The sequence below is a fragment of the Stigmatopora argus genome, chromosome 5, assembly GCF_051989625.1.
Source record: "Stigmatopora argus isolate UIUO_Sarg chromosome 5, RoL_Sarg_1.0, whole genome shotgun sequence".
NCBI lineage: Eukaryota > Metazoa > Chordata > Actinopteri > Syngnathiformes > Syngnathidae > Stigmatopora > Stigmatopora argus.
This window is the reverse complement of record NC_135391.1, coordinates 8,947,392-9,372,877: the sequence shown is the minus strand read 5'-3', so window position 1 is coordinate 9,372,877 and position 425,486 is coordinate 8,947,392. Positions and strand designations below refer to the sequence as shown.

Below are 425,486 nucleotides of genomic sequence, written 5' to 3'. Positions count from 1 at the left end.
CCAATAAAATATATTTTAAAAATGATCTATGTAGTTTATATCACTTAACACAGAAACGTACAAAACTAAATGACAACATTTTTAATACTACTAAATACGCTATGAATAAACGTACACTTGCACAGTCTTAATTATAACAGTGATAATAATAATAACCATAATAATAATTATACTACTACTAATTATCATAATAATAACAACAACAACAACAACAAGACAAACAACAACAACAATAATAATAATAACAACAACAATAATAATAACAATACTATAATACTACTACTAATAATACTAATACTGTAATACTACTACTAATAATAATAATACTAATACTGTAATACTACTACTACTAATAATAATAATACTGTAATACTACTACTAATAATAATAACAATAATAATAATACTAATACTGTAATACTACTACTACTAATAATAACAATAATAATAATACTAATACTGTAATACTACTACTACTAATAATAACAATAATAATAATACTAATACTGTAATACTACTAATAATAATAATAACAATAATAATAATACTAATACTGTAATACTACTATTACTACTACTACTACTACTGTAATTGTAATACTACTTCTACTAATAATGATAATTTTAATACTGTAATACTACCCTGTAAAATAAAAGCATCTTTGAGGGAAGTTCCGCTTATGTGGGAGGAGCTAAACCACAGCGCACATGTTTACATTCTACTAGGACAGGGGGAGGGGTGCTAACCTGGGGACTGAATTGTTCGCACTAGATTGAAGGTAGGTACAATTGACAGGAGGTTACATTTAACAAAGAGCGACTCAACAAATAGCAAACAATTGCCTTTGGACACAATTGTCCACGGATTTGTTAACTGTGCCTAAGTTTTGTTGACTGTTAGCTTGCTAGCGTCTATAACACTCACTATCTTAAATGTTCAATAAATAGACTTGCACGCAGCAATTGGGTGATATAGAATAAAAGATCCGTGTTCGTTAGCGAAGCAAATTATTTTCCTTATAATAAAACAAACTAATGCATTGTCTGTTAAAGTGGATTTTTTTCTCGTCTTCTGATCTCAATAAAGATTTAAGCATCAAGTGCATGTAAAGCGATGTGATCTTTTAAAATTAGCTTTAAACATATTTTACACAGTTTTTTTAGTGTTGACAGGAAAACTTTGTACAGTTTTCAGAATGTGCTGAAGGACAGCAAATAAAGCCCAGACGTCCTTTTCAACCAGAAAATGACAGCAAAAAGACTCAAAAAACAGATTGATTTGTAATTTTATTGCTTATTCGTGTTGTTTTGTGTTTGGATGCCCTTTCTGCTCATTTATGGTCAGTTCCCAGGACATCGGTACTGGCCTTGGCTCAATTTGATGCCAAGTAGCCACTCTTAGATCTGATGTCAGCTGTTGCAGGGCGGTAGTTTTGTTTACCAGGCGCTCGAAAAAGGTTGCACGCACTCTGACTCAAGAACACTATGACCTTTTTGTTATTATAGCTATAGTTTTGTGCAGGAAGCTAAAACATGCTCTTTTCAAAATGTAAACAGGAATACACATTGCGACCTAAAGTCCACTACAGTGTATATACGCAGTTATATTCTAGATTATTATATTTAAATCACTTTATTGAAAAAGATTGAGTTTTCCTTTTGTTTTCTTTATCTGATCTAAAAGTTCAGTATTTTAATTACAGTTATCTGGGCTGACTGAGACATTTGACCTCTGATCACCTTCAGATGACCTACTTTACCTTATGTTCCCCAGACTAGAAGAGAATATTGAATTCTTTGCCCCTGCTTTCTAGTGAATGAATTAAATTATTATTATTAGATTAGTACCTCCCAGTGAAATTAAAAATAGATGTCATGTGTCGTTCATACCATACAATGCCTTTTAAACTGACTGTAATGGAATCCATTTATTTACTAATCTGAAATTGTGTGTTTTTTTTTTATTATTGACATGGAGGTATTCTACTTGAGTGTGATTGCAAATAGGTGATGTAATTTTTTGCTCTGATAAAATTTGAAAATTGCATAATTAATTAAATAACTTCTGAAAATTTGATTTGATTTGAATTTTAATTTGATATAAATTTTCCCTTTTTTTCTCCAGTCCCAGGACAATGTCTTCAAATGCTCGCATTTGCATTGTTTGGATTAATCCTATGGATTTTTTGCAAACTGTGGAAAATTTATAACCATCGAGTTGCGATGCCTGAGAAAGGAGAGGAAACTCCAGCAGGTGACAGCCCCCCTGCACCTCAAGAGGATGTGGCTGCTGCCCACCCCTCGCATTTGCATCAACAGTGTGTATCAACTCAGCCTAAGGAGCACAGCCTCCAAGCTGACAGCTCCTCTGCGAGACTTCAGGTGAAAAAGCAACAACCGCCCGTGATCGCACAGGAACCTTTGACGACTAACGTGCCAATGCTCCGACCCGGGCCCAAGGCGAGGGAGCGTCTGAAGTTTATTCTGGGAGCATCGGAGGACAATTCTTCAGACGAGGAGCTTTTAACTGCCAAACCGCCGAGTGGAGCGCCACAGCCGTCCACCTCCGCTGCCAAATCACCTCGTCATCCGACGTCCCCTGAAGCGCCACGGCTGAATTCGGGCATGAAGTAAGATTTCTATTTAATGTGGCGGCATATCGAGCAATGCATGCATCATATGACATATCAATCATAGTTATTTTTCTTGTTTATTAGTTAAACAGTGTTAGGAACACTATTTGTCCTCCTGTCTTATATATTGGGCTCTTGTCATCTGACTGAAACGAGCTGACCTGTGCTATTGTTGTATTATTCACACCCTCTTTGCTCTATTATTGGCTCCAGAGTCACTTTGAAATTTGGGCTGGGACCCCAGGTCAGAGCACGGTCAAAAGCAGACCACACCACCTTCCCTGTAAAATCAGCAAATATTTTTTTGACCAAAATGTATTCTAATCTCAAGGAAAGTTTTTTTAGAGAGCATTTCATCATTTGGTACAGTAAGTCTTAAAATAATCCACTTTCAATGCAGTGCAATTTGAAATTAAAATAAAGTAAATAAAGTTGGATGAAATGTAACTATTTTTATGTGCAGAAATATTCTTCATCGTAGCACACCAGTATTGATAACAAGCTTTTAATTTACTATGTGCTTTTTCCCCTCCCTCTTTGATATAGCAGACCAAACTTTTCTTGTTTTATATCAAATAGGGTTTCCCAAACTATTTGTATTTGCTTAATACCAGAATAATTATATATAATAGACGATTTGACAACGATTTCTTCCTAGCCAAAAGTTGTCTTACAGAGACACGAGACACCAAATCACTTCAAGGAACACTTTGTTTTCTTCTTTTGGGTCTGCTCCCTTTCGACTTTTTAAATGGGCTGCTTGTTGTAAAGCCTACTTCCGCACTTCTGGGAGGGGACAATCGGAAGGCAGGAAGTGTTATTTTGTTCCTTTCACTTTCAAAATGCACTAAATTATGAGTCTTGCTCGAGCATGATGGAGGGAGATGCTTTTCAAAATCCTCCCTGGGCCTTGTGTTTTCAAAGGTAGGCCACTTCTAGCATTGTCATTTGAGACCATCCACAGCTTGTGTGTGTTTTGTTTCTAGTCTTTATACGTGCAGTAGTTTGAAACAGATGCTGCTGCAGAGGATCTTAAAGAGGAAGAGTTACTCACATAGCTGTGTACTCATGCAGTTATGTAAGCGCTTACGCATATTGGTATGCGCAAGTTTTGTGTATACTTCAGCGAAGGGAAGTGCAAAGATACTTGTTTAACACTGTTGTAAAGCATCATCATTGAATTTCGCAGCCAAAGTATTACATAACTTTTTTTTTTCCGAATGATTGTGGGCATCTTTTTTCTGCCAAGTTACTATCATGTAAGTGGTAACTTTCCTCAAAAGAGAGATTGGAAGATGGAATACAAAGTGTATATACAAGTACAGTCTTTGGCTAGTGAGGCTATATGTACCGATAATTGATTTTTCAGAAAATGTCATGATAGCAATGAATCTTTCCGTATCAGCTTTAATTTGCACCTTCTGTGTGAAATCAGGTTTGTCCGTTGTTTATGATGAATTTTATTAATGCATTTGAACGTAAATATTCCCACTTAAAAATATTTTAGATGCACAATGTTTAGTTAATTCCTGCCATATTTCAGTTAGCTATTTTGAGTTAAAATCATGTCTATACATTGTGAGTTATTATTGTGGACATTGTGAGTTATTACTGTGAGAAATTCTGTCTGTATAAACACAATTTACACACAACAGCACAAAACAAGATAAGGACATTCAGCATTCAGTATTATAGATTGGGCCGCTGCATTGCAGGAACTGAACTTTGACATTGACTTTGGATTTTGATTTCAACACCTTATTGTCTTCATTCAGCCCTTCAGTTGTTTACCGGTGTGGCTGTTTAGAATTCTCGGCTCTTTTCAGCTACCTGTCGCTGGCATTATGGAAGGGTTCATCTGAGCCAAATTCAGACCAATATTTCAACATTTTCTTGCTCTAGGCCCAGCATGTCTGGTCCTCACTTGGTAAAAAAAGGACGTGAACAAAGAAAGATGGATCTTCATAGAGACTTCACTGTCGCTTCACCTGCCGAGTTTGTTACCCGCTTTGGCGGAAACCGTGTCGTCGATAAGGTGAGTCTTCTACCTTGATGTTTTTATGCATTTTATTGATTTGCATTTTCAAGAAATAATTTAAAATCTATAGGGAAGAAATGGTTCTGGATTTTGCTTAATATCCTTTTAGTGTTTAAGACAATCCCTTCATTGTAACTTTGAAGTCTTCTGCAGATGACTGATGTTATTGCTTTCTGGTATCTAAATTATTGCTTTAGTGTAGTATAGTTATCCATTTTGAGTGTTTTTACAGGTGCTTATCGCTAACAATGGCATAGCTGCCGTCAAATGCATGAGGTCTATTCGACGTTGGTCCTATGAGATGTTTCGAAATGAGAGGACCATCCGCTTTGTGGTGATGGTAACTCCTGAAGATTTAAAAGCTAATGCAGGTATTACCCTGTAGTTCCTATTGAGTATTTTATCAATACGTCATGAAATGAATTTATCTGTCCTTGTTTTCAGAATATATCAAAATGGCAGACCACTATGTCCCTGTCCCTGGTGGGCCAAACAATAACAACTATGCGAATGTAGAGTTGATAGTAGACATTGCTAAAAGAATCCCAGTGCAGGTAAATATTGACAAATCCATTATTTGACACAAAAAAACAAGGGGGGTCAACTCAAGATATTGTATGTCAATAACAGGCAGTGTGGGCTGGATGGGGTCACGCCTCAGAAAATCCCAAACTCCCTGAGTTGCTGAATAAAGCAGGGATTTCCTTTTTAGGTAAAACAAATTTGAAAAAAACATTTTTTCTTTTCACTGCTTGCTTTTAATTGTGTGTTTATTGTAGGACCATCCAGCAAGGCTATGTGGGCTCTTGGAGATAAGGTGGCTTCCTCAATTGTGGCCCAGAGTGCAGACATTCCCACACTACCATGGAGCGGCTCAGGTTTGACTTATTTTCCCCTGTCTTATTTATAACACAACATAGACATTACAGATATAAAGGCATACGTGCTGCCTACCAGGGGTCTCAAGGGTTCAGGGGTCCTGGTCCAGCACAGACATTTTAACCAATGAGCTTTCTGCTCTAATAAGCAGCAACTCGCTCAGATTGGTGAATAGGTGTCTGTCCACTTTTTTGGTTGGAATGGAAGCCCATACCCGCTGTGGCCCTTTAACGACCGGTTTGAGATTTCTGGCTGTTGACTCTATTCCCATATACTATGTTGTATTTTCTTCTCCACCAAGGTCATAATAACCTTTGTTGAGACTAGTCCATCTTTTCAAATTGTTCAAATAAAGATATAAAGATGTTAAAAGAAAAACAAACACATTTAATCCTTCAGTGCTTCCTGACCCAAGGTCTTCCTATTTACCAAATTCATGCAAGCTATACCGGTAATCTAAAAGGTTTTGCTGATTGACACTCATAAGAATCTCTGGCCAATGAAAGTGTTCCAATAACGTACAAAATATATTTTGGAACGAGAAAGGAAGTCGTACTACCCGGAGAAAGTTTATGTTCAACTCAAGAAGAATCGAGCTTTGAGCCCAGATTCAGAACCGCAAGGTTTGCATGTGAACCACTAGACCACTGTTTTGACCTAGTTTGTGTTTATTTACCAAGAGAATTCTGATGATAACACACTGTTTACCACTACTTCTTGTCGTGTTCCAGGTCTGAAAGTGGACTGGACTGAGACTGACCAAATCCCTGGCAATGTAATCAGTGTTCCTCCTGAGATCTACACACAGGGCTGTGTTCAGGATGTAGATGATGGTCTGGCGGTATGCATGTTCAGTAATCCTATCTGGCTGACAATTATTAGAATATGTTTCAGGAGGAGTGGTAATAAGTAATAAGTTGCCTTCCATACTTTTCTGTGTTAGAGAGCTGAGACAATTGGTTATCCAGTTGTCATCAAAGCTTCAGAGGGTGGAGGTGGAAAGGGTATCCGGAAAGTAGAAAGTGCGGACAGCTTTCCGACCTCATTTAGGCAGGCATGTGAATTCTTTTCTTTGTATACCTCCGCTCTTGTAATGCTCCTAGTGTTAAACCAAGCTTGCACATTGTGTGTAGGTTCAGACAGAAGTTCCTGGCTCTCCCATTTTCATCATGCAGCTGGCCCAACATGCTAGACACCTGGAGGTTCAGATACTGGCGGATGAATATGGAAACGCCATCTCGCTATTTGGGCGAGATTGCTCCATTCAAAGAAGGCACCAGAAGATTATAGAGGAAGCGCCCGCAACCATAGCTGCATCCTTGACATTCGAACACATGGAGCAGGTGAGTCAACTTATATTTTCATGTAATATTTTTTCGATAATAACAATTATTATGCACTAGATTTATATAGTGATTTTCAGGACCATCAAGGATGCTTTTCATTGCGCTATTCATTTACTCCAACCTATGTTGCGAAAATCTAATGTAACCACGGCTATTATTTATACGATTATGTTTTGTTTCTTCTTTCTGACCTAGTATGCAGTTAGACTAGCCAAAATGGTGGGCTATGTCAGTGCTGGAACCGTGGAATATCTTTTCTCTGAAGATGGAAGTTTTCATTTCTTGGAGCTGAATCCTCGTCTACAGGTAGAACATCCCTGTACAGAGATGATTGGGGATGTAAATCTTCCGGCTGCCCAACTTCAGGTAAAACTTTCATTGAACAAAGAATGCTCTCAAGAGACACAATAGGGGATAAAGTGTTGGCATTGAACCTACCGAAAAGTGACATTAAAATTATCTATGCATTTGGTTTATATCATAACTATAATTGGGATAAAGTTGAGAACTTGAGAATCAAATATTTTGTAAGAATTATGCAATATAAACTAGGTTCAGTTAAAAATCCAATGCCAATTTGTTTACCCTTCTCTGCTGTCTCAGAATTGACAACATTTGGCCACATGTTTAATAGTTTTCACACTGTTTGCATCCTACATCAGATTGCCATGGGCATCCCCCTTCACAGAATAAAAGACATCCGTTTGCTCTATGGAGAAACCGCTTGGGGTGATAGCATTATAAATTTCGACAATCCAGAATGCCCACCTAGTCCACGAGGGCACGTCATAGCTGCTCGAATCACCAGTGAGAACCCTGATGAGGTAGAGATTGTCTCACCGGTCCTACTCATTTTCCATTCATTTTCTTGAAGATTATTTTTACCCTGTTGTTTTTAGGGATTCAAACCCAGCTCTGGCACTGTTCAAGAGCTGAACTTCCGTAGCAGTAAAAATGTCTGGGGTTACTTTAGTGTTGGACCAACTGGTGGTCTGCATGAATTTGCTGACTCACAATTTGGACACTGTTTCTCCTGGGGTGAAAACCGAGAAGAAGCCATATCGTAAGTGTCTTTTTTATTTTATTTATTTGTTTTTTAATTCATCATTCCCTGTCTAAACATTGTATTTTGGCCTGTCACCAAACTATGGTCTTCATATGGCCACATAAAATCAATGAGGGTCCCCAGTTATACATTATTGGTAAAATTAACAATTTTGAAGGATTAAAAAAACAAAACACCTTTAGCACTTAGTGTAAGACAAATACATAATATAAAATAATGAATCTATCATTTTCCTCTTCTTTACGATGCCCTTTTTTAATGTAGTGTCAACATTTGGTTGCTATTTGCTTCAGGAACATGGTGGTGGCTATGAAGGAGCTATCAATCAGAGGTGACTTCAGGACCACTGTTGAATATCTAATTAAGCTACTAGAAACTGAGAGCTTTCGAAACAATGACGTAGACACTAGCTGGCTGGATCACCTCATAGCAGATAAAGTGCAGGTGGGAGTCATTTCTTAGCTGTTTTTACCATGATGACCTGGCAAATTTTGCAACGGGAGGCCATGTGACCTTTTTGTAGGCAGAGCGACCAGACACAATGCTGGGAATTGTGTGCGGGGCTTTGCATGTTGCAGATGCAAACTTCAGAAAAAGCATGTCAGACTTTCTACACTCATTAGAAAGGTCAGTATAAGACTGAGGCCTTTTAAACATCTAAATACTGCTGCTACTCATGCCAATATAACAATTGCAAATGCATACTTTTTGTGTAATGACAGGGGACAAGTTTTGCCTGCTGCCAGCCTTCTCAACTCTGTAAGTTTAGATCTTGTATATGAAGGAGTCAAGTTCTGCTTAAAGGTATCTTTCGCTCCTCTTTCATAGTACACTTGCCATTTTCACCATTAGTCCATAACCTTTGTCGTCGACTTCAGGTGGCACGCCAGTCCCCAACAACGTATGTCATCATAATGAATGACTCAAACATTGAAATAGACGTCCACAGCCTCAGTGACGGTGGCCTTCTTCTCTCTTACGATGGCAGCAGCCATACCACCTATATGAAAGAAGAGCTTGACAGGTAGGAATTCTTCTCCTTCAAAGAGTCAAATTAAAGTCATTCACATTTTTTACTTTATACTTTTTGAACTCTGCAGCTATCGCATCACCGTTGGCAACAAAACTTGCGTGTTTGATAAGGAAAAAGATCCCACCGTTCTGAGATCGCCTTCCGCTGGTAAACTATTGCAGTATATGGTTGAAGATGGTGCTCATATTTGCGCAGGGGAGACCTATGCAGAGATTGAGGTCAGATTGGAAATAAATGCATTTTGTTCTAGCCTGTAATCTTGGTCACACAAACGCACTATTGTAGGGTATTTGAACAGATTTTTGTGTCATGGTCTCAGGTGATGAAGATGGTGATGACTCTGACTGTAGAGCAGGCAGGACATATACATTTTATTAAGAGGCCCGGTGCAGTTTTGGAATCCGGTTGCATGATGGCACATATCAACTTGGACGACCCCAGCAGCATACATCGGGCAAGTTATCCTGTATAACCCTTGCAAATGTCCTTGTACCGCCATAAAAAAAAACGACAACTGGCTCACTCAAACCAACAGGCAGAAATAAGTATATCATTAATTTATAAAAAAAATAAAAATTGGGCTAAACGGATCAATCTACATTGATCCTTTTAACCTGATTTTAGAATCTCTAAAATATAGCTAGCAAATTTCATTGGGATTTGTCCAAAAATAATAGAAGAGTATCAATTTTAATTGACGTCCTCACCAAGAAGAAGAACTCCAAGAACAAATTGAACGAGAACTTGAGGCCGAGCGGTCTAAGAAAAACAGTGTTATGCCATCCGTTCTGTTCTGAAGTCCTGTTCACCTTAATTACATTAAGTTATTTCATAACTTAGGTGGAACTCAACACAGGCACCCTACCACCTCAGCATCCATTGCCCATCGTTGGTGAAAAGCTACATCAGGTGTTCCACAGCATCCTTGATAACTTAGTCAAAGTAATGGATGGCTACTGCCTCGAAGAGCCCTACTTTACCACCAAGGTACATTTGAGCAATTTTACCTGCTGCAGAATTTTGATCAACATCAATTGATCTTTCTGACTAGAAAAGTGTACTATTGCTGGCTTCCTTTTTCCAGTTGAAACAGTGGGTAGCAACCCTCATGAAGACTCTGAGGGACCCCTCTCTTCCACTGCTGGAGCTGCAAGAGATCATGACTAGCGTGGCGAGCCGGATCCCAGCTGGTGTTGAGAGAGATATCCGCAAAGTCATGGCCCAATATGCCAGCAATATCACCTCTGTTTTGTGCCAGTTTCCAAGCCAAAGGGTGCAAATTTAACATGAATACATAGAAATAGAAATACTTCCAAATCTTGTATTTGATACAAACTAATTATTTCACTAGGTAGTGCTGAACAATTTTTTTTTTTCAATCCAGATTGCAAATATTCTCGACAGCCATGCAGCTACTCTTCAGAGAAAGGCGGATCGAGAGGTGTTCTTTATTAACACTCAGAGTATTGTTCAGTTGGTACAGAGGTTAGCGTGCTCATGTTTCTCAGTGTTACTAAAATGTATTTTCGTCATTAGGGCTGCACTGACTTCAGTTCTTTGACGTGTGTTCTAGGTATCGCAGCGGCATACGTGGTTACATGAAGTCTGTTGTTCTGGATCTGCTGAAGCAATACCTTCAAGTTGAGATGGAGTTTCAGCAAGGTAACAGTACGATAAATGTTTTCTGGATCAATAATGTTTCTATCCTAACTAAGCATTGTGTGGGATATTATCTTTATCCACAAGCAGCTCACTACGACAAGTGTGTAATCAACTTGAGGGAGCAGTACAAACCTGACATGAGTCCTGTACTGGAATACATTTTTTCTCATGCCCAGGTCTCCAAGAAGAATATCTTGGTCACAATGCTCATTGTAAGGCATTTGTTATATTCATGGCAGCTGGATTTTTACGCAATTTTGAATGCCTATATTTGACTTTGTATAGGATCAACTCTGTGGAAGGGATCCAACCCTGGCAGATGAGCTGATGGCGATTCTGAATGAACTGACTCAGCTCAGTAAGATGGAGAACTCAAAGGTAGCTTTAAGAGCCAGACAGGTAAGACCTTTAGCAGAGTAGTTTAATACACTATTCTGTAATATAAGCATGCCATGTGCTACTTTTTTCGAATTTGCGGTACTTTACTGATATGCATAAATTCTCTGTGTGATATTTTGACATAGGTGCTGATTGCCTCTCATTTACCTTCTTATGAACTGAGGCACAACCAAGTGGAATCCATCTTCCTCTCGGCTATTGACATGTATGGTCATCAGTTTTGCCCTGAGAACCTAAAGGTAATTGCTATAAATGTGAACAGCTTCGGCATCAAATCATTCACCATCTTCTATTTCCACCAGAAACTCATCCTTTCTGAAACGTCAATTTTTGACGTCTTGCCAAATTTCTTCTACCACTCCAATCAAGTTGTGTGTATGGCTGCGCTGGAGGTATGCCTATTTGAACTCACTCTCCAACGCTTATTCATTAGGTCATTTAGTTATAATTATGTATTGCTCTGTTTTTCCCCCCAGGTGTATGTGCGAAGAGCTTACATCGCCTATGAGCTCAACAGTATCCAGCATCACCAGCTTAAAGATGGAACGTGCGCTGTAGATTTTCAATTCATGCTGCCTTCGTCACATCCCAACAGGTAACATTTTGGCCTTGTCCAAAACAACTACAATTCAGTGATGAGTGGCGACGAGCTGGTGGACTTCCCCTAAACCAGCTGTGGAAAGAGCATATAAAGCAACTCATAGTTTGATTTAAATAACATCAAAGCATATAACATTTTGTGTCATGTTTTAATGCCTCACCGTCTCTTTGTAGAATAGTTTTACTCACTGAACCGGAATGTAAAGTGCATGTAATAATGCCTAGCGGTACAGGAGGTTGAAAATCCTCCACTGCTAATATTCAATTGTCAATCATCTTATTTCAGAGGGAGCAGCCCTACTCTGAACAGGTAGAGTAAAGCTCCTCCCAGTCAACTACACCTGATGGTGTGTATGTTTTACAGTAAAGCATGCCAGCTGCATTGTAATCCCTTTTTTTTCCACTTCCTGTCAATCCAGAAGCGTTTGTACTGAAGGACTCATATAACAAGTCCTTCCTAATTCACCTTTTGTAGCTGAACTTCTCCATATGCAACACTTTTCTCAACTTGTAGTATATCCATACAGAGCTTTCTTTTAGGTTCAACCATCATATAATTCACTTTTGCTAACATTTCTCTTACAAATCCTATGCCCGAGATATTCATTGTCTTCATGAGAACAAATCATTATTTTGATGAAATGAAACAATGAAGGTACAATATGTCATTCATTCCGCTTACGCACAATGGTGCTAATTTTATTTGGATTAAAAATGCAAAATTACAACAATGATGGCCTAAATTACACAGAGCTGTTTACATTCTGATTTTTTTTTTTGGCAAACCCCACATCTGACAATTCTTTGTCTTTTTTTCTTTTAGGCTTCCTGCCCCACTGAATGCTTCAGGCCAGTCAAAGATGCGACGGCAGAGCAGTGATCTCTTCTTGGAAGGATCACTATCTCCACCTTGTCAACGAATGGGCGCTATGGTAGCGTTCCAGTGTTTTGACAATTTCAAAAGGTCCAACTGGGATTCATTTTCTACTCTCGTTTCCAATTGATGCGGGATTGAGATCGCTAACTTGAAATTGTTTGTTCTGTTAGGAACGTTGATGAAGTTCTCTGCAGTTTTGCAGAGCCCCTGATGGAGAGCCAGCCATTTTTAGAATCCTGCTCTAGTTTTTATGAAGAAGAGAACTTTAAAGTGAGTGCAAGCTCTTGTTGTTTGGTTTACTATAGATCTCTAGGGTACATCTTCCTCTTCTTGACAGAACACACGTGAGAATCCAATCCACATTATTAACGTGTCAATAAAAACAGCAGACACTGAGGACGATGATGACTTAGTGACTGCCTTCACATCCTTCGCCCAATCCAAGGTCAGCTCACATAGTCTTCTACTGTAATTTCAATCATTACGAAATAACTTATTATACTCTTCTTTTTTCCCCCCCATAGAGGTCATCCCTCTTTGAATATGGCATCAGAAGAATCACATTTTTGGTTGCACAGAAGGTAATTTTTTCCATCTGATGCATTTTCTTTTGCCAATTCCTATGAATATGATTATCTTTATATACGTTCAGGTCTGTACAGTACAAACTAGTGCATCATTTTATTCTTTCCCCGACAGAGGGAGTTTCCCAAGTTCTTCACTTTCAGAGCAAGAGATGGGGTTTTTGTCAATTTTTTTTTCAATTTCAATTTGAATGGTGCAGCCAAAGAGTTTGTTAAACTCCATCTAAATGTCTGTTCTTTTCCACAGTTCCAGGAAGATCGTATTTACCGTAATCTGGAGCCCGCTTTAGCCTTTCAGCTCGAACTGAATCGCATGAGGAACTTTGACCTGACTGCGGTCCCTTGTGCAAATCACAAAATGCACCTTTACTTGGGAGCTGCTCGTGTACAGGAGGGTGCCGAAGTCACAGATTACAGATTCTTCATTCGAGCTATTATTCGCCACTCCGATTTGATTACAAAGGCAAGAGACTGTTAACTTTTTTTGACCAAGAGATTATTTTTATTAAAAAATACAACATATGTGGACATCAGATTTTTTTGTCATTTAGGTCAGAATATTTGCATTCATTTGGTAGGCAAGTTAGCCTTATATCTGGACCAAAATGCCCAATTTGTCCATTTGTCTGTGTGCGATCAGGAAGCGTCTTTTGAGTATCTTCAGAATGAAGGAGAACGTCTTCTGCTGGAGGCCATGGATGAATTGGAGGTGGCCTTCAGTAACACAACTGTGCGCACCGACTGCAACCACATCTTCCTCAATTTTGTCCCTACTGTCATTATGGACCCATCTAAAGTGAGCGCGTGCTGCACATCACTGATGCACGACATGTCAATGTTGCACAACAGTCTTTTTCGGAATACATGTCCGATTTGTTATTATTTTATACTGTTACCTGTAGTCTCTGTTGTTGTTGAGAATCATTTCTCTGTGTGCATTTGGCTCCCAGATTGAGGAATCTGTACGTTCCATGGTGATGCGTTATGGAAGCCGTCTTTGGAAACTGCGAGTCCTGCAAGCTGAGTTAAAAATCAACATTCGCCTGACTCCCACCGGACATGCTATTCCTATCCGTCTTTTTTTGACGAACGAGTCTGGGTATTACTTGGACATCAGTCTGTATAAGGAAGTGACCGATCCAACTTCTGGCCAGGTAGGAACATTTTAACTATATTTGTTTAAATCGTGAGTTAACTGATTGAGTGTCATTTCCCTTGTAGATTATGTTCCAGTCATATGGTGACAAACAGGGACTTTTGCAAGGGATGTTGATCAACACTCCCTATGTTACTAAAGACTTGCTGCAAGCTAAGCGTTTTCAGGCTCAAACTCTAGGCACAACATACGTCTATGACTTCCCAGAGATGTTCAAGCAGGTGCTTTTATAACACTATTGTTGAATTTTTATCCAGGTTCTCTCTGCCATAAAACAAATATGTTTGCAGGCTCTGTTTAAGCAATGGGGTTTAGAGGACAAATATCCCAAAGATATGCTGATTTGCACTGAGCTGGTTCTGGACCCACAAGGTCGACTGGTGCAACTGAACCGCTTGCCAGGGGACAATGATGTAAGATACACATCCAGCGGAATACATGAAATATGGGCCGTTCCAGAAATGGAGGACATTTTGGCTTCAAAATTCTTGAAAAACAAGCCTTCACATCTCTGGTTTGGTGCTTAGTTGCCACCAATAATTGGTCATAAACTTTCACAGGCCTCTTGTTACATTATTTGATATTTACCGTATTATCCACAGCAACAGGGTTGCAGGTAACAAAAAAGCAAATTTGCACTCATTACATTTTTCTCAGGAAAAGAAGCAAGCTGTTTATTTGCTGTTATCTAATCATGAGTAATTAGAGATTGTGACTTAAAAAAGACATTCTGATCAAATGTATAATAACAGCGTTGCAAGAGGTAGATTGAGACATCCCTTCAAACTATTTTATATTAAAAGGACATATATTTGCTCCAGCCATTATTTTGGAAAATTGTCCAAGTTTAGGATATTACATTATCTGCTTTCTTCTGACATGATAAAAAGTAAATTTACTCATAAACTGCATGTTCTAGTCTTTTGTTGGTGGGTTGTATATAAAAGGTCCTCCAATTCGGGACTGACCCATTTATAATATTCTATTTGTTGTTACTAGCTCATGTCATTATTTCCCCTTCTATCAGGTCGGAATAGTTGCGTTCAAGATGAAGATGAAAACACCAGAATATCCAGGAGGTCGAGACATTGTTGTCATTTGTAACGACATCACTCACATGATTGGGTCTTTTGGACCACAGGAAGATGAGTTGTTCCTCAGGGCTTCCGAGTTGGCCAGAGCTGAGGGAATCCCTCGCATTTATATTGCTGCCAACAGCGGTGCACGCATTGGTCTTGCTGAGGAGATCAGACACATGTTCCAGGTGGCATGGATTGATCCTTCTGACCCATATAAGGTGAAGGCCTACTAGCGTTAGAAAATAATTCTATTTGCCCTCAGGATTAAAAAAAAAAGCACCTGAGGATCTTTTTCAGTCTATTTTTTTCAAGATCATTGAAGTATTTTCTTTTCTGTTTTTAGGGTTTTAAGTATCTTTATCTGACCCCACATGACTACACACGTATCAGTGCCACCAATTCGGTACACTGTCACCATGTGGAAGAAGGAGGGGAATCCAGGTATCTCAAGCAAATTAAACAACTGGTAGCACTCCTTTTCTTTGTATTACTAGCTGGGCTAATGTCATTGTCACGACTACCAGGTACATAATTACGGACATCATTGGAAAGGATGAAGGTCTTGGGGTAGAGAACTTGCGAGGATCAGGCACCATTGCTGGAGAATCTTCACAGGCCTATGAAGAAATCATTACTATTAGTATGGTAAGGTGTCATGGCTGACACATTTAGCTAATATGTCAGTAACATTTTTATACATTGATAAGTTTGTGCTGTTCTAGGTAACCTGCCGTGCTATCGGAATTGGGGCATATCTAGTACGTTTGGGCCAGAGAGTTATCCAAGTGGAGAACTCTCACATCATCCTAACTGGAGCAAGTGCATTGAACAAGGTTTGTTAAGCATGTGTTTTTTTGTTTTTTTGTAAAAAACGCCCTAAAAATCTTTTCAAATATTTGGAAACGTTTATTAAGTAGTGCCTAATGGGCTGATTGGTGACCAGCCTAGGGTGGAGCCTTTCACCCAAAGTCAGCTGGGATTGGATCCTGCAAACCTTGCTGTAAATTGAACCATTCGGATAGAGGTTTAGGTAAACCCTCTTATTTGCAGGTTCTAGGCAGAGAGGTGTATACCTCCAACAACCAATTGGGGGGCATCCAGATCATGCACAACAATGGAGTCACACACACTACTGTGCCAGATGATTTCGAGGGGGTCTTCGCCATTCTCCAGTGGCTTTCCTACATGCCAAAGGTCCTACTGAATGTTACATCAGCTACCACTTCCATGGTCATTTTTTCTTATACTAATAACATGTTCCTTCTTCTTCTGACAGAACAAACACTCCCCTGCACCTGTTGTACCAACCACAGATCCAGTTGACAGAGAGATCGACTTCACTCCTACCAAAGCCCCGTATGACCCCCGCTGGATGCTGGTTGGGAGACCTCACCCAAGTGAGCAATATAGCCATGAAAATAAAAAACAAATAGCTCGTTTTTGGTTAATGACATATATTTTTCTTTGTCTAAACTATTCCTAGCCATGAGAGGTGCCTGGCAGAGTGGATTCTTCGACCATGGCTCCTTCATGGAAATCATGGGCTCCTGGGCTCAGACGGTTGTCGTTGGCAGAGCTCGGTAAATATCTTCTATTAATACATAGGATACCGTGCCATAAATAATTGAATTGTTGATTGAAATCATATAGGTTAGGAGGGATCCCTCTTGGTGTAATTGCTGTTGAAACACGGACTGTTGAGTTAACTATTCCAGCTGATCCTGCCAACTTAGATTCAGAATCGAAAGTGAGTCTAGTATTTATGAAACACGTACACTCGCCATTCAATTTGAAATTGACAAAATTTTGAGAATACATTTTTTTAAAATAATAAATGGTTTAAAAATAGAGGATACAGGATATTCATTTGATGACGATAATGTTTGTGTTATATATTTAAGGTTCTACAACAGGCTGGACAAGTGTGGTTTCCGGATTCAGCCTTTAAAACAGCTCAGGCCATTTGCGACTTCAACCGTGAGCGACTGCCGCTCATGGTGTTTGCCAACTGGAGGGGCTTTTCAGGTGGAATGAAAGGTGAAGGATGGGTGCTACAGTTGTGAAAAGCATGGTCCAAATAGTCAGTAATTCATGGCTGCTTCTGTTATCTTGTTTCCCAGATATGTATGACCAGGTATTAAAGTTTGGTGCTTACATTGTGGATGCCCTGCATGGTTTCCAACAGCCTGTTCTGGTGTACATTCCACCGCACGCTGAACTAAGAGGAGGGTCCTGGGTTGTTATTGACCCTACTATTAACCCACTGTGTATGGAGCTCTATGCGGACAGAGAGAGCAGGTGTGAGAAGGATTTGTATATTAGGTATATGATAATCAACATCCTGCCACTCATTAAATATCATTGCTTCCATCCAGAGGGGGTGTTCTGGAAGCCGAGGGCACAGTGGAGATCAAATTCAGGAAAAAGGACCTGCTGAAAACCATGAGAAGACTGGACTCCATCTACGCTGGTCTGGTTGAGAAGCTCGGTAAGTGATCCGATTTCAAAGTCATACTAATGAGCATTTCCTTGATGAATTCCGTACTTTGTAGCTTCTCTAGATCTTCCCGAGAAACAATGTAGAGACCTGGAGGCAAAGCTCAAAGCAAGAGAAGAGTTCCTTTTGCCCATCTACCACCAGGTAGCAGTGCAGTTTGTGGATCTTCACGATACCCCTGGCAGGATGCAGGAGAAAGGTGTTATCACTGTAAGTGTGCATGCACTACATCCCACTCCATCTTATGACAGGTGACAAATAAAAGTCAGTTTCACTTTATTTTACCTGCACAGTCAGTAATGGTTCGTAAACCTTTTAGGCCATTTGATACTTTTCAGTCTTCACGCTTATTTGCAAAGATTCCTCCAGGTTCCTTGAATCTTTTTATGGTATTATCAAGTCATTGATGGTGAAAATAAATTCCTAAAGTGCTTGCAGATTAGGATGGTAGTTGATTTTAAAAATTGACTTTTTTTGTTCACAAAGATTGAACATTGATTGTTTTGACAAAAGATCAGTAAGAACTAAGCAGTTATATGCAACTATATAATCTATAGTGAATCTGATGAAGTGGGGTCATTCATAATATTTTTTATACACCATACAAGGATATTTTAGACTGGAAGAATGCACGGCCCTTTTTCTACTGGCGTCTCCGGCGCCTCCTTTTGGAGCAGGCGGTGAAGTATGAAATTCTCAAAGCCAACAAAGACCTCAGTGATGGACACATGCAGTCCATGCTGCGTCGTTGGTTTGTTGAAATAGAGGGAGCAGTCAAGGTTGGTTGCTATCACTTCAATATATACATATATTTTTTTTTCTTCAGCAGACTGAACTGTAAACCTGACATGCAACAGTTGAATGTTTTGACCCATTTTTTTACATGCTTAATCCTTCTTCTCCAGGCATATCTGTGGGATAACAACCAAGCAGTTGTTGAGTGGCTTGAACAACACTGGTCCAGAGAAGATGGCATTCGATCCGCCATTCGAGAAAATATCAAGTACCTAAAAAGGGAAAATGCCTTGAAACATATACGCGGGTATGTAAAAGACAGCTACACGAACCTTTACTGATTAGGAGTACCTATAGCATAGGGATATTTTTTTTATTCATGTCATCCAATCTACAGTTCAAATGTCAAACCAGTACATATTCCTTTGTTAACGTCTACTCAAACTACTTTTTATGCAGAATTTAGGGGTTTTATTTTTCTCCATCTATATTTGTGTGTATGCTTGTTCAGTTTTAGTACCTGCATTTTTAAATGTCTGCTGCTGTGTTGAGATGTCAGCTCCTGGAAACACTGGCTTCTATTTCAATTTTTCTCCAATATAATATCAGAAAAATGGAATTCTTTTTGACGAGAGGCATTTTCAACGATCACTCGTATTATCTAAGAATAACTAAGCAAAGCTAATTTAAATGTGTTCATTCGATTTAACATTTGCTCACTAATTTTCTTTGTTCTTGTGCCAAAGTTTGGTTGAAACCAACCCTGATGTCGCCATGGACTGCATCATCCACATGAGCCAGAACATTACAGCGTCACAGAGAGCCAAACTCTCTCGTTTGCTTGCTACCATGGACAACAGCAACACCAGCTGAACTGTGGAACATTTTTAAGGCTTGTATTACCATAAAATAATTCGAACTATAAGCGTTCTTACAATGGACATACCATTGAACAGCTATAAGTGCCATGGTAAAGAACTTTTTTTAATGAACCACTTTGTATTAAATAGTGTTGATAGTGGAAGGAAAATGGTCAACTTCCAAAATCCACGAGAGTTTAATAATGACACCAGACCATTTGGGTCTAGGATACTACGTTTGGTCACTGTAATGCACATTGCACTTCAGCTTTTCTACTTGCATGACACTGGTGTTATTTTAGCCTAATAAGCACACACAAAGCTTCATATTTATAGTTGAGATGTTTGTGCAGAATACTCACATACTAGCTGATAATTGTAGAAATTGGAGTGCTAATATTTAGCACTAAGCGTAATTTGTGTTGCAGTATGTATTTCAGGGCTCCTAATCATTTTCATGGATTTGTAAGCATACGACCTAACTTTCAGTGTTAATGAAAATAACACATTTCAGGTTTCACAACTTTGTGTAAAAGTTATGTAATCCACTCCACATGAACCAAGACACTAAATATAGAAGTTAATACCGTCATTTAGACTTTTGTTTGAATGTGTTTGTTTCTATATGTCCTCTGAATGCTAGACTTTTAAGCTACAAATATACCATTTCATTTGAATATAAGCTGTTATTTTTCATTTTGACTAATAATGTCGTTAATAAATATCACTGGTTTATTTTTGGCAAAAGAAACATTTTATTTACCCATTCATTTTTCATGGAACTTAATACACATTTAATATTCCAATCAACATGTTCATCACATACGTAAAATGACGTCAAATTAGAATGAAAAAGTGAAGGCACATGTTTTGGAATGAAGTTGGGTAAAATACTCAAGAAAAAGATTTTCTGTGGTAATAGCCATTTGAACATTCAAATATATACAGCAAAAGGTTGACAAGCTTTGTCAACGACCCTAGCTGCCTTTTTTCTTTTATAAATATAAATAAAACACAAAAAAACAAGCGATAATGTCTATCACAGTACAGCATACAAGACAGAACTACAATATAGAAGGCCTTTCAAACATGGAGAGCGGGAGAAAAAGATGAAATTTCCTTAGTTTTTTTGTACTTACAGCATTTGGGAGGCTTTGCTTGGCACAGCTTGACATTGTAATACCTTTAAATGCTTTTCTGCCGTGTCTTTTAAAAAAAGATTTCTCCGTAGTTCCCGGCTAATTTGTACAAAAGAACGCCTGCAATTGGTTTGTGGCCAGATATCCTCAGAAAGTCACTTTTTTTGAAGTACAGCGTTGCTCTAAAGCAAGACGATGGGCTTGCTGCTGGCTGGCGAGCTCATATATTGTGAGGCGAGGGTGTCCTGTGACGTGTAGGACGTGTACAGACCCGTCACCTGTACGTCTGACAGCGACAGGCTTGCTCCGCTGGAGGCAGGAGGGAGGCTGCTCCCCAAATCACAGTCTGATAGTCGCAGCGGGGAATTACTGAACGTGCCCAATGCATCTAAGTTAAAGCTGTCGTCCTTCATTTCCTCCCACAGGTTACCTGAGGTCAGATAGATAAAATATGTTTAGTTCACACTCAATCTTAACATGAATATTATTGATGGAGCTTGCTCAACCCAACATTTAAAATATTTGTACCTAAATTGTGGGATAATGGTAAAGTTATTTTAAAAGACAAACTGCTTCTGAATTTTTGTTTTTAAGTTTAAATGCAAAACTAAAAAAAGGGGGGGGCTCTAAATTTTCTAGTAAACTGGACGTCCTTTAAGTACCGTATTTTCTGCACTATAAGGCGCACCTTCAATAAATGGCCCATCTTAAAAATTGGTTTCATGTATAAGACGCAATGAATTATAAGACGCAGTAGTAGTAGTGGTAGCGGATTGTGTTATACATCCACTAAATGGAGCTGTAGTAGTAGTGGTTTGAGAAAATTGAAGTCTTTTGGTTGTGCTTCATAGTGCGGAAAATACAGTAGTTTAATTTAATATTGTAAGTTCTAAATTGTACTTGGGTAAATATGCTGTATAATAAGTTGCTCAAAGCAGGAATCAAATCCAGGCCATCACAATAACAGCAAGGACACAAGCACATGTAGTTGTACTGTACAATATAATATAATAATAATAATTTGTGAATAGGAGAAACCCATGAAAAAAATGAATCCACCATTCAAAGGGGAGAAGAAAGCAGCGTAAAAGCCAACTCGGTAATAATCTATCTTACCTTGAAGAGCAAAATCCATGATGCTAGGGTCCAGCGCATCCACCTCTGTGTGGCTATCAACTTGTACACTGTAAAAGTCATCAGGAGGCTTGCTGGGTTGCTGGCTTGGCGGACTCCGAGAGAGGTCGGGCACCGTGTGCAGTGGGGGTGTTTGGGCAGGAGCCGGGGACATTGGGGCCAAGCGAGCTTGAGCCTGGAGCTGGGCTTGGATCTGATGGTGCTGGTGCATCGGGATACACGGCAGCGAGAGGGTCACGATGGGCTGGGGACGCTGCATCTGGGCCGTCAGAGAGAGGCCCGTTGGACAGCTGGGCAGTCGTGTCATGACCGGTTCTATGACCTTCCGTCTGCAGTTTTCAGGGCGATCTGTTATCAGTTTGTCCAGCTCATCTGCAAAAAATATGACCGGTGAATAAATCCCAAGTAGGATGTACACCTGCTGGAAACCCCTAAGTTACCATTCCTTCCTCTCTAGTGCAAGGGTGTCAGACTCGGGTTGGTTCGCGGGCCGCTTTAACGTCAACTTGATTCCACGTGGGCCGGACCATTTTAGATATAATATTTAGAATTTTTTTTTTTATAAATGAATTAAAAGAACTGGATTAAAAGCCCTAAATATTCCGTTTTTAAAGATCTAAAACAATGTTTATTTTAGCTTTTTTATATATTTTTTTAGATTTTATAAAAAGGATTTTTGAACTAAAAAAATTGATAAAAAAATTACAATTATTGATTTAAAAGGGGGAAAATCAGGAAATTTAATATACATCTATACTCTTCATTTTAATTTGATCCTAAAACAGAAAGACGGCACTCATGATTTACTTTCCCGGGCCACACAAAATGATGCGGCGGGCCAGACTTGGCCCCCGGGCCGCCACTTTGACACATGTGCTCTAGTGTATTTTTTGTGCTTAGTTTCGTGACAAGACTACTACTAAATTGTCTAGTTAGCAATTGAAGTTGAAGTTGATCAGTCCCCGACCTGGATTAGCCATGCTGCGGCGGATAGCCGGAAGATCCTTGCGCTTCCACTTCTGCATCTCTTCCTCCATCTTGTCGATCTTGGCCGGATTTAGTGCCCACAGGCAGCCCTTCCTGGAGGAGCTGCTTGTCTTGTTCTCCACTTTCTCGAAACACTTATTTAAAGACAGGTTATGTCTGACTGAGTTCTTCCATCCGTCTGGCGCTGTCTGGTAAAGAGGGAAAGAACAGTGAGAGCGAGGGGGTCATATTATCGGATTATAGTTCAGCAAATGCGCTCACCTTGAAATAAGGGAAGTGTTCCTTCATAAAGCTATAGATCTCACTGACTGGAAGGCTGCCGGTTTTGCTGTTCTTCAAAGCCATGGCAATCAAACAGCTCAAAAGATAAGTTGCAAAAACAGCGGTGAGCTTGGGAGAAGGAATTTAGGTATCACGAGTGGACCACGAGAGCCAACCTGTAGGAGTAGATGGGCTTTGGGAAACATTTTGGCTGCAGGTCTGGTTCTTGTGGAGCCAGGTGAGGTTGTGCAAATAGACTTTGGTTGTTGAAAGAGACATTGCTGTACAGCCCACCTGTTGAGCACTAAGGGGAAAGGAATATGTGTTATTGAATCTGATTCATCCATTACAAAATTCTGATTTCCTGATGTTCTGTCATTGTAGTAGAATAAAATTAAGACTGTCAAAGTTGATTAAAGCATCGATTTTAATCACAGGTTAATAACGGCGCCACTGGCGGTCGCCTCATCTGAATTATGAAAGAACGAAGATTTAATTGGGTAGAGTTTGCCCCAATGCAGAGAAGTCCAAATGTGCAGGCTCACAAAGTAGGTTTGCCTCCTACACACACACAAACACACACACACACACACACACACACACACACACACACACACACCTGCAACATCAGTTCTTTGTGGGATGCCCTATTCTTTTACTGATCATATTGTGCTGAAGGAAAGAACTTCATCCTCTACTACTTTTGGCTTTACACATGGATTTTGGGTATAATAACAATGCGATTTATTGGTAGGAGTATTTTTCTTACTTTTAGCACAGTTAGCGATAGAATATTTGGTTACAATTCTTAGCTGTTTGACAATTTTCATGTACTTATTTCGATGAGTGTCGTGAGTGTGTTTACCTGTTGCCCAGTTTGGGTTAGTGAGTACACCTGCTGTGGTGCTGACTGGTACACTGAAGTAGGGCACTGGTACCCTGATGAAGATATGCCAGAAATGGAGAAGGGAGGCATCTGCGAGGCAAAAGCACACACGATTTAGGTTTGAAAGCAGTAGCTTTTTCAGACAAGTGTGGCTGTTCCAACTCACTGTTCCACTGTGGGTGTTGATGATGCTGATTCCCAGTGGGCTAGGCTGCATGTTGCTTTGCAGGTGGAGCATGGAGGACTGACCTCCTGTCATGGCCATGCTGCTCAGTTGGGCTTCAAGGATGGAAAATGGAAGTCATGTTGAAATTCAAGATGACGGTAATATCGCTCATAAACAACCATCAATTCATGTGTCTTTGTGTAAGTGTTTTTAACATGTCTTATTTGCATTTTCCATGTTCTCCTTGTGCTTGCTAGGGCTTGTTTCTAGGATTTCTCCCGCGTTATGAAAACATGCACTTCAAGTGAATAATATAAGATTGAAAAGCCATTTATTTTCAGCCAGCATCATTTCTGAGTAACAGGATGTCATTTCAGGTACTACTCAGCAAAGAGAACAGATGAAGTCAAGACTTTCAATTCCCATAGAGGTGAATTAATATAACCTGTGTAAACGGTTATCTATGCATTGGTGACTTTTCTTCTGAACTCAGCTGCTATAGACTCCATTTCAGCCATGACCTTATTGAGGACAGACGGTACGTAAATAAAATAGCTGCACAACTATTGGAGGTTTTTTTGCCAACATATATATTTAAAATCATCCTACTCAGAGCTGCACAGTATAGAAATTAGGGTACAGGGTGCTCTTCAATATTTTATTCCACAAATCATTCACGTAGTAACATCTGTATAGAATAAATGAATTTGATAATGAATATTGATGATGTCACGCGGACGACCTGGCAATCTGGGACACTTGTATTTGATTGGCTAAATCAATACAGGCATTGTTAAAATGTCGGCTCGCCTTTCGGGTGGCACATTTCTGGAAATATTGGCTTTTATTTATGGGTTTCTCCTCTCTATACATATTAAATGGTCTGTTTTTCAGTTTAGTAACTAATATTCCTTCTGCTGGGATGCACAGGATAAAGGCGTTACCTCTTAAAGTGGATGAAATGACCGTTGTTGATTAGTGGCGAATAGAGCCGTCAAGGCTAACACTCACAGCAACGCTTTGTCAAATTTAGGCGTCTGTGAAATGAACACCGCCAACGGACAATGTAGCAGTAACCTGTCAGTCTACACTTGCGCATAAACCCAAAAATAAAGACCACAAACTTGAGTATTACTGCATTTCTCTCAATTTGCACTAGCCAGAGTTCAAGTGTTAATGATGGAAAAACACCAAAATCCAGAGGTTTCTAGAGATAAGAAGATTTATTAGATTTTTTTTCAGAAAATCCCACCCATCATCTCACCTGTCTGTTGCTCCAACAAGCTGCCCTGGGAGGGCCCATTACTGTGACCACGGCCATCCACCATCTGCTGCAGTCGTGGCACATCCACCGAGGTGAGCCATGATAGAGACTGCAGGTCCCCAGGGAGGTCCTCCTCCCTCAGTTGGGAGGGGTCCGTGGTCAGAAGCCTTTGGAGGGATAGAAGAAGGAGGGTTAAGGGAAGGGGGAGCAGGGGAGGGGTCGACATGGCTGTCAGATCCAGCTCAAAGAGCACAGGTGGCATTTCCATGTGCAGTTCAACGAGAACAATTTTATCTCCCTAAGTCAGAAGCCTCAGCTGCTCTTGAGGTTGGGTTCCAGTGTAAGTGTATTAGTTGTGCTACTTTGGATTTAGCATATAAGAAGATTAGCTGTTGGTGTTAATTTATCAGGGACTGTTTTAATCAGCAATGACGGAGTTAAACAAATCTCATTCAGCGTTTATTTAAAAAAATTGATGGATGAGCAGCAAATGGAAATTTTAATTAAAGGTCAAAAGGGAAAATACCGATTTTTTTTAATCATGCACCAATTATGATTTTATTTCCTAAATGGTTTTATTGCATTCATATCTTAAACAAATGTAATGAAGCATTGTTTGTTTTTTGACCTAACATCACATAACTCTTTTCTTAATTATCAAATGATCACTTTAATTATACCTTTTGAACAGCCCACTATAGTGACCACCGTGCCTGAAAAAGTTCAAATAATGAATGGGAATTTTTATTTTGATAAAAATGTAACTAAATATGCACATTTTTTGGTCCTTTATCTTGAGCTATTGGGGCAATGGGATAAAAAATATAGATTTTTTTTAATAATTGAATTTTTCAAGCTGATTTTTTGACATGATATAAGCTAAAGCGACAGAATACTTCTCTCATGATGTCTTATGTAACCACCTTGCAAGAAAGAATGAATAGAAAGGAATCCTCTTCAATCGCCCCTGTGCACACACTTAGTGTTAAGGGTCTTGTAACAAGGGTCGCCATGACAACATATACTATTCAGCATGTGGGGATCGCACAGGACCCCCCCCCCCCCTCCTCACACACACACATGCACCAAATCTCCTATTAAAAAATCAAGTGTGTCAGGTGACCACAGCCCAGTGCTCACCATTGGCTGAATCATACGTAAACAAGACATGAGATTGTTTGAAAGACGGCACAGCAGCACATGTTGCCTGCAACAGTTGGCCCCGTCTATTGAAAAATGATCACCTATTGTGTCCCAAACGACAAATCTGCCCAGTGGCACGTGGCTCTATTGTTTTGGCCAGACCCTTCCTTGATTGTTTCTGTCGTTTCTTTTCTTTGCCTCGGGCCCTTGCATTAATCTGCCGGAATGACAGCCCTCACATAAGAGGGACAAATAGGATACCATCTGCTTCCCTGTCCCTTTCCAGCCTCCAGCCTCACCAAAACCACACCCCGACACCCCTTATCTGCACTATACATACACCCACTGGTTTTTATCCTACGTGAGGAAATTAACTCAGTGACCGAGGGTGAGCAAATTCAGTTTGAGGTCAGACCTGGGTTGGTCTAGATTTATGTGTCTTTGAAGTGACACGACTACACACAGCACGTGTCGACTGCCATATTGTCATTCATTTTGAAATTTGAATTTCAATTGAAAATTTGTATTTGAAGCAGGCAGTTAAATTAAGCATTGTAATTGAATTCCTCATCATGTTTTATTTATTTATTTATTTTACACTAGAACAGTATGTGTTATACTTTTAATGCAATTTCTTGATTTAAAAACTGCAACGTGTGACTAAGAAATCAGGAGCTGAACCCTAATTTGAACCTTTATAATGCCAGTAATATTTTTTATTAATTGAAAAATCCAAATAGAAATTACATTTTGGATCATGTAGGCCCCAATACTAACATTTGGTATACAAATATATACTATATATACCTTTTTTATTATTAAATACAGTTTTATGAATTAATATAATCAAAATGGGGAAAAACTGAAACTCTGTTTATAAAATTCCAAGAGTATTGGCGCAAGAATGAGCTCAAACAACACATTCCTCATACAGTGCTGTATGCTAAAAATATCCAAAACATGGACTTGAAACATTTTGGGGTGCCGCAGCTCCCCTCTAGTGCCACCAGCAAGCATAGAAAATCAGTGATGCATAACACGTTGAGCTAGTGTCTCCGTTTACGAGCCAAGTCTTCCCAGAGTTTCAACAACACAAAATATTGAACCCCATAGCCGCACCCCCACCCTTTCTTGCCCTCCCCTCTGGTCCTTGTCTAATTGGGAGCCACTTTTGCATGGGGGTGACCCAGTGCGCCCCATCTCCCCCTGAGCCGACGGCCCAAGAGGTTCAAGCTCTCCGTGTGCCGACAGCAGGAGTGTAAACAGAGCTGATGGTTTCTGACAGATCCATTCAGAGTGAAAATCATTTATTCTTTTCGATTTTTTTTCCATTCTTTTCAGGCATCCCCCATTTGTAATCTACATGTGGATTGCTATGTGGCTACAAAATTCCTTGCTGATACCTCACATAACGTGGAAGACAATTTTGGAGAAATCTCCAAATTGAGGCTTGCTGTTACCATAGTGCAGAAGTGTCAAGAATGAAATGAGTTGGCTTACCTGTAATCTTGTGGAGATGGATGATGACCAGCATCCTCAATTATTCCTGACATCCTGGATGTAATTCCACCTTCTATCATTTCCTGGGATATGTGGTATCTCAACAATTTCAGAAAGAAAACATACATTAAAGTTCACTCCAAATGACAATTCAAGCAGAAACATAAGACATAGAAAATGTGTTGCTCAAAGTATAGTGAAGTTTATTAGCAAAGCGAACAATTCAATGAAGAAAATCCAAACCAGCACATTTTTCAATCATTTACAAAAAAGAAACAACTATGAATAGGCGTATTGTATCCCGTTAATTGCTTGTTTTTAGTTGGAAACAAACTGTGAATATCTTGTTATTGAGAAAAAGCATAAAAATTCAAACTTTAATTAAGACTGCAATGTGGGTTACCCTGGCGATTTAAATGTCTCCTCAAAGAGCGTATGACAACAAAGACAGTATAGGAGAAGACATTCAAATGTCCATTTGCTCATCCAACAAAACATCCCCTTAAAGCTCATCCAGCCTATGAAAATTGCTGCTATTTACCTGTTTTGGATGATATGGAAGAATGCGTGAAAGGGTCGTCCGGGAGAGCATCTACTGTATTCCACCGTGCAGCACTTGATGCGGCCCCCGAAAAAAACCGTTTTTAAATTTCCCTCTCTGGAGCTGTCCGAGGCGCGCTCATGCGCAGTAGAGACGTGAGGGGCGCTCCCAGGCGGCCCACCGGGAGGATCCCATGACTTTGACAGCTGCGCCCAACACTTCCATTCACTACTTTAATATCGCCCTGGACAGACACTTTGCACATTTGCGCACACCCTTTTGCGAAATTCTGGCGTTTTTACTACTTTTCAGGAGCCATCTTTTTTTTAAACTAATGCAAATTCGCTGTATTTAATCATTTGATTTCCATTAAGAAACCAGATCGCGTATGTTTGTAAAGGGAAAAAAAGTTAATTAGGATGAAATATCCATATATGCTCCTGTCAGGTTATTCCAATACCACGGGAGGTCGGAGACGATGTGATTCTCCACTTGTGGTGGCGTCTGTGTGTGAGATGGTGAACTTTTTTTGGTTGTTGTTTTTTTAGGGGTAGGATCATCGTCTCCCGCCGCTGTTCCCGCGTGGTGATCTTCTCAGGAGTGGGAAAAGGAGACGGGGAGGCGCATAAAGGAGAAAAGAGGAGGAGGAGGATGAGTAGGTTCACTTAAGAACATACATAGTTCAATCTGGAGTTCACACAATTAGCTATCTTGCGACAAATGCCTTTCAAATCAACCCACTATCTTCCACTGACGGTGATAGACGTCCACGGTCCGAATTTATTGAATTGAATTAAAAATACATTTGGCGTCTTTCGCCGTCAATGGCACTGAAAGTAGGACCGATCGCCGCTATAGACCCCCCCTGTTCAAGTCGAGTGGGCGTCAAAGTCAAAAAGTTAAGGTGGGGGATTTGAATGAAAGGTGAGGGCAAGGTGTTATGTGGTGTTTGATTTGGATTTGAAAGGGGCGGAGGGTCTTCAAAGTGTGCGATGGCAGGACGAGAGCATCCCCAGGAGAGCACCCAGATGGTGAATTGCCTTTACAAAGGGACAATCAATAATTACATGCATGAATGTAACGGACAAAAAACTCAAATGAGACCTCACAGAGCACATTTTCAAGGTCCTAGAGCCCCCTCTTTTAGTGTTTTATACAACTATTTTGAGCCAAGGCACGTACAATTTTACATTTTGGAAATAACTGCTGATATAAAGCCCAGGTTAATTGTGTTAGCTGTATATTTAAGTCAATATATACCATATATTCATTATCAAAAAATCCCAAAGGGAAACCAGTTGGGTTGACATTAAGATGTTTAAGAAATAATCAACAGTAAATATTAGAAATAAAAATTCCATGATAAAAGAGCAATTAATGCAATCAGTAGTCTTGACCTCACAATTAGTAAAAATACGTAAATATAAATAAGAGACTGCTACTATGGCAGTGTGAAGGGGAAAACATTAAGTAAAATAAATAATTTAAAATAAGGATTTGACTGATTGTCAATAGAATATTCTTTGAATCGAAACCAAGAAAAGTCAAACTTGTCTGGTTAAAATGTAATTCAGCATGGTTGTCATTATTGATACTGTAGTTTAGAAAATGTGGCCCTTTCTAGTAATCAGTCATGTCATGAGACTTTATCAGAAATGTTTTAAGCAGCTGTGATTTGATTGTGTTTGATACACTAGTGCAGGGATGGGCAAACTATTCCACAAAGGGCCGCCCGCAGTGGGTGCAGGTTTTCATTCCAGCCCATAAAAAGGACACCTTTTCGCCAATCTGGTGTCCTACTAGTGCAATCAGTTGATTGCAGTCAGGTGATTCTTGTTTTCTGCAGAAATCTCATTGGTCAAAGTGGCTGTGCCTCATTGGTCAGAAGAAAAACCTGCACCCACAGTGGCCCTTGAGAACCAGTATGTCCACCCTTGCACTAGTGCATGAGAGCATGAGGATTTCCTGCAGCTCAGTGACAAGAGTGACAGCTTTCCCTTCTCATGTCTGTTTAGGAGTAATGGGGAAACAATGGGATCACCGCCTGAGGGCTGGCTCGTGTTGGTAGCCTCGGTTTTTGTCTTGCACCGAGTGTTTACTCAAAACACATCAGCACCTCTGAGAATGAGGTCAACCCACCACTCTAATCTCTTTTCTGGGCAGAGACCCCTGCGCTTCCAAAAAACAGCACATCACCCAGTGTGACCCTCTGGCCACCCGGGATAAGCTGCTGTCAGCCATGCTTAGATGAAACTCAGTGTAAGTGTACTGCTAAAGACTTTTGAAATGCCACAGATATCATTTGCGCAAATCAGCCATTGAACAGTCGCTCAATGTGCGAGTTGGTCATTTAACCGCTGCGTGGGCGGGTCAGTTGGTCAGATAATCGCGTGGTTGATGGGTTCTCTCAGGGTGACATTCAAGCAAAGTTTTCACTCTACTGATCAGTTAGTTCTTTGGTTAATAAACCATTCAGACAGTTTTTTTAATTAGTCAACACGGTTAGTGTATTAGTGTATTTAGTTGGATCAGTTAGTCAGGCATTCTGTTAGCTAGTTATGGAATTGTCCATAGTCAATCATCAGTCAGACCACTAATAATCCTTCTGGGTTTTTTTGTCAATCAGTCATTTGGTTGGTTGGTCAGTCAGCCACTCCCTTAGCCGGTCAGTCGGTCAATATGCTACTGTATTTAGTTAGTCAGGCATTCAGTTACTGTCAATGTAACTGAACTCAATCTGCCAGTCAGAGCTTTAGCAAATCAGTCAGATGGTCAGTTAGAAAGTAACTGGTTTATTCTACTATCTCAGCTAGCCTATCAGCAAGGGAAAGAGTCAGTCAATGGGCAAATCAGTTGGCCAGTCGGCAATGTCGACCGGCCATACAGGCAGGCAGTTAGCTCATCGGCGAGCAAGATCAGTCAGCCAATGATTGCTCTTCATGACCTAAAAGATCACAGAAAAGCTTATTTCCTTTTCAGTTTGCTGGGGCCAGTCAATGGTGGGCCTTTGGCTGACCTTTGGCCTCAGGCAGGGTCAGTCTGGTTCACTGCTGCTGGAGCAAAAGTCCTCGACTTAGTGGAAAATGGCTGCATTCTCTAAAAGGCCTCGTGTTAACTACTGCCAAACAGCTGGCACCTGGTGCCCCCTGAGGTGGCACCCTGGGGTCCCTCCGTCAGATACTTTGGATTTGGCTAGAGTATGTATTTGAAATCCAGGTTTCCAACATAAAATGCAAATACATTTGATAAATGATCTTTCTTCTCTTTGCCGGTTCAACTTGATCAAATAACCTCTTTGACACAACTCTTTAGAACCAAGATGATGACTGGGCTCATCATTTGTTACGGGCTTCTTAAAAATTTGTATAATAGACTATGAAAGTAGCAGCGATGAAAAGGAAGACGAGAGAAGAAAGGAGGCATCTGACAGAAGAATGAGATAGGAAGACCGGGAGGCCAAAAACAAGGGGACAAAGTGAGAGAAGAGTGCAGGGGCAGCCACGCTGCCATGTGAGTGTTATCATCAGCTCTCATTCCCAGCATGGAATCTATAATGGGAAAATCAACCTCTCTGACTCCTGTGTAATTGGATTTGCCGGGTCTCGTGCTGAATCAGAGCCCAGTGGGTAGCACAAAGCTTGTTAAGATTGGACAAGCATTGCTGGACCGCTCAGTCGGGGTAGAGGTGGGGCAAGCCGAGGTAACCTTGACAACTCAACACCGGACCCTTCAAATAAGCCCGAGCGCTCAATCATCTTGAAAGCTTTCCAATAGTTCATCAATCAATTACCAAGTGAAATAGAGTTCCTTCTACTGTATGTGAGTCAGTAGAACAAAGTAAGTGGACACCTGTTTCCTTGGGTGTGTGCGTGTGTGTGTTCCTAAACGTCGTTACCAGGTAACAGTAGTTGAAGGTTAACTCGTCCTGGTTGCTTTCTGTTAACCGCTTGTCTGAATGACAATGTTTTGTAACCCTCTTAGATTGGTGCTGACATTAAGTTTTAATGGTACCAATGGTACTGCCCAGCGTTTTGTATAAATGTCATAACTTGGACTTGAAGATTTTCAAATCTGTTTTGAGTCCTCAAATGACAACTTATGTATCCACCTAATCAAAGATCAGTAACCATAACTGCATCTTGGTATAGGGAGCGGAATACTTTGGAATGCAATGGAGCACACATCCCCACAAGAAACAATGAGGAAGAAAGGGGAAGAAGAAACTTTGGGGGGTTGAAACTGAGTGGTTTGGATCTGGTTTCTGGTGGGTTACGCTACACTCAGCATAGGAGTAGACACTCAGGTAAGGACTGAATAAGATATCTTAGTGCCTCCACCTCCCATGACATGAATGATTAAGGACCTGGTGCACTGTGGCCTAAGTGTGGCTCAGTGTGGGCAAAGGCCTCCACGCTAGAAGCACCTGTATAGCTATGGCGTATGGCAGAATCTTATTTGCTTGGCATCATTAACTAACTGTTTGATGGGCTGACTCTATGCAAGCGGACACAGCTGGACGTGCTGTTCTGTAAAAGGACGCGTTTGCAAGTTCGGATATTGACTGACAACGCCAAAAAAAAGAAGAAAAAACAGCATTCGAGATGCAGGTTTGAAGATTTCTTGACATTCACAGATGTTCTGATTTTATGCAGGTGGATGAACCTTCTCATTACTTTGTTGATGGATTATTTGGGTAATTAATAACAGCTTCCTCCCCTCTGGATGGATGAGGTCACAGAGTCTTAGGCAACAGTGATATTCGAGACTAGATGAGGGAACATCTCTTAATTACAATACAATGGGCTGTGCTGCACTGATGGAGAAAGGACATTGGCTAACAAAGGCCCACTGGATGATGATGATGATGGACTGTTGCGAATATTTGATTATTGCTTGAATCGCTAACTTCGAAGTCACTAAGTAGTTTCTTGGGATACAACGGCCTGATGTTTCCATGGAGATTGATATATTTTTTTGATCAGCCTTCCTGTGTGGAGTTTGCATGATCTCCTCAGATGCCCTGTGAATGAGACAGGTTTTCATCTTCTAGTTTGCAATGAGTTGGAAGTCCACCATTGTACACAATGGATTCTATTTGACTTTTGAAGCTCTACTGTATTTACATGCTATTGACAAACCAAATCTGGTCTGTCGTTGTTAAATCTGGAGGCAGGATTGCGACAGTCAGCGAAAACATGGAGCTCTCCTAAACAATAAATGAAAACTCCAAATATTAGCATGGTTATGACTATTGAATACATGAATCAGCCTCTTGACAGCAGCTTATCTGTCAATGATATAACTTGTAATACTGTATGGCAGACCTCTAAGTCACGCTGTCCCAGCATATTGTCCATTCGTACCGCCCCGAGAGAAGTTTCTTCCCACGAAGAATGGGGGTGTCAAAGATACCAGATACCGGCATTGCCACCCATCCCATCAGCAGATTGATTCTGACGTCCCAAAAAGGCTTGCTTCAATGATATTGTTCACCTGTCTCATTGGCTTAAAGTGGGTGGGGTGGGGCGGGTAAGCGTTAATGGTGGGGACACAGGGGAGGGGGCGTTTCAGTGGTATTGTCCCGGAGACGAGGCGAGAGCATATAAGGGTGCGGAGGCTAACGTGGAAAAAAAAAATCTGACTAGCCTCCTCTCTCCTACCAAAGGGGCCCCCAAGCAAAAATAATGAAGTCCAAATTACAGCACAGGATAACGAAGAACAAGCCTCTATTGTTCCCCCTCAGGGCGCACTAAATGAGTGTCACAGCAAGCAGCAGGGCACAGACCGTTACTGCACTATTTAGTCTGCCCCGTTGTCTCAACACGGCCCTGTTTCAGAGCTTCTCACATCAGACAAATACTGCACCCCCCCCCAGCATTCGCCTTCACCCTTCCTCTGTACAGCCCCTCCTCTGCAAGTTCTTAGCCCAAAATAGGCCAAATCTCCTTCATTGTGTTTCGACTGCCTAGTGTGAAATTCATTGTGACGTTAAATGTTTTCTAATGAATAATTACTGAATGGATATGCAGGGGGAATATGTGTAATGGATTGTAGACTGCATTTTAAAGACATCTTTTTTGTCTCTGCTTCGTGGTATTTACAGGACAAAAACACTCGACCTTTCTCAGAAGAAATGAGGGCCATAGGCGAAGGATGGGAGGGGACTCGGGGGGGCTTTGTGTCAATTAGATCCATTGGATTATGTTTTTTTTAAAATGTTTTTACAGGGAGAATTGAGAATCAAAGGATTTCTGTTTCTAAAAGAGAGGAGGAGAAAATACGAAACCAACAAAAGCCGTGAAAACCTTTGGTCCGCGTGTTGGTGTTGAGAATGCAAAACAGATTGGTGGAATTCTTCCCACTACGCGTTTTGAATGTGCCGCTGTTTTGCTTTTTTGTTTTTTTTGTTTTATGGGAGGGCCTCAAGTCGTATTTGCTCAGTTCAATGTGTTTGACTGGTGAATCGGCCCTGAGGAAACGTGAGGTGACCAATCTCAATTTTAGTGATAGCTTCAGTCTGGCTCAAAGCCACATCAGACCTCTCAACCTGTGAACTCATTAGAACTAACAGGCAACGTTTCTTTTTTACATCTGTTCTGCTCTGTGAAACCATTCAAACTGTCATTCGCGAGTTACAAATATACACATAGTTTTGCATTGTTGAACTTGCAGAAAATTGTGCCACATGCACATATACATACAATACAATATACCCAATGGACTCTTTTGACAAAGATTTGATTCAATTAGATTCAGTGGTCTTTATTTGATTTAAGTTTTGGATACATTTGCCACAATCAGTTCCATTTCACCAGTGGCACTGATAATATTTTTTTGTTTCCTGATTCCAATATTGTAGAAAACCACATTTAAAAAAAATCCTTATTTTTTCTTTTTAATACTTAATGACTTCACATACACTTGAATATATATGAGTAATTGCTACCATGGCTTGGCCAGACATTGCTGACATTTATTGGCAGACATTGACGGTGTCAACCCAAATGGCTTCAGGGCAGCCATGTTGGTTGGCGCAACATTCCCATCAAAAGATTTTTCAAATATTATTTTATCAATGTTAAAACAATTGACAATAAATTCTGCTGTGTTGCACAGGTGGAGATGGACATGGAAGGTGCTCTTAATGCCAGAGAGCAGGTAGGAATTCAAGACTTTGTTCTCCTGGATGAGACCTCGGAAGCAGCCTTCCTCAACAATCTTAAGAAACGCTTCAGCAAGGATCTCATTTATGTGAGTGGCATACAGACTCCAATTTTTTTTTTTGTAAATTCATATCACTGGTCAGCAACTTTTTTCTCCTTCTAGACCTACATTGGTACTTTGCTGGTGTCTGTAAACCCTTATAAGGAGTTGGATATCTACAACAAGAAACAAATGGATGTATACATGGGGGTGAACTTTTTTGAGCTTCCACCTCACATGTGAGCATTATAATAAAAAAAATAAAAAAATAAAAAAAATAAGAACATATAGTAATATTATAACAGCAGTTTATCCATCGCCTAACCTTGCAACTACCGCAGCTACGCGCTTGCTGACAACGCCTACCACACCATGCTGACTGAGTTCAGCAATCACTTCATCCTGATCTCAGGAGAAAGCGGCGCGGGGAAGACGGAAGCCTCCAAGAAGATTCTACAGTATTATGCGGTCAGCTGTCCGAGTACCGCTCTTCTAAACACTGTCAGAGACAAGATGCTCATGTCCAATCCTGTCCTGGAGGTCTTGCTATTGTATTATGCTGTAGTGAAATTCCCCCCGATGGGTAAAGTTTGCATGGCTGATGTCATTGTGTCTCTGTGCAGGCTTTTGGAAATGCCAAAACACTGAAAAATGACAATTCAAGCCGCTTTGGGAAGTATATGGACATTCAGTTTGATGGTGAGGTAAGAGGAGTTCAATTCAAAGACTGTATTACCACACATTGTTTTAAATTTAGCTCAGTGGCACAGATTGAAGGCGCGAGATGTCTAAACAATTTGGCCTGGGAGGGGTAAATGAACACTTGTTTGTCGTCAATAACACTGAAAAATAGCATTCATAGCAAGTTCTCACGGTTTAAATGAATTCAACGTCTATTGTTGTCAATGATAATGATGTCAAACCCTCTTTTGATTAGGTCCAAAGAAGTGAAATATCCCAGTGAGCTTTCCTTTTTTACATCAGTTTGACAACACCGAGCTTGGGAAGGCTGATTTAGTATTTTAAATTGTATCGAAGGGATGTCATTCAGTTTGTCTATTAGTTCTCAGTGTTTTAAAACTGCATGTACTGCAAATAACGAGAACTATTTAACCAGTCTTAAGCAGATAACCATATTTGTAAACACTTCTGTTTTCTAATTAATAATAGACCTCGTGCAAAATGTGTCAGTAGTAATTTCAGGTGAATGTGATTATACTTAAAGGAGGCAACTGAGAGGGTAATAGTACAAATTTGTTCACTCTACCATCACCTATGATGTCGTATGTTAGTTGCGAAAAAGTGAAGCTGCTACCTTTATTCTTATGTCCAATAGGGGGATGCAGTTGGTGGCCACATCTTGAATTACCTGCTTGAGAAGTCAAGGGTGGTGCATCAGAACCATGGAGAGAGGAACTTTCATATTTTCTACCAACTTTTAGAAGGGGGAGAAGAGGACTTGTTGCACCAGCTGGGACTTGAAAGGGGCTGCCAGCGTTACAGCTACCTTACACAGGTATGTGCAATAAAATCATCCATATTGCTGCGTAGTAGCCGAAACTTTGCAAGCTGTTTTCGTCTATTCTCCAACAGGGAGAGTGCGCCGTTGTGCCTTCCATCAATGACAAAAATGACTGGAAGACCGTTAAAAATGCTCTAGAGGTTTTCGACATTGATGCAACTGAAACGAATGTAAGTCGAGTCACTGCCGGTTTGACGTCAAGTTATCGCTTTAACGGTTGTGTAATTTGTGTGTAGCACTTGTTTGGGATTGTGGCGAGTGTTCTTCACCTGGGCAACGTTAAGTTTGAGCCTGACAGTAAAGGCCAGGCCACCCTTAACAACAAAAATGCAGAGTTGCGCTGGGTCTCCAATGTAAGAAATGCACAGAAAACAATCACGCTTTTATGGACGGACCCCAATGAATAAATAAATAAATCCAACTTGATTTTATTTTAGCTTCTTGCGGTTGATGCTCACAGTTTACAAGAAGGTCTCACTTACAGGAAGATTGAAGCTAAAACAGACCAGGTGTGTACCAGGATTGTTCTTATCAAGCCTTAAATTATTCCATAACACAAACATGATATTGACTCCTTAACATTTGATTTCCCCTCAAGGTACTCAGTCCATTTAGCTTGGATCACGCCATCTATGTGAGGGATGCCCTGGCTAAAGCTATATACGGACATACCTTCACTTGGCTGGTCAACAGGATAAATGAGTCTATGGAGAACACTGTGAGCTATTAAACTTTTCACAGAGTGTCACAATATGCAACAGCTTACTGTTATTATTGTTTCATTCCAGGATCCTTCAAGGAAAACTGTCATTGGACTTTTGGACATCTACGGTTTTGAGGTTTTTAATATCAACAGGCATGTCTCTTTTTATCCTTCTTGTGCAATGTGGATATTTTAATTTATGCCTTGCTGAGATGTAGATCCAATAATGCTGCCAGGTATCCCAGCTAAATGGATTGGACTTCTATTTCCGGCAGTGTCAGCTAATGAGTTAACATTTAAAAATCAATACATTTCAAACCGTTTTTATTTTTATTTTTTCAAACCTGATTCTGTCCACCAGACATATTTCAATTTAAACCATATTTTTCTGGAAAAAAATGTTTGGACATGTTTGGCATATAATCATCATTTGCTTAATATAATGTTAATATGTAATAATAACTGTGAACTCTTTACACATCTTGACATTTTTAAAGTAGCAGTATGACAATGTAATGGTGGGTTTTGCTTTTTTATTATTTTTTATTTTTTCCCCTCCAGTTTTGAACAATTCTGCATTAACTACTGCAATGAGAAGCTGCAGCAACTTTTCATCCAGCTCACACTCAAGTCAGAGCAGGAAGAATACGAAGCGGAGGATATTGAAGTAATAGGCTAAAAAAATAAAACTCTGATCTACTGTTCAGTGGATTTTTTTTTCAATTTTGACTATTTTTCTCCTCAGTGGGAGCCGGTGCAGTTCTTCAATAACAAGATTATCTGTGACCTCGTGGAGGAGAGACACCGAGGAATTATATCAATCCTGGTTTGAGCTTGCATGGATAAATCTACGATCCTGAATCTTAATGATGGATAATTGTTGCTGACTAATTGTTCTGACTTGGCAGGATGAGGAGTGCCTCAGGCCAGGAGAAGCTACAGACCTGACTTTCCTGGAGAGACTGGAGGATAAAATGGGGAATCACCCTCACTTTGTCTCGTGAGTTTACATATCTAATGTTCACTTGTCAGTGTTTTGTTACTATGTCTTCATCATAGTTTCAAATGTACTAGTATTTAAACCTGATCTAGTGAGATGATGGAAACTCTTTATCTTCGGTGACTTTCTCTTGGTGTGCAGTCACAAGCTGGCAGACAAAAAAACACGAAGGACGCTGGAGAGAGGAGATTTTCGTCTATTGCATTATGCTGGAGAGGTCACCTATTGTGTTGTGGGTAAATTAAAGCAGAACTTACCTATCAAACCTTGTTTTTTTTAACCCTTTACAGAGTAAATGATTATTTTGGGTATTTTACAAATAACTCAATACTATTAAAAAAATCAGCATCTACATACATGGTCACCACATTCTGGGTTATGTTGGTCACAATATTAACATTTGGTATACAAGTGTATGGAATGAGATATTGCATTCTACATTTTTTAAAATTATTAGGACAATTTCCATTTAAAAGAACAATACAATTCAAATGTATTTAAATACTATGAGTACCAAACAGTCTAAAGTACTTTTTTTTAAGTTTTTCACTAGTTAACAGAGAGCTTTATAAAGGGTTAATAGCGTTTTACACAAACTGCCTAACACACTATAATCTGTCATTAATTTCAAAGGTTTTTTGGACAAAAACAACGACCTCTTATATAAAAATATTAAAGATGTAAGTATACAACTTGATTTCCCAAATAATGAAAAGCCAAACTATCGTTTTGCATTTAAACACACATATACACACAGACGATTAATAATGCAACAAATGGTGTCCTCCTATGTTGCTCTCCCAGCTGATAAGTCAATCCAAAAACAGCATTGTCAGGCAGTGCTTCTCCTGCACGGACCCAGACAGCAGGCGGAGACCAGAAACGGTGAGTTCGGCTAAATTCTCCAACGGTCACAACTTGGTCTTCAAGGCGCCACACGTGCACCTGACAGATGAACCGTTGCATTCTCAACCACATTCTGCGTACAGGTGGCCACCCAATTTAAGAGCAGCCTGCTGAAGCTGACAGAGATCCTCGTAGCCAAAGAAGCATGGTACATACGTTGCCTTAAATCCAATGAGTCCAGGAAAGCAGGTATTTTTCACAGTTTTTTTTTTAAACCTCCAATTTCTCTTTTGTTTTTACTTTTTTCTCTTGTGCTTTTTGCTTTATGTCCTGCTATAAACCAGGGCAGTTTGATGAAGCACTGATCAAACACCAGATTAAATATCTGGGCCTGATGCAGCACCTGAGAGTCAGACGTGCTGGTTTTGCTTACAGACGGAAGTACGATGTCTTTTTGCAGCGGTATGAAACGACGATGAATAGGACAGATCCATAAATCCTACTATAGCGTACAATATCCCGATTAAGCTACTTGTGACTTGTAGATATAAAGCTCTGTGCCCAGCCACATGGCCGCACTGGAGAGGAGAGCCTGCTGACGGAGTTTTGGTGCTGGTTCAACACCTGGGCTATTTTCCAATTGAATACAAAATGGGAAGGTGAGAAAAATTGCCTCATCCAAGTTTTGATTTCAGGAAGAAAAGATGTATTTTTATCCCTTGTCATTGATACAATATGCCTTCTTATGTAGTTTAAAAAGTAGCGGGGACCCTCTCAAGTTGAACATTTGTTCAAATAAGATGGTCGGTGATGATTTGCAGAGATTTTAAATGATTTTTTCCCTCATCGGATATATACCCAATGTCATTTGGACAAATTATGGGGGGGGAAATACTGTTGTGTGCTCCATTATGTACCCCATCATAGTTAGATGTTACCTCTATTTTTTTGTTTGTCTGGGCAGAAAGACAACCTCCCTGAGCACATTGAGTACCAGTGTGAGCAACATCATCATTGCTCACTATGGGCACACACCAGTATCACACCTGCCATAAGCAGGTGTATGTCTACTACACATAAATGATTTAGTAATAATAAAATGTAATGATTAATATCTATGAATGGGCGGCCCGGCGGATGAGTGGTTCGCGCGTCGGCCTCACAGCTAAAAAAAAATAAAAAATAAAAAAAATATTGGGATTTTATTTTGTGCGCTCCATATGATTTGCTGTGCGCAGAGAAGACGAGAGTAGTGCGCAATTGCGCATGCGCGCAGCTTAGAGGGAACATTGGTTATATGTATAATGAAGCACCTTGAGAGGTGAAATTAAACTGGGAAATCTGTTCACTCTCTCTTAAAATTGTTTTGATATTTTTAAGGACGAAAATATTCATCCGCCATCCCAGAACCCTGTATGCTACCGAGGACGCTTTTGAAAAGTGTAAACATCAACTGGGTGAGTGCAGAGCCACAATTATTCACACCTAGGCCTCGTTCAATTGTTGAATTGACATTTCAGCAACAAGACTCCAGGCCAAATACAAAGGCTACCGGGCAAAGGGCGAGTTCAGAAAACAGAAGGAGGCCGGTAAATAAAAGGCTTACTGAAGTAACTAGTAATTCACATTCACAGCTAAGGAATTTGATCCCACTTTTATGTTGGATGTCCGCAGCCACAAAAATTGAGACCTGCTGGAGAGGAGTGCAGGCAAGAAAGGAGAGAGACAAGCGAGCATGGGCAGTCAAAATCATTAAAGAGTAAGAACACTCGCTGAGAATCACCTCATTGAGGGCAGTGAATTGAATCTATAAACGGCTTTATTTTCAGATTTATCAAAGGTTACCTGACCAGAGGCCAGGCAAAAGTCACAGATAACTCTGAATATTTGGCCTTTGTGAGACAGAATTACCTCAACAGGCTCAAAAAGAACTTGCCAAAAAACGTTCTGGATAAAACCACGTGGCTGTCTCCACCTCACGTGTTGGCCGAGGTAGACAAAAACAACGTGTAGAGTGCATGTTTTCTCAATGCGTGAATTAAATTTTTGCATTTTTTTTTTCTTGTACAGACATCAGAAATACTTCGTAAATTGCACTACCGTCTCATGGTGCGGAAATACGTTAGAGGAATTACACCCCAGAGAAAAACACAGGTGACCCTAATCAAACATTTTTAATCCCTTTTTTTTAACCTAAAATGACTTTTCATTTTGTATTTGCCTATCCTTTTTTTTAGCTCCAGATGAAATACATTGCCAGCTCAATGTTTAAAGGGAAAAAGGAAAGTTATCCTCAATATGTGGCCCAACCTTTTCTGGACATGAGAATCAGTAAGTGAAATAAATACTTATTGCTCCAAGTCTTGCTCTCATCATGTCACTTTTTTAAAAACACGTTGCACTGCTCCATCAATCAAAGTGCATTTACTGATAGACCATTCACAGTCGTACAATTCATTCCTATGAACAATTTGGAGCAAAACTGTGCCACATCATGTTAATGAATCAACCCCAGTGAATATTTACATGAGCAAAAATGTGGGGGGAAAAAGCCAACAACAATATATATATATATCGTATTCGTATTTAAGTATTTTAAATCATTAACCCTCTCAGGGATAGTTGTAACAGAAGTGTACAGCTAGTATTTAAAAGTTGCTATTTTTAATGTGAATCTAATACAAAGCGTTTAACCCTTTATAAAATATGATATCTCAATATTAGCAATTGGAATTGTATGTTTTTGAAATTGTTCATTCATCATTATTGTATTTTGAATATTTTTATATCATGAAAAATGATATGACACTGTTAATAGACTAAATCAGTGCAATTCAAATGAATTAAAAATAGAAATACTGTACACCCCTGTTTTAGAAATGTTTCTTTTCAAATATTTATGCATAACATCTCACAGGAATGCTATTTATCTCATTCTTCTAGTACATTACGTATATTTTACTTTCTAAGACTATTGAAAGTTTTGTTGTTGTCCATGATACTAAAAATGGATGTGGTCATTGCTTTAAAATGTCAGAGAATCACTGTTTTAGTAAATGAATGGGCCTGAATGCTATTTCAGGAATGATGGCAGACTCTTTTAAATAATACCTTTAAAACATCCTTTCTTTTAGGTGAAGAAGACATTCATATGAAGGTCCTGCAAATGATTCGTAATGAGCAAATCAAGGTGAGCCAATATGTTTTCTTTTCTTACAATTCCCAAGTGGCTCATGAAACCCACCTTACCGTGAACTTGCCTGTTTGCAGTACAGCGTTCCGATGATTAAATACGACAGAAACGGTTTCAAAACCAGGCCCCGGCAGCTCATTTTCACGCGTACGGCAGCCTATATGGTTGAGGAGGCAAAGATCAAACAAAGGATTGTTTACACTGCCCTTAAAGGTCAACATGTGCCACTGTTCATTTTCTTGACACCAACACAACACAAACTACTTCTTTGCCAGCCCTGGTTGATGACTTTGTATTGTGGTACCTAGTAAAAAGAAAATTTAGACAACGGCGTTCTATCCTTTAACCAACGAAAGTTTAAAAAAAAACTTCAATTCTTAGGTTTATGCGCTATTTCCCATTTTAGGGATTTCCATCAGTAATTTGACAGACAGCATCGTTGTGTTACACGTCATTTGTGAAGACCCCAAAGAGAAGGTACACACAACTACACTATTAATTTCATAAAAACTTCCTATTTACGATTTTAAAGAAAACAAAAAACAATCCCTCATTCTTTCAGGGAGATCTTGTACTGCAGTGCAGCCACTTGTATGAGCTGGTGACCAAACTCAGTATCATTGCTAACAAACAGGATGTGGTCAGGGTGGTTCAGGGCAGGTAAATCAAAAAATAAAGAGTATACATTCAGATTGATACTGTAAGTGTGCACTAATCAAAACATTCATGGTTGTCCTGGTATGCAGTATCAAGATAGAATTTCAACCTGGGAAAGAGAGCGTGGTCGAATTCAGCACGGGCCCGGAGCCAATGGTGTACAAGGCCAAGAATGGACACCTCATGGTGGTACGTTCACTGTGACAAGACAACTTATTTTGCTCATCAAGTGGCAATGTTTTTATCATTTAAGCCTAGCGGAATACCCGTTTGATTTCAGGTTGCCACTCGGGCTCGGCCGAGGTAACACGAGCGATCTCTGGATTTTTACTCAGAAGAACCCCAAGCTACAAAATACACAGAAGGGCCTATCTAATGAATTACATCATGCACTCAATCTTTAAATTTACATTCATACCGTCAAGCACTTCAAGACGTTGCCTTTTTTTTTAATCCACCCACCTGGGAAACAATTACAATAACTTTGTAAATTTCCCGCAATCACCGAAACAACAATGGACGAATACATTTATAGAAATTTGTTTAATGAGTATAAATATAAAACATACATATTTGTTCACTTTTGTACAATAGATCTACGGGTGATTATCAATTTGTAACTGTGTGCAAAACTGAACGTTCCATAATAAATGCACTGATTAAGGCCAGCTCTAATTTCTCTTGTTAAATTGTAGTATGTTGACAGGACTTGGTTCCCGCCAGGTTACAGTTGTTCACTTCAACCTCAGCATATCTCCTCCATGAAGTACATCTAACACCTCAGGTGAGGGCTCACCTTCCTCCAAAATATGGGGTTTTACTTTGAAATAGAGCATCCAACTTTCAGTACATAAAAACAATGTTTAAAAAAACAGGGCCATCTCGTGGCCTGTTTGTTCTTAACACTTGAATCACTCACTGAGCATTTAACTCAAAGTTCACCATTTGGAGCTGCTTACATCGCCTAATTCATCTCCTGAATGTAATGTTAGGACCACTCGTGACAATAAACAACACGCGGATTTCAATGAAACTACCGTGAACAACCATCTACGAGTATTAACTTGTGCAGTCCAGTACAAAAGATCGCTACTTAAGTGAACAAACATCGCCGTCAGTCAGAACATGACAAAAATAAAAAGACACGATAACTGCACAGCTATCCGCTAATACAGTCTCCTGGTAATGGATGTGTAAGAGAGGCGCTATCGAGTGAAGGCGTAAGGCACGGGTGCGGTGCGGGTGTAAGGCTTCGGCTAAGACGAGTGTGAGGTCACTGGTGGTGGTGCGTGCGATCATCGGGGCGTTTGATGTGGATCCGACGAACGCGCTCGATTCGTTCGCGCTCGTCGTCTTCGTCCAGATGATGTGATCGCCCGGCAGCGCCCCCTGTCGCCTCCAGTAGAGCGTTGTCCGGTCCCCTCCCGTCGTGGGATTCGTACAGGAGGATGTTGAGAGTTTCCTCATAGATGCGGGCTTCGGGGAACTCCACCTAGTTCACCCGAGCGGGTGTATGAAAAAATGTGATAAGAGACTTTTGCGTAGGAAAGAGTGTAGGACGTCGTGGGGAAAATGTCTGCCCACCTTTGTCTGCTTCTTTTCGGTGGCATAGACGATGGAGGTGCAGCACACCTCAGCGATTTTGCGACCCTGTCCGTAGAAGGACCAACAGCAGATCTCGTCCCCGATCACGTCTTTGATGAAGAGTACGCGGCCGTTGAAGCGCAATGACAGCTTGTCGAACAGCTCGATATTTTTCAGCATGTTGTCGTCGGAATTGCTAAGGAAAATGACAAAAAATAAATCAATTAAAAAACAAACAGTGGCCACCTTGAATCAAGGATCCTATCAAAACTTGAGATTGTAAGGGCACTTACCTGGTGTAGGAATACTTGTTATTGCTTCTATTGTACAACAGTTTGACCGTAGGCTGCGAAGACCAAAAAAAATGTCTTTAGAAAATATGGCAAAATGCCCCTGCTTTGAAAAAATTTCAGATTAAACTACCTTATTTGAAGTCGCAATAAGCTTCTGCTCCTCCTTAGAAGAGGTCATCAGAGGCACTTTACACAGAGGTTCATATGTTTCTTTGTTCTGAAATATAAGAAATTAATTCAATTGATTTTTTTTCCAAGATACCAACCAGCACAAGTTAAGACTGCCACCTGGTGGAGCTGAATAGCTTATATGCAAACCATAAAAGCCCAAAGTCTTAGTAATTTCTTCATTTAGTTTTCTATATTGTCCGATTTCTACTAGTTTCCCAGATATGTACATATATTATCTTTTTTATTTTTTAAATTATAGTTTTAAATTGAGTGATGATAAATCTCTTGTCCATGAATTCACGAAACCTTTGCGTGAAATGTATCGTTTGCAATTCATTGCTTATTCTGTTAGCATGTAATTGGATACTATCATTGTACGTTAGCATGAAACTAAAAGTTTTTTCAGGAGGAAAGGAATGCATGGTGCATTTTCTTTCATTTAGTTTTGAAGTTTATCTCCATTCAGTGTAATAATCACCAGCATTGGTAGAAGTAAGTAGTCAGTTTGTATCCCCCCCCCCCATGTTTGATTGATTATATTTTACAGCTGCTCACTGGATTTTTCCCATCTACCTCATGTCAGCGTCACTATATGGGCAAAAGAAAAAATAAATCGGACTGAGGGAATAACATAGTATAAAAGAAAGTACCTGCAGGGCAGCTGTGCATTCATCAGCGAGGCCTTGGACCAGATAATACTTGGCTTCTGCAAGCAGCTCTTCGGTTTCCCGCCGGCTATCCGGCAACGGCACCGCTCCGTCCCTCAGGTAGTTCAGGATGGTCCCGAAATGTTTGCCACAGCGATCGATCAAAATCCAACCTTTTAAGAGCATTCAAATGTATTGCAATGCACCAGTTGGAATGCATGACGGTAACTTACCTTCACTGTCAGTGAGGACCTCCATTCTACCACTGAACATGGCTTTAAGCATGGTGTCCTGCTTTGTCAGAGTCTGCATTGTTGTGTAGTACAGGGCCCCACCCACATTTAACTTGACGTATTTTGAGCTGGGGCTGGACCCTTTAAAGGATGTGGTCCGGGTCGTAGCTGGCGGCACCGCCGAACTCACGGCACTCTCTCCTGACATCTCTTCCTGGAACAAAACCAGACAGAAAAATTGTAGCACAGCAGCCAATGTGAGCGGATGTTTTCTTTTCCTCCTTAATGACAACAAAATCACACAATTATCGGTTGTTTCCTGTTACTGTAATTGTATCTGATCCCAAGACAGTCTCACTTCAGGATAAGGCTTTCACTACTGTGGAGTGAACAGTAGTCAAAAATTAACTATTTGGATGCAATTAGTTAGGAGATCTATTGCCATTAATGGGTGTTTTCGATTGACATTTTACCAACTGGAACACAGGGAATAGTATTTCGATGGCAGTGAATGATTTAGGCAACAAAATAGTCCAGTATACCATAAGGATAGTGCAAAAAACCCATACACATATATAACACTATATTGTGATGGAAATCAGGCCTAAGATAGCCCACGTTAGATAATTTTGTATATAAATTTATTCATACATCTTTTGTACCCCTTAATCCTCATCCTGAATTGGTTGGCTGTTCAATTTAAGGAAAAAACTAAAACATTTTGTTGCGCTTATTCCTTTTCTCTATATGCATTCTCGATACATATAATCGTGATTCGTTATCGGCAAATCTTCTAAATCAGGTGACTCAAGACTTGCATGCAAAAATGGTTTCATCGACACCCATAAACACAAACGTATATTGTTTTTAGAGAACAGAAAATTGCGTTGGAATCACCATTTTTCTTTGTCGAGCGATTGAATAATGAACACATTTAATTGAAGAAGTGAATCCGAACGCGCAACCTCCGAGCTATTAAATGCTATTTGTGTCCTTAAACACGCGTCAAAAATCTTTCAAACAACCGTATGAAATAACGCGTCCTCTACACAAACGTATTGTTGGCAATTTAAGAAAATCGGGAATGAAATCGGAATGATATTTACCATAGAAACCACAACAAACTCGGAAACGGTAGCTTGCTAACGTACGTCAGCGATCGGCTACTTCCTTCCGGCTCATGGCTGCCCAAATGAAAATGACGTCAACATTCCTTTTGATCCCTTAAAGGCACAGCGACATTATTTTTGTTTGGAATGTCCTCGAGCTTTTACTTATATAAACAAATGGCAGGATCACCACCCATTGTAATCGGTTTAATTGGATTAATTTTTCTTATGATGTAAATTAATTAAATAAATATGTATCCTCGTTTACGCTGTAGAGATGTATTTGCTACCCGGAAACTTTTCCATGCGACACCTTTAGATTAATGTTTTCAGGTCGTGTTCAACTCGCCTCTCATTGTTTACATGATTAAAGTGATATAACATTCCTATTTTTTGAGACTGACATTGGCAAAAGATGATCCTTAATCTTAAACAGATGGAAAATACAAACAAAACGATGTGAGTAGCTCGACTGCGTGACGAATTTTACGCAGATTTGCCTCCAACTAGCCGTGGATGCTAACCATCAGCTCAGTTGTCAATGTATCGCTCATTTATCCAGAGATGACGATTTAGTCAACATTATTTTACATTTTTTACTGCTGCTCCGACCCTCAAAGCAACGAAATGACTGCGGGGTTATAGCACCAGATGAGCCTTCAGGCCCAGATAACATCTTAACACGAGAAGTTCTGCAGCACTGGTGAGGATTGGGAGGAGACATCAGAACCAACATGTCCATTTTGATGGGTCAAAACCATTTTGTGACAGATTAATGCAATATTTTTCAGGGTAAGATGTTTGGTGCTTCTCAAAGCTCCAAGTCTGAATTCCTGGATAAAGCCAGGCAGGCTAGAGAAGAAAGGAAAGGTCATAAAGACAAGGAAAGAGCTGCAATTCTCATGCAAGCTCTGGTCAGAAGATATCTATGTCGCTGCAGACTGCAGAAGCAAATAAGGTTATGCATATTTTGTGTCATTGCAAGACAAACATTGCTTCTCGCGGTTGTAGTGTTGACATTTTTTTGCTTGGTTGTTTTTGCAGGAAAGATGTTGATGACTATTTTGAGTCCTCCACTGCAACATCAAAAAGAAATGCACTTTCCATTTTTAAAATTGCTCGGAAATTACTGTTCATCTTCCATTTGGAGGATAAATTGGTGAGTATAACCAACAACATTTTTTGGATTTTTTGTAACTTCAGTTTGGGTAATTGGGTTTTGGCCATCATGTTATTGATCCATAGGAGTGGAACCATATGGGTAAGTGCATGATACTATATGCAGACAATCTGTCCAAAATGATTGTCTTCCTCACAGACAATAAGAATATTTTAGTGCAACATTTCTGTGAATTAATACACTAACATGAGTTGGAATATTCTTGTAAACTAATGATTGTTAACACTATTGTAGTGAAAATATTTGGTTGAAAAAAGCTTTTTAGCAAAAAAATAAAAATCCACCTGCACACAGTTCTATCCAATACATAAGTTGTTCAAAATACCATGGTTCAACAATGTCTGTTTTTTTCCTTGTATTTTTATTAAATTGTAACACCGAGTTCAGGAAACAATCCTTAATTTGACGTAACTACGAACCACAGACTCAAAATCAAGGAGAATTATGTGAAAATTGGGTTGACTCGTGTTTGATTGAAGTGACTGGTTTCATAAATGGTTTTTTTTTTCCCTTACTTTTTTTCAGCGGTTTGAAAAGCTATGTCGGGCTATTCTTGCCAGCATGGACGTTGAAAATGAGCCTAAAGTGAGTGTTTCTTTATTCATTTATTTGCCAAACTACTTCAAGTGTGAGTTCAAGTCATATTGATTTTTTTTCTCCACTTTTGGCTCTTAGGTTTGGTATGTGTCTTTGGCACTGTCCAAAGATCTTACAATCCCTTGGTTAAAACAGATTAAAGATGTGCTATGGACCTGCTGTCAACTATTGAAAAAACTAAAGGTTAGTTAAGCTCTGAAGATCTATATGAAAAATATACAAGGTGCTTGATCACATGATGTATTTTGTTTTTATTTCCAGCCTGATATACTGCAGGATAATAAATTGGTAACGCTGTACCTCACCATGCTGGTCACATTTACAGACACGTCAACATGGCGAATTGTCAGGGGGAAGGGTAAATTTGAAACCAGACAAGAGTTAATTCCTTGTGCTATTGTTGTGCATAACATATTTTTCCATCTTTTTTTGTTTTAGGAGAAGCTTTGCGACCTGCTTTGACAAGAATTTGTGAGAATGTCATGGGTTATCTCAATCAAAAGGGATTCTATTCAACACTACAGGTATTCGCTCACGAGCAAGATCATTTTGGACACATGCAGAAAAAAAAAAAACTAGAAAATATTGAAAATTTTGCAAAATTGCAAAATTTCTAAAAGTCGAATGATCACTATTTCGTCTACTGGTCTTTTTGTTTTTTCAAGTCTCTCGACCAAGTCTTTCAGATACACAAAATGTTAATAAATAATATGAATGAACCAATGTCTAAAGGATTTAGAAATGTATATATTTGGTGTATGTTTCAGTAAATCACCATATGTCACACCATATGTTTTCGTTTTTAGTTTCCATTCAACATGCGCCGTTTATCTCTTCTTGTCAGATCTTGCTGACCAGCGGCTTGGCTCGTTCGAAACCAGCGCTGTCCAAAGGCACTTTAACAGCAATATTTACTTTGTCGCTAAGGTGCGGAGATGAACTTGCGTGTTTAAAGGGTGGTGAAATGACACATTGATACAAATTGTTCCTTTCTACTTTGGTTGAATCAGACCAGTCATCGCTGCTCACTTCTCAGACAACCTTCTCAGATCATTCCTCCTTCACATCATGTCAGTTCCAGCTGTGACGTCGCACCTGTGTACGCTCACTCCAGAGGTACCAAGTCATCTTTGAATAACATACTTATCAACATCCCTACACATGGAGTTTGTAATTTTGCCTCTTTTGCTGCAGTGTGTTACTTCTATCCAGACACATGGCCTTTTGAAGAAGTTTATCTTGTTTCTAAGCCGGGAGGAGCAGTGTTCCGATATCTGTGTGTGTCTTGAGGGGAGCCACACACTCTGCTTACTTGGTACGGTAGGAAAAAAACAACAACTTTTAGCTAATGCTGTTCAACCAAAAAAATAATTGCATTTCTTGCCTGTGTTATTTGAGGTAATTTAATTCATCTGGGTTTCCTCAATGAGCGGATCATAGAAGAGGAGACCAATCGCTTTGTCAAGGACCTGACTGACATGTTATCCTACTGTCAGAGATATGTGTCTCAAAAAAAGTCTAATCTCACCCACTGGCACCCAGTCTTGGGCTGGTTCTCTCAAAATGTAGATTATGGGTGAGTAATAGAGACAGACGTTCTTGGTAGGTTTATTGTCTTTTTCACCTTTATTGTTTTTTTAAGGGAAACAGAACAAACTGCTAAGATAAAAAAAATTATTATTTATTCGTCTCTCCTTTTTTTTAGTCTTAACGAATCAATGCCGCTGGTCACCAAGCAGCTGCAGTATCTGTGGGGTGTGCCTGTCATCCGGACTCTGTTCAGCGACGTCCTCTCGAAGAAGCTAGAGAGTCAGGACCCCAGTCCCTTAACCGCGCAACCTAGCACGTCACAAAATAACCTGCCTGTTAAAAGTGAGTCATGAATCCAAATCTGTCTGTAAAGGAAATGTACTCAAGAGTCAATCGCCGTCTTTTTCTGACAGGCCTCTTTAAGCGAGCGTTTCAAAAGTCCGCCTCGGTCCGAAACATTTTGAAGCCCGTCGGGGGAAAGCGAGTGGACTCTGCTGAAGTTCAGAAGGTGTGCAGCATTTGCGTGCTCTACCAGACTGCTCTATCCACATTGACGCAAATACGCCTTCAGATTCTTACCGGTCAGTACAACGGCCAGGAAATGTTTGGTTGAAATATTTTTGAAATGTCTAAAAAGGGACAGTTATCATAGTGTTCCCTCCGTGCAGGTCTGACACACCTCGATGACCTTTTGCCCAAGTTGTGGGCTTTTATCTGTGAGCTTGGCCCACAGGGAGGCCTGAAACTTTTCATGGAATGTCTCAACAATGATACCGAAGAGTCCAAGCAGCTTCTCGCTATGCTCATGCTCTTCTGCGACTGTTCGCGCCACCTCGTCACGTAATTTCGCTCGCGTTCTTTTATTTTACGGTTTTGAATTGGCGTTGTTCATTAATTTTTATTTTTTTTAATGGATTTCAGAATTCTGGATGACATTGAAGTCTATGAAGAACAAACCTCTTTCAAGATAGAGGAGCTCAATACAATCTCCTCATTTCTTAACACATTTGTGTTCAAAATGATATGGGATGGTATCCTAGGTCAGTTTTTAAAATTTAACAGTGCATGTTGTTGCTCGGTGTTGAATTCAAATTGTTCCGATAATGCATGAAAAAGTTGTGTGCACAAATCTAATCCAAATGAGTTTCCAGTACAAGAGCCATGAAATTGGATCATTTGAAAGAAATGCTTTTCCTTCAGGTTTTGTTTTCATTTGGTGCAGAATGGTTTTGCATGAATGATAATGGGAAATACTCAAGCTGATTATATTGTGCCGGTTTAGCTGTTACCTAGATCGCTTCCATGTCTCGGGATTGAGCAAAACTTGCTCTTGTTTGTGTCTATCAGAGAACGCCAAAGGGGAGAAACTGGACTTATTCCACAGTGTTCATGGATGGTTGATGGTGCTTTATGAACGAGACTGCAGGCGAAGATTTACCCTGGATGACCACTGGTTACGCAAGTAACTAAAAACTCAAAATGTGTCTCTGTCTCTCTAATACCTATGCAGAGATTACTGCAATTAAAAAATTCTCCTCTTTTTTTACTTTGCATCTGTTGTTTTCAGGGACTTAAAACCAAGTTTGTTGTTCCAAGAGCTTGAGAAAGGCAAGAAAAGAGCCCAGCTGTTACTGCAATATATCCCACATGTTATTCCTCATAAAAATGTGAGTTATTTTGTCATTTTGTATTGTTAGTGTATAGATTTTTCTGACTTTAAAATTGGCAAAGAATGAATGTCAGAAGATGCATTGATGGATGTTTTCAATTTCAATGTTTTTATTCTCTGACTGGACTAAACAAATCATAATGTTGTTGGGACAATTCTTCCTCGTTGTTCACTGTGGGTTAACTCTGTCAGTATATCAGAAATAGAACTGATTTTCTCTGATAACATCATGGATATGGCAAGATTTTAAAAAAACACAACTGAAACTGAGCTGAACATGTCCAAGATGTTTGGTAGTACGTACTCTAGTGTTGTTTTCTTTTTTCGTGATCCAAATTTGGTAAAGTCTCACTACTTGTAGACCAGTGTAATAAAAAAGGAGGAGGTAATTTTGAAATGCATCTTAATGACAAAATTCAGGTATATGCAGCAACTGTGTTTCTATGACGATGTATAATGTTTTCCTGCCTTGTCATTTTAGAGAGTGCTGCTGTTTCGGAACATTGTCACTAAGGAGAAAGAGAGCCTCGGGTTGATAGAAACCAGCTCTGCCTCGCCACACGTCACCCATATTACCATTCGCCGTTCACGCATGTTAGAGGTACGGACACAAATCAGATGGATTGATGGGAAATGTCATGGCTTTCCCTAATAAAGAGTCTCCCACGTCAGGATGGTTACGATCAGCTGCGCCGGTTACCTGTCAATTCCATAAAAGGTGTCATTCGCGTGAAGTTTGTGAACGACTTGGGAGTGGATGAAGCCGGTATCGACCAAGACGGTGTTTTTAAAGAGTTTCTAGAAGAGATCATTAAAAAAGTGTTCAATCCTGCTCTCAACCTGTTCAAGGTAACCTAGTATTTGTGAAAAAAATACTTATTGTAGTCGAGCTGATTCCGTTTTTGTGTTTTATCAGACCACGAGTGGAAATGAGAGGCTGTATCCATCACCTACTTCCTACATCCATGAGAACCATTTGCAGCTCTTTGAGTTTGTGGGGAAGATGTTGGGGAAAGCCATATATGAGGTAGTTGAAGCATTTCAAGTAACTAACTATCCCAAGAATTTGTGCTCCTCCTGGCACACTAGGATTTTTGTGTGTATGTTTTTTTTAAAGGGCATCGTGGTGGATGTCCCTTTTGCCTCCTTCTTCCTCAGTCAAGTTTTGGGTCATCATCATAGCACTTTCTACAGCTCCATTGATGAGCTGCCATCGCTGGATTCTGAGTTTTACAAGAACCTTACATCCATTAAGGTTTACTAAGTCTATATATCATTTGATGCCTTCATTTTCAGTTAACAATTATGCATGAAGCATTAAAATAATACACGGGTACTTAAAATAGCATACTGCTAAAATCTAGTTAATACTAAATATAGAAAATTACAAACTAGAAAAATACAGCAAGATATTGGAAAATCGTAAAATTAAAAACAATTATAAGACGTTTGTGATTGTCAATGGCAGTGAATTTGTTAAATGTAAATTCAGGCATAGTTGCCATTTGCCACATTATTTTCCCACAACTGTTGTACATTCTACGTTGCTGCAAGATATCCAATGTTTACATTTTTTACAGCGTTATGATGGAGATGTGGGAGACCTTGGGCTTTCGTTATCCTACGATGAAGATGTAATGGGACAGGTAAAAATGGAAAAAAAATACCTATAAGGTTGTACACAATATTTTTAATGTTAGTTTACTGCATTTTATCATACAGTTAGTTTGCCACGAGTTGATACCTGGAGGGAAGACAATACCAGTCACCAATGAAAATAAGTATGTCAGTCATTATTCAAGTTTTTATTGTCAATGATGGGATTCTAATTGGAGTCCTTCACTGTGCAGGTTCAGCTACATCCACCTCATGGCTCACTTCCGGATGCACACTCAGATAAAAGAGCAAACGGCAGCTTTCATCCGAGGCTTTCGCAGCATCATCAACCCGGAATGGTTGCACATGTTTTCCACACCCGAGGTTCAGCGTCTTATCTCGGGAGACAACGCTGAAATTGACTTGGATGACCTCAAGTATGTGCTCATCATCTTTCCCCTCCTCCATTCTGGGTGGTTTCGGGGTGGGGTGTCCAAAACTTTTTTTTCTCTGAGGTCTGCTTTCAGAAAAAAAACATAGACTTTTGGACACCACTGTTCTAAAATGTTATAATATATCAAGCTATTAAAAACTAACGTCCTTTCTTCTCCTCAAAATTGATGCTTTCCTCTTCGTATGGCTTAGGAAGCACACGGTCTACTACGGAGGTTTTCATAGCAGCCATCGTGTCATCATATGGCTGTGGGACATCTTGTCCAGCGATTTCACATCGGAGGAACGGGCAATGTTCCTCAAAGTATGTCAATTTCTCATCTTTGTCATTTGTATCGCAATCTTTCCTTAAACTCATGTTGCTCTCCTTTAGTTTGTTACCAGCTGCTCAAGACCTCCTCTCCTAGGTTTTGCCTACCTCAAGCCACCCTTTTCAATCCGTTGTGTCGAAGTGTCAGATGATCAGGTGAGGTGCTCGCAATTATTTGGATACAGAAAAGGACCAACTATTTAAATGGGTTTCATAAAAGAACACAAGCTGTACTTTTTTATAATTTATTGGGTCCCAATGATTACATTAGAACTTTATTTCATCCCGTATTTGGGAATTTTTTTGGTTGCAGTAGCAAAACAGACACAAGACACACAATACATTGTAGACCTAGGTAAAAAAAACTGGAGCCACACACAAGAAGTGATGGTTACGAACCACAATGGCTTGAAAACATTGACTACAGAGTAACTTTGGCATTATACTATTTAAAATACTGAAACTCGAGAAACAGATTAGTTTAAAAAATGATCTTAAATCCTGAACAGTGTTTTTTTTCTTCCTGTGACCAGGACACAGGCGACACCCTTGGCAGCGTCCTCAGAGGCTTTTTCACAATCCGTAAAAAGGAGCCTGGTGGTAGACTTCCCACTTCATCCACATGCTTCAACCTGCTCAAACTGCCCAATTACAGCAAGAAGAGCATTTTGCGGGACAAGCTGCGCTACGCCATCAGTATGAACACAGGCTTTGAGCTTTCGTAAGGTCGCCAAAGGACAGTCCACACTGGATGAAATAGCTTAACCGAGGCAAAAGGTTTTTTTTGGTAGATGCGTCAGATCAGAGGAGTTATGAAGGACAAGGAAATCTGCTTTTGTCAAATTTGAACACCTGCAGGATTACTATTTAACTCCCTTTGGCAACCGGGTGGATGCTGTTTTTGCAGCACAATCTAATATGGCACCTTCCCTTGCCACACATGAAATCCAAGGTCTACATATAGTTAGTATTTAACTCACTCAATCCATATTTATAGTTGCTCGATCTCCGTTTCTCAGGCTTACCATTATCTTTCTTGGATTGAACATGCGAGAACTGGAAAGCAATACAGATGCAAGCCATTCGAGGCGCGAGGACGACAATGCGTTGGTGATACACCTACAATTTTCAACTTTAGGATTCAAGGATCTTGGAAGGAGCCTAACAGGATTAATTCTATTGCGTGAATTTGTCCGAACCATTTTATCTTCAGACTCCAGAAAACAGAAGACGCCCCTCGTCTTATGATCTTATTCAATTTCTCACTCTTAAAGAAACACTCTAGTTTTTAATCGTTTTAAAACATGGAATGTATTAAAAGAAGTATGCTTCAATTCTGGTGGGGCACCAACATTTCTCCATGTGAAAGATAATAGCTTTTTTTCTATATATATATTTAAAGTCATGTCCGTTTTTGCATCTTCTATCCGACAAATATGCCTGGAAATATCTTGTCACATCTCAAATTGATTAAGGTTTTATATTTCATGCTCCAAACCCAGAACATTGCTCATCAACCCTTTTAAATAATGCTGAGTGCCTCATGTGTTGCCATCCTCCCCATATTATCCTCTCAATAATTTTGTCTGTTGGGGAAAGAAAAGCCATAGAAGCGGCGGCATGGGTTATTCTCTGAAAGCCAACCACCGTAATACCATTATAAAACTACAATATTGTCTAGGGCCTGCGACGATACTCTCTATGGACCTTTTAAGCCATGTTGCGTAGAATTATACAGTACGTTTTCTCAAGCCTCCATACGTGATGTCACGAACTGGTTCACCAGCCTACTTAAACTTCTTCATGTTTCTTCATAAAGCCGTGGGAGCTTTTCTACTGTTGGGTTTGGGGCTAAAATTGTCATTAGCCAAGGAATAACCAGAAATAAAATTGCAGCTTTCAAAGAAATGTAACAGCAAGCATAAAATCTCAATCAAATCTGTCATTATTCCCTTCATAGAAAACTGTCTTTCCTACCACAAAACACAACACAATTAGGATTTAAAAAAAAATCAACAACAACAATAATAACAAAAACAATTGGTTCACAGAATTGATCTATGCTCCTTAACATATCCAACATAAATACAGTTGGTATTAAAGACTATACACCCCTGCAATTTTGTAAATTGAATGGTGTGGAATGGAATTTATCTTGGTTTCCATTTCCTTTAATATTGCTAAACCATGTATTTGAACAGGGGTGTGTACACATTTTATATTAACTGCTCTAATGAGGTGTGTTCTCAAAGTATGATCTTTTAGCCACAGCCTCAGTGAAAAAACAACATAAAGGTGCAAAATGATTGCAATTTTGTGTATATTTTGCCTATAAATTGTTTAAAATAGTCAAACAATGGTGTAATGTCTGATGGAGATAACTTAAGTAATTATCATTGTGGTGTACAACTTTTTGATTCCATGATCAGAAGAAATTCAAATTCAAAAGTTGGCAAATACAAAAGCATGATTGGCCGAGAAAGCTGCCTAATTAAATAGAACTGCGTAAAACCGGTTAATGTACAAAAAAGTGTGTATCTGAAATATGCTTAAATGCAAAAGCAATGTTGGTGTTCACAACTTGACGATAATGTTTGTCATCGACTGAAAATGATGTCAGCAGAAGAATATTTACTACAATGCAAGTCCATCCCTAAAGTCATTGTCTTCTGCACTTGAGTCTTTTCATACAACTGGATTAGGGAATGTGTACAATCAGAGATTATTGTGTAAGAATCGTCCATGTATGTAAAGTACATTTCGTTGTCATGTGCAATCCTGTATACAGAAATTCCATAAACATTTTGCTCCAATGTCAGTGTTTATTTTTTTCATGGTTCTATTTCTAGTGGTGTTTCCTTTCTCCTCATTAAGTCAATTACGTCTGATTACAAGCACCTGCTGAGAGGAACACCGCGTCTAAAACAGGATGCCCTGTAGGTGAGAATGTTTCTTGAACACCACATTGGCTGCTTCGTGTGTCTAATGTGGATTGTGCTTTAAAAGAACACGTCCTCTTACAGTGTGGCGCCTTTCACGAGAGTCCCCAAAAAGCTGAGAACTGCAGTAAAACCATGAGCAACCCGCTAAGTCCATCTCCTCGCAGCTGGTTCAAATCTCAACCTAGGTGAGTTTCCTTGAATTCCTTGGCGAATTGAGTGAGAATTCATACCTGTCAACCTCTGCCGATAACTGCCCTTATAAATGATTATGATTCCCCTTACAAACCCCCCAAAAACTTACAAACACCGTACGAGTCGTACGGTGTTTGTAAGGTTTTTTTGGGGTTTGTAAGGGGAATCATAATCATTTATAAGGGCAGTTATCGGCAGAGGTTGACAGGTATGTGAGATGCATGTGAGGATTGTGGCTGACCTACCTCTGATGCAGAACTTTGGTTACATGCATCACCTGACTAACTAGCGGGGGGAGTTTTCTTAGGATTTTCACTATGCCTCGTGTCGTGGGGCTTTTACTTGACGAGCTTAACGGTTACAATGAGGAAGTCGAGCACTGGAGAGCTTGCTAGAACAGAAATGACTACAAAAGGAAAGGCTTGCTCTGTATGTCAAAGGAATGGTCGTTTAACGTGCAGAAGGTTAGAGTGGATCAAGGCTGCCTAAAGGTAGGGTTAGATGTTGCGGTCATCTGTATTTTGGATCTTGTAGGACCAGGCAAGGGGAGCCGTGCCTGAAGACGTACCCTCTGCAGTATGAGGATCTGCTCAAGAGGGCACGGGTGTCCTTCCAAGCCAAGCGCAGCATCAAGGAGAACTTCAGGCTGGCCCAGCTCGAGGCCGTGGTGCGAATGTTGGAGGAACACGAGTGTGACTTTGTAGACGCTCTCGGGAGGGATCTTCACAAGGTGAGCTCATTGGGATTTAGAAAAAGAAAAACAAACAATAGTGATCATCATTTTAAAGTTTCTTGTCTTGAACCAGCCGCGATTTGAGACGATTGTGTCAGAGTTGATTCCGGTTAAAAATGAGGCCATACATGTGATGGGGAACTTCAAGAAGTGGATGCAACCACAGCACGTGGAAAGAAACCTGGTGAGATTGTTTTGGTGTTTTGGGAAAACATGATTGGGATTAATACTAATTTGCACGCACGGCCTCTTGTTGGGGGAACATTCCTTGCCACAAAGAGGTGCTTTCTTTTTCAAAGAAGATTAGCAGAGTCGAAATCTTAGTGTTCGGCTGTTCATCATGTGCAAAGTAAACAAGTTGAACTGCCTCGTGAATACCGGTTTTAAGGAGTGAACTGTGTGTATACTTTGCTCAGTCTGCCACTCTGGATGAGTGTCTGGTCGTAAACGAGCCCCTGGGGGTTGTGTTGATTGTGGGGACGTGGTGCAGTCCTGTCCAAATGTGCTTGGTGCCACTGGTAGGGGCCATTGCAGCAGGTATGTTCTTTCTATACACATTTGGGTGTATTTTGCAAACGCTCATGATTTGTTGGTTTCATAGGAAACTGCGCCATCATCAGTCCTTCTGTGACCACGGCTTACACGGCAGCGCTTCTTCATCGTCTCATCCCCTCCTACTTGGACAATGTGAGTACGCTACTGATACAGATTGATCGTGATAGCAAACATTTTTAAGTCTGACAAATGGAGAGTATTTTATTTTATTGGTTTTAGTAGTCGAATGATTCTGAGATCATGATCAACGTGTAACGATGGCCAATTCTCGTTTTCCTCAAGGAATGCTTCCATGTAATTCTTGCAGGCATCAATGACCTAGCAGATATTGTGGAACTGAAGTTTGATCACATATTCTTTTCTGGTAAGAATAAGTGCAGCTGTAAAACAGATCTTTTGATGAAATCATCAGCGGCACGTTTACTTGACGTCTTGCGTTCAAATCCAGGAATCAGAGAAGAAGGAATTCGAATTTCTCAAGCCGCGGCTCAGTGTCTGACACCCATCACCCTGGTTCTGAGCGGGAAAAACCCCTGCTACGTCGACCAACATTGCGACGTTACCGTGACCGCCCAGCGAATTGCCTGGGCCCGCTTCCACAATTCTGGGCAAACAATGGTAGCCCCCGATTACATCCTGTGCCATTCGGAAGTAAAAACCCGCCTGGTCCAGGCACTGAAGTGCTGCTTGATGCGCTTCTACGGTTCTGATCCCAGAGAATCCAACAGTTTTGGCCGAATGATTAATGTGGATATCTTTAACCGTGCTAAAGACTTGTTGTGGAGATCTGGCAAAGTGACCGTGGGTGGACAGGTGACTGAGGCAGAGAGGTATATTGGTAAGAGACCACACAAAAATATAATGGAATCCTATTTAAAAAACACCTGAGAAAACAGTTTTTGTTCTTCCCAAAGCCCCAACCATATTGACAGAGGTGGATCCATCAGACCCCATCATGCAACAAGATATTTTTGGCCCAGTTCTTCCCGTTATTGCCGTAAACGACGTAGACGAGACCATTGCCTTCATCAATAAACAAGAGAAGCCCCTATGTGTGTATGTTTATTCCAACAACAGCAAGGTATTTTATTGTTTTATTATTGAATTGTAAAACCTTGGTGACATTCGAGTAGACAGGTTCCTCTAACTCGCATGTGTCAAAGTGGCGGCCCGGGGGCCAAATCTGGCCCGCCACATCATCTAAAATTATTTTCTGTTTTCCACTTTAATATTGAACATAACTTTAAAAAGATGTTTCTCCCCCAAAAAGCTCAAATAAACATTGTGCTAGATCTATGAAAAAAACTGAAGATTTTGGGTTTTTAATCTAGTTCTTTTTAATCCGATTTTTAAAAAATATATCTAAAATGGTCTGGCCCACATGAAATCGAGTTGACGTTAATGCGGCCCGCAAACCAACCAGAGTTTGACACCCTTGCTCTAACTCATTTCTATAGTTTATTATAGTTAATTTCTCACATGTTTTGTGATTCTGATTACACAGGTGATTTCAAGAGTCATGGCTGAAACATCAAGTGGAAGCTTTTGTTCCAATGACAGCGTCCTTCAGAGTCTGATTGTGACTCTGCCTTTTGGAGGAGTTGGTAAGTTATTACATGGGGTTTAATTTAAACAGTATGTCTTTAGTAATGTGACAGAATATCATTAGTCATTTTTCTTTGCTTTTGTGGCGACAGGTGCTAGTGGATTTGGGTCCTATCATGGGCGGTACAGCTTTGATACGTTCTCTCATAGAAAGTCATGCCTGCTAAGAACCACGCATTTGGAGTGTGTCACTTCCCTGCGCTATCCGCCCTACGACGACCGCAATCTTTCTCTCATGACGTGGGCCAGCAGTCTGTCCTGGAAGAGCCAAGGCTGGTGCCAAATCATGTGACTTGAGCAGAGAGGTCAGACAGGAGCTGAATTTCTATTCAGTTGAATGTAAAAATGACCAAAAATTAAGCACTAATCCTTGGAATGTTGATTATTTGGCCTTGAATGCCAAAAAAGTGCAAATGTGATGTATTTCAAAACATAATTGTCCTGTAATAATGTAAGTGGATGTTGATTTTGAAAAATTGTGTTTTCACTGAAAGATTTATATAAAGAGTCACCCACATACATTCTTGTCAATTTTTATTTACAAAATATCAATCAATCAGGTCTTTTGTATATGGTCTCTTTGTTGTTTTCTTTGAAGGCAGCATATCTGGCTACTGTGAAAAGGTAGTCACTTAATCTGTATGGAATATATTGATTTAATTAAGTTTATGCTTCAAAAATGTATCCTTAATTATTTTTTAAAAACTTTTACCTATTCAAAAACCTGCCAATCTCTGGATCAGCTTCTCCGGAGCGCACAATAGGTGCAACACTATAATAGGAAAACAAGATATATTAGAATAACAATGACTTTAGTTCATGTTGGGGACAAAAACAAAAGAGTCATGTTTAAACTGACCTGCGCTCGGCTCTGCGACAGATGGTTCGAGCTATGTGTAAAGCTGCGCTGCTTTTTCCTCCAGACTGTTGTAATGCAAAAGTGGCAAAAAAAAACCCATTTCACATTCATACCATCTTAAAAGTTTATAACTGGTCTTACGGGTAAAATGAAGTTTGTCAGAGGAGGTAGTTCCTCCGTGAAGGTATCAATCCAAGTTTCCAAGTCTGTTATTGGTGCTCCAGTAAATTTAGTCCGATCTTAAAAAAACAGAAAATATATTTAGGACGGAATGCACAGTTAAATGAACAGCAAACACTTGCACTCACTTAGATGACTTTCTCTTGCAGATGATTGAGGTGTGGCAATGTTGGAACCAACATCTTGCAAAATGCATTGAATCTGGTTATTTCAGAAGGGAAAACGATCATTATATACAGATTTCAATTCCCCCCAAAATTAGACTTACTTTCTCTAGCTGGTATGTGAATAGATGTCCTCTTTCAAGGCAAAACTCCCTGGCCAAGCTGCAAAATTTGACAGTAAAAAATATAGTGGGCAAAACCTGAACAGAATATATTGAGATTCTTACCCAATAACTGATGAGAGTTCATCTGTGTTTCCTAGGGCTTCAAATATATGATCTTCCTTTGGTCTTCTTTCTCCAGTAAATGTGCTTGAGAAGCCTAGATGAATCCATATGGTAAATTAATATTCAAATCAATGATGCATCCTTTTTCTCCAGTGGAAATATAAACAACCTTTGTCCCCTGTTTTGGTATAGATTTTGGGCAGTCTGTCGTCTGTATCAGTGGAATAACTGGAATGAAAACCAGAGTTTTAAGGCAACAGGTTTTTCAAATTGCTTTGAAATACAGTAATAATAATAATGGGGCGGCCCAGCGGGTGAGTGGTTAGCGCGTCGGTCTCACAGCGGGGGACCTGGGTTAAAATCCAGGTCGGTCCACCTGTGTGGATTTAGCATGTTCTCCCCGGGCCTGTGTGGGTTTTCTCTGGGTACTCCAGTTTCCTCCCACATTCCAAAGACATGCATGGTAGGCTGATTTGACACTCTAAATTGCCCCTATGAGCATAAATGGTTGTCTTGTCGCCACGTGCCCTGCCATTGGCTGGCCACCAATTCAGGGTGTCCGCCACCTCTGGCCCGAAGTCAGCTGGGATAGGCTCCAGCACCCCACGCGACAATAGTAAGGATAAAGCGGTTCAGAAAATGAGATGACATAATAATAATAATGCATATTTCTCAAGGTAGTTTTAACACCCGCTACTTGATTGTTAAAATGGCGTTACATAAATGGCAGATGACAATGTCACAAATCTAAGCTCTACAACCTTCGCCAAAAAAACGTGTTCCGATCGCTGAACTTTCTGGCAGTCTTTAAAACACAGCACAAAATTGAAGGTCTGACAACTAACGACGCCATATTTGTTGCAAACAACGTTTAGGAGTAAGTTGGATAGATATCACAGTTATATGGAAAACTAGATGCGAGAAGTTGGAAACGGCAGCGTAAGTAATGGGTGTCCACCTTAAAACAGTAGACTTCCCTGGCAAGCTATTTTTTGCAGCAGATCTAAGGTGAATGATTGTAAAAATTATTTTTAGGTATGCAATTAATTTACTGTACCTGAAGTTTATGAAAAATCCAAGATTTAAAAAAATGTTTAATCTTGACAAAAGTATACGACTGGAATATACACGCACCAATGTAATGTTTTATGCCTGGCACTGAGACAAAATGGCCGAAAAGAAATAACAACCGTCCCTGTTGGCTCGCAGTACGAATTGCGAATCTAGAATTACATGTATGAAGCCTACAATAATGTCATTTTGCGCTTTCCGTAGCACTTAATGGGTGTTTCCTTTTCTATCAGACGATTTGATAACTCCCGGGAAAATCGGAAAACACGAATGCTGATTGGTCAAAAATTAAGACAACAAGATTTGGTATGATGTGATTGGTTAAAATTTCCCGAACGTGTCATGTGCTCTGTTCCGTGGTGTCAGCTGAGTCTAAACGAAATGTAAGTGGGCTTCGTCATTTCGGACCACCGAAGCCTAAATTGACTCATCGTTGACCTTTTAGTTCACATTATTGGGATTAACATGCTTCTAAATATTTGGTTAGTCTCAAATTGGGAGCTGTTTCGATTCAGAAGAGTTTGCTATTAGCTATAAATGACTGATTGATTGAGAGCTAGTGCTGAGTTTCGCTGTTTTTGAATACTTTTTCGTTTTGTGAAAATATGTATGTGAAGGAATGCATTATATCTGCTCCTGGAAAGGCTATTCTTCACGGAGAGCACGCAGTTGTACACGGAAAGGTACGTTTTTCAATGGATCTGACAATTTAATGCTTAATTAAACTATTTAGCGTTACTAGTGTATATTCAATTCATTGGTATAATGAACATTTGAAAGGAATACATGCATTCCATACGCTTTAAGTACTATACTGACTTGGAAAGTAATCCAGAATATTTTTTAAACAATTTGTTTGCTTTTGTTTAAACCATACAGGTTGCACTTGCTGTTAGTCTGAATCTTAGAACATATTTGAAGTTAAAAGCCACCAACGATGGTAAAGTTTGCATCAACCTCCCGAACATTGACACCTTCCTCTGTTGGGATGCTTCCGAGTTGAAGCAGTTTATACAACATTCACATGGTAAGGAATGTTCAATTAAATACTATTTTTGGCATTATTTACCTGCATCCCAAAACCTTAGGAGTGATCGTCCTAAAGCAGGGGTGGGCAAACCGGTCATTGATGGCCACTTTGGGTGCAGGTTTTTGTTCCAACCAATCCAGCACAGACACTTTGACCAATGAAATTTCTGCAGAAAACAAGAAGCACCTGACTGCAATACACTGATTGCCCTCGTAGGACACCAGATTGGTGAAAAGGTGTCCTCTTGATGGTTTGGAATGAAAACCCACCAAACCCACTGCGTCCCTTTGTGGAATAGTTTGCCCATCCCTGTCTTAAAGCAAACTTGTCAACATTTCACATCAGAATGCTGTCCTGCATTAAACATTTCTGATGCTATAGGGCCTATAGCACAATACAGGGCCCCGATCCGGTCTGTTTTCCATATCTCCCTCATCTACCACACCCGAATTAAGTGATCATCTCATCAGCTAGCTGTCCAGAGTTTGATACTGATTGAGATTATTTGATTCAGCTGTGTTGGTAGAGAAAGACATGGAAAATAGACTGAATAGGGGCCCCTCAAGGACCGGAGTTGGCCACCCCTCCTATAGGCCAAGCCTTTGACTGGATATCTTATTACAATCACTGTATGTAAAATTCTGTGTCATCTTACTATTGCGTCTGTGTCACTTTTTAACAGGGAAGCAGGAGGACGTAAAACGTCTTGATGCTGAACTTGTGAGGAGACTTCGTCAATTTGTCGGTGTTGCAGATGGAAGCTTGGACACAAGCAACATGGCCACCTTGGCGTTCCTCTACATCTACCTTTGCCTCTTTGGAACAGGGTGAGATACATTTGTTTTTAATCTAACTTTAAGTATACCTGAACTAGATGTGTTTGTCTCTGATTGGGAAAAAAAACTAATTAATAAACATGCAACATGGTTAATGTTTGAATTAACTACTCATATCATGCAGGAAAAACATTTTGCATCTCTTAAGTATAATTTATCTAACAAAGAATGACTCCTATTGACCCCTGAATTTTTGTCACCGATGGTTATGTACAACAGTGAGCTGAAAATTAAGTGGGTAAACAGTCATTGTGAGAAAAATCTAAGACTTGTTTGTGCTCTTTGAAAACTGTAAAGAATGTGGGCCTCTGTAGGCATTGATAAAATCACAAATGTCCTGTTTCCGAGAGTCTGCTTTGGGTTTTCAACTTTTACTGCACTGTCCGACGGCTGCATTAATAGAAAGACTGCGCAGCAGGATGAACCGAGAAGATAGAAATTTAGATGCTATGGATCCTTTGTTTCATATCATCAACCCTTGTGATGATAAGCGGTGCGGAAAATGAACGAATGACTATCATCAGGAGCTTTAATTGCCACAGTCATGATTGCCAGAAGTAATGGCTTCAGATAGAATTAAATTGAATATGAGACATTCAACGTGCTTGCTTTTGCTTGATAAACATTGTTTGATTTCTATTCTTTCTGGTAGCAGGCATCAACGTCAAGCAGAATAAATTGATGTGCTGGCAGAGCTGTATGCGGGCGGCACTTCAGCTAACGTCACAGCGGTAATTCTCCTCTTCTCTGCTTCCAGAGAGCTGCCAAGCTTGACAATTTCAGTGTGGTCAGAGCTGCCGACGGGTGCGGGACTGGGCTCGAGTGCCGCCTACTCCGTGTGTTTAGCCGCAGCTCTGCTCTGTGCTGGTGGAGCCATTTCCAGTCCTCTCAAAGAGTGGGACCACACTGCCAGGTATTAGAATTATGCTCTATGTTAAAGTGAACCCAGCCACGAGCCCATACTGCATAGCAACTTTGAGTTCAATACTTGATTTGGTTTGACCTTAAATAGTGAACAGATGACTATAGTACATTCTTCTCTATTATTATTGTATGGGGCAGTAATGGGACAAAGTAACGGTAAAGTAAAAAATACCGTATGTATACATGTACATCTATGTGTATGTATGTATACGTGTATATGTATATATATATATAAAATACATATATATAATACATATATATATATGTATCTATATACATATACGTATATATATTTATTTATTTCTATATATATATATATATATATTTCAGCAACATGTATATTTATTTATTTGCTTATATACTTATTTATGTATTTATTTATATATTAACTTACTTATTACCTATCTATCTATGTCTAAAATGCCTTTCCTGTATCTGCATTCTCACCCTCTTGCTACTGTGACAATGAAATTTTCCGAATATGGGATGAATAAAGTTATCCAATCCAATCCCATAACAGTACACGTAGTATTAAAATTTTTACATTCAATCATATTCTACGTGTTTTAGAAATAGCATCAAATTAAAACCATTTTTCCCCTAATAATGAATCTTTATACAGATTTGAATGACATATAATTTTATTGTTCACAAATCAACCATTTCTATAGTATTTCCCCATTAACCACCTGAGGGAAATTGTCTTAGAAATGATGGAGAATAATGTTTGCAGGTGGTGTCAGGAGGACCTCGAGCTGATCAACAGCTGGGCCTTCCAAGGCGAGATGATCATCCATGGTAATCCTTCTGGAGTAGACAACGCTGTAGGGACATGGGGTGAGGCCTGGCATATGGTATAGTGCTTAATGTAACGTCACCTTTGTGCCTTCGTGGGCTCTCTTTTAATAGATTCACTGGGGTATTATGTGCAGCTCCAGTGTTCATTATCATCAGATGATTATCTCTTTAATGACTGATTTGTTTCTGTGCAGGAGGCATGCTGAGGTTCTTGGCCGGGAGGATAATACCACTGAGCAGGTAGCGCCACTGATTAAACACCGCAGAGTGGCTTTCATAAAATCACAGCGCATATTTTTCTCCACAAAATTGATGTCGATGGGAATAAATTGCCGCCTAAGCAGGAGGACGAAGAACACATTTGGTTCAACATTCATTTTTTTTTGCTTTATTTCCAGGGTGCCATTATTAAGAATCCTCCTCACTAACACTAAAGTGCCACGTAGCACAAAGGTACTTGTCGCCAGGGTGAAGGACAAAATTAACAAGGTACTAAATGCTTTCTTCTTTCCTGTCCATTACCTGCTGGGGTTATAATTAATAGCACAGGCATTTCTTTTGCATGACACATACTCCAAAATCTGAGTGTTCTTGTGCAATATTGTAATGACATCATTGGCAGTAGTCTTGTGGGCCGTTGCCTTGGCGACAGCAGCAGGTTCACACACTTTAACCTATGTGTTATTTTTGCTGTGTTATGGTCAGGCGAGTGCATTCTTTCTGACATTTTTTTCTTATTATATAAAATGATTCTATCTAACAATGTATAAGAGTTTTATTCAAGTGCATGCTCAAAAGCTTTTATCCCTTCCCACAGTTTCCAACTATTTTGACCTCTGTGCTCGACTCGGTCGATGCCATTTCCTGCACTTGTGAGAAAACACTTGTCGAGATGACGTGTGAGCCAATCACAGGAGAGCACTACAATATTTTAGAGGTATGTGTCCACATTAAGAAACACGATACCAATACAAAAAAAATATGAATAAATCAAATATATTCAAACTGTTAAACTGGTGTTAACAGCATAATTATTTGAACTCAAGCATTCATTAACTCCGTCAATAACACTAGATCAGAAGCGTCATCTTGTCTCTTTTGTCATCTGACTTTTAGGAGCTCATTGATATCAACCAACATCATCTGAATGTAATGGGGGTGGGACATCCTACCCTGGATACCCTGTGTCGGGTCACGCTCGCCAGGGGTCTCCACAGCAAGCTAACGGGTGCTGGGGGAGGGGGCTGTGGCATCACTCTTCTGAGACCAGGTAGGTTTGTCCAGAAAAAAAACCCTCACGCAGATTATCTAGTGGCATTCTACTTTACTAACATGTGACCATTCTGGACATACTGTATTTTTGTTACATTTATGCTTGAAATATTTTTCCAGTGTGTTTGTCTGTAAGAGTGTACAGAAGGCTAAGGACTAAATGAAAAATATATTCACTGTGATAAATGGGGGATTGGAAGCAAGCATTTATTTTTCATGTCATCTGTATTAGTACTTGCAATCAAGACTTGCCTTTCTTTGTAGAAACGGACATGGCTGTGATCCAGAATACAATTCAGGACTTGAATGCCTGCCACTTTGATTGCTGGGAAACAAGTATTGGCGGTCCTGGCGTCCAAGTACATTCTCCCGGGTCCCTAAAGGAGGATGTTTTAGGGATTTTAAACCATTATTGAGAGACTACGATGACCATGGATAACCAAGTCAATACTTTTTAGATTCATCATGATATCAGGTATGCCCAACTGCTAAACTAAACCAAGGAAATGTTTGCACTTCAAGTATATATCAGTGGACCAGATGGTAATTATGCATCTCATTCTCTTATAATCGCGTGTAGTAAACCTTGTCCGTTAGATGGCGATAGAGTTCCACAAATTATTCCTAATGGGGGGTTCTTTACTAATGTTGACAAGAGTGAACTATTGATTGTGCATTAATGACTATGAATGTGGCCAATGGGAGTTGAATAATTTCAGAGTCGGCCAAAAAATGTTTCAATTTTTAAAGTATTGTGTACCTTGTATACTACTTGCATCCCCCTATCTGTCTTCCCAACATCTCTCACCATCAAAAACGTCACAATTATGATGCAAAGGCTGCGCATTGAGAAGATGGATCTGTTTGCAGTATTACAGATTTGGTGTAAAAAGGTCGTTGCAGGATTTACAAGTTTTTGATTTTCCTACCCTCTTAAATGTCACAAAGATTAAGTAGCACGGCACACGTGAATAAACGACATTTGTCACCCTCCCTCTCTTTCCGCCTGGCGCCCCTTCTGTCCCCTTAGATTGTGTCATCTTTATGTTCAGCGAGCATCACCGCCCCCAATCTTATGCCCCGCCTCCCCTTGGCACTACACTGCACAGTTGCCCCTAACCCCTGCTGGAATTTAATTACCACTGCGCTTTTCAATTGAACCGGCATTGACAAGAGAGCGAGACAACAGAGCCGGTTTCATTTGAAGCGCCTCTTTCTTTATTCTTTCATTCTCACTCATTTTTTTCTCCTATGATCCACTCCTTTTTTTTACGTTATTTCAGATTGTTGAGCAAAAACAGTCAAGGATTCAGAGAAAAGGCTTGAATTGGAAAGATTTGATTAAAAAAAAAGAAAAAAGGACAATGTCAATACTGGCCAACCATCGTGAAATACGTTTTTGTGCAGACAGATTGGATTTAAAGCTGTTTCATTCATTTTATCTAAGCTGAATAGAAGACTGAAATACTAAATGTGAATTTGCTGACTGGTCATACTCACCAGGGGCGCTCGCCCTCTCTCCGGACCCCCAGTGTGCGGCTGGAGAGCTTGTCAGGAGCCATTAAGTTTGAATACACAACCGGAGCTGACTGACAACATGTCATGTTGCTGATGACCGCCGGTTTTGCTAAGAGGGTCTTCAACCACTTCCTATAGAGACTGTTTGCATGTGCGACCGTGGACTCACAGGCTTCACAATGTATTGTCAGCTCCTATTATCCTAGAGAAGAATTTAATGTTATACGTTTACATTAATGTTGCCAGAGCGGGGCATAGAAATGTGCTCAGCGGGGCCCACTTTCCCCACTGCTCATAGAGACAAGAAACATCAACATCATGATGTTGTGCATGATCTTCCCGGGGGTGTTTAGACTTACTGGTGAGTGCGGAGAGTCCATTTAGTTGAAGGGCTAAATTCTATATTGTCCTTATTGCCTTGACACTTGTAAAAACCCATTCATTTGCGCTACATAATGAGCTCTCTTTCTCTCTTTGCATCCCCTATCTAGGATTGAACACATAGTACATGCATATACTGTACACATATTTGGCATGTGTGACCTTTTAAAACACTGCCATTTCTTTGCTGTAACTTTAGCCTGTCTAGCAGCTGTGAATGGCAGTCTTGTTACAAACGTGGTTGACTATTAAAACAGGAATTCACAAGAAAAGTTGGTTGCAATATCCGTTGTATTGCACCACATCACTAAAGTAAATACACAGGAAACGTCAAGCGAGTAGGTAGAGTACATCAGTGGTTTTCAAATTGTACTCGGAGGCTCATAGTATTCTTTTAGCAATGTATCATAAGTTTATTAGATGGCATCACTACAGTTTCTATACACCCGCTGTGCTAAATTGGTGGATCCTGTTTTAGCATTTGTGTTTCTATATAGCGCAAATTGCAGGATGCAAGACTATTATTACACTGGGCCCGAGTCTTCCCCAATAGTAATAAGAAATTCAATTGCCTGCCTTTGATGGTAACAGAGGTCCGATTGATTTGGTCTGGCAGTGAATGCTTAGGTTTGACTGACATTGAAGGCAATAGACGTCCAGTCCATTTTTCCAGGGAGGGATGGCAGATAACATTCGCAGCACCCAGTCAAAACACATTCTATGTCGAACGCGGCTATTGGCAGCACATAAGTTAAACCAAATACCGTATTTTCACGACTATAAGGCGCACTTAAAAGTCTTACATTTTCTCCAAAATAGACAGGGTGCCTTATAATCCAGTGTGCTTTATATATGGAAAAAAAAATCAATTGTCATTCATTGAGGGTGCGCCTTATAATGCGGTGCGCCTTATAGTTGTGAAAATACGGTACATTAATTTATCCCATATCAAGTCAGCGATATGGACCACTGGAGTAAATGGGGCTTGCTTTGTCAAGTAATGGTAAGGACAGATTTTCCTCAAGTCCAAATCAGATCTTTTACGAGACCACTTTTTACAAGGTTTATCAAATATTTATGCACAAGCGTTACTCTCTTCCCCCTGACCTATTAATCATCTCAGGATGTCTGACCCCTTCCAATGCACCTTTTTCTTCCAAGGTTGCACCCATTTAATTGGTTGGATGCCAGACACATTGCTCTCTCCACCTGGGTCTTCTGTAGATCGCCCATCTTTACCGTTTATGTTGTAAACATCTGCAACTCGCGACTTGTACTTCTACCCCCTCCGTGTCTTTTCCCCTCCCTCCATCACAGAATTGCATCATGTCATTGTATTGATTTAGAAATTGATTTTGTGAAGCAGGTACCTGCAACACACTGTCATTCTTCAACGCTACTGGCACACTTGTTTAATTGTAGACAAAAGAACCTTTCTTTCTTGTTGCCTTTGAAAAGACTCATTGATTTTTCTAAGGCACCCTTCATCCTTGCTGTAGCACGTATAAGAAAATCCTGGATAGAATGTGCAGTAAATGTTCAGCACCTGAACTGAAAATTGAATTAGTATATATATATTTTTTATTCATTTCACGCATTGACTTGAAAAATATTTTAAAGGAAATTTGTATTTTCTCACATGTAGAGTCTATTACATCCATTTGTCCATTTTCTATACTATTTAGTTTTAGAAATGCCTACAAATATTTTCCACCCATTAAAAATACCCAGAATTTAAATTGCTTTGCGTTCATTTGAGAACCAGCATAACATTTAGACTTTGAAAATGCTTTTACTTGGAAATAGATTCTCATCATTTCTTCAACATTAGGCGCTCAGGGAGGAGGAGGATCTCAAAATGTTATCACATGTCAGCGTGTGATTGATGGACCATTAAAAAGTCAGGCAGAAGTACTGAAATCCGCTGATAATTCACGGCACAAATGGATTTATAAAGCTGTTAGAAACAAATATTCGCATATCAAGTTATTTGCAGTCACGTAAGACGCAGGTTCTCGCTTGTCTGTCTCACTTTTCGCCATCTTTCTTCCTTCACCTCCACTTTGTCAGTAGACCTCTGCAGTCATGTAATTACAATAGGACAGGTAGGAGTGTTCATATTCCAGCTGCTGCATGCAAGATAACATCTAATAATCCAAAAGCGTTGCAAAACTGGGATCTCGTCGCTCATGCATTATGAATGAGCCGCTGATTGCTTTTTTGCATAGATTAGCAATCATTTCACAGAAAATGTTTCATAAAATGTGTGCTCGGAGGATTGTGTCTCTTTTCAGAGGAGTCGAGGTGACACATCCCACTTCTTTATGCGAGATAACTCAGATCAGGTAATAGCACTTTCCCCCCTTTACCCCACAGCTCCTATTTCTCAGCCCGTTTATTTCCCTTCGCATATCATCACGGGGCGATAAGCGTGATTTTTAGCCCGCTTTGCCACTGATTGCTCACTTAGCAAATGCATTCAGCTGCCGCCGCCATGCTATTGTATGTTCAGCCAAGGAGCTTCTAAGTCAAAGGGTGTGCCTTGGTACCAAAGATTGAACAGGGATCTATATCTGATTGTGGTGTCACAGTGAAATGTGAGATGTACAGTGGAGTCTTAAATGTCCAATAAGGTTTAGTCTGGAACATTGTTCAAAGATCCATGTGAAGTCGGTTCTGAAATTTTAGTTTATTGTCAAATGCATCTGTATCTCGAATTAGGGGAGGTCTTGTGCAATGGAAATTCTATCTATTCGGAGTGTCTCAATCATAAAATGTTTACAAGACTAACAACTTTGTGATAAAATACCTGCAAATATCAATGACCCTTTAAAACCTCTATCACTAAATCACTGACAGCAAATTATAATTCTTTAAACTCAGCCTTGGCACAAAAAGACTACAACATTTCAATGAATAATATCTTTTCATCAGTTTAATATACTACATTAGTTTTTCTCCAAAGAAAATCACATTGCTCAAAATTCATGCATTGCGCTTGCACGAAAAAAATCTAAATATGAAATCACAAATTTCCTAGAACCATTATAAAATATTGTTTAAACCCCCCCAAAAATGACACCTCAAGAACTACCATTGTGTGAGAAATGTCATCATTCACTCCACACGTTTTAACCATAGATTTTGATGCACTTGAAACAGGTAAAAAGTAGCAAAATAGGAATAAAGCACCTACTCATTATATTGACTATGCCTCTGTGAACTGAACCCTGCTTCATTTCCTACATCCATTAGCAGGGCTCCCCAAGTAAATTAGCAAAAGGTCGATCAAGGGAGGGAAGGTGAGTACCCTCATTCCCGGTGGGTTGCAACCGTCTTGTGTGTGCAGTTTGGGTGTTCTGCCCGTGCCTGCGTGGCCAATACTATTTCCTCCCACATCTCAAAAACATGCATGGTAGGCTAGTTGAACACTAAATTGTCCTTAGGTGTAAGTGTGTGGGTGAATGATTGTTCATCTCAGTGGGCCCTGCGATTATCTGGCAACCAACTCAGGTTGGCTTGTATAGGCTCCATCACCCTTCCCAATTGCGAGGATAAGCAGTATGGAAATGATTGAATATATGTATGTATGTGTGCATAGTGGTCATTAGAGACCACTCATTTTTTGGAACAATTGATTGAAAAATGTAAGAAACTTCAGTGTTTTTTTACTTACTTTTTCCTACCCCCACCATACTTAAGTAGATGTCTCCCTTCGTAACCCCTGGCCCTTGCCCTTTCCCCAGATAGGCGGCCTCTCAGCCGAGGCCCCGTGGAGGTTGCTGCCCTCTGCCTGACAGCTTGTCACCAAGCCATGGTGATTTTTTCTTTCCTCCTGCAGGAGATGGTGTCTGATTGGGAGTAGTGTGTGAATAGCCCTGTCACACCCGATAAGCCAGCAAGACGACCTGTGACGGGGACATATGGCATGTTTGACAGGGAGAGAGGGCACGAATTGCACTGAATGATAAAATGGTGTTTTTTTCCCCTTTGGCAATGTCATGCTTTGAGGCAAGCCGCAAGTCGTTCACTCAAGCGGCTGACTCCAGCCTCCTTGTGACATCTCCTTCAAGGTTTTGGCTTTCTCCGGCTCGCGCCCGGCCGGCCACTTCCGAGGCGGCGAGACTCTTCAACTCGCAGCTGCTCGGTTAGCTTGTCGGCGAAGTGGGCGTAATTGGATATCAGATTAGTTTAGTGATGTAGACCAGGAAATTCAAGAGCCCGCTGGCCTGAGTTGTGTCTAGCCAGTCTGTCACATGCCTCCTGATTAATCCGCACAGACTCATCAAGATGACTCTAATTGATAGCTTCAGCCTCCTCCGGACCGTGGTTTATTTAAAGGGTCATGCTGACACTGACAAAGAAAAGGAGAGGAAAGAGAAGGCTGACATGATTGCAAAGGCGTTGGGGGAATCATGGAGTTTAACTGCACACCTCTCATCCTTCCTGTCAGCCCAGCGCCTGACTTGTGGCGTGGCAGTCTCAACTCCCATCGTGTCAAATGTCACTTTGTCTACTTGGGCCTGTGACAGGCAGTCCAGGTGTCACACTCAGGCTTCAGTGCACCATCAGTCACCTCCGCTCTACTCCCCATAGGCTTACAGTCCAATAACTCCCTTCTCAAACTCAACGTCATTTTACTCCTTTGGGACTCCTCCCGTTGGAGTTCATTCGACTGGGCCAGGATGTCTACCGGGCCAGAACTTTGTCTCCCTCCTTTTTCGATTACGGTGAAACCTCCAAAGTTGAACTCCTTCGGTTCAGTGATGCTTGCAGGCTTGCGACAAGAGATCCTTTTGAAGTGTGCAGTATGTGAAAGAATCAAACATTTGGGTATGGGAAATGTTGTAGTTGACATAAAAGTTACCCTTTAATGACTTTGAAATCAACAAAATGTGCCCTTGTCTTGGACTGGTGAAATTAGTTGCCTTAATGTTTAAAATATATTACTATTCGGAAAAGCCTCTAAATGATGTCTTTAGTCTTAATAAAGAGAGTTGTGTATAAAAAGCTTTTACAGTTGTAATGACACAATTAAAGCACCATTTTGAATATCATTCCCTATTCTGGTGCGTCCATTAATGCCAATTGCACGATATTGTGGTTCTCATGTAAAAGCTGTATCATTTGTCCGTGTATATAGAAATGCGTACGTTGCATTTGAAATGCTGATCAATCAGATTTATTATCTATTTGATGCTTTCACGTACAATTACTATCTACAATTTAAGTTGACATTATTATTGCCCAGCCTCTAGTACGTGTGTACTTTGAGTTAGAAGGCTGCTGTTTTTAGGTTTAACAACAATGGACTATTCTATCAATAATGCTGAGCACTATACACTGCTTGTATTTATTTAGAAAGCTAAAAGTGTAGATGGCCTTGGTCCGTGATGACCTCAGTGTGAGCTCATCATGCAGCAGAGACGAGAAGGCGGTCATTAGTGCTCACGTGCGCTCTCCCACCGTGCTGACTGTTTCGAAATCAAATGGTAGGGTGCTTGTTCCGCAGGGACATTTTTTTTTCAAGGGGCTATTTTGAAGATTACAGCCTGTTGGGGGGATATTTATAGGAACATCTGGCTCTCCTACTAAATTCATGAATATGCAATTGAGCTTTGTTAAACACTGCAACTACAAAAGTGACCCTGATTGTATTTAAGGATCTTTGCTGTGGAAGCAAATGAAGGCCAAAAAACATTGTTTTCGACTGTAAAGAGCATTTTTTTAAACTTTCTGTTCACTTTGAAATGAAACTGCTTACTGTTGTAGTTTATTATGAATATTTTAACTGCAGCAGCATTTGCAATGCAAGAAAATACTGCCCATTCAAATCTGTATAGAATATTGTGTAAAACACAGACTAGCAAGAAAACATTTGGCTGTTTTTTTTAAATAAATTATCCCTCTATAGAAATTATGTCGAGGAAAATTCTGTCGTCATCACGACTAGGAATAACATTTTTGGATTATAGGCCAGTTCATACATAAATGTTGATTAATCTTGAATCAAACAATCAATCAGTTTGCGACAAAAAAAAACACGTCTTTTCTAACCATTGTTCCATTGCCAAAGATGTGTAAAAACACTGCTTTCTTTTTTCAAAGGATTAATTCTTCCAGAAATCAATTGTATATTTCTTCCATCCTAGTATGGTTATTCATGTTTTTTTTCTTCCATTTTTATCTTTTTCACTTTGTTGGTGTATACAAAAAGATCAAGCAGGATGAGGATGAACACTGAGATATTCTCATGTGTAGTCACGAGCGTGGTTAGGGTCACAACACTTAACTCTCCAAAGGACAACCAGTGCTTGTAATCACATAATATGGACACTATTTTATTCAAGTGGTGCTGACATTCAGCCATCGCAAATGGATTCCAGCTTAGCGCTCCCAATTTTTTTTCTCTCTCTCTCTCTTTATGCCCCATATGAAATCAGAGCTACAGTATATATAAAAAGCACTTAGAAGGTGTGACCAAGCCGAAAGAACAAAAATGTTGATTATATATTGCCTAGCGAACATTGCCGTCAAGGCTCCGTGCCCGCGTTCCACTTTTCCAGCCGCAGCCCCTTCTCCCGGCCGTAATTAAGATCATTTTGTGTTACATTAGCACGAGACCCATCGTGCCATTGAACTAGTCGCCCCGATTAGTAAAAGGCAGCTAATTTCAGCAGAGGAAGGCAACACTCCAAATTGGCTCCTAATTACACATTAGGAGTGTGAAATGCTCCTGCCGCTCTGGCCTCCATCTTCTTCCCCAACCCCCCGGCTGGGGTTCATGTGTTGGCCCACCGGCACATTAACGCGGCTCCCAAGAGTGGCTAATTCCAGCCGACCCGATGGCACGATCACTGGCAGATGTCAGGAATCGAAGATGATGAATTATGAATATTCCATTAGATTGAGGAGGTGCCTTTCTTTTTTTTTTTTTTTACCCTCCCGTGCAGTTTTAGGGAGCCAAATAAGCAGACGTAATCAGTAGGGGTGTGCAGGGATTTAGCGTGATTGATTTCTGTTGGCCATTATAAATGTCCTCCAACTGAAAATGGACGTTTTAGTATGTTCCTGGAGGACTCGCTGAGTTGACGGGGGCTCTTTGGCCCTATGAGAGCTGTGCCTGCAGAAATGACTTTCTTGTGCGCCTCCCAGAGGCGGTCAACTTTTAGGGCTCAGGCAGCTGGGATTCGTGTCTTGACGGATGCTACAAGAACCTCTCGATGCTCGGCATTTGCATAGCTGCATGATTGCAGATAAAAATGGAGTTCTGAGGAGGCTATTACTAAGTGGGGGGTGAAAATTGGTAGGACTGGCAGCTGCAACGACCCATAACAGATCCGTAGGCAAAAATCGGATTTTTTTGACAATTCAATACACTTGTCAAAGTGGGGTTAGACATTACAAGTGCATCTGAATTAATTTTTTTGCATTGTATTCTTCATTAAAATGATGCAAACGTATTACTTAACATTGAAATTTAATGTAGGCAGCATGTCATTTGAATTGAGGCCAGGATATGAATGCAAGAATACCAAGTGAATGAGGTGTATAAACGTTGCGAGGCATGATTAAAATGACCTCCTTGTCGTTTCCCCCTGAAATCGAGCCAGTTGGCCAGTTTCAAGAAGCTGCAGATTGTTATCCACCTCCACATCAACTGCATCTCTTTTAAAATACCTGACCTTTATACATGCCCTTTTCATATAAATGGGTGGGATTCACAGTGGGCACTATCTGCTTCATCCAGGGACCTTGAGACACACCGATGGAATTGGATTCCCTGTCAAAGCAGATGTCAAAGTGATACTGTAGTCTATTACTGTACCACCAGACAACTGATTGGTGTGGCGTTGATATAGGAAGGTACACCTGGACATCTGCGGGGGGTCACAGCCACGGGGAGTAGAAGGGACAGCGAGGTGAGATATGAGCCTGAGGCCAACTGCCAGGCCGGACCTCACCTTGTCCCCCCCCCCATCTAATGGGGCGGCTGTGCATTTTCTCTTCCTTCCTGCCATTCATCACTGCTCTGTGGCAGGCGAGTTCGCAGGAACAGGAGAGACGAGCTAATCCCCCACATCAGAGGCAGTGATGGACCCGTGTGCCGCTGCCGCAGGACCAATAAAATTAGGCGAGACCCGCTGTGAGGCTTGCTAGGAAATTGCCTTTGCCAATCACATGGAGGATCCCAAGCCTCAAATTTCCCGTCAATCTCACCTACATCTCTTCATTTCTAATGCCCCAGTTTTATCATGCAAACTGTCAGAGCCGCTGGAACCCTTTTGAGTGCCTTAAGCCGAAAAGTTAAATGGTGCTCCCTCCCTGTTTGAACTCTTTTTGTGAATAATCACTGCACAGAAACACTACTTGACTGTAGTCATTTTAAATGCCCGTATTTCCAATTGTATTTTAGATTCATCACTCGCTGCATGGGTTAAGATAAAATTGAATTATAGCCCAATCACCAGTGTTAGTATAATAATTGTAAGTATTGACATTTCGATTAGATTGAAATGTCCAAATGCGTCAGCAGTCTTTGAATGTATCTTGCGTTCCTTCGTGACCAAGAGCTTTTGCGTTCAGTCTTCCATCTTTGATCCTCTCCAGAATGTCTTGTGGTGGCCTTTTGTAGATAATTGTTAATAATATCATGAATAGGTTCATTGTTGGTTGCTAATTTGTATTTAAGTGGCATCCAAGTAATGGTTGCGAACCGACCGTTTGCAGAATCGCAAATGCAATTGCATAAAAAAATGCCTATAGATCATTAACGTTTTTGTTTAATACCATTAATGGTAAAAGTATGGAGGGTAATGACATCCTTGATTTCCATAAGATATCATTTTACAGCACGATGAAATAAATCTTGTGTGTGCATGTCTTGACATTTTCAGCATTACAGATATTGCAGTTGTTGTATTTTGTCATTGGCAACAGCATATGATACAAATGTGGCCATGCGCACTTTAGGGAATTAAGACTGCTTCATAAATCCAAAGATGATAAAGCAAGCTGCTTGGAAACCTGCAACTGTGAACACAATACATAGACTTCTTAAAAGCAAATGAGACCATTTGTAGTGATGCCCTTTAGACCCCTTGGGGGCTCAATGCACAGAGCATTACCTGCTTATGCAATGTGGAAGCCCTGCATAATTTATAGCCTCCTGACTTTGACTGCCCCTTTTCTGAAAGTGGCTCTCTAATTGGCGTGCGGAGATTAAACCTAAATTTTTGGGGACGCCTAATTCAGATTAATGGGAGTGAATAGCAGTCTTTTGTGCACTATAGCGAATCAAACAGTGATCCAGTTTCCTGTGACTTTTCATGTGACTGTATTGGATGTAATTTCAAGCCATTTCCTTGATGAGTGCCTCAGTTCGGACACCCACGCATCTCCTCATAATCGCGGCGGTCAGCATATAAGTGGCCTCTCTACCAGCAACTCTGCGTTATTGAAAATCATAAATCTTTTGAGCGCATCTTTTTTGTGTACCGCTTCAGGATGTAAAGGAGAATCCCCAATGTGGATGGGTTATTACTTTTGAGTAAAAATAAAATATGTGGACGAATAGTGCCACTTCCGCCAATGCAATTGAAAGTGAAAGAGCTTTTTGGGACGTTGTCTCGTGTGCGGAAACGCGGAAAAGGCCACCTGGAACTATAAAGTTGGAGGCAAAAATGATCGGGAATGTGTTATGGGATTCATGATTGCTTAAACTATGAAATTGCGCTATTTTTTCACATCACAGTTGTAGTGTAACTCCATTAAATAACACAACGTAGCTACTCGGCCTTTCCCCGAGCTACAGTCCATCCTTTTGCCCCCCAGAGTCCCGCGCATAGAAACGCTAATGCTGTCTGCCAGCATGGTGCTACATAGATTTGTGAGGAAACCGGGGGTGATCATTTTTCCCCCTTTTCTTCCACCCCCTAGGTGACACTGAAATATATTTTGTGTGCCCTTTCAGTTCAGACGAGCTCAGTGAGGAGGAAGCCTAGAGGAGACTAATGAGAGAGTGCAGGGCAATGGCTCCGTCTGCGTACACGGCTCATTTTTCTTGATTTTGCTCGCTCCGGTGTCGACCTGGGCTCCTGCTGGCCAGGTGATGGCGATGCCAGCTGGTGCGTCCAGCTCAGACGGACAGCGATTCATTTCCCCCAGCTAGTGATTTATGGCGCAGCACGGCAGAGAGAAGCTGCTGTGCGTGGCACCGGGCCGGCTGAGTTAGTGCACTGTCCGGCAGCCGTCATGCTTTAGCACGCAGCGTTCTGGACTGCCTAATTTACGCTAGAAGACAGTCACATATATCACACCCCGTCTGGCCAATGAAGATTGGTGGTGTTTTGGAAAGAGCCTGTACACAGTCGATTTTACTCACGCGGCCCAGCATTGCATCAAAGAATCTGTCGGGTTTTTTTTCATTTTTTTTTCAGCCCTCTCTTTTTTTGTAGACTTTGATTCTTCATGCTCCGTTGCTGCAACGTGTTATCCCCTTCAAAGAGGTTATGTTTTATCCGCGTGTGGTTGTTTGTTTGTTGTCACCCCTTAACTGTTTGATAGGTTTGAGATTTTCCTTAAGATGATGACATTCAACTTTGATGAGGAAGACAAGCAGGCTCAGCGGGGGGTTCATTCAATATATAGTATTCCGACGCAGCTATTTACAGCTTAAGAAAAAGTAGTCAGTAATCCAATCCATGTTCCATATTTTTAAACTACTAACTTGATTAATTTTCGATGCTTTCAATTCTTTTTTTTTTTTCCTCATGAAAGTTATGCGTAGTTTTGGAATGTTTGGGGAAGCCGGAGCACTCGCAATTCCAAATCAAATGTCTCACGTTTGGAATACGGATACACTCACCACTTGTTCTCCATGTGATAGTGCTGTGAATTTTTCCCACCCTTTCTAAAATTGTCACTTTGCTAAACATGGTGGAGGCAGTATGAATATCTGGGGCTGCTTTGCTCTGTCAGGACCTGGATGACTAGTGATGGATGAAAGCACAAATTCTGTTTTCTACCAAAAATCTTAGAGAATGAATGTTTGACCATCATTCTGTGACCTCACACAGATTGCTTAATTTAGACAAACTGAACTATTGAGCCTAGTAAAATTCCAGAGGCAAATTTTGTTGTTGTGGCATGACCTTAAAACGGCTGGTCATATTCGAAAAAAGTCTAGTATTGCTGAGTTAACACGATTCTGCAACTTCCAAAATGTTTCCACTCGGAAGTGAGAAACTCATAGCCGCTTGCAGAAAACAGTTATTTTCATTTGTTGCTGCTGAGGGTGGGCACAACTGCTTTTCCTTATATAAATATATTCACAACTTCAAAAAGGTTTTCATAGCAAACACATAGAATCAGTTAAATAACCATTTAAAACCCGGATGACAAATACATTTGTGTGCTAGCGTCAGAGAAAAATCAAAGTAAGTTGCATCACTTTTGAAGCATTCTTGGGTCCACTCATCTTCAAATTTACTTGATCCAGATAACTGTTCATCCATCCACTGATTTTCTTACCTCTTATTCGTTGATGGACATTCAGGCACTGATTGACAAGGGTTTATTTAACCTTTAGCTGTGGTTTAGTTGACATATTTATTCTTGTTAATTGTTGTTGCTCGCTCGGCTCCTAATTCATTATTGGCAGCACTGCCTCTGTGTGTGGATATAATGCGACGTGATCCTGTTGGAGGCAGGCCCCCATTGGCACCCGAGGACAGTGCCCTACTGTTCGGGGAAACTGGGGGAGGTCACAGTAGGTAGCTCCCTGGAGCTATGGCATATTAATGCTTGGCCTGACCTGGGTGATAAGAAGCAAGCTTTAGGCGTATGTTTGATTCATGAGTTCATTCTCAGTGGCCCCTGGGGGGCATTTTCCACTGCTGTCCTTTTACTGGCATGGTGGAGGGTGGCTATAGGGGAGATCAGTCCTGTCTGTCACTGAGAGGTTGTATGGTGATAAAGGCTCAGGGCTGGGAGTGGGACAGCGTGCGGACATCGCCCCAGTGTCAGGCACATGCGATGACTTAATGGCGGGTGATGATGCGAGTGCCAAGTTCTGTATTAGAGTGGGTACCAGAAATGGAGGCTGGCTGGTGAGGAAGTCGCTTCAAGGGCACATGGCAGGTCCACTTTTGCTTCCTGAAATATAGATACGTTTCTCCTTGTATTGTATACTTGTAGGCCATGCAAGGATACTGAAGCAAATTGTAGAATAGGGAAGAAAATGATGATATTTTATTCGGTTTTAATTCAATCTTTTTTGACACATTTTGTAATTATGTTGGGACTTTTGTAAAAGGTATGAAACTCAAAATAGTGTTTCAGGGTTACATTGCTACAACTGTAAAAGGAAGTTTAAATAAGAAAGACAATGCTGTAATTCTCAACAAAGGTTCATAGACACATTGAGAGGGTCATTTAAATTTTTCCAATTTACAATATTCTCATATAACAGTTGAAATAGAAGTTCATTGTCGTGTTTCTTTAAACAAATCGCACTTCCTTAACTTTGACAGGAAGCATTGAAGCATGAAGCATATGAATGCTGGATTCATATTGATTTTTTGGGGGGAGGGGGGAGGGGTTCAATCATTTTAAGTATCTTCTGGCTAGGGTGTAGTCTTCTCACATTCGATTCCTTGTTATTCTTGCCCTTAATTTGGGAAAAGTGTTTGAAAAAGAAGAACCCCCAAAGCTGAACATGCATTTTTTTAGATTCAATATTTTACTGAACTTTTTTATTGTAAAACTTGAGGCATTTTCTTGCTTATTGGGACTTCACAAAATTATTTAATGTAGAGTGGCAAGGTCCATCCCTTGATTGATGACGTGAAAAGTAACAGTTCTCTGAAAGGCAGATTGTTGTAATTACGGCGTACCGAGGCTACAACAAAGTCTTGCCAGACACCTTTAGAGCCGCTAATGCCAGCTGCGTGAATATGGCTGTGTAATACATAATCCTGATCTGCGCTCCTTTTCAGTCAGCAAAAGATCTCGACATGCCTCAAAGAAAGTCGTCAGGGCTCCACTGTGCACTTCCTTTCCTCACAATCAAGTCAAAGCTTGTCAAGACTCCCGCAATCAAAATAGACTCAGCGGGGAGGGAAAATCCACTTTTCACATTGCCTTTCGCTGTCACCTCCTCCTGCCCGTCACTAATCTTGAAAAGCTATTTACAGTTTTAATATAGATCTCAAATCCCATTTCCCTTTCTCTCGCGCTTGCACATGCACACACATCTCATTGTTCTTCTTCTGTGGTTTTTCGTGCAAGCGCACCCATTTTTTTTAACTAAACTGGTACGCCTCCATTAATCCTGAGCTCATTTTTGAATTCCTATTCAAAGCACAATACAAAGTGATCTGCTGAAAATGACAAAAAAAATCCTGTTAGTGGTCGCTAAGGCAAAGTTAATGGTGACATTGCGCAATTCAACCTTTTTTTTTATGAGTACAATGTTTAACGCATCCAATTTAGGCATTCGTATCTACCGGAATTACCATCTGGTCGGCCAAACTACCTTTTTTTAATGTCAGATGGCAGACTAATGGTGATATTAATGAAGTCGTCGCTTTAGTCGGGAAATCAATAGTCACTCCAAACAGTCAATGCGAGCGAGCGGGCTTGAATAGTGACCTAGTTCCCGAATAATAACAGCTCCGAAACCATTGAGCATTGTCGGACGCCCGTGACATCTGCTACCATATTCCATACATTTCATATTAACGCATGTTAAACACAATGCGTTGCCCAAGACGGGTACACGAAGAGTAACTGGGGCAGCTGTAATGACTTTGTTTGCATGCGGTAATCAAAATCGCAGAAAAAAATGAATAGGGCCGATTCGTCACTCAACTAGCCTTACCAATATTATTCCACGTCATTAGTTGTGAAAAATGGCCCCGGGAAACATCAGCCCTCATGTCTGTGTTTGGCCAGAAGGCAGGGGGGCCGAGGGAGGTCGGGAGGTTAACCTGGATTTGGCATTAAGCGGCCCGGCTGTTGTTGATGGTTGGTCTGAGTCTGTAAAGAAGCTGAGGCGTTCACGCCGGACCGGGTCAGCACGAGGTCAGTGGGCCTCGGTGCTCAACCGGGCCAGCCCTGGTTCCAGCTTACAGAGGCGGCACTTCGCCTCAATGACATCAGTCAAAACTCATGACTGTGTTATTACTGTGTTGTGTTGTTCACCCCGAGATGAATAGACTCACATTCAGGCTAACAAAGAGCCTTGGCATGCTCACAGCGGAGGGCTGGGGGACTTTGTATACTGCTTGATGGGCAGTAAAAGAAGACAATGCAAGCTCTCCCCTCTGAACTGCTTTTGTCAACACTCAAATCCCCGTCATCTGTGCAGAGACTGTTCTGCGAGTCATTTCACATTAGGACCAATTCAGCGTGGCTTATGAAAGATTAGACATACAATGTTTTAGATGGAATCGCTTTGAGATGGACACTCTTGGCTGAACTCTTTGCGTGCGTTCAAATATGATGGTTTGCTTTCTTGCCTACTTGTTAAGGACGCTAGAATCTGGGGGAATTTTGAAAGTCCAGCACTATACATTTGCAAAACTGCTTGACCAATCTCTGTTTTTTACCCCCTAAAAAATAGCAACCAGTAAAGTTATATTTAAGTTATATATACAGTTTATATCGAGTGACCTATATTTGCTCTTAACTCTTTCAATGCCAATAATATAAACATCTGTAAACTGGAATCCAAACATGAAATCCCAGAGACATTTTTCAACATTTTTTTTTTACTTTGGGGAGGGAGAAGGAATTAAGAAGGAAGAATTGAGAATTATGGCAGCGCATGGTCTCTCTTAGTTATAATCAGCCTTGACTTCAGAAAAACAGTTGAAAAAACTTCTATTGTACAAAAAATATGCTTGTGACAGTGTATCTACTACCAAGTAAGATTTTTTCCCATATATATGTTTGAAATGTTTTTCTTTTGCACAGAAACATATTTTTATTGTTCTTGTAAAACAAAATATCAAAAAACCTTCAATATTTTAAGTTGCCACCAAAAGCAATAGTATATAAAAGTCACTAGGGAGTTCAAAGTAGCTCTATCCACACAAAAAGCTCATCCCCAATTTTTTTTGCATCCAAAATAATGACTAAAAGTGAAATCAAACAATTTAGTTATGCTAATTATTCAGACAGACAATTTTAAAAAAGTATTCCTACAACAAATGGTGAAAAATAATTAATAATGATTATATATGGAGAAAAATAGTTAACATAGTATTTTGACAGAAGCAAACTGTGGCAGTAACTGTGTTATAATAAGTGTCTTGGGGTGACTTGGGGAAATAGTAATGCCTCAGTCAGCATCTCTCTGTGGGTTTACTGAGCAGATGCGGCCCAAATGTTGTCATGGAGGCAGCCTCCTCCTCGGGGCTAAACATCCAAATACCAAGCCAGCTAAAGCCCCCTGAGCAAAATGTCCATGTTACAGTCCAACGGCGGGCATAAAATGTTGGGAAATAATGCTGTACGGAGGAAACAATGAGTGCCTTGCAGGAGAAAAGAGGAGAGGGCTGATTAGAGAGTGTCTGTGAAGTAGCGTTGACTCCCCCACTGATGGAGAGTAATTAAAGCAGCCTACTGCGTTGTCAGTGTCGCTAACGGGGGGTGATAATGAAGCATCACAGCTCAGAGTTCGGGCCTGCACCACCTTGCTTTGGCCTATAACCATCATTAAAGTACTCACTTTGGAGGTTGTTCAACAAGCTTTCACGTGTTAGGTTTTGATGGTTAATTTAAGTGATTCAAATTCTCTCTTGTACTGTTGAGTGCCTCTATTATGTATTTTGCCAAATTCCAAATGCCAAGTGGCTCAGTAAGGTGCATCTTTGGATGGGTAAACAAGTTTCAGAATTGGAGCTTTCCAGCTTGTTGCGTAAAGTTCAACTTCGCTCCGTATGGACGTCTCTTTTAAACTTTGTAGAGTCGCAATTCCCATCACGATCCTTTGGGATGAACTGGAATAAAAGAATGTAAGCCAAGGCATGTCTTGGGTGTGATATCAGCAGCCTCTGACCTCATGAGTTCCTTTGAATGAAAGGACAAACATTCTCACGAACTCATTCCAAAGAAAATCTCAATCAAAAAGAGGAATCAAACAAATAGGCTTCTATTCTCTTACAACGACACTATTTTTCATACTTGCGTTTCCATTCGAGAATTAGATGCATATTTTCCATTAAAAAAATTGGGGCCAGCATTAACAGCGTACAATTGATGCTGTGTTTATTCAAATATGGGTTTGATCTCATTAGAAAAAAAAAATAAGCTCGCAGTGTTCACTTGATGGGGATGTCAATTTGGAATTTGCATAAATTGCGTTCATTCTCATATACGTACTCAGCCTAAATCTCAATTTGCTGTTCGTACCCAAATGAAACAAAAAGAAACAATCTGCATCAATTAAAATAGAAACGATACATTCATCCATTTCAAGATGAAAGCCGCAACTCAGGGTTGTCCCTAATTAGCATGTCTAATTAAAGACATTGTTCTCCATTTATTCCTTGACACCCCTTTTTGCAGTACACCATTAATTCAAATTAGTCCTAGCCTTTCCTTTTCCGTCCCTAACTTGCTAATCAATGAGAAAAAATGTCGCACTGCTTCTACGTTCCAACTCAAATGATATCACTGGCATTTTATGGCGAATGATGCAGAACGTGAATCGCTTAATACTTCTTCCTTCAATGTGTGTTATTGGCCAGCTACACAAGTATTAAAAAAAAACAGCAACAACATTTCTCAAGCAGTGTCGCCCTCTTTAAACGTGGTAAAAGGTTACAACAGGGGTGCACAAATGGGGGGGATAGTGGCTAGTTTCACATGGATCTATTTCTGTCAAGAGCAAAAGATGTCTTCTCTTTGTGTGTGGTTTTCTTTGGCGGATGCCCCGAGTAAATTAAAGCACAGATCAGAGCAACAGCTGGGACTGAGCTCAGCCCGCCCAGATACTGCACATCTGGATAATGGATCATTTTCATTGGAGCTCTCCCTTGCCTTTGCACAGGTTAGGGGATATAGAGCATTTGAGCAAGGTTGGGCGCGTCAGCAGATGTTAAGTGAAGTAAGGAAACATTGGCAGAATGTTTGCGCTACGATTTTGTAACACGGATCGGAAAAGGTCAGAGGACTGATTCTTGGAAGTATTCCATTTATTCTTTTTGAGGACATGGCTGAATTTAGAATGTTATCATTCAGGTCAAACATGAAGCGAGGTCTTGCAACCATCTGCTCCTGGGATTCAGGCCAAGGCCACAGGGTAGGATTTTGAAAGCAAGACTGAGGAAAGTGCTGCCATGCTCTTAAAACAATGCCTTACAGTGTTCCGCGTATCCCAGCTGTGAAGCCCCCCCGCTACTTTTCAGGTGTTTTCCCTTTTCAGACGCGTCCTCCCTGGAGCCAGCTTTAAAATGGATGATTGCCTGCAACCGTGGCATTAAAAGCATTAATCCGGCTCTTATCAGGCAAGGAATGATGAATTAGGAGTGTCGACTCTGGACTCACCTTTGTTGTCATTTGAACAGAATCAAAGCTTTAAATCACAGGGCTGCACTCGGGTAATAGGAGGGGGCTGGCGTTCTAATATTGGCTGTGTCAGAGCTGTGCTACTGCCGACCGATTTAACAACTCTGCAAGGAAAGGGGTGGCGCTAAGCAACTAGTTGTTCTAAATGTACATTTGAACAAGCTTTTAAAATCTAAAAGCAAATTAGTCTTTCTTTCTGTAGTTGGGCTTGCAATGCGTATTTGACAACTGATTTTTAGTCATTCAACTTGTAAATGATGAAACCCTGAACTCATATCAACATGGTTTTCATGGAGTTTGTCTAAATAAGAGGGTTACGACTTATTTAATATAAAGGTGCCCTGTCATTTTAACAATGACGTTGCTCCTGTCTGGACCGACAGCGACAAACTGATTAATATAAATATAAAAAATAATATATCAATTATATCTATATATAAAGACAATAGATTTCCAATCGCTCACCCCTGAATGATACCTTTCGTACCAAAGCGAGTGCTCCTTAAAACCGATTGTAATTTATGAGGTATATTCATTAGAGAACATGGTGTTCATTTTGATCTGACCCAAGCAACGACTCTTAAAACAATTTTGACAAAGAAAAGTGGAAGTGAATGGGAGAGAACAAATGCCGCTCCGACCTTTTTATATGTTCATGTCTGCATATTTTAGCCAAATTGAATTGTATATAAGCAACATTTAAGCAGATAAGCTCTCATGTTTATGGAGGGCTTCCACATCCTCATCATAGAAGCCCACACGAAATTGGGCACCTGCTTTAATGAAAAAAGACAAAGTAACTCAATTATTCAAATGATTTCACCATGGACGTTTATTTCTTGAAATTCCCCACATCAAAGCATCTTATGTAATTTTGTTAATTAGACGCCGAATAATTAAACCTCACTTCATAATGCCGGGAAATGAGAGCAGATTTCTGCACCCATTGAAATAGAAATTGAACTCCACTCATTACCAATATATTTTTCCCTCTTTTCTCATTTTTGCCCTAATTCTTCAGACGTTTTTGGACAGCAACACGCTTTTAATGCACTCAGAAACCTTCATGCCAACTGTTAAAGTAGAGTTAAAACTATTTTAGTATGCTGTAATAGCTCGAGTTAAAATGTGAAAATACATGTAACATACTGAGAATTGTAAGGACAGCGAGTGCTTCCTTCCTGATAAACGCAACATTCAGTTGACACGTAGCCAAAGACATCATTTAAATCTGGAGAGGTCACAGGAAACATTAGCAAATTATCTACCCAATGCTTTCCTAGATCTCTCGGGAGATAACAGAAAAGCCAATCTATTTGCCTGATCGGTATCTTATCGGAATAGGCCGAGAAAAGCTCACAGTAATTTCGCTTGATATAATAGAAGATTTCCCTCCACTTTGAGATTAGGTTTGCCTTGGGGATTGGCGCTATAATTGTACGCCTCTAACAAGATGAGACATTTGTGGAATTCACAACTATATTCTCTATCACACGTGCAAAGGTTTAAACGTGTGACTGAAACAGGTAAAAAGTGGGTGTTAATTGAACAAATCCTAAAGAAGTTAGCAATCATGTTGTTATTCTGGGATGAGAGCATAATTATTGAACACTACATAAATTAATATTTTGAATGCATCAAATACAACTACTAAAGATGAACTGAATATTTTCGGACAAAACCTGGTTTCGGTCTGAAATGGTTTTTTCGGAAACCTGAAGTTGCTGTTTTAACTTCTTACTTCTTTTAACCTGTCTTGTTTAGCTGTTTAGACATTGGAGCACGGAAATCTAAGTATCCTTATATATAGACTGAGCTGTTTTAATGTGCCACATGGAATTTTGATATACTAGCATTGTGGTTGGTCACAACCAGTCACAAAATTTGGACTTTCTTTTTCAGTCTGACAGTGATGTAATGACACCAAAATGTCATATTTATAGACAAAATAGAGTCTGGACTGAGGTTGCGGGAGGGCACCATAGACGCGTGATTACAGACAAAAGCCTCTGAAATGAAAGTGTTCAACATCAAAGGGAACTCTTAACAAGCAGCTGTGACAGGGCGTAAATATTAGCCGAGGCTGTCGGAACCGCATTTATCCTGATGATACCTTAACAATTGTCAATTGAGTCAGATAGGCATGTGTCCAAACCAATGTGTTAGTATTGGGGTGAGCACATTGTGACATTGTTCAGGCCATGAACATTGTACAGGTTATGAATATTATGTTTGATTTTCTATTCATCTTTTTCATCCCTGGAGTTTCATGTGGAAAATCTCATATTTGTATATCAGTGTTATCAGCTGAAGCATACAAACATTTAGAAAAAGGGTGGGCTCCTATATTATCTTCAAAGATAAGTTTTAAAAAAGTGCATTCGAGGGCTTCAGGAAGCTAACAATAAATCACAGCTCAGTGATGCTTATGGGCTTCTGTATTTGCATGTCTTTGATCATAAATCAAAGATGTAGACAAATCTGTTCCGAACGTGCAATACAAAAGGGAAAGTTAGGATGAATAAACACGCCTCTTAAATTTGAATGTTTGCACATTTTCAAAGAATGAGCCAGTCCTCAAATGATCAGATTAAGTCTGGCCTGATGGATGGGCAATTTGACTGGTCAAATAACATTGAGGTTCCACATGTGGAGAGAGGAACGTAGATGGACAGATAGATCCATGGAAAGAGAGAAGGTTTACTGAGTAAATGATTTAATGTCTTCCTTGTCAGGCCAGAGCTGAAATTTCTGTTGGTAAAGTCGTCGTCTGTGACCTTAAAGATGTGGAAATGAGCCATCAGTGAACTTGAGGCCATCTGTTGCACAGCTGCAGACTGGGGAGCCATCCACCTCCAGAGACGAGCCTTGTTTTTTTTAGAGGATGAGGGACTCGGGAGGGTGGGCGCAAATACAGATAACACCAGATCTTACCTTAATCTTCTGTCCATCACCAGCCAGTCGCCATCAGACTTCTCTCTGCCCTATATTGCTTTGCCCTCCAAGGTTTTGTTTTAGTCAAGGCCGGCTGAGCTCCTTTCAGACTCGACGGCCCGTCTTGACACGAATGAAGACTGACAGCTGTGGCTATGAAGTGGAAACAGATCTGTGGCTGTCTGCGTGGCCTCTGAAATTCCACAGTTCTCTAGGGTCAAATCAGCTGTCCTTTACACCCATCGATCCAGAACCATTGATCCTTTCACCGCTTTAATTTGCTTACGGGTGTCTGATTAGTAATGATTTACGGAGCCCTTTGCTCTCTTGGCAAAAGCCTACAAGCGTGCTCTTTGATGAATTAGCTACTTTCCTGTGCCCTTTTATATAGGAACCTTTTAAAATTTATAGGTTGGGTCCCCACCCACCAGAAGAGCCCTCTGGTGATCAGTGGAAAATGGAGGAGTTTGTTTTTCTGTCACCACAGTAAATCTAGCGGCAGGGGTCACCGGCTCAAGAGACACTCGTACCAAAACATGAGCTGAGAGCTTTCTGCGACTCAACTATTGATCACCCAGATGTAAACATTAACCAGGAAAAAATACATTTCTAAGTAAAAAATGTTGTAGCAGAAATTCAAGCCATTCAGGGTCAGTGGTCACTACTGTGGACGTCAATTCAACGGTTGTCTTTAGCTTAACTTGTTCACTGTCAGTTCCAGTCACAAAGTACTTGTTGGGTTATTTAGTAAAAGGGGAATATGAGTTTGAAAACACTGAATTTTCAGGGGGTGCAAACAATCATTTGTTCCCAGCTAAAAATGGATTGGATATCTGTTGCTGTCAGTAGCAGCTAAAGATTCATATTTTTTTAAAATCGCATTGCAAAATACACATCTTTATTTTTAATGTTAAATTATTTAAATTTGATTTCAAAATATTTTCTCATGATTGTTATTACTTATTTCTTTTTAAATTTTAGCATTTTACTTTATAAATTCTTTTTTTTAAATCATTGACCAAAAAATGATCCTACAATTAAGTCCTCCTCCTTATGACTGTCATAAAATAATCATTATTTGTTGATTAAAGGGTAAAATGGCACAAACATGCAAAAAAAATCCACCAACATACAGTATTACAAACAATATAATCATAATATGTTATACTATATGTAAACTCATGTTATCATATGCACTCCGCAAAGAATTAAAGTGAGTACAAACCCCCACTTTTTTGGTTCAAAGAAAAAGTATTTAGTCAGTCGTGAGCAAGAAAATCCACTAATGACGACATCAAGCATCAATATTGGCTGACTAGCTATGAATGTGGTACGTCTGTTAGTGCCAAAAAAATCTGGTCTGGCAGGACAGTTTAGAGGAAAAAGCGTCAGGAACCAGGGAAGACAGGCCCACAAAAATGGCTTTAAAACCTTCTCTTTTGGCGCATGACTAAGGTATCTCATTTAAATGATTTAGTCTCGATATTTAAAAACCTGTATGGTGATAACAGTCCACATGCCAGTAGGTAGCGATGCCACTTGGCAAAGAAACACTTCTCACACTAGGAACTAAATAAAAAAGGAAAATGTGTGTTCCAACTCATCTTTTCCTTCAGTCTATGCGTGGGCTCACATTTGTGAAAACCATCACGAACACAAACAGAAAAAGGTGTCAGCCCGTGTGCGCGCATTATGTCATAGTGTATTAACTGTTTAAGGTTTCTCTATGTACTGTGCGTTAGAATGGCAATTCGTCAAAATCGGAAAATCATTTTAAAAGAGGCTCAAGACGTGATATAGAGAATGGTCAGTTTAGAATTGGATTCACCGGTTAACCACAGGACCATGTACTTTTTCAGCATTTAAAAAGTAGCTTGCCGGTAATGAGATTCCCGGAGAATGTTGGAGTTGTGCTCGTGTAAACACTCGCGTAGAGTTAAATGAAGTTTTGCACATTCATATTTCCATAGTGGACATCTCTTGCCAATAGTCAGTTGGCCGAGGATCCAGCTCATTTGTTCCTTCTGGTTATTTTGAGTCCATAACACGCTAAAGTGCGGAGAATCAAAACAAATTGGTGGTTTCAGATGGAGTAATGTATATTTTTAGAGACAGTTAAGAGCTGGGAGCAGTGCTTGTGAGCTCTGCAGGCTTCACACCGTCTTTGTCGTTGAACATCAGAGGAAGCTCCTTCCCCCACAGACGCGCGCCCAACTTTTTAATCCAACTTTTGGAAAGGCAATCAGATGGGAAAAAGTCCACGACGATGTACTGTTTCCTTTTTAAATGACAATGTAATTTGCAATTGTCAGTTGACAGCATGTGGAATCTGTCCGTACAATTGGACAAGGTGTTCTGAATGATGTCATTTGATATTTAAGAAGACATAAGCATGCTCAATTCCATCCATTTCCAATTGGAGTAAAAAATAAATCAATCAATGCACAATTGCTGTTGCAGTTAAAGTAAGTTGCATGCCACTTCCACCATTTTGCAGCAGCATCTCCTCGTGTACATAGACAAACAACAATTTACACTTACATTGGAGATTCTTTACCATAAATATGTATAATACATTTCATAATTAAGGTCCTTGCTATGGTTAGTATATCATACAGGAGTAAAAGTCAAATTTCTGCGTGAGGTGTGGCTGGGGTGAATTTTTAAAAGAAGAGCACACAACCGCGGTGCGTGTACGTGAAAGTTTGCCTCGGCTCATTTGCCTGCCAAAAGACATGAAGGCCCAGGTGAAATGATGTGTGACACACGGGCCCTCAACCAGGAGCCGGTGGCAGTTGTTGCTTTGATGAAAGTGCGTGCTTATTGGTCCCTTGCTCAAATATGACAGCCTGTCTTAGACGTTGACAGTAAATATCTCAGTGTTGGCGACATCAGTCCTGTAGGTAGGGGTTTGACATACCCTTCAACGCCCTTCTCACTTGATTTTTCACTTCTTGTTAGTGTTGTACCCATTTTTGGGCTCCCGAAATTTAAAGTCCACATCATTTGGACTGAATTATGGGTATTGACATCATGTTTTACATTAAATATTAAAATTAAATAACATTTTTGTTGTCTTCAAAGAGATTTAAGAACTACAGAACTTATTTTGGTTAAAACCAAATACGTACATAAGATTTTTGAACAAAAGCTACAAAAATGTTACATTTTCCCATGTTGTTTAGTTTAATTAAAGAAATAAAATAGATTAAAAAGAAAACAATGTGCATAGTTTTTCCCTCTTTGTGTTTTTGATTAGCGAATGTAAATAACTTTAAAACGATGAATGGAAAGTAACACAAACTAGCAAATATTGTTTTCATTATTTTAGGTCATGGTTATAGGTTACGTTATCTCGCATAGTCGTCGATTTATCCCGGCATCTCTAATAGTTTGCAGACGCAATGGAAACCAGAACTCCGACATGACTAATGTTCAAGATGAGTTTGACACCCCTGACTCACAGAAAAACTCGACCATTCACGCTTGGAGTCGCACCATCACTGAGTAGGAACTAAATCCACGCTTCATCCACTACAGAGTGAGTGTGCTGTGCACAAAATATGTATTGTGATTTTAAAATGACATTGAGGTCAGTAAACAGAAGTCCTTTGTGGTCTGGACTGTCAAGGGAACAATGGGACGAGATTGCATCTGATTATTTAATTGATATTTGAGACTCTGTACAGATTACGAGCATTGTAAGGACAAACGGCTCAGCGATAACCTCGCATCTGGCCCGATGGAGAGACAGAAAACAAAACAAAGGGAGCCTTGATCGCTTCAAGATACCTCTAACTTAAACCCTACCCCACCCCTGAGAACAGGGGCGAGGGAAAAACAAACATAATAGACAATAACATCATTTGCGCATACGATTTCCCAAATCAAAAAGCACCTTTGCCTCTCGTATGCAAGTTTCGGCTGATCTGGCATTGTTAATACAAATCAATTGGCTTTGACTCCGACAAAACAACATGCGGGCGCTTTCTCGTGTTTTCAGAAGCAGAAATGTAATTACTGCTCTGCCCTCGTCTTCAAAGTAAGAGACAATAACACGCCTCGTATGCTGGTGTCAAAAGTACAAGGTCTTTCAATGCGCATTGTCTCTCACAGTCAAATTACCCCTCTCCTTTGCACTTGGTGTGCAATCAAAAAAAAATGCACCAAGCAAAGCCCCCCGTGTGTTGTTTCCAGGCTTCTGTTTGTTTGGATATATACGAGAGCGCACGCATTTTGTGTGCGCGGTGGGTGTACACTCCAACACATAGCGGGCCGATGATTGCTTGTGACGGCCGTATTGATTTCTGTCAAAAGCAGAGCTCGCGATGCCGCTGCGAGACAGCAGCTGGAGATTTCTGATAATGACCGACTGATTCCACTGGGGACACCTGGGGAGTGAAGCTCTTAAGGCCGCACACAAACAGACATGCCTAGATGAGCACAGGATGGGGATATGATTTATTTATTAATTTTCTTTTTTTTTATCACTCTTGATTCTCACTAACAGTATAGGAGGCATCTGACTGCCTGAAGTGTAGGTCATTCAGAATTTTAAATTATTTTCATCAACACTTTTTATGGGCTTTTGGAAAGATGTGTTCCAATATTTTGGAATCTTTTAACATATTTTTCGGATTACTAGCCTAAAAATTCATAATGAAGAAAAGAAACACTGTTGCACTGTCCAAATGGCACCATCATGGCTAACACTCAATATTGATAATCTGTTTATCCATTTATTCTCCATTACCCTCAAAGATAATATATTTTTATTTATATAATGACAATCAAAAAAGTAATTCTATTGAAATACAGTTATATATGTTCATTAACATGTGCTGTCCCTTATTAAATAAATAAATTTAGTCTTTCTGTATTACCAAATGTTGAGAAAACAAACAGGCACATTTTTTTCAACATGCTAACATACCAGTACTTTTGGATTTAATTAAAATTGTATTTTCCTTGGAGGTAATTCCTAATTATTCGAAAAAAATCAAATGTAAAACTTAAGTAGTATAAGTTGAATACAACTGAACTGTAGGAGATTAAAAAAAGTTTACTTTTGACATTCAATAAAGGCAATGAAAATCTCTAGGCAAAACATTACAACAGAACTAGTTTGTCAAATTCCAAATCAATAATCAACCCCACTAAAGTGCTCTTCAATCCCACTCCTGACCCACACCGCTATGTCGAGCACAGCTGTCAATGCAGCGCAGCCAAACTATAAAACAAAGTGGAGCTCATAGCTGGCAAAATGCAGTATCATTAGAAAACATATTTCCAAAAATGTTACACCAGAACGTATCATGAAGGTGCATTACGCTCCCAAACCTGTAGCGCGAGTAATAGAACAAACACTGAAACGTAGCCTTGCTGTTTCATGTTTGTGGAGGCCAAATTGACAGTCATTGCCTTTGTCTAAAAATGATGTCAAACTGTGAGCCCAAAATTGGAAATCTTTCTCGTCTAGTAGAGCAAACGGCACGCTGTGCGAGGATGGAAAAGTTGACAGGGGCTCAGTCAACAGTCGATTGTCTTTAGTCCGAACTCGTCGCTTCAATGCCGAGCCACTTCCTGCGCACTTTTCCTCTCCCCTGCTCCGGTGGAGGTGGTGGTCGGGTGTCCTCCCCTCCCCGAAGGGGCCTTCCCCTTGCTCGCCCCCTCTTATCATCTGCCACATGAAAGGATTTCATTACAAGCTGTGACACCAGTCGCACCCTAAGCCAACCTGTTCTTGGAATCCCATCTAAATAGCGTCACATTGTGTTCGGTAACATCACGCATTGTAACCTCCCTGCCTGCCCTTCCTGTTTTATCTTCTCTTGGTCTTTCCTAGCCTATTGTTTGTTGTCATTTTCCTTCCTTTCCATTCTTATCTGATCCTTTTTTCCCCCTTCCCTGTCTGTTTTCTTTCTCTCCCCTTCCTCACCTCTGCGTTTCATTCTCTCCCCCGTCTCTATTTCAGCCCGGCGTGCCCGACAGACGCCCCTCTATAAAATTCTCTTTTATTTATAGCTTGTTTGCTTTTATAAGGCAGCTGCGTAGACCAAAGTCGCCGCTGCTGTTTGATGTGCACATCTCTCATCTGTGATTAGGAAGTGAATCTTTTCAAAAAAGGGGGACAGGTTGTTAAAGGAAACGACTGGTGTACAGCCTCCTTAGTGGGGATTATTCCGCACGCCTTTTATTTGCCTCCTTTCCGTTGACGGCGCATAATTCACGGCCCCGGTCGCATCCGATGAGCTGAGCCCGTGCAGCAGAGAGTCTGGAATTTCCGAACAATCACGGCATCAGGAAACTGTTAGTTGCGCAGTTCGGGGGGTAATTAATAGGAGCCCGGGTCTTATTGGTTCTGCTGGCTGCCCTCGTTTAGCCGTTTGATTTATTTACTCAACATTCACCTAAGCTCAGGTTCTGTGCGCTGTTACAGAAGGGCCTTTTCTACGCGTGTCATAAATAACTGGGTGGCAAGACTTTAGTGCAGGGGTCTCAAACTTGCGGCCCGCGGGCCAACTGCGGCCCTCGGGACGATAATTTGCGGCCCCCGTCTTAATATGAAAGATCGATTTTTTTTTGTAATTTTTTTTTTTTTTTTTTTATTTTTTATTTTTTTTTTTATTTATTTTTTTTTTTTTTACCCCTTTCCCCATGATGGCGCCGTTTAAGTGGCAGCCAGTGGCAGTAGCTCTGTCCACTCATGTTTTTCTTGTTTTACAGCATGTTTTACATGAAAAATTAGAGGGAACATTGACATGCACCTGCTTGTGGCAGGTGTGATACTGGTGTGCCGATAGCGAGCAATGATGATGTCGTGACCGGATGATTCGCCTACGGACGTTTGACAGACGGACAGCCGACGGACGTTTGACAGACGGACAGGTCGTACTAGTATTTGTTAGTTTAATGATTAAATACAAATACTAGTATTTGTATTTAATCATTAAATGCTGTTTTCAGCTGGATTTGACCGAATTTGAGAGCATTTTGAGCCGTTTGGCGAATGGACGTCTGTAGACGTTTTTTTGCCTCCATCGCGATATCATCCAGTATTTGTATTTAATCATTAAATGCTGTTTTAGGATGGATTTGACCCGATTGCTGTCATTTTACGGCTCGGTTCTGCTACATCTGCCTGCCCAAGAGTGCTTATTCCCGGACTGCCATTGATGGTAGACGAACATTGATTTTTACTATAATTTGGACAACACCGGCGGCGGGCCGGATTAAAAATCCTAACGGGCCGTATATGGCCCGCGGGCCGAGGTTGAAAAACTTGTACACACACGATCCGGCGGGGCGAGCGTTCGAATCCCGTTTCGGCGAAACCTCCGTTCGGCCGAATGAACGTCCATTCGGCGACCTGCCCGTCTGTCAAACGTCCGTCGGCGAAACGTCTTTAGGCGAATCATCCGAGTACCGATGATGTCGCTCACACTGGTACTCAGTGCGCTCAGGGAGGTTGTCTTTCTGCTCAGACCAACAAAAAATTAGAGGGAACTTTGGTTCGGCGATGAATAAACCAATCACGGTGAGGTATACGGCTCTGGAGGGCTGTCCAGTGCCTCGCTCACTCACTCATTCATTCCTCCAATCAGCTGGGCGGAGGAGAAGCCGTGAAGCCGATCACTCCGCTCGGCGCGCACACTCCTCCGCTGCTCTCAGCATAGAACTGAATGAGGCGCTATGATCCGTGATCCAGCCTGTGTCAGTGTCTGTAGCCATCTCCGCGATTGAAACGGAGAGCGAAAGTGCACATGCGCCACAAACCCGCGCGACTGAATGTGAAAGATCAACCCGAGACTCATTCCAAGTGGAAAAACATATTACAGAGCCCCAGAGATGTCTCTTTCAAAGCCTGCCGTGAAGAGAAAGGTCGGTGATGAGCACAGACAGTTTCAAGAAAAGTGGGGAGTGCAATATTTCTTTGTTGAACACAGGGGCACCCCGACGTGTCTCATTTACACTGAAAAAGTTGCGGTGCACAAGGAATACAATTTGAAACGTAATTGTACTACGAGACATGCTGAGGGGTACGAAAAATACCAGGGAGATGAGAGAGCCAACCAGGTTGCCAGTCTTAAAACACGTCTTCTGAGGCAACAGGATCTCTTCAAGAAGGCTACCAAAGACAGTAATGCAGCAGTCAAAGCTAGCTACGCCGTTTGTGAGTTGATTGATCCTGTGCTAAATGATCCCAAATGGCTCATGGACTTGGCTTTTCTTGTTGATATCACACATGAGCTTAATGTACTGAACAAGAAGCTACAAGGCCAGGGGCAACTTGTCAGTGCTGCCTATGACAACGTGAGAGCATTCTGCACTAAACTTGTGTTATGGAAAGCCCAGCTCTCTCAGACAAACCTTTGCCATTTCCCAGCATGCAAGGCTCTCGTGGATGCAGGCACACCATTCAGTGGTGAGAAGTATGTTGAGGCCATTTCGAAGCTACAGGAGGAATTTGATCACAGATTTGCAGACTTCAAGACACACAAAGCCACATTTCAAATTTTTGCGGACCCCTTCTCCTTTGATGTGCAAGATGCCCCTCCTGAGCTTCAAATGGAGCTCATTGACCTGCAGTGCAACTCTGCACTCAAAGCCAAGTTCAGGGAGGTGAGTGGAGAAGCAGACAAGCTTGGGCAATTTTTGAGAGAGTTGACCCCCAGCTTCCCTGAACTTTCCCGAAGGTTCAAGCGGACCATGTGCCTTTTTGGTAGCACATACTTGTGTGAGAAGCTCTTCTCCACTTTGAACTTCAATAAGTCCAAGTACAGGTCCAGACTTACTGATGAGCATCTTCAAGCTCTACTGAGGGTCTCCACTGCTTCCTCCCTCAAGCCAAATGTGACTATGTGAGAAGAAGCGCTGCCAGGTCTCTAGCAGCAAGGAGTAGGCAAGAGAAGCCGTGTTCAGAATATTTCATGTTCAATGTTCCATTCAAGTTCAGAAAGTTAAAGGTTAAAGAGCTGTTAATACAGACATTTGAAACGGAATAAAAATAATTCATTTTCTCTACTTAGCCAGCCAGTGTATATCTACTGTATGCTCATTAGTATTATTTGGTTTTGTATTACTGATTGATTTATTTTTTATTCATCTTTAAGTTAATTTATTTAATTCATTATTTTTTGTTAAAAAATAAAGATATTTGATAACGTTGGAATGTTTTATCAGTGCTTTTCTTGTGGAAATCCTGATGCGGCCCAGTCTCACCCAGACTCGGCCTCTAGCGGCCCCCAGGTAAATTGAGTTCGAGACCCCTGCTTTAGTGGGACCACTGAGCGCAGGTGGAGATGAATCGGATGATAATGGCGGACAGGGAGCTCTCGTGCACTGCATTTATCACGGCCAATGCAGAGACAATGCCACGCTGTGGGAGGGATTGCTTTTTAAGCTCCTTGCGCGCACTTGTTTGGCACATATCGCTCATCCTGTACTGACAGACCGCCAATTAAATTGTATCCAGTCCAGCCTAGATGCTCTCACTCCACAGGCATTGCAGTGTTCAGCTGTTTGTGTAATGGTGGTAGTGGGGTGGAAGGTTCACGAGCAGGCTCGAAGCAAAACAAGTTGCAGCAATAGTGGCTTTTTGGGTTTTTCTATTCCGCCGTAGCTGCTATCGGAATCAGCTTTGAGCAATGAAGAGCGTTTAAAGGATGGAAAAAAGCAACTCCCACTGTCGAGATGCTTTGAAGAGCTGCAAAGTAATACAACCTCAGATTAATGTCCTCATTTGGCGACGGAGGTGGTTTTGATGGAAGACTTTATAGATTTCGTAGGCGGACTCAACTCCTCTTGAGGATATTCATTTTCATCTTTTGTTCGAAATACTTGAGCCAGAAAGAGTAGACAGGGGGTGCTCAATATGTCAATCGCGAGCTACCAGTCGATCGCTAAGGTACTATTGGTATATCGTATGACAGTAAGATTTGATCAGGAGCCTAGAAAAAGGGGTAGATTGCACAACGATGGCTCCTAGAAAAGTAGATCTTTAAGCCAAAAAGTTTGAGCAGCCCTGGAGGAGACAGACATCACCACAAATTACTCCCTTGTGGGAGAACTGTGTGTTTTTCAGAGATTATAATGTCTACGCACATTGAAGAGAAGCTTCTAGTAGACCTGAAGGCTGGCATGAGATGGTAATATTAAATGGGATCGGTCTCTTACAGGCCAATGAATTAATAGACGGTTGAAAAGAAATTAGAAGCAGAAAAACAAGTGTGTATATTGACGTAGACAATTAGTGAGAGATATTATCACATGGGTGTAGTGCTTGTCAAGAGGTCCTGACCTTGATTGATCACTGTGTCGCCATTACTACTCTGGCATGTTAAGAGCCTATCATAAGCAATCTGAGATCAACATTTATTCTCATTTTTACAGAATTTAACAGTAGTATTCTTTCCTCATAGAGATCGGACATTTTTTTCATGATAATACGGGAGAAAGCGCATCCCTTGTACATCAATACGGGACGCACACTTTTATTTCTGAATACGGGATGATTCTCTGTTTGAAGGGATGGTTGGCATCCCTAGTTGGAACCCACCAGCGATCGAACCCCCGATCTCAGGACTGTGAGGCGGATGGGCGATGAAGTGAATTTTTACTGCAGGAAGATTTCAATAAGGTTGTCGAAATTTCTCCAGGATGATCAATGGAAACCTAAGGCACCTAAGCCTCTTTTAAGCTTTGTAGCAAAGACTGTTGATGCTTATGTATACATTTTTTGTTAGCCTTAATACACTTGCGAAAATGAGTGATGAACTCTCTCAGAACCAAAGTCGATGATAGATGTCCAATCATGTGGCTCCATTCATCTTTCTGCTGTGAATTTAAAGTCGTTTTCACGAGTAGGTGTCCAATGCATTGGAACTAGGAGGGCCAATGAGATCACATTGTCATTATGGGGTTTTGTGTGTAGAGCTTGGAGGAAAAACACATTTATTCAATTTTTGAATGAGGGTGTAACTTGACAAAATGTGGAAAAAGCGAAGCGATGTGAATACTGATGCATTTTGATGCAATTTTTATCTTGCACTTTCATACTTAAAAACCTTTTAATGACTACTTATTTATGTGTACTCTACGCTGAAGCTTTACATCTCATTGTACTTGTAGAAGGACGATATTGCCATTCAATTCAATTCATGCTAGATAGCATTTCTACTACAACGAAAAACATATTTTTATGATACTTAATTTTTTTTTAAATGTCCAAGTATCTTTGTAAGTCATTCATTTTTGTATGCCACAACGAATCCATATGTGAGGTGGTGCTAACAAAAAGATTTTATCTGCACAGACAGTCTTAAAGTGATTGCATATTTAGCCAGAGGGCATATGGCAGGTCAGTTCACTCCAACACAATCATGCTATATATCTTCCCTCCCTTTGCCCCCCTGAACAAAACCCTTTGACGAAATTCAAAGTGATGGTCCAAGCAGGAGTGAAAAGAGAGCCTTGATGCAGGAGAATTGAGCCTTAGCCATGCGAGCCCGGGTAAGGAGACCTCCCCCTGGGCCTGGCAGACCAATCCAGCCTATTGATTTTCTGTCCTTTCCTTCAATATCTGGAATGTGCCATCGCCAATAGATTATGACAAACGTGCCCGCCAGAGACTGTCGATCCTTTAATCGAAGATGATAGAAGACAGCCGAGGATGGAACGCATTCGTCCCTCCCCAAAGTTACCTCCTCCTAAGTCCATAACCACAATGACCTCTCGTGGAACAAAGCTTTTGTGGCCGAGCATCTCCACTTGACTAAACTTTGGCCGCACGGCTGAACACAATGGAGTCAGTGCTTTACAATAACAACCTCCTGCCAAAAGCACAGAAAACATGGCGGTAGAAAAAGCTCTGTGCTCTATTTTGATGAAAGTAACAAGCACAGCTTGTTGTAAATAGGCTTTCTGCGGCCCGAGGCATCTTTTCTCCCTGGGGGACGTGCTTTTTGCATCTCTCCCAGGGTTGCTGTCGCCAAAGGGAAGAAGGGAGGCGCAAACAAGAAGTTGCCTCAGCTCTTTTGGCAAAAGGAAATCATCTCTGATTAGGTTTACCGCCTAAGATTTTGCCTCCTCGGATTAGAAATAAAATTTTGAGATTACAATACAGGATTGTGTTTGGACCTGCTTTGTTAGCTGCGTGAGGATTACCGTCCAGGTGCACAGGGAGAAAACTGGCTTCTCAGGTTGCCTAGCTGGAGTGACGAAAGATTGTTAGCACTCTTTCCCTCTGCAAACACTTCCGCCTGATAACTCGGCTGTATGCTTATTCAAATGAGTTTTGCTGCGGGCGCTCTCTTGCAAATCAGCCGCCATCCGCACTCGCATTGTCACACAAATTAAAAACGGATGTTGCGGGGCAAAGCGGAGGTGCAGTCTGAGGACGATGCCGCCTCGGACCGGAGCGTCTCGTTTCACCGCGCACTCCCGCGGGAAACTCGGCCACGACTTCTCTCGCCTCTTAAATGGGGACGCGAAAGATGAGGGTCTGGCTGCCACCTACATTAGCGATTTTTTTTCCTCCTTTTTCTTTTAATAAATCTCCACAAACCTCTCCTTCAGTTACCTTTCTCCCCAATGCCTTTAAGCCCCTCTGATCCTTTCCAATAATAATGGCATTGCCAGCCAATCTCTCTGAAAATGGGTTCAGTGCATACCTAATCCCATTTAATTACTTCGACACACAGGGCTCAGGACACACTCCTCAGGCGCCCCCCGCCCACCCTGGCTCCCCTCAGCCCCTCTTCCTGTAAGCATGCCCTGTTTGCGCCCCAGCCACCTTTCATGAATTATGGATCCTTGGCTGCAAGGCGAGAGGTGATCATTCCGCTTGCTCTGTCATAAGGCTCAGGGAGAGCTTGGGCTCGGTGTAAATATGGTGCCTGTCTGGGCTTGAGGTGCCCTATTGTGTGCGGTATTAAAAGCTCACCGCTTTCCCTCGCACTCCCTCCGCAGCAGCAGGGGGGGCTTCAGGCGTAATCACACAAAACTTCCAGCACTCAACCCTGCCCAAGGCGGCCTCCCACCGACCGGCATTACGGCTGGCGGCCATCGTACCTGAGAGGAGGGGAGAAATGAAAGGGAGATGGAAACTGAAAACAAGAGAAATGGACTAAATCAGCTCAGGTTTTTTTTCTTGTTTTGTCAGCATAAACATTTCTTGGTGGAAAAAATAATCACCACGGTAGGAAGTCAAAGTTGGCGAGAACTAGTGTTCAGGGTGATGTAATGATGATGGGACTTGGAGAAACTGACTATGAAGAATGGTGGGAAAATCATTGGGGATCATCTCTTATCTCTTATTATCTGTCCTAAATCTGGCTGATAGATGTAATCCAACATCTTTTCATTTCTAATATTTCCTAAAAAGATGGACTTTCAATAGCTCTCTAAATTGAGCCATTACGACTGTTTTTGTTACAAGAAGAATCTTTAATGATATTTGGCCTGAATTAAGCATCATGGCAAAAGGTTTAATTGATCACTGTCTCACCTTGCCCCTGCCATCAATGCAAACAACAACAAAAAAAGAATTCAAATAAATTTCTCCGATTTATGTATTGACTAGTCATAAAATAAATTCATTTATGTAAAAGAAAATACTGAAATTCTACACAGTTTCCTCGTTTGATTGGCAATAATCTAGTGTTAAAGGTGAAGAATCCAACAGACTGTAGGATGAATTTAAGATTCTTTTGTGGGTCATATCCAGTGATATTTTAACAATTTAAAAAAACTGAGCTGCAGGTGGCCTATAAGCCGTAGTTTGGACACTGCCGCTTCAGTGCTACTTGCTGCCAAGAATTTTGACAAGGTTGAAGGAATTAGTCCCGAATACCACTTGCAAGAACATCTGAATCTTATTCAGGGGTTAATTTCGAGGTTAAATGATGCCAGGTGTGCAATGAATCCCATTTCACATGAATTCTAAACGCTGCCACAGTTATGAGCGGGTGTGCAAACCCAACTACAACAAAACTGAGAAAAACCGTGAATTTTCCTCCGCCCCAAGATACAAAAACTAGCAGATGCAACCGTACGTCGCTCGCGGAATCATTTATAAAAGTGAAGTATAGAGCTAAATGAAGTACAAGGCCACCCTAAAGACTTTATAATTGCCAATGTCAACGCTCTCCCCTTCCCCAAGGAGCAGAAACGAATGATGATGTCTGTGTCAGCTGTGAGATGGTTCGACGCTGTCTGTCAGGGCCCTGAGCACATTTCCCTGAGCTCGATATAGACGGGACTTGTCTCGCTGCCCTCAGCGGCAGACAGACGTCTCATCTTTATCTCTCTAGATTTCTACCTAATCTGTTTCTCTCCCCTTGGCCTCTCTTCATGAATCTGCCATAAATCATTTTGGGATTCGGGCCCCGTTTGCACACGTGCTTTCATAAAGGGAGAGGAGCGGGCATCAGATATCCAGACTAAATAGCGATCAAATTACACAGGATATGAAATGCTGTAGTTTGGAATCCATTACCCTCCTCCATATGAGTCTTCTCAATATGCCGGGTCCTGAAGGGACAAAAAGCACAGATGGTAATGTATATATGGGCAATATGTATAGGACTGAGCGAATAAATACAGCAGATGACAGTCGAGCCAAAAAAGCATCTAAGCTAAGCACACACAACTTGCTCCAAATAAAATCCCAAACACTCAAGTGCAAGTGGAGACCTTGAGAATGAGTTTGCGCTTGCTTTCAAGCCAGCCACGCGGGCTTCTCCTTGCCGTAAACAAACGGGCTGCATTTCATGCTGAGCTTTGCACTTGCATTGATTTTTTTTCAGGTTAATTACAATGTTTTTTCCTTTTTTCCCTTTTCTTTTCCTCCACTTGAAAGTGTGAAACCACAGTACTAATTGCATTCAATAGCAAACTAATGGGGCGGCCCGGTGGCGCGACTGGTTAGCGCGTTGGCCTCTCAAGCTCTGGGGTCCTGGGTTCAAGTCCAGGTCGGTCCACCTGTGTGGACTTTGCATGTTCTCCCTGGACCTGCGTGGGTTTCCCCTTTACAGTTTCCTCCCACATTGCAAAAACATGCTAGGCTGATTGGACACTCTAAATTGCCCCTAGGTATGGGTGTGTGTGTACGGTTGTCCGTCGCCCTTGGCCCGGAGACAGCTGGGATAAGCTCCAGCACCCCCCGCGACCCTAATGAGGGGATGAAGTGGTTCAGAAAATGAGAGAGAAAGAGCAAACTAATGATAGCAGTAAATGGACTGGACCTGTACCTGCCTCCATCTGTTCAAACCACTATCCCGACCCCCCCCCCCCCCCCCCCCCCTCGCCTACTCTTCTTAAAGGTCTCCCCATTCTGACAAGTATTATTGAAAAATTCCATCGCCATGGCAACGGCCGACTCATTTAATCCACTAATTACTAACTAGCACAATTTTCTGTAATTGCTTTGGGGACAGAGTTAACCAGCGGTTCGTATGCAGAGCAAGGCTGTGCCTCTTGGTGCGGGACAAAGGCCAGAAAGGAAAGATGGTGCACTGTGGTAACCTTGCACGCACCAAAACACACACGCACACATGCACACGCATGCACACACATTTAAAAAGCATGCCCACTCCATAATAATCATCATCTGTCTGGATCTCCAAGTGCAATATTAATTAATGGGCATGGTTGCTATGGAGATTGATCGCCGTATTCTCTGTCAGCAGTATTTAGTCAAATGGGTTCTAATGTTTGTTTGTTAATGAAGCTGTAAACAATATCGCTGCAAGTATTTATGACTTCCACAGCAGCTCCACAAAATTCAAGGATGCTCAGACAGCAAATCAAAGGGAATCGATTCTGACGCTGCACAAAGTTCATATTCATTCATTTTTTTTGTCTCGCATCGTGATATCACAATGTTTACTAACGTGAATAGTTAGTGAGAATTTGGCGTCTGATATTAAAGCTGTCACTGTCTGATGACAACCTGACTCGCCGCAGAGTTAAATATTGAATGTTGACGTTAAAGGGACAGACAACACCTTCATTATGTGCACCCAGCGTGAAAGAATATTGTTTAATACATTGGAAAAAAAGAGACCTAATTTCATTTATCTGCCGTCATAATGGAGAAAAATGTAGATAAAAGCCAGCCTTACCAGGAAGTGCCTGCCCTTAGTGTTAGGAGACCTTTTACTTTGAACATTATTTTCTCCATTATCAGAAGTTATAGAACATCACGATTTCCATATTTACATTTTCATTCACCTTCCATGCTGCTTATCCTCATGAGGGTGCTGAGTAGGCGGGTTAGACCCTCAATTGGTTGCCAGCCAATCCCAGGGCTCGCCTACCATACAGGTTTATTATACAGGGTGGACCCTCCCAAATATGGATAGGCATGATACATAAAAAGAGACTGCCATTCGCCTATGTTAAATGTCAACATTAACTCCAACAAGCTAAAATTGATTTTTTTATATAATGTTCTGAGTTCAGTAGTTGTAGTAGTCGTATTTACAGTGTCATTTTATTCTTATAAAAAATAAGTCATATTTTTGGTTGAATTTGCAGGACAATACAGATCTTTCTGTTACATAGCTGGTAATGTACGTGGTTTTTCCCCCCGGTTAAATGGCTTTATCTTGAGTAACGTTGTATTATAAGGACACAATGAGCAGAGACAAGAACATGAATTCTTGGTAATGTATGAGCAAATATCAGGGTTATGTATAACATCTACCGTCCTTCTGTGTTTTTTGTATGTTTGTTTTTTTGAGAGAGTGGCTTTGATGGTAACAGCGACATCATTAAAATGATTGCCACAGATGACTAGTGAAAACATGAGGGGTGGTCAATGCGAAAAGTGCTTTTATGGGTTTGTGGTTTCACTCACATGTTGTGTGTGTGCTTTTGTGTTCATGTCAGTGGGAGAGAGAGAAAGAGAGAGAACAAGTCGGGGCACTGAACAAACCCAAACCCCTTTGATTAGTGAGCGGCTCAAAGGATGGAGAGGCAATCCGAGAACTTCAGAGGCGCAGAGGGGAAATTGCCTTGAACCTTGAGGTGTATGAAAGTGCAATTTGTGTCCCATCTGTTCTGCTTCTCTTCCATTAGAAGGAAGAAGGGTGTTCTAAAGCCACCGAGGAGAAAATACCCCAGTGAGGGCACGCACAGGCGCTAGTAGATTTAATTTGCCAGACGAGTCATTCCTCTTTTTCCCCTTTCGATCAATTCTTTTTAAATGCAAGAACAAAGGGTTTTCATTCTTTTCTTTTCCTTACTTTTTTTAAAAAAATGCAAACTAGTTTTTCTTGTAATGCCCTCCTGATCGTGGTGACCTTCTTTCCAATGAAAAGAGTGTCCTAGTGGTGCTGAATTTCATTACTACTTGCATTACAGTGTGCAAAGTGCCTTGATCAGCTTCCTTGATTTTTCGGCCCGTTTTTTCCAAATAGATTTGCATGACAGAGGCCAAGAACAAGTTTGTTCCCCGGGCAACGGATTGTCGCCATTTGCAGTGGGAGCGGAGGTGTTACTTGAGGACTTGGAAAATGTGCCATCACAGATTAGATGGGCCCAAAGGATGCATGATTGTCGGCGTGAAGATAGTGGAGAGCATTAGTGGAAACGGGGAGTGACATTTTCATTGATTTTCATTTTAAGTATCTGAGCACAAGGAAATCTTTGCTGTACTAATGGTGCATTAAGTCAACTGTTGCCAATTTAGTTTTCAGGGATGAGCGTCGTTAAATAGCGTTTAGATTGTGGAGCAAGAAAAATAAGCATTTTGTGAGTCATCTTTGAAAAAAACTGCAACTTGAACATTGAAGGTTTGTCACAATCATCTAGAAATGCTGAATCCATTTAAGGCAGTGGTCTCAAACCGGTCCTCAAAGGGCCGCAGTGGGTGCAGGTTTTCATTCCAACTCAACAAGAGGATACCTTTTGCAAGTGTAATTAGTTAATCAGTTGATTGTAGCCAGGTGCTACTTATTTTAGAAGACACGTGATTGGTTAAAATGTCGGCACTGGATCGGTTGGAACAAAAACCAGGACCCACTGCGTCCCTCGGCGGAATGGTTTGAGACACCTGATTTAAGGCATTTGCACAAATATTTGCCTAATGATGCCATGGTTTTGGAAAGAGTTACATTCCTATGACCACGATCTTCCGTGACCGGACGTTTGGTCGCCGGACGTTTGGTCGCCGGACGTTTGGTCGCCGGACGTTTGGTCGCCGGACGTTTGGTCGCCGGACGTTTGGTCGCTGGACTTTTGTTTGCCCGGACGTTTGGTCGCCCGGACCCAAACGTCCGGCGACCAAACGTCCGAGTACCAAACAACACGGTCTACGCATCAATCAAAGCCAACAATAGCCATGAGCAGTTTCACTGAGCAGACGTGTGAGTGTATAAGAGTGTACCTGAGTTGTCCCCTTAGGAAGGGACGTCAGTCAGGGTCTTAACAAGTTCTCCAACAAAACAATAAAAGTACGGGAAATTTGGAGCTTTTCTTTAGCCTAATAATTAATAGGGCATTAAGTATGACAAAATAATAATTCGCAGTTTGTATTTAGGGAATTTGAGCAACAATTTTAAATGGTAATTATCAATAACCTTCCGGGTGACCAAACGTCTGGCGACCAAACGTCCGGCGACCAAATGTCCGGCGACCAAATGTCCGGCGACCAAACGTCCGGCGACCAAACGTCTGAGTACCCAATCTTCCCTCTTTTTGTACTAAACTATCACCAAAATAATGTCGTAGTTGAGTCAAAATTGCAGCAAAAATTTGTTTGGGAATTCGCAAACTCATTGCATGCCATTCATATGGCCAAAATGTCAGTTGAGATTTTTGGTCACTGTTTTTTCTTTTTGTAAAAATGCCTGAAACAAAAAAAAACAGGGGCATTCCAAAATTCTTGGCACTATATCAGTGTCAAGCCAGTAATGTGTACACTAAATGCGGTTCCATTACAGGCCAAAGTTAAGACTGGTCAGGGTGAAGAGTGAGTGCACTTGGTGATTACAGCCTAGTTTATTCAAAGGACAGAGCACACGGCTCTTATTGCCAAGTGTGAAACAAATGGCATCCAAATTGAATATTTCAGTCTGGAGGAGTAAGATGTGGGATTTGCACACAAAGACTGAGTGACAGATTGAGAGAGAGGAGAGGCAGCCAACCTTTAACAGAGCTGCAGAGAAAAGACAGTAAATGGCAAGTTAGATTAATAGATTGGCAAGGTCTCGCAGAAGATGGGATAGTAATTCATCGAGTGAAAGAAAGGCAGCTTTTTTTTAGGTCAGAGTTGAGTGTGGCGGGATGATGAAGATGGAAATATGAATACTGAATAATTCAGCCTCCACCCTTCCTTGAATCGAAAAAAGGATTAAGAGTGGCACACGGAGTCAAAGGTTAGAAACAATTGAAGACAAAGGCAGAAATGAGTCAGGTAGAAAGTGTGAGGCGGAACAACTGGAAAAAGTGAAGACTGTATGCCCACTGCAATATGGAGATCAAGATGATATTATAAAGCCTCTTTACCTTCACTTTTATCAGAAAAAAAATTATAACTAAAAGCAGAAATCACATAGAGGATTTGGATTCCAGTTCTGGCATGACTGAGCAAGTTGGGCAACAAAAAAAGAGACAATTGAAATGCGATTTATTTATTTTTTTGTACATTTAAAGACCACATACCGATAACACATAGACATGAACTAAATATAGTCAGCATAGAATTCAAATCACAAAAGCAAATTTACAAAAATGCATAATTCTGAGACTGTGCATCCTTTTTTAAATCACTGAGTTCCTAATTTGTAAAGGCTTTTTTTTCACGGAGCTTGTAATTACTTAGGTTAGTCTTTTCTACTCAGGTGGAATTAACGTTGAACCCGGACACGCAACTTAAACGAGAAGCATGCTAGATATTTATATCTACTTTCAATTAAAAACAAGGCAATCACAAAAACAGAGAAAGTCTACTGTTGTCCCAGAACCCCGGCAGATATCCTCAAACCTGTTCTTTTCTTTGCTTTGACAGCTTTTGTTCCGCTTTTCATGCCTGTCCTTCGTCCGTTTGAGAAAGACAGCAGAGGAGTGTGCGCGCGCGGGAGTGTTTTGGGGGCGAAATGAGGGAGTCCTCAAATCTCAGTAGGCTGTAGGAAGCTGTCAGAACTGATAGAACTCTATCACTTGCGAGCGGAGGTGCAAAATTGGGCCGAGCTTAGCACAAAGTTCACTGGAGTCCGACTTAGTGAGCAATTTGGAAAAAGTTGAAGCAAATGTGCCACACATTCACCTTTTAGAATCCGGAGAGTTATTCAAATGTTGACACTTAAGATATTTTAAATGTAAATGTGACTATTTTGGTTCTTTAAAAAAGGTTTTTTTTTTGACACGTTAATGCTTTATTGGGCAAGTCACTATTTTTGTCAGTAAAGAAATATGAGCACATATATATTTTAAAAAATATTAATCATGATTATGTTTTTGTTATTTGACCAATATTTATAAATAAATTTATAAACGAATACAATGTTGTTTAAAAAACGATGCTAATTAAATTGTAATAAGTAAAAACAGAAATACACATTTATTACAGTACCATTTGTGCTTTAAAGATTTTTTCTCATCATATTTAACCTATTACATGCCCAATTAGAAGACTCGCTGATAATCGTCATGTTTCGTCATTGGCTGCGCTAGACATCCGATCAATTTTGACTTTAAAGGTTTAAAGAAAATCATAATTTGTGCATGAAAGGCTTACTAAAGGAATATTTCTGTAGCTTGCAGGAATTTGTTCAAGTGTTTGTTAGTGTTAGTTCCTAGCTTCTGCCAACTACAGCATTTATAATGTTTTTTCCTAATCTTAATGTCAAGCCAGTTAAAGGATTCGCTCATTATTTTGCAAAGAAAGCACTTTAAATTAATGATTAAAAAGCAAGAATCATGCAAATGGTGACATTGGGTAGTCGCCAGCATCACTTTAAAAGTTTAACCAAATAAAATATATTCATACTATGATAATTTTTTCAATGAAAGCTTTCAAGACAAGTTAACCTTGGAAGAGTCTTCAGGTTCTTTGGGCTTCTTTTCTGAACTGAAAATACTTTAATTACCAGGCGATAGCGCTTATGAATGTGCACTGAGCTTTTGACAAGGTCTTTTTCTATGCCGTTTAACAACTGACACAGGGTTGCTCTTCCAAATCTCAGACGTGAAAATCTTTGTATTATATAGTACTTAAAACCAATAGTGTCTACCTGCTGAGGGTACTACTTCACAATGTTTTCAAAAAGTTTTAGAAATACAGTTACATGGAAGTATTCACTTGACTTTCTGACTACAAATGATTTTTTTTTGCATGAAACAAGTCTCATTTCATTTCAATGATGTGATCAAGAACTACTTTGCTTTTAAATGTGTCATTTGTTGACAGTTGTTGAATGTGTTATCAATGTCAAAGTTGCGGGCGACATTTGACAAACAGGTTCTGATGGTAAATTTGAGCAAAAAACTTAACAATATGATTTTTCCTGAACATACAAGGCTAGTAAAAGGGTTTAATTCAACTACAATTAAATAGTTAACCTATAGCTGTTAATGTATTTAATGTATACATTATACACTCTGTCCGTCTCTTTGATATAAAATGCAATAAGGCACTCTTTGATTGTTTTCTGGAGAACCTTCACCTGTCACACGCACCAGTTCCAAGCTGACTCGCCATCACGTGAAGCCCTCAAAAAACAGGAGCAGGGTTTGTGTTCTTGGCAGACTCACTTTGCTGCCTCAACCAGATGCTTCATGCGTGTATGCGTGCATGCTTGTGCGCGTGTGTGGACAAACAAGGTTTTTTTGACGGTAGGGACACGCCGCTCTTTTCCGCTAAGTTGAGATTGCTAGATGCCCGAACTTGCATTTAAAGCGCCCTTGCACTTTCTGAAATATAACTTCCCTTATTGCATGTAACAAATGCAATCACATCTTCCAAATGTCTAAGCCGTTTTGTTTCCCCTGGGAAAGAAAGTCAATGAGTTTAACAGTCCCAAATGTGAGTGCTAGGACACTTTGCGTGACCTCCCCACACTCTAACACGTTTCTGCTGCCTTGTAATAGAGACGTATGAACTGACAAGGTGAGATAAACCACATTTCATCTCCGGTCAGCTGTAGACTTTGTCTGGTTTTCATTAAAATTCTGGAAACCATCTTGTCAGGGTGCATATTTAACGGATCATTTCTCATCAAAGATGTAAAACTGTATTGTATAGTAATTAGGCTATGATAACGCAAAATTGATTGTTATTGGGGAGACCATTTTTCTTGCTTTCAAACCACACCCGTTTTGAACTATTTTGGGGTAGTAATCCAAAACTGATGAAAAAAAACCTCTACTGTGTTGGTTTTTTGAGCTTTAGGATCCCCATCGCTAGGTAACAGAAGAGATAAGAAGAATAGATGAACACAAATATGTATATATAAATATATTTTTTTATTTTTATTATTTATTTTAATTTTTATATTAACTTCCTGAAAGAGCAAAACTTCCATCATGAAGGGCAAGACAGAGCCTCAACTGTGCCTTAACTGCATGTTTGCTTATGGTTTCCTGCAAAAGTCTGTTGAGGCTTCAGGCAGTGTATTATGAATACATCTCATCTCTGACCGGTCATACAGGAAACTAGATGCTTTTGAAGATTAAACATGACAAATTCTCCAAAACTTCAACACTCTCACATTCATCCACATTAGACAGACCTTGGAGAAAATACGGTTTCAAAGTAAACAACACCATTTTCAGGATTATCAAAGTAGGATGACCAAACCTTGTAAATCCAGCCATTCGTTTATTTTAAAGAACGTGTTCAGGCTTAAATACTGGGCAAAATAATAACAGGTTGTTAAAAAAAAGCAATTACATTAAATAAAAATAATACATAGCAATTAAAGAATGACTCATTCGGGGTGACAGAGTAAATCCCTGTGACTTTTGGCAGCTAAATTTGTTCAGAGCTAGAAAAAAACAATCTAAACGTATGAAAAATAGAAAAACTAACGTTAAATCCATATTTTTAAACTGCATGTTTCAAAACCGTCTCCATAAATAAGCACATCTAAAATTGCTAGTCAATTGTAAACCACACCTCAACAAAATAACACTGAACCTAAAACCACTACTCGTTCTCACTTCTTATTATTGTGACAATAGCAAGCACAGCTATGAGATTTCCCCGAACTGATGTCTTTACAAACCCTGCCAGGAAATGTTACTTTCAGTAGCAAACATTTATGCGGGTGTGGCAATACTATTTGGCAACCAACCGATCTGTGTTTAAGGGAGGATGTCTTGGAGAAAAGCAGAATTGCGGCACAAATCCCCGCTAAGATGTGATTTCTAGCCGGCACACACACGAGGTCGAAGGATGTTGTAAAGACTTCAGTTTATGTAAGTGAAAGAGTATTTCATCAACTGGGCCTGCATGGCCGCTCCGGCCCCTGATCTCTGTCCTGGCTTCCCCCTCCCTATCAACATCTGGCTGTCGGTAGGAAGTCTCCGGACCGGAGACACATCTATTAGCCAAGCCAGACATAAAGTATTGCAAAATATGCCCGTTTTCTCAAGCTTGCGACACAAGTATTTGATAAATGTCTACTTTGTTTAACTTTGTCCCATTTTGAAAAAAAAATATCAGAAAAACCTTTAAATAACACTGTCATGTCAACAAGTACCCACCTAACATGGCTAGTAATAACCAATGACTACTTTTTCAGTGGATACCAGTCACATCGAATTTCCTGCAAATTGGATAATACCGATAAGTTATTAATGTTACAGAACTTTTGCATAACCTAATGTTGTAAAACATAACTGGTGGTGTATATTTGCTCTTTCAGGGCCATGGACAATGGTAGGCGTCCAATAATCAGGCTCTTTTCATCCATCTGCTGTGCATTTAAAACAATATGTCCCTAATAGATGTCCAATTCATGTGAATTAAGAGGGCTGAGAGCACATTGAAAAAAACTGTTTATCCTTGCCTATTCCCAGCTCAAATGGATTGGATGCCTAGCGCTGTCAATGGTAGCCAATGAGTTAAAACACGCTCTTCTATCTAATTGGTGTTCCCCTGGGGTGCATCTTAGATCCCAGCTCATTTGTCATCTACTACATATGTTTGTTTCCCCTTGGTAAAGTATTTACAGATACAGGCTAGCATCTGTTCTTCTTTAAAGCAGATGACACCCAACGCTTCACCATTCTGAAATCATGCAATTTCAATTCTAATCAATAGAAAAAGTAAGTGTTGTTGAAAAAAAATGCGCAGATACAATGGACAACCAAGTCATTTCATTCTTTAGGAAAGATAGGAGAATTGTGTTGAAATCTAACTGCTTTGGTGTATTGCCATTTCAGTGAGTGGAAACATTTCTTTAATTTCATTTATCACCATTAAATGTATCATACATAATTTTGACTTCTCCAATACCTGTAAATATTGTGGTGCATTGAAGTACCTGAAGACTCCTTTCATTGTGTTTCTGTTGAAGTTTTCCTATTCTTGGTGGACCTATGAAAACCTTAGGATAATAATATTAATAATTATATTAATAATAATTTCAAATAACCTTTTATTTGTGTTTAAATTGCGGGGATGCAACAGACAGTTGCGTGCAAACTTTCCAAGTTATTTCTTCAGTCATGATGACAAAAATTAGGTATATTTGTTCAAGAAAGATATTACTAAATGCCTAGATGGAAAATGACAGCCTACCAGTAGATGTTAGTGCTTCTTTAATGCATCTTTCTATATTTGCTTTTGTTCCTTTATTGTGGACTACTCAGTATAAATTGTTTTGAAGAGTGCTATAGAAATAAGTGAGAAGCTTTCATACCTGATGCCCAAATGAGTTGTTAAAATGCTTTCTGAACAGGTGTCAAAATCTTAGGCTTGTCTTTGCAATGGTTCTTTGATTTTCTCAGTTTTGCTTCTGATTTTTTTCCCCATCTCCGTCTGCTGAAGGACTCCTAACATCAATTTCCGGACATTTTAAGGCACGCAATGAAGATTGAACTTGGCTCAGAGGTGTTGTTACCCTTGCACATATTGCGTTTTTATCGAATCTTATTCTGCTTGATCCCACCTTGCCCTTGCCCCCCACTCTAGGCGACCCCGAGCTCGCCCTGAGCGCTTCCTCCAACCTGTGTGTCCTCTAACCACTTGACACCTTTACAGATTCATCCCCACCCCTTGGCAGACGACACACACTTTGCCCGTGGGGCACAATGCAGTGATCCCCGACAATCGATGGCAAATAAATCAATGCTATCTCTTTTTCCCATGCCTCTGTTGCCATTGATTTCCCCCCCCGTTACTTTGCCGTATGTGGAAAGTTTGCTCATTTAAAGTGAGTTTACTTTCAGAAGCACATTTTAACAACACGGGGCTGTCAGCTTCAAGCCAGACGCTAATGTTAGCTGCGGATGAGGCGTAAAAGAGCTTTATTTATGAGATGCGCTGTTCAAACAGAGGCTAGAGAGGATTTATTGAATGGCTTTATTGTGAGCTCTTTTTTTATAGAGGCATGCTCAATCCCGTCTTGATTGGAAGCTCTTTTATTTGGTTACCTTAACAGCGACAAAGCAGCCATGCTTTGATCACATGCGAGAAAGGGACGCCCAATGAGTGTTCGGATTACTCTCCTATTGCTGTTTTTGTGAAAAGATCATTGCTATCAAATGGAAATTCACGTCCAATCGGCTATCTACGCGACATGTCACCAGCAATGATATCTGGGAAATGCCCGCGCTCCAATATATTATTTTGAAAGCCCCATTTAATATAGCTCACAGTAAATTATCTCGTGTGATGTTTCGCTCGTCTCTCCCATAAATAATTCATTGTTTTTATGTGCCCCCGTGCCGCCTTGGGGGATTGGAACAGCTGAGTGTTTTCACAACGTATTTGTGTCCAATCTTCGGTGTATTGGGCGTACTCTAATCAAACCACAGTACACATGCCTTGAATGTTTGTTGAGTCATCTGCTTATCCGCTAATCAAATGACTTGTTTGCCTTCATGCCTGGCTCGCAGTGGCGCCTGCCCTTGATTGGCTCGTTTTCTATCGATTCTCCGTGTGTTTGTTTTACAGTAAAGCCCCCGTACGTACATAATGGGAATGAAATCCAAAGGCAGCAAGCAGCGAGGGAGTGGACAGCTAAACCAGGATGAACTCAGGCCCTCCGTTGCCCTGGAAATGTTTGACTTTCCTCATAAAATATCATTACCGTGTGCAACATGTATAAACCCAAGAGGTGATGCAGATGCATAAAGGTGCAAGTCATAGAGTGAATTTCTAAAGCAGGAGAGGCCAGCGCGGTGGCAGGCATCTATGCCTGGCATTTGGGAGCATCAGATAGGGCAGAATTGATGACCTGGCTCACAATGGATTTCTTGGAGCGGGCTGCCAGACCGAGGTAATACTTTCAGGCTCTTATCAGCGCTGGCATAAGCTGAGTGCTGCATCACACACTTCCCAGCGTCAGCTTATTATGAGGCCATGATGTGTGATTGCTCGTCCTTCCCCTTTGGGTGTCTGTGGCTTGCGTCTGTGTTGGCAAGAGGAAGATAATGAAGATAAGAAACCTTCAAGGCCGTAAGTGACATTTTCTTTTTATATCTTGATTTACAAAGTGTTTATTTTGCAAAAGAAATGTGTTTTGCTGATTTCACTCATGCAGGATGGGAGTTTGCAAATGGTCACGATTAGAAGAAATGCCTAAAATAGGATGACATTTGGTTTCTAAAATGTGCAGTGTTGGGAAATATTTTCATAATCTACATCTATCATGTTTATATTAATCATTGGTGCCCTATTTAAAATAGTTATGACTTGATTATTTTTCTCCATGAGTACTAACTCGAGTTAATATTTGGGGGACTCATTGACTATTGATTAAGTCCCATTACATTGAGGTAACAGGACTCTTACTTGAATACAATTTTCTGTAAGTGTAGCACCTCACCTGTCACTCATCATAAGATTAAATATCCCTAATTATTGAAGCACTTGGCAATAAAATTTAATTTAAGATCATTTTTGCCAAAGAGGACATAAATTCCATTTGGATGACAAAGCCACTTTACAAATTACCTTTGTAAATGCTAAATGTGCAACTCTTACAGATCAATTAGTGTGATTTTAAAAAAATATCTTACATCAGTCATCTCCAAAACGTAGTCCATGTCAATTATGTTAGATATGTAAATCCTATTGCAATTTTTGTGTAATTATGGATGCCTAGCAGTACTTTTATTTTTTGACATTTTTGGTCAGATTTGCTCGCATTAAGGGATGTCACAGTTAACCTTTGCGGCTGAAAGAAGGACAAAATGCTACGAAGGACAAAACCTCGTATTGCGTTTTTTTGTTTTTGTTCTTACAGTAAATAGGCTGCGTACGGTACACTTTTTGACGCCAGTAAACAACGTGGTTTCAGACGCACGGACGCCATGCATCTCTATGGTAACAATCGTCAATTATCGTGGATTGGCCGAGCCGTGGGAATGTTTGTGTTGGCCGGCCTCGCTGATTGGTCGGTGGGCGGTCCGTGCGGGCTGACGAGCCGCAGCGTTCCGGGTTATTGTCAGTCTCAGCAGCTCGGCACCAGGGCAGGACCGCCGCATCCCGGAGCTGCCGGCTCTTTCATCCCAATTCCACCTTTTTTCTCCTTTCTCCGTCTCGGTTCGCGCACCAAAGAGGGACCCTCCGGGTGTGAGGTCAGTGCACAAGAGCAGCCGGAGACCCTCGCTGTGGATGCTGAGGCAAAATTACATCTCGGAGGGGCGAAAGTGACGGACCGAGCAGGAGCCGGATCGCCGGGATTGCTTTTTCCCGTCCCCGGCGAGCCTTGGCGATTTTTTTTTGTTTGGTGTCAGGATCTTACGTTCGCTTTTTTAAAAAATGTTCCTTTTCTTATCACTTTCTATCGACGCGTAACAGCTGGAATCTTTTTTTTAAATTTCTTTTTTTTTTATCTCGCTTCCTCGCTTTTTTTATGGAATTGTGGAATACTGCGTAGCGCATAAAATCAAAGCAGCCAGTCTTTCCACTAACCGCCTCGTGGTTTTGGAGATAAGAGCGAGAGAAATTCGAAGCAAGCCGGGACCTTTCACCGCCGCTCCGGGGGCGAAGCGTCGGCAGCCCGAAGCGCACTTTGCGGTGCGCAATCGCTCCTCCGAGGACCGAGCTTTCCGCAAAATTTGGCAGCCGATCCGAGAAAAAACTAACAAAAAAAACCCCAAAAAGCTTTTCAAGTGTGGGATTTAACTCAAAGAAGATCCAAGTCCACCATCGTTTAACATCGCTGGATGGATTGGAGCAAAATGAAGCATTTCTAATTGGGAGCACACGGCTCGCTCCATCAATATTGTCTATCTGCATGGAGCTCTAGTCTGCACTTGGGAACAATTTATGGTAAATATATTGATATGTTTTTCTAGCCTCTCGACCCTGCCTGTATTGTTTTTTTTGTGGGATCCTAACCTAAGATGTTGAAGGTTCGTAAAAAGCTGTCGGCTGGCCTAACGATGTCCCGGATGGGAGCCTATTGTGAGGGAACCGCAATAAAAACAAGTGTCGTCAAACGGACATGTTCCGAATGGCTCCAGGAGCCACTTTGAAGTGTGATTGACCGGTACCGCTCCATCCCGCGGGCTCTGGTCCAAACGTGCGAAGCCTCTCTCACCGCTAACGTCTGCTTCAATTAGTGCTTCTTCAACCCGGAGTGTTAATGACATCTTCTGTGCTTTTATAGTCTTCCTGCATATTATGAGCAGGATTCTCTTTTTACTGCAGAGCTCGTAAAATTCAGCGAGATGTGAGCATCCGACTTTAAAACTTTTCTCTCCCACGGATGATGGCGAGCTTCTCAGTGTGTCCCGCAGTCCCGGACAGATAAGAAATCTAACATTTGCTGCTTTAACAAAATACAACTCATTCAGAAGAACCTTCCCGCATTTGTTGTTTTTGCTAGCTTACTGCTTTGGCAGACCCAGAAACCAGTAAATATGCCCCATTTCTGAGCTGTAAGCTTTCAAAGAACATCCCTGCAAGGAAATCCAGCACATGCTGGTTTCTGTACCAGCAAAACCAATATTATTACACACCTAGGTTCTGTTTATGCTTTGGTAGGGCTTTAGCCGGTACAGAAACTATGATATATTATGTACTTCTTCTCAGGGATGTTTACCATATCCAACGCATAGTGCAATTTTGCATCTGAACGTGCATAATGATTTGACTTGCAGTCAAATCAGTTGCAAATACGTCCTATGATGCCATAGAGATAGGTTGCCCAACCACTGGGTTGGAACATTATCCTGCAATCTTCTGTATTTCCTCCCTTGGTGGAGCCTGTCTGTCTCTCTCCGGTCGACAAGCAGCTTGCTGAAGGTAATATACCTAAACCCTCCACCTCCACCTCCACCCCGCACCCCAGCCATGCAGGGCACCTGCCATGGAGCCTTCCTGGCTGTATTGAATAAAACATCCAGTGATGTATGAGGCAGGGGGCTTCACCCGAGGGGGCACAACTGCCTCATTTACTTCCTCCACTCTGCGCCTCTGACCTGCTGAGCAAATTGCGCTCATATTAGCTCTGCGGCTGCTCCTCACCTAAACAAATAGTCTTCCCAGCATAATGCTTGTCTTAACTCAACATGATGGTTGGACGAGGCACCAGGAAACAGCGTGACAGAGAAGCTTTAATATCTAGGTCACTGAATTACCTTTCTAGAGTTGGGGTGTTTTTTTTTCCTTTTTTATTCCATTTCTTGCTTTTTACTTTTGCTATTTTCCTCTCACTTTGGACCTTCAAATACCCCACATAGGCTTTAACATCAGTTCCTGGCTCATTTTGCTCCCCAATATTCTTGTTTTACGCCTTTAACAACCTTAAAAAAATACATTAGTGCAAGTGAGGTTAAACATCACCTATTACGGGAATGCTGGTCAACTTCCGATTGGAAAATCCATGTTTTTTTCCATAGAAGGTAATGCAGATTGATCTTTTCCGGGGTGTACCTGCTGCCTTAATTAGATGTGAAGGCAATGTAACAAGCAAAAAACTGACATTTTGTAACACTGGACTCAATATGGAAGTATATGTATAATTTTAAATATAAGAATTTTTATCCAAACACTATTGAACTTGACAACGCATTGCTGCTCTTCAGTAACTTCATTAAAGGACTTTGTAATATATACAAGGGCAGTTATGAGATACATTTTTCCTTTATATAACTTTGTAGGCTATGTTGAAATATGCCTTTAAAAAGTAGTTCTGATGAACACGGCGACTCACCCAGTGTGTAAATAATACTTTGCATTAGCATTTGACTATTACCAGTGAACAAAATACACTAATAAATTGCTTTTAATGTTAGTTCACCACACCCCATTCGTGCTTTCATCTAAACTATAACACTACACAATCGTTGACACTATATAAACATCTTTAACCGAAACAAACTGTTCATTTGTGGTGACTTCAAGTAGTCAGCTATTTAGTTGTCATCTCTGAGGTTTTGCATGTGAAGAGCTGGTCTACTATATTGAAAAGACAGTTTTGTTGATAATCTAACTTATTCCTTAGGTACAGAAAATAAATTGGTCAGTCATACAATAACTTGGGGCTAACTAGAAAAAGGTATACTGAGATAAACAGTATGTGACTGTGATTATTAGTTATTGCCATGTGGAAATGACTCCACTTTTTACGAGATTACAATACTCTAAATCAATTATTTTGTTATTATATTTGTAATTTGCGCCACAATTCCTTAACAATAGCTTACAAGAAGCAAAATCAGATCTGCAACTCATTAAGGCTGTTCTCAGCCAGTGAGAATATTCGAGGAACTCACCAACCAAATTAATGTGCTAAAAAGAATCTGAGCCTTTTCTTAAATTACACATCAGTTTGATTGATTGATAGTTTGGGCGCCTTAACATATTCCCTTCTTATTAATGCAGCTGGCTGCCTGCAGTGAAAAGAGAGCCGAATCTCTTGAAAATCGTTTAAGTTGCTGAAGTTTAATTTCCTGCTCTGTGTATTAATCTCTTCCTTAATCCTTGCATGGTTTGATTGTCTCAACACCTACCCGGAGGCAGCCAATCTCCTTTTAGCAAATTACAATGACTAAAATAGTTACATCTTGAACGTGTGCGGGTGCACTTTTTATGCTGATTAATAACATTTAGGACAGTTCTGTTGTCCACATCAGACATCCTGAAAAACATCACACGCCTTTGAACCAGATGTGCAGAGATATATCTTTTAACTCGTAAACATCGGCAGACACTTAAAGCTCCGTTTCCTCTCAACGCTGCTCATTATTAGCCTCTTGATCAAAGTGTTTAATTTCCTGAAAAGTTTAATGCGCCGGCAAACAAAAGAGACACATCCTGTCTTTCTTGCGCTTTTTGCAGCTACGTGATTTAATATAACCTCCACCGTTGTGATTATCGCACTATCAACAATACATAGAGACATGAAAAGGCATACAACAAAAGCATTATTCACTAATTATCGCGGCGGTGGGATGAACACACCCTTCAACCAGTCATTTTGAATGAGGCAGACAAAATAGGATGTGACAGTACATGGATGTTGGTCTATATGTGTGTGTGTGTGAGGGTCTTCTCTGCACAGCTGCTGGGGCACAGGGCACTTTGATGTGACATTGTTGCCTCGTCATATAGTTAGCAACTATACCTTCACAACTAGATCTATTTTAGCACCGGATGTTTGGGCTGCTTGTCAGACGGCCGCCTTGTATTTTCTGCACCGTCTAATGCCGTTTCAACCATGTCAGGGTCAAATGATGGTTCACGGCGGCTCCTAGTAAAGCATATTTTTTATCAGGTGCTCCAGTTTTATTGTGATCGCTAGAGTTGCCATTCCGGTTGGGCGGATAGCTTTTGTGAGGCCATTGAAAAGGTTTAGCAAAAAGGGGCTGTGCTTTTCAGCAGTGTAGAACGTCCTTGTGTCACACTATGAAGTGTCTTTCTTTTTCTGGGTACTCCGGTTTCCTCTCTCATCCCAAAAACATGCACGATAGGCGGATTGGACACTTCAAAGTGTCCTTAGCTATGAGTATGTGTGAGAATCGTTATTTCTCTTCTTCTGTCCCGCCATTGGCTGATATCCGATTCAGGCTGTACCCTGCTTAATACTCATAGTTAGCGGGGATAGGCTCCATCACCCCCGCGACCCTTGTGAGGATAACCGGCTCAAAATGGCTTTGTATTCACCCCTGACAAACAAAACAATATTATCCAAGTCAATTAGCTAAATTATGATTTTAAAAAAATTGGAGTGTTATACAGAGGGGTCATTCTCAAATTTAAATAACACATAAAATAATAATATATACAGGTTCTAAGTAGATTCGCTTAATCTGAGACCAAATCCAAAAATAATAATATGAATAATAATTCATAACATGCAACCTTGTTACTATAATGTATTTTTAACAAAGTAAAAGACAAAAATTGAGTTTATCATGATGCTCTGGACAACAAAAATGGAGCCTATCCCAACTGAATGACTATTTTGGCTTACAGTACGGCTGTTTTTTTTGTGACCAGCTAACATGAGCGTCATCCATCAGCTTGTTTACACCCGTGTGTCTCATGAAGTATACCAATCAGCCCCTGACCTCACTCCATCCTTTGCACCTCCATGTCCTTCCATTTCGTTAATCTCCACGGAAGTCACGTCCCACCAGACTTCCAAGTTAATATGTAGCCTTTAACATTGGAAGGATAAGGTGAACTGGTGTATTTTTATGGTCCAAAAGCACCCATTTGCTTTTCGTATGCGGTTAATAAGTACAACATGAGGCCTGCGCGTCCTTCATGGTACAAACTCTCCCTGCGGGTTAATTATTCTCTCCAAAGTTACTGTTTGTTCCTTCTTCTTTTTTTGGTGCACAAAAATCAGTAAAAGTCAAGTGAAAAGGACAGTGAAAGCTGTACATTGGAGAGAACCCCATCATTGACTCGTCAAGTAGCGACCATCTGCTTTCTTGCGTGCTTGATAGCTACGCATCTTAGTTGGCGTTCCATGGAAGGAAGAGGCAATGGCAGGCGAGCGCCTTCCAAAGTGTTCCTGGCTGAAGGATAAAAACAAATCTGACACGCTCCCCAAGTGTGAATTTGCTCTCCTTAAAAACAATGTCTCTCCTGCCTTCCTCATGCTCACATTGATTTGTTCTGGGTGACAGTGCAGGCTGCTGTGAAATCACCGCGGCGTCATTGATCTCAGCGAGGCTCAAGGAGTCTGGCGACAGTGAGCAACATGGGAAAATCCTCCGTGTGCCCTCTTCAACCCCGACCAGTATACCGCAACGGCGGTCTTGGCCGCTATCAGATCGGCCCCCGCTCTTTCTCTCCAGCTACTGTATCTCAGTCTCAGCTGCGCTTTGATGTGTTTTGTGGAGGACCAACCGTACATGCTGTTTGGTTCACCATTGTGTTTCACATTATCTGGCAAACTCTTTATTGCCGCTGTTTTCCATGCCAGAAGCAAGGCAGTTTTTTTTCTTTCTTTTTTTTTATCTCATGCAGGCCTCTGATTAATCCTCCCCCCTCATGCGGGTGTACTTTAATCTTGAATGGAGATATCTGATTCTCCTCGGCTATTGAGGAAGATCAAGCTTTAATGGAACAAGGAACTGCACATCATCCTAATCTCCTTCTCCATGCATTTTGGCCGACTGCTCTCCCTCCCCAGGCTTTGTATCTTTCTGCAGAAGCAGGAAATACATCAGACCGATAAGATATTTTCTCTTCATGCTTCTGTAATTTATTCCCATTGGACAAAAGTGACCAATTTACATCCATGCTGTTTGATTACCTGATTAAGAGAATAGTGGGAGAGAAAAAGAAAGTTGCTGACATTAACCAATGGCCTTCCAGTACCATTGTTTATACAGGATATATGTATTTTACGACATTTTACATTCCACCTTTACATACAAAATATTAAAACATGATTCAAAACAAATCAATTAACGAATTCAATCAATTATGGAATGTCCCACTGTACCTATGGTATTCATGTTTGAATTAGTCAATAATTAAAAAGAAAAAAAACTTATTTACTTGTTTACATAAGTACATTTGTCCTGTCAATCTGCAGGAATGGGTACATAAATAGCTAGCTTCTGCTGTTAAGGGAAAAAATACTATTTGTACAAATATGCAAACCTGAAAATGTGATTATGCCAAATATGATAGATATCAAATAAAATGCTACCCTTGATAGCTGAGCCAATCAAGCACTAAATTGAGTTACATTTTATTGATGAATAAGTAGCCGACAACCAGAGAAGTGAAGGATTATTTTCCTCAAGAATTTTAAAGACAATGTCCTCCGATGCTAGAATGACCTTTTTTTTTTAGAGCTAACGTTTAATAGCAAGAATCCTCACTATTAATCACTTTGTTATACGGAAAATTCATTCATAAATTCAAAAAAGAGTAGATAGCACGGCCAGTTTGCACGTTTGGACCATCACTCTAATGGGCTGCATTCTGATAGGTTTTACTGTAAATTCAGGCAAAATGTTTTCATTTGAACCTGTTCAGAAGATGGAGAAAAAAAAATCTGACGTCGTAACTTCTTAAGTAAGTCTGATGTTAGTGATCGGTTAAAATTACTACGTTAACTTGTGAATCTGCCCAGCCGTCATTTATTTTTACATAAGTATTAAGGTCCAGGAAACAAGTACAGTATATATTTTTGCATTTTTCAACTTTGATTTCAACTTGAATTAGGGTATGTCCACCCTTTCTATGTATTGACATACAAAAGATGAGGCTTATGCGTGACCCATGTCATCTGCCTCTAATTTCCTCGAGGGAGACATCAGCTGCATAGGAGCATCAAGGTTCAATGAATTTGATTGTACTGCAGTTTATCCAGGAATTAGCTATCGACTTCCATTTCCTCCCCTGACTTGCTCCATATCGCCCAATCACAGCGTACATTACACTGACCAGCAATTGCACTGTTTCTAGCAGGTCGCATATTACGTACATTCTTTCAAATGTGTAGCACTTGGCTTTCACACCTCCCACACAGTTTGTGTCTGTGACAAAAAAAAAGAGGCCATTACCCGATTGTACGGCGCTTGCTGTAAAGTAATGAAATTTTCACCGACTGCAGAAAAAACAATGTTGTCTGGTCTGGAGTGTAATTGCAAAAGCCACCTCACAATTTTCTCCCCCAAGTTGACCGTGAATGCAACAGCATTTAATAAAACTCTGGAGATTTTTATCATTTATTGGCGGCGGAGATAGTAAGCCGAGGCGGATAAAACCCATTCTGTTGACTTGGTGAATTAATTTCAACCAAGCCGCAAACTGTAAAAGACACAGCCAGTGACCCACAGCTGCACGTTTTCGGATTTGCGTAAAAGGCTTGTGCAAGTCAGCTATATTGTCGGTATTAAACTCTGGTTTCCTTAATCTAAATGATGGAGGAGGCTGGGATTCCCATCGTTTTCTTTCACCCTGTTTTTTGTGTCAAGGAAAAGTTAGAAGTGTGGACCATATTGGACCCTGAGGCCAAAGAGCTTGGCTTCCTGCTTCCACTCTCATACAAAAACATAGGAACACCGACATGAGGACATGTATTGCACACACCCACACGCACACACATATATACACACACACACTGCTAGCCAGGCCTGTTTTATTACCTCCTGCCTGCCGCTGGAATTGCTTTCCTCCCTCGAGTGAGCCAGGCAAAGCCGGCTTTATTGTGTTAACCTATTTGTGTGTCAAGAGCGATTGCGGCGTTCTTTATCTCTGTTTGTATTCGGACGGGGAGACGGCAGCGAGAGTGGGGAAGGCGGAGAACGAGCAATGGCGATGTGGTTGCGTGGGGCGAGGGGGTGGCGGGGTTGTACGCAGGAGTCAGACTCGCCACCCGAGTTAGACGGATGGCCGGTCACCTCGCTCCACTCTGGAGGATAATGACTGGTTGCTTAGCAATAAACCGCCCCACATCCACTTCCCGACTTGCATCCAAGGTAATCACTTTGTAGTCGCGTCTCTGTTTTTATAATAATAAGCCAACTGCCGTCCATTAAAAAGTGCCTAATGGCACTGGACATTTTATTTAGCGGTGGTCCAATCAGGTTAGGGCACTTTGAACTCCATTTTACATTAGGTCTGCGTAAATACAAGTTGGTCGGCAAGTGTTTATATCCACATTTGCGAGCAGTTGGTGGACTTTGACCGGGATTACTGTGGGGCCATCGCGATACAGTATATCCCTTAAAATGACTGCTGTTTTCCAACCTTTGATCTCTGGGAAACCTGACCAATCACATGATCGTGTACTCTTAGTTTGATGGGCCTAACGCAGGCCACCAGAGCGTCCCTCCTGTGAGCTCTTAGTTTTATTAACGTTTTTATTGAGTTGAACAAATCGCTGACCTTTAGTGGCATAATGAACGGCCCAGCCTGCCTTGGAAAAGTGGGCGTCCTGGCAGGACCAACTGGCGTCCTTCCAAGCTGTTCACTTCATGATCTGTGCAATGTTTGTGCAGCAGGTTATCAAGCTTTTAAGACCGCTGACTGTTTTCAGATATGTTTGGGGATAAAGGGTTAAAAATACAATTTCATTCTCTTGTTTTTTGGGGGGGAGGTTAAATTAAATGCTTCACCTGATGCCATGTATAATGAGGTCTTCAGCATTCATTTTTGGTTAGAAAAATCACTTCCGTTTCGAGTCACTCTATTGCTCATACACGAATGATGCTTTTTTCTATTTGTATTTATTTGTTATTTATTTATCCTCACAAGGCACTCTTTAACTCATTGGCTGTCATTGACTCATTGAAATATATTGAATGTCTAAAGCTATCATTGGGACTGAAAGATGAGCGAGCATTCATGGTTAGTCTTCCCGATTTAAATGAATTGGACGTTTATTGCTGCCAATAAAAAAGAAATCAACTTTGAGATGTTACTTGAGGCCTTAATCAGTTTGTTTCTCTTTTGATCAATTTTACTTTCATTAATTAGCTCTTTGTATTCAATTATAAACCTTTCATTAATTATATAAAAAATAATGTTAAAAAATACAATACGACAATTCATAATAATAAAAAAAATCATTTTTAAATTGCTGTCCACTGGAGGGTTAAATTGTAAAGTCTTCTATGTGATCATGTGTATGTTTTTTTCTATCCATATTCCTTTATTAATGCTCATGCACCAATTCTGAAAGTGACAGCTTTGCACGTCCTGGGAACTGTAAACACATTAACCAAATATTCGTCATTAATAGAGCGCCCCCCACACTCCCCCGTTCTTATTTCCACACCATGCTTCTATGCCTACCTCCATAGGAACAGCTGTCCAGCTGTCATAGCAGCCAGCCAGCCATTCAGCCTCTCTCCCAGGCAACATCTGTAGAGTCGGAACGCACAACGGCGGCTTGTCGCTCTCAGCTTGTCCCCAAAGACCGCGGAAGTGTGTCATGCCCTTGGCTGCACGTCGCCACTGGCCACATTAAGCGTGTGACTGAGTCCGCTTTTAACTTGATCAACTCATTTTAGCCACTTCAACGCGCTCTCTGAGATTTTTGCCACAATCCTCCAGTCACGAGAAAGTCCAAAATGAGACGTTCCGGGACTGCCAAAGAAAAAAAAGAAAACATGGCACATCATCATCCCCATTAATAGTCGTTTGCTTGTGCGTGGATGTGTATGTGCGTGCACCTGGGTGTGTGTCTTTTACAAAATCCCAGCGAGCAAAGTGCAATGGCCTGGAACTGACGGGAACCCACTGGGAGAATCTCTCCTTGATGTAGCCCCCCCTCCTCAGCCCTGCTCTCCCCCTCCTCACCATCGTTTCCTCCTGGCAGTGCGAGGATAGAGTAGGAGGAGGGTTGCCATGTGAGATGAACAGAGCTTGGGTCCCCTCTGTCAGACACAAAGTAGGATCAGGGAGCTCGCATGGGACTCTCTTGTGGGATGAAAAAGGGAGACAGCAGCTGTTTTCCCCCTTCAACAGAACACTAGGTTCATATATATAATATTATATATATATATATATATATATATATATATAATATTTATATATATGTGTATATATATATTATATATTCTATATATATACATATTTACATATATATACATATATATACATATATATATATATATACATACATATATATATATATATATATATATATATATATATATATATAGCGAAATGGTGATATATTGTGATACTTTGTTTGCCAAAAGATTATCAATATGTTCTCTCCAAGAGTCGATATATCAATTTAAAAAGATGTCACTGCTTAAAATAAAAGGACACAATAGGCTACTAGCAATATTTTTGTCTTAAGGCATTGCCCACCAGTGATGTCACTAGTGCTACAATCCACTTTGGCTGGATTGGACATTTATTGCTGTCAATGGCACTAAAACTAGAGTATTCACTTTTTCTTATTGCTTTTGGGGCCATTTACAAGTCATTCCTGGTGATTTTAGGGCTTTACGGGTCATTGTCTATTGATTTCGAGTCACTCTATTGATTTAGGTACAGTCCTGCATCACTTCCTGTTCAGTTACTGTTCAATTCTTTGTTTTTACAACTACAGCAATGTTTAAAAATGTTAGCAAATTTAAAGATTGCAATAGTGTTTTATGGATCATTGTTGCCGACACAGTTGGTTGAACAGCTCATCTATTGATTGAATATTGAGGGTATAAATCCAGTTCCTACCATTATTGTTATACCTTTTGGCAACAAACAGCATGAGAGTAATTGGCTGATAGTGTTTTAAAGAGCCAGTAGCACAAATTGAAAAAAAAAACATTTTCCCCTTCTTAATACATTGCATGGGATTGTATGCACGGATCTTCAAAATTGATGACTTTGACTCGGGTGCAAAGACATGTGATCGGGAGACCCTTTGTTTAAATGATCACTATTCTGTGTTACACATTGGGTTGGACAGTTTTTTTTTTTTTTTTTCCCTCTATGGGACCTGTCCTTGTGATCGCCCATTGAGGTCACCTGTTGTTTCCCCACCCACAGGATATCTTTTGCTTGCTACCTCTCAAGTGACTCATGTGTTTCTGATTGTCTCGTCAACCCATGTCTGTCTGTTTAAAATGGGAATTTAAAAGGAGAAGAGGTTGTGCATGTGACATGGCCAATTTCAGCTTGCTCTTTGGCCAATATGTATGTTGTAGATTTTTTTTTTTAATGCAAAATAATGCATTTCCTTTTTCATAACCTAGCTTCAATGAATACATTCATGGCAAAACATTAACCCGTGATTGAGAGCCAAGTAAAAAATATCCATATGGATGCATTGGAGGTCCTCCGCCTGCGATGGGTCACACTAGCAAACAGCTGATGACAGGAAAATCGCCTGCTCATGACTTGGGTTTTATCATTCAAATTCCTTCTTTTTGCTTCGGCCTACCGTGATTGACAGGCTGGCATAAAAGCGGCGGCGAAGCGATGGTAAGTGTGACAATGGTCTCTCCCTCTTTTCCTTGTTTTCACGCTTTTTCTGCTGTCACAGACAAGCTCGCTGATTGCCTCTCTGCCAAGGCAGCATACTATTAATCTTTTAAACAAGGGACTGAGAACCAGCTGTATTCGTAGTCCATACCCAAGAGGTCCCCATGAGACTTTGTCAAAAAGGCAATGGAGACTAAATTGCTGTCATTGTGTCTAGTTGTGACGTTGTTTAAAAAAATAAATAACACTATTGGAAATCTTTATAGGTGCTTATATACTAAAGTCTGTGTTCGACCCACAACTAACTACATCGTTTCAATTGTGGCATGATGTTTATGTCTCTCTATTTATGCTTATGCTCCCTGACAAGACCGCCTCGAGATCCCCTTTAGCATGCTTAAGTTTATTTTTTTCTTTTTGCTTTGTTTCAAATGGGATCTTAAAGAGCACTTTGTTCCAACATGGCATTGATGTAATATGAAGCGGAGAGAAAAGGCAACAGCTCCATTTGGCCCTCAATTTGAAGTGTTTTAATGACTCGCAAAACCTTTCTAGACTTGAACTTTAATGGCTTTCTCTGCTCCAATTTCATGGACTGGGCTTTTGTGTTTAATTAGGTGTGATTTGTGAACATTTCCCAAGTGGTAGGAAGTCTTTTTTTTCAGGAGGGGAAGTTTCTGCACTTCCTTGACAATTGCTGCAATGTTACTGACACCTTGGGCTGTAATGGATGGCTTCCTGTGCAAAATAGCCTCATAAAGCAAACTTTAAAGGATGTGGATCACGTGGCAGCGGTGTTCCGTGTCTCAGGCCTTTCTGATGTTACTGTCGTATAAAGTACCTGAAATTGAGGGGGTCAGTGTGCACCTTCTTTGTGTTCTCTGCTCATGGAAACTCGGCGAGGCAGTGCGACCTATTTAGATGACTATTTGACTCCTTGGTCAGAGCCACATGATAGCAACATGGCTGCTCATTGGAGAAGGGGCTACAACAGCTGATTGTATGGTTTTTATCCACGTCGTGTGCTATTCATAGTACCTCTAATACACCCGTTGTCTTAATGCATTACCTGTTGAAGAAAGTCTTACCTTATACTGCCTTTGAGCGCTACACCGTCTCTCCAAAAAAGACTTGTATTCCAGAATTCAATCTTGTCTGTGTTGCCATTTGTGGAGGAAAAAGTTGTTTTTATTTTTTTAATATTTAAAAAAATAAATAATTTTGACAGTTTTTTTTTTAAATTGTCTTAAACAGACAACAGATGACGACACGCAATGAACACCTAAGTTAAAATACATTTTAGTAATGAATGTAGGGTAATTAACCCAAAGGTTGCAGGTTCAATCCCCTGCCCAGGTGACCATGTCAAAGAATCCTTAAACTTAATCTTAAGGATTATTCCTTAAGGATCGTGAACTCAATAAGGGAATGAGGTGAGAATGTCAAAGTATATTTAGTATTCTGAGGGTGGAAAAGCATTTAACAAGTTTGTCTCCAGTTTTAAATGAAGCCAAAATACAAAGCAATCGTATTGTTTTGCATTTTAGTGTGCATTTTCGTGCTTTGATTTCGAAAAAAATAGGGTTTTAATGAGACTTTGTGGAGGTGTGTGAGATAGGGCGTGAACATAAATGCTTCATTACAACAAAATGAAATCAGGCTTCTTAGAAAATGAAATGCCATCTTGGGACATGCAGTTAGGGCCTCTGCCCACAAAATGTTTGAATTACTGTTATTATTCTTCCAAAGTTTTTTGCCGTAAACTTTGGGTTTTCTTATTCCAAAAGCAGTTTTTGTATTGTGCCTGTGATCAGGAAATGCCATGAACACCTTGATGCATTTAGAGGATAAGGACCCATGATTGACAGGGGCCCTGGAAAATAATAGAACCTTAGTGGAGCAGTGGGGCCCAAAGTGACAGCTAGCCCTGTCTGTGATTGACAGGCATCCAATTTGGGATGTATCCAAAATCAGATAGGATAAGCTCCCACTCACTTGTCACTATGAACAACACAAGCAATAGAAATTAGTTCATCCATTTATTTTCTGAACCGCTTACCCTCACGAGGGTCGTGGGGGGTGCTGGTGCCTATCCCAGCTAACTACGGGCACCAGGCTGGTGACACCCTGAATCGGTGTCTACCCCATGACAATAATAAGTAATAGAAATTTAATAAATTCCCCAAAAGTAGGATTCCAGGGATAAAACCATTGTTCGAAACGCTTTACTACCACCAGTAGAACTTGGGTGGAATTTAGTATTTTTAAATAAATATCAAATTGCGATCCAGTTTCATTGACAGTAAATAGTGTATAGTATCAGATTAGTGAAAAAGCTTTGTTGAGGTCTTGGTGAAGATTCGTGCTCTTGACTGTCATATATAGATCTTTTTGGTAGGTTTTCTTTAAAGTTGTAAAAAATACATTTTGTTATTTGATTTTTAGAGTTGTGTTGAATAATGCGATGAAATGCTGATCTAAAATACTGGTTGTGGATTGTGAGAAGGTCTACTTGTGTGGAAGTCATCCGGTTTGAAGTGTAGGCTCTGTTGTTTGTGTGAACAGTATAAAGGGTAAAGAAAATGTATAGCAATTAAAATAATCATCAATTATGCCAAGCAATTACTGCTGTTATTTCCACCTGCTCCATGACTGCAATAAATTGCATGCTTTTATACTCTCCTTGAAGCCAGCATGGTCCATTTTGGACACTTGCTGTGTTCTCCAAACATGGTTTAATGTGGGCTTCGCTGTGGCTCTGTCTCTGTTGTGCACATTTACATCACATGAACAGGAGTGTACTATATGTTTGTAGGTTAAATACAAGCGTAGACGTCCCACTTTCACACACAAACCCCCAGCCCACATACACCGTCTCCCCGCACGTCTTCGTATGATCCCTAGCGAGCGGTCCTAGAGCCGTGTGCATGCCGCCGGCAGCCTCTCCCCTCCGCCCACCATCCGAGAAAGATTGCCTCGCACTCGTAGAGCCCCTCTGCGAGGAAGCATGGTTGCGACCCCTGACCCCCTCCTCTCGGAGAAAACACTCTTGACCTGCTGCCCCATTGTTTCCAGCGGGGATGGATGAGGAGCCGCCGCCTCTGCCGCCGCAATCCTTCACTCAATAGCCGCTCCATCTGTTGACTGCGTGACTCCGGGTTACAAGCAGGGATTTTGCGCCGTCTGTGCAAGGGTATGAAAGGGGCTATGTCAGGGGGCTTCCTGAAAGGGGTTTTAACACTGCATTTGCAGGGTGTCACCATGCGCGCTCTCTCAACCCTCCTCCACCCGCCAGTCATCGCTGTGAACACAACTGGCTGGGTGTGTGCGGGATGAGAGGCCTTCATTGTGCCTGTTCACAGGCCCCTAGGCAACAGGGTCACCTTGTCCCTAAACACATGGTGCCCTCACTGGGATGTGTAACGCTGTTTATCCGAATGTGTACGTGAAGGGGAGTGGCAAAGGTTTTGTGTGTAAGAATGCATCATCAGAAAGAGAGCAAAGGCCTTGACTGTGAAGACATTTATCTCAAATCTCTGCCTTTCACATCAAGGGCTTTGCGTTGGGCATTCACAGATCCTCGCAGGCAAGAAACGCTGTCGCTGGCTCTTTTGGGTGACGCTCTGAAGGCTCTCGGTTCTAGCTTCAAAGCCGGTGACATCCTTTGGTGGTCGTCCTGTGCTGTAAATTTGTTTGTATGATACAGTTTGCTTGCAGAAAATTTAGTCTAATTGATTGACATTAAACGGCTGTGTTTAGCGACAAAAGTTAATATATTCTCTTCAGTCTTTGCAGTATTAGAACCTCATAGCAATTTTCAAAGGTAAGGTAGAAACACTTGTTTGTGATTAATTGCACTTCAATAGTTGATGTTCTTTTATACTCCTTACTTATAATTAATGATGTCCCCATCTTATACTCAGAATCAGTATTGCTCCCAATTTGTCTGTTTTTGGAGTATTGGATTTGGTCGGAAGATATATTATACCTTCGAGAAATGAGAGTAGTTAAAGCTTAGTTTTCTTGCATAATACGTCAAAGCAGAAGTGTGAAGTTTGAGAGTTGCGTTTATCAGGACTCGTGTACTTTTACCACTGAATTAAAAAAATATAATAATTCCGTAATTAATGTTGATGCTGCAGTCTCCCAGACAGTTGTGCTGAAGTCCACTGTCTGACTGCGTGTGGGAGTTTTTATTTGGCGGCATTGGAAAGCCCTGCTTTGTACTAAATCAAATTTCCACCAAACAAAAGAAAACCTCATGCGTGGGTTGCATTTCGTGCCACAATTCAAGTCAACAATTTCATCTAATTATCTTGTTTGCGTTTTCTAGGCTTTTGCAATCCTTTCCTCCTTTTTATTTTGTGCGTTAGGCAGTGAAAAACAACAAGTGGTATTTAGTTTCTGTCTAATAGGGTGGTCCTGCCTCTTTTTTTGCTCTGAAGAAGCTCAACCAAATACCCTCATCTCCTGTTTCCTGTTCTTTGGTGCCACAGGCAGCCACCGTGTCGCCACAGGTGCCGTATCCCCCTCCCGGCTGTCACAGCATTTGCCCGCCATACCTTTCTTCCACTCAGACGATGAAACTGCTCTGGTTATGTCTTTTTGCACTTGCGCTTCAGGTCCCCCTTTTCTCCTCGAGCAGACAGAAAAAGACAAAGCGAACTCTGGTATCAGCCGGAGATAAGTGGGTTGGTTCAGGTGTGGAGCATCTCACCAGAGGAGACAGTGTTGAAGGAACAGAGTGGATGCAGAGGGAGGCTGTTTGAGGAGTGGAAGGAGTGGAGGCAGAAAACTGCAGTGGCAGCGGAATGAATAAATTGAAAACTTCTCTCATTGTAAATTGTCTATCGCCGGTGACAAACGATCTGATAGGCGAGAGGCCCCGGCTTTCCGATGCATCCGTCCCAATAGAGCTGTGAATAACGGGTCTATCTCCTCACTGCTTAGCACTGGCCCCTCACTTAATAATTCATGCAGTGTGAAATATTTTCCCCGCTACAGATACGCCAAAGCGCTGCCGCCAGCAGGCGGGGGCGGTGCGGAGGGTGTCCCTGCGGTGCTAATTTGGGGGTTGGTGACGTGCGGAGATTTCTAAGGGCACTTTAGAGGCGATGCCACATTTGCCCTCATGTACGTGTTGTCTTTATTGGAATGCACAATGGAAGATGACATTCAATTCGTGGCTAATCTGCTTACAACTGAGAGGAGAAATACACATTCCCATTTAAGGCTCAAAGTGCTTGGATACCTGCTAACTTTACAAAAAGTTTTTGGAGGGCTGCAACTGCCGCAACTTCTGATTTTTTTTGTATCAGGTGCCAGCATTACTCACCTGTTCGTTGCTTTCGTGTACAGTGCTAAGGCGAATATCCCTTGCCTTTCCTGTACAAACTGGCTATTTTCTTGTTCACATTTAGAGCCTGATACCAATTATGCAAACTATTAAAAATTTAAACAGGACAGTCTTTTATAATTTAATCCTAAAGTAATAGATTCTATTAAAAATGCATGAGAAGAGCTTTATAGATGGAGAAGGAATTTGTGTCTATCAGAGAATCTCCCGTCAAGGATGCAAGCAGAATGAGCAAGTGGGATTGGTGGCGTTTCCTCATTATTCTAATAGGATGTGATTAGCATAAAGCGGCTAACGGGCTGGTGCGATCATGAGCGAGAAAAGGCTCATGTATCAGGGCTCCTCAGAGGGAGAGCCAGTCAAATGAAATGGGTTTCATACTGTATTCCTTTCGCCTTTTACCATCCGCGGATGAGATTGGAAGTGATGCGTAATGTGTTGGGGTCCTTTCACATTTTCTCTTCTTTGATTGGCCGCTTTTGTTGTCGTTCCAAAAAGCACGCAGAGGTGTTCAAGTGTGAAAACTGCAAGTTGACACTTTTGCATCGTAATGGCTCATAGGCAACAGGAGTGTCACAGAGCTTTTTCATACTCTCACTGGGTTCTGATACCCCTCGTTAGTAATTTCGTGGACACTGAGAAAACAATGTGCACTGATGTCATTACTTCTGCCAAGCATGAAAGTGCCAGGTATTCTTTTAAGTAATCAGCATTTGTTGTTGACGTTGTTCTTTTTAAGTAGGATTTACATATAAATGAAAAAACATGAAATCCCGTAGAGGGGTGGCACTTGTTCTTGTTATATGTGAAAATCTGGAAAGCCGATATTAGAGGAATGCAATTTTTGCGGCAATGTGTCAGCGCAGTGGACTCTGACGTTTCCCGAAAATGGACTACCTCGTCACCTCGCTTGAGGTCTGGAACTTTATCAGGTTCCGTTATGTCTGAACGCTGACCTGCGTAATTTCTGGCTCATGGCTCTGTGTCTGAAAACCAGAACCTAGGTCGATTTCGGGTCACACGGTAATCTTGCAGTTCTTGTCTGAAAGCGACTTGAGTGAGATTTCTGTCATTTGCATTTGTATCACTTTGATTGTCTTGTTCTTGTCAGAGCGTGCACTGCTGATTGCAAAAACAGCCCCTGCGCTGCAATTTAGGCAGACAAAACCGCGGTTAAACCTTGGCAGAGTTCTGCGCTATTGTCGTTGTCATTGTTCCGATTGAAAGTTTTCCGTCATTTTCTGGCAGTAGTGCTTGCTAAACAGTTTTTCTCGCATCGCAGCTTCAAAGGAGGACAGATTGCAAAAGAACGCCTCTCGGTTGCCGTTGTCATTTGCTTCAGTAATTAAAGAGCTGCAGTCATTCAGATAGCAAACAGCCTCGGAAGAAAAGTGCTTATTGATGCTATGTGAGAAGTGGGTTGCCAAAGCCAGTAAAAAGTGGAACCCTCGCGAAGATTATATGGATTTTAGGCCTGCCTCTGAGGTGAAATTCTTGCCTTTTTGATGTGATGTCTGCCTGTTGATGGAATAAATCCAATGGGTTTAATCGATCATCTCCGTGGAAAGGTCAAGAGGAGAGGCTGTGGTGTTTGAAGCGCTTATCCTGTGGAAGAGCGCCAGAAATGTGACACCTCCTTATGAGTGGGTGGTGGCGGGCAGATTAGCGACGGACAGGGTGGCCCAGGGGAATGATTTAGGGGGATGCGGTGCTAAATACTGTACTCTGTGTTTGTCAGGGAGAGAAGGGGGTGGAAGCGAACCTTCTCAACCCTTTGGTAGATTTAAAAAAATGGAGCTCAACTACCTTCAAAGATTTGAAAGGCAGCAAACGGAAAGCAGGTTTATTGCTGTTAACCTCCTGTCCGCACTTATCCATTAATTTTGCCTGAATCTACCGTTGGGTTTCATCCTACTGCAGTCTAATCTAATCTAAAGTGGGTGGCTGTGGGCAGCATCTGTGCTCCCAGTTGAAATAAGGCTTTCTCGAAGCTAATCCTCTATCCAGGGATCACTCAGCAGGGTAAAGACAATTACCAGCCTGCTTTCTCATGCTAATGGCATCTCTAACCAGATCTTAGAGACTCAAGGGGAGAAATGGATGGAGGAGCAGGGACAATGGGGTAAAAAGATGACCCAAGGAAAATGGGGGTTTAGATTAACGGTTAATTATTGATAGGGACCAAGTCGAAAAGCCTGGGGTCAGGATTTTGAGAGCATTTTCTGGAATAGGGTTAAAGATGATCAAGTTACTTACTGTGTGTGTGCACGTGCGGTTTTGGTTAGGAAGTTGCTGAGACAGAACTCCTATCGTATCAGCAGCTGTGTGCCAAGTAGTCTGCCTTCCTCTTTTTATTATCACCTGCCTCCAGCAAGGTGTCTGGAGTGGTTTTAAACTGCATTAATATGCAGGAATTTATAGATTGCCTCCCTTGGCATTTTTGCAGGGAGGCATAGCAAGTATTCTAGTCTCCATCTGCACTAATTACCGGGTCTTGGCAGTGTTACCTGTCTCTTGTGAAGGACAAATTCAGGGACTGATGCTGGAGCACGTAGCGCTGAAAGAACTCATCTGACTTGAAGTGTGCAGGGAGAGGGATGTCTCTAAGGCATTTTTTTTTCTTATTCCTGATATGTTTGATGTGTTTGGAAGCTCGACTACCATGAAAAATCTCTGCCGGAAACATCAATAAACTAAATGACTTTGACCAAGTTCCTTCATGTGGAGCTCAGAGAAACGTTAACAGGCTTTGCACCTGATCTCGGTGACAGTTGCATGCTCACTCCAACTCAAATATATCAGGTTTCATCTTCTGTGTATCCTACTTGAAACTTCAAATGAGCGTCTCTGGCAATGTCTGATCATTTTAAGTCATGGCAGCACAAGAGTAATGCTCAATGCCAGCTGCTTTCTCCTTGAAGTGGAATCCGAAACGGAACACGAGTCCAAATACATGACAACAAATGGATCAAGAATCCATGAGTGGGCGCGTGTGCTGCTGTCTCCCCGATGACCTTTTCTTCTGCCTGTGGCTGGTCAAATTGTCTGATAACACGCAGCCCTTATCAGGTTGCCATTGTCAAGTGAACCTACCATATTTGAGATCATTATAACCTGACCCTTTCAGTGACGCCAAGCCATTGCCTGGAAAAACAAGCGATCAATGTTTTAAATCATTGCACTTCGGGGGACGGACTTGCTTTCTATAGGTTCCATGTTTCCACTTCAGTTTGGAATAGTGGCTCTTTGTGTGTTTATGGATGGTCATCCTTTTTCATCAACAGTTTTTACTCATTGGCTGCTCCTGGTGGCGACAGTCTATTTAAAGTGCGAGGGCTTCCCGTTAAAAGGAGTTGGACTTCCTATCACCTTCAATGGAATTGAATTAGTAAATATTATGCATTTTGTTGCACCATGTCCGCTCACATTTAGTTAAGGCTGTTTAGCTTGTTTAGAGTGGATTTGGTTACGAAAAAAGTTTCTTGGTTGAACATGTGTTGTTGATATGTAAAAGTATAACATACAGTAATCACAGTAAATGCAAGGTTAAGGAATTGCGGTTACTTGTGTTGTTTGAATATGTATTATGACTATTTCAGCACTGTCATTTCATGTACATGTCACAGACCATTTTGTCCCTTTTGATGTCATTCTATTTGCGTTTCTGGGCTTGGGAACGCGAGCCCTTATTACTCTTTAACCGCTGTCTTTGTTGAAATCTACTTCCTACTTGGTAGAGCAAAAAGAAGGTCCACAAATCTGGCCTTGTGTCTTAGATAGTGATTACCAGCTGCATCCTCCCTCTTGATCTTAGATCTCATTTTGTCTGATCTAGTCTATCTTGGACAGCTGGACGGCACCCACTCGCAAGTAAAAGGCTGCCAAATTGAATCCCCGCTCCCTTGCTCGCATTATGGATGAACAGTTGTGTCATCCTCAGTTGTTTTGTCTATTCAGCAGAGCAAAAACGCCTTTGTTACACTTCAAATATATCAACTGGGTTCACTGTCAACATTTCACCGGTGTGCAATTTGATTGCCTCCTGGGCTTGGCGGCGCACTAATGTTATGCATGACTGAGTATTGGATCTGTGACACCCTCCAGTGAAAGGACCATGGGAATTGGGGTCACCTTAGGCACGGCAGAGAGCAATGTGTGGAGTCAGGCTTCAAGCAGCCGAGGCAAGGAATCACACTCTTTGAATTTAATTATATATCATTGATTTATTGAGCAGCATTTAATAAGCATGAATTTTGAGGCAGGGCCATTCTGATGGAAGGTTTTCCTTTTCTTTTTATGCATTCCACTCGCCCGCTCGTACCGTTTCATCATAAACTGACATAAGCCTTTCTTTGAAGTTCTTGAGCCAAACAGAGAAATGACAGCACAACAAACAATGAACAAAACACAGAAAGACAATGGAAAGTGTTTGAATATTCAAGCAAGCTGTAGGATGATGGGTGAAGGGGGAGGAAAAAAGATCCCTTGTTTTATTGTTGCCGTGTTAAGCTGTGAATGGGCCTGTCTGGAACAATAAAAGATTGTGCCACATTGGAATAAGACATTTTCGCGATAGCCACAATGCTTTATAAATGGTGTGTAATTCAGGTTTATGGAGAAAATATAAATCCAAGTAGGAGAGCCAAGAAAGTGCTGCTCATTTTTCACAGCCGTTATGGATTTCCATGTATGCAGAACATTAACATTCAGAAAAGCAGCATGGTGGCTCTGAAGAAGACTGCACCTGTGATCACCAGTTTAGCGTGAGTGGCTGCTCTGCTCAACTTTCGCTAGGCGTGCACGTGGAAGTGCGGTTAGATGACAGGCAACGTCACTGCAAAACAATACGACCAACTCATAAGACTTTCCCCTGCGGTTTTACTTGACAACTTTAAGCCACACACGCCTTGCTCAAAGTCTTCGGCTGGTATCAGCAGGAGCACAAGAGACTCTCTCATGTTCTAAAAGCACTTTTGCTTGCACCATGGAGAAGCTAGTACTTTCCCAGCAGGGGCCCAAACACCGTGCAGTCATTATTGCAAAAGATATATCCCTTTTTAAAAGGTAGACATTGTGTTCTTCCTTTCTTTAACATTCATCTTTAACATTACAAATTATGCATTCCTTCTCAGTTAGCTCTCCTAACATGTTATGTCACTGTAGGGATTCTAAATAAACTTTTGAGAAAATGATATTTTATATATGCCTTTTTAGCACATAAAGCGATCTTTATTTAGGGTCAAACTCTGCCGCAAACGCGAGAAGAAAATGCCTTACAGCTTTACTTGAGGTGTCAATGATGTAACGGCATCACATTTAATGAGTCCTGGTAGTGTTGCAATGTAAACAATGTTAGAATATGTATTCATTTTAGTTTGTGTTTATCGAGTGGATTCTTTAAAATCTGGCTTTATATTCATTATGCACTAGGATAAATATGACATAGTGCCCATGTTTTTTTATATTTCTGTTGGAACCCTGAGGCTGTTGTTCATGTTGATCGGAGTCTAGTAATCATTTAACAATAAGTGTCCAACGTTTAAATACGTAATGTTTTGTCTCAGAAAATGTGTTATTTATAAAAATCCACCATCCAGGACATTGCAAAAACAAGTGTTTCTTTTGCCTTTAATGTTCTCCACGGCTTCAGCATAGTGAATCTATTTGCCTTTTGCGTCTTCCATTTAGCCCGAATGAAATCAAAGATGCAGCGCTTGGCTGTGCAGTCAATTAGTCTTCATTGCGATTACAGGGTTGACATTAGTCTAGACAGGCGTATTTTGATCAGAGATGACAGGCGGCTCGCTGCTATTGGACTGCCAGACATTCCTCACCCTTTACGCTGTGGATGAAGCTATCGAAGCTGACTGGTATACGGAGGCCTCGCAGCTGAGCGTCTGTGCCAAGATGCCCTTCATCCGCTCTTATAAATATGTCGGCACGGAATACGAGGCGACGTAAGCCTCAATAACAGCAACACATGGCCTCGTATGCGTAAAGCCGGGCTGTCGGTATGGTATTCCGCCACTGTATATCATGGCAATGATGCCTAAACGGCTGGCTTTTACACACAATGGCCTTTTGTTGTGCGGGTTATTTATTGTGCTGCTGTGAAGCTGCGCAGAGGGCTAGTGGGTGAGTGCATCCAGGGGCTCGTATTGTGAGAGAATCAGTGGCTTGTGTTTGTGGAGCTGGGAGGCTTGGCTAACAATGCCCTTTTTTAATGTCCCACAGTGCGTGCAAATGTCCCCTCACTGTGTTGTTTGTTTGTTTGTTTGCTCACTTTCAATGGGGTCATCGAGCAAAACCGAGTCCAAATGGACGAGCTCTCTCGCATATGTGCATTTGGAATGTACAGCACATTATTTTGCGCGGATGTGTGGAGGAAAGTGGCGAGCGGAAGGCTTTTACAGCCCGTCTCTGCTAATGGAACCTTTCTCCCTCTCGCTCTGTATTCGTGTGACGGCGCGGTGACGGACAAGGGAGGCGGGTGAGGGATTACGGGGTTAGTGCAGTTCCTTGTTAAAGAAAAGGAAAGGGTTAGAGTGTGTCGATTGGATTAACTTGTTTGGGCTTATTAAGAGAAGAGACACAGCAGCTTGTTAAAAGCACGGCATGGGGTGTCCCACAGTGAGCCAGCAGGGTCACCATTCAATTAGGCTCAAGCCGCACCCACCCAATTCATTCTGGTGGAGCTTTGCCAGGCTGATGGTCCACGAGTGGTCCCATTCTGAGAAGGTGGAGGGTTTTTTTTGGAAAGATTTAAACACTTCAATGGGGAGCGCTAAGAATGGCAAGGAATTTTGAGTATTTGCTGTAATGTTAGTTAAAAAAAAAAGGATTTACCATCGGTTTTCTATTGGATTTCCTGCAATCAAATTAAAAAAAGATCTACTTTCAGAGGGTTCCCGCCACCACTTTGGTTTGCACTACAAAGTGCTGTTTTTGTTCTTTGCCCCCTCCACACAATCTAGCCTGACATAACCATTACTTGTGGAGTACATTAGATTATTGGTCATCTATCCACTGCAATGATTATACACTCATGGACAACAATTTAAACACCAGAATCTTCAGTTTCTTAATCATTTTAAATGTCTACTGCTTGAGAAATATATCAATGACAAAAAAGGGTCCATAACAGTTTATTTTAAGAACTGCTATCTCATCACGTTGCATTGTATTTATTTATTTTTCTAATAAAAATCAAAATAATTTCACTTTTCCTATCAGTAGCTATCGCATACGACTGCTAAATTGATTCTTAATAGAATTCTCAGAATAAAGTCAGAACTCAAAACAACAGCATTATTGTGAAATGTCATTGACTTGTTTGCTGAGGCTTTCAATGAGCAACATTTGGGTGTGCCGCAACAGATTTTCCACTGCAATAAGGAGCAAAATGCAGTAAATTAGACACATTTTTCACTGTGATCCATGCACTAGCCCTATTACCAGCCTTCCACTTGAGCATGTCCATTTTAAAACGTACACACAAAAATAACCAGAGTTGTTTCACCCGGGCGGCCTGTTACACCCTCCACTTTGCAGGATGCTTATCTCGACAGACAGCTTTGGGTGCGCAGAGACGTCTCCTCTGATCTCCTCTGCCGTTTAAGAACCTTTTAACGAAGAAATAGCCCTTGGCCGAGCCCACTGGCTCTTGATTCCGGCTCATTCCCTCATCTCATGGGACAGATCCTTCCCGCCCCCATTGCCAACCCAGCAGCAGTGTTATCAGAACGATAGACATCCTGGCTTTGGAGATATGGCCACGCTGGCGTAATAGGAGAGCTGTGAGTGGATTTGATGAGCAAGTGAAGTGCTGGTGGTTTGAATGAGCCCACTTTCTCGCATTCTTCAACGTTTTCAAGGCGATTGATCCGAGCATGACGGGCTATTTTACAGCAGCTGCTATGATGGGTCAAAGCGTTTCGCCGGGAGCATCATTTCCTGACACTGATCGACATCTGCTAAGCAGCAGGATTCCTCAAAGAAAGAGATGAGGCAAAGAGACGGCAGCATGACAAACAAGCCTAAGACTTGCCCCGTCTGCCTCGCTGTGAAAGGCAATAATGGGAGAAAATTGGTGCTTCAAATTGAATTGAAAAGAGTGGCTCTTTTTCCGCAACGCATAATGCCTCCAAATACATTTGGGGAGCGGCAAATGGAGAAAAATGGAGCGCAGTTATGCGATTGTCTTTTATTTCACACTGTAAAAAAACCTGTGGAAAAAGCCAGCCCACCCCACCCTGATATTATCATCACCACCACCTTTTAGTTTCAATCTACAGCACATGGACCCATCCTCTCTTTTAACAAATGGTCTGTGAGGATGGGCTACTGGCGACATTCGGTAGCGAGGACCCAGAGAAATGGATTATGGGAAATGACAGTAATGAGCTCAAAGTGCCACTATGGTTGGACACTGTGTGCGACCTCTCTTTTTGCACAAGCACCTGGAGAGCAAAAGAGTGGTCTCTCTTTTCCATCAGCAGTGTGTGTGAAAGCAGACGGGAGGATTTTACACAGGATGTCAGTATTGTGTTTTAAAAAATGCTTTGCTACTCTATTTTTCCATAGATGGCAGCGTTGTGGATTATCATTCATTTGTTTGGTAATCATTATAATTTCTTGCTTTGTTAGTTAAATCATCACCGACCGTATAAAAGCAAAGTAACAGGCTGTGTAATGTTAATCTGGTGGCGAAATAAATAACAGGACACCTGTTTCAGACAAGCCCATGACAAATCATTTTTCAATAATATGGCTGACGCAGGCACCGACAGCCGAGATGAAATATTTGCTGCAGTTCTTTGTTTTAATATGAAAGGAGGTCGGCAAGATAGTGATTCATAGCGATGCATTTTGGACATGAGGTTCTGACAGACCTAATATCAAGGCCACAATTCTTTTTTACACACACAGCTCGACTCTGTGCGTGGACTTTACCAGCATTCTACAGTCAGAGTGCCTGTTCCCTGGAAACCAAACAATTTCCGTTGAGTGCGGGAATATCAATTCTTATCACATAAGAACACTTTGTGAACCGCGATGGTTTGACTTTAACTGTCCTCATCTGGTACATAATCCAACAAGAGGGGTCATAATCATTCACTATTGTGAAACTGCTTTGTCATGGTCCAGATAAATAATGTCCTCTATTTTGCAAGATTAGTGATTTTTTTTTTGTACGATGGTGCAGTACCTATCGACTACACTCTTGGCAATTTCAAAATATTTGATGTTCATCGCTGTCAGTGGCAGGGAATGAGTTAATTAATCAGTGGCTCGAGACTTAACAGTTGCAAATGGAGGAAATAACTTTCTATTTCACTTCCCATATAAATTCCACTTAATTCCGTATAGCAAATATTTGTCTTGTTGTGATTTTTTCCCCAGTGGAAACTAACAGCCACTGCCTCACTTTTTTCCGGTGTGAAAGTGGTTGTAGGGGGAAAAGAAAGAGCATCGTATAGATTTATAGCCTGGAGAGAGATTGATTAGTGCCGTCACCAGCCGTGATGTACGGTTGGCAGTCTCCCCCACCCTCCATTGAAATTGCTCATAAACACAAACACCAGCGCACTGTACAGAATAGGGCTCTTCATACATGCAGACACCAGTCGTCCCCCAAGGCCCTCCTTGACAGCCCCCCAGGGCTACTGCATGCTTAGCAGTCAGGCTGCTGTTTTTTTTTCCACGCCTGTCCATAGATAACGCCATCAATCACCACGTGCACGCCACCCTGAGAGGAATGTGCTAAAGTGCTGCTACTTGTGTGTTTGTTGTGAGCAGGGTTTCATAGGCAGGAGATATGCTTGGCTAGCTGTGTGGAGCAACACTGTGCACCGAGCCGGGGGGTCAGCTGAGCAACCCTCGGCGCAGGTGTGTGTTTATCAGTCAACGCATGCAGCTCCGAAGCCTCCAAATGTAGGCGAGCTTTAACTAAGGCACACTGGGTGCGCAATGGACACTCATTTAGTCACCAGATGACCGAACATGAGTCATACGTCAGGTTTTTACAGAACTGTTTGGAATGTAATTCTCTTGTCCTGTGACTGGCGCAATCTGAAGCACCTGGAGTTGTACCTGAACGCAACACACCTGTTCATCTGCCAGTGCTTGTTCCATTGGGAGTAACTACAACAGAGCATTGTTAAAATTGAAAATGGCTTTTTTTCCTCAACGTCCGAGATCTTGCAAGCAAAACAATAAATATGAGGTCATTAAAAGCTGGATTTTTTTTAAAACTAAATGTTCAGTGGATTAATGTCAATATTTGGGAAACAAAAGATTTAAATGCACCTTATTTGAAAGATATTGTATATCATTGATTGTCTTGTTCTGACAAACAATGTATCTTAGAATCACTTATGATTCCATTGCTCTTATTTAGAACAGTTTATTCTTGTGACGAATATGCTGAAAATGTTCTCCCTCAGTAAATGCCACAAAGTGGTCTACTTTTTGGCGTTGTGTTAATAGCCATCCTACCAAACACAAGGCTTGACCCCAAATCCGGTCGCTGATTTCACTGACTCAGTATGTTTTTTGCGCTCTAGGTTGGCCGCAAAACTCCCCCGGCTGTCGTACTGTGCCCACCTCGCCATGCTGGCCTGTCTGCAGAGGAGGCAGAACCCTCCACCACAGCACCCGGTGTGTGCCAGCAAGAGCCTGGAGCCACCGCAAGCCCTGGGACGCAAATGTAAGTTCACAAAAACTTTGCAGGCGCCTCGGCCCAGGAATTGACCGTGAGTGCGTACGTTGTGTCCACATAACCCCCCGTTAATCAGTCAAGGCCACCAATGGAAAGAGACTGCTAACCCTGACAGTAAATCAGTGAGCATAAAACAGACTTTCTGGTTTCTGCTGTTTGTGTCGCCACGATGCCTCGCTTCTCTGAGGAATTCCAAACATTTGGACGGGTAAAGGTGCACTTTAAAGCCCAGATTGCCGTGTTGTTTGGCCCGTCTTTGCGAGTGGAGGTGCTTAACTGTGCTGATTGTGCCATCGTGTCAACAGGGCTGTGCAGACACTGTTTTAACGCGCCTCATGGCCCCCAGTGACCCCGAGGGGTCTGTAAACATTTACAGTGTCTGGTTGGGGGCGCCTGTAAAGCATGACAGCTGCTGTGTTGGCTCTCCCGGCACCACCCTCTGTCCACTCGCAAAACGGTGCAGAGGGACAAAGATGAGTTGTTGCTGAGTCGCTTAACTAGTTGAGACCAGTTTGCAGCTGCAGCAAGCAGATAGCGCGAGGATCTTAATTTGAGTCTGGGCCTTTGATATCCCTTTTAACTCTCTGTTGATTCGTGCCTCCGTAATGACAACTTTGAAGTGTTTTTTGTGTTTGCGAGGCAGTCGTAAAAAACATCCCGGGTTGATTAAAAGACGAAAGACGCATCTGAGAAACAAGAGCTTGCATACTTATCTCTTCTGTGGTGGACAGTAGGGAAAGCCTTAAAACTTATCCATTACCTCCATGAGGTCCAGACAATTATTGACTTTTCATTGCAGGAAATGATTACAAGTAATGTATTTAAGATAAAGTACTTCACTGTGCTTACATGAACTATCGCTTTGTACAATTGGGATTTGACAAATCTATGTTTATCAGATTAACAAAAAGTCTTCATCTATTTACCACTTCTATTTGAGGTCAGTTGGGATGGGAAGTAGTCAAACCAAGCCAAGTGACTGCCAGTGATAGCAGTTAACAGACACTATTCTCAACCCCACAGTTCTGAGATGGTGTGTAATTGGATGACGGCCAAAATCAACTGGGTGTAAAATTCATGTATGCATTACAAGTACAATAAAATTGAGGGATCTTTAACAAACGTGCTTCTTGAGGTGGAGAAGTAAATCGGAATTACAAAATGGGAAAGAGGTCCTGAAAAATGTCACTTTTATCCATTTCTTTCTAATTCGGTAGGATTCATTTAGTGAGGCTACTCCGACTCAAGTTGAACGAGTAAAAGAAAATTTCCTCCACTTCTCCTCATGCCTTTTCCTCTTTCCACCTGCATTAAGACATGTTATTTCAATTATAACCAACTGAAGTAAGATTAGATAATGTGGAAGTGCAATATATGAATGTTGCTCAGAAGAAGGTGCACTAGGGTTGGTTTAGATCTTAGACATGGGCCACATTGAGCCGGTTCTTGTCTTGTTTGGCTCCTATTTTGTGCCGGCATCTGTTAGATCTCGTTGGGAGGTACCCATACCAAAATTCACCCCACACAAAGACTCTGTGAGTGTGCATACAGGAAAAGGATTAGTACCTGGCAATGAAACAGGCGAAATGTGTCATTTTCCCCTTCTGTCCTTTGACTGTAATGTGCGGCAGTTTGCGAGCGCGTAAAAATGAGAGGGCCAGAACGGGAGGGTAAATAGGTTTTTGCAAAAAAAACAACAACAAAAAAAACAAAACAAAATGCATGCAGATGCCGAGTGACTGCTCAGTTCATTGATGCGACTCCCATTAAAAATCCCTCATACCCTCAATAAAAAAGGACTTAACAGGCTCTGCCATCAGCTGGAAGCGTTCAGATCGGCTCGCCAGACAATCAATTTCCCCCAAGCGCGCCGAGCTTAGCAGGAGAAATGGGAGGCGGAGAGTAGGATGTTTCCATTATCACAGCCCGGGCTGGCGGGGGGGGCTGGGGGTAGAGCGGCGTGCAGGGCGGAGACAGCGGGCGGCGAGATAGAGCCAGGAGTAGCCGGCTTTTCAGAAAGCCATTGACCGCCTGCCCTTAAAAATATCATATTGGATTAGCTTCATAGGGGCGGCCTTTTGATATTTTTTCTTCCTTTTGGCCATCGAATTAAAAGGCAGTGCAGAGCATTACTTGAATTATAAATCACAGGCACTTGCTTTCACTGCGTCCAAATTCCACGCATATGTGGCTGCACTCTCTCGCGCCAACCGCTGTCATTTTTAATTAAATCCTCCTTATGGGTGACATTTGTAGCCCTCATCCTCGCCTCCGCGTCTCTTCACCGCTGGCCTAGATGGAGACATGAAAGGCAGAGACGTCCGTGGAGCCAGTGCCTCTCATCATGTTGTGCCCCAGAGGGAGGTTGCCCAGACGAGAGAGAAAGAGGAAGCGAGGGAGAAATAGAGGGAGAGAGAGAGAGAGACCACGCAGGGGGAGAAGGGTGAATAGAAGCCAGTGACCCTGGACACCCTCCACCAGAGGCAACCCTCCCTAGCGTTACTCCTCCTTCATCACGACCCTCCGCTGTGGATCTGAAGGTCTGAGAGGGGCAGAGGGGGTGCAGGAGAGGGAAGGTCTCCACTTTGGTGATGAGTAACACTGACAGAGCTGAACACACACGCACTCCCACACAAACTACCACCTGCCCCCTCTCTGGTCCAGACAGCAATTACTCTGCCACATGTCAGCTGTAGAAAAAAAAAAGAACTGGTTCAGAATCTTACATGACAGTTGGATGGGGATCTGGCTATTTCCAAAAAATATTATCTTGTCAGCTTTTCCATTTGCTTGTTGAATTATCTGCTGATTTGTGGGCAAACCTAAATGTCCCTGCAGAGTTGGAAGGGAGAAAAAAAATGAGTGGCGCTAGCAGTTATCTAACCTTTTTGGGGATAATAGCTGTTTTAGCCGCGTGTGGGGGCAAATTGGATAGAAGAGTTTAATCTGAGTTAAATCCATTTAATCAACTGCTATAAAAGTCCCGATTTGTTTTTCTAAATGTGCCCTTAAAGCCGTGCACACAGCCGCTCTCTGGCACAGAGGGTGGATCGAGCACACATGCAGCAGTAACCTCCCGCGACATCCGCCGCGAGGCCCGGCGTGCCAATCAGCCCGGTGTAGATGAGACGTTCCCAGAAGGCCTGATATCAGCGGTTCATGCCGTGTCAGGCCAGGTTCAAACCTCCTCTAGATTGATGGATGGAGACGAAGGATCACATGGCCTTGGGACACAGCAGGGAGGATCACCTGGGGATCTTCCTAATAGCCCTGTTCCTCTGATGGCAAAGAAGCCAGAGATGGTAGACGCTTGCTTGGCTTTTAGCTAAATGGAGGGGGCAGGGAGGTGTACACGATGCGGCCCGTGCTTTTCTAATGGGATATGAGACACACATTGGGAAGATTATGAAACTGCACCTATTGTGTGGGGTGCAATGATGTCAGTCTTTCCAGTTGAATATTAATAGGTGATCTAAGTAGCAGCAGGAATAACAAGCCCTAGTCTGACTGGCTCGTAGGCTCAACACGGCTCTGCTGACTCTTTTCCACTGGCACTAATGCTAGTTTGTTTGATTTGAAGCGTGCCAAGGCAATACCACTTTGTTGACATTAGTCGTTCTAGCTTCTTATTGGTCGAGGAAATTTGTGTCCTTTTATGAATTAGGGATGCGCCAATTCTATGTTGATATTTTTTTCCCTATTACAATCTAATATTGTTTTTATCAATTAATCCCTCTTATTAACCACCTATCCTGTCAATGGTCACAGGGGTGCTGGAGCCTATCCCAGTTACCTACAGGTGGAGTACACTCTGAAATGGTTGTCACCCAATCACAGGGCACATATAGAAGAAAAAAAACAGCCATCCATTCACACACTTTTTTAGACCAGTAAAATAATGCGAAAAATAATACAACCAATAAATGAAAACTCACTATTTGTATTCTAGTGAGCTCTGCTAATACCTTCTCAGGAAATGCTCTTTAAAACTGGATCGCATCCAGTCTTGTGACCGAATCTGTCCAAAAATATCCAAACCATGCAAAAGTATTGGATCGAGAGCTTTCTAGTAATAATAGTAATAAAACACGCTACCATTAACATAACTTGTTAGGTCCCAGGCTGCACTTCATTCTACACATGCTGAAACGGCGTGTTTTCTTGCATCTTCCTGTCTCCTACTCAATTGAGGGAAGGTGGAACAATCTGCATCTACTTGACCTATTCCTACTGACTGATCTATGCCTTTTCTTTGTCCCATTTAGAATGCCACACGGTCCATATAGGCATTCTGATTATTCCAGCAAGTCATACACTATTTGTCATATGCACGTGTAGCCAATTTACTTCTCATACAATCTCATTGTGGGCAATCTTTGCTTTTGCATTGCAAAATCCATCGCAGTCCACCATTTTGAGCAGCCAAAGCCTCTCCTTGTTTCGGGTTATAAGCGTTGGCTCCACGCTGTTGGCACACGGAAGATCATTTCCGGCTCGCAGCGACCCGCCGAGCTTTGCCTTCGCCCTGCCCTCTCGCCTTCTGCTTTGTGCACGGGGGGTGAAGCATTCTGACTGCCATGGGAGATGAGCTCAAGGAAGAGAGGCTCTGCTGTAGCTGTGTTCACAGCAGGAACTGGATCGAAATCGAGCTTGCTAGTTCCAAAGCGAGCTGGCATTTGGGTGTCCCTGCAGGTGCAGGCATCAACACCCTCTGTCTTTGCCTGCCAGAGAGTGGGGGCAGGCTGGTGGGCATGGAGGGGACAAAGTGTCCCTAGTCCTTTGCTTTCGCACAGGAAACGATCTACTAAAGGTTGGAGCATTTTTAAATGGGGACGCCACCAGATGCGAAAGTCAGTCTGCGGCGGATGGCGTTTGTAAAATGCGCTCAATGGGTGCACAGTTCGTTTTCTGCTTTCAGAGAGACCTGTATGCAAATACGGATGAATTAAGCATGTGCAAATGTCATTTACCAAACTCAAGATGAATTTAAATGCCTGATTTCACATCTTTAAAGAGCTCATTTACGTGGCTGGTGTAAGGGGAGCTGTTGTGCAAAAGGCAGTAGAAACTGAGAGGCAATGGGGAGAATGGATTTTTCACACTAGTGGAACTTTTTGAAATGTCAGAATTAAAAATAACTGCAACATATTTACCAATGGCTTTTCCGGTCTCCGATCAAATGAATCATTTTGGGGTAAATTGCTATTTTTGGTCATTAAAATCAACAACAGCAAAAATAAATAAATTTGCCATCCACGTGTATGTCACATTTAGGGTCATGTAGGCCCCATGTTTGACCTTTATAGTTATATTAGAACATTTATATTATTAATCATCAATGAATTAAAATATGTATTCATTTACTGTAGGTTTTATGAATAGATCATTAATTAACTTTCTAATAAAATGTAATAAAAAAAACAGAAATACACCCTCGTTATGGCTCTCACTAACACAAAAGTTTTTTTATTGCTTAGTTGCCTGCTATTAATGACGATAGATGTGCAAGTCCTTTACATTGTTGAACTATGAATGTTAGTCTTTCAGTACCATTGACAGCGCTAAATGTCCATTCCATTTTGACTGGGAGGGGCGAATGAAAAATTCAAATGAATTTTAATGTTTAGCGCTGTAAATTGCATCAAATGGGTTCAGTGAGTGCACTATAAAGGAATTAGGAAAAATAAAAAATAAGAAGAATTTAAGTCAGGAGTAAACTTCTATCACGTTTTTGTAACGCACATTCCCTTGTCATACCAATCTGCCAAAATCTGAGAAGTAAGGGAGTAAGTGGCTTCAATTTGTTTTGGAAAAAAATCCAGAGAATTTTCAAGCCGTAAATATGCCGTGTCAGGGCACTGTGGCAGATATACTTAGAATTCAATTAAATAAATTAATCAACATCGGTGGTGTCAGTCGGAAACCTATGTAATATTTATTCCACATGATTATCATTATTTTAAAAGTCAGTACCATTGTCCATTGCTCGTTATTTTTTTAAATTTATTTTATAATTATCGACCCACACAATTATAGCATTCATCAGTACTGTTTTGTTAACCACGATATATAAAATTTAATCTAAAAACAAACACACAAACGGGTGTTTACAAGTACTATACCTGCTGCTTAATTAAAGGCACTCAGCAGCAGCAGCTCTGTTTTGTTGTTCAAGCTGCTGTCTTCATTTCCACTCCAGTAAATAACTCTGTGCATTTAACCTCGCAGCCTTGATTGAAACACACAGATGGTAAATATTGATCGATATGCTGTTGCAAGAGGTCTCGCTGTAAAGAGAGTCATTATGTGGGGAGAGCAGCCCAGCCGTGATGTGCCTAAAGAAAGGTAGATTTGGATATCTTTCCACAAATCTATTTCATTTATAGTGGATTTAACTATTATTCTTTAGCATTCCATCGGTGATGATTAGATTACTGTTGATGACAGTTTTCCTAATCAAAAGCAAATGTCTGGCTTTGATAATCCGTTTGCTTTCATAAACGACCCTGGAAATCTGAGAATATTTCAGAGTTGTTGGACATTTGAAAAAGTCAATAATTTCATCAAAAGGGTCCCTCTAAAAACATATTTACATTAACTGTCAGGAACCATATCTTGAAAGACATCTCAAATATTATTGTTTTTTGTTTTGCTGACTCTATGCGGCTGTATTTGTTCAACTGTTTGTAGCCCGCATTTCATGCAGAGAGTGTTCTCTCCTCTTCACCAATTTTAACCTGAATCCAAAATAGCAGCAATAAAGTGTCTGTAAAAGGTCAAAAACTTGCTCCTCTCCACTCCTCTGCTCTCTTTACCCCCCTGGCATGTGTACTGCAGTGGAGTGCCTTGTTGTCTATGCAGTGTTAAATATTAATTGGGAATCAGTGAACGACTTGTCTCTTAAATGATAGAACAGAAGGGCCCGGGCTTGCCTCAGGCAGCCTGCAGGCGCCTTTCTTCTTCCATTTACCTGCAGGCCTGTGCAGCAGCACTTTCTGGGCTCTGACAGGCCGGCCCAGCCGCCTCCAGGCCCCTCTCCCCCTCATAACTCACCCCCTCCCTGCCATACTCTTAGCCCCTTTGCCTTTTTTTTTTCTTGGCCCCACTTCCTTTTTTTTATTTTTGTACGCGCTTACAATGGCCATCTCTCGGGTCTTTTATTCCAGACCCGTGTGCGTGTTTGTGTTTTGGATGTAACTGCTCTTGGCAGTACACGGAGCCCTTTGAGAGAACAGTGTCAGAGCCGGGTATCTATTCCTGAAGAACGGATAGAGAGAAGCTACCATGAAAAACTTGCTGTCTTTCGCAGGCTCGGGCAGTTTAATATCACCTCATCCTTTACGTCGAGTGGGCACGCAGTTTGTCCTTGCCTTCCGATGTTCTCCGCCGCCCACTCTGTCACCTCATAGGTGAAGAATTAACCTTCAAAGCCTTGCTTCGACTTTGCCTGACCCTTTTGGATGAAAGGCCCCAGACAATTATTGTTTAAAATCGCATCACTCTGACCTGTTGCGAGCTCTTTATCAGTTCGCCGCAGCTCCCGCGGGGTTTATAGAGGTTATATTGAGAAGTGGCAGGGCTCAATGTTAAATGCGAACGCGGAAGGGAGGCGGCGAGGAGCCAGAGATGGAAAGGTCTGGAAATGAGGGGGCGGGCTCGACTCGGAGTTCACGGGCTCATGAGCGCAGGCCTAATCGCACAGGACAATATGGGACGGTACGCCAGTCGCAACGCGTAACCACCCTTGCTCGTGCTGACTCGGGGTATTTGCTGATAAAGCCTCTCCATTCGAGACCATTCAACGTGCACAATGAGGGTGGCCCAGGCGAGCCGGAAGGCAAAGCACATTTACAGTAAAGCAAGCCCTAATGATATTAAATAGAGTACTTTTTAGTGGATAACGTTATGACTCGTCCAGTAACTTTGCTGTTCTTGAACTGTAGAATATGGATGGAAAAGGGGTCTCAGTTTTTGCTATTATTGTTCTTCAGTTTTGGATTCAGGTGGACTTTTTTTAAACTCAAATACAGATTTGAACCTAGATCGCATAACTGTTAAGCACACTTCATTACTACTAGTTGCACCCTTAGCGATCATTATATGCTAGATAAATAACATTGTGCTGCACAATTGTCATTGTTTTAGGTTGGAAAGTTGTTTTTAACCCATTTTTGGTGATTTTTTTCTCTTTCCCATTGGCATTATACATTAGCAGAGTGTTTTCCCCATGTTTTTAACCGCGCTTAGCGTGTAAAGTTCAAGTCCTTTGTTTATTTGGAGCACGGGCGTCCCACAAAAGGCCCGACATGGGTCCCGCATTCCACAGTGGTTCAAAGAACTGGTGTTTTTAGTGGACGCTTGGCCTGACCATCACTAATTAACCCTTGCAGCTCGAACCCGGGGCCTTCCTTTGTCTCGCCCTCTTCCACACCTGCTGTGTGCTCATGAATTCTAACAATGATCACAAGATGCCAAAATATCCTCCCCTATTTGTCTTTTCACAAGCGATCTTGCTCATTGTCAGATTAGCGCCAATTCTTTGTTGTTGTTTTTTTAATTCCCAAGGGAGAGGCAGCAGGTCGTCTGCGCTGGTGTCAGTAGGGCAGGAATGCGGGACGAGCGCTTTCCCACGCTGTTAGCTTTCGTCTTCTGCAGGAGACACGAGGCCCTGGGCTGGCTCGCCTCTGCTAATGCAGCCGGAGTGTGGACAAATGGAAAGTGACACTTGTGTGTGTAGAATGGTATTTGTGGTGACGCTTTGACTACAGATAATAAAGTGTTCACCCTGGGGTGATTTCGCCCGCCGAGCACCCCAGATGAAACTCACTTACTCGGAGAGCGAGATGGAAAAGACAGAGGCGAAGGGGAGGGAGCCTTGGAGAGACGAGGGAAACAAAAAAGAGTAGATAGATAGAGGGAGTGAGGCAAGAGGGATGATATATATATATATATATATATATATATATTTATTTATATTATATATATTATATATATACATATATATATACATATATATATATATATATATATATATATATATACATACGTACATTATACATTATATATATATTATATATAGTATATATATGGAGAGAGGGAGCTGAGACGATCAAGAGACATAAGACAAAGAAGAATTTCCACTGTTTGTAATTACAAAGCTTCATGGGGTCAGAGAGAGCAACTCCATGGCGATGTCAACTGAGATTTCTCCCTCGTTGGTCCACCTGTTTTCCACCTCTAATCCGCTGGACTTTAATCTTGAGTGAACGTGTACTGTATTTAGCTTTTGAAGGTTATCAGCCATTCCGTAACAACGGGATGGGGGAGCCAGAGGAGTCGTTTACCAGCAATTTCCCTGAGACCTCATAAAAGGTTGCACTGAATAGAAGGTGCATGAGATTGCTACATCAACACAACTAGTTAATGTTCCTGGCTGATCTGTGTGGAGGATCCAAGATGCCAAAATTAAATGAAAAGGAATAAAAGATAAAATAAAATGAGTAGTACAAAAACAAGGGATGAGATTTTAAAAAATAAAAGGAAATTCATAATTGAATAAAAGTACAAATAAAAATGATTTATAATAAAAGAAATATGATTAAAATTTTAAAATGAATACAACAACAAATACAGATATTCAATTAAATATCCTGCGATTGGTTGGCTTCAAATTCAGGGTGTTCCTTGCCTGGTGCCCATAGTTGGCTGGGATTGGCTCCAGCACCCTACAATACACTTGTGAGAAGTAGTACAGAAAATGAATGAGCGAATGAAAATGATGTCATTCATTTTTACATTTTTTTTATTTTGAATCTCATTTCTATTTTTTGCGTTTGCAATATTTTTAGCTTCATATTTATTTGTATATTCCCTTTTTTAAAAAAAAATTGGCAGCTTTGGTCCCCAGTAGATCTGGTGGCATCTGGTTTGGAGAGAAATTTTAGAATGAAAATGTAAACATTGCTTTCACCTGTTTTTTGATGAGCTGAGAAGCTGATGGTGATTTCATCCATGGGGAAGGTGACTATGGGGATATTTTGAGGATTAAGGTCAGGTGTGTGAGACGAGTGTTTCATCCAAACATGAGCCCCAAAAAGGCTGCTTACACAAATGAATGCTACATTTTCAGAAACAAAGACAAGTTATATCTCTGTAGTGGGAGCATCTGTGTTGAATTTAATGTACTGCAACCCTGCAGTCGTTGGCGTGAATCAAATCAGCAAATTTGCAGTAAAATAGTGGCAGCTGTGGTTTCCAGGATAGTACTAAAATAAAGAAAACCGTGAAAAGTTCACTGTCAGGCGACTTTCAATGGTATTCTGAAGCTCAGTCGTCACTATGCTCGACTGCCAAGATGATGGAGTGGGTTCAAATCATGCTGGAAAGTGGAGAAGAATGAATAAAGGAGCGGAATGACGTCGCCACTGTGATCAAAAGGATCACTATCTAAAATAGAATATAGCCTCATATTGACGTCTGTTTAAAGGAGAGCCATAATTAGGAATCAGATTGGGATTTTTTTTTTCCTCCCAGTTTTGCCTGTACAGGAAAGAGTGCCTTTAATGAAATGTAATATTAGATTTGGATGATTTAGCCTGACCCCAACCCTCGTTAAATGTTGGGATTTAAACAGAAAAAAAATGATTGAATACTTTTTTCAATGTGCATTGTTCAAGTCATTTAAACATTGTCACTATCCTCTTTGCACTTGGTAACATGTCAGCATTGTTAAACAATGCTTATGCTTGACAGTTTGACCTTTTATTTTAAACAAAAATCAACTCCCGTATCGTCCACACATTGATGAATTTGCATGACACGCTTTTTATTCCACTTATTCTGTGCGTGGCTGAAATATTCCATCGATAATTCAGCCTCCTCAATTATAAATATTCCCAACTGAGTGCAGTGAGGTTAGGTGGAGACAATGCATTTGTTTGAAGATTATGATGACACAAGCAGCTGTGAATTCAGACAGCTCTATCCGCAGAGAAATCATTGCGGTTTGATTTTTATCTTTGCAATTATAGATAACAGAAGCCTGACAAATAATTGCTTTGATGGTTTTTTTTTTTTCTTCCTGCTTTGCCCAGAAAATCAACCTTGAGATGAACGCAGGGAGGGATGAGCGCTCCCAAAAATGGTTTTTCGGATATGTAGCGAGCAGCAGGGTTTCCTCACAAGCACTTGAATTGATTAGTACTTTTTCCGAAGGCATATTCAACTTGTCTTCACCGCTCCACTCCCACCCACTGCTAGCACCCCCCCATCCCCACACACCCCTTCCTCCTAAGAGGGCGCTCCAGCAAGGCCTCATACAAGTGCTTCCTCTGCTCTCTCTCTCGTCAGGAAGCTCCTATGGGGCACTGAAGCTTTGATTGACTGGCGGCCGAGTCCACGGGACACCTCTATTATTATCTTCTCTATCGTGGCGGAGGAGGTCTGGGGGGGGACTGCGTCCAGGGGGTCCGGCCTCACAGCCCCTGTTTTGTATGCACAATAGTCAATTAGAGGCAGTGCTCTGCCGGAGACGAGTGGGATGTGGGGTTAATTGCAGAGGACCAAACAGCTGGCGCTATCAAGGCCTTTTGTGTTTGCGGCAGTTGTCGCGGCAATTGAGGCCTCGCTGTAATCGCTGACTAATCAGGCCTGTGCCAGATGACACCTCCATTAGCACAAGGCAGGTATTGTTCAGGATGCCACGATGGCTCTTCCACATCCAGAAGCAAACGAGGCGGGGCGAGAGTGTTGTACAGGCTGTGATTCTATCAGCCAAATGCTTAAGAATACTTCAGGTCAAAGGTTACTTCAAGGTATAGCACTTTTTGGTTATTTCATTGCAGCTTCTGGGACTGAAGGATGTGCTTTTGCCGTGGAAGGATGTATTTTAAAACAGGACAATCTGAGTTAACTGTCAGTTGAGCCATCCGTATTCAGTCCTGGCAGGGTTTAAAATAATCGTCCTAAAATTGGGTCAGAACCCATTTGGGATGGATACTAGATGACAAAAGTGTCATTTTTGGTGGGTGAAAGGCACACTTGTGATCATGTTTTACAGAAATTAGGGGTTTGCACAAGGTTGGGCAAACTATTCCAATGGGTGCAGGTTTTCGTTCCAACTTTTAAGAGGAAACCTTTCCACCAATCTGCTATCTTAAAAGTGCAATCAGTGAATTGCAGTCAGGTGCTTCTAGTTTCAGCAGAAACCTCATTGGTTAAACTGTTTGTGTTGGATCGGTTGGAACAAAAACCGGCACCTACAGCGGCCCTTGAGAACCGGTTTTGCCCATCCCTGGGTTAGGAAGTGTACCAGCCATGTTTTATGCAGGTGAAGCTAAACAATAACAAAGGCCATTACAGTTTTCAGATCATCCTTGAGACAGGCTACATCTTAGACCGGTCTCCAGATAGAGACATGACTATTTACACAAATTTTCACACCATTACTAAGCGATGCCTGAACCCACGCTGTCTGCATGAACATTACGTATGTAAGTATATTACGGATTCAAATGAAAACCCTGAAAAATGAACACACAACCTGTGAAAATGCAGCTCTGTCTCTCACGCTAAAGTACTTATCAGAATCAACTGTCTCGCTACTGCTTACAGCCGAGTAGCGTGTTCCCTCAACTTTGCTGTGAAATCTTAATTGCAAGTCAACCAGTCTTCTCCCTTCATCTAAGCAAGCAATTTTTCTCCCCCGCTGAACCTACTACATGGTCCACTGGGATCAAAGTGTGTAGAGATATCAGCTTTGCACAACTGAGGAAGGAAATGCTGAGAGCTTTTTGATGTAGTTTTTCCTCACTAATAACAAGAAACTTTTCCATAATTGTTGAACACTCTGGACTTCAATCATTTGAAGCAAGGGTATTTTAGGTAGTTCTCCAAATCTTTTTCCTTTGCTTGTTCACTTAAACCTCTTAATTAAAATGCAAAGCACTTTCTTGATCCTCTAGATTCACTCCTGCACTCGTACACAGCCCCTTAGCCCCCCTAACTGCCTCTACTTCGCCATCCCTCACACACTCCCCATCTGCTATTGCCTTGCTGCGATCCACACAATTTGACCCCTCACTCAAAAGAAGTCCTCAGAATTTAATGGATTTTTTTTTACAGTCTAATCTAACCAGTTCCTTCTTTATTGCTGTTTTGTACCCAATGGACCTCATCTTTAGCAGGCCTCTCCTTGCACACACACCAAGAAAATGAGTTCATCAGAATTCAAAATGTACTGCTGGCTAATTAAAGGAGTGTTAATTGAGTGTTAAGAATTGAGCACCCCCTTCTTCAAACACACACACACACACACACACAAAAGCAATCACAGTGACGGGAGCGGCTCGGGGAGGTTGATGCCAATCAAAAACGGAGAGAAATGAGAGTGCCCGCACTCCCAGTGGAATGGGATTTCCAGATCATATCACAGCCCCGTCCTGCCACGCTACCCACGCCCGCTCCCGGCGTCCATCTGACCGCTGGAGAGTCTAACGGCGCACTGATAGCCTCGCTCGCCACGTGCGTCGAGCTAATGAGGGTGGCATTTAGAGATGTGCTGCCCCGACACACGGGCATTGTGTGCCAGGCGTCGGATTATTAAGGACGAAGGTCAACCCATTAATTGCCTCCCTGCCATCCCCGCTCCCTAGCACGTGATTGCCCCCAATAAGCGCGTGTCCGCCTGCACTTTTTATCTCATCGACCGTGCAGTTTCATCACCGTGTTTATTTACATTTCTTTAAGTTTCTTACCCCAGGCTCAGGTCGCCCCCGTTCGTTTACGCTAAGCCATTTCACGTGCTCGTGAATGGCGTCGTCTCGGGGAGGGAAATAGCATATTCTCGCGTCCTCGGGGGAAATAATTAATCCTTACAAGGCTGTCGCATGTCGAAATGAAGCGAGTGTGAAGCATTTAGCCCAGGAGGCATTGCAGGCTGTCGCCGGCACAGGCACCTGTTGTTGTCCCTGCCCTACATTTCATGAGAGAGCGCAGAGCAGAGGATAACAGCATGCTTCACTGATGTCAAATGAGACACACAAGTGCAGATGCAGATTTTGCCCGTGTGTTGTTTGCGTGCCTTGTTTTCCTGCTTTCGCGCCTGCTATTTGCATGCACAGACGCGCTGAGGCGTGTGCACAGGTGCAGGAAAGCCCCTACCTTGCGAGGGTGCACTCAGAGGAGGCGCGAGCTGCCTCCGAGGGTGTTTTATTAGCCAGCGCCATCTGTACGCTGCTGCCTTTAGCTAGGATCTGCTAAAACTAAACCAATAAGTCACAGGCTGCCAACTTGAGAACACTAGGTTTGGACACTAAACTCATCGACATGGTGATGAGCAAGGCTTGGTTCACAGGTTTGATGATGCAGAAAATGGTGAAACTTTAACATAAAGTGCAAAGTGGGATCACTTATTCTTACCCTGTACAGATATTAGAATAAAAATGAAATATTAATGTTGCTTTCAATACAAGTATGCTTTAAATTCATCGTTGTAGCAACTGCTTTCGGAATAAGTCAAGACATTGGGCTAATGTAATCTTTAGGTTAAAGAAATGTATTTGAATACCAATTTCGTAATCAGATTTATGTGGCGGATGCTCAATCGTTTCTCTTTTGTTGTCCGATTGATGGGCTCTACATTAATATCTGTTTCTTGATGTCATTGTGTAGCCCTGAAACTTTTTTAACAATTTATTAAACAGGGTTACCTAGTGTGTTGCATAAAAAGATTTCTCAACTATGTCAAAAGTACAAGCTTCATTTTGCTTCAATTAAATTTGAAATTGAACTTTAATCTCAACGATAAAGATGCTGCCATTGATATATTTAAACAAAAATGATGTTTAAATCAACCGCATCCAGATGCTCATTTGCCTTCTCCTCCCTTTTTCTTCCTTTGTGCCTGTGATTTCTAATAACCGGAAGCTTTTGTGGATCCTAGATGGGTTTTGTGGGGCTGAAAGGCCTCTAATCCCTGTGGCCCGTGAAGTGTGAAGCCCTTTGATGCCAGGTCCGTGTGCCAAAGTCTGCCTATTGACAAACAAGAACTAGACTGGGCAAAGCTGGCAAAGTGAATCGCCATCACGTTTTGAAGAAATGCAAGCTCAGGCATGGAAAATATGGACTCAGTCTGTGAGAGTGAAACAAATTAGCCACCCTCTAATGAATTTCTGTCTTTTTTTAAGTATACTTTTGCCTCTCATGTGGCGGTAATTAGATGGAATGGTGGGCATAATGCATCTGGGGGCTTGTCAGGGCGGCAGGACACAAGGCCCTTGATATGCCTGAAAGCCAAGAATCTTTCCTCATTTGGACCATGTGGTGATCAAAGATGTTTTCTTTCCTCGTGTAAAGAAGATCAGAAAAAATATTGCCTTTCCATTTGCATGTGGACCGGCAATGAGCTTTGAAATGAGCATGTTTTTCCTCTTCAGAGCAAACCAAACAAGTCTTGTCAGTTTTGCGCAGTGAACGAGAGCATCAAAGCATCTGGCTGCCATGTCGCGCCAGGGAAGCTGAGCAGCGCTCATCAAGGTTGGCGAGGTCGAAGCTGGCAAACCGGACTCCTCCCCAACGAATGACACTGTAGTCTCACACTTACTCTGAGATTTATAATGCGTGATTTATATATTGGATTTAGAATTAGAAGGCAAGAAGGGGAAAGGCAGTAGAATAGGTCATGCGCACAATTCCGCTCAGTATATTCACAGCCATTCCCCTCTGTCGTTAAATTCCAAATTTATTTCTTTTATGATATGGATCTTGTAGATTTAATCATTTTCACTGTCGGAGACCCATTGGTTTGTTGAAATTAACTCCCCGCGCTATCTGTAATGGAAGCCCAGAAATGAGGATTGGGGCTATTTGACTGTGGAGTATTTTTTAAATGATTTTGCAATTGGAAAGGAAATGGAGTGAGTCGTAGTCACAGTCTGCAACCTGCGCACTCTTTAGGTTGCTGACAGCACAGTCATGGCACTTCATTTATGTGTGTTTGCTTGCCATCTGCATAAAAAAAATACTACGATATTTATGAAGGGGTTGCAAGTCATTTGTGGCAGGCGACGTATCCCTTGTAAATTGAGTTCTCCTCCCAACCCCCCATCACGCACTTTTTGTTGCACTGAGCTAAGTAGCCATGAAATTGCCTGAATAATGTTGTTTGAATCCAATCTCAACGTGCCCCCTCACCTCCACGACCAGCCTCCAAACAATGACACATGAGGGTTCAGCTCCCTACCAAAAATTGCTATTTTCCCGTTTTCCACCTTGAGGTTTTCCTCGCTGGACGAGGCCCATTGCTATTCACGTTTGCCGCCGTCCCTGCTGAATTGAATTTTTCAGATTGGACTGTTTCATATTGCAAACACCACTGAGCTTTTGCTGCAGATTGTTTTTGCATACTTTGTTTGTATAGGCGAGGCTGTACACAGTGCAGTTTACTTTTACCGCTTACCGTCTCTTTCATATTGTATTATTTCTTCGCATTTACTGTACTATGGCAATTTCTGGTTTTATTACAGAAAAGCAATTATGTTCAAGACTTGTCACTTCTGTCATGGTCAAAATTTGCAGAAGTAAATAAAGACCACATCCTAGCTGCCTCATTTAGCTGCAAATATTGGTGACTGCACATTGTGACAATGCGATACGATCAAGTATTTCTAAGGGAACATTTTTGAATGGGAGAGGCTGGTAGCGAATAATCAAAGCCAATGTGTTAAATTGTTTATTTAATCGAAAGTTATAACGGGCTAATGTCATCTAGGTGATGACACACCACTGATATTAGAAATGGGCCTGTTCATGTACTTTAGGACTGAACCACTTACAATTCTCCAATGTGCCACTCCAATTAAGCAAGCTTTGATCCACTCCCTTTTTGCTTTGTATCTAAGCTAACCTAATTCATTGCTAAAGAGGGTTCGAATTAATTTCACAATGCACAGATTTAACACCGCCTAAGGTTCCAGGCTTTTGACGGAATTAGTTTTTAAAAAGAGCCACTCGGCTAGGGAGTTAAAATAATATTGAAGTCTCCAACGGAGGAGTTTTGCGATCGGAATACGAGCAACAATCCTGATTAGGATTGTTTTCACGACATTTCTAGCCTTTCTCCCATAGTCATTACAAATGATCACCGTGGAGTGACTCACCTGTTCTTTCCTCTCTTTTGAAACCACAGGTGATCTGGTGGTGCCTACACATTCCCCTCGTTACCCCACCGCGGCAGAACTTGATGCCTACGCTCAGAAGACTGCCAGCAGTCCTCTGTCCATCAAGATCTTCCCAACCAACATCAGGGTCCCCCAGCACAAGCACCTTAACAGAACTGTAAACGGATACGACACCACCGGCCAACGCTACAGCCCCTATCCACACTTCCACACCGGGGGATACCATGGCCTGCTTGCCATCGTCAAGTCCTCTTCCTCCCCCTTGTCGTCATCCTCCTTCGTCTCATCCAAAGGTGTTCTCAAGAACTCCGAAGGCAGACGGACTAAGCTCTCTCCGGCCCACGTTGCCGTCGCCCCGTACCCGCCAAGTAGTAGCACTTTAGTCACTGGCCCCAGCCAGATGGGATTTCAAACTGGGCCCGCCAAGCCTCCTGAGGGGCCCGGATTGTCTGCGCCTCCTAATGTCACTGTAGCTGGCTCGGTGATTCCTGTAACGGGGGGGCGGGGCCTCGCTCTCCCCGCACAGTCCAACCTCCCCTCCATCCAGAGCATCATATACCAGATCAACCAGCATTGCCAAGCCCAGGCTCTGCAGCAGGTGTGTCAAGGGGCACCTCCCTCCAATTCCAGTCCTTCCAAGCAGAGCACCACTGTCATGGGGGTCTCGTCTAGCTCCTTAGGTGGAGGCTACATGGTGGGAATTGCTCCGCAGACCAACATGGTGTACACGGGTTCGGGGGCGCCGGCTCCAAACTGTGAGGCGTTGAAGACCGGTGTTTACGCTGACGGCATGGACTACATCCTGTGGCAAAAGCAGCAGCAGCAACAGCAGCAACAACAACAGGCCATGCTACGAATGTACAGCGGGGGCAGCGGGGGCGGAGGGGCCATCAGCAAGTCCCCGGAAAGTTGCATTCCGGTCAGCGGGATCATGGCGGGGCAGGTTTCATCGTCCTCGTCGAGACCTTACCAACTGACGGCGAGCGCTAGCGGCGGAGGCGGGCTGGACAAAGTCAGCTCTTCCCCGTTGAACTGCGTGGGCATGCATGGGAATTTCTCAGTGGGTCAGTACTTTGCACCTCCGTGGAACAGTGTCCTGGTGACACCCGATAGTGACTGCTACAACCCCCAAGAGCTCTTGGTGTCGTCCACAGGTGGCTCGGTCACGGGCCACAGAGATGTGGGCTTCCCGCACCATCCCTATCACCACCACCATCATCATCACCATCACCCCGCCATCGATAGCGGGGGGCGGCTCTGTTGCAGCCTGCCCAGCAAGAGTATGTGCAACACATCCGTGTTGAGCAGCAGCTTGCAGTCTCTGGAATACCTGATTAACGACATCCACCCGCCCTGCATCAAGGAGCAGATGCTGGGCAAAGGCTACGAGACTGTGTCGGTGCCACGTCTGTTGGACCACCAGCACGCGCACATCCGCCTCCCCGTTTACAGATAGAGGCGCCGCCCTATCACAGGCATCAAGTTGGGGAATTTGTAAAGGAAATTTGAAGTAAGTCAAAGAACACTTCGTTTTGTGGGGGGCCAAGATTTGCTTTAAAGGGGCACGCGAGCTTCGCGAGAAGAGCCGTCGTCGTGTCATGCGACGCACCAATCGGTGGCGGTTTCCAGCCGGGCTACGAGAATTCCAAATAAGAGAAGGCAGTAGTGATTGCGAATGGAGGAGAGAAGGGATTTTAGGATCCTCTTGATGATCCGTTTTGCGGTTTGCCAATAGGAATTTTGCATTGATATTTTTTTTTGTCTTTCTGTTTCCTTTCATCTTGCTGTTTTCCTTGCCTGAATGAACTATTCACTTTTTTTCCTCTTATTTCTGGTGGAATCATAGCTTGACATGAAGTGCATACCCCACTTGTACCCACCCTTCAAAATATAAGACTAAAGCTACTGCGTAGGTTGTCACTGAAATAAATGGTCTCCAGAGGACCAACGTTTAGGGCTGCTCACAATATCCAAAAACCACATGCAGATGGATGAAGACCGACTCAGTGAAATTAGAGCCAGGACTTCAAAGTTCTGTTTGAGAATCATTAAGTCTGATTAGCAAAGGATAGTACCTTATTAATGATTATTGCTGTTATAATTGATACATAAATTGCACTGCTTGAATCTTGTTAACTTTGAAGTTTGGAATTGGGTAGTTTGGATATGATATATTTAAGAAACTTGAAAAACTTGAACCTATTTTATGTTGTTTTATATATTTGTAGGTATATTCTATGTATTGGCTGCTATGGGGGAAAGTGTTTCTGATGCTTTGTTTTTTTTCCACTCGGTTTTTATGGTTTAAATATTCCTTCTCAAGCAAATGTGCAGTTTTATATGTCCTGATTTGAGGCATCATCATTGCTTCGGTTCTGTAAGAACCTGCTTTGTCAGAGTTAGTTGTGCTAACTAACACTGGAAACAGGCTGGATGGAAAGTGACCAGGCATTAAAAATCAGTCATATTATTCATATTACAATTGCAAATTTCCAGAATTATTTGGTGAATGTTTTTTTGACAGAAAGTTCAGAGTATTCTATTGTGCCAGTTGCAAATGCAAGAAACCAACATGCCAATTAGTCACTGGATGTCTATACAATTCACTACTAAATACGTGTCTGTTTAAAAATAATACAAAATATTTTTAATGCCTAGATACTTTTCAACCACTACGACCAATTACAAAGGAGTATTAGGCCCACACTTTAAAGGAAATCATTTTACACTTCAATGAATTTGTGAGAATTGGTGAAATAAGTGATATTTTTAAAAGGTTATGCCACCTTATTTCTTGTCGGCAAGTCTTCAATGACAAACAAGACCATTTATTTAAATTGCTATAAGTTTTCTGTTGAGTCAACATCTTTAACCTCACAAGATTGAAGTTTTTTCTCATCATCTCACTGTTCCTTTCAGTGTCTTTCCTAATACTCCTTCATAAGAAATAATCCTGAGACAACAACTTAATAAGAACCAGAAATGTTACAGTGAAGAATGTGAATTTCAAGGTTATTGATATAACAATACACGTACGTGTGCGTAACACGACAGCGTGTGCGTGCGTGGGTGTGGGTGTGTGTTTGTATATGTTGCCGCGTGCATTTTAGCTCTTCAAAAGCCTCTGACTTTTTATTTTATTTTCCCACGTCATTTGACGATTTTGACCACAGTCCCCATCGAAGCATATCCACGTAATGTACCGGATGGTTTTTTTTTTGTGCTGATTTTGCCTCCTTTTTAATGGAGGCCTTTAGTGGCTCCTTTCAAAGCGTACCTGTCACATCTGCCTTCTCTGCCAGGTGTCGTCATTGCCGTAGAGGTAGCCGGGCTAGAAGGAAATCCTACGTGGGGAGATAACGATTCGCTCCGCTTGCAAATACAAAATGAAAACAATCATTTGCTCTCCTCTGGCATCAGATGAAATGAGACAAGGGTCATTGGTTTTCCTTGTTCGTTTTAGCCTCTGGTTGGGATGCATTTAGCCCCTGCCAGTCTTAACTAGATGATTCAGAGTAGTGAAATATTTATTATGACTGTGAGATTCCCTTGAATGTACTGCACTTAAATTACTGCAATGTTTTATTGCCTTGTGGGATTCAAGTGAAAGCGAAAAATTGGATCAGTGCAGCAGACCTGTGGTCTTGATTAGCATTTCTTTTGTCAGTGGAATTTCAATGCTAAATTCAATTTATGAAATAAAGTGAAAGCTGGAGCTTTGTTGTTGGGAAATACTGGCATCAGTCTAGATTTATGAAGTGCAATTATTATGACTGTACGAACATTTTTTTTCTCTGAGCTTACACCAAAAAAAATGTAAACTACAGTTGTCAATACATTCCCAATGTACCACATCCCTTACCCCTATCCTTTTTTTGTTTTGTTTTGAGGTGTAAAATAAATTTCTTTAAGAATATATCCAGAGGCCACGTCACGGCTTTTGACGTCTGTCGTTATTTTTTAAAACCTAGATGTCCTTTTTAGATGTCAGCGGGGACTGGGACCCCGCGGGACTCTGAGCTGAAGCTTGACGAGTGATGTCGAACTTTTGCTGTCAACGAGTAACTGTAGAGTTGTCTTCTTTAAACCTTCGGGGATACAAAAACCACACTTCATAATACTAACAATAAAAAAAAACCATGTTAAAATCCTTATGTAATGATGATTCCCTAGACTAAAAGGAAATGTCTGAACGTTTCCCTTGTAACCTGACCAAAATCATGACAATGAGCCTCAAGACGTGAATTATAATTAATGGTGTTTAAAGACCCTCTGCTATCGGATGACAAGCCTCTCTGCCTATTTATTGCTCAATAAACCTCCTTAAAAGGATAGACAACACCTAGTATAAATTACAATCATGTAAAGGACCATTACTGTAATTATTTACGTGTAAAATCTTAAGACCTCTAATGAAGAAGAAAATAATGTAACAAAAAAAAGAGACCTATTTAGTGATAAATGGTAAGTGATTATCAAGTCACATTTGATTGGCTTCAATAGTGGTTAAAATATGTCAGGCGAAAAAATAATAATTCCATTTTTCTCCACTATGATAAATCTGAAAAATTAAATGAGTTTCTTTCCCCAATTTTTTTAAACAAGATTATTTGTTAGCAATAACGTTGCTGTCTGTCCCCTTAAAATTTCTATGAAAATAAATTTAATAAATAAAAAAAACACAAGACAACAGCTTACAGCTCCAGCCATGGTCTGATTCTGCCATAAATTCCGTCTGGTAGAAATATTTTGACAGATTTAAAGATACATCCCATCCCTAAATCCTCACCGTTTGGCTTCTGCATCCAAGCATTAAACCCTGTCACATGACGTTGAAGTCAAGAGCCAGCACTTGAGGCAGTGGAGATTCTGATGCCTGGCCTTTCCCACCAGTGGAGGTCTGGGGCAGCCGTCCTCTCAGCTAAATGGGAGTATTGGGTGACAGTGCCAGTGGGGAGTATTCAGTCGCACAAGGGCTTGAAATCAAACCCTTTTCAAATAGGAATGGATTTCCTGTAAGGTACAGAGAGAGGAGCGCGGTAATTAGAGAGGAAAGACTTTGTGTCCATTCACATGCACTGATATCAAAAGAAAGCGCTTGTTTTTAGCTTTACCTTGTGCTCATGTGTGTTTGTTCTGGACTCCATTAATGAGGTCTCTTTTGATGAGATGCATCTTGGCCAGGCTGTAACCCAGATTCCCAATTTGGACAATGCGCGCTCTGGCCATATTAGGATAATAGAATTAAATGTCCAATTGATTTGTGCCTGAGCTGATCCACGCATGGCTCACTCAGCTGCAGAGGCAGAGTGGCATATGGCATGTCATTATCCCCCCCTCCCGTTCAAGGCCAACAGGGTTCAGCGGTACTTAAAACAGACTGAAGGTTACGACTGCCTGTCGTTGAAGGGGAGGGAGCTGGGGGGGGGGGTCAGTGGGAGGAGCCGCGCGGTGGCCGAAACCCGGTCTCCGCCTCGTCTCGGAGGGCCTCAACGGCGCTCCGTGGCGCCCGGCCGGGCCCATCGGTCCGCTTTGAAAGACGACGGCTGCGTTTGATCGTTTGGGGGTGGGGGCTGTTTCTGTTGGATTATGCATGGTTGCTCCCCGCTTAGCCGAGGGGGGGCCCTGTGCAAATGTGACAGATCTCAAAGCGGAGGGAGGGATTTTGGGGTCAGAAAAGCCTGGAAGCATCAGTAATCAGGATAATTGCCATGTTCCTGCATGGTGCTGCTATCAGATGCCCCCTCTTTGGCTCAGCTCACCGGCCCCATATTCAAATTGGAGCTCCATTGAAATCATTCTGAAAGACATATTGTGCCTCAGTGTAGCACATTGTTGTAAATCAATTAAGTTTTAAATGCTGGAAGCCAATTACGCTGCCGAGGAAAGGACAGATGTGAGCGCCATGCCAATGAGAACATTTAGATCCATAAGAATATCGACTGCTAACCTGTTTTCAAGGGCGGCGAGACGCTCGCCCACTTGGCCCGAGGGGTGGCGCGGAGAGAAATTGACTTGTGCTGCTTGTAAAGATCCTTTAGTAAATCCCTCCAAGACCTTTAGTCGGTGCAAAGGTCCTGCTGCTTTTTATGCACCTGAGAGGGAAACGGAGTCAGTTCAAAACAAGAGGGCCATAAGGGACGCTGCGTTGAAAAAAAACAATGGCAGCTGCTCACTGTAGAGTCTTGGCGCTGTTTCTCTGGCCTACACATGGTAAAGCTTGTGTGTGTGTGCGTGTGTGTGTGGCTGGAGGTCAGAACTTGGGCCTTCAGGGCGCCTTCCTAACACGCCCTCACTGTCTATTACCGGCAGGAGCGGATAAAGTCAGAGGGCAGTTCGCTCTCTCACCAGGCAAGAAAATACATTAATCAATAATTCACATGCTCATATGGAAAAATCTCTATCATCCTTCCGATATGACTTTTTTTTTCTCTAAACGGTGTACAATTTATGACAATAGATGAGCATGTAAAAGCCATCCAGCAGGAGCTTAGGATGTTCACCCTTATAGCTTCGGCTAAAGAAGCCTATTGTCTCCAAATATTCTTATGTAAATGTCTTATTTTCAATCCAAATGTCAAAGTCTAGGCTTTTTCCACTTGTTTCTTTTCTGGTTTGTGTGGATTGCTCCTACGGGCCAACAGGGCTGTTTTTTTTCTCTCCTGGATGATTTCGAAGGCACCAACAATGTGAGGGTGCAGCAACCTTGAGAAAATAATATATATGGAAATGGGAAATATATAAAGCATCTTATTGTTCTCCCAGCAGTGATGTATTTATGTTTGTGTCTCCTCAGGATGAAAACATGTAAAGAATAAGCCTATTTGGGGGGGAAATAATATACAGTATCTTAGACAAAATAAGAGGTGTTAACATTAAACACAGCTGTAAAATGTTTTTGTCGCAGGGGCGTTTCAACTTTTCAATGTGCCTATAAAGCCAAGCATCCCGATGATTGCTTACCTGCTTCCGCAGTTGTGCAATTTCCTCCCAATCTTCCCTCAAGCGTCATCTTGGATTGCTCAAACTGACACGGACCCCCTCCGTCCTCGAGACGTGCTCTGCCCCCTGCTTTTGTCAATCTCAGGACTGGAATGTACAAGTTTGCTATCCGTCGGACCTCACCTCTCTTGTGTATGATTGTTTAGCAAACGTGAATAAAGCAAAGGATTCTACGGGCCCTTTCTGTTGCTTTACTCAGTCAATCGCTCATTCTTTCTCTTCCGTAATGCAAGTACGCAGATTAGTCTTAAAACATACATCGCCACCATAGTGTAAACACCATATGGCTTGTGAATATTTTTAATCAGCCTGTTTCAAATGATTGTATAAAAACAGAAGGCAAACTGGTCAAATTTGAGGCATTCCTATTCTGAGAATTGAGGTCCAGTAAAGTTAAATCTCTTAGCATTCAGCAAGTCATAATGGTCAAGAGGACTCTCTTTGAGCTAATTATAATGATTTGAATCTCATTTGCCACAAATCATTTCAGAATTCTCCATCTGGCGAAAACAAACAGATTTATCCTAATACTTTTGGGGTGGGGGGATGACAAAAAGATGTGGATGTAATTAAACCCATTGTTACATAGTTGGACCCTGATGCATCAGAAACAATGAAAAATATTTGAACAGTAAGGTAATGAGCATAATCTAAATTTTCCCAATCTTGCATTGCCATTAAACTATGAACATACACAAAATGAGTGAGCTCCAAATAAACTCAGATATGATCACAATAATATCATTGTTTTAATCATGCAAAGTTGAGCCTTTTTCATGCTTTTTCCTCCTTTTAAGCAAAGTGAATTGAGAGGACTGTGCCTCAATACAGAACACTATCTCAGTTAAGAGTCCATTAGAGCGTTAGCCCAAACAAGCAGGTTATGTCCTTTTTCAAAAAAGTTATTATTCTTGCGTGCCTTAACAACTGGTTTAATGGACAGAAGTATAAGATACGGTTGCACTACTACAATATTTGATGTTTTAATGGGCATGGAGATGATGTGGAATACTTTCTTGAATGCTTAAATCCCAACAATATTCATTCATTCATCCATTTTCAACACCACTTGTCCTCATCAGGGTCAAAGGGTGCTGGAGCCGGTACTCGGACGTTTGGTCGAAAGACGTTTGGTCGAACGGACGTTTGGTCGAACGGACGTTTGGTCGCCGGGTTGTTACTGTTGAAACCAGCTCTCAAAATTATAATCATGAGAGAGAGAGTGAGTTTAATATCTAATATCAAAATATCAACAGTAAACTTTCTGTCATAATTTGACAGCGAGCGAACCCGGCAACCAAACGTCCGTTCTACCGAACGTCCGTTCGACCTAACGTCTTTCGACCAAACGTCCGGTCACGGTCCTGATCAGGGTCAAAGGGTGCTGGAGCCCATCCCATCTGACATCGGCCGATGGCATAATACAACCTAGACTGGACGCCAATCATCCAAATGCCAATTTGTATAGAAAGAATATTTTGTTTTCACAGCGCTTCTCTTTTCAACAACACAAGTCTCCGACCGTTATTATGAATGTTTCCCTTCTTTTGTCTACTCTCTCATAAGCTCTCCACCCACCTAAAAACATCAGATAAGCAGGAGACTGATGAGGACGCCTCCTCCACCAAAGCGTGTGTTCTACTGGGAGGCTGCACACTGATTTCATGCACGCTCACTCAAACAGAAAAAGAGCTCCGTGGAGCAGAAATGCTCCTCTTATTAGTAAAACTCATTCACCTGCACGCCACATTGACTCCCTGGCAATTTAGCAATAAATCACGAGAAATGCCGACGGTGGGCCCGCAGCAGACCGCCGCCGCAACGCCGCTCTGCCCTCGCCTGTCACTTCAGACGCCCTGAATCATTTTGGCGTTGGCGACCTCCTTTCATCTTCCGTGAACTGAAAGGTCATCACGAAGGCTACATGGGCAATATGTTTGTGGCTTTACGTTCCCAGTGATTGCTCATTCAATTTAGAAATACCGCACCTCGGTGTAATATTTCGCCGAGGATCAGGGCAAGTATTTCACGCAATTCACCAGAGAGAAAATTAAACCCGGAGCTGCTTGGGATTTATCTCCTTTGTGAGTTCAGCAGGATTCTGGGGGAAATGGTAGAGGACGAAATGGCTGGTCAGCAACATGGTGCCGTGCATAAGTAAGTTGGCTAAATCCCAGTGAAGAATCTGCTTTCTACTTATCGGACTTAACACCTTAAAGTAGCGATGTCAAACTCAGTTTGGTTCATTAAAGCCAACTGTATCAGTTTATATTTGGCACAGAAAGTTAACTTAACCGCCGCCATTGATGTCGCTAGAAGTCCAATCCGAATGTTCAATCGCCGATACCAGACAAAATGGAGTGAAATGACACTGAAAGATGAACATCCACTCCCAGTTTAAGTGAATTGGACATCTATCCTTGTCAATATCAGGCAATCAGTTAATTTTGCGTCGTTTTTTCTTCTTCACTTCCATTTTAGGGTACTCACGGGTCACTTACGGTAAGTTTTGGATCATTTCCTATTCATTTTGAGCAACTTTCTCGGATGCTTTTTGTCCGTTTGTCGGTCCCTGCTGATTTGGGGGCATTTCCAGGTTATCCCTAGTTGCTTTTGAGGCATTTTAAGGTTCCCTATTAAGTCATTGAATGAACAAATGTGATCATGGATAAGAAATTGAGCAAAATGCAGAGCACACACTCGATCACACAACTCACATATGGTGTCGCCGCGCCCTTGTCGAAAAAAAAAAATGACAGCATTTAATTATGTACGTACAAGCATGAATGAGCTACAAAGTGCCCGTCAGGAAGAACAACCCCGCAGGCTGGATCGGACCCCCTAGCGGGCCACTTTTGGCTCGCATGCCTGCTTTAAAGCTTAACTAGCGGGACAATGGCAGGACATTTTCTGCTGCCATTTGCTGAGCTTACATCAGCTTTCATCCATTGGCGGTTTAGTAAACACGATTCTACTGGTCGAGAAAGAACGCAGATTTTGTCAAGTGCACGCATTTGCAGAGTTGCTGACAGTGAGACTTGCGGGGCCGAGGCCCGGCCTACTTAAGGGGCTGCCGAGAGGAGGGCAGGCCAAGTTGTCAGCGGCACTAGGTGCTTGCTGCTTAGATAAACCTGCAGGATTAGTGGCCCAGTTAAAGTTGGGGCAAAGAGGATTAGCCTCCTCTCTTCTGGGGTGGCAGGAGATTCCCGCTTGTCCTTCAGCAATGCTGCCCTCAGAGAGAGATGAGAGGATGTGGAAGGTTCTAGGTTTTGCCCTAAGATATCCGAGTCAATCACCTTCATAGAATGTTAAAAGAAGGGGGAAAAGGAGTAAAAGTGGAAAATATGAAGAAGAAGAATTATAGGTGAAAGGCATTGGTGCAAAGCATAAATTGTTTCCCGGAGTGTGCTTTAATTCAAAGGTGGTAATTACCGGCCAGGTGTTGCAGGGAGGTCATCCAAGGTCAGGTAGGAAAGTATTTAAAGTGTGCATCTTTGTTCTAATTATTTGCCATTATGCCAATTCGAGTATGCACTGAAAAGATTATATTTTCACGTGTGATTCCAAATAACAACTCTTCTTCATTATATGGTCTATTAAATTCCCTTCTAACACAGAACTCTACTGTCACTAGCAGGCAATATAGAGAACTGCATAAACCTTTAATGAAGCAAAATTCTGAAATGTTACAATTTTTACATTGAAAAGGTTTAGAAATTAAACTAGTATATTCCAATCATAGAGCAGATTGATTGATTTATATCAATCCAAAAGACAATTGAGTATCCAATTAAGTTAAGTAACCTTAATATGTATGTTTTAGGAATGCAAAAAACATTTCCCACAAGTATACATGTATTTTCAAACTCTAAACCTCAAAGCTGTGAGGGCTTCTAAAGCACTCAAATTATTATATTTCTAGGGAAAAATAATATTGTACTTTCCAAACAGTATTCGATTCAATCGGTGTGTGACTGACAAAAGAACAAGAAAGAAACAACATCTTTGTTTATTACTTGCAACCAATTGTAAACTTTAGGACATATTTATAATAAGAATGCAAACACTGGGATGTGACCTTCAGGTAATAAGCATCAGTAAGCATTAGTGTTCAAATAAAAAGCTCAGTAACTCAAACATGATCATAGATGCGTGTTGCATATACATCATTAAGAAGCAGAAAAACAAGACGTCATACGAGGCAAGCAGCCAAATGCACTGAAAATACTCTCGTAAATAGAGGACAGACCTCTGTGTCATTTATGCAAATTTCCCACAGTGACAGGAACAATAACTGGAAATTCAGAGACAGACCACAACACGGGAGGCTATTGTCTAAATCAGTGGTTCTTAACCTGGGTTCGGTGAGTCAGTCTCAGGGGTCCGGTGGAGCTTCTGCCACAGAGGTCAAGACAGATCAACTTATTATGTTTATTCACACTTGACCATCACTGGCTGCAGATGATCATGTGACATTGCTTGGCCACTCAGTGCCATGAGGAATTTATATATCTTGATTTTGAAAAAATAAATCATATTTTATTTTACACTAAAGAGGGATTTAGAGAATGTGCATATGGAACTGGTGGAGTTTAAGAACCACTGCACTAACCACACAACCAAATAAGGTTGCGGAGCTCCTAGGGCATGTATAGTAAGGTTTTTTTTATTGTTAAGAAAAAGACTATGTATATATAGTAAGGCTTATTTGTTAAAAAAATGACATAGTATAGTAAAGCTTTTTTCGTTAATAAATTGACCATGAATAGTAAGGGTTTTTTCTTAAAGAATGACCATATATAGTAAGGCTTTTTTCTTAAAAAAAATGACCATGTATATATAGTAAGGCTTTGATTCTTAAAAAAATGACCACGTATAGTAAGGCCTTTTTCTTTAAAAAATGACCATGTATAGTAAGGCTTCTTTCTTTAAAAAATGACCATGTATAATAAGGTTTTTTTTTTTTTTAAATGACCATGTATAGTGAGGCTTTGATTCTTTAAAAAATGACCATGTATAGTAAGGCTTTTTTGTTAAAAAATGACCATGTATAGTAAGGTTTTTTTCTTAAAAAATGACCATGTATAGTAAGGCTTTGATTCTTAAAAAATGACCATGTATAGTAAGGCTTTTTTCTTAAAAAATGACCATGTATAGTAAGGCTTTGATTCTTTAAAAATGACCATGTATAGTAAGGCTTTGATTCTTTAAAACATGACCATGTATAGTAAGGCTTTTTTGTTAAAAAATGACCATGTATAGTAAGGTTTTTTTCTTAAAAAATGACCATGTATAGTAAGGCTTTGATTCTTAAAAAAATGACCATGTATAGTAAGGCTTTTTTTCTTAAAGAATGACCATGTATAGTAAGGCTTTTTCTTAAAAATCAAAGCTAAAGCTAAAGTTTAGCCAAATGAATCCCAATTGAAAAAGCATATCCAAGTATGTAACCTTAGAAGTCAAAAACAAACACTGAAGTGCATGTCACCGCAATGTTCATAATGTGCAATATTGTATCTTAAAGTATTAAAGCCCAACCAAAAAGTATTTACAGTATGTTATTATGAAAACAATGTATTTGTTTTGAAGTATTAATGCCCAACCTAAAAGTATTTGCAGCCCCAGCCCCCTGACTAATGCACTCTATGATGAAAACGATGTCTTTTTTTGTGTCTATGTGTAATAGGCGTGGCCGAGGCGTGGCTGTGGTCAGAGTTCAAAAGACCCGCCCCCACGCCGCCATTTTTCAAAATGGCGGATGAGCCGGAGGCTGGGCGCGTTGGACTGCTGAGCTGCTCAGAATTGACGATTTCCCGAAGAAAGACCCGACAAACTTCTTCCAGGACAATGCAGCGCGTTCGGTACTTTGTCTTTTGGGGATTTCTTAGCCCCTGTTCTCATTTTAAGAGTGCTTTTTGACGGGAGCGTGCTTCATTGGCGTAATGTAGCCCCGACGTGGATGCAAACACAAATATTTGCTAGCAAGTTGGCTACATTGCGTCACCTATTGCTCTTAATGTTTAAAAAGAAACCCTTCCATTGTGTGTTTCAGTCGATCAACGAGGACAGACTGCTGGGAAACATCAAGAATGTGGCCATAACGGCCAAAAAGGAGCAGTTTGTCGGCAAAGTGAGTCTTTTTTTAATAGTTTCTAATTCCTCTACCCGTGTAATTGGATTGGATAAATTTATTATTCCCGTATTCGGGAAATTTTGTTGTAACAGTAATGTTTAGATATCAGCGACCAGTGTTCACGGCTTTCCTAAATTAGCTTGTTTAGCATCATGATACACTCCAATTTTGAATGAAGACACTTTAACTGGGTTGGCGTTGATTTTTAATAGCAAGATCCTGTGTGGGTAACTCACACTCACACTAGTGCCATCAAGTGGAGGTGTAAGGAATAAACAGTACACTTATAGAATACGTTAATACCATTGCCCTTCCCTTTCCTAAAGACTTCAGGGCTTGGACCTTTTGATTTTTAATTGTGGTTTTGACAAAACCTAAGCGAGACATTCATTCAACCGTAGCGCAGGGGTCATTTTTGACTCGTTTAAACAACCATTTTTCCTCCGTCTAAGAGCTTTGTGAGACGTATTTTATTTTTTTGATTGAATGGGAGTCATTTGTGCATCAAAATGGTTAAATAAGCAATGACATAATCATGCTGTGGTGTTTTGCAGAGGTTTAAAGCCACGGAGATGGTGGAAGCTGTCCAAATCTACAAGACCAAAGAAGTCGTGTATGACGTAAGACCTGTTTTTCGGGTTATTTGATTTATTATTTTCATGTCATGTGTACTAAAAATACTCTATTTTGCTTCTCTTCAAGGTCCACCCAAGTTTACCAAATCAATGCTAAAGAAAGGTGACTTTGGAGCGTGGCACAGCCTTTGACACCAACATCTTGAGGGCCCCTATCCAGTATGCTTTCCATATCTCCCACCACATTTGAATCAAATGATCAAGATCCTGATTAAGGTGTGATGGAGGACATGGAAAATAAACTGGACTGGGGCCCTCAAGGACTGCAGTTGGAGGTTGTTTATTTTCTTGTAATGTGTACTAAACCTACTCATTGTGTATGTTGCTTCTCTTCAGTGTCCACCCAAGTTTACCAAATCAACGCTGAAGAAAGATGACCAGACAAACTTCCCCAAAAAGGGTGACATTGGTGGATGGCACACTTTGACAGCAACATCCCCTCAGGTACTTGTCATTATAGAGCAGGTGTCTCCAACTCTGGTCCTCAGGGTCCCTATCCAGTATGCTTTCCATATCTCCCAAATGATCAAGGTGTGATGGAGGACATGGAAAATAAACTGGACTGGGGCCCTCGAGGATGGCAGTTGGAGGTTGTTTATTTTCTTGTAATGTGTACTAAACCTACTCATTGTGTATGTTGCTTCTCTTCAGTGTCCACCCAAGTTTACCAAATCAACGCTGAAGAAAGATGACCAGACAAACTTCCCCAAAAAGGGTGACATTGGTGGATGGCACACTTTGACAGCAACATCCCCTCAGGTACTTGTCATTATAGAGCAGGTGTCTCCAACTCTGGTCCTCAGGGTCCCTATCCAGTATGCTTTCCATATCTCCCAAATGATCAAGGTGTGATCGAGGACATGGAAAATAAACTGGACTGGGGCCCTCGAGGATGGCAGTTGGAGATCCCTCTTATAAAGACAATTTTAAGTTGCCCTGTTAATGCAGTGGACGTCTAATATTTTTTCCTCCTAGGCCTTTAATATTGTGTGCCTTCTTTTGCAGTGGGATGGAGGCCTGCTGACAAGAGAGCCTTTCTGATGTTGGTAAAACATAACTTTTTTTTTTACTTAACTAATCCTGGACTTAGTCTTTTGTGTGTTGACCCTCTTTTTTTATTTTCCAGAATGCCAAGAAGAGATTCTTTGTCCATGAACAGCAACACATCTTTAAATGCCAGCTGGCTAATGTGGACCCACTCTGATAACCCCTTTTGTGGAAAAATAAATGTTCTTGAAATGTACATTTGCATTCTTTTTTGCTAGTTATATGAAGAAAAAACAAGTGGCTTGACATTTGAAAGTTTTTATTCAAAGGTACACATTGGACGATCTCCACAACACTTGTTGAAATTTTTATTATAAAACACTTAGAAAAAAATTTCAACATAACAGGCAAAAAAAAAGTTTTTTTTTAATAAAACACTTAGAATATAAACACCAAAAATTAAAGGAAAAAAAAGACCATTGAGGGTCTTGGGTCTTTTTTCTCCAAGTGTTTTAACAAAGACAAATGACACTCAAATCTCTTTTATTGAAATTTCTGATTGGGAAAAAAAAAAGAAATCCTCCTCACCTTAGGGATTGGGACATCACCTATAAAATAAGAGGGGAGTTAGTAAATTGCAACTTTAGTCAATAAAATAATGTGAGATTGGAATGTTTTGACTTGGATATATTACAATATAACCCGGAAATAAGCTGCTTCTGGTAGCCAGCGCTATCACATTTCGATCTTAATCCATATGAAATATATAAGCGTCTGACGAAATAGTGCGTGCCTAAAATACAGAAATAGCACTCGTTACTGACACTGCGGCGTAAGAAACGATGCGCCAAATAGGCGTGACAATACGGTATTAACCTCAGAGCAGAGTTCAGAGACGATGCATCATCTTCAAGTGGGCAACCTGGGAAGATCACCTAGTCCTCCAGGACATCACCATGGACCTGGTGCATGCAAAAAAAATTGCGCAAAAGTTATCATATACAGAGACTGGAGATACAACAGATCGGTTTAGGTGGGTTTTTTTTTGGGGGGGGGGGGGGGGTAATTAGTATTACCTTGATACCTTGGCCCAGTCTCCTCTCCCCTCAAGGGTGTGCATGGTTCTGGACACACGGGAAAAACTTCATCTTGATTTAACCAAGCTATTTGGGAAGTGCAAACAATTATTACAGGAAAGAGAAGTCTTAAAGTAAATGATAAAGAATGAAAATAAGTTAGTGAGTGCTCGGTGCTAATTTCCCCTTTATATTATTATCTTAATTATACACCCCATTAATTATACACCCATGTTTGACATTTTATTACTTTGTCCTTATTTTGAATTTACCCATTCTCAAGATGTCAATAAATTATTAATGCTTTTAGCTAGCAGCTATCAAAAAAAAAAAAAATCCCCTTTCCAGACAAAGCGATTCAATATACAGAGTGATTAAAAACTAGGAGAAAGTCGGCTTAACCATTTAGGTATCAATGATTTTTGTTTAAAACAGAATTACAAATTGGAAAAGGGCGTTTAGCAATCGCAGTGAAAACTATCATTACATTCAACACACCTTCACCTGGCAAACTGACCGTTGATATCTCGGCTTTGTTTGATAAAATGAAGTCTTCCCCCACGACTCAATAATGGAGAGAATACGGACAAAATACTTTTGAAGTCAAATGTCGTGAGGCTAATGCTAAGCTAGCTAGTGACATGCCAAGGAGCCCATACTTCAAATGTCGACGGTGTGTTCGACCTGGCAATAAACTAACAGATTTGTTGGCGTTTTGGCTCAATTGATTCCTAAAAAAATCTCCCGGTAGGGTGTTAAAAATGCACATAGGCCAGTAAATTGCTCTAGTCTAGGGCTTACCTCGTTTGGGTGCTAGTCGTTCGACCGACGGCATGGAAATGGCTGCGCAAAGGGGCGAGATGCTGCGCAGGTGCATAATTTAAGCACCTGCGTCACCAATGGGCGTAACCACGCCCATAGGAGGTGATTTGTCCTCCCGACTCAATGACCATGTTTGGAAGATGACGTACTATAGTCGCCATTTTTGTAGTCTTGATGCTGTAAAAGAGTGTGTTCGTTTTTTTTTTTTAATATAAAAAGCCTTACTTTGCATGGTCATTTTAAAAAAAATAAAAAGCCTTACTATACATGGTCATTTTTTACAAATTAAAAAGCCTTACTATATACTATGTCGTATTTTAAGAAAAAAAGCCTTACTATACTATGTCGTTTTTTTTTTAAAGAAAAAAAGCCTTACTATATACACTATGTCGTTTTTTAGGAAAAAAACCTTACTATACTATGTCATTTTTTAGGAAAAAAGCCTTACTATACTATGTCGTTTTTTAGGAAAAAAATGACCATGTATAGTAAGGCTTTTTTCTTAAAAAATGACCATGTATAGTAAGGCTTTTTTCTTAAAAAATGACCATGTATAGTAAGGCTTTTTTCTTTAAAAATGACCACGTATAGTAAGGCATTTTTCTTAAAAAATGACCATGTATAGTAAGGCTTTTTTCTTAAAAAATGACCATGTATAGTAAGGCATTGTTCTTAAAAAATGACCATGTATAGCAAGGCTTTTTTAATTAAATAAATTACCATTTATAGCAAGGCTTTTTATTTAAAAAATGACCATGTATAGTAAGGCATTTTTACATTAAAAATGATCACGTTGATCAAGTTGCACGTTTAAAAAAAACACACAAACTCCACATAAGAGGTTTGAGAAATGGGATTGTACTCACTATCCAATATGTTGTGGGTTAGAACACTAACCACTCAGCCACTCAGCTAGCAGAGCAACTAAGGCATGTATAGTATTTTTTGTAAAACATTACCATGTATAGTTAGGCTTTTTTCTTAAAAAATGACCATGTATTTCAAGGCTTTTTTCTTTAAAAATGGCCATGTATAGTAAAGCTTTTTTTCGTGAAAAAATGACCATGTATAAAACAAGGCTATTTTCCATGAAAAAATGACCATGTATAGTAAGGCTTTATTTTCATTAAAAAATAACCATGATGAAGTTATGTCTCAATTCATATGAATATAACGACTGACTGAAATCCCTGAGTAAGATGCAGCAATAGAGAATGTTTTAATCTTGTGTTTTATGACATATTATACCGCTATATTGCTTCATAAATATGCTTGATTTCAGACTTTTCCCTCTATAAACAAATGATTTGACACGTTCCACATCCATTGTCCAATTTATGAGACCTCCTAAAAAATCTGCTGTCCATCAAGAAATAATATTTCCGCTTAGTTTCTATGAATACTAAAAGGCAAGTATCTGCATATTTGTTCATTTCTTGATCTAGCAGAGTGATCCCATCTCCTGCTGTCTTGTTGTTATAAGATCACATCATTATTCTTTCAGTGACGGGACGTCAGGGCCTCCATTTCTATGACTCGATCACGAGGACCTCGACTTAACTCTACCGCCCGTGGAACAACCGTGGACCAGCGGTCTGGAGAGGGACACAAAATATGAATCAGAGGGTTATATGGTTCATTCAACCTAATTGATGACATTTGTAAATAAAATGCACAAGTGCACTAAGTGTGAAATACATTGTTCAATTACACTGGGCCCAAAGTAAGTCTGCATATTTAGTTGAATGAATATTTGAGGATGCCTCCAGAGTCTTGTTTTGGATGTTATTATACATTGATTTTTAAAATATTTGTATGGCTGAAACACTGTAACTTGGTTGGTGTCATCATACGATGTGGGAAAATAAACCTGAAGTTTCAGTTTACTTCAAGAGCTGGGAACAATCCAACGGTGATTTCTATTCATGAAGTAAAGAGAGACTCTCACCCCTCCTCAAGCCTCGGACACTTTGTTGAAGACTGTTGGACTGACACGTCTCATTCTTGCCTGGGTCCTCATTGATTATTGCCAGATTTTGATTCCAGTGGCACCAGTTCACCTCATCCACCCTGTTAAAACATATTTAGAATTTAAAACATATACATTATTATGTATGGAACAGTGACAAGTGAGATGAAAAATACCTGAAACACCACCGTCGATCAGGCGTTCCATCCCAGTTCTTCCCCACAGTTACCATCTCACCAACTCTAAATGACTTGCGAATGCAAACTGGAAATGAGCGTTCGATGTCCAAGATGGTCGTTGCCCACTTCACACAGATATTATTACATTGTTAGTTATTTAAATGACTTCATTAAAATACCTGAAAAAGTACACAACTGAAGACAAGAACATTCTTTCTGAACTTTAGAAGATTTGTTTGTTTTACCGTCATATGATTTCATGACAGTTGGAGCAGAACATGGCAAAAGCAAAGAACGGGTAGCGTATTTTTCGGACTATAAGTCGCACCTGAGTTTAAGCTGCACTAAACAAAAAATGCACGATAAAAATGAAATGTATGTCACACTAGCGTATAAGTTTCTTTTTTGGGGGGGATTCTTTTTGGTAAAATCCAAAACAAAGCGGAGACATGTCATCTTGAAAAGTATTTAAAAGTAAAATAAAAATGAAAAAGAATCGAGACAACATCAGGCTGATAATATTTTTCTAAAAAAATATTTTTAAAAAAGTTATTACAACTTTTTGTTAAACCCTTCTCAGTTTTTTTAAGTTACAGGCAAACCTTGATGGGATAAGCCAAAAGCCCACCCACCGCCAATGTTTTAAATGATCAACACAAGCCTAGAGTGCCCTCTTGTGTGTATAAAAACAACATGTGCAATGATATATAGTAATGTGTAAATAAATTAATGGCATAAATCCCTCCACAGTATAAGTCAAAACTATGAAAAACTGACGGCCACTTAAAAAAAATACGACTTATAGTCCGGAAAATACGGTGTATAATAAGCATGTAGAATTGATGACGTTATGGTTGAATGCAATTGATTTAAGAAGAACCAACTGACCTGCAGCTTCCAAATCTTTTTGCTCTCCTTTGACACCTGGCCCACCGTCTCCCCCATCAGGGCGATCAACATGTTGAGCAGCAGCACAAACGTGAGGATGATGTAGGTCACCAATAAAATGAGGAAAACAGCAGGATATTGAGCACTGTGAATCATGTCCAGCTCTCCCATGCCAATAGTCAGTTTGAAGAGGTCCAGTAAGAAAGTACTGAAGGTGTCGGGGTCTCTGCAATTTGGGTACGTCTGGCAGCCTCCATCGCAGTCCGTGCCAGGGGGAGGGCAAACGTTAAGGAGGGATACCAAGGCTGTGAAAAGGTAGAATAAACATTTTTAACTCATCTACTCTTTGTGTTCATTTCTTACATGTGAACAATTTTAAAAGTTGTACACTGACATGACATGAATAGAAAGATGAATGAAAATGTTAGCTCAACGCATGGGATTGAAGTAACCATTTTGACTTAGTTAGGATTTCAGTACTGGTTACCAGTGCTGTATTGATTAATTCAATGGAATGATAAATGGTTGGATTATTTTGGTTGTCCATTAAAGTGATGGAAAAAATGTTTCTGCAATAACATAGGTTTCTCAAATATGTAACTCAAAACATGTAACTCAAAAACATACCAGTTGTATGAAATTGTACACGTCGACAGTACATGTTGGTTAAATAAAAAACGCATTTCATTTATTTTGAAAAGGAAAATTTGTATCTCCCAATAAGTTTCGTTGTAGTACCTGAAGCGTATCCAATCATGAAAAGTACATACACCAGTAGAAACCTGAACAGGTCTTTGAACAGAATCTGGAGAGAAAACACAAACACGTTTTAGTTACACTATTATTGGAGATTTAATGGTGACTGGGTTTTTTTAAAAATCTGCTTGCTGTCTACCTTCTGTATCATGATGCTGTAGGTACCAGTGAGCTTGAGACCTCTGGTGAAGTAAAGTGTATTCATCCATCCCAGGACAAGAGCAAAGACCATCACAGACACATAAGCCTCAATACCAGACAAGTAGAGAGCGGCCGTTACGATGATCAGGATGGAGTAAATGAAACTGAAAAGGACGCAGAAAAAGAGGCTGTTAAGGATGATGACTGCTGTCATGTCAACAAACGAACAGGGGTGTTCAACATTCAGGGCCCTTTGTTTTAATCACGGCTTTAATCAAAGATGTAAACTTGAAAACCCGGCAACTAGACGATTCAATTAAGAGAAAACAAATTTTGCCGCGGGTGAAAAAATGCACAAGATGTGAGGAAAAGTTGAGTGTAAGAGGCAGCGTGAGACTTACTACAGCAGTTGAAAGGATCCATCAATAAATAACGACTTCACCCCAGGGCACTTCTTCAAGAAGAGGTCCTTAATCTGCAATGAGTTGAAGACACATTTCCATAAACGCAACAACAAACACTCATTAAAGACACGAGTAAGCAACCAGCCATTAAATATTAGATTTCAACTCACGTTGGTAAGGAGGAAGAAGATTCCGGATGCTAATGTGATGACCTCTCCTGCCATCCGCAAATAGTCACTTGATGTTGTATAAGGGTAAGGGGGCTGCCAAAAATAAAAAATAAAAAAATGATAAACACAGGATGATTAAAAAACATCTCAGAAGCACTCAATGAGTAAAAGCAGAATATATTATGTAAAAAATACTATAAGGTTTGAGCTGTCTCAAAAATTTAAAATAGTAATGTGCTCTTTAAAATACTCATCATGAATGACATGATGTTATTTTTGTGTGTGTGTGTGTGTGGGGGGGGGGGGGGGGGGGGCAATGTAGTAAATGTATCGATTCACTGAGTTTTACAGTTTCTTTTACGCACCGTTCCCTGTGTCGGGTGGTAATAAGCCACCAGGGTAAAGACGATCATGGTGAATAGGTAGGAAATGACGTTGATGTAAAAGGTCACCGCTGCAAACTTCTGCCATTTGGCCCTCAGCAATTCATTAATGGGCTCTACTGCCAGCATCTCATGACGGATCTGAAAAACAAGAGGACATGAGAATTTTTCTTACCCTTGAAGAAAACTGTGTTTCCTAGGGATATATGTTGGTAGTTTATGGTGTATTTTTTTACCTCACTGTGACTGTTATAAACAAGTATCTCCAGCACAGACGGTTCTCCACCAAAGGTGTCCAACGAAGATAAATCATACAATGATGAGTAGACTGGTCCATAAGCCCAGTCTTTAAATTTGCGTGACAGATGACGGACATCCTCGTCTTTGATTTCACGACGAATGATATGTTGAAAAACCTATTTAAAAAAGTTACTGGTAAAATAAAACCTTGTAATGTAAACCTTTAAAATCAAGTTGCATTTTTTTTATCGAAAGGTATGTCTGTCAACACGAAACACTTGAAATGTAACTTCTTCTTTTTTTAAATCCAAATGCTGTGAACCTCGTGTGTAAGCGATAACAGATAATGAATGAATGTTATAACATTTTGCAGCTTGGAGCAACAGAATTAAGGTCAAAAGCTGCCAAATGTAATGCAGTATATAATCATGTTTTGATGGTGCCTTTGAAAATATTTTTCCTGGACATTTATTCAAAACTAGTTCCAGTATTTACCTTCAAATTTGTAATCAAACGCGTGAGCTGCCACAGAATGTAACAATTAAAGCTCAAACTGTGTAACTACCTCACATTCCAACCATAAATATAGTTTATGAACAAATACATCATGATTAATCTCCCCCCAAATCATAATCTTCCCTCCAAAACTACCAATCGAACTGCAGTCTCGCACAATATTGTTGTAACAGCCTCCTATATTTCCCCCCTCGTTCTTACCCCGATCTTCCCCAGTTTGGCCGCCATCATAAGAGGTGACATGCCGTCGTTATTGAGCACCCTCTCCAGACTGCAATCTGGGTAAAGCTTGGCGCTCTTGATGAGAATCAGGTCATACATCTTGGTGAGGAAACGGGTGTTGTCCTTGGTGTTGTCCGCGATGTGAACCAAGGCGTGCAGGACCGTATTGCCTCGGGAATCCTGTCGCCTCAGGTCGGCCTTCTTGTGGGGATTCTCGGTCAGATAATGCACAATGTTAGGCTGATTGGTGCACGCGGCCAGTGAGAGAGGCAGCTCACCTGCGGGAGGCAAAAGTAAGATTTCTCAGTGGCCTGTGGAGGAAGACAATTTAGGGGAAATGCAAACAAATCAACGCGAGGGTTCATCAGAAATTGTTGCTGGCTTCTGTTTGTTTTTTGCGGAGCATTCTAAACATGGATCAAAGATTGGACTTTAATCCCCGTTATGAAAACAGCGCAATTAGCAGTTCTTGGAGGGAAGGATGCAGTGGGGCCAGAGTGCCAAAAGCAGCTAGAGAAAATGAGCTGTTGCCATGGGTGACAGATTACTTTGTCACCTCGGATAGAAACGCTCCTCTTCATGGATTTGCACGGGTGCACGCTGAGTGTTAGGGTGAGTGGAAATCCCATTAGCCATCAGCCTGCCAGGTTCCTGTTCACCTCGCCGCAAAGCTCCGCGGCAAATTACTCACACTGTGCACGGACACGCTGGGATTTGGGAATGACAACCGTGCTACACGCAAATAGAAATCATCTCCTCCGCGATGGCTGAGGAGTAAAATGTGCGTTTACATTCAAATATAAACAAGGTTTTATAGACGAAAATAAAAGAAGCCACAATCAAGGGGCTTCATTTATTTTAGTCAGATGAAATACGGAATTTGTTTTTTTTCCCTTTTAATAGCATATAGTGCCAAAGGGATGTAAAAAAAAAAAGATACTACAACTATTAATTTTGGTGTGTTTTATTTGAGGAGTTTTTTTTTCAATGATACATCAAAAATATTCTTTATAGTTAATGCTCGAGTTTTGTTTTATCATCCATATCTTAATCTCTGCGTATTTAGTTAGAAGATCTATGTATAACCAAAAAAAATACTTCACAAGGCAAACTCAATAACTAATTTTACATTAACGAGAGTTTATTGAGTTTTGCCATTTCTGCATTCAATTAAACCCTACCGAAAGGTGCAAGTGTACATAATGATAGGATAAGCCAAAGTGGTACAGGTATATTATATGTGTATGTGTATATAAAGAAAAAAAAAAGAAAAAAAAAATATATATATATATATATATACCAACAGAGGGCAATGTTGTAATTTACTTAAAGTGGGTTTTTAGATTTTGAGCAGAGGTTGTTTGTTTTCCACTTCAGAACACAGACATCTTTCTTTCACTTTGAACACACGGCATAGTATATAGATGTAGGGAGAAACTCATATGGAAGGTGGAGTTCTCCCGAAAGAGTCTAAACTTAGGCCTACCAGTTTCAAACGGGTAATGGAGAAACTGTGGCACTTCTATATCCCTGCCAAGAACATGTACCAAGTACAGTAAGTACAATTCTGTCTGGGTTAAAGCTGTGTTAAACGCAGTCAAAGTGGAAAAATTAAAGACATGTGGCATATTTACCTCTGTCTCATTTCCTGAACACTGCTCGAGGATGGTTCGAGGTTCAACCAAGTGTTCAATTACAAAGAGGCACTGTTTAAAGTAGGCACAAACACAGGCTATTACCAAAGTAGAAGTAGCCTCCCTCATCCCTGGGCTGGAAGAAGCGCCCTCTGGCCTGTGCGTGGACATCAGCGCCCTTCTCCACCAATAGTTCCACGTACTGTTTACAGCGACGCTCGATGGCAATGTGGAGCGCCGTCTGGCCTGACCAGAAACAAAAAATGCCCTGAGTATGAACACATTTGTGTAGGAAGATTCAAGTTTAGGTTACAGTAAAAAGGATAGAGTACATGATAGCATAGCTTTTTTCAATCTTGAACCAGATGTTTCATGAATTAAAACATAATTTACCGTATTTTCCGCACTATAAGGTGCAACTAAAAGTTTTTTCTCAAAAGCCAACAGTGAGCCTTACAATCTGGTGCGCCTTATCTATGGATCAATTTTTGTTCATCATTGTATGAAATTCTCTTTAGGACATCTCTATTTAATTGATGCATAACAAAACTCCTAAGCACTAGTACTACTGCTACATCTAGTGGAAGTGTAACAGAATCCCCTACTACTACTACTACCACTACCACCACCACCACCACTAGGACTACTGAATTTATATATGAAACAACATTTGAGATAGGACATTCATTGAAGGTCCGCCTTATAAATGCAGAAAATACAGTACATCAAATCATTTCACATTAGATACTCCAGTTCTATTTGATCAGTGAGCACATTTGCACTGTAAATACTGTGCATTCCTTTTCTTCACAATGTGGCCTCACCCAACACACTAAATAATTTGATGGAGTCCTGGTGGAAAGAGGACGGATTGAAATTAGACCAGCATTTTCCATACCTCTGTAGTAAACATCCCTAAAAGGAGTGTTGATAAACTCTCTCAGGTTTCCTGTCTTCTCTGCTACGTCCACCAACAGCGGGATGGTGTCGTTCTGCCCACTGTAGAGGTTCAACAGGGCTTTAGGAAGACATGTTTTACCAGTGGACAGCTCTGATGGAGAAATGACATTAAAACCAAGAGTGCGTTTACACATATTCAGTATATTTTCAGGATAAAGAGTGACATTTACTAGCAATGAAAAAACCTTTTGTGGTTTAACTCGTGCCTAAAGGGTCAAAAACAGTTGACGGAGTGCATTTATGTCTTCAGGTAATTGGGGGACGAATACAACTAAAGTAAATAAGTACAAATACAAATACACCTTAAGTCACATCTGCTCTATTCTAATCCAGCCTAGTTTTGGAGACTGCTTAGCGCCTTCAAATAGGCGACAGTTTGGTGTGATTTTTCTCTGCTCCCTGTTACAACCCTCAAGCACACACAGGAAGCATTTCTTGGGACTGCCCAGGGTAGGACAAAGGCGATGACATCAGCCCCCTTCCCTGTTCAAATCTATCTAGGTCAAAGAACAGCAAGGACCATAGGCTCAGCACAAAACGCAAGGTGGAAACTGCTTCATTCGGAGCTAGACTCTGGTGCCTCGGTTCGAACATCACCCTGAGATTATAGAACATGAGTGGGGAAAGCGGTCCTCAAGGGCCATTGTGGGTGCAGGTTTTGTTCCAACCAATCCAGTACAGACAGTTTAACCAATGGGCTGTCTGCTGAAACAAGAAGCACCTGACTGCAATCCACTGATTGCACTTCTAAGATACCAGATTTGTGGAAAGGTGTCCTCTTTAGAGCTTGGAACGAAAGCATGCAACCACTTCGGCCTTTTGTGGAATAGTTTGCCCACCCATGCTATAGATAGTCAAACACTTGAGATCCTACCTTTGAACTCCTCATCCGTCAACCTCTTGTCGTTAGTCTGCAAGTACGCCAACAGGCCCTCCAAAGCCTCAGGATCCCCACGTGACACGCATTCAAAGAGGAGAGAGCGGTTGAATACTTTCATCACTTTCGGAGGATCCTCACTTGGCCCGTCTTCATTGCATGTCTCTGTTTTACTATGGAAGCAAAGAAAGCATGGGTATTAAAGTGTTTCCATTTGACACAAGATAGTGACAACAATACAGTTGAACTAAGAATTGGATTCCCCCATTTTTATCTCTCTTAGTGGATTGTTTTACTGTTTAATTGACTGATTGAATTCTTTATTTGAAGATATTAAAATAAACTTTAAGCATTACATTACAATATTTTGCATTGCAATGAAACATATATATCAATTAACAACATTCCAGAACACCCTCACAGCCCACAACAAAATATTTTTAAAAGCAGTAATTAGAAGGTAAGATTTGATTAAACCTATCTCAGAAAATTGATGTAGCATAACATAATTTTCAATATATTGCAGTTTATGCGCTGGCAAAAGTGATCTGTTTCATAACTACTATATTCAAAATTGTTGATGTAACTTTTCCTCTCTGTTCCTCATAAAGATACATTCATTTTATTTATATTTGTTTTTGTTAAAATGTGTTACTTCAGTAGTGTTTTGTCTCCACGTCAATAGCATTCCATATTTACATAGTACAGAACCGAAAATATCACCCGTATATTCCCAGCAATTTGAGTATTCCTTGCTTTGTATATGGCAGTTTTATAGTGTACAATATCTATTAATTTGAAAGGATGAGTTAATTAAAAGGCATAGTAAAGTCACAATTTGAAGATTTGAGTAAAAATATCCATTGGCAAAAGGGCTGTAAAACTGACTATGTTGGAAAAAAATAATTTTCATGTTAACAGTGAACTAGCAGCTACATGTGTTCGTTCATTTTCACTTCATGCAGGTTTGATTACTAAGTGTCTAAATATTTTTGCCCATACAGTGTAGGGCTCTGTTAGTAAGGAGAGTGCTGGGTGGAGGCTGTTGTCAAAATATTACCTCAACGGTCACACGAGGCACCAACAGCTTACTCTCTGTTAAAATAGTGCAAAAAGACCTGCACTGTGTGTGCTGACATTTTTACATGTGGCGCACCTCTGTCTCCAGAACTTGAAGGAATTTTTAGGGGGACAGCATTTTCCCCACCGCTGACCCAATTAAAATAAATCCATTTGATCCATTCGGATAGAAGCGCCTTCTCACCCTCTTGGCAGTTTTTTCCTGCGTCGTTTCTGGTTACTTGTGTTCCTGTAGGTGCCGTAGTCAAAGAGGGAGTCCATGGGTGCTTTCTTTGGACCTGGAACCACACTTGATTCGTATATGGTGGCTTCCAGTAAATCCATCGGGTTGGAAATGCCCTTTTTGAAAGCACCTTGGAACTTCATCCGCAGGTTTTGCCTCCCATCCGCAGGCTGAACCAGCTCCTGGGCTGCGACCTGACCACAGTCCTGATTAGACGGAGAGCCATTCGCGCTCTCAAACAAGTCCGAGAACTCCGACAAGAACTGCCCATCGTTCTCGGCCTGTGAGACGTCGCCGTCGCCGGGATCGACGGTATCGGCCTTGGACAGGGCGAGGTGGCATCTTCTCAGGAGGGTTGTAGCAGAGCGACCCTAAAGTGACGAAAGGCCACTGGGTCAATTTAAGAAGTTGCAGGCAAAATACTATATTTAACAAACTTAATGGATATAATAGCAAAATAAATTGACTTTAGGGGAAACTTTATGGTTAACCGGCTGTTTTTTTAAACAATGATCTTAAATGAAGATTTTACAAAACTTTTAAATGTAGTAATTCATTCCAATACAGTATGTTATCCTAGATTTGGCTGTGAAGAGGGGAATACCCTTTGTGATTTGGCCCAGCCTCTAAAATATATCATTTTTTAAAACATTTATTTATTCATTTACAAAGGACAGACAGTAACGTATAAATAAAATAGAATACTCTAATTGTGGAATCACAGTGGCAATTTTTTGCACACGCATTGTCTTTGTGTGTGCGTGTGTCTTTTTAAAATTTTAGCCAATTCAAATACATCAAAAGGGATTTTTAATTGTTCTTAGCCAAGATTAATTTGTCTTGAAATTCACTTATATTATGTTACATTTTAAATCAAAATGATAATCTTGTCAAATACCATGACAGAAAAAGGGCACCAAAGGACAACAGGATTAAATCTAACTAAATATGTTCACAGATTTCCCGGATTCTGTACCTCATTCATCCCTTTTGTCACAACAGTATGCCAAATTCTTTTTCAAGTCAAGTGGAAATGATGGCAAAGCATGCGTTCAACCTGAAAATCACAAAGAGAAGTGAATGCAGGGTCAATTATTGTGATTATACATTGTTTATACATAAGAAAAATATTCAGACTAACATGAAAAGGTGTTGCTGTCCAAAGTTAGGACAAATTGAAAACCGCAAAGACGATGCCAAAAACAATTAGGTGACTTTAACGCGTGCGCTGTCATAGGTCGGTAAAACCAACAAGTGGAATCATTCTACCTGCGCTTTTGAATGCATGTTACCCTCAACAGCAAGTCATTTTTAATTTCTCAGTCACTGTGGCAACATATCCAAAAACAGGGCCGATATGGTCATCACAGGCCGTAAAACAACCGCTCAAATCCTGCTTTGGCTCATGCCATTGCAATCTTATCTCAGGCCTGAAAGGGAACAAGACAAACACAAGAGGGATGTGGGGGTTCGGCCATGACTCACACATGGATTATCATGCCGTTTCACATCGCTTCACATTAGATAGTGACCAGTCACAAAACGATGGTGTGTTTGATATACTGAGTAAGAAGATGTATAATGCAGGTGTGGGGACCCTCCTCTAAAAGTAACCCAAACCCAAGGTGAGAAGAAAGGTGAGGAATAAAAGTGGCCCTAAAAATGTACTTTTGGACTGCAGAACTGAAGTTATGATAAAGCACCATATCCCTAGTTTCATTGCATGCACACACATTACAACTACAGTATCCCACACTGGTTATTTAATTTTAAAAAAATAGAAAAGAGGAATTACTTCCAGTAGTGATGAAAGAAAGGAGCTCTAAAATTTCAAGAATATCATATTAAAAGCATTAAAAAAATAATAAAATATATATTTCAAAATAAAATGCCTCTGTATCAAAAAGATGAATTGAATGTCAACAGAATACTTTGTAAACAAAATCAAACTGAAGGTAAAAAGGACAAACAACTAAGTGTATTGCTTCTAGTTTACAGCAAATGTTGTCAAACTTTTTATAGCAAAAGTTGTTAAAATGGTGTTTATGGAAAAATGAAAATTGCATTTACCTGGCTGGCAAGGCTGATTTTTTTTCCACTTTGGTCCGTCAATTTTCCTCCAGCATGTGGCAAAAAGTTCTTCCTCCAATGCAACACACACGCTTCTTTTTTTCTGACTTTGGGCGGAGAGAAAGTTTGTCATTTAGGAACTTGGCTCCAAAGTAGGAACTAACGACGCAGTGAGACATGCAGTACCAGACATTCCCACAAGACGGAGTGATTCGACAGGAAAGATGCACTTTAAAAGGGATCAATAGTTGAAAAAAGTACACAAAACATTTGGGTGCATTATTTTCCACCATTTGCATTCTGTATTTCTTCAAGCGCTTGTGTAGGATTAAATGGTAAATAATTAAACATTTCATCATGCTACTTAATTATCTACTGCATGGAAATATAATGTGCACAGAAAAACATTATTATTATTTTTTAAATGCATAGAACAATACAAACATGACGAGAATCGAATTCTTTTAACAAAGAGAGCTATTTCATTCTATCAGAATTTAGGAAAGGGAATTAAGTTGTTTTGAAGGAATACAAAATATTTATTTGCAAGTTGCTTGTTATATTGGTTTAATTTCATTTGATTTGATTGCTTTCTTTTGGACATATGCGAGAAGAAAGAAAACAAATCGTGAATAAATTTGAAAAAAAAAAACAATGATACACTCAGGATAACAACAACAATCAAGACAATAATAACAATTACAGAATTTAGTCAGTATGCACAAAAGGGATTTGGATGAAGGACAGGCTAAAATTATTAATACACATCTCAATACATTTAAGACGTTGAATGCATTTAACCATAGACATTTTATGATGACAGAACGAAGAGAGAAAGTAATAGAGTCAGGCACAACAACACAAAAGTGAAGCGACAGTGTACTTAATAATTGAAATTGTTGAAGACCATGCAGAGGGTAAACAAAGCACATCAGTGAAGCACAAAGTGTTGTATTGCCCGGACTCAGACTCTATAGTCAAGATCGGCGTTCATTTTATTATACAGATCATAAATAACATCGACCGTGGCAGAGAAATTGATGAGGAATTTTTTCACTTTCTCCAGACACTCCTCTTCTTTGACTTCCCGGCCTTTGGACAGGGCTTTTAGGAAGTCTGATTTGTATGGGGCAGCAAAAAGGGCTGCCTGGAATCAAACACAGAAGTCAATTCTGAAAAAGCACGATCACAAATCTATGATATTTTACGGACTTATGGACTTGTGAATGTACAGCAAAAAAAAGCATGTCAGAACTCACCCTGAAAAGCTGCTGAACCCACCAACTATGGTATCGCCTCAGTGTCAATTCATATGCTTTGGCCACATTGAATCGAATGAGGTTGGGATTATTATCATCTTTTTCGCCATCAAGCAGGCTTTGAAGGAACACTTGGATAAAGCGTAGAGTCCTTGAGATGGATATAAAGATATAAGGAGCATGGACGTCATTTAAAATATACTTGTGTTAAAATTAGAATGTTTTTGTACCTTTTCAGCCACATGAGAGCCAACGTGGCTCCAACTTTAGGCCATTGTGATCCGTACATTTCCTTCTCAACCTCCAAAATCTGTTGAAGTGTCCTGAAGCGTGCTGGGTTGGTGTCATAGACGGTCTTGATTTTCTAGATATTTCAGCACAAATACTATATCGTAATTTGCTACCATATCTAAACATGTATTTGAAATGCATGAAGCATGGATGACTGCAAATATTCTGAAAAAAACACGTGCCAAAGTCTAGGATAATGGTGAAAACAGAGTTCTTGACACACATAGTTGTACTCACGGTAATATTTGCTAATATGTCAGACTTGATTGGGGCAAAGATAGTCGGCCCAAGGCAATCTGGAAACAAATATTATCTAGAAACTTATGGAAGAACATTTGAACTCACACCAAAATCGTTACGCTAACAATACTTTTAAAATATAGGTTCATACAACTGACACAATTATGTTTTGTGATAACGTATAGTTACGTTTCCTTTAAGCATCAACAAACAATGCAATGATTCACTTGAGGTGGTTCACCTTAAAACAACCCCAGAAAGGAGCCACATTAGTGTCTCTTTTCACAGCTTCATTAGTACAGCATTATCATTAGTTGTTCTTTAATTAGGCTACCAGACAGGGAGAGTATTTGGTGTCAGGAAAGTGAACAATGAGCTATGTGGACCAACGTGGCTATTATTTGACCCACGGGGAGCTTTCAGATCCTGTCATTTCCTTCTTGCTCAGGAGAGCAAATCTTGCTGTCCTTTTTACCTAATTTCTCTAATAAATTAGCAAGGACCAAATTGATTTTGTACAACGTTGCTTTACAAATGATTTTTAAAAAAAGTGTCTTACATGAGAAAGTGCCAGACTATCCAGTCACATCCTCATTTAATGGTTGAATGGGCCTGAGTAGTTACTGGACAAAAGATTTCTTGGTCAACAAAAACAATGACTCACAAGAAGAAACGTGTTTCACCCGATTTGATGCCTCTGAAAGGTTTCACATAGCATTTTCCATAGAGAACCTTTGGCATATTAATACAGAATGAAGAGGCACAAAGATGCCCTATACCAGTGAATGGGTGAGCGGAACACAACACCATACTAATCATTTTCACAACTCCAAATCCAGGGCAGCAAATTAAATTATGCATGATAAAACCACTGGGAATACTTAATCGGGAGAAATGTAATCTAAACTGTTCTTTTTGGCGTCAAAATAAACCTACAATGAACAAAGCAAGCAAATACATCATTTTATGTGCTTCAAACAGTCAGATGGAACTAAAATGTTGTTTTTTAGCATAATTCAGTCACAACACTTCATTTTGTCTGTTACTTTGTGATATCAATATTCATATATTTGGACGCAGGTTAGAATACGTTGCCAGACATCAAATAAGAAACATACTGCATACTTACCAAAGAATGGTGGAAGGTAGGACACAGCCTCCAAAAAAGGCCTGGTTTCCACTTGTCTGTCAGCCACCAGTGGTCTGAACTGGTGCTCCAGTAGCAGAGCCATGACTTCTAGTCTGCACAGTCTGGTCCACTCAAATTTGACGGCAATAGACTGATGGACTTACAGTGACCTCCACAAGACTGACTGACACACTATCAAGTGTGTGCGCACGCACACACATACACACACACACACGATCGACTGATAACACAAACAAAAGCCCCATTCCTCAAATGTTGCTCGTATGTGTACAGGTAGCTATACCTTGAAAATTCAGAATTCCTAATTACTACCTTAAAAAAAAATGCTCATACATTATTTTATATTATTTATTTTTTAATGATAACCTGCCAGATGTGTGGTTTCCTGTGGGGAGTTTAAATGTTCTCCCCAGGATTGTGTGGGTTTTCTCCGGGTACTCCGGTTTTCCTCACACATCCTAAAACAAGGCTGGTTGAACACTCTAAATTACTCCAAAGTACGATTGTGAGTGTGATTGTGCCCTGTTATTGGTTGGTCACCAATTCAGGGTGTTCCCCACCTCATGCCAGTTGTTAGCTGGGATAGGCTCCAGCACCCCCACGCCCTTGTGGGGATAAGCGGTACGGAAAATGAATGAATAATAACTCTTCTATTTGGAATCAAAAGTTACTTTTTGAACACTTGTATACAAACCAGGAAAGACAAACAAATGAACGTTTAATAGCCTCCCCATTTTAGTATTTTTTTGCTGTAAATGTTTAAAATCGGGCTCACCTAGTTTGTCGTTTGGGGGATTCCGTAGCGTAGAAGCAACCAGGAAATGCTAATAAATTCAAACGGTGGTAACCACGGATGACTCGGGTAAAATGCGCTTTTTAAATGTCTTTGCGTTAACCAATAAGGGATTATGTATAATCGATGCCTACGTATTATCTGAATTTCTACAGTCAAATATTAATGGGAGTATATTTTGGATGTGACTTTTAAAATTATGCGCTAAGCTAACGGTTGCGTTTGCAAGCGAAACAAATGACGTCACGTAGATGGAGCGTTTTGTTGTTAATCAGTGGTTGCGATGGAGTCTATACATTTGTAATGCAGGGATGTCCAAGCTTTTTTTATTTATTTATCCGAGAGTCGCTTTTAGAAAAATCAACGCATAGACGTCCAACCCATTTGAGTCAGCCGGTCAAATTAGATTGGACGTCTATCCTCGTCAATGGCGGTGAAAAATGAAAATGCAACGTCAACCTAAAAAAAAAAAATAATAATAATAATAATAAATTATTTTTATGTCCCTAATTCTCAGTGCTAGTAAATGAGGTAATGGCTATACACAAAAACAATCCAGAGGATATTTCAATATTTATACTTACACTATTGAAACCAACATGATAGGAAAATAATAACCAAGATTAATTGATCACATTTTTAAATAAATCTAATTAAAACGAAACTAAACTGAAATGTAAAGTTTGAGTCAACACAAAATAGCTTTTTACGAAATATCACAAAATTGAAATAATATTGTGAGGGAAATTTTGATCTAAGCAAATTGCGCTGTTTATATTCAATTTTCTTTTCGTAATTTGTTTTGTTTTTGTAGGTCAATGGCTCGGCCGACCCTCTCGACATATGCGCCGTATCGGCAGCGGACGCTAGCAGTCCAAATGGCCTGGAAGAAGGAGCAACAAAGTTGGAGGCAGGAGCAGTGGGCTCTCAATGCCAAGTACTTGAGGGAAGAGGGCGTCCGCAATCATTTTTACAACGAGTGGACCTCTAGACACTGCTTCAATCAGAGGTAGGCAGGACAAATTATGTGATTACTGTCCATAATTTTTGTGTGAAATGACAAGAATGGAGCCTTATTAGGCATTTTTAACATAATTCTAATCAAGCCACCTAGTCACAATAAATTTGATGTCCATAGCAATTACGTCAGTCAATAAGAATTAAGAATGACCAAAAAAAAGCCATTGAAATTGGATGGATTTATGGTGTCCTCAGACCTGACTTTGTATGCAATATATCTAATAAGAGTACACATTTTGTAAACACGGAAACCTGAAAAAAAAAACACTTCTGTCTGTGCTTTGACAGTATGTCAGCATATTGTCGACAGAAGTTGGAGGATGAAAAAATGAACAACCTGGAAGAGCGTAGGTTACGACTCAAGGGCATGCTGGATGAGGAGCAAAAGCAACTGGACATGGAGCTCAAGCAGCTGCAATCTAAGGAGGGTGTAATGATGAAAAAAGCACAAACGGAGAATTTGTTAAGAGGGGAAAGGAGAAAAAAGGTACCTTAAGTCAATTAGAAGCTTTTTACCTCCTGCCAGTGTCATTTCTGTACATTTTTTATTCTGCCTTGTTATTGCAGCTGGCACAGGAGCTTCTGAGGGAGCATCGGAAAAGAACCAACCCCGAATTGCAACAGGTAGTACGTACTACTTTGATTTCAAGGCAAATCTGGTCATTTACTTGGTTAATTAAATGTGAAGATTTAAATAGTATACCCCAGTTTTTAGTATTCTAATATGCCTTTATTTCTGTCTTAGTTACTTTTGCATTTAAATATTCTATAAAAATTGTAGGGATATGAATGAAAGGGAATCAGGGTAAATTTTAAAATAAAATTAACATTTTATTTGTTCGCAGGTTGAGACAAAATCACATCAAAATCATCTCAACCCGTTCCAATTACAAATATTGGAAAAGAAACCGGTATGTAAAATACCAAGATTGATCAATTTTCTTCCAATGATTCTCTTATGTAGTCGCTTAACCTAATTTTTGTTTATATGTTCTAACATTCAGCAAGAAATGCAGTTACAAAACGAAAGGGAGATGACCCGAGAAGACAACATGGAGGTGGTAGAACACTCCGAGGAAAATAGGAATTTTGAAGATCGCAAGAGGCAACAACAACTTCACAAGAAAATGGAAGAACTGAGAGCGATGGAAGAGGAGGTACTCCAAAATCTACAATAGTAGATGTCAAGGAGGGGGAAATGGTCCATGTTAAAATAATGTTTCTCTGGCCTAAGGCGACTTATCTCAAGAAGGAGGAAGAAACTTTACAGATCAAGCTTTGGGAGCTTGACAAGTTGGAAGCAGAGAGGAAAAAATTGGAGGAAAGGCGCAAGAGGACTGAAATGCAGTAAGTAAATATTCAGGATTGAATCATTCAGGTTTCTGGGAGGCTAAAATCATTGAATATTTCTCCTAGTAGGCATTTCCTCACCCGACAATACCGAGCCCAGCTTAGGAGGCGAGCTCAGCAGGTGCAGGAAGAACTGGTGAGTCTTGAACTTCTCTCTCAGAAAGAACAGTATACTCACAAATCGGTTTCAATTCGAGCATAAGTGAAATAAAGTAAGGACAAAGATGAAAGCTGTATGTATGCTTTTATATCCTCCAGAAGTCTGATTTTAACATCCTGTCAGCCTTGCTGAAAGGAGAGCAAGATGTAAAGAATGAGGGGACACGGAGAGAAAGGATCTTTGCTGACGCTGCCTGGATGAAGCAAGTGATTGAAGAGCAGCTTCAACTGGAGAGAGAGAGGGAGGCTGAGTTTGACCTCCTATACAGGTGAGCAGCAGCTGCAAAATGAGCTCGGTTCTTTTCGGAATCATGGATGAACCACCCTTCAAGTGCAAATCTACAATATGAACTTTTCATGTCAGGGAGGAAGCTCAACGCGTGTGGGAGAAACGAGAAGCAACATGGGAGCATGAGAGGAAAGCCAGAGAACTACTCATGCACGAGGTGCCTTCTTAAGAAGCAAATATGTCATCACAGTAACATACCAGCCTACTCAGAAACATAACCCAAGTAGTTAAAGGCTAAAGGGCAATCTTGTGTTAAGGTGCTCACAGGAAGACGGAAGCAGCTGGACCTAAAAATGCGGAAAAAGCGTGAGGCTCAATTAGAGTCCTTGAAGAAACGAGATAAATTGATCCAGGAGCTGGAGAGGGAGAACAACCTCAGACGCCAGGAAAGGGCGCTAGAGGAGCACCGTCAAACAGAACAGGTGAAGATGACTTTAGAAGATGACATTGCGAGGCAATTAAATGAACGGAGACTTTTTTTGATTGTGTAGTACTAAAGAATACATTATTTACTCGTATGTGTGCAATGCGGCTATTATGTGTCCAGCTTGCAGAGCAGGAACTCCGAGATCAATGCAGGTTAGAGGACCTACAGGATGAGATGGATATACAGCTCAGCCAGGAGTCGACGCCAATGCAGAGCATAATGAATAGAGAATTCCAGTCAAGTGTAAGTTTTGAATTCAGTGAGCGGTTTGTGGCCGCAACACTCAAATGACTGACGTAACTTTTTTTCTCTAATTCAGATGCACAACAAGCCTCGAGTAGTGTGGACATGAGCAATTGACATCGAAACAATAGTATTAGCTTTTTGAAGTGCCTTATGACAAGGCCCCTGTGTTATCTGGGATTGAAGAGTTTAAAAGTATATTTTATACCTTTTTTATTTGACCCTTCGCAATAGCTCCATCCTCTGCTATAGTTACTCCAAGCTGTGCGACTGCCGTGATTTATTCTAGAGGAATACCAGTGCATTTGCTAGCAAAGGGGAAACTGCAACTATAGGGGGAAAAAAGTTTGCAAAGGGTCAATTGTCTTGTTGATGAAATAAAGTCATTATGTACGTTTTAAATAAATTAATTTTATTTAGAAAAGTATTTTTTTTCCAAACTGCAACTCAAACAGCTGCATCATATACAGTACAGTACATCCCTGCACTCCATTCAGTAACATTAGGTTGTGCTGAACAATCAGGAAATGGGCGGCTCTATCTGAAAATGTTGCACAACACGAGAGAGACCGGAGCACAAAACACGTGGACTTAAGCATGTTTTTTTTTAGCACCGACTAGTTCTAACAACACCAACACTTTACTAGCACAGGTAGTGCAAAGTAGAAAAGCAATGTCGTGTTGTTGATGGTTGACAACATACGCATCGGCTGCATTCCCCGACGTGGACTTCTAACTGGCTACACTGATCATGGGAATTAGCGTTTACATTCTATAACCATTGGTATTGCAAAGCTTCACATGTGTAAATTAGATTTTGAAAGGGAGCAACAAATGGGATGACCCTGGTACTGTACAATTAATGAGGAAAGCTTATAATGTGGTATTAAATGGATTCCCTAACAGTGTGCTTCATCCTATTGGCTTTTCACAAGAGGAGTTCTGGAACTTGAGGACTGTTGTGCTATTACACGGATAGGATTTGGTGGTAAGGAGTCCCATGTAGGCCAAATGATCAAACAATATAATAAAAACACAAATGCATGCATATACCACAAATGTAAGAACAAAACAAACAAATTGAACCCAATGACTTGGTTGCTCCAGGTGGTTCAGCCCTGTAAGTGCTGTCAGTTGGTGTTTTCCTTAGTGGTGATGGTGACAAGCTGCTTAGCTGCCTTGGCAATATCATAAGCACATTGGATAACCTGCTGGGTGACAAGCTGCATGTCCGGTCCCGGGAAGCCTTCTGGAGGCAGCGCCTTCCGGCATTCGCTCTGAAGCCTGCACGCGCTGGCCGTCAACAAGCGCAGAGAGCTCCTTACGGTCTCAGAGCGTGGCCTCTGCAAAAATAAAAACAAGAAAAAGATGATTGCATGTGCATGACAAGCCCAAGACACTCGTGAAGAACTGTGACGGACAATGGGCCCGAGTGTGGGATTGAAATGTTTTCTTTCGATATTAAACAGCATTTATTCGCTCTCTTGAAAAGGCAGTAAGAGAGAAATTTGTTTTCTTACCTTTGGAAAGAGCGCAGCCATTTCTGTTACAGCCACATGTATTCTTTCTGAGCAGGGTATGAAGCTGTGAAAAGATAATGATGGCTTGTTATTTCAACCAACAGTAGCCTACAATACTCTGCACTGCAGTCGAATATGCATTGCAAACCATGCTCTTGATGCACTACTTTTTTTTAATCTGCCCTCACCCCCACAATCAAAAAATAAAACCAATGCTGGGGTGGTATTTGTCATTCAACAGTTCCACTACAACTAATTAATATGTTAGCTGAAAAAAATACAGGCAATATCCATGTTAGAGCTAAAGACAGCTTTGAAATTCAGATGCATCTGAACTAAGAAGAATTCAATGCTTAAAATTAAAAAGTAAAATGCATTTACTATTAAAAAAAATATTTGATATCCTTTTAACTCCCCAAATGTACCATTTTGAGAAATATACATTTGACATTCAAGGAGGAAACAATATTATTATACAGACTTCAGGAATTGGGAATTGCTTTTTGAATTGAATGTTTCAATTATATTATGATGTGCCTCAATATGGGCAAATAGCTGAATCTAAAAAGACTTTACCGTCATTGTTACTGTTGAAAGTGGAAAAAAACACGAATTGTAACCAGTTTTTGGCTCAAAGCTCCTGACTTCTGTTCACATGACCTTTAATTTTGCTGCAGGAATTTAGAAAAGACGAATGATCAGGTCCACATTTAAAGCCTTGAGCTATCTTAAACGCAGACGATATGGTTGAACGGGTTTCTGAAATTACACGAGCATCTGCAAAAGACAAGGTTATGTTATCCCTTTGTAAACATGGGAAAAAATGATTAGAAAAACACTCATGCTGTCGAAAGTCAGACCCTGAATAAATCATAACCATGTAGCGTCAGATGGTAAGAAATATTGTTTGTGGCTAATGATTTATTAGTGGGTAAGAGAGTGGAAAAAAGGGTGGAGACAGAGAGAGATCAAACAGTGCCTGGGAGGCAGGGACAGAAGCCAGAGTACCAAGAGGAGGGGTCGGGGGATCGCAGGCTGAGTGGATGAAGAGGGGCGGGGGGCTTCTCAGCCCAGGGCACCAGAGTGCTGAAACATCCCAAACTGTGCCTGAGGCGGCGCACGCCCTCACGCTCGCACGGTCTGCTGACGGGCACGAGGCCCGAGAACACGGAGTGGAAGGAGAGGCATCAAGATGCCAAGAAATAAAAAAAGGTCAACAAAACAGAAAAGAAGGCCCGGCGCAAAAAAGGATTTGGAATGAAACTGCGTGGAAAAAAATGCTAATGAAAATAAACTTTCTAACCTCTCGTGTTTGTTATCCTGGGCTGCTCGCAGAAGCTCCTGAATATTCTTGGTGATCTGCTCGGTTTTGCGGATGACATCCTCGGTGCTGGGCAGGGTGGAGTCCAATTCCACCTCTGGGTCATCCAGCTCGGGGATGGAGCTGCCCTCCCCTAGTCGGCCGCTGCTCCTCAGCCTTCCTCTCCTGCACGCCCTTTGGGGAAAAAAAGGGGGATTTTTAACACTCGGGGCGCAGGGAAACGGTTGGATGAGCTCACGGTTCTCACCCCGAATCGTCCACCTCCGAATCGTTGAATGTATTGTCGTAATCGCTTTCAGGCATGCTGCTCTGCTTGTCTAACTTGGAGGCCTGCAGAGGAAGCGATTGATGCTGCATGTCATTGGGAACATAAAGCAGAAACATCTGTGGTGAAAACGCGAGTGCTGCGAGACCCCCCCGCCCAGGAATAAAACTGTAATTTACTATTTTCATTATTGCCAGCAAGAGTGTGCTCAACTGTCATCAAAACAATCAAAAGACCTTTGAAATGTGCTAATAAAGCTGTGAAGCAAGAAAGCCCAATAATAAAGCCATTTCAGTGATTACCGTTAGTACAGTCCGCTTGTTTAGTCTGCATAAAATCATTACAAATGCTGACGATGGAAAACCGCTTTTCCATAAAAAGCAAGGCTGCATCTTTAACCAATTAGTTTTGCACTTTGCCAGGATAAATAATACCGTCTAGAGGAATCCATGATGACGAAGTGACATTCGTGCCATGAAAAAAGGCGTGCGAGCTGATGCCAGGATGCCAAAAGGCCAAATGGCTTCAGAAAATAATCTCAATAAATTGTAGTTTTTACTTCAAAAAGTAAATTAAAAATAAATCCATGTAGCAATAATATTAGGTTCATTTTCACAGACTTGGTTGCTTTTTTTGTAACCATATTGAGAGGGGAGCGTGTTGGTTTAAATGTATATTTTGCATGGATGATAAGTGGTACAGAAAACTAATGAATGAATGGTTGGGTTCTTGATTGATAAATTGAACACAGAATCTAAAAATATATTTCTTATGAATTTCTCTTCATTATTAGTAAATTGGCAGTCAATTTTTTTCAACATCCGTCAAATGCTCTCATAGCAGATTTTTTTCCTTGTTTGTAACTGTGGAAATTGTAGTTTTTTTTGTTCAATAGTTGGGTTTCAAATTTAACTTACTAAACTGTTAACACCATAAGCACTGACAAAAAAATAAAAAATGAATGAAAATACCTCAAAGTTGCCAGTTTTAGAGCAGATTTTGCCATTTCACATATAACAACTGCCAAAAACAATATTCTGGGTAGTAAGGTAGTGGTGCCAATTTTCAATAAATATTCAAAGAAACATCAGAGCAAATCTGACACAGGCTTTCAGAATCTGATACCAGAATTATCTACCTTGTTTTCATTTCAAACCCAATGGAATGGCTCACATACCACAATGTGTGGATTGACTGAATATTGTGGGGAGTGTGCTCTGCTCTAGATTTTGCACAAAACCGACTCTTCCTACTCCTCACATTGTTTTCTATATGCAATTTTACTCAATATGGTGGGGGGAGAAAGTCTGGACTATTAGTATAGCCAGCCGATGAGGGCTACGTAGATGACAGAAAGTGTTTGACGGTGAAAAGGGCTCATGCAGAACGGCAGGCAGGGAGCAGAGATCGATCACAGAGTGAGGCGGGAAGAAGGCGGTGAAAAATGAAAGCACCCAGTGGACTTGCTGCGTCCTGCAAGGTGTGGCCCGCATAAGGAAGTACTTAACCTTTAGATTACTTTCATCCTTGGACCAGGACAGGGTGGACGGAAATGAGGGGAGGGATGAAGAGGTGGTCACAAAAGCACCCTTTTCCTTCTAAAGATGTGGTCCAAATCACATTTTAGAGAGACAAAGATCTTGTTAAATTGTAAAAAGTAGGGAAAAAAATAAAAAATGGATTAAATCAACTACTAAAATCTTTCCACTGAGATTTCATAAACCCCGTAGGTAAGCAAAACCTTGTGTGTGAAAGCTAATTTTAAGTAATACTGAGTGTTTCCTTGTATTGATATCATGCAGACCTTTTCTAATAATGAAATAAACAAAATTGATCAACAATGAGAGTTAGCCATTTTAAATAGACTGCGACATCATCCTTTGAACCAAACAAGAAAAGCAGATGGCTTATGAGTTTGTCATGCAGTACAAAAACACAGTCTTTGTATGGTTGTTTTAATGCTTCATCAATATGAAAAGACAGTACAAAACTGCAAATTAAATCACGATAACAGCATTTGCGAGCAAGTCCGACTAATCTATATGTAAAAAAAAATAAAAGGACAAGAGCACACCAGTTATCAAAAACTGTACGGTAGATAATGGCCTTGCAACGTTATCAGAACCGGACAGGATTAGGTGTGAGTGGATATAATTGTGATTTTAAAGATGCCCACATTAAGAAAAAAAAGAAAGGAAACTGAAATGGAAGACAGTGAGAGGTGAAATGGGGCCAGTGGGGAGGAAAAGACAAAGGAATGCTGGGAACAGGTCTTACTTACATGAGGTGGAAAGGGATGCAGGGTGGGGATAGCCTCCTCTGGATAAGGACTTTCCCCTTTAGGGAGATAGGGCTTCAGCCCCGAGCCAGTCTCGTACATAGACATGGGCCGACTGGCCCGAGCGGATTGCCGGCGTTTCAGGGCCGAAGGACTGGAAGGGTCGGGATAGTCTGACGTGCTGGGGATCTGATAGATATTGGCTGTGACCTGCCGCCTAAGAGAGGTGTTCTCACTTTGCAGAGATTGCAGCTGGAAGAGACGGTCAGCAACACACTAAGAGGCAAAGCAAGCCTTCAACCACTACAAGTCACAAGAGGATTGCCTTTCTTTTTAAGCTTCAATTGAAAAAAAGCCAGTGATAAGCAAGCAAAGGACTGTTTGTCAGCTAGGTGACGCAAGGTGCAGGTGGAGGCAGACTGGCAGCTACAGAATAGGAGTTACCAGGAATGGAGATTTAAGAATTGATTTAACAGCTTTTGTTCTTATTCGCGTTCTGGACTAGAGTGCAACGGATAGGTTGTGGAATAATGTCGAGGGTTGTGAGGAAAACTCTAATCGTCGTCTTATGTATCGTTTATGAAAAACTGAAAATACCTTTTTAGAGATTTCAAACAATACTGTCCTGTGTGTCGACATATGGTTGCTTAAACCGACTATACTGTATGTAAAAATCAAAATGACCTTTGTCAAACGTATTCACTTAATCTGCCTTTTCTGCCCAAACAGTAAAAAGCAAATAGATAATTCACACAATAAGGCTAATCTAAGACCCGAAGATGATCATTTAGAAAAAAAAACTAGATGACTCTTGTATAATAATGTCTACATTTCTATGAAACATTTGGGAAAAGAAGTCAAACAATGTACCCAAATGTTCAATAAGCACAATTAATGTGATGAAGCAAGTCACACACATACAAATTAAGTTAGTCATGATCACCTATGTAAAAACAAACAGACAGACAAACACGAAACATGCATTTGAAAATGTTCTCGTTAGTAACATGACAATGTTTTGAAATGCTAAAGGACTTGAAATCTCGACATGAACTAGCGTGACCTCCTCTTCAGATGACTACAAGTGAGCATGCTGGCCAACAACAGAGGGAGGGTGGAGCAGAAGGGTGTCACAGCAGCCTTCCTGTTCCCAAAGTCATGCCCTAATTACAAGGGGGCACAGACTGGAACGCTGTGCCCCCCACCCCTTGCACCAATCCCCACCCTGACTCAGTCCTGGCCCTCGTGTTGTTAGTGATCTGATTGCCGGAATCCGGCGGATACCTTTTTCTGCATTAGTCGCAGCTCATCGCTCAGATTGCTGTTGGCTTTCAGGAGATGCTGGATTTTGGCCTCGGAGGCCGAGAGCGCGTTTTTCACCTCAAGATACTCCTGCATGGTGATAGGTCCGTCAGAGAGATCAGAGTCCAGGCTCTGTTGGGAGGAGCAAATGTACATCATGACGAAGGGCCATAACATTATATCTGAAGGGGAAGTTTCATTTGAAAAAGTCAAAGCATCTTACCTTTGTCCTATCTCCTTTACTTGAAGGGATCTCCTGGTCCGTATCCTCGTCTGATGCTACACTGTCGTAGTCGGGTTGGTCATTATCTTGGCTATCACTGCATGGCCTAGTAGACATGCTCTTCAGGATAAGTTCCACGTTGTCTGCGATCAAAAGATGCAATTTGGAATTACGAGTATGGGATGGAATTAACTGTTATTAGCAGCCATATAGCACAGACAGTTGCTTTAACACCACCAGGTTAATTTTTTTTAAACCAGCTAATATGTTTTAGCAGGAGGTCCCACCTGTTGTACTCATTTGGGAGAGGTCTTATCGTACTCACCTTTCGGGATGGTTACTGATCGTACTCACCTTTAAGGATGGTTACTGATCGCACTCACCTTTAGGGATGGTTACTGAATTCCCTTGTTGTCTTCGCTTAGCATCACTTAGTATGTCAATCACAAGAGTTGCAAATTCATGGGCATTGAATCTTGCAAGTTTCTGGCGTCCCTAAAAGAAAAGAAAGACCTTATGAGAACAGTATGGGAAGTGAGAAACAAAGCATTTTTTTGGAACGCCAACTTGCCTGGTTCCTTGTGGATGAATACTCTGGATTAACAGGAAGGAAAGGCACCAGAGTTGTCTCAGTCACAAGAGCACTGTGATTCTGTGTTGCTAACCACACTTCAAGCGAATGGAAGAAACAGAAACAACTCAGTGTAGTTTTATACGAATATCAGTGAGCAAAGAAACATGCCATGAATAAAGGTTTGTGCAGCACCTCTTTCCATGTGAATTTAGTAGGGAGCAATAATGAACTATTATGCATAACTGGGCTAATTTCTACCAGCATGAGTGTCCTCATCTCTGCGCAAGCTTCCAGCCCTACAGCAATGTGCTCACAGCAGTCATGCTGCGACATGTTGCAAACTTGGCAGACGTGGTGTCCTAAAATATCTATTATTTTCCATCATTTTGAAATGATTTTGTCTTACTATTTTCAGAAAAGAAGCTTTTTAAATAAACCAAGATCTTGCATCCCTACCAATTACAGTGCATACCATCTTGTATCTCAAAAAACAACATAAATCAGGTCCCTCATATTTAAATGCTTGTTAAAACAGGCTGCATGGGAAATTTTACCTGCATCAGTCTCTCGCCTGTCCACCTCATCGTACACATCCATGGCCAGCTCCTCAAATAAATGATTACTTAACTGCAAAAGAATCAGAAAATTGCTTTTGAAATGTGAAAAAAAGGACAACGAAAATAAAATATTTGCTGTGGTACCGTGACTTACTGACTGCAGCTTCTTCTTTGCAGCCTTGGCCAGTTCGGATAAATCTAAACTGCTATGGTGAGATAATAATTGTCAGCAAGGGGCTGAGGAAATCTAACATCTAACATTTGTCAGTATGCCATTTGATGATACTTACACATTCCTTTTTCATCAAGAGATTGCAAAAAACAAAAGACCCAACCACATTTAATAGAGGACACATTTGAGCTTGTTCAGTGACAAGAACAAAGGCTATCGAGCGACATAGTCAAAAGACGTCCATTTTCTGGGCCACCAATAGTAGATGTTTCAGCGAGTCCCAACAAGCTACTTCAAAGGAAAAATAACTACCGGCAACTGCAACTGTCTCGCCTCATCGTTAAAACCACTCAGTGAGAAAACAGTGTTTAATAGCTTACCTGTCAGCCATTTGAGGAACGATGAAGTGCAGCCCATTTTTATGATCTTAACAGAACAAAAAGAATATTGTGTACTTCAAAAATCAAACCACAAACAAGGAAAAAAAAAACATCTATCAAATTTTCAGTGCATGGCTGCCAAAAGCATGAACAATATTTTCTGCATTTTAATAAATATATCAGTTTTAAACAAACAATGGACTAAAACTTCAGCATACCTGGTTTTCTTCCGCACAGGTAGAACGCCAGCCGATCTGTCAACTCATACTGAATTTCCACTAGTCTATCTGCCAGCTCGTGGTGTCCCGCCTCCCTGTGGTGACACACATTAGAATCCTAGAAAGCCCCAAAAGGAAAATGAAACAAAATCACTTATAATGACACCACTAACCTGGCATAGTCAATGGGAGTTTTGCCATTGCTATCTGGGGCTCCAGGATCGGCGCCGTAAACTGTTAACAGTTCCGCCTGAGAGACTTGGCCTGCCTTTGCTGCCACATGCAAGGGAGTGTTTCCTTTTTCCTTAGAAACAAAGAACATATTAGAGCAAAATTCAAATGCAGGAGGTGTGGGGGGTTTAATACAATCTAGGTTCTTTCGTATTTGGACAAAAGGTGACTCACAATTATAAAAGGGGATTACTTATATTCTCCATCCATTTTGAACTCCATTTAACCTGATTTTGCATAAAAGACAGACTAAATCTGGAGTAAAAACCGGTCCTGTTTTCTCTATGCCGAAGCAAGGCAAATGTACCACTATGACATCACTGACATTACAGTGGTACCTCTACTTACAAATGTCTCTACATACAAAATATTCAGGTTATGAAATGCCTTAATGAGGAAATGTTGTCACTAGAAATGAAAAAAAAGTATAATAGGAAACTTACAGGGTGAAAAAAGTTTGCTTGAGCTCCCAGTGAGAGCAATCTCAAACAGGTCTCAAGATTCCCAGTACGAACACTTGAATGGAGTTGCTAGAAAAAAAGAAGAAAACAACTTTTTTAAACAATGAATTGGTATATTTTTACTTGTTTGCAGCAGGAGTGATTCTCCTCACCTTACTCAAGTCCTTGGCTGTTAAGCTGTCATCCTCCCGACAAGGTATGCGGTGAACAAATGCCAACATCTGATATTTAGCTTTGATGAATTCTGATTTGTTGGGGCTATATGTGAAATGGAACAGGTCACAGAGAAGCACGTAATGAGGAGTGCACGTCATGCAAAAAAATGTAATTGTTTAAAATAAGAGCAACTCACTGCAATTTGTCTTGGGGGTTGGCCTTGCGTTTTCCACTCATTACAGACGCTGGGTCCAGAAGAGAGTGCTCCCAAATTGAATTAGCGCCATTACTGTACAACATCTGAACCATCTAGGTGAAATGGAATACAAACAGTAATTACTTTGCTCGGGTGATTCCGAGGAATGCATTAACTCACTTTAACTTAAGCCAAAATGAATACCCTTGAGTTGAAACCACAGGTTTTTATACAGTATATAAATAAAAACAAGATTTTTATCCCTATCTGACATGAAATAAATTAGGTCAATTAGGACGAATAAAAATGCGATTAGTTAACTGATTGGATTACATCACTAGACATCTAATCCATTTGAATTTGGAGCGCTGCCATCCCTCCCAGTTTCAAACCGAATGGACGTCTATTAATGCCAAGCTAATTAAAATTTACAGCAGAAGGATGAAAAAGAGCCACGCGAGTGGACGTCTAGCATCGACAATGGCACTGAAAGAGTTCAATTCTGGAAGGAGACAGGTTTTATGTCCCAGAGTTGAATGTTTTGGTCCGGAATGTGCATCTCAACCAAAGAACAAGACAGACATTGTGTAGGTGCTGGGTAAAGCCAGTAAGAGTGTGTCACACAGTGAAACCAGTTGTGCCATTGTCCACAGTGAAACGAGTACTGTACCAAACGGGCAGAAAACAGAGAATGAAGGCATTACTCCGAAAGAGAGAAAGTAGTCTAATAACAGTTTGCAATTATTGGTCACATGCATTATGTCAAACTTGTTAAAAACTATTTTTCTAATAAAGAAAAATGTCAAGGTTTTGAAGTGGCCATTCTCAACCCAACTGGAACCTAATAGACAGATCTGAAACACCACGTACGAGCAAAGTGGCATTTAAATTTGGTTTGATAACACCAGTTCTGTCACAAATACAGCACACGATATACAGGCATTAGCTTCAAATATTATTTATAAATAATTTAAACTTCTGACTTTGAAGAAAGTAATTAAAATTGGCCCTAAATATATTTGTGTAATTATTGTGATAAAATAGAAATACTCATTTTAGTCATCCTGGCTGACCCACAACAGGGAAAATTTGGGTTAAATTTCATGTCAGACAGTAACAAACAAGACTTGTTTCAACTGTATATTTTATACAAATATAGCGTATTTACTACAATGTGCATCCTGATATTTATTTGGAACATGTTTTCACACATTTGGATGAAAACCTGCCCATTCAACATCCAGTAAATAAAAATCTATGTGACTCTAATGTATAAAACAAACCAAAAAATAGCGGAAAAGTTCAGAGTAGGAGTTACTTGTAGCTGTGTAGGAGGCCATGGCGTTTGAGTCAGATGGCGGACTTGTGAGCTGTGCCTGCCCAGACTTCGATGAACACTGCAACACTCATCACAAATCAACACACCCCTATTCACTGAGGCCCAGCGGGGTTCTGTGCAGAAGGAAATGCAACATTTCTTGCCATCTCGTCTTTACTATATGATATCTGTATTACACACAATTAAAAACTGCTGCTTTCAAAAACCAAACTTGAATACAAAAATATCATGTGTTGTTAATACTGTTATTAAAGTTGTCCAATGCTTAAGTATCTGTAACCTGCAAAAATCAATAAGATTAAACGATTTTTAAAAAATCGTTCATGGTCAAGATAAATCATCTCAGCAATATAGTAGAAAGTTGAACTGAAACATTTTAAAAGTGTTATTTCTGGGTGGAAATATAAAAAGGCAGCTGCACACAAACTCCTTTGAGAGAGGTACAGTACTAAAAGCAACACTACCAGATGCAGATGAAAGCCATGAAAGATTTCAAGGTTTATTTGAACCCACAATGCTTCTCCAAATCCTGAAAAACCACAGCGTCCACTGTATCGTAGTGTGTGATCATTATTATTAACAACCACTCTGACCCGAATACCACATTTGTGTGTGTCTGACAAAAAAAAACAAAGAAACAAAAAGGAAGAAAACTCATTATGTCCTCTGCAACAGCTAATAAATAAGACTGATAAAATTGATTGATGCTGTCTGGGATAGGACAGCAGCTGAAGTGTAGTAGGGAACAGCTGCAGGGGTTCCTAGTCAAATTCATGGCGCCAGGTTGTAATTTTAAGAGGTCTCACCCAAACTACCGTCTTTAAAGACCTCTGCTCCGGTGGCCCCCCTTTACCGTCACCTCGACAAGTGCTGCTAAATTTAATAGCAGATCTTGAAATTCTAAAAATATTCAACTAACAACTGGTCATGCTTGCAGGGAGGGGCAAGGGAGGCCAGCTGCTGTTCAAACCTTAACCTTAACACATCACATTGACAAGATGAGCATGCAAAAGCCTCAGGAATCAACCATGTTTTCTCCATGAATCAAATATGCCGTTCATTATTCAATATATAGTAGCTTTTACAGGATATCCCTCCCCCAAACATACTTCAGAATTGAACACAGTTGGTCAATTCAGTCGCAGCATCCTGTTTGGCTTCCTGTGCTTTCTGAAAACATCACGTCATACTACAGAAAGGGGATTTCACGTGCAAAAATTAAAGTATTAATAGACAGGATTTCAATTACTTTTGACTTTGGAATGTTATGGGGCTGCTACATTGGTTTTCACAATAAGTGAAGGGGAATGCAGGATGATATCATCCTGTCTACTGGCAAAGACACTAGGGTGGGTGTGACCTTATGAATTCATTCAACGTTAAACAACCGTGGTCATTCACAATTCAAACATCGGATCATTTGAAAATGTCAACAAAGCCACAGACAGATCGTTGCTGGGTATTGATCTATTTTAAACAGTCTGATGGTGGAAATCAAACAAGACTAGACCGGAAGCGGTCTCTTGAGGTCAAATAGCATCCTCCCTTGGGAGCTCGGCTAGATGTCAACAAAGCTAAACTTGTCACACATCTTAATAAACTTTAAAGTCGACAGCAGCACGGGTGGTGGGCAAAGTACGTACTAACAATCCGATTAAAATCGTGCAATACGGAAGTGGAGCGAGTGTGAAGAAACCACACGTCAACGTGATGTGTCGAAAACGGAAACGAGCTAATGGTGATCTTTTTTGGATGTGATCACTTACCTGGGACGGAACAGTCTGCACACACCTCCGTGTTCCTCATGCGTTTGGACATCCTTAACGGTGGAATTGCTTGTAGAAATTAGCTCGGTATCTCGGCAATCACGCTGATCATTGATGACTCCCTGGAGATACCTTCCGCGTTAGCTAAAAGCTAGCCAATTAAAGGCAATCCGAAACACAGAAACACTACGTCTAATCGAGCCTGGTTTGAAAAACATTATAACGCCATTCCCGCACGGCGATGAATGCCGATTAAAGTTAGCTGACTTAGCACCTGGCTAGTCGACAGCAGTACGCTTAATGGGACGATCTGCGGTCCGTGGTAGACAGACAGCTTGAGCCGCACCACTACAGCGAGCTCCAGGGTCTTGCTGTCTGCTGAGTCCCATTGCTAAACCCCCAGTTGTGTCTTACAGGAAACTTTCCTCCGAAAATACAAAAATATCTCAAGTGTTTCTCTTAGATTTTTACTTTGTTATGATACTTAAGTTCAATGCTAAAAAAATAAATTACTTTTTCACTCTTATTGAAATGTGTTATTCAATATATCACCCTGAATACACAAATGAGGAAAAAATATCCAATTTTTGCCCTCTCCTCTTGAGAGTGTAAATGGAGAATTTTAGTGGCAATGGTAAAGTTTCACCATTCTCCTGATGATGATATTGTATTCGCATCCACATTACTCACCAAGGTCTGACTTGAAAGGCATTCGTGTGCCAGTGCTTCTTTGACACTTTGGTCATAAAATGACTCAACAATCCCAAATGAATTATGGCACGTGGTGACAGACGCGTTTATTACGGGTAAAAGTTGTGAATACCGTCATTGCTGTGACAGTATGTTAAGAGGTGAAATATCCCATGTTTTCTCATCCCACTAAATGCAACCGGCGATCCTATCTGTAAGCGTAATTGGCCCGCGCTGTTTCCCGAATTAATTTTTCATATTATATCCATATGGTTGAATATAATTATAGAATATTATTAATTTCTTGTGTTTATTCCTCGTATAAACTTAAGAACGAATGTTTTGATGGCACATTACACAGACAAATATTCTGACACCCCTGCTATGACCTCAATGGACGTATCCGCTCTAGAACTAACGAGTTCACTATTTTTATTTGCAAAACAATTTAATCTTCATCGCATCACCAATACATTTTTATGAAATTAAGACAATTTTAAAATCTTGGATACTTTCCCGAAATAAATAAATTATACACATATCTATTTGACTCGACTTTACTTCTTGCTCGACCACCCCTGCCACTGCGATGGACTCTTCCATTCACTTCCTTGTTCAAACTTTTGTTTTGGGGAAGCTTTTCGCGTGAGTCTAATGAGACGATCTATTTTGATTTATTTTTCGGAAAATGTCGACGTCATGACGGATAATTGTAGTTGTTGCATGGGAGAAGACATAGGCTTTCGCCCTGGTCGTGTCTAGAAGAAGCTCGCTAACGTTGCTGTAAGGTTGCACGCACGGCGAGGCGAATATGTCTACAGTTAATGTTAGCGAAGACATCCGAACGGAGTTCCCACTGCACTCCGCAGTCTGGGAGAATAATTATAGGAAGCTGGAGCAGCAAATTACATTGCTACAGGTTAGTAAAGTAGCTGTCTAGCCCCAAATGGAAGGCACTAATGATTGTTAGCTCATCAAAGCTAGGAATTTGCTAGAGGAAGAAAAATGATCGCCTCCACTAGTACTGTGCACCACCAAATCTTTCAACGATTGCCCTGCATGTTTGGTAGTTTGCATATTTTCACTGTTTCTGATTTAGAGTGATCAGGTACATTTTTATTCAAGACACATTTTACATCCGAGTGATGTATGTGTATTCCTTTTTTCTCATCTCATCTGAAAAATCTAGCATGGCTAATTTTGATTGCTCCAGACATCCTGAATACGAATACCTATCAATTTAACCTAATATCATTTACTGAATTTTAAATTTATTTGAAAAATGCTAAAAAATTTGGCGTGTCGTGCTTGAGTTTAATTTTTTTTTAAAGCTCACATTGATGTTTTCTAACCCTCTAGTTGTAGAGCATTAATAAAATATTGTTCTATGGATTACTTGGAAGAAAAAGTTGAACAAAATAGAAAGTGGAAAAAAGCAGGAAAATAACAGCTAGAATGAAAACCGAAATTAAGGTGATTTAGGAACATTTCTAACGTCAGTTTTCTGGGAAAATGTGAATAATGACACCTACTAAAGCATCTGACCTTTGTATTGCGTTTACAGGGCCCTAAAATTTGAGAGTGCAAATAAAATTTTCTTGTGGCTGTGCAAATCAAAGTGCATGGGTGTGCAAATTTATGCAACCACATCTCAGATTATTTGAAAATGTGTTCGAATCAAATCAAAAGCCTTTATTGTCATTACACAACAGCTGTGTATTGTTAGAGGGGACCATTGATATCACTCACTGGACTCTGTGTACTTCGATTGACTGTACATTCCGTAACTCTTACGTTCGGTTCCCCTTTTTGTGATATTTCTTGAAATAAGTTTGTTTTTGATTTTCTTTTCTTCAGAATGACATTGAAACTGTGGATCCGAGAGGTCGGACACCCCTCCACTTGGCTGTGTCACTGGGACACATGGAGTCTGTGAGAGTCCTCCTGAGGCATGGAGCTCAAGTTACTAAAGAAAATGCCACTAACTGGACAGGTTTGTTTTTAATCTCCACATGCAGTTCCGTTTTGACATATTGGTATCTCTAGCATAATTAATATGGCTTGGTTTAAAGTCTTTTTTTGTTTTTTAATATCTATAAATGTGTATTTAGTCCTGCAGGAAGCCGTCAGCACGGGAGATCCAGAGATGGTTCAGTTAGTCCTTCAACGGAGAGACTATTTAAAGGCATCCACTGCTTTGGAAGGTGTCCCTCAGCTTTTGTCAAAGATCCGAGAGGTTGAACTTAACACATAATGAATTTTCCTTTTGTTTTCAGCAAGATTTAATTCAATTTCCAAAACAAACTAGTTGCTTTATTTGTATATTTCATCCCCAGTCTCCAGACTTCTATATGGAAATGAAGTGGGAATTCACCAGCTGGAGTAAGTGTGCAAATATTGTCCTACTTTTTTTGTATTTTTTAGGAAGTTGAGGGTCAGGACTGTAAATATATTCCTGCACATTTGAAAATATGCACATACATTCACGCAGAGGCCACTACTGGGATGACTACATTTTTTAGCTCTTTTATTAAAGTGACTCATAGTGTTTTTTTCATTTTATTGTTCTTCTCAGTCCCTCTTGTGTCCCGGGTTTGCCCAAGCGATGTGTGTCGCATCTGGAAAAGTGGAGCCAGCTTGCGTGTGGATGCAACTCTTTTAGGCTTTGAGAATATGACTTGGATCAGAGGGCGACGGAGCTACCTTTTCAAAGGAGACGGTGTGTCTGTGTGTACATAAAAAAAAGACTTTATATGACATGGAAAATAGAACTAAACAATTTCCTTGGCAGATTCTTGCGCAGAGTTGATGGAGGTGAACCATGATGATCAAGTGGTAGACGTAGAGCGTTTCTTAATATCCCAGGAGATGGAAGATGTCACACTGGAGTCAATGCAACCGGCTGAACAGGAAGTGGCCAAAAGGTTGACTACTCCAATTGTCAACACCTACTTGGATACAAAGTACATTGCTTTTGAGAGGCAAGTGTCTTCATTTCTTTCGCACAAGTTGCAATTCGAGCTTAGCGTTAAACGTTGGTGGGATTTTGTTCAATTCAATTGGCTGTTAGCTTCTTTGCAATATGGAACATTTGCAATAAACACCAATAAAACATTTTCTTACCAGAGAGTGGGTCAGAAAATGATCTGTAATATAGATTTTTATAGTACGCGTCATTTCATTTTAAATTAGAGTACGTGGGCCACTTCTGTTTAACGATGAACTTTGTTTTTGTCATTTGATAGGAACAAGTCTGGAATTTGGGGCTGGAGGACAGATAAAACTGAATTAGTCAATGGATTTGAAACAAAGGTTTAAAAACATGATTTTCTTATATAACCAAAGAGAAAAAACAAACGGGTGTGATTCTAAAGCCAATGATGTCTGTTAATTACTTTGACATGACTTTCTTAGGTTTTCAGCGTGAACAACGTAAATGTGGTTATCAGAACGAGGACTGAACATCTAACGGATGAAGAAAAAGCCAGGATCAAGAGTATGTAAAAGACAATTTTACTATCTCTGCCTTAAAAGTGGACATATGGACAATTTACTTTATTTGTACTGTATTGTACCAATACTGTAGTAGTGTAAACACTACACTATTCTTACCACCGTAAATTATAAACTCATTGTCCACAGCAGGTTCCCTCTAAGACACATAGGACTTATTTCAATTGTCTTTTAATAATAGATATACATCAATATCTGTCTTGTATATTAATATAACTCTTTTAAAAGGTGAAAGGAACATCTTGGAGTCTCTGGTTGGGACAGTTGAACAGCACATAAGTGCACAAGGGGTAATCTTTTTCTATACTTTAAGGAGCATGGCAATGAAACATTTTTAAAAAGCTCTTGTTGGATCTTAGTGTATTGTACAGTTGCCACTCATCTTTTCTGTCGGTGACTGAATTTACAAGTTGTATTTCACACAATCTGATGAGTTGTGTGCTTGCTTGCTCTTCCAGGACCTGACGCTTGAATATGCAACTGCCACAAATCCCACAGCCATCACTCCAGAAGAATATTTCGACCCCAATTTCGATTTGGGAAACCGAGACATTGGCCGACCGATTGAGCTGAGCGTCCGAACACAGAAGTTAGACAGCATCCTCGAAGAACCTCCGTCACCCAATTTTCGACGGTATCGGCATTGACGTTGCTTTCCTTTCTCGCGCAGGTTTAAAGGCACATTGTGGATGAGCGAAGAACACCCCCTGTCCTTGGTGGAACAGGTGACCCCCATCATTGACCTGATGGCTCGAACCAGCTCGCATTTTGCGCGGCTGCGAGACTTTGTCACGCTGAAATTCCCTCCTGGATTTCCTATCAAAATTGGTGATTGCCGTTGCGTTGGGAGTCAGGGAACTGACTTTGTCCAGGGGGTGGAGCAAAACATCAAAATAATGTCAACTACTCTGTTCTTCAGAGATTCCTTTATTTCACGTGCTGAATGCAAGGATTACTTTTGGGAATGTTAATAAATGCAGTACTGAAGAGGAAGCCAACATAACACCAGCAGCCACACCATCCTCAGGCGAGGATGAAGAACCCGCAGGTAGGAAGGAATACTCTTAATTGTATAACTAAACAAGTTAGATTGTCGTTTCCTTAAATGTGTTTTTCATGTTCTTCCAGAACCTCAAATCTTTCAGGTGTGTCCGTCTGTATTTGCAATACCCGACAACTACCACCGCAGAGGGGGCAGCCGTCTCGCTACTGTGTCTACTAATGACGAGGAGTTTTTGCAGTATGCCATCCATCAAAGTCTCTTGGATTCTCAAATTGTCCCTGAACAGGTGGAATGTCACCTTGTTTGTATCGTACATTTATTTTTCATCTTCCGTCACCCATGTATTTGCAATGTTTGCCACCTTGTGTCACTGCAGGAGGGAATAGGCGATGACGTACACAGCGAAAACACTGATGTCATGATCAACAGCCAGAGTGACAGGTGGCCTTTCCATGCTAGAATGAGATGTAGTTTATTTTGCTGTCAATTATACTTTTATTACAATTTTTAGAGGAAATCCACATGGTGGCCAGTGAGACACTGGTTATTAGTATTTTCAACCAATGTTGAGGCACATTTTAATTTTATAACAAGAAACAAATGTCCCATAAATTCTGTTAATGGTAAAATATTTACACAAATTGACAAATTCATCATGGTTTATCATGGTTCAGAGTCAGAAAGCCTCAACTACAATGCGAACCCTGAAAAAATAAGTTTGACGTCAAGTGGAATAGCGTACTCTTTGTTGTGTGCGCATTGATTGATGAACAAAAAGTTGGTTTTGGAACAGTTAAGTGCATTTCAATGATCTCCTAGAACACTATTTTAAAGAGTAGTCACGAAGGATCACATTTCTGGATTAGATTTGAGGCACGCAATCCATTTTACCAATGATCTGTGTCTGCTGTCATTTCAGGAGTATCCCCGAGGGGGTGCTAGTGGATTTCGGCGACACCTCCAGCCCCACGAGCACCTTCTCAACCTCAAGCCACGACTCAGAGCTCCACTTGGCCATGGAGCTCTCCGTACGAGCTCAAGAGCGAGAAGATCGGCTAAGGAAGCAAGAAGAGGAGGAGTTGGAGAAGATTTTGCAGCTATCGCTAACTGAGAAGTAGAAGGATGAAGAGGGAATCGATAAATATCCCAAGGTGGCCACCTCACATCATTATTCAACTCCCTCCTTCTATGCAACTGCAGCTTTTCCCTTTAACCGCCTGGTGTTGCTCAGGCAAAATTCTTGTTAACTTTTTAAAGGGTGTTTTGGGTAAGGGGTCTTACGTTATTCCATATCTAGATGCTGAATCTCCGTCTTACAGCTCGATCAATGATAGGCTATGAGGTGTTGTGGGTTTTCAGTACTTTTAAAGGCAGCCCCATCTTACCTCAGCCTTAAGGCAGCTCATGAGAATGTTAACAAAAATAACTATGTCAGGTAACTCCGCACAAGTAGGCGTTCTCCTTTATCTCCGCTGCGTTCACACCGGCCGCAGTTTTTTTCTCGTTGTGTGACGGGTGACCGGCGCCCTGTTTTTAGCTACCGAAGCCGGTCAACAAAAGGTCGAACAAAGGATGAAAAACGGTCGACTACGAAAATAGTTATAACATTACATGATTAAAGTCATGTTGTAACATTACGACAAAAAAATATTTAAGTCGAGTTGTTTGATTTCGCAGACGTCGACTTTAGGGCAACATGTGTTGTGCATGATCGCACAAAACTTCTTTTGAAAATAAGTAGCGTGAGCAAGGCATTTTTGTGCAACAGTTTAACTTTGGTGTGAATGCAGCTTTAATGTCATAGCAGAGTATTTTCATTATATGGCTCCGATTTTTAAATCCTCGATACAATTGTTTTGTTGAAAACCACGGAGGGTTTCATGCAAGAAGTCATTCATATTGGTTAACGGAAATCTCAGGGTGAAGTTAGGCAAACCCCTTTTTTTGATAACCGATCTAAACCACTGTTAGTTTCTCATACATCTTTGCTATATGTACTACTAATTAAAAGTACACCCAGGTGTCTTGTACCTATTAGAAGGCCAAGGAAAAAAATACTGCAAGAAAATCCCGATTTCTGCAGCAATTGTATATATTGATTTTTTTATTTCTTTATTTAAAGTGGCTTTTGTATGATTTTTTTTTTTTATGATGCCTCAGTATAAAATATAAAAAAGGACGTTTTTTTCCGCTATTCCTTAAGGCGCTCAGCCATTCTTGTTCCTCTGTAGCCACAAACTCCAAACCTTGTGTTTAATTTGTTGTGTTCCAGCATGTGCCAACAGAGTTTGTCTGTTAGTTGACAGAAAATTTAGCAAGTGTCACTTATAACTAAATGAAGTTTTAGTTTATTATCAGATAGGCAGAAAGTTTAACCCACCAAGATGTTGAATAACCACTCAGCCTCATGATTTTACATATGACCAACCACTATGACCAGCACGCTCTGTAAATCTTAACCTCTGGTACGTGGTGAAAAGTGATATTTTGACAACCTTAAAGAAAAAAAAAACTTGTCAGTTGAGATCTTTGTAACATTTGAGCTGCAGCTGTTCATAAAATAAAAGCACTTTATTTCCATAACTCTCATGGCAATTTGTGAATGTATGCACGTAATGACAGTTGTGTTTTTGTTTTGTTACATTAATTTAAAATAGAAACTAACATTAGTTAGCATGTTCTCCCTGGGATTGCGTGGGTTTTCTTTGAGTACTCCTGTTTCCTCCCACATTTAAAAAACATGTTTGGGAGGCTGGTTGAACACTGAATTGCCCCTAGGTATGAATGTGAATAGTTGTCCGTCTCCTGTGTCCTGCGATTGGCAGGCCACTGATTCAGGCTGTCCCATAGTTGGCTGGGATAGGCTCCAGCACCCCCCGTGGCCCTTGTGAGGATAAGCAGCTCAAAATGAAATACTTTATAATCGAAAAATTAAAGTAGGGTCACCCCTATTAGAACTTTTTTTTTTCTTCAGCGTTGAGTCCTAGTAGCAAAAGTGGCTTCCGCTTACGAGTTTCAGCGTGGATTTTCACATTTTTATGAACTTTCAAAAAAATTAATAATTAATAGTGGGAAAAATCACTAAGTATTGAATAAGTGAAGACGCGACAAACGAGGGATTACTGTATACTAGGTGTATTTTTCTCTATAAACCAGGGCACACAACATGAGTAATGTCATGGAAAAAATAAACATAATTTGGTAAAATACCCTGAAAAAATGACACAGTGCTTTGCAATGAACTCATATTTAACTTAAATATGCATTGTGTTCAAATATGGCTTAAAGTGAGTATTAGATGTCCCAAATAAATATGCAAGTGGTACTGCCACTTAAGTCATTGTGAAGACTTCCGCAGCTGGGAAATCCGATGAGCATTGAAGGGAGCCTGAACTTGCATCTTGTAAGTTTTCATTTCCATGGAAATGGGGTGGAGACCACCTCACCGCCTGGAGAGGGGCTTGTAGACGCACACGGCCATGATGATCATCAGCAGCAGGAGGACGCCAACGACGCTTCCCAGCGTGACTGTAGCCAAACGACAACAATCATTCATTTCTAAAGCTTTTGTAGTATTCATTTGATTTGCGACTATTAAAAAAAGAGCAATAAAATCCCCCAAAACATAGAAAAGGCGTGGTCGCCCATCCGGAAATCATTTAGAATGAATGAGCCGTGCTTACAATCAGCGTTTATTTCTTACCCAAATTTTGCTTGCGTAAGACCACGTAAGATCTTTCGCCCACTGAAAACTCGTCGTCGTCCTCTCCATCCGCCAAAAAAATTAGTGACATGAATAATGCCTGCGGGACGACACCTAGCATCACAGCGGTAGTAAAAATGGTGGTTATGACGATGATGATGATGATGATGATGGTGATGAGGAAGAGGAGGATGATAAACCTGCTTCTGCTGTGGGAAATCAGGGTCCTAAATCCGACAATCTAATAACTCAAATGTCGAACTCAAACCGAGGAGGACCTAATAAAGACTCATTTCTTATCTTGCACTTGGACTAAAACTCCGCAGTCACGTTTTGTACTTATTTATGTAACCAGCACTTATTCATGTTGACTACCACTTGTTTATTATGTTGATTATATATATATATATATATATATATATATATATATATATATATATATATATATATATATATATATATATAATTTGTTTATTATTATCAATTGGTTATTTATCTTTTTGTTTGTTTGTTGTTTTTATTTGTGCACTTACCTACTTATTTATGTTGTTGAGTACTTTTTATGTGACTAATTATTTTATTATTATTATTTTATTATTTGTTTGTTTGTTATTCTTATCTGTGCACTTCGTGGTTAAGCTTTAAATCCTATTATACTGACAATAAAAGCATCCAATTCAGTATAATTCAATTATAACTATTTTAAGAGGAGTAGTCACAACAGTAGGCATCTATTCATAAATTCTAATTAGTTTAGTTTATTTACTACAAGTCCAAGTCAAAGAGTATGTGTTTATTGAGGTAAGAAAAAGGCAAATTTATATTAAAAACAACTTTTGGCAGCAATAGACATCCGGCCTCTTCCAGTTCAAATGGATTGGACACTTCTTGTCATCAAAGGCAGCAAGAGTTAAGCTATGTGATTTCTAAAATAAAATAAGTTTGTCACATTTCAACGAGCCCTGCGATTGGATGGCAATCGATTCAGGGTGTTCCCCCGCCATTTGTGTTCTTAATGTAAATTTGTTAAAGAAAACCCGTCTCAAGATGTAATCATCACAAAAGTTTATTTTAATTTACTTTCTCTTAATCCATGGTACAAATAGGTAAACAGCAGGACAGTAATACATTATAATAACTCGCATCTCACTGGGAAGCAACTTGAAAGTGTCAGGCCTTCATCGCATTTCTAATCTCGTAAATGTCAAAGAGCAATCAAGAAATGATTTAAAGGTCAAGCTCCTTGAGGTTATAAGCTTATGTAATTGTCATGAGTAAAATGGAGTAGGCTATTTCTCAGAAGAAAAGAATGTCAACAAATTTGACTTTCCCTAATGTTCAGTCTTTAATGACACATTTTCTGTTTTTCCTCATAAATGCATCCCATTCATTTTGTTTTATTTTCTATTTGGTATATATATATATACATATATATATATATATATATATATATATATATATATATATATATATATATATATATATATATATATATTTCTCTTCTACTCTGTGTCAAGTGCCTCATGTTAGGTAAGAGAGAAGCAGCCATTTTAGAAAGCTCTTTTATGTGTACCTGTTGTCTACTTCAATAGTCAATGACACAAAGCAGCTTTGATCGTGATGGTAGATCATATATGTTATAAAGTACTTTACGCTTCTGTCTATGTTCCTATCAGCCATCTTTGAAGTCATGGGTTCCTTACTTTAAAAAAATATCCTTTAGTGGATCTTACATAATACACGTGGTTACATGTGTGTTCTTCTAGGCCTTGCAGCTTGTTGTTGTTTTAAGCTGTTTGCTATCTGTTTTGATGGACTATATTATAAAATGAATTATAATTGATGACACCTCACCCCAACTGTGCAGTGTCCAGGAAAATTATTTTTAGAAATGTATTCAAAAAGACAATAACAACATTTTTTTAATATCAATTGATCACTACAATCACTCAAGAGGGTTTTAAAACAAGATGTTCACATAATCATGACTAAAACACGTCATTGTAGACCTAGTTTATGTCAGCAAACTGCTAACTTTGAAAGAAGACACAGATATTATTATTTAAAAATCTTCCTCTCATCATTTGGCATTTAGCTGTTAGAGATAACTTGAGTGACTCTAATTGACCTGAAAGAGGAAAAGTGATATCATAACAGAAAGCGAGAGAGGAAAAAAATTCTCTCATGTGTGTAAACTCCTGGTTTTCAACTATATCAGTGAACACAAGTACATTTTTTTGTTTACAATATAGCAAATGTTTCCATTTTAATTCAGGTGTGCCTTGTTTAACTCACCAAATAGAAACTGGACCCAAACTGACCACACAGGCTGAACAACAGTCATTATGCCATAGATAAAAGTTGTCAAATACAAGACAGACAAGATTTCTTTTTTCAAATGCACTATTTTCTATGGAACGATGGCCATGGTTAGGCTGTCGGCGTGAATGTCTGGCAAGGTCCTCTCGGGTCTCAGACACACTGCCAGCCTCTGTCAGTTAAAAGGTAGTTCTATTGAGAATATGAAGCGAATCCACGCTCACATTTTTCCAGACTTATTTCTTATTTTTACAGACCTGTTTGAGAGATCCTGGTGTCCACACCATTTTGTATACCATGTAAATGGGGATCCACATTAGGGACGAAAAGCCAATGATGTACCCAACCGTGATGCTCCAGTCGGGGTACTTGTAGTCAAACAATGTAAGTAGTGGGGCTTTCAGCAGGGAACTCACCATGATATACTGAAAATGGAGGGCAAACATGGAAAAAATTACAATTTATCAATAGTTGATACACAGTTGGGTTTATATACTATAATCTTTGTTTACATATCCATTTTGTAAAAAAATAAATAATATTCCTGAACAGTTTGGATTGGATTGGATAACTTTATTCATCCCGTATTCGGGAAATTTCGTTGTCACAGTAGCAAGAGGGTGAGGATGCAGAAATAGGAAAGGCATTTTAGACATAAATGGTTCTATTTTTCTTCTTACCGCAAGAAAGGCGGGGCTGATGGCAACCCAGCACACCTTCCAAAACATTCCCGGGGCTTTGCCCAGCATGGCTTGAACATCGTTGCTGAATCTGTTGATACCTGAAAGCAAGATAGGTAAGAGAAAAAACATTGTGGATTATAATATTACAGTTGATTCTCGAGAAAAAAAACGCTCTCAATTTTGTGCTTACCATAGAACCAAGAAACCGCAATGGCCTCAAGAAATCCCACGGCAATGATGGAACATCCGACGCCAAACTCCTCTAGCAGCTTGACAACATAGGCACCACCCTGTCAATTAACCAATGTCAAGTCAATGTTTTCCTCCTAAAACCTGCCAATGCAGCTCATTAAAGGACAAACAAGTGGCCATTTATTTTAATTACATAAGTAAGAGTACTCAAAGAGCCTAGAAAACAGACCACCACCAAACAAAGGACAAAGAGTTCTCGTCTTTGAGAAAAACGATCAGGGTATTCATCCAACACAGCCGTGATGATGGCTTCCAGCCCACCAAACTGAAACAAATAAAGAATCAAATTGACTCTGGCGTCACAATATTTCAACTATCACAGAAAATGCGTATATTACTACCACAACTATTCTAATGGAAATATGCACTTCTTCCCAATGTGACTCCTTAAGTAACAATATAATACAGTATTTATTTGCTTTAAAGGCGTAATGGTTAAAAGCAATATTTGGTCATACCGTGCTGTCAAGCCCCAGTGTGATCATCATGACAAAAAATATAATTGCGAAAAAAGTTGAGCCCACCATGTTGGCGATGGCCTCGGGGTAGGTGATGAAAAGTAAACTGGGACCTGCGATCATGACAACATGAATGTGAGTTCCGTGTAATTATGGGTCATTTTGAGTGTCGTGGGTTCACCTTTATCTTTGGCCACATCCTCAACCTTCACTTTTCTCATCTCGGCCATGTACCCCAGCACTGTAAAGATGACGAACCCTGAGATGAAACTGGTCAGACAGTTGACCAAACTGGTCACAATGGCGTCACTAAAACAACAGAAAAGAAATCATACACATTTGTCTAAAAAAACTTCTTAAAAACCAGATGCTGGATTTATAAATGATTTCTTTTGTCCTTTCCAAATTCTGGAATCTCATCTTCTGTCACGTTGCGTTCCGGTTCTACCGAAGTAAATGATAACTACATTATGTGAGTTGAAAATTGTACAGAAAACCCTCAATATGAATAATGAGAAAACATTAAATGAATAATATTGCATTAGAACATGAACAGTTTTCCAAATAAAATGTAGGTACATCATTCTGAGGTACAAAAACACAGCCTGTCAAATTACCTTTTTGTTAAAGTGGTATTTTATGTTTTCAGGATGGAAAATGACAATGAATATCAATGGCTCGACATAATTTGGTAGATATTTTTAAGCAGTGAAACTAGTGCAGTTTTGAAGAAATCCCAATAAATAAACCAAATGGTAAAAAAAAACATTTTTTATTATTTAAAAAAATTTTGAAAAGAAGCGTGTTCAATTGTGCTCAGAATAGTTCAAACAGAAAAGTCAGTTCTTACCGATAACAATTATTAGAGAAAGGGTTATAACTGGAGAGTGCCAGTAGCACTCCAAAGCCTGGACCAAGAGAGAAGAAGATCTGAGCAGCAGCGTCCACCCACACCTTGAAAAAGAGTGAAAAGGAAATTTAAGTCTGCAAAGACAATAGTGAGCTGTGACAAAATGAAAAGAAATCTGGCTGAAATTCCCAGTAATTCATCAATCACCCCTTTTTCCCCCAAGGTATGTGTAATTGTGTGTATGGAGGAGAAGTAATATTGTGTCAGTTTTGCATATACTGTGGCTGCCTTGTTGTCAACCAGCTGTACACTGGGAGATCTGAAGAGCAGTGTGTTAAAAAGAAGAGGGCAGTGTTGTGAGTCAGAAAAGGGAGGCGTTTGTTAATGAGCAGAAAATCTAAACCAATTATGCATCTTATTATGCCGCTCTCTAGCTTATTTATGCATCTCATTTCTTCTCATACATATTCGCCTCCAACCAAAGCGCACACAGGTTTTACCAGACTGTCTCAGAGAGCCAGAGAGAAGCTTTTTACTGTGTCTATCAAGGGATCACAGAAAAAATCATACTATTATTTTCATTCTGTGTTTTGACATTGCTGGGGTTTCATATTTTCAAATGATATTAGAGATTGATTTACAACTCAATTTATATTTATTTGATTAAAAAAAAAACATTTCCAGGCAACCAAAACTTCCATAACCCAAATTATTACTTAGGATTGTTTTAAATCAATTGTGATTAAAATGCTACTTCCCATTTGTAATGCCTGTGATAAAGTAGAGTATTAATTTATGAGAAAAGTGTACAAAAATGATTACAGAAGTGGCAAAAAGATCTCCTGAAGTAAACAGAGGTAGCTAATATCTGTAAAATAAAGGATTAGCACTGCTTTAGATTTGTTTCCTTCTGGGAGACCAAAAATGACTCACACTGGTTTCCAGCAGCTTCTCCCAATTTGGTTTGAGGTAAAATACCACTCCTTTCCAAGCTCCTGGGAGAGTGGCACCACGGATCAACAGGATCAATAGGACAATGTAGGGCAAAGTGGCTGTCACCCACACAACCTGCAGGCAAAGATGAGAAACCATCCCTTGTCTTGTTAGAAAAGAAAAAAGAAATAACAATGTGTTACCTTTCCAGATGTCTTCACCCCCTTCCACAGACTGAAGTAAACTATCGTGAAAATGAGAAAAAGGCAGAGCATCAGCTGCCAGCGAACACCTCCCACATTGGCCAGGCCCGAGGACTTGTGGATTTCAAGGACGTTTCTCCTGTCAGGAAGGAACGCATCCTGCCATTACCAGATAATCCACAAGCGCAAAGCAAAACTATTCCACTGTAATCATTTAAATACAAACACTTACATGCACTTACGTGTAAAATTCCTCTGCTGGAGATCGGGAAGAATTCGTCCAGGTGACGTTATCCATGCCAAAATAATTAGTGCAATTATCCGTGTTCCACGCATTGTCACAGTTTGTCCACGGCAAGATGGTGGAGAAGGAGGAGTAGAAGTAGAAGAGAGCCCATGCGATGATGGTGTTGTAATAGAAGGAAACATAAAGAGCGATGACGCAAATGGCATATCCAATACCTAAAACACAAAAGAAAGCAGTATTGCAGTTGATACTTTATATTTTTTAAAGAGTCTGTGGTTATCTAGTTATATTTTGATTACATTATACGCCGCATAATGAGGGCAAAATTATTAAAACCATTTCACTGCACTTTTTCATGTTGGTGTTTGTGGATTACCTTTGAAAATGGGACAGATGTGTTTCCATATTGATATGGCACCGGTTCTGTGGAACTGTCCTAGAGCCAGCTCCATATAAAAGAGTGGCACTCCCCCAAAGATGGCCATCAGAATATAAGGGATAAGAAAAGCTCCTGCACTCGAACACGTACACAAATGCACACAAGCCAATGGTAAAATGACTTTACTCAAGGAGAAGTGTTAAAATAGTTTGCAGTTTCACTGGTAAGGAAAAGTGAGGATGCTTAAGAAGCTTTAATCTAAAGTAAAATGTGACATTCTTTTATTTTTTCTGCTTTTAATGTTATTGTTAAGTGTGGTTTACAGATAGAATTTCCGATGATTATGTCTAAACTCATTCTATAAACAAATCATTTTTGAGTCAACTTGACTGTAGTACTTTACAAATTATTTTAATATTTATATATTAAGAATTACCCTACTTAAAACCTGCTTACATTTTGTTTTGAATTAGCTAATAAAATCAAGTGTAGACTTGTAAAATGTAATTGAAGACGATTTCCTTGTATTCTATAATTCACCCAAAATGAGTTTATCAAAGTCCTTTTTTCCTGAAACCATGCCCCCTCCCACCTGTAATGAGCCATTTTCAGCACCTTGGACAGTGGTGTGCGCACTTTCATATTATTTTAAGGTTATTCTACAGACTACCAGCTACATACAAAAACTTAAGATCCAGTAAGTAAAAATGGTAAACTTAAAAGAATCTTACCGCCACCATTCTGGTAACATATATAAGGAAACCTCCAAACATTTCCCAGGTCCACAGCAAAGCCCACGACAGACAGGAGAAAGTCCATCTTTTTGCTCCATTTATCCCTTGAATCCGTCTGCATGATGATTGGCACGTTGGTGGACGTGTATCCAGGAGTTGGGGAGCCGTGGTGGATCAGACTAGCAGCCATGACCGCTGAGTTCTGTTGGGCCACAGACTGCAAAGTCAGGCAGAGGAGAGAAGGGTGGAGGTGGGGGCTTCTCCTGTAATGATGACTGGGAGCAGTGGGCGGAACCCAGTGAGACACCTGGATTCCGGTAAGAGAGAGACACTCGAGGATCTTTCAATTTGCATTGTAATAAAATAATTTTATGTCGTTATTGCTTAAGTTTAAATAAATGAAAGTCAGGCAATTTTTATAAGAAATGTTGAAGATGAATGACAATTATTCTTAAGTAGGATAGGTTTTTTATTTATTTATTTTTTTCAGACCAGTTTTTGGTTGTAGCATCCAAAACTTTTTGCAATTTTTCTGTATGATGTGCTTTACTAAATTGTTCTGTATGATGTGCTTTACTAATTGGGAAGTCATTAATACATGCATCTGTCTTAATGATTTGATTTGGTGATTCTTAATGATTGATGCTTTGCTTTTGACTTTGTGCTTTTGCTTTGTTGTTCTGCGGCCTTTGCGACTGTATTGTCTAACTTGTAACTATGTGTAACTATGCCTTTCCTGTATCTGCATTCTCACCCTCTTGCTACTGTCACAATGAAATTTCCTGAATACGGGATGAATAAAGTTATCCAATCCAATCTACAAGAAAAAAACGATTAAAAAAATACCATAAATTAACCTTGCACTGATGCCTAATTCATGCTTTTTACCCTTCTATATAATTTCTGATTTTCGAGACTCAGTATTAGGAGATTTGAAAAAATGAAGACTTGGAGACTCACATGCAAAAATATATGATCAGGACCCCAATAAATATTCCACTATTAAACACGTCAAAACAAACTTTCCAATTAGTACTGAAACATCCTCCCTGAAAGATTTGTTAACTATTTCTACTCTTCCTCACACTACTCATAAGAAAACACTCTCTGCCTGAAGAAAATAAGTGAGACTGGTGATTGAAACTCTTAAGAAAGTAAAAACGAAATTATACTAAAATGACACATCCATTCCAAGATAACAAATAAATATGTCACAGGAAACTCTTAACACTTCATTAAGTTAACCCAACTGAAGCACTAGATCAAGTGCTAATATCATTTGTAAGCATAAAATTGCAGAGGCTAAAATGCACCTACAAAGACAACCTGATAAAAGATCATTTACAATCCGTCACTTTTAACATAAGTGTATTGCAAATTGGAAATGGGATATTCAGAGAGCTCACATTTGTCTGTAAGTGCTGAGTGCATCAAATAAAGTTAGTCTGGTAAAAGAAGATGGCACTAAGAGACACACAGTTCCATCCTAATTTGTCACCTAAAAGGAAAAATGTCCAGATAATGAGGCAGTATGACACCAGATAGGCTAGCATTCTGAGCTATTGCAGTGTGCAGAAAAAAGGAACATGAGAATTGAGTCTCTCTAAATTCAGAAGAACATCTGCAAGGTCAAAGATCATTGATCTTTGGCCAGGCATCCAATTTTTAGGTCTACATCCTGGCAGCGGTATGCTTGGCTCACGTTCCTGCAGACCAGAATGTCTTCATGAGAACAATCGGCCGACAAAGGTGTAAGCCGTGGCTGCTCATCTGAGGTGTGCTCGTCCTGGGGGTCTAAAAGCAAGAAGACAACAACCCATATAGCTCTGCCCTTCTCTAGTACACCATTCTGTCAATCTGCATTGGCACATAGCAGTAGAAGAACATCAGACTGACAGGAGCCTCCATCGCCCGTTAGAGCACGTCGACTCCAATCACACGCGGACATGTGCATGTCAGCCATGCCCGCAGACGTTGCCAACGGGCAACACACATGGGGATGACATGCCGTTGCTGTTCCTCAAACCTGAAGATTTGATGAAACGCTGAGCTGGTCTTCCACTAAAATGGCAGCAGGCAGTTGCAAATATGTCACAGAAAACTCTTAACCCAAAAAAGAAATCTCATCCCCTTCCTCCCAAGTGCTGGTGTTGAAGTTATGATTATGATAATGAAGGCAACTACATGACGTGGGTTTCACTCAGGCTGGGAAAGAGCCCTGGTGTGCAGTTTACTCGAGCAGAAATCCTGCTTTGGCATTTCACAACGGGTTATTATCTCATTTTAGTGCCAGGTATGAGTCATTCCTGCCAGGCAATCATTTTACTAACATTATGTATACTGGGAAATGGGAGAGGGTAAAAAAAGAAGTTGAAAGTGTCTGTGGCAGGTGCTTGTTTTTAAACTTTGGCTACTCTCGTGTGTGTGTGATCAGAAGGGCTGCATTTGTAGGTCAGTAATTGGACTGGGCTGGTCTAAGTCCACCTTGACATTCACATTAGCAGTTGGGTTTTGTTTGTTGTGGTCCTGATAACCATGAAAGCATCTTTGCAGGGCATTCACCTCCTCAGTCTGTCATGCTGCATAATCACTACGTTCTTTCGCCAACTGATCCACCTGACAGCTCAGTGCCTCCGAGGCAGAGTGGGACTCGTGGCCCTAAGACACAACCGTCTGGAACATTGATGTCTTCGCTCACTGCGTACTGGTGGTTTATAATCATTTGGAGGAGTATGTTTTAATTTGTGAGTCCTCATTTGCACATGAATATTACAAAACCACATTCTTTTGTGTGTATTTCTCTACACGTTGTACATACGCTATTTTTTTTATCATGCTTTTCCTGGTCACCCAGTGGAGTGTTTGTCACGCAGTTCTGAGTACGTATCTGGATTTTCATGTTCTCCCCGACGCTTTTCTAGGTTTTCTCAGGCTTGTCACTCATGACATAAATGTGTACTATGTAAGTCAGAATGTAAACTGTCCATGTTGTGTGATTATGGATACCCTCCTCTGTCTATATTTGCAATAGAAAATTAATTCATTGTTCATCTTCAGTCGTAGTCGCGCAAAGGAAAGGTATTCACTTTGTTTTTTACATGTTCAATAAGATACACATATTAATAAAACGGATAAGTATGTCTATTTGATTGTTTAATTTTTAGATTATTAATTAATTTAAAAAATATAGAGTTAACCTGTATTTTATTTGACGTGCTTGTAATTTAGAATATTCACCACAAGATGACACCATAACAAAATCTTTTAGATACATAGACATTGGCGTCCAACCAAATTGTAATGGAAAGTACTTTTTGTTTAATGACAATATGCATTACGACACCACAGAAAAAAAAAATGTTATTTGAAAACTCTCATTAAAAGTGAGCTTTACAGTAAATGGCTATCCTTTGCAATGTACCTCTACATGTGTATATATGTGTCAATGTGTCTGCATTAGATGAACATATGTATAGTATTTTCCCCCAAAAAACAAAAAAAAACCACTATCATATATAACTAGTAAATTCAGAAGATTGAAATTTATCACGAATAATTGAATAAAATCACAAGACTGAATGATTTCATTGAATCAGATCATTTGTAATTTTTATAAATAGAGGAAAAATACATGCATTGAAATATATATTTACCGTATTTTCACGACTATAAGGCGCACTTAAAAATCTTACATTTCCTCCAAAAAAAAGTGTCATTCATTAAGAGTGCGCCTTATAATGTGGTGCGCCTTATAGTCATGAAAATACGGTACATATAGATTTTGACAAACGACATTTCCATATATTTGAATGGCATCTACCTATCTTACGTGTTCCTCCAACATCAAAGTTTATCCACCCCTAGATCAAACAGTTCTGGAGGAGGATTTGGGAAGCACTTGACGCCGTCCAATAGGAATTTCCGCCTGTCCCTTTAAGAGGCGGTTCCCTAGGAGAGGGAGGAGGAGGAGTCGTGAGGCACTTCTCCGAGTCGCAGGTCTCTCTCTTTTGGATGGGAGGCGCTGCACGTCAATGAGCATTGGATCCATGGCAACAATCATGGCAGGTAGGAGACCCGACGCTATTTCTACCTTTCCCAAATGTCCACACCACAGATGATCTTAAAACGGTTGACCTCAGTTAGCGTCGAAATGTCACGTGCTTCCTTTTTTTCATTAGAAGCTGAGACACGCCAGAAGCTGCTGCGTACTGTCAAGAAAGAGGTGGGTGGTTTCTTCAAGGTCTATTTTTTTCAAAAAAAAATAACACTTTGGTTTTTATGACGACCCGAAATACAATTCCTTTCCGAGTCGAGGTTAGTCTATTGGACTGGTTTCATTTCACCGTCTCCTTGACACCTGTGAAATACCGTGCTGGATGCTCCTCCTTCAAATCAGGGAAAGTACAGCATGTTTTATTTATTTTTTCCCCCCGAGAGTTCTATTTATTATGTGAATGAATGACTCTAAAAGGTTCAGAATGGAAGAAACAGATGAAATTGCTCGTTTTAGTCGTGTTTACAGCAAAGCAGAGAACGATATCTTTCTGTCAACAACCTATTTAACCGGATCCCCGTGTGCGTGTGTGCGCGCGCGCGTGCGCGTGCGTGTGCATTTGTTCAGTTTTGTCCCTTCAGTATTGCTCATCATCATCATCATCATCTTGTCACGCACATAAACTTAGCCTGTGCTCGGATACCCTCCCCAACCATAATAAAATAGCCAATAAAGTGATCTCACTCTTGTCAATTGCTGTTCAAATATGAAGAAAGTATAGGTTCCCCTTAATGTATTTATTGCAATGCATTTTGAAACGAGGAAAGCAATACAGTGTATTCATGCATTATGCATTGCATGGAAACATTTTTTTTCTTCTGGTATTGTTTGTATTTTTTATTTTTTTGCATGACATGTGAAAGATATCTTTAATATAATATTTAAGCAACCTTTGGTAAAATATCCAATGTTTAAAACTATTTAATAATACTGTAGTATTACCCATTTGGTCAATATTTATTATTTGAGGTGAACCAGCAAACTGTGATATATTATGTTGCAATTATGTGAAATCAATGATGCAATAAAGTAAGCACCCAAATACCTTATTTTACTCAGCTGTTGGGTAGGGGAATTGAGGGAGTAAATAATTGAATGATAATTGGTGAACAGAGGAAACTGAACGCTGTTGAGGTGTAATTGATGAAGTACACTCGCCAATTATAAAGCTTATTTCCTTTTTCCTTAAAAAGATGTAAATTATAAGGGGCAGACTCAACTATTACCATTGTGACATCACAGTTAACTATACAGTCAATTATTAAAGTAATATTCTAACATTATAAACTTTCACACAAGTATGAAAAGACGTTCATACCCTTCAATGACATGACATGTAACAGATGTCATCTTGGAGATGGTGAGTGACTTCATGCATTTCACTTCAACATTGTTTTCACTTGGTGAAATAAAGTCAAGAGTGATATTATACAGTATTAACACAAGACAATTCGTGATGAAGTGAATAAAGGAAATTGACTTTTTAATTAAAATGTCCAAATTGCAGAGTTCCTTGGGTCACTGTCCACTTGTCTTTTGTAAACTTGTCCAACCAATAATAGCGTTAGTTTATTTATCCATTTCCAGAAATGAGACGCACTCTTGCTACACTTTAGCGTGAATGAATATTAACCACCCCTACACTAGGTTTGTCAGCCATTGCCGTGGCCGATAAGGTAGGGTTTACTCGATCACTGAACTAACATCTCATGTGATAGATTTGATGTGTTTTTAAGTATGGCGAATTAGTGTTGTCCCATATCCGATATTTTTGTAGTATTACACCGGATTGGATGAAAAAAATAGGACTTTATTGGTTATTATTTGCATTATTTTTTAATTGTCTAAAAATATAGATATCATATCAGCATCATATTGTTATAGCTAATGCATATCTTGAAAGAATTGGAGCGGAAGTAAAAGAAAAAAATATATTTTTATCAATACTGCTCTATTAAGAATCCAACATTGGAAGTGTTATGGGACGTGTTGTCACGCTCATATGGATATCATATTTCAGGGTTTACACATCAGATACAGCAATTAAATGCGGTGATTGTAAGAGCTTCATTTTAAACAAATGGAAATTATTAAGGATTCGTAAACAGGTGATTTAAAAACAATTATTGGGCTTGTGAACCAACATAATGAACACAAAAGCGCAGCAGCACAAGGCTCAGACAAATTCTGCTTGATTGATGCCAAGAGATGCATTAAATTGGGGAGACAGCGCTTGGAATTGTTTACAATCCAAATTCACAATTTTCCTTTAACAAAACAGGGCTGTTTAGTTCAGAGTGAACTGGAAACCATTCATCTGACTAGCTTGGCATTCATTAGTTATTAACATTAGTAAGGCCTGCTACTTATTTGTGTGCATTTGAATGTGTGTAACTTGTTTATACGTGGTCATAACACAAATAATAAAATCAAAAAGGCTAAAAAAAAACAGACATGAGAAATATGCTGCAAAAATTGGGAACATCATAACACATATTTTTGCATTGCTTTGTAGCATAGACAGCTGTGGGAATAATTTTGTATCATGTAGATATATGCAAATAGGATGACACAGGGGCAAATGAATCACTGATGCGTTCAAATGTTCAGTGTACAATAATTTCGTCATCAAACAATTCCAGTACATTTCTGTGAATGATGGATAGATGTTGAATAATAGAGGTTGCTTTTCTAAAGGTCTGTGCCAGACATTTTATTATGGTTTTAGCTGAGGTAAGAGCGTCCTTCTGTTTGTTCTGCTGAGGAGCTTCTCACTTAATGCATACGCTCGTAATCGTCTCGTTACCATGGAGATTCCCAACACACGCTGAGGTCCTCATTTTCTAAAAAATCAGCGGGAACAATTTGTTAGGTTCTGTTGTGGGATTGTCATGCTTGTTTTTGCTGTCTCACTGTCATAGGAATTTGAACTATATTTACATACCTGTCAAATTATATGTTTTTCCCGTATTATATACGTTTTCATCATTTCAAATTGTGTACGCCCTATAACAACTTTTATACGGGAAAAATGCCATTTTGTATCGTCTGGCTCACTGGTAGCAGACGAAAACATCACTGTCGATTGCTAGTGTTCTCATGCTTTGAGCGTGATATGCACACCTGTCAGACATCTACAGAATCTTGAATTTAGTGCATATAAAAGGCGCACCGACTGATTGGGCACCCCGTCCACTTTGGGGAAAATTTCAGACTTAAGTGCGCCTTATGTGAGTAAATATGTGCTGCGTTGTGTTTGTACGGTTTATTATTGCTTAATAAGGGGAATTGCAATCTTTTACAAGGGGAGCAATTGGCCAAGGTTGACAGATGTCTTTATTATTTGTTTTGTTATCAGTTGAAGGCCTACAGTTGGGCCTACAATTTAACATTAAATCTAGGGTTCTGCAGACCTTAGTCAACCTAGAAATGAAGGGTGTAACATTAGATACACTTTTGCTTTGCAATGAACTAATCAAAATATAAGCTGTATTCATGAAAGCATTGCGTTGATACTTCCAATATCGTAATATTCACATGGTTCCGGAGGCATGAATTTAAAAACAGGGCTGAATTTTTGTGAACAGAGCAGTCGTGCTCAAGCGTAAACAATAGCAGAGTTTTACATTTGCAGCACAGGTGACGTAACACGATTATGGTGAATTTAATCAAACAGAAAGAATGTGTTCTCAATATTTAATGAGTATGACAGGATTGTGCACTAAACCTTTGAATCTTCTTTAGTAGGAATAAACTAATTGGGTACATTTGTTAGCACTTAGGCATAGTAGTACAATCTTGCTGTGCTCTAGAGACAAAACATTATCTTTAATATTAAAGTTTGTGTCATTTATTTTTTTTATGAGGAAAATGTGATACATTTGAAAATAGTTTGACTTTGGGGTATGTTGATTTATGTTTTTCAGTCAGAGCCTTTGGCAGCCTCATCCTTTTAAGAAATATTAAAAAAGTACAAAATGATATGGATTGACATTATGTAAAATAATGAGCAGGAGATGTGAGCTCTGATTATAATGCTAAGGGACTTTATAAAATTGCGGTTTTGCTGTAAAACTCTTGTATTACATTATATTACTATGCTAAACAATTTCTTTTTCAAACTTCATATAACTTAATTTCTCTTATTTTAATTTTTTAGGATGACTTTAAGAACAAGACTGAGATCCAAGGATTTAAAATGATTAAAACATTTGCAAAATGCATTTTTATTTTTGTCCTGCCGCACTTTTTTTTTGCTGTGCTGATTTGTTTGGTGACTTTTTTTGTTTGAGTCTAAATTTTTTGTTTTTATTTTTTTAAGAAAGACAATAGAGGGCTGATCTAAAAAGGGCTACAATCCGTTGATTAAATCGTTATAGCTTTGAGGGTGGACACGGAACAAATTGAACTCATAAGTCAATGCACCACTGTATTCCCAAATAGTGACAATATTGGGGCATTATTTGATTAAGAAATGACTTTCTGTGTCTATGAAAGCTGAGAAAGATTGTCTCTCTAGTCTATTTCATGCTGCATCTGTTCTTTAATATCATTAGCTTGTCCGGGTGTTCCTAGAGATGTACACGTGTAGGCGTCCCCATATGCACGTGGTCCTCATCCACCTGGTTATTTGCCATCAGTCCACTCCAATGTACTGTCAAATAATGTGGCCCATTATCTACAGCGCACAGGAGGTCTGAGGCAGCAGAATCCTGTTCTGGCACAAAATCGGTTTGAACGAGACCTCTTATTTCCGACGGCTTTTATATAACCATTCTGTGTCACCCTGTGTTTGCGTTCTTTTGTGCACTCAGACACGTACACATCTGTTGCCAAAGAAAAGAAAGAAAAGATGGAAGAATCAGTGAAGCAACCCGTGTCAGCATATTTATTAGTCTTCTGTTTAAATACTGTCGTGTTTTGCGAAGCATTAAGGCAGTCGCATCAAATGATGGCAAGATTTCATGTAGAAGCTATTGCAGAGAAACAATCAAACCTTATTGTTGTCCCAGATAGCGATGGCCATTATTACCCTGAGATAATTAGGTGTATTCACAGCATTGGTTTGGGCTGAATGGGATACAATCTGGCTGTACGGGTAGAATGAAGAAGTGATATTTTATGTAGAAACTCAAAAGAGGTTGTGCATTGCCGAATCAAATCTAGTTATAAACGACTTGCTGCGAAATTTAAGGCAATGCTTTGAGGCTCCGATTAAAGATGCTTTGCCAATGATGAGCAAGACATCACATGATGTTTTGTAAGGATTGCATTGTCAGCTATTCCCAAACTGTGATATGGTTGGGTGGAACTGGAACGCAGTTATGGCCACACACTGCCTTACGATAATTTGTGTTTGCGCTTAAAGAAAAAAAATCTATATTGTCATGCAGATGTAGTAAATCATTAACATGTACACCAGCAGTTGTGCTTGTGGGCACTCAATAATGTTTCTTTCATAAATCCAAAATTACCTACCCTTCAATTTATTTCACCATTTCTAATTTTATAAAGAAATCCTCACCAGTGCAAGTGTAATGTGGAACAGAACAATGCACATTCCATAGATGATATCATGTTCCTGTTCAAGCGGCAAACAAGACTTAATCAACAGCCCGTTGTCTTCTGGCAGCGCACTTCAATTTTGGTTCAAACACAATAATCAAGCGGATTCATAGCGATCAGTTAAAATGTTCAATTTTCATGGATGAACGACAAGGATGCCTCCTGTTGTCTTAGTTAACATTTTTGATTAATGATGAGGTTTGGATGTTAATGGATGTAGCTCAGGCATGGGCAAACCGGTCCTCGAGGGCCGGTATGGGTGCAGGTTTTTGTTCCAACCGATATAGCACAGACAGTTTAACCAATGAGATTCCTGCAGAAAACAAGAAGCACCTGACTGCAATCCACTGATTGCACTTGTAGGACACCGGATTGGTGAAAAGGTGCCCTCTCAATGGGTTGAAATGAAAACCCGCACCCACTGCGGCCCTTTGTGGAATAGTTTGCCCACCCCTGATGTAGCTTCTGTTTTTTTAGGCTCTGCTATTACAAAACTGAATTGGAATAGCCCAAACATTCTTTATCCCTCTTGACTGATTCCTTCCGGATCCAACGAATTGTGGGACCTCATTTAGCAGGCTGCTGCAAATACATTCATCAAGCTGTCACAGCTACAACTTTACATACATTCCTGGCAGCCATGGTGGTCCCATTTTCGTAAAACGTAGTGCAGCATGAAATTTTGGCACTTTGTTCCCCTTTGTAATTGTCTTGCTGGTTTATTTGTTTTCTTTATGGTCTATAGTGGTATTCCTGACAGCCCTGAATGAGGCGGGGGTACCGAGTCCCTGAGGTGGAAAGTTTTACCACTATATTTTAGTATGCTCCTCTCACAATCTGCTGGGGTCTTTCTCAAGGATTTTTTTACAGATTTAATGAGGTTGCTATGGTTGCTGGAGGTAAAAGGATACTCATAAATTGATGTATCGGGGAATTCGTCTGTGAATAAAAACGGATGTGTGGATAAGTACATTTTTAGTTGTGGTGATTTCATCTAAAAATGTTCTTAAAATGCTTTTCGAAGATACCAAATGAGCACCGATTTTGACACGGTTTGCTCTAGTGAAGTTATTATGTGAAGAACTGCTTTCATTTAGTTGCTCCCAGAGATGAATGAATGTTATTGACGTATGCGTGGCCTTTGGCGGAACTGTACTGTGAAACACGTGTTGTCTCCATAGCAACCTGTAGACTGTCTGTGCTTGGACACTTTAGCCTAAGGAATACATCTGAGACCTTAAAAGTAACCCAGAGAAGAGACAATTAAAATTACAGCTGCCAAAAGGCAAGAAATCTACGTAATCAGGCGGGTGAATTAAACATGAAGATGTGTGTTTATGGGTGGCTTGTAGCAGAAATAATTGTTGTTGATGCTGAAGTTACAAAGATTACTCTTCCAATGATGATAATGTGCAAAATGACTTCTGTTTATTCGACGCTTATCTGTTGTACAGAAATTCTTCCCGGGGTAAACTGTTTTCTACCCTTTTGTTTTCCGTTTCAGAGAATTACATTTTTACATAATGAAAGGATTATTCAAAACGACTCATAATATTTTCAATTTACCAACGTTTATTACACCGATCTGTCTGTTGGAAATGCCAGTTGAAGCAATTTGGAAAAGACCAGGCGCTTAAAAACTGGAAAGTAGCTTAGACAGATGTACCTGGCAGATCCATTACAGGTTGATACAATCAACAAATATTGTAGCTAGCTTGATGTTTATCCCAGTGTGCAGAGAGAAGCTTCCTTGGAGAATTATATCCAGTGCTGTTCTTTTAGATGATGTCATATTTTGGTTAGTGGTAGACATTTTGGCATAATAGTTTTCCTATCAACAAGTATTAAAATGAGTGTGTCCTGCAATTCAAATTGGTTGTTGTTCATTAATACACAAGTTGCTAGACATGGCTTGTTTATATCAGCCTGTGGAATCGATGACTCAGCTCAGTGTTATAGCTTTCATTTCAGTTATTATTATTAATAATATAATAATAATTGATAATAATTATTACATTAAAAAAACTCTTTAAAAAAAAAAAAATTAGCCCACTTGGGTTTTGACCAGTATTATATACCTTACCTATACTATATCTTAAGGCTCCTTTTAAATACTACAGCAAGTGACTTTAAAATGACATCAGACTCAAATTTGGACACGAATCCATTCAATAAATTGATAGAAAAGGCTTAATAATGAAATTAGATCCTTATTAGTCTGATTTGACTGAAAAAAATCTCCACTAAAAAGATTTTCACAGGCCTTCTATTCTCTTGTTTCCGTTCTGTCATTTAGTCACCACGCGCTAGTTAATGCAGAAGTACTACAGTAATGTTAAATACTTCCTCCAATGCTGATATCCACACTTTTGTGAAACTGTACATTTTATGCCTGTCTTAATTCATTCCCTTAATCACCCAGGGCAAATGATGATGAGGCTTTATGGTGGAGAATGATTTTGCTGATGCCAGCTTCAGTGAAACAAGAGAACCTTATTGGCAGCTGGCAGATTGAATGATCAAATGTTGCAACTGTTTGAGAGAGCGTTGGGTGTTGTTATAAAGCCTGTCCTACCATTGTGTGTCCCTTTAAACAGAATCTGTCAGAACAGCTAACCCATCTATGGTCAGCCTCAAAGCCCCTGCTTTCTTTAAAGCTGCTGGTCCAATATAGGATGGCCTCGGACCCTTGCGCACCCACGGGCCTGAAAGCTGTCAGGGTGGTTCAAACTCAGCATTCTGTTTCACAGTTAAATTAATGTACGTCCACAATAAATAGATACGCTAGTCTGAATCTAATGTCAGTTTTCATCAGTCTGATTTACATGCTAGTGCCATATTAAGCAGAATAATTCTCCCTGAAGAAAGTGTGTTTAATGTAGGTCTGCTTGGATGAAAGCCTTCGTCTAAATCATGTTTTTATTCAGAAAAATATATCTGGGTTTCAACTTCTCTCTCATTTCTTCTTCTAGCTCCCTTCGCACTATCTTTTTTTGGTGTACTGTGTGTGTGTATGTATATATATATATATATATATATATATATATATATATATATATATATATATATATATATATATATATATATATATATATATATATATATACGGCAGCATCAGTGTGGCGGTCGCACAATCGCACTATGCCATTGATTTAATAGATTTTCTTAACTAGTGTTTCTCAGCTGTTGTCAGGACAACAGGGACTAACCCAATTTCTGGTGTTATCTTGAAAGCATGAATACATAACATTGTTGTTTATCTTTTTGCACAAAAAGATGTCATCGTCTTTTAAGGCAAAAAAAAATCAATTTCTCCCTCTCGAGATAGAGAAGAGGTTTGACGTAGACTTCCAAATATAACACGTTTCAATTCCTGGGCAGGATCCTCTGGGTGAGAGCTGGTGACTCATCCAGCAACTTTGCACTCATCCCACTCAGTTTTTATTCCCTTTAACTTGTCTACGACAGTTCTTGTTAAGTGGCTGATTAGTCTACCTCAATTTATTTCAGGATGCCCTCCTGATTATTCTGAAATATATTTATCATTCATTCAACAATCCCCTTAGAGACTGTGTATGTGTGTGTATGTGTGTGTGCAGCTGTGGCATATTAATGAGTGAGTCATCCAGCATCTGCCATGTCATTGACAGGTGAAGCAGATTATGGAAGAAGCAGTCACCAGGAAATTTGTTCACGAAGACAGCAGCCATATTGTTTCTCTTTGTGGTGAGTAAGCAAGCATATAGCTGGATCACACCCATGCTTATTTATAGAATGTGCCCACTGAACAATCTTACAACAAAAAGCTATTCCATGTATCTTCTGACTACACTATATGCCTCACATTTTTTTTAATTGATGGAAATGTATTCTTTATTTACCATTTATATCACCAGCTAAAGGGGAATTGTTCAAAGCAGGTGGCATTCAAATGCAAGGTTTTTTTTCAGCTTTTTAGAAATCGCCAAATCTCTCCTGTCTGTCGATGGGAGGAGCCTACCTAACTCCGCCCACCGCGAAGCACCTCATCCTCTCTTCTAATGTGTGTACTGTTCAACTATTACTCCCCCCTGGAAGCATTGCTTGTGACATCTCGGCTAAACTTAAGAACGTGTTCAGACTACTACTCTGAATTAAGTATAAATTGTTTGAAAGTTTTTGTGCGACACTTAAGTAGCTACTTAACTCTGCCCTTAACACGTCATTTTTGCAATTGTATTTGTGTCAAACTGTGGCATTTAATGTTTTGTTTTTTTTGACACCAAATGTTGAAGCATGATATTAATATAGTGTGTGAGAAACACACTTCCCACGTGCAAGCCACACTTGTCTGGTGTGCGGCTCAGGCCAAACAAGATTTATTTGTGGAGTTCACTTATAATTTTCAACAGACTAATATTCATTTGACAGCAAAACGGAAAAAAAGCCTTTTAATTTTTTGGGGGTAAATAGCCAAACTAGTGTACAACCTCATTCATACAAAATGAAAAACACGATTAAATTCCTTTGAAAGACATAGATGTCGAACTTAAATCTGGTCCCACCATCACAGACTTATTTTAACCGCTCTGATGCATGCAGCAGTGTGTGCAATCAAACCTATAAGTGTTCATCAAGCACTTATCAAATATATTCCTTCACGTTTTTTGACACCTTACCACAAGTTAATTTGTCTCATTCCCCAACATAACTCAGAATAGTTACAACTGTAAAATCTACGGTCACACTGACATTTAATTCAATGTACTTCATATTCCACACCAGTGAATGTGTTTTTAGAGCCTGGGGGGGAGGCACTGGAGGACCGAAAGGAAATGAGATCAAATTGCTTGAAAGACAGAAGGTTCAATCAAATCTCCAGTGCTTATTGTGTGGCGCGAGTAGCATGAGTGATTATAATTCTTGCATTTTACATCCTGGTAAGAAATGAAGCTCAGGGTAGTTCAATCATGTTATTCCTAAATCTCTTTTTACACCTAATTAAAAAGTTATGTAAATATGAAGTCACACCCTACATGCAGTTTATTAAAAGATGATTGAATGTCTTCTTTTACACAATGATTCTGTGTTTAATAATTAATGTGTTAGGTTTTGTGTTTAATAGTGCATTCAGGGGAGAGTGTCTTTAATATTCTTTGCGTCAATACAAACATTATCCACTGGCATTTTTAAAAGCCTAACTGGACAGTCGGAGGAGAGTGTTTCTCCTACCATCATTTATCTTAATGGAGACTAACCAGTTGATGATATATCTTCTCCATGCTCTGTTCCGTTTTGAGCCCCTTTGCCCCTCTTGTGACCACCCTCTTTGGGATGGGGTCCATGTAGACTGGATTTTAGCAATTGGAGGGTGGGAGTCGAGTATGAGGAGCTCAGCCAGTTCTCTCGGGAGCCATCAGCTTTCAATATCGTGGCTACTCTGATGATTGGCCGTGGGAAGTTGGACACAATGGGGAGAGAGAGAGTGGCATGAAAATAAATGACGTGACCAGTGTTCCATTATTTAGTGGCGGTCATAGTTCTGTGGTTCTGCTTTAGTATGAGATATTTTAGGGATTGTCTCTTTTAGAGCATAGTGTTTTTAAAAGGTCTACACACACCTGTTTTAATTACTGAGATTCAAAATCAAACCATTTTTAAAACTTTCAAACAGCATAGAAACATTTTTAAAAAGTATATGTTTTTGGTTGAGCATTTTATTTCTGTAGGCTGATGTAAACCTTTTTTTAAATTTTACATGGGGTTATCTTTTTCTCGTGTTGTTATTATCCCAATTATAGTGAACAAAATATTTTAACCTATATTTGTATTATTTTTTTCAAGAATGTTAATCAGCAAAGATCATGATTACATTGTGTGATGTCCTATTGGGATGGTTGTGGATTTAAAAAAAGCAGTAAAAGAAGACATTGAGTAAAACAAGACAAGAGAATGTTACGATCAAAGAAAGTTATTTGATAGGACAAATTGACACTACTTCTAGAGCATTTATCTTATCTTGACTAAGGATTTCAATTGTCTTTTTTGTCTTCAGACAAATTCTTCGTCTGAATAAAAATAAAATCCTATGATACTGATATTGGCAAGGCTGAAGTTAAACCTCGCTGGGAAACAGTGGTAGAGAAAATAAAAGTGGTGCTTATTTATGTAGCAGCAGGACACAGGAGAAGGGATGCTGTATTTGAAACAATCAGGATGATGGAAACACAGATTGTGATGTTGATGAGCCTTGGCCGCGCCTACCAAACACTCCCTCGCTCGCTCTCTCGCTCCCTCCCTCCGTGAGCCCTTCCGAAGCTCCATCTCGCCATCAACAGGGGTTGCCACAGCAACCACGGTCTTCAATGTGACCCCATGTGAACAGAGGAACAGGATTAGTCCTGAAGAGGACTCAAATGTCAACACTGCTCCGGGCGCTGCCACGTAGGCCTTGGGCCAGAGGCTTTTTTGCTCTTTCCCTCTAATTGTGCTAAAGGGCGATCATGACACGGTTATATCATATGTGCAAGGCAATAAACTGCAATGTCAGTTATGTGGATGCAGATCATTATTTTTTTTTGTCTAAAGCAAGAGAATCAATGTAGCATTCATATACCAATGCTTGCATTTGAGTTTGAGATTCCAAGTTTTAAAATTGCCTACATCTGCTTTTGAAGTCTTTTCAATCTTCACAAAATAATACAGAGCATAATAATACAGTATCAAAAAATGCCTCGTAAAAAACTTACATTTACAAAATCTAGCCTCAACATGAAGACGGTGTTCTAGTTGTACCTTGTAAACACAACATTTTGAAAAGTAGTTGTTGTTGTTTTTTCTGACTCAAACAGCTGCTGTGGAAGCATGTGTTTTGCACGGACTGAAACGTCGAGCGGCAGGCTTCCTCCGAAGCAACAAAATAGCCGCCCTATTCATGAAAGTGGGCAAGAACTTTGGCCCGGCCGAGGAGCTGTGCAAGAAAGCCCAGGAGCTGGAACACATTATCGAGTCCAAGTGAGATACGCACGAAAAGTACAACCATTCCACGTCATTATTTCCTTACTACTTGCGACGTGTACTTGCAGACGGAGCCAGAGCTTGCAAAGTCAGGAAAGCATGCGCAGAATGCCTCGGCTTCCCAATCTCACCCCCAAGGCCGTTAAAAACTTGTGGATCCGGACAGCTCTTTTCGAGAAGGTGCTGGACAAGATTGTCCTCTTCCTGGTAGAAAACAGCAGGTGCTTTACAAAGCGTTTCAATGTCATTGGATTCACCTGTGTGTCTATGTGTACGGGTCAGGTTTACAAGAACATCGTTCCCACCGGCCTAATCTTGTTCCTAATTATCTGTCTTCCAGTAAATATTACGAGAAAGAGGCTGTTCTAATGGACCCAGTGGATGGACCTATCCTCGCATCTTTGCTTGGTAATTTGTGATTTTGCTAGCAAGCGTTTGAACAGGGCTTTTAAAACAAGCATGTATTTTGCCTCATGAAAGTGTGGGATTTTGGTAGTCTTGGTGACTGAATTTAATGAAAGCTTTCATATCTACGCTTTCCGGTGGTGATAATTGCACCTCTAAAAGCTTTGTGTAAACTACTGCAGGGTCCCAAATTTTAGAATTAATCAGATTCATAATCAGAACCGATGCATTACTAGAGCCGTCTTTCATCATGATTATGATAACAGTTACATGTTGTGAGTGAGACTGTCTGGGATAATTTTCTTTAACAATTATTATATGCGTGCTATTATTATGGTTCTCGGTAAGTGTAGAAGTACATTTCACTCAGAAAAGACATCCTATATTTAGAACTTTTCACTGCCCCGTATCTCATTATTAAATTAAAATAGGGGTCGAACCCAGTTGTAAAGCTCCAATATTAGCCCTTTTCAACATAATTCTAATCTGCTGGAGTTTTGCCGATGAACCACCCAAATATTCTTGCTTTACCATAAAACAGTAAAGGCTATTTAGTCACTCAGGATGATCTCCTAGTGCCATTTTTTTCATTCGATAAAAGTCTGACTCCAACCAACCAATCAGATATGCATCCTTCCTGAAACAGTGACATTTTTCTTGTATGTAACTGTGCACCTCCCCTGTGACAGTGGGTCCTTGCGCTTTGGAGTATACAAAGATGAAGACAGCCGACCACTTCTGGACCGATCCATCGGCTGACGAATTGGTGCAAAGGCATCGCATACACGGCGGCCACTGCAGGCAGGATTCGCCCACCAAGAGGCCTGCTTTGTGTGTATGTATAGCAACGGCACTTTTTGACAAAGTACTTTCATTATTTTCTGGTTTTGGGTCAAGACATAATATTGCATTGACACAAATGGCCAATAATGCGCTCTACCTAGGTAGTGAGTGCATCTTTTGAGTGGCATCATCTTTCTCTTTTGGACTAATCATCTTTCAGATCCAGAAGCGTCATTCCAGTAGTAGCATGGACGAGCGCCCGTCTCCCTCGCCATCAGCACGCGATTATGTGGAGTCACTGCATCAAAACAACAGGGCAACACTGCTCTTTGGCAAAAACAATGTGCTCGTTCAGCCGGTAAGTGTTAAGTGAAAAAAATATCTAATTTGCACCACACAAACTGAATATAACAAACGTATTAGAAAGACTTGACAGTGTGATCCAGTACAACAAACTACCACTACACTATCATGATAACAAGACTGTTAATCTAAATTCTACTTGACAGTGTCATGTTTTGTTGGGGTTTGGTTGGTTGGGAGTGTTCCCTTTTGTGTCCTGTCCGTGTGATTGTATGAGTTTCACCTGCTGTGTCTGTTTTGGCTCTCCTTCTCTTGTGTGGCCCAGGTGTTCCTGATTGTCATCAACCCCTGTCTGTGTATTTAAACCCTGTTTTTGTGCATCCAGGTCTATCAGTGGTTACGTGCTCTGTGTATGTGATGTGTGTGACTCATGTCACATTCGTCACCAATAGCTGGCCTTATGCGATGCCTTTTTTTGTGTTTGAGTAACGTTAGCAAATGTCTAATGCGCAATTTGCATACTTAAATACTTTGTGCATGACGTTCAAATGGTCCTTTATACAAAGTGTTGTCAATTACATTTAATTGAACAGATTTACAATTTAGAATTAAACTATATACTCAAATATATGGCTTAATCTTATTTACATATGCAAATGGAACCCATTCGACACATTTTAACCCTGAGAAACTAAGTTTTGGGGGCATGTGAGTCCATGTGAATACTTTGTCCATACCTGCTATCCTGAATATGCTTAAAGGAGTCATTTGCGATATCTAATTCATTTTTCATCGGCTAAAACCCCCGTCTATGGCAGAGAGACGACATGGAAGCTATTCCAGGTTACCTTTCCCTGCATCAGACGGCTGATCTCATGACACTGAAGTGGACACCCAATCAACTCATGAACGGCTCCGTCGGCGACTTGGACTATGAACGAAGGTGATGACGATAGTCTGCGTGTGTTTTTGACAAAAATAAAATTGCAAGATTACTCGGCTACTAGCGTAACACTGGATCACTGAGGTGTTTCTGAATAACGCAGTGTGAGCGCGTACATCTCCGAGACTCTATGCAGCGTAAACACAGCTCCTCTAATTAGGCTTATTTTCAGCCGGCAACCTGCAGGTGCTTTATTGACTGAAACGCTGTCAGACCAACTGGCAAGCCACGTAATATTCCTCTGTCTGTTTCTGTGCGTGTGGTGAACTACTGTGTTTCTGCAGTGTGTATTGGGACTACGCTATGACGATACCGCTTGAAGAGATTGTGTACTTGCATTGCCATCAACAAGGTAGGTCCGATCAATTTAAGAAATTTCTGCACAATTAACTACAGTAATACCTCATTTATCGCGGTTATTAGGTTCCGCCGCATTACGTCAATAACCACAATGTAAGCACAGTGCTTTTATGGTGTTAATTTAATATGATTTGGACTTTTAAAACCATCTCTGTATTATTTTTTTAACTCGCTCATTACAATAACATTTAATATTAAATAAAATTTAGATTCTACTGTACTTTGTTGTGATGACATTTGTATCCAATGCTATGTTCTTCTCTCAGCATTGTCCATGTATATATAATTTTAATTTTGCTTGTAAATATTTTTCCTATAGTTGACAGTGGGGGCACAGTAGTTCTGGTCAGTCAGGATGGCATCCAACGGCCCCCACTCCGCTTCCCCAAAGGAGGCCACCTGCTCCAGTTTCTCTCCTGTCTGGAAAACGGTCTGCTTCCGCATGGCCAGCTGGATCCCCCTCTCTGGTCTCAGAGAGGAAAGGTAAGCACCTGAGGGCATCTCTCCTGATGCACTCCAGTGTCTCTTGTTAGCTATTGTGGCAGAGAAACAAAAACACCCTAGTACTAAATCACTTTTTACCTGATCAATAAATCAATAATAGATTTAACAGCACAGTTTAGGACTCCTGGGATTTATGTTCTAACTACATGCACCAGCACACATGATGAGGTTCTCTTTGTTTTATTGTGTGCAGTGCAAGCAAACGGAACAATAGAAAACGCCCACGCTTGTTCGAGGACTAATAATACGCCGAGGCATGTAGACACTCGTCATCTTAAATCCACAAGGATGACTGATTTACTTTGCTGCCTTTTGTAAAGCAGAGGTTAGGTTTTCATCCTCGTGGGTTTGTTCCTCTTTGCGTTTTTTAGCAAGTTTGCCATAACTTAACATATACATACATCATCTGACCGATTTGAACGGGAAATGGAAAAATAACAGTTAGTGCAGTTCTTATCGCAGCGCGTTAAGTTTGACTCTCTGAAGTTGCCAAGTTTTTTTTGTTTGCCTATTCGAGTCAAATGATTTATTGTCTAACATTGCTTTCATTTATTCAGAATTGGATATTGTTTTTGTTGCAGGGTAAAGTGTTTCCAAAGTTGAAGAAGAGGCTTCCCCAGGGATCTGGATCTGCAGACTCGGTCTCTGATAAGGAGGAAGAAGAAGCCACAGATTACGTCTTCCGCATCCTCTTTCCGAACAGCCAGTCTGAGTTTGGTGAGGAGGCGTTTGACATTTACAAAGCATACAGTTTTCTTTGGATTTTGCTCACGTTTCATTTGCTGAGGCCCGAGAACTGTGGGTTTGTCAATACAATTTTATACGCTATCCCAACACTTGTGACTGAACTATCAGTTGATACAAGGGATACACATTGTCCTGAATTTGTTATAGGAATATTTAGTTTTGATTATCTTTGATTCCCATGATCCAATATCTTCCTGCCTTATCGGTTGGCCTCTGGACAAGCTCATTGATCTCAACCAATAATAGAAAGTCGGTGAAAACACCCGATGGCCTAGTCACACCTTCGTTCATTCATTACGACAACGTAGCTTTCAATTTACTGAAGGATTGGACAAGTGATGGATTAATTAAAGGCACATTGTCGTCTAAATTTCTTTGGCAGGGGCCGTTTTGTCTGCCAGCTCAACGATGACCTTGTGTATAAATACATAAAAAATAGACTAACACATTTCAAATTTTTGGCAAAAAAGGGCCCCACAGAGTAAGAATCTTGAGACCTTGATGATTTTTTTTTAAATCAACTTTATTTTCTTAATACTTTCACAATCAAAAGAATAATTGCTAACAAGAAGGCTTGCAACTTAGCAAGTAACATGAAATCAATGTATATAATTTGCTTTTGCGGGCCACAATATACTGTGGCAGCGCTGCACCTGCAATTCAGACATTAGAACAGCACAATTGCATCTAAGCTAAAATTATTTACTCATTTAGCTGCTGATGCACAGGAAGCAATTATGTGTTGATGGCGACAGTAATGATGTGCATGTGGGTGCCTTGTGCAGTGACTCCGCCAGATTTGATGGACCAGAGCCCTGCAATGTGGCATCCCCCTCTCAGGAAGTCTTCCTGCTCATCCTGCTCCCAAGGCAGCCTCTCCGATGGGTCCACGCCCAAAGGGTGCAACCAAGAGAGGTTAGAGTAATCAAGTCAGGGCTTCAGATAAGCTTTTGCTTTGCTTTAAACAATTAAGGATTGCTAAAGCCTAAACACTAGATGTACACATTTAATCATGCAAGATGTGGCGATGAGCAAAAATATGCGTGACATTTTCCACCGTGACAGGAGAAAGCGTCCTGATGGTGAGAATAAGCTAAGCAGATAAAAATGGTAATTGAAACCAAGTCAGAGCATTAAGTTGGTGTTTTCTATATGACAGCTTGAGTTGGATAAAGAGCTTTCTTACCTTCTGTTCATGGTAATGATCTGCAACAACGGCAGCAAGCAAAATCAGTCCTTCTGTACTATGTGAATATAGAGCCAGAGCTCTAACATTGTGTTCTGACTCTCTTTTTAGGACTCCCTTGAAGCTGCTTTGTGACAACATGAAGTATCAGATCATCTCGAGGGCATTTTACGGCTGTATGTGATCCTTTCGTTTTCATACCAAGTCACCTTTCTGGTGGAATTGAGCGCCTTAAAAAATGCATTTTGATGCCGACACTTTCTCCATATCATTGGACTATTGTAAGGAAACAATGAAATAATATAGCAAGGGAAGAATGGGAAAAGGTCATGTGTTCTAATCAGTCCAGATTGTTCCACACTATGGCCACATCCAGGCAGAAAGGAAGATAAGGCAATACAGTGGGTATGTCTTGCAGACAAGTCAGTGGAAGCAGTTTTATGATCTAGACTGTTATATGACCAAATAAATGTTAGTGGCCTTAGAGAATAGAGGGAGGAATTAATCTATTTTCACGTCAAATTGCGTTCCTTCCCTATTGACATAGACATATGACCATGTTATTTCATAATGACAATGACAGTAGAACTAATGGGAATAAAATCGTGAAGTGAAAGAACTCTCACACGTAAATTGGCCTCCACAGAGTTTATCACATTGGTAAGTAATAGGATGCAGAAAATAAACTGAAATACAATCTATAAATAATTTGAATTTGGTTTAAAGGAAAGAAAAAGTCCTGTTAACAACCCCGTCAAATTTTTATTATTAGAAATGTGCTATTACTGCTCGTCGACTGTTTGTCTCCTCCGGACAAAACTGAAAACATGAAATACATATGCGTGTATTTCGAGAAAACTGCAATTGTAGCAATTTCTTGAGTGTGTGTCAACTGTTAGGGTAAATCATTAACATCCCATTGAAATCGGTCAAAATTGGAAAGGGATTTTTACTAAATTGATTAGGCAAACCTGAATGAAGGTAGCAAACTCATATGTGGGTACACTTGTTTGCATGAGGAACAGGATGTTATAAAACATGATTAATGTAGCTGTAACATTCTGTTCCTCCCGCAGCATTCATGAATAGTCTTGAAGAGTGAATATTTTCTAATATAAATATCATCACTGAATAGCCTATATCAATGCTTCAGCACACACTATCGGCCGTCTTCAAGGGAATAATGTCTTAATTTACAATAGCCTCTCTAATAGGATCAAATATTGTCCTTTCTTGTCGGCTAGGGTTGGCGTACTGCCGTCACCTGTCCACCGTGCGCACTCACCTCTCGGCCCTCGTCAATCACACCATTGTGTCGCCGGACGTGCCGTGCGATGCTTACAAAGGACTTACTGCAGATGTCTGGCAGATGTTCCTCCAGGATCGTACCGTAAGCATTCCCGTGGATTTTTTCTTGTCAGGCTTAAGCACACACGCCGACGCGCGCCCCCTTACCGCCGCTGGCCCTCTCTCACTTGCCACTCAGCTGTCTCCTCCGTGCTCATTCTCTGCTAATTACGTTGCTCACATCATTAGCCTCGCAGCAGTGTGCATGGAGCGTAGCTAATGGCTCTGTCAGTTAAAATGTCCACGTCGGGATCGTACTATGTCAGCTCGGTGAATATTCACTCTGTGCTCCTGGTTTGTAAAATTAACATGCATCAATTTGTCCTACTATACAAAAACTTGATATGTAAATATTTCTGTACCTCCTGGCCAAACATCAGCACTCTGAAAATTTGTATATGTTAAATGGAGATGATTAATCTATCTAATTAATTCATATATGCATCATAAATCATATTTTTGGGGGTGGATATTATTTTGTCCAAGTGGAAAAAACAACATTATCCCTTGAAGTAATAACAAAATGGAAAATATAGGCTAAATAGGTGTCTGTTAATGTAACAAAATAAAACTATAGCTTTATATAGTAACTACTTGTTTTCGAAACAATCGATGAAGTCACTTCTGAACAACTTGTCCACCTCTGGAAGTAGAGGTCATGCCGAGAGCATCATTTTCGCAGCTGTCATTGCGGAGAAAAAAAAACGCATACAAGTCGCACCTGGGTATAAATTGCAGGCCCAGCCAAACAAAAGTGTTTTTTAGAATCCAGAAAATGCGCTGTATGAAAAGACCCACATGCACTCTTTTGCACACTGAAATAAGAGCATTCTTTTTTTCCCCCTCAAAATTTCAAATAAAGACCTACAAGGAACAAGAGCTCCTTCGTTTGGTCTATTTTGGCGGTGTGGACCCTTCGTTGCGTAAGGAGGTGTGGCCATATCTCTTGGGTCATTACCAATTTGAAATGTCTGAAAGAGAAAGGAAGGAGGTGAGACATTTTTTACAATTCATTTTTTTTTTCTGCTCAAGAAATCCTTTCACCAAAGGACTCCTCATTTCTCACTGCAGGTGGATGAGCAGGTGCGATTGTGCTATCAGCAGACCATGCGTGAATGGCTCGGCTGTGAAGAGATTGTTCGACAGCGGGAGAAGGCACAGCACGCCGCAGCCTTAGCCAAGTGTTCTTCAGGGGCCAGCATGGACAGTACCAGTCCAAAGATGGTTCATCATGACTCAACCGTCAGCAATGAGGTGACACACCAAGACAAATGTACAAGCATACATCAGATCGACAAGTTACTTTAACCCTCGTGATGTTACGGAGTAAAGGGACCGGTTCTGGGAACATATTTGCTGTTCCATTACAGGAATATTAATTTGAGTAGTATGTAATTTTAACATGTCAAACTACATTGGATTGGATTGGATAACTTTATTCATCCCATATTCGGGAAATGTCGTTGTCACAGTAGCAAGAGGGTGAGGATGCAGAAATAGGAAAGGCATTTTAGACATAAATAGATAGGTAAGTAAGTTAATAAATAAATAAATACATGAATAAATATATAAATAAATAAGCGTGTTGCTGAAATATATATATATATATATATATATACATATATACATACACACATATATAAGCACATATATACATACACACATATATAAGCACATATATACATACACACATATAAGCACATATATACATGTACATACGCATATATAAGCACATATATACATGTACATACATATACTATATACATACATACACACATATATAAGCACATATATACATGTACATACACATATATACATGTACATACACATATATACATGTACATACACATATTTACATACATACACATACATATATATAAGCACATATATACATGTACACACACATCCATATATATAAGCACATATATACATACACAGATGTACATGTATGCATACGGTATGTCTTAACACAGCCATTTGTTTTGTTAAAGAGCCTGTACATGTAGCATATGTAAACATCTGAGTAAACTTTTTTTATAGCTAGGTCGCCCACCATTGTTTTGGCAATTTCTGCTTAAAGAAAAACACTGGTCTTCTGAAATGATTTTTTTTCATTTCACAAATTCCAATCAAAATGAGTTTTTTATTAGTTTCCTCAATGCTGTGTGCTCTCTTAAGAGCTCTTGTTTCAGATATAATCTAGCCAGGGTTCTCGTTTTAGTGCCTGACTAATTCAGGTTATTGCTATTAAACTTGCTTGAATTGACATATTATTATTTCTTTGTGACAATATTCTTTTCTGAAATTTCATGCAACAATATCATGACGCGATTGTCTTCATCTACCAGTCCCGGTCCTCCGTGAGTTCAGATAGGCAGAGTCTGGCTCGTCTGCAGAGTGACTCAAGCACCAGCACACAGGTATCTCGTTCAATCACTCAAGATTAACATGTTCTCATTCACTTACAGTTAACCATTCAAATGTAAGCGACATTTTACTGTAAGGTTGCGGAATATCATTCAACTGCATCCCTTCACTCTCTTCCTGCTAGTTCTTCACATCATCCCATCCCTTCCCCTGGAGTAGTCTGCTTCCCTTTGGCTCTATCTTGCAGGTGTTTGAGTCTGTAGAAGAGGTGGAGCCGATCGAGACAGAACCCAAGAGCGAAGAAGCCAAGCAAATGCCAAAGATGACCAATGGGGCGCTCCACAACGGCCCAAGTTCTCCCGACTCCGGCCATCCTTCTTCCCGGAACTTCTCGGTGACCTCCGGCCTGTCAGACGGCTCGCTCAGCACAGAGGACAGCGGCGGACCTGAAGCTGCTCCCAGACCTTCGACCAAACCTCCTCAAGACTCAGGTCTGACTGAGCAGGAAAAACCAAATGCGTCCAAGCCCGAAGTGCTAGGGATACAGGAAGAATCCAAGAAGTTGGAGGAACCCAAAGTAGAGGGGGCTCAGAGTGATGACGTTGTCCCAATAGATATTCAAGGAAAAGAAGTGCCTAACAAAGATAGTACAATCCTAGCAAGAACATGCACTGAATCCCAAGATCATACTACACGAGTGAAAAAGCAAGATTCCAAGAAAACTGAGCGGCAGGCTGAACTCTGCACAGTAGAAGACAAATCCAGCCAAGGTGAGGCATTAAAAGAGGTAAGAGTCGTGAAAAATCCCAGACCGTCCAGAGTTGACGTGAAATCTTCTTTATCAGGAGACACTGGGGTGTTCAAAGGCAGAGGATCCTACTGCACACCCCAAAAAGCTGAAGCTCAGGTCTTAACTGAATCGGATGAGTCTCCTTCAGCCATAGAGATGGAGGAGATTCCCAAAGCCAATGTTTCCATGGTACCCTTGAGCAGGAAAGACTCGGAGGACTTGGCTCCTTACACGGATCTCCGGCCAGAGGGCGGTCAGGAAAAGCCCAGTCCTGAAGGAACTGAGTCCATTTTGTCCGAGGAGCCGGAGATGGAGAGCCTCTACCCTCCCTTTGAACCGCTGGATGAATGCGCAGACATTGAAGATGCCTGCCCTCTACAATCTTCTGGGAGTGCCTTCTCTGTATGTGCCGCCGTTTTTACTAACACCAATATCATTTTCAATGTTCGGACTCCCAATGAACCAATAAGTTGATGCAAATGCTTCGTCTTCTGACTCTTCCAGCAAGAGCTTTTAGACTTATACACGTTGAATTTGCACCGCATTGAAAAGGACGTACAACGCTGTGACAGGAACTACTGGTACTTCACTCCTGCAAACTTGGAAAAGCTCCGTAACATCATGTGCAGGTACAACAAATAGTGTCTCAGTTTTGGGTGAACTCTCTCTGAAGCTTTTTGATTTGCCAACATGGAGTCTGCCTTTATTTTATTCATAATTATACCATCTTCGGTCTAAATTTGGCATATCGTAGTAGGATTGACATTTTGGCATTTACAACATTCTTTTTTTTCTGAGAAATAATTATTTATACAACTACAAATTCCACTAGCCATGAGTGAGATTATTTTATTTCCAAAAGGAAATTCAATGGCAGTTAATAATATTATTATTGATCAAATGATCTCAAAATACAAACTTTAATTCATGCCTTCCCCTTTCCCAATGGGATTGTAGTAATGCACTTTACATGGGGGTCAGCAGATCTTTCCTCAAATGTCCATTTGGATTCAAATGCGGCACTTCCGTTCTAAACAGAACAATGTAAAAAGGATCACAAATCTCCTTTTACAGGCTTCTTCCACTGCCTGCATGTGCACGTTCAGCCAAATTTTAGACAGAAGTCAGAAGGGGATGTAACCTTGTGTGCATTCACTTAAACTTTAGTAGCATTCATTTTTAGAACCTTCCATAAAAGGCAATTTTCTTCTTTGACCTTGCCATCATAAGACTCCCTGCTTGAGTCTTATTTGCTTTTATTGTCAACATTTTTGTTCCAAAATTGTGTTATGTTCTGATTTCTCATGTTCCATTTGTATTTATATCTACCATTTTGGTTCAGCTCGGTTGTGCCATAAGTGCTCTATAAATAAAATGGGGTTGAGTGTACACGCTAGCAGGGAGCCGGCCGGGTTTGCACGCTCACACACGAAAGAAAAACACAAGTGCAAAACAGATGACAAGTTATCTTGGAGCTTTTAAACGGAGTTGTTTGCAAGCAAGTCCTAAAATTGTCAACCCGAGTCTGACCGTAGGGTGTGGTTGTGTTATTGAGTCGAGAGCTTCACAGCCAGTGCAGTGGATCCAAACAGTAAAGTGATGTTTTAATGGCTTTCCTGGTTTATTTGCAGCTATATCTGGAGGCACCTTGACATCGGTTACGTTCAGGGTATGTGCGACCTCTTGGCTCCGCTTCTCGTCATTCTGGATGACGGTGAGTCGCCGCGCTTGATCGCCTCTCCTCTTCCCTCCCCTGCTTTGTGGCTGGAGCAGCTTTTTCATCACTTCCTCTCACTTTCTCTCAGAGGCCATTGCCTTTAGTTGCTTCACGGAGCTCATGAAGAGGATGAATCAAAACTTTCCACATGGCGGTGCGATGGATACTCACTTTGCCAACATGCGCTCTCTGATCCAAGTAAGCCACGGTTTTTCACAAGCCAGCACAAATTGTACACGTTTTGGCCCAAGACGCTGTCTCCCCAGCGACCGCGCTGATTACTATTTTTCCTTCCAAATCTTTCTTGATCCCTATTTGATCAACTTTAGATCCTGGATTCAGAACTTTTTGAGCTGATGCACCAAAATGGAGACTACACTCACTTCTACTTCTGTTACCGCTGGTTCCTTTTAGACTTCAAGCGAGGTAAACGCAACTTAGGAAATGAGTCAGAGATGAGACGAGCGTGGTCTTCAACGTGTCAAACAAGGGGTCTTGTTAGAAGCAACAAAGGGTTTTAGATTGGAACGTTCCTTGACTTGAATATACTTGTGTGCAGGGATCAAAGCCCTTGTGTGCTTTTCTTGCAGAGCTGGTCTACGATGACGTTTTTGCAGTCTGGGAAACCATCTGGGCGGCCAATTTTGCTTCCTCAAGCCACTTTGTTCTCTTCATCGCCCTGGCTCTGGTGGAAATCTACAGGGACATCATCTTGGAGAACAACATGGACTTCACTGAAATTATTAAATTCTTCAATGGTAAAATCATACCGCACTTTTGCGTTGAAATTTTACTTTAAAAGCTCCAACCATGATAAGCAGCGTAGAAAATTGAACTGGCTTTTGGGAGTGCATGAATCAAATGATATTGATAGATATTAACGGTGTTTTTAAAAATTGATTCTGCGATATTTTAGATAATGTTGCATGATTCTCATATCGATTCAAAATCCCTCTGAACCGATCTTTGTTTTTGGTGGAATTAAACAATAAACACTTCCTCTTGCGTACACTAGTAAGCAGCAGTCATCCGCCGTGCCCTGACATGTCGTAATTGTGCTTGGACGATATCATATTTTGCTAAATACTACATGTTTTCAATAGATGCCCAAACAAAAACAAATGTTTTACCTCACCTTAATTTTTTTTTTGTCTTTGGACCTGTGGTAATTAGTATACCTAGAGTACTCAAGAAAATGTTTTGACCTGCCATTTAAAAAAAAATGTTTGTTATTGAGTGCTATACATTTTTTTCCCTCAAATTTGGAATCCTGCATTTAAACTGGGTTGCAATAAAGCAGGTCTTCACTAAAAACTGAGAAAATGATACAATGAATGCCATGTGTTGCTCAAACATAAAACATGTTTACATTAGGGCTGAATGAGGTTTCAGAAATAAATTAATATAAATGCCCTTTTATGTCCATTTTTATTAGTTTTTCCGAAAGTGATGTCCCCCCCCCAAAAAAAAATTGCAATAATTGTCTTAAAGTATAGTATCAGGATTCATCGGCATTGAATCGTGATACGAATCCAATTGATATGATTGCTTTGTTTTTCAGAGATGGCCGAGCATCACAACATCAAGCAAATTTTGACCTTGGCGCGAGATCTGGTGTACAAGGTGCAGATGCTGATAGAAAACAAGTGATAGGGAATTTGTCTTCTTTTTCCTTCCAATCAAGTGTAGTCATCTGTAGCAACATCACACGCACGCACCCTCACGCACATACACAAAAAAAATGCCTTTACTATCGTCGGTTGCAGCCCCAATTGAGCCTCAATGACCGTATGCTCCTCTATGTTATTTGTGTCGTCAACAGGTCTATGATAAGAATATGCTTTATAGAGTAATTATCAGTATCTGCCAATATGTATGATGTGTTTTATGTAGAGTTCTTTAAGCGTCATTGTTAGTTGGAACAGGTTTAAAACTCAGTCGCTGCTTTTGACGACGATAGACTTCAGTGAGTCCTCGGAAATGACGTCCGTCGCCGTCATCGGCAGCCAAGAAGTAAGATTGGTTGCACATTTCAGAAGAAATTGAAAAAATATGTTGATACTATTTTTGAATGACTGCTTATTTATGAAAAATATACTGTATGTTGCATAAACTTGTTTAATAGCCAGTGTTTACATGATAAGATTATGTTTCAAATATAAAGTTCCCTACCTTCTCTCCTCATGATAAGGGATGGATGAATGTTAGTTTTTGCAAATATAATTAATCCCTATTTAGAGTTTAGTACCACATTGGTGATTTTCCATTGTCAGTGTTACCAATGTTCTCAAGCTGCCTTCCTGCCAAATAGGATGTCCTTCTTTATGTCATTGTGACAGAATAATTTGTCAAAACATATTCTGAAAGTCAAAAAAACTCACCTTGGAGAGCTATCCTTTTTCTTTGATTGTTGTTTTTGTTCCGTGAACAGCTTAATATTTTCTACGTTGTGTCACTTGGATTTTTGTATTGTTTCTCCGTTTTTGTTTCATGTTGAAATGATTTGAAACAGTTTATATTATCAAGGTTATAAGAATACTGAAATGTTTTGAGTTTACCAAATGAGGTGAAAATGAACGCTACATGTGCCTGCTTGTAATTTATTTTTAACGTTGCTTGCAAAAAAAACTGATGAAGAACAGCCGTTTTAATGTTTTTCAATATTTAAGCATTGATGATGACAAACACTACATTACAATATCTGCTTTTAACCATTTTATTAGTACTCATGATTTTCTCAAATCTCAAGCTTCCTATTTATTGCCTCTGTTTATGAATGTGGTGAAATGAATTGCAATGATGTTTCTTATTGAATGCTAACTGATGTTGTCAATAAGCTCAATTTAATTTAAGTCACATCATTTGCCATCTTTTAAAATTCTTGTATTCGGATTTCCATTCAGACATTGCTATTTTGGTAGAACTTGTATTTTTTATTTGTGCCAAGTTCTAACTGTGTAGTGTAGGACAAATTATATTCTGAGAGCTCATATATGATATATATATTAAATGGTATATGTTATTGTAACATCAGCGTACTGGGAATCATCTTTTTACTGACACAATACACTAGCCATAGTATATATATAATATTTTATATATATAATATTATATATATATATATAATATTTTATATATATAATATTATATATTATATATATATATATATATATATATATATATTAGTATTGCATTTTTAATTCATAATTTGTGTTGCGACACCAACTTTTGTATGCGTTACAGGTAAATCTCAAACCATGACTTTCAGTTCTCTAGCAAGTCCCAAATTACTGTTGAAAGAAAATATTCAGATAAATGGATTTTTGCAACTAAATCTCTAGATCGTTGTAATTGAACTCATACAATTTTGTTAGGTAACAATACAGACTGATTTATAGGGGAGTGCTAATGTGATAAAACATTATAAGTAATACTTTGACGTTGCACTGTTAACCACTCGTCATACACTGACAAGCGTCCCCACTAGTAAAATGATTTATAATCTTAATTTGACCCAAGAATATCGTTGGGTGAGAAAATGAGACGCCCGAACAGGGACTTGAACCCTGGACCCTCAGATTAAAAGTCTGATGCTCTACCGACTGAGCTATCCGGGCTCTGCCGTCTCATCGGTGATGTTTTTAGTTATCTACTACAATTAACAACATCAATGTCATAATGTGTCGTATCTTTACATTACTATATATTTGTATCATAATACGATTTAAAAAGACGAGCGCCAGTTTATGAGTTGAAGGATCTAAAAAAAATTATAGTCATAAAAAAGTGGTTTGGGCTGCCTTCCCAAATGACATCAAATCAGATAATAAAAAAATGTCTGCAATGCATGGTTTTGTTAGTTTATAACTGGTAAAGCCAGTTTTATACTGCACCTGTATGGTGCTTGACAAGCATTGTGTTCAAATGGTTAAAATAATCCTGGACTAAAATATTGGAACAGATGAGAGTCTGATCCGTTTCTCAAATAAACAATCATTATTTTATATAGATCATATAAATTAATGCACTAACACATCTCTACTGGCAACGATAGTATATTTCAGCCGTAAATATAATAATGCATTCCCGATGTGTAAACTATCTCGCGTGTTGAAAAATTGCGCATGCGCATTAGTCACCACGCTACAGAGGCTTAAAATGCTATGATTCGTTAGCCTATCAGTAAGAAAGGTCGTTTGCCTTTGTTTTTGTTTTTTTGCGGGCCATTGGCGTTGAAATCTAACACTTTTTTAACAACGCATGTGTTAATGTTTTTTATGACTGATGATGCAAAGCACCACTGCGTTTTGCGTCACTTTTGGCCGAATCTGCCGAGGTGCGTCACAGAAAGTTCAAGCTTCATCAAAAATTGGCATTCATTCTCGCTACTGTCACGTTGTTATGGGAACATCTGAGTCTGATTGTCAACCACGGAACTCTAAGGTAAATTGACAGGATCGACGTGGAGTTCCCACACCCGCGGAAAAGTTTAAGAAAGTAGGCTAATAACGTGTTCTGTTTCATGTTTGCATTTGTCAATAGGTGCCATCAGGTCCAACTTGGGAGCCCATTCTAGAGGACCAGTTGCCACCGGTAAAAATGGACACGTATTAAATACAAGTATTGCCAAATATTGCACTCAGACACTAGTGCTGGTACTTTAGAATAATAAGACTCAATTCAAAACAAAAAAGAAAAATTATGACTAATGGACAGATAAATAGGGAAGAGCGGGGTTGGTTGTCACATTTTATTTTTACTCGGCCGTCAGGGGGCAGTGTTGCACGGTATGAGTATTGAAAAGAACAAAATTGTGTCCAGGAAAGAACTACATTTTTGAAGTGGGCCCCTGTCTTGCACTCAAGTGCGACTTATAGTATGTCCTTTGTCTTTTTTTCCACTCACGTTGTTTTTTTGGGCTATAGTTATCCACAAAACTGTTATATGTTGCATTAACAGGTGCCTATTATATCTGTCGTTCCATATTTTACGATTAGTTTAATGTATAACGTTCTTGGTTTCTAATAATTTAAAAACCTGCCCCTCAAAATTGCAATTTCCACTCCAGTTTAACTTGTATATCATTTTTCTCCCCTTTCATTGTGCATTATTTGGCTAGTGTGATTTATAGTTAAATCTATACTAACCTTTCCCAGCTGCCTCCACAAATGAAAGTGTTGGTGTTTTTTGTTTTCCAGCCAACGCGAGTAGCACCTGAGTTGGTGGACAAACTCGAGCGTCTGGCTTTGGTGGATTTCCGCACCAAAGAGGGACTGGCGTGCCTGGAGAAAGCCATCCGATTTGCAGATCAGCTTCACCTCGTCGACACAACACGAGTTGAGCCCATGGATTCGGTTCTGGAGGACAGGTGTGTGCATATTGCTCGCTGAATGGCTGCCGTCGCTCCAGTTTTTCCCCAACACGTGGACCGTCTCACTTGTAGGGTTTTACACTTGAGGGACGATATGGTGATGGAAGGCGACCACGCTGAAGAACTTCTGCAGCTCTCTCAAAAAACAGTGGAGGAATATTACGTGGCACCGCCAGGTAAAAGACATTTGCGACCCAAAAAAAAAGATTTGTCCTGCTTAAAAATTGGTCAAGGCATTTGTTAATTCTTCTTATCGAGTATATTGTTTATTAATTTATTTATTTTACCACAGGAAATATTCCACTACCAAAGAAGGAAGAGCGAACTGCCATGTTGAAAAACTCTGAATTCTGACGTGTTTTTCATATTGAGGACTCATTTCACATTCGCTGTGATTTTTTTTTTCCCCCAGTTGAGCAATTTAGAAATTGCACAGAGCTCATGTGTAAAGCTGCTTGTTATAGTTTTAAATTATTGTTCAACTTAATACAAAAATGAAAGTACTTTGTCAGTACTTGACACAAAAATGCAACTATTGTAATTTATGGGCTGTGAACCACACTTGGCTATAAGTCGCACTAACCAAATGTTGGCGATTTGTCCGCTGGTGGAAGAGTCTGAGATTATCTATCCTTGAGAAAGGAAAGGAGCCAATTAAGCAACTATGATATTGACGAGGGCGAGTTCAAGCGGAATGTGGAGGAGAGTGAGGGCGTTCCGCTGCGCCCACTGAGGCTCATCCATCAAGGCCGAGAAATGGCGAGCGGGTAACTGGCCGACTACAACGTCGGATCTCTGAGCACCATCGACATGACATTTCGCCTGAGAGAAGGCCAATCAATGGATCCACCTGCACTTCGGTTTGTTTGACTGCGACCACATAATTAATATTGTGTGCAATAAACTTAAGTGAAAAAAAATAATTCTACAATACATCAAGATTTTTGACAACTGCATTACAATTACAATAGTTAATGCATCACCAATGCTACATTTGGCAGGTTACAACCCATTAGCACAACTTTAAATATATCACCATATTAAAGTGTTTTCAGTAGTAAAGCCATTCAGTTGTGAAGCTGCACATGGACTGATGTTCTATTGCAATCATTCAAGTATTAAAAATTTAATCAAGTCAATGCAGGGTGTGCATTATTGTCCTTATCAATAAAAATTAGTTTTTGCCCTAAGGTTCTTCCTCTGTCGAAATCTTGGGATGGGCTATTTTCTTACAGTTGCGAGGTAAGCGTACCAAAATAAGGCGATGATGTTGGCAAATAGCACTCGGAACTGAAAGAGAAAAAAACAATTGTTAGACACAAAGAGCTGCTGGAGGCAAATAGCTTCAAAAAAATACCTGGACAGGCACAAAGTTGATGTTTATGAACTGGAAAGGTGTCCAAACTCTCCAGTTCATTTTCAGAGCACTCCAGTAACTTGCTTGAATCTTCTTTACAAAGTTATTCCATCCTTTAGCCTGGAAACAGGTTCAAAAGACTATTGAGATGTATAGAATTTACACCTGTAAACTGGGCCCCCAAGAAACCTGGGTTTGGCTGCACCCCCCAAAGCTCCAGCCCTAGTAAGAAGTCCCCTCCCACTTTTGAGTTATTGTACAAATGTGGCATTCTCTGCAGCACTTGTTGGGTTTAATAGATAGCTGTACACAACTGCAAGTTAAAATTTAAGAACAATAACCATTGAAATTGAGACCCATCCATTTTGCAATGGCCGCTCACCTCCAGGATGTTCATCACCAAGTAAAAAATCAACAAGAAGCCCGGAGCAAAAACCAGGCGATCCAAGAGCAGACGTTTGACGAGACAATACGGATCCGTAGTTGGCATCCACATTTCCATCAGCTGGTAAAAGTAATGACTGACTGGTCCTGTGACGAATAAACTGAAATGACAAAATGGAGAATGAGTGACTGACATTTTTTTAAGTAGAAATGGATCCAGTGACAGTTCTCCCAGTTGAATGGCAACATTTGAAAAGGTATGTGTTGACATTTCAAAGTCTCACCCATAAATGGCATAGCGTAATGCTCCAACTGTGTCAATCTCTTTGCCTGAAGCATCATTTTGGTCTTTTTTTCTTGCCTCCAAAATCTGAGAAAGAAGATTTCCCAAGGCTGAGAGGATGCCACTAGTGAAGAAAAAGCAAGAGCAAAAACAACTCAGCAAAATAATACAATGATCTTTAAACATGAATTTGCTGCAAACATACAATATTTTTGAACACCTACAAATTAAATTTAGATAACTACAATCCCTGTCTAGTAGAGATGGAAAAACAAAATCAAATCCTCTAATGAATCTTGTTTCGATGTCTGTCAATGAGGACACAAGTGCAAAAAAAACAAAACATGTCAAAGTCCACTCCTACTAACCTCGTCACTGATTTAGTCAGAATGGGATATTGCTCCAGGAGAAGAAGATACTGATATAGCAAACGATATTGAATCGATGCCTCCCGAAGCGGCAGACTTTGCACTGCCATTGTCACGTCTTCCAACACACAAGTTTTAAAGAAATTAACTAAACATTGTCCAAAGTTGACTTGGAAAGAACTATGCAAAGCGCTTCCGGTTGAAGTCGTGCGTCATCTTGCACTGCAGGAAGTTTACGGTGAGCGTCTTGGGTGTGGTTTTGCCTATTCAATATCGCATATTTAAGCCTAGATTTCGAAAAGAGGAGTCGGCAGCTGAAGTGACTGGCGACCATCTTGATTCGGGACTAATTTACGAGGTCTGCTGCAGTGGACGCAAGGTGAATAACTCGCTAATTAATCGACGTATTTGGAAATAGTTTGCTTTACAACAAACTGTAATAACGTTGCCATGATTCACGATATATTTTCGAGAATATTCATATACATTTATTGCTTAACTGACGATCGTTACAAACCAAGCATGTTTGAAAATATGTCGAAAATTAATCTATAGCTATTTCCAAGTTCAAATAGTGTACTACTCTATTAGCGTTAAAAGGTTTTCTGCCAACATTATGGCGATAACACCCCACCCATTTGACAGCAATTTTGAGCATCAATTTTCACTAAACATAACCAAACTTAGACTTAACTGAGCCAGGCAAAAAAAAATCGAACATTAGATGTATTAACAGCTTTAATGTGTAAAAAGTCCACAATATAAACATTATGCAACACTAAAACTCCAAATGAAACATTTGCATCATGACAAAATATGCTGTAGTAACTTCCCATAAACTAAAACGTCTCCAGTGTAAAGATAATTAAGCTAAAGTTAGCTTTAAAAATGTAGACAAGCTTATTAAAGATGGTGTGTAGTTATTCTATGGGCAAAAACAGACAAGTGCAACAGTTTAAAGTGCTGTCCAGTCAACCGGCGACTTCCCAGATTTCTTGAGCAGCTCATTGGCCTTTGAAAAGTGTTTGCAGCCAAAGAAGCCACGATGAACCGATAAAGGAGAAGGATGAACCGCTTGTAGGATGTGGTGACGTTTCTATAAATCCAAAGAACGTCATCACATTTTTCAAACACTTAGTTCTTTACATTCACGGCACTAACCTTGTTAATGGTGGCTCCTTTCTTCTGAGCGTACGCTCCCCACAGGATGAATACGAGGCCTTCCGTGTTATTGCTGAGCCACTGAACCACCGCGTCGGTGAACGTTTCCCAGCCCTTGTCTTTGTGCGAATTTGCCTGGTGCGCTCGCACGGTCAACACAGCATTGAGCAACAACACACCTGGAAGACAGCAGGTGAGCCCTCTATTAGCATATAACTTTTAAAAAAAAAACGTAGTTCACAATATTTGTCGAAACCAACCTTGCTTGGCCCACCCACTTAGATCTCCATGCTTAGGGTGCTGGAATCCTTCAATATCATTTACCAGCTCTTTATAAATGTTCTCCAAACTGGAGGTGGATGGATAACAATTGAAGCCAGTTTGAATATTAATTTCAAAACGAATAAAACAAAAACAAATGATTTAGATCACCTTGGAGGGGGAGGCACTGGTCTTTTGACACTGAAACACAATCCATGGGCTTGATTCGGACCATGATACGGGTCTTGTCCGAGAATCACTACTTTAACCTGGAGGAAGAGAAAAAGAGTTCAATTAATAAAATATTTTTTCAATTGCTCAATTCAGCTTTAGAAAAATGCTGATTTTTTAAAAGACAATCAGAAATTGCAGTTCATTTCTTCCATATTTGAGAAAAAATCAAATTGCACAACATGAGGAAAAGACTAAATAACATTTATTATGGTCATCTGACCCTCATATTTGTCATTTATTGATAACTGGCGCCACTACTCTGTCGCTATTAGTACTGCATTGAGCATTTACTATCTGTAAACATTCTAAAAGTTGCTTAAATAGGAAACCAATGGATATTTTTAAGACATATTCTCAAACAGGACTTTTGTATGCACTGACGTAAGAGTCTTGTCTCAATTAATGTTGGAAAATTTTACTGACTGCTGAGGCAGATGATTTTAAAGATGATTGTGAAAGTTGGCATTACTCAAAACAAAAAAGTATATTCCCCATTTTCACCAAATAACTGACAGATAAGTTTGCATCAACAATCAAATTATAATCGTTTTGTTCAACATCTAATATAATCGAAATAAAAATGGAGTTTGCAGTATTAATATCAATGTAAAAGTAGTTATCGCTATTATTAATGATCAATAATAGGTGTGATTAGTTAGGGCGGCTCTATCGGACTTACGTCGTTGATTTGACACATCTGTGTCCATGTGAAGACATGGTCGGCAGGAGGGTACACCGTGTGTCGTGTCCTCTCTTCTTTGACAAACTGCATCAACTGAGGCGGGAAAGAGGTGTCAATAAAACTCAAACATTTTGCACCCAGAAACATTTTTTTTCTTCAAGAAATACCATCTGCAACCGCCAAGCCTACCATTTTCCCTTTTTTTGACCGAAGGATCATCCGATCGCTGCCAGCCCCCCAGTAAAATTGCATTCAACGTCTATCGCCGTCAATGGCAGTTAGACATGACTTAATACCAGCTCCCCAAGTTGAAATGTCTAACTGTCAATGAAGGTGAAATAATTAAAGGGCTATAAGCAACAAATAAATACAATGGTATAAGGATATCACAGTATTTACACTAGTGGAAAAATAGCTAAAGTTTTCTACATTTGTTTCAATGGTTTTGAACCCTCGGCTAATTAAGAGTCGCTGTTTAAGGGACTATCGCCATCTAGTGTTAAAGATGATAAGTGCAACTTAGGCTGAATTTAAGATTCCTGTGCGGGCCATATGCAGTGATATTTGTATATCAGCTGTTTGGAAACCACTTCTGTCCACAGCTAGTGGTCAATGGTGCATGGACTACCTACTTGTTTGAAATAGGGTTTCCCAAACTCAGCAGCCAGCGGCTTTCGCCAGCTCTCCCCGAATCCTGGAGGAGTTTGACCAGAAGAGAGTTTCTCCAGGGCCGCCTTCTTGTTACGGGCGATCATGTCGAGCTGTTCCTGAGAAAGAGGAGCCCATCGGGAGCTGGAGGGCTCGGACTCCGCCTCGGGCTCCACTGCGGAAGACTTACGCTTCCGCTGCATATTTGGAGCGAATTGTGCAAAACAAATAGCAGGGGGGACATTAGCACGAAGGTAAACAATAGGTCGCTGTAGAGCTAACATGTGCACTTCCCAATACAGAGCTTTTGAATGCAGTTTCGTTCAATGTGCATATGAAGAAAAACCGGTAGGACGCAATTTAAAGGTTAAACACAGGCGCCATTAAGATTCACACGTGGAATAATGTCAGCTTGTTAAGCGTGGATTTTAAAAAAAACTTGCAGGATAAAAAGCTCACCGAGTCTTTATCGTCATTCGGCAATTCGTTTACATTTTTGCCAGACTTCTTTTGGGAGACGGGTGAGAAAAAGGATTTAATACTTTTCTGTCCAATCATATTTTCCCTTCGAATGTAAGAAAATCAAAATGATCATCTCAGAGGAAAAATTAAATGCTGTCAGACCCTTCTCGACCGGCAAAAGAATTTGGCGCCAACCAAACAGGAAGTGAGGAAACGAAGAAGGGGCGTTCAAGACCCCCCGTTTTTTTGCCACTCTTACACAATTAGGTTTCTTAACAAACAGGCCAACCCATGTCATGTTCTTTATCTGATATTTGGTTGCTTGTGTCTACAGGTGTAAAACGAAACATCTTTTCAATGGATAAATTTGTGCAAAAGCGCCCATGGGCTGATGACGCCAAAATAACAATTCCAATAAAGAAGCTGAAAGCAGAGGGCAATCAAGAGGAGCAACCGGTGGTGGATGATGAATTCGCTGACCCGGTGCCATGGCAGAAAATTGAATCAAAAGGTCTGGATTGTGATTACGCCATGCTCTTCACCAAGGAGGAAGCTGATGAGCTTTTTCAAAAGCTGGAGGAGGAGGTGGTCTACTCAACAGGTGACGTTCGAATTAGTAATGATTATAAAATATGATAAGGGTAGTGGAGTGAGTCTGGCTTTACTTTGCAGGTGTGGAAGCAACAGTGCAGGTGTTTGGAAAGGTGTACAATATTCCAAGGAAACAGGCAACATATGGCGATTCAGGGTTGATTTACACATATTCTGGAGTGAGACGTTTAGCCTGCCCGTGGACCCCCACCCTGGAATATATTCGAGATTCTGTCACCAAAATAACAGGACACATATTCAATTTTGTCCTTATCAACAGGTGAGAAACAAAAGCACGTTTATGGATTTAATACTTCATTAACTGCAGTCTTTTCTAGGTACAAAGATGGGAACGATCACATGGGGGAGCATCGTGATGATGAGCGGGAGCTCGACCCTATGTCTCCCATTGCCTCGGTCTCACTTGGCGCCGCTCGGGATTTCATATTCCGCCACAGGGACGCCCGAGGAAAACAGAGCGGTCCATGCATCGAGCCTGTTAAGATGGTGCTGGCTCACGGAAGCTTACTTCTCATGAACCCACCCACAAACACTTTCTGGTATCACAGCCTTCCTGTTCGAAAGAAAATCCTCCTGCCTCGCATTAACCTTACATTTAGACGCATCCTGCCCATCTCCCAAAATTCCAAGGTATTGCACTGAATGTGGTTCTATTCCCTTTAACTCATTCACTGACAGCGATGGACGTACACTAAATTTTGTTCGTTAGGGTTGGCAGTAATAACGTTGTCCACATGTACATAAAATTTGAATCTGCAGCCTTCATGATAACAAAAAACAAATAAGCTTCAATAGACAGATGAAACTATAAGATTCGCTTTATTCTTTTTTTTTACGTGAGAAAACAGACTTTTGAGATTACACACATCTCAAATGGATATACAATAGTGCAAATTGCAAACAATAACAACAGGCCTCTGCACCATATTTCTTCTCAGCTGTTTTTGAAAGAAAATGGCAGTTACTGGTAATGCCGGGTGAAAATTGAGAATATTGTCACGAAAATCTGTATGGATATCTACATCTTTTCAAGTGACAAAGAAAATTTGGACACAAATTTCCATCCAATTTCAAAATCCCTTGTTCAGCCAAAATATAGCAACATCTGCAAAATGTGCAGAGACAACATGGCACTTTTCATTAAATGTGCGACTACAGTAAGCAAATATCCAGTAGACGCAATTAACCCTGGCTGCAAAATTTCCCCAAAAATGGCTACATACTTGCTGGCAATGATGATCATCGTAATCGGTACATAATCAAATTCTGACGAATGGATTGGGGGAATTACAGCAATGTACAGTCATCACATCTCCGTTTTTTTGTCCTGTGCGAGCCAGATACATTCAAAATGTTCATATCCTGAATGGGATGAAATCAGAATCATCACATTCCCTCAAGTCGTTCCTCTGATCCATTTACACAAGAATTGCCTACAGTCAAATAACACATGTTCCTGGGCACATCTAATTTTGACAATTTAACTGGAAAGGCAGCAGAATGAATTTAGCCTCTTATTTCGGCAAAGGCGTCCTGGAACTCTGCTTCTGAACTCTCTCATAGAAGAGCATATACGCGTTGGAGGCCAAAACCTCGTGCAGGTTGGCTTTGCGAACCGAGTCGTCGGACACCCAGAGCCACTGAGTAGTGAACTGTGTAGACGTGCAAGGCGGGTGGGGGCTGCGCCGATACGTCACGAAATGTCCTGAGTGCATGTCTCCGTGGTGGACCAGCACAGCCTTCAATTGGAAAAGGTACTCCGTGGAGCTGGCAGGAGGGAAGAAAAAGATTGTGTTTATATTTTCTGACAGATGGGACATCAGTATGTTTGGTCAATATTCCTCTTTTGGCCACATCTCAGTCAAAATTATGCATCTCTTGTCAGCTCCTCTTCTGAGCAACATTCAGCTCAGGTAGGCGTCTTGTAGTCAAGTATGTCATTGTGCTAAGAAATCAAAGCAGCTTACATGTATTCATGCATGAGGTCCAATTGTGTGATCCCACATGTAGAATGTAAACAGACAGAGGAACAGTTTCCATTTGCAATGGGTTTGTTGTTGTTATGATGCTCCACATCTGTAAAACAAAAAACAGCAAAGCCTGTGTGTGAACAACAGAAAGAGGCAGAATCCCGTTGACGTTGACTCCACCTTTGCCATTTGGAGGATTTTCCACAGCCTTGTCTGAAAGTTGTGCCTTTTGCTGTTTCCCGGAGTGTTTAGTGCGCTGACTTGTCTGGAAGAAGGAGCCGTGTTTGTAACGGTCCATTGATAGATATTCTGTAAATTGCACGTGCTCTTGTCTTTTAATTGGGGTTCCTTCGCTGGACCAAGTAAGCCTTTGCAGGTGGATGCAAAGGCACTGGGGCAGCTGATGGAGTAAGAAACACAATATTTGGAATAACAATTACAAGAGTAGACAATAAAGATAACAGATTGGAAAATATTGTCCACTGCTCTTCATATACAGTATTTAGATACATCAGTCAGAATGCTGATTACCTTTCCCAATTTAAGCTGTTTTACAAATGTTGTCCGCTGACTTTCCACAAGCTGTCCATTGACTCTTCCTTCTCGTTGAAGCTGGAATAGAAGAAGAAAAATCTTTCTCTGCAATAAGCGAGGAAATTCATATGGGGAATACCTTAGTGCAGTTTTCACACTCTACTTCCTTAATAGTTTCTGAGGAGATGAAAAGCTGTAGACACTGGTCCAGGGACACCGGTCGACCCTAAAAACAAACATCACGTTAAAGCAAATTTACATTTAGGGAATGATTATTATGCTTACCCACTGAGGTAAAGGGATGGATAAAGAAAGGCTTTCAAAGGAATCGTATCGCACTGGACTCTGAAACATAAAACATTCGGCTTGAGTATAACACATCAGGACCCTGCGATTTTTTTTTTCTTAGCCACAGCCAAACTAGAAAATAAATTCAACTCAGCAGGTGTTAGCACTGTCAAAATAGCGCATACATTTATGCTTTTATGTCCAATAAACAAGCTCATGCGCTTATGTAAACTAAAAATGCTCACTTGTTGCTCACACCGCTTGCATAACATGTTACTTGTTAAACGGCCATGGAAAGGATGGTGGAACTTCCATGAGCTTGGTATTGGGTGAAGAGGACCTGCAAAAGGAAAAATACTGTTCATAATGGATTGTCAGCGACTTAAATTTTCCTTCCTACCTCGACTTCTGCATGTCCTTGTTCTGTCTTCTTGATTAGGAAGGCTCTGATGTAAACATACATAAACATACACACAAATTTGTAGTCAACACTACATTGAAATACCATTTAAAATGTCTTCTAAAAGGTTAGGTCTCTGCACGTTATGCACAAATCCTACAAACATGAGCATGTAGGTCATTTGGATCAAATCCTCAAGCTCTAAATGCTTACCTCAAGAGACTGCATGTCAAACAAGTGGGTGACTTTAGGCTGGCGGTCCCTTTCCTCCTCCAGAGATGACGTTAGAACATGAAAGAGCTCATGGGCATCCTAAGGAGGAGGTATAAGTAAGAAAAGAAACTTTCTACTCATGAACACCACAGTCCAACCTGCTCTTCAAATAAACTGATGTGCCACCGGTATAATCTGAGAACATCCAGCAGGCATCCAGCATCGAGCACATCTTCATCCCCTGAGTCATAACTTGAGAGAGCTGTCAGCATAGAAACAAAACTTCTAAACCATGAACTCTTTCTATTTTTATCCCCCCGTTTCCCATACCTTTGAGTAGTTGGAGAAGTGTTGGGGACAACTTGTTTTCTTTGCATGACTGTATCGCGGGTGAGTTGGAAAATCGTTCCAGCCACCGGATGAAGGATGGGCATGCAGCCAGACCCTGAAGCAAAGAGTTCAGGAAGCAAGTCTTGCCCAAGTTCAACAGACCAGGAACCGTACCTGCAGGAGACAAAGTGACCTCTTTGTTAAAATGACACCCTTGCTGACAGTACTCATTGTGCATTATATGAATGGCTACCTCTCTTTCTCTTCTTTCGCGTTGTGATCGGGCCCCACAAAACATAGACACCAGCCGCAATGGCAGCAGCAACACCTCCAATGACGCCCCAGTTTTTGAGCATTTTGGTTCTGGTGAACACACAACATTATAGTTATGCTGAAATGAGGACGGGCAGTGCAGCACAATGTAGTGTATTTTTTCCCTGAGGAATAAATAGGAGTATAGTAAAATTTAGTGTATGTCCATCGCTGTCAGTGAATGAGTTAAAGGGAATATAACCACATTCACTGCAATACATTGGAATTTTGTGACAATTCCTTCAACAGAGTAGCACTTATTGCTGCAAAAAGGGCTGGCAAACTTTAACTTTATATAGAGAAGTGTCCCATATTGCTTTGCACAACACACAACTTGGCTGGCAGAAGATATAATAATAGAAGGAAACCAAGCATGCGTCCAAAGGCAAAAGCCAGCCATTCATGTTCTTGACATGCTATCGTTAGCATACTATGCTAACTTACCAGTATCGCTCGAGTTTCCGTGTTGTGCTTTTTGGAAGCTAAAGCGAACTACACCACGAACAATATGAACTCAAATCCGATGTATGTGCTTTGTATGCCTTCGCAAAGAATTGGTATAACGAGTATTAAACGGGTTGCTTGTTTTTTTCTGTCTTCTTTGCCAGCTGAGCGCGACGCAGGGCGACGGCGTGACCAGATTCTCTTCCAACCAGGTGAACTATTTACTATAAGGAGCTTTACTGTGGTGTTTGCCAAGGAAAATACTTTACCTGGCGGCGAGTCCGGTGCCAAGGTACTCTCTGACCAGCTTATCCGATCTCTCTGATCGACACCACAACATCCTGTTGTTATGGCGGAACTCTTGTGTTCGGGAGCATTTGGAAGGGAGCCATAAAGAACGCGTACCGAAATGTGTGGTTAAAAATAATAATCAAAATAATAATAATACGGAAGAAAAAAAATCCGACCAATGGAATTATATACATATATCATTGTCATTGTCTACAGTCTTACTGAAAGATCGTAAGTGTTTTAGCATAGTAGATGTGTTAAAAAAACATTGGATATTTGTATTAGACGGTTGGTGCCATTGAGACATATACACGATGTATTTTACATATTGGAGGATTTATTGATTTTTTTCCTATGTTGTCATTTAAAGTCGTTGACATAGTTTGTCCCGTGTGCACAATGTGTCTTCTCATTGGTCGCTCTCCTCAGTGCTGAAATCGCAGCTCGTCGTGATCATGTAAACTGCGATGCAGCCGTACAGATCGCCGGAAAATAAACAGCAAAATGGACGATGATCTATTCCAGCTGAGACACCTGCCGTGAGTTGAACCGCTTGACGCAATTTGTCCTTTAAATGAATTTAATCCATCAGCGTGTCGCGTTGTTATTTGCATGCGCAGCTCGCGACACAACACAATTATCTCGTAATGTATTAAAGCGACAGCGTCATCTGATCCAAACCCTTGTCAACATATTCAAGATTACCTGAAGATAGTGCTGAATGAAATCGTCAAAAATTATACCATTCCCGATCCGTGTCTTTGCATTTGCCCGTCCTTTGTTTGTAGCAGGCTGAGGCTGGTTTGCTCTGAATTAGAAAATACTAATGAGTTCTGAATTGGCATTACTCAGTTCTGTAATTAATCTTATCCTTGTAGCCAATGGCCTGGAGAAAGCCTGCATTATTTGCCTGTAAACCTGTTCTAAACTAAACCAAAAAAAGACGCTCTGGTGTGATACTATTTATGTAAACACTGAGTGGTTTGCTTACAAAATTGTCTTGTATATATTACCACATAAATAACAATTTATACCTATACTTATAGGGGAATTTTGAGTCACCCCTTAACCTAGGAAGCACATACTGTGTTGGAGATATAAAAGAAAGCGTGAGAAGCCAGAGCTATTGTAATTACAGTGGTTTCACATCACTACTCTGACAGTACTTAAAAAAACTGGTCATTAGGGAGAAAATTGTACACTTTCCATCTGTGGAGTGCTTAAGAAAAGTTAACAACTGACATAAAAAGAACAACACATTTTTGAAAGTGTGCTTTATTGATCGTTTCATCCCACCAAAATACATTATCTTCACCAGGGACAGAAGCATTTTACTCCAGAAGTGTCCTTCATAGTTATTCTTAGCCTGCCTTGGAATTGTAGTGCAATGTTATTTATTCCATAGGTATTACACAAACACTGAATCAGGGTAATTTCAGAGTGAAAGATTGAAGCCCACTGTAGTTTTAGATGCCTCAAACAAAGCACATATTTAACAGATCTGCACATATTTAAAAGATCTAACCTCATTTTTGGGGAGCAAGATTCATCAAAGATTTGAGGATTTAACGCCTAATTTCTTTAGTGTTGTCCGTTTCCGACACACGGGCGAAAGCACACGCTCTGAAGATGACGGGGAAAGTCGAGAGCCATTTGCCGCTGTGCGGGTGGCAGAGCAGAAAGATATGGAGTCTGTGGCCCTTGCAGAAGGAGCTCCAGTCCCTCGAGAGTTTGCCAACCCAACTGACGGTATGAGATCTTTGTTGTTCTCAGTCTGCACTTTGAGTTAAGCTTCCGTGACATTTACAAGACATTTAATTCATTTCTTTTAGACACATTCATGGTGGAGGATGCTGTGGAGGCCATCGGCTTTGGGACCTTCCAGTGGAAGCTTTCCATTCTCACTGGGCTGTCTTGGGTGATTTTTTTTTGTCATTTATACATTGTGCCATTCATACATTTGTTGTTTTATCAGCGAACCCCTGATTATTATCTTTTTGTTCAGATGGCAGATGCAATGGAGATGATGATTCTTAGCATCTTAGCGCCTCAGCTTCACTGTGAATGGAGACTTCCAAATATGGAGGTTGCTCTTCTTACATCGGTAAATATGCTTTCATAGCAATTATGTGCTCGTTGCTCTGAGTACTGTGCCATTTTAAGCAAGCATCTCAAAATTGATCAATAATGAAAAACATTAGGATATAATGTTAGATTATGAACCACATCTTGATATATAGTCTGTCATCAAAATGTTCTTTTAAAAAAATCATTAAATATATCAGTGTGTGTGTGTGTATTGAATTGATATTTCAGTTGAAATATAAACTGATTTATGATTAGACAAAGTATTTTACACTATGATAAATATCAAAATTGATGTAACTATATTTCATATATTGTTTTGTGTTATAACTTAACACTGCAGAGGTCTAGTTTTTTTCCTGTTTTTATCTATCTAAAATGCAAAGATTCTATACTATTAATATTTAAGCATTTTTGATATATGACATAATATGTATTCAAATGCCACAGGCGGTGTTTATTGGAATGATGGTCAGCTCCTCTCTTTGGGGAAATATATCTGACAAGTACGGAAGAAAGACAGTAAGTGAAAATCTTAATCAAAGCAGGAACTGTACCAAATTGTAATGATGCCTCTGTATTTTGATGTAACACATTGAAATAGACGTGTAAATGCAAATGTCAAGCTCTTTCAACTATCAATGTATTGTTGCCCTGTTGAATCTTATTTTTGTTTTGGCACGCAGGGTCTTACAATGAGCGTGTTGTGGACAATGTTCTACGGGCTGATGAGTGCTTTCGCACCCATCTACGGTTGGATCCTCTTTCTCCGTGCTTTGGTGGGCTTTGGCATTGGCGGAGCCCCACAATCGTACGTTTGCATAATGTACAATCTGCCAAAGGAAGACTTCAATGTGTTTTTCTTTTTGCCAGGGTCACACTGTATGCTGAATTTCTTCCCATGAAGTCTAGAGCTACCTGTATACTGCTAATTGAGGTTTGGACTTTTTGCCTTGACACGTCTGGTCTGATGCTATTAAGTTGACCAAGTGATATATGTTCAGGACATCTGCAGCCTTTAATCATGTATTCATGATGTTGTTCCACAGATATTCTGGGCATTAGGCACAGTGTTTGAGGTCCTTCTTGCTATTGTAGTGATGCCTTCTTTGGGCTGGCGTTGGCTTCTCGGCCTCTCTACCATCCCCCTTTTCATCTTTGCCATTCTTTGTTTTGTGAGTACTATATCATGGAAAGTTCTGAGTTCTATAAGGGGATACATAATAAAAAATATGTGTGAATGGTTAGAATATTGTAAAATTAAACATTATTCTCCTGAAGTATACATGACTCACTGGAATGAGGATTGTTGAGCTGGCAAACATTTTATTTAGATTAATCTGTTGGGGGACAGAATACACGATATGTCTCCTTTAAATTATGTATGCGTATTAAGAAGCACGGTAAAGTGACGTTTCTCTTTACTTGGACGGTAGTGGCTACCTGAGAGTGCTCGATACGACGTGCTAACGGGGAATCAGGATAAAGCTCTGGCTACTTTGAAGCGGATTGCCCTGGAGAACGGAGTGCCCATGCCACTGGGAAAACTCATTGCTGCTAAACAAGTACGTAAATCAATTTCTGCAGAGCATACTGCGCTATATTCATTTTCAGCTATTGAATGTATTATGAACTGGGATTTTAGTCGGTCCCTTCATTTTTTTGTATTTGTTTATTCTATTATTGTGATTAGGAGGATCGTGGGAAGATTTCAGACTTATTTTCATCACACATTCGTTGGACAACAGTCCTTTTGTGGTTTATTTGGTGAGTGAACACAACAACTATGGCATTTGTTGCCAATCTTCTACAATCATTACTCTATGGACAAATTCAACTTCATTTTCCTATTGTTGTGATTCTTTTCTCTAGGTTTGCAAATGCTTTTTCATATTACGGCCTTGTTTTACTTACCACTGAGCTCTTCCAGGAAGGCGGTGCATGTGGAAGTGAGTGAGAGCTCAATGTTTACTGTTTTTTTCTTTCTATTTTAATGTCAAAGTTTTTAATTATATCAGGTTAAGATGAAAACAAATGCCACAAATATTACAGGACTCTTGGTCATTTCAATGCTCCATCGGCTTGAATACTGTAAATAACAGAATGCACTTTATGTGACCAGAGCAAATGTGTTATAGGATAGTATTTTTCCTAAGACATTTTGGACAATGGCTGCTATCAAGATGATTGCTATTGAGATAGTAGTATGAAAAATAATGGTTCCAGCTAATAATATCCTGTTTTTTTAACTCCCTCTAGTGTCCAAAGGTAATAAGATGGAGCTGAGTTGCAACTTGGAGTGTAAATATTTGAACAGTGATGATTATAAGGATCTCCTATGGACTACTTTATCAGAATTCCCAGGTAAAAACAAACAACAAGATATATTAAAACTTGACATTCTATATAGTTATGCATTACTTCAAATAAGATAAACTTACAATGATCTTGGGTTCCTGTTACTCAGGACTGTTGGTGACTTTATGGGCGATTGATCGCTTAGGAAGAAGGAAAACCATGGCCCTGTGTTTCTTGGTCTTTGCGATATGCATCATTCCACTCTACGGTTGTGTGGGACGGTAAAAAAAGAGAAAATAGTAATATTTTCACTTTTATTGCTTCATTGTAAATCGGCACGGCTTCCCATTTTGTTACAGAACATCCATGACGGTGTTGATATTCATTGCCAGAGCTTTTATCGCTGGAGGATTCCAGGCTGCCTATGTGTATACTCCAGAGGTGAATTGACATTGAGTGAACTGAATAGGATCTAGTTCCAAGCCAATTAATAGAACAGTATGGGAAAGAGAATTAGAAGGGCTGTCACACCGTTTTCTGTCGCTCTGCAGGTGTATCCAACAGCAACCAGGGCTTTGGGTTTGGGAACAAGCAGTGGAATGGCTCGAGTCGGTGCCCTCATTACACCTTTTGTTGCACAGGTACCACCTGCGCAAATCAGCACATTAACATGAGAAACCAAAGTGACCTGTTTGCTTTGTGTTGCAGGTCCTTTTGCAGTCGTCCATGAATTTGGCTCTCTCAGTATACAGCTGTTGCTGTCTGCTTGCCGCCATCGCCTCTTGCGCGTTGCCAATTGAGACAACGGGGCGAGGCCTGCAGGAATCTAATCAACGCCAGTGGGGACAGGAGATGACGGGGCGGGAATCCTCCTCACAAAACTCAGGCCCAATCCATCATTCCAGTTCCGGCTCCCAGGGGTGAGCAATGTTTGAGGTAATTACAGTGAAAATGAAGGACTAAAAAAGCCAGAGGCGCTTTTTTGTGCAACTCAAGTCAAACCCCTTCAGTTTAGGCACTACGTTAAGTGACTTCAGAGAAGGACACAGTGCAAGATGTCATGTGCTTTCACTTAAGATTCCATTTTGCCACTGTATACCTCCATCATGATGGCTGGAATGGATGACATTCAGACCTGAGCTAAGAATGGGATGGGACAAATGACATCTGAAAATTTGAGCGTGATACAGAAGCAGTACAGCTTGTAGAAAAATAAATACAGGTCTGTATCCTTATAGGGGACAGCAAGCTCTGGTCTAGGAAATGAGAAAATAAAATTACACCATCTTGAGACAATTTTGCTTTAAAAAAAGCCTTAAAAATACAAATGTAGTATTATGTAACTGTAAAACATGTATTTATTTATTTAAGGCCTCACTCACTAGTCTCAGCTTGTTGTTTTTATTATTATTTATTGTAGGATTTTTTTTAAAACACTTTGAAAATTGTTTACATCATGTTGATGGTCCATGTATAAATGTGAACACCCAATTAATGAACTATACTATTAAAATACGTGATTGAGGATTCAAGTTGGGGAGAGCATTTTAAAATTTACATTGTTTATCACATCACGCAAACTTTATTAAGGCAGATTAAAACAATAATAATAACAAAATTTGCAGTCATTTAACGAGATTGATATCTCATCAGAACAGGTTGGGTTTCTTTAGGAAAGGGTGATATGGAGAGTTGTGTATTTTGCACTTTTTATCAGTTATGCTTTATTTGGGAAAAATAAGTTTCTTTGTTAAAGTATTCAATTATTTAGTATGAAGATGTTATGTGAACGGAATCTTGTCAAGACAAAATGTGCTAATGTACCACATCACAGCAGTAAATATTATTTTTAAAAGAGATTATTTCATGTTACTATTTATTACATGGATTTTGAAGTAAGATGCATTCATTTACATTTGAATATGATATGTCATATTTTATTATTTCATTGTGATTTACAAATTTGCTTACCATCTTTAGTAAGGATTTGATTTTCTTTGAATCACAAACACTAATAACAAAATCACAAGTGAGCTTTTGGACCCATGCCTTTTTCTTTCAAGATCTGACCAAAAAGGTTAGCTACTTCCTGGGCACAGCCTCTGAAAATGGTCAATCCAAAGCCTCCATGGCCATAGTTGTGAATCACCTACAGGACAAGCACACTAAATCAGTTCCTGACAACCAAGGTTCATCTGGACTTATGATCTGATGCTTTTGGAATAACCTCGACTGCAGTAGCGCCACACAGTATCGCTTCTCGCTCCAGTCGGACTTTGATTCGGGTTGGCCTTAGACCGGTCCAGTCACCCACTATCTTGGCATGCTGAGGTCAGAAAATGAAAACCAAGAGAAGCTCAAACTGCTTAAATGAAAACCATTTTGATTAAGAAAATGTGTTAACTCTTTACAGCAGGATCAAAACTAATACACAATTATGAGAGGGAAATAAACTAAAATCTTGCAGCTATTTAGGCAAACTGACTAGAACAAGATAAACAGTAGTCTTAATGTTACCCTGAGGCTAGGCTCAAGCTGGCATGCCTTTTCCCAAATGTCCTTATGATCGGTAGAATCATTATGATTATTCCAATTTCCCAGCTGGAACAGCCCACCGACTGTTACAAAACGACTCCTGCGTGAAAACAGACAAAAGGAAACACAATGACATGTGAACAGCAAATAAGTACCTTTTTAACCCATGCTAAAGTCGGTGTGATGGTTGGAAGAAAAAAAGATTTCAGACATGCAGTGCAATTAAAAAGTGCTCTTGAAGTCACGTAAGTCTCTATCACACTGGTGTTTTCAGTGTCAAAATGTCTTTTTGATGTCAGTGCAGCTAAGAATTTGTCAGTGTCAAGTCACCAGTGCTACCCTGGAATGATATATGGTGAGTTGTAAACCCCTTTGGTATTGTGGGTAAGAATCCAGTGCTTTAACCATGGGGCCTCCACCTAGAAAATAGCAATGTATAAAAATGAAAACTTTTTTCCCTCACTTGAATGACAAAACCAGTGTGTCTCCTCACCTTAATAATCTGTCCCCGGCCTGGTTGCAGCTCAGGGTCAGGCTGCAGGTCTCCAGACCTCACTCCACTACAGTTTATTATCACATCTGCACCATTTTTAGACAGCTAAAAATAAGAAAGGACAAACATATACTAAGAAAACAAAATTGTATTGTCTAAATTTCCAGTTAAATGAGCAATAGGTAAGATTTGCCCTCAATTATTAATTAAACTCATTAAATTAAACTGATTCAGTATTTTGATCCCAGTTAGTTTCATTTTTAGCCACCAGTCTTACATATTGCTCCTTTAAGACAACAATTGACTTATTTTGCATGCAAAGAGACTATTTAAAAAGCCAACCTCTGTAAAGGAGCCAATTTTTCTTTGGTAAAATTTCACACCCCGTTCTCTCAACCTGAAGAGGACACCAAATGTAATGTTAATACTAAAACACATGCTAATTATGCTTTTCATTTCTGCTATGCATATTGTTACAACTGGACGGGTATCTAGACGATCTAAAGCCCTTTTACAGTGTTCACTAGTATATGATGGCCTAAATCCATAAGAAAAAAACAGGCATTTGTAGTAGGCATAGGTATATATTATATTTTGCAAATAAATAAATCTAGGTAAAATGTACAATATTCACATGGATAAGTGTATTCAGATCGGACCCACACGTTTGACACCCCTGTTTAATAGATGACCAAATTACAACCTGTTGCATGCTACAATTAAAATGACCTTTGTCTTCAAATCAGGTGAGAACAAGCAAGAATTTTACAAAACACTCCGTAGAGACATTAGCGACAAATTCAAAAATTAAACCAAGATAGGGACGGAAACCCAATAAGATACTGACTGCTCATATGTGTAAGAACTCACCAGTCCATCAGCCAAGGTAGGTATGTTTTACCTTCCAAAATGAGAGCAGTGTTGAACCATCCATGACTTAAAGAAAGGCACAGGCAATTTAGAAGTTTACAGAATATTCCAGACAAACAACGCTCTAATTCTCAAATCACTCAATGCCTTTGGAACAAGTCCAAGAATTGCTCCCGCAGTGTTTTATACTAACACGATCCATTGGGAGTGTACCTGTAGCCGGGAAACATCTTTATCTCCCGCTCGGTGAGGCATCTGAAGCCCAGGACTATGTCTTTAAATGACGGTTCCTGCACACAAAAGCAGAAAGTGGGCGAGAGTTGACGTCATGTGACTTGGTAAGATTGAGATTCTCCTGATTTTGCTGAGTATGATGATACTGAATCACACGGGAGCTCCTGCCAGTACGTAATGAGCCATTAAATTAGACGTTCCATTAAAATTTGGAAAGGACCATAACCTTAAATCCATAAGTAAAGGGCAAATCTTTACTCACAGGCATTGGTTCTGTGCAGAGGTTGTAGCCTGATTGAAGAAAAAGACCCATTTTTACACACTCTGGTGAACGCAGGCAGTTCACTAAGTAGTCAAAGGTCTGCTTATTCCATTCCCTGAAGAAGTACGGAGCATTAAAACAAGAACATTTTGAAAAGAAAAGGGAGTAAACCAAATATTATATACAATACTGTGCATACATCTCTTGCAGAGATCCTTTCGCATTAAGATAGGGCTGCCAAAGACCTGCCGCTCCATCGCTGGTCGTCAGCGGGGTGAAGTAGTCGGCATACACCTCAATGATTAGTGGCGTGGCTATGGAATGGTACTGCTCATAAATGCTCTGAGCTGTGGATAGACCAATGACGCCAGCTCCTATTATTGCCACACGCATTTCTGGAGGAAAAGCACAGGAGAAACAGCATGAACCTCTGGTTAAATTGTATTATTTACAATTAATCACTAGACTGTTTTCTTACTTCATGCAGGGGTGGCTAGTCAATCACAGGGCATATAAATTCAACTGCTCACAGGCAAATAATGGATAATGTTTATTCTTCAATTATGCAACTTGCATGTGTGTAACACTTGTGCTGACCTATTTTAAATAACTATTGATGTCAAAGTACACTGCTTGGAATGAGTATAGTACATCATAGATTACATTGTACAATGTAATAATGAAAAAAAAGCCTGGATGTAATTCGATTTTTTTAAAGTAAATCATGAAAACAATTATTAATTAATTATTTCATGCAATTTTTACATCATAGATTACATTGTACAATGTAATAATGAAAAAAAGCCTGGATGTAATTCGACTTTTTTAAAAAGTAAATCATGAAAACAATTATTAATCATTTATTTCATGCAATTTTTGCGACTACTTAAAAAAGAATTAATACAAAATGTAACCTGGCATAGAGCAAAAGTTCAACGCTCGATTGACACATGCTGGTCAACAGTTTGTAAATGTTATTCGGTAACTATAAACTAAAACTGGTTGGGAGTACGTATTTAATTCAGTTCAAGTTCCCAACCAGAATAGACTGCTACCGAGTTTAGAACGTGCATGGAATGGCTAAATAGCCAAATGTTTTTCATCAGTTTTGTAGACTTTTTGCAAATCTGCCAGTATATTGCATGCAGAATTACAGTTAACTAGTCGCAGAGTGAAAGTGTCGAAAGTTACTATACCGTCAAAGTCAAAGTAGAAGCTGATCAACGAAAGCGACGTGGAGTAAAGTCGACGCCAAGCCTACTACTGTTAGTAGTAGTAGTATAACTGAGAGGGCGGGGTTTCGATGAGATCACATAACTAATATAACTAATTCACAAATCTGCACCATCTTTCAACCAATTCTGAAATGATCAACATCAAAATTGATCATGACACAAGCAAAAAGTAATGACATCCATTCAAGTTTATTCATTAAAGTTATCAGTAAATTGCTTGTTTATTTCTTAAGAAAAGGGCAGGACAGTAGTAATGATTAACTTATGTATTTCTTCAGTGCTAAATAAAGCGTGACTTTATGTCATAGATTTATTGAACTTGTTATATAAGTAGGGAAAAGGGTATGCGTGAAATCAATCGATTTTTATTTAATTGTTACTTATTGTTGGAGTATATTTATTGTTGTATTATAGTGTCCGTGTTTTTGAGTTACTAATTTTGAACCTTAAGCCAAAAGTCCTCGCACCCTTGTATATACTATTATATAAATATATAGATAAAATACAAGATCAGAAATAATATAAATAAAATACAAGATCAGATATAATATAAATAAAATACAAGATCAGATATAATACAAATAAAATAAAAGATCAGATATAATATAAATAAAATACAAGATCAGATATAATATAAATAAAATACAAGATCAGAAATCATACAAATAAAATACAAGATCAGCTAGAAATAATGATACAATGACATATTGAACATGTCAAATCTGTTTCAACGGATTTGACATTGTTTGCTGTCAATGGCAGAGCTGATCGTTGAATTTTTAGCTTCAAATCCCACTTTTATCGCTTCTGGTGACTTCTGAACGAAGTGCTGTGCCTTTTGAAGTATTTTAGTCCGCTCCTTTTCCTACCCTGTAGCAAAAATAGTATATATTATAGTACATGTACTATACTATATGCTTGGATTGAAAGTGTCATGACGCGGCGAAGGCTGGACTCTCTACCGCCCCCCATGCGTCCATCTGTTCATTGAGTCGGCGCCAGCCCAGGCGGATCTTTAGCCGGGCATCCATCGCTAGCAGGCAGCTCACCAGGCCACAACGGCCGCTGGCCGCTTCCAGTCATGGCGTTAGTGACTCTGCAGCGGTCCCCGACCCCCAGCGCCGCGTCCACCGCCAGCACCGCGACCACCACTGCGGGCGAGGTCTGTTTGCTCCACGGGGATGGCCGTTGAATGAATAAAATCCAATATATGTCGTGGTGTTTATAGGCAAATGCTAATTCTGGGCAAACGAAAATGCTCCATTTTGCTTGAATTTACTGCCGTTTTTGCTTTTTAGTGTCATGTGGTTAGCGAAGCGATGTTTCCATTGCATTTGCTTACTGTTTTAAAGGCTGTTTTGTTTTTTTGAATAAAGTTGAGCCTGCGCTGCACTTATAGGCAATGTAGCTAACGTTAGCTAGTTCATGACGTGACAGGATAGCTGTGAAAATGTCTCTTTAATTTGATTAAACAATCTGCTCGGCACACTAGTATTATCACAGAGAAAACCACGCAACTCCCCTCTAAGCTACCGTTTGCCCACTGTTAGACATTTTTGATGTTAAAGCAAATGTTCGTGTTTTATTTGATGGCTTGCCTTGTCATATTACTGTTTAAATCGTAACATGGCTTTAGGACAGTAAGCAGACAACTGTCGTAGATTAGATGGATTTTTTCCCCCGATCGTTACTTTATTGTGTCGTTTTGGGGCTTACTTGGTTTCCTTGCGTGTATGTTTGGTTGAAAATGACAGTAACTTTCAATTTAGGATTTTAAAGAGTTGTTACCCCTCGTCTTCACGATCAGATGGGGGCGCTGTCAACTAAGTTTAGCAACGACCTAATATGTACTGTGCCATCTGTACTGCCTTGTATTTTATATTTTCGTTTGGATTTGGCACGAAAAGCAGCATCTGTCACTATGAGAGACTTTATAAAATACAGCCAAATTGATCAACATTTTATTGTCATTTCTCAATTTTCTGTTCTTCTATAGTGATTCTTAGTGTGGATCACTCCTACTTATATCAGCCTTGATTATTTAAAATTACTATGAAAATTTGTGCCTTTACGTTTTGTCCCATCTTGATATGGTACAATGTGGTTGTTGGAATATTTTTTTCACAAATAACCTGGTATTAAATACACATTCTTTAGCTGTTACTCAATTTTTGCCTATTCTTATATTGTTTAATTTTGATAATATAATTTAAGAATGCATCTGTAGTGGGTGGCTCAACCCGAAGATGTCCGTTGACATGGAACAGTTAAAGCTGCTGCAGCTATGATGTCATCGACTCGATGAGGAGTGGGTGCAGTGTTTGAGTACTACTGCAGGAAAAGAGAGCGTAAACAGTAATGTCACATATGTTAATGTGCTTTAAACCTGATTCACAATCCAAGAGCACATGAAGTAAAGTGAAACGTATTATCGTTCCATAATAATTATCGTAAATGATCATTTCCATCTGCAGGTACATAATGTGCAGTTGACGCTTGTATGAGTCTTGCCATGACTGGATTTCTTGGACTCAGATTAGAATGGGCACTAAACATGTGCATGTTATATTCACAGTTACTCTTGATTTTTTTTAATTATTATTATCAACTGAGCATTTGCATATATATTGAAAATTCATCAGTCATCATTAAGTACTCCCATAATAAGGCGTGGATGATGATATGCTAGCATTGATTTCAGATTTCTTGATGCATCTGGATGCAAGGTAGCGTGATACAGGAGACCCATTAACATGACATTTAAATTTTTAGGACCGAAGATGAGATTTGTTTGTCTAATTTAATGTATTTTATTTCAGGATTTGGGGAGCGAAGATGAACGGCGGATAAATCAAAGGTAAAATTCCCGTCATTGCAAGTTTCTTTCACATTTTTTAATTTTTCAGTGCTTAAAATATTTAATGTATATAGTGTTTAAGTTTGGTGCTGACCCATCCAAAGCAGGGCATACAGCAATCTATACATATGGCAAGTCATGTCTCGCCTATAGATTGTTCACATTTTTTACATATTTATTGTTGTGCTCACACCTACTTCAACTAAGCACCAGCGTATGTCAAAGCTAAAGTACAACTTGTAAGTTGTAAGCAAATATAACACTGTATTTCATGTTTTATATCAGCATAGAACTTGCTGACTCAAAGTAGCAGCAGCACACACTTGCCACCGTGTGAAGCAGAGAATTGTAAAATAACCTCAAAAATGATAATGACTTAAGTATCCAGTAAATATTTTGGTTGACATTTTTGTTTGGATCTTTTGTGCTTTTATTCTATTGTCAAGTATTGACTGTGCGCTGTTTGCCACAATCAAAATTGGAAAATACGAAACAGCAAGACAAGATCCTGGATGTGGACATTTTTTTTGCACCGGCAAAACAAGTTTAAAGAAAATGATTGCCATGTACTGTGCCAATTTGAACAGGAGCACAAAAAAACTATTTTTTTTCACCTGCTGGATGAGAAAGTACATCTCAACACAAGGACGTCTGTCTTCAGAAATAGAAGGCTTATGAATGGCTTTTGTCACTTTGTGGCTGCGTAGACAAATTAGACGAGGAGGATTGTGATCGTTTTCTGGCGGCGGGTAGACACGACAGCATGTTCATGCAGTCTGAGGCACACACACACAGACGCTCAAAGGGAGGGGGCACCAGAAGGAGTGGAATCTTGAAGCGTACCATGCAGAGTGGATGATCCTAGGCTGTCTGACAGTCGCTTTCAGTCTATCACTCAGCAGAGCCATAGGGTCAAGGCTCAGTACCACTGCAGTTTCATGGCTCATATTTTCTTGAAAGCTAGAAAAAAGGAAGTATTGATTCAACAGGATGCATCTGTTTCAAGAAGCCATCCAGGAGGCTGTAATGAAGCTACCTTTTTTTGTGGAAGCTGCTATGTTGACCCGTAGTGAGATGGAGCGCGTGTGAGTCAACTTACTATTCTTTAGCATGGGAACTAAGATCACTATGTTCTACGGGCAAATATACTCACCTTTATTTCTAGTGTTAATTTCCAGTATTCTTTAAACATTGGCACACACACGTGAAAATAAATAGATAATCAATTATTGAAATAACATGAAACTGTCACTGTTTTGAATTTTTGCATTTACTTCAGAAACTACAAAGATTTCTTTGAGACTTTTTTGACTTGGAAAAACATACATTTGAAAAGCAATATTCCCCAGGGCTTCATGTTCACAAAAAATATAAATGCAAAGCGATGATAACGAAAAGACAATTTTACAGTAGAAACATAATTGCATATTTGTATCAGCAAATTTGAAATAAAAGCAAATCAAGTTTACATAGGAAGTATGAGGGGATGACACGCTGCTGTTTTCTTTGACATTTGATGCAGTTAATTTATTGTTTTTTTGTTGTTGTTGTTTTTTTGGAAGGAGCCAATTCTATCCTAATCTAGGTCTTGTGAACTCTATCTTGAGTTTGCCATTGATATGAGCAGCTGGAATTTGCCCACCGTACTGAGCAGGAAGCATCTGTTTGTCTCCTTTTCTATTGCTTCAGCCTCATATTTATCCATTATTACCCTAGGCCCCCTGACACTTGTAAATCTCACTCATTCAACAAACTAAAACTAAATCCATCACAGTGAGACAAAAGCTCTCGTTTGAAAAGTGTCCAAGTCCCAACCCACACGCTTTGTTTCGCGGAACTTTTTTTTTCTTTCTCTGGTGCGGAGGGCGGAGTCAATGTATTGTGAGGTTCACAAAAGAAAATGCATTGTTCTTGTAAAATGGCCTGTTTGGTGCTGGCCTGCTCTTCTGGATGGCACTAGTATGCAGAATTTATTTGTGTCTAAATAGTAACCTATAAATTGTGTGTTGTAATAAAAATGATTATTCTGATCTTTTTATTGTTATTAGTTACAATTAGCAAATTAGGAACTCATTTGAAAAATATTGCTTTCTAAGTACTTAATGTTGAAGCCTGATTGCTTCTGCAATATCAAGCAAAGACTAATTAAAGTAATGCAATAGTCAATGGGTTAATTAGTTGTTATCCAAGGTTTTTATTGATTCTTTTTATTTTCAGTTCCTGCATAATGTACCAATATTTTTGTGCAATGTTATTGCACTACACAATTAGATAATTTCACATTGATTATATTTGAGCTAAATTAATTGCCTTGGATTGTCTCATTTTCTAAGCACTACAACTCTATGACTTTTCAAATACTTTCTTGCAGGATTTTTGAATAATAACTCTTTTTACATGATTTAGTGTACCTTTTTATGTGTGTCAAGGGAAAATATTTTCCTTTTAGCTGTTCTTAATTAACTAAATTGTAGTGTGTACCTGTCATTCAAGAGTTTTGAACTTTCCTAATGATGTCATGGTTTGCCTGCAGAGGAGGGCGGTACGATCCCCTGCCAAGTCCAACAATGAATGTACTCACAGTATTTTTCTCTAGAGAATTGGAATGAGTTCTGCTTGAAGGAATCACTTTTTTTAATTAGCTGATGTCAATCATAAGCCAAACCTGTAAACCTCCTGAATCTTATGGCATATGATCCGTCGCATCTACTGATGTCAACAAAATTCTCAATTTTTTTGTTTTGTTTTCCAGCCTTAGTGAGAGCTTCTTCATGGTGAAAGGTGCTGCGCTCTTTCTACAACAAGGGAGCTCTCAGCAAGGCCAAAAAGTGCACCCACACCACAAACATGCAGGTGAGAACCATAACAAACATCCAACGCTAGCTCTGAATATTAGCCCATTTCTCTACCTAAATGGTCTAGTGGTCAGTTTTTTTTCAGGCTTTTTTTTCTCTGGTCCATTGAAGATGTCAACTATCTTTCCCCAGTGCTCACTTCAGTACTGTTGATATTTTTCATACATTTTCAATAGGTTAAATGCTGCAATATTCAATATTTTGTTGACACTATTCTCATTTGTCACCATAATGCCCTAATACATAAGCTAAATGTTTTTATCAGAATTTTGTGACAATTTAAGATTAGAAATTGCTCTAGGTTGCAGTGTACGTAACCAGTCGAATACTTTCCGTTTTCTCTTCAAAGTTGTAATTAAAACCTGTCAGGCTGACACCTATACCGGTTGTCGCTTCGCCTGTTGTTGACGTATTTAAACCTTTGTTTCCCATCAACAGTTGTGTTTCATTGAAGTCGACCCTACTTACCCCGTTTCCCCATCCATTTTAACTGACGCAACACAAAGAGGAATTAAATTGAATCACTGATACAATTTTTTTTTCACAATTTTCCTCAACAGGGGATTTACCTCAACACCTACAGGTGATGATTAACATTCTGCGCTCGGAGGACCGGATCAAACTGGTGAGGGAAAAAATAAAATGTGCAGCTGCAAAGTATTTACACCACATGTTATATTATGTTTTATTTATGTCACAACTTTATTCTAAAATTGAATCAATATTTTTTTGACTAATTTTGCATGGTGTTCATTCATTTTCCGGTTCGCTTATTCTCACAAGGGGTGCGGTGGGGTGCCGGACCCTAACCTGTACACATAGTACGTTGCAGTGGCTTGCCTGGCCTAGTCAACTCTGTAGAATGCCATGTATTATTCGCCAAAAATAGTCTAGTTGTTCTGTGTAATTATTAGTTATGTGAACAGGTTTTAACAGTATGCTTTTGAGAGTATGACAAGATGTTTCCATGGTGTCTGTGTTAATATGATGCCTGGAAGCACTATCCATTACCAGCATAAAGAGATGAAACTGACAATTTTCTGTACAGAGATTGCATGTAATTTGGTGTGGCAGCTTCACAAATACTTATGGTAGTCACCACGTTCTTGCTGAACCTAGATATGTATCATGACTTTGAAATGAATGTGCATTGTATGCTTCTGCGTAGGCTGTGCGGCTGGAGAGTGCGTGGTTAGATCGTGTGCGATATATGGTGGTTGTGTACACTAGCGGACGGCAAGACACGGAGGAGAACATCCTACTGGGAATCGACTTTACCAACAAAGACTGGTGAGAAGGCAGTTAGAATGGGTTCTTATGAATAAAACCCACTTTGACGTTTTTGTGCATGGCCAGGATTTTTACTTTTGAGTTTATTTTTCGCTTTTGTGGTCACTCACACATTTTTCATGCTTTTCTGTTAGCGTAGCATACTTGCCCTTTTGACAACATCAAACTTTGTTTTCATATTTCTGCCAGCAAAAGCTGTTCGATTGGCATGGTGCTGCCACTGTGGAGTGACAGTAAAATCCATCTGGATGGAGATGGGTGAGTGCCATAGTAATATTTTGCTATTTTGATCGAAACTGCAAAAATGGTGACCATCTGTTTTGCTTCCCCCCCCTCAGAGGATTTACTGTCAACACGGCAGGGCGGACTCATGTCTTCAAACCTGTGTCAGTGCAGGCTATGTGGTGAGTAATCCTATACAGCAGTCCTCTTTCAGCACATAGCACAACCTATAATATATGACTGTTTGTGCGGAACTACACAATCTCAGAAAGGTTTTTTAATTTATTTCTTTTTATTAGCGACTGCATCGGTATGCCACCTGCTGGAAATGAATGATTTGCACATTACTTAAGTTGGGAGTCTAGTATGACTTTTGATGGTTGACTGTTATGGTTGAGAGCGTTCTGATTGGCTTCTATGACCTTTACCGAAAACCAGGTCGGCTCTCCAGGTGCTCCACAAGGCTTGCGAGGTGTCCCGTAGGCACAACTATTTTCCCGGGGGTATGGCTCTCACTTGGATGGGTTACTACGAAAGCTGCATTGCTTCAGAGCAGAGTTGCATCAATGAGTGGAACACCATGAAGGACTTGGAATCCACACGTCCAGACTCGCCTACTATGTTTGTCGACAAGTCAGTCATCATAAATTACGTAAAATTTTGAACGTGACGTAAACTGATTCTGTCTAAGCCTCATTGTTGAATGTGGCATTTTTGCCATAGTGTTGTTTTTATATGTATAACACAAACATTAAACTTTTGACAGGCCTTCAGAACGAGAGCGAACAGAGTGCCTTATCAGAGCCAAACTCCGAAGTATCATGACATGCCAAGATCTCGAGAATGTCACGTGCAAACAGGTGAATGTGACTCAGTTATGACTATAGTCTTCGGCATTTTTATTTGTTATTAATTTGACAATGCTTTTATTCTGATAATAGTATTTGCTGCTTTAGCGGTGTAGCAACTAGTTACCCATTAACGTAAAAAAGAGATTATTTAATTGAAAAATGCACAATTTTTTCGATAAAAGGTTGTTGTTTTTCGCATGCTTGATTCACTTTAATCGCGAACATTGAGACTGCCTTAAATGATATATGATGATATTTCTTTGATTAGATCCGCACAGAGTTAGAGCAGCACATGAGCTGTAACCTCAAGGAATTCAAAGAGTTCATCGACAATGAAATGCTGTTGATTTTGGGCCAGATGGACAAAGCTACACTCATATTTGACCACGTCTACCTGGTAGAACAGCTTATATTGTCTCGCCAATCTGTCTGAAAAGAATAGGAATAATATACTTTGTCTCACCGATATATTTGTTCTTTCTTTGTAGGGCTCTGAATGGAATGCTTCGAATTTGGAAGAACTGCAAGAGACCGGGTGATTTATTTCATTCTGTAAACAAAATATATTGAGAGTGTCATCCGAGCAAATGACTGACCTCTATCCTTCCTTCCTCAGAGTGCGATATATCCTCAATGTAACTCGAGAGATAGACAACTTTTTTCCTGGCACATTCAGTTATCACAATGTCCGTGTTTATGACGAAGAGGCCACTGACCTGCTGGCACACTGGAATGATACGTACAACTTTATTGTTAAAGCAAAGTGAGTACGAATGGGAAATATTTTTGCTCATACCATTTATGTATTCAATTACTCACATGAATTAGGTCAGTTCTTAAGTGGCCAATCAGCATATACTAATTACAAAAAGTTAAGAACATTAGGTTCTTGTCTGAAAGTAGAAATGCAACGAGTGGCTTCCATTTTGGTGCTCTTTTTTAATGCAATAACAAGGAATCACCTTTTTGATGGGTGAAACAGATGTTAGAAATTGTGCCATTTCGCTATTTGCTAGCGCGAGTTGTGCCAAAATACTGAAATGCTAAAATGTTGGCTGGACATCCGTATTCAATAGTGTGGTCATATTTTGTTAACCTATGAATATTATATTGCATCCTCTCTTCATTCTCGAATGTCACCCATATTAATCGCCAACTTTTCCATGAGTACTATATGATGATTTGTCAAAAATCAAAATTGCTAATTAATGACTGCATTCTTCCCCCAGAAAAAACTTTGCCAAGTGTCTTGTTCACTGTAAGATGGGCGTCAGCCGATCTGCTTCCACAGTCATCGCGTACGCCATGAAAGAATACGGCTGGTCACTGGAGAAGGCGTACAACTTTGTTAAGGAAAAGAGGAGCATCACACGACCTAACCCAAGTTTCATGAGACAGCTGGCAGAGTACGAGGGCATTCTTGATGCGAGGTACAGTACATCGTTTTAAATGTCTACATTATTTTCTCATTTTATTCTTTCCACACAAATCATTTCACTGGCCATAGTGGGTTTTTCCTCATTTGTAAAGGTTTACCAACCAATTTCCCCCCCCAAACAAACAACATGTATATATTTAAACTTTGCTTCTACTATATGCAGCAAACAGCGTCACAACAAGCTGTGGCACCCGGACACAGACTGCGAGATGGCCGAGGGCCACCAGGTGTTGGCCCAATGCTGCGGTGAGGAAGAGGGCGACCACCTGACCCCAGAGCCCGTGATGTCTCTCTGCTGCGAAGACGCGTTGCCCGTTAAAGGTGCAGCGTGCCCCTCCCCTTGTCGAAAAGTAGCCCTGGAAATCGACCCCGCCTACAACAACTACTATTTTCGGAGGCTTTCCGACTCTGCATTGGACAGTGAGCCCTCGACACCTGTACGTGGTCCCCCTCTTCTCGGCATGGAGAAAGTCTTCATTGAAATCGAGGATGTGGAGCGAGACGCCCTGCTGGACGATGAGGCATTTGACGGGCAAGACGGTCTGGGGCTTCCCCATTTCGGGTCCACAGCAGAGGGCACCGCAGCCCAGACCTGCAATCGCGGGCCAGAGCCCCTGGAGGAGCTGCGTCTGCGGCTAGAGTTTAGCACCGTGGAGGAAGAGGATGAAGAAGATGTGCAAAAGGAGGAAGCAGACATGGAGGTTCTCATGCAGCCAGATGAAGGTGGGGGTGGGGACGGCGGTGGAGGAGCAGGGGAAACGCAAGATGTAGAGGTGGAAGCCGATGTCGACAGCAATGGCATGGACCTGGCAACCCTGAATGAAAATTCCAACAACAACAACCGTTTTACCTCTCACCAGAACTTCAATGTGAGTTTTTGTTTACAAATGCGAAATGGGGGCCTTGTATCGTAAGACCTTACACATTTCCCCCCAACAATGTGTAACATTCTCCACTTCTCTCTTTATAGGGAAAGGCCACCCCTCTTGCAGCTGACGTATCTTTATGTTCTTGGAGGGACATTTCTCCCACATCTGTTTCAGATCCTTGCCTTAAGTCCAGTCCTCATCAAGTCGCAAGTGCTCCATTACAGCAATCCCAGACCTCTTCTAAAAACCTCGTGTGTTCAACGGTTTCTCTTTCCGACTGTGCCAAGAGTGCTTCCTTTGCTTTTCCCGCGCTGCCCGACACACCGCAGCAAATCAGAGAATCTCCTCTCGCTGTCAGGTTGCCGGACTGTGATGATCTGTCGCACGTGAACATGGAGTGTGAGAATAGGTTGTCCGTAGGCTCTTCAGAAGTTCTCCCTGAGCTGATGTCAATGGATATGCTGGAAGACACACCCTCCGAGGAGAACTTGGCCGAGACGCAGAGGTTGGGCGTGGTGCGCCGTCACGCAGAGAGACTGGAGAGACTTTGGGGTTCGCCCCAAGAGGGCCTGCATTCTTTGAAGCCATTGCACGCATGTCAAATGTCCAACAAGGAAGAGTTCCCAGGCTTCCCTAGAGACCTGCTCAAATCATCTACGCCGTGCCAAGTAAGGTTAGAGCCACTGGTTGTTCCACTCACCAATGAAGCCTTGTTGGGGGTGGTGGGGTCGGGGATGCTCACCCCCACCTCCACACTGACGCGCAGCTCCAGCACCGACAGCCTGCGCAGCGTGAGAGGAAAGCCCGGCCTGGTTCGTCAGAGGGCGCAGGAAATTGAGACGCGGATGCGCTTGGCGGGCCTCACCGTGTCGTCCAGGCTCAAACGCTCCAACTCCCTGGCTAAATTGGATAGTCTCAATCTCTCCTCCGAGGACCTGTGCTCCGCCTGTTCTTCAGATGCGGGAACACTTCTCCTTCTCTCCCTTTCTCCCGAGCCGGGGCCGAGCATCGAGTGGGAGTCCCCTTGCGTCCCCGCTCAGTCCCGCCCCTGCAAGGACTTGCACACTCCAGAGAAAGCTCTATCAGGGGAGCCCATAAGCTGACGCACACAGGGGTACTCCTGCGCCCCCTCACCTCTCACCACGTAGTGCTGCGGAGGTTTGTACAGATTGTGGAATGGAAGAATATCTACAGAGCATTCACATATTTGCCACATTTTTTTGTCAAACCGCTCTGACGGTGTAAGTCACATTGCTGTATCTGACAAGAGAAGCCATCAGTTCACCTCTGACTTGGTTGGGATAAACAAGTGCCTTGTGTTTTACACCACAGCGGCACAAAGTTTCAGGCAGAAGGAAAAGATGTTCGGTGCAACCTTTAATTGACAGTCCGTAGTACCTGGTGAATACTAACAAATCTGCATTTTTAGTTGACCAGTCCAGTACAAAAGTAAGAATAAAGGAACTTCTTTTCCTGTCAGAAAGAGTTGTTGTAAAAGTGTTAATAATTGCAAAGTTGTTTAATACACTGTTCTTTGTTTTAGATGCCATAGGCCTTCATGTTGAATTCATGGAGAGCTGTTTCTTGCTGAAGTTGAGATAGTGACGAAATCGATGTGTGACAAAGCGTGAACTTGAATGAGAGAATCGAGACGAAAAGTGGAGAGAGAGCTCGGCTTTTTACTGTCTTCAACAAACATCAGAATTATTTCTGGCTGTCTGTTGTTTCTTTGCACTGTTTTTTTTTAATTTTTATTTTATTTTATATAATGGTACACATGCTATCTTCCAAAATAACAATGTTATTCACCTCACCAGTCATCCATTTTGTGATCTTTGGGAAAGCAGTGAGCTGTCATGCTGTGTGGCTTGAGATCTGTCTAATGCAAATCAAGATTTCATATCTTTTTTTTTCCTGCCATAGTTCTATGAACTTGTTTTCATTCTTGCCAACCTAAAAGTCATTATTTTTTAAATGTGAAAAACCAAAGCTCTATGGCTGTCTCATCAAATTGAAGCTGTACAGTATAATCATGTCAATCATGTATTTAAATGCTGTCACACCATTTTGCACATTTGGGAGAAATGGGAAAAAAACTTGAGGGAGTTGTAGGGCTTATTGCTGTTATAATTTTATGCTCATATCCATTTTTTTTTTAAACCATGATCACACTAGGTTACATCATTTTTGGTGACCATGTTTTTTTTAATCCATATGCAGTAACTTTTGTACTGTACATTGCTGTAGTTTGAATGCATATTGCACTTTTTATGTTAAATAATGTACTGTATGTGTTAATTATGAAAATAAACACGTTTTTCATTACATAAGGTAGACTTCTGCTTATTTTGATTATGAATAGCACTGGTAATGGGATTAGTGTGATTTTTTTTGTAAAAATGAACTGAACATTCTGCCTACGGGAAGTCGGAAGAAGGCAATTAAGAAAGGCTTATTTCACAAGACGTTTGCTGCAGATGTGCATTTTAACGCCTTGGAAGCTGGAAACCTGCCATAAACCTTGCCAAATGTCTGGCCAGTGACTTGACTTTGATGCTGTACGTGTGTGTTACATCATGACGTGTAAGCGATGTCATCTGTGTGTTTTGGCTGGAGACCGTTAGTATTCCTAACAGCCAGGTTATATAACTTTCAGCTTTCCCCACCCTTGTTTGCATGACATCAATGAATGGCTTAAGTTTCACGCTCTTGTTGCTTGGCTGCCCTCAACGACCGTGCTGAATAGGTCTGTTTAGAAGTTATATAGCAGCGTCTTGGTGACTGTAGCCTCAAAATACATATTTTCATGTCTCCCAATTGTTACGCCGTGTAGATTGTTTCCAGAAAATGCTCTTCGCTAAAACAAAGGCCTCGAACATAAAGAGGAAAGACTGACAAATGGGAGAAATCAATTTAAATTGCTAAGAAGGAAATGGTATGTGAATGAAATCCGAACACAATATTGATAATTAATGAAATGATATAGTCCAAAATGTGCAATTTGCTTAGTCTATGCTGGTGTTGTGTCGTAAAAGACAGTGGAAATGGTAAAACGTGCAAACTGCTTGTTCTCTTTAGTAGCGTTCCTTCTGGTGTGAGTTTTTAGTCTTCAAACCAGCAATTTTGTTTTTTTTATTAAAGTTATCTGCCCTGTTTTGATGTTTCTATAGTTACTGGGGGAAACAGTTTAAATGTTTTACATCTCTGAAGCAGCTTCTTGTGCACACCTACATTACACCTACAACTTGAAAAATAATAATTGACGGTTTAAATTTCTGTTTTTGTCTTATGCTTTTGGGCTTTTCAAATCAAACACCAATGCGTGATTATCTTACCTCAGTGTTAATCATTTATTCACTGTCAGCCCCCTTGATTCAAATGAATTGGACACCTACTAGCATCAAAATTGTTTGACTTTACAGCAGGAGGATGAAAAGAGCCACAAAATTGGACATCTTTCATCGCCAATGGTGCTGCAACAGTTAAGAAACCATAATCGGCCCACAAAGATTAGAAAAGCACTTTAAACAGGGTTTAAACAGTTATTGTGCAAAATCTGGAGAAAAAGTGATCCCGAAAACACGTCAATGGTGAGGTTTCTCAACATGGGTAGTTTTTCCTCTCGGCGCGTTAACCAAATGAGCCGTAACATCACATGGCCGTCATATAACGTGCTCCTTGCTCGACTGTTTCAGGGAAGACAGATCATCTTCGGACAAGCAACAAAGAACACACTGTGGGTCTTGATAGTGCGACTGAGCGAACCAAGACTCACTCTGCTACTTCCAACCGGTAAGTGTAAGCCTTCACTAACCTATCCACTAAATTGACTCTTAACATTGTTTCTATTGGTGCGGCTAAACCCAAGGGTAATGAGAAAGCGGATGAAATTTTTTTGGGGAAAGTTTACTTTCCACTGAGGAAAAGGTGTTTTTCTGTATGTTTTCATGTACAATATTATGATGCTGGAAAGCACATGGTGATCAAGTGAGAAGCCTCAGGCGTTAAAGGGAGGTTCAACCGGGACAAAAAGCCGCTTGTTAACAGTAATGGGGTACTTCAAAGGATAAAGTGAGGTTTAGGTTTACCACTTTGAGAGACCTGATGAGGTCACAAGAAAAGGAAAAAAAATATCTATAGCTCGCACCTCTGTTTATTTCACATTTACTGCTCACCAAATCTGTTTGTATTTTGTGAAAATTTTGTCATGCACCACTGCTCTGTGTTCCATGTTTTTACAGGGTCTGATAGCCAAAGGTTTAGCAATGTGCATGCTTGTCAGATGATAATGTAGCAGTAGTCATATGTTGTCACGCTTAGGAGAGAAAACTAGGAGAGCAATCAAATCATTGTGTGGTCCTTTCTGTGACTAAAACTTTTCTCTACTCAGAACTAATATTTAGCTATTATCCACCAATTTTGACAACCTTAACCCTCATCAGCTGTAGCCCTGGTAACATTGAATGAGAGGCAATACACAGAAGACGGGTCACCGGGCCGTTAGTTACCAGGCACATACAGACAAACGACCAGTCAGACTACCGATGATAGCAACCGATTATTTTATAGTCTGGGAAAAGAATGAACACAGGCCTGTATTGCCGTTAAAAATGCTATACATTATGATTTGGACAGCCACTTTTGAGACATCTCTCATTTGACAATGGTTGTAAATAAGCACAATGTGCCGAGCTGGCCCAACTGCATTTAAAAATCTTGTGACTGTAATTTGTCTTAGTAATGAGCACCCCAAACAAGTGTTGACAATGCAAGTGCATGAATACCCAACAGAGACAATACAACAGCAGTTATTGTAATAAGATCCTCTGATTCACAGTTTCCATGTGACAATGATTTGTTTGCTGTGTGATTCTGTCCGCACACAATTTCAGTTGCGCAGTGACAGGATTATTTTTACTGCCTCTTATTCCACTATTATATTCACAATGAAGGTTAGGTAACAGGATTATTTTCTAATACAGTAAAACGGCACATTTGCGAGCAACCTTTTCTTGCAGTCTGTCTTGGCAATTTTATTATTTGGAACCAGGGGTAGGTGGATGGATAATTTTGTCAGAGGAAATGGGATCGCTAACAGATTAAGATTTGTTTATAATATTTAAGGAAACTAGACTGTTGTGTAGATTGGAAAAGGCTGGGGAGCAGAGATAAGTGTTGAATTTGCAATTGTCTTAAATGTTTACTGCGCAAATCTGGAATTCTCATCATGGCCAATACATTAACTATAGGGGAAAGAGGGTGCAATTAATAAGAAAAGTACATTACTTTTACCTAGAAAGGGGTAAAACAGTGGGGTTGGGTCGGAAAATAGATCCTTAAAAAAAAAAAATCAACAAATAATCCCTAATAATAATAATAATAATCCATGTCTATCACTGTCAATGGCAGCCAATGAGTTAATTTGGACTCTGGATGACAACATGACATCCGTAAATCATGTGATCTGGATTTAACCAATAAAATTGTAGCGCGGTCTCTTCAAGGAGTGCCCAGGCTTTTCCTTTATACTGCTTTAAAGGCTCCTCATTTTGCCTTGGATCAAACGCTACACCACAACGACTAACATTGACACGGAAAGCATTTGAAATGATAGACGTGTGTTTGGTGACATGTCTCAGTGACTGAAGTGGTGCCTGCTAGAATCAAAATGATCATGTAAATAATTTTGTGGCTGGTGTCTTGCTGTGAGGTTAACGCCATGCCTTTCTCCGTAGACCAGTATGGGACAGACGCAGGAAAAATTAGAAGGAGAACAAACCATTGCTGACGGATTGGAGGACGCGCACCCTAACTGTTGCCAGTCAGACACTTCTACCGATGATGTCATGAAGGCAAGAAATGCCTGTGAAGAGAAGGCCGGCAACATAGAAGAAAAAAGAAATACATTGGAGGCAGATGCGGAAAAATTGAGCGACAACCTGGAGCTAAAATCACCTTTAATAAACAAATACATCAACTTGTGGGCGAGAGGCTTTGCTGCAGACGAGGTCAACCAAGAAAATGGAATAGAAGAAGAAGGAGAAGAAGGAGGCAGGGCCGCTACGGTTTTACCACCTAGCAAAAAACAAAAAGGTAGTGAAACGACGGAAGAAAGTGCTCACACAAATAGCCAGTTCGATACAAAACAGATAGAAGAAAAGAGCGCAGAAAAGGAGTTTGAAGACATTTCCAACATGGAGGACCAGGGTGAGCACAGCCAAAACCAGCATGAGTTCTATGGGAATAGTGGATCCTCATGGGATTCAAACTCTTTACCTCTACGTGTGGAAAAATACGAAACCAACATGACATTGAGTCCAGCTTCAGCCACCGAACCCAGTTTAATCTTGGATAAGCTGCTGAGGAGAAACCGAAAGGACATTTGTCCCGCTCTGGAGAAAATCAAGGATATGGAAACCGATGACATGGACATGGAACTGGATTTGCCCACATGTGGCGCTTCAGCAATAGTCATCAGCCCCGAGGAAAGGAACACAGCAGAATATTTGACCCGGAGCATTTTATCGTCTTCTACAATCAAAGCGACTCAAGGTGACTTTGAAGTGGCAGGTCCAACTGCCCACGTGAACAAAAAATCCAAAATGTCCAAAAGCGACGAAGTGACCAAATCAACAAAGGCACTTGGCAGCAAGACAATCACTCCCAATCTAACCGCTTTGAACAATTTAGAATGCAATGCTCTTCATGAAAGAGAGTCATGTGAAGTCGCGTGTATGATCAGCGAGGAAGCCGCACAATTCTACGGGTACAGCCAAAAGGAAGATTCCGAATTCGTTCCTCCCAGAACAGAGGAAGATGGCAACTCAATTTCCGTCAGCTCCAAGATGGAAGAAAGCCCCGGGTGGCCAGAGCTTCCCACGGCCAACAAAGAAACTGAAACGCACAGGCAGCACGAGTTGAAATCTGCCAAAGAAAGCGACGATAGCGTTTTATTCCGAGAAATATCCCCCGACCCTGCCAGGTCTAGGCCTGTTTCAGATCTGGTTAAAGAAAACATACAGCTGCACGAGAAGCGTCTGCACCAGGATTGGTCCAAGCCTACTGGGGTCAAATGCGACGAGCAAGGTCAATCTGTCAAGGTGGCGCAGATGAAAGCCACCTTTGACTCACCTCAAAAATCCCCAGACAAAGCGCTGGAGAGGAAGCCGTCTACCAGAAAAGGTAAGGGCTCCTCCACAAATGAAGTACACAGTCACAAAGTAAAATGTACGCGTGGGTCCGATATGATAAAATTGCATTACAATTACTATCTTGGGGGTTGAGATTTGTTTTAGGCAATCTATCATCTGCATTTCTCTGTGTGAAAACAATGCCATCTTGTGGTTTTTAAAATACTCTATACAAATTCATCACATGCCTGAAACTGTATGTGGATATTTTTTAGTGGTAGTAAAGTGTACACCGTAATTGTGTTAATGGAGATGTTCAGTTTTTGGCATCGTGCTTGACCATGACTTTTTCCAAAAATGGTCCCATTTAAATATCCAAATGACAGTTGCTGTTTTAACAGCATATTCAAAGATGGAGTAATATAATGGGTTGCTTGAGATGTAATAATTTTACGAGTAGCATTACGAGCACCCAAGCAGAGCCACATTATAAAGATAAAACTTTTGTGTTCAAAATTATCCAACCCCATTACAGAACAATTTTATTTCTTTGTTAAAACGTGCAACACATTTTAATTGAATGATTCTAGCATAGTTTTGGTTCTGGTGAAAGAAAGTGTTGGCAAAAATCTACAGTAAATTTTATTTAGGAGAAAAAATGCAACGTTTTTTTTTCCATTCATTCATTTTCTGAACCGCTTATCCTCACAAGGGTCACGGGGGATGCTGGAGCCTATCCCAGCTGACTTCGGGGACCAGGTGGGGAGCACCCTGAATTGGTGGCTAGCCAATCGCACGGCACAAGAGGATGGACAACCATTCACGCTCACATACATACCTCAGGCCAATTTAGATTGTCCAACCAGCCTACTCTGAATGTTTTGGGGAAGTGGGAGGAAACCGGAGTACCCAGAGAAAACCCACTCAAGCCCGGAAAACAAAGATACCACTTACTCTATATAAAGTGTTAAAATAATAAATAAGCTGTTCATGAAAGGGGAAATCATTGTCAATGGCGGGCAATGATTTAACTGGTTTTCTTATTGTTGTCTCTCTGTCTTACTGTTAATTGTTCTCGGGGCCCCTGAGTGGTTGCGGGGCCCCAATCCGTTGCGACTAGATAATCAGTCAACCAGTCAGCAGCCGTATATTGTTTTAAAGCTTACTCCCATGCAAAGTATCGCAATTGGATCTGACCCACATTGCTCTGTGTAACATGTTTTTAGATGATCTATGGAACAATGATTCTGACGCTCTCTAGATCTTCCCTGCAAGGAAGGAAAAAATGAGAAGCCGACACTTAGCCCAAAAAGTCACGTTATCACAGCACTAGCGCTGATTGGTTTGTAGAAATGTCATTTAAGACGTCTGACCACTCAGCGACCGCCAAGCCCAGTCGAAGGCGGGCTCTAGTTTCTGAGGAGGGGAAGCGCACGGACAGGAAAGCAACTTATATCAGCCGCTCAGTCACAGGGTGGAATCTTTGGGAAACGCCGTCTTTTGCATTATTCTCTATTTTACGGGAATAGTTTAACTTTCCTCTCTGAAGGTAGGCTGTGTATGATTGAATTGTTCTCTACGTTGTAACTCCGTATCGATCTGATCTCCAAAAGTACACGCGTTCGCCAGATTCGGCACTGTTTCAAGCTAACATTAGCCGGCGACGGACTGTCAGCGGAGAGGAAATAGAAGGAAATAAAGGCCCCCAGTGGAGGGTTTTTGTTTGCTTTTGTGTGAGGAAATGGACATGAAATGCGGATGTGGGACATCGGCAGGGCAGGGGTGGAATCCTTAATGCGGCAGTAAAAAAAACACAAAAAAACTTAAGTATGGATAAGGCACACGGACGCAGGGGTAAGTAAGGAGGTAGGCAGGGAAGCCGCGCCCTGGCCCCTGGCAATCTTCACCCGTCTCATTGGGAACTTCTCGGGATGAGGTGTTACAAATTTTCAATTCGGTTATTGGGGCTAAACACTTGGTTTGTTGTGAAATCGCATCACGTCTTTACCCAGATGACATAGTCGTCGTTATTATTAGATGCTGTCCCTTCAATATTTTTATTGGGGGTGTGTAATTATTAATACATACTTAAGCCTGTCACTTGTCACTATGTCCTTGCATAAATATTTGAACCCAAATAATTTCCAAATTACTCACTGCCATTGATAGTCTTTAACATCAGGTGCATTTATACCGGAATTGCATGATCAGGATTCCGTGCCATTGAGAGCGTTAGATGTCCAATCTGTTATGACTGGGAGGATTGGCAGGGATTATTCTCTGTCAGCCTTTCACAGTCCCATGAATTGGACGGGTAAAATCATCAATGACAGATGGCGAGTTAAAAAAATATATATAAGAAAATTGATGTGAAATTGATTAATTTCCTGGAGATTGGTTGGCACGCACTGAACAAAAATATATTGCTCTTGGGCATGAGTCACTTTCATCGGAAATATGACGGGGTTTTGGCCCGGTTACTGTGCCCTCATTAGTGCTTTGTGCAACAATAAAACACATATTAGATCCTCCTGTATAATATTGTATAATGCTCTACTCCCTTCTCCAACCCCAAGAGAAGTGTAATGATGATTGTAGCTATCAAAGTGTCAAGAGGAGACCATGATTTGCCAATGTTGACCTGCACTTTACTCTTGTGTTTGTGTGGTCTTTTGAGTTACCTACTTGGGGATGAATGCTGACTCAATATCCTGACAGTCTACAGCTGTGTTTAGACTCATGAACCTTTCCAGACATTAACTTCTAGCAGTTGTGGTACAGTGCCAGGCTTGAGAAGTGCCCAGGCTGCTTTCCCATGGGGTGGACGAGATAGGAAGTGGGTCAGGAAGCAAGACTCAAACAAGGGAGAGATCCTATGGACTATTGAGAGTAACAAGCAGGGTGCTTTATATGCATATTTAAAGCATTTAGGTGTGTGAAGAAATGCTTTCCTTGTAACTGATTTGGGCAATGTTCAGTGTTTATCAATTATTTTGGGACTCCCTTCAAAATAATGACACATTTAGCATCAGTTTATGCTATTCATAATATAAAATCGCTGTTCTTGTGGCAATGCTGTCCGTCTTATATTCAGAACATCTTAATTTGCAATGAAAACTGGTAATGTAAACCTCAGAATTCATTTTAAAAAAGGCAATTAAATATCAGATGAATTTTCAGATGTTTGAATATTAAAATATATCGCAAGAGGTCAATAGAAATAATTTGTTTTTAAATGTAGACATCATAGAAATGGAAACTATTGGACTTCCTTGATTGTTTCAGCAGGAGTTTTTGTGTGCCTGGTTGTAAACAAATCATCCTGCATGCAATCCTGCTTCAAATCCACATTTTCATGGTGAGAGTATTTCATTAGGATAGAAATGTAAAGTGGACTTTCCTAAATCTTAGCCTTTAAGTCGGATAAGAAGTTTTAAGCTTTGGTGCTAATGCAACTTGGATGAGAAAAAGATGATGTGGGTGAGTATGACTAAAGAGTGCTTTTAATTTATAAGGTTCTATTTTTTTTAGCCTCAGGTTTCAAACCCAAGGGCCATATCAGGGCCTAAAGCGTATTTATCTTTTCTTTTTTTTTTTTGCCCAAATAATATTTATTTTGATTAATTTCTTGGTAAATGAACTACTTTTGTTTTTGCAGAAAATTAAGATGGAAATTCATATCACTTGAATTTTTTTCGTTTTTTAATTGTTCAAAAACATTCAAATATATATTTTTAAATGTAAATTTACTAGCATAGTATTTGCTTGTTAACATTTTCATCAATGTCTGTTTGGAAAATTTTGTTGCTGTTAACTTAATATGAGGTCATTATTCATTTTTCTGTGCTGCACAATTGAGTTTATAGTCCAGTGAGATGATTTTTCCCAGATTCTAATTTAAACTGGTTATAGGAAGCAAGCCTATCTTTGGTCAGTATTTGCAAGTGTTTCACTTCCTGGTAATGTGCCCATAGAGTTATTTAAAAAATATATATTTTATTTTAGTGGAAGAAATAATGGATTCATAAATTAATTTAAAAAAATCTCCCCATGACAAAAACCAAACTAATTGATGTCAACAAAATCACAAAACCAATAATCTATAGGTCAGCCCCAGTATGAGAGAAATCTGTATAATGCTATTCTTATCCAACCCCACAAATTATGAAGTGTAGTTTCACCTTACGCACTTCATTTCAACTATAATAATTGATTTGTAAAACAAACCAAAAACTTTGTTAGCATAAAAAATGACAGTATTTTGGAATCCTGGAATTTGAATGTTTGGGTCTGAAAGGTATAAACAAAAGTACTTATTGTGTGTGTTGTTCTTTAAAGACTGGAATGCTGAGATGCCAACTAAATGGTGTCATGGTACTTTTTTTCCCCCTCTTGGTCATTTCCTCTGGCTGTGGGGTTCTCTTTCTGTCTCTGTGCATCACTGCAACTGATCTGGCACAGGAGGCAATAGGATGCATAGCTTGGCTAGGAACAAAGGATATGCTGATTTTCCTCTGTAGTTGAATACAGGCCAGATTAGAGCTGTAAATCTAGTGTGCTATCCCTGAAAAAACAGCACTTTCTCCCCAAGGTGTGTCTGCCTCAATACACGTCATATGCTGTCAAACTAGTGCTTGCCAATGCTGGTACGAGCACTCTTGCTGGCATTTTCCACAATGTCGTATGCATTGTGATGTGTATATTGGAAGAGTTGTACAATTTTATACGATTTTTGGATGTCTTGACAGCACTTCCTCGGTTTAGCAAGACAATTCCAAGAATCAAGATTTTCACTTTACTTTCAGCACTCTGTAAAATGTCTTTCTGAAATGTGTTCTTCAACTAGTATTTCAGCAGTAGTTCACCCATTTTTATATTAACTTGAATCCGACTGTCATTGCAATGAAAGGTGATGCTGGTCAGATTTGCATTTTGATCATTTTGAGCTCCATTTTCTTTTGGACATTGCAGAACTCAAAGTGCATTTGCACTTTGGCTGGCAAGATCAAGTAATAAGATTTGTAGTATACAAATGGGCTTGTTTTGTAACCACAAGAAGCCTATTATACGATGCTAAGCGATAAACCAATGAAATGAACCCCCCTTTTGTTGCATTTACGTCCGGATATGGTTCTTTGACTTTTTTCCTCAAAAGTTTCAATTGTCATTGGTCAATAGTATTTAAATTTGTTTGTGTCCTTTTTACTTTTAAACTAGTGCATGAATGATTTTCCAACTAACGTAGTCTTGTTTCTTACAGATATGAAAGGAGTCGTACGGAAGAGCAAATTCCGGCATGTCTTTGGCCAGACGGTGAAAAATGATCAGTGTTACGATGATATCCGGGTGTCAAGGGTCACGTGGGATAGCTCATTCTGTGCCGTAAACCCCAAATTTGTTGCCATAATTATCGAAGCCAGTGGTGGTGGCGCTTTCCTAGTTCTTCCGCTTCATAAGGTAAGATGAAATCACACTATTTACTCTGTCATCATTTCCAGTTTGCAATATAATATGTTACTTGTCTTTTTATAATCCACTCACCTCAACTTTAAAGGGGAAATTATTCATGTTCTTATTTTTGTATTTATGACTTTTCAATACAATACACCTATGGTACTGAAACTGGGATCTTTAGGCCAATCTTTTCAGCAAAGAATTAAAACATTTCAGCACCTCATTGATTGCAGATCTTGTAGTGAGCTCAGCTCAACCGGTTCTACACTCCTCCTGCCCTCATCTCTGTTAGAGTGAGCTGTTTCTGCATGCCTACCATAGTGCCAGTGTACTAAAATGGTGCATGTTTTACATTTACTGTTTTACTGTGTGTTGTGTAAAAATTGATTTGAATCGGGGATTTCCACTAAACAGTTTACCTGTTAGCATATTAGTTGTTTGTAATACAAAAAAATACAAAGTTTCCATTTAAATATAGGTCCTTAGCATTTTATTTAAATGGAAGTCTTTGCAAGGGTGTCAAAGTTAGACCATTCAGAGGAGCATGATTTGATTCCGTTATTCATGCATAATTTTTTGAATGCATGGCTTGCTGATTGGCAGCAGAAAACAAAACCAGCACAGTTCTCCTTTCTGTAGGGGAAAACATTATGCGTTCTACCCATCATTCATTTATATTTTATACTTTTTTTTAAATCAAGCACGTGTGAATTGTTGCATGTAGCTAAAGCTGACGCAAATGTCTGAAAATGGTGCATACATGCATATGGGAATATAATCAATCTTGTCCTCCTAGTTTTATAGTAAAATACATAAAAGGACTGAGCTCTGTTGGGTTGTTTATATGGAATCAATTTATCTTTTTCTTTTTTTCTTTCCTTTTTGCTGAGCATCTGTGTTGTGGTCTCAACCAGGCTCCGAGACAGTTGTGGTTCCATGTTTGTTCTTAAATTTTATTATTTATTTTCTTGCACGCGAACACAACCCACTCAACTAACATCCCTTTTCTGATGGTGCATGTCTGGCACACCTTACGCCTGTTCAGCAGCGCGGTCTCGGTTTCTGTGTGGAACCAGTTGCACAGGGCCTTTGTCCTTTACATTCTCAGAGCATGACCCTTTGTCTTGACTGCACTTAAGAAGGAGGCAAAGTGTGAATATACTCCCTCCCCCATATACTGAAGCCACATGTAAATGTGCTGCTTTGTTGCAAGGGAATACATAATAAACATTTGCATAGTCGGTTGTTTGTGTAAATTGAAAACAGGGTGAGCAAACATTTGCTCTAATATTTTATTAAATATCTTAAACCAATTAGGCTTTTATCCTGCGTGACTGACTTGAAGGAAGTTGCTGCAGGAAACCACCGTGACTGAGCATTGCTATGCATATTGTTTTTCTCCTGGTAGATCACAGCTGAAAATGCCCGTGCTTTCCTTCAGGCCTTTTGTCTCACACGTCTGCTAATTTATTCCCTGATTTTCATTAAACGGTCTCAGAATGATAAGCAGCCAAGCATGGTGATTCCACTTGCCTTTTTGTCATTATGTATGGACCACCATGTTTTTTATCCAATGCTTTTACATGTAATTTACGGAACATCTGCCTACTACTCTTGGCCTAGGTCATCCACATCTTTAGACCATGCAAGTGGTTAGTAAGATCATGATTTTGTTCCATTTTCTGATAAAATGAGACATAACATCTTTAACTAAGCCATAACATCACAATTCTGTACCCTAATACTAAAAGTGAAAGTGTGTATTGTGTATATAATATACATGTGGATATATGTATAAGGATATACTAAATATATTTATACGTGTTAATATTTTGTCTATTACCTGAGTGTTTGCCCCTCTTAATTTATATATTGCAAAATATATACATATTTATAAGCAGTGCTTTGTATGTATAGAAAAATGCATACACATGCAAACTGAACCTCTTCTCATGTGCTAATCAGCTGATGCTGCTAAAGATTGCCTTGCCGTTCAGTCGCTTTTGCCATTGCCGCTTGTGCCGCGCAGTCTTGCTGACTGCAGAATTTACCATATATGGTCAAATCTGCTCCTTGCCTGACAGCCTTCCAAGAGCATTTCCTCTCTGTCTGCTATTGGCTGCTCCACGTAGTGTCAGTTCACACATGCACTCAGTGATAGGCCAAAACATATCCAGCAGCTGAGATGATAGAACTCGGCTGAAATCAGATGTTGTATCTAAAATTAAACGGACATATGTTATCGTCACTGATTGATATTGATACTAAAATATCTTAATATGACATAGTTCTGCTCCAGATATACTGCTGTAAATCCAGCTCAATAGTGTTATAGTTCACAGTAAGACACATGGGGATGGAATCTCAAATGTTTTCATAACATTACATTTTGTTTTTGTGTGCTTAAAAAAAAAGAAGGTAATTTCATTATATTTTCCATAGATCTCCTATGTGATATTGTTCCATCATTATTGTTTCCTAACTGTTGATTTTCTGTCACTAGTGCTCTAAGTGGCCTCCTTTTTTTATTTGGGTTATAAATCCTTCTTGTTCTGACTAATATTCCTTCTACTACTTTTTAAGTCCAACATACGGATATACCTGTAAAAAAAAGATTTTTCCATTGTACTGTACTGAAGAGCATCTGCATTGAAGAGGTGTGAATCATACATTAGGCTGCAAGGTGAGGAAGTGTGCTGGCCTTTTGTGTCAATGAAAAGAATGTCATGTCTAAGGAAATGTTGTTACCTTTTTTTTTCCACTCGTGTTGTGCTTTGTACGTGTGCGTCTTTAATTCACCTTTCTTTAAAGTGCTTATGTGAATTCAGGAGTCGGGAACCTTTTTGACACAGCCATAAACAAGTCCTATTTTCAAATTTTATTTCTTGAGAGCCATACTCAGAATTTAAGAGTAAAAATGTGAAAATTAGATGTGATTTTTGGGGGGGATGTGGGGTCATTTCACTACTTTTAAATTACTCAATGAATTATTTTGACATCACTATTACGCAGTTCCTACTCAATGAAAATATACATGCCGAAAATTCTAAGGGGAAAAAAGTTGATTCAAGTTAGAGGTAGTGTCAGCGCCATAGTGCCGACGTGACGCTCCTATTGGTGCATTCAGGACTCTGTCACCAGCGGTTTAAATACATATTTTCCTCAGGTCAGGGGATTAGGGGTTGATTCGTACTCAACTTTTGGGAGATGTTTGATGTTGATGTTACAAGCTGAAGGGAAAATGCAGTCATGAAGGTTGTCACTGCCTAATGTTGGATGGTGTTGCTTTTTTAATTATGGTCGAAGTGCTCAATCATGTGTTTACAATTGCAGGATTCCTCAGACCGGTCAATCTGGAATTAACCAGTTAGTTTGCTGTTTACACACATGCCCTGTTAAACTAAAGCGGTGGGGGTGAAATTAAGGGTTGCTAGTTCAATATGTTGCTTACTGTAGATCAGGGGTGGAGAATTAATTTACTAAGTACTATATTTTTTGTATTGTACAAGATGTGTGCACTCGACACGTGCGAATTCTTCCATTGATTACAAATGAGATACCAGTTCCTTTCTCAAACGTTTATTAGTCTTCAACCCATAGTAGAACTAATGTACAAAATATGCAATTTTTATTTTATTTTTTTTATACTGAGAAAGCCTACAGTTTGCAGCTTTGCATGAGCAGTTCCAGGTAGGTTGTGAAACTTTGTTTTCTAAGTTGTCTTAGCAATGTTAAATTTCACTTCCTGAAACATGTATGAACCCTTTGTGATTTATGTACAGATACGATTAATAATTGCAACATCCCATTGCCAGTGAACATAAATTTTGAAAATAGTCTCCTAAAATAATATACAACAACCACAAACTTTAATTGCTGTTCTTTATTATGCCTCCAGAATTATTACTATGATGAGATTTTCCACTTTGTAGAAAATAAAATGTAGCCCACATAAGAAGCGCACTCGTGGCTTTTTTTTTCTTTTTGAATACCAGAGCATTCATAAAAGTCAGTACTGTTAAGCAGCTAAGCCGTGTCACTTTGTTGGCAACACTGAAGACAAGTTTTTTTTTTCTGAATTGGATTCCTCATACGCATGAACATCATAATCAAAGCAGCTCATATTTTACATTTCATTTTGACTTCAGTAAGATATCAAACCAGTTCATTTTTCCCACTATGCTTTAGATGGAATATGAACATCTAAAGAATGTCTTTGTCAGCAACCATTGTTATTGGTTGTTCAGAATAATACAATTGTTAACTAGCCATGCAAAAAAATTGCCGTCTTATTTGTTGTACGCATGATTGCTGGAGAGTATTATGGAATTATCATGCTGGAAGGAAAGATCAACTAGTGATCTTTTCACACCATGGAATCCTTTTATTGTGTTTGCTTAAACATTATATGACATCCTTGCTGCCCATCTCTCTCATTTGTCGTTCCAATTCCAGGGTCCCCTGTGGCCTTAGTGTGGAATTTGAAATATTTATGAGTTGGTAGTAGCCAAACTGTTGGTCTCCAATCGCCCAAGCTTGATAATCCTAAAGCAAGCGGAATAGGTCATCATTAGTCAACCATATTTAACATTCTGTTGTTGTTTGATCGATTTTGGGTCAGATTCTGAACTATGAGGAGACCTTCTGCAAGAGCATAATCTGAGAAGGTTGATCCCTATTAAAGAGGTATAAAATGGTGCTGTGTGTCCATTAGAATTACCCTTATCAAGTATTGATTCTTCCCTTTGTAATAAGGGCTTATAGACTTGGGGTCAAAGAAGCACGTCTTTTCTTCTCTGATACTAAACCAGGTGCAGATTTTGGAGTTTTAAATGTTATTTCAGTAATCAAACATTAGCAGGTTCTCTTCACAGCAATTGAACTCTTATTTTTACGTGTCTGTCCAGCCCATGACATGCACATTAATGCATCATACTGCATTTGAAACATTTGAATAATACCACAATGAAAAGATGGCACTATAAAATCTGTGCAAAACGGTTCATCAATGCACAACTTTGATTGATACAGGTCGCTTCCCAGCATTGCGTCATCAGTAACATTACTAAACTATAAACATCAACACTGTCTCATGATGATAATAAATATATTTCATTTAAAGACACAACTTTTTTTTTTAACTAGTAGGCTTATTGTTTGTGGTTAGGTTCATCTTATGTTCCATAAATTCACCTACCTAATTTGAAAACACAAGCCGTTAATTTCATAGTTCACTTTCGGCATCAACTATTTTTCCAGGACAAATCTTGTGATAGGCTTGTGCTCTGTTTCACATGCTCTGGACTTTGATCACTACAGTTGGACTGGAAGTATGTGGCACAGCCCAGTTGTATCAGTCAGAGGACTCCCTTGCTGCAGAGCTAAACAAGCTTTTTACACTTGTCAAGCCGTACTGTGACATAATAGAACAGTCTGAAATAAGAATTGCCAGTATAGGAACACTTTAACTCCATTTGCTGTATTGCCTTCAGGAAACCGATAAATGAAAAATGCCCAATGAAACTACATTTGAAAAAATATATATATACCTTAATTGTTGCACAGGATGTTTGACAAACATTACACTCCCTTGTCCAAAGTTCACGTGTAATTGACCAAAAGTAAATAGAAGGGTTGTTTGGTAGCGTAAATAAGTGTTTTGCATTTTCAAGTGCATTCAAATAGGCTTTTGAAAGCATTTTCATCATAACAATTGAGAAATGTGCCAAAAACTTTTGAATGGCTTTCACAGCCCACCATGGTTGCAGGTATCTGTTAGAAAACCACCAATACATCTCTTTATACCCCTTTTGTTGTATTTTTTCTTATTCTTTTTATGCTTATCCCTATTTTGAGTGTGTAAGATCGTCGTGACAGCTAGATGACTACTGCTTGGTAAATCACTTTTGTTGTTCAGTTGCAGAAACGGCACATAATAAAACAACCATTAACACATTTTGACATAAAAATACATCTTTATTGTGGATCAGTATTTTGATGAATGTACTAAATAGACAATGAGATAAATTTCTCTGCCATCGCTCTCCCTGCTGCCGTGATGTCTCCCAAACTCAGCTTGAGGCGAGCTCGCCTTGTACTGGCAAAAGAGCCCGCGTTACTTTTGAATTATTGTAGAGTTGACAGCATGTCATCATTACTTTTTATGTGGTCTATTAAGAAAAGTATGACACAAATTGTGTGTTTGAGCTTACTTTCCATCTCCACAAATGTCAATAACTCTGATTGGCTTTTATAGACCTCCTTCAGCCTCTAACGCAAGGGTGTCAAACCCGGGTTGGTTCCCGGGCCACATTAACATCAACGCCATTTCATTTTGATTTTTCTAAATTGAATTAAAAGAACTGGATCAAAAGCCCTAAATAGTCCGTTTTAATAGATCTAAAGCAATGTTTATTTGAGCTTTTTTTTCGTAGTATGGGAAAATGTTGTTGTTTTTTATTTCAAATGGAAACGAAATAATTTTTTAAAGTGGGAAAATTGAAAATATTTGTATATTTAAACTAAAAACACAAAAAAATGGATTAAAAAATTGCAATGATTGATTTTAAAAAGGGGAAAATCAGGAAATGTAATGTACATCTATAATCATTTGAATTTGATCTAAAACAGAAAGTCGGCACTCATGATTTACTTTCTCGGGCCACACAAAATGATGCAGCGGGCCAGATTTGGCCCCCGGGCCGCCACTTTGACATCTGTGCTCTAACGCATTCTATGTGTAGCTTCGGGCTCTTCTTAGTGAATGTGACGCAATAATTGAAGCTGACTTGTTTGAAGATTTGAATATTGGTTAGTTCTTGATTTGTTCACCACATGAAATCACATACAATGTCTTCTTCCAATCAAAGATTATTGAGTTTAGTTTACCTTGAAGCGCCTTTGTTTTTTTTGCAGATGCATTGACCTGGAGACTGACTTTATTCACCTTCTGTCCTTACAGACGGGACGTATCGACAAAGCCTGCCCAACAGTATGCGGTCACACTGGTCCAGTGTTAGATATTGATTGGTGCCCCCACAATGATCAAGTCATTGCCAGTAGCGCTGAGGACTGCTCGGTGATGGTAAGGTCTCATAAGTCATTTTAAATGTGGCAAAACAGCAGCACACATTGTTTTGCCAACAAGGGAAAATTCCATGCTTTTATTGCGAAAGACAGGCCTGTTGTAACTCATGCAGGGGTGTGGACCTATCCCCTTGGATTAGATTAGACTCAAAAATGTTTTATAGAAATGCTAGTGGGGAGATTATCTCGGTCTGTTTGTTTTTAGATGAGATCATTTGCTTTTTTAGGAAGATAGTTTTTCACATATCCTTATTTGGCTCCATGAGGGTAGCAACAACTCAAGTCAATGTTCACATTGCACTTGAAGAACAAGTGCAGTGCAAACTGCTCTACAAAAATGACTTTAACATCAGATCATTTAGATGCAAGTGTACATCAAAATCTAAATTAACAAACACCAACAAATGAATGGCTCGAAATATGTAGGACTCGGCATGGGCATATTCTTAAATCTCCAGAAAGTCCCATGTAAAGAGGTTTTGGGGCAGGTTTGAAAATTGGAAAGAAACTACTCTTGTTAGAACACCCAACCTATTGCTTGGACTTTGGAACCTCCTCCTGGTCAGGCTCAGCTCTGTCAGCCCACAAGCCATCCTGAAATTAGAATGACAGAACACGAGAACATTCTGCTCTTCCTTTTCCCCCCATCAGTTACTAGTGGCTTGTGCACAGAATAAGCCTTTTTAAAAGCAATGGCATCAGAATGCTTATTTATATTTTTACCAGATGACCCTTATTTTTCTTTACACCAGTCCCTGCTAAGTCACGCATGCCTGGAGTCGTTGTGTAATAGTAGGCTGCCCTTCATACAATACTTGTGTTGCTGCTGCCTCCCTGAGGTTATTTTTTATAGTATAACAAAAAAAAAATCTTAAGTTGTATACCCAGTAGTGACAGTTACATTTAGATTGTATTATATCAAATTGATGAGATTAGTGTTTTTGAAGATGCTCTTTTCTGAAGTTCGCAATGTTTTCCAGGTATGGCAAATTCCTGAGCATGGCCTTCTAACTCCCATGTCTGAACCAGCCGTGGAACTGAAAGGTCACTCTAAGCGCGTTGGCATAATCACATGGCACCCTACAGCTCGCAATGTTCTTCTTAGTGCAGGTGAGATCTCTGCCATGGATGCTTGACTATTTGGGAAGAAAAAGGGTATCTCAATTGTCCTAACAGTAGCAACTGAATGAAGGTATTTGGGCTGTTGTCTCCTGGAAAAATGTACCGTCAAGTAATAACAAAGTTTTGTAAATGGAGACCATTGTGTACATTCCTCTATGGTGCATCCCTTACGCTACTATGTTGCATGTTGGCAGGTTGCGACAACATAATCATGATCTGGAATGTTGGCACTGGTGAGGCCCTGATCACCTTAGACGATATGCATCCAGATATGATTTACAACGTTTGCTGGAATCGCAATGGCAGTCTTATATGCACCACATGCAAGGACAAGTCTGTCCGTGTTATTGATCCTCGCAAAGAGGAAATTGTTGAAGTAAGAGAAAAGTGAGGGGACGGGAAAGGGAAGCCATTGTTTCACAGAGCATCGCAATTAATTGCATCTCATCTACTTTTTACAGGAGAAAGAAAAAGCGCATGACGGTGCTCGTCCCATGAGGGCTATTTTCCTGAAGGATGGCAAAATCCTCACCACAGGTTTCAATCGTAGGAGTGAAAGACAGATCGCCCTCTGGGACCCGGTACATTATTTGATTTTCACTGCTGGTATATTTGCTCACTCTGCAGATTTGAGGCATGCCTGTCACCATTTTAGCTCTTAACAAGGCAATGCCATTGCATTTACACAGAGGGATATCATACAGAATGCCATTCATCATCGTTTGCAATATTGAATAAGTAACCTACAAAAATCGTTTGAGGTGTCGATATTACAAAGGCTGCCAGGATTCAATTTTTCCTTCATGCATTTACCACAATCCCATAAAGAGCCCTTTTTCCTGCATCCTCTCTTGGTTTTGAAACCGACCGGCTTAATTTATGTGCACATATCCTTTCCAGCAAAACATAGAGGAGCCAATGGCAATGCATTGCATGGATGCCAGCAATGGGGTGCTGTTACCCTTCTATGACCCGGACACTAACATGGTTTACCTTTGTGGAAAGGTACGTTCTGATACAATCGCAGAAGCGATCTCAGAAATGAGAAATGTGTTCTCTTGATCTTTGACCGACAGGGGGACAGCAGCATCCGCTACTTTGAAATCACAGACGAGGATCCGTATGTTCACTTTCTTAGCAGCTATGTCACTAAGGAGTCTCAAAGGGGCATGGGCTGCATGCCAAAGAGGGGCCTTGATGTCAACAAGTGTGAAATCGCGAGGTAAGACCTCAGTATCATTTCGCTTAGACCACTAGAGGGCAGAATATTCACACTATACGGTCAACAGAGGCACTGAATTCTTATTCATTGTTCACTTTGTTCATTCCCAGATACTATAAACTGCTTGAAAGGAAGTGTGAGCCTATTGTGATGACTGTACCAAGAAAGGTGAGTGCTTCTCTATCCCCTACTTGACACACAAAGCACCACTCTGAGTCTCGGCTGTCCCTTTGCTTCTAGTCTGACCTGTTTCAGGATGATTTGTACCCTGACACTGCCGGGCCCGAGTCAGCCCTGGAAGCCGAGGATTGGTCTGAGGGCAAGAACGGGGAGCCCATCCTCATCTCCCTCAAAAATGGTTATGTTCCAACAAAGAGCCGTGAGTTCAAGGTGGTCAAAAAGAATGTTTTAGATGCCAAGGTGGCCACAAGCACAGAGAACTCCTCCTCGAGTTGTCAGAATACATCAATCGTGAGTATTGCTGCACCCTAACGGACTCTAAACATTATTTTTCATTTCTACTGAGTGTAGGGAGCATGGCGCCAATTTCAAAACGTTTTTTTTTTGGCATCCGTTCCATTTTTGCCCGTTAAATGACTGTTTTTATTATCACCAAAATTTGCATTAAGCTGTCAAAGGTTAATCTTGTGATTTAGTACAGTGTACACTACTTTGAGCAAAGTTTGACAATGACACTGAACATGAAGTAGGGATGCCTGCATATTGAATGCATGATCAGCCAATTCCATATATTTATCGTTTTCTAATTTATTTAGTTATTTAGGATTTTAAGATATCTTTTCAAAACATTCCACCATTAACGTCGTTACTGTTTTGTCAGAAATAAATTGGCAGTTTATTTAAACAGTACATTAACCTAAAAATGAAATTAAAGGTATTGTGTGGAAAAATATAGGCGTCAGCGTCATAGGATTGGAGGAGTTCACATTGGTTTTAGTAAATATACTTCAAAAATGAGTTGGTACTATCCCTATTTTAAACCTTGTAGTTAAACCTAATGTGTCCAGGTTGATTTCACTGCATTTTTTTTATAGCATTTGTTACTGTACCCACAGAAATCAGACGACAAGCTGGATGAGGTTTTGAAAGAAATGAGAGCCCTTAAGGACTTGGTCAGCAGTCAGGAGAAGCGACTTGTCGCACTTGAAGAGCAAATGTCCAAAATTGCTATTTAAGGGCTCTCTGCCACAATTCCCCACGTTCCGTTGGCTGGGAAGAGGACGTGAATGGTCACTGCCTATCAATGACAGCGTTTCGCCTGAGACCTGTCACGCAACGATCCTTAGCAACATTCCAGATTAACTTTTCCTTGCCTGCCCCTAAACCTCTGTACAACACAGTTGGAATAAGGGCATAATGCAACTTACACAGGATTTTTTTTTTTTTTTTTGCTAACAAAAGCTATTTCTCCTTCATTAATTCATGAAGCAGTTTTTTTAAAATCCTCTTCCATTGTATAATATTTCTTTCATGATTTTACTTTTTTTTTGGACAAAAGGACCATATATTTCCAGCATGAGCATTGCGGGTTTTTTTCCCCCGTTAATTATTTTGCTGCGATATTCCAAAATGATGTAGACAAATTGTACTGTTTGTTTACACAGTGTTCGCTCTGATGACATTTTCCTGATTAATACTGCACAAATCATCGATATACCTTGCTTACTCTAGTTACCCTCAAGTCATCAGTACACACACGAAAAATGAAAGTAAACTTACTCCACACTAGTCAGGTATAGATATTTTATTTTTAACTGCGGCCCAATCTGTTTAAGTCGTCTTTTGTTTCTGTCGGCGGTTCAGGCACATTCCACACTAAACTCTAGCCAGTAAGAACATCGGTTACCTTTAATGTACTATTTTCCACAACCAAGAAAAAACGATCGTAACATTTGATGCACAATAGGTGATCATTTTAAAGATTACCGCCCAAAAAACATTAAAAAAAAAATGCTCAAGATTGAGCGAAAAAAACAAAAACAAAAAAGGTAGTTTATGTGACTGTGCCTAATGTCCATCATGCTTGGGGGTGGGTTTTGGGATATTTTTAGCATATTTCTTATTCCAGCTTGGCACTTCCATTGCTTTTTTGCCCATTTAGCACATTTACAGTTATACAAGAACCTATTTTTTTCTTCTTGATAGCTTTTTTTTTGTTGGGAAGATTAATTTTCTTTGTTTTCCATCTACTTCCCAGTGGGAAGATACAGACGGGTAAAGGGTAAACGTGTATGACATTCCCATCTATTTGTTGCCACTCTAAAGCCCTGAAAGTGCCATAGGTGCAAAGAGGAAGTGTTTATAGAGCACCGTCGTGTGTTTGTGAATGTAGTTCAAGTCCCGTAGTAAAAGAAAGATAAAAAAAACACTTAAGGTTCCAAATGTGCAAGTTGCTTCCTCAAGTGTAGTCAATATGCTTCTTGAATGACATCTAGACAGCTAGTAACATCCTTGACTCTTTCCTAGCCATCAGAGAAAAATGACTACACCAAGCCAATATGAGTTTATCACGACATAATTTCTGTGGTGCTCAGCTTGTGCGCTTGCCACCAGAGTTAGGTTTACAAAAGTAGAATGAAAACTAGTACAAAGGGACTCTGGTTTTGGAAAATGTGCAGTTGAAAGATAAGTGCATTCATGTCTAGAAAATTAATGAAAGTTTTTGTAAATTTGCTTTGTGGGTCTGCTGAAGAGGGAGTTTTGTAAGGTGGCTGAGTTTTAAATGTCCCGGCAACACTTTGATTCTGAGGATTGTCATAATTATGACATCACTCCTGTCCTAAACATGATAAGTGTCACATTTAATGCAAATTTGTCAGTAATAGCTTCAGTTGCATTTATATAAATGGTTTTAATGCTTTGATCACACATCACCTAATCAAAAGAACAAAAAGATTAAGAGCAGCCGTCATTCAAATACAACTGAAGCTGTTCCTGTCAACTTTTTTTCAAAAGTGACAATTTACCAAATAACACTTTCTGGCATATGGCATAAGCATGAATTCATTTTTATGACAGGTGTCATGTTATTTTTTTTAACAGTCTTATGAAGCCACATTCAAATAGTGCTACCAATGTTTCCCCTTGTTTATGTTCCCTGCACCTTGCCATAATGCAAAAGTGGAAACCTCTGTTATACTGGAGGACATGTATGAAAATGAAAGAAAATCAAGTGGAAAATGAACCAGGTTGAAGCCTCATTTTGAGGCGTGCTCAGCATTTTATTTTTCTTGTTTCAAGCATTGATTACAAAAATAAAGACTTTAAAATGGGCTGACAATGGATTGACTTCCTACTTTCAGCTGTTATTGAACCTCGGAAACAATATTTCAGGATAAACGATCTTCCAATCCTACCAAGGGATGAATCTGATTTGTAGTTGCCGTCAAACATCTACAGGTTGTCGTAAGGCAGTGATGCTTTAAATCAGCCTTTTGTAATGTTTTCATGATCTTGTGCTTTTTGCATGTTAAATAGAAATGATTGAAAAAAAATGGCCAGAAAACAGACGTCAATAAGTGCTTTCCTAAAAGACTTTTCATTTTTATAACGGCTCTGTACATGTGTTTTGGGATGGGAGGTCTGCTTTCTCCCTGTTGTACTGGTCATGTACGCTATACGGAGACAGGGTGTAATCAAGGGTGCATAATTAGAGAGGCACTGAAGATTTGGGAGTCGCCCACTGTGGACTGAAATACCCTGAAACATCGGCCTCAATGTACTAAATGCAACGTGGTCAATGTAGGCTAAAGTGTTTTCAGGCATTACAGTAAAGCACACCAGGCTTTGTAGCTTTTTGACAGCCATAGGCATCCAATCCATTTTGACTGATTCTGAAATTGAATTAGATTGTCTATTGCTGTCATTACTCTGTGAATACTAGATATACTATAAATATAGTACACTTAGTCCAGCAGTGAAAATATTTACTATTGAGTATTCTATTTGAAGTATGTGTTCATTTCAGGGAAACACTTCTTACTTTATATATACAAATACAATTAGTATACCTTTTATCTTAAGAGGGAGGGAAAAGAGCACACCCAAAGAAAAAGGCCTTGATAAGGCGATTTGGGGCCCTAATAGCGATTGGGGCTGATTACAAATTGCAAAACATTTTAGGGCACCTGTCAGAAATGGGCCTTTTGAAATATAATCACTTTTCGCATTTTACGGCGCCCCTCAGTCTCAAACAGTTTGTGAAGTTAAGGAGGAAAGAACATGGGAGGGGAAGCTGAAAATAGGGATGGACATCACTTTCCAGAGAGCGGTTTAAAAAAAGTCTTTCAGTATAACAGGAATGCTGGGAAACTTTCCTCCTCTGTTCCTCCACATTCGTGTTGCCCTTTTCCTCTGCTCTGCCCTCAGCTCACTGTGATCCTGCTTACAACATCAATCGGGATAATCTAGGTAAGCATTCATGTTTTTATTACTATTTTCAATTTTCGGTCAAAATGGATTCATAGTTGATGATGTCTGCTGTTTTGCCAGTTTTTCTGCTCACTATAATCCATGTTAATGCAAATTTTCCAAGTAACTTTCCAGTTTAGTATATAAATAGTTATTTGTCTGCTGAAATAATTTTTGTATTGTTTTGTATCACTTTTTATGCTTTGTCTATTAGATTACATTTTTTTTCTGATGAGAATTTAGTTTCAAAATCATCTAAACAGCATAGCCCATGTGTAAGTATATTTTAAGATCCTACCATGATGCAGAATGTTAACTTATTGCCTTTTTAATCCAAATTCCAATAATATAAATGAGTTGTATTCAGTTACTTAATGCATGATTCGAGTCTGTATGAACCGCATGTCAGTAAAATGCAGTGTGGACTCGCGGCCATCATGTAGTTAACATAATTATGGCTCTAATTATGGAGATTGAAGGTGAAGGCTAGTCCTCCAGTTGAACCATCTGGCTGCATGTATCTACATGACCACACAAGGAGGCCCACTTACACTTAGAAGAGTTCTTTTTTTTTTTTTAAACACCCATTACTCAGCTTAATGAGATTCTCATTTTCTTTGCTGATCTTCACCATGACGGGTGAAAAGCGAGGTTTATTTGGCAAAATGATATTTAAATGATTTTGAAGTTAACATTTTTCTGTGTGTGCACCAGCCCACAGCAGCTGGTGCCCACAGTAAATATAGAGGCCAGAGCCAATGGTGTCCTACGCCTCTGTACACAATCTGGACTCTTAACTTTCTGCTTGCTTTCGTGTGGTGGATGGGCGGCTTCTCCCTCCTCTCCAAATTATAAGGCCTGCAGTACCAAACTAACTGCCACCACCCCAAATAAGTAATGGCTCTGCTTCTGGCTAAAATAGCTCTGCTGCCGGAGGAAAAATAGAAGAAAACCTGAAGAAAGGTGGAAACCTCTAGTTACGATTACAGATGAAGACATAGGTTGATTTTTTTTTTCCAGGGCTACGACCTAATGGTGTGTGATCTAACATTTTTGAGGTGATCCATGATGGGTTTAAATTGAAATATGTTTGTGTTGGGTCATTAGTACTCCAGCACTTTGGGGGGAAAAATGTACACATGAACCATTATTTGAATAGTATTCGTCTTGGATGTTTTTAGACCACCTGGAGGAAAGTCAAAAACTCACTCACAGGACTAAGATAAAATTGCTATGCCTTCAATTTATGGACGGATTAAAATTCAATTTGACACTTATATTGTACGGACAAGTGGTTAGGGTGTCAGCCTCCCAGTTCTGGGGTCGAGGGTTAGATCCCAGGTCGGCGGTCCTCACTGTGTGGAGTTTGCATGTTGCGTGGGTTTTCTCCAAGTGGTCCGGTTCCCTCCCATAACACGAAAACATGCCATGTAGGCTGGTTGAACACTCTAAATTGCCCCTAGGTATGAGTGCGAGTACGAATGGTGGTCTGTCTCCTTGGCCCCTGCCATTGGCTGTACTAGGTGTCATTTGACCCTTTTCCAATTTGCGTGGTACTTAATCATGTTATTGATATTGCAGTAAGATGCCATCCCACTTGCTTGTCCCCGTGGCGACCCTGCTGTCACTGTGCTGTGGCGTGGTCCGTGGCGCGCCCATGTTCTACAACGCATCCATGGACGCTAGCGGCGACGACGGGTTGGAGTTCCTCTTCCCAAATTCCTTCTCCACCCGTGCGCCGGTTCAAGTCAGCGCCACCACTCGTAATCCGGAAGCTTCTGACACGCCCACTCTCACCAACACCATCACCACGACCATCATCCGTCTGAAGGACTTTGTCCTCACCAGAGTGGTGGACTTTCTGGAGGATAATCTTCTCATCATTGTGATTGTGACCTCCCTCCTCATCGTCATTGTCTTCATCATCTGCTGCGCTTCCGCCATGAGTCAGAAGCGGAAGCTGGAGGCCTACAAGGTTCCTCCTCAAGCCTCCAGGAAGCACTTGGTGGAGAAACCCGCCATGCACACCATACATAGAATGCCTCAGGAGTTCCAGGAGAGGCCGTACGCCGTAGACCACGTCAAGAGTGTTCAGATGCAAGGCACCGGCTCGCCCAAGACCCAACGCGTACCTTCCAAGGCTCTGATAGGAGAGAGAGGCAGGGACGTCAGGGCCTCGCCACGCCAGGAGGTGAGAAAGGCCAGGGATGTGGAGGAAGTGGAGAAGCGCAGAGAGGAGCCCAGGTACAAGGAGCCCATGATGCGCAGAGAGGAGGTGCAGCACACCTCCAGTCAGCCTGCGTGCACCTGCCATCTGAAGAAGGCCCACTACTAGGTGACCTCATGCTCAGTCCCGCTACTTGGATTGCGTTGACCCAACGTGGAGGAAATCGTGGAAAGCCGTTAATGCCTTTATTCGATATCTAGTACGTACTTGGTTTTGTAAATTAACGTTAAGGTGGAATCAAGAATGGGAATAAATGTTCCAATGGGCTTTGAAGAAAGCAAGTTCTAAGTGTGCGGAGTTGTCTCACTAATATTGACAAAGCATAACATTAGGTTAGTCTATGTCAGGGGTGTCCAAACTATTCCACAAAGGGGCGCAGTGGGTGCGGGTTTTCATTCCAACCCATCAAGAGGACACCTTTTCACCAATCGGGTGTCCTACAAGTGCAATCAGTGGATTGCAGTCAGGTGCTTCTTGTTTTCTGCAGAAATCTCATTGGTCAAAGTGTCTGTGCTGGATCGGTTGGAACAAAAACCTGCACCCACAGCGTCCCTCGAGGACCGGTTTGGCCACCCCTGGTCTATGTGGACCAAGTGAATTTAGAGATTTGTACAATACACTAGAAATGAAAGATATGCGAAAATATTAAGAACTAATCAGCCACTTTAACCAAATGTAGAGATGGGTGTACAAGCAGAGACGGTCTCATCACAAAGCGGCATTTTTTTAGCATGGTGTGTTTCTCTTCTCTTTCTTTCTCTTCTCAAAACCTGACAGTTTATTTCCCATCCTTTTGAAGCCTTATTTTCTATACTTGATTTTCAAATTTGTCCGTCTTCACTTTTAGGTGAACCTTACGATGCATATTTAAGCGCTTTAAATTCAATTCAAATACACTTACTGTCCACAACATTAGATATAGCAATATTAAATAGATTGATTATTTTTATGTACTGCATCTAAGTGGCATTTTACATTAGAGATAACTACAATACTGAAAACACATTAAATCGAAGCCATTATTGTATGGGGTCTCATTAGATCGCATAGGTCTACCTAAGGTTGTGGATAGGGATTTGTATGTATTGCATTATGCTAGACTAAAACGATAAAAATAATATATACATTATGTATAACATTTTAAGCATACATTTTTTCGCCAGTGTTTCTTATGTTTGCCTAATATGAATATGAAAATAGTGTATACACATGCCTGCCAAGACAGAGGAATCTCCTCATAATGTCATGCTGTAAATGCCATCAAGACAATTCAACTTGAGAATGATTTTTTTGGTGCTACATGTTGCAATGAAATGTAATGTCTTGTTTCAAAATATTTCTTGATTGACACTTTCATTAGCTATTCCCATGGTTTTTGCATTTCCTATTTCTGACACAAGTTTCTTATGCGAAAAAGTATTTTATATATTAGAACAGATAAAAAGGTGTGCATTGTCCAAAAGTCATATTTGTATATGAATAATTTGATTTGTTTTTTGTTATGTTGTTATCTCGTAATACTAAATTATATTTATCACAGTATATATTACTTTTTGTGATACAAAAAATACCAAGAGGTTTGATGAATACACCTTGACTTTTTTTTCCAGTGGTGGCAATATACAGTTTAATTTTCAATATGATTGGTGATCTGGAATTGATTTTTGGAGTATTTATGTGCTGCATAGATCATTCAAATGTGGAATGGTTAGTGAGTACAACTCTGATATTTTTTTTAACCTATTGTATTCATCACTACATTGCCCAGGGTTTTTTCCCTTTTTGTTTGCTTAACTTTTCACAAATTTGTAGATAATCTTAATGTTTTGTTCATTTCATTGTTTTTTATCCATGCGGATTCATTTATAGCAGATAACTTTTTTAATAGCTGATTTGGTTCAAGAGCTAAACTCTCAAAGTTAGAGCAAAAAACAACCCCCTTTAGATGTGTGTACTATCAAGTAGTAAAAACCTATTGTGTTATTTCATAAGACTTCCATTGTAACAAGCCTTAAACAGAAAATTAAGGGATTTGATTAAAAATGACATTCTGTAAGGAAAAAATATTAAATTTTATTTGGTGTGAATGCAAATGGTTGCTGTAACCGACCTGTGCATAAATCAACATAAGACTTTAATGTTACAAATATGGCAGTTAAAATAGGGGACTGTGGTTATGTATTGCAAAATGACTAAATAAATAAAATCATGTATATTGCTAAAATAAATGAAATACTATTGTCTTTAAATACATTCTGAGAAATAAACAGTATTTAAAGTTGAAATAAATGTTTTGAACTGAAAAGCTAAATATCAGATGAAAAACTTACATGCACATATAGGGGGATTCCATACGGATACGATACTTGAAAATGATTGGTGCGACTGGAGTGTAGGTGTGGTACACAGATCAAAGATGTGGAGGAGGGTCAAGAAGGAAAGGCGAATCTGAAAGGTGAGTTGCTGCAGAGTCAGAGGTCACATTCTCACAATGAGGTACTAAATAATTTGTGGAAAATGGAACTTCCTCCCTCACTTTCATAGGCATCACCAGATGGTAGCAGGTCAACCAACTTCCATGACTCTCTCAAACATGAAGACGTGGTGTTTCTCCCCGTGTTATTAGGAACCCCGCCTTGTAACAGCAGAAGAAGCACTTATGTTCTAACAATCCAAATGAGGTAACACGGCACCTGAAAGAATCATCATAAATCTTTGATGAGCATCTGCCTCGAATTTTTCAACAATAAGAAGACGTTTAAAAAGGAGACCATGAAGACGAGTCTGCTCCTTTCACGGGGAAGACGTGAGCGAGAACGGTTGAATGGTAAGAGTGAGGCTAATAGACATGTCATACAGATGCATGGTCTTTTTGTTCCTCTGCATCGACACGCTCATCTGCACTGCCGCGTCGCTTTGTCCCATCGGCTGCTGCTGTCTTCGTCCTGGATTTTTGGTTGTGTGTGAATCTTTGGGCCTTTTATCCCTTCCTCATCCAGTCCCTGTCGGTGCCACCGTTCTATCCTTGGCCAAAAACCAGCTCTGTAATGTGGACCACCAGCTCCATCCCTTCCTGGGCCTACGGGAGCTCAGCCTCAGTCACAACATGCTGGCCCGCTTCCCCCGAGGCCTTCCTCCTAGTCTGGAGGTCCTTTGCCTACAACAGAACCGCATCGTCTACATCACCTTGGGCGCCTTGAGGAAACTGGGGAACCTTACCCGATTGGATCTGAAAGACAATCGCATCCGAGCCATTCAGGCGGGTGCGCTTCAAGGTTTGGAGAAGTTGCAGGTCCTCTTGCTGAAGGGCAACAAATTGAGCAGCCTTCCTCCAAATCTGTCACCGTCTTTGGTGTACGTAGACCTCTCTGCGAAGTGCATTCGGTCCTTGCACCTGACTGTTCTGGATGAGCGCTTATCCTTGGATATTTCAACATTTAAAGGCTGTTTGTCTTTTAATAGAGGAAAATACACGTCTCTGTGCTTCTCAACGCCAAGCCCTGGCAAAGAAATAGGCTGCATAGAGAACACCACCATTCAAGAGGCACCGTTCCTAACCCGTTCTACAAGGGTAACACCTTTGTTTTCCAACATTCGTGATGCACAAATGACTACCCAACTTACAGTCCATTCTGTGTTTCCCAAGAAAAACAATACTACTTTGTTGACACCCAACCTCCTTTCATCAGTGCTTATTTGGTTACTGGCGGTCTTGTATTGATCGGTGCCACTCCATGTTTTTTTTTTTTTTAATACTAGTTCTCATGAAGGTTCTACAGCACCAACAGAAACACTACTTGACTTTAGGAAGACATTACCATACAAGACAAGAAACAAAAAAAGTAGCCACAGAAATCCCAGGTATGCTTTTTGATAGCATAAAAGTACCACATTTGAATTGCTGTTATAATGACCTTTAATTTCCAGTTGCAAAATTTCCATCACATAGAACACAAATGTTAATAAATTCAACTCAACCCGATATATTGTTTTGTCTATATAATAATTGTTGGCAAGCAGGGTACTACTATTACTACTGTAGCATCACACTTCCAGAAATGTTATTGTTATATGTTAAAGCTTGTTATATTTTTTTAGCCAGAAAAAAAAGGAATTCTGATCTCTAAGGAAGAAAGGTAACAACAATTTGTGGAGAGTCCTCCGACAACAACATGACACATTCCTGAGGTACACTGACCCAATGTGGACATTTAATTGATGGCTTCAACACTCTGCTTCTCCTTGGTCTGCTTTATTCTGTAGTCCGACAGAGCTGCTTTTATGGCATCTTCTGCGAGCACTGAAACATAAGATAACAGAGAGCAGATTTCAAACCTAGGTAAAATTAAACATGACTAAACGGACTTGGTATTGCATCAGTCTTCCTGGTAATGACAGGAAGAACAGGCTTGTGTCATCGGTAGTCAAATGTGCTGGAATACTTTCTGCCCATAAATTGATGTTCGTTTACGGTTTTGGCTTACTGGAACAATGAAGCTTGACCGGCGGAAGGCAGAGTTCTTTTGCAATGTCTGTGTTCTTGATCCTCAACGCTTCATCAATCTGTGGTGACAGTAAAAATGAGGACAATTCATTTGCAATGGACAGGCAATCCATTTGAATTGTTTCAATGGATTTGACATCTGTCATTTGTTAAGGAGTACAGAAAGGTTTTCAGAATTGTTGATTTTTTGTACACTCACAGACTTCCCTTTCACCCACTCGGTGGCCAGAGAGCTGGAAGCAATGGCTGATCCGCAGCCAAATGTCTTAAATTTGGCATCCAGGATCTTACCGTTCTCATCTACTTCCACCTGGGGACAAGACAAATAAGTGCTTGATCTGTTTAACAAGTGACCTTCATTAAGTAGACTTTAGACTTCTGTACTGACCTGGAGTTTCATAACGTCACCACAGGCTGGTGCACCCACTAAACCAGTCCCCACATTTTTGGCATTTTTATCCAGTGATCCAACATTTCTCGGGTTTTCGTAATGGTCCACCACCTTCAGAAGGAAACACGATATTGAGCTCTTTACCTTCAGTTTACAGACTAAAAATGACTTTCAATGAACCTTGGCATATTCTCGCTGTCAATGACACGCACTGCGGCACTATATATTGTTTTTGGGGTCCAAATTGCAGTGCCACTTTTGGTTTATTCTATGGCAATCTATAGTTTTATTAGGTAAGCAATGTACAGCACTACTAACACTATTAGGTCTACTGGACGCCTCTAGTAGCACCAAAATGATCCGGGGAAGTTGTCTAATTACTACTCATGCAGAAACGTCCTTCGTTAAGGGAAGGAAGTACGAATTATAACACAATCGTTTAAATTGTCGTGCTATGGCAATGACATTTAACTGGAAATTGATGACATGCTAAAACACGAATACTGGGCCAAACAGAGAGCACGCGGTAGTGCGAAAACTCGAGAACCGCTTTATAGTTTGATGGCAACAACTAGACAATGTGTCCAAAAGATCCATTAGATTACCTTCTTGTGGTACGAGGAGACGATTTGGAGCTCCGGTGAAAGTAACCTTGTGTTCAACAACAACGAAGACTTTCGTAAGGCCATCGCCATGTTGAGAAACCGAACAGTTCCGAAATTGTACGAACGAGCACGAGTACAGGAGATTTGTTGACAAACACGGAGGAGGCGGGGCAAAGGAGTCACAGCGCCCACTAGCGGCACGTGCTCGACGGTGCAAGGGGTTTGTTGACAAACACGGAAGACGGGTGGTAAGGAGTTGCAGCGCCCGCTAGCGGCCGGGGTTTGGTGTTACAGCTCTGGAGCGGGTGGCTGTTTGGGCTTGTTACCAGGCAGACAGCCTTTCCAACATGGCAGCGGAGAGCGACGCAGAGTCTACGCATTTGCAAGCTATGGAAGAGGACGACGCTGCGATGGACGAGCGAGAAATGGACTCGGAAAGCGACGGCGATCAAGGCATGGGAGTCGACGATTCGGACGACGACGACGAGACGTCAGAAGACGAGAAGGAAAATGAAGCCGAAATACAACGATTGGAAGAGCAGGTAACTCTTTAATTTCCCGATGCTAGCCGAGAAGCTAAAGCGGGTGAATGAATGAGTGCCAAACAGTCGCAAACAATTGTTAGATCAAGTTGTGTCACTCCCTTCTGGGCGCGACGTAGTTGTCGTCACGCGATGTTAGCTCGTACTACGCCACGTTTTTCGTTGTAAGTAGTACGAGTTGGAATAAAGTCGGAATCTCATTTCCAGATTCTTACGTCTTAATTGTGGGCTACCTCATCCTTAGTATCTGGCTCAAAGTGTTCGCCTCCCAGCAGGAACATAGGAAATAAAGTCTAATATGCGCAATAATTGTATTAATCTTTTACATAAATCCTTGATGATCATTAGAGTATTTTTATAGTGGTCAACAACAAAAATGTTGCATTGATGCAAATGCTAAAAATAAATATATATTGATATGCCCTTAGCTAATTTGAAAACAAATACTATATACTCTTGGCTTTTAACTTAGACATCTGTTGAGGTAAAGATCTCAAGATATGAAACTTCTCTTTTTAAACTATAAAGAGAAAAGTTTTACAATGTTTGTTTCTGTTTTACCACTGCCAGAACACAGCTCAATTGTTTATAATACAAACACCACATACTGTATTCACACATTACTGTGAAGAGGCTACACAACTCAATGATCAGATAAAAGCAGACACTTTGATCATGGTGAGTTCATGGTGAGCAAATTCGAATATGGCTCAAACCTATAAGATCATTTTTATAACAAATAATTCATAACAATATTAATGGGTAGTGTTGCAGAAATACCATTGCTGCACCCAATGAATTCAGGAGTGTCGGACCATTGACGACAGTGGTAGACGTCCAATCAACACTCATCACTTGATCATTTTGATTGTCTTAAATAGTACTGGCTTTTAAAATGTCATACATTGGCTACTTTGACTATTTCCTGTTATATATTGTCTTTTATTGATTTTTTTTCCCATTATTACACATCATCAAAATGTTTCAAATTGTTAAACATGACTGTTTCCACTGCAATGCACTTGATGAAAACCTTGTTTGTGCATTAAGGGGAAACGCTCTCACCCAGTCATCTCTTGTCGCATGCCTGCACTTGTGTGATCTGTTTCTCTGTGTGATGCACAGCAGAAAACTCCACCAACAAAGTGTGAGTTCAAAACCATTCAGATGTCACGTTTCAATCTACTCTCACAATATTTTCTAGTTATCGATCAATGCCTTCGACTACAACTGCCACGTTGATCTCATCAAACTACTGAAGCATGAGGGAGAGCTTCCCCGGCTGCGAAAGGCGAGACAGAAGATGAGTGAACTTTTTCCTCTCACAGAAGGTTGGTTTCTACCTGCACCTCAGGAGAAAAAGTAGTTCCGTAGGAATTTTACTGACTTCTTGTGCGCAATCCCACAGAGATCTGGCTCGATTGGCTCAAGGATGAGATTCGTATCACTGAAGAAGAACCAAACCGAGAAAAAGTGAACGAGCTTTTTGAAAGAGCTATTAAAGACTATCTTTGTGAGTGCATCGTGGCAAACCCAAGATTGGACATCTGACTCAAACACAATCCTAAAATTCAGCGTCTTGTCTCAACACTCAGGTCCAGACATCTGGCTGGAATATGCCCAGTATTCTATCGGTGGCATGGGATCTGCCGGCGGCATTGAACGGGTGAGGTCCATCTTCGAGAGAGCCATCACAGCTGTTGGGCTTCACATGACGAAAGGGCAAACAGTGTGGGAGGCGTACAGAGAATTTGAGAATGTGATTCTGGCCACAGTACAGGTCAGTTTTGTCTTCATTTTCAACAATATTTCACAAGTCTAATGTATCCCACTGGGCGGAGATTCATATTGCCCTCCATGGCCTCGCATCAAGGACATTTCTTTTTGTTAGCGCATTTAAATGAGCTTACTTTTCTTGTAGGCATTTGCTGGCGTTACTCATCCTCTCTATTGTCTTTTCTTTCAGCCTCCTCCTGGCAAAATTCCCAGCCATGAGGAGCAGGAGCTGCTGAACAAGCAGCTTCAGCGCATCCATACGCTGTTTCGCCGCCAGCTAGGCCTCCCCTTAATGGGTAAGGCTGCCCCCTTTCCTGCTCCATCGCTCCAGATGGGGTGGTGTAAAAATGAGTGGCAATCTCTTTTGTGTGGGTTGGCCCAGCCTGAAGAAATGTACATGACTCACGTTGGAACATAATTTAGTTTGTTGCACGACAATTGTCACAATCCCTTTTTAGAATGCCTTCAAAAATTTGCGGCATTGAAAAAACTCGATTGTAATGACATGGACGTTACATTCCCTTAGATATGGAGGCAACCTATGCCGAGTATGAAGAATGGTCCGACCAAGAGACAACTGAAAAAGTCTTGCATCAGTATAAAAGTGCTTTGCAGCAGAAGGAGAAGTACAAGCCGTTTGAAGAGTCGCTGGTGAGCAATCGCCAATGAGGATTCAGAGCTGATTTATTTGCCTGGTCACCTATCTGTGAATGCCTTCCTTTGGGTTATGTCATCACAGCTGGTGGCAGAGACGCCCAAACTGGCTGAGTATCAGGCGTACATTGACTTTGAAATGAAGGAGGGGGACCCGGCCCGGATCCAGATGGCGTTTGAGCGGACTCTGGTTGAAAATTGCCTGGTACCGGACATGTGGGCAAAATACACCACGTATCTTGTGAGTATTTCATTGGCGATCATTGATGGTTTATAAATGTGCTCTGTAGTTGTTCATCCAGGATAGTCATCGTTCATCAGACTGCATTTGGTATTCAGTTTCTGTATTGTTTTTGACCTCCCAGGACCGTCAACTAAAAATCAAAGATCTGGTTCTTTCCACCCACGATCGTGCTGTCAGAAACTGCCCGTGGACTATGGGTCTGTGGAAATGCTATTTGCAGGCTGTAGAGAGACACGGAGGCTCGCATCAAACCGTTTCAGGCAAACATTTAAGCTAATTAACACACATTTGTCCGCGTTTTAAGAATGCTACTAACGGCGACCTTTGGCATTTTGAACAGATTTGTTTGAAAAGGCTTTGAACGCCGGGTTCATTCAAGCTACGGATTATGTGGAGATTTGGCAAGTATACCTCGACTACCTGAGGAGACGTGTAGATTTCAGCCAAGGTGAGAGCAGCACTGGGAGAATTCACCGCTTGTTTTGGAGTGTGGAAACATTCTCGTGTATCTTTTTTTCCCCCCCTGTCGGTCACAGAGTCAAGTAAAGAGTTGGAGGAGCTACGAGGATCTTTTACCCGCTGTCTGGACTACATAAAACAAGATGTGGAAGAAAGTAGGTGGATTTCCAATCAGTTGTTCTATTAGGGTTCAATGTGCATTCCCAGCTCACTCATTGTGTCATGACACTAGGGTTTGGGGAAAGTGGAGACCCTTCCTGTAACATCATGCAGATTTGGGCAAGGATAGAGGTGAGCACTGTTATTGCGGCAACTGTTTTTCAAAGGATAGCCCTCTTCTGTTTTGAACATATTGGCGTGTCAGTCCCTTACGAGGTTGGTACTAAAATCCTTTGCTTTGTCATCTTCTCAGGCTCTGCATTGTAAAAACATCCAAAAAGCGAGAGAACTGTGGGACAGCATTATGACAAAAGGGAATGCCAGATATGCCAACATGTGGCTGGAATACTATAACCTCGAAAAGTCAGTGAGCTCACGTGATGTTAAAAGTACTAAATCCAACCAACTTGACAACTTTTCTTTCCAGAGCTTATGGCGATTCCGTTCACTGTCGAAAAGCGCTTCACCGAGCAGTCCAGTGCACCTCGGACTACCCAGAACATGTGTGCGAAGTCCTGCTGACCTTTGAGAGAGTGGAAGGTAGGTGATCACTCACCTGTGTGATGAACTACTATGACTGTTGAGTCGATTTTCATTACGTATACTTGCGTCCAGGCTCTTTGGAGGACTGGGACTTGGCTGTTCTGAAAACCGAGACACGTCTGAACCGGGTCAAAGAACAACGGGCAAAGGTTTGGGGCATATAGCGCCATTATTCTAAGCAGCTTGTGACTTTAGTAGTTACTTGCATTTATTTAGTCACACATTGTTCATTTTACTTGGCATATTCATTCATCTATTTGGATAAGATGTGAATGGGAGTTAGCAGTTTTATTCTCATAGCAGGGCTATCTTCGTCATTGTAGACCTAGTGCAGCTGCATAGTGAATTTCCATTTTGGTCTGAGTCATACGATCGCTTTTACAGTTTTAAAATTGTCTTCACGCGATCTTTAAAAAGGGAAAATCTAGTCGTTTTTCTCTTCACTTTAATGAGCATCTTTTCTGTTAGGTGGTGGAAAAAGAAGCAATTCAGGCTCAGCAAGAGGAGGAACAAGTTGAGCAGAGACGGAAATCCAGGGCAGAGAAGAAGACTCAGAAGAAATTTCAGAAGAGGGCTCCATTTGCAGAGAAAAGGAAAGCACAGCATGGGCTTGATCAGGATGAGTGGATTGCCGATGCAGGTAAATTGGGAAAGGCTCTCATTCAACACATTGCTGGCAGCGAATAGTCAATGCCAGCCCTCCCAGTCATCTTGGATTGAACGTCCAGCACCATCAATGATACTGAGAGATGAGCATTCAGGAAAAAGCTTTACTTGATCGGTTTCTCTTGTGGTTCATAGAACAAGCTCCTAAACGGCACAAAGGAAATGGAGAGCAAAGCAAAGATGAGCACATGGAGACTGAGATGCCACTCATTGGGAATAAAGCTCCTCCTGGCTATAAAGGTTCTACACCTTCAATGCGCAAAGCTCAGCAGGCCAATGATCAGAAGCAAAGCGATGATAAAAGCGAGCTTCGGAACGATGACAGCAGCGTGTTCGTCAGCAACCTGTCGTACACGCTGCAGGAGCCCGAGGCCAAGCTCAGGACACTCTTTGAGACGTGCGGACCCATTAAACAGATTCGTCTCATCTCTAGCAACAAAGGGACTTTTAAGGGCTACGGCTACGTGCAGTTCGAAACCTCGGAATCTGTCACCGAGGCCCTAAAACTGGACAGACAGCAAGTGGATGGCCGGCCTGTGTTTGTGTCGCCTTGCGTCGACAAGAGCAGGAACCCAGACTTCAAGGTACTTATGAAATACAGTCAAATGTTTCTCACTGAATCTTTTCCTGGCCGACCCAATATTCCATACAAAATAAACAATGTTAGGCGGTTAGATTGATTGCTTTCTGTAGTGTTTTGTCATGCTAGGAACTTCTCTGCATCTTTAGGTATTCAAGTACAATACGACTATGGAAAAACACAAAGTCTTCATCCAAGGGTTGCCATTTTCCTGCACAAAGGAGCAACTGGAAGAGATAAGCATGAAACATGGCACCATTAAAGAAGTTCGTCTAGTTACGTTTCGCTCAGGAAAACCTAAGGTAAGACTTTTTTTTAAAAACGAATTCGTAGGTATCGACCTTTAACCTCCCCCGATAGACGTCCGATCCGTTTTGAACTAGCGGCATCACAGTCAACGGCAGCCAAGTCAAAGTGCAATTACGTGATTGTTAACTCGCTTCCGCAGGGTTTGGCATATGTCGAGTTTGCAAACGAAGCCCAAGCGTCTCAGGCCATCTTGAAAATGGACGGCATTGAAATAGAGGGGAAAAAAATCTCTGTTGCCATTAGCAACCCTCCTCGCCGCCAGCAGAGCAAAGCCGGTGGGCCGAGTCGACCCGACGCGGTAGAACCTCTCCCTTTCTCGGGCCACGGCGCGTAAGTTTACTAATAGGCCTTTCAAATGCTCCAGTGAGAGCTTATGGCTTTTCTCACCTAAGTCGTAAAACCCTTTGTTTTCATAGGAGAGGGAGAGGACGCACACAGTTGTCATTGCTCCCTCGTTCTCTGAATCGCCAAAGTGGGCCGGCGAGCAAAGTGGAGAACGGGACTGCGTGCGGTGAAAGCCACGAAAGTGCAAAGCCTTTATCCAATGCAGACTTTGCTAAGATGCTTCTTAAGAAGTGAAAGGATGGTTACGCCCCGGGAGCCATCGCGCCATTCTTTCCCAATAAGATATGTGCGACTTTGACTTTCTGCAATTGTCAGCCATCTCATCTTTGATTCTGCGAGATTGCCTTAACTGCAGAGCCGCTGCCCTCAGCAGACCCTTTCGCCCTTGTCATTTTTACTTCTCCTTCCGTCTCTCTTTGTTTTTTATTCAATACGTGTAAAATAGATGTGTAAATACATTGTTTGTAAAATTGTAGACGTCCCCAACTTCAACCTTTTCTTATTGCAATGCAACACGGATTAACGACCGTGTATGAATAAAACGTTGAGTGTTTACGAACCCGATCATGCTACACCGATACTATTGTACCTTTTAGTTGTCTAGTACCAGAAATGTGGGAGGAAAAAAATTCCCACAGTACAACACTTGTGCGAGTCCCTCATGCCAGGGAGATTTTGGTTCTACGTAAAATGTCATCATTTCAAAGGAATAATAAAATAACTGGATGACTGTCTCAAGTCTGGTAATGTAATTAACAGTGAAATTAGCTCCCACCCCAGAAGAATTTAAGATGTACATTACATTTGTGTAAGGTCATCAACCTTCTCTTCATATAAGTCAATTTTTAACATTCCCGTTATGGAATACAAGCTATATAAATTTCTCACCGCTGTGGCCTGATAAATGATATACATTTTGTTCATTCTGTTTTATAGATTGTAAATACAATGTCAGTGTTTAAATTCGTCAAAAGGTTGTGGTTAGTATGTGATTTGATAGTCATGTCCTGTGTTTTGAAAGTTGAAAAGTCATAAAATAAAAAATACCGACCTTAGGTCGATACTGTGGTATTTCTTGGTGCATTTAAACTTGACACATGCTGAGCGTTGTATCACTTTTATTTGCATTAAATAAATACCGTAATGAAAGTGCGTTACATGCTTCTCAAAGGATGTGTCCAATACGTCTCACTGCAACCTCTGATTATTTTCCAGATAAAACACTTACGAGAGTTCCTACTTAATTCATTGGCTACAACGGTGGACATGCAGCCCATTTTGAAAGTTGGCGGTGACTTTTCCACGTCAACAGCAGTCAAAGAGTGAAATGACAGCAGGTTAAATACTGACAAACATTGCTCTAATATTGTCGGCTCAGTTGTGAACGGCGATAGTTTGTCGTTCACCCGTGTGGTCCGTCCTGGTCCCTGGCAATCCGACCGGATGCTCCGTAGTGGAGATCAACAAAGTGTCCAGTGTCATCTCTGTGCATTTGGCAATGAATCGAATGAAGGGACGCACGTCTCCCTCATTGGCCGTGTCAAGAGCCGCGTAGTACTCTGCCCTCTGTTCTTTGCGGATGGTGATGGGCGGGTATCGCGCTTGCAGGAGCACGAGGTTCATCAAGAGCCGCGACGTGCGCCCATTGCCGTCTACGAAGGGGTGCACGTAAACCAGTTTGTAGTGAGCCAGAGCGGCGTACTCGACCGGGTGCAGCTGCAGGGCCTCGTCCGAATTGAGCCACTGAACCAGCTCCTGCATGTGCCGCTGCAGGTCCTGGGGATGCGGCGGGATGTGATGGCCCACAAACACCTGGTTGACACGCAGGCGCCCGCCCTCCACCGGGTCCACGTAACCCAGCACACGCCTGTGGATCTCCAGGATATCGCCCACGCCGATGGTTCCCGATCTGGACAACAGCGTGTTGTTGATGTACTTCATGGCCGCGTCCACGCCGATGGCCTCGTTCTGCTCTTGCAAACTCTTGCCGGGGACGGCGTAGCGCGTCTCGATGATGTGACGGATCTCGGATAAAGTCAGGGTGTTGCCCTCTATGGCCACCGTGTGGTAGATGTGGTGGTAGTAGGTCTCCTCCATCACACGGCGTAGCGCAGAGTTGCCTTTGGGGATGGACATGAGCCTCCGCACCTTGCCGTCGATGATGCCAAAGTGACGCTGGTCAATCTCCTCTACCAGCGGCAGGGTGCGGTCTCGGCTCACCAGTGCCCTCTTATTGCAAGGCGAGATAGCCAAAGCCTTGGTGTACAGGTGGTCGGCCTGCACCACGTCCTTCTCCTCTTCTAAAATAGTCCCCAGTTCAGTCAGGGCATCCACAGAGTCTGGGTTCAGACTGAGCGCGTGCACCAGCAGCTTGTGGGCTTTCTCCGTCTTGCCGTATTTTTTCATCTCCTGAGCTTGTTGTAGTGCTGCTCTGGCTTCAAAAACCATCTCTAAATCACAACAGTGGAAAGGAATGACATCAGAAATAATACATGGAGTGTAAATGCAATCCACTTCATATTTTTTTTGCAAAGTAAGGCTAATGAATAGGCTGTGAAACACCTTAACTCAAACTATTCCACAAAGGGCCATAGTGGGTGCAATTTTGGTTTCAACCCATAAGAGGCAACCTTTCCACCAATCTGGTATGTTAGATACATAATCAGTGGATTGCAGTCAGGTGCTTCTTGTTTCAGCAGAAATCTAATTGGTTATCCTGTGTGTTGGATGGGTTGGAACAAAAACCTGCACCCACAGCGCACCGGATTGACCACCCCTGCACTTAACTCATTGACTACCAAACAATTAACTCCAAACCACTTATTTTTTATGTTGATGAGAACAAAAGGAGTGGAAACAGTGCTTTAATTATGAGAGATGCTTATCTAAACGTTACTTTGGTGAATTCTGGGCATAGCCGTAGGACACAATACTAATATGGCTTGGAGTGAACGAGTTAAACTCCCAATAAATAAAATAGCGAATACCTTGGCTGGGCTTGGCCTTATGAGGAAGCAGGTCGAAGTCTGGGATCGGGACAGTCAGGCCGGTGATCTGTACGCCGGTGGGCTGTTGTGAGCCCCCCCATAGCTGGCAGCGAAGCTGTGCGATGGCATTCAGGGCGCCAAGGCAGCGCTCCTCCACGCCGACCGGGGGTGTCACCAGGGCCACCAGGGTGACCAGGAGGACGCACACGAGCGGGCCCCATCCCCCGAAGAGACGGCCGCTAGTGTATCGCCACGCCGTTACAACCGCCATGACAATTCTGGGGTAAGTTATCCATTCTTTCCACGCCACTCTTTCTATTTGTACCCCAGCCAGGTGAGCCGAGGGCCGGTCGAAAAGCGATCGGACTGAACGGGAGGGAAGCCAATGTTTCGTCAAAACGGACGCGGGATCCAGTTATTTTTCCTGCCTCTATGTTGACAATTATTTTTTATTAGTTTTTTTTAAAGCTGTAAATACCCAGAGATGAAAGGTTAAAATTATTCCGACAGCTGTTGATTATACGACTTAAAAACAAAATATTCTCATCGTCTATGTTTTTCCGCCGGTCATATAAACAAAACGCCAAATCATTGGACAAAGCGACGTAGAACAACGACGGTGATTGGTTGAAATTCTAGCAATACTGAGGAAGTTCGTAAACGTTTATGATTGGACGATGAGTTTGCGTGACTAACTTGAAATTAAACGCAAACTGGGTTATTAAAAAAAGATAACTTTAGATATAGTGTGCTGAAATAAAACATAATATTCACTTTATAATTATCAGAAAAAAAAAAATCAATGGTCAATTTCTGGTCAGGATTGCCAAGTGTAACTTCATCAATAACCAATAGAGGGCAGCAATGTATCGTTTTCTAAATCACGTTAGAAGTGCCACATTCCAGCAATACTAGTTAGAAGTCCACTTGTATGTTTACTAGTCCATTATTCAGACAAAACTTCTATTTTACGAATACATGTGATCATATAACAAAAATAGACAAATGATAATGAAATGGAAAAAGCAGGTAGTTGAGTTCCAAAAAGATGACCAGTGAGGGATTATCATTATTCTGTTGCTAGAATGGCAACAGGTGGCAACGCAAATCTGCTGCTGTTGGTTCATATTTTTAGTGTTGCTATCTGTTTTCCTATCATATGAAATCGTACATCTTATTCCCTCAAGGCCCAGTATTGCCTCTAAAGGTGTGCCGTTTTCCATAAAAATGAATTTTTATTATTATTGTATTGATTATAATTCTCAAATCATTTTTGCTGACCAATTTCTGCTCCAGACTTGAGTCAGGTGTTGCTTTTAATGCATAAAATAGTATATAATAATGCACAAACGAGTTTATAGCATTTATCATTCAAAAGTGACACTGAAGTGTCAATATTTATTCTGCAAGTCCACTTATTTCATGTGTTCCTGTTAAAGTCTGCTGTGCTTGCAATAATTAACGTTCGTCTGGACCCCTGCGTAAAGATTGTTGACTTCATTTTTACTCTTTTTACATTTTGTTCTCAATAATACGGGTGTAAAATTGGTAGGTAGTTGTAGCAAAAATTAGTAGTGACATCACATAAGCACTAACTAGGTAAGAGGTAGAAGGACTGACTATTGCAATATGGCAAAAAATGTCGGCTAAGTGTAATCAAATCATGACTTGTGTGAGATCTCCCATAATGTAGATATATAGTGCATTTTAGGCTGTGTCAGTTATGGGCCCATAGAATCAAATAATATTACTGCTGAGGCCTCCCTGATAAATGTATTGTTAAATTAACACGTACACGTATCCCCAATAACTCTATTTAAGTACTTACTTCTATTGATTGTTGTGGTTAGTGTGGGGTACATGCAGCTGATCTTATCCCCTCTATTTCAAGGCGTCCCTCATTTCCTCTCTACACCACGTTATGGGATTTTGTGACTTTTATGAAAGGATTTGATATTTTAATCTGTGAGGTCTAAATAAAGATAAATAGCCTCAGTCGCATTGGCCAGCAGCTGTAAACCACCCGTGGTAATGTAGTGTAGATTGATTCCTGGCTGAATGCCAGCGTTGACATATCTTCAGCAGATGGCCATCGTGTGTTATCAGCTCTAAATAGCTGCTACTATTACACAGCCAGCGTGAATCTCTACGGAAGCCAACGGTGGGCTCAAAAGAACAGGGAACATAAGAATGTCGATGGCGTCATCTGTCTCTCAAAAGCCGAGAGTACCGCTGCGTCTCTGCGTAAGTATTACCCTGGAGAATAACCTGTTGGAGTGCGTTTCATCTCCGTTATTTTCATACTCGCGTGTTGTTCTTGTGCAATCTGTAACTCTGGCAAGGTAAAAAGGCAGGCTGGGGAAAGTGGAATTATTCATTGGCTTTAATTCATTCCCTGTCATTGACAGTGATGGATGTCAAATCTATTTGAACTGGGATGCGTGGCTTTGAATGATCTTGACAGACGTCTTTTATTGTCAATGAGAGTCAGAGTTCATCTATTAAATTACTACATTGAAGCCGTTTTAACAGTAGTATGCTTGTTGATCTGTTTCTGTGGTAATATGGCAGCCAAAACTGCTTAATCAATATATTAACGGCTCATTCCAGAGAAGAGCAGAGACGCTGAAACGCAAATAGCATTTTTCTTATACCAGCTCCAACCAATAGAAGAGACAATTGAAATCATAGCAAAAAGTAAGATAAGACAACGGAGCATGCAAGCAATTCATGACGTTCTTCTTTTCTCCACAAAGAGAAATTCTACATCAAACACACCACAGAAGCAAAAGTATTTGGCCACGGGCAGGGAAAATAGAAAGGAGTTGGATTCTTTTTAAATTTTGATATCAAGAAGATGTGGGGTTGGTAGAAGTTGTACCTGAAGCAAATCCCCGTTGCAATTAATTGTAAAAATATTTTAATGAAGTTGAGCCATACAGGAAACGGCATAGTTCCTTCCTCAATGTCATGCGAAGGTAAGGCATCAAGACTTTGAAGGGGAGTGAGGTTTCTAGGCCAACTCTTGACTAAAACCTGATTTAAAAACCTCTTGTTATTTTTAGACACTCTCCCACATCCTAAAAAAATCATGTTGGGTTCATGGCAGACTCAATATGTTTAGATGTGTCCTGCATTTGGTTAGCAACCAATCCAGCGGTGAAAAAAGATTGAAAGAAAACATTTCTAAAAGAAACATTTACAATGAAAAAGCAATTTCTGAGGTATGGTGTCATCAGCCACATCAAGCTCACAGAAAAAGGATCTAGGTCTTGTATCCAGGGAATCCGAGTAGGTTTCTTGCTCCATTTTGATGAAGTGCTGCACTCTTAGATCACACTAAAGATTATGCAGAGAATGCGTTAACAAGGTACACCTGCTCGCGCGCTGGCCAAAAATATCTGCTCAAACCAACTAAATTCCAAAGTTGGCTCCAGACACAAAAGCGAGCGAATGAGTACTCCCACCAAAATAGAAGCAAGTCTTCTCCTTTGCGAGAGTGTGAGATGATTTTGCGTTTGCCTTTCCAAAGCCGCGAGCTGACTCCATCTTTGCGTGTTGGCTTTTGCTACAAGGCGTCTCGGCATGGCAGATAGGTTTTGACGCCAATCTGCCGTGGCTCGGGAAGTGTTACTTTTCCTTTCTTCTACTGATCTCTTGGAAAGACACATTTTGATCTTTTTCCAAAGTTACTCAAGGTTTGTCGCTGCAGTTCTACCCCTGCTGATGTCCATTTGCCAATTCGCATTTGATTCATGATACTTTAAAAAATAAATTGGCCTTCCCCTCAAGGATTGGTGATTTCTATGATGTGGTTTCTACTTTCTTCAAAGTGAGCCTTTTATGTGCTCTTTCCTTACTGCTGTGTTTTTTTTTTCCCCCGAAAACAGCAGCGAGGAGGAAATTAATGATGCTAATGTTTCCTTGAACTGATGTTTAATATTATAAGTGGAGGCTAAATACAGCAAATTTGCTCAGCTTTTTGGGCTCTGTTTGGTTTTGATCTCGCCACGGGCCAACTTGGAAAGATGTGAGCTAATGTGGAAAAATAGGCAAACAACAAAGAAGAAAAGTTGGCATTGAGGCGAAAAAAAAAATAGAAAAAACAAAACCGCCTGGGGTCACGCTGTTGACTTGTTGTTTGCCCAGCTGGCAAATGTTCTTATATGGCTCAAAATCCTCAGCTGTGGCAACAAATAAAATATGATTGTGCCTGCGTTTGAGATCATTGATGAGTGTTAATTCTGTTTTCTTGCCGTGTTGATGCAATTAACCCTTGCACGTCATGTCACTTGGGAAGGATTATTTTCTAAACGGGCGAGCGAAACCCCCCTCCAACGGTACATGGTCAATTGGTTGCCGGTCTTTTGGTCGCCCAGAAGGTAAGGGATAATTACCATTTAAATCGTTGCTCAAATTCCCTAAATACAAACTGCGAATGACTATTTAGTCATACTTAATGCCCTAGTAATTCTTAGGCTAAAGAAAAGCTCCAAATTTCCCGGACTTTTATTTTTTTTTGTTGGAGAACTTGTTAAGACCCTGACTGACGTAGCTTCTTAAAGGGACAACGCATGTACATACAAACTCTTATACACTTGCACGTCGGCTCAGTGAAACTGCTCATAGCCATTGTTGGCTTTTATTGATGCGTAGACCGTGTTGTTTTACCTTGTTTTGTCGCTGGTCTTTTGGTCGCCCGTTGTCGCGGTCGGGGCGACCAAAAGACCGACGACCAAAAGACCAGCGACTAATCGACTGCACACTTTCTCTAACGCATCTCCAGCCTCAATGTTGACAAATGATACCGATCCACGCTCGTCCGCTATCTTTTCTCGATTCTTTTTATTAGACGAACAGGCTTCCAAATGAACTTCACAGAAGTTGACACATTCACGTGGAGCACGCCCTGGCGATGACCTGTCATTGACTATTAATACAACCCCTCATCTGGCTGTTACAATTGCTTGGAGAGGAAGAAAAATCCATCAGCTCACCTGGAACAAAAAAAAAGAAAAGAAAAGCGACCTGTCAGGATGGGGAATAAATCCCTCTGGCTCAAACGCTTTCGCCTCCTCTCCGACCATCTCGCTTGCCTCTCTCCTTGCAGCCTCCGTGGAGCATCCGTCTGCCTGGCTCTCTGTCAAAAAAGGGGGGAGTCGGGGTCTTTGTTCTGGGTGACAGAGCAGGGTGTCAGAGATAGAGCATCTAGTTAGACAGTCAGAGAGAGGCGAGGGATGGCGGCTCTCTTTTCACCCCAGTGGACGCCTCCAATGAGGAGCCCGTAACGACAGTGAGTGAAGGAGCCCTCCGATGGGAGCAACAAATGTCCCTGACTGTCAGCAGCCCAAATATCTATCTTAAAGCGAGAACTGCTCCTAAATGTCAAGATCCACACTCGCTGGAAAACTGACAACAGCTGTTACCGGACGATTTGGGAGGTCAAGGCATCTTTTTGTTCCGGCGGAATAAGACGAGACCAAGGTGTGATTTACCCCTTGCCTGGCTGGCCAGGCATGCTTGGGTTTACACAAGAACACCTAGATTAGAAAGCATTTTATAGCTCCCCAGTCTTGTTTTCCGCTTATCTTCGGCTTCCTTTGTTTTGCTTTTAACAGCTAGCTGTCTCCGTCTGCAAGAAGAAGAGGAAGGGAGTATTCAAGTCAATGTCTCACACCGACATAACTTGCTTAGTATTAGGGTCATTCTGAAAATGGAGGTCATTTTACTTTCCACCCTTTAAATATAACTAATTTATGTACAAAATAGCAGTTTATGTGCAATGTAGGTATCTGTACTCAGCCCACATCTAAAAAAAAAATCAGGGAGTATGTATATTAGATTAAACTTTATTCATCCTGTACTCGGGAAATTTATGTGTGTGTGTGTATATGTGTGTGTGTATTAGGGGTGGGCACTGTTTTAAATTTTTAAATCACAATTAATAACATGATTTACTTCGGATTAACTGGGATTAGTTTCATTGTCATACACATGAAGCCATACTAAATGCAGTCAAATTTTTTGAGACTCATCCTATGTGGGGAACAGTATCAAAATGTTTTTTTGGGGGTGGTTCAGATGTTAATTCGTGATTGAACTAATTAATTGCCTTAAATAATTTGGAAGTTAACTCCAAGTTGACTTGGCTGTCTTTTAAAATATATATAAATGTTGCTGGTTTATCCCCTAAAATTGCATTTTCTGTTTTCCCTCCTACCTGACTAAATTGAATTTTAAATAAAACAGTTTAAATTAGATTTTTTTTGGTGGGTAGTAATGGGGATATTTTTGTTTAAATTTCTCAGTATTGCAACTGTATGAAGCTTTCTTTTTGAATAAACATAACATTATAATTCATGGAATGCTTGTCCCACAACATGCATGCAACCCTGTTACCATAACCTTTTTATCATGGTAGAAGAAGAAATCCAATGATACGCTAGATTTGACTTCATCGAAACGTTTTACATAAGAATGGTGCAGGAAATGCATGTCCTCTCTCTCTCTCTCTATATATATATATCATGTTTTCATGAAGTTATTTTCATGCAGTTAGCCTTGATTGCCTCTCTCTACGTCATGCAACACTTTTATACTCTTAATCAGTATAAGACAATTATTTAAAATGTTTTTGCTTAATTATACAAGCAAATTTGTCCTCTTGCCTACTAGTAAAATCTACCTAAACAGCCACCTTGGGGGAAGAAAAACCCAAACATAACTAACATTTGTGTATAGTTGCTTTGATAATGCCAAATATAATTTGTTTTTAGAAAAATCACATCTAGTTTGTACCACTTATCTGTGAATCTAGATGCGTATACAGTTGATTATATATTATTGACTAAAATGGAGCAGAAAAGTCAAGGCTTGTTTTTCAAGGCAAAATGTCCTCCAAGTCTGGAATGACCCATAAATATTTCAGATATTCCATCTATCAAAAATACCTAACAGCATACTTTATCAACATCAAAAGTGAAATATATTATTCAAAAACAGCAAAATTGCTGTAGTTTGAATATGACAAGCCAACACACAAAAAAACAAACAAACAAAAAACTAAAAAAGAAGCACTCTGTGTTTAGAGAAGTGAAGGGAAATTCAATTTACACTTGCACAGATGTACACAAATAATAGGATCCTATAGAATTGCAGTAAGCGGGAGATGTCTGTAATCCCAAAGTCAAATACTTAATGGCTGAGTCACCCCTCCAGTTTCTGGCAGTTGCCGAGTAAAGGGATGTGGAGGCCTCAAGTGTTAACCAGATGATTACTGAAACTGGTATCCGCCCCCTCCCCAAAGGCTTTTCTGCACTAAGACATGACACAGGGTGAACGTAAAGCTGCTTCTGTTGGCTCTTGAGCAAAGCCTGCATGAGACAAATGATACTTTTAAAGACTCAGCTGTTTATGGCTCGTTTTAACTTCTCCCATCTGCTATCCTCAGCGCAGCGGGATTGCGGTTTGCACACCCATCTCACAACTCAGATGCCCTCTTTCCAATATCAGGTGCTAAGCGGAGGGAACAAAAAAAATATATATTTTGGGCTAGCCCTTCTATTGTCAACAATGACAACCAATGAGTTGATACTTAAGAAAATAACATTAAAATTCTGATTCTTTGTTCCCCCCCTTTTCTCAATTGTGATCCCCTAACAAATGAAAGTGGAAGGATTGCAAGTTGGCCCTGGCAGACTTTGATTCTGCTAAAAGAGGTCCTGTTATCACAAAAATACATTTCAATTACTCTCACTAATGCAACAAAGAGGCATAAGGATAGTTCATAATGCCGGTTACAAAGAAAATACAAATTATGCCTTTATTCTTGGAATCAAAAACAGTAAAAGCCAAGCATCTCGTTAATTTTCAAACAGCGCAAATAATGTTAAGCGTGATTAAAAACCGACTCCCAGGAAATGTTCAAAACTGTTTCATCAAAGAGAGAAGGGGATGCAATTTGAGGAGGGAATTGAATTTAAAACATTTGTTTGTTTACTGTTTGTTTTGTTTAAACAGTGGCAAGAACACGGTATTTTACAAGGTCATGTGTTTAGATGTTTGTGTACTATATTTTCTACTGTCAGTTTAATTAAACATGCCAACTTATTGTGTGCGGGGAAAAAAAGTAAACGGAATGCTCCTTAAGTGTTAACGTGGCTGGATTAAATAAATACTTTTTGCTATTCCTTTTCGAACCTTATGCTTATGTTGTTTTACATTTTTTTTCATGGCTTTCCCCCCCCTGTTTACGCACATTTGAAGTAAAAAAAAAACATTTCTATGCCATTTAGGGTTGCTAAATTTTGCTGCAAGCGCTTGCACACGTGAATTTTTGACGAGGGCTTTAGTTGTTACCGAGGCGCTTCTCGTTGTCCTCGTCAATGTAATGCTTCCTCCAAATCAGTTTAAAAAAAAAAAGGAGCCATACAAAACAAAGAGGATTATGGATAATTAATTTAACTGGAAGGTTGTGCCTGGAGGAAGATTGTGTGGAGTCTTATTTTTTTTTCATTTTTTTTTCTGTGACTTCTCGCCTACGGTCTGGAGAAACTGCACATGATTAATTCACGTTATGCTGCTTCCTGTCCGCCGCCTCGCACTCATCATCGCATTCCCCCCAAAGGGAGTCGTTTCACCAATTCTGAACATTTGAACAAAGAAAACGGGTTTGTGTTTGTACACTTCTCGGGGAAATGTTTAATTCGTAGCACTAGAATAAAGAAGGCAGGAGTCATCTGTGGTGTTTTTGTTTGGTGTTGACATATTTTCTTGTTTTTGTTTTTTCCCCCCAGATGTAACAAGTTATATTAAAGGCATACTCCCTACGGGCCAGTTCCAAGCCAGGTGCCTTCGAATGGTTACCCACCCGCAGGCCCCAGCCAGGTCAACAGGTGAGAAAATAATGTGGAGAGAAAGAGAAGACAGATAATTAGGTCTCTACTGAGGGGCCATACCATTAGCAGGATCCTCCCTCAGACACTTCTTGCTGTTTCACTGATTATCTCACTGCCTTCCAGTAGAGTGGGCGTGCAGGCCGCCAGCTCTGTCAAATGAACCAATTCCAGCACACAGGCGATGATTCAGCAACACTTGGCTGCTCGTTATTTTCTTCACCGACCAAAAGGCGATTTTTACCCATTGGTTTGGTTTCTTTGGTAACATGCTGGTCGAAGTCGTACAAGACAAGTTCAGAAGCATTTTGATTGAATCCACATTTGTTGTGAGCTTCACTATTGGCGAATGCCCGTATAAACTATCCCCGTCCGGGATTTCCATTTTTTTTTTTTACACTGCATCCGTACATGACAACTTCCCCGCCTCCCATCAGCATCCCGCGCCCGAGCCAAGTCGGTATTCTAATCAGGCTGTCACAGTTCACGAGCGTCAATGTGCAGCACGCGCAGACACGCTTACATGGCCGCCTCATACTGCTTTGCGCACTAGAAGCAACAAATGCCAGCGACATCTGATCAAATATTGCGGGCCCATATGGTAATTATCCAAAGATCCCATCTGGAGCCTGCACTTCAACCTATAAAACAAAAACAAATAGCCTGTGGCAGCCTTCGTTCCCCTCAGGGTTGCATTTGCAAGTTGTGCTGCGCTATTCCATGACAAATCGTTGGTGCTGCAGTTTCATTAATGTCTTGCACAGGGACGGAACACATTCACGGGCGCAGACCAGACCCAACTGTTCAAATCACAATGTATTATGGAAATGAACGTTCTTCCAAGAGTGCCAGAATAGCGATGGCAGATCCCTTTTCATTTGTAGTAAACCGAATACTGTTGCGGTGGGATGATGCTAATTATTGGAGCCCTATGAATATGAGGGCAATTGAATGTTAGGCAATGGAATCACAAGAAAAACAAGAAAATAATTGCTGTACATCTAAATTAATTAACCGAAAATGACAAAAATGTTCATTTGAAACACCCTGAATCGATAGAAACAAACTAAAGTAAATGAACATTCCATGTCTGGGAATAAACCAGAAAAATGTTTCTACAGAATGATTAGTTTATCTTTTTTGGCTGTCATCATCATCAATGAAGATTAGCCAGCCCAAGCAATAACAATACTTCTCCAGATAAGATTATATTTAAGATTATGAACAGATCCTTCTTAAAGATTTGGGCTTTTCATCTCTTTGATAAAGGTTGCTCTTGTTCCTCAGTCTATCAAACTTTTTTCCTTTTATTATCGCTCCAATTTTGTCACATTCAAAACTAACCTTAGGACTCTTCAAATGAGTGTTTTTCATCTGTACCGTTAAATATTTGGACACAGTCTTCTTTTGATTGTGATGCCTTTAATCCTCTGATTTTATTTCCGATGCCATCGTGGGTAATCACTGGAAAAGGACACATATGCCAAATTGTTTCCCCCCCTAAAAATATGCATTAAAAAGCGTGTTCTATCTATTTAATGTTTCAGTACCAGATGTGAATAGCTGGGAATGCATCCATCAAATGTCTTCATGATCAAGTGAAGCAAATCCCAAGGTAAAATTCCCACTCACCTGGAAATATAAAATGAAATTATTTTAGTCTCATAACTCAAAAGGAACCTCATATAGCAATTTATCTTATTTTATTACTATAAGTATTGTGACTAATGACTTTTAATCCATTTGAGCAATTAAATTTCTCATAGTCTGCCTCATAGTTCAATGAACCATATATTACTTTTGGGTCGAAAGATACCAGTGTACAAATATTATTCCAACAGCAATAGGATGTACAGTTTATAAAATGAAAAAATCATAAATAAAAACAGCAACATAAAACGCAGTATAATTTTCACAGGACGTTTCAACTCCAATTTGAACACATTCTGTTTGCTATTCTGCTTCTTTCTTGCCTTTTTTTCCTCCATCAGTGGGGGAGTCCAGCAGTACAGAGGGGCCCCATGTGGCCTGAGCACCACTTTTGAGCTAGATTCTCCGTTAAAAGAGGCCAGCAGGGCCAACCCTACGAAAGTAACAGCCTGTCTTTAAAAGTCTAAATTTGTCTCCAATGTCTTTTAGGCTGACCCTCACGGCTTTAAATGATCTCCTTCTGCAGTATGGTTCACTTCAAATTGATCAAATTTCCAGTTTCTACTGACTAATGCAAATCATTTCCAGTCAGTTTTTTTTGTTAAAAAGTTTGCTAGCACAGACTACAGAGACAAAGCCGAACAAAAAATCAGTTGCGTAGTCCTCGGCGGTGATGAGCGACTAATCAATCGATGTCTGTAGACTAACTCTGCCATCCTTTGCTTGGATGAAAAAAAAAGTCTGAATAAGAAACATTCCTAATGAAGTCATGGCGGTCTATATTTTATCATAATTATTGAATCCAGCACTAAAAGATGGAGATTTTTTTTCATCTCTTAGGTTGAAAAACACGTTCTGAAAATACTGTTATTAGTCATGTTCCCCAAGTACTTAGGTTTTGTTTTGCATTACATTAATTTATAGTTTATGTCGATGATCTCATGTTTCTCATTTAATTGTTCCAAATATGATAAATCAAAACCTTTTTAAAGCGTTAGAGTAGTATCTATTTCTTTTACCAAGTAGAAAGAAACTTGCTGTAAGAGAAATGGTTCCTCATCTTATCTAATCAAGGAAAATGATCTCCTAATCAATCCCGTTACAGACGCGGAAACAGCAGTTTGAAGCCAATGATTATTGGCTGGCTAATATTTCCACGGCAAATTAGCAGGATTTCACTCACGTCACACTCGGAGGAAATCAATATTTGCGCAGTCAGAGGGGATCAAGCATTGACTTTTCTACTTGCTTGTTGATGAAAGGCTCTAATTAGACAGTCAGACATGAGCTCAATGACGCGAGCATGCAAATGCATTTTGACATTTGTCTGGTCTTTCAGAAGGCGGATAATTGTTGGCTTGGCTGTCAATCACCGACAAAACTTTTCAAAATAAGACCCCCCAGTTAGCGAGATTGAGGTCATGGCGCATTGTAATGGCTGCTGCTATGTTCTGCCGCTCAACACATCAAAGGCATCTCATCCATTTCGAGACTGTGATTTTAAAAGCTGGGTCCATTTTAATCAGTATCGCAGAGGTGGCTTTCAGGTAAGCAGATTATTGACTTGTCCCTTCCTGCATTGCTATAATCTATAAAATGGCTTTCAAGCCGATAACATGCAGTGAAGGCGCTGGAGTGGCTTCAAATTCACTCCAAAGGGGATATAGGACTGAACCTAACAGGGCAGAGGACATTGGAATCTTGATTGCAGCCATAATCATACATGTTACTAGTCGCCAGTTGATGGCAACTTGAAAAATACCCTCCCTGATTGGCTCGTAGATGTTTTTTTCCCCCTTGGGTAAGTTTCAGAAATGAGGGCACGTTTTGAAATCAGTTATGCAGTTATTCTGTGCTATGACTGGAGGAGACGTTTGAAGTGTGAAGTCAGCACATGGATGACTGGCGCTATTTGCAATCGGTGCACACCCAATGGATCTGAATAAGTGGATTACTAATATTATGACTGTTAAGCATTGCACAGTTTTGCCATGGAACCACTGTTACTTTTTTAGTCACTATGTTTGGGGAAATTAAAAAAAAAAATGGAGCATGTCTACACCGGCTATTGACTCTGAAGAGTACCGTAGAGATTTTCTTTGGGGACAAAGCATCAAGTTTTACCGCTACATCACTCTCAGATGCCCATATAATCGACATGGGCAGTTTAACCGTGTCACAGCCCGTAAATGAGCACAATGTGCGAAGGATTGGTGGGTCAGCCCAAGCGGCACTTGAATGGGACCAAGTTGGACAAACCGTTTTCAGGGTGGCCAACCACAGAGAGAAAACATTGTTAATTTGCTTCCCCATCAAATGTTCTGTTTTAAGAGTCAGTGAACAAGAGAATCATTGCTCAGTGGATGAGACCTTTTATTGGCTTAATGCCTCTAAACGAGAACAGACGGCATCAAAGTGGAATTCACAAAGCGGAAAACGCAAGTGAGCCGCAATGTAATTTCGATGCCGTCGCTCGCAACGTCCACAAAATTTTGGGGGTTAACTTGAACAAAATGATGTTGCCAGAGCATTATTATGTTTATTAGTTTAGAAAAGGTGGAAACATCCCTCCCTGGAGAAGAATTTGAATACAGATCAACTTGATCAAAGAAAACCTTTGGTTAAATGACCCAAGTCTCAGTGATGAAACAATTCCGTCCGAGAACTAATTGCGGATTCAGCTTGTTGCATTTTGATTCAGATGAAATTAATCTAGCTCCACAGAATGTTTTCGACGCCGGGGGAAAATGAATTAAACTTCAAACAACTTCACGCGGGATCCAGTCAAATCCCTCTTCTCTCAGCAGACCCGACACGAGGAAAATAACATCGGTGGAACATTTGATATGTAAAGATTCTTCACAAATCTAATGGTTAGACTGCAAACTACAGCTCGGTGCAGATTTACCGTCCCGAGGGCACCGAAGCAGGACTCGGAATTTGTCGAGGAAAACGTGGCGGTTCCTGAAGTGTTCCACAAAAAAACATGTGGGATTTAAGGCTCTTCATGAATGACAAGGAAGGATTAATCCAGGATCAATGTGAATCTCAATGGAATGGCTTGGAAAAGCAAACATGGTATCACATGAGGCTCCAAAGACACGGACGCACAAGTGTAGAAGATTTAGCCACTAAAGCTTTAGTGTTTTTCAGGAAAAACAGGAAGCAAAACATTGCTCTCCACTGCACCGAGGAGCGTCTTCTGAAACACAACAAAGGAATCGACATTTCCTCTGAGGGACTGCAGAGCATTTCCCAGAGAGGCCTGGTTATGTTGGTTATTTATAACCTCAATCTTCATTAGCAAATCTAATCTGCAGGGCACCGGCAGGTCTCTGCAGTGAAAGTGATTTAGTTGAAATTTATCTAAGTGGGTCAAGTAGGCACGTCGAATACAAGTAAATATTTCCCAATTTACCATGGTTCAGGATTTACATGCATGAAGCTATGTTGAAATTGCCTCTTCATCATATAAATCAAGGCACACTTGCGTGTGGGCAATATACGAGTATTTGTTTTCGTAACATGGGTGAAGCTTTGTGTTCCCGAGAGTTTTTCATGTTCTCTTTCTGCAAAGAATACATGCTGAGTATTGATTCATTAACTAGACAACTAAATACAAGCCACCCACTCCCAGTTTTTTTCTCTGTTGCCTGCCAAGGTAAACGAGACATGGAAGTAGGCTGTGTTGTCACAGTTTGAGTTTAATTTTGCAAAGATCAGGCAGTCTTTGGCTGTTTTACTGCAATCATGTGGCTACTTTTCATTTTTTTGTATATAAATTGTTGAACAAACACACGATTGCTACATAAAAGATCCGAGTTTTTACAAAATAACAAAAGGCATCCAGATATCTGATGCTTTGTTTCTTCTTTCATCGCCTCATAAAGCAGACCTTTAGTTATTATTGGAAAATGGCATTTGAGTGCTTTCTTAAACTGCAAAGCTATTTGAAGTTCAATGACAAATATTTTTCCCTTCTTCCATTTTGATTTTTTTTTTTCAAAAGTCTTTTGCAACTATCTTTTGTTCAAATAGGCTGACTTCTGATCTTCTTTGGGATCATGTATAAAAATGCCTTCAATTGAATTGAATACTTTTGTGTCATGCTAACATGCTGCTGCATGGGTATCACATTTTATCGCTAATATGTATATAAAAATAATCCAAAATACATTTTTATAATCTATTTCTCGATGCTTATGATAGATTTGCTCATAAGGGCACCTCAATTGCTTGTTTTTTTTGCTTTTAAGTAAATGTCAAGTGTGGTAAGGTTTAATTAGTTCTCATGAAATCCCCAGAGATGAGCGGTTTTATAATTATATGACTCTGTCATTGTACATTGATCTGTGGCCAAGCCAACCACACATTATCACCACAACCAAAACACTTAATCAGATGCTCTAACAACATAAATTATTTTCTGCATTTTACATGCTGCAAATGTCTGGCATTGTTATACACTTATTATTTAAAAAAAAACCACTTTTAATGAAGTTCTCTCTTAGCCTTAACCTTTAAAATCCGCAACGTATTATTTGTGCTTTGACTCATTTTAGTTGTTGTTATTTCTTTTTCCTATTTTAATGGACTTTTTGTTTTTGATTATGTCTTGTCATATCTTTTAATGTGATCTAAATCACTTTAATTCCCTTGCCGTGCCTCTTGTTTCCTATTAAGACAAAGCTGCTTATGTTCACTCTGTCTTGTAGAGCTTATCTTCACGAGGGCCATGGAGGTGCTGGAGTCATCCCAGCTGACGATGGGCAGGAGGCAGGATCCACCCTGAACTGATTGCCAGCCAATCGCAGGCCACAAAGAGACATTCAGGTACTTTAATATTCGCCCCCATAGACAATTTGAAGTGTACAATCTATCTACCATGTATGTTTTAGGTTTGTGGAAGGAAACTGGGGTCTTTTTTAAAAAATGTACCCCCAAAAATATCGCTTATTTTTTGAAATGGTGAACTCCACCTTCAAATGTCCACTGGGCTTACAATGGTTGTTTGCTTCATCTGCAATATGAATCCAAAAACAGTCACCATAATACGTTAATTTAGCTTCATCCACAATCAAGGGAGCATTCAAGCATGAAAATACATAACTGACAAAATGTATTTTATGACTGAGAAACTCAGTATAATTCCCTTTTGCTGTATGCGCTAAAATGAATGAAAGGAAGTGGACAGATCCACAGTGGACCATAATAATACCAAACGTAATATGTAATATGGATATGTAATAATCATTACTCGGGGGGCCAAAACCTATTTTACCTAAACAAATGATTGATGCTAAAAGCTACAACTCTCTCTAACCTACACAAGACATTAAAATGCAAAGACAGAAAGAATGCTTCCGTTGTTGAGCGAGTCTAAACATCAAGTGGCAATGTTTACCAACAGGTCCAAACGTTAGGCTCCACCCACTCGACCTTTCAAAGGTGACGTGGGAAACAAGAAAAGGAATAGGAATAAATGAACACTGTCAGGGAAAACAGGAACAGAAAAGAATTAAAGTATTTAGCAATAGGTCAACAAATGCATCACATCATACGGAGAGCCAGTTTGACCCATTAAGCAGGCCCCCACAAATTTACATCTGGATGTAAAAATATTGCAGGAAATTTCAGTTGACTTAATTTGCTGTATTTTTTTGGGAGGTTAACTGTGCAGTGCCATGCATGGGGAAGGAAAAACACCTTTTTCTAGTAGCCAAAGGAACACATTAAGCATGAATTGTCGTTTGTGGTGTGAAAATGCCTTTTGGGTGCAGAAAGAAGTCTTCATAAAATGTTTATCACAATCGGACTGAAGATAACATATGAATATGCAAGCACAAAAACACACACTGTAGCATGAACACACACACGCACACACACACGCCAATAAAAATACACTTTGGGGAGAATGTGAATGTCATCCATAAGACAAATAGTATCTATTAGAATGGATTTTTCCCTCATTTATCTTTATTAGATTATGCACTTTCAGACTGGTCATTTAAATTATTAAGCAGATGAGGTTTATGTTTATGACCAAATGTATCTAGTGTTTCTCCACCCATCACGTTGTATTAGAATGAAAATCTCTTGATGTTAAGCCATCTCTTTTATTCATCATGTTGACGGGTGGAAAATGGGGAGGACTGAGGAACTAACTGTCAGCCCACATTGCAGTCTTCTTTGCTCATCATAACCTTTTAGAAATGGCAAAACTTTGTCATCTGCGCTTCTTCTTCATCCAGAAACCTCGTGTTCGGGTGGAGACACAAACATTTTGGAAGGCTGAATTCGTCTTAAGAATTAGAACTTAGCACAACCACAGAACCTCTGTGATTTAAGCAGAAATAATATAACCACCAACTAACTCCCCAGAGAAAAAGGCTTCTAAAGAGCATGTCGCGAAACTAAGTGTTTCCGTCCATTTCTTTCAGGAAATAAGGAAGCAAAGAAAGTTAGTAGCCAATTCAAAAGCTGAAGGCTCCATTTCATTATGAGCCTGATTAGACTCCTAGGAGACTGAGGTTCTAATTTTGTGTGAGTTGCACGTGAGTTTAATGGAAGTCAACTACCCAATCATCTCTTTTATAATCAAATAAAAGGTCAAGCTTCCATCTTTAATGCACCCTGAAATGTGGTACTGTAGATCGGGTGCAACTGGATTGTGATGACTATTAAAAATTACAAATCACATGCAAATGTGCAAGAGTAAATACTATAACTGGTATGTGGAATGTGTTGGGTCCCTGCATAAAATGGTCGTGAGATGTGATAGTCTGAGCTTCATCTTCATCGGGGCAGAAAAGTTACTTTAATGAACATCATCCAAACAATTGTCTCCACATTTTCACTCAGCACCACATGTTAAGGTCACACACAGTACAGATCGAAAAAAGCCATGGGAATGTTATAGATAAAGTAATTGGGTGAGTCTCCGTGGGCGATGTTAACTTCAAACAAGCATTTGCTGAAGTTGCTCAACAGACTTGCATACACAACATAACAAAAATATTTGGACAGTGTCCTTTGGGTGTCTTGTGATGAATCAATCTCTTTAGGTCAGGAAGGAGAATTAGCTGGAGTTTACCAATCTAGAATTTTCTTCTGCTGAATTTATTTAGTTCATTTATTTCTGTCCTTTATGACCCCGTCCTTTTACATCACCTCACAGATTACTTCAATTCTATTGAAAAGTAGTTTGTTAATTTCATAATTTCTTCATTTTGTGGTGGAATCAACTTGTCCAATTTTTGAAGTAGCAAAGCAGTCCATATTCATGCTGCCTTTTTTCACAGACAGTGTGAGATTTTTCTATTTGTCTAACTTAGGAATTATAAATATTAGAAGCTTTAGTTTTTTTTATTTTTACCCTTTCTCGCTTTAACAAATTTAGATGGCTGGTCAATCTGAGAACTTTTTGTTTTGTTTGGCATCAGATTTAACCATCTCTCCCAATCTCAGCATATTCAAATCCTTTTTTTTTTTTTCCACCCAGCGTTTTGAGTGTTCACACAATGTGGCCAATAAAAATGTGTGATTTGTTAGAGACTGAATGAATTTCGCCAGCTCATTTTTCATCTTATTATCCAGAAATCTAGGCAATATCAAGGTGTTCACATACTTTGTCTTGCAAATATATAAAAACATTCTTCCATCTTCCGTAATGCTAATCGTCATGAGGGTTGTGGGGTAACTGGAGCCTATTCCAGCTAACTATGGATGAAAAGTGCCAGCACACATTGACAAAGAACAATCCAATACATCGTTCAATCGGCCTAATAGATAAATTGTATACAAACTTCTGTATTAAAGCAGGGTGTAGTTGGTGTGTAAATGAATGTGAGGTTAAAATATGCATTTGAAAGAAGGCAGTATGTATATTACGGCCTCAAGGACGACAGCTTCATTGCCTTGAGATTTACTCAGATGTGTAGAAGTGCAGAGCAGCAGATGTAGGCTCCACCCCCCCAACAATTTAAGCGTAGTAAATACAATTTAAATGATATATAAAATGACACATTTTTATGTGTGCTACAAATTCTGATTGTGGGTGATGAATAGTGGTAATAGAAAAGGTACATTTATTACAGGCAATGCTTAATTGTGAAGTCGACATGCTTATTATTAAGAGAAAAATGAATGTGAAAAAGGCAGAATTGAGTCAAAAACTTAACAGAAAGGAGTGCCAATTTTCATTGCAATAACATCTGACTCACAGGGAGGTTAGGTTCTTATTAAGAGAATACTTTCTCAGTTATTGCCATGGTGACCCCGCTCACCAATTTGAATGGTCTCTTATGTTAGCGAAACAGCCTCACATAGATGGAATTATATCCTGTTTAGGAGTAATATGTTATTACTTACTGCCAATCAAGATTATGTGAATTGTTCACTTGCTTGTCCCTCTGTGGGTTCCATGTTGCCCCGAACAACAAAAATGTCAGTGTAAATTGTATACAGTTTAAGCGGCTTGCCTATGAAAGACAAGGGCTTGCCATGAATTGTCACAAATGTTTTGGTTGAGGCGACACATGGACGGAATTATTACTAAATCCTCTGTTGGAAAAGACTAACCCACAAAAGGGATTGAAAAAAACAACACCTTAAAAGAAAGAAAGACGAATTTGAAACTTATTTAATTTCTGGATCTAGCAAATCGTCTTTCCTGCAACATAAATGGCTTGGCCTACTTTAGTTTTATTTAGTTAGGCCATTTATTTCAGTGACCCTTGTGGGTTTTCATTCTTATTAGAAATGTACACCAATTTTGTCCATATGTGTAAATGGCTCTACAAACTGAGCACATTTCCAAGTCATTTGACGGCTTGTGTTTTTTTTTGTTCACAGCCGCTGCTCCCATGCGCAGCCTTCTTCTGTCAGCTTTGAACAAACACATGTGGCTGACAAGAGGCCTCTGGCGCACAACACAGAAGCATCCAATTCCCTAAACATCAGAGCCATCTCCCAAAACTCTGACAACACACGGGTGAATATTTTATATATTTCATGTTCACAAGACAGGAAAAGAACACTAGCGTTTAACACTCGTTGTTTTTTTCCTGTTGTTTTCTTTTTGGCAATAGTGGCTCAGTCATGGCATTTCTTCATCCTCTCAACTGTGTGCAAATGGCAGGGGCCCTCTTTTTGATCGACTTCTGCATTCTGTGAGTCTTTAAACATCTTTACTTCAAATTGCAGTACTGAAAGTGTTCAAGCAATGCTGCTGGTGGCGTTGAGAAATCATCCGGTGAGCTCATTACTCATTGGTCTATAAAATGAAGGAAGCCGCACATCTCTTGCTGACACTCATCTCTGGAAAGCATCCAGTTAACAGCAAGGACAGGTCTGTATTGAAACTCTGTCATGTTCAGCTGTCGAACTGGATTTTCTTATACACTCCTCCCCTTCTTCCCGCAGTGATCTTATTTCTACTGTCGAGAGAAAATGGATTATTTTATTTATGAAGACTTCGACAACTACACTTACGAAGAGGGCCTCATGCCTCACGAGGCGAGTGTATTTGAGCACAAATCGAGCTGCCTGGGGAATGGCCTTTGTGTATCTCTGCTGGTGATTAACGCAATCCAGTTTGTGCTGGGATTCTGCGGCAATGCGCTGGTCATCTGGATCTCCGGTTTCAAGATGAAGAAGACGGTCAACACCACGTGGTACCTGAGCCTGGCCATCTCCGACTTTGTCTTCTGCTGCTTTCTGCCCTTCATCATCATCAATATGGCGATGGAGAAGTGGATCTTCGGATTCTTTTTGTGCAAGTTTACCACGTCTGTGTTGTTCCTCAACATGTTCAGCAGCATCTTCCTCCTGGTCATCATCAGCATCGACCGCTGCCTGTCCGTCATCTTTCCCGTCTGGTCCCAGAATCATCGCACCGTCCGGAAGGCTTCGGTGGCGGTCGTCATGGCTTGGCTGCTCGCCATCGGTCTCAGCCTTCCCTCGGCTGTCTTCCGCAACGTACAGAGCCAAATGGGCAGGACTGTTTGCTATAACAACTACACGTCGCCACACAGCCACAAAATAATCGCCACGAGCCGCTTTGTGGCAGGCTTCGTTGTGCCTTTTGTGGTGATCAGCATTTGCTACTCAGTCATTATCCTCAAACTCCGTACGAACAGAATGACCAAATCATCGAAACCCTTTAAAGTCATGACAGCACTTATCGCGACTTTCTTCATCTGCTGGCTGCCTTACCATGTCTTCATCCTGCTTGAGATAAACCACCAACACTTCAGTCAAGACATCCTAAAAACCGGACAACAAATTGGAACCACGCTCGTGGCTGCTAATAGTTTCCTCAACCCGGTGCTCTATGTGTTCATGGGAAATGACTTCCAACAAAGATGTAAAAGCTCCTTGCTGTCGAAGATGGAGAACGCCATGGGGGACGAAGGTCGCACCATCAGCCGCTATCTGTCCAGGTCTAGCTCCGTGGATGCCAAGCTTTCCACACACATTTAAAGTTCTCCCTGACAACAACATTCTATACCAGCCAGTCACAAAGTGTCGTTATGAGTACTACCAGTCGTACATAGGCTCTATCTAGTGGTGCAAAAACGACTGACTCAACTAAATGTTCAAGTATCCTTTTTAATCCACTGAGGTTTATTCGAGTACAGTTCAGTTGTATTCAACTTAATCTAAAATGGTTTACATGCAATGGAAGATAACGGTTTCTTTCTTAAGAACAGCTTCCAAGAGGGATTGTAGGTATTTAACTCAAAAGTATATAACAATTTTATTCATTCTTTTCCCAAAATATAATTGCAGTGTAAATGTTTAAATTGATAATCGAGCTGGCGGCTTAACAGTTCTGGAGTCCTGGGTTCAAATCCAGGTCTGTCCACCTGTGTGGAGTTTGCATGTTCTCCCTGGGCTTGTGTGGGTTTCCTCTAGGTACTCTGGTTTCCTCTCGCATTCCAAAAACATCCATGGTAGGCTGATTGGACACTCTAAATTTCCCCTAGGTATGAATGTGAGAATGAATGGTTGTCTGTCTCCTCCGCCTGTGGCCTGAAGTCAGCTGGGATAGGCTCCAGCATCCCCCACGACCCTAGTGAGGATAAAGCAGTTTAGAAAATGAGTGCATGAATGTTCAAACTGAGGCTTATAAAAATAATAAATTTTTCCCTCAGGATTTCAGCCTACTACACTAACGTTTATAATTTTTTTTTTACACTAGTTTCCTGCTGTGAATGACGCTAGACATCCGATTTGACCGACCGTTCAAAATAGAGTGGACGCCAAGCACTGTCAAGGACAGCAAATAATGTCCCTGTTGGTAATACTCAGAGAACCAAATATTTTTTGTGTTGGGACTAGCTGTAAATTGAGAACCACTGCTCTATGCAGACAGTGCCACAACCAATTTGAGCTTCAATTGCGTGTTTGTGTGCACAACAACATGCAATCATCAGGAGCGACGTTTACTTCACGCTGTATTTCATTGGAGGGTGACCCTGGCGAAGGCCTCCACACTCCAAGCGGGTGACAAATAAATTGCGAAAATGCAAATAACTTGCAATTTTCACATTCAAACAATTCACACTGGCGGCGACAGCATTCATGAGCATCTGAGCACATATTCTACATGGTTGCGCAAGCCAATAAAAAATTCATCATTGCTAAAAAAAAAAAAGAAAATATGTCACGTTCGTGTTCTGTTCAAGTCAGTGTCAAAAACAACAGCAGGGAATAATGTGTTTGTGTGTTAACCACTAAAAAGGAAAAAAAACAGGTCAAAATAAAAAGTGTAGCGGAGATGAACTACCTACATTAACTATGAATGAATGTACTATATTTTCTGATTGAAAACTATTTCCACCACATATAAAAAGATGTACAGTGTGTTCTGAAATGTTTGACCCCGTTTCGCAGGCCAATTATTTTGACAATTATAATTGGAAGTACCTCAAATTTTCACAGCTTGTGTAGAAACGTTTTAAATTGGTCAAACATTTTGGAACACCCTATATTTGTGAGCCAAACTCAATGGAAAATGTGCACCAAACAGGTAAAAGTTTGTTTTTTTTTAATTATAAGTGCTTCTCAAAAGATTGGATCTCATGTCCTACTTGTGCTTACGCCCATATTACACTGAAAATGCCTGATCACATCTGATCTTGGAAGCTTGGCCGGGTCGGGCCTGGGAATGCCAGGTGCTATAAGCAAGGGGGACACCAAGAAATGAAGTTGTACTTATACAATTTTCTGTATACATTTTGTTCTGTATAAGTACAGCTTCATTTCTTGGTGTCCCCCTAGCAGGGAATATGCAAACTCCACACAGGTGGAATGATCTGGATTTGAACACAAGTACCCCACTGTGAGGCCAATGCACTAACCAGTCAACCACTAGGCCACCTAGTGCAGTGAGCCTTCTTTGCAAACTTTGCAAAGAAAGCACCAACCACAGTTGTAGTTGGTGCCTTCTTTGCAATATTTGTGAAGCAAGCCAGCAGCACTAGATGGCCTGGTGGCTCAGAGGTTAAGGCATTGTTCTCACAGTGGGGGACCTTGGTTCGAATCCAGGTCACTGCATTGTGTAGAGTTTGTATGTTCTCTGCAAGGGGATGCCAAGAATTGATGTTGTACTTATACAACTTCCTATATAAATTTATATTTTGTGTAAGTAAAAGACACTTGGTCCCCTCCCGCCTTCGGCGGGAGGGGACACCAAGACAGTTGGTCCCCTCCCGCCTTCGGCGGGAGGGGACACCAAGACAGTTGGTCCCCTCCCGCCTTCGGCGGGAGGGGACACCAGGACAGTTCGTGTCCCCTCCCGCCGAAGGCGGGAGGGGACACCAAGACAGTTGGTCCCCTCCCGCCTTCGGCGGGAGGGGACCAACACACTTGGTCCCCGCCCACCAGAGGCGGCAAGGGAACCAAGATTTTTGTTTCCAGGTAGTGACTGGGATTCGAACCCAGGACTCTGGATGTCAGAGGCTAATGCTCTAACCACTCAGCTGGCGGAGCCCCCAATAATTTAAGTAAAAAAAAAAAATTTGACATGCGTTTTGGGCACAAAGAGATAAACAAAAGGTATACAGACTCAGGATTTGAACACAGGACCTCAGATCTCAGAAGCCAACGCTCTAACCACTCGGCTGCCGGGGCCACTATAGTTTTGCCTTTAAAAAAAAAAAACTTGACATGACTTTAGAGCACGGGGAGACAGACAAAAATGTGTGCTGACCAGGATTGGAACCCAGCACCCCAGATCTTTGAAGGCAATGCTCTAACCCCTCAACCACCAGGATCACAATAGTTTCACATTTGAACCTTAACCCTAACCCATCCCAGAGTGCAGTCTTTGGTGAGAACACATATTCGCATGATGAGTATAGATTTCCAAATATGTCAGGCTGATAGATTAAGTTAGACTAAATAAGTCAATTCCACTGCTTCTCACATGCTAAGTGAGCACTTGATTCCCTTTTGGTAACATAAGAGCTTCCAGCACCTGGTATTCCCAGGGAGGCGCCCACCCAAACCCTGACCAGACCCAACCTTGCTTAACTTCAGGTGTTTTCAGTGTAATATGGCATAAGCATAACTAGGACACGAGTTATGATATTTTGAGTTGCACCTACAATTTGCGCAAAACCAAACTTAGCGGTTTGGTGCACATTTTTCATTGAGTGTGGCCTGCAAATACAGGGTGTGCCTAAATGTTTCACCTTTTTCCATAGGCCAATAATTATGAGAGAGCACAGACAGTGGAGCAGATTCGTGGAGCCTTCTTGCAGAGTCCTCGGAAGAATGTTAGAAGAGCAAGTGTGGAAATCCCCATTCCGGCCCTTTTCTTGACATTTATGGTGCCAAGTTCTAATTTGTTTTGTTGTTGCTGCCTTCTTTGCAAAATGTGTGAAGAAGCCATGCAGCAATGTATTGGTCCGAGCATACTCTAACATGCAAAATGCCTTTTCTTTTGAAGTGAACAGCATTTTTTAACCTGAAAAGATAAAATACCAAACGTTACACAAAAAAACTTGAAACGTTTCTACACAAGCTGTGAAAAATTCAGGTCATTCCAACAAAAATTAACAAAATGATTGGTCTACAAAATGGGGTCAAACATTTTGTAAGACCCTGTATAATGGAATGGTTGACTATTTGTGCCTTACATAGTTAATAAAGTGAGTCCTTGGGCTGCATCTTCAACCTATGATGTTTTCAACTTTATAACACCTTTAATCACATAATTTTATGACTCTCTTAATGTTACTTTAATCTTGTAATATTTTGCCAAAAGCAGTTTGGTGTTTGACAAAAGTCGGTGCTTATAATGCAAGTACAGCATCTTATATTAATGTATTACACTTTTTTATACCAAGTATTTGGACGTAAATTTCGACTTTACAGCGACTTTTGCGGAAATTCCGATTACGTCAGCACCGAAGGAACGGAATTTGACGGTAACTGCAGGACTCTCAGTACATGTGAATGCTTGCGCATTTATCATTTTAATTTGCGAGCCAGAGTGTGGTGAAGCAAAAAGATCAACACAAGGACCGTGCAATTTGAGATAATCTCAGGATAATGAAAAAGACTTTGGAGAAAGGAAGGGATTGCAAGAATTGTTTTGTCATTTCCGTGCTGATAAAACGTCTACTGATCCTTCACCTGCCCCAAAATAGATCTGTAATTGTGTTTGTGTGGCAGTGTTTATTTACTCCTTAGTGGACACGTGATGAATGGTGAGTGGATGTATTTTTTGAGACAGGCTGCAGTTAGTTCTCACAAGAAGGCCTCTCCTAATGACAATGGGAAATGAACATCTTCATTCAGTCCACTGCACTGCATGCTATAATTGCTTTTGGACAGGAGATTATTATGTGATGAATAGATATCGTCGGACAATAATGTTCATCCATCATGCTACAGTTCAAATACAAAATGTCCAGCTGTTGTAGCCAGTCAGCAAGCAGCCTATTGAATGGCCCAGTGCGTTTGTCATTGTAAAGAATGAGTCATGTACATTGTTGTTCTGGTGTGTATGTGTATTTTACTTACAGTCTTGATTTTCAGGGAAAAAGATTATTGAAGACAATTACTTCTTTGGTGCGTAATGTGGTTCTGTCAATGAAATGATTAAGATGGATCAAATATTTAATCTTAACATTGGTTACTTCTATAGTTGGAAATTAAAAAAAAGCACTAATGGCATTGAAGTGATGTCTTGATTATTTCGAGTCTAATCGCATGCAGAAATACGTCATTGATTGTAAACCTTGGTGAAATGATGAAAATAAAGATGTACGTCAATTCTCAAGTACAGGCTACCCAATTTTTTTAATGATGCAGCATGCTTTATAATGAAAATAATACATCTTCCACCCTCACCAAGGAGATGAATGTGTTTGATTTGCACTCCTGACCTTGAAAATGATTTTTTCTACTCACAATTCCATCAAAAGAGCCATAGAACCTGCTTCTTTTGATGTCAAAATAGACAAGCGCCACCACGCATGGTTACTTTCCTCACTGAGTCACACCAGAGGCTACAATAGTCCTAATTTCAATATTCTAATAAGGAAAGTGTGTGAAGTGCAAAACAACTGTAAGAAAAGCACTTCATTTAAAGCCCCAAAACTTTGTTTTTTTGTGTGTTTGTGTGTCAAGCTTGTCACTTTAACGACGACGTCTCTACCTTCATGGGGAAGCTTTAAATCTCATACGTATAATGACACTAAAAACATTCAATTCAATTCAATTGACAGAAACAGAAATGCACATTGACCCAGTGGATGAGTGGTTAGTGCATCAACCTCAATTCTGAGGTCTAGGGTTTGATCCTCCATTGACTGGCCACCGTTTCAGGGTTCCTGGTTCCTGTTTGCCGTAATAGGCTACAGCACCCTCCCATGACCCTTGTCACAATAAGCGGTTATCCTCACAATGATGAATGAATGAACATTAATGATTAAATACGACGGGTTGTTCGTCCTTTACCATATTTAGAAACGAAAAGAGATTGTTATGAGGAATGATTTCCAAGCACGCAACAACAATCTTTCAAAAGGTTCAAAGATCAAAAGCTCTATAACATGCACATTCAACAGCAGGCTAGTATTCCCAGCCCCTCTTCCCACCTCAACCATATGTCGACCTATATGTCCTCACCCCTGCCTTTGCTGGGTTTCCCATTTCGGTTTAAGGTCATGGGAAGCCTCGCTTTCCCTCTTCTCTCTCTCGCCAATCACTTCAACCTTGCTGCTTCAGGCCCAATGTTACAGTGTAAGTGAGCAGCTGGTGAATGTCACCATTTCCAATGTCAGGCGTGGACCTTCCCAGGTATAAATGCTGACATTACAGTTTGGCAGGTCATTCTTTATAGCGCTGACATCTGATACGACCCACAGGGTATTCATACGAATCAAATGTAAAAGCCATTTGTTATCCACAGTAGAAAATTGTGTAAAAAGGCTGGTTTAAACCCCTCCTGTCAATGTCTGATCGGCACATTTGTTAATACATAGTGTATTTGCACAATCTCTAAGCAAGAGTGGAAACTGTGAAGCATCGTTTCCTTGTTGATTCAACCCGGATCTAAAACACAAGCGGTTCTTACTCGACCCTTTTGCACACATATTGCAGCCCTTCTCGGTCTATGACATCTAAAGGCGAGTGTGTCTCATTTAAATGCAAATGACTTGCATTTGAATCACCTAGAACACAGAAATGCCCTCTGCGGTGAACATACAAGAGTTCGGGTGAGAGAAATTGTTGCTTTGACAAGCTGAGAGGCTTCTCAATGATATCTAGAGGACGAAAATGGGTTTCGCGGCTACTTCCGTCAGTGTTCACGTTGAAGACAAACGCATAAGTGTTTCAATAAGTAAAAACTACTCTTATTTCTGCACTGTAATCAAAGGGGACTCGAAAAAAAGCATCTATGAGGAAAAATCAAAAAGGTACAAATGATTTTGACTTGGATGCCAAAATAGTCATTCATCATCACGTCTCCGACATCCACTCATTTTCACTGTTCAAGGTTACAGATGAGCTCTTGAGTCTACCACATGACCTTGGGTCAGAAGCAAGGTACACCTTGAACTGCTATCATTTACAACAGCAGTCCACATAGAAATAAAAACATTTTTAGTGCCACTACTTTTTGGCTGCCATGTACAAATACATTTTTTTTTAGTTCCACAACTCTTTGGCTGCCATTGACAGCAATAGACATCCAATCCATGTCATAATAAGCCTCAGGTGCACAGCAAAGTAGAACCCAGGACAGGAGAAGCAGGCAGGAAAAGGCGTGGGAGGTGCTGGTGCACAAAATAGGAATTTTAATGACTAAATAATCATACAAAAACAATAAACACAGGGACCAAAATGAAAAACGTCGACGACAAGGCAAAAGCATGACTTACGTGACGAGGAAAACACGAGACAAGAGGTAATGCTCCCACACCATGTCAGACACAAGGGTTCAAATGCACACACACAAGGGCCGATTACCAATCACACACACCTGGCCAAATCAGGGAAGGGAAGCTCTGATGGACACAATCACCCAGACAACACACACACAAGGACACGCACACACCCACCTTTGACCTAGGAAGTGGATCATGTCTTCTTCCTGCAATAGGTCTTTTTAATTCTCCTGTTTTATTACCTAACATAACATACACCAGGCAATGAGTTGAGGTAATGATACATAACATTTAAATGTCCACAGTAGTGACTACAGTCCTGAAAAGAGTGGAGAAAATATTCAATGTTTGAATAAAAGGCATGTGTATCGATCAGCTTACTAAAGTGTTGAAATTTGACCTATTTTTAAATGGAGAACATGAACGTATTATCCAATTGACTCATTTATTGGGCTCTATCACAGTACATTCGTTCCGTGGCAATACATTCAAAACACAACGGCTTAGTTCAAGTGCCTGCTCGTCAATCATGGCAAGACCCAATCAAGTTTAAAGCATGTTAAAAATAGTTAAATTTTCTATCAATTGTTGGTTCTCGTACAAATATCTGCATGTGTCACCACACCTTACAAAAATATACAGTGTAGTAGCATCTTGAAATTGGAAGTCAGTTTAATGTCTCCTTCCTTCCTTGCATTTTTTTTTCAAATTTCCCTACCTTAATATTCATTTCACGTACATGCTTGTTTCATCGAAAGCATGTGGCAAAGCACTTTTGAGACGAACCCATGTCAAAAGAAAACTTTTTGCAGTCTGATTATTATTAGTGATTTGAACTATTTCATTTAAAAAAAGTAATTAAAAAAAACCTTCAATCTAGCGCCATAAAATAAGCCCCCCTAAAGTGAACTAATCTGAGCTAAAGCATACAGAGTGTGATTCTTCAGGTATCTTTGGGATGAGTGTTGCACTCTCGGGTGCTTTTTGGGTTTCGGCATTAAATCCAGTGTCAAGAGAACATATTCACAAGTAGACACGTGTGCCCTGCACACCAGAGATAAATAAATGCTGTCAAGACCCATTCTCGTCCCTCTTCATGTCGGCACCTTCTTCAAAAGGAAAAAAAGAAGTCAGAAGTTTATCATCGACAACAAATTCTTCTTGCCAAGAGTAAGTTCAGAAACTTAAAAAAAAAAAATGGAATCACATAGTATCGGTGTTAGGTTGTTATAACCTACATATTGCATTTATCCCTCTGATTATGAGCATTTTTCCCCCAACAACTTCATGGAAAATGTTTCGTAGCTAAAGGAGCTGCAGGAAAGTTTGAATCGTGGTTTTAGGGGAAAAAAAGACGTAGCAAAGAGTAGTAAATTGTTTGGATGAAAAATGCAACGCGTGCTCACACCTCTATCGTAGCCCCTTTTCGTTAAGGCGTGTGCACGTGGCAATACGACACGTGCACGGGAAGAGGACAACAAGTGCTCTTTAAACGCAGTTCCTTAAAGGAGAAGACAGCACCAGCATCATCTGCATACAATGGGAAAGAATCTTGTTTAATGAACAAAACACAGAATTTCATTTTTTTTATGGTCAATCGTGGAGAGAAACTTAAATTGAAGCAAAAGTCAATATTTCCTTGAAATTGCCTTGATAATTGTTGGCATTCATTTTTAAATGCCAGGACGATATTGACCAATCGAATTTGAGTTACGATCGTCCGCCATTAAGTCCCCAATACTTCCTGTATAATTAGTGCATGGTGTCTTTTTCAGATTATGGCACCTGCGCTCAGACCAAAGTTTAAACGCGCTGCTTGTTGCCAAATGTAGTTTTGTTGGCACACAGACCATACGTTGCTAACAGTCAAAGTCAAACAACTTCTGGTCAAATACATACATAAACTATAAATAAGGAGTAATGTAACAATACGTTATAACATGAACTAAAACGAGCACGTGCCCTTTTGTTTTTAGGTTAGCTTCTATATATACACACCTGTTTGACACGATCCCTTTTTGTACGCTGTCCGAACGCAAGGGCTCCGACATCTCATCGTTTTGGGGTATTGATTAAAAAAATTAGCACGTCACTGTTATTCCATTATATATCTCTTTTCTTTTTAGTGGGTTTGGAATTGTGCATCAAAGGGTCTTTTTAAAGAGCTATTCAATCAGTAAAGGATCAATATTTAAAATTTGCACTCAATTTTTTAGTACAATTAGTATAATTTTTCTAACTAACATCAGCTGTGCTGATAGTCGGTGTCATTTTTAATGTTTAAATAATTTTTTTTCCTGATTGTAAAGAGGTTTAAGAGAATCATGATTTGCATTTTATATGTATAGTTTGAGCAATGGTCTTTTATGCGGAGGTCATAGGTGCCGTCTTCTCCCTAAGAATAGAATTATTATCTGGTTAGCATACACAAGGGATGAGTTGAGGAAATAACAAGAAGGAATGAATTTGTCTTCGGACAAAGACATTCCATTCAAATGAAGAGTAAAAGCATGGTACCACGTGTATTATCTTGGCATGTATTCATCTGGAACACCGGTCATGTTCAATTTCTTTATGGCTGCGTCGACTGTTCTTATCACTTCATTAATGGTTGCCTTCAATTCTGGAGTGAAAGGGTCATATTTGAGTTTGCGGAGCCCCGATCTCTTGAAGTTACCATCCTTCTGGCCTTCCATGCACAGTAGACGTTCCTCGGAAACCTCCAGGCCCAAAAACTCTACCATTCCCTTGAGATGGGAGAACAAGTCTTTCTTCAGGTCTTCGTAGTAGACCAGGTGAATGTTCTTCCCGCAATGGAGCCAGTCCAAGATCAGTGAGCCCCACCATGGAGTGTGGGTCTTCACAAAGTCGGGCCATTCTGCAAGAGACAAAAGCATACGGAGCATTAAATGATGAAAGGCAAGGACGAAAAGCCAAGCAAACATGTGATCATCTTCATTTTCCAAGTGTAGTAAAACTTTCATTGTTTGTTATTCATTGTTTTTATGTGGGAAATAATTAATATCAAACAGGAAAGCAGTGTGCTAGCTCGTACTCAAGGTACATTAGGGAAATCAAAACTCACAACATCATTATGTATGAAAAGTGAATGCAAATAAAATGCAGCGTTCTTATTTAGTTCTCTCATTAAGGGCTAAAAAAAAAAATCTCATCGAAAGTAAAAATATGCTAGACTGGACCACTTGTGCCGCTCTCGTGTGATGTCTTGAATTCAAAGAACATACTAAATCCAATCACATTTTCATTTTGGCTTAAAATAAAAAAAATGTAAAACCAATAACACCCCAATTAAACAAAAAAAACTCAGGTAGAGTGGAAAGTTTTTTTTCCCCTCACATTTGATTGTAATCCTATTTCTTTTTATCAATCTGCACTGTTAGGTTTTACAATGTCAAAACATATTGCACTGCACAACCAAAATTAAATGACCAAATTGTAAAAGAGCAATCATGCTTAAGTGTCGAGAGTCGACACAGCGAAAATCAATGTGGGTGGTAAAGAAATAAATGTCGTAAAGAGAAGTTTGGTTTGATAACATTCTCTTTTTTTAAAGTGTTTTTTTTCCTATTTTCAGTCTGTCACGGTTATTGCGTGTGGCGCTTTAACCAAAAAGTCTATGATGAAAAAAAAAAAAAGTTTTTAATTCTTGGAATAGCTACAATAATAACAAGAAACTATCAAATGCGTAAACATAAATCCCAGATTATGTAACAAGCAGAAGTTTAGAATGACTATACAGACATTTGTCTGTTGACTGAAAGCGCAAATTGTCATATTTGTTTCATCAGCAAAAAATGTTTTTTTTGGTGTACAACAAACAAACATTGCCTGACTAACGTCTCCAGAGGGGAAAAAAAACTGAACTGGAAAAAAAATGTGAGACGTGCAATACATGATTTATGTAAACTGAAGAGTTAATCTTGCTTGATCTACTTATTATTTCTGGGTTTTTTCATCCATAAAAAACTGATCCAATAGCTTTTTATGTGTGCATTTTTTATATTCAGCAACGCAATGGAAGGTTATCATAGCATTTACTACTGCGGTTCTGACACACCCACCATTTACACTTCTCGTCAGCATTCGTATCTTTTTCCATAAAAGGGTATTACAAAAAACATAAAAATAAACCATCATTGATAATGCATCTTATAGAAAAAAAACTACGGTCAACACGTTTTTACACACTTTTGAACAGATTTCCGGTCAGTTTTTAGTACTTTTAAGTCTTGGCTGACGTTTGGTTGCCGATGCGTGTATCAAGTGTGCAAAAATAATGGCCAGTGCTTTGCGAAGTGACCGTTCTTTCAAGTGAAAAACATTCTACAGCAAGCAGACTTGAATGGTCCCAATGCAAAGGCATTCGTGTAAGGAGCATTAATGGCAGAGGTGAGTGCGTCAAATGATCCCGTACAAGCGTCTCCCTGAACGCGCTGTCATGCTAAGGCTCAAACTCGCAGCTTCACCCCGTATGCGAAGTGGCAGCTGTCAAAAGGTCTTTCGCTTACTGATGTCATCGCATCATTTCCCCAACCAACACAAAAAGGGGACGTTCATTGAAAATGGCAGACCGAATGTGCTGATGTTTTCAGAAAAAGATAGAACTGCTGGGTCGACAACTCACCAGCCTCTGGAAAATCGATTTTTTCCAGAGAGGAGATACGGTACGTGGACCAGACAAAACCAGTTGCCATAGTTACAAAGACATACCTAAATGGAAATAGTGGGGGAAGGGGAATATGCACGAAATACATAATGGACTGTAAGGGGCAGATTATCTCGTCTCGTGAGGTTAGAGATTCCTTTGCATTGTGCAGAGTAAAAAAAAAATCTTAACGAATCCCATTTACTCATCAAGTTAACACAATCGGAAAGGGACTTGATTCAATTAAAAGCGTATCACTATAAATAATTAACACAAAGCAAAATGCTCATTAAGTACCAAGGCTCAGTTTACATGCAGAAAGATATTCCCATTTAAACCTAATTTGGCCAATAACAGAATTAAACAACGGGTTTTGGAATGCTAAATGAATGATTAGTGATTCATTCATGAGCTCTTACTTCTTGTTTAACTCATTATTTGAACTTTATCAAAAGTGTGACCAAAAATGTGGGTATTTCAGTGAAAAAAAATGGATGTGGCGCACATGCATTGTTTTCGCCAAATCGGGCCCCTTGTCCTTGAGTCTGAAACCTGTAACTTAATAGGCATTATCACAATCCGATGTGTGACGAGTAATAACCAATGTGTAAGCCATTTACTGTAATTTACTTGTCCTTGACATTTGAGCAGGCAATTTCTGTGGAAATTGCAATTCCTTGTCAATCAGTGCACTTTGACACAAAGGCCCCTCGCCGAAAGCAATAAAGAAATAAAACACAACCCCTCCTAGCTGCTTACAAACACATCCAATTATCACAAATGTGTGTCCAAAATATGGACAGACGCGCACACACGCACTAATTAAGTTTGTCACGGGCGCCCGGGGAACGAGCTGGTTTGACGCGGTGACGTGACTCATCGTGCCATCAAGCAACGTGACGAAGGCTTTGTTTCGCTTCTCATTTCGGAAAACAGAAGCCGTCACCGCAACCTGCTCATTTGTCTTGCTATTGTAAAAACATTGCGACATCGGGGTCAGAAAGGTCACCGGCACATCAATTCACCGGCGTGGTGGTCGTTTCCTCTTATTCTTCACAGTTTCAGCCAATGTACTTTTTCTCAACCAAATAAAAAATGCCATACTGTAACAATGATGCGGCGTGACACATTTTACCCAATAGTGAGCAAGAGTGTTGTTTTTGTCATAGTGCAGTGCATTTTTTTCCTTCACATTGGCGTCATCTAAGCACACATACACACGAATCCGCTCGCTCACGTTCTTGAATTACACTTTACTCTGCGGTTCTTGCCAGCAGCAACTCAATAGATGTCGGCTGTGAAGTGCACAACACAATTGCAAATCATAATAACCGACAGAATAACCACAGCCCACAAAATAAGTGACTTCATTCCACAGCGACTACACTTGAAAGAGAGATGGCGCTTGCCGCCACCGCCGCATTTCGGCCGCCGAATCTATCCGTCACCGTAACAGCGATTCGAGTTTACTCCGGGCTTCACAGAAAGGACTTTTATTGAAATTAATTCCGCTTTAGAGACGTCACGGAAATCGCAGCCTCTTTACATAGACGAGGGAACTGAAAATGATTGGATGAAAAAAATCCTACCAGTCACATTAAATACGGACCATTTGCCTCTCGACCAAAGATTTTTAGCGTGTCTTGATGAAGGCAATCAGAGAAAAACCCTCTGATGCGCTTTGGTCGATTGTTGTTCTTTTTTTTCTCCTTTTGCGCCAGTGCAACTTCCTGATTTCACCCTATTGCTAGGGAGGTGTTTCTCAAGTTCAAGTTGATCACATTGGATTCTATACTGGGTTGACTCAGATAATGTGTATATGCAATCATGGCACAGCAAGCGAGCAAACAAAAATATCGTAGCTGGTCTCAGTCTGCTTGCAAGTGAAATGCGGTGAGACACAAATGTGAACGGAATATAAAATAAAAAAATAAAGCATGAAAGAATCTGAAATATTTGACAATGATGGCCAGCAAGCGAGTTGGGAAGCAGTGTCTTACTGCCACTTGGCTCCTTTTGTGTGGGGGAGAGAGTGTTCGCAGAGTGAGCTTTTTGCATTTTTAAAGCATTCCGTGAGATTTCAGCAGGTAAAATACGCGTGAAGTACTTTGGATGAGAACAATATCCGTTCTTTCACCCTCTGCAGTCAACACTGCACCGTCAATGGCAGCCAATGACTTAACAAGAAACCCTGAAATACCCCAAAACCAACATGAAGTAACCTGGAAATAAGCAAAAATAACTATGAAGCAACCAACACACAGAAAGTAGCCCAGAAATTCCCCCAGAGCAATAGGACATGATGCAAAAAAAACCTGTAAATACCCTAAAATGACACAAAATTGGCTCACTGCCTGCCATTGACAATGATAGCTCTCCAATTCACTAAATGCCATTGACAGTTACCTTTCTATGGCCAAAAATAAACTACTTAGGCTCATATGAAATCCAGCTGGCATGAACAAAACCTTCAAAAACCACCTCAAAGTAGTTTTTTTAAACATTTGGCAGTTTTTTTAGTGCTTTTCTATGCAATTAGCAATTAGTGGTTGTCATTTGCCTGTCCCAGCCACTCTGGTTCATGCCTATTCACCCCATAGCCTTCCTACTTTCTTGAATATTTCATCGACATGGCAGCTCATAACATGCGAAATACATTAGCTCCATCTTCCGAGACTCACCTTTCCCTTTCCAGTTGGCCTGAGAGGCGAATCCGATGTGCCCGCCGTATTTGCGGTTAAATTCCGCCACGAGTGCCTTGTAGGGGTTTCGGATCATGAGGATGCAGGAGTGAAAGGCTTCGATCTCCTTTTTCCCGCTCTCGTGAGTCTTTATGCAGACGGTTCTTCCGCTCCGCCAGTGGTCTCGCTCACCTTTAAAACCTGTGAGAAGATGAGCGCACAGACAAAAAATAAATAAATGCATTTCTTCCTCAAAAGCATAGAAGCGTGGAAAATATGTGGCGTATTACTTCCTTCTACCTTTATTATAGAGTGAGGCATCAAAGTAGTAGCTGCCAGTATAGAAGCCGGTGCCAAGCTCTATGAGGTGACGAGCCCAGGTGTTACCCGATCCGGGGAAACTGGCGAGAGCGACCAGTTGATTTTTCCGAGAAGGGAGGAAATGTCTGTCCATGCAACGGTTGTCTACAAGCGAAGACAGATGTTGTTTTGATTAGCTTCTTAAGAGGTCAGTATTATTCCAGGCTTTGTATTCTGACCGTACTTTATGTGCGATTGGAGATTCTATCTTGTAATTTTGTTTGCCCAAAGAGAGCCGTTATGATTGGGAATATTATCATATTGTTTCATATACTCGTTAATTTTTCCATTTAGGATGTGTTTTTTTTATTGAATTGGGTAGATGTCCAATTATGTGGCTCATTTCATCCTTCTGCTTTATCAGTAGTAGACATTCAATCAATTTGAATGGGGAATGTTATAGATGTTATATATATTATTTCATATACATGATTAATTTTCCTGTTTCAGTCCCATTGACGGAGATAGGCGTCCAATCGTGTGGCTCTTTACTTCCTTCTGCTGTGAATTGAAATGAGTTTATCACTAGTAGACGACGTGCAATCCATTTGAAGTGGGAGCAATGGCAACGAATGAACGAATATTCATTTGCTGCCACCCAAGCAAACAAAGTCATCGGAAAAGTAAAATTCAACACTAGAATTATAATTAACAACTCCCTTGTTTATGTTCTCGCTACCCAGACATTTGCTCGTGATGGGAAATATTCTCACTTGCGTCAACTATTTTTTGCTTGCGAAACGCTTTTCTCAAGCACGCCCAGTATTTGTATTTCTGATTTTTGACACAAACATCACGGGTGGTCAAGTAGATTACCAAGAAGGAATAAAAAAAAGAGATTACTTTGTTTGCTTGTTGTTCATTATTTTGGATAAAATCCTATTTTTTGCCAGGATTTGTTTGATGCCAGATGTTTGAGTCTTTTTTGACACAACTTTTCACAATGATGGAAATGTTCAAAGTTGAGACATTTCAAGTGATTAAAGAAAGAGGAAGAGAAATTATCCAGAGGAAAGGTCATCAAAAGCATGTTTTGTGTGGTTATGGTGATTGACTTGAGAGCTTCTTTCATCAGAGAAAATTCCAAAAGTCAAATACAAGCGCTCCCAAACATTCTCTTCAAGTGCTTCGCAGTCTTGATTGTAGTGCGTGCGTGCGTGTTTATTTTTGCCCAGCCAAGCCACCGCTGTCTTTTGCCCTGAGGAAACATTGCCCACAACGGCGCGTACGGGCTGACACTTGAGGCCAACTGCTACGTGGGAATAACACGAAATGAATCGCTTGCACATTAAGATAGGAAAACAGAACAAAGTAGACACTCGGAGGAGTACAGACCTCCACCGGGGCTGAACCAATCTAATTAGGATGGGGGCCAACTTGTACACCCACCTCCTACATTGCCTGGCTCTGGTCTTTAGGATTCCTGCATTATTCAGGGAAAAATGAAGGATTTCCACCCCACCAAAAATCTACAATTTCTTGGCTGTTTCACAAACTTTGGGCAAATATTTGCAGAGCCTTTTTTGTGTGAGCTACAATAAAAGGCCTTTTTTTTAAATATCCCCTCGCTTGTTTCCCGTACATGAAGGTGCATGCATTAAAGAGAGTGGTGCACTCAGCAGTTTGACTTGTTCCCCCTTAATGCACCACTGCTCCCGTGCTTGTCTGTTATTTAGTAAAAACACGGGAAGTGGCTGTCACACTTTTTGCCTTGTAACAAAGGGGCCTCACGCTAAGGCTGGCCCAGCCAACTTTACAACATCCTTTACCTTGAACTTGCGTCTGGTACACCACAAAGTACTCGTCGTTCCCGCAGCTTTCAAACTCCTCGCCCGGGCAGCGGTGGAGACACATGTCCTCTTCCTCCGGCTCATGAAGCGAGAAGAAGGGGGTCGGGAAGCCGCAGTGGCATCGATCCCCGGCCAGGACGGCCAGAGACTGCTCCTGAAATACGGCCGGCGTTAAACGCTGGAGGCGGCCTGTCACGCACCCTGGGAAGAAAACACCTCACCTTTTCCGTGCACGCGTCCACACATTTGTCGACAGACATGTTTTGGATGGCGACGCTGAAAGGGAGGGCCAACGTGACATTGTCCGGACTGTGGAAGCAACCTTTGAAAATGGCGCTGCCGTCTGAAAAAGTCAAAAAGAGCAAAGTGTGACTTACAGACAGAAAGAAAACAATACGGTTTCTTCCCTCATGACCTGCGTCTACTGACCCCAGCTGAAGAGTACAGACTGGGATTTCGCCTCGACTCTATTGAGGCCCTGACCTGCTTTCCTCCATTACAACTTCCATTTTCACAGCGTGTTTATAACCTTTCACCTGACAGCCTCTTTCTGATCTAATCGGGGGGACTCGACAACCGCAGCAGCACAGCGCGACTTCTTTTATCACTATAAATTAAATTGCATTCTTCACTCACTTCCATGCGGTGGGGACTGGATTTTCAAAACGTGGGGAGAAAAACAAGAGGAAATAAAACTTTAAAGTGGGAACGAAATTGATGTCGTGGCGGCTGTTCACATAGCATTGAAAAAGACTTTTCAATGTAATGGCCAAGTCACAACCTGGAATTGCATTGTCTTTGTATGTCTAAAATGGCTTGGAAATAGTATTGTGTGCTCCAGTCATGTGACTAAATCTAATGTTTTATTAATCTTTAACCTTTTTTATCTAGCTGAAGCTACATTTTTAATGTCATGTCCGTGTTCCTGATTTTCCCCGTATAGTTTATTTCTCTCCGTCACCCGTCTATATCCTTACACACTTTTGGAATTCAACTGAAATGGATTTTCCGTGCACTATTGCCTTGAGCGCATGGCCACTATTCCCAAATGTCACATAAACACAGTCTTTGCGGATGAATAACAGACCGATAATGCAAATGCATGGATGGGGACTCCTTATAAAACAAAACAACGCAAGTCCAAGAAAATCTATCCGACGTGTTTTCTAAACAAGGTAAGCACTTTTACGACGCACACACAAAAACATGTCAGGCTTTTGGCTTTGGTAAGAACAGCAACTCAACACATTATTATTTCCTCTTTGGCTTGTTTCTACAGCGACTCACATGACCGATAAGGGTCAGAGGTGACAACGTGTTGCGCTGACAAAGCAGCCTAGGAATGCAGAAACGAAAATAGTAAACAAACAACTTTATACGTATAAGGAAAATAGCCACAATTTATCCGACTGCGTGCAAACGCGGGGCCGTGTAATCGTGTAATGTTGAATGAGAATTGCGTGAAGCGGAATCGCTTTAAACGCAGTGAACGAAAACCCTGAAACAAGGAGCAAGGAAGGCTCCATCCCTATTTCCGATAATCAGCCTCTACCGCCATCACCTCGGTTGTTAAACAGCAGGCAGCGAGTGTTTAGGATGCAGACCACGGCGTGCGGGGGGGAGGCAGGTTGCACATCTCTCCCAGGGAAGAAGTAAACACGACAGGGCAGCCAGCTCCCCAATGTGGCATTAGCATTCAATAAAACAAATATTTCCCCTTATAACGGGCCTACGTGTTACATTTCAGGGCCCAAATTACATCTTTGCGGTCACTGCGGATTATTGTTAGGTCTTCCTTGGGGCGCCTTGTGTTGTTAAGGGTAAAAATATTGAGATGAATGCTGATGTGATCTCTTATGGCTCGGTTTTTAATGCTTCCTTCTCTTGCGAGACGGATGTAAAGGGCCGGATAATAATGAAGGAAGAAGTTGAAATCATCGCTCTGGTTTGGAAAGCGCCATTCCGCCGATATTTGATAGCCCCGCGAGCTGCATGTGGTTACGATGAAGTCAAGGGGATTTTCTCACGGCGTCGTGCCGACTCCTGGCTCAGCTCCAGCCTGTAGATAGATAGCCTGTTGGCTCCTCCGCACATGCTGCTCTTCTCTCCTTTGCACTCCATGTTGCATTCGCCCTCCGAAGCGTTGGCCGTCTGAATCTTGTGTCCGCAGAAGCACTCGGCTCCAAACTCCAAACCTGCGTACAAGTACCCCCTGGATGTGCAGAGGGAAGAAGGATTACCATCATTAGTAAAGTCTAAGAATCCAGCGCTAATGACCGGAGCGTTCATTACGCCTTAATCCTTCCCTGGCTAACGTTGATTCACACTGAGAGCAACTGTAGTCAATAAGAGCAAATAAATAATGCACGACCGTTGATGAAGCGCACGCAAGAACGCGTCCGAATGTCACGCCGAAAGATCTCGCTGGTTCTCTGTAGTACACGCGAAGAGGCACGACCAATTATAACTGATTGCAGTACTCTTTATAAGTCTTTCCTCGCGTGGCCCTCCCTCAGTTGACTCGAGTCCCGAGAGGCCTTTTGGATGCAATTAGAGAGCCTTCACGCAGGACGGCCCCACGTCCCCCTCCAAACCTTCCAGCCCTGCCAATCAAAGCCAATGCTCCCTACGCCATTCCATGCCGCTGCCTCTCAATTGTTTGTCTTCCTTTATTAAACCCGGTTCTGAAAATAGCAGGTGGGCCAAGGAAAAAGCAGCTGAAAACAAGCGGATCCCTGCGCCCATTGTGCACTCGGTGAATCAGTGATGGGTGTAATTCAGCGCATTCGATAGAGCCGTCCTCGCTATTCCTCTGGGGAGGAAAAGAGGCGAGGGGAAGACGGCGGAGGAGAAAGGAAGACGGGAAGTGTGGGGCCGAATAGAGGAGAGCTGCACATTTCAAAGGGAAACAATGAGCGCTGATTAATCTGATTGGAATGTCTGGAAGGAAAGGGCAGCGATTTTCTAATAGTGGACAATTATGCAGATTGTGAAAGTGAAAAGTAACATCTACTCCAGTCTGGAAGTGAATTCACAACGGCGCTGTAAAGCCTATACGAATGAAGTATACCAAAATAGATACAGGCAAGAGGTCAACATTTAATATAAAGTCTTTCCTCTTCCGCAAAGGCTTTCCACACGTTCACGAAACCTGGCTGCAGGTATTTCTCCAGTTCAGAGAGATGTGTTAAGTTCCAATCCACAGTCGGCCGACTAAATCATCACGAAGGTGATGGAGGGTCGAGTTCAGGCCCGGCTAGTCAATTTCATCGCCGGCAAAAGTCAGAAAAGCATTTCTTTGTGGAGCTTTGTGAGACTCACTTTCAGACCTCTCATAAACAAAATTCTATCGGAGACAGGTACACAAGCACAAGTGTGAGCATAAAGGCTTGACTATATATATAGCATATATATATATATAGCACTCAAGACTGTACGCTCACACTTGTGCACCTATGGTGCACATATACATGTATATGCATATGTATATGCATATGCATATGCATATGCATATGTATATGTAGTATGTGTGTGTGTGTATGTATGTATGTGTGTATGTGTATATGTATGTGTATATGTATATATACACACACATACATACACACATATATATAGATATATAGATATATATACACACACACGCATACACATGCATACATACATGCACATATATATATATATATATATATATATATATATATATATATATATATATATATATATATATATATATATATATATATATATATATATATATATATATATATATATATATACACATACACATACATACACACATATATATAGATATATAGATATATATACACACACGCATACACACAAACATACATACATACATACATACATACACATATACACATATGTGTGTGTATATATATGTACACATATACACATGAGTGTGTATATATATGTACACATATACACATGAGTGTGCATATATATGTACACATATACACATGAGTGTGCATATATATGTACACATATACACATGAGTGTGCATATATATGTACACATATACACATGAGTGTGCATATATATATATATATATATATATATATATATATATATATATATATATATATATATACACATATCGAAGGACACTACTTTGTGCCTTCTCTCTTGTACTATATATATATATATATATATATATATATATATATATATATATATATATATATATATATATATATATATATATATATATATATATATATATATATATATATATATATATATATATATATATATATATAGTACAAGAGAGAAGGCACAAAGTAGTGTCCTTCGATATGTGGGCTGGTTTATCAGTGGGTGGTATTTACAAGTATATACCCAGCACCTCTAATGAGGGAGAGCCTTTTAATCATGCTTTCAGAATTTGCATCAGCTCATCCGGAGAATCACTTTTAATTTAAATCTCAACCTGACAAGAAGGCAAGGAAGGACAGAAAGATGGGTGTTCTTTGCTGTTGTATTTCATACCTTTCGACACAGTTGTCCTGGCAACGGAATACAGTCATTTTTTTGTAATCAAAAAATGAAACTCCTTTTAGGGCCCGCTTTTTTGTTGAATCGACATAGCATCCAATGTACTTTGCTGAAAAAGAGAGAATGGAAAACACGTTAAAGCTTAATAAACTGCAGTCAACCAGACACTCAGATGAATGCACATATTCAAAAAGTATACGTACTATATACTTAATATACATGGTATTTATGGCCTGATAATTGCCTCTAGCTTTGCACACCAGCTCTTTTTGTTAGACTTTGCATGTGTATGAGCAAGCGAGTTCAAACTGGGGCAGAATCTTTATTTATTTATCAAGACACACATCCCCTTCTAGTGGCCAGCACGTGTACTGGTTCATTTCTGCATTTTACGAAAGACTGCGCGCATGTGTGTGTGTGCGTGTGTGAGCGAAACAGGGAGGACGCTGGGGGAAATCGAGCTTCATTGAACCTCTGGCTCCTTCGTCAAAAAGCAGAGCAAGAGAGCTCATCTCCACATCTCACAAACAACCCGACTTCCATCTGTCCTGTGCTATTGCTCCTCTGAGCCGCCTCTAATAGCTAAATGGCCAACCACTGCCTTTCTCCCTGCATTACTTTAATTGTTGTGGGCTTGTTTAAGCCACATGTGATTTGACTGTGCGCGCGTTTATAATCCCCCAAGCGAGGATCGCTCCGATCGCGGGGGAAAATCAAGCTCAGTAGGCTGCATGCAGATCAGAAAGCAGTTGTTAACCAAATATTCCAATTGCATATAACGTCTGGATGCAAACTGATATTATAGTTCATCATTGTCTCCACAACGGCCTTCCCTTAGCTGATCCCCCCCCCAGCAAATGTCAACATCATTCGGCAATTTTCGGCCTTCTCTTCCACCCTCTCGCCATGTCACCCCGCTCCCGTTTCTGCGCTAGATCCTGCGCGATTGCACCGCACAGTGCAAATGTGTTCCCGTGTGCCGCGACGATAGCCGGAGCTGTGATATTCCCCTGCCAAATGAGATTCCGAGCCAGTGAGAATGGCTGCAGTTTGAGTGAGAGGAGGCTAAAAGTCTCTTAACTCGGGCGTAACGGGATTTCGAAGATGGTTACGGGGTAATGAGAGGGTCTGGATGTAAAATGATGCGAGCCGGCCGATGCATTCGAGCCGCTAAGTACTCTTCCATCACGTTCTGCTGCATTTCTAGGAGGTTTGAAATTTGTGAGGGAAAGGACAAGGGCGGCGCACAGTAAAAAAGACCTCGCTTTAATCAGATAACCTGCAGCTTTGGCGTACAGTGTAAACATGTTGGTTTCCAAGGCCTTATGCTAAGAAAAACACCTTCCTTCCCTGGTGGCATATTAAATAAATGATATATAGTCAGTGTGTTGGCTTACAAAACTGAGCAGAGCTTTTGTAGTGGAATAACATTTTTATGTCCCCCAGCCGCCCAATCCTCGCAAGCCCCACAAAAGGTCTCACGCAAGTCTCACCGCAGCAAAGCCACATTTAGACTGCCATCATTTTTCTATTTGAATCCCGTCTTGTTATTCAATCATAATAATCTGCTGTCTGGCTGCGTTGTTAATGGGTGCAAATGTGAAAGCCACACATCACAATGACTCCGGGGGGGAAATATACGCCTTTTGATATCTATTTTAAGATACTGTGAATGAATAAATAGCAATGCACATAGAAAGTATGTTATCTTCCTTGCAGTGGAAGTTGAGGGGAGTCTGGAGTGACTTAAAGTGATAAAAGGAGCATGTGAGTTCTACAATACCAAATACAGCCATTTTCCCATTGTCCTCCAGAAAATGACTTTCAACTTGAGAGGTTAGTCGTGTTCCTGAATGCTAATGGCACCGCAGTGCATTGGTGTTTAATAGCAGTGAAAGAAGGAACGGAGGTGCTTCATTCAAAATGTTGTCACTTCTCATGAGCGTTCTTCGCCCATTTGATGAGCTCAATTCCAATTTTTCCCAACTGCAGTTTTTATGTTCATTCTGTCACTCAAGTGATCCAAAAATGTTACACCTGATACACTCTGCTTCAAAACTTCTTTGTTTTAGACTCCCTCAGCGTCAGAAAGAAATGTTATGCGTTTTTTTTGTTTCCTTGGGATCTTCTTAGAATTTGCTAACCATTTAAGATAGAAAAGCAACATAAAAGGTTATCCAATGAGGACTGCATGAGTGTTTAAATTGCAATGTTAGTGCAGATGAAATAATCATGATAACCATGTATTATGTAAGGCAATTATCTTTGTGATTCACACTCATCATCAGAAATGATCTAATTTCACTTAATTGGTCAGTACATTTCTTATTTATTTCCTCAATTTTTTTTCAAAGTCATTTTTATGACTTGCTCTTCCATTAGAAGTAAAATTGAGTGACAATTCAAAAAGATTTTGTGCCAAGATATTTCTCAAATGAAAAAAAAACGCCTTGCTTTATAAGGGTGATAAAACACTGACTGTTCCCACTGCCAGCAACCTAAAGCACTAAGTTACAAATGGCTTATTGTTAGTACAGAATTCAATTTTGACCTGCCAGACAAGATGAAAAGAGGAGAGACATATTAATGTGTCCCAAATAAACGAACATAATCAGTTAAGTTACCCTACAGTTAAGTTAGATTACACACTAACAGGCTTTGGCGGGATATTGATGTTATTAAATGTCGGTTATTGAGCCGGAACGGACACTTGCCTCCTAATATAAGCTGTTTAAAAGATGTCGAGTGCCATTGGACGCCACAGGATTTCACAAGCACGACTGTGAGGGGAAATTTGTAGTTACTAACTTTATGACGACGCTGTGAACCTTGCTATTAAGTTATTTAGATGTTGTGATTCTTCAGCATGTGGCACGGCGGAAGAGAGGCGGAGCAAAACTCTCGAGAGGTTTCCTCAAGCGAGAGCTTAATCATCATGATTTGAGCTGCACACAGCTACAAATCTCCAATCATGATCATTTTGTACTTTATGATCAGAATTTAAAAGACTTCCAAATGATGTCACATTACCACAATTTTTGCAGCTGAAAACACTGCAAGTGCCTTCTATATATTGAACAAATAAGAACATGAAAAATGCACAATGATCTTTAAATTATTTGAAAGCTGCCATTGGTAACTTCCCAACAGACCGGCCTAAGAATTGTTATCGAAATGATTACAGTGACGTTCATAATTTCAATCATTGGCATGGAGAAATGAGCACATCCTAATTTCAAAGTGGAGAATTGAGCGAGTAAATGTGATTTATGCCCTCTGTTGCGTATTAGTTGGATTTCTTGAAATGAATTTCACTTATGAGAGAAGATCCACAGAGTGTGAAATGTGGGAAATTGCCAGTGTGAAAAGCCACTGCTTATGCACTCGACTGCCGCGGGTCTGAGGAGAACCCACCTCTTCCGTCGTCCATCTCTTTCGTACTGCGGGATTTCCCAGCAGATTTCCTGGCGTAGTCTGCAGCCCTGTCCTCTCTTATCTGCCCCTTTTTCTTCCACATGGGGGTGTAACCTCGCCCGAGCCTGTGAGCCTCCTTAAATACCCGTGTGATTCCCAGCCCCGCTCTATCTGACGATGCAATCTGGCCGCCCGTCTCCGAGGCCACCACCGTGTACACGCGCATCCCTTGCCTTCCGGGACAGCTGTCACCGACGATGCCGGCGTGCAGGAAGACGAGGCTTCCGGCGGTCAGGTAGAGCAGGCCGAGGGTGAAGAAGCGGATGGGTTTCCTGCGGAAATAACGCTGGATCTTCAGCAGAGGTTTGGCCATGCTAGCTCACGGTGCCACTGGAGCGCGCCGGCCCAGTAGGGGAACGCTCAATGCAGAAGACTCGGCAAATGAAACAATGAAATGGAAACAGGTCAGGCGTGTTTCTGCGTGATGGATGCGCCTGCAGGTGACTCCTCGCTATATGTTTTTACGCTCAGGGTAACACACCGTATCCCTTTGCCATTTCTTGTGCCTCCACGGCAGTTATCAGTCTATAGGAATTCCATACCGGCACCGTTGTAGCACTCTGTCCCACTCTGTGCAACAAGGAGACAATTTTTTTAGGGGTCCACTTGATATCTTTTCACCTTTGAGTGGACAGTTCTTCACAGAGATCCAAGGGAGTCACGACGTGACTAGCCATCTAAAGAAAGGACAGAAAAATTGAGAAATAAGTGGAGCGGAGTGGGATTTGTTCGCATGAGCAACGCCAAATGATTTCCGTCGACCTCTGACACGGCTCAGTACGAAATGTAAGAAATAAAAGCAATTAAAAAAAATGGGATGCAGTGTTATTGTTCAAAAGGTGGAAAGCTTCACTTCAACGAGCTTACTTTGTACACGTACTTTGCCTTTCATAAACTGGGTTAAGCCGGAAGGGGAAAAAAAACAAAACAAAACTCTACCCGTTAGCACTTTCACTAATGTCTTTTGGGAGAGGGACTGCGCAGAATTGAAAAACATTCCCAGTCAAGATGACGAGGTGATGATAACATCTGAGGCGGAAGAAGCATTTAGTTCAAACCTGTATATTTATTTATTTCCTTAATAAGTTGCACTTTTTCAGACTTTGACTGAGCCTGTGACTCGAACTCAAATCCAACTTATACAAGTTTTTTTCTCTTCTCTCTCTCTGAACAGCAACAGCCAGTTATTTTATTTTTTTGCCCTCCCAAAGACACTACTAATACTCCATTGGGATTTCTATATTTGTTTTTCTCTTCATTGTATGCGATGTATGTTCCGGTGCGACTCATAGTCCGGAAAATACGGTCTTTATTTACTTTTAATTAAGAGAATGAAGCCGGACAAAGAGAGGGTCCACCACATTAATTTCAAATTAAAAGGTCAGCAGCATCAATGTCGGATTAAAAGAAATTTATGACACGTTATTACCCTGATCATCGCTGATGGTGTGAATGCGAGTATGAAAGGTTGTTTGCCTCTCTGTGATTGACTGGCAACCAGTACAGGATGGGGTGCCTGAAGTAGGCTGGGCTAGACTCCAGCTACCCGTAGCCCCCAATGGGATAAGCTCTACAGAAAATGAATGGATACTTATTATGATCCCTTCAGGGGGAACATTACTTTCTGCTTGCTGTATACTGAATAGTTTAGTTCGCGCTACCTAGAGAACCAGGCCACACACATGCAGGTATGCAATGAGAGATGGCAAAGGGGGGGCTGTGCATAGAAAAAGGTGACTGCACCCCCTCAAGGGCACCTCGACAATAGTCAGGACGCCAACCAGCTCTTCTGCATCGCGGCATTTGAAACCCTGAAGCCCAACATCTTGCAGATGAGCGACTGTCACCTGAATTTTATTCCAAGCGGTTTCACAGATTATACATGAATTCACCATTTAGGCATGAATGTAGAAGTTTGTGGAGAAAAGAGAGTATATTTGACCTGCACCGTTAAAATGCATGACTTTACATGTCACATACACATTCATACAGTAATGCTGCTGTTATTATGAAAGAAGCTGCCAACCTATTTGGTGTCCAATGTCTGACCCAAGGACACCTTCACAATGGACAGCTGTAGCAGGGAATTTAACTAGTTTTTCATGTTGTCTCTTGAGGGTTTGTTCATTGCACTTTAGTGTATCTCCCACTCTGTGCTGTGTTAGCCATATCAGAATGCAGCAGTTAGACTTCACTAGGGTACAATCTATGTTAATTCTTCAAAGTTGGACATTTACACATAGCAGGACTAAAGCGGGTATGTATACCTATTATAGAGAGTTTCATGTATTTGTGGGCAAATCCTGCAGTCTCCTCAAAGAAGTGTTATGTTCTGAGAGAAGTCCAAGAGGCGATAATTGGTAGTTGTAACACAACCCTCCGCTGAGAATTTCTCGGAGTATTCAAGAGGGCACTCAACTTTGTGACTCCTGTCTGCCACCAATACAAAAGTGCATAGTGCTTTGTCACCTGAAACCTGCCTGGCCTTGGTTCACAGTCTTTTGCTGTCCATTGGGCAGCGATGTGCAAAAAGACATCCACTCTGTGTTATTCCTAAATGACTAAACTTTACTCGTGTCTTTAAGAATGACTTTCAAACACCTATGGGGCTTTTCACCACTGATGTTAGCATTTTAATTGGGCTCGGTCTGACCAAATCTCTTTTAGTCGGTCATATTAATTTCCAAAATGCCAAACACTCAGTGTTGAACTTAAAAATGATGAGTCACAGGTCACGGCATTACTAAATCACTTTAGTGGGTTCAATACAGATGGATATAAATTTGTTCATACGAAATAAATAAAACGGCAAAGAAACACTAATAACGGAGACCATTTCCATTGTCACTTGCAAAAAAGGGCTAGTCTGTTTTCAAAATGTACAATAAAAGCACATGTGAGCTAGAAAGCTCCAGACACAACATGCACAAATGGTTTATTAAAAAAAAAAAAAAAACTAAAATCTGCTGGGTATCTAGTTTCAAGCTGTTTCTATCCAGTGATCAAGGAGAGAGATATAGAGAGCTATCCTCCACCTCTCTTTAATCATTGTGCTATATTAGTTAATCCTTGCATGAGTTGAGGGTTAAAAAAAACAACGCAAAAAAACTATTGCAATTTACAACAAGGACTGGTGCAAACTTTTGTCTTGCAGGCGGAGGGAGACATTAGTCAGCAGACAAGCAAAGTATTGATCTTATCTTGCACTCTGCCACTAAATGAATAAAAACAGTATATCATCCTTGGAAATTGTTTTTATCTGAAAGGTTTATGAATTCCGTGTACGTGTACAGCCTTTGAGGCAGTGATTCCAAAACAATGAAGATGACATGAATTTACATGAGGCAATACATCTGTACGAATGTTTTGCAAAGTAACGCCTCCACTCTTTCTGTAACCATGGCAGTTTTTCCAGCCTTGCATAAGTATCCACTGACAACAAATGACTTGATATCAAGATGATCTGCATCTCAACGCAAAGCGAGGCAAGACTAAGGCAAACTCAACTCAACTCAGAAACAACCAATGGCGGGCCCATGTGCCTCAGCCCCTGGGTCTCCGATCCCAAGGCGGCCTGTGAGCTGGAAACGCCGCCTACAACAGGCCAAACCTCCACGAAAGGAATCATCCAACATCCGCAATGCCTACTGCGGACCCTAAGCCCCATCTGCTGCTGTTTGCCGTTTTTTTTAGACTTTAAATGCTACGGTGCATTTATACTGACAGTGAGATGCTTGCCATCTTGCTATAGGGAATCGCTAACAAAAAGTTACCTTCGCTAAAGATTTGCTCTTTTCGGTACAGTAAATCATCTTCCCTCCATCTTTTCCCAAATGGGGATATTTGTATCACCATACATACTTTGCAGCCTCAACATTCTATTCGTGTCCCTCAGGATTTAGTAATCGTTTTTGCTGGTTCCTCTATGGACTTAATTCCCTCAACCGTGTGATCGACATTGATAATAATTTCTATGCTCAACATTAACTCTCCCTCACTCCCAATTAAAGATGAAATGGTATGAAAATTTCACATCATAATTATAGTGACCAGCAATATTATGGTTGTCAGTAGCACTGAAAGCATTTTGACACGTTTGATCTTTCAGAGAAAATTGTAAAAGCAACATAAATGTTTTCTTTTTTAAGAAAGTTTGATATTTAACAAAGTCTGTGACCAAACTGTGAGGAACTGCTGAAAGGAAATGGGATCCACATACAAGCTACTAATTGGAAAGAGGCAATCCTTGGAACATCCAACAGAGATACGCAATAAAGATAAGGACTCATTCTGTGTGTATGAGTCAAAGAAAGTGATATTTAGTGGCGAATTGGGAACAGCGATAATGCCTTTGTGTGGCGCTATTCCTGTGATATTTAAAAAATAGCAAATTTCCACTATCATTTATTATACTGAGCAGCTTATGTGTTAAAGGTATAGTGGAGGTGACTGTCATAACATTTTGTGGTCATCAAGGTATTTGACATTTCCCATTCTATCCTTTGAAAAAATATTTGTTTGTTTTTTTGGCTGATGATGCATCTCGCCGTAGAGCCAAAAGTGGGGGAGAAAAATATTTCTGATGGAAGCATGTTTACCACCGCCTAAGACAAAAGCTCTTGGGAAAATGATAAGCACATTTTGAGTGAAAGGTGAACATTATAGCTCTGCCACAGCAGAAAAAAAAGTCCCTCAAAGTAAGACGACCGTATCCTCCAGGAATACTGTGACACACTTTAATGTATTCTAATAGTTTCTAGGCTTTGTCAGTGACAGAGAAAGTGGAGAACCGTCAAGGACATGATCAATCATGGAATTAGCTGCCTGTGCATGTGCAGCCCTTTTTTTCCACAGGCCCACATATTTCAAGTGTGCTACTCGATGCATAGCCTCCGTGTGCGTGTCATATTAATTCCATTCAATTAGTCCAGAAAAGTAGCGACTTAAAATCAGTTGGGATTTTTGACAACAACTGCGGAAGAAAAAGAGGAGGAAATGAAAATGAAGAGGTGCCGTGGAGGTCTTTTTGTCAAATCATTGCAATTACCGCAGCGGAACGGACATGAACCCACTGCCTGACCATTTATTCACATTCATATTAAATGAGCCAGCAAATATTTAATCATAGAGGATTTAGGGGAGCAAACGTCAAAGTTCATCTATGGTGAACGGGCTGACAGCCAGCTCGGCTCACGCTGCAGGCAAATGGTTCCACAAGTCAGCCCATAAATATTATTCGTCTCCGTCATGGGACTCATTGTTGAATTGAGAGTGGAGTTGAGCAAGACAGCTCTACAGATCTACACCTCATGCGGCCTTCACTGCAGAGCAGAATATCACTCGTTATGACTGACAACATCTCAATAAAAAGTGATCAAAATGTACATTTGGGGTTTCGGATTTTGACGTCTGAACACAGAGAGGGAATTGATACAAAATATTGCTGTAAATACAGTACAAAAAGTGCGTGAGATAGTACGTGATGGAGCTATCATCTGGCTGTCCACAGATGCTATCAATTTTCCACTCTTCAAAATCTTTGTTGCCAAAAAGAAATCGTTTCTCAGGCGCCCGAGACCTCAAACATGATCACACGAGATGATCCTTCTTATATAAAAACATTTTGGATTTGATTTAAGTTGAGAGACCTCTGGGGAGGATCTCTGCTCTCCTCCAAATCGATTTTAACATTGAGGCCAATTGCTTATATTTTGCTGTCGACTAAAAACATTTGGGTTTACCATCAAAACAGGAACATGAAAGAGAAGATCAACATTTTATCTTTGATTCCCTGGCAAATACACATATTTGTAACAGAGCAGCAGATTTCATGTTAACAAAAGTATCGGAACAGATGGTCTGGACTTTTTCTTCTTTTTGATTATGACCTGCTTACATTTTTGAGTGCGATATCAGCATATTTTATCTTGATGGGATTTATTCCTGGATGTTGTTTCTCACATTTTTCGTTTTTTTACAGCTCTATAGATCTTTTTGTCATTAACTGCTTTTGTTTTTCTTGGCCTCTTTGTTTGTTCCTTATTCTTCAGGACAGATGTTTACACAATACAGACTGTGGCTAATGTTTGGGACATGACCTGAGTTAATCTTGCACCTTCTCTTAGCTTCACAAAAGATTTTCACCTAAATGTGATATTTAAGTAATAGTTAGAATCAAGCTGTTTATATATCGTGTCATCTTTTCTATTCATCATTGGGCTCACAGCAAAGGTTACTCTGGCGTGACGACAATCTTTTCAGGTGATTGATAGCAGCTGTATAGAAACAAAAACAGGCAGGTGATGAACGATGGTGTCATATAGGGCGTCTTCAGTATCCCAGTAGAAGAAGAGAAGAGTTAATAGAGCCACCCTGGCAGCCCTGACCCTTCTTCCCACCCCAACAAGTGTCTTTCCACTATGTCAATTCACATTAATACATTTTAATCAATTAAATCCAACAGCAAATGCAGCAAAAGCTAGTGATTATTCATTTTCGTATGCGTTAGAAGGGTCGCAGGGGGTGCAAGAGCATATCCTAGCCAACTACAGACACCCGCAGGGCCCAAGGAGACGAACAATCATTCACATTCACACACATACCTAAGGGCAAATTCGAGTGTTCAGGGTTAGGGGTTAGGTTATTTTTTTTAAATTATTATTATTTTAAATAATGGTAACTTTTTATAGCGCAAGGGACAATTTTGTGTTCAAATAAAAATAATTTACACCTATAAAGTAATATGTGACCTACATGATGTCCTCATGTGAATGACAGATCTTCATTTTTTTGAATCAAGATTATTTGTATGTCTTTTTTTAAGCCTAACATTTGAATTAATAAATGCCAGTAAAAAGACCAGACGTCCAATTCATTTAAATTGGGATGACAAGTTACGAATGCTCATCTTTAACGCCATGGACGCGCTAGAGGCAGAGATCATGATGTCATTGCGATCATTTCCTTCCAGCCTCTCCCAGTCATAATGACTTGGACGTCTAGCACCATCAATGCGTTAAATTCGTGCCCTACGAAGGGTTAACTATTTTTTGACATGTAAGCTGGCGGCACTAACTCGCGGTCACCGCCAAGCAATATAAATCTTCGGCGCACTTGCTTTTAGATACAGCACTTTGCATTGTGAAAAGAGAGCAGTTGCATATGTCGAAACTAAAGGCGAGCAAACAGCTGGATGCCAAGCGTGCGCACATCAGACTCAAGTGGCTCACTGAGCACAGATGGTTGCTCAACAAAGTGCATGACCCCCTGAAAATGGAGTGTGGACTTGCCTGTTCCCCTCACCAACATGTTCACATGGCCAAAAGTACTTTATTCGTTTTGGCAAACATCACCAAGGTACAGTTTGGGAATGGAATTTTGGCTCTCCATTTCACGCAAGCCATTTTAATTAAACAAATGGTTGATCTCAGTGTGTTCCTGCATTAGTGTCTGGCTAGATGCCTGATATGCTTAATTACTAGTGGCCACTCAAAAGGAAACACATCAGTCACTGATTTTTGCAACATTTTTTTTATGTCGTGAAATGTTGTCAAAGGCTTTTTTCTTTTTGAAGCTTGAAGAGCATTTGCCTGTATTTATTAAATCGGACAGCCTCCCAAAGGACGGATGAATGAGACATTTGCAACAAACGGCGTTCACCTCCACTTCAGCGTTTACTCAGGAGACTGTCCCTATCATCTCATCAAACAAACGCATAAATACCTGCGTTTGTCACATTGCTATTACCTAAATGAAGTGATTTCCCGAGATCTAAATGACTCAATGTTTAAAGTGTGTTCAGCTGCATTTTGAAGTTATTTGAAATTAAACGTCCTCCCTCCTCTTCAATGAGCGTACATGCAATAAAAATCCCAATGAAGGTTGCAATCCTGACACTCTATTTGAACTGTCTGACAGCTCGGCGCTAGAGTGAAAATAAAGGAAAACGGCTCCATCCGTGAGGTAAATGTATTTATATATATTTTCCACGAGAACTCCAAAATTTAAAAGAACACTTATATTGAAAACCATTGACGTTTCCTTGTCCCAGGGGTTTTTGACAATGATTCTGCTCCAAATGCTTACATGAGAACACCTAAAAATATCATTATAGCAACTCTTTCAGCAAGTGCAGAGTCAATCCTGTCGAGGCCGCTTAAAACGGGTGCGCTTATATTGAGTCCAGATACTGGCAAGAAAAATCAACAAAACGCTAAACTAAATAAGTGTAGCTGAACAGAAGTATTGTGGTACACCAGTGTAACATTGAGCTTTACAGTGAAACCTAGGTGTGAATGTAAGAAGAAAAACCTTGAACAAAATTCTTTTCTTTGCTGTTTATCAAAACTGCTGCCAGGCTGTCTAGCAGTCCACTAATAGTTCTCCAAAAATGTTTAGCAGGTTTTAGAAGAAACAAGCAGGAGCTCTTCATAGAAAATAAAAAAAATCTCATGCAGTCCCACAATGATTCCAGTGTTAAAACCTCGATGCAGTCATCCAAAGCCTGAGGGGTAATTCAAATACCAGTCGACTGCAGCATCGCAGAGGCTGCACAAATCACAGAAAGACGATTTAAACTGGGCCTATGAAGCTTAAAAATTAAACCCGGGATGGCGGGGAGAAGAGCTCATTGTAATCCTGATAATACTCAATGGTCCATTAAGATGGGTGCTGACCTTTTACACTGAAAGAGGTAAGTTAAAGGCTCTAAAAATAATGTAATCCTCCTCTTTGACCGCTGCACAGAAGCATTAAGCCGAGGCTTTGTAATAGAGTGATTGACGCTCAGGATGCCTCTCCATTAAACAGTCATTTGTAACCGACATAGACAATACAATAGCGTCATCATGGTTACGGGCTCAAGAGTTCAATTAGACCGCAGAGAGAAGACAATCAAAATAGAAGTGATCAGTTCCCCAAAAACTGGATCCACGGGAGAATTGCCGATTGATTCTGGTAGTAGCACACAGAGCAGTAAACGAAAGCTAAAATGGATTCCTTAAAGGTTTCGTGCCCGCTTGAGTGGCTGCCACACCTTCCGGCCCGATCCTCACAGATGCCCATTTGACAAACAATCACTTGAATCGAGCCTCTTAAACGGCTTTATAAAAGAAGCAATTATTCTGCAGCGGAGCCTCCATCAGTGGGAGATCAAATGATGTCTCCCACTATTCACCATGAACAAAGCTCCTCATTCATGGCCAGAGGAATATTAGAGGTTTTATCCAAGGAGACCTTTTGCCCCTATTCCTCTCTCACCTGAACTAAGCGCGCTGGATCTTGGCTTTAATTAAAAGCAAATTCTCCAAGCTCAGTTATGCTGCAAATCGCAGGCCTCTCTGCTTGAGTGGATTTAAGAGATTTCACAGGGTCTCAGCAAATGTTTGTTTGGATGAGGAAAGAGTTGAAACAAGGACATTTCTCTTCCTAATTTAAGCCTGTTTACAATAATGCACTGTTTAGCAAAGATGACTGAAAACGTGAATGCTTGGCTCAGTTCTCTGAATTAATTTGTCCTTTTATTTTCAGTTAAAAACAAAACAAAAAACAAAAGAACAAAAAAACGATTATTTTCATTTCCAAGTGGAAAAAAGCAACAATGTCTCAGCAGGAATTGGTGAAATATTATGAGGCAAAGAACGGTGCACAAGCTCAGATTCTCTTTCCCCAAAAAAACAAAATTCCAAAAGTACTTTGTTTTTGGCTTTGGGAACTCATCATTATTATTTTCAACTTTGGAATGCTTATTGAAAGAGGAGCACGAGAGAGAGAGAGAGTAAGAAAAGATATACAAATTTCAACTAGCATTGTATACTCATTTTCCCACCCCAGAGACGCATCTGTATGTGCACCAATTCCTGTGAATCCCTTTGTACTCGCGAAGAACTGCTAACAAACATCCATGGTCAACATCATCAAAGAGTTATGATCGAGACGCCTGAGTGTTGCAGGGAAAAGAACTCTCAGTAGGAGAGGTATCACATAACCCCCCTCCATTCTCATTTTGGTCAGTCTGAAAAGAAAAAGACCCAAAAAAAACAGCCTCTTCGCTGCAAGCCCTCCACTGTAGGACTCCAGCCTCTAAGCAATTGAGCACCCACTCGTCTCTAGGGGTCTTTAAGGAGGTAGCTGAATCCCTTGGCCTGTTGTTTTGCAGTAGACCCTTTCCTTTCATTTTGAGTGACTATCATCGAAATGGAATAACAGGATCGGCTGTAATTCTTAAAAAGAACCGTCGTTCCTATCATTAAAGGTTCGCAAACTCCAGAGACAGCCTGGTGAAATGAGAAGGTGTCGAGATGAGGCTTCATGCATTAGAAGTGATCAGTATTGACTAAACCTCACTAGCCGCCTGCAAGGGTCGTTTCTCTCTGTTTAGTAAGCACCACTGTGAGTGCAGAATCTCTTCTTAAACAGCCGAATCAATTTCCAACAAGATACAAAAGAGAAAAATCGCTGTAAAATGCCTTTTTGCTTGGCTGGGTTAACGCTGTTTGACAATCACTTATTTGTTTTGCGTTTTGCCCAACGTGCATCAGTGGAGAATCAGATAAGCCCACATCAATTAAGAATAGGATTCAAATCGTTAATAAAGATGATGTCCTGGGCGAAGGGGGGGATCCTAATCCCCAGCACCACATGCTAGGATCACTTCAGACAATGCAAGATCATTAAACAGCAGGCTGTTGTCGCTGCGTGAGGCACACAGAGCAGTTGGCTTTAATTAAACAGTTGAGCAATCTTTATTTCCTAGTAAATAACGATTTTGTCGATGGGACGCGGACCTGTTGCAGGCTGCTATCTTCCATTTCTTTTTGTTCATAATCCATGTTTGCAATATTTGAACAAGCAGAGCATGAGAGAGAGGTGTCAAAGGAAAGCTGAAAACACAATAATCAAAATTTAAACACTTTTAACACATGCATAAATGCATTAGCCGGAGCCAGAGGTTTCGTCTTGTTTGATTAGGTAATATTTGCAGATTAGAGTGAACGGCTCAACAAATCTCAGCCTAGTTCAAGATGAGCCTTATCATAGAGGCTAAACATGTTAATAATCCTGTTTTTTCCAGTCCTCTTGGTCTCGTGTCCTAATTGTATTCCGACTCCTTGGAGATATACAACAATAAATGTAGCCAAAATGCATCAACATAATCTTTTAATGTTACTATTGTCAATTTTATTGACCATTGACCCTTCTTTTTTTGACCGTGGGGCTGGCAGTGATCAAATTAATCGCTGCCAGGCCTCCCGATAAAAATGAATTAGATATCTAGTCCCATCAATGGCAGCCAATGAGTATATAAAATATCAGAAAACATACTGTACTCAATGCAACAGTCCTGATATTTCCTATAACAATTAAAGTCCACCAAACTAGCAATGATAAATCACAACACAGTACAAACATATGGTGCATAAATAAAACAAACAGTTAATTCATTGCCAACCAAAGACGTTGATCGATGATCAATCTAATTGAACTGTAACTTCTGCCAAGAATTTTTCAAATTTCAGGGCTTTTGACATCAATAGATGTCCAATCGTCCACTAAAAATGACAAAGACGCACATCATCAATAATATTTTTTTTGTCTTTTAAGACATTATCAAATCAAATAAATAAAAACATAAGAAATGGTGGCATATTATTATTATTGTGGTTTAAAGCGGCTCAGATCAGGAAGGAAGAGTTTTTTTCCCCTTATAAATAAAAACATACTGCAGATTGATATCTGCATTAAAACTACAACCAAAACTAAAAAAAACATGGAACAGAAGGAAAGGTTTAGCAGTACTAAGCCTCAAATACCATCTGCGTACCAAACACACTGATATGATTGGGTTTTAATAAGCAGAAAGACAACGGAACATGAGAGCTGCCAGCTTGTCTGTCACTCAGCTCTGTGCACAACTCAGTGTTGGGAGGGAGGCTCGCTGTGCGCGATGGCACATAGAACGTTGCAAAAGTCTGGATGCGTTTGTCTGAGGAACGTCTGTGCGCGTGCACGTGTATATACACACCGCAGCTCACATTGGGCACAAAATGCGTACTGAAGCGTGTGGCTTCATCAGCCTCACGCAAATCTGCTTGTGAAGGTCGAGCAGCACCACAGGCCAGTTGTCAACTTATCTTCTCCAATTAAAAATGATTATCATTAGAAGCCCCAGTTGCATGTTCATCCTATTTTTAGTCATCTGATGATGTACTTGTTGTTCCAAAGTTGTTGCCGTCATTCACATCAGTACCCATCATCGCAATAAGAAATGACTAAATGGGCAGCGCTTTTGCGTGGGACTGGAAATGTTCTTTAGGTCATTCCAGAGTTGGAGGACGTCAAAATTCTTTGGGAAAAAAAAGGTCCTCGTCATTTACTGTTACGTACTATTCATCAATAGTAGGCAATATATCAAATGCTTGATTAATTCAGGTTACAATCAATGTTCAATGTTTTTGTGGCATGATTCATTTGGTTTGACAATATTTGGCAAAGGTAACAGAGTTGCAAATATGTATTTACGTCACCTTTTTCTCAGTGGTTGAGGCTAGCTGTTTTCATCTGTTATTCTTAAAGGAGCAATTAGTAAGACGGGTAGCCCAAAAAAAATGCTACTGCATCCAGAATCAATATATTGAGAGCTCACCAAAACTCTCGCTATTCCCCCCCGCCCCTTTATGGTAATATTTTCAGACATTCCCCTACATTTAAATACTATTTTGAACCATGAATGTAGAATGTGACCTGGAGGTGTTACCACATAAAGCTAAAGAGCCAAAGGAAATTGAGAAAGGGTCACTTCTGCAATGATGGAAAGCGCTCAGTTACATGCGATGAAATGTGCCTTTGTATGATGTCGAGGTAAAATGGGCAGAGCATCGGGGGATTTGGGCTCTCTGACAGCTGCCTACTTTGAGCTGGCAGGAAGGAGCAAGTCTCGGTGCCGCAGCCCCGGCTATGATGAATAAAATATGACGAGAACACAGAGTGGCAGCTCACCGTTGCTCTGATGCAACATGGAACAACATCTCGAAAGCAAACACCAAAAAGAGAACACGTGAGTGTGTTTGCGAGATAGACAAGCTGTTAAAAGATGATCACAATAGAATGAAAACTTGAGTTGTTCAAGCAAAACATCCATACATGATTTTCTCAGTGCAATTTTCTTGGAAGACTGAGCGAAGGCTGAATTTTTCCAAATATGTATATTTTATATATATTTATAAAGGGGTAGAAGATAAAAGCTCTCAAAATAGAAAGCAGCTCGCTACTGCCAATTCATGCCCTCAGACTTGAAGGTGCTCCTTTTTCCAAGCCAGTAAGACTCGTCAATTTTTACACTACCACGAGCTCGCTGCGGGAAAACAAACTCCAATGAAAAAGTGCCAGTAAGCAGCCATACTGTAGCCCTGACCTCAAATAGCTCATCATTATAATATTTCACCAAGTATCCTGAAAATTTAGACACAACATTCTTTTTTAAGAAGATGTTTCCAAGGTAAAAGACAGTTGTATATTCTCACAATTAAATAAAAGCAAGATGGCGGCATTTTAAACCTATATAAACTACACGCAATGAACATTAATCAATCACAATTTAAGTAACAAGTGCATGAATTTAGTTTACACTATTTGGGGATGAAATATGAGGTCTTATTGTGGCATGAGAGCTAATTAATCAAGTATGCGTAGGCCTGTGCACACTCACCAGAGTCAGTTTGACCTGCAAAGACAACGTTCTAGAATGGTATGCTTCTGCCAAAATGATGACAATAAAGGGTAGATCTTTCAAGATAACGGCCTATAAAAGACGCGAGGTTGGCAAACAAAGATTTGGGTCTCGCCCTGCGTAACCAGAACCTGCCTGAGCGTGCAATCGGTTCGAATCTCAATAATATGACATGTTTCTTTTTTTTAATGCAGAGAAGCAAGGAAAATCTGCTTGGAAAATTCTATTGCCAGCCAGGGAACCATTCTACAAGGTGTACACAAAGTTGCATCAACAAAGGATAACAGTCTATTTTTATTTGTAGTCTGCAAGTTGAAACTCTTAAATTCAGTATAATTCAACTTGTTGTCAAACAGAATTGTGAGATGGACATTACGTATTTGGAATCGGTCAAATATTGACTTGTAGACTGCAATGCCTGAATTGAATTGGTAATGTTCCACCTTTGGTCCCACAATTGGAAGAGGTCATAGACCGGATGTTTCTGTTGCAACAAACAAGAGCAAGTACTTAATTGATAGCCCAGTTACCTTGACTCAACCTTTGCGGATTTACTTAGACCTGGATGACCTCGACTTTGCCAAGGCGGCCCTCCAAATCGTAATCAAATCCAATTATGCTTGAAGATTGTTGTCACTACTGATCATTGATACTGTCACTGAGTCATCAAATGATCGACATGTAGTATCTGCCAGGTGTTTTATAAGACAGTGAATTTGGACCAGAATGAAGCGTGAATGCCACTGAAATAACCCCCATTTTTAGAGATTATCTATTGTCTATATTATAGCTGATATTAAACCCTGTTACTATATGGTTTCATTTAAAACCAAGTTCCATCTACACTGCGAATTTGAAGTTTCTCATGCTCTGAAATGTCATCCTGTCAAACTGCAATTTGTTGCACTTGTGACAACTCATGTGAAGAGCCAGAAGACAACCACATGTTGGATGTTTTTCATCGCGAACTAAAACAAAATTCCAGAGTTGAAGCAGTTAAAAAATGTACATGTGGGTGACTGGTTGTTAAGCCTTGGCTGAAGTCTGTGTTCTTGAGTGTGCTTGTTATCGGTGAGAGGCAGGCTGCTTTTTGAGGCCAGCCGGCCTTGCTGAAATCACAGGCAGCATCCAAGATAAAACACTCAAATCCAGAGCTAAAATGAATCAAGAAATAACTCTCACGTCGGCGATGGACATGGAAAGAAAACAAAGAGCGAAAAGGACGACGGCAGCATAGAGCCACAGTGTTAATGTATCAGCAAAAGAAGCTCAACGCCCACCTACTGAAGCGTTACATTAAGGCCACACGAGACAAGGCAAATAGCAGTGCGCGTTTTGGCCTCGGTGGAAGCGGTAGCAGACGGAGGGAAAAAGGTTGAGTCGGGGGTCAGCGAAGTGATGAGCGCCCGGCTCGAGCCCAGCCGAGCCGATACCGGCGGCAGCCTGGGGAAGACATGTGCTCGCTCACCCAGACAGCCGAGGCGATGGGAGCTGACAATGTGGCAATGTGCTCTTGGCTGACCAGGTGTGCTTCATTTACCACTTGTTCCAAACATCAGCACCAGCCCGAGCAGTTTAACTGACAGATGGAGAATGTTAAGGCGGCGGAGGAGCTCATGCGTGTGCTGTGCTTACAAGCAGATCCACCAAAGTAGCTGATAAAGGGATAGACTTTAGGCGCTCAGACTGCTTGATGCTGCTAGTAAAGGAAATGATCAGAGCAAATGTGAAAACGGAGGCTAACAGGCCCTTACTTTGAGTGCATATTAACTGCCTTGATTACCGTTGCATCTCTGGACATGAAATCCCAGTGGACTATCGCGTCATACCTTTTAAACACTCGACACCGATGACCGACAAAATCATGGCGTCTTTATTTCCTCTTTCAATTGCATTTTTAAGACTTTTCTGATCCTCGAGATGATGCTTCTCGGTGTCATGTCACATCAGGGGACGAATGCCTAGTTCAGGTAGTAAATCAGCTCTTCTCCACCAACAAGACCCGTTGTCTATGCCGATGTGAGTTGTGAACATGTCACTCTCAATTCCTCAAGCAATATAAACATTGAGCCGCTGCCATCCATTACTATGATTTATAATGATTATTATAATTCAAAAAAATGTCAGAACAGTTTTTTTCCCTGACAATGCCAAGGTAGCGAAAGAATCCAAACCTGAACAAAAAGACGAGTGATCATGAACTAAAAAGGGAATAATAAATTCAAGACCAGAGCTGAAAAAAGAGAAAATGATGAACGGCAGTTGTGTCTAAAAATGTGAATGTCCCAATTAAGATTTCAGGACTAATCTGCATCAAAGTTGAAACAAAAAACATATCTCAATAGTACAAGCGGCACCCTTCACCATATATCAAAGCAGAAACAGACATGAAACTACATTTTTGAGTGGAAAGGAAGAAGAAGAAAAAGATTTGGAGAAACTCATTCTTCAGAAAAGACAATTAACAAAAAGACAAGAATAGCATCAACCTCAGATTCATTCAGTTGGAGAAAAACTGCATGAAATCCCTGCAAAACTTCACTGCTCAAGTTCTCAGTGGTCATGTAGAAGCAAAACTGCCGCGCCACCCTCAACTTAACGCTCCGCTTCCAAACGGCTACAGTGTTAAAATTAGCACCAGACTGCAATTTGTCTCTTTGACTGATATAAATAGCTTGGATTCTTCCATTGCAAAAGTTAAGAACTTGGCCACATATGGCTAAAATGCCATTCCGTCTTCATTCACTTTGCATTTTGAGAAATACTGATAAAAGTTGAATATACCTTTCTCCTAATCGGCTATTTATAGAGTATGCATACCTTAAACACTTCCATCTGGAAGCTAATGGCAGTTATATAAGAGCAGCTGCTTCCTGGCAGAATAACATGTTTTATATTCAATCCGATGAAAAGAATAATAGCAAAAATAATTAGTCGCCTATCCATATAATCGATTGTGGCAGCCCTGCTCACAAGTCACTTCGGTTAAGAGTTATCAAACAATTTGTGTCCAATGTTCACTGGCTTTTTTCCATGACTGTTCAGAGGGGGCCACTGACTCCTGCCTGACTCCACGGAGTGACCACAGTGTTCTCTTGTATTTCAGTAGCACTCCTGCCAGGGCTAAAGGGATGAGTGATCATTGTGAGGATTAGAAGGGTGAAAAGACTATCAAGCCTAAGAGAGGGGTTTGCAAACAATAGTATATCAGCATTACAGCGGAGTATTCCCCTTGACTTTATTCTATTCCAGACGAACATTGTTCGAATAGACTTGTTTTTATAATGGCTGCTTGATTTAACTGATGATTTGTAGTATTTTAACCACTAATGTTATTATTCTTCCCTTTAAGTACATTAGTGTGTTGCTGCGTATTTATTAGTCCCCAAATAATCACTGATTTTTAAATGCCAATACATATTTAATTTGTATTCAGTTGTTTGTCGATTATGTTCTGTACTTTTTGAATTATTTTTCCTGTTGCATGATTTAGGCCTGCTGTATGTTTACAATATAAATATCAAATGGATAGTTTGCACATTGTTTAAAGCTTTCCTTCAATTGCAACTTTTATCCAATTTATACCATTGTTTTGGTATTGCAAATAATTTCATAAGAAAATTCTTACATCATTATTGCAGCAATTCGCTTTACCACTGGTCATTTTAGCTTGCTTTTAAATTCCCATGGAAAAACTACTTTTAATCCGTTGAATCGAGAATTGCTCGCCGCAAGAATTTAGGAGTGTCCTCTGCGGAATCAACACTTTTTCGCTGCTGATTCCTAAAAGGATAAATGATTAAAAGGTTCGTCATAGTAACTCCAATTTTATAATAGAAAAAAATATTAATTATAGTCCCTGTAGTCTACTGATAATAATGTGTCTCAAACCAAACAAATTAAAAGATCAACAGGATCCTGGAACAAATAAGATTTAACTCTTAACGAGCAAATGACATCACATTTCATGACAGCCTTTTTACGTTCATCAGTTTGTTTGCTATTGTAATTTGAAAAGAGGAATACTGCAATGCGCTTCTCATATTGAGAGATAGGAGTCCATTTTGCACCCCAAATGTGGTTCCATGCCAGATACAGGGCTAAAAAGCACAAAACTGATAATCTCCTTTTCCTGTTTGACAGTGTGTGTGTGGGGGGGCATCGAAGGCACAGATATACACATCTTGATTTAGCCAAGTTGTCCATTTCACAGCATCCTGACAAATTTCTCCAGCTTGTGACAGCCCAATTAGGGCCGAGAAGACTGAAGGGAGATCTGAAGCTGCCACTGACAGACGCAGAGGTGGGTGGTTAGTGGTGGTCTGTCGGATGGGGGGAGGGACGAGGGGTGATTTGCGCCGTCTGATTCTTTGTCACACTGGGGCTCCTTTTGCTGCACTGTTAAGACAGGCCTTGTCAACATCGCCTGCCAACCACTTTACAGCAAAACTTGGCTTTTCATTCACAGTGCTGTCTAACTTAAGTATGGATGTGGTTTTATAGATCAACTGACGCCACCCTGGGCAAGTGGTGGTCTCAAAGCTTAGGAAGCCCCACTTGGCTCCTCCCTAAAATAGATGCTCTCACATCTACTCTGTGGGTCTGCCAGATCCAGAAAATATATTTATTTTTCATTTACTTGTAATGTTACACAGGGCCATCATTAGTGGTTCGTTTGATTTTTGCCAGTTTTTGTTTTAGGCGGGTTTAAAAACGTAAATTGTTGTTGTCACGAGTCCACTGCTTTCTGGCCCTCCCCTAGCACTGAGTCAGTGTTTTTTCCATTTTAACAAGGACCAATACACAATTGTTTTTACATCGTTCAAACAAGCATGATTGTGTTGACAGAGGAAAAAAATGCTAACGGGAAAAGCACCAACTCTGGCAAGTATGATTGAAAGTCAGCATGGACACATCTACAGAATCTTAGTACAGAAAGGGCAAACCATTTTTCTTTCTTTAAAAAAAACCTTATTCCATGTATACTCATTTTTTATTCATTCAAATGTGTCAGGGTTGTTAACAACAATTTATTCATATTTACAGAACCCTTAAGTAAGTACATTACCATTTCATCTAAGTGCAATGTTAATGCTGAAACTGTGGCTTATAAAAATACTATAACTAAAATCCCCTGCCTTTTTTCCTGAACATTTTAGCCAACTACACGAACATGTTTTAATGATGCTCCTGGATAGAGAGCCAAGTATTCTATGAGAGGGTACTTGCTGTACAATGTTTGCAAGCCACTACTCTGGAAGCACTTAAAATTCTGCGCAAATTTAGTTAGGATATCATCTTTCTGTCCTGTCATCCAGTTGAATGAATATTCAGAGATGTGCATTTCCTCTAATGTGACTGGGAAAAAAAAACATTCTTCCTTAATTCATCTGCCTGTTTTCATCACGCTTAACACCAGCCTTTCTCAATGGATTCAAATGTAATCATGAAAGCAAGTCTGCGGCTCATTCGGAGCAGGTTACGTATTACTTTTCTCATAGCGCTTTTTTTCTGTAAATGCTTCTAAGTTGAGAAAAGCGCTGTTGTCATTGAATGGAGTAAATAATCAGTTCGAATAGTAGCTTTTTTACTGCTCAAGCCCCATAGGGGGCATGTTTACATGATGTCTAGGGACTGCCATTGAATGTGATGTATTATAGTATATAAATTATGCATCTTAATTTCTCCCTCCCTCTTTGCCTTTGGCATTTTGACTCAGAAGTGTAATTTGGAGTGTTACATTGTTTAGCATCTTGACTGTTCTTCCAGGAAAGCCATTAGTCAAAAACAAACGAGTCTTGAACCGGCAACGTTTGGGAGCCCAAAATTCCGACAGGGAAGCAGCTTAACCAAATCTTTATTAAAGGAATTTGTGGCTCCCTCGGTGGAGCGGCAGGTACACAAAGCAGAGCCCAGCTGTTTCACGCCGACAAAGGCCTTTTTTGTGAGGCGGGGATCCCATTGAAGAAAGGACGAGGGGTCCTCTTCTCGAGGTGAGCAATTACAGTCTGATGTGCTAATCTGAGCAACTGGCATGGTCTCAAGGTCATCTGCTGAACACGGCGTCTGTGTCACTTTACATGCACGGGGTGCCTGCTTTTCTTTGGCACATTTTTCCATTTGCTCAATTACTATCGCACCTCTTCCTGTCACCTTGCTTTCATACAAACACAGACAAATTCAGCTCGACTGGACTGCTGCCTGAATGAGAATGGGAGCATGACGGAGTTGATGACTGAGGTTTAAAATGACCTTTAGAGGAACTTAAGATAGCGTCTTCCTTTTGAGCATGTTAGATTTCTTTTATATACACAAACGACAAAACAATAGGCCCACGCCTGTAATACTAAATCATTTCAGTACAAAGCGCTTTCTCTCCACGAAGATAACAATGACAACACAGTCCGAATTTAACCAGCTGCTATCTGCTATATATATATATATATATATATATAATCATCTCAGCAGATTAGACATTAGAGCAATCTACTCATAAAGTGTGTTTTTCCATTTGTTAATGCTTCATATCACATTTGTTACTCTGCAGTATGGGTCAACATTTGCAAATGGGTATTCATTTAACAATGTGCTCATTACTGCACTTGTAGATTGCTATATTATATAACTGCAATCCATCATACTTAGGAGTATTCTTAGTATTTGGCCTGTTTCAGGACAATAGAGGTAAAAACATCTCTCATTGTGATGCAATATACTGTAGTTAAAATGAATGACTTAAAATGGGCCAGACTCTTATCCAAAAAGGTAAGTGGAAATAAAATGTGAAATGCAAGGTCAATGAATTCCCTTTTTGGCTCCTGATAGACCAAAGGCAATTACGTTGCACTGTTGTTGAAATATTTGTGCCCTTGATGTCTTGCAAAGACAGTGCACTAGCAGATGAACAAAATGCCGTTTCAGTCCTACACAAACTCACACACACAGCACATTATCCTCTCTTCATATCATACCTGACAGAATAAGACAACATCTGTGCCCTCAGTAGGAAGCAATTCTACGCCTGAGAGCTTCACCTTTGGTAGCCATTTAGACATTCAGCCATTATCGCTAACTAAATATGAACCCAATCTACATGAGGATCCAAAATAGTAAAAACCCACACAGCACTTGAAATTGGCTCCTTTCGAGTTTCTCCCTTCATCAAAAGTAGCAATTCAAATTAAAAATGAAATTTTAAATTGCTTTTTTTTTCCATATTCAATACTAACCCACTTTACGTAAATCAGCTTATAGGCAAGTGCCAATTTACGGCAAGGAATATAATTTGTTTCAAAGATTTGAAGTAAATTATACTTGATAATTGCAAGAGAAGCCAGAGAAAAATCCATACGTCTACATCAGGCCATCAGAAATTGAGATAGCCATTTGACTAAGGCCCTGTTTACACAAACACAATGCAGATAAAGAATGAGGTTCATTTTAATTAGATTAGCAATAACATTTCCACAAGTAATCCTCGTTGACAAGAAGATGCAAAAACAGGGGCAGTTTCATTTAAATATCGTGCCCATTTCACATGCACATTTACTGACTGCTGTTTCTCATTTAAAAATGTCCTTTTAATACTCTATACTTAGAGTTAAGATTCTTTTATTTTTTTCCATACTATATTTTGAACGAAGTGGGAAAATAGATTTTATAGTTAATTTGAACTCCTATTTCACTTCGAATATCATTTTGAGCAAAAATACTGCTGCCTAAAAGGTGTTCGGTCATAGTGAAGGTCGAAGTTGTGGTAGTTCAACTTCCCATAGCGCATTTGGTACCTCTTCGCACAACAAACACATCGATCAGCTATTGTATTTCCTTTTACCGTTTCCTCAAGTCACAATCAACGATCAATTCCATATTGACCACTATCCTTACCTACTAATTCATCCCCAATTGGAACATTAAAGTTCATTGGTATATTGATGTTCATGCCCTAAATACGTTTTATTGCTAAAAACTCATTAACTACTAAGGATGTAATTTTAAGCCTATTAAAACCTAACTGCTCACTCCAAGAATGTTTTTTTAAATTTCATTTTTCTCAGATGGACTTGCTGCAGGAGTGTGGAGTGAGATTAAAGTTTTATTAATTTTTTTAAACATTATTTTTCATATCCTTGGATGTCATTTTACTGCACAACAAATTGAGCTGACAGTACCCATAATTTCATTTTTCAGGGTATTCATTTGGTCTTCTTGCCTTGGGTTTCTGCCAAAGTTTTCTCATTAATATTTGACACTTTGCACGTATGTGGACTACAATTGTTCCTCTAGGAAACTAAGCTTTGCTTTTTTTCCCCTTTTTTTTAAATAAATGATTCTGTTACTTCACACTTCCACTTCAAGAAGCGTATTTTAGTCGAGAGTCAAGCATTCGCCGGGACTTTCTGACTCCAAAATCTTATTTCAAGTCAAATAAAACATTCAGTGGCTTGATGCTAATCACATGATGCCTCAAGGCTGGAGGTTGCAGATGTTCGGAGGCAACACACAGTAGAAGGGAAAAAAATAGAACCAGGGGAGTAGGCCGGCTGGTGCGAGCTGAGAAAAGATCCTCTTGGCTGGGAAGATGACGAATAGAGGTAGGAGGTGCGGGTCGTGGGAAAAAAAAGTGACGATGATAGGATATAGGATGTATATGGCATATTTTAGAACCTGTGGAAACCTCCAGAAGGCTTTTCTCAGTGCTTAGGCTGTACTCTGGATATTAGTGGGGGTGGATAAAGAATGGCGAGGGCAAGTCTTGCATCATCCGACACATAAAAAGTTCCAAGTAACATCACACCGTGCTCTGCTTCAAAACATAACGTTTGCGAAACTGTACCTATAGTCTCCTGCCGGATGCCAATGAACTGAAGACAGTGAATTAAATGTTACCTTACCTTGTTAAAGAAGCAAATTGACTCAGTTAAAGTAGCACAGTAGCGGCCAATAAAGATTCATAAAGTACATACCAAGGGTTATTATCTGACCAAAAGACACTGGTATTCTCCTAGTACATCTGAAGGTAGTGATTATAAGGAAGTGTTTTGCCAAGAGAAAATAATGTCTGGTGTTGAGAATAATCCTTCCATAAGCTGAAAATCTGTCTGAGATGTGCATGCAGCAAGGTTGACCCTCTCCTTGGATCGGTACAGAGATAACTGTGTTTGAAAGATTATCCTCTTTCCAAAAAGCTCCAGTGTGTTTTTGAGGAAAACAAGTAACAGCATGTAAGAATGCCTAATTTGGCCGACTAATGCGATATTCTGCTTTTTGCACATTTGACATTATCAAGAGTCTGAGAGGTTCCATGCGTCACGAGCTGTTAAAGTAGAGCATTTAATGCCAAGCTATTTCAGTCCTGCCTCTAATGAGGATCTCGACATTCTTTTCTTGATGGCGAATTCCGATATCAGGAACGAGTGTACACAGGTGCGACTCGAATGACACCTTTGTCGTGTCTCAGTAATGGCAAGGACGAGACAGCAAAGTCTAATTCTTGTCAGCCCCCGCGGCCATCTTCAAAGCCCACGGCCATTGGATATGATCCACAGCACGTCCCCGAGAGGTCGCCGGGAGGATGAAAAGATAAGCTCTGGAGGAATTCAAAGCCTTCACACTCTGCTGCCAGCCGCCCCATCACCACACAAGACTTCAGTCCTTGCGAGGAGCGAGTCTCCTTTGCGGCGGGAGCCGAACTTCAACTCCCCTCGAATTGACCACCAAATGTGGCGTATAATTGTTGAGGCTGAAGCTCTTCTTTGCCCCGATGGCGAAGAGGGGGCGCTCCTGGTGGCGTGAAAGGCTGCGACTTTGACCGCGATTATTCACAGCGGCAGAGGCAACAGCAGGCTCTTATTCTTCAGCGCACAAATATGAATTGCATTGACTTGGCATATTTCTCTGACGCTTGTTCACCTCAGCCTCGGGCTGGACACAGTCAGCGGGGGGACACTGACACTGCCAGCAATGCAAATCACATGATTTTTATTTTCTTCTAATGAGCGCTCGCACATTTGTCCACCTTTAATAATGCTGTAATGGGATTCGAAATTCCATTAGCGGGTGTTACCGCACTGAGCAATAGGGAGGGGAGCTATAATTTCTGTTAAACAGTGACACTCCTGCTATTGATCAATTCGACTCGGGCTGGACGGACGCTGAAGTGATGAACTGAGTGCTGTGTCGCCGCCGGTGTAACTCGGGCTCTGTCGTGCACTACGTTTCTTATTTACTGCCATCCCCGATGCTAAGAGGGCAGCCGTGTGACCAATTAGTTGGCATTCATCTACTGATTTCAACAGAGCGGTGACCGGCGCAATTATTCTTCAAGTCACCGTAAACCTCTTGTTTCTTGCATTTTGCGCAAAGCGCTGAGTGCATAGTTCGATACGGTGATCTACAGTGTACCGAGGCCATTTGAAACAATGGAGGGGGAGGGTCGGGGTGGTTGGATGGGGGCACACTGCTGAGCATGCAGACGTTCACTCATTAAAATCATTAACAAGACTGTGTGGAATCTTGTTCGTGAGTTTAATGAAAGGGTGTTGCTAAAAACCAAGGTGATTTTGAAGTCATGTCAACATTTGGAAAAGATGGTGATAATTGGAAAATAACTTCGTCAATTAAGCATGAAATATAACCAACTTTGGGCATTAGGTTATTTTCAATGGTTCAATGGATGGAATATGCACTATTATATGTATTCTATATTATATGTTCCATTTCTATTCAATTCACACGCCGCAGTATCTTTTGTGTTGCGAACAACGTTGAAAGATCACAGACAAATACACACGTAGAGAGAGATTCAGAGTAAAAAAAAGCGGTATTCCATCCGCTGTGGGTGGAATAGATGGGCGTCTTGCTTAAGGGCAAGGCTGTAGTAGCCAGCAAACAGACTGAATCTCTCCAATAACGAGCCATCATTTTTGAGGGGGAGATTTTATCTCAAGCGAGCCTAGAACAGATGAACTATTCCGTCGTCAGAGATGTAGTACATTCTATTCTATTCTAACTGTGGTTGCACTTTACAGTGGCGATGACGAATTCCAATGCGTGATAAATTTCTGATAGTTTTTCACATCATCAATGAGATGCCAAGAGCAGAATTTAAGGAATGCGATGTTGTGAAAATTTTTACAGAAACATTATGAAATTTATGTCACTTATCAAGACAGTCATCATCTTTAAATAGGTTCTTACTAAGGGTCTCATTTGAATATCTCTGATCTGACCGTGTACACACACACAAGCGACACCAATATTTAATGGGTTTACTAATCTTTTAAACCTACATAAATGAATAAGTGACAGGGCTGTGGGTTTTTTCGGGGGGATGTGTTCTGCATCATAATTGGCACTGGTTAAAAATTAGCAGGGAGACTCAAATGAAAGTCCAGCTCCTTCACACTTGGCTGTAAATGAGTGTAGCCCGAGTTCCTGTGTGCATCTCAATCCATTTTTTTCCTCCAACTCTTATTGAGCCGAGGTACCCATTTTACATTTGAGAAATTGCACAGCACACCACCAGACAGAAATCCCACAAAAGGAATGACCACGGAAATAATAACTGCAATCCTTTCTCCATTCACAAAAGGGAAATCGTGTGGAATCAGGGCCGGTTTAATTCAAGACTATTCTGATACACAACAAAGAAGTCATCTTATTCTGCTGTATGACTGGCAACAGGTGGATGTTCAGGTTTATTCTACCTTCTGCCAATTATTGGAGGCGCATTGTTCTACAGATCTTATGGATTGACAGATGATATAGATGTAATAATTATCATAATGGCACCCTTGCATAGTAATCTAACAAACTGGTTGGGAATAAATGTTTTATCCCATCAGTCGTATTGCAGGACAAGACAAACATCTGTCACCCAGTTCTTTCAGTGGGACATACACAAATAAATAAATAAAATGATCCAAACTATCAGATAAAATAAAACAGGGAGGTATATATACATTTAAAAAAGCAGATCAGGTAATTTCTTTTTCTGGAAATCATACAGATTAAACGGATTCCTAGTTTCACAAGTTTCAGCACAGAAGGGGAGAAATAGAATAAAATGCGCCTGGGTTATTTATTTTTCTGGTCTGTTTAACAGCAGCAAGTCTGAAACATTGGAACACTCCCGTAACCTCTCTAAAAGTGCTCACTCGGGTCCTGTCCACTAAGATCTGGCTTCAAAAAAGAAAAGAAAAACAGATTAGAAAAGCTCTTACCTCCGCCGGGAAAGGTCTTGGGAAGACGATTTGTTGTGACAAAATGTTTTATCTCCACGCCAACTGGGGCTTGAAGTCAACATGTTCTCGGAGAAGCAGGCGAAGGCAGCCCGCAACGCCTGTGCGGAGTTTCTCCGGTGCGTCCGTCTGAGTGCTCTTCAATAATCTACAACGCCGCAGATGTGCCGCGACACGCTTGCTTCCAGCACCCCCGAGAGGGCGACACTAACTAACGGGGACCCCGCAGGCTCACCCGTCCGCTCCTCCTGGCAAAGGCCACCCAGCCACCCTCCTCCTCGACTTGTCCGAGTCCTGGCATCTGCTCCGGCCGCGGCGGCGTGCAGCGTGCGGTCCGTCAAGCGGGGGATGAGCTTTCTTAGCAGTCCGGAGCTGAAGGACGGCGCTCGAACGCTGCTGGAAGAGGCAGCGTGAGCGCGGCACGGATCGCTCCAACTGCGGACCGACAGCACTGCCTGGTGCACTTAAAGAGACACGGCAGAACGGCAGAAAGCCGGTGCCGGGCCGGGCCGGGGCGCAGTGTGTGTGGACTGACTCTTTTTTCCGTCTCCCTGGTTTTGTGGGACACGCGTGGCGACGACGGCGTCTCGAGTGGAACACACACTTCTTGCTGATTTCACTCCATTCCCTGTCTTTCTTTGAATTTTTGGGAAAGGGAGCATGTGCAAAAGACACAAAAGTGCTCCTCCATGAACTCTATTCCATTTGGAGTCCTCCATACAACTCTATTTAATAAGAATCTTTTTTTACTTGTGTGTGCACTTTATGGTGAAGCTTTAAATCTTATTGAACAGTGAGCAAACTATTCCATAAATTAGGTTCTGATTTTCATTCCAACCAATAAAGAGGACACCTTTTCACCAATCAGGTGTCCCGCATGTGCAATCAGTGGATTGCAGTCAGGTGCTTCTTGTTTTCTGCAGAAATTTCATTGGTCAAAATGTTTGTGCTCTATCGGTTGGAACAAAAACCTGCACCCACAGCGACCGTCGTGGACCGGTTTGCCAACCCCTGCAATAAAGGCATTCCAATTCATTCATTTTCTCAACCGCGTATCCGCATAAGGGTCCCGGGGGGTGCTGAAGCCTATCCCAACTCACTATGGGCTCAAGGCAGGGGACACCCTGAATTGGTTGCCAGCCAATCGCAGGGCACAAGAAGATGGACAAGCATTCACGCCCACACTCATACCTAGGAGCAATTTAGAGTGCTCGACCCTGCATGTTTTTGGGATGTGGAAGGAAACCAGAGTACCTGGAGAATACCCATACAAGCCCAGGTAGAACATGCAAACTCCACACAGTGAGGACCGGGACTGGGATTGAACCCTCGACCCCAGAACTGTGAGGCTGACACACTAACCACTTGGCGCCGGGCCGTCAACAATTCAGTTCATAAGACTACAAATCCAACAATGCAGTCTACTATAGAATACATTCTCAAATGTTATCAATCAAAATTGGACGTCTATTGCCGTCAATGGCATGCAATGAGTTTGATAAGAAAAAAGACATTGATTGTTACATGAGACCCTCACCATATTGTATTTCTCTTTTTATTCATTGTAATTTAATTAATGTAGCTTTTGTTAACATTGTATTCATTCATTAGTGATATATAAAGTTACATATTTATTTAAATTAACTAAAAATAGAATATTGGTTTTAATTTTTGACACTTGCCTTATAGCATCTTAAAGGTCTTAAATGATAACTTTTGACTAACTGTCCTTGTATAATAATAACCTGAATTCATCAGCACTTCAAAACAATTTTTCTTGACTTTTGCATTGAAAAATTAATAGCCTATTAATTTGTTCCATCGATAGAAGAACATGATAACTTGACACAATTACGCTGTCAGATCAGATCAGTGTGAAAAAACAAAACTATAAAAATGTGTTTGACAGCCTTCAGTAAAAAGTATGAGGTGACTAGCTATGATTTATGAGTTGAGCAAAACAAAGAACTGCACTTAATGATTCAATTCGTGTATCGCACACAAAATATTCAATGTCACTCATGCCAGTAATAGAACTGCTTCCTGTTTGGAATTTGCGTGTTTTCACGGATGGACGGGTATCAAATTTTCTAAAGATTAATTATGTGGCACAGTTGTATGCCATGCTGTTGCATTTTTGAATGGTATTGATGGTTTCTAAAATTGTGACTGACATTGAGGCTATTATGAGCAGGACAAAATCAAGCCTATTAAAATGTCCATCTTTATAAAAGGGGAAACAATCAAATTTAAAGTGTAGGTATATGTAGACAAAGTCAATTTTGTTTTGGTCACCTTAGAAAAAAAAACTTCCCAAAGTTGGAGACGGAAGCAAAGTTTTAATTGTTTTTTTGAGCTGTTTCCGACTATTTATTGCCACATTTTTAGCCTGTCGCCACACATTTTGGTGACACCATGCAGTCAGAAAACTTTGTGTGTTTCAAAGTATTACATCATCCTGCACATAAACCAGAAAGTTGCAAACAAGATCAGAGTGATGACAGCTTGGAAAGTATATGCTAAGTAATGCTTGTTACTTCTATTTCAGAATAATGCGCTTAATCTGACAATAAATTCAAGTCTATTTATCACACTTGTAGTCTGCTGGTATACATGTGCCTTCTTTTTTATTTTCACACAGCTTTTGAGGTCACATACCAGCTTATCTATTATTTACAAAATATGGTGCACACTTTCACGTTGAAGGTTAGAGAGAAGCTTTTGGATAAAATAAGCATAATGAAACTTTAAAAGAGAAAAATCCTAGTAAAGTAGCGCTGGGCTTAGTACAAAAGGTGTCACAATTGAGAGGAACCTTAAAAAAAATATACGGCTGCTGATTGGACGATGCCTTGGAGGTTGTCAAGATTGAATTTGTACGTCAAATCAGGATGAGGTATCTTGCTTGCAGGCTTTGGTTAATATGGGATGACGCAAATATCAGCCCATGTGGTTACCAATTTCCCATTTTGATTCGACTCCAAGTATTGTTTTAACAGACAATTTTAGAAAAGGTTTCCAAGCCTAGAAATTCAGCAGAAATTGAGCTCAAGTGGGTTTTGTACATATGTGCTCGAGAGTAATCAGTTCCAGTTTAAAGAGCATTTTCCTACATTAAGAGTTCACCGATTTGAAAAGGAAATTATAGCGTGATAAGAAAAAGCTCCCCTGGCAGCAGCGCACATGTGAATGTCTTTTGGGAGATGATGACTGTGTTACTGTAAAAATGGAACATAGCAATAGAAGCGATAACATCAGAACCAGTGGCATTGAGCACCAGTTTTTCTTTAGAATGCTGAAATGTTAAAAAAAAGAGACAGAGAGAGATTTGAGTGTCTTTATATACATGATAATATATTTACACAACATATTTTATCTCGGTAATTATTCTTTTAGTATATTTGCACAATCTAATGAGATCCAATGCAACTGATTCAAAGTCCTTTTTTGTGGTTTGATTATGTTTGCTCTGGTGCTTAGCGGAACTGTATTACAATGGAAATTAGTATTTCATTCTTCTCCATAACAAGCGTTTTTTTTTTCAGTCAAGACAATTTTTCTGTGCGTGTGTTTGCGCATTCTAGTGAATTGGAGTTAGATTCAGTGGAGGCCAAGTGACAAACAAGCGTGTTTGCTTGGCCAGATGGCGGCCAAGTGTAACATAGTTGGTGTGGAGCCTCGAAATAGAAGTAACAAACGAGCAGGGTTTGAAAAATGCCTGTACGAATCCTGACACTTTAGTGCAAATAATGACATTAAGATGAGTTTTCTTTTTGCCTGCTGTGAATTTCGATTTTAATCCTGACATCCGCAGCTGTTTCACCCTACTCAAACCCACCTCCAGATGTTCGGCTGCTGTGCGATTGCTGCTGCGCGAGGGATTTCTACAGTCAGATTGGGGTGATCATCCATTCTGTGCGAGCACAAATCTCCTTGTGAGTAAACTGCGTCTCTTCAATCAGGCCCGTCACTCTCATCCCTGACAGTTGCTGCAATTAAATCAATGTCCTCGAGCAACCATATTGGGCAGATCTTTAAAGAGCATTTACACGCAGAGGTGCTTCGCATGCAAGCACAGGCAGGACGCGCAAGATATGCACGCGAGGATCTCCAAGAGGATACTCGTCGATCAATTTTACGCAAAGGGGAGTTAATGAAAAAATGTCGCCCTACCCGTGAGGTTAGTAGATGTCTCATGGATCATCAGCAGATTGAGTAGGCTATTAAATGTTGGCCTGTCCTTAAGGGATCTGGTGCTGACACAACAGAGATGACTGTGCATATTCCGGCAGCATTAATTCATGGTTTGGTTGTTGTCTGCGCTGTCGCTCGTAGTGCTGTCATCTACAATTACTCTTCCCTGCATGGTGACTCAGAGATGGTCTCCAACTTAGAGAGGCACTTTAAAAATCGCCAGTGCGCAAGTGGCGATATTACTCACACTGAATAAAGCAGACAGGACGGGATCGCAGCCAAACAACAGCATCCTAAAATGTATATGTTTATGGGGGGCAAAAGGATTTGTTGCTTTATTTGTACAGACAGCACACGGGAAAGCCTCGCATCCCAGCATTTGCAAATAAATGCAAAGCATCCCCTCGCTTGTTCCGCCCGGCTCCAAGACAAACGTGTGTATTTCGAGAGGGCAAAAGTGGGGGTTCAATCAGACAGGGGATGCAATTGTGGGCCGACCCACGTTTGCCGCCCTCTCGTGTGTCGCCATGACAAGTTAGCTTGATTATGTGTTGGCCTTTGAGAGATCGCTGCTGGTTTATTCACCACTCAGCTACAAAGACAAGTAAATAGATGATAATGGACTCATTGTGCAAAATCTCATCTCTCAGAGGAACACGTTGGCGGAGGCATGAAACGGGTGGGAGGTGGCGTGTGACTTTGAGAATGTGACCACCAGTGAAATCAGCCCTGTGATGGGTCTGTTTCACGTCGATATCTGTGTTTTGTGCACAATCTCTAACAATTAGCCCTGCTACACGTTTCATGGTACTCTTCTCTTGTTGTCATTTACTAAAACAAAACCCTGACTTAACTCATTCACTTCCATTAAATCCATTTAAACTGCTATTGATTCATTATGTCTAACTATCATTGATGGCGATGGCCGTCAAACGAACCACCCCAGACAAATTGGATTGGACGTCTAACGCCATCGATGGAAGCCAATGAGTTCATTCATTCCTTTTCCTTACGGGGGGTGCTGGAGCTCATCCCAGCCAACTATACCAGGTTGGGGACAATATCAGGGCACAAAAAGACAGACAAGCCAATGAGTAAATGCTACTTAAATACAATTTTAAATCATTTTTACCTGATTCCCATGATCTATTTATCAAGTAAAAGTTGAAGGATTTCAAGTTAGCCCTTTGGTTTTTATGAAAGCGGCATTCAGAGAAAAAAAATGGACTAACCTGGTGTAAAACATTCATGCTGCTAAGCGTATACATTAAGCCATTCTATCAGTGGAAATAGTATGCACGATGCCATAGATCATCTGTTTGTATTCTTGAAGGTTGTTCCACCCAAGGGATTTATTTTGCGCCTGTGCTGAAAAAAAAAACCTCCTGAGAAATCCAGCGAGGACAATATCTGGGGAGATGCTTTGCAGCACAATTTCTCCTGAGAAAATAGGTTGCCTCGCATTCTTTCAAATCAAAAGCAGGATACTAAAGATTATATTGTTTTTGTCCGTCTTTTTGGAATGGGTGTCTGGTAGGAGTTCCCAAAAGGGTCAATAAAAGGTTGGGAAATGATAAGAAATGCACAAAACACTTTCTTTGTTATCTGGAACATTCCATGGGTGAACATTCTCATTGGAAAACAAGTCAATCTTATGAATTGGCATGAGGAACTTGGCCGAAAAGTTCAGTTGGTCAGAAGCAACAATGGCAACAAGCTAAATCAAATTCAGCACTTTAAGAGCTTTTCTGTACTACATCCCAATGATTTATTTTTAAAAAAAAGAAACTTAGATGTCACAGTTTTTTTTTTTTTTTGAAAAGCAGTGCTGGCATTAAAGTTCAATTTGAGTAAATTTTTTTGGGGAAAAGTAGTAGATTAGATTTAACATAAATTATTTTATTCTTGTAGTCTATTCAGTTTTTTTGTTTGGAGGCAAATTGTTGTAATCTTTTTACAATTTTACACAATATGCCAACTTAATGGATGCGGTTGAAGGGTAAACATTACAAAGACATTGCAGGGATGTCAGGCTTTTATATTGCCGCAGACTGTTGTTTGGTTTAAGGTCTCTTGAAGGTAACGCGCATGAAATCAATCAGCCACCAGCTTTTATTTTATGTTTTTTAAAAACACTTGTGACAGGGAGCTTTTGTGTCTCTGTTGAATACATGGTTTGAAGTAGTAAGAAAGCATTAATTGTCAATTGAAATCAATAAAGTGCTACTAGAAAAACCTTGCCAACAGCGTACCACTGAAGAAACATCAGAACTGTAATGTGACCAATTTAAAGCAAAGAGGCAGAAAAACAGAAAAACCTAACCACATAAATATCTTTTGTAAATGGTGGTTGGAGTGTAGATTATCAGCAGCACAAGGATTACACTCTACAACACATGGGTAACTATGTCATGTATTTTTTCCCTACCATTTCATTATTAAAACCTTAAATTGAAGAGCCATCTCAGCTAAATAAATATCCGGTCCAGACAATCCATCATAAAACATTTCCCACATCCACATGAGTACATACAATATAATGGGAGTCACCAAGAGAACTATTAAAAACATCTTTTCCAAGTAAAAATGAAAATACCCATCAAGGATTGCCCTGAAGCAAAGATGCGTCTATTTAACAAGATGTGTATTACAGTACAATTTAACTGCAATTCCTATTAAATTAGCTAATAACCAAAATATTAGAAACATCAGTTCTAATTATAGAATACATTGCAAAAGACTGAGCATCAGTATATTTGTTAATATAGACTCAATTGGGAAGGTATACTGGATATCTTTTGTATTTAGTTGCATTAAAATATGGTCAAATAAAGCTCACTTTCATTTTACAGGCTGCTGCTAGTGTCATGTGCCAACAGAGATCAACACGTGTGCATTCGTAATCGTCACTTTGGAGTGCTATTCTTACTCTATTCCCATGCAGATCAGCACTATGTAGATTTACATCAATACAACTGGCCTGTTTTCAAAAGCCACTGTCAAAATTAATTTGAAACTCACTTTCTCATTTACTCCTGAGATATTGCTAACAAGTTACTTTCTAATGTCAAACAGTTGATAATCATGTGTCATGTTCATTGACCTCTGTATTGATTCATTCTTTCAAACTGCCCGCTCCTCAGTCCCCGTCCTTAGTAGCGCAATCACAGTATGCATGTGAGACCAGACCAATAAAAATCACCATTCTCATTTTTCTCATGAAGATGAATTATTCAATTTGGGTGGGTATGTAAAGGTCCTATAAAAGGTGGAATCAATTGCGAAATGGCAGATGAAAATACCCCTACTCTGGAGTGTTTGTTTTTTCTCTGTTGTGCAACTCAGGGAAATCAAGACCCTTTCTAATTGTGATGTCAACTCATTTTCTACAAACTGATAGAACCTGTATTTTGACTCAAATGTCGCTTTGCAATTATCGCCATAGAATCTGACTGCCAGTGCTACCTACTTTTTCTTTCCCCCCCCCCTATTCGACAGTGATGGAAAATGCATTGCTGCGGGTTTAATTTTTTCTCTCCTGAAAACATAAACACATGAAATGCTCTCCAGTCATCACATATTTACTTCACGACAAACAAAATGGAATCGTGATGAGCAATTTAAGATCAAGGATAAAAAGCAAGAAACAGCTCACATGCTCACAGGCTTTAACAAATATCTTAGCAGCAGGGGGAAAAAATACAACCTTGGCTTCTATTCCCCCTGAAGAAACTGTAGTTTACATGGATGGTTGCATCACTGCACTTTGTGGCAACAACACTGATTGTTAATCAATAAGCCTGTGGAGAAGCTTTAATAGGTCGGTCTTACAGTTGCGTTTGCAGATTGCACCAGTTTGGTTTCTACCGTTGGTAGAGTTGATTAGAGGGGTAGAAACATTTTGTCACAAGGGCCAAAATTTGATTGAAGGACAAATGGATGCCATATTCATGTGAATTAATACATGTAAATAGGTAGAGATACTCACATTCAGTTTCAGCAAGAACAGGGTTAAAGTTTGATCTAAGGGTGTTCAAACCGGTCCTCAACGACTGCAGTGGGTGAAGGTTTTCGATCCAAATGATAAAGAGAATACATTTTCACCAATCCGTTTTTTTTAAACGGTGCAATCGTTTGATTGCTTTCAGATGCTGCTCGTTTCAGAAGGAACCTCATTAGTTGGGACAAAAGTCTGCAACTATTGCGGAATGGTTTAAAAAAAAAACGTTTTAGGCTGTTTCTGTTGGTTTGGAAATGTGGCTTTATAAAAGTCAGACCATTTCAGAGACTTGAATTAGATTTTCAGGGTTTTGCAACAGGACCCTTGTTAATTATTTTCAAAGACCTAACCAACAGCTGAAGTCTCTGCACAGGCCATTTGTCAGGTTTCTGTTTACAAAAGACGATATTAAAAAAAAGGTTGACATACGGTCTAATCCTAGTTTCAAAATTCCAAGGGATTTCTGTCAAAATAAGTTAAAGCCATTTAGAAACTCACCACCACTTCTGAGGTGAGTGGGCATGTATTAAGCAGGAAGTGGGCAGGTACTTGCATAATAAGGTGATATTCTGACATCATATCACTCCCACTTCAAATCTGCTCACTGGCAGAGCTGATTGCCACAAATTGGTAAAGAGCATACATATGGGCCATACACTCATTTTAACCTGTTTTATGCAGGAAATAATCATGCAAAATATTGCAATAGTTCTCGTCGATTTCTTATTCCAATCATGCTCGGGTCTGCTTGGGTCACACTTACTCAAAACACAGACTTTACAGACAGTCTGTCGAGTAAAAGTTATCTTTAGAGTTGCAATTTCATCATCATCGTATTCATTCATCTCATTCATCTTTATCGTGTAGCGAGACATTTGCCAGGTCACCAAAAGTAGTGAATATTTGTCATGTCTTTTTTAAAGATAGGGTCTCAAAAATAACATTAGGAGCTGATTTATTGAGCTTATTATTCACTGCGGCATCATTCTTATTTCAGAGGTGATAAGGACCGTCTGGCTAAATGGAAATACTGTGAGTTAAAAGGTGTTGTACATCAAGATCCGGTGACAGCCGGTGACCCTGACTTATTTTCACAGTGACCTTCTGAGAAGCTGTGCGGACGGACCAATATTGGACTGATAAGATTCCCTCGTCTCCATTAGCGCACACACACAGTGTTCTGCGTTAATGTTCAAAATCAGTGGTGTCAAACATACGGCCTAAGGGCCAGTGCCACCCTACTAGGGTGTCCGATCCGGCCCGCGGTGGTGTTCCGCCTGCCTTGGAGCTCATTCGTACTGTACCTACAGAATTAAATGCTTTTTTAAAACACGGGTGCTGTAAATCTAGTACTTTGTGACGTCTGTGATTGAATGCACGCACTATTGCACTTTGCTTAATTTCTTATATTTGTTCTTTCATCCGCCTGCTGTGCCATCAATGGCAGCCAATGAGTTAACAAGCAACCTAAAATTGCCCCAAAGCGAACAAGTTACGTGGAAATAGCCAAAAATCACCATAAAGCAACCAACACATTGGAAATAGCCCGGAAATCCCCCCAAAACAGTAAGAAATGATCCAAAATTTACCTGCAACTACCCTAGAATGACAAAGAAGTGACACAAAATTAACTCACTGCCTTCCACTGACAAAGATAGAGGTCCAATTCACTTAAACTGGCTGTGGATGCTCATCTTTCAGCGCATTTGATGGCAAACGACGAACGAACTTTCATTTGCTCCTCCCACTCAAAATGGATAGGACGTCTAGCGCCATCAATAACGGCAATTAACTTACTACCTTTTTATGGCCAATAATAAACTGGTCCGGCCCACATAAGATCTAGTTAGCATGGATGTGGCCCGCGAACCAAATTGAGTTGGACACCCCCCGAGGTAAATCATCGCGTCAGAGTTCTGCTTTGTCCTCGTGTTAAATGTGAAAGGCCTTCTTTTCAATACTGGCCTTCACTGTGAAACCTGATTAGTTCTCTTTCAGGCAACACATGGCAGCGGCGTGACATATGGGGTTCTAGTGTAACGAATAGTAATGAAATGTGTTCAGATACTCTTACCGCGGTGGTCAAGAGAGTGAGGGGAGTGGGGGTCTGCTTCTAGTAAAGGCCAAGCGACAGCATGAGGAAAGAGCAGGTGGAAGAGAATTGAAGAAGGTAGCAGCAATCCTCATCTCGTCATGGCTGCGGGTATTAATAATTCAGCAGTCTCTTTGAAAAGTACCACAAAATAGATCCTCAATAATTTAACGGGCGCAACGCGTTAATTCGAAATATCAATAATTAATGAGATTATCCTAAGCATTGGACTTAGATCCTCGTGTTGCACGCTAGTAATCGATTGACAAACATTCTTTTGTGGATTTGGCGGTAGACGCTCGCCGACGGAGACAAGGGAATTCAAGATAGGCTGTAATTGTTATTCCGGAAGTGTCTCAGTGTCACTGCTGCTGCCAGGGCTAGTATTACCAGAGACCTACATCTTTTGGTCACTATAAAAAAATAATGATTCGTTCAGATGCGTTCATTTGATCCCTTTGACTCTGCTGAATGTTGTTTCTCATTAGACTGATCCGACGCATTATGGAATGCTTTGGTCTGCAGTCTTGTTTCATATAGTTGCAGTTGTGGGACAAGTGTAAAAGTTAGGATGTCTGGACTCAATCCATATTTCTCCCGCAGTCCAGTCGTAGCCTCTTTGTCCAGCGCAGCACAATGAAGCTGTCCTCGCTGTGAAGGCCAGAGGCATTAAAAATGGCTAAAAGAATTACAGACAAGAGACACATTCTTTCAAGTGGCTTTCATCCCAATCCCTTATAGCTGCCAAACTGTCTGAGTGCGCCTCCTCTTCTCTTCTGCCTGCTTTTGTATTATTAATGCCTGCAGTGTGAATGATGACTGACAACAGAGACAAAGCAAGATTGCGGTGTGGCTGTGTGTGTGAGTGTGGCTTTTTCCAAAAGATGATAGCGTTTGTTTTGAAAACAACACTAGAACTGTCCCACGGACCAATGTGATGGAGGACCACAGTGTAGGATAATTTAGGAATTTGTCAAGACACGGCAGAAGACATCATATCATCCTTGGTCTTCTGTCCAAATTGTCTTCCTCGCATTTTAGGGAACAAAAATGTCACGCAGATATCCCTAACACTCCACTTTTTCATTACATCGACATGCCCCCCTAGCTCAGATTATGGAAAACAATGAAATAGGATACATTAATTATGTAGATGACAAACAAATTTGCATTGCCATCACTAAAGAGAACTGTAATCCCATTCTACCGCTGAGCAACTGCAGAAAATTAAACATTGATTCAATGTGCCAGATTCCTTTTTTTTTCTTACTAAATCTGAAACCACTTTCCTTCGAAGCCAAGAAAACTGATTATAAATCTATAATTCTGCCATTGTGTAAAAAACAAAAACAAAACTATGAACCACAAAACAAGATAGAAAAGAAGTCTTGGGCTTCATTTTAAGACTATTACATTAAAATGATAATTATTTGAGGATTGTGACTAGGATTACATTTTTCATGTATTTTTAATCACCAGACTGAACTGTAATAGTTTAAGTCTCTTAACAAATTGGAATTTAGAATAGAGGATCTCTATTGATCTTCTGTTTAGGGCCGGTTCTTGTGCTGCCATGACTACTGCCTCTGTGATATCTTTTAGTAGTCCAGCCTTTTTTTTCTTTTTGGCCATTGGTATGTTTTCTTAGCGACTTCTTTAAATCGTCACTTGTAAATACCATGCAGAAGTTTGTCTATCTCTCACACTCCACCTGCTTAATGGGCTTCTGTTGCCTGGGGCATTCAAATTTCCCCCAATGCGCCTGATCAATGTTATATTATAGATGGGCCACATTCAATGTCATCCAGCATAAGACTAAAGGTTACTTCTACACTCATCATTACTACACACAATTATTTTGCTGAGGCACAAAGCACAATTTCAGAAACTTTAGTAGCACAACTTTTTAGACCAGGGGTGTAAAATTGGGTAAGAACGCTGGGGACGCATACCAACCAATATTGATCCACTACATTGTAGTCACCAAAATCAATTTGTTCAGAAATTGGCAATGTTGTTCTCACAACTATCTCTGCAATTTCAACCAATTCCTTTTGAATTCCACAAGGCACCGCAATTTTTTCCAATCAGCACGACTTTCCTATAAATTTGTAGGAAAAGAAAAAAATCAACATACAATTTTTTTAAACATTTACACCATACTAGTTAAGGTACTCGGACGTTTGGTCGCCGGACGTTTGGTCGCCCGGACGTTTGGTCGCCCGGACGTTTGGTCGCCCGGACGTTTGGTCGCCCGGACGTTTGGTCGCCGGACGTTTGGTCGCCCGGACGTTTGGTTGCCCGGACGTTTGGTCGCCCGGACGTTTGGTCGCCGGACGTTTGGTCGCCGGACGTTTGACAACATGACAGAGAGTTTACTGTTGAAACCAGCTCTCTAAATTATATTCATGAGAGTTTAATATCTGAATATCTACTGTTGAAACCAGCTCTCAAAATTATATTCACCCGGGCGACTAAACGTCCGGGCGACCAAACGTCCGGGCGACCAAATGACTAGTTAAACTGAAACTGAATATAGTATAAGTTGAAAAGGAGGTGCAATCTTAATGAATTTACTTGGCCTGACATTTATCGACATATATTTTCCTCATTTTTTTGTTAAACAAAGGCCAAAACATTTACGTTGTAATTTTTTCCCCTGTTTATTTCAGATGCAAAAAATATATATTGAGCCCACTTGCTATTCCCATGCATGTGACAGCAAAATGACTTATTTTGACTCCTAACTGAAGTGTTTGTTTCTTCCTGAGAAAAAGACGACGAGGAGGGGGAAAAAAAAACAATCTAGTAATTGCGGTGTGTGTCATCAGTAAATTGCAGGGTATCAAATTGTTTTTAAAGCGCTGCCAACAACAGCAGCCCTACAGTGCTAATGGTGCATCAATGAAAGACTTCCACATGATGCGGCCCACCCACACGCAATTTAGACCCAATACACGTTAGAAGCAAATTTAGGTAAGTGGTTGGCACTAATTAATTTGTCAGTGTCGTTTTCAAGATGTCAAACCAGGACATTTTAGGACAACGTGAAGCCTTTTGGGGTCCTTTGGCACATGAGGATCCAGTTGCAATAAATGCAGGATTGCTTTTTTTTTTTAAACAACAGAATGAAATATTATAGATTTGTACGCAGCTGTCAAATGGCACCTCCGATGTAACACTGCTCTCATTGAGCATGCCCTGGAGAGTTGACCCACTTTCTGATGCAATTTGTCTCACTGACATACTCCTTCATGTCTCTTTTATCCTGCCAGTCACCATAAATTACTTCGGATGACCTTGAACGGACGCTCTAGTCAACTTTGGTGTCTTGTCAATTCAATGTTGACTTTGCACAAATGCAATTACATTCTGCATGCATCAAAAGGATCAAAAGGATGGAGCTTATATCTTTTAGGAAACGTGGTCACAACAGTGGAGCGGGTCACTATTTTGGGTCATTAATATAAGCAAGTAGTATTACTATTATACTTATTCATAGATCACTTATAGTGTAGTTCTTCATCCGCCTGACTGTGGTGCAGGCAGCTTGGGTGTGTAAATTTATCATCATTTTAATTAATTTATAAATTAAAAAACTATTCATAAAAACTGAATTAATGAAAAAAAGAATAAAAAAGAGAAATCTACACTGGTTACCAAAATAACACTGTACAGTTGTTGTTTTTTCATGCTATTTAAATAATTGCATGCCATTGATGGCGGTATTGTCCAATGAAAATGGGGCGACTGACTATTAATGCTCATGTTTCAATGCCATTGACAGTTTTGACCAGGAGATCCAATAAACTAAGGTCTAGTCAATGGCAGCCAATGACTTGAATGAGTGCCCTGGTAAAACTAAATAAAAAATATCATAATTCGTGCATGAAAGGGTTCATGTTGCGTTTTGTAACTGGCCCGCATTCAAACAAAACTCGTGAAAACAGGCTGAAAATGCTCTGCTCTGAAATGGGGCACAATAAACATTTAATTCAACACGGTTTTTGAGCACCAGGCCAATGGAAAACAGGCTGATAAATAGTTGTTGACATCAGGGTTCCATAACAATTTTTTCCAATCATAATTTCATCAACTTTACTTGATGCCATCTGCCGACATTTACCAGGTTAAAATAATGTGATTGTCTACAATGTCTAAGTAAAACAGCACATTAAGATTCAGCGAGACAAAGACTAACCTTGGGTGATTTATGAAAAAATGATATTTGATAAGCTCCAGTTCCCCATGACATCGAACTGGAAAAGTGGTGTAGAAATTGACGGATGACAGACTCACAGCTCAAGCAATTTCTTTAGCAAGACCTTTTATGCTGCTTCCATGCGTCTAGCTGTATAATAGAAAGTATTACACAGATGAATGTGTTATTGTTGTTGTGTGTGTGTGTGTGGTGGAGGTGGAATGTGTGATTTCTTTTTTTTTCTTCTATGGAACATAAGTAAATTACATTTTAAGGTTTGCTACACACTGTTCAGTATGTAACTGTAGGATTTCTTTGAAAGAACAAAAATAGAAAATGTGTTAGTCAACACTAGCCCAAGTTCACTTTGGGAGAAAACACTGCCGCCTCAAGTACAGATCAACAGAAATCTATTTCAAATTGGATTTGGGCACTGATGGAAGCATCCTGGCGGCAAAGACAGGTGTAAATGGCTGAGAGGGACAAAGAGATGCAGAGGATTCATCATCCTTGGGGTCAAATTCAATTTCCTACATTCTTTATGAGAGCAGGCATGACATATTGCTATTTCTGTGCAAGCTCATTTAAGCTGGAGGTAGAATCAGTTGCCTTCCAAATTTCAGAGATTTATGCCATGCGCAGAACACATCTGATTTCTTGTCTGCCAGCACACTACACCTTACATCAAATCCCACTTAATCCAGGATGCAATATGATACAGTATTTTAGGCAGTTACCCACAATCAAGAGTTGCAAAATCTGCCTTTTCCTTATTTTTCCTTTCCTCATTTCTCACGATTCAGATTGAAAGGCATTCACACAATACAGAGGTCATTTTTTTGGAAAGCTCTTTGTTAGCCGCAGGGTTCATGCAAATGGAATTCTGCTTGGATATCACCGCACGACTCCAAAATCTCATATTCAGCCTTCAGCTCTGCTCAGTTTTGACAGCTTTCACACTCACACTGCATCTGCAACATCTGTATGTACTTTAAAAAGCCAACATTAAAAGTTCCACACGCACAAAAAAAGAAACAAAGTAGACGTATTAAACGCATTTACCAGGGAACAATGGTCCCACTTCAATCAAATCCTAATCATCATCCTTTCATTCAGGTTGCAAGGAAACCTCACGTCAACTGCACTGACTCACCTTTAGCATATTACTACATTTGAGAGAAAGGCTAAGTGATGCTTAGAGTTGAAGTCTCATTAGCAGCAGGACGCGCTGGGGACCCACCTCGTCTATATGCACATCCCTGGCAGCCTTAAAGCAAGCGCCCAAGAATCCTTATTAGACAAAGGCGAGCGTGCAAGCAAGAGTACACTGTAGCATCAAAAGCACTCATCTGCATATGAATTGCCGGCAAGACATGCTCATTAGCATTCCACTGAAGTGAAAAGCGCGCGTAAATAGCTGTGTTTACCCAGACTTTTCAGACAAATTTTGTAGATAGTCAATATAAAGGCAATCGTGTTCAATGTTTTCACATAGGCTGGTTTATTTGCTTTCACGCTGCCCTTTGCAATGCAAATACAAACAGCAGATGCTGTGTTTTACACCTTTGCCCCTCTGTAGGTTAGTGCCACCCGGCAGACTGGGCCAATGTATCAATTCGGCCTGAAGACCGCATTATCCGATAAACCACAGATCGAGACAGAACGTCTATAAGGAACATTGCACATGCAGTTAACAACAACAGATTCATCTTACAGATTGTCTGCACAGTCACCACATGCTTCAAGCAAGTCAGCAACACTCGGGGGAAGAAAAAACAAGATTATGTATTTATCACAAGACTGACATTATATACAGCCACCAGTAGGAGGAAAAAATAGACAAACGCCTTTGAGTGAATAATGCAATATCAACTGTGATCGCTAATATGTACATAAATGCATCCCTATGTGGTGTCCCACTCATAAAAATGTACTGAAAAGGTTGATTTAATATGATTTTTTCCCCTCATTTTTACTGACACCTCATAACAAATTATCAGTCCTGTGGCCCCACAAGGATGTATTT

General features: G+C 40.4%; 32 protein-coding genes, 4 long non-coding RNA genes and 1 other non-coding gene across 71 annotated transcripts; 18 read left to right on the top strand and 19 right to left on the bottom strand.

Annotated features, from left to right (window-relative positions):
* The first annotated feature begins 688 nt into the window (after positions 1-688).
* Positions 689-20,177, top strand: acacb (acetyl-CoA carboxylase beta). Of its 6 annotated transcripts, none has more exons than XM_077601584.1 (54): positions 689-777; positions 2,124-2,380; positions 2,459-2,628; positions 4,534-4,666; positions 4,902-5,040; positions 5,114-5,223; positions 5,300-5,381; positions 5,449-5,547; positions 6,280-6,389; positions 6,492-6,602; positions 6,682-6,891; positions 7,090-7,260; positions 7,557-7,718; positions 7,794-7,957; positions 8,254-8,404; positions 8,484-8,587; positions 8,683-8,764; positions 8,839-8,984; positions 9,061-9,211; positions 9,313-9,447; positions 9,834-9,980; positions 10,078-10,266; positions 10,378-10,478; positions 10,567-10,655; positions 10,743-10,867; positions 10,941-11,054; positions 11,180-11,293; positions 11,357-11,446; positions 11,531-11,649; positions 11,941-11,964; positions 12,478-12,618; positions 12,702-12,801; positions 12,869-12,976; positions 13,056-13,112; positions 13,231-13,272; positions 13,363-13,578; positions 13,756-13,911; positions 14,066-14,269; positions 14,337-14,492; positions 14,562-14,684; positions 15,299-15,568; positions 15,694-15,791; positions 15,875-15,995; positions 16,073-16,183; positions 16,401-16,544; positions 16,627-16,747; positions 16,834-16,930; positions 17,001-17,097; positions 17,252-17,387; positions 17,471-17,648; positions 17,726-17,838; positions 17,903-18,057; positions 18,456-18,889; positions 19,329-20,177. In XM_077601584.1, the coding sequence occupies exons 2-54, from the start codon at positions 2,144-2,146 to the stop codon at positions 19,453-19,455; spliced, it is 7,284 nt and encodes a 2,427-aa protein (XP_077457710.1). In that variant the 5' UTR covers positions 689-777; positions 2,124-2,143; the 3' UTR covers positions 19,456-20,177. The 6 variants fall into 6 exon arrangements, with proteins under 6 accessions (XP_077457710.1, XP_077457711.1, XP_077457712.1 ...); XM_077601585.1 differs by having other exon boundaries at positions 2,124-2,628; positions 18,456-18,626; positions 18,753-18,889; XM_077601586.1 differs by lacking the exon at positions 11,941-11,964 and having other exon boundaries at positions 2,124-2,628; positions 18,456-18,626; positions 18,753-18,889.
* Positions 20,178-20,189: 12 nt separating this feature from the next.
* foxn4 (forkhead box N4) lies at positions 20,190-28,613 on the bottom strand. 2 transcript variants are annotated; one of them, XM_077601588.1, is made up of 10 exons: positions 28,464-28,613; positions 27,923-28,021; positions 25,280-25,446; positions 24,016-24,128; positions 23,829-23,939; positions 23,140-23,267; positions 22,964-23,060; positions 22,683-22,890; positions 21,698-22,087; positions 20,190-21,011 (listed from the first exon to the last, which is right to left on the bottom strand). In XM_077601588.1, exons 2-10 carry the CDS (start codon positions 28,000-28,002, stop codon positions 20,764-20,766), a joined length of 1,542 nt encoding a protein of 513 aa, XP_077457714.1. In that variant the 5' UTR covers positions 28,003-28,021; positions 28,464-28,613; the 3' UTR covers positions 20,190-20,763. The 2 variants fall into 2 exon arrangements, with proteins under 2 accessions (XP_077457714.1, XP_077457713.1); XM_077601587.1 differs by lacking the exons at positions 27,923-28,021; positions 28,464-28,613 and having other exon boundaries at positions 25,280-25,612.
* myo1ha (myosin IHa) lies at positions 23,405-44,262 on the top strand. Its single transcript, XM_077601590.1, has 35 exons — positions 23,405-25,371; positions 27,764-27,982; positions 29,012-29,118; positions 30,479-30,722; positions 35,580-35,714; positions 35,790-35,905; positions 36,008-36,206; positions 36,290-36,370; positions 37,003-37,182; positions 37,260-37,358; positions 37,425-37,541; positions 37,626-37,697; positions 37,787-37,906; positions 37,977-38,044; positions 38,453-38,558; positions 38,637-38,717; positions 38,800-38,891; positions 39,033-39,127; positions 39,525-39,571; positions 39,696-39,776; positions 39,881-39,986; positions 40,082-40,199; positions 40,283-40,396; positions 41,118-41,194; positions 41,258-41,326; positions 41,412-41,496; positions 41,567-41,729; positions 41,808-41,891; positions 41,975-42,068; positions 42,872-42,927; positions 43,008-43,143; positions 43,337-43,407; positions 43,493-43,590; positions 43,677-43,776; positions 43,868-44,262. The coding sequence occupies exons 4-35, from the start codon at positions 30,711-30,713 to the stop codon at positions 43,892-43,894; spliced, it is 3,099 nt and encodes a 1,032-aa protein (XP_077457716.1). The 5' UTR covers positions 23,405-25,371; positions 27,764-27,982; positions 29,012-29,118; positions 30,479-30,710; the 3' UTR covers positions 43,895-44,262.
* Positions 44,263-44,315: 53 nt separating this feature from the next.
* kctd10 (potassium channel tetramerization domain containing 10) lies at positions 44,316-47,724 on the bottom strand. Its single transcript, XM_077601589.1, has 7 exons — positions 47,622-47,724; positions 46,516-46,729; positions 46,286-46,455; positions 45,595-45,681; positions 45,465-45,517; positions 45,172-45,367; positions 44,316-45,079 (listed from the first exon to the last, which is right to left on the bottom strand). The coding sequence occupies exons 1-7, from the start codon at positions 47,622-47,624 to the stop codon at positions 44,861-44,863; spliced, it is 942 nt and encodes a 313-aa protein (XP_077457715.1). The 5' UTR covers positions 47,625-47,724; the 3' UTR covers positions 44,316-44,860.
* Positions 47,725-47,769: 45 nt separating this feature from the next.
* ube3b (ubiquitin protein ligase E3B) lies at positions 47,770-57,772 on the top strand. 2 transcript variants are annotated; one of them, XM_077601182.1, is made up of 27 exons: positions 47,770-48,083; positions 48,245-48,327; positions 48,416-48,582; positions 48,669-48,783; positions 49,330-49,389; positions 49,480-49,584; positions 49,663-49,759; positions 49,840-49,925; positions 50,246-50,328; positions 50,412-50,517; positions 50,596-50,716; positions 50,800-50,977; positions 51,107-51,273; positions 51,345-51,512; positions 51,600-51,771; positions 51,853-51,971; positions 52,279-52,393; positions 52,499-52,598; positions 53,082-53,201; positions 53,273-53,449; positions 53,517-53,855; positions 54,181-54,246; positions 54,323-54,381; positions 54,451-54,633; positions 54,842-54,953; positions 55,023-55,115; positions 55,493-57,772. In XM_077601182.1, the coding sequence occupies exons 3-27, from the start codon at positions 48,422-48,424 to the stop codon at positions 55,682-55,684; spliced, it is 3,294 nt and encodes a 1,097-aa protein (XP_077457308.1). In that variant the 5' UTR covers positions 47,770-48,083; positions 48,245-48,327; positions 48,416-48,421; the 3' UTR covers positions 55,685-57,772. The 2 variants fall into 2 exon arrangements, with proteins under 2 accessions (XP_077457308.1, XP_077457309.1); XM_077601183.1 differs by having other exon boundaries at positions 47,770-48,327; positions 53,517-53,627; positions 53,718-53,855.
* Positions 57,773-57,986: 214 nt separating this feature from the next.
* On the top strand, positions 57,987-61,507 carry aldh3b4 (aldehyde dehydrogenase 3 family, member B4). Of its 2 annotated transcripts, none has more exons than XM_077601091.1 (10): positions 57,987-58,086; positions 58,628-58,823; positions 58,900-59,010; positions 59,243-59,363; positions 59,428-59,513; positions 59,664-59,745; positions 59,830-60,219; positions 60,296-60,462; positions 60,886-60,985; positions 61,079-61,507. In XM_077601091.1, exons 1-10 carry the CDS (start codon positions 58,034-58,036, stop codon positions 61,276-61,278), a joined length of 1,506 nt encoding a protein of 501 aa, XP_077457217.1. In that variant the 5' UTR covers positions 57,987-58,033; the 3' UTR covers positions 61,279-61,507. The 2 variants fall into 2 exon arrangements, with proteins under 2 accessions (XP_077457217.1, XP_077457216.1); XM_077601090.1 differs by lacking the exon at positions 57,987-58,086 and adding an exon at positions 58,303-58,557.
* On the bottom strand, positions 61,504-63,332 carry mmab (metabolism of cobalamin associated B). Its single transcript, XM_077601094.1, has 9 exons — positions 63,178-63,332; positions 62,586-62,644; positions 62,417-62,510; positions 62,294-62,351; positions 62,154-62,226; positions 61,987-62,084; positions 61,846-61,910; positions 61,699-61,758; positions 61,504-61,623 (listed from the first exon to the last, which is right to left on the bottom strand). Exons 1-9 carry the CDS (start codon positions 63,267-63,269, stop codon positions 61,539-61,541), a joined length of 684 nt encoding a protein of 227 aa, XP_077457220.1. The 5' UTR covers positions 63,270-63,332; the 3' UTR covers positions 61,504-61,538.
* On the top strand, positions 63,317-69,346 carry mvk (mevalonate kinase). The gene is made up of 11 exons (XM_077601093.1): positions 63,317-63,355; positions 64,105-64,170; positions 64,367-64,514; positions 65,200-65,344; positions 66,111-66,266; positions 67,011-67,114; positions 67,270-67,315; positions 67,474-67,564; positions 67,893-68,012; positions 68,192-68,345; positions 68,612-69,346. The coding sequence occupies exons 1-11, from the start codon at positions 63,332-63,334 to the stop codon at positions 68,761-68,763; spliced, it is 1,206 nt and encodes a 401-aa protein (XP_077457219.1). The 5' UTR covers positions 63,317-63,331; the 3' UTR covers positions 68,764-69,346.
* A 49,312-nt stretch (positions 69,347-118,658) lies between these two features.
* Positions 118,659-178,536, top strand: fam222aa (family with sequence similarity 222 member Aa). Of its 3 annotated transcripts, XR_013300251.1 has the most exons (10): positions 129,892-130,301; positions 146,223-146,365; positions 163,563-165,064; positions 176,243-176,417; positions 176,609-176,686; positions 177,244-177,309; positions 177,392-177,427; positions 177,661-177,768; positions 177,976-178,083; positions 178,330-178,536. XR_013300251.1 is itself a non-coding variant. In XM_077600449.1 (3 exons), exons 2-3 carry the CDS (start codon positions 146,269-146,271, stop codon positions 165,008-165,010), a joined length of 1,545 nt encoding a protein of 514 aa, XP_077456575.1. In that variant the 5' UTR covers positions 118,659-119,210; positions 146,223-146,268; the 3' UTR covers positions 165,011-167,472. The 3 variants fall into 3 exon arrangements, 1 of the variants encoding a protein (XP_077456575.1); XR_013300252.1 differs by lacking the exons at positions 129,892-130,301; positions 176,243-176,417; positions 176,609-176,686; ... (3 more) ...; positions 177,976-178,083; positions 178,330-178,536 and adding exons at positions 118,659-119,210; positions 170,462-170,729; XM_077600449.1 differs by lacking the exons at positions 129,892-130,301; positions 176,243-176,417; positions 176,609-176,686; ... (3 more) ...; positions 177,976-178,083; positions 178,330-178,536 and adding an exon at positions 118,659-119,210 and having other exon boundaries at positions 163,563-167,472.
* LOC144074191 (uncharacterized) lies at positions 167,309-174,132 on the bottom strand. Its single transcript, XR_013300253.1, has 5 exons — positions 173,989-174,132; positions 169,505-169,649; positions 168,669-169,430; positions 168,344-168,567; positions 167,309-167,642 (listed from the first exon to the last, which is right to left on the bottom strand). It is a non-coding gene; the product is annotated as an uncharacterized LOC144074191 (long non-coding RNA).
* A 231-nt stretch (positions 178,537-178,767) lies between the features above and the next one.
* On the bottom strand, positions 178,768-180,466 carry LOC144074460 (uncharacterized). The gene is made up of 3 exons (XR_013300303.1): positions 180,189-180,466; positions 179,388-179,474; positions 178,768-179,273 (listed from the first exon to the last, which is right to left on the bottom strand). It is a non-coding gene; the product is annotated as an uncharacterized LOC144074460 (long non-coding RNA).
* A 1,065-nt stretch (positions 180,467-181,531) lies between these two features.
* Positions 181,532-193,124, bottom strand: trpv4 (transient receptor potential cation channel, subfamily V, member 4). Of its 2 annotated transcripts, XM_077600578.1 has the most exons (18): positions 192,922-193,124; positions 191,828-191,908; positions 190,982-191,222; positions 190,813-190,906; positions 189,546-189,721; positions 188,610-188,762; positions 187,817-187,957; positions 186,057-186,355; positions 185,336-185,515; positions 185,082-185,240; positions 184,717-184,809; positions 184,544-184,617; positions 184,141-184,306; positions 183,984-184,050; positions 183,246-183,550; positions 182,355-182,482; positions 182,158-182,279; positions 181,532-181,804 (listed from the first exon to the last, which is right to left on the bottom strand). In XM_077600578.1, exons 2-18 carry the CDS (start codon positions 191,834-191,836, stop codon positions 181,710-181,712), a joined length of 2,502 nt encoding a protein of 833 aa, XP_077456704.1. In that variant the 5' UTR covers positions 191,837-191,908; positions 192,922-193,124; the 3' UTR covers positions 181,532-181,709. The 2 variants fall into 2 exon arrangements, with proteins under 2 accessions (XP_077456704.1, XP_077456703.1); XM_077600577.1 differs by having other exon boundaries at positions 190,813-191,222.
* Positions 193,125-193,533: 409 nt separating this feature from the next.
* gltpa (glycolipid transfer protein a) lies at positions 193,534-196,608 on the bottom strand. Its single transcript, XM_077600405.1, has 5 exons — positions 195,841-196,608; positions 194,709-194,767; positions 194,411-194,544; positions 194,181-194,331; positions 193,534-194,068 (listed from the first exon to the last, which is right to left on the bottom strand). The coding sequence occupies exons 1-5, from the start codon at positions 195,941-195,943 to the stop codon at positions 193,886-193,888; spliced, it is 630 nt and encodes a 209-aa protein (XP_077456531.1). The 5' UTR covers positions 195,944-196,608; the 3' UTR covers positions 193,534-193,885.
* Positions 196,609-196,652: 44 nt separating this feature from the next.
* tchp (trichoplein, keratin filament binding) lies at positions 196,653-201,222 on the top strand. 2 transcript variants are annotated; one of them, XM_077600404.1, is made up of 13 exons: positions 196,653-196,723; positions 197,469-197,663; positions 197,963-198,161; positions 198,242-198,298; positions 198,520-198,585; positions 198,679-198,831; positions 198,909-199,021; positions 199,094-199,160; positions 199,283-199,452; positions 199,548-199,629; positions 199,730-199,894; positions 200,020-200,142; positions 200,219-201,222. In XM_077600404.1, the coding sequence occupies exons 2-13, from the start codon at positions 197,473-197,475 to the stop codon at positions 200,249-200,251; spliced, it is 1,419 nt and encodes a 472-aa protein (XP_077456530.1). In that variant the 5' UTR covers positions 196,653-196,723; positions 197,469-197,472; the 3' UTR covers positions 200,252-201,222. The 2 variants fall into 2 exon arrangements, with proteins under 2 accessions (XP_077456530.1, XP_077456529.1); XM_077600403.1 differs by having other exon boundaries at positions 199,091-199,160.
* git2a (G protein-coupled receptor kinase interacting ArfGAP 2a) lies at positions 200,519-213,485 on the bottom strand. Of its 12 annotated transcripts, XM_077600400.1 has the most exons (21): positions 213,102-213,485; positions 211,315-211,448; positions 209,997-210,109; positions 209,797-209,902; positions 209,627-209,713; positions 209,126-209,256; positions 208,953-209,047; positions 208,735-208,780; positions 208,337-208,388; positions 208,180-208,252; positions 207,623-207,720; positions 207,435-207,546; positions 207,052-207,194; positions 206,811-206,960; positions 205,530-205,778; positions 204,757-204,846; positions 203,231-203,313; positions 202,966-203,157; positions 202,671-202,802; positions 201,663-201,726; positions 200,519-201,485 (listed from the first exon to the last, which is right to left on the bottom strand). In XM_077600400.1, the coding sequence occupies exons 1-21, from the start codon at positions 213,151-213,153 to the stop codon at positions 201,273-201,275; spliced, it is 2,415 nt and encodes an 804-aa protein (XP_077456526.1). In that variant the 5' UTR covers positions 213,154-213,485; the 3' UTR covers positions 200,519-201,272. The 12 variants fall into 12 exon arrangements, with proteins under 12 accessions (XP_077456526.1, XP_077456516.1, XP_077456518.1 ...); XM_077600390.1 differs by lacking the exon at positions 202,671-202,802 and having other exon boundaries at positions 200,520-201,485; positions 203,231-203,334; XM_077600392.1 differs by lacking the exon at positions 202,671-202,802 and having other exon boundaries at positions 200,520-201,485.
* Positions 213,486-214,361: 876 nt separating this feature from the next.
* ankrd13a (ankyrin repeat domain 13A) lies at positions 214,362-220,890 on the top strand. Its single transcript, XM_077601275.1, has 15 exons — positions 214,362-214,710; positions 215,649-215,784; positions 215,903-216,027; positions 216,128-216,173; positions 216,367-216,510; positions 216,583-216,772; positions 217,037-217,103; positions 217,206-217,287; positions 217,533-217,594; positions 217,763-217,893; positions 217,975-218,132; positions 218,224-218,352; positions 218,433-218,593; positions 218,684-218,748; positions 219,227-220,890. Exons 1-15 carry the CDS (start codon positions 214,603-214,605, stop codon positions 219,423-219,425), a joined length of 1,803 nt encoding a protein of 600 aa, XP_077457401.1. The 5' UTR covers positions 214,362-214,602; the 3' UTR covers positions 219,426-220,890.
* Positions 220,891-221,426: 536 nt separating this feature from the next.
* LOC144074712 (uncharacterized) lies at positions 221,427-222,203 on the bottom strand. The gene is made up of 2 exons (XR_013300364.1): positions 222,011-222,203; positions 221,427-221,835 (listed from the first exon to the last, which is right to left on the bottom strand). It is a non-coding gene; the product is annotated as an uncharacterized LOC144074712 (long non-coding RNA).
* Positions 222,204-223,914: 1,711 nt separating this feature from the next.
* Positions 223,915-229,318, bottom strand: slc6a4b (solute carrier family 6 member 4b). The gene is made up of 13 exons (XM_077600518.1): positions 229,066-229,318; positions 228,332-228,466; positions 227,951-228,170; positions 227,709-227,847; positions 227,506-227,640; positions 226,573-226,676; positions 225,904-226,031; positions 225,723-225,835; positions 225,398-225,529; positions 225,203-225,302; positions 225,010-225,110; positions 224,587-224,754; positions 223,915-224,501 (listed from the first exon to the last, which is right to left on the bottom strand). Exons 1-13 carry the CDS (start codon positions 229,256-229,258, stop codon positions 224,421-224,423), a joined length of 1,749 nt encoding a protein of 582 aa, XP_077456644.1. The 5' UTR covers positions 229,259-229,318; the 3' UTR covers positions 223,915-224,420.
* Positions 229,319-233,040: 3,722 nt separating this feature from the next.
* sgsm1a (small G protein signaling modulator 1a) lies at positions 233,041-260,163 on the top strand. Of its 4 annotated transcripts, none has more exons than XM_077600664.1 (26): positions 233,041-233,133; positions 233,247-233,290; positions 242,338-242,413; positions 245,518-245,680; positions 245,752-245,904; positions 246,024-246,091; positions 246,778-246,923; positions 247,092-247,229; positions 247,993-248,117; positions 248,402-248,469; positions 248,797-248,960; positions 249,563-249,698; positions 250,514-250,643; positions 251,026-251,090; positions 252,159-252,304; positions 253,124-253,252; positions 253,333-253,515; positions 254,610-254,681; positions 254,813-255,398; positions 255,474-255,820; positions 255,923-256,047; positions 257,050-257,132; positions 257,224-257,333; positions 257,465-257,561; positions 257,726-257,893; positions 258,697-260,163. In XM_077600664.1, the coding sequence occupies exons 1-26, from the start codon at positions 233,100-233,102 to the stop codon at positions 258,783-258,785; spliced, it is 3,645 nt and encodes a 1,214-aa protein (XP_077456790.1). In that variant the 5' UTR covers positions 233,041-233,099; the 3' UTR covers positions 258,786-260,163. The 4 variants fall into 4 exon arrangements, with proteins under 4 accessions (XP_077456790.1, XP_077456789.1, XP_077456788.1 ...); XM_077600665.1 differs by having other exon boundaries at positions 233,062-233,133; positions 233,250-233,290; XM_077600663.1 differs by having other exon boundaries at positions 254,876-255,820.
* A 516-nt stretch (positions 260,164-260,679) lies between these two features.
* On the bottom strand, positions 260,680-260,752 carry trnak-uuu (transfer RNA lysine (anticodon UUU)). The gene has a single exon. It is a non-coding gene; the product is annotated as a tRNA-Lys (tRNA).
* A 500-nt stretch (positions 260,753-261,252) lies between these two features.
* gatc (glutamyl-tRNA amidotransferase subunit C) lies at positions 261,253-263,645 on the top strand. Its single transcript, XM_077601351.1, has 5 exons — positions 261,253-261,578; positions 261,678-261,728; positions 262,334-262,503; positions 262,579-262,682; positions 262,799-263,645. Exons 1-5 carry the CDS (start codon positions 261,420-261,422, stop codon positions 262,858-262,860), a joined length of 546 nt encoding a protein of 181 aa, XP_077457477.1. The 5' UTR covers positions 261,253-261,419; the 3' UTR covers positions 262,861-263,645.
* Positions 263,384-265,130, bottom strand: pxmp2 (peroxisomal membrane protein 2). The gene is made up of 5 exons (XM_077601350.1): positions 264,899-265,130; positions 264,532-264,654; positions 264,246-264,408; positions 263,864-263,983; positions 263,384-263,796 (listed from the first exon to the last, which is right to left on the bottom strand). Exons 1-5 carry the CDS (start codon positions 265,006-265,008, stop codon positions 263,728-263,730), a joined length of 585 nt encoding a protein of 194 aa, XP_077457476.1. The 5' UTR covers positions 265,009-265,130; the 3' UTR covers positions 263,384-263,727.
* A 42-nt stretch (positions 265,131-265,172) lies between these two features.
* Positions 265,173-273,902, top strand: alkbh2 (alkB homolog 2, alpha-ketoglutarate dependent dioxygenase). Of its 4 annotated transcripts, XM_077600322.1 has the most exons (5): positions 265,173-265,277; positions 266,105-266,252; positions 268,681-268,947; positions 269,019-269,217; positions 269,276-271,401. In XM_077600322.1, exons 3-5 carry the CDS (start codon positions 268,704-268,706, stop codon positions 269,598-269,600), a joined length of 768 nt encoding a protein of 255 aa, XP_077456448.1. In that variant the 5' UTR covers positions 265,173-265,277; positions 266,105-266,252; positions 268,681-268,703; the 3' UTR covers positions 269,601-271,401. The 4 variants fall into 4 exon arrangements, with proteins under 4 accessions (XP_077456448.1, XP_077456450.1, XP_077456451.1 ...); XM_077600324.1 differs by lacking the exons at positions 265,173-265,277; positions 266,105-266,252 and adding an exon at positions 267,757-268,138; XM_077600325.1 differs by lacking the exons at positions 265,173-265,277; positions 266,105-266,252 and adding an exon at positions 273,614-273,902 and having other exon boundaries at positions 268,421-268,947; positions 269,276-269,497.
* On the bottom strand, positions 265,619-268,723 carry unga (uracil DNA glycosylase a). The gene is made up of 7 exons (XM_077600320.1): positions 268,344-268,723; positions 267,869-268,081; positions 267,234-267,329; positions 266,492-266,589; positions 266,320-266,408; positions 266,060-266,238; positions 265,619-265,994 (listed from the first exon to the last, which is right to left on the bottom strand). Exons 1-7 carry the CDS (start codon positions 268,440-268,442, stop codon positions 265,854-265,856), a joined length of 915 nt encoding a protein of 304 aa, XP_077456446.1. The 5' UTR covers positions 268,443-268,723; the 3' UTR covers positions 265,619-265,853.
* On the bottom strand, positions 269,759-273,845 carry usp30 (ubiquitin specific peptidase 30). 2 transcript variants are annotated; one of them, XM_077600317.1, is made up of 13 exons: positions 273,719-273,845; positions 272,947-273,056; positions 272,694-272,867; positions 272,522-272,625; positions 272,364-272,462; positions 272,151-272,196; positions 271,996-272,090; positions 271,748-271,807; positions 271,602-271,688; positions 271,460-271,540; positions 271,109-271,328; positions 270,926-271,034; positions 269,759-270,725 (listed from the first exon to the last, which is right to left on the bottom strand). In XM_077600317.1, the coding sequence occupies exons 1-13, from the start codon at positions 273,787-273,789 to the stop codon at positions 270,473-270,475; spliced, it is 1,509 nt and encodes a 502-aa protein (XP_077456443.1). In that variant the 5' UTR covers positions 273,790-273,845; the 3' UTR covers positions 269,759-270,472. The 2 variants fall into 2 exon arrangements, with proteins under 2 accessions (XP_077456443.1, XP_077456444.1); XM_077600318.1 differs by lacking the exon at positions 273,719-273,845 and adding an exon at positions 273,450-273,658.
* A 225-nt stretch (positions 273,903-274,127) lies between the features above and the next one.
* svopa (SV2 related protein a) lies at positions 274,128-280,156 on the top strand. Its single transcript, XM_077600316.1, has 16 exons — positions 274,128-274,279; positions 275,326-275,489; positions 275,573-275,658; positions 275,746-275,844; positions 276,276-276,347; positions 276,512-276,636; positions 276,699-276,762; positions 276,875-277,000; positions 277,262-277,390; positions 277,519-277,592; positions 277,698-277,774; positions 278,085-278,189; positions 278,293-278,404; positions 278,483-278,564; positions 278,675-278,764; positions 278,832-280,156. The coding sequence occupies exons 1-16, from the start codon at positions 274,245-274,247 to the stop codon at positions 279,045-279,047; spliced, it is 1,656 nt and encodes a 551-aa protein (XP_077456442.1). The 5' UTR covers positions 274,128-274,244; the 3' UTR covers positions 279,048-280,156.
* LOC144074123 (D-amino-acid oxidase-like) lies at positions 279,967-283,806 on the bottom strand. The gene is made up of 11 exons (XM_077600319.1): positions 283,714-283,806; positions 282,717-282,912; positions 282,518-282,632; positions 282,235-282,311; positions 282,022-282,087; positions 281,494-281,548; positions 281,152-281,256; positions 280,998-281,077; positions 280,641-280,758; positions 280,351-280,449; positions 279,967-280,272 (listed from the first exon to the last, which is right to left on the bottom strand). The coding sequence occupies exons 2-11, from the start codon at positions 282,908-282,910 to the stop codon at positions 280,147-280,149; spliced, it is 1,035 nt and encodes a 344-aa protein (XP_077456445.1). The 5' UTR covers positions 282,911-282,912; positions 283,714-283,806; the 3' UTR covers positions 279,967-280,146.
* Positions 283,807-284,697: 891 nt separating this feature from the next.
* On the top strand, positions 284,698-296,464 carry ssh1a (slingshot protein phosphatase 1a). Of its 2 annotated transcripts, XR_013300339.1 has the most exons (16): positions 284,698-284,914; positions 286,572-286,609; positions 289,362-289,462; positions 290,025-290,089; positions 290,633-290,754; positions 290,944-291,012; positions 291,093-291,158; positions 291,415-291,609; positions 291,743-291,836; positions 292,096-292,224; positions 292,316-292,362; positions 292,444-292,590; positions 293,057-293,257; positions 293,429-294,134; positions 294,236-295,583; positions 295,678-296,464. XR_013300339.1 is itself a non-coding variant. In XM_077601165.1 (15 exons), the coding sequence occupies exons 1-15, from the start codon at positions 284,834-284,836 to the stop codon at positions 295,235-295,237; spliced, it is 3,063 nt and encodes a 1,020-aa protein (XP_077457291.1). In that variant the 5' UTR covers positions 284,698-284,833; the 3' UTR covers positions 295,238-296,464. The 2 variants fall into 2 exon arrangements, 1 of the variants encoding a protein (XP_077457291.1); XM_077601165.1 differs by having other exon boundaries at positions 294,236-296,464.
* Positions 296,465-297,858: 1,394 nt separating this feature from the next.
* On the top strand, positions 297,859-302,525 carry LOC144074355 (uncharacterized). The gene is made up of 3 exons (XM_077600750.1): positions 297,859-297,926; positions 299,870-301,316; positions 302,491-302,525. Exons 2-3 carry the CDS (start codon positions 299,876-299,878, stop codon positions 302,523-302,525), a joined length of 1,476 nt encoding a protein of 491 aa, XP_077456876.1. The 5' UTR covers positions 297,859-297,926; positions 299,870-299,875.
* Positions 302,526-302,664: 139 nt separating this feature from the next.
* On the top strand, positions 302,665-319,441 carry coro1ca (coronin, actin binding protein, 1Ca). The gene is made up of 11 exons (XM_077600579.1): positions 302,665-302,813; positions 306,525-306,721; positions 313,680-313,802; positions 314,785-314,914; positions 315,121-315,302; positions 315,388-315,507; positions 315,827-315,931; positions 316,003-316,148; positions 316,259-316,316; positions 316,389-316,619; positions 317,225-319,441. The coding sequence occupies exons 2-11, from the start codon at positions 306,527-306,529 to the stop codon at positions 317,342-317,344; spliced, it is 1,410 nt and encodes a 469-aa protein (XP_077456705.1). The 5' UTR covers positions 302,665-302,813; positions 306,525-306,526; the 3' UTR covers positions 317,345-319,441.
* A 2,723-nt stretch (positions 319,442-322,164) lies between these two features.
* tmem119a (transmembrane protein 119a) lies at positions 322,165-322,914 on the top strand. The gene has a single exon (XM_077600263.1). The coding sequence runs from the start codon at positions 322,165-322,167 to the stop codon at positions 322,912-322,914; it is 750 nt and encodes a 249-aa protein (XP_077456389.1).
* Positions 322,915-326,704: 3,790 nt separating this feature from the next.
* Positions 326,705-328,828, bottom strand: iscua (iron-sulfur cluster assembly enzyme a). The gene is made up of 5 exons (XM_077599958.1): positions 328,307-328,828; positions 327,699-327,812; positions 327,510-327,620; positions 327,291-327,369; positions 326,705-327,106 (listed from the first exon to the last, which is right to left on the bottom strand). The coding sequence occupies exons 1-5, from the start codon at positions 328,394-328,396 to the stop codon at positions 327,018-327,020; spliced, it is 483 nt and encodes a 160-aa protein (XP_077456084.1). The 5' UTR covers positions 328,397-328,828; the 3' UTR covers positions 326,705-327,017.
* On the top strand, positions 328,561-335,638 carry sart3 (spliceosome associated factor 3, U4/U6 recycling protein). Its single transcript, XM_077599954.1, has 19 exons — positions 328,561-328,848; positions 330,053-330,179; positions 330,257-330,361; positions 330,444-330,628; positions 330,815-330,920; positions 331,151-331,275; positions 331,364-331,519; positions 331,644-331,782; positions 331,863-331,970; positions 332,059-332,136; positions 332,214-332,272; positions 332,394-332,503; positions 332,568-332,680; positions 332,756-332,832; positions 333,152-333,323; positions 333,485-333,933; positions 334,079-334,231; positions 334,378-334,568; positions 334,655-335,638. Exons 1-19 carry the CDS (start codon positions 328,654-328,656, stop codon positions 334,815-334,817), a joined length of 2,811 nt encoding a protein of 936 aa, XP_077456080.1. The 5' UTR covers positions 328,561-328,653; the 3' UTR covers positions 334,818-335,638.
* A 46-nt stretch (positions 335,639-335,684) lies between these two features.
* On the bottom strand, positions 335,685-338,148 carry ficd (FIC domain protein adenylyltransferase). The gene is made up of 2 exons (XM_077599955.1): positions 337,571-338,148; positions 335,685-337,033 (listed from the first exon to the last, which is right to left on the bottom strand). Exons 1-2 carry the CDS (start codon positions 337,839-337,841, stop codon positions 335,958-335,960), a joined length of 1,347 nt encoding a protein of 448 aa, XP_077456081.1. The 5' UTR covers positions 337,842-338,148; the 3' UTR covers positions 335,685-335,957.
* cmklr1 (chemokine-like receptor 1) lies at positions 337,351-360,189 on the top strand. 2 transcript variants are annotated; one of them, XM_077599957.1, is made up of 7 exons: positions 337,351-337,853; positions 346,366-346,464; positions 352,830-352,947; positions 356,968-357,106; positions 357,204-357,284; positions 357,402-357,463; positions 357,538-360,189. In XM_077599957.1, the coding sequence occupies exon 7, from the start codon at positions 357,565-357,567 to the stop codon at positions 358,594-358,596; it is 1,032 nt and encodes a 343-aa protein (XP_077456083.1). In that variant the 5' UTR covers positions 337,351-337,853; positions 346,366-346,464; positions 352,830-352,947; positions 356,968-357,106; positions 357,204-357,284; positions 357,402-357,463; positions 357,538-357,564; the 3' UTR covers positions 358,597-360,189. The 2 variants fall into 2 exon arrangements, with proteins under 2 accessions (XP_077456083.1, XP_077456082.1); XM_077599956.1 differs by lacking the exon at positions 357,204-357,284 and having other exon boundaries at positions 357,319-357,463.
* Positions 360,190-361,120: 931 nt separating this feature from the next.
* On the bottom strand, positions 361,121-367,397 carry LOC144073961 (uncharacterized). Its single transcript, XR_013300200.1, has 2 exons — positions 365,517-367,397; positions 361,121-365,411 (listed from the first exon to the last, which is right to left on the bottom strand). It is a non-coding gene; the product is annotated as an uncharacterized LOC144073961 (long non-coding RNA).
* Positions 367,398-367,764: 367 nt separating this feature from the next.
* Positions 367,765-417,250, bottom strand: wscd2 (WSC domain containing 2). 3 transcript variants are annotated; one of them, XM_077601470.1, is made up of 10 exons: positions 409,509-409,790; positions 408,956-409,366; positions 382,946-383,682; positions 379,526-379,640; positions 377,047-377,231; positions 375,241-375,362; positions 374,999-375,173; positions 373,170-373,334; positions 372,870-373,070; positions 367,765-368,400 (listed from the first exon to the last, which is right to left on the bottom strand). In XM_077601470.1, exons 3-10 carry the CDS (start codon positions 383,316-383,318, stop codon positions 368,048-368,050), a joined length of 1,689 nt encoding a protein of 562 aa, XP_077457596.1. In that variant the 5' UTR covers positions 383,319-383,682; positions 408,956-409,366; positions 409,509-409,790; the 3' UTR covers positions 367,765-368,047. The 3 variants fall into 3 exon arrangements, with proteins under 3 accessions (XP_077457596.1, XP_077457597.1, XP_077457595.1); XM_077601471.1 differs by lacking the exons at positions 408,956-409,366; positions 409,509-409,790 and adding an exon at positions 417,156-417,250; XM_077601469.1 differs by having other exon boundaries at positions 408,956-409,790.
* Between the last annotated feature and the right edge of the window lie 8,236 nt (positions 417,251-425,486).

Bases quoted from the DNA above. Each gene is read 5' to 3' on its own strand.
- acacb (XM_077601581.1), top strand. From the start codon at position 2,144: ATGCTCGCATTTGCATTGTTTGGATTAATCCTATGGATTTTTTGCAAA. The intron at 7,719-7,793 runs GTAGAGATTGTC...TGTTGTTTTTAG, and splicing joins CCAGTGAGAACCCTGATGAG to GGATTCAAACCCAGCTCTGG. The intron at 10,656-10,742 runs GTAACAGTACGA...ATCCACAAGCAG, and splicing joins TGAGATGGAGTTTCAGCAAG to CTCACTACGACAAGTGTGTA.
- foxn4 (XM_077601587.1), bottom strand. From the start codon at position 25,547: ATGGAAATGCCACCTGTGCTCTTTGAGCTGGATCTGACAGCCATGTCG. The intron at 22,891-22,963 runs GTGAGCGCATTT...CCTCTTTACCAG, and splicing joins AACACTTCCCTTATTTCAAG to ACAGCGCCAGACGGATGGAA. The intron at 21,012-21,697 runs GTAAGATAGATT...ATCTGACCTCAG, and splicing joins CATGGATTTTGCTCTTCAAG to GTAACCTGTGGGAGGAAATG.
- myo1ha (XM_077601590.1), top strand. The intron at 39,777-39,880 runs GTGAGTTCGGCT...TTCTGCGTACAG, and splicing joins GCAGGCGGAGACCAGAAACG to GTGGCCACCCAATTTAAGAG. The intron at 41,730-41,807 runs GTAGACAAAAAC...TTTCTTGTACAG, and splicing joins CACCTCACGTGTTGGCCGAG to ACATCAGAAATACTTCGTAA.
- kctd10 (XM_077601589.1), bottom strand. The intron at 45,682-46,285 runs GTACTTTCTTTT...CTTATATTTCAG, and splicing joins AATGCACAGCTGCCCTGCAG to AACAAAGAAACATATGAACC. The intron at 45,368-45,464 runs GTAAGTGCCCTT...CATTTTCCTTAG, and splicing joins AACAAGTATTCCTACACCAG to CAATTCCGACGACAACATGC.
- ube3b (XM_077601182.1), top strand. From the start codon at position 48,422: ATGTTTGGTGCTTCTCAAAGCTCCAAGTCTGAATTCCTGGATAAAGCC. The intron at 50,518-50,595 runs GTACCAAGTCAT...CTTTTGCTGCAG, and splicing joins TGTGTACGCTCACTCCAGAG to TGTGTTACTTCTATCCAGAC. The intron at 53,856-54,180 runs GTTTACTAAGTC...CATTTTTTACAG, and splicing joins AGAACCTTACATCCATTAAG to CGTTATGATGGAGATGTGGG.
- aldh3b4 (XM_077601090.1), top strand. From the start codon at position 58,457: ATGAGGAAGTCGAGCACTGGAGAGCTTGCTAGAACAGAAATGACTACA. The intron at 59,514-59,663 runs GTGAGTACGCTA...GTTTTCCTCAAG, and splicing joins TCCCCTCCTACTTGGACAAT to GAATGCTTCCATGTAATTCT. The intron at 59,746-59,829 runs GTAAGAATAAGT...GTTCAAATCCAG, and splicing joins TGATCACATATTCTTTTCTG to GAATCAGAGAAGAAGGAATT.
- mmab (XM_077601094.1), bottom strand. From the start codon at position 63,269: ATGGCGTCGTTAGTTGTCAGACCTTCAATTTTGTGCTGTGTTTTAAAG. The intron at 62,085-62,153 runs GTGAGTGCAAGT...TGTTTTTTTAAG, and splicing joins TGCAAGAGAAAGTCATCTAA to ATCGGACTAAATTTACTGGA. The intron at 61,759-61,845 runs GTCAGTTTAAAC...TTCCTATTATAG, and splicing joins TGTCGCAGAGCCGAGCGCAG to TGTTGCACCTATTGTGCGCT.
- mvk (XM_077601093.1), top strand. From the start codon at position 63,332: ATGCGAGAAGTTGGAAACGGCAGC. The intron at 64,171-64,366 runs GTACGTTTTTCA...TAAACCATACAG, and splicing joins ACGCAGTTGTACACGGAAAG to GTTGCACTTGCTGTTAGTCT. The intron at 68,346-68,611 runs GTAGGTTTGTCC...CTTTCTTTGTAG, and splicing joins CATCACTCTTCTGAGACCAG to AAACGGACATGGCTGTGATC.
- fam222aa (XM_077600449.1), top strand. From the start codon at position 146,269: ATGCTGGCCTGTCTGCAGAGGAGGCAGAACCCTCCACCACAGCACCCG. The intron at 146,366-163,562 runs GTAAGTTCACAA...TTGAAACCACAG, and splicing joins GCAAGCCCTGGGACGCAAAT to GTGATCTGGTGGTGCCTACA.
- trpv4 (XM_077600577.1), bottom strand. The intron at 185,516-186,056 runs GTAAGAACGAGG...TTTTTTAAATAG, and splicing joins CCAAACTGGGGAAGATCGGG to GTTTTTCAACATATCATTCG. The intron at 182,483-183,245 runs GTCAGTTGGTTC...ATCTGTGTGAAG, and splicing joins AAAAGATTTGGAAGCTGCAG to TGGGCAACGACCATCTTGGA.
- gltpa (XM_077600405.1), bottom strand. From the start codon at position 195,943: ATGGCTCTGCTACTGGAGCACCAGTTCAGACCACTGGTGGCTGACAGA. The intron at 194,545-194,708 runs GTGAGTACAACT...TGAAATATCTAG, and splicing joins ACATATTAGCAAATATTACC to AAAATCAAGACCGTCTATGA. The intron at 194,069-194,180 runs GTGAGTTCTGAC...GTTTGATTCCAG, and splicing joins GGGTTCAGCAGCTTTTCAGG to GCAGCCCTTTTTGCTGCCCC.
- tchp (XM_077600403.1), top strand. From the start codon at position 197,473: ATGGCTCGGCCGACCCTCTCGACATATGCGCCGTATCGGCAGCGGACG. The intron at 197,664-197,962 runs GTAGGCAGGACA...GTGCTTTGACAG, and splicing joins AGACACTGCTTCAATCAGAG to TATGTCAGCATATTGTCGAC. The intron at 199,453-199,547 runs GTGAGCAGCAGC...TTTTCATGTCAG, and splicing joins GAGTTTGACCTCCTATACAG to GGAGGAAGCTCAACGCGTGT.
- git2a (XM_077600400.1), bottom strand. From the start codon at position 213,153: ATGTCCAAACGCATGAGGAACACGGAGGTGTGTGCAGACTGTTCCGTC. The intron at 207,195-207,434 runs GTGAGTGCGATC...TTTTGATCGCAG, and splicing joins TTCAGTAACCATCCCTAAAG to ACAACGTGGAACTTATCCTG. The intron at 203,314-204,756 runs GTTAAGTACTTC...CTTCCTCTGCAG, and splicing joins AGGATGAAAGTAATCTAAAG to GCCTCCAAGTTAGACAAGCA.
- ankrd13a (XM_077601275.1), top strand. From the start codon at position 214,603: ATGTCTACAGTTAATGTTAGCGAAGACATCCGAACGGAGTTCCCACTG. The intron at 216,028-216,127 runs GTTGAACTTAAC...TTTCATCCCCAG, and splicing joins TTTTGTCAAAGATCCGAGAG to TCTCCAGACTTCTATATGGA. The intron at 216,174-216,366 runs GTAAGTGTGCAA...TGTTCTTCTCAG, and splicing joins GTGGGAATTCACCAGCTGGA to TCCCTCTTGTGTCCCGGGTT.
- slc6a4b (XM_077600518.1), bottom strand. From the start codon at position 229,258: ATGGCTGCTAGTCTGATCCACCACGGCTCCCCAACTCCTGGATACACG. The intron at 226,677-227,505 runs GTGAGTCATTTT...CTCTTTTTCAAG, and splicing joins AGAAGCTGCTGGAAACCAGT to GTGTGGGTGGACGCTGCTGC. The intron at 225,530-225,722 runs GTATGACCAAAT...TATTTGTTTCAG, and splicing joins CACTGGGGCTTGACAGCACG to TTTGGTGGGCTGGAAGCCAT.
- sgsm1a (XM_077600662.1), top strand. From the start codon at position 233,100: ATGAGCATTGGATCCATGGCAACAATCATGGCAG. The intron at 233,291-242,337 runs GTGGGTGGTTTC...TGTCATTGACAG, and splicing joins TGCGTACTGTCAAGAAAGAG to GTGAAGCAGATTATGGAAGA. The intron at 257,894-258,696 runs GTAAAATCATAC...TTTGTTTTTCAG, and splicing joins AATTATTAAATTCTTCAATG to AGATGGCCGAGCATCACAAC.
- gatc (XM_077601351.1), top strand. From the start codon at position 261,420: ATGATGCAAAGCACCACTGCGTTTTGCGTCACTTTTGGCCGAATCTGC. The intron at 261,579-261,677 runs GTAAATTGACAG...ATTTGTCAATAG, and splicing joins GTCAACCACGGAACTCTAAG to GTGCCATCAGGTCCAACTTG. The intron at 262,504-262,578 runs GTGTGTGCATAT...TCTCACTTGTAG, and splicing joins GATTCGGTTCTGGAGGACAG to GGTTTTACACTTGAGGGACG.
- pxmp2 (XM_077601350.1), bottom strand. From the start codon at position 265,008: ATGGCAGTGCAAAGTCTGCCGCTTCGGGAGGCATCGATTCAATATCGT. The intron at 264,655-264,898 runs GTTAGTAGGAGT...TTTCTTCACTAG, and splicing joins CTGACTAAATCAGTGACGAG to TGGCATCCTCTCAGCCTTGG. The intron at 263,984-264,245 runs GTGAGCGGCCAT...ACCTGTTTCCAG, and splicing joins TGGTGATGAACATCCTGGAG to GCTAAAGGATGGAATAACTT.
- unga (XM_077600320.1), bottom strand. From the start codon at position 268,442: ATGATTGGACAGAAAAGTATTAAATCCTTTTTCTCACCCGTCTCCCAA. The intron at 267,330-267,868 runs GTAGGTAGTCCA...TTCCCGCCTCAG, and splicing joins GGAAACCCTATTTCAAACAA to TTGATGCAGTTTGTCAAAGA. The intron at 266,409-266,491 runs GTGATCTAAATC...ATCCACCTCCAG, and splicing joins CCAGTGCCTCCCCCTCCAAG to TTTGGAGAACATTTATAAAG.
- alkbh2 (XM_077600321.1), top strand. From the start codon at position 268,638: ATGTCATGTTCTTTATCTGATATTTGGTTGCTTGTGTCTACAGGTGTA. The intron at 268,948-269,018 runs GTGACGTTCGAA...TTTACTTTGCAG, and splicing joins GGAGGTGGTCTACTCAACAG to GTGTGGAAGCAACAGTGCAG. The intron at 269,218-269,275 runs GTGAGAAACAAA...AGTCTTTTCTAG, and splicing joins AATTTTGTCCTTATCAACAG to GTACAAAGATGGGAACGATC.
- usp30 (XM_077600317.1), bottom strand. From the start codon at position 273,789: ATGTTGTGGTGTCGATCAGAGAGATCGGATAAGCTGGTCAGAGAGTAC. The intron at 272,626-272,693 runs GTATGGGAAACG...CTATGCTGACAG, and splicing joins ACTTCTCCAACTACTCAAAG to CTCTCTCAAGTTATGACTCA. The intron at 270,726-270,925 runs GTAAGCTGCTTT...CCCTCCTGCCAG, and splicing joins GACCTCATGCATGAATACAT to CTCCACGGAGTACCTTTTCC.
- svopa (XM_077600316.1), top strand. From the start codon at position 274,245: ATGGACGATGATCTATTCCAGCTGAGACACCTGCC. The intron at 277,593-277,697 runs GTGAGTGAACAC...TCTTTTCTCTAG, and splicing joins GTCCTTTTGTGGTTTATTTG to GTTTGCAAATGCTTTTTCAT. The intron at 278,765-278,831 runs GTACCACCTGCG...TTTGTGTTGCAG, and splicing joins TTACACCTTTTGTTGCACAG to GTCCTTTTGCAGTCGTCCAT.
- LOC144074123 (XM_077600319.1), bottom strand. From the start codon at position 282,910: ATGCGTGTGGCAATAATAGGAGCTGGCGTCATTGGTCTATCCACAGCT. The intron at 281,257-281,493 runs GTTGGCTTTTTA...TCTTATTTTTAG, and splicing joins AAATTGGCTCCTTTACAGAG to CTGTCTAAAAATGGTGCAGA. The intron at 280,450-280,640 runs GTAACATTAAGA...TTCTGACCTCAG, and splicing joins AGCTTGAGCCTAGCCTCAGG to CATGCCAAGATAGTGGGTGA.
- ssh1a (XM_077601165.1), top strand. From the start codon at position 284,834: ATGGCGTTAGTGACTCTGCAGCGGTCCCCGACCCCCAGCGCCGCGTCC. The intron at 289,463-290,024 runs GTGAGAACCATA...TTTCCTCAACAG, and splicing joins CCCACACCACAAACATGCAG to GGGATTTACCTCAACACCTA. The intron at 292,225-292,315 runs GTAGAACAGCTT...CTTTCTTTGTAG, and splicing joins TATTTGACCACGTCTACCTG to GGCTCTGAATGGAATGCTTC.
- LOC144074355 (XM_077600750.1), top strand. From the start codon at position 299,876: ATGGGACAGACGCAGGAAAAATTAGAAGGAGAACAAACCATTGCTGAC. The intron at 301,317-302,490 runs GTAAGGGCTCCT...ACATGTTTTTAG, and splicing joins GAAGCCGTCTACCAGAAAAG to ATGATCTATGGAACAATGAT.
- coro1ca (XM_077600579.1), top strand. From the start codon at position 306,527: ATGAAAGGAGTCGTACGGAAGAGCAAATTCCGGCATGTCTTTGGCCAG. The intron at 316,149-316,258 runs GTAAGACCTCAG...GTTCATTCCCAG, and splicing joins AACAAGTGTGAAATCGCGAG to ATACTATAAACTGCTTGAAA. The intron at 316,317-316,388 runs GTGAGTGCTTCT...CTTTGCTTCTAG, and splicing joins TGATGACTGTACCAAGAAAG to TCTGACCTGTTTCAGGATGA.
- tmem119a (XM_077600263.1), top strand. From the start codon at position 322,165: ATGCCATCCCACTTGCTTGTCCCCGTGGCGACCCTGCTGTCACTGTGC.
- iscua (XM_077599958.1), bottom strand. From the start codon at position 328,396: ATGGCGATGGCCTTACGAAAGTCTTCGTTGTTGTTGAACACAAGGTTA. The intron at 327,813-328,306 runs GTAATCTAATGG...TTCCTTCTGAAG, and splicing joins TCTCCTCGTACCACAAGAAG to GTGGTGGACCATTACGAAAA. The intron at 327,107-327,290 runs GTAAGCCAAAAC...CTTATGTTTCAG, and splicing joins GGTCAAGCTTCATTGTTCCA to TGCTCGCAGAAGATGCCATA.
- sart3 (XM_077599954.1), top strand. From the start codon at position 328,654: ATGGCAGCGGAGAGCGACGCAGAGTCTACGCATTTGCAAGCTATGGAA. The intron at 328,849-330,052 runs GTAACTCTTTAA...AATATTTTCTAG, and splicing joins TACAACGATTGGAAGAGCAG to TTATCGATCAATGCCTTCGA. The intron at 332,137-332,213 runs GTAGGTGGATTT...TCATGACACTAG, and splicing joins AAAACAAGATGTGGAAGAAA to GGTTTGGGGAAAGTGGAGAC.
- ficd (XM_077599955.1), bottom strand. From the start codon at position 337,841: ATGGCGGTTGTAACGGCGTGGCGATACACTAGCGGCCGTCTCTTCGGG. The intron at 337,034-337,570 runs GTATTCGCTATT...GTTGTGATTTAG, and splicing joins TAAGGCCAAGCCCAGCCAAG to AGATGGTTTTTGAAGCCAGA.
- cmklr1 (XM_077599956.1), top strand. From the start codon at position 357,565: ATGGATTATTTTATTTATGAAGACTTCGACAACTACACTTACGAAGAG.
- wscd2 (XM_077601471.1), bottom strand. From the start codon at position 383,318: ATGGCCAAACCTCTGCTGAAGATCCAGCGTTATTTCCGCAGGAAACCC. The intron at 373,335-374,998 runs GTAAAGGATGTT...CTTCGCTTGTAG, and splicing joins GTACCAGACGCAAGTTCAAG to ACAACCGTTGCATGGACAGA. The intron at 368,401-372,869 runs GTGAGTCTCGGA...TGTCTCTTGCAG, and splicing joins GGCCAACTGGAAAGGGAAAG to AATGGCCCGACTTTGTGAAG.